Source organism: Micropterus salmoides, unplaced genomic scaffold (assembly GCF_014851395.1).
Source record: "Micropterus salmoides isolate LMB-PRFRI ecotype aquatic unplaced genomic scaffold, ASM1485139v1 Ms_hic_scaffold_20, whole genome shotgun sequence".
NCBI classification, from domain to species: Eukaryota; Metazoa; Chordata; class Actinopteri; order Centrarchiformes; family Centrarchidae; genus Micropterus; species Micropterus salmoides.
This window is the reverse complement of record NW_024041151.1, coordinates 20,643,876-21,135,535: the sequence shown is the minus strand read 5'-3', so window position 1 is coordinate 21,135,535 and position 491,660 is coordinate 20,643,876. Positions and strand designations below refer to the sequence as shown.

The following is a 491,660-nucleotide window of genomic DNA, read 5'->3' as shown; positions in this document are numbered from 1 at the left end:
GCCACCTAGAAAATTGGAAAAAATTAGCCCCTCGTTCACGTTCAACCTACATGTACGAAATTTTCTGGGGACATGTATCATGTCAAGACACAAAAAGCCTCAAGAACCCATAGCCTAAAGTCAACAGGAAGTCGGCCATTTTGAATTTTATGGCCATTTTTGGATGATTTACACACTTCGTACTTTAACGAACTCCTCCTAGGGATTTAGTCGGATCGACGTCAAATTTCTGCTGTGCCTTCTAAAGGCATTGACGATGAAAAGTTGTGCTATTTGCGCGTTTTCGTCAATGGGCGTGTCCGTGGCGTCGATGATTCGCCATGAAACAGGAAGTTGTTGTAACTTCAGTGTACATGCTCACATCTGGACCAAACTGTACATCTAGGATGAGAGTCCCGCCCTGAACACATGTACATGCCGACATTCACCCACAGTCATAGCGCCACCTGCTGGCAAGAAAGTGACCTTTAACGAAGCAGCCCCCGCCGCACGTTTCACCTACGTGCACGAATTTTCTGTGGTACGTGTATCTTGTCCAGACGCACAAAAAAGTCTCTTGGAGCGATGCCCTAAATCCAACAGGAAGTCGGCCATTTTGAATTTTACGTCAAATTTTGGATGATTTACACACTTCGTACTTTAACGAACTCCTCCTAGGGATTTAGTCCGACCGACCTCAAATTTGTGCTGTGCCTTCTAAAGGCATTGAAGATGAAAAGTTGTGCTATTTGCAAGTTTTCGTCAATGGGCGTGTCCGTGGCGTGGCGTCAAAGATCAACTCTTCGCCATGACACGGAAGTTGTCGTAGCTTCAGTGTACATGCTCACATCTGGACCAAACTGTACATGTAGGATGAGAGTCCCGCCCTGAACACATGTACATGCTGATATTCACCCACAGTCATAGCGCCACCTGCTGGCAACAGGAAGTGACTTTAACGAAGCAGCCCCCGCCGCACGTTTCACCTACGTGCACGAATTTTCTGTGGTACGTGTATCTTGTCCAGACGCACAAAAAAGTCTCTTGGAGCCATAGCCTAAACCCAACAGGAAGTCGGCCATTTTGAATTTTACGTCAAATTTTGGATGATTTACACACTTCGTACTTTAACAAACTCCTCCTAGGGATTTAGTCCGACCGACCTCAAATTTCTGCTGTGCCTTCTAAAGGCATTGAAGATGAAAAGTTGTGCTATTTGCAAGTTTTCGTCAATGGGCGTGTCCGTGGCGTGGCGTCAGAGATCAACTCTTCGCCATGACACAGGAAGTTGTCGTAACTTCAGTGTACATGCTCACATCTTAACCAAACTTTACGTGCTTGATAACTCTCCCACCCCGTTTTGGAGGACCGATCCTGACACAGCCAGAAATAAATACAGAAATAAATAAATGCTCAATAAATAATAAGCATCCAATTAAATACACAAAAAAATAAAGTAAATAAATAAATGTAGGTAGTAATTAAATTATACAAGGAGACATAAATGTTTATATTTTAATTAGTGCCTTTACTTATTCACCATTGTTATAATTACCTTATTTTTTTATTCAACTTTATTTATTAATAATTTTTTTAATGTATTTATTTATGTGTGTGTTTAATATTTTTGTCTGTTTTATTCTTCCTTTGTATTTATTTACCTTATTTATTTTCACCCATGGTATTTATTTCTGCCTGTCTTTTTTAAATTTTTGTATGCATTTCTGCCTCATTATGCAAATGAGGAGGGGCTGTGTCTCAAGGGGTCATCTTCTCTGCTATTGGTGGACCAGTCAGACAGGAGAGCTCCTACTCTGCCTGCAGACATCAACGATCTTGCCCCTCACACAGTCAGATGACTTCCTTCAGTGCGCTGAGGTGTTTAACAACTCTGAAGACAATACTACCAGCAATGTCTTCCTTCTCTTTTCACGTAGACGCTCCGACAGACAGTGCTTTCAGTTTGCTGCATGCATGGACACAGAACTGCGGTATAGGGAAAGCACACGGTCAGCTGGCTGCAGCTAAATCTGGAGTGCACTCGTATTCAATTCTGTATGGTAAATTCAGTTTTAACGGAGCAGAGCGAGCTGACAGGCAGAGTTAGAGACTTTTTCTGTCCGTTTCTCTCTTTACAAAGACGCATGTTGCAGTCAGAGTCTTCTCTGAAGAGGGCAATGAAGTCTCAGTAGTACCCAATGCGAGCAGAACCAACAAAACAATTTATCAAATTACACAACGGATATACAGTATGAAAATAAGATTGATTGGATTATACTCACAGGAAGTATAAAACCTGTTACATGCGTAACACAGTAATGTCAGGGAAATTACTTTACTTAGAATTAAGTACTGCAGTTGTACATTTGAAATACCTTCCTAACTTTGTGATAGGAAGCCTTCTTGAGGTGGTATAAAACATTTCTTCTTATATTCTGATTTGAGTTGTGGACAACTATGACCACATGAATTAAAAAATTAAACATTTCACTGCCCAAGTCAGCTATAACACAAGTCTTGTTCATCAGACTACATGCTGTGGACAGATTTTGTCCCAGGATTTATTATGCATTTCTTCTTCTTCGTTGCATGATTTAGAATAATAAGGTGAGAAATGGTCTATTCTGAGTTCATCCTGCACTGCAGCAGCTATTAAAGTCCATTTAATCCCAAAAACGCTTTTCTTTTAGGCAGGCTGGAGCAGAAAACAACTCACCTTTCTCAAGTTGTACAGTAATGTCACATGTGTATGAAGGTGGATCAAAAGAGCTAATCTTAAATGTCAAAGTGGAGAGGAGCCTAGTAGGCCTATTTATTTTCATTCATTACACAATATGAATAAGCTATGCAGACAGTTGTAAAGAAAGAACATCTTTTTCTTCTGTTCTCTACTTGTTATAGTTACACAGTATTAGGGGTGTGGGCTGTATTAAAAGTATCCACTGTTCTCCCATGCTCTAACACACAGTAACGATGAAATGTGTGCTGTTCTCACATTCTTCCTCTGTATGTACACATAAACAACAAGGCAGGGAAATATAAAAGGAATTTATTTTATTGTTTGGGTACATTATTGTTCAGTGTACATGCTCACATCTGAAACAAACTTTACGTGCTTGATAACTCTCCCACCCCGCAGACATCTACACGTCAATACCGATTTATATTCATAGCGGCAAGTGCTATGTAGCTCCACATAGGGGACACAGGAAGTGACATATAACACCTTCATGCGGCGTCATAACCGCGTAGCAAATTCACAGCCGCACCGGCAGAGCTCCAGAATATGCAACTCGGCCGGCTCACACGCGGACGCGCTTATAAGTGCGAGGGCCCGCCCAACGCTGCTTGCAGCTTTAATTAATAATTATTATTTAATTAGCTGACACTTTTATCCAAAACTACTTTCAATTGCTATATATGTCAGAGGTCACACACCTCTGGAGCAACTGGACAGTGGTTAAGTGTCTTGCTCAGCGACACATTGGTGGATGTATCATAGTGTAAATATCTCACACCACAGGCATGTGCCTTAGCCACTGCTCCGTCACCACCCCTCTATTAACATCTCAAACCAATTGGTTCTCATGAACATCCTCCAGATATTGCCATTCAATAGTCTACCTATCTGAGCCATCACTGTCACTTTCAAATCCTACTTTTTCAAATGTAGAAATTACCATAATGCTGCACACAGCACTTGGGGGGTCTCGTATGTCTAGGAGGTCCAACACATCTGATAGTTTCAAAATGTGTGAAAATAAACAGATGATAACTAGGGTCACAGCCAAAACCTGTGTTTGCACTGTGTTATACTACCGGTCTAACAAATTTACACCTCTTACGAGCAAAATCAATATGCAGGAGTATAATTCTCAAAACATATCAGTAGTAGACACTTAAAAGAATATATGTACAAAATATGACTATTCTATCTGTTAATTAAGGTATTGTACTTACTACTTTTTGTAGTAATCTGAGGAAGACATCTTCTTCCAGGTGTGCAAGCAGAAAGTAAACTAATCTGGTCATGTGACCTTTCACACTAGTCGTGATATTGATCAATTTTAATCAAGACAATCTATTTTTTCATTTAAAAGTTTCTTGCCCAAAGCCAACAATACAACTTTCAGAGCTTCAGAAATAACAGAAAAAGACACGGTCACAAATAACCCGGGATTAAACGGGTTAAGTGTAACATGTGCTCCACTATCAACTATAATATTTTGCGCCCGCTGTGCTTTATATTTTTCTGGTCTTTACGTTTGTCTGTACACAAAGTGTACGCTCAATTTACAGGTGCTGGTCATATAATTACAATATCATCAAAAAGTTGATTTATTCCATTCAAAAAGTGAAACTTGGATATTATATTCATTCATTACACACAGACTGATATATTTCAAATGTTTATTTCATTTAATTGTGATGATTAAAACTGACAACTAATAAAAATCCCAAATTCAGTATCTCCGAAAATTAGAATATTACTTAAGACCAATACAAAAAAAGGATTTTTAGAAATGTTGGCCAACTGAAAAGTATGAACATGAAAAGTATGAGCATGTACAGCACTCAATACTTAGTTGGGGCTCCTTTTGCCTGAATTACTGCAACAATGCGGCGTGGCATGGAGACGATCAGTCTGTGGCACTGTTCAGGTGTTATGAGAGCCCAGGTTGCTCTGATAGTGGCCTTCAGCTCTTCTGCATTGTTGGGTCTGGCGTATCGCATCTTCCTCTTCACAATACCCCATAGATTTTCTCTAGAGTTAAGGTCAGACGAGTTTGCTGGCCAATTAAGAACAGGGATACCATGGTCCTTAAACCAGGTACTGCTAGCTTTGGCACTGTGTGCAGATGCCAAGTCCTGTTGGAAAATGAAATCTGCATCTCCATAAAGTTGGTCAGCAGCAGGAAGCATGAAGTGCTCTAAAAACTTCCTGGTAGACGGCTACGTTGACCTTGGATCTCAGAGTGGACCAACACCAGCAGATGACATGGCACCCCAAACCATCACTGACTGTGGAAACTTTACACTGGAATTCAAACAACGTGGACTCTGTGCCTCTCCTCTCTTCCTCCAGACTCTGGGACCTTGATTTCCAAAGGAAATGCAAAATTTACTTTCATCAGAGAACATAACTTTGGACCACTCAGCAGCAGTCCAGTCCTTTTTGTCTTTAGCCCAGGCGAGACGCTTCTGACGCTGTGTCTTGTTCAAGAGTGGCTTGACACAAGGAATGCAACAGCTGAAACCCATGTCTTGCATACGTCTGTACGTGGTGGTTCTTGAAGCACTGACTCCAGCTGCAGTCCACTCTTTGTGAATCTCCCCCACATTTTGAATGGGTTTTGTTTCACAATCCTCTCCAGGGTGCGGTTATCCCTATTGCTTGTACACTTTTTTCTACCACATCTTTTTCTTCCCTTCTCCTCTCTATTAATGTGCTTGGACACAGAGCTCTGTGAACAGCCAGCCTCTTTAGCAATGACCTTTTGTGTCTTTCCCTCCTTGTGCAAGGTGTCAATGGTCGTCTTTTGGACAGCTGTCAAGTCAGCAGTCTTCCCCATGATTGTGTAGACTACAGAACTAGACAGAGACCATTTAAAGGCCTTTGAAGGTGTTTTGTCTTCAATATTGAACCTTTTCACAATATTCTAATTTTCTGAGATACTGATTTTGGGGTTTTCCTTAGTTGTGAGTTATAATCATCAAAATTAAAAGGAATGAACACTTGAAATATACCAGTCTGTGTGGAATGAATGTATACATTATACAAGTTTCACTTTTTGAATGGAATTACTGAAATAAATCAACTTTTTGATGATATTCTAATTATATGACCAGCACCTATATATAACAAGTGAAACAGCGCCCTCTGGACCGTCAATGATGGTATTGCGCAAGTAAAGCCAGGTGAAGTTGATATCCCTTGATTAAAGAGGTACAAACCGAGTTTATTTAGCAAACAGTCAGTTACGGTGTGAAACTGTGAATATACAGGTGTAAAATAAACTATTTAGGTGAAACCTGTCGCACTTTGGCTTCACTCCAGATAACTGTAGACAATTATTAATAATAATATTTGTTAGGACGTCTTCCACTAAGTTAGCGTTAACTTACTAGCTAGGAGTGATGGAGGGAGGAAATTGCATCAACAAGTGTTTGTTACGGTAATTGTCATTGCAGCAGCAAGCGCAATATGAAGTCATAAAATGGATTTTATCCACTTTGCCTTTATGAAGAAGAGAACGGACTTCATCCTCAAACAACGTGAGTCAAATACACCCTTTTTGCTCGCTACTTATGTCACTAGTGCTTAGCTTGGCTGTGTGGTTATGCTATCCTATGCCTCCTTTTCCTGGAACCTAAAGCTATTAATACTATAATACTATATATATACTATATATATTTAATGCTGTTGTCAGATACAGATAATTCATATGGTTAACACAGATACAGATAATGCTGTACTCGCTCATCCCTATTGTCTACATAGACACAGAAGGACAGAGCCCACAGGAACTTTGAACCATTGCTTCACTTTTGTAATCATTGGTTGTTCAGTCAGTGTGATTTGTGTAGGATTGTAACTTGGGTTACTAAGTAACTGGTAACGTTAGACCATGTAGGCTAGATTTGGATATAGATAAGAGGAGGGTATTGGATACATCATTGATAAGGTTGTTTGTTTTTGGCATCTTTATCTCTTTATTCAATCTATTATCTGCATCACTGTGTAATATTGGTGGTAATTATATTTGTATGGAGGAAGATGGATAAGAATTGTGACTACAATGAGTAAACCACAGCATCACATTTGCAAAGTTAGGTTAAAGTTAAAGCCCAGGCTTGCCAATAATAAGTTAATTTAAAATCATTGTAATGTAAATCATTTAATCAGATAGAAATTTTCAATTCCATGTGCACATATGACAAAATAAGAAAGTAAATGAAAACTCCACTGGCAAATAATTTTCAGTGTACTCCAAAGCATTAACACTGCCATAATTATGTTGATATTAAAAATTAAATAGACATTTGATTTTCAACGTGACACTTAAGATTTAAACTACAAACTGCATTTTAGAATTATATTTTGATTTGTTACATTTTGATCACATTTGTAATGACAATTTAGATAGATTTTATTGTCTCCAAACTCTACAGGGTGTGTATTATGTGTGCCTCAAAGATGCATCCAACAACGACACAAATACATTTGTACAGAAAAACAGTGTGTTCTTGTGATTAGCGAGCTGTGGGATTTAGCACTACTATAGCAGATGGGAGGAAAAAACTCGGAAACGTGCTTTTTTCTCCATCTGTGTAGTGAACTGTGTCTGTGCCAGGGTCATGTGCTACATAGACTGTTGTTGTTGGGGGTTGGAGAACTATGATTTTGGAAGCAGTGTGTGCAATATGGGACAACTTGCTGGAGACAGACAGGTTAGAAAACAGGGGGAGCAGTAGAGTATTATGGATTGAATTATGATTTTGTAAAGCAGTAAGCCTCCAGCTCTTGACAAAACACTGATGGGTGTCTTCATGGTTAACACTATTTTCTAGCAAGCGCTGTACTTTGAATATAGTTTTATTTCGTCCACAGGTGTTTAAAAAAGGCCCCATAGAGTGTTAAAAGCAAATAATTCAATTTAGGAAGTAAAATAAACAATAGGTTAAAGAGGTGGTATTATGCTCATTTTCAGGTTCAAAATCTTAATTAGGGGTTGTACCAGAACAGGTTTACATGGTTTAATTTTCAAAAAACACCATATTTTTCTCATACTGCACATTGCTGCAGCTCCTCTTTTCACCCTGTGTGCTGTACGCTCCGCTCTTGAGCTACAGAGTGATGCATCTTACTTGTACAAAATCTTTGTTGGGAATTGCACATGCGCAGTTCCCAGGTAAGGACTACTAGCCAATCAGAAGCAGAGAAGGGCGGGTCGTAAGAAACAAGGTAGTGTGATCCAAATCAAAGCCGCTTCAGACTGCGAGCGTAACCTAGCAGATGGTGGAAGTTATTACCAGTCCACAAAATCATTAGTTCCACATCTTACCATTAGGACTTAAAGTTGAACTGTTGCCGGTGTTCTGACGATCTATGCTGCCTTGCCGAAAAATGCTTCCATAGCGCAAATCGACAGACTCGACTCTACTCGGCCCTGCTCCGTTTTCCATTGCAGACAGTACCCAGAGATAGTATGTAGCTGGTCGTCATAGCGACGCCACACACAACTGCCGCGACGTAATGTTCAATGCGACACACACACACACCGGCTCTTAAAATATATCTACTCTACTAATCTACTATTCCTCTAAATGTAAAGACAGATAAGCGGTATGAAAACCTTCCAGCTGTGTTTTCCTCTGTCATTGTTGCTGCAGCGGTCTGTGTGACGGCGGGAGCAGAGGGCTCTGTGAGCGGGCGGCTGGCCGGCCTCACACGCTCCTCCCGCGGGTTGGCGCAGGCTTCCCCCGCAGCCACTTGCGGAGCTCCTCAACTCCGAAAATATTCAAGCATTTTTGTTCCGCCATCACTTCTCGTAAAACTGTCAATATTCTAAATCTACACAGCTGATTTCACCTCAAAACTTCTCAGAAGTAGATTTAATGATGAAATTCCATACGAAAATTGTAAAACTTAATGTTGCTGGCCTCTGTCTGGTGCACGCAATTATGATGCAGTGAATAGGGGTGGGGGAAAAAATCGATCCAGCATAGTATCATGATATTTGCCATGGCAATACTGTATGATACAAGGACGCCAAGTATCGATATTTTATTATATAAATTGCAGATGGGAGTTTGAACTTTTTGGTACTAGAATAATAAGATCTATTGCTTTTTTTTAGTCCACTAGAAAACTTAACAGGACCATATAGAGGACTGAAAAAGTGATATGAACAAACAGAAATGTATCTTTTTAGATAAACAGATGTTGACAAAGTTTGACTTTAGGGACCTAATTGGAAGTTGGAAAAAGGTAATAAATTGCAATAAAAGTGAATCGCAACATAAATATCGTGATAATATCGTATCGTGGGGCCTCTGGTGATTCCCACCCCTAGCAGTGAATAGTGAATATTTTCTCTGACCAGTCAGCAGTCTGTCGTGTTTTCACGTTACATTTTAGTATCCCTCAGCTCGCTTGGAACCTCGATGGAGGTGAGGTGATACGAAAAAAAGTACCTGGAAGCAGGTACAGGTACAACATTTCTACAATGGAAAACCAAACAAAGGCGAGTCGAGCCAAAGGGCCTCGGCTCAGACTAGCTTGGTTTGAGGGCGTGCCTGACCCCGCTAGCTGCTTGGCAAGCTTTATGACGCGTTTTCATTGTGACGTCACAAGTCAAGAACGTGAAGGGCTGGACTATAAACGAGCTGTTTTCAAGCGGTTCAGAGCAGAGCTTTCTGAGGGAGATGGGAACTCACTTTGCAAACCTTTTACATGCACAAAAAAAGATATATAACTCTAAGGGAAAAAGCCAAAAAGCATAATACCACCTCTTTAATGAAATGATAGGTTGTCTTAGAAAAGTGTTGTAAAAGAGTGATCTAATAATTGTTTAAAATTCATTTTTAAATGCATCAAAAACAGATATACATTTGTGTAGCCTAAATATTATATTGCCATATTTGCATTATTCATTTTGTGGTCATGTTTTCAGTCTGAAAGAACACTTAATGTCACGTGACATGCTTCAGTAAGAAGAAATATTACTGGGACCACTACAGAAAATTGTACATTAACACATTAGCATTTGTGTTGTATTTGATTTAATGTTAAACAGGGTATCTTTAAAAATATATACATGCTTAAACTAGATAATTCTCATTTTCTTCAATTATATAATTATAAGAACTTTTTAAATATGTTGCTTGTAAAAAGTTTTTGCTTGAGTCAGTGGAATGCGCTGTACAAATGCATGTGTGTGCAAGTGATCAGGATGGTACCACCTCCACATCATTTTGAGCAAGGGAAAACCCTGCAAAGAGCTTTGAGTTTGCAGATGGTGGATATTCTTTGCTGGCAGCAGCAGTATGGATGTCAGTGTTAATTGTCCACTGTGATTCAAGGTGTCTGAAGCTGTCAGCCTGCTCGACTGTCTCAGTCACCACGGGTGATTGTACGGTTGTTGTTGCCATATTGGTTTACTGGAATCAGAAGTGACATTTGGACAAGAGGATAGAGCTAGCTAGCTTGGCTGGCAAGGTTCATTCTTAACTCATTAATTGCGATGCTAATTTTGGCTAGTGAAGGGCTTAAATTAAAATGTACTTACTGGACAGCAGTCGTTAATACAACCAAATGTTGAACAAGACACTTTCAAAATAATACAATTAACTTTCATGTACTGGAAACACGACAGGGTCAAAGTTCTTAGATGAAAACAGCCACAGACTCAAAAAAAAAAGTTCATGCTAGTTAAATGCAGAGGATATGATTCACTGCTATCCAGATTGACAGGTCGCAGTGGTAGTGACTTGTCAATCACAAGGTAACCATGCCCTAAAGCCTCTCTGCTTTATAGTTTATTTTAAATGGAACCATAATTTACTAAATGAACATAATGCTGTTTTGGAGAAGACTTGCGATTGAGACCATGAACTCGTTAGGTAAATGGTTACTGAGGTAATAAATCAAGGAGTAGGAGGAGTAGGGTCATTTTGTTTTAGACTCACGCAATCAGACATCTTTTGGCAACCAGTGGAGTCGCCACCCGCTGGCCATTAGAAATAATTCAGGTTTAAGGAACTTCTGCATTGGCTTCACTTTCAGACCCAGAGGTTGCCGCTTGGGAGGAAAAGACAGGACAGTGTTGTGGGTCTCTGGTGTTGGCATGTGCACACAAATGCAAAGTGAAATTTCTTTTTCATATTTGCAGGCCTTGGCTTTCATAAACTACCGATACAATGGTACTACAAATCTAACTTTGTTTTCTGTTTAGTAAACTAAGTCACAGTGTCCTACCTCTCCTGTTTCTGTTCGGCTGAGGTGCCAAAAAATTCACCCTCATGGCCATTCATCTCGTTGAAAACACAGAAAATCAATTGAACAGCATAGGAAACAGGATGAATTTGAGTTTTAAGACTGTTAAGTGCCTCCCTAATCTCGACATGGAAATAAATGTCCTTAGTGAGATGAACCCTCTTGGTCTGCCAGATCTCAGTGTCTAGATTACATTCTGCACTGATACCTGGAGTGCAGTTGAATTGCATTTCATTATACTGTGTTTTCTAATATCTTGCATTGAGACTTTGTAGCAGAATACGCCTAGCTATTAAACTGTAAACTGCTTTGTGACAAAATTGACTTGCCTGCTTCAGTGGAGGTAAATTAACAAAAAAAATGAACAGAAACAAGATTAATTAAAAAATACAGAATTTTTAGTAATCACATGGTGCCAATGAACTGAACAAAGACTGTAACCCAAAATACACTTTAAGTTCTTTTATTAAGGATTTTCTTCTGTACAAGAGTGAGGAGTTTCTCTGTTTCACGTGTTAGCCTGTCAGCAGCTCTGTACAACCGGCTGTACAACAGGAGATCAAACATTACTGATGAGGAAATGTGTTAATTGAAGTAGTGGCTTTCGGTACAACACAGGTCAGAAGGTGAGGCATGGATTGTTTGAATGCACGCAATCATACGCCCCTCCAAACTATTTACAACAAGATGACTGACTGGCCTTTGAGACAGATAAGTAGAGGCAGACCAGCTAAAACACAACTCAAATGTTATCACATAAAAGGTCTTTGAAAGGTCTTTCAAAGGGAAAAAAAAACAAGAAAAATGCACTCAAAATCATCCATCAAAAGGCCCATCTGGAGTTGGTTTATTTACAGTCTGATTTAAACCAAAGCCCACAGCTCTAATAAATCATACGGTGCTGCTGGCCTTAATGAGGTCAACACTATAAACTTCACCTGCTCTCTATGCCTAGAGAGCCAGCAGCAATGCTACCACTTCTGAACCTTTCTCCTACTGCTGACTGATCAGGGACAACACAGGTATAAAAAAATTGAAATCAGGCATCGTTAGGCCTATGTGTTTTAAAAGATAATTTTGGTATTTCAAAACCTGGGCCCTATTTTAGTGTCAGTGACTAGTAGGTACAAAAAGTTGTGGAAATGAGTTGGTGGGAACGATGGAGAGGAGTTTGTTGTGTATGTAAAGGAACTGCTAGTAAGACGTTATTTTTCTAACGTTACTCCAACACATCAAACTCCCCTCTCCAACAACAGACTCACGTTTCCACCATGGTCTTCCTGCAGCAACACGCCTGTAACGAGATTTCAGAGCAAGAATTGTCCTTGGGCGGTTGTTATAAACAAAGGGTGTCACTGGTAGGGGATCCTTTCCATGATACTGTCATGGTAAATCAGTCTGATCCTGTCAGTGGCAAAAAGAAGCACTTTTTGTGGATGTTATTTTGATGGGCACAATTTCGTTCCTATAAGTCATTACGACACAAAATGTGAAAATAGGGCCCAGGTTTAAAAATACAAGCAACTAAAATCACAGTATTATAATTTCAGTCAAGTCTTAAAAGCAAAAGTACATGTGGCCTTCTACTGTTTTAACTGTGTCTAGAACTGTTTCCCCTTTAAAATGTTTTTCCATTAAAATTAAATTTCAAGCTTATTAGTTTTTCTCATTTTTACTTTAGTCATCAGTTGTTGTTTCTTCTACTTTGAATTTTTCAGTTTTAATTCATTTCCTTTTCTTTTTCCCTGCAATGAATCACTTTGTAATTTGCTGAAATGTGCTTCTCTAATCATCGTTATTGGGATAAACTATTGCTATCAAATATGTGGACTGCAAAACTGAGGGGAAATGCTGGTATGAATACTTCACAGCGTGAAAATAGCTTGACTAAAAGGCTTTTGTTTAATAGTCTCTATTCTGAGCTGCCAGTTAACTTTCTCAGGAAACGCACAATTTTAGGCTCAGTTCACACTTAACACGGATTTAATGCTCGTTTGCACTTGTCTCAGTCCATCATCTTCACTTTAAAAGTGCAAATCAGCTGAAATCTGAGTTCAACTGGCAGACATGGTAATAAAAAAAAAAAATCAAATATCGAACAGCTTTGTCAAATTTGAAACATTACGGACATCTAAAAATCTTCTGCTGTAAACCAGCTATCTCTCTTTTGCTGCTCATGGTGAGTTTCCAGGTGACTTCGCAGCAATCTGTTGATTCTCAAACACTTTCAAGGGCATTTCCCATTCCCTTCAACACAGTTTTAAGGAATTTCAAAGATCTTCAGCACTGCTTGAGCTGATGTGATTGACATGAAACAAACTCAACTTGTGTGTGTGGTCCCGTGTGGTGTACAGTGTCATTAATAAAAATATAATCATAAATAAACAATCAACAGAAGAATATGGTCAGTATAGTAAAAAAAAAAAAGCTTAGTTAATAGTGTGAGGAGTCTGCTAATCTTGTCATTATTAGTGTGTCACTATAAATGGTTAATGCAAACACGTGTGATAGCTCATCTTTATGTACACATATCATCATCCTCTTCGTCAACCTCAGTAAACCTCAGCCCGCTGAATGGCTCGCTAAGATACAGTGACTAGGCTCTCATTTCACATTCGCTTATAATTCGTTTGTTTGAGGAGTGTAAACCCAGGAGTACAACAATGACCCTAAAATTATGGAAAAATAAGCACGCAGGGGGAAAAATTAAAATGGAATATGCCTCAAAAGTAAATTAATCATATATGCCTTCCTGATATCCGGTATATTTGTACTCAATACTGCAAGCCAGCAGCTCCTCTGTTGCACCACTTGGGGGCATCAACAGTTGCAGGTAGAGGAAAAAAGGGGAGAAGGCAGCAGGTTATGTAAACAACAACACAGGATGTGTGAGGCATTAAAACACGACAAAAGATGCTCCAGGTGTTAGTGTACATGAGATATACACACACCGGTGTAGCTGCAGTGAGGGTGAATGTTAAATTGCACTTGACAAGATCAGGATTATCACAACATAGGGCTTCACAGAGAATGACATCTCATAAAATCCCCAATCACAGAGTCTGAAAAGTCATCCCATGTCCCTAAATGATTTCTTCTTGTTGGTAACAGTCACTTCTCACACCAAAGGTGGTGATGTAACAACACTTAACAGTAGCAAAAAGCGTTCCGTCCAAAGAAAGCTTGAGTCAGCGTTTTTATCTTTTATCAGTATTATAATTTCCTTTTGGCATGAAAGATCACATTGTCGCTGTATTGAAGTTCAAACTCTCCTGACTGTTTTTGTTGTCGTGTAGTTAGCTGAGTTGCCAAGTGCAGCTTTGAGTAAACTCTAACACAAGTGAAGAGGAAAATTGTAAGTCAAGTTTGGGTGCAGTGTGTGTGTTTGTACATGTGCATATAACATTGTCACAGTCTGGTCTCTTGTGGTCCTCCTGGTTCTGGTAAAAGACTAAGTTTGGACTTGTTTGCTGAAACAAGCACCGACCACCATGTTTGACTGTCAGAGCCAATGTGGAAGTCGTTTAAGATGTAGTTCCTATAATGACCCCTGACATATGATCCAAAACACAGGATTAAATTGAATTGGAAAACCTCCAAAGTCAAGATGCAGAGGATGGTCCCGATGTGGACTGTGGTGGATAGTCTGCGGCAGCAGTCTCCTGTTTGTTTTCTGCTTATTGACTTCTGGGTATTTGTCCGCTGTAATCTGTTTTTACTACTCCCAGTCTCTGCTCATACTTGTTTCTTCATTTCCTCTTTGTCTACAACAAAACATATGTGAGCGAACACAGACAGTATAGTTTACATGAGCCTCGTTTGTAAAACTGTGACAAGTTGTACCAAAATGCACTAGATTTCTGTTCTCTCTCAGCATGACAATCGCTGTTTCTGGAAGTGGCCTTAGGCTGTTGTTTTGTTGCTCTGGATGATGCACAATATCAAAACAACAAATTAAAAACTGGGAGTAGAATACATGAGCAGTGCATAGGTGCAAAATCAGGGATGCATTTTTTTTTTTTTTGCTTTGGACTGTGTCCCGTTCTAATTGCTTTCTTAATAATTTCAGCCAGAGGATTGCACATTTTAAACATTATCTCACTGGTACACTTCCAGAAATGTTGATCAAACCATTTTCTTCTCCCCCTGCAAGATTAGACCTAATTAAAGAATCTGATGCGTTTTTGCTCTCTGCTGCTTTGGGCTGAGCATGTATTGTACCCCCAAAACTAAAAGTCACTGCCGCTTCATCCTCTTCTTCTTCTGTCCAGACACATCTACGTCTTGTTCCCGAGGGTCGTCTGACGACGGTCAACAATTCACCACACCCACCTCAAGTTCAGCTCTGGAGACTTTCATTCTGGGTCTGAGGTTCGAAACACCTTAAAGAGTTCAATTCTCTTAGATATTGCATTCTGGCCTTCTTCAGATCCAGCTGTGATTGTGTTTTAGGACTTCTGCTCGGGGGTGGCAGCAGGCGTGGCCAGACTCTCCGGCTTCACAATCTGGTAGGTGATCAGGTATTCCGGGTAAGCCTGTGAACAAAGACCACATCAAATCAAAGTAAAACTAAATATTAGACTTATTGGTAGAGGTGAACTCATCATATATATATATATGAAAATAAATTAATAATGTTGATGTAAATGTCACCTTGGGCTGCATTTTTCAGTTTTCTGACATTTTTACAGATAAATACACACCCATCCACAATGAACTGGTGCAACTCTACTTATTTCATAGAATTATGTAACAAAGGTGTTTTGCACTCATGAACAGACTGTCAGAAAGGTGTGCGTGTCTACTGACCTGCTCCCCTCTGTAGATGACGTACTCTGCATACGCCAGTCCGTTGACGCTGGGTCTTCCTATAACAGAGTGGTGTCCAGGGGGGGCGTGGGCCATTTTCATCGCACTGAACTGAAGAAACGACTTACCCAGCGTCACTCTGCAGAACAGCATCTGCCTGAAATGCAAACACACAGAAGATGACATATGTTAATAACAGCGTTTATTTCATACATTTTTATTCAGTATGTTTTCATTTTGCTCCTCTGTATTAAGTGATTCTGGTTGGTAAAAGGTTTCCAAATTACTGTTCTCTCTACCTGTGTCCCAATTCCATATTATAGTATAATAGCAGCATATGATGTATTCTCATTTTCATAGTATTGTTTTTGCTATAAGTTAACAAGAAAACAATGTGCTTAATTGTTTCACACTAACCGGAAATGAGACAAGACCTGAAGGATTTCAATGAAACTGTGACTGCAAAGTATGTCCCTTTACAGCCTGGTTAGTAGTTAATACTTTAGTTTGGAATTAGGACACAGATATTGACTAGTAGTTCTTTCCTTCTGCACAGAGTTGTTCAAACATGCCGCCATGGCAAATAAAATAAATTTGATCTAATGTGAATCAATATGGAGGCCTCACCTGTGGCACACGTAGCAGGAGCGGTCTTTGTGGGTGGGACATCCCGTGCCTCCACCTATCCCATAAACGTACTGGTTGCTTTTTGAGGAGTTCTCTGCAAAATAGATCCCGGCGCCAAACATGCCGCCAATATAGGCATGTCGCTCGTCAAAGCCCTTATGAATGATGGCATTGATGAAGGGTGAACCTGGCAAGAGAAATTTTAATTTAAAATGGGAGAAAAGACATGTTCATATTTAGTCCATTACACAAAAATGAAAAGTAAAAATAGTGTCTCTAATGTTAAGTCTATATTCACCATCCGCTGCAGTTAGTACACCTCCCTTTTTCTAAACAGTGCTCTTCTCCAGACAGTGAATCACAAACAAAGTATAAAGAAGGCAGACTAGGTAGAGAGATCCAGATACTGTTTGACTAAGGTATTCTGGGAAAGATGTGATCCAAGACTCTCTGAACATACTATGATCGTTGGTGCCAGACGCACCATTTCAAGCATCACAGAAGCCAAACAACTTCCTGGGATTTTCTACTCGGTGACGTTTAAAGAAACAGAACACGACTGCAGTCCTGAGGGTTGTGTCCTGGCTGAAGCTTGTGGTTGAAAGGGGACATGGAAGATTAATGAGATTCGTTCAAGCTTTTGGTCAGGCTGCGAGACTGAAAACATTGCAGTACAAAGTGGAGTTCATCTCGGAGCACACCAATGTTGAACCTTGATGCTCAAGACCAAGCTGTGTTTTACTTCTGTCAACTAAGAAGAAGTGACTGGAGCTGCAGGGAAAATGTGATCAAAATGGCAATAAGGAGGAAAAGCTGTCACCAAGGAACCAGATTTTTAGGGCTGGCCCGAATGTCATTTGTTTTGAGCTTCGATAGTAATTAAGAGCGAATAATCAAATTTCAATTTATTATAGCAACTAAATGCTCTTCTTTTACAATCGTTTGTAATTTGTTGTGTTCATTATGTTGCTGTTTGTTTGTTTCCAACCAACCTACAGTTTAGCTACTGATTCATTTTAAACTGGACCCAAATATTTGACCGTTGGGTACACATTCGATTTTCAATTGAGATTCGATTATTGAGGGTTTTTTTCACCCACCTGACCTCTGCCGACAGCAGCAAACGTAACACTCCAGTTCACATCAAAGGGAAAACGAAATGAAGCCCTCAGCTGTGTGGGAGCACTTTAAACTGAGTGATGACAGCAGTAGTGTGGAAGTTATGGTGTTAAGTAATTTTACAATTGCTTAATTTCTTTACAGATCAAAACAGTCAAATTTCAAAAATCAGTATCAAACTGTAGGCTGGAAACAAACGGCAACAAAATGAACGCATTTAAATAAGCCTAATTATATAAGGCCAATTGTAGAAGAAGAGCATTTTGTCGCTATAATTAAAAGTGAATTTTGCATAATAATGTGTTAGATTTAGTTCTGCTACCGGAAACACCGCTCATCCCATGCACTCTCTGCCTGGACCCCCGCCCGGGGGGCAAAGCTTCGATTATTCGCTCTTAATTACTATCGAAGCGTTGAAGCTCAAAAAAATGACATTCGGGCCAGCCCTAAAAATTTTTACTGTTTTGATCTGGAATGAAATTAAGCAATTGTAAAATTAATAAATGGCATAACTGCCACACAACTGCTGTCATCACTCAGTTTAAAGAGAGCTGAGGGCTTCATTTCGTTTTCCCTTTGATGTAAACTGGAGCGTTTTCTTCACTGCTGTCAGTGGAGGTCTGGCGCACGAAAAAACCCTCAATCGAATCTCAAAATTGAAAATCAATTGTGTACCCAACGGTCGAATATTTTTACAGTCAGAAGAGTCTTAAGTGACTTTGTGAAGCTAAACTTCTCTGAATTTATACACAGCCTCTCCAACAGGTCAACAATTGCTTATCTGGCATGTCCATAGGGTTGCGTTTCCTTACAACCCCAAGTTACAGAACTGGTGACCATAAAGTGCCGAAGTAAAACTTCCAGGTCTCATTTAAACTCATGCTGACTGTTTGTGATAATGTAAACAACAAAATTATTCAGCCTTGTAACATAACCACAACAGTATACTGTGTGTTTCACTACATATGTCTATATATGGACTGAGGAGAAAAAAAAGATCTAATAATCTTGTTGTAACATCATGAATTCCGCCATCTATACCAGCCTTTGGTTTGCTTCATCCTATTCTACAACACTTTAACAGCTTTTGAAAATATGTAAAAATTCAACTGTTGGTTAAAAAAAACATAAAAATGAAGTCACAGCAAAGCAACAAGAACTGTTGAAATACTTTATAATATATAATATGAAGAGTAAAGCCATGCTGCTGAGTATCTACTACAGTATGTATCGTGTTCATTTACCGTGAAAGAGCATCCGCTCGTTGTGATGGTTGTGGTTCTCGTCTGCAATTTCCTTTTGTCTGTGTGCATATCTCTCCCGTAGTTTCTTATTCACCACTTTCTGAATCTGCAGAGAGGAGGAAAAGGAGGAACGGGGAAGAATTAAGAATTAAAATGTATTTGCAAAAGCAAAGACAATTTACTAACTATAAGTTAACGAAGTTCAAATTCTTATGTAATTCATAAAGGGAGAAAGGTGGTCTGTGTTGAGTACGCACCTTAATGATGTTGTACCGGCTGAAGACTCCACCTGCGTTGCCTCCATCACGGTGTTCTCTGATGGTGCTCTGTAGCTGAGGAGGAAACAGAATTTTTTTTTTCTGGACAATTAATCTCTCAGAGTTGATATCTGATGTTTCAGCCATTACTGACATTTGCCAGTTTATTAGGTACAGCAAACTAAAACGTGCAGTCTAATACAACAATCTGCAATAAATCCTCAGTTTTGAAACTGTTTAACAGACGTGTTGATTCAACTGCATGGTCATTTTTGAGGATGTTGTTTTGTTGTTGAACTGTATCGTATTAGTCAGAGGAGTTTGTAGTATTTAGCCAACCATCATTGATATAAACGGGGTGGACAAACCTTCATGAAGGTATGATTTATTGTAGGACTGTTGTATTAGACTGCATTAGTGTAAGTGTACCTAATAAACTGGCAACTTAGCGCAGAGGGAGCCATTTCTCGGAGATTAAGTAGAGCAGCAACTCATTCAATCATAGGAGATCCCTAAACAATGCCTGTGGGGAAATTTAGATCAGTGCTGCTGTAAAAGTGTGGCATCAGCAGTGAAAAAGACAGAAGTGAGCTCACAAAAGAAACAAGTTAAAGCTGCTGCAGCTGGATTTACAAAATGATGGAGCCATTTGAAGAAAGTATGCTGTGAATACAGTCTTATTTTAACATCCTAATGACTAAAATATTGGTTTGCAGAGACAGTGGCACTTCACCTGCGTTTTCTTGTATTAGAAATCTCTGCCTCTGAGATTTCGGTCATTTTTCAAGTTCAAGTACAGATTACAGTTTAAATTACCTGTTAAATTTCTCTGAACATCTGACGGTCCTCATTAATTTTAAACCCATTCACGCTGATATCTGCTGTCTCTTGGAATTACTGCATTCATTTACAAAAGAAATACAGTCAGTGGAGCAGTTAGACTGATATGGAGACTCTTGTTGCTGTGGTATTAATTGTGGTGTGTGTCTTCTGCCAGATGGCTTAAATTGATTGACATGCACACATTTACAATTTAAAACCCACCTAGAGAAGTTTCTGTGTAAATGAAGGGGTGTGTGTGTGTGTGTAAGTAAAAGTGTTTGCATACTTCCTCCTCTACAGACTGGAACTCCTTGTCGTCTGGTGCCAGGTCGATCAGCACGGTGCCCTGACTGGAGCAGTGGAATGTCAAGTATGGGTTTGCACCTACAAACACACATTTTGAAAATTACTTCTGGACATGATGAATCAAACAATACATGATAGTGGTGGTGGTGATGATGATGGTATTATCTGGCTTACAGGCCATTTATTTCAATTTCTGATCATAGTAAAAACCCCTCTGTGTGTCTACATGATGGCTTTGTTATGTAAGCACTGAAACATTTTAGGTCTAAGGCCGAATGAGCTATTTTTTTTAGCCATAAATTACATCTGTCTGAGGCTTACTATGTAGGACAACTTTACATTATCAGGATGACTTGCTTGTTTATGTTGAAGAAAATATATCCAAATCATGTTGTAACCTTTCCAATGTTATTTATTTTAAGATTAAATATTCAGTTCATTTCAATACATTACATGTTTGCATCATCCTTCCTCCAGGAACAGTCGTGTACCCTTTTTTATTTTACACATACTGTGTGTGCGTGTGTGTTTCCTGACCTTGCTGGCCGCCCAGCAGTCTCTCGATGCCCTTGATGAGTTTATGTCTGTGACCGTAAGCATTGATGCCGATCTCTTTCAGCTCTTCGTGACCCATGTCTGCCAGCACATCCAGCGAAATCTGCCCGGAAACGACAAAGAAGTCACGTCAGTCTTTCTCATGGTTGTTTCTGCTTCCAAAAAGATGTGCATTGCCAGAAAAATAGCATTTCATAATCATAATGCACAAAAACCTTTTCAGCGGTACTTCCAAATATACCTATATTGACTAAAGCAAATGTTGTTCTACTATATTTAACTTTAGACCTCTGCACACAAACATTACAATATAATTGTGGTAGGTAGGTCAACGGTAGGTCATGCTACTGATCATCAAAATTGCCAACAATCAACCCTGAGTTCAATGATCTAAGACATACTGCATAGACAATAGGTCTGACAAATATTCATGAGAGAAAGACAAAGTGGCGTGAAGAAAAGGTCAGTGAATGAATGGCAGTAATCAAGCCATTGATATGCAAATTGATGATGGTGAAATTGGTTAGTTTGTTCAGGAAGAGCAGATATGAGCTTCACACTGGAGGCAGAGATAAGTTTGTTTTTCAAACTGTAACCTTTACCTACTTTCCTGCATTGCTGTGATCACTGCGACAGGTGTAAATCATCAAAGCCGAAATACTCTGCTGGGAGACTACTGAGACGTGCTAACTGGAAATTTGTTTGGAACCAAAAGTTAATACAAGAATCCCTGATCCATTTCAGAAATCACAGCAAACTTGTGAAAACCTAACCTGTGTGATCTCTCAGAGCAGAACAGTTTGTCAGCCATTTTGATGTTAAACTAATAAGTCACACATCAGCCTGGTTGTCACCACTGGCTGGCGCTTCAAGCTGCCATCTTAAAAATTCATCAGTGATGAAAAAGCAGCATCAGAACATAAACTACTCCATCAAAAATTGATCTTAACAAAAGGGTTTTACTAATCCCCTGCTACAACAAACAAGGCTTTACGGAGGAAACAGGAGGAGAATTTACACCGCAGAAGTTTGATACAACTTATTAATCATTACAGCTGAAATAGGATGGGTTCTTTGGTTTTACTTTTAAAACAATATTGTAATCTCAACATAAGTATATATATAAATAAATGAATGGACGGATATCTATTTGTTTGTTTTAACTCTGAGCCTTGTTCGTGTTCCTTGAAAAACATTAAAAATGTAGTTTTCCATTAACAACCAGCTGACTCTCACCTCCATCGATGGCTTGTTTCCCTTTAGGGGGACCAATGAAACAAACGCTCACATCCTCCATATTGCTCTGCCTTCTATGCTTAGCTTTTTGCCCGCTGTCACCTTTCAAGTTCACTTTCTATTTCTGTCTCTCTCCTCATCTTGTTTTCTCTTTCTGTCACCCCACCCATCTCCTTTTCTGTCTTTCTATTTTCTTCATCTTTCTTCTCAAGCCTCTCTCTCTGCTCCTACTTTTTTCTCTCACTCTTCCCATTTGTCTCGGTCTACATCACCACCTCTTTCTGTACATGTCTCCCTTTTTTGTACATTAAAGTTTACAAAAGAACAAGACTAATAGTCTATAGCCACGCTATCAGCTCTGTGAGGCTGTCCTTTGGCATGGTAGTGCTTTGATCTGAATGCTAACATGCTCACAATGATAATGCTAACATGCAGATGCTAAGCAGGTACCATCATCACTATCGTAGTTTAGCGTGTCTTCCTCTATCTATCCCCCTTGCATATGTGTGCCTCTCCAGTTCTTCACCTCTTTTGCTGTTCCTTCTTACTTTTGTCTTCTCCCAGACATAAAAAAACCCAAAAAAAAACTGTGTGTGTACCTGTTCCCTCTGGAAGATGTCCCGGAGGTGTTCCAGCCCTACACTCTTCAAAAACTGGTTGATGGTCATGTCGAGCAGAGCTGCAGAAACACGGGGATGTCAGCTGAGTTATCAGAAGAGTCCCAGCAGTTACACATATTTACACCAACAACACCTACGTACGCATTTGTTTCCATTTTCAAAAGAACCAGTCCCCAAATTAGGATACAACTTGTGTTTGTACGTACTTTCTCCTTCCTTCCTGTCAGACCCAGATGCTCCGTCTGCTGGACCAGTGGCCCCACCCACAGTGATGTCACTGAGGGGCGTAGTCAGGTTGTCTATGCTGCTGGCTGCAGACAGGCAGGACGGGGATGGAGAGGGAGAGATGACCACGCCCCCTGCTGCACCTGCACTCACCACGCTTGAACTCACCACACTTGCACTCACCTGAGTGGGAGAGACATTTGGTCTGAATGGCCAATAACTCCACTTTCTTTGCTAAACTTGACTATACTTCCTATAACTTTTTACAGTGCACACACTAATTATCTCAACCACTTAAATGGCTTCTATTGTTTTCAGTTCAACTGACATTTCAACTTTAATGTGTAACTTTTCAACACTTTAACTGATTATTCAACTGCTTTCACCATCTTCAACTTCAAACTGAATTTTTTAATGCTCTCAGCCATTACACTTCAACTGATATCAGCTGTTTTAAACACTTAAAGTGATACCTCAGCTCCTTTTAAGTTGTACACGGCAACTTCAACTCTCACTTAACACTCACTGTAATGTGCTTCATCTTAAACTGAATTGATCTTCTTCTAGTTTCAACATATGTTGGCTGTTTCTTCTTACATAATAACACATAATATGGCCGCCACAGGATTCTGTTTCAGCCGAAAGCCTGTCTATACTTGTACGGTATGTACGTGTGGACACTCACCACAGTGGCCTGGGGTTTTAAACAGCTTGGCAGGGCATCTGGCGGCATGGCATCAATCAACAATGCTCTGATGTCATCAGCCTGCAACAGAAAGAATGACAAGATGCAGACAGACATGGTTTATGTACAAAAACATGATTGACTCTCCACCTAAAACAAACAGTTTGCTTGTATTTTTTGCACACAAAGCTGGGGGCTGAAATGACTAATGGGTAACTCTGTGAAAGACACCTGACACAATAGGTTCAAACAGTCTTTGGTCTTTTGCTTTTTCCCAAATTTATCCTTGCGACCCCCCGTGCTCTCCAATCCCGAGCCAATTACATCAAAGTAAATCAACTCACATTTCCAGTCACTGGACTGACAAATTAGGACATAAGAAGCTTTTTTAAAAACCAGATTACGTAACTTTAACTGAACTGTGGCCATAAATTACATTTACCGGATAATGCTAAATGCTAGACTACTTTTTTTTTTTTGCATTTAGCTAAAATGCTAAGCTATTGTGACAGTAACACAGTAAGTAGAGAAGAACAACAAAACACATCCACTAAACGAATGGTGGGAGCAGCTCCCTGCTCTGAGAAGTCATCCCACAGACCAACCTGTGACTGTGAATAATACACATCTAACATTTTCAATTTAGAATCAAATGATCCTTTTTCCCCCTCTTTTTTACTGTCTGCTCTGTTCTTTTATGCACTCTGCAGATGCAGTTGGATTATCCAGGTTGTTCTTGGAAGTGCACTACCAGTGTCTAGCTGGATTATTTTTCATAGTCAACAGGTACACAGAGCTATTGTCTGTTTCTTATAATCTGTAGCAGAAATGTGGGCTAATGTTAACAACAACACAAGCTTCACTTCCTGTGTACGTGAGCTGCAGTGACATGTCATTCTCTCAAACTATGGTACCTACAGTCAAACCCTTTTGGGAGGCTTCTTACGTAGCCTCATTAGGGTTCCACCTTCTAAAAGGTCTGCTCCACTGTCTGAATAGTTGACCATAATCGGCCAAACATGTTGACGCTAATGATATTGCCATGTGCTGACTCATAATGTGTGAGGCTCCTACTATTAAGGAATGAGGACCATACTGTAAACATACTGTTGCTAAGTCGAGTGGGGTCTGTCCCTCCTGGTTCTTCATTGTGGGATCGGCTCCATGGGCCAATAGCAGAGCGCAGAGCTGAGTCCGCCCCTTTTGGGCTGCTTCGTGGAGGGGCGTGAATGCCCACTTGTCAGTGGCATTGACGCACGTGTTGTACTTGATCAGCAGAGCGGCTATGTCCACGTGCTAGGAGAGGAGATAGAGGTGAAGAAGAGGAAGGAGGCAGTGAGAGTAGAAGACAGAAAATAAGAGAGGAGAGGAGGTGGTGAGAAAGAGCCAACAGCAATAAACACATTTAACAAGAGCAAATGTGTGAAGTATGGTGAATGAGCACTATAAAAATCGTGATCAGAGAAACTGTAATATGTGGGATTTTCTGGAACAGAAAACATGTGAATTATTAACTCCATCATGATTCTTGTTTTCCCGCCGGTCTGTCCTGTTCTTTTCCCTCATCGTCTGTCTCTAGCACTTCTCTTAGCGTCAAACACAATGTAGCTTGTTTCTGGGTACCAGTGGGGGATGCAAAAGTGTGTGTGTGTGTGTGTGTGTGTGTCTCCAATACGCACAGCTCATCAAGTTTTCATTCAAACATGTGTTTCGTGGCTGGTTCAGTAGCAGAATGCTATTGAGCTATAAGTAAAATTTGACTAAGCGATAAAGGACTGTAGAGGAAGAAAAGCAACATACATGCACTTCAGATAACCTAAGTATAATAAAAATGTTAATTATTATTTAAATGAGGAAATAGGGTGGGAATAAGTAATATTATTACTGTCCCATATAACAAACAGAATAAAAATATCTGCAGACATCAACTGCCCCATCAGCACCAAGTAGACATAAGCTACAAATTGAGATTTTGCTGTATCATTCCCACATTTAATATTAAAGCCTCATAAGAATTTATAAATGTCGCCTAAACTTCATGAAGGGAGAAAGGAAAGGAATTCTTTTCATTCATTTTAAATAAATCAGTCTATAAAATGTCAGCAAATTGTGAAAATAGTCAATAAGTTCCCAGAGACCATGGTGATGTTGTCAAATTGCTTCTTTCATCTAACAGTCCTAAAACCCAAAGGTATTCAAATTAATGACACAATTAAATTAATAATTTACAGAGAAAATCACCAAATCTTCATGTCAGCAGCTGGAACCAGTGAAGGTATGTTTATGCTTTAGAAATATATAAACAATTAATCAATTATCAAAATTAGTAGCCAATAACAGCAGCACCTCTGAACTGAACTCCAGTCAACAGTGCAAGTGAAGCATGTGTGTTTGTGTCTTACCCCGTACGAAGCAGCATTGTGTAAAGGTATCAGCCCTCCTTTGTCCTGAGCATTCACGTCGGCTCCGTGTTCCAACAGATACTCTGCTACCTCCAAGTTGTTATAGCCAGCTATATAGGTTGTATGGAAAAGACAGCAGGATGGAAGGAAAGACGATGGATGAGAGATAACAGAGGAAAAGAGGAGAAACAAAAATGGAGGAGGAAATAAAGAGAGAAAGAAAGAGCGACAAGTCAGCCTACATCAGCAGCAGCGTGACAGTGTATAATCATCTTATCCTTTTACAAGCAAGTACATGAAGGCAGAGGGTACGTGGGTGTGTGTGTGTGTGTCTAAGTGGTCAGATCTATGTAGAAAAAAATAAATTCACAGACCGTCAAAGTGTTTTTCAGCAGTTTCTTAACTTTGAAAAGTGCCAGCAAAACATTTCTTCATTAAGATATACTTTATCGTAGAAAAGACAGTCTGGTCATGCCATTCTCGATAAATACAGAGTCTAAAAACGCTGGCAGGTCCAGAAGAAGAAACTGCAGGAAAAACATGAAGAAGACTGAAAGATAGGCAGAGGCATTTACCTTCAACCCTGATAACCCCTGTTGAAATCCAAATTCACAAGTTTTCCACTGGGGAGTGACTTCTCTTATGGCCAAGACACCATGCTTTATTCTAACTGTAGCAAACTTTGTCATGTGAAAAACAAATTGGTGTTCACCATTTATACAGTTATCAGGAATATTCCTCTCTGGTGCATGAAAATAAGGTTAGGTTAGTTAGGTTAGTTAGCTCTCAGAGCAGTGGATAAGACACATTCCTTTGGTGTGAGAGACCTGGGTTCAATCCCCCACTGTGACACATCCACCATTGTGTCCCTGAGCAAGATACTTCATCCTAGTTGCTCCAGAGGCATGCGACCTCTGACATGTATAGCAATTGTAAGTCGCTTTGGATAAAAGCGTCAGCTAAATGAATAAAAGGAAAAGGAAAGCTGTCGATACCAAACAAACAAAGACTTACCGCTCTGGCTATCCGCCTAAAGGGAGAAGCAGAAGCCAGGAGAATAAATCGATGTTCTCCACCGAACCATCCAAACTGTACTCTCAGTGGCAGGTTAAAAACACAAGATCAGATCCACCCAGGGCTGAGACTGAACAGTACTGGAAGAACATATGGGAGAAAGAGGCATCCCACAACACCAATGCTCAGTGGCTAGTGGATCTAAGAACAGATCACTGCAATCTCCCAGAACAAGATCCAGTAACCATTATAACGGCAGACATCCAAGACAGAGTGGCAGGTATCAAGAGCTGGACAGCACCAGGCCCTGACTTGATCCCCACCTACTGGCTGAAGAAACTAACTAAACTCCATGAACACCTGGCAGCACAAATGAACCAACTGCTGATGGATGGAACCCACCCAGAATGGTTAAGGATCCCCAGAAGGGAACAATCCCATCCACCTACCGGCCAATAACCTGCCTCTATACAACAACTGTCAGGCATTATAGTGGCTAAGATGAGTAGCCTGCACATGGTTCAATACATGGACAGAGCCCAGAAGGGAATGGGTAGTAATACGAGGGAAGCCAAGCACCAGCTACTGGTTGATAGAGCAGTCACTCGAGACTGCAAGACCAGGCAGACCAATCTGTGCACCGCCTGGATTGACTACAAGAAAGCCACGACTCAGTGCCACATACATGGATATTGGAATGCTTGGAAATGTACAAGATCTACAGGACACTAATAACCTTCATCAAGAACTCAATGGGGCTGTGGAAAACAAGTCTGGAAGCCAACTCAAAGCCAATTACACAAGTCACCATCATATAGCATATACCAAGGCGATGCACTATCCCCGCTGCTGTTCTGCATAGGCCTGAACCCCTTCAGCCAGATCATCACAAAGACTGGCTAAGGATACCGGTTCCGAAGTGGAACAACCATCAGTCACCTCCTCTACATGGATGACATCAAGCTGTATGCCAGAAATGAGTGAGACATCGACTCACTGATTCACACTACCAGGATCTACAGCAACAACATTGGAATGTTGTTCGGACTGGACAAGTGTGGTCGCATGGTATCAAAAAGAGGGGATTGAACTACCAGAAGGCCACATTGCAGATGTTCAGGACAGCTACAAATACCTTGGGGTGCTGCAGGCTAACGGAAACCATGAGGAGGCAGCAAGGAAGTCCGCCACAGCCAAATACCTACAGAGAGTAAAGCAGGTCAGCTGAATGGGAAAAACAAGATCCGAGCCATCAACACATACTTCAGATACCCCGCTGGTATAATAAACTGGCCAAAGGAGGAGATAGAGGCTACTGACATCAAGACAAGAAAGCTCCTCACAATGCATGGAGGGTTTCACCCCAAATCCAGCACCCTGAGACTGTACACCAAGCGTAGCGAGGGAGGCTGAGGGCTAGTGAGTGTCAAGACCACTGTCCAGGATGAAACGACAAAGATCCAAGAGTACATCGGGAAGATGGCCCCCAAAGATGGAGGGCTTAGAGCCCGTGTCCACCAAAGCGATTTTTGCCAGCTGAAAACGCCACCTGCTGTTCTGAAAACGCTTAGCTGGGAGCGCTAGGGTGCGTTTTGGAGCAGTTTTTCAAGATGCTGTGGTTGCTATGATACATAATTTCAGTGGAGGCAATGTGTTGCAAGTAGGGTGGCCTACTTAATTTTAATGAATGTAAAAATGTCACCACAAAGTATGTAGGCCTACTTGCTCTGGCCCTTGCTCTGCATGAAGAGAAGGCTGAAACATGAGAGCAGAGACTGTCCATACGTGGGTTCATGAGATTTTGCGGGTGAGGAAACACCTCGGTGAGTAGGCACATCGCTTCTTTCAAGATCGGATGTGCTCGGTGCGGTGTTTGTCACACCCCTTCTGCACTGTGATTGGACAGCTGGGTAGCTGAGCTACTGAGCGCAGCGTTTTTCCCAAAGTTGAACATTTTTCAACTCTCGGCGACCAGCTTGGAAAAACGTGGCGCTCCCATTGCAATGAATTGAAAAAAGAAAACGCTTTGGTGGGCCCTTAGTGAATACCTCAGGCAGCAGAAACCAGAGGGTGAGGACAAGGAAGGTGAAGAACCTTCAGCACCCCAGGTGCAGACTGTGCAAGGATGCCCCTGAGACAGTACAACACATAACAGCAGAGTGTAAGATGCAGGCAGGAAGTGCGTACACGGAACGCCATAACCAGGTAGCTGGCATAGTGTACAGGATCATCTGCCATGAGTATGGACTGGAAGTCCCAGGGTCAAAATAGAAGACACAACAGCAACAGTGGTGCCAGTGGTAATCGGAGCACTGGGGGCTGTGACCCCCAGACTGGGAGAGTGACTACAGCAGATTCCAGGTAAAACATCAGAGGTCTCTGTCCAGAAGAGTGCAGCCCTAGGAACAGCTAAGATACTGCGCAGAACTCTCAAACTCCCAGGCCTCGGGTAGAGGACCTGAGCTTGAGGATGACACATTCCACCCCGCAAGGGGTGAGAGGGGGATTTAAAAAAAAAATATTTATTAGGGCTGAACCCAAATAGTCATATAGTCACATAAAATGAGATGCACATGAATCATGCTAATCTGTAATAAAAAAAAAGAATGGGGGGGGGGGGCAGGACCTGGCCTAGTGAAATGCAAAGGATCTAGGTAGACGTGTGTAAAGTTTTCTTCCTTTCTAAGTATCAAGGATGTTCGTTTACGCTCAGCTGCCAATTCCACACCTGCGCAGTGTGTACCACAGGCGCTCTCGCGCATCAGTGGTACGTAACGTGTTGGGCAGTAATAGGTCTACTGCAAAATTACTTTTCCCAGTAAAGAGTAATGTAACGGATTACCATTTCCAAAACAGTTGTATTATTACAGTTACTAATCCAAGTAAGGCTGCGCTGCTGAACGCACTATCCCGACGTGAATGCGCGACCGCGCTGCAGCTCAGCAGCCCCGGACCTTATGTTGTTAAAGTCAGCTGTTAGCCAAGAAGCTAAAGGACAACTGGAGAACAGGAAGAGAGGTATTTTCGACAGCTGTAAGTAACGTCATTGCCATTACTGTGTCACAGTCTAAGATGCAAAGAACATCGTCTTCCGTTGTAAACTTTGTGCGACCAGCAAAAAGTTTTCAACCGCGAACAGTTCTACAGTTCTACTTAGGCTAATTGAAGCATCAGCTAAACAACACAGCAACGTGAAACTCAGAGAGAAACTCCGGCCGCTGCTGCCAGTGATGCTTGGACTCATTGGGAGAGAGTGGCGTTATATCACCCAGTAATAAATAGGCTAGAGTAGCTAATATTACTTTTTTAAGGAGTAGGTCTATAGCCTATGCTAAGTAACTAGTAGGTAATATTATTTCTGAGTAACTTGCCCAACACTGAGTTGACAATAAGGATCAGATAAATTGGGAATGTTTTGATTATTGCTTGTTAGAGGCTATGTCTAATGTTTACTTTGACTTTGTTGTCTACTGATCACTCATGTAGCCACTTAGTACACTTTGCTGTGTAAATGGTTGCTTTTTAAGTCGTCCTTATGTTAAAGGTTTTGGCACGTTATTAATTAATTTCTTGTGATTGGTTGTGACAAGGTTTAGGCAATATAAGGCCTTTTCACACGGGTTGCTCCGCGCTGCTCATCAACATGCAAACAAGCGCTCCGCGAGGTAACCATGTCAACAGCTTCTGTGTGACTGGCGCGATCCCGTTAAACTGTTGGTCGTCTCACGCACACGCCCGCCCGCTGCCAGAGTTGAAATGTCAAACTTTTTCCTACAGTTTATAAACAGATAGAGGCTGATCAGCTGTTTGAGTTTCTTTAACAGTCAGGCCACCAGGTCTTAAACAGGCAACAACCTTTGCTGCTGTCTCTTATTCATTAAAAATCATCTATTAACTTCAACTGAACTAATTTGAAAGTTAGTAGTTATTTAGTTATAGACATAATTATTTCATGTTTCATGTTGCACATTTAGCTGTTGACGTTTGGCAAAAATGAATACAAAATAATAATTATTATAGAGAGGTTGCGATGGCGCAGTGGATTAGACCCTTGTCTTGATTCCCATTGCAACACATCCATTAAATAACTTATTATCATGGGTCCTGCTTTACCTAGCATGTTAGAGCCACCGCCAGTTTCATCAGGGTGTCGGGTGGTCTCAGTATATTTTCCTGCTTTTTTACCCTTTGCCAATCACATGCCTGATTTGCCTTTCCCCAATAAACTTAATATACAGCCGATTACAATATACATGTCAATGTTTAATGCTGTAAATAAACATGTAAAAAGAAAAAAAACTTTCAATAAATGTTTTTAGAGTGTGTGAATAAATCCAAAATTGTAACCCTAACCCTGTCAGTGCGCATGTTTAGGCGTAGCGTGTGTATAGTGGCAGTGGAGGAACACTTGTTGAAGAGACTGAGCCACAGCTTCACCTCTGTTGTGGCGAGTTGCCCACACCTCGCGGGACTTTTGGATAATTTCTCACCGTTGATGAACCACACAAAGAATATTATATCGTTTTTAAATAGCCGGCTACTTGAAATAGACCCACAAGGAGCTGGCAGCACGACATGCACGCAAAACTCTGCATAAGACCGGTGAAGGGCAGGCAAGAGAGAGTTTAGCTTCGCCTCGCAATCGCCATGCACAAAAACACATGATTCGACTATAGGCATGAAGTACAAGTGTGTTACTTGAAAAAATGTAGATATAACTTTTTGAACCATTGTCCATCCTACAACCACATGGTTCTGTTACAATGTCAACAATTACATCAACTGGTCTTCATTTAGGAGCTCATTCAGATTCTAAATGGTTATCAAAAATCACTGTTGTCTCTTCCCGCCTGTCTATGAACAAGGTGTTTTTGCCCTCAAGACTTTAGCTGTCTGGATGTGTTTATTGGCACTGCACAGAGCCAACATCCCAGGAGGTCAGCTTTTTCTGATATGCTGCAGGCAGAGTGATTGGCGCTAGCAAATGTACCACGTCCAAAGTGGCTTATATCCTGCAAACCTCAGCCAAAACAGAAACTAAAAACCTCTGGCTTCATCCGTCATTTTAATGTGTCTGCAAAGTTAACTTAATCAGGGAGGTGTTTACTTTAAATTATATGTGAACGTGTGTCTTGTGTGTGTAGCTGCTTGTTTGGTGTTTCTACATTCAAATTACCTGCAAGGTGCAGAGGTGTTGAGTTGCGTCCCTGTGTATCCCGACAATTAATATTGTCGGGACTGCATAATTTCTGCACCCTGGCCAGGCAGCCTTTCTTTGCGGCATCCAGCAGCGCGGCGTCTCCTCTCAGCAGGTCCTGGATGTCGGTGTCCCCGTCCTTCACCAGGTCCAGAGGCGTGTTCCCGTCTCGGTTCTTCTTGGTGGGGTCCGCCCCGTGCTGGACAGAGGAGGCAAAAAAAAGCAGATGTTCAGTGTAAAGGCAAGAAAACAGCCAGATAGGTTAAAGAAATGTTTATGCGTCGTGTGTCCATGCACACTACCATCTGTAAGGTAGACAGTGTTTGCAATCAAAATGCAGAGGTTAATCTGTCTTACAAAGACAACATTTAATGACTGAATGTTGGTGCAAAACATTAGCTATCACTGAATTCATATCAGTCCTTAAAGTCCCGTTTAAACCCCAGTGGAAGAGTTTCACTTAGACGAAGACAAGTGACGAGTGAGAAGTGGATGAAGGTAATTCACCAGAGAGAAGAAGCGAGGGAGACGAAAGGAGGTAGAGAGATGAGGACAGGACATCCAGTGAAGTAGAAAACACCACATACTCTGGAGATTGGCGGTGGGAGCAGACATTTTCATTGCTCAACTGTCTCCTAGGTTACGATTTAACTTGTCATTTCATTTTAAGTTTTGAAATCTGCTCGTTAAAAATTTGATTTTGTGGGACCACTCTCCTGGGTGTCCACTGCTGGCCTCAAACTGTCTGTTATCCATGTCTCATGTCTGTATTCCCTTTTTTAAAGGTTTCTTTTTAACCTATCCATGTTATTATTTTTCTGCCCTACTTCATGACTCCATTTCTATTATCTCTTAGCTGCTGATGTAATCACATTCCCACTGTAATTTATTCTCTATCCAGGAAAATTAGAATACAAACCCATTTAAGTAACAGTTGGGGGCATTTGCATATAAATAAATCTTGGTTTTGTTACTCTTCCACTGGATTCAGCCTATATTCAATTCAATTCTCCATTTACAGGAGTGAACAATTTTGAAACCTGTAAGCTCTCTCTTGTGAACAATTATCTGACTCATAGGAGGTAATGCATTTTAAATGTTTGATTTGTTCACAAACAAAACACGGTGTAGGGAGTGTAAGGCCATGCTAATGGCTCTGAGCCACAGTGGTGCTTAGATCTGGGCATGCTAACATGCTCAAAATGACAATTTGCGGCCTTCCATACTTACTGTATTGTACTGCTAATTAGAGTGCATAAGTGCGTTCACAATAACAAGTATGGCAAAATGCTGTGCACTATGAGTACCTGGATGGTGTACGTATAATGGTCAGTGTGGAAGGCTGGAAACTTCTCAACCTCAATGGTCGCCATCTTGGCTACATAACAAAAGGGGGGGACCATCAACTTATTAACTTTCCAAACCTGTGGAAATGGTGGCAGAGGAAGCTGCAGCAGTTGCAATTGCACACACAAGCATGTAAAAGTATGTTAATATTTAATTAAATTTAAATGAAGTGAGCAAACAAACCTGGCAGGTGACAACCGTGGGCAAATGCTGGCGATAATGATCCACCCGGTTACAACTTATATAAGAAGACGACGAACAAGAAGAAACAGTAAGTGCACTGCGGCAATGTTCGATTTGAGACAACACTAACCTGTCAAAATTCACGTACTAGGCAAGTACTGATCCTCAGGAGCAAAGTGGTGGACTGACAAACACAAACAGGATTGGGTATTTACCGTGATCAGTGACGGCCACAATGACAGAACAAACAAAAGAAAGGCTCAAATTTCATCAACAGAAACTCCCAACAAAGAGAGGTCACACTGCTTGACTGATAGTTGTTCTCTTGCAAGGCGATAATATATCCAGCCAAGATCATGTCATGCGAGTTCACGCATTACTTGGTGAGTGCTAACGAGACAGATTCTTCTTTAATTGAGGAGAAAATCATTATGTTCTTTCACTTCTTTCCTAACAAAGAAAATGCTAATGAGCGTTTTGTATATCTCGGAAGATCTCAACAGAATATCACAGCGCTGGGAGAAAATGCAGCAGAGTGTTATTCTGAGCACAAATCCACACAAAAAAGGGACAATAGAAAGTTGACAACAAACAAATGAGACAAAGGAAGACCTACTGCTGAACTCTGGAATAGTTTATTCATAAAGAGAGAACAGTTAAACCCTGAGGCCATGGCAGATTAACACTGAAGTGCAGCAACACTGTGTATACATAACATAAGCTCAAAATCCAACTGAAATTTGCAGGTGTGAGAATTTTTTAACCAGAGTTTCTAACCACCTTGAACAATCGAACTGCGTCTCTAACCTCTCAGCCTAAAGACCTCTTATTGCGTCATCAGATCAGTGAAAGTGAGGCAGAGGGAGCTGCCTTATCTCTGACTGGGATTTATCTACACCCGAGGCTACAAGCGCCGACCTTGAGGAATACCTTTCATCTGCTGCTGCGTATATAAGGATAAAGCTAATGACAAGGGGTGACGGGCACTTACAGCCAGATATGCTCTGAAAGGAATACAAAAAAAGCCCATCACTGAGGTTACACCAGACGAGGATGAACAATCGCCTGTATTGAACTCCCACTTCGTTAAGCGAGCCTTATGTTGGATGAGCACAAACAAAGCTGCTGAGGCAGATGGTGTTCCTGGACATGTGCGACTGACCAACAACAGTAGCCCCAGTCTTTCAAAACATTGTAAATATCTCACTGTTGCGGATCAAAGTTCCCACTTGCCTCAATTTAGCAACTATTAATGGGTCCTCTAAGGAAAGTGTTGGGCCATCACAAGTCTTCAGAACAGTTGTAAAAGTCTCTGGAACTCTACTGTAGGGACTGACATGATTACTCCCAAAGATACTCGCTCAATTTGTGATGTTGATTGCAGAGGGTGCTAAGATGTCGGTCCAAATTATCCTAAAGGTTTTCAATTCAACCATTCAGTGACCCGACCCATTATGCTCTCTGAAAAGGAAGCATCCGCATTTATAATATTTCTCTGCTCATTTAATCAGGTTTTTCTTTGCAACCAATCCATGTTAATCAAGTGCCAAAACTATCAACTCATCCTCATAATCATACTGAAAAAGAAAAAAACTCTTTCCCCCATTTTGGATCACTATCAGTTTGCCTATAGGGCAGTCAGGTCAATGGTTAACAGTGTTTCACTTGCCTTTCACACATACAGGTGCTGGTCATATCATCAAAAAGTTGATTTATTTCAGTAATTCCATTCAAAAAGTGAAACTTGGATATTATATTCATTCATTACACACAGACTGATATATTTCAAATGTTTATTTCATTTAATTGTGATGATTAAAACTGACAACTAATGAAAATCCCAAATTCAGTATCTCTGAAAATTAGAATATTACTTAATTAATACGAGTATGAACATGAAAAGTATGAGCATGTACAGCACTCAATACTTAGTTGGGGCTCCTTTTGCCTGAATTACTGCAGCAATGCGGCGTGGCATGGAGTCAATCAGTCTGTGGCACTGCTCAGGTGTTATGAGAGCCCAGGTTGCTCTGATAGTGGCCTTCAGCTCTTCTGCATTGTTGGGTCTGGCGTATTGCATCTTCCTCTTCACAATACCCCATAGATTTTCTATAGGGTTAAGGTCAGGCGAGTTTGCTGGCCAATTAAGAACAGGGATACCATGGTCCTTAAACCAGGTACTGCTAGCTTTGGCACTGTGTGCAGATGCCAAGTCCTGTTGGAAAATGAAATCTGCATCTCCATAAAGTTGGTCAGCAGCAGGAAGCATGAAGTGCTCTAAAACTTCCTGGTAGACGGCTGCGTTGACCTTGGACCTCAGAAAAGTGGACAGTGGACCAACACCAGCAGATGACATGGCACCCCAAACCATCACTGACTGTGGAAACTTTACACTGGAATTCAAGCAACGTGGATTCTGTGCCTCTCCTCTCTCCCTCCAGACTCTGGGACCTTGATTTCCAAAGGAAATGCAAAATTTATTTTCATCGTCTTGCATATGTCTGTGCGTGGTGGTTCTTGAAGCACTGACTCCAGCTGCAGTCCACTCTTTGTGAATCTCCCCCACATTTTTGAATGGGTTTGTTTCACAATCCTCTCCAGGGTGCGGTTATCCCTATTGTTTGTACATTTTTTTTCTACCACATCTTATCCTTCCCTTCGCCTCTCTATTAATGTGCTTGGACACAGATCTCTGTGAACAGCCAGCCTCTTTAGCAATGACCTTTTGTGTCTTGCCCTCCTTGTGCAAGGTGTCAATGGTCGTTTTGTCGTGGTGTTTTGAGTTAATTAGCTGATTAAAGTGTGGCACCAGGTGTCTTCAAAATTGAACCTTTTCACAATATTCAAATTTTCTGACATACTGATTTTGGGGTTTTCATTAGTTGTCAGTTATAATCATCAAAATGAAAAGGAATGAACACCTGAAATATATCAGTCTGTGTGGAATGAATGTATACATTATACAAGTTTCACTTTTTGAATGGTATTACTGAAATAAATCAACTTTTTGATGATATTGTAATTACATGACCAGCACCTGTACTGTATTAAAAAAAAAGTTAAATAATAGATTTTACCTCAGCATTTTCACACTCTTATTATTAGCTAGGTAACGTCGATAAAACAGGCCTCAAAGCACTCAAAGGGGGTTGTGCCCATACTATTGTCAGTAACACTAGCAACAGAAGAAAAACACCATGCTGGCTGTAATGTGTGTCCACTGAGTTTGTACCAAATTTGATAAATCCAAGTTTCTTCATTACAAATTAAACAACATTACAGTTGACAACTTCTTTTTTCATCTCCATGTGATGCCAGTGCCCTGTTGTTAAGCTGGTCTCTTTGCTTTCCACATGCCACCAACAACAGGCCAAAATCCAAAGATATTTAACTAACAATAGTAAGGGTTCCATCCAAATGTAGCACAAACCTTTTCTGAATTTCCACAAAACTGACAAAAGAAATGAATTAATGTGTGTTTCCATCCACTACAGTTGAATGAATATAAGGAGATAAACAGTTTGTGGCACTAATTCAGGTGTCATCTGTCAATGGTGGCAGTGGTTTAATGGCACCAGTCAGGTGCCATTAAACCACTGCAGCAGAAGAGAGCATAACGAGATGATGTAATTAAAAGAATGCCAGTCAAACCTCAAGCAGTGGGATAGCATTTGGGAAACATGGTGGAAATACGGCATTTATGTTTGTTTCATGTATTCATTTGAGGAACACTACAGTCTCCTCATTGCTCCACACAGATCTGATGTTTTGGTCTGTTGCAGTTTAGTCATAATTTATTCACCAACTCTGTTACCATTGCACTTTGTTGCATCTTGTTTTTATCAATACATCAACTTTTCCACCTCAGCCAAGCGTAAGAACAGCAAATCAAAAATGTGCACAATAACCGGTGGATGGAAACATATGGACATAACATAGAAAAGCAGGGAATTCTCACACATGAGAAGCTGGAGCCAGCAGACATTTGTGATTTGTGAGCAATCACCCCGACACAAGCCTGTGCATGTCTGTTCTCCAGTGCTCTGTACGGACGCACAGAATAAAAAAGAGCTTTTTCCCCAAGAGCTGTCACCTTCCTTCACACTGCCCACTCCCCTCAACCACAGCTGTCACCCCAGCAACTCAACTGCACCATACACCGCATACATTCACACTCGCTGCATCATCACACTTTGTTGCTGCCAGCACTGCTCAAAGGCAGTTAGCCTCAAAGTGATTAGTGCTTTTGTCTAGTTTATCAGCCTGACCATGTCAATCTCACAATAAATTCTCTAGTTGCCCTACTTCTTTATTTCATATGCTGCTCTGTACTCACATAAATGGTTATGCAATACAGTTTATTGCAGTATTTAACCGACTACGAGCATTAAGTGTTGGCTCTCACGCTGTCCTTGTACAATTCTAATTTCAACTTTTATTACTCTGGTTTTGTAAGTATTTAAAATCCTATTGTTTTATTTTCTTCATTGCATCTGATGCAGACTGCTCTGAGCATAATCTCCCTATGCAACAACAGTAGAGGAATTCTGAATTCCAAGAGTCGAAGCGGCACATTTTGCCGGCAGTTGATGTGTGTTTGGTTTGCCGTGTGCGTTCATGTGCGTGAATTCAACAGTGTTGATCTAATAATAATTTATGCAGCCCCGTATGGTAACAACACAGTGGGTGATGTAGCCTAGTCTGGAGGTTGTTGTGAAGGTTGTTAGGAAAAACAATACATATTGAGCTGTGAAACTGCAACATTTCACAGGACACATTTAGGCTCCACCAGATGTGACAAACAGGTATTTTGCAACAGATATTCTGGTCAGAGTTTATCCCAACTGGGCTGAAAACAGCCAGAGAGCATGACAAGTCATACCAACTCCAAAAAAAGGAAACTAATGACAGTCGTTTCAGATCCATACTGTTTTTGTAACACACAGTATTTACAGGGCATACAAGGTGCCAGATGTGATTTATTGCATCAGTAAGATTTTATGTCACCACCTTTTTTATTAAATGGCAGAACAGATTATGGAGTTTCACTGAGACTGTGAAAATGTGTGTTTACAGAGCCTTAAAGCTACACCAAGAAAACTGCAGCGGAATTTAAATGTTTGAATCGTGCAGACTTCAACATACCCAGAAGTCCTGTTTGGTAACTGCAAACAGCATGCTGGCGTTTGCAAACAGGGCTGGTGTGACGTTTTATACCAGGTGAACCAAAGAGACAACAAAGGGCAAACATGTGACACTAGTGAGCCCAGCTCGTCACAGGAGTCTCCCCAACAATCCAAAACCCAATAATATTAAAAGATTTTCAACATCCGAAATACATTTTTGCCAAATAAAGTGTGAGTGGAGGTCATACTCCTCTACATTGAGAACCAAGCGTTTTATCAAAAGTTTCTTTCTACTAAGGTTGCGCATGCTTAAACATTTATGCACATTATTTGTGGTGCTGAAAGTGTTAGGAGAGGAAAATGCAGGACAGACCTTGAGAAGCAGTTTGCAGATCTCGTATTTGCCCTTGGCAGCGGCTTCATGGAGCGGCGTGAACTTCCACAAGTCGGCCACGTTGACCGAGGCTCCGTGTCTGACCAGCAGCTCGGCCACCTCATAGTGACCGTATGAACAGGCGTTATGGAGGGGAACCAGACCACTGTAACGGGACAACAACAGTTACACATACACACACAGTGAATTTGTTTTTTTTAGAAATTCTTATATTACTTTCCATGACTTTTTCGTTATCAAGTTAACCAAAATGGATCAAAATATGTCTGTAAATGTGTACTTTTATTCTTGCCAAAAATTAAACAACAACTGAAGTGCCACACCCTTTGTCCTTTGCGTGCACGTCGGCCCCGTGGTGCAGCAGGTACTCCACCACTGACACTCTGTTGTAGCCAGCAGCAAAGTGAAGGGGCGTGGAGTGTCGTCCCTCTAGATCTCTACAATTCACATTCTGGGCCGTACACAACGACTGGAAAAAGAAAGCGATAATGAGGGAAGATTAAAATTAATATCTGCTTTCAAATTAAAGAGCTGATCTACCAAAGAGCCATGAAGAAATAAATCTCCAATCTATGGCTACATAACCAGTCATTATAAATTCAGATTTATTTAGCTTTTGAGAGACAAAGTTCTTCTGGGGAAAGATAAGATCTCAAGATTAGATTGTTTCAAGAGGTTTTTCATCAAGTACAACGAGAAGGCAGTTTTTTTAATGTTCAAGTGCATTAACACCGTTTTCTTAATGAAGATGGATAATCAGCCGAAATAAATAATCAAGATATCAAGAATGAGAGAAGAAAAAAGCGACTTGTAGGACACTGGACATCAATTTTCTTTAATAACTGGGGGAAATAAAATATAATTTACATACAAATATGAACTGCTTTGAATTGACAAGATTTAGCCTTTCTTTCTAAGCAAAATAATTTTCTTCTAAACTGGCGTTACTGCTCATATATTGTCATGTTAATTACATGAGATTTTAATTAGAAACAATTTATGTTGTGGGTAATTTCATTATGTTTTGTAGCCACAATAGGTCCAGATTCCCTGACATTTCTTCTAGCACCACCATGAGGTTCACATTTGTACATCCAACAATAATGACTTTAGTGCTAATTAGCAAATTAGCATGCTTACACATTAAAATAAGATGGTGAACATGGTAAACATTACACCTGCTAAATATCAGCATGTTAGCATTGTCATTGTGAGCATGCTGACATTAACTTTTAGCTTAAAGTACCTCTATGCCCACATACAGAACTGCTACCATGGCTGTAGATTCTTGTTAAACCTAGGCCAGATCTACAGTAGCCTGAAACTGACAAAATATAAATACATTTTCCCTAAAATAAGCTAGAAAATTAAGACAAAACATCTTAAATAGAAACATCTTGTGAAGAGTTGATCATACTGGTCTATCACCCGGACTAAAAAGTTTACATCATCCTTTTTATTCCCTAAAAAAGCCAGCCAATGATCCGAAACCACCATCAAACAAGACACACAGTACTTCTGAGAGATAACAAGAAAGAGAAACAAACATAGAGAAGAAAGAGAAAAACTGTTCCTCTATCATGATTTATGATGAAAAATATGTCAGTGGAATGAAATACATGAAAACGGTGGTTTTAGAGAGCAACAACAACAATATTGAAGTTATTAACTGAAGTTGGGGGGACAAAATCCACTTCTGCCGAACTGTGGCAGATGCCTGCTGTTCACAGAAAATAACAGCGCTACTTTCCTGTTATTTCAGACTCAATTACACCTTATAGCTCAGAACTGAAATGAGACACGGTGGGAAATGTATTTTAAAGTTTACTTCCGCCACTCTCTGGGATCGTATTTTGCGGGCGGCGAATCCTGCTGGCAAACTGATTCCTCAATCTTAAGCCATTATCTCTCACTCCAATTGCCACTGAGCAGCGTTGCTGTCGTTCATGCATGCAGTTTCCTGTGAAAAACATATTTTTGAACGAAAACGAAAATATTTTTATTTCCTAAAAATCATCAGCTTCCATGTTCCCATGACATTTTATAGACTATAAAATAATAATTGACAGATGACTTGAGAAAATAATTGGCAGATTAATTGAAAATGAGAAGAAACCTTAGTTACAGTGACATCAATGAACCCAAACAATAAAGTTGCAGGTCGAAAAGTTTAAGAGAGCTGATAATTCTCTGTGGGTTCATCACTATAAGTGAACCCTTTCACATAATGTGATTACATAAACATCAATTTTAGACGCTACACATCATACAAAGTACAAAGATAAGATCTGAAAATACAGTAAATATAGTTGTAGCCTCTGTATTGTGGAGCAAGAAATAACAGAGTACATCATTCATAACGGCATTTACTACTTCAAATGAAGTAGAAAATGATTGGCCTTTCTTTGACATGTCATCTAGGGTGATCTCTCTAGCAGTTCAGTCTGAACCTCCTCAAAATTTGAACAGACAGGAATGAAATGACAAGAATCAGCCCAGGAACGGTGCAAAGTTTTATTTTTCTAAAAACGTCAATCAGTTACCGCAGTCCGTGTGTGTGTGTGCGTCAGGTAAAAAGGGACTGACAGAAAGCCAGACCAGGACTCATCATCTGTTCTGCTACAATCCCCTGCCAACCTGCCAAACCATCATACTTCAGACGCTGACAGACCCTCTTCATCTGGATATCCACATCACTGTCTGTCTCTGCGAGTAAAGACACAGATCTTCACTCCAGATACTTCTGTCAAATACTTTAGCAAATCTTACCAGGTCCTGACATTTAGTGGGTGGCTTCATCCGAGGCATATTGCAGTGCATCATGAGCAGCTACATTTTTTAACACGAGTGGGCCCAGTGCAAATCAAACTGCAAACAGTGGCAGAACAATGAGCTCCAGACTGCTGCTTATTGTAGTGAGTGCTATGGTGGGAAATTTGGCCTTTAACAACAAAGGTTTGCAGTTTAACTGGAATCAATGTGGACAACAATACAAAGACATGAACAGAAAGCATTGGATTCGCCGTGAACAATATCCACCTGACATTTAACAAAAATCACTTTGACCAGGACTCGATAAGAGCAATAAGAACAGTCATAAAGGTCAGAACATTTTATTCCATTTTGTTTTAAAAATCAAGAGTCTGTGCCGCCGCCAAGCAAACGTATTTCTTAAACGATGCATTGCAATCAATGAAATAATCTGTAGAAGTTTCGAGTACTAAAATCATCGTATCGTGAATCGCATCATCTTATGAGCCAAGTGTATCATCACGCCCCTATTTATCACTTTCTGCTATGTATCTACTTCACTTTGTCATTACTAATTCAAAATTTACAGATTTAAGGACAATATACAAATATATTCATGTTTTTCTCCTCAAGTACTGAGCTCAGCAGGTGTCTGTATAACCTGAGGAAAATAGGCAGATGGTCAAGTTTCATACACATTTCTTCTGGATATGATCCCACATTATTTCCAAACCATAATGAGGCAATTAAAAAAGACTTCTGCTCCCTCAGAGCAAATTATTTCCCAGGAATGGTCTCATTACACATAGCAAGGCTACTGAGGTCATGTTCTTTTTTTCTATCTATTTCCATTTTTTAAATGAAGGCAATATTGACTGTTTAGAGGGGAATTAATTGTCTCTTTAACCATTTAATACCAGCACCACATTTGGGTGTGGTGTGCCTAAATGAAAAAAAATGGATTATTCAATGCATTTGGACATAAAGCTTTCAAGCATTTATTACATTGTTGAGCTGACAGACTGGTCTGAAGGTAGAGAGATACCATATACAGTATTTAACGTTTCATTTGAATACTCTGCCATGCAATGCATCTAGATTATCTTTACCAAAGTGACCACAAAAGAAGAGTGTAGTCTATTAACATATATTACTTGTTCATATTCATGCCGCTAAAAATTCTCAAGTAGGGGACAATGTCAACTGCCAGACAAAGTACAACCAAACTACCTTGACAGTGTCCAGGTCTCCGGCTTTAGCAGCTTCCAGAAGTCTGTAGTCCACGTCTGAGTTTCTTACCGGGACGTTCTCTACAGAGCATAAAAGTGAACATTGGAGAAACAAGATCAAAGAAGCCCAAATCTGCAAAAGCTGCGACCACGTACGACGCGTTGCATGCATTCACACACACAGAAGAATAAGTTATGAAAGAGGGGGGTAAAATATAAGGAGGCAGGGGTTAATTCACAGCGATGTAAAAGGAACTCTGTTCAATGATGCCGCCCGCAAGTATCTACCATAAACGGTTCATGAGTTATGAAAGGAGCGAAACAAACTGGTGTGTGTGTCTTTCTACAAAGTTTGGCCATGTTAAGTGAATCCTTTTAGAAACTCCAAAACTCCATGGGGCACCTCTAGTCTGGAAAATACTGCAGGACTGTAATGTGGACTTGCCTCTACCACTGAACAGGTGAGTTGGCTCACTCGTCAAACCTGTTTACCTATGTGCACCTTCAGTCTGAAAGTATCAATATTGACCTTTCAAAAACAATTCCATTTAATCCCACTGCTGCTAGCTAGTGGATAGCAACCACAACACGGCACCCACACATCTGCACACCCAGCCACTCACACACACAGGGTGGCATACCGTTGAGTATTTGCTGAACAGCTTCATTTCCCATTTGAGCAGCAGTGAAGCCTTGCAGCGACACCAGCGAGGCGTCTGCCCCGTATCCTAGCAACAGCCTGCAGGTCTGAAGGTGGCCTGCCATCGCCGCGCGGTGCAACGCCGTCTGGCCCAGCGTGTCTAGGGCGTTCACCTGCAAACACAAACACACTTGTATTATGATTACTGAAAGGACCTTCAGTTACTATGTTTTTTCTCCAAACTGCTTCACTTCTTTACAAATGAACTTAAATCTGTTATTTACTGTTAAAAACTGGCGAAGAGTTATTTTGTCTGCTTCAGATGAGAATTTCCTACACATTTCCTAAACATCTCATAAAGCACTTCTGATCATTGTTTTATAATATTGCCTGGCCTAAACAGGCAGAAAAGGGTATGGCAAAATCAGCTGATATAATTGGTATAATGCTAGAAATGATTGTGCTTAGGTATTCTGTATTCTTACCCACATTAGATGCATGTTATGTGCATAATATGTACAGTTACATGCGTCTGTATCAATAGCGATAGATCAGTAAGAGCCAAAGGAAACATTTTTCCAGTACTGAAAAGGAGATGAGTCACCACTTTTACTGAAGACCCAGGGTCATGCTGCTGTATTGCATTCTGATCTACTAAATTCAGTGTGCTACTCCCTATATGACATCATATCAAAATGGCAGCTCTGAAAGGACTGACAAACAATAAGCCCGCTGTTTGATGTGTCAGATTTCTGAAACATTTACTGCAATTATACAGTATGCAATCATCTAATTCATAATTATATCTGACATATATATTACATCTGTTTTCACATTAAAAGATTCCTTTTCTGTTGATGGGATGTACTGTATATACATCCCAAACAACAAAACAAAAACATATGTGATATTAATTTATATGCATTGCATGGATGAGCAGAAGGATGCTCAAACAAAGACATTTATATCTGATTATGAAAAGCGTTTGCGTACATTTAAAAAGGATTAAGGTGGAAGTAAAGAGATAGCTGGATGAAGATGAAAATAAACATATGACAGAATGATAAATGACCAACTGAATATTGAGAATACTGTGGTTTTACCTTGGCACCATGTTTCTGTAGCACCTCCATAATGTCATTATGAGCACGTTCTGCTGCCACATGGAGAGGAGTCATGAAACTACAGAGAGGGAGAGAAAAGAAGGAAATAAAGGTGAGTGTTCAAAATAGTTTTTTTAAATTTAATTAAGACAAATGGATTGGGTGGCTTTTGCGGCCGCTAAACTTGCAGAAATTACACAAAAATAATTCTCAAAGCATCTGGAAAGGCCGAAATGCACCCCTAATTTCGCTGCCAAGCAAACAGCGTCTTGGTGCTCCGGTGCTATTTGCACATACTTAAATGAGGCACTAAGCAAAAACTTGGTCCCTTTCTATGCAAATGAGCATCATTGCAAAAAAAGTCCAGCTCACAAACACCATAGCCTGACGCAGTTAAAGTTAAATTATTAGTGTCTTCAGAGAGTTGGTGGTAACTTTTATAATTTATAACCCAGACTTTCCAGTGATCATGCATTGGTGATTATAACCAACAAGCAAGCAATAGCGCATCACAGTACATTATATGCAATATACAATTAGAATAATAGAACATTTTAAGATATAAGTGGAAAGCAGTTGCACATTTCTTAACTATGTCATGTGATATGCTACTTGTGTACTACTTGTGATGTGCTGTAATATTATTAGCAAAATATCTTTAGTGCTGCCCAATTCATGATGCTCTCAGCAGCTGCAATCCATTCATTGTGAATTCGCCTCAGTTCAAAACACCACCTCCTGGCAGCTTCAGTCCAAAAACACTGATGATAGCCTTCAAGCACCTGTATAGGTTCAATCACTTTGACGACAGTTTGTATACAAATATAATAATGATCTCCCTTTGTGTTCACGAGCAGATGAAAACAGTACTCACTCTTTATTCTTCTCATTTACGTTGGCGCCTTTCCTCAACAGCAGCTCCGTCACCTGTTTCCTCTTAGGGTGTGGTGATGCTACTGCACAGTGCTAACACACGCAGACAGAAACATCATCTTAGCATCACTGCACCTGACTGGGTATCTGTGTGTACAGTAAAGCGCACGCGTGTGTTTATCTTACCAGTGCAGTCTCGTGTGTGTGAGGGTGTTTGAAGTTGATGATCTCCAGTGCCAGGGTCTTCTTAGCCTTGGCCATGTCAGCTTCCCGAGCAGCCTGAAGCAGCGAGTGGCCCTTAAACTCATCTGAACGTACGCACACACACACACACACACACACACACACACACACACACACACACACACACACACACACACACACACGCGCACACACACACACACAAAATGGCAACATGTCAGGAACAGAGAAGCCTCTGTTTCAGTTTGAAGAAATGAAAACATTTTCTTGACAGGTGTCCTACAAACCCAGAATTTTATCTAAACCCAAAGACAAGCATCTGGTGCTTCAACTGAATGAAAAACTTAAACTGACTAAAGTTAAAAAGGTTCTCACCTGACCATTACAATACAGTCTTTCAATACTTTAGATTACTTCAAAAGTTTTTACCAGCGAGCTAATAACTTATGATGCAACAGTCTGTTTGCTGGAGTTGGAGCGGAAACAAGCGATTATCCCCCCTGAGGACTGAAAATTACAAACAATTTTGCTTCAGAGGCATTTCAGGCTGCATGAAAGGAGTCCATTCATGTCCGTGTACCGACTAAGCAACACCATTCATGCATTCAGAATCAGACGTTTAAAACAAATGGAGTCACATCTTCGAGGGAACGTGGCTGAGAGAGAGGGATGAGTCCGAAGACAACAAAAAGAGCTGATGAATGGGAATGAAAAGCAGCCTCTGGAGTTTATTCTTTAAGAGAAACCTGAAGTCATTTTTCATCCTTAGTTAGTCTAGTTCAGTGCCCCCTAACCTTTTGGGTTTGTGACCCCTTAAAATTAACAAATGCCTATGTTTGAGCCTTCATCACAGCCAACTGCCTTAGTGTGGACATGCACTGTTAGCAGTTCCATCCACCGTCATACTTCCTTCTCCGACAGTTTCATCTGAAGGACATAGAGGCCTGAAGAGGAGAAAGTATACAGCATTTCTTAAAAAGTAATAAATTATGAAGTAATTTTGTGTGTGTAAGTTCTACATTACTGCAGGTATTTGTAATTACAAAAGGTGTAAGATTGATTTCCTCCTGACAGTATGAAAGCCAACCTTTTAGTGCCTTGAAACCTGCTTAAGATAGGAAATCCATTACGGTGAACATTTCATCTGATTAATAAGTTGTCGGTATCAGAGCCGTTGAACTGCAACCAATCAAATTTACAAGACGTCCATCGTCCATCAACTCTATGATGTCATGCACAATCCATATGGACCTTTTTAAGGAATAATCCGTTAATGTGCCAGACTGTTTCTCGGACAGCTTTTTTTATGTACTGATTTTCTATTGTCGACAAAAAACAAAGGATCCCACATCTGTACTCAAGACTCAATAGGAGGGTTAATTTCAGGGTATCACAAGGTTCAATAAAACACATCCTAAGTATTTTTCACAGCCTAGGTGAATAACAATTTCTTCCAGGCACAGAATAGCATAGAAACTCCAGCGATCTATTATACCTTCACCAAACACAGACACTGTCACATAAACACACAACCTACGGGCTACTGTCCAATTAGGCAGAAGCCTCCCTTCACCAGCTAGAGGCCCCATCTCCACGCCAGAAGTGTACAGCACATGCCAAAATATGATAAAACATCACATTTGGAGGAATAGTCCGATATTAAAAAGAGAAATCTTCAGCTTTAGGTTTGTGTTCCTGTGACGAGTCTTGTTATTGCAGCAAATGTCCCACTGAGACGCGTTTTCAAAGACACACTCCCATCAATAAAAAACAGCTAACAGGTGCAAATGTCCTGCAGTTGTATACAAACATATGATTCATGCAGCATTTGATTTTTGTTTTGATCTGCCTCATTACAAAAGCTACAGCAACAAGTGCAGCGTCGAGAGAGCCGACTCGCTAATTAACTTTCAAAGAGTTGCAGAGAGCTTTCTGGCAGGGACAAAGACTTAGCTTGTCTGCTTTGACTCTGCAGTAGCTGCAGGCGTAAAGGAAATGCTGCTGCACTGAAGAAATTAATTTAATTTGAGTGCTCTTTTTGTTTAATTAACATATCATACATCTCCAAAATGCTCAATTAAGAAAAGCACACGCACAGGGATGTACAGTTTGTATGGATGCATACATACAAGGCCCATGTTTCAAACACACAAAAAAATTTTTTTTTTAAAGAAACAGTGGAGAAGAGTTAAATATATTGTGAAAGGTCAACTTAAAATCAAAACTGAGCATGATGAATCCTTGTTTAAAGACATTTAGAGTGAAAAGTTTATGAAAGATGCCTTAATCCTCGCATCCTGGAGTGAAGGTGCAGGTCTTAACTATTTAACTGTAACTATTAACTGTTGTCTAGTATATTTGCCTGATAAACAAGCTATACACATGTGGGATTTCTTTTCGCTTCAGTGGAAATATTTCATGTTTCAAAGAGAAAGGGTTTCAAGTATGAGGACTCTGAGTTAGTATCCCAGGAGGATTAGTCTCAAAGTGTTTTCTATCTTCACAAAGTGTTATTAACAGGGTTGTTATACTCAAGCCAGCACAGTATTTTTTGCATTAAATACTTTTCTGTGTACAAAGCCCAATTACATGCTAAGCAGGGCTTCAGCTCAAAGTTCTATTTTGCAGGTTATAGATTTTGGAAGCTAAGGACCAAAAGTCTTGATCCGGTTTCTAAAAATGATGAACTTGTCTGTACTCTTCTTCTGTGGGTTATCCAGCTAAGTACACAAAAAAAGGAGCTGAGTATGAGCACCAGTTGAGACTTGATTTTGGTTCTGCTCAGCTTTCCAAACATGAGGAACTGTTATCAGATGTTAGCATCTGCCTCTCTTCAAACCCATAGTTCATTGTTTTCTGCTCTAGAAAACAAAAGTTCTCTTATCAAAGACAAATTCACATTTCCAACTGTCTAAATGCTCAAATAAATTCAAGTCAACAGCCGCAAACATGACGAACATAAATACATCCTTTCGAAAACGACCTATTCATTAATTCAGCACCATGGCACATGTAGACGTGCTGTACACGCTGCAGCTGCAGTTTATGCAAATGAAGCCCCACACTCACACGTAAGTCTCTCCTTCAGCTCAGGAGTGGGCGCCATGTCCACAGAGCTCTTGCTGTGGCAGTTGAGCAGGGTCGGATCAGCCCCATGGCTCAGCAGCAGAGAGCAGACCTCCACTCTGTTTTTAGAAGCTGCTTCATGGAGGGGGGTGAACTGCCACAGATCCATAGCGTTCACACACGCTCCATGCTGGAAGAAACAAAAGAAATAGGAACGGTGGGTGAATTCATCATTGTTGAGAACATTTTTTTTATCTACTTTGGATTAAAGGGAATTAAGCAGTCAGTTCTTATAAACACAGCTCGAGACTGATGTATAGTTGGTAAATACCTCTCTTGTTTTTAATCAAATAACAAAAACAACAAAACAGCAGATTCTCTTGGGTTTTAATTTCCATTTTTATCACTAGCGAAAATTTTATATAAATTAAGAGTCAGCTCCACAGCTGAAGTAAATACTGAGTTAGCATGTGTGTTTACCTTTAGCAGCAGCTCAGTAACTTCATAGTGTCCATAGGAGCAGGCATTATGCAGAGGCACCAGACCACTGTAGGGCAAAACACAAAACAGCATTCTAATAAACAACTAATAAACATTTTAACTATTCAAAACCAGAACGTAACACTAATATCAATTCAGCCAATAGTTGTTTAGATATTTCTTACTGAACCAAAGTGAACAGTGGACATTGACATCCTGAGAGCCACGCTGCTGGTAATACCTTCACCAAATAAATTCTGTAAGATGAAATTCTGATGGTGTATTTGTGCCTGTTTAAATCTCATGAGCTTCATTTTACTTAAAAATTACATCAATTGGGGGCAAAAACTGAAATCAGTCTTCAATTCTTAAGTCTTAAACTACACTCAACAACTCCTGAAAATAAAATAAAATTTAAAGAGTAACTAAACCTCCAAATCAGCTGAAAATCAATGTATATGGGAATTCTGTGTTGAGGAGAATTAGTGAAGAGTGGATGGAGTATAGTGATCAAGAAGTTAGATTGTACTGTTAGCATAGATTATTTTAGTGTAAATTCTAGTTAGCTGTATGTTTATAGTAGGTTACTTCACGATTTTAGACAGTTGTTACGGTGCTAGTGTTTTAGACAGTTCAACACACAGAAACTCCTGCAAAGGGCCATGCTTCTAGTGACTGTCAAAGGTCCAGCTGTGTTCCCAGTGCAGACACAGAGAGCCTAATAGCAGCTGCTCATGGCTGTTTAGCTCCGACTACCAGCTCCATATGGCTGCCCCTGCTACGCTGATCAGTGTCACATTGTCATGTCTCCGTACCTCCTGTGTCATCCGCTACGTAGCCACAATGCCTATGTTTACCTCAAATTGACTCAGAAATAAATTCTGATGCATGATGCAGGATAATTTTTTTAAAATTAGAAGAGAGCCAATGAAAACCCTGCAAGTCATGTGTTCGTCCAATCAGATGATTTTTGATGATGTCTCAGTGATGAAAAGGAACGTTGATCATATATCAACCAGCTTACTTGCTACCACTACTACTACTGAGAAATTATAGATTTAGTACTTCCAAAGGTCACACACTTCTGGACACATTAAAAATAAATTCCCTCTCCCACTTCCAGTCTTCTTTTAAACTATTTTTCCTTTTACTTTGATTTGCTTGTACATACCCCTTGTCCTTGGCGTGAACATCTGCTCCATGTTGTAGTAACAGCTGAACTATCCTCACCCTGTTGTATCCTGCTGCCAGGTGGAGTGGAGTGGACTGGAGAGACAGGAAGAGACACAGAAAGAGACAAAGAGGGACAATAAGAGCAAGAGGGGGAGGAAATATAAAGTAAACGTTAGCCCACACATTCTACAGCACGACAGCCCTATGGTCATGATTTCATAACATCATCAGTCCTGTATACAAAGGGTGCAAAAAGGAAATAAACATTCTGGTTCTCAATGAGCAGCCACATTTCTTAGGGAACAGATTTCTTCTTTTCAGAGCTAAAGTAGCTTTTCCACCACTGAATCAGACTAAAGTGATAAGGCCTGAATATATTTCCTCCATTAAACTGATGAAAAGCTGCAGTTCTGAATGCTTTAAGATGGGACCGAGATGAGATGGCTTCAGCTGTCAGTGCAGTTCCCTCTATATGCTCTTGGCAAAGGCCATTCTCCCTCAAAGCTGGAGTAACACTAAGGCTGGTGGAGAAATGTTACAGCCACGAGAATGTCCTCATTATTCAGACAAATTGAACTTGTTAAAGGGAAAAAAAAGTAATGGAAAACCTGTCTCTAAGTCATTTTATACCACTGGATATACTAGAGATAATGCTACAACATACAGCAGGCAGAGTTTGGAGATAAACTGAGCTAACTAGAAAATGAGCTGCATTTTTGGGCAAGTGCGTCAGCAAAATGCCTTGCAGTATAAGAGTCCCTTTCACGCACAAAATTTGCCCTGCAAACTGTCCAGAACCTTTCTGTCTGGTTCACGTCAAGAGTCTGTTCATATAAAAAAAAAAGCTGACTAACCAATTATATGAATTCATAACCTGCAAAAAATCCTACATCTAGAGTTTTCTACCTACTAACACCGTGTCAAGTATCTCTTCGTTAGCTAACAGTTCTGCTAAAAACTGTTCAAAGCAATGTCTTTGGATTATCCAGAGTAATTGGGGCTGTAAAATGCATTCCAGTACAACCTCAGTGGAAACACTGGAAATTAGAAAAAAACAACATTGCCACATTTATATTCTTGACTCCGATGGAAAGTCTGTGTATCGATAAAAACAAAGGGCAATGGAAACAGACGTCATCTCATTGTGCCCTTTTCTTCTGCATTGATTTAATGGCACTGGAGACTTGGTGATTTTGATGAACCCTAGTCCCTAAGTCCTAATATTTGCATAACGGTAGTGAACAGAAACACACATTCATTTTGCTGATTTTCCATAAACTTTTGAAATTTGCACTTTATTTGGATAATTACTTTTTTTTTTAGTGATAGCCGACAGTAGAGAGACTACAAGAAACGAGGGGAGTGAGAGATGGGGAATGACATGACAACAAAGGTTCCAGGTACGACAGGAACCAGGAACGTTGCAGTTTATCTCCATAGCTAGATACACCTGTGGTAAATGACAAAAATGTATTTTTTTCTCCCAAGTGAGGACGCACCGATCCAACTGTTGTTTTCTAATTTTAAACTCAGGGTATCTGCTAATACCAAGCACCGATCTGTTATCAGTTCTCTCTTTTCCCCAAATTTTAAATCTGTATACCTTACTGCATGAAACTTATTGTAATAATTTATATATAAGGTAAGATGAAGCTGGAGATTGCTGTGGCATTAAAACTGAGTCAGCAGCTTGATAATGGAAACATAAAATGTTATAATGACATTGACAAAGAAAATGTATTTAATGTGGATTAGTCACTTTGTGGCTAATACTTGATAATTTCAGTGTCTGCACAGATACAAACCCGGAGAGGATATGTGCATTTAGGTTAGGTTCATGTGTGAAAAGGGCTTCAACCTTCCTCTTTAATAATAATAACCTATGCATATGGCCACTATATTTACATTCCATCTTATTTCAGTGAGGTAATGACTAGATCCCACATAGTGATGGCATGGAAAAGCAGTAGACGTTGCCTGATTGACAATTTTTTTCCCTAGTAAGGAGGAGTGCTCCTGCAACCCTAAAAGCTACAACGGACATGTTTCCCCAGATGTGACGGCGTCCACGGCTTTTTAGACTATACTCCACATCCTTGTTGATGTGTACATCATCATAAGCATGTGAGCTGAACCGGCTACAACGATTGTCCAGCCGATTGTCAATGAGGTACCAACGCTCAACTTTTCTCAGTGCCATCGCCCCCTGGGATCTGGTGTAAGTGTATATCATGCGTACAGTCATTGCAATGTGAGTGATTCTGATAGCCACATTGTGCTTTGAAAGACGAACACTGAAAAGTCATGACCAAGGGGCGGCAGCAGGCTGACGATGTTGGTGGGGGAGCAAAGTGTTGGTGGCATGACGGCTGCAAAGTGTCACACTTCACCCAGATCTTACGACACAACATCAGCATGATCTCCATCCAACACACCAACTAAAAGTCCAAAACAGTGCGTCAATCTGAGCTGAGCAAGCCAGCTGTAAGCAAACAACTTACCAGCATTTTTTGGGATGTCAACTGCTATCAATGTCGCCAAAAACATAAATTGAAATATCAACAAAACAAAAAACAAAAACAGCACAGAAATCACACAATGATGGTAGCATTCAGAGATGCTACAGTAGAGTTAACAGGCTACAACCAGAGGTTTGACCCCAGCCACTGGCTGTATTTTAAGGAACATTGGTAATGGCGTTCTTGACATTTTTCTGTTATAAAGCCCATAACAAGGTCACTCACCGGCCGTGAACAGAGAAACATTTCTCTTTAAAAAGTCAGACTACAACATTATTTCATAAGCCATGATGCAAAACCTTGGCAACATCAAAAATATAAAAAGTGTTTACAAAGCACTGGTTTTCAAAGTGTAGCTTATCTAATTTTCCTCTCTCTTTTTGTAACAAACCAAACGCAGAACATGCTCATGCTCTCATTGCTTGCTGTCTATTTTGTAAATAATTTTAATAATAAGCTTTAAAAGGCTGCATAGACATGATACAGGAACTCTTATCCAAGGAGGAACGTGTTTAACTTTGGTCAGAAAAATGGCATTAGAGGTTGCAAACTAAGGTTTTTTTTTGTCAGACAAAAGTGGAACGCAAGCTCCGGGTGCCATTTCTCTTTGAGCCCATCTCCTGCTCAGTGCTGACCAGACGTCAGAGAAGGTCTTGAAAAATAGATCATCAATGGTGATCTCTGCTGCTCATGCGGGAGCTGGTCTGAGAGGCGGCAGCAGCAGTGAGGCAGAGCTGGGTGGACAGATTGTACATTCGTATTTACAGGATGTGACAGCAGCATTTGGAAGGAGCAAGACATGGTACACAGCTAGTCATCATCCTCATTTTAAATGCAGAGTCGTTCTGTTGAGTGTGTGTGTGTGTGTGTGCGTGCGCACTTGTAACTGCAAATTGTTTTGGATATAAATAATCAGAAAAAAACACAACAAAATAGTGTAAAGCATTAATCACGTCCTCAGTACAGTTTAAACCTATAGCAGTGATCAGTTAGGCCTTACACACACACACACACACAAATATGCATGTACCAGCTCCTCTTACCGGGTCGGCAGATTGAGGAGGTGGAGCTTAAACTACCCAGTCTGACCCTGGCAACGACATCATGGTGATGCAACAGGACATGCATGCGTGTGTGTGTGTGTGTGTGTGTGTGTCTGTATGCGTGAGAGAAAGCGAGAGTGAGAAACAGAAAGAGTCCACATCCACACATAAATGCCATCACTGCCTCAGTATGTTTTGTGTTGGATTCTCCACACAGAAGCTTATTTGGATTTAAGCAATAAAAAAGCAGCTCCATCTGAAACTTTTATTAAAATCCTCTGACCTCAACAGCCAGAAGCCAAAAGTGCTAATAATTGAAAGCATCACCCATTTATTATCTATCTGAGGCATCCTACATCCACCACCCTCCAACTATCCTCCACTGCAGCTTGTTCTCTTTGTAGTGCAATGAATTTATGAAGCAAAGTTGTATTTCAGTATTTTTTTTTTACTACTTGCAAGGGCACATGGTGGCCCTTCAGATGGCAGAAAAGAAAGCTCTTTAAAGGCAGTCAACAGTGCAGCAGTGAGTAAACATGAGGGTCTTTAAATATTTCTGTGTTTACATAAGATCAGTATTTCTGCTAGTGGTAATGCTGCAAGTGTAGCAAAAGTCACATTAGACTGTTTACACAATTACCTGAAATGACAAATAAATTATTTATTGACGATAATGTGAGATGTGAGCATTTAGTCAAGAAATATGTTGAGCTCTGGGCTATTTTCACTCTTTATTTACAGGCTAATGGAGTTGTCACTGCATGTTTTAGCTATGCACGTTATATACTTTTCAGGGTAAGTTAGATTACTCACAAATACCATCATTTGTCACACGAGTGACACTACACATGTTCAAGGATGTGTTTAGTGAAAAAGTCTTCAAAGTCTTTGTATCGTCTTTAGCCATGCTCTATGGATGACAGTGTTGTTCTGCTGGTCGGCCGGTGAACAAACACCTGCAAAACCATTGACATACCCATCAGCCTCAGCTGTACTTTGTGTTAGCGTGGAATCACACTAAACTAAAATGGTAACTATTACACTTGCTAAACATTAGCATGTTAGTGTCAGTGAGTCTTGTTTGCCTATATGTCCAAAGGTTTGTAACACACAGCAAATATCTGTTTATAAACACCAAGGAGAGGGTCAGAGTTGCAGGAATATAAGATAACCATGTTGACAGAAAATTCTGTCAAAAAACCATACATGTTGAGATAAAAAAAAACCTGTATTACTTCTAAGAAAATTGTGATAATGAGGCAAGATCTATATTCATAGGGAGCGCCTATTTGTACATTACTTCTAAGCCGATATATGGACACACTGAAGAAACATATATCACTGGAAAGGATATGTTCTGCTTATTCTTGCAATATGTGCTTAACATCAAGTTGGAATCAGCTATGACATTTGATGATTTCTGACAAAAATGCATCAATCAGGTAGGGGATGAAACTCATTTTAGACAACATTACATCTCAATAATGAAATTAAGGGAATAGTTTTGGGACATAGGCTTATTTGCTTTCTTGCTGAGAGTTAGATGAGAAGGCTGATACCACTTTTATATCTGTCTGTTAAATATGAAGCTGGAGCCGGGAGACAGTTAGCCTAGCTTAGCATAAAGACTGGAAGCAGGGAGACACATCTAGCCAGCCTCTGCACAAAGGTTCTATTTAACACATTACATTTTGTTTGATTAATTTGTACAATTTACAAATGAAAGGAGACATGACTTGTTAAATGAGGAGTAATGAGCCAGGCTAGCTTTTTCCTTCTGCTTCCTGTCTTTATGCTTAGGTTAGCTGACCCTCTCACTTTTAGCGTACACACATGCGTGGAAATCAGTCTTCTTATTTAACTCAGGGCAAGCTATCAAACAAGCGTATTTCGTAAGTGTGAACTATTCCTTTAAATTGTAGGACTCAGTATGTGTGTGTGTTTTAAAACCCTTGTTGTGATTGTATTATTGGGGTGTCCATGTCAAATATCTGACCATTGTTGTTTTTTTTGTTTTTTTCCACCTGTTAATAAGGTTTTCTTATGACCTTTTCTTTGCATGCAATGAGTGTCCAAAAGCTACATTATCTGCCATTTGCTTTTTTTTGTGAATGACTGTTAAACTCAGTTATTGGTTAGATATAATTCATTTTTGGTCCCTGTGTCCTTCAACTGTTGGTTTTTCTCTCCACAAAGTCCTCTGAGAATTGATAAAATACATTGACTTGAAGTGAAAAACCTAGTATACAATATTTCAAACAGATGCATCGGCACTCACAGTGGCAGACCGAAAGTGAACAACAGCAATAAAAAAAAAAAAAACACTCTGTTGTGTTTTAATCACTTAAAAGCCTTTCTGTGAGGTGGTGGAGTCAGGCGTGGAGGTGGGGAAGGAGATGAAGGAGGCAAATATGGGAGGAAAATGGAGGAATTGAGGAAAGATGATGAGGACATGTCCAAGCCAAGATGGAAAATACTAATACCGTTACTACTCTTTGAGACTTCCTGAATTCATCTTCTTTTTATGTATCCCTTCCCCCTCCACAGAAATACTGTGCATCTGAATCGTAGTTGCAAAGTGATGCAAACAGTCTCCTTACATTACATTATTTGGTCAGCAAACGCAATCATCTCAAGAGCAGCATGAAAAATACGTCATGCCAATCAGACATTCAGATTCTACACATTTAAAAACATATGGGGTGTGTAATCTGCTGCTGTGTTACTTCCTTCTTTGTTATGCGTTTCAATTTTTCTTTATCCTCTCTCCCTCTCTGTCTTCCTCTCTCTTTACGAGCCTGTCAAGCTGTTCCCATGACAACGGTGACTGCTAGCTGTCAGCAGTTGCCATAGCAATGAGACATGATTTATCCAGGAGGGTGAACGGCCATATTTGGACCGTTTTGTTTGGTGTCGTTTGCATGGGTGTTTGTGTGTGTGTGAATCTCTGATGCTATTCCTTAACTTTGGCCTGCAGGAATCTACCAGTCTCCTATTTATCGCATAAATCAAATGTGTAAATCTGATTACAGCAACACACACACACACACACACACACACACGCGCAGCACTGCAACATTGTCCTAACAAAGACATGGTCAAAACAAGAAAATATTCTGCCAGTAGGGTGAGGTTATTCAACTTAAATCAAATATTAATTTCATGTGGGTGACTGCTCATAATAACACAGACTGCTGCACTTGTTTGCACAAGATTATAGAAAAATCTAATGTTAATTAAGTGGCTTACAATAAAAGGAATTGCAGCAAAGTGAAGAAACCACCGAAAAAAGACAGAGAAAAAAGACAAGATATTCTTTTCCTAAAATGCACTTTGAGGTAATAAACATTTTCTGCTGTGAAGAAGAAAAAAAAACATTACTGGTGTGGAGATTCTTTACAGTTGATCAGCAGGATGACAGAAATACAGAATGCTCCTTGTGCCGTCGACACCCACATTCATCCAATTGTTGTATTTCACTTTCTATTACTGGCAATGGCTTGGATGTGTATAATAACACTGTGCTCAATAATGGCTAAACAGTTAATGAGGTTGCTGTGGTAAGTCAGGTTTTATTTCTCGGTTATTCAGCTTTTCAGTATTCAGAGAAATGGCGCTGTCTTGGTTTCATGCTACATGCTATTGTGCATTAAAATGTCTTTCAAAGGTGTCAAAACCAAATTAAAACAATCCACTAGGTTGTTGCTGAAGGCTGAATTTCAGAATTCATCCAAATGATGTCCTCAGATTGAGTACCTGGAAAATTTTATACAGTCATTCTGTACTCAAAATTCATTCAACGTTTTTTCCAACATTTCTCTCAAGGCCTTGCATGAAAAGATATCTTTGGACAACAACACGGATCAAATGTGCATGTCTTCATAGTGATTCATTAAATTAAAAAGGCTTTTCTCATTATGCAATGACTTAGAAGATGAGATTAAAAAAGAGGCCAATTTGCTGTAATAAAAACAACTGAGAGCCATTGTCGGTTATCACATTTCCAAAAAAAGTTAATCAAAAAACATTTTGAATATAGGAGTTCAAGTAAAAACTTTATGTTGAAATAAATATTGGGGCAGCTCTTCAATTTCTGCTTGACTCTTTCCGCTTTTTAAGTATTCAGGTCAGGGCTGCACATCAGCAGGTGGAAGCACCAACAAGATGAGTAGTGTCAGTTGGCTGGATCAATAAACATATTAGCAAATCTGTGTGCTATGCCTCTGACTGACACACACATACACGCACACACAAACACACACACACACACTATAAGTTGCAGACAGCTCGGCCCAGCCAACAACTTGAAAGATAAATAACCTAGAGCTAAGTCTTCTCATGGTATGCTCTCCATGCACACTCACAGTCAGACACACAGATACACACATGCTGTCAATCTGCTCTGCCTCTCTGATATAAACACAGACTTTTCTGAGGAGCTGAGGGCTCCATGGAAAGTTTAAAGCTCAGCATCTCAGAAAGTTACTCGAGGAAAAACACTCCTCGAAAGCAACAGAAAGTGTCTTTCTTACTTTCGATCTCAGACAGGAATGCCAGTTTTATATTTTTCTAAGGTATCTGCTGTCAGGCGCTGTTCAGTTAAAAGCATTCTCTACATTCTCACAGGTAGACTGAACAGTCCCCCAAACCAATGTGACAAATTGTATAACGCTGTCGATACCATAAATCATTATATTTTATTAGATTGTCTCAGGAAATGGGTTGAGATATCTGGTATAGCACTTCCTATTTATCTAATTGCGACTTCTTTGTATCTGTTCTAACAAGATGTGTGATTGTGTTCCCCTGACTTGTGGAGTTCTTCAAGGGTCAATTCTGGGGCCTGTCTTTCTCCCATAAGGGCAAATGGGTTTTTATCAATTTCAGCTGCAAGTGGTGCAGAGTGTACCATGTTATTATATTCAGAAATCACACTGGTAGTTGTTGTTTTGGTGTTTATTTTAGCCGTTAAGCTACTGTTTATGATATATACATGTTTTTAGGTGGCGTTCAAACTGCCAAAGGCATTTATTTTTTCATTTTATCAGGAAAAGTGGGAATTATCAGCAATAAAACATACATATGAATATAAAGTCGAGGCTTCTGGCCCGAGAAGAATCTTTCACTGATCCTGTATTAGGGCTGAAAGATTAATTGCATTTGCTATATTATCGCGATGTAATAAAACAAGATTTTATAATTGCAAAGGCTGCGATTACGCTCTGGTCACATGACACGCGAGATTAAACCAGTCTGCAAAGGAAGCATCAACTTTGCACGTTACGCTGTACCTTGCCTTCTTGTTGTACAATGGCCTTAAACTTTAGTGTCACACAGGAAATGAAAGTGAATGAAAGGACTCATTAATTGGTGGTTGAACTGTGGGTTTTGTATTGAGCGCTTACTGTATAACACACTGTGGTGAATTAGTTTTTCTTGTGGTCTGTAGGTAGGCCTACCTGATGATATTGTATCATATTATTTAATGCCATGACTTGACTCAAATTATCTATAATATAATAATATAATTCTAATATAATAATAATTCTACTTAATTCACCATAACACAGGCCTGACCCACAAGAAAGAACAGTGTATGTTCTATCTAATATTGTGTTGGTCATACAATACACTGATTTACTATTTGTCCATTTTGAATAATACAGTAGGTAAAGAGCTTAGAAATTAATCGCATATTAAATCGCAATTGCAATATTGGTAAAAAAAAAAAAAAAATAGCAATTGATTTTTTTCCAAAATCATTCAGCCCTACCCTGCATGACATTTCATCTCAGGTGCGGTTTATTTTATTAAACAATCATTAATCACAATTAAACATTCTTTTAAACTACGGTAGGTGTTTCAAGGGAGAATAATTTTAATTAATAGTAAATTTACCACTAAAGTTTATAGTTTGGGAAACAAAAAATTGTGAGGGCCGATTCTCCCTGACAAACTACCCGTGTATCAGCTAGCTGCAGCTGCATACATCTTCATCAGACAACACCACGCCATGGGCTTCCATGAAAGCGAGAGGTTAAATTTGTCACTGACAAAAGTTTATTAAAACTTTCCCTCACCCTATTTGTCATCACCTGAACAGTTAACAAATCCCTATGGATATTTTTATTCTTTGTTTCAATGGAGCAGCAGTCTAATCTCTCTCTCAGACAGGCCAACAGATTACATCTATGCACACACCGACTCCGCTGTGAAAAATCTCCTGTCAAGCAGAATTCACAGTCATTCCTACGATCTTGTCCATGTTCGCCTGAACATGAGCGAACTTCCGACAAGACAAGGGCCATGATGGCCTCGACTCTGATCTGTGGACTCACCGGTGCCCCAGAGGAGACCAACATATCAAAAGATCTTAGTATCGAAGGAGAGATTCCAGACAAGTTGGCAGATCTTTCAATATAGAAATGTCAGCACTGGAATGAAAAGAGCTCCATTCGATTGTACATTAAAATCTCAGGAAACAGCCTGACGGTGCTTGCAACTTTACCTTACAACGGTGCTGTCATAAAAACTCTGGAACCCCCGAAACTGAGTAAGAGTTATCAGACAAGTCAAAATATAGCTAAATACATGAATAAATACTGTTAGTTGGAGTGGAAATGCAGTGTAAAACGAAGCATAAAGCTTTATACCTTCAACCTCTAATCTAATTGTTTATTTAACAGTTGATTAAATTAATAAAAACTTATTATTTACTCTTTTATTTATCTATCATTAGCAAATTTTAGTTTTCAATTTGGCTCGTTTCCCCACGCAACATTTCCTTTTCCTAACCACATTTCCTTTACTCCTTGTGAATTTACAATGAGATGGGCGTGCCCATGGTTTGTGTTAGTGTGTCTGTCATCAGTGGAGCAATCAACTGATTGGACGTTAAAGAAAAAAGTTTAGTGAAGGTTTACATTTCTTTTTAGATTCCATTTTAATTAGTTAAATAAGAAAACAAATGTATTTTTGACTTGTTCTTTATGAAATTTAGTCAGTTTTGGGGCTTGGTAGTAAACATTATGTCTAATCTTAGTGATTGACAAGGTAGACTGAAATTTTACATTTTTTTCACGTTTCTTTGTCTTCAAATGGCATACAACATTGTAAGGCTTCTTGGTTCGTTCTTAAAGTTAAAATATTCTGAAATGTTCACTTTTGGAGATTTTTCACCAGATAGGGATGATAAACACAGTCAGTCAGCGTGGTGCTCTCAGCAGGATAAGCTCCCATAATCAACATTTAAACAAGCCCTCAATGAAAGTCTTTCCTCTTCTCTTCTGTCTCTCTCTTTCTCTCTCTCTGAATCTGAATCTTGGTTTTGCTCTTCAGCTCTGGTTCTTTGATGTTGGTGCCAGCTAGGACGTGAGTGGGTGCAATGATTCTCACTGGTGAGATACAGATCCAAAATTCACAAAACACACATGCACACACAAACAAACGGACCAAAACATGAAATGTATTCCGTCAAAAACAAACAGAAAACAGAATTTCCAGTACGACTACTGACAGTCCGTTTAGCTGAAACATATAAAAAGGGAAAATTGAATATTAAAAAAGAAGGGAAAAAACAAGTGAGTCGGTCATGTGTTCAGTGGATAGTCAGAAAGGACGTTTTTTTCCTGAGGAAGCAATGTCTGCAGGAGCAAGCTTGTGGTTTGTGTGTGGTGTGCGTATGTGGGGGAGTAAGCGGTAGGTTTCAATAGAGGCAGCTTGATAACACGCTCTCCACTCAGCTGTGTTAATAATATCCCACTCTGATGGGCCCTCAATCATCTGAGTGTGAGCGCGCGCGCACACACACACACACACACACATACACACACACAGGCTGTTTTACTGCTACTGCCTATACTATAGAGCAGTGTAATAAGAACATCTCTTGCTAGGATTAGAGTTACTAGAGAAAGTAACGGAACACTACATGGTCAAAAACATCACATCTTGTTCCAAAAACATGAAAATTAAAATTCTTCCGCACAAAACTGGGAAAAGCATTTCTTAATGGAGCTGTCTTTGTGCACTGGGGCATTGTCATGCTGAAGCAGGAAAGGGTCTTCCCCAAACTGTTAGAAGCACACCGTTTTCTAAAAAAGCATTGTCTGCTTTAGCACTGAGAGTTCCTTAACTGGAACTGAGGGGCATAGCCCAAACCTACTAGAGTATGTGGTCTGGGGTGTCCATATACTTTTGGCAATACAGTATATTCCCCCTATGTGTGTATGTTGTGTTCAAGCAGGGCTTTTTAATTCCCCAAGAGGCATCTGCAATCAACATTTATGCTCCAGATCTGTGTGTTTGTGAGTGTATGGTTGAAGAGGAGAGACGGAGAGCCTGCGCCACTTTTAATTAAAATGATACAGAGAAGAAGTAGGAGGAGGCGAGGAAGGGGTTGGGGGGTGGAAGAGGAGGCGAGGAAGGGGTTGGGGGGTGGAAGAGGAGGCGAGGAAGGGGTTGGGGGTTGGGTGGGAAGCAAAGGAAGTGTCTCTTGTCTAACTTTGTGGGAAGCATCATTATTGTCAATCATTAGATTCTGCCACGCTCTGTCTTGACAATGATTATCATTAGTGCACTCATAATGATGTTATGTTTAAGTGTGTGTGTGTGTGTGTGTGTGTGTGTGTGTGTGTGGTCTGACTGATGCTCAATGTGCCGGCCAACAGTGTTCTTTTGCAAGGTTGCCTGAATTTAATCTGGAAAATGCTGTGGCATAGTCTGTCTCTAAATCACTTCACATTAAGTTATATAATACTTACTGAATCTACTGTAATTGTCTGTATTGTATACACATATCCACAGACGTTAGAAACTGTCTAGATTGCTTCTTCCTCTGTGTTGAATTGTTTTCTTCCATTTACATTCATCGTACTATAAAGTTACATCATATTTTAACCACATAAACTAATCATATAATAAAACATCACTTCTATTTGAACCCAACCTCCACGAAAAAGTAAGCCTGAGCTGAATCTGACTAATAGTTTATTTTCCAATAATGTTTTCATATTCGTTTACATCCTTAGTATTTATATAACAAGCATTTATCTATTTTCTGCATGGTGGCTTCTTTTCCATTAGAGGATTTAGTCAAAGGACAATAATGATAAGTGTGAACGTTTTTGTTGTCCCTCAGTTTCTCCTAACGTCTATATAGATGGTGTGCAGAATTCACTATAATTTCTGTTAGCAGTGGGAATGTAAATCCCCATCACCTCATTACATTACCCCAAGACCATAACGAGGATAAAACTGCACTGGCGTGAAAATATATTCCATCTACTGTGCATGAATGCTTTCAGTCTGGACAATTAAAGAGCATTACAAATGCAGATTGTGCAGGAAGGGTTATTTCAGAAAAGGTCTGAGCACCATTTTTATATTCTGGACATGGTTGCATTCATCTTCTCATAAACCATTAAATTTCAGCCCTTCTCAATGATCTCTTGTGTATGTCCCCTGCATCTCCAAAGAATTTCAAATTACACGGTTTTCCCTTGGGCTATCACATCTCCCAACAGGCCACCTGCACAGATAATAGCCAGAGGATGTTCTCTCACAATTATGGGTATGACAGAGATACGATGGATACAAGCTGCAGCTGAGCATCATCAACAACACTCAAGTACCCATAATTATAGGAAAGAGCCTCCTTAAGGCTCTTATAGCATTTACATGACACTTTGCAAGAGTACAGAGTAAAAAGCTCCCTTTGGCTCACAGGTTATCCCAGCAGTTGTCATAGCAACCGATGAAATCCAGTGGGCTCTGTTTTAGCCACCAATAAATTAGAGCAATCTCGGTTTTCTGATAAACACCTCTGACCAATCAGATCTCTTAGATGAAACTATCTCTCCATGACAGCTTGCTTGTACAAACCCACGGCTTTAGTCCAGTGTCCTCTTCAATCAGATCGGTGGAGCGAGTCTTCTTGTAATACGTCAGACTTTGCGTTTCTCGATGTTGTTGTTTCAAAGCTTTTCTACTCTGACAAGAGTAATAGCTTCGAGTAAAAGCCCCAAGAGACACCGCAAGAACTCAAGAAGGACCCCAACCCGTTTGACCAATTGCCACTGCAGAGTGGAGCTTCAATCCCGCTCGGCTCTCAAGGAACAACAGGGTCAGCAGCAGCCTTTATTCTGTCAGGCTGGAAAACAGTGATAGGGCGGACTATAGGGAGCACTTCAACTAAAGCTAGACAATACAAAACTAGAAAGTAGTCTTGTTTTTTCCTCCAGTTATTCATCCGAGGGACTAATCAGTCACAAGCCGGACGTACTGCTGTGACGCTGCAGAGCTGGACCTGAGGCTCAGGAGTCCCTGAGGACACATAAGTGGATGCTGTGGTCACAAAATCATTTCTATTAAGCGAACAGGATATAATACAGCATTCTTCTCTGTTGCCCAATGTACTTTTGGTGTTACCTGGCATTTCATTTAGCATGTCCAGCATTTTTCATGCCCTAAAGTCTCACTCCCGAGTGCGACATTAGCTGACTGTTAAAATCTAAATTGAAACATACAGCTAATAAAAAATAGGCTACACACACATTATTACACAGATGTGACCAGCACAAGAAACTGTAAACTGTGCTCTTTTTAGTTCACTATAAACCTCTTTCAATGTGTTCTGCTTTGTGCATCAAGGTACTGGAAATTTATTAATCGGGCATTCCTTGGCTCAACCATGGATGCATTAGGAGAACTGGAGAACAAGGTGGCACCGCATTTGTTCCAGTGAGAGCTACCTGTCCTGTCCAGTACTCAACACACAACCACTCCAACTCTGCCTCTCCAGAGCTCTGGATTCTGAATATTGCAACACTACAACATAAATTGTATTCACCCTTTTTTGTGGTGTACACACACACACACAAACACACACCTAGACTCTTCTTCTGCACATACAGTATTTGCATAGCTTCCTACACACTGCTCAGGTCATGTATATAGTAGCTTTTGAACGTTGTTTACTTATTTTGCTGTCTGCTATCTGTTTTCTACCCCTTCGACTGCTTCTTGCGCTGCTGTAAACTGAATTCCCCATATGGGGATCAATTAAGTCTTATATTTGAGGCAGAGTTATTGGATCCAATGCCTCAAATAATAATACTGCAAAGAGCAACGTCAGAATGCTTGTGATGCTTACAAAAATGTATTAAAAAATGTTTCTTTTGGCGCTTTTGTTTATGAGCAACAGGACTTTGGGTGCCAGACTCAATTCTCTGTGCTGAAAAGCAGCTGCAGGAATACTGTTGTCTGCTCAACTATCTCTTCGAAACTAATTTATCTGAAGAAACTATTCACAATGTGAACCACAATATGCCAACTCGTTAATTCAAATGTACTAAATAAGAACATCCTCAACTTTTGTCTATTCCTCAGTTAACTGAAAAAACACTTGAAATTTATTATTTGCTGTCATGTAATTTTTTGGTATACGGGGCAGTAAAAGAGCTGTCCCTGAGTCTGACAGTGTTGCAATGCACTGTCATTGTTCAGCATGAGTGCTAATTTATTCACTGAAGCGCTTGTGTCTCCATCTATTCATTTTAATGACTGACAGCAAAGAAAGGTTGCTAATGCAGGCTGGAGAGGGCACCGAATATTTCATACCACCCAACAGCCGCCAGTAACAGCATTTGTTTCACTTTCCTGGTTGATAAAAAAACACAATCTTTAAGCACCAGTTTGATGGTTTTTGTAACCCTAATGACTTTCCTGAGGTGCAGTCCCACAGTAAATGCCAGTGATGAGCTTGTTAGTGCATTACAGCTTGTGTGTTTTTGCGTGCGCAGGCTTTGCGCTTACCTTGCGGCCGTCGCTCGCGTGGCAGTTTACGTTGAGCGGAGTAAGCAAGGCCATCAGCTTCTCCTCGTTTCCACTCCTGCAAAATGTACGTACACACACACACACACACACACATACACACGTTAAGATAGAAAACATCCAACACTATAGAGGATTAGTACTGTTCCCCAGCAGGAGAGTGTGGGGGAGAAAATGAGGGCGAATGAGATAGGAAGCTTGAGACTGAAGGGGGAAAAAAGACTGAGAAATTTCATCTGCAGAAACAGACTCGGGAAGGTGTGTGTGTGTGTGTGTGTGTGTGTGTGAGTGTGTTTGTTTTCTTGTAAACCTGACTGCAACAGGCTAAAAAAAAATGTGTTTGGTAAAACCATTTAGCCTAGCTACAGAGGTGTTTTTGTTTACGTCGTTGATCTGTGTTTCCTGGTTCTTAGTCTCACTGCCCTGGCATTGGGTGACCACCAGGAAAGCGTTGCCAAGGCAGCGGCCAATCCAACAATCATCCCCCATGACAGCCGTAAAGGAAGAAGCTGTCAGATGGAAAGAAAGGGATTATTCTTCTATTCTTCTATGTTCCCCTCTTCTCCCTCTCTCCTTTAAATTTATTTTTTTTTGGTTGGGCCTCTCCTTCCTTCTCTTTGTTCCTCTCCACCTCTCCTCTCGCTCTTCCTGTTTTTTCCTTCAACTCCCCAACTACCATTCTATGCCATCTCTTGCACTCCTACCCTTTTCCCCCTCTCATCCAAGCCGTCCATTTTCCCCCTCTGTCTCTACACCCTTAGTTTCATCTTCTCCACCTTTACCTCCACTGCTCCAGCATCTTCCTTTTAGTTCTCTCACTCTTTTGCTCAACTAGCCAGTACACAAGAGAGCCTTTATTTGGATGCAACCAACATCTTGAGGATATAACAGGGATGAAGGGCATGGGGTTGTGTGTGTCCTTGTCTGTTTAATAGATGTATGGACAGCACAAACCTTAACAGCTAGTCAATAAACAACAATGTAAATCAAGTTAAAAGACAGAAACAAAACATTTACAGAATAGCTCAGCATTTTGGGAAATTTTCTTCATTGATGAGAATTATTTTGACCACTCTGTCAAATAAATAGGAAGCCACACCCAGCAGCAAATTGCTACCTTCGTACAGAGGCAGGCACGCTGTTTCCATGTGTCTCGTCTCCCAGCTTCATATAGACAGATGTGACAGTGTTCTCAATCATCTCATCTAACTCTCGGAAAGAAAGCAAATTTCCCACAATAACAAACTGTTCCTCCTGGATGGTCGCAAATCCAGAGTTTAGAGTCATATGTCATATCTTGATTCTGTCTAACTCTGCCTCACTGAGGCATTTCAAAGGTTCGATCACTAACAGACAACCATCTTTCTGTTGTCAATGTTCTAAAGGCAGGTCTGATTTCACAAAAATGATCTACGGTGTCCACAAAGGACCATGTCTGAATATTTATCAATTTACACCTGGGGAGAACTGAAATGCATTTCAGAGAATCTCCGTAAGTGACTGGATAGTCACCGCTTCTTACATCTAAACTTCCATCTTATCTCAAAGCCTTCCAAATCACTTATGCTGCATGCCAACAGAATTAAGTTACCAAAGATAAACAATAGCCTTCTGGGTAACATTTACATTTGGATTGGTTAAAGCTGCTCTAATCAATACTTTCACATTATCTGTGGATCAAATAACTGGGTGTAATATTAAAAGGTGTCACTTGCAGTATAAAACCACAGAAATAAACCTGATTTTGCCATTCCTCTCAGCTGTGGGGATAATTTTAACATAGCTTAGCTCATTGTTATGCCTTTTTGGCTTTTATGGTTTTTAAAGTGACGTAAACGTGTATGCATAAATATTTGTAATATAAATTATTCTGCAATCGGCCATTCTGCCTGAGTACTTTTCCTTTCATTATTATAATGATATATAAGTATATTTTGATGCCAATACTTTGAATTAAGTCAATTTTTTTATTATTACACTGTGATAATATTACTTTCACTTTAAGCAAAAGATTAGAGTTTCTTTCAGCACTGGTGATATCTACCCAGGACCTAACAGTTGACAAACAAAGTTAGCCACCAGCTGGTGAACATAGTAGGCATTTAGCAGCTGATAAGTTGGTGGACAGCAATTCAGAGCTAAAAGTAGTAGTAGTCCATTATTCACTATATTGGACTTACACAACCTAAACACGATTTTAAAGGAATGCTAGTGTTGCTGTATGTCCACTGGATGTTTAAATAAGCTACTGTTTGCTATCATGATCGTCATATCAGCTTGATATGCCAGTTGTTTCTAGAAAGCTGCGCTGCCCCCAAGTGGCCAAAAAAATCTAATAATGCGGGTTTAAACACTAAATAACTATGTCTCATTACTATTTTAATATACGTCAGCCTCACTTCTGTGCTGTTCAGCTATAGGAACTCTATTTAATGGAACATTTAAAATATATTTTAATGTTTGGGAAGCTTTAAGCAGTTGAAACACATTTCCAATATTTACAGCTAATAAATCATAAGAGAACCCGCTGATTAGGGATCCAGCGATTACTGGATTTCACTATTAACCGCGCTTTAAAACGTCACGGTTAATTAATCGTAAAGACTCCGCTACACCGAGTGTTTCTGTTGCGCGGAACGAAACTGTGGTAACATCCACGATACGAAAAAAAAGTTACAGAAGCGGTGCACCAACTTAAGTGTAGTGTCGTGCTTATCAGAGGCTACTGTACACTGGCTAAACTATGGCGGAGGGACCAAACTGTGAAGCTTTATTTCCACCACTAGACTTTCAGGACTATAGGCTACCAATTAACTGCATTTCAGTTAACACTAAACTCAATTTCTTTCTATCATTTTCACTAAAACATGGGTATGGATGAGAGTTGATGACAGTAACAGTTCAGTGTATTCCCCTCCTTTATAACAATTTCCCCTGGGGGATAAAAGTTAATGTTCCTCTTATATTAATAATACTTTTATATTATAGAAATATAACTGTTAATGTAATTAAGTATTAAAAATCAACTTAAGTCGTTACTAGTGTTGTGAAGTTAATTAATGCATAATACTTAATAATCGTGAAACTGTGATTATTTCTCTGACAATAATCATACCAACAAAATCTATAATCGTTGCATCCCTACCCCTGATCAGCAAACACCTTGAATTAACCAGACTTGACTTGCTTGCTTGTTGTCAGCCGACTGGCAGCATTGAAGGGACAGCTTTGGTTAACTGGTTTACCATTTTATCAGCTATACTTATTATTCTTCTATTCTATTCTTCACTGTGTAAGGATGCTATCTGGGCCAAGAATAAAAAGGTAAAAAAAATAAGGCAGCAAAAACAACAATATCCCAAAAGCCATGTGTGGGAGTTATTTGACCAAACACAACACTAAAAAAGTAAAAAAAACAAAACAGAAATTTTGAAAAATGACATTGGTGATGAGCCAGTCAGTGGCTCAGCTGTGATAGAGGCACACTGGGTTCACAGTTCACATTTAAACAGCCTGCTGACCCCATAATACACAGGGGTACTGCTATGCTAAGCCAGATGCTTCCTTGTGTGTGTGTGTGTCTGAGTCTGTGTGTGTGTGTGTATGCCTGGGAGAGAGAGAGAGAGGGAAAGAGCGAGACAGAGGGGAAGAGAGAGCGGGAGGAAGGCTGTTGAGGCATTGAGCGATCAGCCACCCACACACAATCCCAAACGAAAGCTATGCCATTTCCACATGCAAGAGACGAAAACACACACGCACACACAAACAAACACATTGCCCACATGCACTGCCTGCAACCATAACATGAACTCCAAAATGTGATGAAAGTGTCCCTAGCTCCATGTACTGTACTCTCTGGATCTCAAACTCCTGGCTAGTGTGTATGTGTGTATGTATGTGTATGTGGTAGTGGTGATGGAGGGGAAGAAAGAACAAATGCTGACACACAAGGAGAGAGCAGCAAAATGACTGAATGCAAAGGAGGGAAGAAAATTTGAAGGCGGCAGCAAACGGTGGAATTCTAACAAAAGCAGAAGATTAACAAAAAAGCCAAAGAGAGGAAGAAACAGGGGGAGGAGAGAGACAAGGAAACAAGGAAACAACGGAAGGAAGGAGAAGAGGAGAGGAGAAGAAGGGAGGGGGGGCAAGAAGTGAGAGAAGAGGAGGAATCAAGAAAAGGAAACGAGGGGAAAAAGATGAGAGATGAATAGCAAGGAAATGAAGAACAAGAAATAAGGACCGGAAACAGAAAACATAAGTGGAGAGGAAGGAGAGGAAGGAGAGGTAGTAAAGAAAAGAGAAGTGGGAAAGGGAGGAAATGATAAAAATAATAAGAGGAAATGAGAAGAAACACTGAAACAGTAGGAGAGTAGAGGAGACGAGGACATAAGTAAAGAGAGGAAACAAGAGAGGAGGGGAAAGGGAATGAAACAGAAACAGGAGTGGAGCAGAGAAGAAAAGTAAGCATGGAAACATGAGATCAGAGGGAGCCACAGAACCGAACAGGTGAACAAGGAGGAGGGAAAATGTACAGAGGAGAAAAAACATGAAAGGATTTCACGAAGTGGGGGGGGGAGCACAACACGGTGAGAAAACAGAAGGGGGAAAAAAGCAAAATGAAAACAAAGAGCATGCAGGTTCTGGTACTCACCTCGCCGCCTCCAGAAGCTCATCCTTCTTGTATTCACCTAGATGGTTACAGAAGATCATGGTGTCAGACAACTGGCTGCTAACGCACACCGACCACACACAGACACACATGATCAAGCAGAAAGAACCACACACACATACACTTAAAGACACAAACACACACACAGAAGAATCTATCAATTGGGGGAAGACACCATCTCTGTTTCTCCCTCTCCTCCTTCTCTCTTTCTCTCTCTCCCCCCTCCTCTCTTTCTCTGCCATTCTCACTCAGTGCGCACCCCTCTGGCTCCGGTTGCCGTGACGATGCGTTGCCGGCAGCGACCACAGCACGTTCATTGTTTGGGCGACGAGCGGCAGACTGACACGCGCTCTGCCTCTATCCGTTCGCCAATCCGTCCATCCCTCCCTCCTTTGCCGCGCTTGCTTCCCGTCTCTCGGCCGCCACTCATAATGCTAACCATCTTCCCTCGTTCTCCATCATCTCCTTCCCTCTCCCGTCTCTCTGCTTTTTTACCCCTCCCTGTGGGCTCAGCAGACGCAGTTACCATCAAAAAAAAAAAAAAAATACAACAGAAATAAACAAACCCCTCCCCCACCTCCCTCACCTCCTCTCCCTGTCTCTCTCTCCCTCTCTTAGCCCTGCCCCCCTGCTACTACAGTCACAACACACACACCTTCCCATATGTGCCTTTTCTGCCTGGGAAACAGACATGGGTGGGGGAGAGGCACACAGGGAATATGTCTGTTTAAGCAATGCCTTTTTGCCATTCAAACATAGGTCTTCCTTTAGGGGTGGCCCCATCTGATGTGGATTTGTGGACTGTCAAATAAAAAGATCACCAAAAGCAGATTTGTTTAATAAAATGTTTTATGAATTGTCTAAAAATCCTGATCAGTCTGCTGTGATAATCCAACAGTCATTTATTACATTACATTTGAGACATTATTAAAAACAGCCTGGGATTTGGAAGATTCTTACAGGAATAGTTTTGGGTTCTTCACTCACATGAAGTTGTCAGACTCACATGAGGCAGATAAAAAAAAAAGATAGTAGTAATAGTCAAAATTGAAGCAACAGAGGCAGAACTGACACCTGACTATTTACCCCTGGCATGGGTCAAGCTCCAAAAACACTGGATCCTACACTTCCCATAATGCAACTCAATACTGTCTTCCAGACCCTCCCCTGCCTCTTAAATGCCTAAAATCTTTCAAACTCACATTTTCAGTTTGTAAGACATAATTCTTATTAGAAGAAAACCTGAGTTTTATAAGTCTCAAGCCCAGGCTAATATAACCCTGATCATCAGGGTTGGTTTCTTTTTAAACGAGTCACAGACAAGACATTAACAGTTTTCACAAGCTGAGTAGTAGACGAGTAAACTGAACTTTATATGTAAAATTGCTGGAATTTCCCTTTAAGTATTAAGCTAGGAGTTACGTTAGTTTAGGAGCTGCAGGCTCTTACTGCCGTCTGTGCGAACCCGTTGCCCTTTAACACATCATCAAGGTAAACAACGCCTTTTACAGAAAACCACACGACAAGATCTGACCTAAGACTGCCTTTGCAACCTTAACAAAAAGTGACTTAAGGGTTTATTCACACAAACCAATATGCAAAATTGTCACCACATTTATGCAACAAAGTTTATCCCTGAAGGGGGCGAGAGAGAATGAGAGGGGTATAAAACTGAAATAGGAAATAAATAAATAAAAATTCAAAGGAAGATGGAGAGGTAAGTGTGATACAGATAAATGGAAAGAGGATGAGGAGGATGGGCTGTTTGTACATGCCGCATACGGAGGGGTGGGGTAGGGCGAGAAGAAAGGTTAGAGAGAAGGGAAAAGGGGGAGGAGGGATGAACAAAGGATTTGTAGATGAAAGAGAGAAGGGATGATTAGGGATCTGGAAACTGACATGCATGGATTTGACACAGTATAATTGGTGTTAGGGAGGCTAAGGCGGAACAGTCAGAGGAAGAAGAAAGGGGGAGTCAGAGAGGGGCAGAGAGATAGAAAAATATGAATACAAAGAGAGAAATTTACAGAGAGAGATCAAGGCTCTAAATTAGATGCTGTAGTATTGAACCAATTTATCAGCTCAGACAAAATCATTTTCTATCACACACCTGCCAGTCACAGTCCTTACAGCTGTCTGGTTTATATTAGCATTATTGTTATCATAAATCCATTATCATCATCAATATTAATGTGCATAACATGCATGACTATTTTTCATATCTAATATTTTTCTTAAGCCAATTTTCATTGGACTACATCTTGTCTACATCGTCGTGCTATCTCTTTTGGGGGTGAACATTTGTATGGATTTTACTAAACTCTTCATTTTACAACACTTCCTCATAGAGAGTGTGTTGGGAGGAGTGCTCAAACACTTCCCATTTGAAGTCTTCCATCATTGAAGTCATCAGTGATATTATCCACTCTGTGCAGCAGTAGTTTTCTAAACAACAATAAGTGATCTCACTCCCACAGTTTTCACCCTTCATACGAGCATTTTACATCAAAATGTTCTGCTCTGCCTCCGACCGCTTGAAGTCTAAAAATCTAAGGGAAAGATTTACATCCTGAGCTGTGACTAATGACAGGAAGGCAGTGAATGAGTCTACCAATTTAATTAGGGTGGAACACACACCTGAGCGAAAACATTTTCTATATCATTATTTTCAGCCAAGTCTGCCATCATACATGGTGTGCAGATGAAGGCGTACAAATGAATTGTGGGCAATACGAGATATACTTTTTGCTTCCAATAATGTTAATGCTAAAGTGATTGTGACTCAGCAGTTTAAATTTGTCTCTCTCTCTCACACACACACACACAAAGCACTGATAAAGACAAGTTAGATTAGTATGGCTGTTAATCTGCTACCACTTTGCTGGACAAGACCTCCCGCACTTTGGGCACCACATCAAAACATAATTATTAGAGATTTTTCCTTTCTAAGGATTATATTTTGTTTCTTCACTTACAGCTAATGTGCAACCATGAAATAAATAAATAAATAAATAAATAAATAAATACATAAATAAATAAAAGATAGATATATATCTGAAACTAAACTGAAATACATTGAAATGTGGCTTGTCTGATATATAGGACAGTTTTTTATGGCTACTACCATCAGGAGTCATCACAAATTCTGAAAAATGCAATCTAGGACTAAGGTTATTTAATGGCTGGAAAACAATTAAGATGGTGAAAAGGCCATTTATCATTGCCTTGTGACTGTACTTTAAGTACATATGACACCATTAGACATCCGCTAACCTGGCTGTGGTTAGCTTGTTAAAGTGGCTAAGTGTTGGTGATGACAGCAGACAGAGATGAAAAGAACAGCACAAATGATGCGAAGGGGAGGAACTGGCTTTATCCCAACGGCTTCTTTTAAGTGAGACAGAGTCAGAACACGACTGCTCACTCGTCGTAAGTGATATTGAGTCACAAAGTCAGCAAAAACACTTCAAATGTCACATATCAATGGGAAAATCATTTCAATACATATACCTGCATCTGCATCTACACATTCAAAGTGGCATACATAGGAGGATGTATGTATATAAGTATGTATGAACACATCTGGGTCTGACAGTGTGCACGAGCGTGTGTGTGTGTGTGTGTGTGTGTGTGTGTGTGTGTGTGTGTGTGTGTGTGTGTGTGTGTGTGTGTGTGTGTCAACAATCCTGCTGACTCCAAACAGAAGAGACAAGGACAGATTAAAGCCCGGGACAGTCTAGATGCCTCCTGAATGATGATATTATGTGTGTTTGTGTGTGTGTGTGATGCTGTGTCACTCCCTTGGCAGTAGACGTGCAGTGCAGTAGACGCCGGCAATCACTGTTTGAATTCCAATTGCTGTATGCCAGAAAGTATGCCACATGAGCGTGTGCGGGTGTGTGTGTACAATGCGCGAGGGTGATTTCAGGGTCGTGCACAGGTGAGTACAAGTGAGTGTTAAACAGTCACAGTCACAATGCTATGTATATCTTGACCATGCAGCAAGGGACCTAGTGTACTCTGTGTGTGTGTGTGTGTGTGTGTGTGTGTGTGTGTGTGTGTGTGTGTGTGTGTGTGTGCGCGCATGTGTCGTGTACCAAGTGGTTGTACATGCACAGATGATGCTGACAGGATCATGAGTCGCCTCAAAGCCCATCTGTCCGATTGTGTGTGTTTAAATCAAATATCATTTATTGTAGAAGCTGTTTATCTGCTGTTACGCAACAACTGGCTTTGAGTCAGGAGTGGAGAGATCCACTTATAACCTCAGCAAGGTCGCTACTGCTGAGGTTGTAAGTGGATCTGTGCGTGCTGAGACCAATCAGAAAAGGGAAAAATAAAATAAATAGGAGGCAAACGGAAATTATAAAAGATGGTGTTTTTCGGCCCTTTTCTGTCTGGCTCAGCTTACTTCACACACACTCACCACTTACGCTGTGTGATTAATTGCTTCACACAGCACACCAAAGCGGACGGCTCTGGATTAACTGTGTTTTTTTGGCCACCCACTCCACCCTTATTCTCTTTGCTGAGTTTTGTAAACGTAAAAAGCTAGATGGTTGTTTTTTCAGTCTATACCTCTCTGAACCAGAGGGTTTGTAATTTATCATGATACAGTATCAGTGGATGTCTGTCTGTGACCTTGAGTGGGCACGGCCGAATCGCTTTATTTAAACTCTGTTTTTCACTGCGGTCATTCTGGGACAATTACAATTTGCTGCGGGTGTAGCCGGAGGTGAGCCAGGGTGCGTTTAATTGGGTTTAAATCATTCTTCTCAAGAAACATTTGTTCTCTACAGCGAGCAACGTTTTCAATATGTTTGTTCCTGTTTGGTAACCATGTCGAGACGCCAAAATCCGTGTGTGGTATTACATTGTGATATTGTTAACGAAAGCAAGAGTTGCTGAACAAAATAGTGTGTTTGTACTGTAATTATTCCAGTTTATCTGAAAGAACAAAAAATAAAAGCCCTGTTGTTGTCAAAACTGTCATTCACCACATTATAATCTGACCAACATAACTAGGTTTAAAGACGAGCTTTAATTGATTGCATACACATAGATCATTTTGTTATGTGGTTTATACACAGTACATGCTCATGTTGTAATCCTGACTGTAAAGCATTTTTTCTGAGAAACACTGCAAGAAAACATTTTTTTAAGGAGGTCTTATTATGCTCATTTTCAGGTTCATAATTTTATTTAGGAGTTGTACCAGAGCAGGTTTACATGGTTTAATTTTCAAAAAACACCATATTTTTGTCATACTGCAAGTTGCAGCACCTTTTTTCACCCATCTCATTTGTATTTAATGTTTGTTGGGAATTGCACATGCGCAGTACCTAGGTAAGGACTACTAGCCAATCAGAAGCAGAGTAGGGCGGGTCCTGACAACCTAGACTGAAGTAAGACTTTTCACAGTGATAAGTAGGGTTGGGCAATGTCGACAAAATTTCCATCAGATGATGTCTACATTAAAACATCGACATGCACAACGACATCGGGGGCACGCGCGTGACTTTATAAAATGTACTGCTGATGGAGAAAGTGGAGTACACTGGTGGGGAGGGGGGGGACAGAAAGAAGCAGGGTAAGCTGGTGTGTTTACCTGAGGTGTAGGCGTCTTGTGTATCTGAGTGTGGGGAGAAGAGAATTCCAAGGAAGGTGCAAAGCATATTTAAAATTTTATGTTTGTGGTGATTAAAACCTGCTTTCACATAATGTGAAAACTTTAGATTTTTTTTGCCAAGGTGGCAGGCTTTTACAATCACGATGTCGGTCAGCCTTCGCTGATGGACAATGGCATCGTTTATCAGCCCAACCCTAGTGGTAAGTTATTCATTTGTAACAAGTTTATCTTTCATACGTAACATTTTAACTGTTCACTGTCTCTACATCACGGTAACAACTTTTTGTCTCTAACGTTATTTTATTTTCATATTTAGGTGTACTTGTGGAAACTGCTTGAGAATGCTGTGTTTTACAAAGGGACACAGATACGTTGGCTGGACTACAATCAAGCTTTTTTTCCAGGCAGTTCAGCAGCAGTGTTTTCCCTTTGGAGTGGACTTTGGCCCATTTTACTTTGCAAACCTATTGCATGCACAAATATATATAAAACAATTAAGGAAAGGGAAAAATCCAAAAAGCATAATATGATCTCTTTAAGAAAAGGTAAGCTATGCACCTGCTATGATCTTTACAGAGTAATAACACTGCCATGCACTGTGAGGCCAGCAGAGAGGTAAAAGTAAGGTAAAGGTACTTTGTCACATATGCATACATGTTGCATGTTACATGCTGCATTTAACCTATCCCTCAAGGGAGCAGTGGGCAGCCGCTGTGCAGCACCCAGGGACCAACTCCATATCTTTGTACACTGGACCACCGTGCTGCCTGCAGAGGATTCAGCATCTTGCTTTGCTGAAAAATGGCTTCTTTAAGACAATAAGTGGGACATGTGACACAATCATTCTCCATCTCCAACTTCTTTCTCACTAAATGTCCAAAAAGTTGCATGTTAAGCGTCTCGCTTGGGGGGGACCTCTGTTGGAGACAGCAGCAGAAGAAAGTCCTATGATTTCAAACCAGATTTTTACTTTTCCTTCCCTGAGCTTCACTCTCTCACAGTTACGAGCAACACTGGCCCAGGGGAGCTGTGAGAAGCTTTCCAGGATAACGATAAAAAACAAACAAATGCTTATTCATGATGGTATCAGGAAACTAGTTAGCATGACCGAAAAAGCTACAACACATCGGCATGGTTAAGCAGATACAAAGGACAGAAAAGATGTGGGAGAGCCCACTCCTCCACTCACGAGCGAAACTATAAACAAAAACATCAAAGTTAGCTGAGGACAAATTCATATGGATACAATTAGATCATACTGCAGCTGTCCCGAGTGAGGCACGTAAACAGGAGTCACGCAACAGCCGGGGAGAAACACAATAGACTGCAGTCAGTTCATTCCTCAGCAGTCCGCAAAGCACACAGCCTGGTCCAGCCTGCTTTTCACTGTGACTCATGGCAGATAATGAAAAACGTATTATTGCACTGTTCAACGGATATGTTGTAACTTCAATCAGTAACCTTTTTTTTTTCTTTTCTTTTTTTTTTTTTAAACACAGGGTGCATTTTCTGTATTTAATATTTTAATGATTTCTCTCCATTTTAAATGGATATGTAATTGGTAGTTTCATGAAAATAAAAAGCTTGATTTAGTCATCTTATATTCCACAATGATCAATAAAGAATCACTTGTGAAAGTGAGGCATTTCCCAATTTCACAAAAAGGATGTTTGATTTCAAAGAAGATATTCAGTAAACTCAACATTTTGGACGCACATTTAAAATGCACACATTGTGTTAGCCTCGGCTTTAGGCTTCTATTTAATCCATCTGAACCTTTCATTTTTCCAGATGATTTACACATCCAGGAGATACAGATTAGTATGTACTTATTTCTTTACTTTTTTTTTTTTGTTTATTAACCAAATTCTGTCAGTCTACTCTCGCAGGATGACAGACTGTTGTGGAGCTGTGTGCAGCCGGGTGGAAAACTAGGCAATTTCAGCTCCAGGAATGGCCCAAATGGGGTGAGGGAACCTTGGAAGTGCATCACACACACACACACACACACACACACACAACAAATAAATAAAAAATTAACAGTCACTTTGTTTTGCTTCTCCTGCTAGGTCATTTTGGAAATAGGTCTTGGGCTCATTCATCACAGGGGACCAACTGAACAGCAGTCATCGCAGTAATCAATGACCACGTCACTGATAAGGGGAAGAAAGCTACACACTTGGCCACGCAGCCACATGAATTCTCTCTCTCGCGCACTCTCTCAGGAACTCTAAGGTGCACACAGGTGCAGGATTGCCTTTGCTCCCGCTGCATTAGCAGGAAGAAGCCTTCAGAGCAGCTGCAGCAGTTCTTTGTCTTCATGATTAGGCTGCTAACATACACACCGATCAGAGCTCCCCTCTCTTCCAGTCTCTTTGCATGCACTTGACGTCACATCACTTCATCTCTCTGTTCGTCTGTCACACAAGCCAGTGAGCATAGTCATCTTTCCTACTTCACTATCTCTTTCTTTTCACTCCCTGCATTTCTCGTCTTCGTCTACATATAACCGCTTTATTTTCTCTTGCCCCCTCGCCTCATTCATCAAATTTCTATCCCAACACCCCCTCCCTACACACACACACACAAATCTATCATCATTTTCTGCTAGCCCTAGAGAGAGAGAGCGCTGGCTAATTTTCTGCTATGTTAAAGCTGCCTGCCCACCACGGACCTCTCTTCAAAGCTACAATTTTCTTTTTCTCTTTATTTACAATACAGTAGAAGCACTTGCTGACAGCACGTCTTCAACAGCCAGTATGGGAGGAATTAAGTTTTAATGGAATCACACTGACGGTTTCTGTTAAAGTACACCACGCGTCAAACTTTTTTTTTTTTTTACTTGTCACACAGGAACAGCAGGAGCTGGGACAAATGCTTCCCAAAGCTTCTGTTCAGCACGCACAGTGGACACGAGCCCTAATTGATTTCAAGAGATGAAAACCTGTCTGGATTAGTACCAGCTCTAGTTATGACAAGACGATAGGGATACTGTACAAAAGGCAAGGCAAGGCAAGTGTATTTGTATGGCACACTGATTATTGATTATTGAAAGTGCTTTACGTAATGTATTAAAAAAAAAAATTCCATCTTGTCACTGAGTCCCAAAAAGAAAGGACGAATTAGAAGACTCATTCATGAGCTGGTTATTAGCATGTTGACATAGAAGCTGTGACGTTTCGTATACGAGGCTGCTGTACGTCAGGGAGCATCATCTTAGGCCTGGCCGATGGGTGTCAGACCACAGGTTTTGCTGAGCCATGCATTCAGTGACCAAAGTCTGCTGAACCTTCCAGTTTGTCAATGCCATTTCACAGCTCAATGAAATCCTGCTTCAGCACGTCCGAATTAAATACATTTTGGGGTGTTACAGGTTGGACTGTCTTTTTATATTGGGGGGGGGGGGTTTAACCCCTTACCTGCATTTCTATGCCTTCCCATGCCTTTCTTGACTCACAACATAATTCCCCATATCCATTCTTTGGTTTATACAAGTTTTAATGTTGTGGGTCAGTGTTTATGTCCGGCAGAGGTCTGAAGTTAATGTTGGCTGAGCTCAAACCATAAATGTTGCCGTCCATCAGCTTATCTTTAGGTTTTCCCTTTCACAGCACATGACTTCACTGTTTGAGTGAGTCTGGGAAATGTCACGATGTCATCGAGTTAGCTGTCCATGTCAACTGTGTCCAGTCAAAGTCTGCTGAGCTAACTCACCGGAGGGAGACATTGGTGGAGTTTCACGCCGTTCACAAGTCTTCTCCAGTGCAAATATCCTTGTTTCGAGTACGTCCATCTTCTGTGTGCTTCAACAGTGCGGATGAGCGCAGAGGTATGTTGTTTTGACAACACTGTTAGTAGTCAAGTCAGTTGCTGTCTGGGAACTCAGTTTCAGTCAAAAATTATACTCCCAACGAACGTTCAAACTCCTAAGAAAATCCTCCTAGCGATTTAGTTGTGATAAGGAACCACCTTATAATCCCTGCAGTTAAAAAAATAACAGCTGAATGAAAACAAAGCCGAGAGTAAGATAAAATAGAGTTTTCAATGTAGCAAAGTCGGACGATTGAAAGCCATTTTATTCTCTGGAGACCCCCCGGGCCTGTTCCACTCATATCAGCATATCCTTGCATCCGCAATTGGTGACAGCCTATTACTGTATTATCGCAGTCTGTAACTCATTCCCGAGGATGAAAGTTAACTATGACAAGATGACATGACGGGGGGTGAGGGGGTGGGGGTTCCTGACAAAAAAGAAAACATGTTCAAAGTTGTTTAATTTTGAGTTTGTTCACTCAGCCTCTTGAAGTTCTCAACACTCTGCCTTTGTGACAGACTGGAGACGAAGCAAGATCCAAGTGACAGCTGGACATGGATCTGAAAACTTAACTCATATGGGGAAGACATACTGTATCTGTCAAATCTGAACCAAGCCTGAGTGACACTGTTTTTGACTGAAATAGCAAATACTGTAGGAATGTGACAAGTGTCGAGAGTCAAGTTTTAAAAAGTGCAACACCAACTTTGATTACTCACGTTGTTTAAGTGAGACTAATGCCTTTGTTTATTCAATTCAGGAAATAGATGAGCCTCTAAAGCTGAAAATGTTCAAACGTGCTTTACAGAATTTATAAGATGAGACACAAGTCAATTGATTTTCACGGGGCAACTAGGTCACTGCTTTAGAAGAAGTAATAGGATTCATCAAGGGAAGATAATGTGGAGAAAACATAAATAACTCACATTTTTCATTTGTCTCATAATGGCATAATTTCTTATGTTCTCAGCTGATTCCATTATATGGATTTAACCACACTTTTGATGAGAAAAAAAATTACTGCAACTTTAGTCCACTGATCCAAAGACTGTATCATACATCCAATATATCCTCTGATCTGAATATATCCACTTTCTGACTCATACTGAGCACCACTGAGTGAGTGAGTGAGTGAGTGAGTGTGTAAGGCCGGCCGGCCTTATCGGCCGATATGAGCTAATTGCATTTAATCGGCATCACCCGTTTATAACAACAGATATATGACTATTAAAAAAGAAACCTAGAGTCAGATCCTTCACTCATGTCATGGTTGTTGCATAGTTTGCCCACCAGAGGGCGACCAGCTGCAGCTCCCCTGTTAACAACACTGCCTCACCACAAAAACCACAGAAGAAAACAATCAGCTGACCGGAGTTTACATGCAGCATTTAGAAACATGCAGAGGGCTGTGTGAGCGGTGAGTCTGTCTTTTGTCAAGTTAATTACATGACTTTAATTATAATAAAAACAGACCAAGTCACTTCTCTTCTCCTGAAAACATTCATGACCTGCTAACCCTCCCGTTTTTCACTGCCATCTCCGGGCTTCCTACCAGCTCAAAGCACTTTAATGTTACGGTAGTTGGGTGTTGAAAGCTACGCTGCTGGACAGACATAACTGTACAGTGTGGCAGTTCTAGCAAACGGTCCACATTTGCCCCTAGTTCATCGCTTCTAAATATTCTCTAAAATCACGTAACGTTACAGCAGCTAACGCTGCCCGTTGCTAAATTAGCCACAAAGCTAATGCCGTGTTTATCAGTGGAGGAGCGCTAACATTAATGAGCCGTTAAACTATAGTTTCTGACGTAGTCTAAATATATCTGCGAGCCGCCTGTCTGCAGTTAGTCTGCGTGTCTGAAATGATTAAACCAGAGCGGACCTGAAAATAAACGTGAGCTGAACAAGAATCTAACACGGCTTCCTGTAGCTCCTCTTTGTGACGTTGTAGATGTGAAACGCTGTAGTCAGAGCCGTAACGGCTCTGCTTGTAGTTATAACCTTAGTTAAATGAAATCTCAAAGTTGTAGGTCCTCGTTGTAGACATTCCTGTAGTATTAGATGCATTCAACAGCAGCTCACTGTATCCTAGACGGCATGATTTATACCGATGGTGGTTAAATGGTTTCTCATAGCTTTGGTTAGAAGAGTGCGGGTAAAGAGATGAACTAGGCTGAAAAAGGTGCACCTTCCAGTAGCAAATAGTTATTGATGTGCAATTGTTTACATGTTCACTTTGAGACTGTAATTGATTTTATTAACAATCCATTTAGGAAAAGGTTTTAGTGTAGTTTATACATTAAAGGGGTCTATCCAAATCATTCTTAAAATCAAAATATCGGCTCATAAATCGGCTCTTTTTCACTTTAATATCGGCCCCCAAAAACCCATATCGGTCGGTCTCTAGCTTGTGTGTGTACCTACTTGTTTGCTTCATAAAAAGAGAAAGAACGATCGAAGGCCATCTTCACGGTGTCACTGGAGGTGTCCTTATTCTAGTTCTATTCCAGATCAATTCAAACAGTGAAAAGCTGAAGTAATGTTTTGTCAATACCAATGTAGAACACACATCCTGAGATTAAGTCCTACTGTAAAAGGAACTTGTACTGCTGACAACGTTGGAATTTAACTACATTGATGAGATAACAAACAAGACAGTTGTTATGTTTTTTCCCCCAGCTTGAATGAGCAGCCTTAGCATGAAAGACAACGAGAAACATCAGAAGGAAGGCACCAGTCAACATTTTGTCTCATTTTTTTCCAACATTTTTTGTAATTGCTTTCAAGTGACGATTCAACTCATTCCACCACACTCAATAAAAGACCTACCGTGAAAATATAAAACATGTCTGATAATGCAGGCACATGCAGACAAGGGAGGGCAATTAAAAATGAGATCATCCAATACTTTCACATCAAAGTGGCAACAACACCACATGCAACAAACAAGCAACTTGCGTCTTAAACCTTGACTCGTGGTTGGGACTATACAGGTACTGGTCATATAATTAGAATAGCATCAAAAAGTTGATTTATTTCAGTAATTCCATTCAAAAAGTGAAAGTTGTATAATGTATACATTCATTCCACACAGACTGATATATTTTAAGTGTTCATTCCTTTTAATTTTGATGATTATAACTGACAACTAATGAAAACCCCAAAAGCAGTATCTCAGAAAATTAGAATATTGTGAAAAGGTTCAATATTGAAGACACCTGGTGCCACACTCTAATCAGCTAATTAACTCAAAACACCTGCAAAGGCCTTTAAATGGTCTCTCAGTCTAGTTCTGTAGGCTACACAATCATGGAGAAGACTGCTGACTTGACAGCTGTCCAAAAGACGACCATTGACACCTTGCAGAAGGATGGCAAGACACAAAAGGTCATTGCTAAAGAGGCTGGCTGTTCACAGAGATCTGTGTCCAAGCACATTAATAGAGAAGCGGAGGGAAGGAAAAGATGTGGTAGAAAAAAGTGTACAAGCAATAGGGATAACCGCACCCTGGAGAGGATTGTGAAACAAAACCCATTCAAAAATGTGGGGGAGATTCACAAAGAGTGGACTGCAGCTGGAGTCAGTGCTTCAAGAACCACCACGCACAGACGTATGCAAGACATGGGTTTCAGCTGTCGCATTCCTTGTGTCAAGCCACTCTTGAACAAGACACAGCGTCAGAAGTGTCTCACCTGGGCTAAAGATAAAAAGGACTGGACTGCTGCTGAGTGGTCCAAAGTTATGTTCTCTGATGAAAGTAAATTTTGCATTTCCTTTGGAAATCAAGGTCCCAGACTCTGGAGGAAGAGAGGAGAGGCACAGAGTCCATGTTGCTTGAAGTCCAGTGTAAAGTTTCCACAGTCAGTGATGGTTTGGGGTGCCATGTCATCTGCTGGTGTTGGTCCACTGTGTTCTCTGAGGTCCAAGGTCAACGCAGCCGTCTACCAGGAAGGAGCAGGAAGCACTTCATGCTTCCTGCTGCTGACCAACTTTATGGAGATGCAGAATTCATTTTCCAACAGGACTTGGCATCTGCACACAGTGTCAAAGCTAGCAGTACCTGGTTTAAGGACCATGGTATCCCTGTTCTTAATTGGCCAGCAAACTCATCTGTCCTTAACTCTAGAGAAAATCTATGGGGTATTGTGAAGAGGAAGATGCGATACGCCAGACCCAACAATGCAGAAGAGCTGAAGGCCACAATCAGAGCAACCTGGGCTCTCATAACACCTGAGCAGTGCATCCATGCCACGCCGCATTGTTGCAGTAATTCAGGCAAAAGGAGCCCCAACTAAGTATTGAGTGCTGTACATGCTCATACTTTTAATGTTCATACTTTTCAGTTGGCCAACATTTCTAAAAATCCTAAGTAATATTCTAATTTTTGGAGATACTGAATTTGGGATTATCATTAGTTGTCAGTTTTAATCATCACAATTAAATGAAATAAACATTTGAAATATCAGTCTGTGTGTAATGAATGAATATAATATCCAAGTTTCACTTTTTGAATGGAATTACTGAAATAAATCAACTTTTTGATGATATTCTAATTATATGACCAGCACCTGTATGGTCCAGTGTATAGGATTTAGTCGCATCTAACGGTGAGGTTGCAGATTTCTATCAACAGAAAACCCTCGCCTCACCCTCCTGTTCCAAGAGTGTTGGCGGCTTTGAAACCCAAAAAAAACCAATAACTGCCCTCTCTAGAGCCAACGCTTGGTTTGTCCCTTCTGGGATATTGTAGAAGCATGGCGGTGCAACATGGCAGACTCCGTAGAAGAGGACCCACTCTATCTATATCTGTAGATATAAAGGGCTCATACTAAGGTATGGAAAATACAACAATTCTTATTTTCAGGTGTTTATCATCAATCTCATAAAAATATATCATGTTTAATTTCAGCCAATAGATCCCCTTAAATCTGACACTGTGACACACTGAAATTAAGCTATTTTGTTCGTATAAACAAGAAAACATATCTTCATAATTCTACTCCGCTTACTGTATATGTGTCATTTCTAGCCACTGTGACTTAGTATCAAATATGACACAGCCTATATGATGAAACAAATGTCAGAATTCACATAGTAACATTTTCGTAATGATATTAGTAATAGCTGTAAAGTAAATTAAATCCAAAAGGGAATTTGTGTGCAAAAGTGTGATTAAGAGGGGCCAAAGGAAAAAGCGCGTGCGCGTGTGTGTGTGTGGACTGAGGTCCAGAGTGGAGAATTGATCTCTGAGGCTCAGAAGCAGCTAGTCTGTGAATACCAATCAGAGGTAATTAATAGCAGCTAATGGACTCTGTTTTTCACTCTCTCTGTCTCTGCTAGTCTCTCTTCCGTCTCTGTTAATCCCTTCCAGTGTTTCTCTCTCTCCATCTTATTATGTAGCAATAATGAATATGAGGATGAATCCACTCAAGGTTCTGTAGTGTCTCTGCCAACTTGCCAACAAGATTTAAGTTGATCACTGCATCTCCACCCTCCTGGTGTTGTTTTACTATCAGCTGATGGAGATTCAACAGCATCCCTGATGCCTCATGCACCGCCTGTACTCCATTTAAGCCTATTTCCACACCCTTGCCACTACATAACAAGTTGCATGCAGCAGCCAAATGGAACACCGAGTACCAACTCGGAAGGAAGCTTAAGAAGGCCAAATTCCCACACCAAGTTCTTGTCAGCTTTTACAGAGGAGCAATAGAAAGCATACTGACTGGAAACATCACAAACTGGCATGGAATGTGCACGGCCCAGGACCGGAGGGCTCTGCAGCGGGTGATTGAAACTGCTCAGAAGATCATTGGTAACCATCTCCCGAGCATCAGTGATATCGGATCGGTGAGGTGCCTACGCAGAGCCCAAAGGATACTAAAGGACAGTACCCACCCAGCCACAGCCTGTTCACCCTGCTGCCTTCTGGGAAGAGATATAGAAGTTTCTGCTTCCGCACCACCAGACTGCAGAGCAGCTCCCCCCCCCAAGCTATCAGGCTCTTAAACTCAAATTCATCCTCAGCACTGCTCCATTGATTATAGTTTATTTCTGTTTATCATTTTATAATTGATTCTGTAATAATTTATATTGTCTGCTATGTAGCAGAAGGGAGTTACAAAACTCAATTTCACTCTATACCTTGCTATATTGTGACAATAAACCTACCTACCTACCAACTCAAGGGTCAGTCTCCTTCAAAGACCACATTTAAAGACCAAATGCATCATAACTTTGAGACAATGTTATCTCACTTCAAAGACCCAGACAAAAAGGAGCTCAGAAATGCACCCTTGTTTTGCATATGGTACACCGTTTGTAGCTTGGTATCGTCAGCATCCCAAAACCCATTGTTCTCAAGTCACTTTCTATTGGTGCATTCAGGCAAAAGAGAATTCACAATTTTGAAAAAAAAAATTTTTAAAGAATATTTGAGGATTTGCTGCTTTTCTCTGGTTTATAATATCACCATAAATTGGATTAACTTTGGACTGTTTGTCAAATAAATCATGCAATTTAAAGACATCACGTTAATCTCTGGGGAAAACTTTTTTTTTTACCATTTTCTGACACTATAAAACTGACTGATTAATTATTGATAATCATTAGTTGAAGTCCTGCTAGAGAGCCAAAGTCAGGACGTCAATTCTAGGCTAGCCTTTGTTCCACTAGCTTCTGTAACTCAATGCAATCTCTCATTCAGCATTAGTCTTTCTAAAGAATTGAAGCATGTTCCTGGGATTTACTTTTCATATTTTAAGACAAATCAGCATCGATTACTGCTGTTCCCAGACACTGAAAACCTCATGATTTTAACAAAGTGGTGAGAACATAAAAAACTACAGCGCATCTTACCAATGCTCTCTTCTTGAGTGATATTTGCAATTTTTTTGCTGTGATCTTTGCTGTCCAAAAAACATTTACAGCCTTTGCTCCTCTCTGTCCTGCTGCTTTTAGTTATTAACGATGTCTGAGCTAACTTCAGGCCCTCACCTCACAAAGGTCTAGCAGTTATGGGAAATGGTGTTTTTTAAAGGCATCTAAAAACACAAATGTTAAATATACAACAATAATAGATTGTTTTACCACCCTTCTCTAGACAAATGAAGCAATTCAGTTTCATCACGAGCATGTCAGCCGTTAGCATGGCTGTAAACCTTTAGCCTTTTTACCTAAAATCCAGGACATTCCTGTTGACTGCTTCCATTTATCATGCAATGTTCTTTGTTTCCTATAATCAAAGTTGTGAATACTTTGAACAGTACTTTCTGTTTCAACACAAAAAACAATACGCAACGTTTCACCTTTGTGGAATAAGTGTAGTGTTAGTCACACCCTCCTCCTCCTCCACAGTGGCTCAAAGTTCAACCCATGCACCTGTCACTCACTCTGTCATCTAGCCTGAGGCTGAAGTAACTGCATCTATGAAGCATCTTTTTCTTCTACAGGTGGTTCTTTGAAAAACAAATCTAATTTTTTTTTAATACCGCCAAGTCCTAACACAGTTTGTGCCTATTTGACACAAAAACAAACAAAGCTGTGGGAGCTTAATACCGAAGATGCAGACAAAATCAATAATGAGCGCTTAAATCCAGAAACAATTCAAACAGTCTCACAGAGCTTATGTTTCACCAGTCGGTTTGTTAGTAGGATCTTAAAGAGTTTTGCTGAAATTTAGTGGACAAACAGCCTTACTGCTAAAGATAAGTTGACTATATTTTGACAGCAATGTCAATCCCCAACCTCCACCTTGCAACACTGAATACCCATGATGAATGTCTTTGATGCACCAGCATATCTAAGTGTACTTCTAAGAAGTACACTTAGATAAGCGACTTAAATTGTTATATATGTCAGAGGTTGCACGCCTCTGGAGGAACTACAGGTTAAGTGTCGTGCTCAGGGGCACACTGGTGGATGTGTCACAGTGGGAAATTGAACCTGGGTCTCTCACACCAAGGGCATGTGTTTTATCCAATACAACATCACCACCCCTATTAACACTGGAATCATGTTACTGTCAGAGATTTAAAGGATGAGGGGTGGATGGAGTACACGCTGTGCTTGCAAGCTCATTAAACAACATCGTAATTGATGAGTGAAGAAAGAAAGCAGCGGAGAGATGAGGGGAGAGGAGAAAGAACCGTCAAGGGCAGAAACAACTTGATGAAAGTGTCCTAATCGCTGCCTTCCGGCCAGAGGAAGATCAATTGTCAACGACAGGAAAGACGGATGAAAAGAAAAATCCTCCTGGTGATCCCGTTGTTTCCTAAGTTAGATCTTCTGGAGCTTTTCAAATAATTAATGTGTGTTTATCTCAATCACTCATCTGCAGTCTGATATTTGGGATATTTCTAGCTTTTGCTAAATCTCTCACATTGGTGCAGGAACCTTGGAAAAAATTGATGTTGGCAGTTGGTGTGAACGAACAATTAATTTTTTTTTTTTTATTATTATTATTATTATATATTTATTGTTATTTTCTAGCATAATCCAGCCCCTGAACTCACCACCACCACCACAGAAGCCGCTGTTCAGAAAAATTTGATTGAAGATCACTGTACACTGGCTTTAAAGGAATTCTGTCAAATACTTGGTCCATGAAAACATTGGCTGAGTGTGTGGCGCATAAGTGATTATAAAGGCAAACCAAAATGCACATTCTCTCAAAGAGCAGTGGCTGTACTGAAAATGGCATTGCTTGATCACAAAATGCAAATGTGTCTGGCATTCCTCAACTTGCTCCACACTGACGCAGGACTATAAATCAGGTCTAACCAGACCAGCTTCACTACAACATCTGATAAAAGCTGTGTACCATGGAACGTCCGATTTTTAGCTCTAGGAACCAGTGACCATTTAGCGATAAACTAATCTCATAGCAAATCTGTGCATGCCCTCCTTTGTAACCTGATAAGGAACAATATAGCTAACTTGTAACTCTCTAAGCTTTTACACTACAAAAGCAAAATAGAGTATTGAGGAGAGTTTTACCTCCAGGCTTCTTTCAGAGTTAATTGCTTTTTTATTGTGCTACTGATATTGCAACAGCAGATTCTGACAGGTAATACTATACATACTAATTTGGATGAGCCCGTCCTTACGCTTATTGTACGTACTGTACACTGCAAACATTTTTGAGAGGCAAACTGCCCAGGCCTTTGTCATCCAAATCTCTGCAGGAAGTACAGTTGTGCATGGAGTCTGCCCCTGGTGTGGTGTGAATAAGGGTGTCTAATACGATAAACTAATGTCCAGAATTCCCTGGTTGTGTGTGCAAAAAGGGATATCTAGGGAGCGTCTGAAGGTATGAAAAAATACCTGATAATCAACACCACCGGCAGGCTGCCCTGGTCTGACATATGTTCACCCTGATCAGGAAAACAAACTAATTGTAATATTAAATTGCATTGCGAGGGGTGTTTGAAGCTGCTTTAAAAAAAATTTTTACAAAAACTTCTCCGTCTATCCGTTCCACATCTCCAGCCAAGAGGGAAAAGAGTCTATCATTTGAGAGGAGTTTGTTGGATGTGGCAGGGCAGTGGTGCTAATTTATGGGTCAATATAAACCTCCATCACCACAGACTGAAGCGGAAAGCTGTGCTGGCCTGAGGAGGCAGTGATGAGGAATGGAGCAGAACCTCTAAATCATAGACACAGAACATATAAGACAGGGGGAAAAGGGCTCATGCAGGGTGTCACTGTATGAAGAACTGAAGATTTTACAGAGGCTCCAAATACATACAATTATATACAGGATGTCACAAAAGTGAGTACACCCCTCACATTATTGTAAATATTTGATAATATCTTTTCATGTGACAACACTGAAGAAATGACACTTGCTACAATGTAAAGTAATGAGTGAAAGCCTGTATAACAGCGTAAATTTGCAGTCCCCTCAAAATTACACATCACACAGCCATTAATGTCTAAACCACTGGCAACAAAAATGAGTACACCTCTAAGTGAAAATGTCCAAATTGGGCCAAAAGTGTCAATATTTTGAGTGGCCACCATTATTTTCCAGAACTTTTCCTGCCCACCCCGGGGCAGCCACCCACCGCCCCCCAGAAAGGGGCTCACCTTCCCGGGTACACATTCAGAAAAAAAATGTCCCACCTCCAGGTACATGTTGAACCGCTGTATGGTTTTGGCCACAGGGTCTAGGCAATCTTCTTATAGCCTAGGCCATCTTTTGGCTCCGCCTTTCTAGTCTTTTTTTTTCGACCACTCAAAGCGCTTTTACACTACATCTGCATTCACCATTCACACACATTCATACACTGAGAGGAACAGCCTCCAGGGGAAATTCGGGGTTCAGTACCTTGCCCAAGGACATTTCCACATGCATCCACAGTGAACTGCCAACCTTCCGATTAACAGGCAACCCGCTCTACCTCCTGAGCCACAGCTCCTATGAAGAGCAACAATTCTTTTTTTCATATCCCCAGAGAGTTCTTTGCATAGACAGTATATTACTGGACGAAGCCACCCCGCTGATTTGAATGGAGAGCAGTGAAGCCAGTTTTTGGACCAATAAAATACTACTGGTCCAGCGTCTACTGCGCATGATCGCGCAGCATAACCGTGGTTTACGGCAGAGACACCGTAATTCTGGTAGCTGCATAGCTGCGCCAACAAAAAGTCTCATGGCTCAGTGTGTTTGTCTGACTCGGATCGTCACTGATTAAATCAGCCCACCTACGAGGCTCACCTGTCAAACACCAATGCAGCGTCACTGATCGCTGTATAGTTTTTTTTAGATTGCTTAGAGCTTATAATCTAAGCAATACGGTTACATCTCTCATGTGCAATGGGGTATCACAGGGTTTTGACGTCATTTTTGGGCCTACATGGATCCCTCCGTGCAGGCTTTGGTCGGCTTCACTGTCTGATCTCCGGCTTACCCCCTTGGTTCTTTACCATGAGGTGCCATGTTGAACTTCCACTGACCAGTATGAGGGAGTGTGAGAGCGACACCAAATTTAACACACCTGCTCCCCATTCACACCTGAGACCTTCTAACACTAACGAGTCACATGTCACCGGGGAGGGAAAATGGCTAACTGGGCTCAATTTTCACTTCTGTTGCCAGCGGTTTAGACATCAATGGCTGTGTGATGTGTTATTTTGAGGGGACAGCAAATTTACACGGTTATACAGGCTGTACACTCACTACTTTACATTGTAGCAAAGTGCCAAAACCTGACCATGCCCACAATAATAATAAAAGCTTCTTTAAGATCACTGCGTTACATCCATCACTTCCGACAGTAATTACAAAAGTGGAATCACTCCAAGGTGGCGTTGGGTGAAAAGAAGATGTAACAATACGATAGTTTATTAGTGCGGGAATAATTCATGTTACTAACAAGATGAGTTAAATTTGTCAGATCTGAACCACAGACAGAATACAGAACCACCCCTGCAAGAGGAAGGGCCCGGTGATGGAGGGGAGAGTCAGATGGTGTTATGGATCAACTAGTTTCTCTGTTAACTGCTGATTTTCACCTCAATGCATCGATGGATGCCTCTGGAAACAGCAGATGTTGAAAAAGAGAAGATGACATTAAGCGGTCCTTGTAAATGTCTCGTTGTTGTCTTTTTCAATAAAATTTCAAAATGCACCCATCTGCTTCTTTTGGAGGCTTAGTGAAACAAGCATTAAGTCACATTTGGTGTTTTTTTAACTCTATCTGTATCATTTGGCGACCTTCTAATAGGCCCTTTTCACAGAAGACATTATGGCATGTCACAGCAGGAAAAAGCACTGGTATAATTGATAACCTTAATTAAAGAGCTCCAGTTCCAGGGTCTTAGTCTTGTGCATGCCGGTTCACTGGCATGGCTTAATAATTCATCTAAATGGCCAGAGCCATCATTAACAGTATTAATTACACATCTGTTTTTCCTACTATGACACGTTCAAAAGTCTTGAAGAATGTCTATTACAGCCCCAATTTTCTGAAAATTAAAACCAATTCATTAATTAATACTCAATCACTTTTTGCATTAAAGAGGTTTAAGATTTTTACAGTAGGCAGATGGAGCATCATACATCTGCTTAAAATGTATTTCCATTTTAAAAATAAATCAGAGTTGACTCACTGGTCATGTGCTACCTTTGCCTCACTTTGAGCTGGGAAAAAACCTGTCTCATGAATGAATGTAATTTGTAAAGGCAGCTGCTACAAGCTTAAGGTAGTTTCAGTAGGTTTTCTTAGGTAAAGAGACACAAAAAGTGTTAAATGGGACTTGGATATGCGTCATGTGCCTAGTTGATTGCTTAAAATAGATTACTTCACACATTAGCCCTGTCTGTATGGCTGTGTGTGATTGGTCAAGTGTTTGGCCAGGAGACCAAAACATGGGCTTTTAAAGTCTGACACTGTGGGTCCACCCCATAGTCCACCCTCAGACAAAACGGAGGCAACCATGCTGATTTTTTTTTTGGCCTACATTTATTTACATTTTGGAAATTTGGCAACATTAAAAGTATGCCGAATTAGCCATTAGCAGTTCCTGTTTGCAGTGTGATTATGAAGAAAACTTAAAAACGCGATAATTCTCAGGCAAGATCTGTGGTTATAACAAGCTTCTGTTTTTTTAGTAGCAGTAGACTTAAAGATTTTTATACATGGATACACATTTGGACGTGAAAGATAATGATAGCCCCAGAAAGTGTAAGTCAGACTGAATGTAAAAAATCACATTTCTGGGTTCAGATTTGACTGAGAAAAAGTAGCTTAAATAATTTAATTGCCTCCTTGAGCTGCCGACTGCTGGGAAGCAGGCAGTCAGCAGGTAAAACTACAATAACCCCCAGTTCAACACATGGACCTCTGGACATTCAGACCTCTGGTCTGAATTCTGTTCCTCTTCATAGTGTCATTACATTGGCTACCACACACACACACACACACACACACACACACACACACACACGTAAGTGTCTAAACATTTTCTATCACATATAGACTAAGATCAACTGCTAAATCTTCTAGTTTTACTACTCATAAATTGCATTTCAATGACAACTACATTGTAAAACTTGCATCATCGGCAATACTGAGATGGGGTGAAGGGGCTAACTGTAACATATGTTCAATAATTCTAGCACCAAACCTCATTTCAGTTATAGCTGGAAAGGACAATCAGTTTTCACAAGGGACAGCGGTGAAATTCCTGCACATATTTTGACACCACACAGCTCCTCGCTGTAATATCTTGAGGTTTATCTCATTTACCGCAGAGGCCTAACAAGGGGAATTGATGAAGTGAACACAGAAGTGGTTCTGCATAAAATGATTTAGAGCCTGCGTTAATACCCACAGAGAGAAAGGGATTTTAAATTTCAAATTCCTCCACTACCGCAAACAAAACCGGGACCTATTTAGTTCAACAAGAGCCAGGTCTTCAACCTTTCCCATCTAAAAGGAAAAGGGAGAAAAGGACTCACAACTCATCAACCAACACATACACATGCATAAGTGTGAATATCAGAAGTGTTGATCTGCAAAAGCGGAAAGCTGTAAAACATAAAATCAGGCCGGAAAACCCACAGAAAGTTTTTTCTGTGTCTGTGCTTCCAGCTGCCCAACTAAGGAGAAATTGAGAAAAAAAATTACTAAAAATAATTTATTTAAAAGATATATATTTTTAAACAGTTCCTCATTTAAAAGCTGTAACAGTGTCCCAGTGGTTCCTCTATGACTGAGTAGGTGTAATGAGTCGTGCTGCCTTTAAGAGCTTATAACAATGAAAGAACTAGTAATTAGTTTGAATGTCCCATGTTGGTCACTAAAGCTCTGGGGGGCCGGCTTTCCCTGGCTCCCCATGAGGCCACAGTAGTACAGAATGGATGGGTTGGGAGGTGTGAGGTTCTTACAGTCTCAACTACATTTAAATATATTTGCAATTTGTCTTCGTTTGCAGCACCATGCTGTATTAAAGAAAATACTTCTCAGGAAAGGTCTGCCGTTTTTTGGTTATTCTTCTGTTTTGTAAAGAAAGAGCAAGGAATAAAAGAAAGGCAAGCAAACCAAAAAATCCAACACAGAGGGCGAGTTTATCGAGTAGCTGATCAATAAGTGCAACCTCAGCCAGAAGAGGAGTCAAATAAAGAAAAATTAGGACAGAAAAGAAAGCATAGACACAAATACCTCTGACTGCTGATTATAGCCTTGGATGGTGGAAGGCAAAATACGTTGTAGTGGCCAATGTGTGTATGGCCTTGGACACATAGACTGAATAACAAGCGTAATGAGTAGATGATCGGCACAGCATTACAAAAACACAGGGTGATAGATTGACGGGGGGGAAAAAAAGGAGATACTGCCTGCAGCCTTGGGAAAAAAATGATGAAATGTTGGGAGGTGTGGACAACATGTTAACGTTAAGACAGAACTGGAAATGCAGGAAAATAGAAAAAGCAAACAAATTAAGAACAGGAAAGGTATAACAAACAGAAGCAATGTGCAACAGAATCCCAGCCGTGGAGAGAAAGACAGACCTGTGAGCGTGGCATTTGACAGACAGAATTACAGACAGCACACTGACCTGTGAGCACGGCCTTTGCGGAGGGTTCAGCCAGGTCCAGGGCGGACTTGCCGTCGGTGTTGCGGATGTTGGGGTCGGCTCCATGCTGCAGTAGCACTGTACAACAACAGGGCAGACACAGACAGTAGCTGAGCTCCTGGACTGACATGCAAACTCCCTGACACACACCTCCTCCTAGTCTTCCTCCTCCTCCTCCCCCTGCTGCTGAACCACATCCTGCTCCATAAACTGCTCTTCCTGGACGTCCTCCTTTTTCTCCTACTTGCTCCTCTGCTATCCTTCCTGTTCCTCCTCCTCTGCTTGGGTCCCCTGGCTCCCCTGGTAGCCCTTCAGCACGTTCTGCTTCACATTTCTCTTCTCCTCCTCCTCCAGCTGCTCCTCCTCTGTTGCCATCGTTGCTCCCTCGGCTGCCCCTGGCTGCCCCTGCTCTGCGAGCCATGCTGCCGATGTAAACAGACATGCCACAACAAGAGCAGCAAAAGCTACGCTACACCACACCGCCAGGGAAACAGCGGACCTTACAAAGCGGCTACGTGACCAGCTACAAAACACATCACACTTCCATGGAGGAGGGGTGGAAGCTGAGAAAATAAATTAAAATGAGTGAGGAACGGAGAGACGAGTGGATACAGCTATTCAAAGCAGCAGCAGCGACGAGGCGGGCAGGCAGTGCGAGTGGAGAGACTCTCGCCTCTCCGACTGACTGAGCGATGCAGCGGAGAGCAAGATGAGAGAGCAGAGGAGAGGGGAGAGGGGAGAAGGGGGGGGGAGAAGAGAGAAGGGGGAGGGGGCAGAGAGTCAGAGAGGATGGAAGAGGAGGAGGACAAAAAGAGGGGAGGGGGAGCAAAACAAACCAAGAATGTTGGTTTGGGTGATAGAGAAGGAGAGAGAGCAGGAAGTCGTAAAAACTGAGGAAAAGATAGGAGAGATGAGAGGAGAGAAGAGAAGGAAAAGAAGGAAGAGAGAAGAGGAGAGGAGAAGGAAGTTGAAAAAAGAAACATGAGGAGAGAAGAGGAAATAGGAGAGGAGACGGAAGAGGATAGGAAAGAAAAGGAGATGAGAAGGAAGAAGAGAGGAGAAATGAAACGAGGAGTGGAGAGGAAAGAAGAGTAAGAGCAGAAAGAGAAGGAAGAAGAAAGGAGAGGAGAAAAGAAATGAGGAGTGGAAAAGAGAGAAGAGGAAAGGAAAGAAGAGAGAAGGAATGAGGAGAGGAGAAAGAAGAGAAGGAGAGGAGAAAAGAGGAGAAAAAAAACAAGGTGGAGGAGAAAGAAGAGAGAAGACCAGAGGAGAGGAGAAATGGCGGGAGACAAGAAAGAAAGGAAGAGAGAGGGCAGAATCATGTGACTATCGAACAGGTATGAGCGGAATAACAAACTCCTGTTAACAACCTGTGCTCAGTTTTTTTGTAAATAGGCTCTTTTGAGGGGGCTAATGTCAATACCCTCACCGCCTGCCTCTCCACCTCGATTCCCACTATTGTGATTGCTGAACAGTTCCCTGTGCACATGCCCTTTGACTTGTGTTCACTTCAAAGTACCCTGCTCAAACAGGGCAGAGAGGAGGGTAGAAGTGGAGACGATCATGTAATGTAATGTTGTGTGTATGTACGTGCACGTGTATGCGCATGCATGTGTGCGTGCCTCTGCCACAGCACTGACGCAGACCTTAGTCACCCACTCGCCCCTCAACAAAAATATGATTTAGCTCTGCACCAATCCTCCACACACATGCACGCGAGCGCGCGGGAAAGATCACACACACACGGATCCTGATACCCAACTGTGAGAGAATAAAGATATGCCCATAGTGAGGCAGAGGGAAGCAGTCTGATGCACAACCACACCGCAACACGCTTAGAATGGTTGACAGATCTGCCAATCCGGCATGCGACACTGTGTCTGATTCATGTGCAATTGTCAACTTCTAATTTTTCGTTTTCAGTTTTGTTTCTAATGCACATGGCTCGCCTGTAATACCTGCAAAATCCTTCTCTGAACAACCTAAATCCCTCTTTTGGACAGGATTAGTTTTCAGGACAATGTCAGATTTGAAATGGTTATCTTCTGACTATCTGCAATGTCTACATCCAATCAGTAAGTAACGGCACAAAACTGGGATAAACTTCTCAACCTGTCTCTGAGGTGTGGTGTACAATGTGACTCAAGGGGACAAAGTGCTGCTGAAGGACGAAATCAGCAGACAACGACAGTCAAAGAGCAGACGCGTGTATTGTCATGCAGTCTGTGAACACTTACCGCAGCTGCTTTACAGTTGTTGAGCAGCAAGTATGGCTTTTACTTGGTCTAAATTTAGATTTGGACATTTTTTGCCACTTTTATGTGTCTACACCAAATAGTGCTGAAACGATTAGTTGATCGATATTTAAAAATAATATACTGTATATAATAGACTCATTTGTCCCTGATATATATCCAGGAAAATTTCCTGCATTTGGCCTCACAAAAGTAAGGGTTACACTGCCTTTCTCTGTTTTACATTATTTATTCAATATCTTTGAGTTCTGGGCTGTTATAGTTGTACAAAACAAGCAACATACTGTATGTCTTTGCGAGTTCACTAAAACACCTTAGCAAGGCATCTCACAATTTCACCAAATAAATAAAATATGGACCCATGATAAAAAATGTATTTGAAAAGCAGGGGTTTTAGGGCATAAGGAGACAAATATTAATGTATTAATGCAGCACTCAAAAATGTCAGCAATCAAAAAGTGGTTTACAAAAACCAAACAACATTGTCATCTGCAGAAGAAGCAGAACATACAGTAGCAATGCCCAGACTGATTGTTGTATCACATCGTCCCCCTCCACCTCAGAAATTCAAAAACAAATGTTAGCCGGGAAAGGCTGGAGTCTCGGTTGCCCCTGATCATATCAATAACCAATAAAAGTACACTGAGGAGAAGTGGGGACACAGTTAAACAGAGCACTGAACTGCCATTTATTGTTAAACCCACAGCCCATCGTATGGCAGCCTTAGGATTTCCAAGATCTTCTTATCCCCAAGTTTGTTGATGAGATTTTCATTGCCAGACTTTGAGCTTGGAGGGATAGAGGACTGGTAATGAGAGATTAAATTCTCACTCAAGTTGTCCAGAGGAGACCGGAGAAGAGTTTAGAGCATCCACCATGCTGAGCTGAAGTTACAGTCGAATCAGACTTGATTTGACTCTTATTCTGCTGCCAAATCTCTAACCTGGCAGGCTGACAGGCTACCAAAACTCGGTCCAATGAGCAAGCAACAAGAGACCATGTGTTTTTTTGTTTACATGCCATAGCTTGCTTCTAGCTGTGCAGTTAGGATGGCAAACCAAAAGTCAGCTTTCCTCCTCTGGTTAACACCAGACAAAACAAACCAGTGGACAAAAGACACATTGTGGAGGTCCATCTGAGTGGTTTAACCTCACCAAAAAGTTTATAATGCTGGATTTGTAAGGCTATTGTTACAAAGCTTTATGCTGACTAGCTGAGAACTGTTTTCAGCACTCAAAGCAACATTGCTACGCAGTTCCTTGATGGAATCAAATCTAAATCACCTGTGCTGCATTATTTGATTTGTGAAGGTTCAAAATAGATATTCTAAAAGAAACAGAAAAGGAAACATCATAACCATGTTGAAACCTTAATTATAAACTGTATTTGTTATACAAATAATATAGTTCTTTGCACTGCGATTTAGCTCTTTCCCTACAAGTCTTGTTTAGTCAACATTATTGGACCATTTTCCACATACATATCAGACTTACATTCATTGGTTTCACATCATGTCAGACACAAAAAAAATGATGCACACGACATATTTAGTCATCATAGTCAGTTTTGTTGCGATTGTATGGGAATGCTGAAAAACATTCCCCATGTAGCTGCAGTATCTCATAAATTGTTTGTGTGTTCTGAAAATGTTTGCCTTTTGAACCCATAGCGAATGACAGATTTATCATCCTCTTGCTTCACAAAATGTGCCACGGATGTTTTTTCAGAAGGTGGAAGAGCTCCGACATAACGGTACTAGGGATACACGATCCTGTACTACTTCTACCCTATTACTCTCATTTTTTTGTAGAAACAGATATTAAAAAAGACAAACAACATTTGCAAAAATGTATCATTTTACAAATGTAGACATAGACATTCACCCCTGAAAAATAAGTAAATTATCTCACTTAGGGGAGGATATCTCACATGCCAGTGCAACATTTTATTTTCAAACAAAACCGTAACAACCAAGCGCCATATATTTTTCAAGCTGCAAACTGTAGCAAGCACTGTAACAGGGAGCGCTCTATAGCACAAAATAAAAGCAGGTGTAGTCCTAAAACCTCAGTCATTAGGATGTGCTTTAAAGCATAACAAACAAGGCTGGGGAGGGGATCAGGTCTGGGCTGTGGCTGAGCTAATATCTCTAGTCAGCTGTTCACACTGCTCCAGCAAACTCCTCACCATGTGTTTTAGACGAGAGAAGGCAGGTTGGGATTGCTTAAAATGTCCTACAATCTTCCTCCTCATTGAAACACAGTCAGTTAAACTTTAGGATGGGGATTGAGACCTGGTTCTATAAGGATATAATCAATAAGGTCTGAGCTCATTGATCCTGCTATTGAGTCTAGCGGGACCTATAATGTAACGTAAATGCATAGAGTAAGTTACGTGGAATAAAACGACAATGCTTCATCAATACATCTGTTTAACAAGCAGAAGCGTGTAAAAAGCCTTGTTTCAATCTGCTCTGTCCACAGTCTCTCATCCTCTATGTTTTATATAAGCACAGCTAACGTAAGCTTGGCAATTAGCCACTTGTACAAACCAGCTAACTTAAATTGAAAGCTATCTGTAGTCTAACTGTTAAGCTTAGTGTGCCATGTAGCTTAACATTTAGTACGTTTTTACCTGTAGTGCATCACAGCAGAGAGTGAGGGAAGGACTGATGCTGAAGTTTTTTCTGAAACTGTGCTAAACGTCCGAACCTGACAACATGTTTGTTTGGCTCTAGCTGCCTGCACCCCCATCTGTGTGGCTACATCCAGGCGCAGCAACATAACGCCCAGAGCTCGACAACAGCAGCGGCGCATGTTACAGCATCCCTCTTGCTTTTTTATCAGATTCAGTCTAAAGTCTCTGCGCAAATTGGTCATAAAACTGTTTGTTTCAACCTGATGAATGCCACCTGTCCATGAAGAGGTGCACCGTTTGTGAGGATGATCAACACCCCTAAATTGCTAAGTAAGGCTGCCTGTTCGCTCCACTTGTGGCAGGTTTCATTCATGAAAATGAGGAAGAGGAAGAGTTGAACACTACAGGGTTCAAGTCCCGCTATTGGAAATCAGCTGAGGAAAACCTGACAAATTTAGCAGTGTCAGAAGTTATTTAGTATTAGAGGACCCGAACCAATAAGAAAATATTGATAGTGTTGCAAACGACATGCCATTAGAGAATTGATGGTGAACACATCCTGCTACAGCAAAGGTGTTCATGGCTTAAGGCCCATTTATACTCCTGTGTAGGGTCTACGTGCGTACCTACGCCTTAGGCTACGCACGTAGCCATGCATTTATACTTGTGCGTAGGTCTGTCAGCAGTAGCGCTACAGCGTCCACTGTGTTGACTTTTGCTGGCCAAGCAGGCTAACTTCCGGTTTAGCGCTCCGCTAACGTAAATGGGGGTAAAATTGTATACGTGCGCCTACTGCGCTACTGCCGACTAGCGTTTGGGGGTGTAATTGCAGAATGACAGACAGACCTACGCACAAGTATAAATGCATGGCGTAGGTATGCACGTAGACCCTACGCAGGAGTATAAACGGGCCTTTAGATGGGAGGCCGTCAAGGTGATGAGATGGTCCCGGCGATGGACACAATGATAACGTTACAGAAGGTGACGTTACACACTGTCAGCTGTTATAAAAAGAGGGTGATCGTGGAAGACGCTGATGCAGCTGTGAGAACTGGCCTAGCACCAACTGAACTGTACAAGATGCCCACATGAATCATAAAATCTATTAAAAAATAATTTAGATCAAAGGAATTTTAATTCTAAATAAGCGTTTTTCCCCCTGTAGAGAGAGGCAGACTATCTGTACACGAGGGGACTGAACTAAGTTCTAAGTTTGAGAGAATGCCACAGATTCTCTTTAATCACTTTAATCTTTCTGTAAGAGCCATTGTTTCTTTTTAGGCCCATTGAGAGGTTTCAACAAGCTGGTACAGAACTAAGAGCAAACCAACTGAGAGGCATTCAGGCTGTTAAATCAGGCATCTTGAATTAAACAAAGCTATAAATAGAGCTGGTCATACAGGAACAGGAGGTCATTCTGGCGTCTAAGTTTAAAGTTAAGTTTCTGTAGTGTCTAGATTTTCTGTCTTATTCCCAAAGTGTTCTTTTCAACTGCTTGTGGTGTGAAGCACTGCTCGGACTGAAAATCAAAAGCAAGCATGAATGAATGAAGTCTAAGACAATAGAGAGAAGTTCCTTTACCTCAATTTCAGTGGCATTCGTAATAACAGATAAATCAATAACTGGTCTCAGTCCTGGCCAAAGGGTGAAGCTTGTGCACGGTGATCATCAGAGCTCCACAAAGCCCTCTGCTGCTATGCAGTCTTTCAGGGCCCAGACATTCTGCAGCAGCTATCACAGTGAAATAAAAAAATGACTGGAGCAATGTTTCCTCCTTGTTGCTTCCCAGACTGATGCTGGCAGCAAGGTGACGCCGACTATCATTGCCATTACCACTTACACTGAGCAATACTTTTCCATTAAGATCATAAAGATTATCCTACAACTTAGTGCTCAGGCGGTTTTCATGCAGTGGCATATCTTGTCTACTTCAGATTGTCCTCGGGGATCTGTAATACAGCCTCTGTATTTTTCATTTCACCTTTAAAGACCAACCGCTGCTGCTGATGTCCTCTCTGAACTGAGCCTGTGGTGCTGTTTCACTTTTGAAAATTAAAACTTGGTTGGTGGGGCGCTCATATATTGTAATACAAAGAAATCAACGCCACTGTGTCCCCTGTGTGGGCTTATAATAATCAGCAACACAGTAATTGCAATATACAGGTTATTTGCTCCTTTATGCTTAATGGAAAATAATCGCGTACAGTCTGTGGGTGGTTTATTATAGTCTCTAAAATTATTGTGTGATTATAGAGAAGTGCAGGTTGGGACTTTGGAGGGGCCGGGAAGGAGATTTTATATACCCACAAACATTAGACTTCAAAACCAACAGAGAATTTAATATCTAAAAACGTTGCCACAGCCTCACCACCACAGATGAAACATATTAAGCAGTGTCATTCAGGAATCACTGACTTTGGCACCCACAAGAACAATGCAGCTCTACCACAACAACCTATTGTGGCAACCTGTGACACTGTTTAGTGTTTTCTGCTTCTGTTGTGTTTACACGGTTAATGTTGATTTCGCATACAACACGATGCGAAGTGCGCCACCCATGAGCTGTGATAGCATGGGTGCATGGGTGCGCATACGCGGACGAACTATTATGCTGCAAGCGTATGCGCCTGCAACATTCAGCAGTTCTTATCAAATGAAACAGTCCCTTCACTCATGGTTTCAATGGTAAACCACCACAAGAATGACAATTCCCAACAAAAAACACTATATTCTAAGGAGAAACATTTTAATAAACATAAATCATAAAGTAACATTTCTATTTCAAACAAATGGTGAACTTGTTAACACATTTTAACAAAACTCCCTTCCCCGTCGTGCATCATGGGAATTCTGAGGGACGGACGTAGGCTGCGCAAGGGTTTATTTGCGCCGTCAAAGTCCACTGGAAGCCTCTCAGAAGTTTTTCAGCAGCGGAGCGTGCAGCCTGCCCCACGTTGACTTGTTTTTAGTACGGTGTGTCCTTTTTGTGCTTCTACTATCTTCTTCAAAGCTCTCTGTGGCTCGCTTTCGTTCATCGTCTTGACGGGTGCATCTAGCAACTACCACAGGGAGCATTTCAGAATAAGAGCGTTTTGCCTGCCGGATTTTGCAGACACGTTTAGATTTTGATTAGTGCTTGCTTTTTGAGCTTCTACTATTATTAAGTAGGCTACGTAGTTAAATTGTTTCTTTTTTGTCTGAATGAGCTGTGTTTATTGTTGATAAATGATCGGATATTTTACCAGGTATTTTATTTTGAAAATTGACCTGATTCCCTGACGTTTCTGAGTTCCTGTCCAGTTCATCTGCTCTGTGCTGCTTGACGCTGGGAGCTCAGAGTTAATTGCTTTTATTAAATTATCTTTTTACTTGTAATTTTTGGGATTAAAACGTTGATTTATCCCATCTCTGTGGGACTACTTCTTATTTATACAGACCGGACAAATCAGGAGACTGCTTGGAGAAAAGTAAGCGAGGAAGTTTAACATCTGGGTAAGTTCAGAAAATGTGTGTCTGTCACTTGATCCCAGCTATCGATGTACTTAACTATAAAAGAACTTAGCATAGCATAGCCCTGATCGATCCCAACTCCACTCTAAAGTTGCTTGCTGACATACCTGACAAAGCATAACTTAATATGTTTAACAAATCGGCATCTTTATGTAGTTATTTCATCAGTTTGATCCGTTTATTGCAACTAAATGACAGCAAAATGTTTAGTTTGCTGTAGTAATGGCGTGTTGTGTTTATTCGCGTTATCGAGTTGTGTGTGAACCCTTGCGCGAGTAGTCCTGCGGTCAAACTCATGTGATAAAGGTGTTGCAACATTAAAATTTGCGTTGCATGTGAACAGACGCAAACAAAAAAAGTCCAAATGCCACTACATGATTTTTCATTAACTCTCCGACGTTCACTGTGCAATCAGACGTCCTGCAAATCAGTTAGTACATACGACAGACTCTTTATTCTTTAGTTTTTGTGAGCTTACCAATACAGACGTCTATCTTGCCCTTGATGGCAGCTTCATGGAGTGGCGTGTAGTTCCAGTTGTCTCGAGCATTGGGGTCAGCCCCCTGACACAGCAACAAAGACACCACCTAGAAACAAAAGGCAGAACATCCTCATTTACTCTTTATTTGCCAAAAAAAAAGGTGGTGCTTTTAGCAACATTGGAGTTTTCCCCCTACTTGAGCCGGTAAACCTTAATCAAGCAGTAAAGTTGTGTCGCCTCTGTGTCTGTCAATCCCACACCCCATCTTACCCTCACTCGTGAAAAGATGCCTAGACACGCCTTCACTTAAGGCAGCAACTCGTTCCCAACTTGAAGGGTTTACAGTAATCCTCCATTTTCCAGCTGAGATATTCCACAATCTGAAAACCAGACCCCTACACTAACCTTGCACTGCAACATTTTTAGTTGCAAATCACACTTGAAAAAAACAAAAACAAAAAGAACACAAAAGCAAGGCAAACGACCACTTTTGGAGGCGCTGAGTGACTGGTTTCAGTTTGGCCAGTGTGTGCTCTCATCACAACGCTAATCATCGAGCTACATTAGCACAGCGCTTCACTGGCAAGGCTGCAAAGTGCTCTCAGAGAAGGTTCTAAAAAGCCTCCAACACATTTGAAATTGTAAACATTAGATTGATCGCTGGGGTTAATGGCCACAAGGGACTAAAAGCATTAGCACATCTGTCTCAGATGTTCCAAAACATCATCCTGAATGGGCTGGACCAGAATATCAAAATACTGGGTAAAACCTACACCCCTGCACCCATTCTGGATTTTACCACCACACCTATTCTTGTGCACAAAACTGGACATTGGAAAAGTAGCATACATTTTTCACCTTTCATCATACAAGTACACTCAGAGTTGTGGTGAAGGCATAACACAAGTGAGGTATGCAATGCTTTCTGAAATACCAGTGGAAGAAGATACTAAGGTACTAATACTACACTGTGAAAATATTCCACTACAGAAAACGTCCTTCATCAAAACCTTACATAAATAAAAAGTATGTAAGTATTATCAGCACAATGTGCTTCAAGTATCTAAAGTAAAAGTACTCATTCTGCAGTAAAATGGTCCCTGGTCAATGTTTTTCTATTATGAGGTTTCTAAATGAATATTACTGCTGTATATATTGAAGTTGGTGCTCATTTTCTCCATTTGGTAGTTAATCTACAGCAATGCATCCTTTTCTAAAAGATCATCATATGTTTGGAGTGTCGCAGTCCTATGAGATCCACGTCTGTAAAAAGTCAACTTTTCATGAGCTCAGAAAAACTGCTGTTCTCAGCTTTGTGACGATGCATTTTATAACTAATCTGAGGGTTTCTTTTTCAGTTTACTTAGCTGAAGAAAAAGTTTATCTCAATCCATAAAGGAACACTTGGACCTTTAGCAAGGGTAAAAGTAAGGGTAAAATAAAAGTGTAATCTGTAATTAGCTAGTAAATAAAGCTGTGAAGTGTAAGTTGCATAACATGGAAAAACTCAAGTCAAGTACAAGTATCTCGAATTTGAAGTACAGTACCTGAGTAAATAGATTTAAATTAAAATAAATTAGTCACATTCCACCACTGTGAATTACTATGAACTGAATTACTACATGGCAAAATAAACCCCCTTCTAACACAAATACACCATCAAAATGTTGCCCTGTTAAGTCTCACCTCGGAGTGACCAAATGAGCAGGCGTTGTGAAGCGGGATCAGACCCCCGTCATCCCGTGCGTGCACATTAGCGCCTGTCTGAAGCAGGTGGTCCACCACATCTTTCCGGCCAAAACCTGGGAAAGGAAGGGAGATAGGTTAAAGGTTAAAGTGGAGAGATGGGGGGGGGGGGGGGGGGGGGGGGGGGGGGGTAGTTGGGGAGAGGACAGAGAGAAGTAAGAACAAGGAGATGATGGTTACATCAACTGAACGGAGTGTGCGATATTATGATATTAGATCATGAACGATTCAAATGTCTACACGATCTGCCTTTTCAAAGAGATCTTTAGTACCGTGCTCTTTTTATATACAGTCTATGATCGTGCTATCAGTTTAGTTTAGCGGCTACACACGCAGATGACAGCTGCTCTGTCAGCTGCCACGCTGCCTGCGTCCTCCGCTGTCTACAAAGGCAACACTGGAACTGTTGGGCATCATAAAATTAACATTAAAGTTCCCCATGTCCCCCAGCTGCTCTGCCTCAACTCTCTGTGATTTACAGAGGTTGCTGATGAACAGAAAGTGTTAACGTTACTTGTTGCTAAAGTAACCACTGACTAGCTGCTGTTTTATCTCGGAAGCTGTGTTCGGTCGCGGTCTGTCCACAGTGTTCACTCACTGAGAGCCCAGCTAACCAGTCTGCACAGAGCAGAGTCTGCATGACGGGGAAGGGGCGTAATGTACATTCAGGCTATTGGCTACAGTAAACGGCAGTAAGTAAACACCCTGTCTTTATGTTTTTATTTATGCAGAAGCAAATAGCACATTAATGGTTATGCAAATCAAAAGATGTATTTTAAAATCTTTAAAATGTTATAAGAACAAAATGAATCAGTTCTTTGTTGTTTGAATGAATCATGAGTCAACATTGTCTATGAATAATAAAGTAGTGTTATTTTTCTCTTTTAAACCAACAAACCAATTACTTAGAAACAAAACAGTCTTAAAAACAAACATGAAAATGAATAGTGATAAGATTGTGAATCGTGATCCTGCCTGAAATAAATCGTGATGATATTTTTGCCATATCGTCCACCCCTGTCCCTAAAATTTTTTGTGCATGGTTAAATATAATCCAAAACTCTGACAGATATTCAGAAACTCTGAATTGGTAACTTATGCTGATAAAACTGATTCATTTACTTCTGCTGTTATCTGTTTTCAGTTTGATTCCTATTTCATGTTAATGATTAAAACTTAACTTGAAATCGTCTTTTGTTTTTGTTAAGGCACTTGTAGCGGCTGTTTGGAAAAGTAAAGCTTGTTATGTCTTCACTACAAATGCACCGTGGGACTCAAGAAAATCTCTTCTTATTCAAGCTACTGAGGAAGGCCTGAGATGTTACACAGTTGTGCAAATATTTCTTTTTTCATCTGCACTGATGAAAGAATTTAAAACAGTGAAGTCTGGAACGGAAGTTAAGATGAGCACTTCTCACAACTATGTACTTGTCTGATTTGTGAACCAGTACCGTGAAGATTAAAATGAAAAATTTTAATCTTATCTATTGTTGAGATGATTGAGTCTTCTCTGTGTTTTTTGCTACCTCACCCGAGGCAAAAATGAATACACTCCACTTCTATAGAAGTACAGACTCAGGTTCAACTAGGAGTTGAAACCAGCTTGGTTGTTTTGTTGCAGCCATGTTTGCAACCCTTTTGAAGCTATTTTGGCAAATAAAAAAGTGGCTGGGAACAACTCTTTACAGTAATGTTCACCTGCTGAAACGGCCTTTCAGCAGGTGTCTTTCTGTTGACCTTTTACTATGCAGTAGCAACGTTTGACGCTTACAAAAATACACAAACTGCAACATCAGCCCTTCCTTGATTTAAGATTATTTTTAGGTATGTTTCTGTACATAATTTTAAGTTAATTTCACATTCAACAAATGAAAATCCAAATCATCTTTCCATCTTCTAGTGCTTTCTAAAGAAAATTACAGTTACAACAGCCCCAACTCAAAATGTGGAATTGCTCTATCCATACAAATTGTGTGGTATACTTGCGTGTCCTTGTAAACTTTTTTATATGGGATTTTTGGTGTGACTGAGACCTTTAACATTGGATGACAGCAATAAGTTACCCTATATGTTTTTGAGAAAAAATGAAAAAGGTGTTTTTCTTGGTTGGTGCATTTCAATTCTTTTCTGTTCTCGTCTGCCAGCACCATCCAAAAAACTGTTGGGGTAACACATATAATAGTGCTAACACATGCTTTTTACTCTTTATGGTTAACTTACCTGCAGCAAAATGCAGCGGTGTCGATTTACGTCCTGCCATGTCTTTAGCGTTCACATTCACAGCATCGACGAGTTTCTTCACCCTCGAAACATCCCCGTTTCGACATGCTTCAAACAGCTCCCTGAAAGCCCCGTTTGCGCTGCCACTGCTGCTGCTGCTGCTGCTGCTGCCCGGGTTACCGCTGCCCGAGTCGGGCGTAGAGCCGGGGCTGGTACCGCTACCCTCGGTGGTGGTCGGAGAGCTAGCGCTGCTGCTAGTGTTGGTGGAGCTGCTGCTGCTGCTGCTGCTGCTGCTGCTGCTGCTGGCGAGGGCCGGAGCAGGGGAGGTGGTGGTGGGAGAGGCAGGGGCTACCTCACCGTCAGCCGCGTTCTCCACCGCGCCTCTGCGGGGAAGCGGGTTGGCATCGTCGGTGGGTGCCGGCGGAGAGCCAGGCGGCGTGACGGGTAGAGAGGAGCCGCGGGGCGGGGAGGACAGCAGGGAGTTTGGTTGCTGCTGCTGAGAGGTGCGACGAGGCGTCGCCATTTTCACAACAGACCCCACTAGCAACAAAAACACTGCTGACAATTTCCTGCCCAGGAAAGTCCAACTTCCGCTTGGCCTTACTGGGATTAACGTTTGCTGGACTGGACTCCAAAAATGTGTATGAAAGCTTTACTGGGATATTATGACAGCTTCATTAGTAACACAATCTTTATGCAGGATTACAGACTAAAATGATTTGTAAATATGTGGCTCCCTGCCATTTTATGCATATTTAGCTGTAAATTTAGCCTACGAGAAGCTTTTTTTAGTTTCTGTGATATAGCCTACGGTATTTGGGGGGGATTTAAAAAAAGTTATTTGGTGGGTAGATAACGTTAAGCTAGGAGGTTTGCATATTCTTTCCAATTCAAGGGGGACAAGCCAATGGAAATATTTGGTAGGATAGGCCTTACTTTACAAAAATTAAACATGTTTACTCTTATTTAGGCATAGCCTAGGCTATAGCCTACTTATGTGCTCTTATTTAATGTGTGTGATTAGGGTTGTGTTGCAGGCCACGTTTGTCAGATGGCACTCGTCTGATTTTATTTATTTATTTATTTCCAGCATTCTTTGCACTATGCTCCATCACACTGTGTACATGTGTACATGTATGCATGTATGTGTATGTGTACCTGTATATCATATCCACCATTCTACATGTACATAATGACATAATAGTTTACTCTTGCATCCTTTGCACTCTGACCACTGCCCTATTTGTCAATATGTCTATATTGTTTTGTTCATAGTGTATATATTAGTGTTGTCTATATTGTATTGTTTGTGTCTGATTTTATTTTAATATTATTTTATTATTGTGTTATGGTATTTCTTTATGAGTAAGCACATCATGAGCAATGTACAATCCTGAGTCAAATTCCTCATATATGTACACATAACTGGCAACAAAGCTGATTCTGATTTCTAGTGCCCTCTTTTTGTTACAACATTAGTAATAATACAGTTTAGGACGCATAATCGACCGACACAGTAAATTGAGTTAGTTGATGTTTTATTTCTCAGTCTTTGATCAGCAACTTCACAAAATGCACAAGAAATGTCGAATGTGGACGTATCGAAAGGACAGAAGGAGAATGATAATTACTATATGAGGGGTTCTTTTAGCCCCATAGATACACATGTTTTAGCCTTTTTATATACAGTCTATGGTTTTAGCCCACTGATTTTGTAGAGGAGTGAAGTCAGTTGAGCCGGTGTTGCCACCTAGTGGAGACGATGGGTAATAACTTCAGAACAGCTTCACCCACTCAACAGGTGCTGGTCATATAATTAGAATATCATCAAAAAGTTGATTTATTTCAGTAATTCCATTCAAAAAGTGAAACTTGGATATTATATTCATTCATTACACACAAACTGATATTTCAAATGTTTATGTCATTTAATTGTGATGATTAAAACTGACAATGAAAATCCCAAATTCAGCATCTCTGAAAATTAGAATATTACTTAAGACCAATACAAAAAAAGGATTTTTAGAAATGTTGGCCAACTGAAAAGTATGAACATGAAAAGTATGAGCATGTATAGCACTCAATACTTAGTTGGGGCTCCTTTTGCCTGAATTACTGCGTGGCATGGAGTCAATCAGTCTGTGGCACTGCTCTGATAGTGGCCTTCAGCTCATATCACATCTTCCTCTTCACAATACCCCATAGATTTTCTATAGGGTTAAGGTCAGGCGAGTTTTCTGGCCAATTAAGAACAGGGATACCATGGTCCTTAAACCAGGTACTGGTAGCTTTGGCACTGTGTGCAGATGCCAAGTCCTGTTGGAAAATGAATTCTGCATCTCCATAAAGATGGTCAGCAGCAGGAAGCATGAAGTGCTCTAAAACTTCCTGGTAGACGGCTGCATTGACCTTGGACCTCAGAAAACACAGTGGACCAACACCAGCAGATGACATGGCACCCTAAACCATCACTGACTGTGGAAACTTTACACTGGACTTCAAACAACGTGGATTTTGTGCCTCTCCTCTCTTCCTCCAGACTCTGGGACCTTGATTTCCAAAGGAAATGCAAAATTTACTTTCATCAGAGAACATAACTTTGGACCACTCAGCAGCAGTCCAGTCCTTTTTGTCTTTAGCCCAGGTGAGACACTTCTGACGCTGTGTCTTGTTCAAGAGTGGCTTGACACAAGGAATGCAACACACAGCTCTGTGAACAGCCAGCCTCTTTAGCAATAACCTTTTGTGTCTTGCCCTCCTTGTGCAAGGTGTCAATGGTCGTCTTTTGGACAGCTGTCAAGTCAGCAGTCTTCCCCATGATTTTGTAGCCTACAGAACTAGACTGAGACACCATTTAAAGGCTTTGCAGGTGTTTTGAGTTAATTAGCTGATTAGAGTGTGACACCAGGTGTCTTCAATATTGAACCTTTTCACAATATTCTAATTTTCTAAGATGCTGATTTTGGGGTTTTCATTAGTTGTCAGTTATAATCATCAAAATTAAAAGGAATAAACACTTGAAATATATCAGTCTGTGTGGAATGAATGTATACATTATACAACTTTCACTTTTTGAATGGAATTACTGAAATAAATGAACTTTTGATGATATTCTAATTATATGACCAGCACCTGTGTATATATATATATTTTTTTCTGCAATAAAAGTTCTTCACTTGCATGCTGAACCCTCACTTGCTGCTTCTAAAACACCATGGCTTTACCATTTGTGCAAACTGTCTGAAAGGTGGTACATTTCTGTCTCATTCTGTTAGATATGTGTGCTCTGTAGCCTACTCTGTGCAGCCACAAACAAGGAAGAACAAGATCTGAGCCACACACCAGTCATCAGACACCTCGCTGGTATAATAAATTGGCCAAAGGAGGAGATAGAGGTCACTGATATTGACAGTGCACGGAAGGCTTCAGCCCAAATCCAGCACCTGAGACTGTACATTAAGCAGAATAAGGGAGGTTGAGGGCTAGTGATTGTCAAAACCACTGTCCACAATGAAACAACAAAGATCCACCTAAATCAGGAAGGTGGCCCCCAAAGATGACTGGCTAAGTGAATACCTCAAGCAGCAGAAACCTGACGATGATGACACGGCGGAGGAAGAACCATCTTGGAGAGACAAGCAGCTGCACGGCATGTACCAATAGACAGAAGAAGTGGCTGACATCAAGAAATCCTTGAAAATCCATCAGTGGCTAGAAAAGGGTGGACTAAAGGATGGCAAAGAAGCACTAATCATGGAGGACAGGAGCTACCAAAGATGTGGAGAGTGAAACCAACAGTGGTGCCAGTGGTAATCGGAGCTCTGGGGCTGTGACCCCCAAACTGGGAGAGTGGCTCCATCAGATTCTAGGTACAACATCTGTCTCTGTCCAGAAGAGGAGCAGCTAAAATACTACACAGAACCCTCAAACTCCCAGGCCTCTGATAGAGGACCGGAGCTTAAAGGATGACACCACCACCCCACAATTCTTTAATATGCGTGTGTGTGATAGTTTGACAGGTAACTCAGCCTGCCAAGTCCTGTTGCCACACTGGTTTTGTTTGTCAATTGTTCCACCTCTGCTCCACTACTTGTGCTGCACCCTCTTGTCCAAATTAAACTGCAACCTTAAATTCAGAAACCTAAGGGCTATATGTCAGCATACAATCTGTGGTGGAAACCGTCTTGTTTTTACTCGACATAACACCAGTTTTTACAAAGAGACCAACACATTAAAAGTCACTGGCATATTACTGAATTTGTAGGTTTTTGTAACCTGAGCTGTGTGTTTTTGTAGTGCAGAAAGAAACCTGGGCACCCAAAGGAAAATCCACCAAAACATGATGAAAACTCGAGATGGAGGGCTGTGATCTGAGTCAAGGACTTTCTCAATGTAAAGCAACACTAAAGAATGCAAGGGCGGATATTTATTAGTCACCAGAAGTCCTAACCAGACCCATAAGCTACCACAGACAAATTATATAAGGCTTTGGCATTTTGATAATGTTGGTCATTGTTTCCCCTTAGTAGCAGTGGTGGTGGTAGTATCAGCACCAAAACTTAAACATGAAAATGTAAAGTGTTTCACAACAGATCCAGATGGTTTTTATGTCTGTTTGTATTCACGTGTCTGCAACAAGTACAGTAATGGTGTGACAACTGACAACAAACACGCGACAGCTGAGTGATCCTGTTTGATAAAGCAAGAATTTGTCAGGGGATGACTATGCAAAGGTGAGTCTGGATGGTTGACATACCTCTCATACTTTCTCCAACTGGCCGGAAAAGAAGAACAAACAAAAACATCCCCACAGCTTTAAAAACATTTGACTTTAATAGTTTGAATTTGTACCATCAGCGACAATTGCTGTTAAAGGATTACATTTAAAGGAATAAAATTGCACATACTATACATTTGGTGAAAACTATTGACTCTCATCCCCTCTTAGATCTTCATGTTGTTATTCTTTCAAATAAAAGTGCCTGTTTTCGTGACTACAGGGACAAAATTTGGGTAAAAATCAAATGGGATGTTAATGGGCAAACATCAGTTGTTCTCAGGTTGTTCAGTTCCTTAGAAACTTAATCACTTTCATGTGTGGTTGATAAAGTTGATGGCTGTATGAGGGCAGTTAGAGCAGTGGTTCCCAACCTTTTTTCCTTGGCACCCCCCCTAAAGCTGACAAAACAGGCACACAGAAAATTATTATGTAATTACTTACTAATAGCGAACAAATTGAGTCAAATGACACCTCCATGGCTCTCTGTAAATCAATGCCAGCTCTTGGTTGGCCTTCACCAACAGTCTCCTGGTGTTTTGTTTCTTGGTATTGTTTAATACCAAGAAAGAGTATAAGGTGTAATATTAAGGTGTAGGCTAATATTTACAAAATATAGGCCTACAGCTTGCACTTAAGCGCTTTCAACATATAGCCTACTCTACTTGGGCAGGCCGGACAGGTATAGTTGCACCTGCCAAAGTATATTTAGTAAACCACTTCAGCATTTTGCAGTGAAACGGTGAGGGAGAGGTCACCTGGTACTATTATGTTAACGAACAAGCAGGAAATGTGACATTACGGAGCGACAGTGAACGCACCATTGCAGATGTCACTCACTAACGTTAAGTTTCAGTTTTGATCCACATGCACACATTAAAACTGAATCACAGGTGAATTTATTAAACAGGGCGACTTAATGAAATGTACTGCTGATGGAGAAAGTCAGCTGAGACACACGCAGGGAGAGAGAGACAGTAAGAGGCAGAGCAAACCGGCGTGACCTACAGTAAACTAGGCCTACTGTTAACACAAACAGCCAACAAGATACACCGAGCCCACCAGCCGCCGCCGCAGTTGCACTGTTTTAATGAGAGCTCAACAGTCCAATGAGCGGGTATGTCGCGGTTCTGTCTCTCCAATCCGCAACACGAGATCATGGATTTATGTGTCGCGATTTTGGTCTTTGTTTCAAAACCATTACAGCCCTACTACTAAGTAGTCTGCCTATTATTTTAAGTGAGAATTTTTTTTTTAAAAATGTGCTAATCAAAGTTTTTTTGACAACCTCAAAAGAGATAAAGCTTTGGGCACCCCCTTCATCTCTGGCGCCCCAGGTTGGGAACCACTGAGTTAGAGAGTTACACTCTCATCCTGCTTTCAGGGTCTGTGCACAGTCAAGGGAGTTGTTTTTGTTTGAGGTTTTGGGAATCATTAATATGCACCTATGAACTTAACCTTCTGAAGAGACTTTATTAGCATTTGTAAATACCGTCATGGGATTATCAGACTAACGTGAGAAGAAACCTCAGAAACAGCAGGGGTAAGAAAAAGCAAGATAAACAGATACAGCGAAAGACTGATGTGCAGATAGAACTACATGGGAGAGAAGAAGAGGAGACAAATACAGCGAGGCAGAAAGGTATTTGCATGCCCGTCAGAAGATTCCTGCAGAACTGCATTCATACCAAAAATAGTTCCATGTTCTACTAAACCTGATCATTAAATTATTCTTTTATTGTAATAATTGCACCCCATTCATAACCATCTTGGATTCTTTTCTTTTATTAAGTCGCCAAAGTGCTAAAAAAACAAAAACATATAGCCTATGTTATGGTTAATAGCTAAAGATCTGTGAGAGATCTGCGATAGGTCTAATAATAGGCCCAGTGTAATGTATTATTTGTAGATCCTATGAGCAGACACTTTTATTTCATCGGAGTCATGACTTCTTTTTTTTTTTTTTTACTATTTGAGGACTGCAGTCCCAAACCATTATGGAACAAGTCAATTTGGGCGAGTTAACAAAGGAGTAGGCTTTTGGCTAAATATAGTAGACAAAGCTTACTTATATTAATATAGGCTACTGAAATTTGAGCAAGCTGGTGATAAGGCACGCCCCGCTCCAAATAGTTTAGACTATTCGCTGACAAAAAATCTCGATCTCTTTCTTATTCTTTATCACGTATGATCATATTTGCATAATAAGAGTCATCGAAACTCTGCTCTTTCCGTCTTTGCTGTTGCAGGTCAAGATAAAAAAGCTCCCAGGCCGGTGTGACCCGGCTGCGCACGGCGTGCCACACCTGTCCTTAGGCAGGCAGGTAAGGCCAAAGCCCCGCCCACTTCCAGGTTTCAGTCAGACTTGTTTTTTAAGACCAGGTGTTGCTGTCAAAACTCATACGCTCTTGTCTAAATTACTACACTGACTTCAGGAGTAAGAACAAACACACCAACAGCAGCAATCATGCCGAGGCAATCAAATCAGGAGTGGGTCCGGTTATCCATGCGCACCCCGGGCATCCTGATCTTCGGGATGGTTTTCGCTCCCTGCGGCTTGCTCCTGGACCTGATCGCCACCGTGGCCCCAAACTGGAGGACCCTCAACAACCTACCCAACAACCCGAGCACCCAGTACATCGAGCAAGGCATCTGGGACATCTGCAGTGCCAGCACAGTCAGCACGCAAGTGACGTGCAACCAGCAGGACACTCTATATTTCAACAACCAGATCATCCCGATCGCCAAGGGCTTGATGGTGGCCTCTCTCATCGTGACTGTAATCGGGCTCTGCGTAGCCATCCCTGGGGTCCGCTGCTGGAAAGACAGACCTAACTGGATAGTGGCCGGCCTTGGCGGAATTTTGATATTCCTCTCAGGCGTCATGACCATCATTCCCATCGCCTGGTACACCCATATCCTAACCAACATCTCAACAGTGACCTCGCAAACAAATGTGCAGGTCGGCTACTGTATCGTCCTGGGCTACATCGGCGGGATATTTGAGATCTTGGGCGGGTTCGTCATGTTCATCGGGATCTGCCGTTGCTGCGGAGGTAAGAACCGAGGGGAGACTCGGGTTGAAGAGCTCACGAGCGGCCGGTTCAACCACCAGAAGGCGCCGCCGAGACGAGTAGAAGTGCCAAACATTAACCGGGCCAGGAGCCCCGCCAGGAGCACCGCCAGCAGCAGCGTAGCATACTCCAGGGACTCCATGGATGATGATGTGTCTTTCCCCCGGGCCAAGAGCCCCGCACCCCGGACAGTCAACCCGGGCTACAGCAGAAGACCCTATGATGTCGACCTATGAGAGGAACATGGCCCAAATCTGGAGACTCAAAACCCCACAGGAGAGGAAAACGACTTGGAGATAACAAAAGGGACAGAGTGGAAATTATTATAGGAAGAAGCTGTAAGATTCAAGAGAGTACTGTAGTAACAACAGGAGATCGGAGTCACCTCATTTATAGTTGATGTAGAATTATTTTGAGGCCATAAAGGAATATTTCTGTGGTACCAAGAGATCAAATACATTAAATATTATGAAATTACTGTAAACTCACTATTAAGCAAAGCAGAATCATTTAAACGCTTCTTTGGATATTATTGTGTTTCATCATTGGGTCAGTAATACCTGAAGGCATACATCTAAAATAGTGTGTAATGATGTGTGAGTGACAGAGCCATGGGGGACAGGTGAGATTCATCATGGGCTAAGATGGGTTATGTTTAATGCTAACATCATTATAATACATTTTAGGTGTAGGCCTCAACCAGTTATCGTCATATAGGTAACGGTGAGATTAATATTATAATGTGAGAAAATGAAAGGAAGTGCGGAATTCTGTATTATTGTGAGAAAAATGATATTGAGTTGAAGTTTACTGTGGCTGTCTTTTACATAATGCGAATTACACTGAACTCAGTTTATAAATAGTTCCCATCTTTAAGGAAGGTTGTTTTGCATTTTCTTTCTGTGTACAGTATTTTTTGTTAAATGTAAATTCTGCATTCTAATGCACTTTACAAATAAAGCCAACCTTGTAAGATAACAGGCCACATGAGGTGATCAAATATCTTCTAAATGATCTGTGACACAAGAGCTGTTTATTAAATGTGCACTGTGTTTCCTAATAACAACAGATGACTGAGTCCCTTTCCACAGCCTTACTCTTTTTGTGTAAGTGTAAGTGTAAGCATAGCTGTGGTTATGATGACAATGCAGTGATGTTTTTGATGTAACATTATTGTAAAAAGCAGGAGTCTCTGCTGAGAGGGTCGCATAAGAAATAAAGAAAGGGAAGAAGTCATTATGGACACTAATCAAAGACACATACAGACAGGCTTCATTTTACAGGGATATGTTCCTTTCTTTTCCTCCCTGTCTGCTCAGTAAAAACCATAAGCATACAGACAATGTAGCCTGACCGGTCTGAGTGGTTGTTTTCTTAACGCATGTTGTCTGACAACATTACCTTCTATGTTTAAACTGGGTGAACATCTCAAACAAGGCGGCGCTTCACTGCTGGCGTTCTTAAATTGGCCTTAAACAAATCACAATGCAGTTCTCCCCGCAGGACCCTGTTGAATGCCACAGCCAGAATTAGACGTGGAGTTTGGCACTTTTCAAAGCAAAGGTTAGCAAAGCAAGGTGCTGCCATAATGAGTGGATCAGCTCCTACAGCTGTAAAAACAGGAATGGAAAGTAGAAAATCTTTATATAGAAATACTGTACCGTTATTGTACTTAAAACAAGGCAACAAAACCAACAACCACTCAGAGTAATAGTTTCTCAATGGACAGCTGAAATGGAAAATGCTGCTGACTGACTGGGCCATAATATGAGAATGCTTTTTAATAATTCTTCCATTTTCAAGTTGACTAAGCAGGATAATTGAAAATCATAAAAAAAAATTTTGTAATGTTTTTGGATCAGAAATACACCTTAAAGCTGCCAATTAGGCCCTGCTTCATTGAAGGGCAATCATAAGAATTCATGAGGCTTTGTCTTGCCCTCTTCAGTCCCACTTCCTCTGATTTTACTATGCTATTAGACAATGAAGCTCTTTGACAGCGATAATGCTTTTGTGGTTGGGATGCAGGGCTCCTGACACTTTAATTTCATTATGTTATATTGTTGCTTTTTGTCTTGTAAAATACAAAAAATGTTTAGGCTTCTCCTGATAATAATTCAGTTAGTATAGAGTATATATTAAAATTTATATTCACATTTACCATAAATGCAGGGTAAATAATGTCAATAATAAGACAGGTGCTGTTAATATTAATCAAATTCTTCATTCTCATGGTAACGATAACAGATCCAACAAGTCAAATTTACTGGCATCTGTAATAGAGCTGATTTCTGAAAGAGGGTTTCAAGATGTGTCGTCACACAACTGTCCATAAAATTGCCACACAGAAAGCACTGACTCATAAAACGATAGTCTAAGATAGGTGGGGTAAGGATAGATGTCACGTTTAAAGATGTGATAAAAGACTGTACATTCTGTAACGCAAGCTTTCCTCCGAGTCCAACTGAGATACCCCCTATATTAGAAAGCTCCTCCGCATCCACAGAACACATATCCTAATACAACTCTTTTCATAGGCACGTAGCACTCCCCATGGCTATTAAGCCTACTATTATGTATGTAATCAGTGGCGTTCCCCTTTAATAAACAAACATTTAACATACCACCAACTTTTATAGTACTACAGTTTATTTTGCGATTATTTCAATGTGCTCCTCCTTCTGTGAACATGCAATGTCTGCTCAATAATAGTAAAGCAGGTGTTCACATGGTGTCACCCTCATGGCAGATCCTTCCTGCAGATAGCCTACATATTTTCTCAAATAACAAAAGACTGTGAGCTGGTCAGCCTGCATAGTTATAGATCTCAGTCTCGGTCCCCTTTGAGTTTACAAAGCATTGACGCTGATACCAACCTGTCACTGGATCCCAGAAAGTGCTTAAACAGGCAGCAGTGTATGTTTTGGTGTGCACACAACACACACAGAGGCAGACAGCTGTTTTCAGTGTTAATACACATTGACACCAAGGATCAAAACAACTTAGCAATGATTTTAAAGTGTCAGAGCCATTACTTTGTAGCATTATTATTATGATAACACAAAAGATACTATTAAACAACATTTTCTGTGTAACAAGCTAGTGATTTGACTTGACTGTAAATAGTAAACAGCTAAATAAAGTGCTATAGCTGTTCTTGCCTTGTCTTGTGTAAAAAAAGTGCTTGCTTGCCTGCTAATCTCTGTGGGCAGAGACAGAGGAGGAAGACACTGGGTGCCTTTCATGCAGCCCAGTGCATAAAGTAACTCGTCAATGTCACTCTTTGTGAACAGATGAATCACAGCTTGGATGGGGTGGGACATTTAAAAAAAAAAAGGTTGACAGCCAGGTGTCATTCAGCCTACACTGGGGATGCTGAGGACATGTCAGAATCAGAATTTTAAAAAAATGCTTGCAACAAAATAACTCCAGTAATAAATAAGTAAAATGCTTTGAGAAAGGGTTTGTCTGCACAATGAGAAAACATGCAATGCAATTTAAACATTAAGCTAAAACAAAAAATAAGCTTCTGATTACTACATTATATTTTTATATTTTGAATTTTCACCTGCCATCTCCACCATAAATTGGTGCAGAAAATGTTTCCAGAATGCAGCATGTGAAAGGAAAGTACTGACTGACTTCAGGCACTATGTAAAACATTGACTTGTTGGGCTTTTTGTACATTTTATTTGAAAGTTAGTGAACATTATACATCATATACAGTAGAATTACAAAAGTGAACTAAACTCATTAAACAGTGTGCACTAACTGGACTGATTCAGACAGTGACTTTGTAATTAAAAAGTACACATGCCAATGAAATAGCTCACAACACGACTGACAAATCTGTACATCCCCAGACAGGTTGTTCCACATTTGCAAAGCTAGTCCTGTACAGAGTTGAAATGACAACATAATGCAAAAAACAAAACTTGTTATTTTATCTTAAGTAAAAAGCAGCAGTTGCTAGTAAATATTCAGCACCAACCAGCAGTAGCCATTTTAACACAAGCAACTACATATAAAACCAAAAGCTATTTAGATAGATCAATCAAACCAAAAGACAATAAAATCAGTTTATGTTTTAAACTGCACTTTGCCAACATATACAACAGGAGAGGAATTTAGAAAATGAAGAAAAACAGGATCTGCGAAGGTGTGACATTTAAGTTTCGGGTGGTTGACATAGTTCTTTCTCCAGTGGAAAAAAGAACTTTGTGTTCTTTTTCTATATTTACAGAAAGAACTGGGTCTCATTTATAACAAGAGACATAATATGCATGAAACAAAGTGCACAATGTGGAGAAAAGACTCTGGATATACAACTGCTTTTGCAGACTTAAGTCTGTTATTGCTTTTTTTCCAAAACATGGGGATCCATTCAGTCAGATTTCAAATCTCAATTTGCAGATTACCTTTAATAACAAATTACCCCTTTTGCTTTTATTCAGACAGAAAAAAAGAGAAAGGATATGAAATGCTTTTATGTTATTGCACCAAGTGCAAAAATGTTTTAATCTTTATGACAGCAACTGAATAAAACCCCATCATGCTGGTTAGAGTGCATCCTGTCCTCATCACGAGGTAATGACAAATCAAATCTGGTTAGAATTCCAGGCCTACTCTATTTAAAATGAACTACGGTGCCAACATCTGATGCTCTTCCGCTTTTGGTCTTCAACACTGCATGAACTCTTTCAGTGTTAAGTACAAAGAACACAGCAGAACAACTCACTAGCACTATAGCAGTCACCTGTGCTGTCTCTGTATTTAAAGGGAGCCACTGCTCCGTCAAAGAGAGTAGCTGATAGTAAAACATTTGCATTATTTCACTAAATGTAGCCAGTGTTAGGAGACTTATCTATGGAAACATTTTCCATGCAGGAAATGTGATCAAGGAAGTAGCTTTTGATTGGCAGTATAGACCGGTCCTGACATTTCTCACTGTCAACATCATCTTCAGTGTGTGGATAGCACCAACAACACCAAAATGTATTTACCTACTGTTGGGATTGATGGTTGAATTTTTTGTTTGTTGGTCATTAGCACAGGATAGCCACACTCATCTTAATTCTATAAATAACGCTATGTATATTAAAGCAAACAAACAAATTTGCCCTCGATGAATCATGTGTTCGGGGATGTACTAAAAATGTAATTTTTCCATCATCAAATCACATACGATGCATATCATTACAGTGTTGGTGTGTCCCTGTTAAAGCGCCGTTCATCAGTTCACTGTCACTCAGTTTCTGGGATGCTGCAACATCTCCGCCGTAGATTCTTTGCCACGAGGCAGCCAACCTGCCATGTGATTCCCTTTTTACAAAATTCTCTCTCTCTCTCGCGGATAGAAGCTCAAGTGTGTCACGGGCCAGAATGTCGTGGTTGACCTGGATGGGAATGACAGAGTCATTATTTTTATGTATGTGTGTGTCTCAATTATGGCGACAGAAAGGTTTCTGGCCTCCACATTTATATACGGATTTAAGTCGTCTGAGTTAAAGGCACCCCGTGGAGTTCTTGATCACTAGCAGTGCTATGGAGCAATGTTACTTTTCTTCATAACAGCGTGTACATGCTGGCAGTGCGATTCACATCCTGCCTTTACACAGACAGTTGGTGGCAGTAACGCATCTATAAACGTAGCAATGTGCAAACAATGGCAGTGAAAAAGAAGACTGCTAGCAAGCAAATGTGGATGTAAACAATGTGGGAATTCTAATATAAATGGAAATGAAGCTCAGCATAAGTTTAACCAGGAAGACTGTCCTTATGCATCATTCATTCACAACACTCTTTCATTCACTCACTTTTTCTCCCTGCCCCTACCAGCGTTCTCACCTGGTTTTCCAATCAGGTGTCACCACTATCAGCTCAGCCAATCATGAAGTCACCATCACACTTTAAATCTGTTCTCTCCTCTGCTGACAGCTGTCATTTCAGCACGAATCTCTGCAGCCCTCCTCAACCCCATTCACCTCCTGCTCACCAGATCCAGGCCCAGTTCAGCTTAGCAGAAGCCCTCCCTTCTTCTCATTCAGATCCCCAGCATCTTCTTCACCCCTTCATCTCACCACCATGTATCACATGTCAAATGATTCTCCCCTAAGTCTCTCCTGATTGAAATACACTAGCACGTGTGTAAGATGGAAAGGTTACACACGATGCGCTTTAGTGAGAAACACTGAATGTAAACATAACTTTTGTTGGTGTACAAGAAACCTCCACAGGACCCCTTTAACTATGGAAGTTCCAGGAGTTAGTTTGTTACATGATATTTGTTAGTAATGTATTTTTGGAGGAGAATGTTTTTCTTAATTAAGATACTTTTACACACTTTACATTCTGTATTTCATACAGATACCTATACTCAAATTTGATGCTCCGCTAATAATACTCTTTGCCAAAATGGAAAGCATTTTGGAAATGAATATTTCCAACCAAATGCCTACCTCAGATCTAATCGTAGATTTATCCACATTACACGACAACGTTGTAGCCATGTTTTGCTGCCAGATGTCTCCTGTGGACGACACACAAAAATACACAATTAATTTGTGAAGATTTTCTCATCTTATGTTCATTATGAAACCCTTATTATTAGTAAAGGATGACAAAATCTTTATTTTCTGTGTATTTATATTTTTGGATCCTATGGTGAAGTTTCACTTGCTCTTTTCTGAGTAGCAACCAAAAACTCTAAAGCTCACTAATTAACATGTTACCAATTTGTTTTTTAACCTGTACATAAACAGAAATGTAAAAACAACAATTTGCAATTTTAGAGGAAGTTATGGGCTGGAACTTGACAATCATCTATTCAGGCATACGCTTAGTACTTACAGTATACAGCATTCTCCGGCTATAGCGTGGGTTACCAGATAGGTCAAAACTCACAGCAATAATGGTTAAGTTCGGTGGTCTGCAGCTGGTTGCCTGTGAGGCCTCCGGCTGCCCCCGACTAAGGATTTACATAGTCGAATCAGAATTGTCAAGTCTTGCCTATACTCGACTGATAGTTGAAGCATGTGTGTTTGTGTGCGGCGATTGGGAGGGGGAGGTTACACACGGTAGCTCCGCCTTAATCTTTAGAAGCTGCAGACTTGATTCATTAGTCAGTATAACTTACGCTTCACATTTCCAGCTAAATTGAGGCTTGTTGTTGACACTTTTCTCTCTGCAGAGTAGCCTACTATTATATACTATAATATTCTTTTTGTGGTTCATTAATGGTGAGAAATGATCCGAACGTTCCGCGAGGCAGCACTGGTGAAGCTGTGGCTCCGTCTCTTCAGCAAGTGTTCCTCTACTGCAACTACACACACGCTACACCGACACATGCACACTGACCCCCGTAACTTAAGGGGTTAGAGGTACAAATTTGGATTTTTTCCCCAGACTTTAAAAACATTAAAAGCTTTTTTCTTTTCAAAGGTTTATTTACAGCATTATATGTTGAAATGTATATTGTAATAGGCTGAATATTAACTTATTGGGAGAAGACTGGTAGTAAAAACAGACGTTGAGCACCCCCCATTGCCAAAATGGCATGATCCTCGTTTCGCTGCGAAGCTTCAACTGTGAAATTGACAGTTGAAGCAGGCTCCGCCCATCAAGCATCAATCCTTCGACTATTCGGGGTCAGCCCTAGTGTGGCCATTGGAACTGAAGTGATATTACAGACTATTTTCCTGCCTGACCACACAAATTAATACATTTTTTATTTAAAATATAGGTTGTTGTAGTGTTACTTTCGTCAGACGAAACTATAAATTTGTCAATGACCTTTTTTCCCCCTAATGAAAATGAGACAAAGCCGAGACAGCGATGTCCTTAGTGTGACTGGATTAACATGCAATATTGTTGACGAAAATATGAATTTTATGTAATTCATAAAATAAAAACAAATAAAATCTCTCTTTTTGTTAGTATAATGAGGAGACAATAGCCTATTACAGGCTATATTTTCTCCCTCTAAATTTTCACTTGAACAGTGTTCATTCATTTTCTTTCTGTGCTTTGAATGCTGGCTGACCGGGGTGATGCCTGGTGTGTGAGATAAACATTACTGTGGATGATGAACACAACATGCTAGGGAGAAAGAGGTGTTTAGATATCAGCTCCCCTACAAAGCAGTATTTGTGATATTTTGGCGAGTCTCTGCTTTATTGCCATTAATCTCTATAATTTCTTTGTCATGGATCATGCGGAGCGCCAGACTTCATCCAGCCAGAGGGAACTATCACCCGCCCTCCGATCTCCCTGGTCCGCCCCACTCCCTCTCCGGTACGGATTGTGTCGCTAGTACGACCGACACGCTGTGAACAGTTCGTGATTGTTCCCTCTGGCTCGATGAATATTACGTATGATCCACGTAGGCCTACTGCTGCAGCTGGGGGCAGCAGCGCTGTGTTCTTCCCTCTCACGGAGAAAAGAAAGGTCAGGTTGCAAACTGACTGATATCATTTTTCTCATCTCGCTCTCATAAAGAAAACAAATAAGCATTTTTCCCCCAAAAGGTTGAATTATTCCCTGAAAAACAACAAATGGAGAAGCTCTAAAAATTTCAGCACCTGTGCTTTTTCTTTCGCTTCCGTCTTATCTTGGCTAAGATGAAAGCCAGGCTCACCAGCCCGATGACAACGACCAGCACACTCAAGGTCAGCGGTACGCTTAATGACCCATTGACCGTTTCCTCGCAGGATTCGCCCCGGTAGCCCAGTTTACAGTCGCACACCAAATCGACACCGCCACCAGGGGGAGCCACACACACACCGTGGTCATTACACTTAATCGCTCCACAGGTGGGAAGGCTGCTACTTGGTTGGGGAGAAGGGAAATAGGTGGACATCGTAGAGGAGGGAGGAAACACTGGAAAATTAGGCGGGGAGTGATAAGTGGAAGGAGAACAGGAGAGAGATGAATATAAGGAAGCCACACCCTGAAACACAAAAAAAGGAAACATCACAAAGACATAGGCTTTTCTGTCAGGCTTTTCAATGATTATTTTCGGCAAGGAAAAACACTAGTATTAAGATAAAGTTAAAGTTCAATTCATCACATTTCATGACCATCTTTCTCTCCTCACCTGGTGACAAGTTTTTGTTTAATCATAGGTCATTAGCACAGGATAGCCAGAGTAACTCATCGAAATTCTATGAATAACACTGAATATTAAAGCACACAAACACATTTGCTCTTGATCAATCATGTGTTTGTGGATATAATTTAAAGTTATATCTTATATAATAACAAAAAACATCATTACTGCAGTGAAGTTGTGTCACTGTAAACTCGGTTAAAGCTCTTTTCATCAGTTCATTGTTATTGTGAGTCGTAGCCACAGCCAGCCAACAACTTGGTAAACATATGACAGGGACAGAAATTGTCATGATCCACAGTTGTTGAGATGTGATGTTTTTGATGTGCAAACAATTTTCGCTGCCAACACACAGGATGTCCGCTGGCAGAATGAGCTGCTTGTTGTGTGGCGTCTCGCCCTAAAACTTATTTTACTTTTAAAAGTCATGATAGCCAAACTGCAGGAACGCAATAGCGCAGGAAACAATTTGAAGGACTGCACATCTTGCTTTAAGAGACAAAATGTGACCCCCTTGAAAATGAGATGCTGCATCTTAAGGCGCCATCCTTCAATAAATTCAAAATATCTGCAGCAGCTTTTCTGCTCTCCACATGAGAAACACAAGAAAGTACTCTTCCTAACAACTCCTGTTTCATCATCAACAACCAGCGGGCTTACAGAGACTGACTCAGGATATAGAATAAATGCATGTAAGGACACAGAATGATCTAACTGAATGTAAAACACTGAACACAACAAAGCATCATTTGAACAGTGCAGTACACATTCACTAACGTACTTGATTCATAAAAGAGTCAGACAAAATTATGTTAATGTGCCTGCAGTTTCTACTTTAGGTTCTCAATACATGAATGAAATCAAGAGCACATTCTGAAATCCAGTTGGAGCCACAACAGATAGACCTAAGACATTAAGTTGACTGCTAAACACAGTGTTGCATCACAGCCTCATATGCAATAAATGCAATGGTGTGCGAGATTTTAGAGACAAGACTGACCATTATTCAAAATCCTACAGAGTGGCAGGTTAACTCAAAGAACTGTTGGTGACGTTATTTTACTTGTCATTCAGATTTCCCACCGACACAGCAAGATTGTGTCCAACACTGGCTTCAAGGCATGCATTAAGTGTAGTGAAATAGCACAGCAATATATCAAAATATGGGAAAATGAAAAACATACTCACACAAGCGAAGAATGCAGACCTGGCGTCTTAAAATGCAGATAGTGGACTTAAAATTTTTGTTGCTGAGTCATCAGGTGTATCCGTGTGTGCGCCAAAGGTCCTTGGACTTTGGAAAAGAGTTTGAAGTTCCTTGTCCAGCGAGGGAATCTCCAAAAAAAAGGAAGGAGGGAAGAGGAAAAAAGCAGAGCCCTGAAAATACCTGCCTGTTTTTTTCCCCTCACACATACACACATAACATCTCCTGCTCCTCCTCCCTCCACCTTTTCACTGAATGGGCTGAGTCATATACATACTTGCCAAAATGGAAAGAGAAGGTGCTGTTAGAACAAGACTCAGCTGTAAAGACCTGACAAGACTGACATATCTGTGTGACATAGATTAATCAATTCATACATCTGTTGTGTAATTGTAAGAAAGTCTTATAAATGGATTTTTAGGCCTCTAAGGGAAATAATAATTAGCATATGTTACCATGCTAACATATGTTAAAGTAAGATAGTGAACATGGTAAACATTACACTTGCTTACAAGAGTAACGATTTAGGGTTTCACTCCTGTAACACTGACTTCTGAAAAAAAGGAAAAAAAATAAAATACAGCAGAACAAAAGATATCATTTGTATTTCCCACCTATTGCACTGCATGCTTTAGAAAATTACTTTGATTTATTTCTATGTGGGCCATTTTTTATAGGGATTTATTTATTTACAAGTCAATTCTAGATTTTAACCAACCCCTAAATGCAAGCATTCCTACAGATTCCTACATGCCTCGGGGCTTTAGAGTCTTGAGGGAATTAGGGCGGGCACACCAGCCTCGTTTAGTCCGGTTGAACAGAACCCTGTTAACGAGTGGTTTGCGTTGGTGTGACCGCCAGACTATAACTCTGGTGCGGACCAAACAACCACTCTCTGGTCTTCGAAGGGTGGTGTCTCAGACCGCTGTCAAGTGAACTCTGGAGCGATTCATTTCGGGTGTGAACACCATTCGAACCATTTATTCTCAGTTCCCAGAGAGGGTGCATAACAAGTTGTTGGAGGGACGTTTGTTTTTTTTCCATCCGCCGATTTTATGACCAATAATAAAAAGCAATTTCCACCACTTGGCTTTTGTTTACAATTTCTGGATCGTTTGAGTTTTTGCCTTTGTGAACGCAAACCGGCCCATTAAGAAAACTGAAACAATACATCATTCTCGTATTGTTCCGATTCAGGAACCAACCCATTGACCATCTATCACCTGAGTGTAACTATTACAATAGAGACATTTTTACTGCATGACTTCGGGCAGCACGCGCGCGTACACACTCTCAGCTATGCTCCCTTTCATTCTGACTAAGTTGTAATAGCTCGCTCTTATCACACTTTCGTTCACCGTTTAGTAGTGCAACCAAGGGTGCACACTTGGTAACCTAATTCTGTTTTAATTTGCGCACACATTCTCTCACACACACACACGTTTCGCTTACCATTTACTGAAGTGCATTGCATGTTCGCCCCGCCGTCTCTAAACACGAGCCTAACATTTTCCTCTGTTAAATAGCATGTTCTCGCGTGCTTTCACGGTCACGTGAACTGATATTTCTTGTTTGTTATATTCATTTATGCGGCAAATATCTTGTTCTGGTTGAAGGAAAATGTGTATGTAAATAGCCTATATAGATGCTCATGTTTAGCAATAAGAAGAGGTAAATGCTTTATTAAGTAAGAAAACGTGTGCATTGTATTTTCTTGTAATTATAAAGTTTAGTGGGAGGGGCTACTGGTTTTAATAGAGACTGGGGAAGTGAGTCTTGGCTTTGTTACAGAGAAAGGAACTTCCAGAGAAAGGAACTTCCAGATTGCCTATTGGATTGATTTTTTGTTATAATGTATGACTTCTTAAGGAACTCCCTTTTCTAATATTATGTAATCTTGCAGAGGCTGTATTGTTGCTTTTCATCGTTTTGCACTTTATTTTTAAAGTTTTATTTAATTTGCACCTTTTGGAGGCTGGCATAATAAATCACACTATTGTAATATTTTTCCAACTACCCCTGTGTTTCTCAATTTTTGAGTAGTTTGAACTAGAACCCTGTGACACAATGGCGTGGGGTAAATGTTTGGGGAAGCCAAGTGAGAGGGATGTCCTTTTTGGAACTATCTGTTATCAATACACACGCTGAAAGTTACATTTACCGAGGCGTATATTCACAAGCTCAATCAGAACACAATTAAAGACATTTAATTTAGTAGCAGCGGTGCTTCTATCAAATAGGCCTACATACTTCTTAATGCTTGGCCAAATGTTCATAACAAAACATTAACGTTACTGAAGACTAACAACCGAGTACCCGACCAACAGAGTATAAACAATGATTCAGGTAGCCTAACCTGGCCGGTGCTGTCTGTGGTGCTGATTATCTATGCGTACACAACCACAGTAAAAACAACAAGGTTACTTCAACTGACTATTCATTCGCCGCTAAATCCAGGCAAGCAAAGCAAAACAAACAATATAACGTTAACTACATCAAAAATCGCACAAATAGCTGCCATTCAGTTAAGTTCAGAGAGGTGACATTTCACTCACGCTATTTGAAAAGGAAGGCCATTCTCCGGTCTTTCATGGTGGCGAAGTGGTCAATAACCCGGTTATAGAACTTCCCACTGGCTTTTACGTTTTCCGCAACAAGAGTGTCAGTCGAAATTTGGCGCTACTAGCTAGCGTTATACAGATGATACACGGGGCAACTTCTTGAGCAATGTTGCTGAGCAACATTAGCCACTCTGTACGGATAGTTTTCTTCATTTAAAGTCCGAAACCCCTTTTTCCTCTCCAGGCCAGCTCCAGTTTTGGCGCTGGTCTTCCGTCAGATTTAATCTTAAATTGCAGATGTTGTGGTAGTTTAGTAAAACTATTATAACTAAAAATTCTAAATCTCTATATCTCCACCCTCCATAACTGTACCAGCTAAAGTTGCTAACTTTATTTTTTTGCTAAAGTTGCTAACAGCTCCCGTTATTTCATCTGAATGACGTTGATCGCATGCTGTGATTTCATTGGCGTGCCCTTGGCGTCATCCTGACTAATCACGGTTAGGCAGTGGCATGACCTCATCTGATTGGTTAATCATTAAAAGATTTTTCACAAACTGATAAAAACAGGGGAAATCTGGCTTCCATTGGCTTCTGGGAGAAAACACCACTGCTGTGACACTGTATTCTGGTCTGAAGTCCCAATGTAGGCTATGTAACCTTGAGTTACATGTGCATACATTAAAAGTAAAAAAATTTCTAAAGGCTTTTTGGCCTTTTGGGCAAGGTAAAGACCTCAGAGCAGAACCGCTGTTTTGTACAGAGGTGGTTCGGGATCTGATCGCAATGCCTCTATTTAGCATGTATAATCAGTATACAAACACGTAATACATGATTTATAACACTAATGTTACCCAGTATGCAAACAGGTACACCTCCTAAACAATGGTAACTATTAGACAATTTAAGTGGCAACACTTCAAAACATTACTATAACCTTGGACTTTTACCTTGGACGTATCTGTGCTTATTAATTATGGCTGAAAAACATTTCCTGTGACCATGTGTGACTTTGTCTTGAATATCACCTCATGAGGAAAGGTTTGCTGATGTGGCGGGTCTCCCATTACAATTATTTATGTCTAAAGTTTTTTTTCCCCTTAAATCATTTTTCTTTAAAAACAAATGAAAATACCTAAAGATTTTTAATATCAGTATACCATAAAACATTAGTGATAGACCTGGTCCACACACAAAAAAAACAAACACATAGTCTCACACTCACACACCTCTATTTACATTGCCTTCCACATTATACTCAGATATTTCACCTTCCGTTCTGAGTCGACTACGTTTGCTTTCTCTGGCTCCAGGGTGAGGTGGAGTCAAGAGTACTGTATGCATGATTCCTATTAAAACTATGCACACATGCACCTGTCCACACGCACACATTTTTAGGTACAGAATAGGTGGATATTTATCCCTAAGGTAAGGGCTAAGTGAACTGTACCAGACAACATTAATTCAGTTTTTAAAAAATAGCTGCACGTCCTAAAGATCTCTATCAAGTTTGGTTGATAGACAGTTGGTAAATTTGAAAACCATAGGATCTTTCATGCAAAATGCTTTTCTGCGCAACCAAAACCTCACAAGGAAGCATTTTGTTGCAACTGGTATCAAATTACAAAAGAGCTACACATAATAACATGGAAAGCTGTGACTACATTTCGGCGGAGCAAAAACTGAAAGAGCTCATAGGATGTCAGGATGATCTGTGGTTTAACTGTTGGGATTTTCTATGTACTTTGTTAAAACACTGAGAAAGTGCTAATGCCATGCCAACAAGCACAAAGCATCAAACCAGTTTTGGACGGTACACAGTATTTTCCAGTTTTGGAGAGGAACTGCTCTAACAGTCAGCTGAGCTAAATTAGGTCATGTGTGTTAAAAATACCCATCAACCTTTTTTCTACATGATAAACCATTACAATTGTCAAACCATATCCCCAAAACAACTCTAAATACATAAGTGTGGCACAGTCACATACCAGACACAAGTAGACATACAGGAATTAGCAGAGGAGCACCATTATGACAACACTGAAACAGTGTCACCACAGTAGCATTAGTAATATATACACTATACACAAACGACTGAAGAACTAAGACGCTCCAAACAATGACAGACTGGTAAAGACAGAAAGGCATTAGGAGATTAAACATGGTGATATCTGTCTGCCTTTGAGGTAGGTTGGGGGAACTAATGTGAAAATTCATTTAGGTTTATTCTTGATTTAGCGTATAGCTTTAACATTAAAGTACAAGATTAATGGCATTCAATCCATGTCCAGAGTCCAAATTTCAAGAAACTTCCTGCTGTGCAAGCTAGATATTGGATTTGTGTCTGTAAGCTCCCTAATCGCAATCTGAACGAATTTTAAAAACAAGTTTGACACAAAGACATGAAGTTGGCACCAGCCGCATAATCAAAACTGTTGGTCATGTATAACAAATTCTCACAAGTGGCACTTTATATTCACTAATGGGTGCATGGTTTGAAGGGAATTGTATAGATCTTTAGTCAACCTACTATAAAATCTAACAGGAAACTACAAGACTAATCAGGAAACAAAAAGAGAAAACAGTGGAACTGAGGATGCTAATGAACAAAACTTTGCTTACAAACGACCAATATTAGAATATATACCTGGTTTTGAAACCCTTAGTCATGAAAACTGGGCAAAATGAAAAGACGATAACACGTATTTTAGTAACCAATGAGAACCTTCAGAAGTTGCGGTCCTTGTTAGAGTTCTAAAAACAAGCAGAGTCTGGTTTTTGGATCATCCCATTAAAACGTTTATTACACATTAGCCATCAGCAAGTTTAAATTCATCACCACAGAAATGCATCCTCAAACATTACTCTGTAGCCTTCAGATTCATTGTGAAATCGACCCTGCAAATATAACGTGACCCAGCAGCGCCACCAGTTGTATACTGAACGGATACTGGATGCCATATTTCAGAATATGGAACTTCTATGAGAGGTGTAGTGATGTTAACATTAGCGGTGGGTTCTTCAAGTCTACTGGGGACTCCAGTTCCTAGGAAGAAGAAAAGATCATAAATGTTGTCCCCCTCAATTTATAAAAACATTCTAGCATTCATCTTAATAGTCTGAAAAGTCATAGCATACAAAATATACAGTCTTGCAACTTTTAGAGACCCATCTGATTGCTTAGTTTTCAAACATAGCTGCCAATTTTAGAATTGATCTCTCAGAATTAAGATATTCTGTATATTTAATAGGCCTAAAAGTTACTCTAGTGTGAGTCGCATGTCTATCAGAAACATTTGTGATTTGTCTCCCTAATAGGTCTTAAATTACAAATTCACTTGACAGGAAGCGATGTTGTGCTGCTATTTTTATTAACCTGGCAAGAGCTTTTGATACAGGAGTAGACCATTCCATCCTAGTGAACTGACCTCCAAAACAAAGAGCATGTGGTTTGGTAGGAAGAACACTCGCTCTAACCCTGGAGTAATTACTGTTGAGGGTGTGGAATTAGAGCAAGTAAAAACATACAAATACTTGGGAGTTTGCCTAGACACACAGTCTTACCCTCATCACACAACAAAGCTACAGGCAAGAGTCAAAGCCAGACTGGGATTTCTAATCTCATCATTCACCCAACCCGCTAAACTCACCCAGATTCAGATGACTATATTACCCATGCTAGATTTTAGTGATGTAATTTATGTCTGCAGGTAAGGGTCTTCCTTCAGTGGTGAGATGTTCTTTATCACTCAGCAATCTGATCCCCCCCAAGCTCATCCACAACACATCCCTGCAATCTGTACACCTCCATGAACAGCCATCACTTAATAATGCATTTATGGTTATTTACAAAATTATCTTAGGCCTAACTCAGGTCTCAGGTCAGGTCAGCGTCTACTTCATCCCTCCTGCTCAAATCCCTACAGTGAACACATTGCGTCGCACTACCTTTAAGTTCGCTGCACCCAACAACTGGAACCAACTACAACCAAACTCTCGTCACCACTGCCACTTTTAAAGGCAAAAATCACTGACTCATTTACAGAAAACTGTAACTACTTTATATGATGCTATGCGTTTCCATTTTGTTTGTTTTCATGTTGCCCTGCTGCCTTCTTGATCTTAATTATTTATTGTATCATCTACTGTCTGAATTGTCGTATGTTTTAGCCGGTTATGTTTCTTGTGGTCAGAGTTCTATTATAGTATATAGTATTGTTTTTTAAGGTTTATTGTTGGGAGTGTGTTGTCCTGTGTGTTTGGTATGCCATTTTATTTCATCCCAGTACCCATCCCCTACAGGAGACCTTTGTCTCCTGCCAGGCCATTATTGTAAATCAACTGTTCTTAGTTAACTTGCCTGGTAAAATAAAAGTTTCATAAAAATAAAATCCATATTTGTGACTGATAAATCATATTGTTCACCAATATTTCAGGTGTAAACTCATAGTTAGCAATTAACCAGATGGTTAAGTAAACAAACATTACTGGTTTATATTCAAGGTCATATTTTTTGGCTCTCCCTCTCCTTTATTAAGTTATATACTTTATTGTGCATGTAATAGGTTTGCAAAGTGAAAATGTCCAGAGTCCACCCCAAAGGGAGTTCCCATCTCCCACAGAAAACACTGCTCTGAACTGCCTGAAAACAGCTCATTTGTAGTCCAGCCGCTTCCCTTTGATCCCTGTGACGTCACAGCAAAATGCGCGTCATAATACTCGCCTACGGACTAGTCCGACACGCCCTCAAAAACACTGGTGGAAAAACACACTGAGCTGCAGCACACAGTGACAAGACGTCCACCTGCTGCCTCTCCTCTCCCTTCCAAACACTAGCTACCCTCCAGTCGATGGACATAAAGTTGTTACCGTGATGTAGCGAGAGCTCAGTTATAACTTTATGGATAAAGATACATTTGTTACAGATTAATAACTCCCCACTCTGAAACTCTTGCGCCAGTCCATGTGGCTAAGCTGGTAAGGGGAACATATACAGCTGAACTGAAGCCGTGTTTACCGGCTTCTCACGACCTGCCCTACTCCGCTTCAGATTGGCTAGTAGTCCTAACTAGGAACTGCGCATGTGCAACTCCCAACAAAGATCTTGTAGAGGCAAGATGCATCACTCCATAACTAAAAAGAAGGGCTCACACAGGGTGAAAAGAGGAGCTGCAGTAACGACAAAAAATATGGTGCTTTTAGAAAATGAAACCATGTAAACCTGTTCTGGTACCACCCCTAAATATTAGCACAATATGACCTCTTCAACTAAATTCAGAAATCTGTTCATTCATTCAAATTAATTATTAGTTGAATGAGGTTTTACCTCAGAGTCTGAATCATAGTTTTCACATGGGAGGCCCATGTTGGCCATCAGAGTTTCTTTCTCCATGGATCTGCTTCTGATAGACGCCCAGGCTCTCCTGTTGAAATGAGATTTAAATCTACATAGGTTACATAGCACATGATAGTTCTGAAGTCGTGTAAATGTAAAGCCAGGGTGCAAAAAAAGACACTGTTCCTCATGGTCAGTACCTTTTAGCAAAAATAAGAGCAGCAACCATCAATATAGCAATGAGGAAGAGGACACCCAGGACCACAGCAACGTGGCTTTGTCCAGTCTCTGTCTCTTGACAGAACTCTCCCTTGTAACCAGTCATACACTGGCAGCGAGTGGCTTTGCCTTCTGTGATGCAGTTGCCATAACCGTTGCAGTGTTGGAGATCACATGATGTGGATGAGTCTTTAACTGACAGAACAGAGTTCTTTTGGCTCTTGGGATGAGGCGACGAAGAAGACTGGGGGAAGCTGCCATCACTGGCTTTGTTCCTGAAGGAGGCAGAGTTTGTATCTGGACCTGAAGAGAAAATCATTGTTAGTGAGGCTGGAATTGTTGTAGTTGGGAAAAAAAAAAAAAAAAAAAAAAGTCCTATAATGCCCAGGGAAATAAAATTCTTAAATTTAAAAGTTCTGCATGGTGTTTATCAATACCAGTGAATCGGATGATCAGTGACTGAAATGTCTGTGTGTGGGTCACAAAGATCACTTAAAACCCTCTTTCCACCTCCCTTTGGATGAAAACTTACAGTCATGTTCGTCTGACTGGTCTGGACAGTCCACATGTCCATCACAGAACTTGCTGCTGCTGATACACTTGTAACCGTCAAAGCAGGATTCTTCCCCAGTGGGACAGTTGGGAAGCGGAGAACAAGAAGTGGCACTAACAGCGTAGAAGCCCCGCCCGCATTTACATGTCCGACCTCCAGGATATGTCAGACACAGATGGACACATCCGCCGTTGTTGTTGGAGCAGCTATTAGTTCCTGGAGGAAACAGGTAAAAGAGGATCAACAAATTAAGCAACACAAATCCTTCACTGTCACTGGGAGGAATTTAAAGTAACTGCTTTTCACACCTAAAATAAAGCATGAGAAAATACACTATAAAACATCAAGAAAAAATTTCAAATGGACGGGAATAGTCTCAGCAGCATTTATTTGCTATAGGATCCTCATTATCTTCCAATACGGTTGCTAGTCTTCCTGGAGGTTTAAAGATGAGCAATGTATCTTAACATAGTTAAACACAATAATGTTCTATTGTGGGTAAATAGTTGTCTACATATGGCTGCTTGCATCTTACGGTAATGTGGGAACAACAAGGGCGCACACTTGACCATCCATTAGATCTCCTCCCTTGTGCTATATACACACAAAAATCAGGGCCTTCTGGCTGTGTGTCATGACCTAATACGCATTGGATTATCTCGGCTGAATGTGTGACTTCTGTGATTATTTGGGGGGAAATTATAATTTGTACTTTTAAAATTTGTGAAGTTACTGCTGTGTGCTCCATGAGTCTTCAACTACCAAAGATTCTTTCAAATTATACTTCTTGAATCAGACAATTTGTTCATTTGCACAAAGTTAGTTTTAATATTTTGGTAACCAACTTTTCCAGCTCTATAGCATTTAAAGTGTATTTTTTAATGCAACAAACACTGACTATTCAGTTCCTTAAGTAAATCAGTCAGCTGTATATCTTTGATTCAGATGCAGCTTTACTGCTCATCACCTTATGAAGTTTGTTTTAATAAGATATGATATATTCTACTGTAACTTAATTTGTAATTGTTGCCATTTTATTCATATGCCAGTAGAATTAATTATTGTAGTTATCCATATATACACACACAAACAAGACAATACACTTTACTTTGAAACAGTATTTTTGCATATGTAAGCTTAGACTACAAGTGTGACAGGTTTAGAGAAAAAGCAAGAGGGAGTGTCGTCAGTGTGTGTTTGTGGTCTCACTGCAGCACACACAGTAAAAGCATTTCCCCACAGCCTTCTAAGCCCCATCTCTCTGCAGGTATCACATCACTCTGCCACCTATTCAACTATTCAGCTCAAAGTGAGTCTAAGTGAGTCTTTTGATTCTGCCCCAAGTATCTGATAACACCCTTTCTGCTTCCTGCCTTCAGAAATTGAAGGCAAAGCTGAAGTCAATATATACACAGTATGTGTACAGATAGTGTAATTCCTGATTTGTGACTAAAACTGGTTTTGCGTGCTGACAGTGTGCTGCAAGTCTGTTAACATTTCAAACCTGGCCAGGAATTAATGCATTATGTGATGAGGAGTTCAGTGCAGAGCAACAACTTTCACCGACCAAACAGTTTGCTTTTAATCCAGAGTCTCCACATGAGTCAAGCTCTCATTTGTTTTATTTTGCTTAGCCATTTTAAACTATTGTATAATTTTATTTAGATTTATATGCCTCTTATGGTCTCATTGCTTTATTAATGTCATAGGCCTGGTTAGAAAGTCTGGACCTCCGTCGCAATTGGAGGGCGAGATGATGAATCTCAATTTCTCATGCTTCCGCAATAGAAAGCCGCCTCACCAGCATATGTAGCTACTAACGCCTACATCACTACCACAGCAACCCATGCAGATAGGTTGGTGATGTCTGGACAAGCAAATCTAATCAGATCACTTGCAAATCGTGCGAGAACTCTTTCTTAAAGATCTGATTTGAGAAACAAATCTTATTTGCCTGCAGTCTGAACTTAGCCTCAGTGATTCCTGCTCCGTCTCCCTCTTCAGACTCTTTGTATTCACAGTCTGTTCTGGAATTTTCTACATGCCGTCACACAAAACTGACCTGCCATCTAGTGGGAGTGTCTCATTCGTGTCACTTGCCTGAAAATATAGATCCCCTGCTTGAAAATCTGTTCCCTCATGCCATCAACTTCAGTATACAGTAAATAGAGGACAACTTTCAGTACACATTTTGTATGTTGCTGTAGCTTTCTAGTCGTCCCTCCGTGTTTCCTTTTACCTGTTATTTTCCTGACTAGTTGTTGTTCTGTAGTTTTTTTTTTTTTTTTTTTTTAGCAGACTGCATGTATTTTTGCAGATTGTAGCTTTACTTCTAAACTTACCAAGCCAATTGCTTTTCATTCAACCTGCGGGGTCAAAAGCAAGATAGGTACATACCAGACTGACTGTCACTGCTATAGGCTCTGACTTCCACCACGCTGGTCTTCGTCTCAAACCACAGTTGGTTAGGCTGGAGACCGTCACTGAACCACAGTTTGGTTACATCTTAACAGTTTGGAAACAAACAAATGCAGAAATTCTATTAAGCACTTAAAAACCCTCAACAACTACTGAAGTTTCTACAGTGCAGAAATCAGAAGCTAGCGGGTAGAGTGGATAGTGAGGAAACACTTAATGTGTTTATTTGTCGGACTGAATATCAAGAAGCTATAACTGGTATGGTAGAGAGTAGTGATTATGAATGGATGTCTGACAGAACAGATTGCAGAGAAGAGGTTGACTGAATAATTCATTGTTGCATTAGTCTGCCACCTGCTGCCTGAAGGGGATAAAGACGGATGGAATGCATGTGAAAGCTTTCAGATGTACGAGAAATTTAATTCCACAAGCAAGACTGAACAGGTTATTAGAGTGGAACAAAGAATAAGTCTTATCCCAAAGACATTGAGTGTTTTCAAGTGAGTGAAACTGTGTTTTTCCTAACCCTAAGCAACCACCCCCCAAACCATCAAAACAAACAGTGCTTCCATCCTTACCTTTGTCTAGAGTGACCCAGAGGAGGATGTTCTCGGTATATGTAAAAGAGATGAGCAGACCTGGCCCTGTTTTGTACCGTTTATATCCTGTTCCATCCGTTCCAATAGAGCTGATTACACCTTCACCTGGACCAAAAAAAAAGAAAAAGTAAAAATCAGACAAGTACACACAGGCAGAAGCAAGCCAACAAAAACGTGATCTTATTAAGTCATCAGGTATGTGAGATTTTGTACTCCTCACCTGTGTCAGCCCAGTAGATCATGGTCCCTTGATTGGAAAAGACCAGCGAGGTGGGGATGCTGGACTTCCTCCACAGCACTGCTTTGTTACGGCCGTCCATCCAGGCACAGTCCACCTCTGTCTGGCTTTTCCCACCTGTCTCAGTTATTGCTGTGTAGCAAAGTCGGCCAGAGGGGGGATGCAGTGCAATGGATGTGGTGCCCTGAAGGGACAAACGAGCCCTGGGCTTAATTTTCCAGGAAACGCAAATGACGTTAAAAACAAGGAAAGGAGCTAAAAAGAAATGTCTTAAGGGTAAAATATATATACTGCCTTGTTGTACATCAGAGGCCCTGGAAATTTCTGCTGACTTTTATAAAAATTAATACAACACTACTTTTAACTCTGTCAACTTACCATTTACAGGATAAAGGCTCAAGAGAATATCCAAACATATGTGACAGACATTTTGTTCTTTCTGCCGATAACTGCACTTTGTTATTCATGAGGAATTTCCAAACTCCACAGCAGATACTTGCAGGGCCAGCTCAGAATTACTACTACTGTGCAGTATTTGAGTTTGCCAGAGGCGGTTGGAAAAGAGGTGCTGCATTTGTGATGCCGGGTACATGCAGAAATTGGATTTGTCTGCACTCGCTAATACTGAAAATACAGATTGAAGAGGTACAGCTCAGCAATGTTAATCGGTCTGTGTCCATTTACATTTTGATAAAATTAACCCACCTGTTTAAAACTGATTTTAAATATAGGAGGTCTTTTATCAGGACAATATCAGAGAAGTAAGAAGGGGTAGTCCGAAAAGTCAAGAAGTTGTAGCAGGAGAATGTATGTAGGGAGGCAGGAGCCATGTAAATGTCAGAGGTAAAGATATGTATTAGCAGAAAACGCGTGTGAGCAGTGAAGCTGAGCCTACTTCACCTCCAGTGATCCCTGCAGCAGTGAGGTAGTGTAGCCATCATGGCGGGTGGTCACGTGGAGATCAGGCCTCTTGGTGCTGCTCCAGTAGAGGTTGTTGGTCACCCAGTCAACTGCCAAAGCCGTGACTGAATCCTCCTTGTGGGACAGAGGGGTTTAGTTTCCAGAATCAAAACTTCATCTGGAAGTTACATTTTTTACTGGAGAAATGCTGGCTTGAAACTGAAGCTGAGCAAGAATCAGTAATGTCGTGGAAGAAGGTTTGTTTGCAACAGCATAGTAGTGGATTATTCAAAGGCTCTATCAAAATAGGATACAGATAGATAAAACTCTCAAACCTTCCTTACCCATAATCAAATTAAACTGGCCCATTTTTGGCAAGGGCACAGAGCTAATCAAACTAAGTGGGCAATTATTAGCCAGGAAACACTGAATGTCATGAAACATATTCAACATACGTATGTTATTAAAAAAAAAATTCCACAAAACATGGATCAACAAAAAAGCAAAAAATATTTAAGGCCTTAAATGACATTTTTGCCAGGATTAAAGAAGTTGCCATTTCCCTTTTGTTTATGCCTACCCTCAGCTTTAGGATTTGTCTAGAAGGCGTCAGTTCCTGTCTCGACCTGGAGCCGTTCAGTTGCAGCACATCCACAGATCCTTGTCCTGCGTCAGCCACATACAGAGAAAGCTCCTGGATGGACACGTCTAGCGCTGAGGCCTCAGTTACACCGGGTAGGGATAAAACTCGGCTGGTTGGCATTTTTTTCAGAGCAACACCATCACGCCACATGGATTGCAAGTAAATCTACAAGTAGTTGGAGGGTGAGGTAAAAAGGAAGAGATGAGCAAGAGTGAGCGGGAGAAGAAAACCAAGACAGTATTAATTAAAAAAAGGCCTTCAACCAGAAAGTAGACCACTCACCTGACTGACTGTGGTACGAGACAAAAGCAGGATGAAAGTTGACTCCATAGGCAGGGAGCAGGTAATCTTGTCCTTAGAAAGTAGCAGTCCCTTTGGGCATTGACAAACTGCCGTAGGCCCCCTCACAGTTGGAGCTCCCGGCGACCCCAGGGCTCCTGATCTGCCTCTTGCTGCCGGGGCCAGGAGGCAAAGGTGGGAGCACTGCAGCTGTTCACAGGGGCTGGATATGGCTGGCTGGGAAAGGGCATGCATCAGCTGAGGAGAGAGGAAACGTATATCAAGGCTCACAGCTGTGACTTAACTCATTGATGCCTTAATTTATTTACAATTATATAAGAATGTATTATTTTGTTTTCATTAGCTTTCAAGCTAATGCTAAATTAAGTGGAGATTGTTAATGCACAAACAGGCATTGGGGGAATACATACTCTATCTCGGCTGCAGTCTGAAAAGAAGCGGTGTGATGTGAATTTGTGACAATTGGTGTTAAAATACTGTAGTATTTGGGCAGAAAGACCTTATTTAGCTGCGAGTTGAAACGTTTTAGAAATTCATGGTCATACCAAACAGTGATATACTCATAAGATACAAATGTGTTAAAATAATGAAGTTCTTCAGGAGGTATAACCAGTTCATTAGAAGTTGAAGGACTCACCTTCAGTCCAAATGGCTGCCCTGGTCTCTTCAGAAGAACCTTTTGATGTTTGCCAGTATTCTTATCAGCTGAGCGGATGGTTCTTCTTTTCGTGTCAGACCAGAAGACTCTGTCATTGAAGACCGCCACAGAGAAAGGGCTTGGCGTTTCGGCTAACTGGAGGAACTAGTGAGAGAAGGGCATCACCATCAACAGCTGACAGTCCACTTCATGACGGAATCGGGAGTTTTCCTAAAAGGATGCTAAAACTTTGAGGGTCATTCAAATATCAGCTGATTGCGTTTACCTTGATGCTGTCTCCGTCCAGAGACGCTGAGCCGATGCAGCGCACCTTCTCATCAGCCCAGTACACCCTGTTTTCTAGGAGGTCATAGGCCAGACTGACTGGCCAGCTCAAGCCTCGGCTCACCACCACCTTCCTCTGTGAACCGTCCATCCCAGACCGCTCGATCTGAGGGGTGCTGCCGATCGCAGACCAAAGCATCAACCTGAAAAGTGTTCATTACACAAACATACAATGAAGGATTTTGTGTTGAAATGGGGCGCAAAAAAAATAAATAAAAATAAGCATGCAAGGTTGAGAACCTCACCCTCTGTGTGGCAGAAGGACCAATGAGCTTGGCTGCTCCAGATCTTCACCCAGGACCACGGTGTAGTCCTGAGATCTCACTGTGGCATCGCTGAGCTTCACAGCCAGAATCTGGCCCACCAGTCCATCCACCCAGTAGAGGTTCTTACCAACCCAGTCCACCGCGATGAAATCAGACTTCACTCCTGTAACAAGATATAATTTGAATACTGAAAATGAAGGTTGCAGTTTAAACTTCCCAAATTAAATTGTTATCATTACTTTGTGCGGCTTAAATTAAGCACATTCATTCCATTAGTTTACCATTTTCTTAAAATCTTGTTTAGTGAGCCTCTAAGACAACGCTTTATTAGGTAGAGTTCCTCAGACGTACCTTTGATAAGTGTCCCTTTGTTGTTTGAGACAGTCATGTCAGCCCAGCGGATGCTCTGGTAGTCGGGGCTTAGCCAGTAAACTCTCTGTTGAGCCCAGTGATAATCCAGTGAGAAGACTGGTCGACTGGCAGAGGACAGAAGACGCAAGGTGCCACTATGGACTCCCAGTAGTAACAGCTCTGATTGCACAGATGCCAGAAGCAAAGGCTCATCTGGAGATGAAAACATGACTAGTATGTTATTGTGGGTCTTTCCCTTAAGTAACAGACCAATACAACTGCATAAAAACTGAAGAGCAAAGATCATTTTGGAAACGATTAATAAATAAAATCACCCACTTTCTGGAACAAGATTTTTCTAAATTTTGTATAGTTAATCATAACTGAAGTATATGTTCTCCTACATGTGGTCTGACAAGCATGAACTAATCTATAAAAACAAAAAGAATGATTTTCCAAAGTTGTATTGGTTTGCTGGGACTAAAATCTGTGACATCCACAGCACTGCTGTGTTGAGCAGGAATGAGACTTTTAGGTCATATCAGAAGGCATCATGGAAGTTCATTACCCAAGTCACTCCATTTACAGTAAATTATTATTGATATACTACCATTTAACCTAGCACAGACCCTGCCCCACAATACCTTTTGTCTTGCAGCTTTTGTTGTCAGGCTCCAGGAAGAAGCCAGGGTAGCAATGACAGCTGTAAGACCCACGGGTGTTCAGGCAGGTGTGTTTGCATCCAGCATGTGACATACTGCACTCGTCAATGTCCACACAGGACACAGCGCTGGAGTGCAGTCCAAAACCTGCAGCACAGTAACACCTCTGAGGGGAAAAAATTAGTGTAAAAAATAAAAGGGTATTTTCAAGCCAAGTAGGAGCTTGGTGCACACTCATATGCAAATGGATTCAAAATATTGTGTACATGTTTCTCTAACTGATAGACTGATGAAATGTGACATTCGTAAATGGACAAGAGTGAAAACTCTTGCTTGAATTTGTGCCCAGGGTAGCTTGCTTGCCTTACCATGAAAGCATACTGGGCTTATGTGTGGGACAAAACAGTGCTAACCGCCTTGGACAGAAAAACCTACACCTGGTTCTGTACTGACCGGTCCATTTGGGGTGCTGACACAGTGGTGGTCACACTGAGGAGCTGATGGGCTGGAGCAGTTCCGTTGAGCGCATCCCATGCCTTCATCTGAACGGTCGGCGCAATTGGTGAAGCGGTCACACACCAGACGGGGGTCCACACACTCGCCGCTGCCACACTGGTAAAGGTGAGAGGGGCATTTTCTCTGGCTGCCTGTGAAAGCAGATGCACAGAGTCACTGTGTGTCAGAGGTCCTCTACAGTGGTTAAAAGACTTCACTGTATTGGAAAGCATTTCATAAGCAAACTAAACAAAAAAACAGTTGTATGGACTTTTTAGACAATGAAATGGGATAGGAAAAATTACAGTGATGGAGTGGCCTCCTCCATGTATTGCTATAATGTGTGATGCCCATCCCCGGCAGCTTAGTGTACCTCAAAATTACAGTAAGGATGAATGACCAAAGAAAACCATACACCTTATGATTTTGAAGAGTGATTAGATCATCAGTGTATATCTAATCCAAATAGGTGTGAATGCACCTCATTATGCGAGACAAAAGTGTCTGAAGCAGAGCATAAACCGGTGCCGGTGAGAAGCCGAGCAGCGGTAAATATTCAACAAACATGCTCACATTTGTCCTCGTCCATGCGGTTGTGACAGTCCTCCTTCCCGTCACACTTCCAGGACAGCGGGATGCACTGACTGCTGTCTCCACACTGCCACTGGTATTCCCTGCACTTTGCTGGTGGCGACACGCAATTCTGGATACAGATGAGACCAAGTTACAACCACTGAAGCGTTCACTTCACTCCTCCATTTGTCAAGCAAAGCTCCAAAAAACACTTCATGTTTGAGAAGCAAGGAAAGTCGTATCATCATATTATAGTATTTATCAAGCTTCTCAGAATTACTCATACCACTAAGAATTGACTGAAGAGTAAAAAGCTATGTTTAAAAGTTAGTTATCAGGCATCTCAGTCCTAATTTAAGTGAAATGTAGGACTAAATCTTAAGTGTCAGTCTGAGAGCTGATTCATGACCCTTTATTGTGCCGTAAACCGGACGAGATTTTACATTCAACACACATTTGTAATAATTTGAGAATACATCACTTTCATTTAATATCATGTCATGGGTAGACCTACACCATCTGGGTACCACTTCCAAAATGATGTAGTCTGCATCAAACAACTTAAATGTTCTTAAATAACTGATACTTAGCTTAAAGAAATTTGATAACTTGCTTTTTAAATTGGAAGGAGGAGTAAATTTCCTGATTTCTCAGCACTTAAGACTAAAATGGCACTTTGACAAGCTTGATAAATACGGGCATATATAATTGTTAATACACCTCAATCCAATTGTAGTACCTTACCTTCTCGTCTGACCCATCTTTGCAGTCGTCCTCGCCATCGCAAAGCCACTCTTTCTGCAGGCACTCGTGGCTGTTCGGGCACCGGAGCTGTGTTGGGCAGCGCGGGGGTCTTGTGCAATCCACCTCGTCAGAACGGTCGCTGCAGTCAGCATAACCATCGCATCTCAGAGCCTCAGACACACACTGACCGCTGGCACAGCGATACTGGTTAATTGCACAAGCTACCAAACCTGGGAGAGAATAAAACAGAAGTGTGGATGTCATCTGATGTTTGTAGACATGTTATGTTCCTCTCCATTTTACAAACATTTAATGTAAGATTGTTGCACAGTAAATATCACCTACCACACTTTTCCTCATCTGACCCATCAGCGCAGTCTCTCTCACCATCACAAAGGAAGGTCTTTGGTATACAGCGAGTGTTGTTATCACAGCGCTGATGGCAGCCCCGACTCAGACTTGCACAGTCCATTTCATCTGAGCGGTCTTGACAGTCACTCTGCCCGTCGCACACCTGCTCCGGTGGGATACATCTATTCCCGTGAGCACACAGGAACTCATCTGGGGAAGAGAAAAGGACTCTCGCATGTGGAGCATTCATTTTTGTAAATCACCGACTGATCTAACATTTAAACTATCCAATTCATAAATTATCCATTTACTGTTCTATGTAAACACTCCGGTGGTTTCCTGGGAAGTGATCAAATCTACCTCAGGACTAAGAATAAATCAACAGTAAACCCAAAGAAAAAGCTACTAATGCCATCTACAGTAATTCCACAGAAATGAGAATGCAATAGGAGGTTTATGGTGTTGCTTTAACAATACTTCAGATTCAGAACAGATTGACACACTAAAGTCCATTAACATTATGAATGACTACATAGACATTTTACATGCAATTAAAGTAGCCAAATGTGGCGTTGCTTTTTCCAGCTCAATGCACAAAACAAACCTGCTTTGCACAGAGTAGCACATTCCTCTTCGTCTGATCCGTCCTGGCAGTCTGCCTCGCCGTCACACACATGGCTGTACATAACACACTCCAGGCCATCTTTACATGGCTTGAAACCTGTACGGCACCTCAGAGGGGCTGAGCTGGCACTGAGCATATCAATGGAGGCTTGGCAGAGAGAAGAATGTGCGTTTAAATGGGTTACAGAGACACCAAGATTAGATTTTGAGAGCTGGACATGGAAAAAGTAAAGTCGGGATTGTTTTCTTTGATTAACAAATGATGCAAGCGAAACTTTTGAGCTTATTAGCTGGGCAAAAGTGAGTGGTTATGACGGACTTTTGGCTGAGGTGCAGGTCCTAAATGGTTGGTAGTGTGTTGAGAGGTTGTTGCTATGACGGCTGCTAGGGTGGTGATGGATAGTTTACCCGTGTTTGGGAAGTTTGTTACCTGGTTGCTATGGCATTCTAAGTGTTTGGCAAGGTGTAGCTAGGTGGATGCTATGTTATTGCTGGATCGCATTTCTCTTGTTGGCTTACATGGAGAAGTAGGATCTGCTGATTGACACTGCTTCTCATCTGAGCCGTCGGGACAGTGGGCACGACCGTCACACACTTCCATCCTTGGAACGCACGCCCGCCGGTCGCGGCACAAGAAGTCATCTGATGTGCAAGAAAACAAGGACGAGTTGATACAGTAGTGAAGGTTCTGCAAAAATAGCAACTGAAATATTTTACACATAATTTCAAAGAAGCCTATAGAGCAGAGTATTCAAAGTACAGCACCTCCACTTTATCTTGGAAAATCTCCCACAGCGAGTCCATGCTATCACCGGATACCAAAACAATTGCCTTGCAATGATTACTGGAATTGGACATACCTGGGTTTATACACTGGATCAAACAGTTGTTTTCATCAAATCCATCAGGGCAGTCTCTTTGTCCATCACACAGCTGATTTTGAGAGAGACACTGCGATGAACCTGGACAGAGAACTGAAGGAGTGATGCACGCCGATGCCGAAGCAGGTACAGGAGATGCCGTTGTTGCAGCAGTAACAGGGTCTGGAAAGGAGAAAACGAAGTGCTAAACGCAATATTTGTAGCCCTCACTGGCAGGACTGTGGGCTGAAGGAACATGCCCATGTAAAAGGTGATAACTTGTTTGAACTCAATTTATTCCATTATGTTCATTCATCATTTCCATTGCTGTGTTTATATCCACACATACAGTTTTCAAACTCTTGTTGGTGGTAGGAATATCACCAGTGAATGAATCCCAGAAATCTGGATCTGAAGACTTACGGCAGCCCAGCTCATCTGTGCCATCCACGCAGTCTCGTTCTCCATCGCACAGGAATTTCTTTGGGATGCAGCGTTTGCCGTCGGCACAGAGATGCTCACAGCTCTTGGTTCGTTCCCTGCAGTCCATTTCATCAGACTGGTCCCGACACTGTGACTTCCCATCACACACCTGTGCCTCAGGTATGCACATCTTCCCGTGGGAGCACTGAAACTCACCTGTGGTGGGGCATAAATAAAGGGTATGACTATTTGATTCAAACAGAATTACAGCTAATCTTTAAAGTGCTCATTCACAGTAACTATTGTTAAATAGTTTCAGTCTACTGTTCAAGTTTAATTTCTTCTTGTGTCCTAGTATTTTATTGATTTTCCTCATTGTAAAGGGCACAGCAAAAAAATATAATTGCCTATATAAAGGATTAAAATAAAATTGCTAATGTCCCGGTTGAACAAGTTTTCAGATTTAATCAAACATTGACAGTGATACGACCTTGTTTGCAGGTTTCTGTGCATCCCTGTTCATCAGATCCATCCATACAGTCATTCTCTCCATCACAAACGTGGCTGTATAAAACACACTCTGTGCCGTCATTACATGGCTTGGAGCCCATGCGGCACTTCAAGACGTTTGCCTGAGCTGCAGGGGGAGTTGCGCTCGGACAGCCGACCTCATCCGAGCCATCGAGGCAGTGAGAGCGGCCGTCACAAACCAGACTGCTGGAGACGCAGCTCTGTCGGTCCTTGCAGCGGAAGTCATCTACAGAGAGGGAATGGGAAATGGGAATTGGGAACGCATTTTCAAAAGAACCAAATTAACTTTGTGACTTACTCTTGTTAGGGCATCTTTTTATACAGCTCTCATCAGATCCATCAGGGCAGTCCTTTCTTCCATCACAAAGCTGTTTTGGGTTGATGCATAAAGAAGAATCTGGACACAGAATTGAAGGGCTGGTGCAGGGTGGCTTGGTGGGAGGCTGAATAAATGGCTCGACGGGTGCAGGAGATTCATTTAGGTGGAGATTTTCTGCAAGCATGGTATCGGCAGCATTACAAACATTACACCAAGAATTAGTTGGATAAGTTCCTTTACATCTATTAACACTGTAGAAGAAAACCTGGAATGAATACTCACTACATTCTTCTTCGTCTGATCCATCCCGGCAGTCTCTCTCTCCATCACAAACGTGACTATAGAGAACGCATTCAGTGCCATCTTGACACAATCTGGAGCCCATGCGGCACTTCAAGACGTTTGCCTGAGCTGCGGGGGGAGTTGCGCTCAGACAGCCGACCTCATCTGAGCCATCGAGGCAGTGAGAGCGGCCGTCACAAAGCAGACTGCTGGAGACGCAGCTCCGTCGGTCCTTGCAGAGGAAGTCATCTACAGAGAGTAACAGAATTGTCAGAGACATGAGTGGAATTCATTCTGCCACTGGTCCACATTGACACGTTGGTTGGGAATGCATTTTCAAAAGAATCAAATCTATTAACTTTGTGACTTACTCTTGTTAGGGCATCTTTTTATACAGCTCTCATCAGATCCATCAGGGCAGTCCTTTCTTCCATCACAAAGCTGTTTTGGGTTGATGCATAAAGAAGAATCTGGACACAGAATTGAAGGGCTGGTGCAGGGTGGCTTGGTGGGAGGCTGAATAAATGGCTCGACGGGTGCAGGAGATTCATTTAAGTGGAGATTTTCTGCAAGCATGTATCGGCAGCATTACAAACATTACACCAAGAATTAGTTGGATAAGTTCCTTTACATTTGTTAATTGTAAATGCTCTGTATTTGTATAGCGTCTTTCAGTCTTTGAGACCCCTCAAAGTGCTGTTGCACTGCATCGCATTCACCATTTACACATATTCATCCACTGGTGGAACAGCCACAAGAGGCAATTCGGGGTTCTATATCTTGCCTGAGGACACCTCGACATGCAGATTTGAGGAGCCGGGGATTGCACCACAGATCCTTCGATTTACAGGCAATCCGCACTACCTCCTGAGCCACAGCCACCTTCAACGCTATTTTTAAAAAACCCAAAACAAACAAACAAACAAACAAAAAAAACCCACAACCACTTGGAATGAATACTCACTACATTCTTCTTCGTCTGATCCATCCCGGCAGTCTCTCTCTCCATCACAAACGTGACTATAGAGAACGCATTCAGTGCCATCTTGACACAATCTGGAGCCCATGCGGCACTTCAAGACGTTTCCCTGAGCTGCGGGGGGAGTTGCGCTCAGACAGCCGACCTCATCCGAGCCATCGAGGCAGTGAGAGCGGCCGTCACAAACCAGACTGCTGGAGACGCAGCTCCGTTGGTCCTTGCAGCGGAAGTCACCTAGACAAACATTACGGAAAACAAATGGAGCTTTGAACCAATCTGCTGAGCATGATTCATTTTCAAAATTTTAAGAAGAAAAAAAAAAAAAAAAAAAAGCACAACATTGGGAATTAAGAGAACACAAACTCTGCATTAAAGGCTTACTTTTCAAGGGACAGATCCATTCATCCATTTTCACACAATTCTGCTCATCAAAGCCATCGGGACAGTCATTACGCCCGTTGCAAAACTGGCTCGGAGAAATGCAGAGGTGAGCAGAAGAACGGGGACAGAGCACAGAGGGGCTGCTGCAGGCCGGAACAGTTGGAGCAGGTAGCATTTTGATTGATGCATCAATATTTGGTTTTGTTGGAGTGGTGGTCTGTTCTGTGGCATCTTGTAGATACAGTAATAACATAGTAAAAGTTTAACCAAATAGGATACATTTGTAAAAATATAATATTACATAGTCACAAGCCTACCTGGAAGAGTTTCTTTCATCATTAGAAAGAAATTATATCAGTAATCCCTGCTGTAGCTGCAAGCGACATTATGTTTTAGGAAACTCACCACATCCCTGTTCATCAGATCCATCCCTACAGTCCTTGTCCCCATCACAAACGTGGCTGTATAAAACACACTCTGTGCCGTCATTACATGGCTTGGAGCCCATGCGGCACTTCAAGACGTTTGCCTGAGCTGCAGGGGGAGTTGCGCTCGGACAGCCGACCTCATCCGAGCCATCGAGGCAGTGAGAGCGGCCGTCACAAACCAGACTGCTGGAGACGCAGCTCTGTCGGTCCTTGCAGCGGAAGTCATCTACAGAGAGGGAATGGGAAATGGGAATTGGGAACGCATTTTCAAAAGAACCAAATTAACTTTGTGACTTACTCTTGTTAGGGCATCTTTTTATACAGCTCTCATCAGATCCATCAGGGCAGTCCTTTCTTCCATCACAAAGCTGTTTTGGGTTGATGCATAAAGAAGAATCTGGACACAGAATTGAAGGGCTGGTGCAGGGTGGCTTGGTGGGAGGCTGAATAAATGGCTCGACGGGTGCAGGAGATTCATTTAGGTGGAGATTTTCTGCAAGCATGGTATCGGCAGCATTACAAACATTACACCAAGAATTAGTTGGATAAGTTCCTTTACATCTATTAACACTGTAGAAGAAAACCTGGAATGAATACTCACTACATTCTTCTTCGTCTGATCCATCCCGGCAGTCTCTCTCTCCATCACAAACGTGACTATAGAGAACGCATTCAGTGCCATCTTGACACAATCTGGAGCCCATGCGGCACTTCAAGACGTTTCCCTGAGCTGCGGGGGAGTTGCGCTCAGACAGCCGACCTCATCTGAGCCATCGAGGCAGTGAGAGCGGCCGTCACAAAGCAGACTGCTGGAGACGCAGCTCCGTTGGTCCTTGCAGCGGAAGTCACCTAGACAAACATTACGGAAAACAAATGGAGCTTTGAACCAATCTGCTGAGCATGATTCATTTTCAAAATTTAAAGAAAAAAAAAAAAAAGCACAACATTGGGAATTAAGAGAACACAAACTCTGCATTAAAGGCTTACTTTTCAAGGGACAGATCCATTCATCCATTTTCACACAATTCTGCTCATCAAAGCCATCGGGACAGTCATTACGCCCGTTGCAAAACTGGCTCGGAGAAATGCAGAGGTGAGCAGAAGAACGGGGACAGAGCACAGAGGGGCTGCTGCAGGCCGGAACAGTTGGAGCAGGTAGCATTTTGATTGATGCATCAATATTTGGTTTTGTTGGAGTGGTGGTCTGTTCTGTGGCATCTTGTAGATACAGTAATAACATAGTAAAAGTTTAACCAAATAGGATACATACATTTGTAAAATATGACAGTCACAGTCAATTTTATTTATAAAGCACATTTAAAACAACTTCTGCTGACCAAAGTGCTGTACATATGGAATCAATTAATCAGAATAAAACAACAAGATAATAATACAATAGTAATATAGAACATTAAAATAGTGGAACAGCTAATGTAACCTGCTTATTCTGTGTTGAAAGCTAAAAGATAACAGGTGTGTTTTTAGCCTGCTTTTAAATTGATCTACAGATTGTGCAGATCTAACATGAAGGGGTAGGCTATTCCACAGCCGTGGTCCTGCCACTGAAAAGGCTCTGTCGCCTCGGGTGGTGAGCCTGCTTTTAGGGACACTCAAAAGGAGCTGGTCTGCTGACCTTAGTGCTCTGGCAGGAGCATAATGGTACAGCATGTCAGAAAGGTAAGGTGGGGCAGTATCAGTCAAACATTTAAAAACTATTAATAAAATCTTAAAATGCACTCTAAAAGATACAGGTAGCCAGTGTAATGAGGACAGCACGGGGGTGATGTGCTCCCTTTTTCTTTTTCCTGTCAGAAACCGGGCAGCCACATTTTGTACCCCCTGTAGATGGCGAAGAGAGCGCCGTTCAAGTCCGCAGTACAGCGAATTACAGTAGTCTAGCTGCAATGTCATAAAGGCATGGACTGCTCTCTCCAGGTCTTTCTTAAGGAGATGGGGCTTGATTTTACTCAGTAGTCTTAAATGATAAAAGCTGCTTTTCACGACTGCACTGACCTGCTTGTCAAACTTAAAACCACAGTCAAGAAGCACTCCGATTTTTTGTGCTTGGGTGAGAAAATGAAGCTAATGGGCCAATGGCACTGTCCCAGCCCTTCAGACAGTCTGTTTGCCCAAAGACCACAATTTCAGTTTTGCTTTTATAGTCACAAACCTACCTGAAGAATTTCTTTTATCATTAGAACAAAAATATATTGCATCAGTAATCCCTGCTGTAGCTGCAAGCGACATTATGTTTTAGGAAACTCACCACATCCCTGTTCATCAGATCCATCCCTACAGTCCTTGTCCCCATCGCACAGGTGGCTGTATAAAACACACTCTGTGCCGTCATTACATGGCTTGGAGCCCATGCGGCACTTCAAGACGTTTGCGCGAGCTGCAGGAGAAGCTACGGTCGGACAGTCGGCCTCATCTGAGCCATCACGACAATGAGAACGGCCATCACAAACGAGATTCCTGGACACACAATTCCTACGGTCCTTGCACTTGAAATCCTCTAAGATTGGAAATTAACGCAGAAGAGAAAAGATTACAAAGCTGGGGAAGTCAAGTTTATCAGTCAAGTCAGCGCCCAATAGGTTTAATCCCCCACACGATTTTAGAGCTTCCCATTCCATCAAATGTCCATTTGTGGTACTTTACCTTTAGATGGACACATGGTAACACAAAAATCCTCATCATCTCCATCAGGGCAGTCCTTTTTCCCATCACACAGCTGGGCTTGTGAGAGGCAGATGGATGTGTGTCGGCACAGCAGGGACGGTTCATTGCAGACTAGAGTACTGGGCACTATGGAAAGTTTTAATAATGGCATTGAGAAACTTGAGTGTCAGCGTAAAAATCAGTGGTTTTCACATAAATCCTCTACAACATCTCACTACTGGCTAATAATGATCCACATTTTACTGAATCCAAGAAGCTTTTCCACGTGCTTTTAAAAACTCTTGCATCATATTTATACGTTCGGAATAAAAAGAGGACTAACTGTGCAGCTAACACGAGCCATTATGGCCACCAGGGATTGAGAGCAAGACTAAGCACCACAATCAGAAACATCAACCCAGGTAAGAAACAACAGTAAATAAAAAGCACAATGTTGAAAAAAATAAAAGTAACAGCATGTATCTGTGTTAACAAGTTCATTTCCTCTGTAATAGATTAAAACTGAGTCTGACCTGTACGGATGTCACCGAGTGCTGCGATCACACTGAACACATGATCTTTTACAGCTACATCCTGAATGGAGCTCCCATCACGCCTGTCCCACAGAGTGATGACATCATCAGAAAGGGACAACAGGAAGGGCTCAAAGGCAGCGATGATTGAGCCCGAAATGTTCCATCTTCGACCAGCTTGGTGGCTTCTCCCATGCAGCAAACTCATTGTTGACAAACCTGTTAAATAAAAATCATAAAAGAAGAACAAGAGACACTCATTCAACAGGTCTGTGCTGTGGAAATATGGTCTGCAATTATTAATTTATATTAAAATTTTCATCTCAAAGAGTTTGTATACGTCAGGAAATAAATCTCATACACCATTCATCATCACCTGATTCAAAGTTTTTGATTGTGGGAGCAACGTAACAATGATAAACTGCCCAGCCCCTGGAGTGACCAGAACTGAATTAAAGAGTGTGAACACACAAGCTCTTATTGCTGCTGGATCACTGAAAAAAACTTAATCATTTGACCATTTTTGTGTGGATGAAATTTCAACAGTATAAAAAAACAAAACACATGATCAATCACTGACTGGTGAGACATTCGAGCAAAAGAAACAACATTTTATCACCCTGATCTACAGAAGTGACAGACCTGCCCCTTTTGAGTTCCAGAGAAGGCTATTAGCCCTGAGGTCGAAGGTGATGTTCCCCCCGACTCCTGCTGCAAGGTGCAGCAGCTCTTTGCTTTTGCCTCCCATCATGCCCATGGTGAGGATGCGTTCTCCCTCCAGCCACAGGATGCTACCCCTCAGCCAGTCCAGATACAGGTCTTGAATCTTATTTGTTGTTTGGTACAGCTGCTGTGGGTATTGACTGGAGGCTGTGATGGTGCCGATGCGGTTTTGGTCACATGACACCCAATAAAGGTTCCCTCCACTCTGGTCTACTTTTATCAGACAAGCTACAAAAACAAAAGAAGGACCACAGAAAGTGTTATGTGACCAAGTAGACAGTTGTTTATGGCTTATTCTTCTACTAAACGAACAACTGTAAATTTCATTGACAAGTAATTTATTAATAATTACACATGGTGAGAACGTGGAATGGAGAAAAATGCTCATCAAAAGAACCCACAGTTGTCTTCAAATTACTTGTTTTGTCCAAACAAAAGTCAAAATATTAAATTTACAATAGAATAACAGAAATCCCCAAATTTAAGAAGGACCTAAAAAAAAAAAAAGTGGTATTTTTGTTTTATAAATTAACCGATTCATCTATTTGCATATTGTTATTTCCTTTCACTAAAACTATTGCTTTCTAAAGTTCCCGCAACGGTTACTATATAGGTTACCCCTTTCTATACAAGTCAAGGCAAACTTAAAAGTATTAACCTGGCAAAGGTGTTGGGACCACCTCAGTCAAGGCCTGGGTTAGACTGGTGCGTTGGATATGGCCAGTTTGGTTAGCCCAGTATAGCCAGTCTCTGTACCAGTCTAGATCAAATGACAGGATTCCATCGTCAGTGCTAAACAGCTGGACTTTGGTGGACTCTCTGTCTCTAAACTCCAACAGGTTGATGTTGGTAATGGTAGCATATATAAACCTTGGATCTGTGGGAGAGAAAAAGATTATAATAATCCTTATTTGTAGAGCACTTTTCAAAAACAAGTTACAAAGTGCTTTAACAAGTGTAAAGAATAATACAAAAAAAACAAGATAAGAGCATGAAAAATTTATATAAAATTTGTAAAATACAATAAAATAAAAGGGATAAAATAAAGTCAAATAAGATCGGGAAAGGCTCTCCTATAAAAGTATGTTTTAAGAAGGGACTTAAGAGTTCACTGACTCAGCTTAATGTTAATTAGTTAATGATGCCTTCATGCTTAGAGTTATAAAAGGACTAGAGAAAATTAATGTTTACCACATAATGGCAAGAGACACTGACAACAAAATATTACAGGACATATTTTTTACAAACAAGGTTTTTACACACAAAGATTTTAGAACCAAAAAATTTTTTTCTTATAGTCCATGAAAAGGGAATTTGCCTTAGCAAGATCAGATCTTCTCACTGTATCAATTTGGACCCATATTTAAGGAAACAAAACATTTCAGCAGGACCAGACACTATTTATGCTACTTGCCTTCTATCAAAATAGGAAAATAAGGCATTTGTAACACAGGCAAAAAGTTACGGTAAACCTACATTCACACATCCCATCAGGCAACAGTACTTTGGAGTTTGGACAAGCACAGGTGAATCCCACAGGGTTGCCTTTAGTTAGCAGGCAGAGGTGACATGAAGCTGTTACACACGCAGAAGAACCTGATTGATGACAACAAGAGGAGACATTTAGGTGTGGAAAAAAAAAAAACTATATAGATGTACTTCAAAATATACAAATACATTTATTTTCTGCAGCAAATCTCTTTTTTTTTAATGATTGTAAATACTCCTCAAAAGACAATGTACACTTCATTGTAAAGTGGTATTTCATAAAAAAAACCTCAGAAGAAGAAATATTGTAATTAACAAGTACGTTGCAATCCCAGTAAATCTACTGTTTGAATACGTACCTTGAGGCTGCTGTAGCTCATGGTAAACAGATAATATTGGCAACGCGGCTTTCCAGATAAATTTCTTCTGGTTTGGTTGGTTTTGTGGAAGCTGCCACAGTCCTTTGTCATCCACCCAGTAGAACGAACTTTCAAACACAGCCAGGCCGAGAGCCGGTCTCTTGTTGAACAGTCCTGTGTAGGAGTAACGGCCAGTCCCATCCACCTTCACAGTCTCTATAGTCTGAACAAAATGAGTTTTGAATGAATTTTCACTGTATATAGGATAAACAGGTTAGTTTATGTTATTATCTTCCCTTATCATGCCAGCTAAGTTATTTTTCCACCCTATATTGTAAAATTAAAACGGAGACATGATTTATGAAATACAGAGCCCAAGACTCCCAACGGCCCCCAAAATTTTGATGACAATGTATTTTTCGCGCCGTGCAACGTCTGACATATAGAAATTGTAAGTCACTTTGGATAAGAGAGTCAGCTAAAATGAATAAATGTAAATTTTGTCTCATGTTGAGAAAAATACAATTCCACACAGCCAGAAGGCCAAAAAGTGTAAAGAAATATTTAATCATGTACTTATGTCTCAAAAGAATCAAAATAGAGTTTTATTGAGTGTAAAAAAAAAGAATGTCTACAATGACATGTTTGAAATTTGGTAAATGGCCTAGGTTAAATAACTACTGTAGTAATATACTGCAGCTAGATTGAATCTTCTCAGTAGTGGAAGACCATTTCTTTTAAATTAGTTTAGCATCTAATTAATGTTTCAATTAAATTATTTTTGGTTATTTTTTTGTCTGAGTTTTTACTGAACGTATTTGATTAATTCAACCTCAAATCACAGTTCTGCTACTCACTACGGTTTTCTAAATGCAGTTAATCTGAAGTGTTTTGCTGTCAGTGACATTTCTTTAATACACATTTCTCATTGTCCTTCAAACACGTTCCTACACATTAATTGTGCATTTCATTGACAGATCAAAGAATGAAAAATGTATTCCATTTAGCCACTTTAATTTCTGAGACCTGGCATTGTGAATGCTGGCTCACTTACTCACTGCTGTGCCTTATTGTAACACAGAACCAACAACCAAGCCATTGTTAATGTTACTAGTAACACCTGTGTTTTTCCTACTACAAATCAAAATGTCTGCTGAGAAAAATGGTCCATTATGCACTATAATTCTGTACAAGATCATAATTAACTGCAATGCATGGTCCAATGCGTATGCATGTACTGTCAAGTTCTACCGTGCATTACTTTCCTCAACTCACCTTCTTGAAGTTGCTGATCCAGTACAGCCTCCTGGCAGCCACGTCAGCAGTGAGGCTGTGGGCGGACTGAGCAGTGAGTGCAGTCAGAGTGCTTCTTTCTGACCCATCCATCCATGACTTCTCTATCGTCACCTTCTCACCGTGGCCGGCGTTGATCCAGAACATCAAGCTGGGAAGCAGAGGGCGGAGAATTTTAATGAGCGCTACCCAGCGTATCACCATCTCTTTGGGCACATTAGCGAACACCTCATTGCAATACTACTAAAAATGTGCTACATTTTCTAGGTTCCATACACTTTATACATACTAACTTATCTTTGAAAGACAGCTTTACTATTCACTGAGACCAGGATTGTCATTTAAAAGCATTAAAAATATTTTAAATTGCGTTACCTTAAACCCATTTAAATGTAGCAGACAGAATAAAGTCCAGCATACCTCTCCATAGGTACAAGCACCAACTCCGATGGGTTGATGTTTTTGCTCAGCAGAGTAGTGTAACTTTTCCCATCAGCTGCCTGCATGTAGATTGACTCCGTCTTCTGATTTGTCCAGAACAGGTTTCCATTTAGCCAATCACAAGCCAGACCCTTTATTCCAGTATCCCCTTTAAAAAAGACAAAAAACATTTGTTTACAAATGTTTTCTTCTGCATTAAATTTGAATGTGGGCCAAATGGATTCTGTAATGATTCACAAAGTCTGATGCTTTTAATGTTTGTGAAAAAGATATCCTGTTTAAAAATATGTTTGATGGCACTGGTGTAACATTGGAAAGTGAACTACGTACTGTACATGTCAGATTTAACCATTTTTGTTGCATCTAATTTACAGAATCTCTTATAGCTACACTTTGTTAATTTAACTAACAAACACTTCATTGTTATGACATGAAAATACCAAAACATACTTCCGGTTTTTTTTTTTGGATTTTCCTCTAATCCTTTCTACTGGAAAAACTGGATGTGTTTAGGTGTTTCAGGACTTTCAGATAACTTTTGAAGTTGTTCAAACAAAATAAAATAAATATATGGTTGAACTGGTGACTCAGGTTGGGAAACACTCTCCGTCAACTAACCAGAAAAGATTGTCCAGCTGTGCTGTCCATCACTTTTGTAAATGCTGCCCTGGTTGTCAGCCCAGTAGTACCAGCCATGAGCAACGTCAAAAGTCAAGGCCACTGGGTCAGACACTGGAGTCTGGATCACTTCAAACTGCTGAGACTTCACATTTAACAGCCCGATAGAGTTCCTCTGTACCATTAGTAATTTGGTGGCATTACCTGGACACAGTCAGATTCAGAAAGAAGGGTGACGTTAGTGTGAATCTTTGGACGGGAGTAAGTTTGATTTTCTGTCCATCCCTCTTACCAACATGATGAATTACCTTACATTTCACTCCAAATGTAGAAAGTCACAAGTTAAGACATTTTTCGCTACAACAAAACAAAAATTGACTATTTGACCAGAAAAAATATGGATGCCTATGCAACACTCAACAGCATCTCATTTAATATTTGCCAATTACATCATCCTTTTATTTACATTTCAGGTAACAATTTCTTTCTGGATGTAACCTGCTCTACTGTTTGTATTTCAAGTTCCATCTTTGATCTTTTTAAAAACTTTTCTTGCTTTAGACATTAGCGCTGCCACATTAAAGAAGCCAATTAACATGTCATTTCTCTTTTGTCCAAGTGCCCTTTATGATGTTTGCTGTTGGGTTTGATCTTTTCAGAGGATGAATCTAAATCCAGATTAGGTTCACATCATTCAATGTAGCTGATGACTAGCTCACTAACACTTAACACAATAGGTTGGTACTCACAAGTGTGTCAAAATATCCTGTCTTGTAGTACTCCGTTTTCCTGGCTCAAGATAAGGGCTAAGCTGGTAAAAATCAACTGGGTAGAAGGGCCATGAAATGTGTATGTTCATTATGTGTAACTTAAAAACACGGCCTCATTACCTGCAGCCAGACATGTAGAGCTTCCATTCAGTTTGAAGCCTTTTCTGCAGTGGCAATAGTAGGATCCGACTGTGTTAATGCAGTGATGCATACAGGGAGCAAAGGGTGGAGCACATTCATCCAAGTCTGAGGAGAGAGTAGATTTTAGCTGCATAAACATAAGCTGTGCCTCAATAACAGATTGCCCAATATTTTGAAACAGCTAATTATGCAGCCTTTTTCTGAAAACTCTACATGCTCTTTAATCTTTTCAGTTTGCTAACAGAAGAGGTGGTAAGGGGCCCAGTAGGGTACTGCAAAGGGCAGGGCTATTTCAGACTGCTACACTTTAGTAGGGAGCAGGCATTGTTAGTGTTCTTGCAGCAAAATCAATTACCCCTAAATAAAACTGAATAATGTCATTTTCATGCTCCACACACCTTTGCAGACTGCTCCATTGGAGGAGAGCTTATATCCAACAGGACAGGCACACAGAGCTCCCCAAGCTTCATCAACACACACATGGCTACAGCCACCGTTTTTCACAGAGCAAATACGACCTGCAGGAGGTGCAACATGGCTCAGCGATACACGCACCAGAAACAAGTCAGACATTATCTTGAGGTGGATAAACAGCAGCAGCATCAGGCAGTGTGTTGCAGCATTTTCCTTCATTGCAGTTCATAAACCTACCGCATGTTATGGGCTCATCGCTGCCATCTGAGCAGTGAAACTGCCCATCACACCTCTCTTCAGCAGACAGACACGTACCCTCAGGACAGCGCATGCCGCCTTTACCACACTGACCTGTAAGAGACACGCAGCACTTCAACAGTTTCTCATACCTTTTGTCTTCCATCTTTTGACATCAACTCAGAGACCCTTAACACATGTTTTTCATCAACTCCTGTTCATGTTGGACTGAATATTAAATGGGACAATATTGGAGTAATCACATTAATACCTGTATTTAAAAAAATAAAATGACATGATTTTAAGGAATAAAAGTCAGTGTGAATATTTGTTATATACAGATCATAGTGATAAAGTGTTATTAGTCATTCCAATTGAAAAAAAAACAAAAAAAAACCCTGGACCAGGGGTAAAAACCAACCCATAAAAAAAACAAATAAAAAATTACTACTGCAAAAAAAAGACTTGCACATTATCACGACACCAATTTTATCAAAACAGCCCAGCTCTACTTACTGTTAAAATGACTGTACCAATTGATTAATAAAAAGAATTACTTTACCAAGATAACAAAACACAACATTTTGTGTATGCAGATCTGTGCAAAAACTGTTTTGAGTCTAAAAATTTGAGTCTTTAATTTGTTTTTAGGTATTTTTAAATTGTTGTGTTTTTCTTAAATTAGTTGTAAAAGACAAGGCTGGACCTAAAGAAATCTCAAAGATTGGATACATGAAAACAAAAAGATACCATGCCAATGCAACAGTAGATGACGAGAGATAAAGATGCAAGTTTTTGTAATTTTTATCGAACCCTTTAAGTAAGCTTCACTCTATTAGTGCCATGCAGTTCCACTGACTGACATTCAGTTTCCTGTGGCACAAATTTCTCACCACAGCCCTCTTCGTCAGAGTTATCCAGGCAGTCATTCAGTCCGTTGCAGCGCAGCTCTTTGGGGATGCAGATGTGGTTTCTACAGGTCCAGTCAGACTCCAAACAACCCTTAGTAGCTGTACAGTTCTCCTCATCAAAGCCTGTGGGACACTGGTTTCGCCCGTCACAGCGAGCAGACGCGTCAAAACAGCCGACAGAGTCCACACAGGGAAACTGACCCGGCGGGCATTCAGGAGAGCCTGGGAGTGCTGGAGGGAAGAAAACACGAACTCATATATTGAATCTCAACGCATTAAAAGGGTTTACATTTCCCTTTTTCTTTCATTCTACCTATATTTATGGTCATACGGTCCACAAAACAAATTTTATTTGCAGTAAAGTAGCCTTCCCTTTCCCTGATTGACCTTTAACTCAACACAACCAAACACCACTAGCAACTTCACAATCCTTAGAATCTTATGTTAACATGGGCAGCGGTAAACTTGACTCAAATCAACAGCTGGGGAAAGGCGTCCGCCATCTTGTACGACTTTGGGCCTTTTGGTCATGATTGTGAAGTATTTAAAAAAAACAAAAAAACACAAAACACACAAATAAACAATACACATAAAACTGCTATAATTGCTGCCAATTCTATTAAAATGTCTTGTTAAAGGTTCGGTATGTAAGATTTAGTGGCATCTAACTGCCCAGTCTACCATTGTCCCTTACCCTTTCAAAGAGCGCAGGACAGCTACAGTGTCTGAAACAGCACAAAAGATGTCTCTTCTGAGGCAGCAGAGTAAGGTAACAGTAAGGTCTTTATACACCACTGAAGACATAGTTATGGATCTTACATTACATTTCTGTCAGCAGATCCTCAGAAATATTACACGCTGAACCTTTAAATGTGGTTCAGCGTGTAATATTTCATTTCAGACCCACAAGAACACAAACTATGGTGAATGGAAAAAAGTGATCTTAAGTCTTCCTGACAACGTATTAGTGCACTTATTTTGCATAGGGACAGGGAGTATGCAGACCATTGCAATCCATTTCATCAGATCCATCCAGACAGTCTCCATCTCCATCACATCTCCAGACAACAGGAATACATTTTCCATCATCACACTGCCACTGGCCCTGATGGCATCCCAACATCTGACCTACAAACATACAGAGAGAGACAAAGTCACAGACTGGATGAATTGTAGAATTTGTCCCCTTATAGATCAAAAGAAGTTGATTTCTGCAGATTAGTTTAACTGGCATTGAAACTGTACCTGCTGTAAGGTTTAAGGAGCTGTGTGGCACCTTTCTAAAGTGCTGAGGCACAGAAAAGCAACAGAACAGAAAAGGGTTTCAAACACTACAAATTCTCAGCCAGATTTGCTTTCATGGTGAGCTGTAGCTACAAAGTAACTTAGAGCCAAGCAATATTCTATAACTACAGATGCAAGTTGTCGAGCGGCCACAACCTGACGTTTCATTTGGACAATAGCAGCTAACCATGACAAATCCTGCTGACCAAGCTCTTGAGCAAGGGTCAGGTGTGTGACAGTGTAGGTTTAAAAAACAAACACAAAAGTGTAGATGGTTCTGAATTTTCAAAACCACAACAAATTCATCTAAATTCAAACTGAATTGTTAAATGGGCAGCCATTTATTTCACCAGCAATTACTTCTTGACCAAAAAAAAAATTAAAGTCATAAAGTACTAATTAGTCAACCAAATTAGCAGAAAAGAAAAACCATCATGGATAAGAAAGACCAGAGAGGTCACACTAGGCCTCAAAAGGGCAAACTGACTGGTGTGACATTTGCACATGTCAAAGGAATAGGAAGAAAAGTTAAGAGGTAGGCCTACTTATTTGCCTTTGACCCCATGTAAAATAATGCCGTTTAATTAGTGTACCGTCATATACAAATGTTTTGTTTTAATTACTGAAACAGCAGTTAAAACAGACAAAGTTCAATAACGCGTGTAACCCTGAACTCGTGGAGTCCGTGAAAGAACGCCATCTTGCCTCGTTCATGTTTAGATTTAAAGAAAGTGTCAAAACGTTCCTGCGTGTTATTTGATGAATACTCACTCAAATTAAGTCATACACATGCCTTAAAAAAACATATATACGCAATTTTACCTCGGGAAATTCTCAGACATGCCACAATAATCGAACAAATGACCTGGCGCAAATCCATATTGGCCCGCGCACCTCATCGGGACAAAAACCGTTTCTGGGAGGAAGTGCTTTTATCAGCTTCCACCGCTGCAGGTGCGCGTGCGATCACAGACTGGCCATTTAGCTGCCGGTACCAAACATAATATAAAATCTGTTGTGTATTTCATCAGGTCACTGGGTGTGGTTTTACAATGGGCAAATATACGTATTTGTTTGTTTATTTAGTTATCTTCCCAGCTTTCCTAGCCATGCATATTAAAATATTTGGCTAATGAAACAAGATAAATTAATTTTCTTATAGGTCACGTTTGAGGAACGCTCCCCACACACCTCTCATTTCTCTGAAGCAGTAACGCTTTTGAGAGTTGATGATTCATGGGCTCTCGTGTTTATTATTTGACAGCATCACCTCTTACATTGATTAGGCCGCGCCTGCGCACTGCTTTGTTTTATTCATTCACAATAGTCATTGAGTGATATGATAATTTCCTTTTTTAAATTAAAGGGAAGGTCGGTATTTTTCAATCTGGACCTTATTTTCCCATTTTTTGTGTTGGTGTGACTAATTGGAACAACATAGTATACTATATAGGCCTACTATTTAACAGGACTACAATGTAATCCTTGTGGGCAATTGCGCCCTGTCAAAGTATGTACACTAAAGTGCTTGGAAAGGATCCCTTCAGAGATAGACTTTTTTTTAAAGAGTAAGATCATAACCAGAAATAGTCACTAGCATATTTAGATCTCCTCAAAGCCACCAAACAGTAGGCTAATTATTTACCTAGGGCTATTAATTAGGCTATTAATTTACCTTTGGTCAGTTAGTTTGTCTGTGTTATTGTGTGATGTTGGTGTTTTAAATGGTTAAAAGTCACACTATAACAAAAAGTAACAAAATGCAGGAATACAAAACTCATAATAAAAAATCTAAGCCTGCTAGTGGCAAAAACAAATATTTTAGTGGACACCGGACCCAACTGCCCCGCAAAGATTAAGCCAGGCGCAGCCCTGCCTCGCTGCTGCCCACTGCAGCGCGCACAATGGACCAATCTCAAGAATTGTTGTCAATTAGTCACACAGACACAAAAACATAGGGAAATAGGATCTAGTTTGAAAAATACTTAAGTTAGGCTATACCTTAAGGTCCTGTGTACTTTTTCCCCCAATCACCCAAAACCCCCAAACGTGCACCAAATAGTTTAACACAAATGCTTGTTTGATCTTTTGACAATAAAGAACTAATTTCATAATGGCCCATTTTCTTATGATACTTTTCACTCAGATGCTCATCAAAAAGAATCAAAGCTTTCTTCTGTCTTTTGAGGTCAAGTGTGCAGTTTGACTTAGGAATAGGCAACGATCAGCTGGCGGCAATGTCTCTTTAATGCTTGCGTTAATTAGCATGGCAGATTTGAGACTTGGTTGGGCATGAAATCTTTTCATGAAATCTTTTCATGCCCAACCGACTCAACAAACCAGCATATTGATTTGCAGATCTGTAAATAACCGTGTGTAGGAATAAAGTTGTTGCCACTGGCTCAGAAGGACATTACTGAGTTGTCTTTTCCTTTTTAAAGTTACGTAAGTAAGTACGGTATAAAGAAGTTAAAAAGAAATGTTCAGTTCTTTAAGAAATGACCTGACATTTTGCATATTTCCTTTTTTCAGCATAATAAAGTGTTGCATTATTGTAGTATTGATCATTTATTTATGTTATTTAGCCTATTAAAACTATAAAACTGTTTAAATGTTTTCCAGCTCATGTTTCAAAAAGGATTTTAATATTACTGGTCTATATATTCTTTGAGTCAAACTTCGACACAGATTTTGTGTTGACATTGCTGAATATCTATGATAATTCTATGTATTCATATTTAGTTTGCCTTACAAAACATTAAAGAGAACTCACGTGCGCAATAGACCTATCATGCCAGAGTTTGGCTTTTCAAAAGTGACAAATTAATCAATTGACTTATTTTTCCTGCATTAAAGATGTGTCAATTATTGACCTTAACTTGGCAACAGGCTCCAACAGGTCACAACCTGTGCTACAGAAAGAGATTTCTGATTAACTATTGTTGCTTCCCCATTAATCACAGTTGTGCAGCTCGTAATCTCCTTAACTAATATTATTGTCACGGCGTCTTATCAAAGGGATCTGTAATAAAGCCTTCAATTCAATAACAATCAGTGGGCTTTTACAGTTTTCACACCTCTGTCACAGCAAAGGCAAATTGGTTTCGATACACGACCATGTCACATTAAAAAGTCCTTGAGTGCTCCCGTGGATCACACACGCCCTTCAACCATCTGCGGCTTGACAGATCTCTTCAAAGGACGCCAGGAGAGAGGTGTGTCATAAATCCCAGTCTCAGCATCTTACCTGGAGCATTCGGAATCTACCTCTGGAAGAGACAACACCACACCTGGCAATTATGAAGCAACTAGCAGTGGATTTCTCTTTTGCGCTTCTTCTTCTGGTGGATTTGGCTCTGGCTCTCGCAGCGCAGCCCTTCCCTGGGATGCACCCAGACGCACTGCTCCGTGGGATGAGCAGCAGCCCCAGACGCACCGTGCATCGGCATCGGGCCACCGGGTTGCCCCTCTACATGATGCAGCTCTACCGGACCATGCTGACCGATGAGCGGGCCATGACCCCACCTGCCAACGTGAGCCACCACGCCGAGATGGACGACAACCCTGCTCTACACGAATCCGACTCTGTGATCAGCCTTGTCGCTAAGAGTGAGTATTCAACATCAGGGGAAAAAAATCTATTGTTTTTTTAATGGAGTTTGGTGTCATGGCATGGCTGTGCAGTTTTTTTCCCTATTATGCAGTGCATATGCGGGCTATATGTTTTTGTATTTAAAACATGGGGGAGCACTCTATTACAAATGGCATCATGTAAACATTATTAAAAATATATACACCTTACCACAGCACATCCCTTTTGCAAAATGTTAAACACGTTCTTTAGGTTTCCGTTGACACTACAAGATGTGGAGGTTGATTTGTTTCACCCACCTTAATTTAATCATTTTTCTCATCAAACTTTGATTAATGTATTTTAATCAAAGGGTTGGGGTGGGGTGGGGTTGGGTGTGGCGGGGCGAGGGGGGGGGCTGTGACATTTGTAAGAGCTGTCATTTCACTGTTGCTTCTGTAAATATCATGAGAAAATAAGTTTTGCTGGAAAATATTTTTTGCTAACCTCCTCTACAACTCATACATATTGCTGACCAATTTTCTTTCCTCTCATCTCTTTCAGGCTGCCAGCAGATTGGCAAGAGGTGGTCCATCACCTTTGACTTGTCCTCCATGTCTGCAAGCGACAACGTCCAACTGGCTGAACTCCGCATCCGCCTACCTTCCTTCACAGAGTCTTCCCGAGCCTTAGTGGACATCTACCACTCCCACAGGGGTCGTTGCTCCGGCATGCACTGCCCAGAGAACAGACACTTCCTGGGCCGCCTGAGAGCTCATCCCAGTGCGATGGTCTCAACTTCCTCCTGGAAGGTGTTCAACATGACGGAGATGCTCAGTCGCTGGCTGCAGCAGGAACACTCCACACAGAGGGCAGAGGAGCAGGAGGTGAAGGAGGAGGAAGAGCAGGAGCAGGAGGGAGTCCAACACCCGATAGCTGACCGAGTCATGATGGTGGTCTTCTCGAGGCAGTCCCTGGACAGCCAGCGATCGCCAACACTCATTCGCACAGCAGAGCACTCAAAGTACGTCAGCCTGGACAGGGAGCGGGCGACGGCTGGCTCCGGTTCCGAGACGAGGAGCCGCAGGGCCAAGAGGCACCACCAGACCCAGCAGCAGAGAGAGAAAGTGGCTGGAGCTGCTCCTGCCAGCACGGCCACACAGGAGGAGAAGGGTCCTCTCTGCAAGAAGGTGGATATGTGGGTGGACTTTGAGAAGCTTGGCTGGAGCGAGTGGATTGTCTATCCCAAACGGTACAACGCCTATCGCTGTGAAGGGAGCTGTCCTACACCAGTAGATGAGACCTTTACCCCAACCAACCATGCATACATGCAGGTAAGACTGAATTTTGTCACAAACTTCTTTACTTTTATAGTATTTACAGGATATAGCTAATAATACACTAGTTTCCTATTTAAAGAGATGTGTTCTAATCATTCTTTTTTTCTCCCCTCTTTCTCTCTCCAGAGCCTGCTGAAACTTCACCACCCAGACAAGGTGCCCTGTGTGTCCTGTGTGCCAACACGCCTGGCACCGCTCTCCATGTTGTACTATGAGAACGGGAAGATGCTCATGAGGCATCATGAGGACATGGTGGTGGAGGAGTGCGGGTGCCACTGAGAATAAGACCTGAATACCTTTAGATAGACTGGAGCCACTGAGCCGTAGGCCCAGAAGGGTCTACAGCCACAGAACTGGGCTGCTCAGAGGCACAATGTGGATAGATGTCCACAGGCACTTTTCAGATGGGACGAAGTCTGCTGCGATGCGGGAATGAAAGAAGGGAACTACTGTGTATCTGGACACAGCTCTCTAAATAGAGAATTATCTAGAAATACATTGGTGGTACTATTTGTAGGAGATTAGGTGACCTAAATTGTGCCTTAGATTGCAAGTGGGTGATGTATAATTCAGGTTTATATGGATTGATTTAGGTAAGGGACTGATCCAGTCCAGAGACCAGACAAAAGCACAATATGGTCACAGACTGAAGCACTATGCAAGACTCACAAAAACAGTTGTGCACAAGGCTTCTACAAACTGTTTAATGCTTGAATATGGAATTTTTTAAATGCCATTTAAATGATGAACGTAAAATGTCAGAATGGTGTAAGCTCTTTAACTTTACTGAGATGTATGGGACACATTGTCCCATTTGTGTGTTTGCTATGCGATCCAATAAATTATTTCTCTATCTTCAACAAAAGCGTTTGGTATTTTTTTATAGCAGTGTTTATACAAGAGTTTTAAATTAAGCTGCTCATTTCACTTCACTTTTTGAGGTCAAAAAATGTTCAAAACATCAATGATAATGCCATAATAGACCATTTTCACAGTTAAGACTTGTTTTAGCAGGAAAAACATATGTAATTTCTAAAAAAACAATAACGACTGCATTCATTTAGGTGTGCAAAGTGGTGTTATGCACGCTGACTACGTGGCAAAACTTACTGAGATACCTAAATGGAAAGGAGCCAACATGCCTGCTAAAATACAGGCATCTGACTGTTGTTTTTAGACAGAAAATGTCTAATGTCTAAAGAAAAGATCCCTATCTTTTAAGTATTCTTAAAAACTGACTGGTTGGTTTGGCAAATGTTTGTGTGGTTAAGTTCCCCTTGACTCTGCAAGGTGTATTAGCATATTTCAGCTCAGTTTTGGTTTTATAACCCCTAACTTTACTGTTCTAGTTTATACACTTTGGTCTCCAGCTACACAACCTATCCACCACCAAACAGCAGACCAACAAAGTTAGCTGGCCAGAAGTATGCTTCAAAATGAATGCTTAAGTTGCTCTGTATCTGCTAGTTGTGTATGTAAGCAACTGTTTGCTATCGGATTAACAGTGTCAATTTAAAAGGTGTTTAGTTTGTTTCTACTGCCACTAGGGGGCAGAAGAAACACATCAATTATAGCAAAAATAAGAGTTCTGTGACACAATACACCTCAGTAATTTGAATAAGTACAACATTGAATATTCAGTCATCAAATGAGTCAAATCACATAAAATATGAATGGTTTAATTTTAACAAGACTTACTTGTCAAATGTGAATTGTATCCATCAGTTAGTGTTGTTTTATACAAGTACAACACTTTAACACATATTAAGCATTACAAAAAAACAAAACATTTTCTTTTCAGAAATCTGAAAGTGGATTACAGCTTAGTATGACTAGGCTTCTCCTTTCAACTGATATTTTTATCCAAGTAAACAATAAAAGCGATGACAATGTTGGGAATCACTTTGTCCTTGTAGCTGACTCTCTTCAGATGTCCATTTCAAACAGGGAGTCTTCTAGAAAAAGAAAAGACAGTGCAGTTGAGTAGAGGGAAGAAGACAATTACAGAAACAAAAGCAGGATTAGCAGCTCATTTCCCTCGTTCACGTTTGAGAAATCCAGACACATTTACCTGCACTCTCCTCTGTATGCAGGTCATGGTTGGTGTTATTGCTGGGAGTCTGTTCAGGCTGGTTTGTGTTGCTGGAGGAGTCGGGTTTGAGTGGCCGGGTGACTCCTGGGATGTCGGGCAGGTTGGGAGGCGTACGAGTCAGAGGAGACGTCCGACACTGCAGGAGGAACTTCCTGTCGTAGATGATTCTGGTACCTGCAGGAGATGGCAGCAAAGGGAACCAAAGTTACTTATTACCAATATTTTGCAATGCCAAACAAATGACAGTATAGTAGCTGGAAATTTCAAGTGATCAGTATTTGCAGAAGCTGTGTTACTTTAGTGGAAAAGTTACTAATATCAAACGTTTAGTTTTGGCTACTATACCACAGTCAGTTTTACTTAAAAATAAAATAAGTTCAAATAAAATTAATCTGCTAACCTTGATATTTAACACTTGTTACTAGTTGAAATGGAAATAAAAATACAGAATCATCAGCTAACATCCACATTATAAGTAAATACAAAAAGGATAAAATAAAGCAAACCAAACTAAAATATAAAAAATTCTAACAGTTGTAACTACTTGAAAACAAAATAATATAACCAACATTAAACACCGGTTGACAAGGAAAAAAACCTTTCAATTTAAAATCAAACTAAAGGAAAAGGACAGCAACATTTAATATACTGCGTGTGTATGTGTGTATGTATACAGTTGTGCCTTTACTGTATACAGTGTCCACTCATAACCATGACTAACGACCTTTTGTCATCCATATCGGTGACGCTGACACACTTTCACTGACCCAGTTCTGTTTTATCTGTATAAAGCTGTCCCACCTGGTAATGTTACAGAACACAGTATCAGTTCAAATGAACATGTGCACTCTGCGTCACCTTTCTCACAACCACAGAAGGAAAACATTTTCTGCTTTAGTTTTCTCAACACACAGATTTCACAAGGTCTCAAGCTTGCAGATGTTTCAGTAAAATATTGAACAAGTGAGCCAAACTGCTCGGTGTGTAGATGACAGTGGGACTGACTTTTACTCTCTGTAGTTGGTTGTTGTTGGTGCTGAGAACTAGTATTAATATCCATCCAGTTTCCTTGTTGACTGAAGTTGATTAGTTTTTAAAACTTTTTTTTTTTGGTTTCCTGCATTGTCTCCATTATTAATCTATATCAAAAATGATATCCAATAACATTTTATGTAATTTAGTTTATCATAGAAGCTAAAATAGAGATGAGTGTATTAAAATTTTTTTTTAGCAACTTTCATGTATCCACAAACAAATATGTTGCAAATCCATAAGTTAATTATTAGCTCATTATTCCCCTATTTAATATATCCAGACCTTGTGCAGCCCACATAGTAAACATGTTGCTGCAGCTCAACATCAGACTGCTGTAATAACAAGACTATAAATAGGATATGACAGAGCCGGGCCTATATTTGACCATACAGTCATTGATTATGTGAGTAATCTACAGCTACAGGCTGCTGACACTTAATTCAGAAGTCTGCTGTTCATAATTGAGTGTTTCTAAAACCTATGTTAAGTTTATTTACATAAAACTTGCTGGACCAAGTACAGTCTCTGATTGTTAGAGACTTAGCATACATACATAGAAATACTACATGACGCCATGAAGACCAAAATGAATGCATGAAATATTGATTGACAACAGTTTAGCACAATCATTCCATTGGTTTGAAGACAGGGAGAGGTTCTTCAGATTGTCTGCCTGTCCAGAGGTAAAAACAATCATATATATAGTGAAAAGGGCCGTGCAATGTGCTACACTGAAGGGATTTGGAACAGAGGATTACTCTAGTCCTTTAACCCTGGTACCTGGTGGTCTTTAGCCTTCACAAAGCACCAACACTGTCAAACATTAACAGGACAGCACAACAGAACTGTGGACAATACCTATAGCCTGGCTTTCAGAAGAGTTTCCCTTACCATGTACTGTTTTCATGCCACAATAACTAAGAAAACGACCTTTTAACTCACATTAACAATTCACTTAGTCTCTGTAGTGTCACAAAATCTAAATCTAAGGTGCAATCTTTATGTGTAACCCATTCACTGATAGGATAGACAAGCATCAGGGTGTATTCTGGGTCTTAATCACTTATCTCTATGACACTGCCTATCTCCAGCTCAAGGCTTTAAACAACATTTGAAAAAACTCTGTTATTGTCCTTGTGTCTTCTTGTGCACCATCCCCCTTTTCTTAAACATTTTTCTTGTAATTCCTAATCACATTTAAGTTTTGTGGAATCTTTGTTTTCCTATTTAACATTCCTGACCACTGACCAAACACCCAGTGCATCGTTACCTCCCGGTGTAGTGCTGAACAGAGTCCCTCCGGGCGTCGTGGAGTAATCCTGGGGCATGTGCGCAACATCGTGGATGGTGACCCGCCTGACGGCCGGGATATCCCGGCTCCTGGAGGTCTGACCTGCCGCTGACATCTCTCACACCACCGACTGTTTGTGCTACTCAAAACTTCACAGACGGGGGAAGTTGTTTCGAGTGTGCCGCACAGTGTTGAGGGACGTTTTACAGTCAGATCACAGAAAACTTCCCTTGCGCCTCCACGTGCTGCGAGAACATCCAAAACAACCTAGGCACCGCCTTCAAAGCCACACGTGGAGCAGAAAGCTGTGATTGGCTGAAAACAGGGGGCGTCACAAAACGAGACTTCTTCATGTGACCAAAAAAAAAAGTGTCTGTAGTCTTAGCAAAAATACAGTACAGCCAAATCAACCTCTGCATTTATGTAAGTGTATTTAAGTATATTATAAACATATATTGAAAATACAGTAATATATGAGTTACATTTCTATCAAATCCCTCTTATAAACCTAACAAATCTATTAAGATCTTTCCAGGAGACCTTCTAGGAACATATATATATGTTAACATATGTCTTGGCCTCATGAAATAAAGCATTACTTAAAAGAGATTTCATATGAGGTACACATACCCCTTTAAACTTACACTGGATACACAATCTATGAAGGAATATTAAAGCAAAATACATCCAAACAGGCTGCACTCATTTCCCTTATTACAAAAACACAACAAAACATTTATGTCACATCTTTGTTTATTAATTCTTGTAAATGGTTTGAGCTGGTGTACAGGGTAAGATGATCTATACATATCTTCATGTCAAAATGATTCTGACTGAAAGGCTTGTATACATATTCACGTTTGTTTATCCTCTCCTCCAGGACAAATACAAAAGAAAAGAAAACAAGTGGTCATAGCTACAAAGCCTCTACATTCCCCATGATGTGGGCGTTGGCCTAGTCTAGGTAATGCTTAAAGAACATCCATAACAACTCTATGAGGGTGCATAGCATTCTAATTAAATATATTTTGTCATATATTTATACATATATTTTCATAAAAACATATTTTTTTGTGCATGTGCGCAGTTGCATTCCTTAGGATAGAGTAATATGATATTGCGTTTACATTGTCATGTATCCATTCTAAAGGAGTATAGGTGAGCTCTATTCTTCGCAACAGTTAAAATTTTACAATACTTTTTTTTTTTTTTAATACATCGTCATAGGTTACACTTCCTCTCAAGTCACAAAACGGTAAAAACGGTCTCTCTTCTTCCCCCTGGTCCAACAAGCACAATCTCACACACTCACACACACTTTACATACCGGTGTAACACAAACATGGTAGAGTTTGAATTTATCAAAAAAACTAGAGAAATAAATTTGATTCCCCTCCAAAAAATGGATTCAAATGATTTGATTTTGGGGGGTGGGGACCTGCGACTAGTTCACACTGAAAATCCAAATTCATGTTTGCAAAAAATCCACCTCAGATTTCTGTTAAAATAATACTACCTCATAGATAACTTCTCAGGCAAAGTGTACATTTCCTCAAGATTTATCAATATCTGGTCTTTTGCGTGCAAGCTAAACAAGGGGATAACGGCTCGCAAGTTAAAGTTATGATCCTTAAGATTTTAGTCTTGGCTGATTTGGTGACACCTGTGGTTACTGGTGGTAACAAGTGTGATTTTTTTTAACAGCAAACACACTTTGAGAGGCAACCTGTCTGGATTTTAGAAATACTTCTATCTTCCCTGACAAAGCCCTACCCTTTCATATGTTTCTGATTATCCCCCCCAAAAAGATTCTCACATTCAATTATTGGTGCCATTTACAATATTTTCTGTAAATTGAATCTTCTACATTATAATCTAAATACGTTTCAAAGCTTCCTCCACACACATTTTTAGTGGCTACTATAGCCTTGATGGCTTCTTTACCAGAAAGGACAAAGAAGAATAACTTGTGTAAAGCACAACCAAACAAACTGCATGATAAGATTCATCATGAAGACTAAAGAATGCAGCCAACAGGGTCATCTGACACGGTAATACTGATTGAATGCTGTCTTGCACGTTACTTGAGACATGTTTATTTTTGTTGTCTGCATCATAAAACTGCTAGTATATAGTGTAGAGTCAATTTCCCATGCAAATATATTGAATGGCTGTTGTAAAAAGGATCTTAAGGATTATGAATCACACAAGAACACCACAAGATTATGTCGTTGATTTTCTTTAAAATGCCTAAATCCAACCTCTTTCTTGTGCCGATACAGTAGAAGATGATAAATATCGACTATCTAATACATTAACACAAAGAGGGAGTCACCCGCCTCCATCATCCACAAGCTGTAAACTGCATCAATCATGCCAGTTTACAGTTTTGACACATTGTAAATAAAAATAGAGGTTGTCTTGTTTGGTGGGTCAAAAATGGAAAACACTGTAAGGACTGTGTTTTGGCAGTCCCTGCAGGCAGCTGCAAACAGTGAAGAGAAATTAGCTTTACATTCATAAAATTAAACTGTCTTGTTTTATTTGGTGTACGTCTTTGTCGAGGGAGTAACGCTTCACCGTGGTTCATTTCTGTTCATCACTATTTGAAATGAATTTGGATACACACAACTGACGGAGACGTTTGCCTCTCAAATGCACATTTGCATGCGCAGGGCAAAGAATTCAGTGGTTACTGGCCACATACTCAATACTCTGTGTCCTTTATTTGGTCTTAATTTAATCAAAGAGATTCCCACCACAAACACACACACACACACACTTACACACAAACCATCCTGCTTCATACGTCTACCCCCAAACCCCCCGTGCATCCCCATCCCGCCCGCTCACTTTGTGTCCCGCACTCGCATTTGAGAGGAGGACTCAGAACTTAAAAACGGAAATATTTTGATTCTGACAGAGCAGAACTGAAAACCTGAGTGGAGTAACAGTGGAAAACATGTGATATGTAATAAACATGTGCTATATCGGATGAGGCTCTCGTGTGCACGGACTGGGCATGGAAAATATGTGCATTTGTGTGTGATGCGTAACTAATGTGTTCATTCGCTCATACAGGCTACAGTAGCATTTACAGTACTTAAAAATATTGTCTTTTGATTTCCAGGAAATGTCTGCTACTATGATATGACCCTTTCATTGTGCTGCCGTCAGGTTTCTGCATAAAGTAAGTGTTTCAGAGATGAAGAGAACAAGTGGTGTTTTACAGTGATGCCACCGTTTTTAGTTTTTTTAAATTGTGAAACATTAACAACTACAACTTAATAACTCAGAGAACAAAAATGGAGTTAGGTGGTGTCCACCTTACGGCAGCAGCAAACTCCTTAATAGGTATTAGTTTATTAAGTGAAAATATCCTGGTTCATATTTTGCTACTTTTAGTGCTGAAAAACAAATAATCCCTCCCAGGCCTCCACAGTCTCACACGCTACAGATGAGTCTGATCTTGCATCAGTGTATCCTCTCTGACTCATTCACATGAAGGTCGATCTGTCCAATGCCAAACTCGTTTGCTGTTCATCTGGATGAAGTTTCTGTCTTCACTGAGGAGTTCAGTCATTAACACCGTTCAGTTTCAAATCCTTAAGTTAAGTATTATTGCTGTAGCAGACTCCAGAAACGATCTGACACTCGGCCCAGGCAATAATTGTTTGATGATGTAATGTGTTTCTGATTATGTATGTGTATATGGACAGGTGTGTGTCTGAGTGTGCTTTTGTTCGTATATGAATGTTTTTGTGTCTTCACAGTTCACGAGTCTGGGGTCAGTGTTAATAAGACAATCACAGTGCTACCTGTCTGTCCTCGCTGCACAGTTACCATCACCATCACATGTCGTAGTGGCATCGTGCTGTTTTACACTTCGTTTAACCGGAAACCCTCCAAATCTCTACATCCTCACACGAATCAGATCCTCCAACGATTTCTCCACTTCATTCACTGTGTTTCAAATGAATGAACCGGAAATTTGACAGTGAGGCCCTACAGTCGTTGCAAACAGATAAAGAGGGAGCACACACAAAGTTTATAACATTTTATGGAGTAGCTATAGTTGCCGATAGAGTGGCCTGTGATTTTTACTGCATATTGACTGAGGCTACTGATAAAGATCATGAGTTAAAGTGATGTGCGCAACAGGGAGGAATAACGGAAGCAGGTTGAAAAGGTCAAAAGGGAGGGAAAAGGCTGATCTTTGTGTTGTAGAGCCGCAATAAAGCAATCAACCCCTTTCCGAAGAAAACATTCCCCATGTCTGAAAAACACATTTCCCCTGAAAACACAAGGGGTTAAAAGAGCTTCAGCTCCCTATCCAAGGGCCGAACGACGCTTGACACCAAGGTGGACGGGTTTCAAAGGAACGAATAACGAGAAAGTAGCTTCATCCACAAACGGAAAAAGACGCTAACGCACGCAGACAGGAACACTCACCAGCAGGGGAGCACAGCGGGCTTTTCATTCCAGCACTGAGCACACCATGACATCACAGGGGCGGCGAGCCAATCATGAGGCAGGGCTCTGCGCCAAGCCAGAAGCAAGAAACACATGCGGTAGAGAAGAAGACACGCACACATACGCACACATACACACACTGACACATGTCCACGTAGCATAGAGTGCATATATCACATTGAGAATAATAAGGGAAAGGGTCCAGTGAAAAGAAGCAGTAGGCTCAGCAGAGGCTTAGCTGTATACAGAACCATCCATCCAGGGACTTCTTTTTGGCTGTTGTGTTATTAGACTCAACTTGCTTGCCACTCCAGTTTAGGGGGGTGGGGTGGGGGGTGGGGGTCCTTAGAATGGCCTGTTTGTCCCAAGCGTGGGCCAGCCCCGTACCTTGTACCCCTTCAGTTTATAGATAATGACAGTTCAAAAGGTCAAAGGGCATGCACCAGCAGTCATCATGCGATTACAGTTCACAGGAAGCACTTTTTGTTGCTTTTTTTTCTTGGTTTGTTTTACTGATATTTATGGGTTTTTTTGTAAAAAAAAAGAAAAAAAAAGAAAAAGAAAAAGAAAAAAAGAAAGAATCATCATGCCTTAGTCTAGCTGATATTTTTCTTTACAAATGTTATAAAACTACAAGTTGAACTCCTCTTTTTTACCCCCATCTGTCTCTTTTCTTTTGTGGTGCTCCATGGTCACACGTTGAGGATGATTCTGTGTTTGTCATTTTGTGGTTTACACTTCTTAGTCTTTGTCTTACTCGTCCCTTGCTCATTTTCCTCTGCGGTCTGGTTGTGTTTTTGTGGAGGATGGTTTGGCAGTGGCTTTCCGGTCCTAGAAAACAGAGAGAGGCAACATTAACACACGTTAAAAGACAGGCTAAATGACTTCGGCCTTCCAAAAAATATATATATAATCAAAGTGCACTGAATACCAAATCTAGGGTTTTAATTTTGAACATAAATAAACAGAACAGCATGTGGGAGAGTACTGAGCTCTAATGTGTTGCCATACAGGCTTCTTTCCAAGCACTGGGATGCACAAGTGCTTGTTGTGTTTCCCGTACCTGGAGGACTGGGTAGTATGTGTATTTCAGTGTTTAACTCTCCGCAGACTGGTGCGCTGCACTGACTGAGCGCCCTTTCTCACATCCACCCCCACCTAGAGCAAGGACGGAGGGAGGAGGGAAGGAAACAACACTCGGACGAGTTAACTGCCGAAGCCTCAACATGTAACCAGAGCAGGAAACTAACTTGTCTGTCCACCGGCCAGCCACTGTGGCTCACTGCAGTCCCCAAATTCACCAGCTGTCACTGTTCTACATTCAGCAATTTGTCAGCCAATCAGGTTGGAAGAGATCATTTCCAAAACACTTCACTGCCTCAGGCACATTGTTCGATATATCAAATCAGTTTACAAATGTGCACACATTTTGCCAATGATGAAAGATGGCGATGTCTCACTTTTCAACACTCATTTTGTACAACTAGGTCTTGCAGCTTTTAATATATCAATGTCTTTAATATATGAATATCTAATTTCATTTTTTTTATTTTTTTTAAAGTCCAAATTATCATTAACTCTGACTCATAGTTGTCAAATCTAATGCCAATAGGGACACAATACTTTTAACCAACATTTGGCTGGTGGCTGCCGTTAATTTCCTACCCTTTGTGCCAGGCTATGTGACTGTTTCACAGTGAAATGCTGCCTGCCTGGGTTTACAGAGTTTGTGTGTGAATATGACTCAGCGTAAATGATGAAAACACGACCGACAGACTCACCTTTCGAGCAAGCTGGTTTCCGTGTTCAGAAACAAACTGCGCCTCAGCAGCATAGTCCTCTTTCTCCTCTCTCTGTAAAAAAACAACAAACACAATTTACATATAAATAGCAGGACATAGTGTTCATATTTCTACAACAATATTGTTTGCAAGCAGAAAAGTAAACCATAAAATCGGACATGGCAGACATTTCCCATGTGTTGCAACTCACAATGCATCATTCTGTTGCTGTTCTGATACATCATCAAAATAATCAATTTTGATGATTGCTGAGTGAGGCTAAAATTATTGATGGTCATGAGTAAATCAAACTGAATGACTGTCTTCCCATCTTATAACTCAAAAAAGAAGGAATGGACAAAGATGTTCCCTCTCCAGGCGCAGGAAGCAGCAGGGGGTCGGCGTGGCAACCTGACCTGGCCCCGCCTCTGCTCCTGCTCCCATGCACGTTGGCCCGCCTCCTGGTGAGAGAAGCCCAGCCCCCTGTCAAAGGGCTGCGTGCCCTGCAGGAGGCGCCCACGCAGCACATAAGAGAAACCCGTGTCACACACCGGAGTCAGCAGAGCCTCCTGGGCCACGCGCAAGCTTGGCCCGCTGTCTCCACGTCCCGATGACACCGAGCCCACCCAGCCCTGCAGGGAGTCCCTGTCTGGTAAGTAGGGCTGAAATGCGCCGCCTCCGACCACTCTGGAGAGCAAAATACAAGTAAAGCAAAGCGAGAGAGAAATAAATAAAAAAACAAACAACAAAGTGAGACAGGAGAAACAGTATGTTGCCATTTTGAGTACAAATAATGGAAAACAACACACAATATAATCAGATTTGTGACGTACCGGTTATCTCCATTGTGCTCCGCAGCCCGACTCAGTCCCAACATCTCACACCGCTGGGCATACACCTGCTGGCCTGCAACAACAGAAATTCCTTCCACTGAACCCATCCCAACACCTCCCCCACCATATGCTCCTCCTCCTGCTGCGAGGGACTCCCCTCTCCTCTTATCCGACCTCTGACCTCCCAGCTGGCCATTTAGGTTGACCTTGGGAACGGCGCCACTGGCCCTCACCCTGTCCCTTTCTGCCAGTGTAGTTGCTGGCTCCTGTGGTGCCTCCTCCTCCTCAACCTCCCCTTCCTCATCCTCCTCCTCCTCCAGCTCCATGATGGAGCCGCTGGCCCCGCTGGCACCGCTGCTCGGGCGACCCAAGCTGCAGGGAAGGGAGAGCGTGGCGCCCTCTGAGTCGTCAGCCCGACTGCTGCCCTCTAGCGATGAGTCCTCCACCGTAACCAGCGAGGGGCTGACCCCTGCTGGCCACACCTGAACGTCTGACATCTCCATTAATGTGTCTTCTTCGGTGGTGGCAATAGGGGCACACTCGAGGCTGGAGACTTCCTGCCAGTAGGGCTCTATGCCCAGTGGAGAAGGCAAGCTGTACTGCATGGAGGCCGGGGACAGCAGCTCATCCTGCACCAGCCCATAACCTGGAGGGAAGACAGGGGCGAGACAAGAGAAAGACTAACACCACGCAGGCACAGCCAGGGAGAGGATGGGGAGGTGGTGGATCGACTGTTTCTCCAACCTATGAGGAAACAGTGGGGCTCAGCCCTGTCCCAATACACCAGGAAAGAGACTAGTTTGTCTTTACTAAGCCACAAATTTAGATTAAAGCTGGGGTAGGCAATTTATTTCAGAAGCCTTTTTTGTTATATTAATTAAATTGTCTTTAACTCCAATCAATCAATCAACAGTCAATAAATCAAATGCTCTAGCACAAACATTAAAATTTTTTTGATTATCTGTAGCTGCTGCAATCATTTCATTAGGTCCGAATGTAGGGACAGGTGGATACTTTCAAAATCTAGCTGTCACGTGCTAGTTCTCCAACGTTGCCTACACCAGCTTTAAGATATCCTTTAATCCATTTTTAGGTGTAAAAAGGAAGATATACTGATCCTGAACCAGCCACATGACTCCAATAAATCCAAGCCAGTGTGTTTTATACCACTTTCAGTTTGAAAGGCAGAACACAAGAACAATACTTGTCTTTCATTCTGAAACCAGCTTCCTTATTATCATTGGGACACAGCCATACGAGTGAGGCGAGGGTCAAAGGGGTTTGGTGCATCATCCATTGCCTGTGAGGTGAATGATGGAGGGCTCTGGTTTACTGCCAGGTAAGAAAGTGAATCTGCAGAACACAACACTGCGTTCCTTGATAAGTGAAAAAAAAAGAGGTGAATCTAGAGTTATTTAGTGTATTGATTGTGGGGTTGGCACGATATCAGCTTTAGTAACACAGTATCATCTGAGGAAAGTGCTTCAATTGGATTTTAGAATCCTGATTGTTACTGGAGCTCACAAGCTCATGTCCATAAATACTGTTGGATTTACATACAGCTAGTAAGGAAATTACAATACCGGTATTTAAATGAGGAACTGCACATTTTAAATCTGGCCCTCACAGATACGTGTTCAGACAAAAATCATTTAAAATTTTTTCTTCTTTAGATCTGGTGTTGACCAATAAAGGCAGAGGCTGGGTGCTGTACTTTTTCTACGGTATCCCAGCAGCCTTGATAGAAAAAGCAAAGCTGTAATAAATCGTCTCTATTATCGTTCCAACCCTTGTCACACGCTGCAGATTCTGCAGAGGAAAACGCAAAGGACTGCCTTCTCCTGTAGTTACACATCAGAGTCATGCATTTGTATGTCTGCACCCCAAGCACCCAAATAAAGGTCAGTGTACACACACACACACACACCCATATGTGCGCACATTAATACACACACATTAGACATACCTATTATGTTTAAGGACTTTCTAAAGTTTAACATATAATCAAATCACCTGGTTACAGCATGTTTTATTTTGTTATTCAGTAAACCTCTTAAAATCCAGGAGGACTTCGTTGTTGTAAATGAATAAATGATATTGTCTGGATATCAAACAGTATTTAACACTTTTTTACACCTAAAAGTAATAATCATTGTATAAACAAAATACTTTTTTTATCTGTTCAGTATTTGACAATAAACTGTTGCTCTACTTTGGTTGTATTAGCAAGATGTCATACACTGCAACAACACAAGCAGAATACACAAGGACACACACAAACACACTATCAAGTACACAAACACACATTATATTAATTTCAGGGAAAACAAGTATGTGGTATGTTAATTATGTGATTTATATTCATATCAAAATCTATATCTATAGTCCATGATAATCAAGGAGCATATAATGTTATCTCTGAAACTTAATATTCATTTACTTTCAGTCTTTTGATATACAGTCTGGACCTTGATCACTTTTATTTATTTTATTGTATTTTTTTCAGCTGGTGTTTTTTCCTTTGTTCACTTTTAATTATTTGACTGAGAGGCATTTTGATTAATCTATTATTAAAGGTTAACAAAAAGACATGGTTAAATTAAATTAATATTACAATAAATGAATTAAAACTATTAAAATAAATAAATATTGAAACATATTCAGTATTTAATATAAATGTTTTTGATAACATTTTTGCACCAATGAGTTCAGATGAATGCAATAAAGTGAAATTGAACAATAAAGGAGTACTTCACCCAAAAATTAAAATTACGATGCGTTCACACTATTCACATTCTAACCCTAATCCACCAAGGTGTGATGCCACCTTATGTATCAAGCTGAAAGGTTAAAACCACAAAAATCTGAAAACTATGTAGAGGCTGCGATGAGGCTTTCAAAGCAAAACCCAAGGTGTGAGCACAACCATAAGGTGTTATGAGAATCTTTTCTGTTTAACTTTACAGCCAGTTTTTACAAATTTACTTTGTTAAAATATTGCTTGCATTAAAATGTTGTGATTATAAGCTAGCAAATTAGGTGTAGACAGAGACAAAGGGGATTTGTTTATAGGAATCAATTAATTACAATCAATGAATGAATAGCAATTTGTGTCACTTTGAGGCTATACATCGACAACTGTATTTCACAATTCATTTCAAACTACAACTGTGGAAAGTATTAAGAGGTAAGAGGCACACTGTGCAATCTTAATTAAGCTTAACTTGATTCTCTGAGAGGTTTATTGCACTATAATGTTTTTACATTTTTAGATAAGCTGACATACAGTATTTCACAAAAGTGAGTACACCCCTCACATTTTTGTAAATATTTGATTAAATCTTTTCATGTGACAACACTGAAGAAATTACAAATTGCTACAATGTAATGTAGTGAGTGTACAGCTTGTATAACAGTGTAAATTTGCTGTCCCCTCAAAATAACACACCACATTGCCATTAATGTCTAAACCGCTGGCAACAAAAGTGAGTACACCCTTAAGTGAAAATGTCCAAATTGGACCCAATTAGCCATTCTCCCTGCCCGGAGTCATGTGACTCTTTAGCTTTACAAGGTCTCAGGTGTGAATGGGGAGTAGGTGTGTTAAATTTGGTGTTATCACTCTCACACTCCCTCATACTGGTCACTGGAAGTTCAACATGGCACCTCATGCCACAGAACTCTCTGAGGATCTTAAAAAAAGAATGGCTGCTCTACAAAGACGGCCTAGGCTATAAGAAGATTGCCAAGACCCTGAAACTGAGCTGCAGCATGGTGGCCAAGACCAACAGGACAGGTTCCACTGAGAACTGGCCTCGCCATGGTCGAACAAAGAAGTTGAGTGCACGTGCTCAGCGCCATATCCAGAGGTTGTCTTTGGGAAATAGACGTATGAGTGCTGCCAGTATTGCTGCAGAGGTTGAAGGGGTCGGGGGTCAGCCTGTCAGTACTCAGACCATATGCTGCACACTGCATCAAATTGGTCTGCATGGCTGTCATCCCAGAAGGAAGCCTCCTCTAAAGTTGATGCACAAGAAAGCCCGCAAACAGTTTGCTGAAGACAAGCAGACATGGATTACTGGAACCATGTCCTGTGGTCTGATAAGACCAAGATAAACTTATTTGTTTCAGATGGTGTCAAGCGTGTGTGGCAGCAACCAGGTGAGGAGTACAAAGACAAGTGTGTCTTGCCTACAGTCAAGCATGGTGGTGGGAGTTTTATGGTCTAGGGCTGCATGAGTGCTGCCGGCACTGGGGAGCTACAGTTTTTTTAGGGAACCATGAATGCCAACATACTGAAGCAGAGCATGATCTCCTTCCTTCGGAGACTCGGCTGCAGGGAAGTATTCAAATATGATAACGACCCCAAACACACCTCCAAGATGACCACTGCCTTGCTAAAGAAGCTGAGGGTAAAGGTGATGGACTGGCCAAATATGTCTCCAGACCAAAACCCTATTAAGCATCTGTGGGGCATCCTCAAACGGAAGGTGGAATAGCACAAGGTTTCTAACATCCACCAGCTACGTGATGTTGTCATGGAAGAGTGGAAGAGGACTCCAGTGGCGACCTGTGAAGCTCTGGTGAACTCCATGCCAAAGAGGTTTAAGGCAGTGCTGGAAAATAATGGTGGCCCCACAAAATATTGACACTTTGGGTCCAATTTGGACATTTTCACTTAGGGGTGTACTCACTTTTGTTGCCAGCAGTTTAAACATTAATGACTGTGTGATGTGTTATTTTGAGGGGACAGCAAATTTACGAGTTTTACACTCACTACTTTACATTGTAGCAAAGTGTCATTTCACTTTTGTGAGATATTGTACGTGTTTTACAGAAATAACCCATGTTAAATATATACAGTAAGCCATTTAGGTCTAGCTATGAGCAGAAAACAGATTAATCAGAGCAAATAATCTGAAGCTTACCAGCACCTGAAAATGAAAACTTCTTCTAATGTAATCTATCTACAAAGTATGTTTTACTGGGTGAAATACCTCTTTACTATATAAGTCATATTCTGTCAGAGGTTTTGTGCTAACGGACTAAAATGTGAGTAATCTTGTGTGTGAGTGTTTCTGGGATGGTACAGGGCCAGGGGGATGAGAGGCGGCGTCAGATTGAGATGAATGGGGAGGAATGAGAGTTAGAATGAGTTAAGATGAATCTGGGTTAGCCTTTCCCTTCACTCCTGCTATTTAAACAAAACACACACACACACACACACACACAGGTGTCAAAGGCACAGGATGTAGTGAGGCACAAATAAACTCCACAAAGTTTGCCATGGCAAAAGAAAAAAAAAGGACAACACGCTACTCACTTTATCACTGTACACACATACAATACTGCACTCATATTGAAATACAGATGAGGAAGACACGCACTTTTGGCACACAGTGAGCCGAAAATGTACAGAGATAATCACACACACCCAAAACCAATACAAAAGCACACCTCACAGCAATATCCCTGCTAGCAGATAACGTACAGACAATGTTAACAGTGAGTTTGTCATCAGACTTGGGCAAAACAGTTTATGAAAATCAAACTAAAATATCTGGATTTAGATCATTTTATTAAAATAATTTATTTTACATTGACATGTAGTAACTGCTCACCTTAACTGCACAAAACATTTATTTTCTTTATAAAATGAGGGAATAAGAATAATTTGCAGTTATTTTGCCCATGAGTGAAAGATGACATGTCACAGCAACAATGAATGTTACGTGCTGCGTAGCTGAGTTGTGTTACAGCGGCAAATTATACCATTTATTTTTACAGAAAAGGAAAATGAAAACCCATTTGTTTGTTTATATATCATTAAAAACAAGACTGAAATACACCCATTGGACAGAGAAAACATTTTACACTGTGAAGAAAATATACATTAAAAGCATGCCATGCACATAAAGATGTTAGAGTCAAAAACAGCAAACAGCAAACTTTATTTGGTTTTGGGAAACACCTCATTCACAAGTCCCAGTAACTGTACAGACAAAACACGTCTTACATAGACCTGGCTCAAAATTTATTTTAAGCTATTTTGACGTATCTAAAGCATTAACTGTGCCTAATTTATCTTGCAAGGTATTTCAAACACTTAAAAACAAGACAAAATATGCATACACGTAAATTCCTTGCAAGCTAAACTACATTTTTTTGACTTTCTTTGAATATTAGCAAATTCAGCTACATATTACCTAAAGCCCAGGTCAGAAACATTCACACACACACACACACACACACACACACACACACAGATACTATAACAGCAAAGCATGCAGCATGCACATGCACAAACTGTAGTACACACACAGAGCTGGATTGAGAGAAGGAGGAGAGGGTCCCGCTCGACTAAACGAGAGAGGAGCGCAGGAAAACAAGATGACAAGAGAGGAGGAGGCCCAGAGGTCAACATGAGGTCATATGAGGTCAGAGGTCGGACAGGAAGAGCTGTGAGGAAGAAGAGCAGGAAAGGGGAGGAGGAGGAGGAGGAGCAGGGCGGCTGGGCAGCAGATATGACATGTCATAGGTTCAGAGACAGACTGAAAGAAGGACAGAGAGTGAATATCCTGAGCTAAAGACAAAATTTCAAGACCACTACAGTGCTGCAGATTTGTTACAATATCCGCTGTTAATAAAGCATAGTCAAAAGTGAAATTCTGTCTTGTTCTCAGGGAAAGAAAGAGAAATAAAGACAGACAGAAAGAAAGAGGGAGGGATAGAAACAAGGTATGAAGGCCCAGAACACACTATCATCTGTGTACTTGCGCCACTTTTGACTAGTGTTTCCATCCCAGACACACAAACACACACGCACGCACAAACGCACAAACGCACACACACACACACACACACACACACACACACACACGTCTGTGTACACACAGAAGAACATACACACATATAATCTTAACAATCTCAATCATCTTTAACTGGCAATCAGGAATTACCCATATGTTAAGTGTTGCCTTGTTTGGCCTTAAAAATATCTCCTTTAACCCCCAAAATCCTGTCAGTAATAACAAGTAATAACAGTTATCCTCGTTTCTCATATTAAGTGTGAAGAATCAGAACCATCATGTTCAGGGCTCAAGTATGACATGTGAAAAACTGTAACTGAAAAATAAAAATGACTTGTGCCCCAGTGAGGAATGCACAGAGGCGGTGTTAGTGCATGCTGCAAAAAGGCCGGGTTCATGGTGGGAGAATGACACCATTCCTCAGACCTCAACACTATTTGAGATTCATCATCATCATCATGTCATGAGCAGCAAACCACCATGCAGCCCGAGTTCAACTTCAACTTACCCCTCCTGAAAAACGGGGGTCTAATAACTCGTGGCTTGCGCACTAGGCGCGGTGGCCTTGTGTCCGTGACCTCTTGTGGAGCAACAGAGACAAGGTGAAACGGCTGTTACCCCACACTCAAAGGGAAGCAGGGAGGTTTTCAGAGGTGGAAAGTAAATGAGACACAGTTCACCTTGTTGTGCTGAAATATTCTGTCAGAGTTTTTAAATTAGTAAATACCTCCTGCAGGAATCATTGCGAAATTAGCGCAGAATCATTCTGATGAAGTTTCAGATGTTTGTTCAATGAATATTCTTGTAAATATTCAGAATTTTTAATTTTAATTAAAAAAATCCCTTTGAACCATTAAATGGCTATTCCTCATGATTCATCATATATATATATATATAAACACTGCACTTGGCAGTAACTGACTTCAATTCAAATCTGTTTGAGCAGGAAATTCCTGTAAACTTTCCATTTCTGATCATAACAGATCATCATGGAACAATCAAACAAACCTTAACACCAGTCTTGCCATGAATAGGCTGAGTATACATTCCACATTTTACAGTTATTTCATCTTTCATTCACCCTAAAACTCACTTATGTCACTTAACATAACTTGAATGGAGAAGACTCTTCATCCTTAAAACAACATGGATTCATAACTCGCTGTAGAAGAGAAGTGAAAATGATCTACCCTTGGTGAGAGATTGTTTTACTAGCTTTAAGGTGACAAGGTGTTAATTTAAACAATAAATGCAAGATGAAATCATATCTTGTTGAAGAGCATTAGCACATTGTTTTGCTGTCTAAATGTAGTGGGGTAATTCGCTGTCCATTGGTAAGGATACTGATTTGAATATTACATGTCTTGTGTGATGTTTGATGTGTTTGTGTGTCTTACCATTGAGGACACTGGGGGACAGCAGGGTGGAGTCGCGGTCGATGAGACGACAAGCACCCTCTTCTGAAGAACCGGGTGCTGGCTGTGGAGCTTGACCCTCCACAGAGGTTACGATGTCTGCACGGTCGATGTTCTTCAGAGCGGTGTAAAGGCTCTCCACTGAGAGGGGATCACATTGACAGGAGTGGGGCAGACAGAAATATATGTAAAAAAAGAGAGGAACATAGAATTATGTGTGTGAGGACAGGGAAGTGAAGAAACATGGGAAGTCAGAGAAAAACATCAGGATACCTTGTAGACAGCCAGAGTCAAAAATATAGTTAATCCGACAATTAAACAGTCAAAAAAGAGATCAATAATTTGATTATGTGATGCCAGATTCATGTTTGTGCTTTGTGCTGCAATTGATATAAATGTGTACTACTGTATTTACGTAGCTAGCAGGTAATTTCTATGAGACAAACAATAATGTCAGACTTACTTTTGGCCCTTTTGCCTTCTCTGCTGGCCCACAGGTTGAGCAGGGCAGAACTTTGGTCCAGCAGGGAGTTGGGATTCTCCACACGGATCCTATTGATGTCGTCCACACCAAACTGAAGTTCACGGGCCAACTCTGACAAAGGGACAAGTCAAGTGGACAGATATATAGATACAAACAAACAAACAAACACAGACAGATCCAGCACTGGGTAGATAAGATCTATTAAAGGACGCACCTGCCCAGCTCAAACCAAGCTGTTCAGATATGATGTTGATCTTGATCTCAGTCCTCTCCATGGCATTCACTGTGGCTAAAAAGAAAAAAGAAAAAAGGCCAGTGTCACAAAGACAAATAAGTGTACATTTACTGAACTAAGGGGATTTTGACTCTGACTTTAATGTAAAAACTATATATGTAGAGTATATCAAAGTCACAATGTATTTGGAGAGTCCAGCTGTTTTTTAAGTGATTATGATTTGCTGGTAAAATGTCGTGTCAAAGCAGTCTACAGGTATTCAGTATCTAGGGTTAATGTTTGGACAGATAATACTTTGGACTGTCAGAATGTGTGTTAATTGATAAATACTCAAATGCTACAGATAGTTGCTATTAGAATTTTTCATTTTCCCTTTTGGTTTCAATGAACCTTGTGTGTCCTAAAAGACTTGGTATTAACTTGAGTTGCTGTTCAAATTGCTAACGGCAGTACTTACCTTGACAAAAGCATTGTTCTGTTGAAGGAAATAAGCAATACCCACAACATCCTTTTTGTTCAAATAATCTTCAGGGTTAGGACACCATAAGGTCAGAATTTGGGGTTCATTCATAGTCCCACCAAGTAGCATTCAGTAACCATTATAGGGGGACTGAGGTGCAATGTAGCAGCGCTGTGTATTTGATAGACAGAAAAGGCCTTTCCCCTTAAAACCCCCCGCCATCAGCAATGTTTAAACCAAGCATCCATTTACTACAGGCCAATCAATGTAAGGACTCCTCTGTCTAGCTCCACTGCGAGGTCCTGCCCATTCCCAGTGCTAAGCTACAGTACTAACGCTAACAGCATCTGCTGCCATGCCATTGGAAATCGCAGTGGAGACACCAGCGCCATGCAAACTACTCACAGGAGTCATTCATCTGTAGTCATAGCTACCAGGACACTCAGGAGGGGAAAAGGCTAATTTGCCATGTGTCATGGAGCCATTTTGGGTCATGTTGGGGACTGCTGCTTATCTTTTAGTCGCACATTCAATAGGATTTTCTTCACCAACTGCACTGCAAAGAACTCTGGGGCATACTATAGAGCAGGCTCAGTTATTGTGCCATGCGTGCACGCGAGACAGATAGGGGGAAAATAGAGAGGGCAGAGTGGGAAGCGAAGGGTTGTGGGTAAAGGGGCAGTGCAACATTCAGTGCCTGTCTCCACTGTGTGTAAATCAGGAGAGGGCTGAAGGTCAGGCAGTAAAGGACTCACCCACACCAGGCTCATTCAGTGCACTGTAGCGTTCCCTCAGGGCGAGGGGGGTTAAGGTTCGCCTGCGCTCCTCACTTCCTATAACCTAAAGAATAAATAAAATAAAATCACATTGTGAACAAGTGAAACAAGTCTCCCTAACTTTAAAGCAGTCGGTCAGTCAAACATTGTAAGAAATCATTTGGGAACTAAATGTTCAAATTCATCCAAAGGGTGTAACGATCAAAAATAGTAGATTTGTTTTCGTTTAAGTCTCAAACGTTTTCTATTACCCCCCCACACATACCTCACGTAAACAGATTTAATCATTATCAATATTAACAATATTCGGGGAGCAACAAATAAAAAAGGAGCCAAGTTGAATTTGATTGAAATAAAATAAATTATTCAGGTCAGCATGATAGGATCAGCAAACTCTTATTTTTAATTATTTCCCTATATAAATCATATAGGGTAAAGTCTAGCCAGGCGCGCGGGAAGACATTTTCGCTTAGGGGTGCTGCACAGTAGAAATGTGCGCATGATACAACTGTGTAGGCATGTACTTACGCACTTTCTTTCAACACAGAGTGGTTACAAGCATGGTCATATGAGGTCACAGAGGTCTGGACCTCCTTAATTATATGTATGTATAAATAAAATCATTCGAATAAAAGCCATTACAAGATCAACTTAAATGAAGGCCTCGAGGGCGCAGCTGATTACACTGTCACTACCCTCATTTCAACTTGAAAAACTGTTCCACGCTCAGTATCCACTCCTGGGGAAACACATGAAAACCTTGTGTGTGCAATAACTGAGAGCACCGCTGTTTGCGGGCAGAGTTTTGGACGATACATTTTGTGAATTTCCAGGTGGGTGAAATAGGGTGAAGCGTCTCCCCATTTAGAGAGACGCTGTGCGCATTTACGCATGAGGCACAGCAGCAAAACTTGCCAACAGGATCAGTCTCACATACAGTGAAACTGTTTGGAGTAAAGCAGCTGTCCTCCTGATCAATCATAATTTAGACGTGCTGATGGAGCTGAGCTCTAAATTATTTCAGAAGCTAAATGTTGAATTCTGTTTCCTCTGAAGAGTTTCCTCTGCCCTGTCCTGTCAAGTTTACTTGACACGACAGTAACTACAATTTTTATTTTTGCTGCATAAATGTCTCACGGTATTTGCTAATTTCTGCGCCCATGGAAACGTTTAAAATGACAGACAGCAGTCTCTCCAATCATGAAAGAAAACCATTAAAGAAAACACTCATACAACAACACAATAAAGAAAACACCTGGAAAGTTAAAAGGACTGGTAGAGGTGGGATAAATTTGAGAAAATAATTAGTTGGGTGTTAGGATTTGGTTTTGTGCTGTTGTTTTTCCTGTGTTTATTTGCTTTGTCATGGTTTCGGAGTTTTGTAGTCTAGTTTATTATTTTGTTCATTCGCTTTTAGTTTTGTGAGTAACTGTCTTGTCTCTCATCTTAGTTCTTAGTCCTGTGCTTTAGTTCATGTTTAGTGTTTATCTGATCTGTGTACTTCTGTGTTTTATCATTATGGTCTGTCTTAGTCCTTTGTCTTATATCACCATGTTTTAGTGTAGTCTTATCTCCTGTTTGGTCCCGTCTCTGTCCATGTCCTGATTTTGCTCTTTCCATGTTTTGTGTTTTACTTCGGTAGATCTGTCCTTGTGTGTTCCTGTGAACTTTACTTCCTGTTTTATTTTGGTAATCTTCTGTACCTGGTGTCCTTGTCTAGCTTTGTTTGATTACCTGATGTATCTCAGCTGTGCTTCCCTCCCTGCTCGTTTACCAGTGTATATATTGTCCACAGTTGTCTTCAGTCTTTGTCATGTCCTTGTATTGTCTGTGTGTCTAATGTTGAGTGTTCCTTGGTATTGCCTGTTCTGGATTATTCCCTGTGTTTTTGGATCGCCTTGTGTTTCCTGGATTACCTTGTTTGGACTTTTGCCCTGAACTCCATGTATGCCTGTTTTAGTTTAGTTTTTGAGTTAATAAATCCTTTGTTTGAACTGCATCCTCATCTTGCCTCGCCTGAATCTGCATTTGGGTCCACACCTCAGCCCTCAGCCTTCACTCAGCCGACTCTTGACATTGGAGGTCGGTGGGTTATTTGTGCGTACATGATTTTTCAGATATTGTAAGAGCTGATCCACCATCACACCAATGTAGCTCCTCGAATTGTGACAAAACAGTGCAAACAGCAGTTTACGTCAGATTATTAGGCTGTAATATCAACCAGAGCATTCAGCTCTAACCTGCTTGTATTTTATGTTGTCATATAGTAACAATAGTGCCCATGTAGTCTGCACATGTAACTTGCACACTATGTTCCTCCCTGTCAATAGGAGGTGCTCCAGCACCCGCCGCAACCCCCTTCCCGTGCACTTGCTGAGGTGTGAGAAATAACGGATGTCTAAATTCCCTTCTCACACATCACAACTACAACATGATATTGGCTATTGTGTTTTACCTTGTAGAAAAACACAAGAAAAACTGGCTTCTTTTATGTCACATAACAACTGTCTCATCAAGCACACAGACGTACAGGGAAGTTCAAACATTTGTGTGTGCTTGCGCGGAGGTGTTTGCAAGAAAGTCCTTACCTTGACACATGGCGGCATGGTTATGTTAAGGTTACACAGTACATGCTGTGTGTCTTCGTATTTGGTGCACTTCCGCAGAAAGGACAAAAACCCAGTGGCGTCCTTGTTACTATCTCTGACCTAACACAGAGAAATGACAGACAGAGAGCAGAAGAGAAAAAAAGAGAGAAGAATATGGAGAGAAAAAATGGAGGAAAAAGAAGAAACCAGATAGAGGAATGGAAGAGAGGAGGGTGAACAAAAGGATGGAGCAAAGAAGAAAAGTAAAAGAAAGAGACAGGGTAAGAGAGAGAACAAATGAGAAAGGAAGAGAATAAAACAGGAAGAGAGAGGAGGAGGAAGAAAAAACAGATCAAAACAGGTATTAGATGCCGCCACAATGTCTCTCGAGCATGTGGCGCAGTAACATGGGACGAGAAGCAGGGGGAAACAGGGATGGAAGCAGTCCACAGGCAGGCGAGAGGGAGAGATTTACCTGCACATTTTACCTGGACGTCTGTCAGACCAGACAGTTACAGAGTGACCGTGAGAGAGAGAAAGAGAGACAGTGAGACAGACACATACAGACAGGCAAGGCCGCAAGATTGGAAAGCAGGCAAAGAAAGTGAGGGAGTCACAGGACATGCAAACGGTTACCCAAGAGAGTCAACAGGTAGATAGGTAAGCTGTTTGTTGCTCAGCTACACCATAATGGAAAGATATTTATCAAAGTATTCATTTAGCTGATACTTAACAGTAGTGTGTGCCACACTGACAGACACATAGACAGAAAGACACCAACAGACAAATTGTGGATTCAGATTACCAAATAAAATGGACAAACCAATGAAGGCACAATAGAAAGTGACATGAATATGATAAGACAAACATGGAAAAGAGGGGGTTTAAAAAACATCAGAAATGACCGACAATTATGATCAGAAAGAAGCACTAACTTAACAGTGATGCATCTGTAACCAAAATGACAAACTGTGTAGCATTACACATAAAGGAGGGGTTTATTATTAACCCCATAATCAACATAAAGTAGAAATGAAACCCCTCAAATAATCGAGGACACTGTTTAACTTCAATTTTCGTCAATTTTTTAGACAGAAAGATTTGAAAACCACACAGATGAATGGACTGACTGACAGACATATTGTTCAAATATATTGTGAAATTTGTATATTTTTGTATGCCTCTATTCTACATTCACTGGTGTAGATTTAACTTTCTTGGTGTGCAGTTACTATGTTACTGTTACTCTGAAAGAGTGCTGCGAGAACACAGCGCTGCACTCTTATCTAAACTTTTACATGGTTTTTAATGGTGAGACAAACTGAAAGACTGCCTGATAGATATGACAGCAAAAAGCAAACACACAGAAACCACCATGTGAACAGATTGTTTGGTGGATCAGCAGGTTTGGTGCTCAGGAGGGAAAACTGACTAACTGGTGAGAGGATCCTCGACACACACTGAACCCAAACAACTGCACAAACAAAACCACAATACTGTATGAATATGTATTGAGTGACAGAAAAGCAGGCATGCGAGCAGTCAGTTAGAGGCAGACCTTGACAGAGACGGGCAGCCTGTTATCTCTGAAGGCCTGGAAGCTGAAGCTGCGAGGCTGCTGCGTGGCCTTCCTGATGGGCACCAGGTTCCCAGAACACTCCAGATGCAGTGGCATGCCCTCCATCAGCTGTGGAAAGTATTCACAAAATGTTAAGGGTGACAAGATGAATCATAACAGCAAGAGAATCTGAGAGGGATTTGACCCTGTAACATAGCCAGAGCGTGGATCTATCACAATGCACAAACTGAGATTCTTCTATACTGCAGAAAACTCTCTACTTGCAGGATCCTTCCTCCTAAGATGGGGAGATTCTGGAAGTAATGCCAGCAATCCCGGCAGTGGTGTTAGGCCTCTTTCTTTTTTTCATGAACAGAAGAAAATTGGAATTGCTTCTTTTTCATGCATGAAAGTATGACTTTTGAGCAGCTCAATTAAATTCCCATTAATTGCACAATTGCTTAAAAGTGTGTAGATAAAAAAAACATTTGTCACATGTTATAGTTATGAGAATGATTTGCATAGTCAAGGAACTATGTTTGAGGTTGCCGTAACCCCTACTGTTTTCTCTAACACCTTTCCCTTTTTGTGACCTTGGCAAAATTTTCCCCGTGCTGACCTCAATGTCTCTACTGCGCGCCACTTCGGTGAAGTTTTCGTGCAGCTCCAGTGTTTTGTCCATCTTATCATCTGTCATGCAGTAACAACGCAAGCGTCCCTCGCGCGCTTCATTCATCTTGGCAAAAATAACAAACTTGGCCATGTATGGAACAGACATCAGCTCTCGGTACAGCAAATTGGCAAAGGTCACTGCTTCTGCCGTGCGTGGACAGTCTGCCAGCCAGAATCTGGATAATGTGGAAGAAGAGAAGGTGGAAAGTGGTGCAAGTCCTGCAAGTGAGCAGCGAAGGAAAGATGGATGGTACAACATTTGCCTTGATTACAGCTGAAGTGCTCACCTTGCAGAAACATTGGTGGTAAAGTTGGCGCAGTTGTTGGCATACATCAGCTTGGTGGTTCCAGTGATGTCCTCCCACTGAGCTGGGGCTGTGCCACCTGAGACACAACAACCACACTGTGTCATTCATGCCCTTTATATGTTATGTACTGTACATCCAAACAATTAAAACAATATAAAAAGTCATTATATACAGAGAAAGTTGGAAAACTTTTTGTCTTTTTGATTAACTTCAGAATGGACCCTACCAATGACACTGCACAGGAGTCGCAAGCTGGTGGTATCACCCTCTCCAGCATCCCGAACACTCTCTCTCCAGGATGGTGGCAAAGGGATGCGCAACCCGATCGGACGGTGGAATTTGCGTCTGCGTGGCTCGATGGTAACCACTGGGCTGAAGGTTGCCTGGTTACCAAGGTGCCGAGTCAGCAGTTCATCAGGTATTGGCTGCGCCTGAGGTGGTAACGGTGGGAGAAAAGGTTATTAAACATCAGAAAAGACAGTTTAAAAGGATATGGAGGTGAAGAAGGCTGGGTACATAAAATATGTGAAAGACAAACTCATGCATAAACACAGTATAAAATCTGAAGTAACTACAGGTGATCCAAAAGGATAGTCAATAGGCAGGAAATCGAAATAAGGGGAGGACACAAAGAGAAAACAGTCCAACACATGTGCAATAGATTGAAACATCAAACTCACAGCCATACTCACACATGCAACCAATTCATATTTCACACCTGACCCAGCTCAGATCAGTGCATCAGCTCGGTCAGTGTGGCTCACAACTTAAATCAGGAAACTGAGGAGTGATGCATGGCTGGATAAAAGGAAAACATAAACAGAGCAGCATAAGGCAAAGCAAAACCCATGCAGTTTCCTTAAATAGCATCAGTGCTTTGACAGACAATGTAAACAACGTACAAACCGAAGTGACCAAAAAAAGAAAAAAAGAAGCAAAACTGAAATGTAGAACCCATAATCCGTCGTAATCTTTCTGCCATGAAAAATAAAACCAAGCGGAGGTGTGAAGAGAGACAGTCAGCGTGAGTGTTTGCCAAGTTCCCATATGTGTGTCTGTTGAGGTCTGGATGAGTGACAGTCAGCCACACATTTGCCAAAAGCTCCTCTTTGGCAGGACATACACCACATGTTGCAAGGGATCATTTAGAAAGGATGCAGTATGGTTTGACAGGCTGAGACACGCCTCAGGTCAATATTTTGAAGGCCCTGAAGAACATTTTTTCTCAATCAAACAGTCTTAGCGAGTGCTTTCTCTCTCAGTAATGGGCTCCTATATGACCTCACAACCACCAAGGTTAAATTTGGTTATTTCACATGAGAGTTTTCTGCATTTCTGTTTTTGCCATTGCTTTTCTCTCTGTGTTGAGGTAGGTGGGGCTCAGTTAAAAAAAGCACCAATCAGCACAGCATTGTTGCTGAATATTTAATATTAAAGAAACATTATTAAGCTTTTGAACCCAGTTTTAGGAGCTTTAAATCTAATAAATAACCTGTATCTAATTGGTATTAGTTAATGTTTCACATTGTAAAGGACCATACCACTGTTTTTAAACACTTCAGCCATGTATTACGACTGTGCATAAGTCTACTGTATTTTACATTATTTATTTTTGACAAACATATCATAGTGCTTTAGATTCTTTGATTTTCTTTTTTGTTTTATCTTTGAGGCAGCTGCTGATTTTGGTTCATTTTCAGTAAAAGCAGATTTGATGTAAATAAACACAAACTAATGATTACAAAAAATGTAAGGCCAGAAAATAGCATTAAAAAAAATCAGTACATTTGCAATAAATGGGAAAAAACATGCAAAAATATGGACATACGCTGGGTCAAAAAATACTCAATAAAAATGGATTCGCTGCCTGCCATTGATGCAAAAATCTCATACGACAATGTATGATCTTCCTTCAAACACCAAGATTGACATTAATAAGAGAATAAAGCATCTGTTTGCAGTACAGCGTTGGCATTCACTCTCACTGACTGATAGAACAGCTCTTACATATTCAGCTCATTTGTCAAACAGACAGCATCAAGTTCCAGATGTGAAATCTGTCAAATCTTAAATGAAAGACACTGAATGCAGCACAAACAGGTAAACACGCTGGCACAGACCATTGAGTCACAGATTGAGAGTCAGCTGTTTTATAATTAAAACATCTGTCCTCAGTAATTTCTGAAATCACCAGATTGTCTCTGTTGTGTCTGTGTACAAGCAAAAATAGCAAACAACCAAGCAATTATATATCTAATGTTTTTCAAATTTGCAGTTCCCTCTCCTCTTCATTCATCATAAGCCCTCCACTCCACTTTATTCTTGTACTGTATTTGCTCACATTTCGACTCCTTTGCTTACCTGCAGTCCCAGTCTCACTCTCTTGGTGACAGCCGTATCAGGGAAAATAGCCTCGACGTGGGGCACCAGTTTACTGGTCAGCCGGCCGCCCTCCGGACCAATTAGATCGCTCTCCTGCTGAATGCGGGAGACCACAGCAAAGTAGAGGGGGAAATCAGTGGAGATGATCCGACGGATTCTCTTCTTTTCCAGCTCCTCATAACTCTCCAAGTCTACAGACAGGAAGCAGTGAAGAGGTAGAAAGAAAGGACAGGTATAGAAAAAAGACAGAGGGGGAAAAAGATGTGAGGTGTTAGAATACAAGTAAAGCTAAGACTTCCAGTCTTAACTACACATGAGAAAAAGTGCACTTGTTTGTTGCTGAGACAAGCTTCCAGTAAAAAAGCACGTCCTCTCTGCGCCCTTGTTCTTTAACTTCAGGGTCACACATTAAGATAAAGAATGACTTATCTGCAACCATGCAAGGTCCCACAGACAGTGACATCCATTACCGTCACACTGACCTTCATCCATGCCATTCAGAATAGTTTCCAGTACTTCGTCGCCATAGCGATTACGGTGTTCCTTCCAGATCGAGCCATTTTCACTGCGGAGAACCACAAGTTCCCGGTCCCCTCGGCCCAGTGAGGCAAAGTGTGGGATTTCTACTATTACTGGCCTGTGTGAGAAACAGTGTACTTTCATTTAACACACAATGCATTGTGCCTAAGTTTGAAATAAAATTGTGACTGTGATATAAAAAACTGATTTTATAGCCTTGTTTGAAAAAACAAAACAATAATATCTGTTGTAGTATTATTGTTTCCGGGATTACACCACAATCTACAGCATATTTAGGATGTGCAGACATATCAATGTCCACTAGATGGCACAACAATCATTATCTTGTAATTCAAGTTAAGTCAACTTCATTGTCATTCTTCTGCCTGTGTTTTGTAAGGTGCATAAACAATGTAAGAATAGACAACAAGACAGAGACACACAATACAGTAACAATACACAGTAGATACTGCACAGTAACCAATATCTTGCACAAATGTAGTTCAAGTCATTCTTATTTCTAATTTCTGTTTGAAATTGACAGCTGGAAAGTTTTCATGTATGAAAAATGTAGGAAAATTTTAATTAATTCTGATATGGGTTATAATGCATATATGTAATAATAGTTATTAAATCTTAAAATTGAATAAAAATGCAAATATCTTAAAATATCGCTAAATATCGTAAAACAGAAAAAAAGTATTTTATGGCTCATTTCATATTGGCACCATATATTTAGACACTTTTATTACTCACCCAAACATAAATATGTTTAGCACGGACTGCCACAAATACATGCATACGTAATGAGCGTACACAAACAAACACACTTGCACACAATGTGACTTTTCCACTGTGATGGTTGCACACACATGCTTTAGGGCTCTCCAAATACAGTAAATAAACCAAGCAGACAGTTGACTCACCCAAGGAACTGCATACTGGACGGTCCTAGGGAGATGATACGGCTAGCAAGCCCCTCCCCCTCCACCAGCGGAGGAGGTGTGGTCAGTTTCTGAGGCTTGACCAGGCGGCAGGTAATGCGCGTTGGCGCAGCGCAGGTTCGAGGAGGAATGATTACTCGCAGGCCGTGGTGTCTGCTGCCTCGCATGGAGCCTCCTCGAGCGTCCACCATGAAACTCACCAGGAAGCTGAGAGTCAATCAGTCATACGGTGATGAAATCAAAAGTTTCAGATGATCACTTTAATTGTCTTTAAACTTCCCAATCAAGATGCATTTAATTTGCATTTAACAATACAGGACAGGAACACAGCCAACACTGGGCTTTCTAAATGGAAATACTTCCCACTGAATGAGACAAAGAAGTATTTGTGGTTTATTTGGCAGTGATTTGAATTGATCTGGTCTCTGTCTGTTTATGCTGTATGCAGAGTGATTTATGAAGGAGACACAAATTCACTATGTGGGTGCCCTTTTCATTTGATCGTCTCAATATGGCAGGAGAGGACGGGCCATCTGGAGTGGCAACTAAGTGCAGCAAGAATGGCATAAAAAGATGGAGAAAAAAAGAGCCCCATGCTGTTTGATCCTGCACTAGACAGGCAGCTTCATACAGATGTGTGTGTCTGTGTGGGGCAGGGTGACTATTCTCCTCTCATGAGTTCATCTTTCCCTCCTAACACCCTCACTTTATATTCTGCTTTTCAAATGCTGACTCATTGTGCTGTGCATAAATTACGACTAGGCAGACTTAATAGATGGCCATTATGCCGCATTAATATTATTAAGCTATACGGAAATACCTTTATTACATGCCTTTTAGCAGTGAACAATTTAAGCAAAGTGTAAATATGAGGACAGTTAAACTCATTTTTGGTCCTCAGGTCCAACATGACCAACATGTATCATTTATGTTATCTATTTACAGTATAGATCCTGGGTTAAATGTAATAGAAAACAGACCTATTTCTGCAATTAATTTTTGACATTTGCCAGTACAGGGTTTCCCCTATATTCATTCAGGAGCGGCGATGCGCCATGAATACGAGCGGAGGAAAATATTCTGCCAGTAAATGTATGCGTCAATAACAGCGTATCAGCTTCTCAAGACCATTAAAGTCTGTTTGTTGTTTCCCTAACTGCTGGAAAAGTGAAGCCGGTTAGCGCTAGCAAACATCTCCCCCTCCTCTCAGACTGCTCAGCTGAGCAGGAAAGCTTATACAGTAGCCTATGTATTTTGGCTCTATGTAACTTAACAATAGCTCAATTTATAGGAAGTTCTAGCTGCTGCATTTCATTACTGCCTAATTTGTCGATTACTGACAACATTACAAGCTTTGACTAAATTGGTCCAGCCTACATCTCTGCCCTATAAACATCCTGTACACCCTAATAGTTAGCCTAGTTAACTATTTTTCTGTTTTCAGACTGGTTGTTAAGAAAAGAAAGGATGGTAGTGACAGTGGAAATGCTGAGGTTAGTAAAGCAAGTTAGGGATGAAAACTAGTTCCTTTTAAGTTAATGAGGAGACGTTTCTTTTGGATTTTACTGTGTAAATGAAATGCTTGGTAATTAAGGGAGGTGGTTGTCATGTTGCCAATTTTTCTTATTAATTTTTACAGATAAATGTCAAAAGCTGATGATTATTATGAGGTCATATTACAGGGTTTCCCTGCTGTTATAAGGCTTAGGAGGTGAGGCCCAAAAGGCTTGGGTGCTATGCCATGAAGTTAAAATCACTGCGCAGAGGAGATGGAAACTAAAACTAAATTACTTTTCAAAAATCGAATGGTTATATGTTATACGATAGTCTCTCCCCAGAAGTGTAGTCCTTATGCTTTCTGGTTGTTATTTATTATCTGCTCTAGCTTTTCCAACTATTTGTTCACAGATAAAATAATGGTCCTAAATAATCAATCACCACCAAATATGTGCAACTAAGACTTTGGGAAAACACTGACATTTTAAGCTATTCTGATGTGAATCACTTGCTCATGGGTGGATCAGTGATCATAAAATGCCTTCCCCCACTTAGAAATCTGTGTTCTTTCTGATGAATTGCTAAGACAGAAATTATTATTCATCAAAACAAGACTTTTCAAGTTTGCCTAATGCCCAAATAAGACCCCCTGCCTCTAGTATTAATAGTATTCTAGAGATTTTTTCATCGGATTTTCACATAATTTCAATTTCCATTGTCCTTGTAAGCATTCTGTACTTTTAAAATACATTTGCAATGGTGGTAATCTCATTGATTCTGCTGAAATCCCTTCCTTATGATAAGGCCGACAAGAAGCATCAATCATTAATATAATTTAATATAAATAAAATCAAAAATGAGGATTAACATGCTGCAAAATGTTTCATTGGCTGACCCGGTGTGAATGGGGCTGGCCACAGGGCTGACGTTGTCGGAAGTCTCTGTAGCTGGACTGCTCGGGATAAGAGAGTCTTCATCGTACTCCTTTGGCAGGGGGATGGGGGTGTGCTGAGGTCAGAGAGGGAGAAAAAGTAGTAAAAGTCAGTAAAATAAGCGTGACTGAAAAAGATTAAGGCAGAGAAAGGCAGAAGGGAATGACAGAGAGGAGATGGTGAAAAAGAAGGAGAGGAGAAGAACAAAAATGCAGCACAAAAAATGATACGACAGAATCAGGCAGAGAGTAAACCAGAAAAAAAGGGGACAAGCTAATTGAAGAGATGGAAAAAATCATAAGACCAAAGAAAAGATAAAAATAGAGTACATTTAAATACTGTAGGTATTTGACTTTCACACATTACTGTCTGTGTTCAATTGGATAAAGAAACAATACTTACAAAATATAATGCACCCTCGAAACATCATAAGTTAAGCCTACCTGATCCAGTAGTACAGTCTCTGGAGACACACAAGGGATCCTGGGAATTGCAGGAGAATATGGCCTGTAAGAATATAAGGAAGTGAGAATGATGTAAGACGACATCAATTATATTAGGTACTCAGGAAATTAAATAAAAACCAGTACAAAACTCTGTTTCAACCATCACCTGCAGACGACCCATTTGCCAGACGACAGACACAAAAAGGGGAGAACACAATGACTTACGTTGTACCCATGCCACCCTCAAAGTCTCTAAGGGTTTTCTTCGGGGAGAGGAAGTCATCGTCCTGGTCCTTGAAGTCATCAAGTTTCAAATAGCGCGCTCCATCCATCCCGAGCAACTCGTCTCCTGTGGGCAATAATAAAGAGGTAAGAAAGGTGGAAAAGGGGGAAAGAGGAAAAAACGAAAATGGTCAAAGAACAGGTCGCACACAAAAGAATTACGAAAGGAAAGAACAAGACAACAGGGCAAAATAATGCTGATCTCAACTCTCAAGTTCTTCCACTCAGTTGTAAAATGTAAGTTTCTTAAATCAAGTAAAAGAAATCTGCCAATGGAATTCACCTTTTCCTCCAAGGCATTTTGACTTGTTTTTAATGAGTGACAACGTTTTAAACTCCACTTGAATCAAAATAATGTCACTCGAATCAGTTCTCGAAAGATGAAAGTAGTAATCACCATCCTTTCCATCCCTTCACCTTCATGACGCCACTAGAAAATGTCCACAAAGCAGTCTCAAATATTTTAGTCTAAGCAATGGAGTCAAACGGACAACAACTAGAGCCAATGGAAACCAAAGGAGTGAAAGAAGAGGACTGGTAAGACAGTGAAGATTAACACAGTTTAGGACACTGCAAGGACAGCAAACTGCAAGGCACCTGGTGACAGCTTTTTTAGTGAGCATGCCCATTAAAGATGAAATCACATGTGGTGATGGTTGTTTCTGTGTGGGAGAAAATGCCTCAATTATTAAGGAGGAATGATATTGAAATAATATTCATTAGAGCAATAATAAATTATAAACCACATCACATAACAGAGTTGTTTACAGACAATTAAACATTCATTAGAACAAACTGCACAGGTAAACAAATAGAATGCTAAAGAAGAAAAAAGCATTACAAATAAACAAGTACAACAAGAACAAAATAGATTAAAATGAAGCTTGCATGCTTTCAAACTGTACTGTCAAAATTACATTTGATTTAATTCGGCATTTCTTTAAAGCAGAAAGACGACTGCATAAACAACAACTGTGCGTGCTGTTTGCAGGCGAGTGTCACAGCTGGGGCACAGCATGTGTGTAATCTGCTTATTGATCAATTAGGCTGTGAAAGGTTGGAGCACTCATTTTCAAAATGGCTGGATTGGAAGGGGGCTGTTTGTCTTTTAGCTGCAGGAATACTGGAGTTCAGTCAATAATGAGTCCATGGACAGATGTGCATTGAACGCTGGTAAAAGGAAAATGTTGTGACTACATGCTGATGAAAAACAGACACATTTCTTTTAAATAAATCTCTGAGCAGGAGAGAGAGGAGGAGAGAATAAAGATAGAGAAGATAAAGATAGAGAAGAGCAAACGGGGCTGGAGTTGAGAGCAGAGGAACTGATTATAAAGACAATTAGTGAAACACAGAGAAAATGAGAAAGTGCAATTGCAATGGAGGCACAAGGTCACTAGCCACCGGACCGGACAAGCCAGAGATACAGACACAATCCTACCTAACGTTAGCTGGGCAACCCCTACAAAACAAATGGAAAAGGGTGTTATATGCAGTCATATACATATTTAAATTAATGGTGGCACTTTGATGTGTCAGTGAACCTCCCATACAGTCTTCTTCTACCAAAATAGCGAATCAGAGCTGAAAATTAATTATCAAAACTGTACAGTTCATGTGTTTCACATAATCAAATTGGCTAGCCTACCTTCATCCTCTGAAACATCCAAAATCTCGTCAACTGTCTCCGGAAAACTCATCCGATGCTTTTCTGTAGTGATCTGTGAAGAGCAGAGGGAGGTTGTGAGAGAGAGATATGACAGGAGCAAAATAGAAAGGAAAGAGAGGACAACAAATGGAAAATGCTGAGTAATTTTGCAAGCAGGAGAGCAAGCTGGGCCTGATCAAGATGAAATAATTTGATTGAACATATGAGTCATGCTGTGTCAGGGCTACTATAACCATGTAAAGCAAGCATGATGTGTTGCCCACCGCAGAGACAGACTCCTCGGTAACCAGTTTCAGAACATCAATGACAGAGATGTAACCCAGCCGCTTAGCAATACCCAGAGGAGATGTCCCATTCTATACAGAGAAAGATGAGAAACATCATGCAAATTATTTCTATAGATTTTAAACTGTTAATAATAAAAGGCATTTCATTCTTTTCATAGGACGTAAAAGTACACATCTGTTATTTTGTAAGATAATGTCGTAAAGTGTTAAAACAGGTGTAATAGGCCAAAACGTAGGCATCATCTCAGAGGGATGCCTTCAAACTGTCCTTTCCTTATTTGTTTTCACATTATATATAGGACACGTGTGTAGGTACAGAGGGAATGCCTAGTGTTGAGAGGAAGATTTTAACAGGATATGGTATCCATAAAGGTGTCTCACCGTAGTAATCTCATTGGGCTGGGCTCCGTGTTTCAACAACAGGGTGACAATATCGGTATGGCCCTGCTGAGCTGCCTGGTGCAGAGGGGTATAGCCCAACTGGGGGGAAAAAAAGAGGACAGATGATCAGACAAAAGAAGAAACACAGAGAAAGCTGAATTTCCATCTATTATTTTAGCACCTAATGCTAATCCCAGCACTGTCCCAACCAATCTGCTCATACTGGTTAACTAATTGCTGGCAGTTAAGCTAGTCATTAGGCCCACATGCAGTAGTCAGAAAAAGGTAGTTTACCCTTGTCTTGCTATTCACATGAGCCTGCTGCTGCAGAAGGAACTTCACCATCTTGATGTTGCCATAGTGACAGGCCACATGAAGGGGTGTGTAGCCCATCTGAGACAAGAAGAGAGAGAGACAATTGGCTGTTGTTCAGCAGCTTCACTAATGCCTCCTTGAAGACAGCTTGGATCTTGTATAAACACGTGTAAACATTAAACAAGCTGAGAAATGATTCTGCATTCCTTTAAAAGAGCTACTTAAAGAGCTAGTGTGATGAGTAAATTAAATATTTATGGACAATCATTAATTTGTTTAAAAGAGAAATTAAATTATATCAAATTGCTATCCACTTCTTCGTTATCAAATGGATTGATGGTTTCAAGAGTAGTTTTACCCGTGAAGCAGCATAAACAGAGGCCCCTTGTTTGACCAGTGTGTCAGCTATTCCCACATGCCCTTCCTGAGCCACAAGATGCAGAGGGGTCAATCCATTCTTAAAGACAAAAAGAATGGACAGGAGTATATGTGAACATTTCTTGAAAACAGTATTTTCAGGGTATAGTTAATTTGTTTGGTATTATATATTCTGATAACCATAAAACTTTTCCCAAAGGTATAGCAATCATTTTTTAAAGGTGAAAAGCTACATAAGTCAAGATTCCCTCTCTGGGATTGATACGTTTGGATCCAATATACCTTGTTTCCAAGATTTACGTTGGCCTGTTTGGAGATGAGCAGGGCCACCATGTCCGGCCTACCCTCCTGTGAAGCCAGGTGTAGGGGCGTGATGCCTTGAAGGGACTCGACATTGGGGGTTGCCCCATTCTGCAGCAGACAACTGGCCACCTCGATTTGGTTCTGCTTGGCTGCTATGTGCAGGGAAGTGTAGCCATTCTGTAGCGAGAAACAAGGACAGACACACGCAAGAATTACTTTTTTGAACGCTGTTCATATCTAATTTTAGATTAAAACTTGAACGCTGACATGAGAGAGTGTTTCTGAGTACAAAGACTGTCATGTAAGTTAACTGTATGTTTAAGTCTCACACACTCATTTGACCTGTTTTGGTATGTGTGTCAGTGATGGGATGGCATGCTGTGTTGGCCTGCCTTTGTGAGTATGTGCACACACATATGTGAGCATCTTACTCGGGCAGTGCTGTGTGCAGATCCTCCCTTGCTGACCAGGAGTTTAACAACATCCAGGTTGTTGTGATGGACGGCCACATGAAGGGGTGTCAGACCGTTCTGTTAAACACACACATACACATGTACACACGTATAAACTCATCCACATACACAAAAACACACAGAAACACGTATATATGAAACACATACCATGATAATCTATCAATCAACTGATATCCCAACGTCATCTCTATGCAGGCTCTTCACAGCCTTGTAAAATGTGCTTTATTTGTTTTTGTGTTGTTCAGGGAGCTGGACTACGCACGCATTGTCTCACCTTCCCAGCTGCATTAGGGTTGGCTCCTCTCTCCAAAAGGAGCTCAGCCACGTCAACCTTCCCATATTTAGAGGCCACATGGAGGGGAGTGAAGCCTTTCTGCTCAGAAGAAAAAAATAAAATCACAGACATATCCCATGCTTGTCATTATTGTAGCTTATACAGGTTCGCTTTCTCAATAAAACTCAGTCTGTGTGATAAAATGAAAAAAAGGATGTGGAGGAAGATGACAGAAATTAGAGATAACTAGATTTATTATAATAAAGCATAAAATAAACCAGGAAGTGCTCTTTAGGTGGGAAAACTACAATTGCATTTGCACTGGACAGGTCCTAAATACAAATGTCTAAGAAATTACAGTAAGTAATGCCTCCAAGCATAATGTAACCCATGTTTGCCTTTACTACAGCAGTGCCTAATGCAGTCATTGATTAATTCAGATGTGACTATTCCCCCCTCTCATGGCCACCACCTTTGTCATTTTGGTCTGCTGTGCCCCAGTATCCAACAAGATTCGAATAGTGTGGACATGTCCTTCACGTGCAGCGATGTGTAAAGGCGTGTGGCCTGCAGTTGTAGCCGAGTCCGGGTTGGCCTTGTGCTCAAGGAGCAGCTTGACAAGCTCCTTGTGGCCCATACGGGCCGCACAGTGTAGGGGTGTCTGGTCATCCTGGACACAAGGAAAAAAAGAGATAAATTTATTTTTTAAATAGGGAAAAGGGTATCATTAAGCACTGGGTAATGAAGTCATGCTAAAAGTCAGCCACTCAAACAAATCTGCCACTGATATTGCATTCTGTATCTGAGGTGGGCTTAATGTTTCCTGCAGATTAAAAGGCAGCATTGACCTCCTCATGAAAAACTGAAAGGCAGCTACAGATACAAACATGCATTAAAAACTAAAGTAAGACTACACAGCTCGTACCTTAGCCCTGGCGTCCACTTGGGCTGCGTTCTGCAGCAGGAACTGAGCAACTTCGCAGTGTCCTGCTCTAGAGGCCATGTGGAGGGGAGTCTCCACTTTCTGGTGTAGATAAAAATACAGGAATACAGGTCACTCACAAGCTACATTATATTGTTTTTTACTACATATTGCTGGACAATGACAGGTTCAATTTCTAAACCAAGTACTTCTTGCATATTCTAGCCCATTGACAAAAAACACGATTTATAATTTTAATATTTAATGTATCATAATTTTTTAGAACTTTTATTTAATTTGAATCTTTAACCTTGTTTAAATATACCTTGTTCATATCGGCGCTCATAGTCCAGACCAGTCTATTAATTTCAGTAATTTAGAAACAATTCATGTTCATTCATCATGAACAGCTTTCTGTGCTGGCAAAGAAAGAAAGACTTAATCCGTCTACAGCTAATTGTTGAATTTGTGACCTATGAAATGAATCTTCTCAAGTAATTAATTATTTAATTCAGTGAGGAATTAATTCTCTCTTAAAAATGTGAACACAGAGTTGTAACATTTTCTGTTATATCTGAACTTGGATTACAAAAACAAGTACAGGAAACCAATTCACTCAATGTTGAAAGAGGTCTAAAAGAAATTAAGATGGACTTTTGGGGTAGAAGAGCAGTTCTCACCACATTGGAAGCATTAGGTGAGGCCCCTCTCTGGAGCAGGTTCTTCACTATGTTCAGATGGCCCATGAATGCTGCTACATGAAGAGGAGTGAGACCAGACTGCACACACAAACACAGACAAAGACGGTCATCAAGGCTCAATATCAGCGCTTTACAGAGATGTCGACTTTCTAGATCATTAGCCACAGACTGGTATAAGTGGACTGGTGTCAGTGCTTGCTCCAGCAGTTTGGACAGCGGAGGACAACATTATGGATATTTCCTATTAATAATCAGACAATTTGTAAATTTGAAACTTTAAGACAGATGACACTGGTATTACACAGGGGTTATATCAATGTGAAAATGTAGCAGATTCTTTGTCATTTCAAAGCCTTATAAGCTACACATGTTTTACCATTGCTTTACTTTAAATGTGAAGAGACAAAGTAAATAGAAAACTAATGCAAACATATGCTTGTTACAAAAGACAACAAATGTTTTATGAATGCCACTTGGGTGAAAGCTTTTCTTTACGCCAGAGCAGTGGATATTTGTTCATTTTCAGACTCTGTCCCTGGAGGTCACATTGTCTCACCTCTGTGACAGCTTCTAGGGAAGCAGAATGCTTCAGCAGCAGGTCCATGGACCGCATGTGGTTCTTCTTGCAAGCAATATGGAGAGGTGTGAAGCCATTCTGGAAACACGGAGAAAATAGTTCACAACTACCCCACAAATGAGGACAGTCCTGAAGTCACAATCGCTTTAAGCCTATTCATTGTACTACAGGTTAAAAATGTTTCAAAATGATGTTTTGCTTGTTTGATGTGGTGCACTATATAAATACAGACTATAGCACTAAAGTAAAGATTAATTTTCCTTTAAAGCCTTTGCACGTCTTCAGTTAAATAAAACTAAATCTGCACGCCCTTTATAAACATGAACATGAAGATCCTGATAGACATAAGACATATACATTAAATCTAAAATAAACACACAACAACAAACCTACCAGAGCACGTGCATTGGCTTTGGCCCCCTTGTCCAGTAAGACTTTGGCCATCCGATGGTGACCACAGTGGGCTGCTACATGAAGAGGGGTTAAATGGTCCAGTGTGATATCATCAATCTCAGCGCTGTACTGCAGTAGCTGCCTGACGCAGTCCATGTGATCACCCTGAGCTGCCATGTGGATGGGGGACAAACCGTTCTGTAAGAGAGAAAGAATGGGACACAGACAGAGGCAGGAAAGTAGCCAATAAGATTCAGTTGCTTGCCTTCAGGAAAGCAGAGTATGGGTCTTGAGAGGGGATATAATCAACACATTGTGCTAAAATTACTTGCAGATAATACAACTGGCAATGTCTTGTGGCAATAATATCTGCGCACAGCATGCACATCCATGGCCAATGAGGCTCAGATCTAGGATGCTCAGTAAACGGACCAACATCTCAGGCATCTTAATTTTAGCTAATTAGCTGAAGTTGGAGGGAAGTGTATACGCATTTAGCAAGATGGTTTTTATGTTGATTTTCTAATGAAATCTCACTCAGAAGTTAGATTGTTTCGTAAGCTTTGGTGGGTGGTGATGGAGCAGTGGATAAGACACATGCCTTTGGCGTGAGAAACCCGGGTTCGAATACACTGTGAGACACCATTGTGTCCCTGAGCTCCAGAGGCGTGCGACGTCTGAGATATATAGCAATTGTAAGTTGCTTCGGATAAAAGCATCAGCTAAATGAATGTAAGATTTACAAAGTCAAAATCAGTACTTAACAGTAAACCCCAATGATCACTGCTTATTACAGAGCTCCCAAGGACAATAATAGCTAAAAGACAGCCACAGAAAGTGCAGCATTTTATTTAATTCATCTACCTTGGTTTTAGCTTGGATGGGAGCACCGTGTTCCAGCAGGATCTCAAGGATGCGAACGTGGCCATTCCTGGCTGCACAGTGAAGAGGAGTCAGCTCGTCCTACACAGAGATGAGTAAAGAAAGAGAGAGAGAGACAGTTAGAGTGGAAACGTTTTAAACCACAGAAGAGGCAGAAATGAGCAGATCAGCAGGGAGGACGACAGATGGGGGAGGGGGTAGATATTGGGAAGACATTAAGCATGCATGAGTGACAAAATGCCAAAGCGGAGAGGAACAATACTCTACCTTAGTTATGGCATCAATCTGTGCTCCTCTGTCTAGGAGTAGTCTGACCATCATCACATTGCCCCTCCTGGAGGCTATATGAAGGGGCGTGATGCCATTCTAGAAAAGTAGGGAAAGAAATATGTCAGCGCCTTTTGTAATCATTGCATCAAGTCTCCAGATTACTTCAAAATATGACAAGACAAATGTATAATGGAAGCTGTTGCACTGAAAAAAAATACATTTATTGGGGAAATGTATCTGTTAAGATTCCTGTATCCTTTTTTTCCCTCTTAACACACAATGTTTGGACCCCATTCTTTATTCGTCTCAAATGTAATTTTTGATCCTACAGCTGAGATAAACTGACCTTGGGGGTGAAGTTTACATTGGCTCCTCTGTTCAGCAGCAGCTGGGCAACACTCATATTCTCATAGTGGGCTGCAATATGGAGTGGTGTGAAACCAGTCTACAGAGAAAGAGACACAATGGGTAAATAAGGATAGTTAAAAACTATTTATTTCACTATTGAAAAACAAGACTACAACAATGTGCATGTCACAAATGAAATAGTTCAGGGACATGAAGTCAGAAAGAACAGCCCACAATATTTTTTTATAGTGTGTTTTGAAAATTATGTTTTATTATAGACAGCATTTTCTTTTGATAAGTATTTGCTTGGAGCGTTTTATTTTAAGTAATCTAAATGGCATTGCAATTGAATTAGTTTATTTGTTTTTTGTTCATTTTTTTCTTTTTGACTGCATTGTACTGTCATAGTACTCTAAGTAAAATATTGTATTGTCATAGTACGCTAAGTAAACCATGACACCAGTACACCCACTGTCAGTGAGTGTATACCTTGCTGAGAACATCAGCATTGGGGTCGTTCTGCAGGAGCACTGCGGCGGTGCGTGTGTCGTCGTTTCGCGCAGCGATGTGCAGCGCAGGGAGGCGGACCTTGCCCTTGGTGCCATAGTTGATGAGGAGTGCCACAACATTTTCATGGCCCTGCTGGAGGGCTACTGCCAGGGGGGTGAAGCCATCCTGAGACAGTGGGACAAAAAGTGAACGAGGTGGAGAGATGACAAGAAAAGGAGAGGATTTAGGGAGGTCAGCAAGTGGCATAAAGGAGAAAAAAATGGAGAACAGGGTTCAGTTATTAAAGATTATTAGGTAAAAGGTCAGCAGAGGGATACGGAAACCTAGAAAAGGACCTCGTGTCCGTCAGAAAATGATTATATAATGTTCATTATTATGGCTGGCACAAATTACAGCTTTGTCATTTGCAGGTAATTTGCCTGTTTCAAGAAAATATGAGGTAAGGATGTCAATAATGGACAAAATGACTTGATAAGAGAATTTTCTTTTACAATGGAACACAATCTCAACCCTCTGATGGAGTCTATTTGAGCCCTCTGTAAAAAGAAAATAACATTTACTAGCAGTGTTTCACTTTACTAAACTACTTTATTTAGCTAAGGTACACCACCTAGGGTCTCACAGTACCTTTCAAGCAACGAGCGATAGCACGCAGACACCCTTGATGTTTAAGGAGATAATTAATAATAATCGGTATGACTAATGTGGACAAACAGAGAAACTTAGAGACACGTACCTCGGTTGGGAGACTCTGATTGGCACCGTTCTCTAGCAGGAATTTGACTACCTCTAGGTGATTCTCCTGTGCTGCCATGTAGAGAGGACTGAACCCTTTCTGTTAGGGCACAAATACATAATGTAAAGTTACATAAACACAAACACAATAATATGGGCCTCGATCCATATTACAAGATTACAAAAAAAACACCACACATCTGCATACATACATGGATTTGAGACTGAGCTGACTTGAGAAATAAAAAATGAACAGGTATTTGTCTTCACAAGCACAAACTAGTCCTTCCAGATGCTCTATGTACATATATGGACAACTCTTTAGCAGGTGTGTCACATATACAAGGAAGACACAAATGCACACATACACACAGACTAAGCTCACGCGCTCTCCTCTTGCTCACAGTTTGAAGTGACTCACATGTGACTGGGCATTGACGTTGGCACCATAGTTGACAAGCTCAGCCACCACTTTCTCCTGCCCTGCCAGCGCAGCGATATGGAGAGCGGTGTTCCCTTTCTGGAGGTCAGACACACATAGACACGCGCACACACACACACACACACACACACACACACACACACACACACACACAAAACCACACCGAAAGAGAGAGTGGAAAAGGTGAATGAAAGAGAGGAAAACGACTGCAACCTAATGGCCTAGATCTCTACACTGAGAACTCAACAGTGAGATCCAGCTAGTGTAGTGTATTCATTCATCATAGAAGATAAAACTTGAATTACCCTCGGGATAAATAAAGTATCTATCTATCTATCTATCTATCTATCTATCTATAAAACTATGACGATGAAAGTGTCACAACTTTTTTAGGTTTAGTACATACTTTTTTTCAAGGGCGTAGAATTTAGTCAGGATGGGACATACCAATATCAAGCTACTATTGAATTGTCCCTAGCAATAATTTTGATCCACAAACTTAAATATACCCACTGTTGTCCATCAGTGTCTAGTCACTGTATTTGGTAAACAAACAGTTAACAGCTCTCGTTCTCTACTAGAAGTCCAATGCATTTATACACTTTGAAAGATTATGTCCAACCAGAGTATGACAATCAGTGGGAAAGTGGGAAATATACAAAAGTCTATTATAGGCCTACCATAGGTTAATTTATTTCCCAACATGCTGCTCAGAGTAATCTTAGTCAGCAGCTATCCCTCTCCTCTCGTACCGTGCATATGCAGGCAGTTGTGAGACTGAGTTACTGTGGGTATGGGGACATAATCCGAAACCTCACTTAACTTTGTTTCTTGGTCAGTGCAATTAACCTGTAGTTAAAGCACATTTATTGTTTTAAAAAATTTCTTACTGCTATAGAAAGGTTTCTCAGTGAATATATGTAGCTGGTATGGTGGTTACAGGTATGCTAGTTTTGCTAAAGTTGCAGTCCAGTTGTGACAGTTAAAAGCTATTTATTTACTTCAGTTCAGTATAAAGTGTTATTTTAGATTAGTAAGCATACATAGATAACAAAGTACCTTGGTGGTGGCTTCCAGCTCAATGCCAGCATGTAGGAGCTCCAGGACCATTTTGACATGACCTTCTTTAGAGGCCAGGTGTAACCCGTTGAGACCATTCTTAGGGAGAAAACAGAGATGTAGTCACATTAGAGTTAAAAGAAACATACACCGATGCGATACAATGTTCCCTGAAAAGTTATTGCCAACTCATGTTAAAGTATTAATTATTTATTGTAATCAAGTATTAAACCTTTGATTAAACATATGACTGTCTTTATCGTAAAGCTTCAGCAATAGTATAGTAATCCTGTTAATAATCCATGGTTACCTTTGGCCTTGTCCTCTCCTTGGCCTTGATCATTGGCCACAACCATTGACATAAAGTATCTCAGGACCTTTCAAAATTGCCAAAATGTGCTAGTAGTGTAGTAGTAAGAAACCAGAGTGTAATGTGTTTCACCTCTGCTGCTGAACATACATATTCCATCTGTTTAAATTAAGCCACTTTAACTGATGAAAATTTTGGAAAGATAAGGAAAAGCAACACTGCATCCTTCAGTCTCATGCCCCTGTAAGCACTGCAGCATATGCCCATTTTCTCCAGCTGTGCAGAACATCACTCGTCTAGTTACTGTATCTCTAAAAATAACCGATAAACCCAAATGGCAGCAGGAGGACTCAGTTCTGACAAAATGAACAACCTGATAAGGCTGATGAGGAAGAAGGATATCAGGGGAGTGGGGCTGGCAGACAACTGTTTTATCTCAACATTGTCTGTCTGTCTCTCTGGCTGGCTACATGTGTTATTAGCAGTTTGAGATGCAACCTGCCTGCTGTAACCACTCTGGCCACCAGGAGTCTCTATTATCCACACTGTTTCTCAGGCAGCACATCACACTGCGGTGCCATCCATTTACATATCAGAGGTCGCACGTCTCTGGAGCAACTAGGGGTTAAGTGTCTTGCTCAGGGACACATTGGTGGATGTCTCACAGTGGGAATTGAACCCAGGTCTCCCACACCAAAGGCAAGCATCTTATGTGCACCATCACCACTCCATCCATTCCATCCACCGTCAACCGCTTATCCTGCGTACAGGGTCACGGGACTGCGGTGCCACTCAATTCAAATGGGTTACAGAGCCTCTCTGCGAGCATGCGCAGTGTGATGGGAAACTAATTGTGTATCAGAGGCAATTACACACACTGTTAAATGTATTTTGTGAACGTCTGCTGTGCAGACATGGGACTAACACAAATACAAAGTAAGATTCAGATTTGTTTCTAACACAAAAATAACACCTCCAGTGCCCATTTCCACCCCCTTGACAAACACCTATATTTGTGAATTATATGCATTTATGCATACACAGTTAAAGACAATAGTACAATGTTAATAGAATAATGTTAAGTAGTTAGATGCCATCAATAAACCAGGTAAAGAGAGGGAGAGCGTAAACCAACAAGAGCCTGCAGGCTTGTAGCTTTAGCAAGGACAGGTTATTGCTGCAGAATTACATAAATCACATATAAAAAGACCATCTCTGCCCTTGCCTCAGTCCTCAGTAAAAAGCCATCAATATAATGGTAAACAGTCCCAAACCCTTAGAAAGGAAGAAAGAACTGCATAAGGAAATTAAATGAAATTATTGTAGATCATGTCAAGACATGTTTTTCTAGTTGATTAGCATCTTAATACACAGATGTTAACAACGCTTGAACATTGTGCAAAGTGTACATTTCCTCCAATTTCAAAAGTCATCTATCGTACATATCTAATCTTCTGTCTCTCTCTCTGTCTGGCGCATGTGTGTGTTGATGGCATCAATGGTATGACACAGACTGACGGAGTTGGGTGTTCATTCTTAATGCCCACACACATCCATCTCACTGGCAGTGTTTTGTCTGTGTATAAAAGCACTTGTCCATTCATTCACCAAACATCACTCAGCCTCCACAACCATCCGTAACACAACAACATTCCAGCATGCTAGTGTGTGTGTCCAAACCACACACATTTATGTCTCGTGACATTCAATCGCCTGAATTTGTTGTGTTATGGTCATGATGCAACAAGGTATAAGAGAGCACACAGTAGGGCTGAAGATTGAGGGAACTATAATATAATGTACTTAATTATTTATGCACACCACTTTACACAAAGATAGAGAATCAGGGGGTCTAGGAGTAATGAATATTTTATTTTTTTGGTCTTTTATTTTACACCCTTCGCTGATACTGCAGAAGGACATTCCACTGAGAATACAGTGACAATATGTGGTGCGTTCAAGTCCAAATGACGTTCCATTCTCCATTCAGTCAATTTCATAATCATGATGTTCTTGCTGAGGGATAAGCCTTTTACTTTCCCACAGTGGGGACAATTTGGAGTATAGATATTTTAGTAAAGTAGAATCTGAGAACTATTTGAAGACAGTTTGGGTATGTTCTTTAGTTTTGAAATTTGGCATCAGGATTATATCCAGCATCTTCGCTAAGAATATCAGACTTTTTGATTATCAAGATCTGAGCAAAAAGTGTGTATTACTGGTCTAACAGCACTGAGCAAAGGGACCAGTGAAACCAGACAAAACTCTTTACTTTTTATAATATGCTGCCTTTGGCCATGAATTAATTAATTTGAGGGTGGTTTTAAAGAAAAGAGCTTATAAAGGGTAACGAATTTAAAAATGTCATCCAGCACCATTAGAAATTTCTCCTAAGGAACATTAACAGCTAACATAATAACGTTCTCATGTTCGACCTGCTAATATTGTGTGTATGGAATTAGCAGCACTACTGACTATTTAATTTAACTAACTTCTTCCTAGACGTGAGTTAATTTACTTGTGTAGCTAACAGATTGTTATTCATTCAGAGTAATGTTTCTCTGTTAATATTCAAGATTACTGTATTCACATTTAATTTATCTGTCATCTAGAAAGTTCTCTCTAAATGTCTATTTTCCAGAATGGATTGCTCCAGACAACTTGCAAAGACTTGTGGCATCCAGCCACTGGCCTACCACGTAAACTAAAACACAAAACCTACAAATAGCGATGTACCCACAGAGATCCAAAATTAAAAAAATAAAAAAAATAAAGGGAAGACATGATTGCCACTGAGCGCTTTTAAAAATTAGTTTAAATGTTTTACATTAAAGAAAAAAAGTACAACAAACAAAAAAGTAACTGGATTTAGTGTGACACTTGACACTGATGTGAACCACAATTTAATTAAGGTTAAAAGGTTAAAAGGGCAACTGGACGTGAAGATAATTAAAAACGTTTTGTCCCTCATCCGAGAAACTACTTCAGTTCTGAAGAACAGAAGTCCAAGAGACTTTTTCAGAATCTCGGATGAGGAACAAAACGTCTTCAAGTATCTTCAACCAAATGCAGGTGTCCTTGATTTAAACATTCCTTGGATAACTTTGACCTGGATGACTGAGAACCTTCACAGACACGATAGCTGTTTCGATATCTTACTTGATTAGCAATGTTGATGGCGAGTCCATTCTTGATGTGATCCAGAGCCTTGTCCAGGTTCCCTGAACGAGCGGCTCGCAGAAAGCTGGTGGATGCATCAGCCTGCAAAGAACAAAGAGGAGGACGCAAATATAAATACAGTTCAACACTGATGTTCTGAGTACATAAAAGCTCAACACCCAATACAGAGATACAGTTCAGAGACAAAACACATTCATTTCACCACCAAAAGTTACAAGCTAAAGACAACAGAACAGAAATAGCAACACGAACAAGTCGGAAATATACACAAATTCTATAACTATATGCAAACACTTGCTCAAAATCCGCTGTTCCTCCAATATTATCCACGTCCTGCAATATCAAAATGTAGTTGCACTAGAAGCACCAGTCAGGATATTTAAATCCGTTAAAATAATGTAACAATCACAATCAGGCAAGAGACAAGACTATACGCAGAAAACATGATACTACATTCATCGGCCCTCTGCCCTCTGTTGGAGGCTAAAAATGTTAAGACTCCTTCCAGTCAAGCTGCGCCCACACTGTGAGTTTGGCAGGCATTCATAGCCAAGCACACTCCGCCACGAGCTCCGCTGTCTGCCTGTCTGATCTCAGAGAAAAGCTCCTGTGGTTTGTGTCTCAGTGTGTATCAGTGATTGCACGCCCACCTCTGAATTCATTCATCAGCCAATAGTGTAATACGGCTGACCTGCACAATGAAATGTTTCCAATGCCCTGAAGAGTAAACACTGCATAATGTACTGTACACCCGACCTCCCTCCACCTCCTGTCACCGGCAAAATGATGCATCTGTCTGAGCTGTGATTCTCAAATGGTTTAATTATACTGAATTTCTGAAAGATATGCCTGCAATTTTCTAATGACTGAGGAATGTTTTTGTTCCTTCTCCCCTCACGTCTTATCTATGCCGACGCATTAACAGCCCAGTGTTTTTCGTTTCTGTGAACACGAATATTCGTCCACACACCAGTCCTATTTCCTTCAGCATTTTGTTTCTCCTTCCAATTTATTCCCATTATTTTCTGTTCATTTGCTTTGCCCAAACATCTGAGGACCTTCCTCCTCTCAATGTTAGGATTATAAAGAAATAATTTCCCGCACTTTTCATTTGACTGCCCAGACTCACGTTCTGTCTCTATTGTGAATTATCTTGCTTTAGAAAAACAATATAGTGGGTGGGCGTTGTGGAGGGTGTTTCATAAACTGATATTTGTTGAAAATGTCTTCTTGCAGCCCATCACTAAGTTTCTGGGAAGCGTTGGACATGAGAGCTGGCCATTACTTAGCCTGAGAGCACAAAGAGACTGGACTTCAGCAGTTGGTATTGTGTATTTAAGGTGTCTCATTATTCAGAACGCTTTATGAATATTTCATATTTTAATTAACAGCTTATGAAAATTAAAGTTATTCTGTACAAAGTCTCAAGGTTTGCTTCTCTATATACCTTTACAGATGTGGTCACTTGTTTTTCTGATAGTGGCAACTCTCGATTCCCTCACATTGCAGCTTTAAAGTCGGTGTGCCGTTTCATCTGCCGCGTGCTCAGCGGCATAAATTTATTATTGAATGTTATGACTCTCATTCTACAGCCTAAAGCCATTTCAAATTTCACAGTGAACTCCTTTTTATGTTTCTCTTCTTCTGCGCTATGATGTGTTCATATGTCCTGTATTACTGATTATAGTCTCCACCTGCAACCCTCCTCGTCTTGACTCCGCCACAGCTGCTTCATGAGCCAGTTCTCCATGTGCATGTATCATCTGCAGTATGTGTTTGTTAATGAGTGCTGGTCATTGTGCGTGTGTGTGTGTGTATTGACCTTCCAGAAACTCATCCTCTACCAGCTTGTGTTCATGTTGCTGTCAGGCTGGAATCCATTTCCCTCCTTCCACTGCTGTCTCTACGGTTCCTTCTAGCTCTTTTATTTTAACCTCTCCCTCCCTCCATCCTTCCTTTCATCTATCACAGAGATAAGAGCTGGCAGTTCACGTCTACTTTATTAGTAAGCACCGTGTCAGTTACACCAAATAATCAGATCACTGAAACCCCTCACTAATACTGTAGAATTTTGGCCACTTCCCTTCTGTCTCTGGCTCACATATTCTACTTTATTTCCCCACATATAATATTTGTTTGTTTCAATGGGTCAATATACGAATATGTTCACCTGTGCCCCTTCTATTTTCACAATCCGTGTATTTTCTTCTATATTTCTTAACTTGTTTCCTGTAGAATCACAAATTCCTGTGAGTAGAACGTTTGGAACTGTTCAGCTATGCGTAATATTAAATCAGTAGCATAACAAAAATAAGTGCTTTACAGTGTATTCGGGTTCCTTAGGTGTTAAAATATCATGTGAGTGAACAGGTGAAAATGTGGACATGAAGAGTATTTCACACGATACCCCATAGTTTACTTCCTTAGGTGACTGCTGTAGTCAAGAATTGTAGATTGGAAAACAGGAGATGCACTGAGCCGATTCACAGCCACTGAGCCAATATCATGTGCTGCTGTGCGGGGTTTTCAGATTTTCGATTTCACACTCTCTTAATGTTTACCTCAGAAAATCTTGAAGTACATTTTAATCTCACCTTCACACTTTATATTTTTTTATTTAGGATGACTAAACTGGTTTTTTGAGTTTGAGAATGTTCTTTAGTTATTAGATTTCAATTTTAAAATTCGGCTGTCAAGCTCATCTAGGCACAGTTCTTGAAGATAAGGGTTTGCCAGTCGGAAGCAGCAGTTTGTGTGCAAGGTCAGTTTCATGGGCAGCATTTCTAGTGATTCTACAAGACGAATAAAGTCAAGCATAATTTCCACTATTTGCCGGGAAGAAGACAAGATCTTACAGATTTTGACTAGCTCACAAGTAAAATGGAAAAACATACATACCATTACTGTGAACACACACACGCTAATCTAGACAATAAAAATGAAATGTCAATAGTCTGAATTAAAAATACAGTAACATATATTAACACAGCTCTATTTAAGAGAACAGCACATTCTAAACACAGGTCTACAACTAGAATACAGAGGAAGGAGAAAGGTCAGAGCAGACACAACCACTCAGAAAAGCACAAATGAACGTGACAAGAAACTTGCCAGCAAGGCCACGATGACGAGCAGCTTTCCCGAACACAATGACCACGTAGACATGAAAAAAAGCAACAGCAACACACAACCACCACAGTGCAAAAAAAAGGCCATCTAACAAGTGATTTTATTAAATTTTTTATTTATCAAAACGAAAATCTGCCAGTGGGGTCAGCTACTTTATTTTATCCAATTTCAACTGAAATATTCAAAAATTCTACTGATTCACTAATGTTGTCTGGAGGGAGATGTCCACACCTTCCAATATCAGTAAAAACATAACTACAAGACTTAGGAAGATGACATTTTTTGCAAAGCCTTACGAAACCCCACTGCAGCTGACGAGGAAACACAAACAATGTGTTGAGGAAATAAGCAAACTGTACACAAGGATGTATACAAGCATCATATTTACTGTTATTAAAGAGCCATATTCCTTAGGCTTCAGCCAACCTCTCAGAGCCCACAATACTGACCTGACGGACAAGTCAGCGCTGACCCACATGAGCCTAGAAGACAACACACACCAGCCAAGACAACACCAAGACAAGACCAGACAGTTAATGGTATACATAGAAACAGAAAAAAGCAACATGTAAACTGGTTGAAATGAGGCAACAGGTTTCTCTGATTCATTACTTATTTGACTTGCAGGTTAGAAACTTATAAGCATGAAAACAGGCTTGACTTTGATAACTTAAAACACATAGCCTTTACGACAAATGGTTAATGACTGATTAATGCAGAACACATATCGCATATATTCATACACAATGATCTACACATGTTCATATTATGCAAACAGAACATCACAAGCTATTGCACAAGAACTCCCTTTTACAAATTAATAATTATTAAGGATCCAAATATACCTCTGAAGCAGCAAATTTTCGTTGATACCTCTTTATCAAAACTGACCAAATTGGAGATGAATGCAAAAAAGATTGCTATTCCTATCCTCTGTTCCATCGCCACCACTACACCCCTCCCACCCCACCACTAATAATACTATATTGTGTACTACCGTGATAATTGCTCATTACCGTTACACTAAAGATAGAAGATATATCCTTTTGAAGAAGAATAGTGTACAATCCTAACTTTTATGCATTTAGTTTCTTCTGTGTGTTTTTGTATTTTGATTGAATCAGCGATCCCTTGTCATCCCTGCAGTGTGTGGAACAGCATCCAGGCTTCTTCACCGTCATCCCACCAGGATACAGATAGACAAGGATACAGATCTCAAGGCTTAAAGCCTACAGACATGCTCTACCCGGGTTGTAAACTGAAAGACAATAGACTGAACTTTGTCAAACTAAGAACATTGACCGTGGTTCATTCACTCCCAGAGCGACCTGAAAAATAAAAGAGATCTCGAAGCAGCACTTTAAATCACACATGTTACATTAACATATATTGAAAGGCAGGCCTGATTAAAAAATTAAAATATAACTTTATACAGTTGATGTATTCACATCTTTATACCCCATACAGAATGTGTCGAATGTAGAATAATGCTGACATGCATACAGTATTATTTTCTTTGTGTTTCTTGAACTTTATGATCCTCTTGTTCTTAAGCCTGGTGTGTCAGCATGTGCTGTGTGATTAAATATCCTCACACTGAAACACAGACTCATATACTTTATGCTGAGCCAAAAATAACCATGTAGACATGACAAAAGCCAGAATAGGTAGAGACTTCAGATATTAATACCAAGGCAGAGAATATTAAAGGAAAACTGCAATAACTGCAGACACACGGGTAAATTAAAAGCTCCCAAAAAATTAAAGCAGTTGATTTCAGGTTTGCTATTTAATCAGTTTTATCTGTACCTGTCCATGATCGTCACCTAAATTTTACACACACACGAAAAATACCCATATGTGCATATACACAAATCCAGTACAAGTGACAGACAGCCATTTAAAAGACATATGGCATTGAGTTACACAGAAAAGAGGGTGATTAGATCAAAATATTAGCTATTAGAGATTTAAGGTGTTGTTGGTGTAAGTGGAAGATTTGACAATCTGAGAAAGTGGTAAAAGTGTTCATAAGCATTTATATTAGTATTTTTCAGGACTGACTTTGTTGTCCTCAGAGCAGGCTACTTGCCTCTGGCTTCCTCCCACACACACTATTGTTTTCAATGATAGGCAGGACTTTGGGAAAGGGGAATATACAGACATTCAATCTCTGAACATCACAAACGCTCTGTCCTGGAAGCATTTGATGGTTTTCTGTGCTGTGGGTCTGCTCTGACAGAAGTCATTGGCAGAACACTGGATACGTGTACTTATTGTAGTGACAGCTCCTGTCACTTCTGATTTTGAAATGAGTCCTTGTGTCACTTCAAGTTGAGACTGCTTCTCACAGTTCAACATGCATCTCATCTCCTTCGCAATGTAACTTCATAGGTGTTCGTAGAGATATCTACTACTACTATTACTAATCTAGAGATATCTACTGCTACTATTACTAATCTACTCCACTATACTACTATTACTACTACTTTTGGCTTGGACAGAGGATATGTTTAAGCGTATGTTTATTAAGTGAAATCTTTAATTATTAATTTAATGTATCATGATATCAGCAGAAAGGGAAGATGACCAGCATAAAGATATGCTTAAAAATAAAGACACACAGTACATCATAGTATTTTAAAGGTCCCGTGGTTAAATCAAACAGTTTCGCTCTTTAACATCATTAATTGGACAGTTGGAGAGAGGGGAAGGCAGAAAAGAGGATCAAGAAAGAGATGCAGCCAGGAGGGAAGAGAATAAAACAAAGAAAAGAGAGAGAGAGAAGTAAAAATGTCTTTATATCCTGACAAATATCTTTCAGTCAGACACCAATCCACCTCTACAGAAAGACCTAGCTAGCAGAGTAGGACAGTCACAGTCACAGACAGAAGTGTAGACAGAAAAAGGGTGTCATTGGGAGCGTAAACACGAAACTCATTCACATAATGCTAAACAAAATGCACAAGACGAATTACCAACAAACACACACAAACCAAAACTAAAAATAGCTGTGTTGACGCCACAGCATTTTAGTGTTGGCACCAACGGGGAGGGAGATGGATCACAGTAATGAACCCTCATGGGTTTAAACAGAGACCTACTTCTACCACATAAGACAGATAGATTCTAAAGCAAACTCACACACATATAAGACATAGGCCGACACAAAGTCTAACAGTCCCACAGTAGAAGGCAAATTTACACACAAAGCTACCTTACACATGATTTGTAGGCTCTGACAGCAGAAAGCAGAGGAGTGGAAGCCTTGTAGGCCCCTGCTGCCAAGTCTATCACACAGTCATGAGTATGAGTAAAAAAAGCAAAAGAAGATGCGTGTGTATGAAGACACACTCATGAGTTAATTTATGTGTGTCAATAAACATACAAATGTAACACTGTGTAAAAAGGCCACATTTTGCATGCCATTTTATCAAAGGTTGTTCTAGTGGGACATCAAGCCCAAACTCTGGAAGTGTTAATGGGGCTGCTCCACCACAGACATACAGGGAAAGGAACCTTTAAAACTAGCAGCATCACTGCTGAAACCTGAGCTGTTCACATTAAAACATGTCACCTAATTTATCACTTCTAACATTACTGGCAAGGATTCTTATTTCCCACTTGGTTCCACCGTTCTTGAAGCCATTCCTCAACTCCGTCTAATTAGGCCTTTAAATGTAGAATATTACCCTGGCAGGAAGACCCAGAGTTAATGAAAAACGCCGATCAGTATCACAATAAAACACCTGATCTCGGTTCACCTGTTTCCACATGTTTCATTATTCAAAGCTCTTTCTGCAAAACCACACAAAAGTGGCCAAATAAATAATTAATTGCACTATATATTCATTCAGCAAACACATGCTCTCAATATAATTAGCTCAAGTCACCACAACCTACGCTGAAAGAGCACACTTTACTCTTTACAGGTGCACACTTAGCCTCAAAATTGTTAATGCACCAATCAGAATTACAGGATCAATACTGTAAATAGGGCCAAGAGACACGTCCATGTGCTTTGGGAAATGGATCCTAACAATGCTGAAGTTGCAAGACAACAGAGAGGAAAAGGAAGAGGACAGGGACAACAAAAACAACACTAATTCATCATGTGCTCATACGTGATAGGACTATGAGAAAAGTATGAAAGTAGTCTGTGTATCTGACAGCTTATGAGTGTTGTCTTAGGGTGATGTTTGAATTGGACTGTGAATTAGATGTTTGTACCGTTGGGTGTGAGGTTTAAAAATTGTGTGTGAAGATTTGAGGAAATGCTGAGTGGTTCCAGGAATTGTGTCTTAGCAATTGAGAAAAAACTGTGATATATTACAAGTGACACACAGAGTGTTGTATGAACAAAAGGAAGAAGATCAAATCAGCATTTGACAATTTAATTTAGTTAATAAATTATATTGTTTTTTCTTATCGTTGTAACAATTTTGTCAATTATTGATGACTGCTTTGTTGGGTTCTTCTATGTGGTAGACAACTGTGACATTGTGATCGTGTTACGTATAACAATCTGAAGGCTTTTCGAACATTTCAGTATCAAAACCACTTGTGTAACATGCAAATGATAGTAGCCTCGATTTATAAATGAGGTGTCATAATTTTACTTTTCTGCCCAGGAAAGTGAAGATCTATTCAAGAGCATATCAAGCCTGGCAAGATGAAGTCATTGCCCTGAGAATGAAAAATCAATAGTCCCAGAGTCCAGCAGGCTCTACAAAGTGGGAGTTGATCCAATATTGATGGATGGATGGTAGGAGTGTGTGAGTGTGAGATGGCACTCTGCAAACACATAGATTTAGGGCTGTGCGTACCTATTTTACTCATTCAACAGACACACAATTCAAGTGATGCATGCTGCATTTAAACACAGGTAGAAGCACACATGCAGGAAATGTGAAAAAAAGAGACAACTTTTAAATTCAAAGACTGCGTTTGATAGTTATGACCCTTCTAATTAAAGGAGACCTATTATGCTGTTCCATATTTTATGACTTATCTACAATGTTACAATGTTGGATGTTCATGTTAAACATGACAAGCTTCAAATAATGAGGTAAAAGTATTTAAAAGCAATCCCTGTGAGCCAAAATCTCAGATTTCCTCCTGTTCTGAACGCTCTGTTTTGAACAGCTTTTTCTGCCAACGGCTCCGTTCTACTACATATGGAGGCAGACGTAGCCGGTATTCCATATATGTTCATTTGCTCCGCACAGCAACGTTCAGTCTGTCTACCGCTCAGCGGTAACAACAGCCTGGTACACGTGCCTACAGCTTGTTTCAGACAGAGGCTGAAATGAAGGCCTACATGAAGAGCCAGTATAAGATAGAAAATTATTTTTTTGAACTTTGTAAGTATAATACGTCTCCTTTAAAAAATACAATGTAAGATTGGATTTAAAAGAAAATGGGTTGTTAAGATAGACACTTTTTGCAGAGTGGCTTTTTGAAGCTCTCCAGATTGGGCAAACAAAGGCTGTTTGCTTATGACTTAGGTCTAACAAAAAGTGAGACGTCAGATGAGTTTACAAGCACTTTAATCAACTGCACGGAGCTTTCTAATGAGAGAGGTTCATAAAGATGTTTGATGTCACCTAGCGTGGTTTGCTCCAAACCCTCACTAAACCCGCAGAGCAGTATGCGGACATTTTACAATCACACACTGATGGCCCTTCGGAAGATTAGCGGCTCTTTTATCTTAAAAATAAAAACAAGAGTTGAAGACTGAATAAGAGATTAAATGATTTGTTGAGACGAATATATTTTGCTGCACACCAAAATTCCTCTTTCCTCGTGAAACAATGAGACACATCAAACTGAGGATCTTCCTGTAGTCTTCTCTATCCCGATGTTAAAACAGAGTATCTGAAATATTTATAGCCTCTGTCAGGCCACTGCTTCTGCAACCCAACAATCAGAGCATGCTTTTCCTTATTTATTTATATATGAATACATACATATCTATTGATGTCTAACTGCATGCACATCTTACACTCACACACACACACACACACACACACACACACACACACACACACACATAATGTTGATATGTAGGTTTAAATTCTGTCAAGTCTAAAACACAATATGCTAGCAACATACATACAAATACATGCAGTAACACACAAGAACACACACAAAGAGGGTGAGTACAGAGGCACTTAACACAACTACTGCACACTCATATACATGCACTTTGTGCACATGTACATGATATTACTCCATACCATACTAATCTTTGGAAGCAATGGTGACAGAGCTGGTGTAACACCAAAATCTGTGATCTATCAGATTCTGTGACTACACCCAAACGACGATGTTTTCCTAACCATAACCAAGTACTTTTGGTGCCTAAACCCAACCACACTGCAACCGCTTCACATCGTCAACAAAACCTCTGCCGCTCAACTTGCCACTTGGGTCACAGAATCTGATAGGTCGCACATTTTGGTGTTACATCGGCCCAGCCACTAAGCGACCATTGCGGTGGCATAGGGCCCCGTGGCCAGCAGAGCGCCCCCTACAGTCACTGCTTGCTAGTGGTGGAAAAAAATCACTGAAAAAAGAAACGTAAAATAATAAAAATAAAATGAAAGACAGCTCTTTATATGACGCACCATAATAAGCATAGTGGTTATTTAAATTAGTTATATAGGTTACTTTGGAAAATCAGCTGTGACCTGTGACATCACCTACATCACTCGTTATGCTGGGTCTGTCAGGCTTGATGTCTGACAAGAGAAGATCATATTTGTCTGGACATGTAAAAAGACAACAGAAGAGAGGAGGCAAGAAGATAAAGGTACGTAAGGCCACAGGCTCCGTTTTCCTATGCCTGTATTTTTAGATAATCTGTACTAAAGGTCTTACATTAGCCTTAGTTAGCTGCGCTGGTATTAATAATGCTAACGCTATAGCTTGCTAACATGCTAACCGCGATTAGCATCACAATTTCTACAAACTGCATAAACGTAGTATAGTATTAATATTATACCATAGTATAGGATTAACTCGTATTATTAAAGTCAGTTGATTACATTAATAGTGTTATTAGGACATGGGTCTTCTGCAATTTAAGGCATTAGCTTTAGGCATCTTTTTTCTATACTATCTCTGGAGCTGAGCTGTTCATTACAAAACCAGATAGGTCAGGTTCTCTACCTCCATCATTGGTTTCATCCAAGAAGCTGACAGTGCTGGTTAGTTCAGGCCTACATCAACGATAACTAAACAATTATTCACCTCAAGGAACACCCAGTGTATGAACATGCCAACTTACTAAAATTACTTATTTTCCGTGTTAATCTCCCTCATAGGTCTACCTGGGCCTACTGAAGTGGAGAGCAGTACCATCGTGCTTACTACCATGCCTGGCTCTCCAGTTTCTACTCCTCCAGAGGATCCAGCTGACTGGCCATCAGTCCTTAATGACCAGTTACACGCTGATGTGGTGAGCAGTAAAACCAGCACAGATTGACAGAGACATCTGGACTTTTCCAAAAAGACACTCAGACAGTAGAAGTATTTTCTATCATTACATGTTTAGATAACTCACAAAGTGATGCTATCAACTGTTTTGTAGTTTTTGTCTCTTAATGTCTTGTCTGGCTGTTAATAAAGATTTAAGCTTTGGTCAAAATGACTTTATCAGTCATTTTATTCAGAACTACTTGCACTGCCATTAAGCTCAGTAGCACTGGTGGTATCATATGTTTCCTGTTTGACATGAGACATTGTAGAAATAATAATATAGAGTGTAGTCTAGTTATTGTTTTTCATCAGAATCAACTTGATTGTCAATTATGCTAAACAAACATGGCAGGTTTAAGTATATAAGAAAGATTCGTCGGGTCTTATTTAAAAACAAGAGACGTTGTTTCTGTGTCATATATAGTGACCCCGCAGATTTGGTTTGGCGCATTTTCTGCCCACAGCACAGATCTGAACTCCTCGATTCACAAGCACTTGTTCGTTTGTTCAGCTACACGTCATATCCACTCATTTCGCACTCCTGCAACCTCTCTGTCTCCCTCATCTTCTTGGTTGTCTTGCATCTCTCTCCCCCAATTTGCCTCCCCTCTCTCTCTCTCTCTCTTTTCATAACCTTTCAATATTTATGAGCACTGCAGACATACTACCGGCAAAGCAAGCTGGGTAAAGCTGTCCTTCAGAGTCTGCTCCTGACGTCATCACTCTGTGCTGACATTCTGGGCTCCCTGCCCCGTCTCTGTGGTCTGAACAGAATTCAAGTTCCCTGCCAGCAGGACTGATATCTGAAATTGCCTTTTAATAAAGTGTCATTTTGGAATTGAGCCATTAACTACAGATGCACGATACCAACCAAGGATGAGCGAGTGCAAGACTATGTAGTATCTGTATCTGTTTAACAAATTAAATTATCTGTATCCGTATCGGTACTTGGAAATGGGCGGGGCTTAACCCAGATTTTGGCAGAACTAACCAGAAGTTGTTATGTAAGCCTGAAATTGGTATGGGTTGACCAGAAGCTGCTATATTTATAAGAAATCTATGTATAGAACAACCTCAGAATTGAGCTTCGGAGCAATGTTTTTGATTACAATAGTAAGAGAACTATTTTTAAAAAAAAAGGTTCCTATATTTATATTTTATTAGAAACCAGATATTAATACATTTTACTCTAATGATACTCGTATTCATAAAAAGTACAGTATCTGTACCTGTATCTGTATTATATGTAAGTTTTAGTTACAGTTTGTCAAGGTCTAGTGTGTCTAGTGTCTAGAGAGAGTAGTTTACATAATTCAGACAATTGACACATGTTATTGCAGAATAAACACAGGTATTACTAATAAATTTGATGATGACTCAGTTCAACAAGGGAAGGGCAACACCTAAATGGAATATAGTGGTTATGAATGTTATTAATTACACCTTTGCCTTTTCTGCTATGGCACTGAAAAATATCGGCTATGAAAAAGTCTACACCCCCAATGCAGGATCACTACATAATTAAAAAATACATGACTAAACAAGTGGAAAACCTTTATGGTTGGAGACATGACCTGAACACACCCCAAACTGGGAGGAAGCAGGGGGGAGACAACACTAAATCATTGGAGTTAATGATCTATGAGTTAATGATTCAAATAACAAAGGAAGAATGGTATCAAACGTGTAAGACACAATGTACATCCACAAACTCATTAGTATGGAGGGAATTCTGCTGGAACAATCAAACTCCCTTTTTTATAACACCCAAAATAAACAGTAGGCGGCGTGGGAACATGGAGGCTGACCACTCACATATTTTCTGGAATTATACAAAGATATTGATATATTGACAAAATGTTAATGCAGTTGTTAATAATATTTTGGGGATATGAAATCCCTAATACCTGCACTGTGACATACCCTGGGAACAATGAAGATGCTGTGATGAAAGAAGATGTCTACTTGATTAAAGTTTTACTTGCAACAAGTCAGAAAGCCATTAGCAGAAATTGGTTTAATGTAAACACACTGTAAAATCTTTCCCATTACAAAAATGTCATACATCTTGAGAGTATACATAAAAAAGAACTGGCAAAAATGTAACATTTATATGAGACATGACACAGATATATTATTACATATATTATTATATATTATTATATTATTATTACATATATTTATTGAAATATTTCCAGACAATTATCCGTTGTTATTTTTTATTTGTTTGCATATCTATATGTATCTTTTTTGGGTTGATGCTGATGTGCTGTTCTGTTTATATCTTCATGAAAACTCAATTAACCCCACCAAAAAGCTCTGCACTACTATTATAACACCCTTCACAGTGGTTAACAGCTCTGCCGCATACATTTTCATTGAGGAAGCACATTTATATGAACTACAGATTATAATCTGGACACATTTTTACAGGAATTATTTTTACCAGGTGCTTGTGGAGTCCTTCTTATAATATTTCTCTGAAGCAACGTGCTAAGAGGCTTGGGGCTGACAAAGCCACACTGACTTTACTGCGAGCAAAGCAGTCAGTGACTGCGCAATCAACTTCAAGCAGGTATGGTCTATATAACATACCCCACACGATTCAGAAGTCGATTCCAGCTTCATCTGATCACCCGGGACTTGATGTGACTAGAGCTGCAATGATTTTTTTCAACTATTGTGATAATTGATTAATCAGTTTAAGAAAACATTCTCTGAATCCAGTGTCTTAAATGTGAATATTTCCATTTTTTAACATTTTATAGACAACAAATTAATCAAGAAAATAATCGCCATATTAATCAATAATGAAAATAAGTGTTAGTTGAAGCCCTAGATGTGACTGACCTTAAATGTGTGCTAGCAAGGAAAATGTGTGCCTCTCATTTTTAATAGCTTTAAAAATTTAAAATCTTCATTTGAAACACCCATTCAGAAGGATGGCTGTGTGAGGCTAACTGCTGTGGTCATAGGCGGAATTAGGTTTGCTGGTACAACCTTTACATTGCCACACTTAACACTTAAATCTTTTTATTTAAAGTAACATTTACACATGTTGGGAAATATGCTTATCTGCTTTCTGGCAGAGAGTTAAGAAGATAGGAAGTTCAATACCGCTCTATATGTCCATTAGCTATGAAGCTACAGCCAACTATCATTTTCAGGGGAAATAGCTACTGGCTCTGTCCAAACGATTAAACAAACTTCCCTCTGCTTCCAGTTAGTCCAGTGCTCAGCTAAGCTAACCAGCTGCACACTGTAACCTTATAATTAATCAATCTCTGTCAATTTTAATTCTGGAGCTGCACCTCCAAAAAAACTAAAATATTAGTGAAGCTGCATTTTTAATGGATTAAAATCCTTTATGAAAATAGAGGAGAGGGGCAAACCCATCAACTCATACATGGTGAAGAACTAATCCTGCAAAGTAAGTAAAAAGGAAGAAGATAACAGGGGGAGACACACAGAAGCTAGGGAGCCACTATGTCTGAAAGTCATGTGTGCATAACAAATGCAAAGCACTGAGCTGCACATTGTCAATGACTGCAGAGGGAGGAGCAAGCAAGAGTGATGGATAGGAAGGTGGAGGAAGACGGGAAGGACATACAGAAGTGGGGGGGGGGGGTCAAGAATGAGGAAAGAGGAAGGCCAGGGAAGGCAGATAACAAGAACGTTGGAGCTTTGGAGAAAAATGTCTACCAATCCATATTTAAGCTGAGACATTTGAAAATGCTGTTTACACACCGAAAAGGTTTTCTGTCCACACTGGCATTTTTCAAACAAAAATGTGCAAGTGGCTCAGACATGGCTGTTTAAAGTGTTTTTTATTTTGTTTTGTTTACAGGGCAATCCTGAATAGCATGACACCTGAGATCACACTAGATTAATGTTATACGGTAGATAATAGCCTCAGACTGTTTTCCAGCTTCTCAACTTCAAGAGTGTCCCAAAAGATCTGTTTTTGGTGGTTGAAAATGCTGGCTTTATTATGGTTGAAAGGCCAAAGCAGAAACAAAAGCATTAGTGTGGACATGACATTTTACGGTGATATAGAGAGGTAGAGGTCAGGTGCAAGTGAGGAAGATGGAGAGAGGAGGGGTGAAAAGCCAGCTGTAAGAAGAAGTCATGTGTTAAAGCAACCTATCTGTGTGTTATGGGAGATATGGGTGTCTTAGATAAAATAGAAATATTCTTTTTACTTGTTCTCCCTCCACAGGAAGAGGTCATGGCCAGATACAGAGCAGCACCTCTGGAGCTGCACCTGATAACATCTGTCAACGCAATGAATCAAGCCTTCAATTATAGCCTGTCTGTCTATTTATCTATGTATCTATCCCATTGTATACTGTATATAAATCTTTATATTAAGGGAAAAAAAGTATAATTGCGATTGTACTGTGGTTAATAAACGAGGTGAAAAACGAGGGATTGATGCGGTGGAGGGTGAAGGACAAGCAAGTAATACTGACGTTTATCAGCCAGCGGCAGCTAATGTTCCGAGGGGGAGCAAGAGACAGCAAGGAGGCAAAAAATCATTCATCTGCTTCGTGGGGTGACATGAAAAGTGACCGCACGTCTCTGTTCATCTTTTCGCTCCATGACCCTATAAATACATAATCTGTCAGTTGAATCTGTATAGTAAATGTTATTGTGATCCAGTTGTTTTAGGAAATGAATTGCTATTAAATAGGCTATATTAGCATCTTTCCTGGTGCACTGTGCTGATTACGATACAGCGCCAAAACATCAGCGTAATAACACAATTGCAGTTAGTAAAAAAAGTGCAACGCTTGAAAGAAACTAGTGTTTACCATGAAGAAAAACCCTGTCTCGTTATCATTAAAAATGTTTAATTAAAATTACAGATAATAATAGATTATGGCGGACTGTTTACGACCCTGTCTGTCAACGTACAATGAGAAAGTCTAACATAACTTCACACACACACTCTTAAATTCTCTCACACACATACGTACTTGAATTCACACTCTGGAAACGAAAGCTTCTCTGAGCTGATGTCTCAGTAGATGACACACTGTTGTAACACTTCTTGTTTCAGCGCTGTCAGTTTATCACTCCATCATCCCCCATCCATCTGTCCATTCTGAGGTGATCTCAGGCCAAGACTGAGGTAGTTTCCATTACTGTTGTGATTTGGTACATCCAGTCTGAGAATATTTTACTATAAGTTGGCAAAATACCTTGTATACATTTGCTCAGTCATCCTTCTACTGCTTATCTTATTCATTATCTTTTTCTATTTAGTATTATATTCCTATGATTGCTTGTTACATTTTAGTGATTGGCTATTGCATTAGATTTTAGTAGATTCAATACTGAAAATCTAAGGAGCACAATAACAGATATACAGTATGTAAATGTGCATTCTAGCATCAAGTTTATAAAGCTCAATGAAAAACGAGTTCAGTGTTTAATGTTTGATACAGCATTCATTATTTATGTGCCTGGAATTCTGTATGAACTGGGTCAACTTATGTAGTGCATACAATACAATAGAAATCATGGCTGTTGAGAAGCGTTACTATGTGAAACTCTTGAGACCTCAACAAGTACTATGATGCGCTGTCTCATTGCCACATCGCTATAACACACTTGACCGGAATGATTCATAAATATCTGGATACCTGCATTAGTATATAAAGAATGTCTGAAGAACCACACATTATTTCTACATAAATGCTGTTTCTATAAAAACATCACACAGGTGTGTTCCCCTACAGGTGCCACCCTCTCCTCCCAACTCCATTATGCCTTCCATCAATATGGTGAAATAGATGTGGACATATACATATTACTGAGTGATGTGTGAACACCAAAAGCACAAAAAATACATTAAATAAACAAGATCATGCAATGCTTTTTAAAAAAAAAAATCATAATGAAAGGTTATAAGAGAAAGTGCTTGGTATTTTGGTAGTGTAGAACAAAGAAGCTACTCAAAAGTTTGTTGAAAAAAAAACGTTTTTTTAGTATAATAAAATAGAACATTTGCTAAAGAAAACAAAAATCAGAGAGAAAAGAATATGAACTAAAGTATATGCACAGCAAAGCACCAATATGACAAACAAAACCACAACTGGATTAGATACCAGCAAGTAAGTTAACCACAAAACTCAACAGGGAAGTCACTACAAGGCCACTGCGGTATGACTCAGTAGTTGGAAGTTACATGTCAGAGTATCTGTGATAGTGGCCTGGGAGAAAAAGATAGATGGGCTGGGAGGTGTAGGGGGCTTGGTGTGGGGGGCAGGAGCTACTGCCCTATCGTGACGTTGACTGACTGACTGCCAAATCACCCGTGTCATGAATCAGGTCTGCAGAGGGCTCTGGAGCTGACACACACTAACTCACAAAAGTGCACTGACAGGCACAAGACAAATACACAAGTTTGTATGTGGATGCACATGCACGCTAACAAAATTCCATATGTACAGATTTACACTCACATTTTAATACACAAACATGTACCCTGCGCGTTCAGTTCATGTGCAGACATGTCAGCATCGACACACACTGTAACATGCCACATCTTCTGAATGTTGGCAGTCATGGAAGTTGACATATGCTCGTCACTGCAGGATGTAAAGACTCCCAACACACAGAAGAACACACGTGTCAGCTCACTGCTTGCAGTATGCAGTGCATACAACAGACGCAAATCAAGTCACAGGGCCTCCACATGAACAGTGGTGAAAAGGTTTCCAGTTCATAAGCATGACATCCTTCCTACCCGCAGTTTTTTTTCTTCCAAAATGTTCCACCCACGTACATAAATGTTTTTCTTCCAGCACAAATGCAAACTGACAATATCTCTCATGGAAACCGCACCCAGCCCCAAAAAGCTAATCTCCTAGCAGCCTTTGCAGCACTGCTGAGGTTGGAAATCCCTTCAATATAGTTCACTTCCTTTCTCAGCAACAATCTGAGGGATAGATACACAACTGGGGGAGCAGGATGGACCTCAAACCTAAGCTGCTTTCTCTCTCTCTTTGTGTCAAAGACAAGTGTGTATCAAACATGCTGTAATATATCGGTGAATAAAAACCATTTGAACACACAGAAGTGTATTGTGTTATCTGTGTTACCCATTTGCATCTTTCTTCACATCGCACACATACAGTTACACACATTCAGAAATCCAAACACAAATATCAACTGATACAAGCGTGCACTATAATTACATGCAAATAGTGTGTGGACCTAAAATGGAAACGGAGAGAAGAAAGGTCTGAAAATCTTCAAAGTCATTTATCCTCAGCAGACTTGGGGAACAAACAGTAAACATTGTATGTAAGAGACGACTGAAAGAGGATGAGAGAGAGGTGTAATCTGTACGCTCTGTTTTGTTCTCCACTCATTAGGATGATTAAGTTCTTGGAGCACAGATAATAACAACAAACATTACCATCAGGAATATGAAACATGTGTTTATACCCATTTGTTTGCATATCTGTGCATGTCTAAACAAACAGCATGTGGCAGCTATATGTTTTGACATGAGCACAGTAGGGCCGGCACACAGTGCATGTCTGTGTTAGTGACAGCAGGTCATCACTAATCACCCAGTGGGTGTAGAGTCATATCAGTAAGGCACATGCTGAGAGAGGCATGGGGGGCACAGAGGGGCTGATGGAGAGTGAAGCAGGAAAAGTCATAGAGGACGGATGCAAGATGAACTAGAAGACAAGATCGCAAGAGGGCATGCTACATCTAGCTATTATTGCGAGTTCAAAACTATCACAAGGACTGCTGCTTCTAAAAATAATGATACAGCAATAGTATTCATGATAGCAGTGCCAAGCTCTGTCTTACTGCACTGAGAGCCTTGATTGTGCCCCTTCTTAAAATGCTGTTTTAAAACGTTCTTAAATGTGGTACACCGGAACTTTAAAGGTTATATTCAGAATGAAATGTAGTGCAGAAGACACAATTAAAATAAATATGATATTAAGAAAGATAATCAACACTTATAAAACCAGAACCACAAAAACGGCAAACCATCTCAACATGCCACCACAAGAGAATAATGGAATTATCCTCAGCCACAAATTGCCATTGCTGGTCTGATGGATTTCCAGGGATCGTGACCACTCCCCGAGGCTGGTCCATAGAGCCAACACCTCATGATTCAGCGTTCTGCGCAGGTTCAACAAGGGGTGTTTTAGCCCACGAGGAGCCATTCATCAATGGGACAAACTCCCGATGCCAGGGTCAAGCCTGAAGCACAAGCTCCAATAGGGGTTAACACATTGCCTGTCGATTTGAAGCCACAGCAAGTCTTTTATTCCCAGAGGACAGCCATGCATAATTTTCAAAAAAGTCTAGATTAGAGCAGTGCGTCACAGAGAGAGAGAAAATGAGACAAACTAGAATAGTAAATGAATCCTGATCTAAACTTATTTAAAAATTAAAGAAAAGGGCCATAGGTCAAAGCATAAAATAAAGACACTCACAGTCACATAAACACAATCACACAAAATGTGAGGCTGTACATTTAACCAAAATGCCTGGATTCATCCAAGTCAGCAAGACAGTAAAATGGCACAGACACTACAAACATAAACCATAGCTGTTTGTCGAGTGAAAAACTTTGTACCTCTAAAACATCAGCTTTTCCTTTATACTTGTGCATGAATCCTTATATACCCAGAAGAGAACATACTGCAGTGTGCAGGCAGTTTAAGGCAAAAAAAAAAAAAATACATCACTAAAATTCATTATCAAGCTTTACCCAAAATGCAAAACGCAAGCTGGTGAACAAGGCACAAAATGGGTAGCAGCCTGACTATGACACATGTCACGTGATGTCGCAATGACAAACCACTCAGCTCTTTCCAAAGCTCATGCTATAATAAACTTTATGCACCAGGGAGAGCTAAAAATATAGACTAGACAAGCTGACACAATGCATTTGCAGAAAGCTTCGTTCACAGCACTATCAGTGATCCTCATCATTCACTAGTTTCTATTACTTGTTGTCTGTGCTGTGTATCAAAGACGTACACTGGCATGCTAAAGACGTCGACATAACCATAAATGGCAGGCTTGCACAGGAAACAGAACATTTTAAAATTCTAATTCAGTTTTGGGATAAAATTCTTGCATGTTACGATTATTGTTATTTTGAAAGCTCTATTCATAAATTTGATGTTTTTTTCTCTCAGCTGCAAGCATACCTTTAAAAGATACTTCTTCCACATTGGAACAAACACTTTTGGTATTACACAAGTACCTGGCTTGGAAGACAATCTATGTAGTAAGTTAATTAAGCATTAATTTTCTGATTAATATTTCATGTCAGAGTGACCATGTTATTACCAGGAGATGTGCAACACCAGGGAAAATAGTGCTGCAGTGGTATGTAAACTGCATCAGATATTTCCTCAAATCTGGAAGGTAGTTTGGAAAGACTTCCAAACATTTCCTACTGGGTCATTACAAGGCCTGTTCTTGACCTCAACTTATTATTATTATTATTATTATTATTATTATTTCAAAAGTTAAACTGGCAAGGGAGCGATTTTAGCGCATTTATGACAGAAGGTGTGCACTTACAGTAGTGACAGATTCAACCAGAGTAACCAGAGAGAGATTTGTAAACTGAGATAAAGATTAGGTGCTGTATTTACAATGGCAAGAGTTGTTTTCTCTCCTCTTCCCCTGGGGGGAAGCAAATTATAGTGTAATCAATCCCTCTTTTTGCATGGTTCAGTGAGCTTGGTGCCTTGAATTCTAATGAAGCAGAATAAGCCTCAACTTGTTAAGCTGTAGGATTAAGGGTGGCATTTTTAATCTGTATGCTATGTGAATATTTAAGAGGCAGTGTGTCTGGGTGTTTTGTCCTCTCACCTTGGCCTTCCCCATGGGACCACTGGTGCAGAGCCAGCAGCACACACCTTTTCACCCTGTCGGTCATACCGCCTTAAAACAGCTGAGTCTGACTATGCTTCATTACAATCAGGCCATGATCCACAAATATTTTAGCTTGTGTGTGTTTGTGCGTCAGTCATAGACATGAGACAGAGAACAACAGTGTGTGTTTGAGAGAGAGTAAGAATTGAAGTGTGTATTGTAAGAGTGTGTAAAGAAGACACGCATGCAATCAATGAAGTCAGACATTGCAGTGATGCTCAGCAATGTACTCAGCCACTAACCCTGCCTTCTAGCCAGCGTATGCATCATCATGATACTGTCCCATACCTGGTTTGAATTATTTTTGCTAACCAGAGGTGCTGCTGTGAATGAATCATACAGTAACAGCAGTAAATGTGCTGATGCGAAAACTCTCACTGTCTGTAGTGTAGTGATTGGCTCTGCTCCATGCTCTTGTGACTTTAGTACCAGACGCTAGCAGGAAGCAAACAAAACAGATGAGAGGATGCCAAGCGATTCTCCAGGGTAGGCACAAAACTTAGTATTATCCCTTTTACTATTTTGTCATAGCTAGGCAAATATTTTACAAAACAGGACGAGTAAGGGGTTGAACACATGATAACATTCTCCACTCTGTGCCTCCAGAGCAGTATTACATTTCCATCTGTTCCCATGTTCCTGTTAACTCGATATCATCTAAATGCTAGAAAATCTCACAAGCTGTTTGGGCAAAACACTGTGTTAACATTTATTTATTGTACTCAGGCTCTAACTCTGTGTTTAATCTGCTAATGGATGGTTGTTGTATGGATGATTGGTGCTACCTGATTGTTTGCTGGAGTTCCTTAATACACAAGACACTTCTTAATGCTTGTGCATGGCTGACCGTCGATAGGTCGTGTCACTGTTGTGTAAATCATTGAATGCCTTTAACTGATTCCACGTTCTTAGTTTGTCAAATAACAGGTATCCATGTTGGATCAATGGCCTGCGGTCAATATCATCATGGCATTAGGGAAGAGTTTTAGGGTTGGGTGGGGAGATGGGTGGATGGAGGTGAAAAGAGAGAAGACAGGGTCAAGGGCAAATAGCGTGCATCGGGGTTTTCCGGTGAGAAAAATCTCCATGTCAGTTAATGAGACTAAATCTGCACACCTAGCTGTAAATTAACATTTAGTATGGTGTGGTGCACAAAGCAGCACATCCTTACCAGTTAATAACACAGCACAGTGGTAAAGCACTCTGCAACACACACACACACACACATGCACACACACACACACACACACACACAGGTGAAAGGAGGCTGGTCATGTTCTAATGCTACCAATATTTGAAAATAAATCTTGATATTTCAGACTTACACGTTTCTAAACTTTTGTAGCGTGGTGAATTGCTTGACCACTTCATTATGCGCAATATTAATACTGTGGTTTCTTTATTTTGTGTTTTATTGCTCTATGAGTGTTTTCTTTAAAGAGGTCATTTTATGCTTTCTGGCTTTTTCCCTCTCCTTTATTGAATTATATATCTTTTTTGTGCATGTAATAAGTTTGCAAAGTGAAAAAGCCCAAAGTCCAGCCGAAAGGGATTTACAACCTACCACAGAAAACACTGCTCTGAACTGCCTAAAAACAGCTTGTTTGTAGTCCAGCCGTTTGCCTTTCATCCCTGTGACGACACATGGATGAAAGCAAAATGCACGTCATAATGCTCGCCAAGCGGCTAGTCCTACACACCCTCAAAAACACCGGTAGAAAAACACTGAGCTGCAGCACACACCTCTCCTCTCCCTTCCAAACACTAGCTACCCTCCAGGCAGTCAATGGATATAAAGTTGTTACTGTGATGTAGATACAGAGCTCAGTTACAACTTTATGGATGAAAGATACATTTGTTGCATATTAATAACTCACCACTCTGAAACTCTTGCTCCGGTTCATGTTGCTAAGCTGGTAAGAGGAACATGGACAGCTGAACCGAAGCTGTGTTTACTGGCTTCTGACTGACCCGCCCTTCTCTGCTTCTGATTGGCTAATAGTCCTTAACTAGGAACTGCGCATAACTTGCAACAAAGATCTTGCAGAGGCAAGATGTATCACTCCATAGCTAAAACCAAGCCTTCAACACACAGGGTGAAAAGAGGAGCTGCAGTAACGTGCAGTATGACAAAAATATGGTGTTTTTTGAAAATTAAACCATGTAAACTTGTTCTGGTACAACCCCTAAATAAGATTTTGAACCTGAAAATGAGCATAATATGACCACTTTAATGATATACTTTCATGATTAGAGAGGCTGTTGTCAGTAATTTAAACGTTGTCCACAGTAAATGCACAGCAAATATCGTGGTATAAGTATCAATTAAGGCAGCAAAACAAAATAACTGTAGTTATAAACGTGACATGACAGGAGGAAATTCTCCAGAGGAAACAGAATTCAACTTTTTAAACAGTTTCACTGTGTGACCCTGGACTGTGTGTGAGACCTTTTGGATATGTAGAAGATCACAGAACATGAGTTAACATTAGATCCTGACTGATCCTGTTGCCGTCTCAGGATATTTTTAATAATCAATGAAGTTACGCTGCTGTGCCGTATGTGTAAATGCGCACAGCGTCTCTCTTAACCATCAACCTAGCATCGGAGTAATGCGCCCCTAAATTAACAAAAAACAGAGTTCTGTGTTTGTTTTTGGTCGCTTTCTGCTGCTTCAAGATAGCAATGCGCCAACAATTTGCCTGACCATACCTCATTTTAAGACCAACACTCCCATGGGTACACAGATGGGAGCAAGTGCATTTGCAAATTAAACAATGTGGGCGTTTGGCGTGAAAATGACAACTGCGTCGGTTGGAAACTAGCAGTGACACTGGCCGCTTGCGTGCTGCTTTTCACCGGGTGCAAGATAGGGCTCCCAGTGTATAATGGATTATCTGAGCTTCTCCTTTGTAGACATTATTTCTGAAGAATGATTTTGATGATATGAATGATATTTTGACATTCAAGGGTCACGATTTACTTTGGAGATGGTAAACAATTTTTCCACAAGGTCCTCACCTCTCATGGCCTTTATCAGCATACTAACTTTGATTAATACTAAGCAAACTGAGAAAACTAGTAGCTAAAGGGATGGACTCATTCCTTCAATGTAATCCAAACTTTAATGGCTGTAAATAGGATTTCATGATGAACAATAGACTATAAAGCACAATGCTGACACACAGTGGGATTACTTGCGCTAATGGCATGGCAGACTGTGGGGGTATTAAGAGCATACAGTATAATTCATCAAATGTATACAATTGTGATTGGAAATTAAACTGCTGCAAAAGTAAGTGCTATATTTATGTACCACATGCTAATGTAGGTTTAGGCAACAAAAGCATCATAACCAAGTGCTGTGATTGCCTAAATATAACCAAAGAAACATTTCATCATTCTTTAGCGGCTACAAGCTGGCACCATATTATAAGAGCAGATGTGGTGGGAAAACTGACACATTCAACATCAACATTTTGCGGCTTGCCAGAAATGTAAATTAACTATGTTTCCTTGTTGTGTTTTTAAAAATGTGATCCGGACAACATTACGCTTTATTCAAAAAGTATAGTATTTGCTTTTGCAAATAGAAGGATATAAATATAATTTTGAGGAGAAAAGGTGGGATTTTCTGTATGAAAATGTCAAAGGTGTATTAACAATCACAAGAAATAAGTGCGGTAGAATGAAGAAAAATAGGGAAAAGAGAGAGGTAGGGGAGAAGGAAAAAGAGAGGAGAGAAAGATGGCAGGATGCAGTAAAGTAGATACTGCAAAGAGAAGGGATATGCAAAGAGACAGAAAGATAGCTGACGGAGAAAAGTGCTGAGGGCATGGTGAAAGAACAAACAGTTGCTTTACTTTCCCTGCTTCCATCGAGAGTTTAAAATTGAATTAGCAATGAAGTATTTATACAAGTGCAGTGTGGGTTTTCCAACTCAGTGCTTCTGTACAGTAGACAGCCAAAGAGGATAGTGCAGAGAAACATCCAGAAATGATTGTTTCCTGTTCTTCTTTTTATAGAGATGCACTGCATTTTGTTCGCTGATTCCGATTTCTTAAAAGTCTGACCTGCCGATTCCAATTGGCTTTCTTTCTAAGAACTATAATTGACAACATACACAAATATTTTTGTCTCACATCTTTGCTTTAATGCAAAATCCTTTCTTTCTTTCTTTCTTTCTTTCTTGGTATCCACATTAGCACCAGCATTACTGGCATAATTAAACACTGACTATTAAATACATTTTATATTTTGTCCAAACCAGAACATGGCCTACTCTCACACAAACTGATCTCAAAATAAAAAAAGTGCTTCAGGTTAGCTTACTGGACAGGGCTTTTAAAATAAATTGCAGTTCAATGTTTCCCACAGAATGACAGTGTAACTGTGTAAATTTTATTAGAAAATATTTGAGAATATGTTACCCTGTTTCTAGTTAGTTTTTTTGTTATCTCATCATTCTCTACTTACTTGTTTGTAAACTGCTTTAATCTGCTCACCCGGCTTTTTCCTTCAGCCACACACACACCAACACCTGTCTCGCTCTGTCTGCATATGTCTGCTCTGTTGACAGTTTCTTCGTCAGCAGTATGTTTTATAAAGTCACCTAAAAAACGCAACTCGCATTTTGGAGCCTATCAAAACAATGACGACCAACGTAGCAACGAATGACACCAACAAGTGTGTTCACTGTTGGTTTACCTGGTCCATGCTTGTAAAATATCCACTGTGTCCAGGTCTTCTAACGTAATACCAAATAACGTCTCTCTCTGGGTTTCTCTGCAACTTGATAATATGTGTCGCCATATAATTTAGTCTACTTTGCTATTAATATACCTGGGTGGTCCACCCAAATAAAGTTTGTGTGTGGGGAAACATGGCTTAGGGTGCTTTCACACCTGCCTCATTTAGTTCGGTTGAATCGCACTAGAGTTCGTTTTCCCCCTTGGTGCAGTTCATTTGGGCAGGTGTGAATGCAGCAATCACGCTTGGGTGTGCACCAAAAGCGGACCAAACAAGCGCTTTCAAACGAACTCTGGTGCGATTTGCTTGTGGTGTGAAAGCAAACGAACCAAACACAGGACTTTATGATAGCAGAGATGTGATCTGAGCATTATTTCCAAAGCTAAACCACTAATAAATCCATCTGCTCACGAAATGCGTTTTGGCCTTAAAAGTATTACAAATTGCGAGTGTTGTGTGTGTGTGTGTGTGTGTGAGACAATAGTTGGTTACTGTCTGTGCCACTGTGTGCATGACATGAACCTTGCTGCGTCTAAATTTGATCGGCCCCAGTCACCGGTCATGGCCAATCAAGCTGAAAACCGTCCCATTCGGGTCACCAGCAGATGGACTAGTATGCCTCTATTTTTTTCTACATACATGTCATGGGCATGATGACAAATTTCATCAAGATCATACCCACAGAGGGAGAGGAAAGATAGAATTGTAGTGAGAGAGGCAAAAAAGTAGAAGAGGGATGATGTGGATTTAGAGTCATCTGAGGAGAAACACTCAGTTTGAGTTTGCATCTAGCTGTCTCCCCTTGCTGACGTGTTCCCAGCGCGGCTGCTGTCAATGAGTGCTGATGCAAGCTCTCTCAGGTCAGGGAGTGTGAAGTGATATCAATGAATGAATGGCAGCTTGACTTGGCAGGGGTGTTTGAAAACTGCTGATGTTACATTTGGTCCTTTTCAGTAGTTTCATAACTTGAAAACCAATACTGTTAATAGTAAAAATTCCTCTTTAACCCAATCACTTTGTAACTGGATGTGTGTGATGTCCACTAGCAAAGATTGGTTGTTGAGTGATGAGCCTGAAGAGAGAGAAGCATTCCATCTGCCATCAGGCAGCAATCCCAGTGACACATGACACCCTTTCTCATCATGTAGACACACACACACACACACACACACACACACACACACACACACACACACACACATACTCAATTAAACCAGCTCCACATGCGCATGCCTCAGTAGGTGAATTAAGGTGACACTACTTGTCATAGGACACTTACTTCCAGTGCATCAAGAAAGGTTTCAATCACACCTCTCTTTTTAATCCTACAAAAAGTGGCATTGACTGTTACATGGTTGACATCGTATCCAAAAATGGGTATGACTTGTTTTGAGCATCGTGTATTGGTGTGTCCATCCACATCTTCAGCCTGGTTCAAGGCCTAAGATCAATCTCAAAGTCAGTTTGGATCATGTGACAAATAAATATTTGCGCAAAAATGAATATATACAATCATAACTATAGCTGGATGAACATGCAACAAATCATGAAAATATCTCACGGCACTACCACTATATGAAATCCTTGATTACACACTGTGAACACATTAGCCTGCAAACGTATTGTAAAATGTGTTTGGCCAGCCGAGGAAAGTGATGGAGTCAGGGTGTGCCTGAGAGCGGCTGCTTCAGTGCATTAGTGGGCTCCTGCAGGCCACATGATCCATGTAGACCTTGAGGAGCACTAATTCCATTACATAACGCCCAGCTCCAGCTATAAGTGTGTGTGTGGCTGGGTGTGCTCTTTGTAGGCATATCAGTGTGTGTGGCATCGTGCCAATCTGTATCACTTTCACTCTTCCTCTAATGATTCTAAGGAATTAACAGCCCTCACGTACTGATATTGCTAATGACCAGTGATCACTGCATCATTAGTACTAGGTTCATACTGCATGTAGGTCAATTCTGTAAATTAGATGTGTTTTGTAACTGTTGTATGTTTTTTCTCTTTTGAAGTGAAGTGTGAGCTGCTTGGGATGCAAGACAAATCTCAGAAGAATCTGAAATACAATTGCTGCCTGACTCATGTTTCCTTATTGATTTAGTCTCATCAGAGGCACTGCAAGCTGAAATGAGACTCAGCATCCACATAAATCTGGGACCGTGCAGAGCAGTTTTAGAGTGTCATTAAAGCAACAAGCTTTTTTTTCCCTACAGCATTTCATGTGTTCCTGGTAATCTGAGGGGCAAGTTGGTCTCATTACCAACCAAGGCATGCCCTCATCCATCTCCTCATCCCTTCATCAATCCCACCACGTGCAGTGTCGCACCATAATCACCACAGTAACATCAGTCACTTCATTCCGCCTGTTGAGTGACCCCAGGTTCACAATAAACTTTGCCAAAAGATTTACAGCTGTTACTCCTCCCTCTGCATGCCAGGATTCACATTGGTTGGCCTTGCTAACAACGATGATGGATGCTCTGATTAACAGGCACCGGCTGGCAGATGAGCTGTGACTCTTGAGGAACTCAATGACTGCACGCTGATCTAATAGGCCATCGGCACAGTGACGCTCAGACCACCGACTGTTGCTAGTGTTGCACAACAAAGGCAAAATGACTGAAAAATGTTTAGATTTAATGCAAAAGTGGGAAATACAGTATGTTAAGACACAAACACAAAATTATGATTTTAGCCTCACATCTGACCCATGGTTTGAGATCAAAAGGTGGCAGCTTGAGTACCATACTTAGGACTGTCTAAAAGCCACTGGTGTTGACACAATTCTAAAATTATGACTTTAACACAATACCTGCCTAAATATCTCGATACCCCCTATGTCCCTTATACTTGATGTTATGATTTCTTCGATAGTTATCTTTGCACCCGAATATCACTTACAAACAGCATCATGACTCAATACATCTTGGCGGAGGTCTGCGCTTTACTGAGCGCATCTATTAATAAAAATAATTGACACAAATCAGGGCTCAACGTTAAACTTTTTTGTAACTGGTCCCACCGGGCCAGTGGGTTTCCAACTTACTGGCCTGAAGATAATTTTTATTGTCCCTCCTTCCAAAAGTGTTTAATCGTTTATTAAATACATCCTGGATATAAAAAAACTGAACAAAAATGTAATCACAGTTAAAATTATAAAAAATAAAAAGGTTAACAAAACAATTTACTTTTAAAACAAAACATACTAACAGACTCAAACATGACGTGCTCTCCTGCTGACAGCCATCTATGAAAAATGTACACAGAGCAGTGGACACGAGTCGCCTCTATCCTGGTGAACGGGTTGCCATGGTAGTGACCTGTCAATCACAAGGTAGTCCCGTCCAAAAGCATACGCTGCATTATTGTCTATTTTTCCCTAAATAGGACCATAATATACTAAATGAACATCATGCTGTGTTGAAGAAGACTTGAAACTAGCGACTGAGACTATAAACTCATTTAAAAGCGTTTACTGAGGTAATAAATCAGCTGAGAAGTAGCAACATTTTACCCGCCCCCTGCTGGCCGTTAGAGAGAATGCAGCTTTAGGTTCCGTCTGCATGGTTTCACTTTCGACCCAGAGGTTGCCGCATGATTGAGATTAGAGAAATAACATTTGAAAACCTCTCATCACGTAACTACAACTCTGCATTGAACATCGGTGCGCGCCAAGAGCTGCAAAACAACTGCAGGATGTTGAGTTTCATTTTTTTTAAAATTAAAAATACTAATGTTTTTGAGATGCTAGTTCAACTGTTCCAACGTTACGTTTTACTGGCCTTGGGCCATCGGGCCACCATTATTGTCGAGCCCTATAAATGGATATGTCATGATCACCATTAGGGTTGGATAGACGATGCCATCGTCCACCGGCTGGTCAATGGTTGAGAAGGCATTGTGATTGTAAAACCCCACTCCCCAGCAAAAAAAGTTTTTCACATATTACTGCCATGTGAAAGCAGGTTTTAATCATCAACGTTGTTATTATACATTTTAAATATGCTTCGCACCTTCCCCGGAATTCTCTTCTCCCACAGAGGCACAGACACAAGAAGCCTACACCTCAGGTAAACACACCGGCTTGCCCCGCATCTCTCCCCACTCGCCCGTCTACTCCACTTTCTTCATCAGTAGTAGGCTACGTTTTACGTTTAAAGTTGCCTAAAAGACACAGAACTCGTCTTTTTTCACATATTTTTCCACCTGCGATCCGTTATCACGGCAGCAGGTAAGCCACCTGTGGGCTTGTTAATGACATAGCTTATCAAACAACCAAAACCAAAACCCTGTGTTCACTGCTGCTTTACCTGGTCCCTGCTTGTAAAATTTCCACCACGACTTTTAACGTCATAGGCTACAAAGTTTTTAACCGAGTAAAGTCTCTGCAAGGTAACACTAATCACCATTACAAGTACTGATTTGAGTATAAATGTATCACTTATAACGGCTGTTGTTGATCAGCATTCTGCCTTATTTTTAGCAGCTTGCAAGTTATGGTAAAGTTAACGTTACCAGTCTGAACGTTGCGTTTACATACAGAGATGTTTGCCACATTGGTAAGTTAGCTAAAAGCTAAAGCCAAATTAAACAGTTAACATTGCCCTCGTCAAACTCCGACGCTAATAAAGCTTGCTTGTCACACAATATGTCACACTTGTTTGACTTTTTATCTATCACAGTCGCTAACCTGTCGCTCTTTGAATTCTTTAAACAAATAGGCACGTTTGTCTGTAAATTGCCTTGCCTAGTTGGACGTGTTGCCTCCCTTGGTCTGCGTGGGTTTTTTTCTTTTACAGACAGGCTTTGTGGTGTCCATGGGCTTGCCCTCACTGTTGGCCACATAAGAGAAATAATGTCATAGTTGTGCGTCTGCTTTGTTAACAACGCGTGGAATAGCTTGTGCTTGTATGGCCGTGTTTCTCCCTCCGTGCTCTCCCAGAGCTGCGGGGTAAGCCACGCCCACTTTTCCTGCAGGGAGGGGGAGCAGAGCGACACTGTATGTGCAGCTCTGAGAGCGCTGTCTGCCGCTGCACACAGACTGCTCTCCTCGTAGCAGACCTTATTAAAACATTTCATTCTTAAAGTATCGGTCCCAATAAAAGGCAGTATTGTATCTTTTTTAATGGCACGATATTGTGATACCTTTCTAGAATCGGTACATTGTTGTTACAGCTGTATGTATTTCCCTGTGCTGTGTCCATGTTTTCTGTCCTTCAGTTCTGCTCTGGGAGTGCTCCAGCTAATTACTGAATAAGGTCCACCTGGCCTTGGAAGGCGGGCTTTAAAAGCTGCTGTGCAAGTGTCAGGAGGGGGCCCTTCTTGATTTGGGACTGCTAGCCTTGCTGCCTCCCAGCTGGGGCATTTTTGTGTTATGTTCTTGTGTTTTTGGTGTTCTTAATTTATTGTCTAGTTATGTTAATAAATTCCCTTGTTTTAAAGGTGTTTATTTGTGTTGAGTTTGGGTCAGTGTTGAGGTGTTGTTCGTCCCATGTTGCCACCAAAGGGTGGGACGTAACAATCGTGCAACACTAAAAGCTACAATGCAGATTACACCCCAAATTCTTTAAAAAGTCAATATATTATTTTTATACTATTATTATTATAATATTTACGAATCCAAATATTAAAACTTTAATTATTGTTAGCCAGTTATTTATCCAAAAATCATATTTAGGCAAAAAGTGGGGCTGAATAACTTCTTGCACAGATTTATTCATTTTAAGGGAGACAATTGAGCCTGGTTAGGATTACAAATCAGATTAGCATATTGTAACTTTTTTACTGTATAAGGATTTCAGGACTAACATTGAGATTAAATGACTTGTCATATAGACATTACTTTGAAAACACTTAAACATAATACCTCACACCTGCATATGAAGATACGTCTACAATATGAAAAGGGTTAATGAACGTCTTTATTATATACATGTGCTTTTCTTTTAGTTAAAATTTTTTGTTAACATTTATGTAGCCAAATCATAACAGAAGTTATCTCAGTGCACTTTACCAAAATTTTCCTTAACGGAGCAAAAAGATTTTCCTGATATTTTTATCAAAGGTGTCTGACAAGGTCCGCTTATCTAAAATCACTTTAATCTGCAGATCAAAATAAGTGACAGAGCCGAGTCCTAGATAAGCCCTCAAAGATGTCTGATAAATATCGGCCATCTTGCTTCTATTCTGGTAACTTCCTGTGTTGTTTGAGTAGGTACGTATCCGGGGCAACATCAAATACAGTATCAGAGCAGGTGCTCAGTTAGCACACAGTAGTGGTGTGTAGATAGATGGAGAGCCCTGCTCTCAGATGCAGAGTAATCCTATGCTGGCAGGTAAATATAGCCTGTGGCTGTTTCAAGCTGGGCTTGAGTGCTGCTTTGCTCTGCTCGACCTTGGCTCATCCTGCCCTCCCTTTCCTCACAGGGGATGAAAAGGCAGAAGCCCACACCATTACGCTACCTATTACTGTTGCCTTACAAAAACCATGCGCAGCATATCTCTAAAAATCCCATGTAAAAGGTTTCAGCATACCCTGCACTAGCTGAAATTGTATTGGGAATAACGTGTACATGACATGTAACAATTAATATTACGTAAAAACCCTAAGTTATACATTTCCTATCTTAAAGCAGAACTATAGACAGCATTTTTTGTATTATAATTCTACTTTTATCTATAATATTGAATCAAATAACTGTATACTGCTACAGATGCTTCAGGAGTTTCAACTTCAAGGCTCTGCAGAACTTGTTGAGCTCTTTTGCTTCTTCGATCTTTTAGGTAAGTTTAGCTGTACGGTTAAGTCTTACTGCTCTTATCAACCCTGTGTGCAGAAAAAGTTAGCGCCTACCTGAACTAATTAATTTCTTCATTATAAACATATGCTTTTCTTTTAGTCCATATGCTAAATACATAAATGTACCTGAATTGCAGGTACACTGTCACGGGTTTGGGTTGGTTAGGTGTGTTTTGTGTTTGTTTCTGTTCATTCCCTGCCCTTGTGTTTGCTCTTCGCTGTAGTATATGTTACTTTGGTCATTTGTTTATTAGTCAGGTTTTGAGTTCATTAGTGTTTTCAAGTCTTTTTTCACTGTTTCTCTGACTGGTTGCTGACGTACTGCGGTAAGCGTGTCGACTCATGTTGTTCTGCTCTCGCTAACAGTTACATTTGTTAGATTACAGCAGCCAACTGTCCGCTAAACACTTATTCTTACAGTAATTTTGCCTAAGCACTCACCGTTCTTTCCATCTTTTAGTGACTGCTGTTCAATCTCATAGTTGTTCGAAAGCTTTGGTAGCTGACGCTACAGTACTTTAGCTTAGCCGTTAGCGACTTTAGCTTAGCAGCTGGCTTCTCCTTCTACCTCTCTCTCTCCTACCTGTTCAGGTTTCTAACAGATTTTCCCCACTCAGCGACACACCCGCTGAGAAACCACCTCTGATCATTGGCAGCTCCATTTTGAGAAACGTGAAGTTAGCGAAGCCAGCGGCCATAGTTAAGTGCATCCGTGGGGCCAGAGCGGGTGACATTGAATCTTATTTGAAACTGCTGGCTAAGGATGAACGTAAATACAGTAAGATTGTTATTCACGTCGGCTGTAATGACTCCCGGTTACGCCAATCGGAGGTCACTAAGATTAATGTTGAGTCAGTGTGTACATATGCAAAAACAATGTCGGACACCGTAGTTTTCTCTGGACCCCTGCCAAATCTGACCAGTGATGACATGTATAGCCGCATGTCGTCATTCCGCCGCTGGTTGTCGAGGTGGTGTCCAGCAAACAATGTGGGCTTTGTAGGTCATTGGCAGACTTTCTGGGGAAGACCTGGTCTGATTCGGAGAGACGGCATCCATCCCACTTGGGAAGGAGCAGCTCTCATTTCTAGAAATCTGGCCAAGTTTATTAGTGGACCAAATCCATGACAACCCAGAGTTGAGACCAGGAGGCAGAGTCGCAGTCTAACACACTTCTCTGCTCTTCCATTTCAGGAGTTACGTAGTGAAAATCCTATAGTGACGGTGTCTGCCCCCCGACCATCGAAATTATTTAAATCAAAGGTAAACAGAAGAGGAGCTGTGCATAAAAACCTCAAAAAAATTAAAACCACAAGAGCAATAGTGCAAACAAATAGGAGAGTTAAATGTGGACTCTTAAACATCAGAACTCTCTCTTCTAAAGGTGTACTAGTAAATGAACATACCAGATTATGATATTGATTTATTTTGTCTTACTGAAACCTGGCTGGGTGATGGAGAATATGTTAGCCTAAATGAATCCACCCCTCCCAGTCATTAATACTCACATTCCTCGAGGCACAGGCCGAGGAGGTGGAGTTAAAGCTATCTTCGACTCTAGCCTACTAATCAGCTCTAAACCTAAACTAAACTATAACTCATTTGAAAGCCTTATTCTTGGTCTTTCGCACCCAAGCTGGAAATCACTGCAACCAATTCTCTTTGTTATAGTGTACCGAGCACCTGGCCCGTACTCTTTCTTATCTGAATTTGCAGAGATTTTGTCAACTTCGGTCCTTAAAACGGACAAAGTTATTATTGTAGGGGATTTTAATATTCACGTGGACGTTGAGAATGACAGCTTTAGTACTGTGTTTATCTCTCTGTTAGATTCCAGTGGCTTCTCTCAGAGTGTTCATGAACCGACCACACCCTTAACCTTGTTTTGGTGTATGGTATTGAAATTGAACATTTAGTGGTGTTCCCACAGAATCCCTCTTTGTCCGACCACAGTTTGATAACTTTTGAGTTTGTATTGCTGAACTACACAAAAATTTCTATACAAGATGTCTGTCTGATAGTGCTGTAGCTAAATTTAAGGATGTGATTCCATTAGCTCTAAATTCATTATCAAGTCACAAAGTAACAGAGGACTCCTATGCTAATTTCAGTCCCTCCCAAATCAGTCATCTTGTTGATAGTGCTGCAGGCTCGCTGCGAATGAGACTCGACTCTGTAGCCCCTCTAAAAAAGAAAATAATAAAACAAAGACGGTTAGCTCCATGGTATAATACTGAAACTCGCAAATTAAAGCAAATATCGCGGAAACTTGAGAGGAATTGGCGTTCCACCAAACTGGAAAATTCTCGTTTAATTTGGCAAGATAGTCTTAAAACTTATAGGAAGGCCCTCCGTAATGCCAGAGCAGTGTACTACTCATCATTAATAGAGGAAAATAGGAACAACCCCAGGTTTCTTTTCAGCACTGTAGCCAGGCTGACAGAGAGTCACAGCTCTACTGAGCCAAGTATTCCCATAGCTCTCAGTAGTTACGACTTCATGAGCTTCTTTAATGATAAAATTCTAGCTATTAGAGACAAAATTCACCAAGACCTGCCCTCAACTGGCACCAACTTATCTCTAAACTCAGGAACCTTAGAAACAACTGTAGAACCAGATATATGTTTAGACTGTTTTGCTTCCCTCAATCTTTACCAACTAACTTCAATAATTTCTTCATCTAAACCATCAACCTGCCTCTTAGACCTCATCCCGACTAGGTTGCTTAAAGATGTTTTACCCTTAGTCAGCACTTCTATGCTAGATATAATCAATCTATCTTTATCAACAGGGTATGTACCACAGTACTTTAAAGTAGCTGTAATTAAACCTCTTCTGAAAAAGCCCAAACTTGATCCGGATGTTTTAGCCAACTATAGACCTATATCTAACCCTCCATTTCTCTCTAAGTTCCTGGAGAAAGCAGTTGCTAAACAGCTGTGTGACTTTCAATAGAGCAATAGTTTATTTGAGGATTTTCAGTCAGGATTTAGAGCTCAGCACAGAGACAGCACTGGTGAAAATTACTAATGACCTCCTTATTGCATCAGACAAAGGACTTGTCTCTGTACTGGTTTTATTAGATCTTAGTGCTGCATTTGATACCATTGACCATCAGATCCTATTGCAGAGACTGGAACATTTCATTGGCATTAAAAGAACCGCTCTAAGCTGGTTTAAGTCCTATTTATCAGATCGATTTCATGTTTGTACATGTTAACGATGAGTCCTCCATGCATGCCAAAGTTAGTCATGGAGTTCCTCAAGGATCTGTCCTCGGACCAATCCTCTTCACTTTATATATGCTTCCTTTAGGCAATATTATCAGGAAATATTCCATAAGCTTTCATTGTTATGCAGATGATACTCAGTTATATCTATCGATCAAACCAGATGAAACTCATCAGTTAGCTAAACTTCAAATGTGCCTTCAGGATGTTAAAACCTGGATGACCAGTAATTTTCTAACTCAGATAAAACTGAAGTTATTGTTCTGGGGCCTAAGCACCTCCGTGACGCATTATCTAAAGATATAGTTTCCCTTGATGGCATCGCCCTGGCCTCCAGCACCACTGTGACGAATCTTGGAGTTATCTTTGATCAGGACATGTCGTTTAAGTCTCACATTAAGCAAATTTCAAGGACCGCCTTTTTTCACCTACGTAATATTGCGAATATTGCTATCAAGCGCCTCTCCTGTGGAACCAGGTTCCAGTTTGGATTCAGGAGGCAGACACCATCTCCACATTTAAGAGTAGGCTTAAGACTTTCCTCTTTGATAAAGCTTATAGTTAGGGCTGGCTCAGGTGACTCCTGAACCATCCCTTAGTTATGCTGCTATAGGCCTAGACTGCTGGGGGATTTCCTATGATGCACTGAGCTCCTCTCTCCTCTACTTTCTCTCCCTCTGTATGCAACCTCATCCCATTATTGCATGCTACTAACACAACTTCTCCCCTTTCCGGTAGTCTTGTGCTTTCTCGTCCCTCTCCTCTCTCCTCCTATCACTTACTGCAGGTTTTCTGGCTCTGGAGCTGTGGAGTCTGGATCTGTGGCTGCGGGTCACCTGCTGCCCCCGTGTTCCTGCTCGGCACCCTCTACTGCAACGACTATTGTTGCTAGTCCTATTGTTATTATTGTTATTATAATAATTAACATTACGATTGTTATCATTAACACTACTATAAATATCTGTACCATTTTTCATTTAGTCTATAGCAACATCACCTTTACTGTCTGTACCTCTGTGTGTGTATATTGTGTAGTCTGCCTCCCTCCCCTCTCTCTCTCCTTCCATCCCTCTCTTTTTCTCTCTGTTCCTCTCCTGCCCTCTCTCTCTCTCTCTCTCCCGCTCTATCTCTCTCACCCTCTCTCTCCTTCACCCCAACCGGTCGAGGCAGATGGCCGCCCACCCTGAGCCATGGTTCTGCTCGAGGTTTCTGCCTCTTAAAAGAAAGTTTTTCCTTGCCTCTGTCGCCTAGTGCTTGCTCTTGGTGGGAACTGTTGGGCTTCTGTAAATAGCATCATAGAGTATGGTCTAGACCTGCTCTTTTATGAAAAGCGCTGTGAGATAACTGTTGTTGTGATTTGGCGCTATATAAATAAAATTGAACTGAATTGTTTCTATGTTCTTTACTTCTGTAGGTATTTTTCAACAAGTCACTTATGTTGTCTGTGTTATGTTTCATTTTGTGATAGTTCCTCGTGTGTTTCAGTTAGCTGTACTTCCTGTTTTAGTTTGGAGTTAGTCTGCCCTAGCGTCTCTTGTCTTGTTTTACTTCCTGTGCCTGCCCTTGATTGTCTTAGTGGTTTAACCTGTGTGTATTTAGTTTCTCACTCACCTGTGTATTTTAGTGGTTGTCTGTCTTTCACTTATGGCCAGTTCATTTTAGATGTTCCTGTGGATCTTGTGTTTGTCTCTAGTTTCTCCGGTGTTTCTCGTGCTTTTCATGCCCTTGTGGATTTATACTTTTGTTGGACCTTTGGATTTTTAGTGCTTTTGGACTGCTCACACCTAACCACCTGTAAGTTTCTATGTTTTTTGTAATAAACCTCACCAACTCTCCAGTTTCCGTCTCAGTGTCTGCATTTGGGTCCTAACAAGCCTGCCACCTGAACGTAACATACATGGCCACATTGGGTACCAAAGTTTTGGAGTTAAATTATTTTCCTAACATTTATTATTTATTAAAGGTGTCTGACAAGGCATGCTTATCAAATCACTGATCTCCAGATCGAAATTTGTGACAGAGCCGAGTCCTTGATAAGCCCTCAGAGATGTCGGCCATCTAGAAAGCTAAAGACTAAGACACTTTTCTCACGAGTTGGTGGTGACCAAATCAGAGCTCAAAGAGCAGTGAAAATAGGTATTACGTTTGTCATAAACATGGCTCTAAATTAACATTAATGTTGCTTTGTGTCTGCTGCATGTGTATACAGGAAACTATTTGCTAACATGTTAGTTGTAACACCTAACCAGTATGTGTCTGTCACTTTGTTTTCATGTTTCTTTGCCCCCTAGTGGCAAACAATTTCTGAATACAGCTTTATAACAAAAGAGAAACAAGTAACAACTGCAAAAACAACAACTTGCAAAAACAAGAGACATAAAATCACCTTATAATTGTGAAAACCTTTACATACAGAAAGGCTTGTGCAGAGCTAGCTACTCAAATACATAGGTTCACCCAAAGAAAATGCACAGAAGGACAAATCACATACATGAGTCCCTTGGATTCTAGGACACGTCCTGAAGAGACCCACTCTCATGGGCACATATGAACATACTCTATTACCTCCACCTCCCCACACAAATACACAGTGAATCAAAGTATTATTTTCATACCACCTCTTTCATCGAATCTGGGACAGTGTAAAATACTGTATTTAAACACAGCAGAATTGCATCTCTGTGTGCAACAAGATCTGTAATGGTTTGATACCTTGTTTAGAGAGAAAAGGAGGTGAAACTGTCAATGGCAGCCGCTGAGTGTAATCATCATCAGTTTCCTTTTACGGTGGACTGACTGTAACATTACAGAGTTGTTGTTAGCTTGAAATAATCCCGTACTTTGGACACTTCTTCGTCCCTCGCAATTTTCTCTCTCTTCCTCCACTTTGCATAAGAGCGATGATTCAATGAAGCCTCGAAGCCAAGAATTTGCGTTGATGCATTTTAGTAAGTAAATTAATTAATAGATGAATCATTTCAGCCCTATGTAATAATAATACAAAAGTCCAAAAAAAGATAAATTTTCCCCTTGTCTAAAAAAATTTATAAATTATTTAGTTATGCAGATAATACAACTTTTTATTAATGCAGATAATACAACTTTTATTACAAAAGATGGGCATTGATGAAACAGTATTTCTGATGTCACTGCCATGTGTGTTGATTTGTTTGAGGACAAAAGTGGGCAGAGAGGCAAAGAAAGAGGGAGAGAGACAGAAGAGGGTTTTGGCTTATTAGGGTTGGGTATCCATAAGGTTACATAAAAGTGGAATGAGATACCCCGAAGCCCTGCTGTTTCACTCACACAAACTGCATGTGCATGCATGCACACATAACAGCTCCTTTGAAAACATGAGCAAGCGCACACACACACACACACACACACACACACACAGACCACACACTATCCATTAGCAGATCTGTGGATCCATTGTAATAAGTGCAGGCCTAGAGGAAACAGGAAATTGTACAGCCCCAAGGAACCTTGTGCTGAGGTATTACAATAAAAGGTTTCACATCCTAGATGAGTCTATCCCATTCGCTACAGAGAACTGACTGAAGATGATTTTCACATGTCCTTTCTTCTTCCATGTCCTTAAATAATTGATAGTATGCACTACACCCCAGCTGACAGTGGTGAAGTTAAATGTTTTAACTTACTTAGTCAGGTACTAAGTTGGAATTCAAAATTTCATTCTTGTTGCTGCAATTCATCAGACCAAATCTGCACAGATGCTAATTATAGTTAGCAAAGAGCAGTATAAAAACAGTCATGTAGCTGCATCTCGTTTTTTAACCAAAATGAAACTCTGCAAGCCGATGTCTGTGTTCAAAGCTCCACTCTGTTACACCGCTGTGCAACCAAGAGTGTCCCAACAACTCAAACAGAGTGATATATCTTCTCTATAACGTCACGTAAAGTGTCACGTCAATATCAGCAGTTTGCAGTTAAACTTTCATTCCTATAATTTCAATAATTTAAATCATATCAACTTAATTGTTTTGATCCAGAATTTTCAGTATTTGGATAAAAGGTGTAGGTTAGAGGTCTACAGCTGTCATTTTTACGTGTCTATATATATATATATATATATATATATTAATCAACATTGAATATGTGAATATAAGTATCGGATCGGACTTGCTATCAGTAGATACTTGTTATAATGTTAAAGGACTTGGATTAGGGCCAGAAAAACTTAATCATAGCAGAATAAATCAATGACATTGGACTGTAGCCACAGTATAGTCAGATAGTGATCCATAGTGCATACAAGAATGCATACTGTCAATGCGGTCAAGCATTGAACTCCAGTTTATTTCACTCATGACACAAAGCATTGCATTTAGCTGCATTTCAAACCACCTGCTGTCTTTATTCCTCTATAATGTGCAAGAAATACAGCAAGTTTTTTGGACTGAGAAGACAAATATTAATGTTGACACAATGAATAATTGAATCTTTTTATTTCCAATCAGGTGCTTCTCTTACACAGTATGCCACCACTCACCCCTATGCAAACAACTAGCAATTAGCACTTTGCATTTGTATGTTATTATATTTCATTTAGCCTCAGTGGCATTTCTGCTGTTGCTCTTTGTTAGTTTTTTTTCTTCTATTTTGTTAGAACTGAGTGAGACAGTAGAAAGACAGTAAAGATTATGAGAAACAGAAATGGATGACAAAGGTTCAGTTAAATGGCTTGTACCTTAGCCACCAAAGCAAGCAGAGCAGTGCCCCTGCACTTTCTTTGCGGATTCCCTGACTACATTACTGCCCAGTCCATCCAGAGCTATGATAGGATCTCTGATGGCACTGTAGTGGATGATCTTTTTGCAAAGGGGAGTAGGGAAAAGAGATGTAATGCTGCCGAGTTTGATTTACATTGAACGGTGCTAATTAACATCCCCAGAACATTAAGACCTCCCTGTGCCTCCTCTTTCCCTCTCTGTCTCTTTGACTTGCTTCCTCACTCCTTCTGGGTGCATAGCAACAATCTATTGGAGGACGAAAGGCAGATTCAGAGAGCGATGCACAGTAAACAGAGAGACATAGTGGCATGGTTGATGATTGAGGTGAGAGTGAGGGAGAAAGGTCACTCAGACAGAAGCAGTGAAGCAGAGATGGGATTTTTGGTTCAAAAAACTCCCTTATTGCTGCATGAAATGTGCCTTAAGCCGGGAAATCCTGTAGATGACAATACACTGACACTGATGTTCTTCATTGCTTTTCATCCCTTTCTTATTTAGAATAAATAAGGAAAGATGAGAGTACTGGCGGATTTATATAACAGTTTCCCCCCCAATAAAATAAAACTATACACTGTATATCAGGAGCAAACCTGTTAAATCCTTAAAAACTATTTCTTTGGTGACCTAAGTAATTGTGCTTGGGTTTGCATATCCTTTATGCTACAGTAAAGCCCAAAGGGATTCTAAGGCTTTACAAAGGAGCCAGTTGAGATGGAGAGTGGTTATGAATCAGATGACCATTAATGAAGTCTTAAACATAACAGCTTGATTGATTTTTAAATAGTAAAATAAACAGAGGCAGGCAATATTCATGGCATAAAGATCAGTGGATGGCTAGCTAAGTGAAGTAACATTAAGTAAGCACTCAAACTGCCTTTCATATGTACTTTAAAACAGTATTCTTATCCTTTGTTTTCCTTTGGCTTGCAGTGACTGTGGGCTCAGTGACCTAATTTTCATTTTGATCAGTAATAATGACTAAAATGTCCACACAGCCACACCATGTAAAGAGTTTATGTTTAGTTAATAATTAGGGCTGGGCATGCGTTATTATCGCGTTAACGTATTAATTAACACCAACAATTATTTTATCACGTTAACGCTGTTTTTATTATTATTAAGTCTGTTGCTCACTGGCTCTGAATACACATACAGTTAAACGATGGGTCACAGGAGGGGTGGGATGTTGATCAGCCTGCAAATCACCCACCCAAACAAGCAGCGGCGGTGGGAGGCTACGCTGGATGCAGCGTGTGGGAGAAGTAGATAAACAAAAGCAAGACAAGCAATCAAATGCCATAGCGAAGTGGATAGCTACACGCTGCATGCTGTGTTTTTTGTGTAAGTCACAAGATCGCTGACGTAATTGCTGACGTAATCTGCACTCTGCGCATGCGTTGGCGTCTGTAGCTACCTGTCGGAAGCTCCGTCTTAAACCGGACTCTTATCCAGTTTTAATCCACACTTTTTCGTTACATTTTTTATATCCTTTTTATTTAACTTAAGTTTTTAATATAAGTTTTACGTGGGTTAAGGATTTTAGTCGTCCGACATGGATTTTAAGCTAGATGACGTAAAAACGCTATCAACGCTACTGACCACAACAAAGCTCCGGCGGCTATGCTAGCTGAGATAACTCTGCCCCAAGAGGACTGCACACCTCTTAAGAAAGCGAACAAAAAGATTGCTGACCTTATGGAAGACATCCAACGACTTTCAGAGGAACTCAAAGAGAAAGATTCCCTGCTGACTGGCTTTATGGATGTGGCTTCAGTAGAAGCCAAACAGATTGTTTCTCTTAGCGCAACCGCCAACATCCAGGACATCGTGCTATGGGACCCGTCTAGCCTTCCCAGGCTTTCCTCCTGCTCAACTCCGAAGCATCAGTCAACCTGGGCTGAAGTGGTGGTCCGTGGCTGCAAGAGAGGCTCGGATGGGTCTACCTCTCCTCCGTACATCGGCCTCTCCAACCGCTATGCAGCCCTGTCTAACGACACTCCGGTCCATCCAGCGGCTGCACCTGTGGCTTCGAGTCTCCCTGATACGGATCTCTTTCGGCGGACAGTACCTGCCGACACTGTTGCATCTCCCGCGCTGGGCCGCCGGTCTGCCGAAACAACCGGCCGACTTCACCCAAACATACAGGGCTCAGAAATCTTAGCTGCTCACATACAGCATGTGGTGCGGTCCACACATGACTTACGTGAATGACTAATCATTCATGTAGAACACCTGGACACACCACCGGTTACTGAACAGATCTCTGCCTCACTGCCACAAACAACTGTCTCCACCTGCTGGCATGTAAAGCCGTCTGCTCCCAGCGCTGTTCCAAAGACTTCTATTCCTGTCATCATCACGCATAGACCAGACCAGTAAACCGAAATGTGCACATCCCACACAGAAATAATAGTAATCTCTTAAGGATTAGGACAACTGCACCAACTCCAGCACCTAGAACAAACTCATTTAAAATGGCTCTCTTCAATGTGAGATCACTGTCAAGTAAGACTTTTATTTTAAATGATTTTATCTTGTCTGCAAATCTAGATTTTATGTTTTTAACTGAACCATGGTTGCAAATGAATGACTATAGCCAGCTAGCTGAACTGTGTCCGCCTCAATATGATTGTTTTAGTCAACAGTCAACCGAGGGTCAGTGGTCGTGGTGGTGGGCTAGTGAGCGTGTATAGGAAAAATTTAAAATGTCATCAAGTATGCTGTGATGAATTTAACTCCTTTGAAGTTCTCACTCTTAAACTTGGAGGGCTGCAACCTATCATATTTGTTATAATTTATCGCCCCCCAAAACCGCCTGGAGGATTTTTATCAGAACTTCCTGAATTTTTATCTACTCTGGTTTTAAATTATGACAGAATTGTTCTTTGTGGCGATTTTAATATTCATGTTGATGACCCTACCAACTGACTTTTTAAATATGGCCACTTCTTTTAACTTCAAACAACATGTCAAAGGGCAAACACATAACCGTGGTCATACACTGGATTGGTTTTTACCCTGGGTGTCAGCATTTCCTCTGTGGAATTAGTGGACATGACCATATCTGACCACAGATGTCTTGTTTTTAGCTGCGATTCGCCTGTTACTCATGCCGCCTCACCAAGCTCCGTGTGTTCTCGCATCTTTAATGAACAAAGTGTTTCAAAGTTTTGCGCATTCATTGTCATCACTAAATATTACTGCTCCTCTAAAGGTTAGGCCTATGTCTAAAGCTAGTAAGCAACCCTGGATAAATGACTGCATTCACAGCCTAAAAAGGGAATGCAGGAAAGCAAAGCGCAGATGGAAAAAATCCAGTCTCCAAGTCCATTACATCAGTCTGAAGGATTTATTAATTAACTACAATAACATGGTTAAGGATGCGAGAACACACTATTTTTCTGAACTCATTACTACACATAAACACAATCCCAGGTTTCTGTTTAAGACTGTGGATCAGCTGGTAAACCTAACCCCTCCTTGTGCCTCAGCTGGAAGTAATGATGACTGTGAATTGTTTTTATCTTATTTTACCAATAAGGTGGTGTCAATCGGAGCCTCTATTACCCCCGCGGCCTCTTACTCAGAGGTTCCTCACCAGCAACAAGAGAGTTTTAACCAGTTTTATCCCAACGACTTGTCTGAGCTTTCAAAAACAGTATCACAAATGAGTGTCCTCCAGCCCACTTGATGTAATACCTACAAAGTTTTTCTGAAAGTAATAGATTCTGTTGGGCCCCATTTGATCTCTGTTTTTAACAGCTCCCTATCTACTGGTTGTGTCCCGGATTATTTTAAAACGGCTTGCGTGAACCCACTTTTAAAGAAACCTGGTTTAGATCCCTCCCTCCCACAAAATTTTAGACCAATTTCAAAACTGCCTTTTATTGCAAATATTCTAGAAAGAATTGTGTCCAAACAGCTGCTCACTGTACTGGAAAATAACAAATTATTTGAAAAGTTTCAGTCTGGTTTCAGGAAGTACCACAGCACTGAGACTGCCCTGCTTAAAGTCACCATTGACCTTTTAATGTCTGCTGATGAAGGCATGTGCTCAGTCCTGGTACTCCTGGACCTTAGCGCTGCTTTTGACAACATTGATCACAACATCATGTTAGACAGACTGAGGCACTGGGTGGGGATCTCTGGTACTGCCCTAGAATGGTTTTCATCCTACCTGTCAAATAGGAAGTTTTGCGTGTCTGTAAACAACTATGTCTCTTCGTTCTGTCCAGTTAAATATGGTGTGCCTCAGGGGTCGGTCTTAGGACCCATTTTGTTTTCCTTGTATCTGCTTCCCCTTGGACATATTATCCATAAACATGGCATTTCTTTTCATATTTATGCTGATGACACACAAATATACTTGCCCGTCAGATCCACAGACCCTGGAATGCTGCTGTATTCACTTAACAACTGCCTTTGCGAAGTTAAAAAATGGATGTCAAATAATTTCCTCCAGCTGAACTCAGACAAAACAGAAATCCTGGTCATTGGGTCCCAGCAGATACTGCCATCTGCTGGTTCCCTAGTAAATCACATTAAGCCTGTGGCAAAGAACCTTGGTGTTTGGTTTGATAGTAATTTAAATTTTGAGCAGCACACCACAAAGCTTGTTCAATCATGTTTTTATCAACTTAGAAATATAGCAAAAATTCGATCTACGTTAACTTTTAAGGACACCGAGACCATTTTACACGCCTTCGTCTCATCACGCCTGGATTATTGCAACAGCCTTTTCACCTGTTTAACCCAAAAATCTATTGATCGACTCCAGACTGTCCAGAACTCAGCTGCCAGGCTTTTAACCAGAACAAAGAAATATGACCACATTACTCCTATTTTAGCTTCATTACACTGGCTCCCAGTATGTTTTAGAATTGACTGTAAAATTCTATTGATCACTTTTAAAGCTCTTCATGGCCTCTCGCCTTGTTATATTTCTGAACTTTTAGTCCCATACACACCAGCACATACCTTGAAATCCTCGGGCAGAGGTCTGTTGTCTGTTCCAGAGTCTCGACTGAAAACTAAAGGGGACAGAGCGTTTGCTGTCAGGGCCCCGAGGCTCTGGAACAGCCTGCCCGAGGAAATCGGGGTCAGCTGAGTCAGTGAACTCTTTTTTATTTTTTAAAATTTTTTTTTTAGTCAGTGAACTCTTAAGTCCCTTCTTAAAACATACTTTTATAGGAGAGCCTTTCCCGATCTTATTTGACTTTTATTTTATTTTATCCCTTTTATTCTATTTTACTAATTTTATATTTATCTTAAACGTGTATTTTAGTCTTTTCTTTTCTTTATCTTGTATTGTTTTTTGGGTATTATTGTCTTTACACTTGTTAAAGCACTTTGTAACTTCTTTTTGAAAAGTGCTCTACAAATAAAGATTATTATTTTTATTATTATTTGGGAAGATGTCAGTCTTAGAAACTTTCTTAAAATCACAATGTAGTCACCACATCACCTCACTCTACAGCAGTGGTTCTTAACCTGGGGGTCGGACACCCCTGGGGGTCGCGAGAATGCTGCTATAGACACAAAAATAGAAAACAAATAAGTAGACGGATTATAGCTGTGAATGGAATCACTTTGGGTGGACACTGTAAATATTTTGCACTGTTTAATCCAGCAGGTGGTGGTAATGCCAACCGCTATAAAACGACAAAGAAGATTCAGGCCCCGATCAGACACAAAGCGCTTTGTAGGTTCGAAAACGCGAGGCGCACAGCAATGGCTTTTTTGGTTGAATTTAGAAAAAAGCAAAGCGCTGCCAAACGGAGGGCGCCTGCTCTGGCATTGTTTTGAGTGTGTGAAGTGTACAAACACGCAGAAGACAGGGAAACTGAGATCCGTGTGTGCACATGAGACCCTCAGAAAGGGGAGACACTGCTGGTAGTAGCCATAGACTGTATATAAAAATGGACGTAGCATCCGTGACGTCACCCATTGGTTTCTGAAGAGCCGTTTTGAAGCTCAAAATTGGCGGAGCTGGCCGGCGCCATCTTGGCAACATGTCACCGCGCGTCACTCCCGGATAACCAAAAATGGGCAAAGAGGCGGGTCGTAGGTGGAGCTGAGGTGACATGTTGCTGAAACCACTCCTGCCTAGCTCAACATGACCGAGTTAGCCCATGCTAAGGAGCAAATGCTACATGCTACTCTGCGGTGCTGTACAGTGGAGGATGGAACCTGTGGCTGGTTGTTACCAGTTTACCAACATTACCAGCAACAGTCAAGGTAAGACACTGGAAACTATTAAAATAACTCACATATCTGTTATTGACATTATACTTCACAAGGTTTTAAATGTGGTAACGTTAACGTCATTTTGCAACACTAAAGTTAGATTTTGTTGAGACCAACGTCAACAGTTAACTTAACGATGACGTTAACTATGAATCAGTTATTAATTACCTTAAGTTTACTTAACGTTACAGCTCAAACAAACAATTTCAAGCAAATCAATTTACATACCGTTGGTTACGAGCGGTTACGAGTCGTTTATTTGGATGTCACCTCAGTATGTTACTTGTAATAAATGTAATAAGCTAGCAGTAGAGTCCTCAGTTACATGATGGAAGCTGTATATCTTGTAAAACGTTAGCCATGGCTGCTATCACGTTAATTAATTCCCCACACAGCTATATTGAGTAACACTGCTGCTGTCGGCAGGGCTGTGTGGGATTATTGTCTGGAATAGGACACTTGAGAGAGAAAGGTACTTTTTATATTTGTCACAAGATTCTTGTTGAGGTTCTGATGCCTCCACATCTGCTACTCAAAGCTTAAACTTTGAGTCTAAAATAACGTTGCTAGTCTTGGCTACTGGACATTTGACAGCTGATATAAAATTTAAAAGGACAACACAAAAACATTTAAAGAGTCTCCCTTGTTCCATTTTCTCCCACTTAAGTGACATAATAGTGCTGTCAACATTAAAACACTGAGGCATCTCTGAGGACCATCTCAAAAAATTTGAATACTGGGGAAAAGTTCATTGTGAGCACCAGAACCAGACTGAGAGTTAATTAGCGGATTAGAGCGCACTTCTCCAGTTATTTCTGTATAATTTATAATACAGAAATGTATTTTTATTCTAAAATGTTTATACATTTTGAGATAGTGGAGTTTTTATTTCCATGAGCTGTAAACCCTAATCATCAAGATGAAAGCAAAAAGGGTTTGAAATGCTTCGCTTTGTGTAATGAATCTAGAATATATCAAAGATTCACTTTTTGAATTAAATTACATTACAAAATTAACTTCACCACAATATTCTATTTATTAAAGAATCATCTGTATTTACTTTATATTTTTTATCACCTGAAGAATTTATTACACATTTTCCTCCCAGAGTCACACTGTGGATCAGATGTCCCACCTGGTGCCAGAGAGCTGCAGAGACCTGGAGTCCTCATTGTGCTGATGGGGTGGACTGACGTGGAAAGGCGTTCTCTCCTTCTGTTTACTTTGAGTTTTAAATATTGTCCATATTTGTATCATAGATCCATTTAAAAATATATATGGTTTATGGTTCACTTGTAATAAATTCTATATATATTAGCACTCCCTGTCTTTACTACTTACTGAAAGGCAAATCGTATACCACAGATAAAACATGAAACATTAAAGCTGAATTCTTGCTTAAGAACATCAGTCTAGTATAAGTTAAAAAGTGAAAATACTCCCAACATGTTTCACATGAAATGTTGAAAAGTAATTATATAGTGTATTTCTGTGTGTGCAAGAGTATTTTTACTTTATACTTTAAGATAAATAAGGAGCCATACACCCAGTACCCATATACTGTATAACAGAGCCTGAAGTTTGTGAAGAGTGCCTTGTTTGCTGCTCTGATATAAGTCTAGTTTAAACACATACACAAAGAATGATCTGCACAAAGTAATTATGAATCCCACTAGGTGGTTTTTATTGTGACCTTGCAAACTGAGGTCTCAGAGCTGACCGAATGCACATGTAGTAAATAGGTGAGTCTATACAATGTAAACCACACAAGAGCTTCTCAGAGGTCGCAATAAATGACACCTCCTACAGGGCTTCAAAACTATTCAATGTGCAGATAATTCTTTGTTTTTCACTACAGAGTAACTTCTCAGTCAATCTCACATTTGTCTCTTAAAGAAATGTCAAAATAAAACAGTATACAACATTAACCTTTAATTTTTTACTTTCTACTAACATATATGCAAAATGTTAGCCTATAAATAACATCTTAATATTTTCATTTACAGCTGTTAACTATAATAAGTTTAGATCAGACTATTTAAAATTAAAATATGAAACTGATGATGAATGAAGAATGATTTTATTATGTATAATTAGTCTGATACACTTTATAACAAAGTAGTTTAATAAATTAAACTCTTGTCTTGCATTCACGAAAACATCAATATTAAAAGGCTACAAATGTAAAAGTAGTTTTGTATGACTTGAAATGTGTTGAGTTATTATAATGATAGAATCTGTTGATAAGAACCCAGTGTCATAATTTCATGTCAGTAGTGTTCAGGTGTTGTGAGTAAAAAGAAAAGCAGGAGCTGAAGAGCTGGAAGCTGGAACTGTTCTCTCCTGTAGAGCTGGACACGGCTAATCACATCTGGAGGGTTCTGCAATCAGCTCCTCTGGCACCTGTAAAGACAACAATGGGTAGACAGTTGAGCAGCTTCTTCCAAAGAGCCATAAAGCTGCTGAACTCTGAGATCGCCTCAGCATGAAAACCTCTCTGGCATGTGATGTCTGGCAATGTGAAATACACTGTTTCCTAATATGTGCAATATACGGTTTTCTGCTGGACACTGTGCAACAATAACTACTCAAGTCAGATCTTATTGAACGTTTATTATAAGGATCTTATCTTTCCTATTGAACTGTACTACCTTTTTTGGCAAATTCTAACCCACCAAACAAACTCAGAGGCGGCTCACACACACCTAATTTCTTGCCTTAACTAAACCATCGCCCTAGTTACAGCCCAGCTACCTGTCTGCAGGCATAATGCACATTATATGCTGACAAAAAAGGTGGATGCACATCTCTGCAGGTAGCCTACAACAGCTGTTCTGCCGAATTATGCATCCACCTCTTAAGCTCCTTATCAGAAACGTCGCTGATCAAACACCGTTATCACCTCAGATTGTTTGCTGAATCTCAAGGAATGCTACATCTACTAAGTCTAATAACTTACTGATGACTAAACTTCCTTTAATATGTACTTCGAATCAATCATCCCCACTGACGAACCCCACAAAGAATAGTATAACGTTATCGTTTTTAAACAGTAACGTTCAGGCAGAACTCCGCAGCTGCTCCCCCCTTGGCTCTCTGCCTTTAAACCCTTCGTGTCCATCGGGATCAGGTACAGCCACTTATAATAGTATTTGACTAGTATCTAACTGAACAGTGATTCCGTTACAGGACGTAGCTAAATCTCACATCGCCCGTCAGTAAAAGTTACCGTAAACATAACGGCAGCTAACTGAGAGCTGAGCCTTTACTTACAACTTCACACAGAAGCCTTTTCTTCAAAGCATTATCACCCTAATGTCTAACACTAAAGTTAATCTAATGCATTTTGGCTTCTCCCTTCTTGCTGACTTGTCTTTGACTGATTAAAAGCTGCGGTTAGAACACACTAACTTACTTAACGTTGCTTACACTAATGGCTAATTAGCGTAACGAGCTAACGTTAAGCTAACAAGCTATATGCCGACAGCGATACCTGTTAAATGTTAACACATAAATAAAACACAGGAATTTCACTCACCAAGTAGAACACGGATTTCCTGGAGGTTCTCTCTCCAATGAACTGCACAGCCTGCCATTATTCATCCGGTGTCTGCATGTAGAAATGTCCTAAAGGCTCCGACAGGCTGAGCCTCAGAGCTCCGTGTAGCTGAGTGAGGCTAACAGACGGCGGACCGAGTGCCAACAGTGGCAGCGGCTAATGGCGCCTGTCAATCAAAGCGGCCACGCCCCTAATAATGCAGAACTTTAAGGCTTAATATAACTTAAACAGGTGAGTTGTAAAAAAATTCACCCCCCTCACAGCTGTCACGAAGGGCAAACTTAGTGATATGCACTAAAACCATTTTTTCAACCAGGCTGTAAACATGTTTTATTCTGCTGTAAAGTTGGGCTTTTTAACATGGGGGTCAATGGAGATTGACTCCCTTCTGCAGCCAGCCTCAAGTGGCCACTCGATGAATTGCAGTTTCAGATACTTCCGCATTGGTATCGGAAGTGAGAGCCGGAGGTTACCGCTTGGTAGTAGCCTACCACCAGCTGGTCCAGGGGCTTCGTCTTAATCAGGCATGTGATTGGCAAAGGGCAAAAAAGCAGGAAAATATACTGAGACCACCCGACACCCTGATTAAACTGGCGGCGGCTCTAACATGCTAGGTAAAGCAGGACCCATGACAATAAGTTATTTAATGGATGTGTTGCAGTGGGAATCAAAGACAAGGGTCTAATCCACTGCGCCATCGCAACCTCTCTATAATAATTATTATTTTGTATTCATTTTTACCAAAGGTCAACAGCTAAATGTGCAACATGAAATAATTGAGTCTATAACTAAATAATGTAACTACTAACTTTCAAATTAGTTCAGTTAATAGATGATTTTTAATGAATAAGAGACAGCAGCAAAGGTTGTTGCCTGTTTAAGACCTGGTGGCCTGACTGTTAAAGAAACACTTCAAACAGCTGATCAGCCTCTATCTGTTGGAAACTGTAGGAAAAAGTTTGACACTTTGAAACTCTAGCAGCGGGCGTGTGTGCGTGAGACGACTGCGACAGTTTCACGGGATCGCGCCAGTCACACAGAAGTCGTTGCCATGGTTACCTCGCGGAGCGCTTGTTTGCCTGTTGATGAGCAGCGCGGAGCGACCCGTGTGAAAAGGCCTTATATTGCCTAAACCTTGTCACAACCAATCACAAGAAATTAATTAATAACGTGCCAAAAACCTTAATATAAGGACGTCTTAAAAAGCAACCATTCACACAGCAAAGCGTACTAAGTGGCTACATGAGTGATCAGTAGACAACAAAGTCAAAGTAAACATTAGACATTCCCAATTTATCTGATCCTTATTGTCAACTCAGTGTTGGGCAAGTTACTCAGAAATAATATTACCTACTAGTTACTTGGCATAGGATAGACCTACTCCTTAAAAAAGTAATATTAGCTACACTACTACTGGGTGATTAGTTTCACAAGTTCACGAGTTTCACGTTGCTGTGTTGCTTTAGCTGATGCTTCAATTAGCCTAAGTAGAACTGTAGAACTGTTCGCGGTTGAAAACTTTTTGCTGGTCGCACAAAGTTTACAACGGAAGACAATGTTCTTTGCATCTTAGACTGTGACACAGTAATGGCAATGACGTTACTTACAGCTGTCGAAAATACCTCTCTTCCTGTTCTCCAGTTGTCCTTTAGCTTCTTGGCTAACAGCTGACTTTAACAACATAAGGTCCGGGGCTGCTGAGCTGCAGCGCGGTCGCGCATTCACGTCGGGATAGTGCGTTCAGCAGCGCAGCCTTACTTGGATTAGTAACTGTAATAATACAACTGTTTTGGAAATGGTAATCCGTTACATTACTCTTTACTGGGAAAAGTAATTTTGCAGTAGACCTATTACTGCCCAACACGTTACGTACCACTGATGCGCGAGAGCGCCTGTGGTACACACGCAGGTGTGGAATTGGCAGCTGAGCGTTAACGAACTTAGAAAGGAAGAAAACTTTACACACGTCAACCTAGATCCTTTCCATTTCACTAGGCCAGTTCCTGTACCTCCCCCCACCTTCTTTTTTTTTTATTACAGATCTGCATGATTCATGTGCATCTCATTTTCAGGTCGGAAAATCTGGAATTCCAGATTATTCCGGAAAAATCACATCCCTGCTTAATGATGGTTTAAGGCGTATTTTAGGATGAGTCAGGGCCAGTTTGTTGCAGTCTCCAGATAATCTAAGCAACTGTAAACTTCCGTCAGCACAACTGCGGGCTCGTCTCTTCATTCATTAGATTGGACAATGGGAAAATAACACGAATGACATCGGACACGAATTGAATTTTTTTTTTTTGCGAAATATTTTCAACTTCAAAAAGGGGTTGGACTGCCAGAAAGGTTAAGAACCCCTGCTCCACAGGGACACTTGCTAGTGTATTATGCTGCTCCCTGATAAAAGAAAAATGTTTCTGCTGATACCTGTTCAGAAAAAAAAACAAGAAAACAGACACACACAACATTTATAACCTGTTGTTCAGAAGGTGCCTGTTATGATGGTGGCTCTGGACTCTGGACAAGCTAGGTAAAAGGTACTCCCTTTTCATATTTGATTACTTCGGCTTTAACTAAATAACTAACTTGTGTAGCTAACAATAGCAATATAAACATATATAAGTTGTCAACTGAGAAACTGTTATAGACAAAATAACCAAATGTGTCTGTTTCTGTCTACTATATACTGTCTAATATTTGGCTAACATTATTGCAAAAATCTTGTGAATCCAAACCTGCCAAACAGAGATTTACAAAGGGTTTAATGTGAAGATGTCTATAGCTATAATCCATCATTTACATATTAGATTGGGTTTGGTTATTTGTGAAGACCATATCTCAAAATTATATGGTAAATCTTTACTATGCCCATACTTCGTTATAAGGTAATGTCAACGTTCACAATATTCACTTTAGTGTAATTTAGTGTTAACTAAGTAATTTATGTTATCATTAGGTATGAGTGGAGATTTTCTGAACTGCCTTAACTTCAATCTTGTATGGTTACCTGTAGGGGTGGGAATCACCATGGGCCTCACAATATGATACTCATGTTACAATATGATATTATTGCGATTTTAAAAATTATGCGATATGCTGAGTATTGTGATAACATATTTGAGATTTATTACCTTGTTAACAACTATAAATCATGTTCCCAAAGTACAATAACTTTCTTATTTTAGTACCAAAAACAAAATTTTTGTGGTTGCAATATTATTAATTGTTTTGAAGAAGATACGAGATTGATACGTATAGTCCATGTATTGATATAATATTGTCATGCAAAACATTGCAATACTATGGTACCCTGGTGTGACCCACCACCACCATGCCTGAGTGTCTTGGTTGAGACAGGTATTGATTTCTGCTTTTTTTTATATCTGTCAGTTCTCACCTCAGTGTGTTCAGTGTTCACACCACACCTGTAGTAACAATTTCCACAACCTTAACAACGTTGATTTTACTGCCTCAAACCTTTAAATTACCAACATCAAGCTCTTAGTTATAGGGATACACCAAATGTTCGGTCACCGAAATTAATCGGCCGAAAATAGCAAAAGAAAAAGCACTTTCGGTGTTCGGCCTAATACGTCAAAAGACTGAACAAATTTTACCGAACAATTACGTTGACATGTTGCCAGTGTGGAAGCATTTTAAGGTGTCTGAGAAAGACGTAAAAATTGCCGTTTGCAGACACTGTTCTGCTGAATTGTCTCCTAGCACATCCACTCAATCTGTGGCTGACTTCTTAGAAAAGGCAACAAATGGTCTGACCCGCTTTGAGTGTTTGTGTCACTCATTTCTGAGAAGGCGATTAAGCTAGCCGCACCTAAATTTCGAATGCACACGTATTCAAGCCATTATGGTAAATCAGAGACATTTTAGAGGAGACATGCCACTCCATCACATCCTCAATACAACTCTATGGGTAAAGCCCATAACGGCAAACATGGTGGTTATCCCACCCCTCCCGCTAGAAAGCCAATCGTGAGCCAAAAAAACAGCCAAAGCGGGAATCATATTTCAGCCAATCGTGTGGTTCCACTGACGTAAGGGTCTGTTTTACTTCTACTGCGCATGCGCGGAAGAGGTGACGCATGCTTAGTAGAAGTACAACTGGTCGGGAAAAAGGTTTTTTAAACCTTATTTTGGGGCAAATTCATCAAACTTTTTCAGCGATTTTTATCTGATTTTACTGCTGATTCTAGTCATGTAGTTTTTATGTCCCGTGACCAGTGAAAGTGCAGTTCTGGCTCTCTCCCCATTCATTCAGATAGGACCCTGGTCTTGTTAGTCCGAAACAGCTGCCTGGAGGCATTGCCAAGATGGCGGCTGAGTGGCATGACTTGTCTATAACGACTTTGGGTAAAGCCACTGAAATAGTCCAGTGCGAGCTGACAGGCAGGTTAGGTCATTTTCTCTCTTTACAAAGACAAGTGTTACAGTGGGAGACCTACCTGAAGACAGTCTGTGAAGTCTTCATGTTACGTGATACAAGAACCACATACAACATCAAATTGGATCGGACTTCATGAATTTAGCGCAAGGAGGATACACATGTGACAACGTCAGGTTTTTAAAATAAGGTGTCTGTAATGTAAGGAAAAAAGATTAATTGGATTATTTTCACAGAAAGTGTAAAACATATTACATGTGTACATTAAAAGTAAATTGACACATGTAATTTACTTGACTGGACCCTCTTAAATCGTATCATTTCACCCAGAATATTAAAAATTCAAGAATATTTAAGGACGGTACATCAAGGTTATTACAGGGGGCCTATTTGGCTACAAATATACAGCCAACACAAGCAGTACCATGTTACTTTGGGGAAAAAAAACTCACTACAGCGGCACATTTTCAGCACTATGGTTTTCCAGGTCCTTAGACAAAAATTAGTTGAACAAGTTGAACATACTGCTTAAAGCTATACCTATATGGCCTCGGCAACCCTTCGCAAACCCTAATGCTTTGTGGTCACGACAAACAATCTGTTTTATATTTTAAGATATTAAATAACTAAGAAAGAAAAGGTTGGACTCCATGAGCACCCCAGCTCACTCTGCAGATTCCATTTATTCTATTCTATTTTCCTTTGTGTTTCTGTATTTCTGAAAAACCCTAATTTTGTTTCTCTCTCTCTCACACACACACACACACACACACACACCCCTCACCGAGTGAATATAAAAAGACCTGTCCATCCTTTGTTGCCACCAACTCCACATCAATGTGTGCACACAGAAATATTGCAGGAGGAACAAAGAAACAACCGAGAGCTGCCAATGCGTTGAACACTGAGCCCCCTGTTCAGGGCATAATGCTACAAATTACACTCAAGGATAAAATTTGTAAAAGTTTTGTTAATCCATCCAAGTACATTTCACAGTAGAATATGTATCTTCATAAATCATTTCAGGGCTGGCAAGTGTGAGTGCAAGGCAGCACAACCCCAATAAAATCTGCACCTACAGGCACAGCCAGAGTGAGAGAGTACAGGGGAGAAGCGTGATGGAAGGGTGAGTGAGAGCTCTCATGCCTACAAGCTGATATCATGTGGGCCTAGTTAGTGACAACACATTTACATATTAATTTCCTACACATACTACTAGCAGAAAATAATCTAATATATAATTAGTGGTATAGATTTCTCTATTGACCAATATGTAGCACAAACATGCCCCCAAAAAGATATTCAGATGGGTTCAAATTAAATCTATTATTAGAGTGTACCTCCATCTTCCCCCTCCATTTTACATCTCCCCCAATGGAAAACATACGTAATATGGGGGAAGACCACAAATCTAAGAACAACACAGCTTCGTGGGAAAGAAGAGAACATGCAGAGCATGTTAATGGTGATGGGATTGTACGCATAATAAGATATGTATGGGCAGTACACTCAACTTGCACTGCATTAATATGAATGAGCTGCACCCATGTAAGACTTAAATCCCACAAAAAGCTTCTCATGTGAAAGAAACAAATGCCACTGCCTGTTATTCAACCAACAGCCTAGATTGGTTACACCTCTACAGGCATAAAAATCATCATCAGCCTCCTTTTTCTTACCCATAAATATCTGACCGAGCAAAGACAACCTGTACCAGAGCATATGTGCGTGACAGGTTGATACACACGCACACGCACACACGCACGCATGCACGCACGCAAGCACCAGCTGAGGCCGCAAGACCAACTGTGTAATTATACGTGTGTAATTGCATCCTCACTAATCTTACACAATACATGCAGTGAAAGAGAGACTGCTAGAGAGAGAGAGAGAGAGAACGGCAGGTAGAGGAGGGAAAGATGGATGTAAGAAACACCGTCACCTCCCCTGTCTCATGAGACAGCAAGCCATACCTTGCGCCTGCGGTCCCTGGATCGATTCCTCTTTTTTATCTTTTCCTCCTCCTTCTCCCTCTGCTCTTGGGCGGCAGCCTCCGCAAGGTCCTTGGTCTTGCGGAGCTGCTTGGCGGCTTGTGCCATGGTGCCGCTGCTACTGCTGCTGCTGCTCCTACAGTCAACGTTGCTCCAGCCCTCCTCTCGTTTGTGCTACCACCAGTTGTCCCTGTTTCCTCTTCCTGTGTCCCTCTGTCCCCCGAGCCCTGGCACTTACTACCTCTTTTCTGGTGGCCACCACGACATGTGTGTGTATAAGGCAAGCAGTGGGACAAATATCTGTGTCCAGATATTTGCGCGTATGTGGATGATATTGATGCTACAGCAGCCACAAGACAGGCTCCAGCAGCCACAAAGAAAGATGCTACAGCTAGTGGTGCTGATGCTGCTGCCTGTGCCGCGGCTGCTACTCATCCAGTCTGCTTGTACTGCGCTGAATTGCCTCCCATCCCCCTTCTTTCTCTCCTACCTTCTTCCCTTCTCTCCTCTCTCCTCCCTCTGCTTGCACAGACCAGTCACGCAGTCCTGTATTCAGCACGGTGGGGATCCTGCTGCAGAGCTCCCTCTTTTTATCTGTCAAATGTCCCCCTTCTTCCCGCTGCTCTGTCTCTTTCTCCAGGTTTCTCCTCTGCAAGACGCCTTTTTTTCACAGCAGCTGTTGTTGCGTCTTGCATAAGTGAGGTACAAAAGATGATGTTGCCAAAGCCGTGGAATGCCTCAAATTATTTTCTTCTCACGTCTCTCTTCTCTCTGTCCATGGCTTTTCCATGGCACCTCCCTCCTAGGAACAAATGGAGAGAAAACAGTAGAGAGAGAGATGGAAGCTTGTAAAATAGGAATGGACATCACCTTTTACCTAATACACAGTATTGGAGTGTTTGTTCTAATGTGGCAAGATTCAGCTTGGTGACTTTTTGACAACCAAAGGTTGACGTTATGGCGGCAGGAAACATGGTGCCAAACATTAAAATCTACACCAGCCAGCTTCCCTCACATTTTAGTGTCAGAAGCAGACAGGCAGAAAAACATCAACAACATGAATGCTTCATAAAAACTGCATGTACTCCTTCTCCCCTCCCCTTTCATTCCACCACTGTCCCTCTTTCCATCATATCAGGTGGGCATGTATGACTGTTTGATGCTGCAATTCAGTAGCAAGATGGTGTTCGGTCTATCTTTTGATGTCCATGACACCAATCTCTGTAACACCTACAACTTTTAATAATAATTTCAATTAGTCTCTTACATCATTTGTCAAACACAAGACACCATTGTGAATGTAAATTTCCATGTCCGTTACTTACTTTAATGAAGACTACATGTTGTCCTGATAGTTTCAGTTTAAATGTTATAACTTAAAATGGTTTTATTTTTCACTGACAGCTGAAATGTCAATATCCTCACATACTGAAACATTAATTATACCAATCAGGCAATTAGTATACAAATAGTGTACCTTAGATGTCATTGTACACATACTGCCACATGATGTATTTTGCTCTCTGTAGCCCACTTTTTAGCTTCGGAGAGAAGCTGCATCGACATCAAACTCACTCTCTCCCGCTACCTCATTTATTCCCCCCTCCCACCCCTGCAACATCATCTTTCTGCAGAATGATGTTGCAATGTAACATGCAGCACATCCTTCAACAAAGAGACCATGTGACAAGACTAGGAATACATACATTTTATATTCATAGACATCATCTGATTAACTTACTGACTAACAGCAGACCAATTCCATTATTGCAAGGCAAACCAAAAGGCATAACATGAAAATCAATACAGTGGCTATATCATATGTGGATATTCAAAATTGGATATTCTCTCGACAGTGACAGTATTTCTGAGGACATTTTTACTTTGCCAATTACTGTTATCCTTAATTTTAGTTTATGGGTTAAATGTTTCACTATGCTTTCATTTGAGTGCCAGCTTTGTGTTTTCTCGTACCTGATGCAAATGGCTCTATTAAGGTAGAGGGAATAAACAAATTAATCCCATAGCCTCTACTGCACTATAGATTTACCTGAGGACCAGAATGGTCTTGTAAAATAGCTGTCACTATAACCAGACCATTAATTCCAAATTCCACATAGAAATTAATATTACAGCGATGCATGTCAAGATTTCGTGCACATCATAGAGACTAAATAGGCAGAGTTTCTGTTCCCAAGATTGATGGTCTGATGGAGCTTTATTCAGTAATGTGTCAAATGATCTTTTGCAGGCACAATTTATCTATCAGAATTAATAAACCAAAATGAAAGGATCAGTCCAGTGTATGGATGACTTTGTGCTGCCACAATAACTCACCTTTTGCAAGGAGAGGATAGTGTATCAACACACTGTCTAATTATGAAAATATGACAAGTACCCAGGGTTGAGAATAATTTTCAGAAAAATTGGTATGCTCCTTATTTTCCAGTAGTAAAAAAAAATAATTATTGGATGCTCTTATTAATAGGCATGTTATTGTTAAAGATAGTGTCTATAACCCACAATTTCGGTCACTCTGTACTTTAAGGTTGCATGCAAATCACCTGTTAAGTTATTGTTCTAGCATGTTCAAATCATCAAAATCAATTTTTAGTTTATGTTTTCTTCACAGTGTTTAGCTACCACTATCTTTGGACTACATTATGTTATGGCTGTACATGAGTGGGACATTATCAGGGGCTTAAAAGGGCTACATATTGGCTATAATGCAGCTCAGAAATGCTAGATTGCTGGCAGTTAGCATGTGCACCTAACGTTAGCTAACCTTAGCTTGCGCTGCAATGCAGACTCCTAATGTCCTGTATGTGCAACTAAGGAACTAACAAACGAAGTTACCATTCAGCTTGCAAGGGTAAAGCTAGCTTGCCAGTTAGCAACCTAAGCTAACTGCTAGCTACCTAGCTAGCATTGACGTTTATCATCTCCATTGTTTTAAAGCTAACGTGAGAGGCACAAACATGGGCTAGCTAAGTTATAAGTAGACATACGCTTATGTTTTTAGGCTAAGGTTAGCTAACAGTGTGAAAGTCAGTACTTAATTGATTTGGTATGTAACCTTAGTAATAAAGTGTACATTAGTGATACTTTTTGCTATTTTCTAGGTAGCTTGTTGACTAAAACGTTTTAAGCTCACATTTTATGACATCACCATAAAATAATGGATGGGCAATGCAAATATGTTATTTCACAACTTTCTTACCATAATCTTTGAGCATACACATAGACCTGTTATTATGCTTTATTTTAGGTTAATTTCATGCCAAAATTGTCTGGTATTCAATAGATACCCACTGGCGCCAAACCTGTGAAGATGTGGTTTCAGGCTGTACTCTAAAGGCTCAACCATGACAATATCAGCCCACTACAGTCACACATACTGGATGTGCTGCACAAAATTATGTGGCACAAAGATAATTTATATCAATACATCTAAAATAAATAAATATCTTGGAAATTAAGGTTTTAATTTGCATGTGTTCAATTTCCTCATTAATAACAGCAGGGCCCTATAAATCTGCTGACAGCAGTGAAGAATATTTCAGTGGCTACCTCACATACAATTAAAAAAACAGACAATAAATGAGAAGTTGGAGCAGATGGCGCTGGGATCTATCTGTTGCTGAAAACAGTGACGATACTGGTGCTGTATCAGATCTGATTCCACCAAACTGTGGCGTGCTAAATATGGAAAATGGTGAAGCAGCAAAAATGTTCATTGTCTGCGATGCGAAGGGGTTGTGTAGTGATATGAACTCAATGACTTCATAATGACACAAAGTGTAGGCAGAGAAAATTGAACAAAGCCACATAAACTAGTTAAACCTGTTTTTAGAAGGTTTGATGAAGTTCTGGTACAGAAGCTAAGCCATGTGAATGAACTTAGAATTTCAGATTAAAATGTAACTACTTTAAGAGACTTAATTGCTGAAACAAATATAATTCTCCTTACTTTTAAGCCATGAATAAATAGATTTACAGTATTTTTATTCCTCCTTAAGAAATGCCATCATGAGTTTTGTATTTAGAAATAGCTGTAGGCCTTTGGGATTTATTATTGTTTAGCTTAGTGTTGAACAGGACTTCAGACTCATCTTGGAATTCATCTAGATGTAATTAGGTTCATCTTAACAATATAACCACATCAGTACTGTACTCCATAACAACCACTAAACAATAATGAAATTGTTCTGACTGCTGGGAACAGGAAGATTTTGTCAAAAGCATTATCTTTGTACTTTTAAAAAATCTCAGCTGTGTCAACCACTCTAATGTCTTTGGGCAGGGCGTTACATATTTTATAAGCAAAAAAGATAACAGCACTGCCAATTTTGAGTACTTTGGGAAAATGGAGCTTGCTGGAGAGGATTCCCAATGATGTTGCATGACTATGACTAAACAATTTAACACCTAACAGAAAGGACTGTAAAAATGAACTCTAAAATAAACCGAGCAGTAGTGCAGTGTGAATGACGTGTAATCTCTCTATTTTTAGTTGGTACAGTGAAGTCATAGTTCATCATTCGACATATGGTGTAGCATCGAAATGCAAAATGTATTGCCAGCATGTCACGCTCTACATTCCTGATTAAACTGTTTCCCCCTGGATGGTGATTCATGATTCTACAGTGCTGAGATTTACAAGTACATCCCTGCTATTTAAACACCCAAACTGCAGTGTAACATCTTTGACCTTCTCATTTCCACTGTGTTATAGCCCCATCAGGTGGTAGCTAGTTGTTGTTGCTACTAATGTGCATTTTTCTGTATCCCCTTTGATAGAAGCATTACTTTTTGAACATTTTGTGGTTTGTGGTTTCATTAATGTAATTGTTGGGAGGACATTCCCTCCCTGTTTTGCTTGATTAATATCAGTCTTTAAAAATGTGTCAGAGTAAGAGACGGCTGCATGTTGGTACGCATGCAAGTACATTTGATGTCACAATGCAACGATTATGTATCAGCTCACATGCAGCTCAGGCCTGTGTGCAGGCATATATGAAAGTGTTTGTGGCAGATTTCTTGTTTTAGGGCTACTCTAATTATGATTGTGATATTTGTAATTACTTCTAAATTTAAATTCTCTGGATTAACAAAAGTTTTCTGATTGATTGTATCTAAACAGAAAATGTCAAATATGTGTCTAGATAAAGTGGGGATTTCACTTTATTCAGTGTCTTTTTTCTTAATTGGAATCTAGTTTATATTTATGTGGTTAGATTATGTTCGTTGTATATACGATTTATTATTGCTGTTGTTGCACACGTATTAATGTGTGTTATTGGTATGTTTGTTTTATATTCCTGAAATGTCCTACTGTTTTCCTAGTGTCTTTCTAGTCGTGTCACATGACATCTGGCCTAGCTCCAAAGCAGACTCTGTCTTTGCCCTTGACGATGACTTGCACTTCCCTCAGCAAAAAAGGATCCTGGGACTCTGCCAGTGCTGTTGTGTCCAATCTAAAGTCCACCTATGAAATAAGAACAGGGATTGTGAGTGCTGCAACAAAGGACATGTCTTTCTCTTCACCTTGACGTGATGTTGTACATGCTGTTCTTGGAATAGACCATCATCTACATCTTCCAGCACATCAGATCATTTAAATGTGTTCTTTTGTAAGTGATAAACTCAAAAGCCAAAGGCCTTTTGACGTAAGAGTGGTAGTGGAAAGCTCTTTTACCACAGTTCATCTAGTTCTGTGTGTATGTAAATGTGTGTTATATTAAGATGACAGATTATCCCTTACATGCTGTAGATGAAAGTGCAATATATGGAGATTCATAGAACAAATATCAACATAAAGTTTTTGCTGGTAATGTTTCATATAAGGATGTTTCTCTACTTTTTTTTTGCTGCTTCTGCTACTACCATAACTACTAATGCCGTGACTACAGCAACGATCACTGCTGTAGTACCAGTACTGACATACAGCTCCACAAACACTTACACACTTTAAACTGTAGGTGTCAGCAAAGTTTCAACATAGTCATCTGCCTCACAGGATGTTGGGGAGAAAGCATTTAGTAGATAAAGGAGCACACACTCTGAAATATCTGCTACAAAATGCTGTCAGTACCAACATGTAAGCAAACTATGAGATGATAAGAAGAAATAACTGTTTCTGTCTTGCCTTTTCTGTCTCTTGTTCTTTTTTTCTGGGCTGTGTGGGTGTTTATGTTGTGTTAGTTAGTTAAGTTGTGACCTTTGTGTAATATAACATCCAATTAGGCAGCCTCAGCCTCAGCACAGTATAACACTCAGCAGGGTATGGATTAACATATGGCTATGTGAGGACACCAATGCAGATAAACAAACAACCCATTGGGTTTGCTCAGCAGTTTAGGGACTGCACCATAGGACACCGGGAAAATGTGTTTTTCATTTTGATATCTATTAACTACCACTGTTAATCGTGGCTAAATGAAAGAATAGACAAATTAAAAAAAAAAGAATACACATTTTTTTAGATTTTGTGATATGATGTTCAAATTATGTTGAAATGGAGGGGTGATGTAAACCCATTGTGTTAACATGCAGTGCTGTCAGCAGTCTTCTTGAAACATCTGATACTACTGCATTTTCAAGTGCTTATATAGAAGCACTGAAAGATTTAACACAAATGAAAAGTGTTTTTTTTTGTTTGTTTTAAGAATGGTTGCCCATTTTGAGCAAAAAGCTTTTTTTTCTTTCTTGCATAGTTATATAAGTAGATCAATACCACTCTTATGTCTGTTCATTAAATATGAGGCTATAGCCAGGAGACGTTTAGCAAAGCTTAGCCTGGATGCCTGGAGACTTGAAGTGGGAAAAAATGACAATTTGTGTATTTGTCCTCTTTTTTTCTAGGCACAGTGACTTGCTAGTTTAGTCCTCACCAGACTCCTGGAAGTCACTGTGGCTGGCCAAGATGTAAGATGTGTCTCAATTTGTGCTCTTCCATACTTACACTCACTATTTTGAGTGCGTATGTGCGTTCACACTGAGAAGTAAGGCAAAATGCAGTACACTATGAGTACTCGGGATGGTGCACTCATAACAGTCAGAAAATACAGTGTGGAATGCTAGACACTTCTCACCCCCAACGGTTGCCATCTTAGCTACATAGCCAAAGGGGAGGAACAAGCAACGTAGAAGTATGTTAAATTTGATCCATTTAAAATAAAATTTAAGCGGTCAAGTCTTGCAATAGTCATTTCCAGTACAACAGCAGTGTTTGAGACACTGTAATAGTCTGCCATATAACCCTCTGTAAAACCACAAACCACTGTGGTTTTGTACAGATTAAACAAGTGAGTTAAACCATAGACTGTATAAAAGACATGGACATACAGTGAGGAAAATAAGTATTTGAACACCCTGTTATTTTGCAAGTTCTCCCACTTAGAAATCATGGAGGGGTCTGAAATTGTCATCGTAGGTGCATGTCCACTGTGAGAGACATAATCTAAAAAAGAAAATCCAGAAATCACAATGTATGATTTTTTAACCATTTATTTGTATGATACAGCTGCAAATAAATATTTGAACACCTGTCTATCAGCTAGAATTCTGACTCTCAAAGACCTGTTAGTCTGCCTTCAAAATGTCCACCTCCACTGCATTTATTATGCTAAATTAGATGCACCTGTTTGAGGTCATTAGCTGCATAAAGACACCTGTCCACCCCATACAATCAGTAAGAATCCAACTACTAACATGGCCAAGACCAAAGAGCTGTCCAAAGACACTAGAGACAAAATTGTACACCTCCACAAGGCTGGAAAGGGCTACGGGGAAATTGCCAAGCAGCTTGGTGAAAAAAGGTCCACTGTTGGAGCAATCATTAGAAAATGGAAGAAGCTAAACATGACTGTCAATCTCCCTCGGACTGGGGCTCCGTGCAAGATCTCACCTCGTGGGGTCTCAATGATCCTAAGAAAGGTGAGAAATCAGCCCAGAACTACACGGGAGGAGCTGGTCAATGACCTGAAAAGAGCTGGGACCACCGTTTCCAAGGTTACTGTTGGTAATACACTAAGACGTCATGGTTTGAAATCACACATGACACGGAAGGTTCCCCTGCTTAAACCAGCACATGTCAAGGCCCGTCTTCAGTTTGCCAATGACCATTTGGATGATCCAGAGGAGTCATGGGAGAAAGTCATGTGGTCAGATGAGACCAAAATAGAACTTTTTGGTCATAATTCCACTAACCGTGTTTGGAGGAAGAAGAATGATGAGCACCATCCCTACTGTGAAGCATGGGGTGGTAGCATCATGCTTTGGGGGTGTTTTTCTGCACATGGGACAGGGCGACTGCACTGTATTAAGGAGAGGATGACCGGAGACATGTATTGCGAGATTTTGGGGAACAACCTTCCCTCAGTTAGAGCATTGAAGATGGGTCGAGGCCGGGTCTTCCAACATGACAATGACCCGAAGCACACAGCCAGGATAACCAAGGAGCGGCTCTGTAAGAAGCATATCAAGGTTCTGGCGTGGCCTAGCCAGTCTCCAGACCTAAACCCAATAGAGAATCTTTGGAGGGAGCTCAAACTCCGTGTTTCTCAGCGACAGCCCAGAAACCTGACTGATCTAGAGAAGATCTGTGTGGAGGAGTGGGCCAAAATCCCTCCTGCAGTGTGTGCAAACCTGGAGAAAAACTACAGGAAACGTTTGACCTCTGTAATTGCAAACAAAGGCTACTGTACCAAATATTAACATTGATTTTCTCAGGTGTTCAAATACTTATTTGCAGCTGTATCATACAAATAAATAGTTTAAAAATCATACATTGTGATTTCTGGATTTTTTTTTTAGATTGTCTCTCACAGTGGACATGCACCTACGATGACAATTTCAGACCCCTCCATGATTTCTAAGTGGGAGAACTTGCAAAATAGCAGGGTGTTCAAATACTTATTTTCCTCACTGTAGTCACCGTGGTGTCACCCATTGGTTTGTGTACTGCGGTTTTGAAGCCTCACGTTTGGCATTTTGGTCGTCGCCATCTTGGTTTTTTGACACCAGACAAGCGATTGAGATCATAAACTCATTGGGAAAGTGTTGAGGTAAGAAATCAAGTGAGAAGTAGGGTCATAGTACCATTATTCATAATGCATTCTGACTTCTTTTTGCAAAGAGTGGAGTCGCCCTCTGCTGGCTATTGAAAAAGAAAAGGGTTTAAGGCACTTCCGCATCAGCTTACTTTTCACACCTGGAGGTTGTCGCTTGGTTATAACATGTTAATTATTAAGCTTTGGGAGAGCTTGGAGGCAGATTTTTTTTTATGTTTGGATGGAAGGTTTCCCCCATTTTCTCATATTTGTGCTATGCTAAGCTAAATGTCTCCTGGCTATAACTTCATATTTAGCACACAGAATTGAGAGTGACATTTCAACTTTTTAAAGAGTTTGAAAACCTTTGCAACATATTCTTGGGGTGACTCCTGCACATTTGAATGAATCATAAAATGTGACTGGCACAATTGATTGATGCTGCCACAAAGAAAATGGGTTCAGAAAAAAGCGAATCACGAATCTCTGTGTCCTTTTTAAATCTTATGCTGGGCATGACCGCTCCTCCATTAGGAACCATTGATCATTAGAGCTGGGCACACTAGACCCACTCTGAGAGAATCAAAGTGCCTGGGGGTGAAAAGAACTTGGCAGACACCCAAAAACTATCTCAGAGTCACCCCTGTGGAAGCCAAGATGCCACAATACTGCAGACCAGCTTCCTGTCAAGGAGAAGAATAATGCAAACTTTCTCTCTTTCCATCTGAATTGCTGATGAGGAGACTAGCACACCGGGCAATTCTGCATTGCATCTACATGGCTCCTTTTTCATTGTCAAAGCCCTTTCAGTGAGCAGCTGATGATATTTCAGCTTGCATATTTATCTGCTTTTAAACACAGTTATTGGATTTCTCCATGTGTACACTTTCCAGAAGCATCCAAGTTTCTGTTGTTAGTTTGTGAGAAAAGATTTGAGGCACATTAAAAGGTGTTGATTAACTCTTAAAAATCACCACTTAATCCAGCACCAGATTATTTTGTCTCTTTTCACTGTGGAGCTGCAGCCCCTTGCTGCCCCCCCACCCTGCCGGGAAACTCAATGACCTCTGAGGCTTGCATTACCTGGCAGACACTGAGAGAGCAGCTCAAAAGCACTTGTGGACAAGACTCGCGTTGCTCCCCGATCAATGCTCATCGACTATGCCTTTTTTTTTTTTTTTTTAACAAGAGTTACATTACAGTAAATGTGTTTGCTTTGCAGTGGTTTTGCAAACTGCAACGGCAAATACCTTGTTCCATAGATTAGGAGGTAAAGCTGAGATGTAGATGTCTGACGCTCTTCGGCCCAAAGTATGACAAAGCAAGTGCCTTTCTTTATTGCAGCTGTAATCATCAGTTTATGTCACGCTGCAGCATGATGCGACTTGACATGACATAATGGGACATGACATAATGTGATGGGAAGGGTCAGGGCATGATGGAATGTGATGGGATATACAGTGAGGGGACGTGATAGATATGATAAGATAGGACAGGGTTACTATACACACTAAGCTATGGGGCCCCTATTGCTTTTGCAGCAATGTATATTCATTGCAGTTTATGTGATAAGCTTAGTAAAAGCACGACGCTCACATCATAACACATGACATGAAACTACTTTATGTGACATGACTACTGACTTTGTATTTATGCCATGACCATTTTGAACATGTTTATGTGTACAAGTTTAAATTTGCATTAATAGATTTGTTTTATTTGGCCAGCACACCAAGCTGTAAAGACAAAACTGACATATTCTCATTCTATAAAGTTTGGGGAACACAAAGCAGCATTCATTTAGATTTGTGTTTCAGGCGAATGCAAGTCCAATTTCACTCTGCTTTTAGTTCCGTTCTTGTCTCCACCAACACCTGAGGGAAATATGTGGCTCTTTATTGGCTAAAATTCTCCATTTTGTTCACCAGCTCGTCGCTAACATTGTCAGCCTGTGGTTTGGAGCTGAGCAGGTTAGTCTACAGTTGGTTTATCAAAACTTTTTTTGTTGACAACTACAAACTGTTGCATGGTGTGAGTCAACACACACAGTAATTTGACCAAATTCCTAATATAAATGTATTGATTAGAGCAGCAGGTAAAGTTATGGTGGATAAAGTTAAGATTTTGGTCATGGACAGAGCTGGGTTCTGATTTAAATGTCTTATTGAGTCCTTTTTTTATTTCTTTTCATTTGAAAAGATTTGACTTAATTCCAATTACTTAAGAATGTTTTGAGTTTTGGATGTCCCCATTTAACCACACATCTGTAATAAAACCATTTAAATGTTAAACAAAAATTGGTCTACTGGTGTTCCTACATTTCTTGGTGCATTACTGCCACCACCTGTTGATCAGATGAACAGATTTAAACCCTTGGCACATTGGTGTACTGCGTCACCCTCACCCATGTGCTTTTGTAATATACATGACAACACAGGGATCATCAACACATTGCTTGATAGTATGTTTTTTTGAAGAAATCTCTCTTCCTTTTCAATAATTAATGACATCTCCCAAACTATTCCTCGCTCTTTGTGATGGCCTCATCCTTCTCAGAAGATGCAATCTAAGCCTATGCGTTTTTTCACTTTTCAATTACTCCCAAAGGCCCTGCACGGACTTACATAACCCTGTTTTAGCAACTTTTTAACACTTCTTCTGGGATAACAGCGCTTGATAAATGCAAAGCACTTGTGTCATAAAAGATATTAAAGTCTCAGAAAAAGATCCCAAACCACTCTGTACTTTCAACAAATTAAACACATTTAGATGATCTGAGCCTGTTTGTGGGTCATTAAGTTTGCGAACAGGGAGGCAGAAGTAATATAAAGTTCGATTTTTTTTTTGCTGCAGTGTTTCTTTTAAAGGTAGCTAAAATGGCTAGTTGTTTTTTCACGTTGTGTTTACAGTAGAGAGTGAGCCAGGACATTCCTCAAACCAAGTTTTTGAAATTACAACGTATTTATTGATAATCTTTTTCTGTTTATAGGCTAGTGCAGTTTTAAGCTGGTGAGTGGCACAAAAAAAGACTCCCTTCACTTGCCCCCTCCCTGCCTCACTGCAGAGAGACAGGGGCAAAGTGGTAGAGAGACAGAGAGAGGCAAGGGTGTTCAGATCAGGAGAGGGAGGGGTTTTTTCAAAAGGGAGCTGCACTGCAGCAACTGGGCGTTGGCTCAGCCCACATATGGAGGCAGAGAAAGGCAGTGGAGAGAGAAACAGGATGAGAGGCACAGGAGAAGTCTATAAAATGTGTTTTGAGGAGAATTAGGTACAAGTAATCACAAAATGTCACTAGAAGAAACATGTAGCTATCTTTTCTGTAGACAAAATTTCTTTCAAAGTGTTGACATTTTTCTTGAATGACTTCTGTAAATTCTGGGTTAGGGCAGATACTGGTACATTTAGGGTAATTTGTTCAATTGTGGAAAGTAATTAAGTGCATTTAAACACTGGATTTAAGTCCGGATTTGAGGTACTTTTATTTGATGCTACTTATTTTGATGTACTTGTACTTTTTTACTCCACTTGATTTGACAGCTAAAGTTCGCAGTCACTCTACAGATTTAGATTTTTCATGGAAAACATATAATCAGTTTATAAAAAACTATGCGTTATTATCGATAAAACTACCCAAGAGATTATATTTATCAGTAATAATATACATAACACTTTGAGAGCAATTTAGTATAAGTACTTTTAGTTTGAAGTGTCAAAATGAACATGTATATAGTTTTACTTTATACTTTACTTTTTATTTGTATAATGTTTGTACAAATAAATCTGCATTGAAGAAACCACTGATCCATCTCTCCTGTTTTGTTATAACAGCTGTTGCTGCTTTCCTTCCTTCCTCTCTTTACTTTGTGTGGTCATTCTGTTCACATGTGGTGTCTCTGCGCGCTGTCAGTTTCATCTGTGGAATATTTAGTTTTGTTTCTACTTCAATTTCATTATAGTGCTGATGCAAGCTTCTAAAACATACTTTTATACTTTGGTATAAACTGCTGTGTCATTGTTTTCCACGTCCACCTGTTGCAAGACTCACCTACATTTGCTGTATTGCAGTATTCAATAAATTACCAATCACAGGACTTAATTCTTCCTATGCCCAAATTTTTGACGATGCCCTATTTCATTTGCTGCATGTGTGAGTGTTAGGTCAAATAAGGACACATCCCAAGCACACACACACAGCAGGAAATAAGTCCAGCTGTCATATTATAATATATAAAGCCATAATGTGCAAGTGGCTCCCTTATCACCCAATCCACCTGAAGAAAGGCAGTATAATGTTCAATGCCCTAAGCATTTTTGTTTTACCTGCTCACTATGTTTTTTCCCTGCCTCTGTCTTTCTCGCCTTTCCTCTGCTGCCCTGCTCCTTCCGTCTCTATTTTTGATTCTCCCTTTCAGTCTCTCTACCTTTCTCTCAATCTTTCTTCATCCGTTTCTCCTCTTTTCTTTCTTCCTCCCTCCCTCTTTCTTTCTCTCTCTAGGCCAGGGAAATGTGCTGTGTCTGCAGGGAGGTTATTTGGTGCAGGAGACTGGGAGTAATTGATAATGGTGCTGCTTTTGCCATCAGGAGAGCTGTGTTTGCGTAAAGGAAACGAGGCAGAAACAGGGGGCTTGCAAGTTAGACGGGGATAAAAAGGCAAGAGTGTAAAAAAGAGACAGTGTCAAAGGAAGACATGAAGACAGAAAGGCGAAAGTAAATAGAAAAAAGTTTTGAACAAAACATGACACAGATAGTATTTTTTAACTTGCATGAACTTGTTTTGTTTCGGCATGTTTTGTGTTTAAGAGTCAGATATTTCTTATTATTACCTGTTTTGTTAACCACTTAACCATCTGTTTATATGAACGCATTCACCTTTGTACTCTGGTCTCTTGTCTGTATCCCATGATTGAACGGTCGATCGGTTTGATTAACTTTGAATGTTTATGTATTCTTCAGCTGGCTGCAATTATTTCTGTAACTTTAACTATATATTTTTTAAATAATTTTCTCTCAGCTAATTAATTGCACTAAATAGTGTTTAGCCACTGAGCACTTAGTTTAGATTTGAAAACTGGTACAGACATTAATACATTTTTAATGAATATGTTTAAGCACCAATGTGGGAAGGGCTTGAGTCCCCCACAACTAATGTTAAGCAGTTTAGTGAAATGCATACAATAAATTGACACTAAAAATATATACGACTCTCTCACTGTGTGCATTGCAGTAGGTTTTGTGGTTCTTGATGATGAAACAGCAACAAATCATTGTTGTCATATCTGCAGTGTTTTTAGTACCTTCAGAGTAATACAGGACTGAAACAATATAGACATTACACAGCAGTGATACCAAACAACGGAAATCTGATATATGACATTGGATACAGCGAAAAGAAAACTGCTTCAGTTATATTTTGAAAATAACTCTCACTTTGGTTAAGGGCAGTTATATTTGTCAGACAACTTAACTGCTGACTATTGATTGAGTCGTTCACATTTTAGGGTTTCCAGCACTGGTATGTCTGACTGCGTCAGACCCGCTTCTCCACCGAATGTGCTTCTGAAATATTGATGCGTTCTTCCAGGCTCACCGTGGCCTCAGGTTAGAATCGTCATTATCAACTTGTATACTGTACTTTAGATGCTTTAGATGCACATGCATCTACAGTAGGCTATAAGCAGGTATGAACATGTACATACACATACACAAATGCATACATTGTACTGACTTGCATTCATTCCGTGAAGGCTCAAGTCAGTCATGACTCATAGATACAGTTGTATTTTTTTAATTATTTTTTTATATATATATATGCATTGAGTTCACCTCAAGACCTCAAATAAATTTTTATTCTTCACTAACTTTGAAAAATTAATTCTGAAAAAAAACATTTGGGAGGGACAAAAATAACAAAGCTGCAGAGAAGAAGAAAGAGTTTTGGGACTCTGTAGAGAAGAAATGCCATGCATGGGGGAACACTTGCCACACCCAAAATGCAAAACACCCCACCACACACACTCCGTCATCCGCCTCTCCCTCTTCAGGGGAAATGAGATATGCTGATGAAGCTGGCATGTCTCTCATGGCTGAAGAAGAAGCAGTTTGGCACTTCTGAGACATCAGAGTGAGTCAGGCAACCGGGGGGGGGGGGGGGGTTTGCTGTGATATTTCATCAGTCTTTGCTGTTTTAACTGCGCTTCTCTCTTCCTTATAGAGTATATGATGTGTCTCTGTTAAGGTTGTCTAAATCTTTTGTGTCTCTGGAACTGCATCCCACTTTTTTCCTCTAAGAGTATAGAGGGCCAACAGTGAGTTCTTCTTGTGTGTATGTGAGATGTTGTACATTCTTAGGATTTAGGATTCTTAGGAGTTTTTGCTTGAATTAGTAGAACTGTAATCAGCCAATCCCCGACCCACTCTTTGCAAACAATCTGCTATCCATTTTAACTTTAAAGCACTGCTGTAAGTGACAAATCAAAAAGATAGGTGGATGGTGGGAAGTAAATAAATAAAATGCATATTTCATATGCATAATGCACATTTCATAGCATATTGCAGAATAATTTTTTTTTTTGGATTCTATTCAAACTTTTTTTGCCACAGGATGGCATGTAAAAGTGTATTTTGCACACATTTTGCCGGTGTGCAGCAGTTTTCTACAGCCTGTTTCAACCTCATGAAATATTAAGCTCAGTCATTTCCATTCACCAGTCAGGGTTGCGTGACTTTTTGTCATGACCCAAACCAAAGAGACGGCTTACTCATCCGTGATACTACTCTTACTCTGTTCAGCTTGACAGCACAATTTGTAGTATGAAAAGGTAACTTACCTTTTTATACTGGATTTTAAATTGGATTATAGAGAAAAAACAACATTGTCATACTTTCTCATGTTACGTTCATATGTATATATATGTGACAGTGTGTGAGTGCAGACATTTCTGCATGGGTTCTCTTTTAAGGAATCATCCTTAATGTTGACAGTACATGCCAAACGATACTCATTGATCTATTGTACATTACTACAAATTATTTGGTCAGGGTTTTAATATACTTAGAATCTCTTGGTGTTGTTATGTTTAGTTGTGGACCAACCCAAGAGCGGACACACTCATTGTAAGTGCAATAAAAAGGACTTTATTACAAACTGGTATTTTGGTTAGTGGGTTGAAAGGGATCTGGAGTTGGCATGCAAAGGATTGAATAGTGTGGCAGAGTGGTGGTGATGGCAGCGTGGCTGAGGAAGCGGGGAAACACACGACGCAGGAGTCCTTAGGCAAAAGGAGAAACACGTGAGATTAGTATTGATCTTCGAGAAAACACTGGTGCTTAAAGTTGAGGTCGGTCGATAAACTGTTATCTGTTAGAACCCCCCCCTCAAAAAATAATAACACAGACTTACCCAGAAGCATGGCCATACCGTGACAGATCTGAGGAAAAGTCCAAATACTTAACCGTTCAGTGTGTTTTAGTGGCATCTAGTGGTGAGGGTTAGCAAATTGCAACCAATGGCTAAGTCACCCCTGGCTTTCCAAACGCGCAGGAGAAGCTATGGTGGTTGACACACTCTGTTGGTCCCCCATTTGTCCAAATTTCCCCTCTCTTCTTAATATCTAGTAAACCGACGGATAGAACTACAACAACTTCATCTTCTTCCCTCTTCTTCGTACATATTCATCGAAGTGACTAAACATGCTCTGAGCAGGTTCTCTGTTTGGGCTACTGTAGAAACATGGCGGTGGAACATAGTGACGTCCATGTTAGGGGACCTACGTTGTATGTAGATAGAAATGACTTATCCTAAGGTAACAACAGTTCATTATGTAAGGTCTTTATACACCACTGAAAACATTTCTGTCAATAGGTCCTCCTAAATATTACACACTGGACCTTTAATAGCCGCACTGTATATTGAAACTTTCATTAACAAGACATGAAAGTAAAGAATCTAAAAGTCTTTGTGAAAAAACAAGTGACAACAATCTGCCTGTGAGGTAAGATTAGCGCAAACAAACTTCTTCCCATTATTTTTCCCAAATCAAGCGATACTGATCAGCCCTGTTTAACAAATTACAATCATAGTTAAGAAGCTTGGCTTATAAAGGACTACAGTGTTTCTAACCATATTTAGACTTTGTTGTTGCTGAACGGAAATTTTGCTACCAACAAGCAACACAGAGCAGTATACATTATGATAATCAGAATTTAAATATACAAATCGCACCATGGAATCACACAATAGAAGGAGAGGGGAAAGATGTGTGTGGGGGGGGGGACTGCAGGAGTTGTTTTGAAAAAAAAAGGAAGCACTAACGCACTAACTCCAAGCTAAAGCTGAGGCACAAAGCTGATGTAAGGCTCCAACAACCATGAGTCATCCCCATTAGGGAAGCACCCTCCCTCCATCTATCCACCATCCCTTCTTTCCCTTAATGCGTGTCCACTCTGAATATCATGATAGTCTTTCTTAGACTGAGGGTGAGCACACTGAGTAGCTGTAGGAAATCCTGCATTAACAAGCAAAAATAATTTCATGTATAATGTAGTGTCACATACGTATAGCTTCAAGAGCAGACCTCAGGAAGTTACTCAGCAGAGCTATGGGGTTTTTTTCTTTGCAAAACACTGTATGTATAATGCCCCAAAAAGTCAATTTCTAATATTCTGAGCCACTATTAGTAGTATACACACTGGGTTGAGACTTAATCGATTTGCAATATGAGAGCATTAAAAGAAAATACAGAAAGAATGAGAGTAATGGAGACAAAGAAAGAGAAACTTTGACTTCATCTCTGGCGTCCGTTTTGAGCACAGTCAGCATGATAATCTGTTATATAAAACACTCAATATGAAATAAACACACGTACATCTGTACTTGTGAGGACGCCCAGCATCATAATTCATTCCAAATCCCCTACCTTAACCATTAACCCTAACCCCAAAGCCAAGTCTTACACCTCAAACAGCCTTTTGAAGAGGTAAGAAGTGGCTAAAATGTCCTCAAACTCAAAGCATTCAGACACAGACGCACGCAGTCACACATAATTATTTGTACTTATCAAATATTCAGAAACAGAGATAAGTGTGACGTTATTGCACTGGTTGTATTATGGTAAATAAGCTATGGTGTCTGTTCACTGATGTATGGGAAATACTGGTGAAATACTTTTTCCACATGGACTTGCAGTGTGTGTTACGGCAGAGCTGACACACAAGCACACACACATCTTTCTGAAGGCACTGACTTGAGGGATTACATACTGTCTCCGAATACTAAGTGGTACTTAGCAGGATTGGCTACAGGCGTCCCACACTGGTGCTGTGTTACTGAACCTATTACTGTCTGTAAATAAATGAGCCCTCATTTGGATCCAGCCATTCCCAGAATCACAGTTTACACAAATTTAATCCCAAAGTCTGAAAAATGTCGTTGAAATTCTCTTGATGGCACTGACAGCTTAGAGCAGCGTTTCCCAAACCTATCCTGGAGTACCCCTTCACTTGCACGTTTTAGATCTCCCCCTGCTCTAACTGAGCTGATTCAAATGATCAACTTCTTACTTCTTATGGAATCCTGGAGCTGCCTGATAATAAGATGATCATTTAAATTGGCTCCAGGAGAACTCCGGAAGAAGGTTTGGGAAATGCTGATTTAGAGGGTCTGTCAAACCTTTACAAGGACCCTAATACACAAAGCAAACAGTCAATGTAAGACTACAATATGAAAAATAGAATCCGACTACATGTCAGTCTACATGAAACAAGTACACACACACACACCATATGTGGTTCTTAGTTCTTGTGTGTACAGAACAGAAATTCCTGGGATCTCCAGGATTTGCATAAAACTTTAACCAAACTCTGGCAGATTAAAAGTGTAGTGAACGGTGTGGATTTGTGCATTTTATGTTGAATAAATCTGGAGCTACTCTAAATTCCTTTCTCCTCCCCAGAGAAGAAGGGGAGGGGTCAAAGTTGCTTTCTCTAAGTGCTATCCCGACCATAAAACTGGCACCATTTTGATTCCGATGCTGATAATGCTGACAAAGGGACACGAACCAGCCATTGGCATCTCCCTGAACAGCCTATCAAAACTGGCCCCCCACACATGTTTCCGTGGCAACTGACCTTATTCTTTGTTTTATTACCACATCAAAGGGATACTCCTTGTCTCACCAAGGTGTGACACAATCCAGGACAGCCGAACTTTGAATGGCTAAGGACTGCAGTCTCCAAAGACTCAAAGCATTTAATTAAGTTTAATTAAATCTTTAGTTACCTGATTACGTTTGCCTCTATTTGAGTAGTTATGTTAACTGTTGTTGCTATCTGTTATTAGTGCTGAAAAGAAAGTTACTTGTGCAGTGTTTTTATTTTCAGCAAGACACTCCTTCATCTAATGTAATCCAAGCTTTCCTCATGTAACCTGAGCTCCCCCAAGTGGACAAAATAAGTATTACATGCCCTCGTCGGAAATGCCGTTAAATGTATAAATATCCTGACCAATAATGTGACAATTGTTTCCTGTTACCAAATGCTTAGAACAGTACAACCGTTCAACCATTGAGGTTCGATTGTGGAAAATATTTGATTATAAGACGTGCAAATAGATTTCTTTTTAGACATTAAGTTTAGAAAGGCAGTCCCTTGGGAAACCTGAGACACCCCCTGGGGAACCACGCTCCAGGCAACAAAAGAGCGACACGCGACCTCGCTTCGCTCTTCTCTTCGCTGTTGGCTCTTCCTCTCTGCTCGGCTCTCTGGACGCTTTGGCACGCGTCGGCGTGCCGCGCCAGGCAACGCCCTCAGTCGGCCAGCGAAACAGCCCCTTTTGTTTCGCTTGAAGCTACACACGTGAAGTGCCGAGACATCGATCTGCCCCTCAGTTTGTTTTATTTTCTTTATTTCTTTTGTTTGTTAAAGTTATGAGTCCGTTAAGTTACACTGGACTAATTCAGGAACGACCAAGTTCCATTTTAAGCCTTTTTCGTCGAGCCAACTTCACCGAGGTCAGACCAAGCCACGTGGTCTCGCCAGCTACAACGAAGGAAACCTGAAAACAGCCGAATTGCCAGACGGAGGAGACGGAGGGATGGTATGGAGAATCCCTAGCAAAAAGCCAGGATCGGCAGCTAGCGTGGGACCCGTGCAACAGGCCAAAAGCAGGCTGTCGACAAGCAGTAAGACTTAACACACGTTCTGTGATCAGATGTCCATTTTAACTCCTAAATTATAGCATTAGTTTACTTTCATTAGCTCTTCTATGCCGTATGAGTCAAATGCTTCCCACAATCGAACCTCCAGGCTCATTGTTCAGCAAATGTTTATGTTCCCTGTATCCAACCATCTTTTTATCACCTTAGTTAGAGAATAAATTCACTGTAATATAATCAAGAGCTGTGTGTGTTGCCTATTTCTAGTTCCTGCCAAGAGAATTGACCCTTTAGATATGAGACTGACTGATTTAAGATAATTGAGCGAACTGATCACTAGTAATAATTGTATAATTATTAAACTACCTAGAGGTCCGGAGACTCTAGGATTATAACAACTCCGGTGGTGCCCTGAAACGAGGAATAAATTTTGATTTTATGAATATTAAAATTCATAATTGGGTATCAATTCTCATAAATTTATTAAATTGCATAACTAAAATTTAGGTCTGCTACAAAAGTCTCTCATGGATTTACGATTATTTTTATTACTCAAAAGTGGGCTAAAATACAAATCCATTTACATTACTTAATTTATTTTTATTCTTTTTTTTTTATTTTTTAGAAAATTCTGTTTTGGTGCATAAAATCTACATTTTACTCTAAATTTTAGTTTATAAAACATAAACATGTTACTCCAGGGACGGACTGGGAGTAAAATATGGCCCTTGACTTTGATCCAGACCAGCCCACCAGAAAGGTCCACCATATACTCCACCACGGCCTCCCTGCTAGTGCATGCACGTACAAACAGATCTAACCTTTCATACAACCACCTTGCAGCATCACAGCCATTCATCACAAAGGCAGTACTACTTTAAAAAGGCTGCGGAACACACAATGAAATTGTCATGATAGAACTCTCTCATACCAAATGAATCCTCAAGATAAAAAGACTAAAATATCCACAATCCTCTCTGAGACAGCAAACTGTCTAACCGCTGCTCAGGGTCAGCTGGTTGGCTTTTAAGTCACGGGAGTACACATAATAAAAAACTGGTTGAACACCTCTCTAAACATAGAATGTAACCTTAGAGAGCAGCACTGATCATCAGCCTGGATATAAATAAAATATATAAATTAACTAATAAAGGCAAAAGTTTTGAAAAACTACAAAAACACAGCAACAGTGCCACTATTTCATATCAAGGGAATGAACAATAATCACAATACATTAAAACAGACATTAAATAAAATTTGCTAATTAACATTTGTAAATGTCTGAAACATTTATACATATAGAATGACAAGAAATAAACAATCAGAATGACATGAAAATGCTTATTTTAGCAAAATAAAATTACACAACAGTAAATCACTGATACTGAAGTGATTTATTTCCCACAAAATCCCCACATTACAGCAAAAAGTTTTTCTGCATGGGTTATTTTTTAACCCATGATTTTAGTTTTTCCACTAGCCTGTTTGAACACAAACTACTTACTGTACTTACTGTAGCCTACTCTTTACCTCAGTTCTTTCTTGGTACATTTACAAAACAGTAGCTGACCAACAGCATTTGCATTTCACTGATAGATTCTGATAACACATTGTATTAACACATTTAGACGCATACCGTTGCCATACCAGCTGCACTATCTCTGGCTTTGCTGTCCTCTCTGTCTAATCTTTCACCCGTGAAGAGGACTGTGGCATCTTACTTTTCCCAGCCTTGGCATCCTGGCCCAGGTACTACTACTATGGAACGAGTCGGTTTATTTTTTACTTTGTCTTGGAACTTTTCAGCCCAACCCTTAACGTTTTCAAACTGTGCTTTTCCATTTGCGGTTGTAGCTCATTTTCCAGCTGTCAGTGTCACTGTGGTGTGTGAGTGAGACCGAAGAGGCGGGGCTAAGAGCTGCACAGACTTCATATGGAATAGACCAATAGGTCTGAGGAGAAGGGGGGTTGGCCCGTGTTGCTCAACTATTTTGTAATTAGTAAAAAAGTAAAGCCTAAGGAAGGCGGCCCACCGGGAATTGTTCCAGTATTCGAGATGTCCAGACCGCCACTGTGTTAATAATACTTTACTGTACATACTACTATTTTATATTTATTTTTTACCTCGATTGACCTCCTTGAAGAAAAGTTTTTCACAGATATGTCAGATGCATTAAGCACATGGACATCACAACCGGCCATGAATTGATAGGTTCATCAAGCAATGAATATTTGGAATACAAGAGAGTAACCACTGTTACAATGTTGCTATCAATCAACCAACACTGTCCTCAAATAGTTTGCAAAACATAACCATGATATATTAACCCAAAATAGAGTTTAAATAACTGTCCACAAATGCGGACATCATGCATGAAAGGATTAAAAACTTATTAAATGACATGGTGTAATATGAAAGGTGTCACTTCTAGCACAAAGCACTATGCAATTCTACATTTTCCATCGGCTGTATGGAGCATTTTACCCTCTTTGTGCTTATTGTTTTGGTTTTACAGTCCATAACTTTACTGTTTTGGTTCACTCCTACAGCTCTCATCAGCATCACTTTCAGACAGACACAGCGGGCAACTGTTTTCAACATAAAGCTCTAAAAACCCACTGCTCTCTACATGCCCAGCCCCAAATGGCAGACAGACAAAAGAAATTAACGACAGAAGGTGAACATTTAGCAACTAAAGAGCCAGATATTATTGGTAGGTGGAGACCAAAAAAGAGCCAAAAGGAGAGAGGGCATTGGACTTCATCAGGTCCACAAATAATGACTCCAAATGAATGTTAATGTTGCTCTGTATCCAACCCTTTCTCACTCTTAGGTTGTCATAAATGGATGCACATTCAAGACCTCTTGGAGTCAGTTTTTATAACACTGGGAAGCCTCTTGGCATCATAGTTCAACGCACTGCAGGAACCCCTGTAGAGTCACATATGAACGCTAAAAGCAGGTGTGGGATATAAAGAACAGAAAAGTCCAAATAAGGAAGTGGTTGGGGTGGATGGTAGGCCTGAAACCTCATTTTTTACCCAGGAGACTTGTTTGTTTCACGTGTGAAACAAAAAGTCAACATTTATTGTTGTTAGTTAAGTGACATAGGTTACATAAGCTACGCAAATTATGTAAGCTATGTAAGTAACGTTACTTAATTTACATAAGTTACAAAAACAACGTCCAAACAATGCTAAAGTGGTACCCAGGGCTTTAAAAAGCGATGCCAAGGGGTTTTGACCAAGTGTCTTTATGTGAGGAGTCGGGAGTGAGAAAGTGAGAAAGTGTTGCTGTATCTGCTTAGTGTGTAAGTAAGTCACTGTTTGCTAACATTCTAATGTTATTGTTCGCCATATTAACTTCACGAGGTGATTATATATCAGCAAGAAAAAGGATGCAGGTATAAAGAACCTGCTGTAATATATTCATACAGTATTAATAGTATATTACTATATAGTTTAGTAGTATAGTATATAGTAATATATGCTGTTGAAACATTTACAGCTTACCTAGAAATGTTGAAAAAGCCTCACAAGACCATTTTTGTTACCCCCTATCCCTCCACCCGCATTCAATGGTTGCTGATTTACTTTGCCATAGTTTTAGTTGCCTACAATTAACCAGAAGTTAACCATGGTGGTAGCAGTTCAGAAAATGGACACATCCCCTTTACTGCAACAATGTTCTGCTCATGCTGCAGCAACAGATACGGTTACGTAATGGGTTTCAAATGGATAGTCAGCATCCCCACAACGCACACACACACACACACACACACACCTTTCTAAACCTCAATTCCTCTGGTCTCACTCACTCTTTCCTTCCCTCTCTCTCTTTCTGTCTCTCTTTTCCTTTCTTTCCCCTCCCCTCCCTCAATCAGCTGTATCATGATTCTGCAGCTCAACCTCTGCAGCATGACTCCACTTTCCTCTCTGTACTTCAGTCTGCCTCTCCTGCAGCCCGTTGACAAGTCTAAGAGAAATACTGGAATGGCTTAAAATAACTGCAGGCAGACCTATAGTACGCATACACACACACTCCCTTGTTCTCTCTTTCTCACACACACACACACACACACACACACACGCACACACACACGAGTACTCATATGGCATGGTGTATTTTACCTCGCACTCTTCTCGAGGTACATATGTATAAACAACCCAGCACACTTTCACATAAACCATGTTACAGTGAGTACCACAGACTAAAAGACAAATGCTTTCTTGATGCTGTCATTCCAGCTTTTAAATATGCCCTTGCATGTAAATCAAGTGTAAACCAAACGAACATACAAGAGTTCCATTTTTGGTGAAAAGACACATAAATGTCCTAAAGCAGCACATAAACTGCATTTTTATGCAGTCTTTCTTTGTCTTGATGCTAATTATGGAGCTACCCTTGTCACAACTCAAAGGAAACAGTTTTCTACTATTTCATGAGGATGCAGGCACAAAAGAGTTCATGAAAACAAAAACGAAAGGCAAGAACTTTTATTAAGAAGATGAATTCTGATGAATGAAATGAAGGCTCCCAGAGCCAGGCTAATTCACACATCAAGATCAATGCCTCTGGATGCATTTGGATGGACCTACAACCAATCAGAGTAATGAAATGTGTGACGTAGGGCTGAGCGAGTCATGCAAGTTGGGGTGGTGCTTGTTCTGTTTACAAGCACCACAAAAAAAATGGCGACCTAATCACAAACTTTCACAATCACCGCAAACAGTACACTAAAATGGAAATACAGAATCTTGATTCATATTTGATCAGCACTGCCTAGTTTGACAGTTTGATCTGAGTGTCATGAGCCCGGTGTGTTCAAAACAGAAGCGGTGACGCTCTTCAATCAGTCATCGTTTCAAACTCGGCCCATATTAGATGATAAATGGTGTTGATTGGCCCGACCGGATCCAGGACGAGTGGAAATCTGTCTGAATGGAGGGACGACCTGACGTATGTGCCAGAGCAAATGAAACAAGAGCTAAATGATGATGTTTAGCAGGTATAATGTTTCCCATGCTTGACAATATACAGTAGGTTTCTCTTCAATGCTGATGACATACAGCTGTTTTGGTCCATAAAATCTGTTGGAGTTGACCTCCTTGAGACTTATTCAGCCCAGCAACAGCATCTTCTGTCATTCATAAAAATCCTCAGTGTTCTAGGAAATAATATCAAAAGGAGTGATTTATGATGTGGAGTTTAATTTTGAATAAACATGTCCAAGGGTTCCATTTTACATTTTCACCGAATAACAAACATTCCGAAAAGCTCAGAAATGATTGCTGTCATTTTTTTCATATTGCTTTGAAACCTTAGACCTGCATTTGAAAACCTCTCTAGTCATGTTTCCATCACTTCAGTGGATATTACATTGACTTGTAGTCATCACTTGCATATTTTCTTGCGTTTTTGTGAATAATTGACTAACAGGGACAGTTAAAAAAAAAAAGTGAGAGATTGAGGGAAAAAACAGAATTACAGACAAAAAAGGAGAAAAAACCAAGACACTCAGCTGCCACCACACCAAAACTCCCAAAGCCACCAGACTCCATTGACAAATATTGTCATTTTACCTATCAGATCATTGTACTTCATTCAAACTTGACAGCAACAAATTAAAACTCACGAAAACCATCTTGGTTTGTCTTTTCACTATTTAAACAATCACCATGCCTGTTTTGGTCGATATAAAGTCCAAATTCACAGAGTTATATGTAAATATATATCTGGCTTTTGCTCCTATCCCCAGCTTTCTGTATCTCAGGTTGGAAAATACATAATTTTCGCTTTAAACCAAGTTCTCATCCTAAAATTTTATGATTTATGTGATGGGGACATGCAAGTCCCCACAATGTGACTTTGTAAACAGATATATTTCCCCACAAACACTCACACACACACCCCCACGCATGCACACAGGCTATGTAGAAACACACACTGATATTGTAGAACAATGGATGACTCATCAGTTGAATTCAGGTGAGTCATCCAAGTAAGATAACCTGAATAGTTTCATCTCCTCCACATATCTACCCAATAAATTCAGTTTACACTCAAAGGTTTTATTAAACTTGTGCTGACAGTATTCTACAAAACAATACAATTCATTTACTACAGTAAGCGTACGCATGGCATAAACCAAGTGCTTACAAAGATACGGTTCAGCATCTGATAAGTGTTGGCTGCAGTGGATTTTTTATGATATGTACATCATTAAAGACTGGGATTTCCTGAGAGAATTGGCTTGTGTGTATTGTCTTCCAAGTCATGTGATCATTTGGATATGTGGCTGCACAACTGTCAGTCAGACATATTGTTGCAAATGTCAGTGAAGTCATTCTAATTCTTAAGTCTGGTTTCTTCACACTTTGTCTGGTGTACCAGAAAATACGCAGTGAGGCATTTTCCTGACGCACGAGTCCTGAATAGACGATCCACAGAGGGCATAGCATTAAAATGTCTGAAAACATGATGGAGGAGGATGGGGACATAAAAGAAAGACACTGAATCTGCTTCTGTGTAGTCGGAGACAGCAGAGGAGGGAGGAGGGTTGCAGAGGAGGAGGGTGATGACAGACTCTGCAGATTAAAAAACGTGATGTCAGACAACTGACGATGGTCCAGGTTATTGGAAATAGATAGATAGAACTCTGGAAATGAACCAAAGGGCTTTTCCTATTTTACTGATAACTGCACAAGTGTATGGATGGACAGATAATTATTGTAATAAATTGAAAGAGAAAAGCATCATATAAACAAAACCACAGAGCTACAGAGATTCAGCATCCTCACACACAGAAGTGTAAACTATTGTCTCATCAGGTGAGATGGCATGTACTGTATGTAGCCTCTTCCAGGATCATATGGCAGTTGGCACCTATAGGGCACCAACCTAATTGACCCTTAAGCCCCACCCCCCTTAGTTACTGTTGCTTGTCCGACAAACTTGGACACGGTCTATTACTGCCCTCCCCAGAGAAATATTGTCACATTTGTTGGAAAAAGCGATCTCACAAAGAAACAGACACTTTTGCAGTTGCATTATAAATTTGAAGGTTGTATTCAGGCTGTCAAACTGACTCAATTTGACTCAAACGGACGTGAAAAAAATGAAAGAAAGAAGCTAAAGCCTACCAATCACACAGTACAAGTGAACCACTGCATGCCCTGACGATTGCGACAAAAGACAACGTTATTAAGGATCAACACTGTTCCTGTAAAGCTGGGTAGGACTCTATTTATTATTACAATCATTAAAAAGCAGATGAGTAGGGCTTTATTACGTTACATTCAGTAGGAAGTCAGCTAGCATTAGCTATAACTAACATTAAATTAGGAACAACCCACAGCTGAAATTTTTCGGGATTTATTTTAGGTTTTGGAAAGAGAATAAATCGTACTTCTCCTATCAACCTCTGGGTAGCGACTGTAATTATTACAAGTGGCCCAGGAACTGCGTTTGACCAGATCGTGGAAAAATACAGTGAAAAAAAGCTAGAAAACAACCCCTTTTGCATTACAGTGACTGGAGCACAGCCAGTTAGAGCGAGTCCTATACTGCGCTGTGATTAGTCAGCTTTGTATTCGGGGTGTGGCTTAGTGAAGGGTCAGTTGCAAATGGTTTGTTCTCTCTGATGAAAATGCTAAACGGTAAGGTGGCGGGGTTTGTGTTGTCAAAAATAACACAAATAATGTTACCTGTACATGTAAGAGGGTCTGATTTTGTGTACATGAAAAAACACTGATATATTAAATATTTCAACTGGGTTTTCTCACTGGTCACCCTCAGTGGGGTAATTCAGTTAAGTCTTCTTGGCTTCCACTGATTGTTCCCTTGCTCCTTCACATGAGAAAAGCTGCTGACGATCCTTCATTTCGTTCTGAATGACCCTGAAGAACAGCACCCACCGCAGCAGAACAATGCTGGATCTTCCCCCACAGACATCAGGTCACTTTATTTGCAAAGTACAATAGCCTATGTGTAAACGATTTGGTCTCGATGACATTGGTGCAGGGACATGTAGTATTGACAACTTACACAGCCACAATACATGCAGACACCATGGTTATAGGATTGCTGCACTGCTATTCTTCTTCCAACCCCATAGGTCAGCTGATTTTTTAAAATAAATGAATGTGATAACTACACAGGGTAATAGATAACCTAATATGACCATAGTAGGGATACTTGCCCTAACCTTAAATACAATGAAATCCTAATACAATGAGAAAGAAGAACAAAGGTTGTTACTTAGGCTGCCATACGCCTCAAGCAATTAAGTTTTTAAACAGGTAAGGCACATATATAGCCAAATCGGCAGGATGCTCAGCTGGTCTGGTCTGCCTAATTTAATTAGTAGCAAGGTGCGGGTATGGGAATTATGTGTATTAGTGTGTGTATTAGTATGTTTATCAGTATGTCTATTGGGTATCTCTGTGCCGTATGCAATGCCTACTTGATTGTGCTGCAAACTAATTTCCCTACGGGGACAAATAAAGATTGATTGATAGAGAGACAGTTATGGTACTCACAGATGAAGGTCAAGGCCATGTTAACTGTACTGTTAGCTGCTGTGTGATAGTGCAAAGCTCTCAGGGTAACGGATGGTGATGTGACTGGAGGTCATAGCAAATATTAGCGTAATAAATGGCATGAATAAGCAGTCTGATTACCAGGCTGGACTCTACATCATGCGTCTATAGCACTTAACGCTGCATAAAGTGCAAACAACAATATAATTCACAGGTTAATCAACACAAAATGAATATTTCCTTTCATTGCTGGAACACAAGGAAACACGTCCACTGGACTATAAAGTGTGTGTGTGTTTTAAATTGATTTTGCATTTACTCAGGGAGCCAAAAGATTTATATCACGCTCCCAACTTTGTTTGCCATATATTTTGTTACATAACTTCAAGGTGACAGATTGAGATTTTATTGAAAGTTTGTCTCCCCGGCTGAGGAACTACCGACTGAAACTTTACAGAGTGAGCAAATGCTGTGTGTTTTTGTGCATCCTTACTCTAAGTTTTGTTTTTCCAACTATTCCCATTATTCTTTTGTGCACATTAACTAAACTTGAGTGTAAATATTACTAACTTTGAAAGACAAAAGATCTACCGTTTTACTTTCAAACCTGCCAGGCTTCATACGAGTCCAATAGGTTCTTTAATTTAGTGTGTGTGTCATAATGGATGTGTGTTTGACATTTTCTTGGGGTTTTGACAGCCATTTTCCCTGTGCGAGGAGAATGTGGAACAGTTTTATTTCTGTGGCTACTTAGCCGTCCGCTGAGGATCACCTACAAGAAAAGATGCTTCCACTACCCGATCTACACACACTGAGAGAAAGAGAGGGGGAGAGAGAGAAAGAGAGAGAGAGAGAGAGAGAGCTACTGATGCATTGCAGATAAACTGCAGATCCTAGTGTAACCCATCCCTTTCTCTCTCTTTCTTTATAGACCCCCCCGCGCCCCACTCGAGTTGCTCTTTTTTGCCCCGCACATGACATCATCACTGCCTCCAGACCTCCCACTAACATCACCCCATACAGCTATCTACAGCCTGTCACACCCTGCTTACCTCACCATCTGATCCTCTTCACCTCTAACCCATCCATCTCAAGGGCCAACACAGCTTTGACCTTTGCAGAATACTGCGGTGTGAAGTCTTGAGCTCCATTACAAATGTAGGATTGTCACGAGCATGTTGATTCTGACAAATGCTCTGCTGTTTTAAAAAAACTGTGATTTTTTTTTGCACTTTCCGGCAAAGAAATCCCTAAGACAAGGCACACTAGTAGTGCAATTAAATCATTAATTGATATGAACCTAATTGTATATGAGAATTAGCAAAAATGTGGAGCTCATATGTATATTCATTTACTTAATCTTCCGAGTAACTGATAACAATAGCTGTCTGATAAATGCAGTGGAGTAAATGCTGCATATACACATGCAGCATTTACACATATACGATAAAATCATAGGGACTTTCTGCAGGTTCAGTGTCATGTGTTTTACTAAACATTTTTCTTTCAACCCAGGAGACCACCCGCATATAGATTTTCTTGGCTGATATGTGCACCATCAGAGCTGTGAAAACCTCCAGGAGAAATGTTAATCAATATACAACTAAACTCAAATGGGAGCTGAACATGCAATAATTTGGATCTTCCACTGTCAAGCCTATGAAGGATGGTAAGTTTCACTAACTTTCTTTTTAACCAGAGACTTAAATTACATACTAAAGCCTTTAACAGTAACACATTTGATATCAACATTATGTCATCATTCTGTAAAACATTATAATAAACAGCACACAATGGCTCGGGTGTAATGGTAGATCAGGACATAACTACAACCTTAGCACCCAACATGTTTATGCGCTGCATCCTGTAAAGGACATCTCCATTGCAATGTCTCGTGGTTAACTGAAAGTAAGTGATGCCAGATGTAACAGATGGATGCTAGTGTTGTAGAGGGCGGAAAAGCAATAATGTTATCATGGCGAACAAGAGAAGACAACCGTTGTAGTGATTGGGAGGGTGCGAGCCAGACAGTGACGGAGGGAGGGACAGAGAGGAGGCGGGAGGGAGAAAGAGGGAGGGTGGAAGGAAGTCAGAGGGAGGCTGGGAAAAGATGGAAAGAATAGGACTCAATGGCAAAACAGATAAGGACGTAGCAGAACAAAACTAAATAAAATGTCAACTTGCGTGAAAAGTAGAAAAGCAATCAAGGCTTAAAACAGAGAATGCAAAAAAAGAAAAGAAGAGCAGCAGTGATAAAGAGACAACCCAACAGACAACAGTGGTAGAGATGAATAGACACTGTTCCAGCAGGTGTCCTGAACGGCTCAGTATTTATGGCTGTGCATGTGTCAAGTCATTCTGTCTGGCCACCTGCATTCACCCAAAACTGTCCTCTATGTCTTCCTCAAGCTACACTGCCTGCAGCTACACGCACACACACACGCACCCACCCACACACACACACACACACACACACACACACACACAGTTACTATTATACATCGAAACGGGATAATACTTTTGAAAGACCCCTTCAGTATATTTGTGCTTATTTTAACTACACTGAAGAGATACAGTTAAATTCATGAAATACACTATGTGGTCCCCCATGTTTGGGCACTTCTGTCTGCATACTTTTGTGTTTTTCAGGTAGTTAGATACATTAATATACTGCTACTCAACTCAACGTTCAACTGCTTATGTGTACAGCGCTTGTATGTACACAGAAGTTGTACGTCTGTGAGCTCTTGCTGCAGCGGTGGGCTGAGCTGCCGAGCATCATCAACGTAAATCTTAATTAAGCTTCCCTCTCTATCTCAGTGACATTCCTCCACTCTACTGACTCATGATGTTCTCTGTTTCTCCTCATGAATTTATTAGGGCCAGAAGCGCAACTGGCAGCCATGTTTATTGTATGACACTGCGGCTGTGGAAGAAGCATTCAGATTTTTTCCTTAAGTTGCAAGTAAAAGTTCAGACAGCAAACCTTTATCAAATATCATCAAACCTTTACCAAATGCATTGTTTGCAAATGCATTACACAAGTAACATGAGTAAACGTAAACGTTTTGCTGCTATGACCTCTCTTTGTCTGTTATCACCACTAGTTTATGTAGGCTAATGTTAGCTAACATTGTTGTTATCACTTTACGTCACTAAGTCAGTTTATTAACTTTATGAGTCTTATCTACTTGTGCTTCACTAGAAATCTTCTTACTAGAAAGGTTATGGGTATGCGAAGGTGGTGAAATCAAATACTGTGGCCAGTACCATGATAAAGAGCAAACAACAACACAGCAAGTAATGTATCTAACATTAGCTCAGTTGTGGATTAACAAACTGTCGCTACAGTTGCTCCCGCAAAGTTAACATGCAGGACGAGTCGGTCCCAGAGCCAGCACACCAGCTCCTGACAGCAAAACTCACAACTCTGCTGCTAGTAGCTAACATCACAACAACAGCGTGTCTTTGTAAACTAGAAAGTAAGCCGAATGTGGGAAAGTAATTTTACAGCCACTTTGTTTGCTTCCCATTTACAAAGCCATGGCTGTGTACAAACAACAGAGTTTGTATTTCAGTGCACACAGAACAAACAGCTAGCGGACCATGAGGACATATTCGCCACAAAAATCAGCCCATACATATACCCCCACATAAATAGGAGGTAATACTATTTAGGGACATGGTTACGATGGCGAACACTGAGGTTTAGTCCTCAGTATTTTCTTCTGGGAATTTGGAGCTTTTAGAAACCTGGGGGAAGTTACATTCTACAAATGAAAAATTACACATGATGGGATTTATTTGGATTTACTTATTTGTCAGAATTTTAATGAAAAATCGCACCAAATTCTTGTTTTACACTTTTTTTTTTACAGGGACTTGATACATGACCTCGGCATCTGTGAGATCCTGGCTACAGCTCTGATACTGCTGACTTTTATTATCAAAGGATGCTTTTGGAATATGTTCTCCATTTGTCATGTTAATGCTTTACTATTAGCAAACATTGCAATGCTGCTACTTATATGTGCGACTCAACAGTATATCTGAATAAAAGGTCATGCTGTCCTTGCATTCTCTGCATCAGCATATATAACAACATATCCCTGCACTATATCACCTAAACATGCCCGTTCTTTGACCTCATTCAAAGATGAATGGTCTCTATACGTTCTGGACTGGACTCTGTGTTAGGGAGGCTGGGACAGGCTGGGATGGGCCCGTCTGCTTGCAAGAGCCTGTTTCTACTGCAGTGCCATTTGAAAACACTCCAACCCTTCTGCAGTGCGCTGGAGCCCAGAATTGATGCTGAATGACTCCCCTGTTTTTGCCCAGCCCACACACCCTCACTCTGCCGTGTACATCACACCACTGCCGCCCTCGTAGGGCATTCAAAAACACCTCAAGGTTCTGTGTGAACAGCCCAGCAATGAAATATATGCATCTCAAATCCTGCAGCCAGCAGGAGGGCCCGCACAGAGATACTCACGGAGCAGTGGTCAAGGACACTGTAACGTCAGCAAGCGAAGAGATTGTGGGTGCGGCTGCTGGTGTACATAATCATTTACAGTATGTATTAGTGCTTAAAATAGGCACACACACACACACAGGAGGAGAAAGTCATTGTGGTCGTCTCTCTCTCCCTCACTCTGTCTAGCTTTCTCTCTCTATTTCTCTCCCTGTCTCTGCCTCTCTGTCTCTGGAGCAATCTAAAATTGTCCTTGCTTGATGCATTAGCTCTGCTTGACTAAAGCCTGCAGTGGAAAGCCAATGAGGGGGACGACAAAATGTAGACAGGTGATTAATAGCAAACGTCTAATTCAGTGTTGAAAAGCAGAAAAAGCTCTCGCCTCACACGCTAGACCCATAACAAGCAGACGTTTAAACGTGATACCTTGACATCAGTTCTGACATGTTCATTACCTAAATTTATATTTGTGAGAACGTTTGTGCAGAGTTCAAGAATTGCCACTTAACTGGAATGAATAATCACCAGAAATAGGATATTTGTACAAGTTTATGTCTTGCAGGACTTACAGTATGGCTGCACCTGTAGAGCAGTGAGATGATCATTTTAGATTAAATACATAAAGTACAGGAGCCTGAAAATCACTAATGCAGCTGTTGGTTGTTTGGTGCATTACCTCCGACAATTGGTAATCATTTCGATTGATGATCGGTGTGACCTGAGATTAGAGTGAAGCATCAAGATTGAGAGGAGATCAATAGCCTGTCATAGAGGCCAAGCCACCAGAATGGCAGGTCACACAGACGCTTCAATGTTCGGGGGGGAAATGTCTCGTGAATGTACAGATAGGCCACAAATCCCACAAGGCTTTGTACCTACTATAGTGAGGATCCTACAGATAGCCGTGGAGATAGTCCTCCGAGAAGGACAAAGCACATGCATGTGCGTCTGTGTGGTGTACAAATGTGAACATTATACAGTAAAGCTATGCAGGAATATCCATACAAGACAATATATTACAAAAGGTCTCAGTATTACAATACTCTGTGAACTCTCTTAATTGTTCTGATTTTGAGATGTATATGCTATAGACATTTGAAAAGATTACCTGTTAATTCTTGCTCTTTTTTGCAGCATTTTGACAGGCTGTTGGACCTTTTATTTTTTAGTGATGCTATTGAAAATAAATAAGGACTAAAATAAATCAGTTTCTAGACCTGAATGGAACAAATCTATTATCTTTCTATTAAACGGCAATAGGATCTGTAAACTACCAGTCATTATTATTATTATTGTTATTAGTTCTTGAAGGTTTGTTCAGTATTACCCTGCTTCAGTGGCCCCATAAGAAAAACTGTGAAATCTATAAATGCAGAATCACTATAAAACAAACTCTGAACAATAGCTGATACTAAAGGATACTACAAATGACATACTTCTTGGCATTTCTCTTCCAAATGGTAAATAAGGAATATATATTGACACATACTCATATGACATTATGCCAAGTCCTGCCACCACAATCACCACACACACTCATGTAGGCCTAGTGGAAAGGTCTCAGGACACACACAGCACCCAAGTGACAAGACAGCCCATGGCAAAATCTTCATATCCCTTACACTTTGTGGCAGCAACGATCACCGTGGTCGCTCAGGTTCTTGCATTAACAGATCACTTGTAAAATAAACTTCTGTCATTTCATGACATGACTGATGTGTTTGCAGGTCGCTGTCCGTGGAGGTGAAATGACAGGACCAACTTGGCAGTGATTGTTTCACAAGATCAGTCACATCAAATGAATATGATGAATTTAGGCTCTGCTTTGAAGAGGTTTCAGACTGTTTTAAACTTTAAGGTTAAGTTGTTTTTCCAACATACATTGTCTATCTATCTAGCTATCTAGCTATCTATCTATCTATCTAAATTGGACACCCACGCAGCGCCTCCAGCCCACGTGGTCCAGACTGAAAGGGATCTGGGACCATTAGCAGACGGCCTGGCGGGGATGCGCCCTCCCCTCCCTTCCCATCAATGGACGAAACAGAAGTGCTTGGACTTGCCTTGTTAGCGGTAAAGCCTCAGATATATAAGGAGCAGACAGATGAGGTCTCAGTCGCTGTGAGAGCCATACACCCCTCACCTGCACACACACACACACATAACACACACACACATACACATCCGCCACACGCCTCCACCTCCTGCACCGTTCCCCTTCATTCCTGCGCACATCCCCTACGGTGGTCTGACCGGATGAGTTACTCGGTGGACACGATAGGGAGCCCTTTCAGGAGAAGCATGGATACTAGGACGACTAGCTACGGCTACAGCCGCTCCAGCGGCACCCCCTCTAGCGGCTTTCGCTCCCAGTCTTGGTCCCGGGCAAGCCCCGGCTCCACCATGACCACGTCTTACAAGAGGAGCGTGAATGTGCCGGCATCCCGGGCTTACAGCTCAACGGTGCTCAGCTCCGCCGACAGCGTTGATTATAGTCAAACCTCCATCCTGAACGGAGACTACAAGCGATCTAATGAGAAAGAGCAACTTCAAGGGCTCAACGACCGGTTTGTCGTTTACATTGACAAGGTGCACTACCTGGAGCAGCAGAACAAGCAGATCGAGGATGAGATCCAGGCACTGCGGCAGAAGCAGGTGTCGCGCTCCCAGCTGGGCGACCTCTACGACCAGGAGCTGCAGGAGCTGCGCTCGATGCTGGAGCAAATCCACCACGACAAGGCGCAAATTCAGCTCGACACTGACCATATCGAGGAGGACATCCAGCGCCTCAGGGACCGCTTTGACGAAGAGGCTCGCATCCGGGAGGAGACAGAGGCCATCATCCGCGTCCTGAGGAAGGACACGGGCGACTCGGAGTTGGTGAAGTCTGAGTTGGAGAAGAAAGTTCAGTCGCTCCAGGATGAGATCGCCTTCATCCGCAACAACCACGAGGAAGAGGTGAGCGACCTCATCGCCCAGATCCAGGCGTCTCAGGTGACCGTGGAGAGGAAGGATCATCAGAAGGCAGACATCACCGAGGCGCTGCGGGAGATCCGCTGCGAGCTGGAGGGCCACTCCAACCAGAACCTGCAGCAGGTGGAAAACTGGTTCATGTGCCGCTACGCCAAGCTCACCGAAGCTGCGGAGCAGAACAAAGACGCCATAAAGTCCGCCCGTGATGAGATCTCCGACTATCGCCGCCAGCTGCAGTCCAAGACGGTGGAGTTGGAGTCCGTCCGCGGGACAAGAGACTCACTGGAGAGGCAGCTGAATGACATCGAGGACCGCCACAACAGCGACCTGGCCAGCCTGCAGGTAGGGAATCAGCCCGAGGCAGCAACAGAGCCGTGCGTAAAGAGCTGTAAAGAAAGGCTGTTTTGAATAGACTTTTAAAAATTAGATAGGGGACTTATTTGATGTTTTGAGATTTAACAAATCTTTTTGTTATGCGTTTAAAACTTAATAATCCGGATTTGAGTTGCTCTCATGATGAAGAATAGATTAAATTAAATTGATCATATTCTTTATATTTAAGCAACGTATATTTTATTTGAGGTTCTTAAACACAGCAAACTTCCTTAATGACAGTAAAACATATCCTATTTTCTTTTCTCTATCACAGTTGAGGGCCCGTGCTTAAACATTTTCTCCTGCGTAATGATTGCTGTGAGGAATCATTGCACTCAGCGCTGACTTTCTTTCCAAGCTTAAGAGATTTCCAAGTGTCAGGAAATGGTTAAAAGGGGAACACTGCAGCAGACTCTCTCTATCTCTCTCTGTCTTGCTGAGTCAGAGGCATGGGTCCATGCCTTCATTGGCTATGTCCTTGCATCACACCAGATTTTGTGGTGGGGGCGGGGGTGTATTGACAACTGTGGAGGCTGCCCTTGACAAAGGAGCACCCAACATCTCTAGAATACTGTATTGCGTCAGAATATATTAAAGCAACACTTAGGTGCACTACAGAGGTCTACAGAGTTGCTAAAATGTGCAGGGGGGGGGGGGGATACAAGAGGGCTAAATTAACATTTAGTTTAATTACATTAAGATCAATTAGAAAAAGGCTTTGTAAAAACGTTGCCATGATTCCAATCCAAGGATTCAGTAATGAAAACTGCATAAATGAATCTGCAAAAGAGAATGAAGCTTTTGTAAGCACATCAACCTTGTGTTGTGTCTTTTCTGTTTTCCCTTAGGAGACAATTCACCAGCTGGATAATGAGCTCAAGAGCACCAAATGGGAGATGGCTCGTCACCTGCGCGAGTACCAGGACCTGCTCAATGTCAAGATGGCCTTGGACATTGAGATTGCTGCATACAGGTATATACTGATATGCATTTGACATGTGAAAAAAACATTGTTTAGAAATAGCATTTACAGTCAGTTTCCCCAAATCCTACTCTTCACTGCACAAAAGTGACTATTAAAAGTATGATTTATCCATCTGTTGTCCCCAGGAAACTCCTAGAGGGCGAGGAGACCCACTTTAGCACTTTCCCTTATCGCCACACTGTCACCTCCACCAAGATCTCTAAGTCTAAATCAGAAACTCCCAAACTTAAGGTGCAGCACAAGTTTGTGGAGGAGATCATCGAGGAGACCAGGGTGGAGGATGACAAGGCCGACATTGACGAGGCCCTGGCTGAGATAGCACAGGAGCTGTCTGCCACACTCGGAGGGGGAGCTGAGGAGGGAGAGGAGGAGGGGGAAGAGGGAGGAGCGGGAGAGGAAGCACAGGATGATGGGGAAGAGGGAGAGGCAGAGGGCGTGGAGGAGGAAGTTGTAGCCGCCACGGAAGCCAAAGTTAGCGCTAGCGCACTCACTAAGGAGGAAGAGGAAGAGGAGGATGGAAAGGGTGGTGATGAGGAAGAAGAGGGGGAGGGAGAAGGCGGTGAAGAAGGAGAGAAGGAAGAAGAAGGTGAGGGAGAGGATGAGGGAGAAAAGGGGGATGATGCAGAGGGAGGAGATGAAGGAGAAGGAGAAGAAGGAGGAGAGGAGGAGGAGGAGGAAGTTGAGGAGACAGTATTGTGCTCCAAAGCTCCAGAGTCTAAAGCCTCTCCTGACAAAGAGAAGGCCGGAGACAAAGATGGCAGCGGTGGAGAGGAGGAAGCTGCCGCTGAAGAGGAGGGTGGCGATCAGGATGAAGATGCCAGCATTGACAAAGCATCCAAAAGCGGAGATGAGAAAGAGGAAAAAGAGGACGCAGACAAAAGCAAAAAGGAAGATAGTGAAAAAGACGAGAAGAAGGTGAAAGACGACAAAGCGGACGACAAATCAGAAGAAGCTGTAGCCAAGACAGAAGCTCCGAAAGCAGAAGCTGCAAAGCCTGAGGCCAAGAAGGAAGAGGCTGCCAAAACAGATTCTCCAAAGTCGGAATCCCCAAAGCCTGGATCCCCCAAGTCTGAATCACCTAAACCTGAGTCTCCTAAATCTGAATCTCCCAAGCCTGCATCTCCAAAGTCTGAGTCCCCCAAAGAGGGCTCACCGAAGGCTGGATCCCCAAAACCAAGCTCCCCAAAAGCTGAGTCACCTAAGTCAGAGTCCCCAAAACCTGAATCTCCAAAAGCTGAGTCCCCAAAGACAGAGACTGCCAAACCTGAGGCTCCTAAGGCTGCTGAAGAGAAATCAGAGAAGACGAGTGACTCAACCGAAGACAAGAAGGTCGAAAAGAAGGATGCGGCCATGAATGGTGATTTAGACAAGAGCAGCCCAGAAGAGAAACAGAAGAAGGATGAGGGGAAAGAAGCCGACGTCATCGCAAACGGAGTGGATGAGAGCCCTGTCAAGGAAGATGGCAGCCAGAAAGTGGTGATCACCAAAACCGTGGAGACCATCACCACCGGAGAGGACGGGTCCAAGCATGTCACCAAATCTGTCACTGTGACCGAGACAATGAAGGAGGTGGAGGAGATGGAGGAGGTGGTGCAGGAGAAGCTGGTCTCCACCAAGAAGACGGAGAAGCACTCCACCCAGTCCATCAAGCAGGTGACAGAGGGTGACTGAGCAGACTCCAGATGGCCGATCCAGCGGAGGAAAGGGTGAGGGGGGGTGGGCGGGCAGAGGCGAGGACACGAAGACAAGCAATCAACCCAGAACTAACATAACAAAGAAAATCATACAGCTAGAGCGACGTAATAAAGATAACCACTCTCAAACATACGAAACAAATCATAGAGAGAAGGCAAAACTTAAATGCTACAGATTTCAAAAATGCATGTTGAGTGACAGCTTTAATCGGGCTTCGCTGCAGACGCAGTCAGGAGCAAGCGACTGAGACATTTTATCCTTTTTTTCTTTCTTTCTGCAGTTCACGGGTGAGCTCACGGGAGGGAGGGGAGGCGGGGTGGGTCTCTGCATGCTAGCTCAGGAGAGGGGAGTATGTTCCTCTCTTATCTGTATGTATGGTAGAAATACACTGTAAAAAGAGTAAATATGTAAAAGGAATAAATATAATGTGTGTGGGAGAGTGAGAGTACAATTATTAAAGTCGAGAGTTTTTTTGAGTTTAAGTAAAATGGAGGGGGACAGGCAGGTGGGAGGGTCCTCCACACTGACACGTGCTCTACTGAAGAAGCCTTAAATGACATGTGAAGAGACCAACTGAGCCAAAAAAAAAAACTAACAACAAATACACAACTTACAATGGAGAAAGAGATGGGCAGTGATATGATAAACACATGACCATTTACATCCAGTTACTGAAGCAGTTGAAGCTTAACGAACCTGAAGAAACTCCTAGCCTTAAACATGCTTTTTATCAGTGTCTGTTATGTTTACCTGAGTGCAAATGAAAAAGAAAACACTGTAAATGCGCAGATACATGCATTCTTGTATGCATAGGATGGACTTTAAATACAGAAATAAATGAGGTGCTACTGTTTGCAATCCCATGACTTTAGTCATCATGAACTATTTCCCAGCAGCATTTGCTCAATAAATGTCATAATGAAGTAAAAAAAAAAAAGTGTGTGTTGTCATTTTTAAGTAATGTATTATTGCTTTGCAATTGCAGGTATCAAATATTACATTCGACTGGTTACATTTAGTAGTTTGTATGTAGCTGAAAGTATTACAATGTAGCTATAGAGCTTTACAATAAATGTTTTGAAATGAATGGTTTAGAGTTTAAAAAAATGATTACATCTTATATCACCATGTGATTTAATGTGGTCAACTAATTGAACTAACATTAATATTATCTTAACCACAAAAAAATATAATACCAATCTGTGAAGACGGCTATTAATGAATATTTAAAGCTAATATGTGAATCATCAAATACATAATACATGTAACAGTTGTCTCTTGTACTTCCCCCAGATGACATATCTCATTTTGGATTTCACACTGAAGTGGCCACAGCCAGACTGATCATTAATATTCAGACAAAAAATATTTCATCATTAAAAGCAGCTGTTAAATTTTGGCAAATTTGCCAATAATGTTTTTAGTAAAGATAAAGTTACAAAGGATGTAACTTATCTAATGTAATTTAAAAAGTTCTTGGACTTTAATCGAACGCCATTAATCAGCTTCATGACATTTTTACTGGATAATTAATGTTGGAGAAACCAGTGTGATCAGGTTTGACGGCCCATTCAGAAAGGATGGGTAAGATTTATTTCTCGGCTTCTCGGCTTTCTTCAGATTTAGAAGTAGTTTGCCAAGAGGTTTTAAGTGGCTTTGTTTTATTTTTTGTCAACAGCAGCGTAAACCCACAGAGTGATGACAGATGTTATCGCTGAGAGGCTGGGTGCAAAGAACCAGCACTGCAGTGTCTAAAGATTTCTGTAATCACATTTTTAAACCCACCAGTCTACTCAAGGGAGTAAAATAAGAGAGCAGCTGCTAGGTGATGCTAGATGATAATGTGCGTTGGTGTGTTTATCACAGCAGGGAAGATTATAGATGTTGTACTTGTGAAACAGAGTATAAACTGTTACTAGTCTCTGCAAAAGTAGAGGTAATTGCAAAGACAAGGTTATGGGTCATCTTCTATTAAAAGATAAAATTAGTTTCATTGGGTGCCAGTTTGTTTTAATTTAACATGTAAATGGAATAATAACAAAGGAGACACCTTCACATTGGACTAATCATTGTCATTTATCTTAGTTTGTAGTGGCTAATGCTAACTAATATTAGCAAACTTTAGATAAAGTTTGTAGTGTAACTGATGTTACTGAGTCACTTTATTAACATCATGACATTTCCCTAAACTGTTAAACAATGTTTTTACTGTAAAATTTACTGTTATCCTGTAATTGCCTTACATAATATGCTTACTTTAATATCAGGTAACTAATTAAAGGTGGGGTATGCAATTCTAATCTAATACACGTCTTTTTGTCAGATTCATCTTCTTACTAGCTGTCATTTATGTGTGTGCTGGAAAAAAAATCAGTGTTTGTACACAGCCAAACAAAGTGGCTCAGACTGAGCCACACAACACTATTCTAGTCATGAACTGTACGTCAGGTAATGTGAAATTACTTGCCCACAGCTTTCTGGTTTGCTATTGTTGTGATGTTAGCTACAGGGGCAGGAGAGGCATGTGTAGTGCTGTCTGGAGCTGGTGGTGATACCTTTGGTGGGACACATCCACCATGTGTCTCTGAGCAAGACACTAAACCCCTAGTTGCTCCAGAGGCGTGCAACCTCTGACATATATAGCAAATAAGTCGCTTTGGATAAAAGCGTCAGCTAAATGAAGAAATGTAATGTGCTGCCGTCTTGTCTTCTCTGCATGTTAGCTTCGCAGCAGCAATTGTAGCAACAGTTTGCTAACCAACAACTTAGTTCTCTCTATATCATGGTTTTTGTCATAGTTTTGGGTTCCTCCAAAGTTGCTTACCTCACCTTTAAGTTTAAAGCCAGACTATGTAATGTTTACTGAACAGCACTCACTGTAGCCATTAGTTTACAGTTTGGTTTCCATCACATCACTTCCCTACATTCATGATTCTCGTGATTCAGTTTCTTTAAAGGCATAACCATAAGCAGACCTTACTGATACAAGTGGGATAGGTCACAAGTGGCTAACATTAGCACTAGAAGATTTGTAAAGGCATTAGCTAACATGAGCCATCATAAGCTACAAAGCTACAGTAAAGTTGTGGCAGCTAAACCTCTTGGTGTATCAAACTGAGTGATGGTGGATTTTATTGCTTATGAATCAACCTTTCATTTGTAAGCATTTGTTTTTTTAATATTTTTTTTCAAAAACTTACTTAGAGTCTTACTATACACACTACGAACCAAATCTGGAAATACGGTAGATTTTTTTTGATATCTTAAACTCAAGTAGTGTGCTTAGCTGGGTGAATGAAACACAGCGATTTTCTCGGAGCCCATACAATTCTGATAGGCCAATGCCAAACTACTTCAGCACATACAGTCCACAGTACTTAACTGAACCGGGAAAAATCAGGTGGATACGTTCCACTTTCACGGAGTTAGACAAAAGAAGCTGTTCTCAATCACGGAAAGTAAATTCATTCAAACGATCATTTTTTTTGAATGACGAGTTGTGTTTATTTTTCCATGTGCCATGGTCATGATCACATGACAGATTAGTTAGCACTTTAACACATCCTGAAGTTTTAAATGTCAAAGTTTTACAGTTTAGAAGTTAGTGAAGTTTAAACATCAGGAGTCACTGTTGGGACGATTGACGAACAGGTGTTTCAAGGTGTTTCAATTGTCCCGACACGTAGCCATGCAACCTCATTTAGATACGGTGGGAGGGGGGCAGAGTCCACTATAGGCTGCAGGCTGGACCACCAGGATACTCACAGCCAAATAACAGGGTCTTCACAGTAAACCAGGAAAACAGGCTGCAGATGTACATAAAAAGGGCAGGCAATATCTAATACAAATGTGCATTAGCTGTTAGATATTCTAGTTAGCTAGGTACGTTATTTTTATACTATTTTTATTAAGAAAAAGTACATAATGAGTTTGCAATTACGTATAAAGAAGGGCAGTGTAAAGCTTTCTAAATAAAAACAAGAATAACAAACTATTTAAATGTATATCTTTGGGCTGACCCCCAATAGTCGAAGATGATGCTTCGATGGGCGGAGCCTGATTCGACTGTCAATCTCACAGTCGAAGCATTGCAGTAAAACAAGGATCATGCCATTTTGGCGATATGGGGGTTTACATAGAATTACCAGTTTTCTCCCAATAAGTTAAAATACAGTATATTACAATACACATTTCAACGTTTAATGTAAATAAACATGCAAAGAATTAAACTTTCAATAAATGTTTTTAAAAGTGCATAAATAAATCCAAAATTGTAACCCTAACCCTGGATCGTCAGTGCGCATGCGTAGCGTAGCGAGTGTATGTGTTTGAACCGCGAGGAACCGCGACGTGCATATAGTTGCATGCATGCAAAACTCACACAAGACCAGTGAATGACTAGCGAGAGGGAGAGAGAGAGAGAAAAGGGTCTTCAAAAATCCTCAGTTTAGCTGGAAATTTACAGCTTAAGTTGAATGAATAGAGACTGCAGATCTGCAGTTTAAGTTACTGTGTGTAAACCCTGTCCCGCACAGTAGGGACAAATGAAACAATGCGCACCTTTCCTTCAAAGTGAAATTATACTGAAGTTGTTCCACATTTTAACAAGATAACACCTGGTATGACTTCTGTCTGTAACGTTATATTTTAAAATGAGGTATATCCGCCGAAAATTTATTGCAGATATTTTAACAGGTAAAAAGGGCTGGATTGGTTGGTACACAGCAGGTAAAATGCATAATATGTCATAAGGATAATTGCAAAAGAGATCATGTCTTTATTTTATATATAGTCTAACTTAGCAGTAAGTCATGTTATTATAGGCTACAGTCCGTTTTCCAATTGCAAATACGTATTCCATCGGCAACAACAGGCTTTTATATTTTCCTATAATCAAGTAAATGTCATGCCTGATCACGCTATAACAGCAAACACTTATTTGGCCACAATTGTTATTATTATGTTAAAAGAAACGGTAAAGTATCACACAGACATACCTTTGCTATTACCACGGACATAAACTGATGGTTAGAGACTGGGCCATACAGCTTTAACACGCTGCGCGCGCTCCCGTGGACGGCAATCAATTTTCAGCGGACCATCACTTTTCGGCACACCTGTCCTCCCCTACTTGTCCTTGAATTGAGTATTTTCATTAAAAGCAACATTTGTCTCACAGCTTTAGTTATAGTTACTTTTTATATTATAATTTTTAACAAGCTTAGGCTGTCCAGGAAAAACTACAAGATCCAAATTAGGTGGTTTTGAATTTTTCTGATAAACTGAAGGATCGTGTTTCTTTATGGGCGGAGACAATTCTTCTACTTCTTAAGGAGGAGACAATTTCCAAAACTGAAAACAGGGTTGATTTTGTCAGTGCATGAAAAGACTAGCTAATAGAGATAGGCCTAAGTAGTACTGACAAGACAGCAAAGCTCCAAACATGAGTTCAGCGCCGACGATACATGGTAAAACGTTTATTTCAACGTAAACGTTGGTACATTGAACACCCCCTTTGTGTAAGCAAGAGCACTGATTTTTACTGCCTTTTTTACACTGCAATGTTTACACACCTGATTGGGTAACACCTCCGACACGCCCACTAAGCGGGAGAAAACATACCTGCACAACGTTTCAAGTAAACATGTCGTTCAATCGAACTCGCCCATGGTGGATTTGAGGCATTGTTTAGATCACTAGTTCTCGAACTGGGGGCTATAGAGCCATTTCAGTGGGGTTATGAATGTGGACTTCAGCTGCATGAATATAATTCATGTGGTGACATAAACAAACAAAAGTGCTCTGATGCTAGCAAGGCTATTTTACCAACCTGAATCTTGTTTATTTCATTCGCCTGTATTAACACATTTTTACTCGTAGTGGATTATTTTGCCAGGGTGGTATTTAGTAGCCTACTTTTTTTTGGAGGGGAGTGCGGAGGGAGAGACGTGCGTGAAGTGACAGGAACCGATGTAACCCATGTGCTAAACACAATGGGAAGGTATAGTAAGGCCGCTTTACCAGCAAGGTCAGCAGGAGCAGCAGCAGCAGCAACTGTGACACACAGCTTATGGAGGAAACTCTGAACATGCAAACATGATACCTCCCATGTCGTACTCTATTTACTTTGCAAACAGAAACAGCTAATTCACATTTTTTAATGTTACCAAATTACTAAAATGTAAACAAATATTTTGTCTAAAGAAACAGGGCTCAAGCATGAATAATCCCCAAACAGAGTAAGACAAAGAATAATAGCAGGAGTGACAAAAAATAATATAAACTTTTTTCATGTTCCATCAAAATGGTTGGGGAGGGTTGGTTTTGGGGGGGGGGGGGGGGGGGGGGGGGGGGCACTGTGTCAGGCATGGTTGTGATAGGGTCACTGTTTATAATCGCACTAATTGACAGAGAAACTTTGGAATTACTGAATTTACACATCCTCACATTTCTCAACAACCACAGACGAGGTGATAGAACAACAGTGTTTACAGGGACTTATGCTGTAAATCTGTCCTTCGTCAGGTGTTACGTTACATCAGGACTTGTTTAAGTTTTACCAAGCTCAAAACCAATGACACACATGGCTTTAAGAGGTGTTTATTTAACCACCAAAATCTCACACACTCACTTTGGCATTCAGCAATTACACATATTACACTCATAAGGATGTGTGCAGCAGGACTGTCATGGACTACTCTGGATATTGGCAAGCAGTTAACCTTGATTTGTTGCTGTAAATGGCTATTGGACGGTTTTATTGAGCACCATGTTAACAAGCAGATTTGAGAGGATAGCGTAGATGCCTCTACTGGTTATCGAGCTGAAGTCTTGACTGAAGTTTGCTGAGGCTTCTGGCTTACTTTTTAGCCTTTGTGCTCTTTTCTTCGGCAGCTTCAGGTTTGTCTGCTTTTCCCTCCTCTTTCTCCTTTTTGGCTTCAGCTTTGTCGTCTGCCTTCGGCGCAGCTTTGTCCTCTTTGTCGTCAGCTTTTACCTCTTTGTCGTCAGCTTTTACCTCTTTGTCGTCAGCTTTGTCGTCTGTCTTTGGAGCAGCTTTGTCCTCTTTGTCGTCGGCTTTGTCCTCTTTGTCCTCTTTGTCCTCTTTGTCGTCGGCTTTGTCGTCTGTCTTTGGAGCAGCTTTGTCATCGGCCTTATCGTCTTTCTTGGCATCAGCTTTGTCTTCTTTCTCTTCGCTTTCTTTTGCTTCTTCCTTTTCCTCTTCTTCTGCTTCTTTTGCATCCTCATCTTTTTCATCACCTTCTGTTTTTACTTCCTCGTGTGCTTCTTCTTTACTCTCGGTCTCCTCTCCTTCTCCTTTGTCCTCTTTCTCCCCCTCATCTTCAGTGGCCTCTGTCACCTCTTCCTTTTGCTCCTGCTCATCACCACCTGTATGAATAGATGAGAATCTTTGTATTATTTCTCATCATGACCTTAAAACCAGATGTATAATTGAGCCAAAACAGAATATAAAAAAAACAACAATGCACTAACCCTCTTCTCCCTCCTTAGCCTCTCCATCTTCCTCTTTAGCCACCTCTTCATCTTCTTTCTCTTTATCTCCCTCCTCCTCTCCTCCCTCTTCTTCCTCCTCCTTCTCCTCTGCCTCCTTTGTCTCCTCTGTCTCCTCTCCTCCCTGTTCTTCCTTCTCCTCCTCCTCTTCCTCCTTTACCTCCTCCTCCGCCTCCTCCTCTTCACCAGGTGGGCTGGCCTCTGCTTGTGGGGCGTGGCTGGCAGAGACGATCCCCTCGGTGGTGCTGACGCTGGAGCTGAACAGGCGTGATGTCATCGGGTAGGAGGTGCCAGAGCTGAAGCTGGAGAGGACGGGCCGGGCGAAGCAGGACGCTGACAAACTGTGGCTGTACATAGAGGACACTCCCCCAGCCACTCCTACACTGAAGCGAGACTCCTCCCCTTCCAGCAGCTTCCTGTACAGGTTGATGAAAAGACAGGTGATGTACTCAAGTGTCAAGTGGCCATTTGTTAACACTCAACACTACGGTGTCTAATATGTAGTGATGAAGATGAAACATGTTTATTTACCCAGAATGTGTTTACCAAAATAAAAGTGGCCTGCCCTTTTTGACCTTTCTCGCCAAGACATCAGCATAAATTAATCATGCATTTAGTTTTGCCATCAGTTTTGCAGACCTTTCCACATAAAAAGAACATGAGAAATACGATAGCTTAACTTAAATGTTAAGAAATATTTTCACCTTACATGACATTGTGACAGGATGCATCAGCACTAACAATAAAATTTATCTCTTTGATGTCGCGGATTATTTTCATTCATTATTATTTCATTATTATTGTTTCTCACCTGTACGCAGCAATCTCGATGTCCAGAGCCATCTTGACATTCAGAAGGTCCTGGTAGTCTTTCAGGTAGCGTGCCATTTCATGCTTGGTGCCCCTCAGCTCACCCTCCAACTCTGCAATGGTGTCCTACATAAAACAGAATAGAATAAGACAAAGTCAAGTCTTTTATAAGTCACAAGGACACAAGGACATATAAACATGAAATGAAAACCTTCATTAATAATAGATTAATATCCAAAAATCAAAAGATCTAAATAACTGATAACACAACATAATAGAATACAGCTGCAGACCTGCATGGCAGCTATCTCAGCACTCTGCTTCTCCTCCATCTCATGTAGCTGCTTCTCTAGGGACTCATTGAGGCCTCTGCATGCATCGATCTCCAGTAGGCGGGCCTGGAGCTGGCGTCGGTACTCTCCTGCTTCGTCCTTGGAGCTTCTCACGGCGTCACTGTGCTGGGCCACAGTTTCAGTCATGGAGCCCACCTTCCCTCTGAACCAATCCTCTGCTGCCTGCATGTTTCTTGCTGCCAGCCTTTCATACTGGGACCGGATGTCCCTGAGAGCCCCAGAGAGGTCTGGAGTTGCGGCCTCAGACTCTACCGCCACCTGGACGCCGAGCTGGACCTGGGCCTGAAGCTCGGCCACCTCACCTTCATGAATCCTCTTGAGGAAGGCAAGCTCCTCCAGGAGAGTTTCGATGCTCTTCTCCAGCTCAGCCTTAGCTAAGTTGGCCTGGTCTGACTCACGACGGGCCTCCATCAGCCTGCCCTCAGCCTCTTCACGAGCCAGCACTTCCTCCTCATATCGACCCTGCAGGGCGCTCAGGGTTTGTTCAAGCCGCTCTCTTTGTCCAAGGACAGCCTGCTGTTCTGCCCTGGCTTGATCCACAGCTGCTCTGAGAGACCGGGCCTCTTGCTCGTACAGCGCCCTCAGGCGGGACGGCTCATGGTACCTCTGCCTCAGCAGCAGCAGCTCTGCCTCCAAAGCGCGGTTCTGTTGCTCCAGCTCACGCACTCTCTCAATGAAGCCAGCAAAGCGGTCGTTGAGGTCCTGCAGCTGGCTGCGCTCTTGGGTGCGTATGGTGCGGAAGTCAGAGCTTATCTGGGCTGCCTGGCTGAGCTCCAGCTCCAGGGAAGAGGCTTGCGAGGAGGAGGAGAGCAGCACCCGGCCGGGAGAGGAGTACTGCAGACGGGAGGAGGACAGCGGGGAAGCATGGGAGGAGTAGACGGAGTGGGTCCTCCCTCTGGTCACAACACGAGGGGGTGCCTCGACATACCAGCGTTTGTATGACGTGGAGTAGTAGGGGTCATATCCAATGCTACTCATGGCTGAGTGGTGGGAGGACCGGCTGCTCTCCCTCTCCTCTTTGTGTATGTGCCTGTGTGGAGGTGTGTGCAGGGCTGAGGATTAAGCCTCGACTGCTTGCTGCTGCAGCAGGCTGAGCTTTTATAGCAGGACAGTGAGCTCTGACGCAAGCGCTTTCCCCAAACTCTGACAATGCAGACTCGATAGGCTTACACTGCAACAGCAAGAAATGAGACGGGCAGGAACTATGGGAATGAGCGTAGGAGGGAAATGACTGAGGGTGAAAGATAGAGAATACACAAATGCAAACAAAACAAGAAACAGAACACAACGCCACATTTAACATAGAACCTAAACCTGGACTTTGATCACAGCAATACTGCAAATAACTGTGATGCACTTTGTTAGGAGTTCCATATTTTATATAGAGCAAAAACATGCCTTAAACGTACTTGCCATACTGTCCTCACTGCAGGAGGGTGGGTGGGGGGTCTGATTTAACAATCTTGTGACACAGCATCTCTCCTTCTGGTGGAGAGCAGAACCACAGCCATGACCTCAAAAGACCTAAAGACCTACAACGAAAATATATGAATAAAGATTAAATAGTAACAATTAAAAAAAACAAAAAATGTATGTATTTATGTATGTATATATAATCCCTTTATGTTAATTGTATTCAGTATAAAGTCTTAGCTTTTGTTCTGTATTTTTTTCTCACTCAAAAGGACCTTATGGAAAATGAACAGCGTGGATTATCTGAGTTCACCAACACAGGCAGAAACAAAAGTTGCTGGCCTGTACATGTCTTGAATATGGCAGTAATTTAGTGTGATACGTTGTTTTGTGCTTAAATTAAAACTGTAAACACAATGGGAACAGCATATTGTCTGTGCCAGTACCACAATACATTTACAGTGTTTAATAAATAAGACATAATGTTGTCCTGATGATTTGACATGGGAGAAAGCAACCGTCATTATTCATACTGTACCTATTGTTACAAAAAAAAAAAAAAAAAATTTAATTTTGAAAGAAAGGTTTTTGTCAGTGCAAGGAAAGTCCCTTTTGCCCTCTGTCAGGTTGTTCTTTCAATTATATAAAGACAAACAGTCCCTCATCTGCAGCACAGATACCCTGACAGGTCAATTACACCTAGCTGCTGACATGCATTTTCTTTTTTGTGTGACTGCTGTGTGTGTCTGTGCAGTGGCTCCCTGAAAGCTTATGTTAGGAAATTCACCTTCTTTTTGAGCTCCATGCATAAATGAAGTGTATTGCAGTGCTTTGCAGCAATATCTGTGTGTGTTTGTGTGCAAGTTGTGCATGCGTGTCTTTGTGTGTGTGTGTGTGTATGTGCATGATCCACAATGTGCACAATCCAGTAATTTGCCTATGCAGCAAAGCCCCCCCCAGTACCTACAGACAGCGCTGTGCCCATACAGAAGTAAGGCAGGCAGTGAGAGGTGGACTTCAGAGGGAGCTGCATGCACTCTGCTGCAGGCTGAGTCATCATTACAGATGTGATCACGCAAACTCCCCTGTGTACACTCTTTCCCACCTTAACAGCAATCCGACAACCTGCACCAGGGCCATTTCTGGTAGACAAGATGCTTACAGGACATGGGAAAATGAAAGAGAGAAAGTAGACCATTAACTTCTCTTCCCAAGCTAATTAACTCACTTACAGAGCTAATTAACTATGTTGGTGCTTGTTTATTAATTAATTCATGCTCTTAGCATCAAAGTCCATGCTACCCACAGAACAACACAACACTAAATGCCATTTTACATTGAAGTGGTGGCAGGTACAATGTTTATCTAAAATTTGTGATGTAGAGGACCACTGATTCACCGGGATTGGTACATGCTTAGTGGCCATAGTGGTGAACACTTTAAAGGCACTTAAATAGGGCCACTAGGGGGCAGACAATCATAAAAACAAGCTGATGGATGCAGAGCGACCATCATAAATAACATTGGCTGCTTTATCTTTTATCAGACATGGAATAAAATTTGCTTTACAATTATAATAACATTCAGCCAGACAACAAAACAAACAATACAAATGTATTCTGTTGCTAATCTTACAAAGGTATGCAGGTCCAAAGGTATAACTAAAGCATACAATTGAAAATGTTTGCCTACAGGGGTTGATGAGAGTGGTGAGACTGAACAAATCAAGTGTGCCATAAACTAGTTTTCATACAAATGGTCACTTCACCATAGATCCAGAGTCACCCAGCCACAAAAAGGGACATCCAGTGTTTGTTCCATTCAGCATCATTCTTGGTAGTTCATGCTTTGTACAATGCAGTAATCTAACCTCTTTTCATGATCACATGATGCTGGTTGGCGTTGCGCCTGGAATTCCATTAAGATTATATTTTGGGACTATTGTATATCTCTTATTTTGGATCATGATTTGATTGGGAGCGCCGGGAGACAATGACTTTGCCTGACAGCTTTGGCTCTGCGGCTTAGTTTCATCAGCACTTTTATCTTTATCCTGTAAATCTGAGTGCATCTCTGCTTCCCAACATTACATTTCATGAAGGATACTGCAGCATATTTGTCTTCGATAATTTGTCTCAATGGCATATTATGTTTCCTATAGGGTGGAACACTAGGCATTTCTCAACCCAAGGTTCAGAATAACTTGAAGTAATTAAGTATAATAACAGTATGTTGTGGTGATCCTGAGACAGAGCAATTTCCTATGGCAGGGCAGCCGATTGATCTTTTGCTGTACAGTCATGCTTGTACAACAAATACAATTACTAAGACCAAAATCATGGTATTTATATGTACATCTAACAGATTCTTACTAAAATAAAATGCCAGGCTTCATCAGCCTTACTTGATGCAGTGTGAAATGTTGCATGGTGCATGCAAAAAAAAGCATTTGTGTAACTGATCCTAGAGCAACTCCTAGAGGTGATGTATAAAAATAACACTTCATAAAGTCCTGCCTGTTTAAGATTTAACATAGAGACTTTATGATGCCCAGCCTTTATGAGTCAGGATGTAGTTCAAGATCTTTGGGGAGGATTTATTTAAAAAAATTATAAAATATTTAATAAAAACACCCTGTACTTTTGTATACCCCTTTTATGTATTTAGCTTATTCTTTTTACCTTAATTATCAATAATTATTATACATAGTAGTGAGAGTAGTAGCAGAAGTATCTGCAGCTGTGGTAGTCAGTTAGTTGCATCATTTGTGTTGCTGTCATTGACAGCTACATGTACAGTAGGAGAAAGCATGAGTGCATACTGTATGCAGCTGTTAACTCAGATGTGTTTTGGCAACATGTTGCCCATGGCTTGTCCCCTACCACAGTGTTGAAACTGAGTGGATCTGTATGAGCCTCATTGTCATTGTTAAACTTGCAACAAATGCCCAAATATTTACGTAACATTAGAACTCAATACTGTGTAATGACATGCCATTTCTCTCTCAGTGTTCATCTCAGATTGAGGTGCCTCTCTGCAGCCAACTCTGATCTTTCACTTTTGTTCCACAGACCTCAGTGTAAAAGTCATGTTGCTATTTTGGCTCAATATCTGACCTATGGCCTTCCCAGTCACTGCATGTCCTACCAGCCCAGCAGATGTCTGGTTCTATTGGCTAGCCTTGTATGTCCATCAGAGTATGAATGCCTCTCACAGGTGGAAAGCAAAGGAGGCCTGTCTGCTATGCACTGTCACTGTTTAGGCTGCTATAAAAAGACTGTGGTATGCTGACTTGGGCTCACTGTTGGTCAACCAGTGTGTGTGCTTAGAACTTAGAAGGGCTGAGGGCACCGTGTTTTGGTTTAAGGTAATATCATCAGACACACTGTAAGCATGGCTGCCGTCCATCGTTTGGTTATTGTCCGCCACGGTGAGAGCTCCTGGAACCAAGAGAACCGCTTCTGCGGCTGGTTCGATGCTGACCTCAGTGAGAAGGGTTTGGAGGAGGCCAAGCGTGGAGCCCAGGCTATCAAGGATGCGGGCCTCAAGTTTGATGTGTGCTACACCTCCGTGCTGAAACGTGCTGTCAAGACTCTGTGGACCATCATGGAAGGCACAGACCAGATGTGGCTGCCTGTGATTCGTACCTGGCGTCTGAATGAGCGCCACTACGGAGGCCTCACCGGTCTCAACAAGGCCGAGACGGCTGAAAAGCACGGTGAGGAGCAGGTGAAGATCTGGCGTCGTTCCTTTGACATCCCACCTCCACCCATGGACAAGGACCACCCTTACAACAAAATCATCAGTGAGGTGAGATAATGGAAACTAAGGGAGAAGAGTTGTTGACTAATTTAGAAAAACCAATACATTTATATGATTTTTCTCACTAATTAAAGTGTCCTTAAAGATCTGCTTCAACCAATATCATAAAACGGGCATATAATGTTTGCTCAACATTCTTATCAGTCAGTAACTGTTTATTGTTGTGGGAGTAAACTACATTCTACTGTTCTTACTACCTCCAGTCACGGCGCTACAAGAATCTGAAGCCCGGTGAACTGCCCACATGTGAGTCACTGAAAGACACCATCGCCCGTGCCCTGCCCTTCTGGAACGACGTCATCGCCCCAGAAATCAAGGCGGGAAAGAATGTTATCATTGCTGCCCACGGCAACAGCCTCCGTGGCATCGTCAAGCACTTGGAGGGTGAGCATTACAGCTTGTAGGTGGACAAAGCTTAAAAAAACCAGCAGATGAAGAAGGAAGTTCTGCAGTGAAAAGGAGAAGTGAATGTGGACATTATGAAATCACGACACCACAAAATGGCAGATAGCAAATTAACCACAGATTTTGGTTTGAAAATAGATTTCATTCAAGGCCAAGACCTAAATGATCACAGGCAGACATAGTTGTTCATTACAGTGCATAAAAATAGCATGCAGGGACTCCAGAGCTCAGAGACAGGGGAGAGGGTCATGAGCTTGGTTCCCATTACAGTCACGACCTTTATGTAGAAAGGTTGTACTTTGTCAAGAAGTAGCCAGACATGGATAAGGGAGTTATATAGCCAGAAAGCCTCAATGGCTTTAGTAAATGTCAGATAGGAATTGTAGGTGTCAGGGTGAGGTATGAGGGAAAGAAGTAGATAAAGTTTCTTCTTTATAAGTTACACATTGCTGTAGTGAAAATAACTTAAAATACAAACTAAATATAATGAAAACCTGCCTACTTTTATTATGTAAGACCTCTTTCCTTCCTGTCCTCATAGCTGGGCCCCAGACAGCCTTTTGGTGTCTTTCATTTACTCTATTTTGTCTGCTGATCTGCCTGTCTTTCCAGATATGTCTGATGCAGCCATCATGGAGCTGAACCTGCCCACAGGAATCCCAATTGTGTATGAGCTGGACGCAAACCTGAAGCCTGTTAAGCCCATGTCTTTCCTTGGTGATGAGGAAACCGTAAAGAAGGCGATGGAGGCTGTGGCTGCCCAGGGCAAAGCCAAGAAGTAAGCCTGCTCTGGTAGTTCCGTGAGGAGGCAGAAAAAGAGACTGGTTACCCCCATTGTCCTTCAACATCTCCTGTTATCCATTTGTCCATTCCAAATGGGGAAATGATTCTTTTGGAGGCGAGCCACCATTTTCAGCACATTTTCAGCTTTTTCTTTAAATGACAGACAGAGGTCTGACCTGTCAGTTCAAGCAGACAGACATTTTTGGCAGCCACACGTCACTCAGCCCTTAAAAATGTTGAGGGTCTCACCACCCTGGCCCAACCAATAAAGAAACCATGTTTTTATGTAGGCCTGTGTCTGTTTAATTTTTCTCCTCATCTTCTCATGTCTCTTTCCCCCTTTTACTTTCTTCAAATTACATTGTCATCCCTATCTATAACACCTATTCTTCTTCAGTTTCACACTTGGAAATCAGTGGTTTCAGCAAAGTGTCGAAGGTGCTGTGAAATCCTATCCAGGATGTAGAGAGGAGGAGGAGGGGGGAAAAGAGAGAGAAACACAGTCTGAGACAAGTCAGTGAGTTCACCTTGGCAGCATTCCCATAATGCAGGAAAGAGCTTTTGCCTGTCCTCCCCTACAGTCAGATCAAACTAAGAAGTGCAAAGACAATAGTTTTGTGCAATTACCTTTCAAATACAAGGGTTTTGGTCACAGCCAAGTCATGTCCTGTTGGACCAACTGACAGGTGACAAATCAAAGGAAAACCCTGAATAAGCGAGTGAAGGATCATTACTAATAGCCTACACATGCTTTTAGGAGTGGTCTGTTTCAGGAGCATATAATGCCACCATGTACAGGACACAAAGCTAACTCACAATGACAATGCTAGGATGTTGATGTTCACAATGTTCACCCTTTTACTTTAGCATGTTAGCATGCCAACATTAACTCTTAACCAGTTTTTAGAATTCATCCGAGGAGAGCGTGAATGTACAACATTTCAGTTTCAATTCATGTATCAGTTGTTGAAGACATTTCAGTCTGGACCAAAGTGGTGGACTGACACTGTTATACACCCTTATGAGTTTACTTGTGACGAGCACAACATTTTTATGGCACAGCTAGGGGGCTTTTAAATATCTGACTATATTTCTATACACATAATTGATTTGTGTATGTGCACTCAGATAAATTATTTCCCCTCTTTCAATCACGTTACAATGAAGCACAAGTAACACATTATGTCCAGTAGCATTCACCAAATCAGTTTATTTTAGGATTGGCATGGCCTTAGTTTATCCTTAAACATTACTTTCTGAGGTTTAGACAACATGACACCACATTATATTTCATTAGTAAAAGACAGTATCAGACAAAAACACCAGAAGTTCAGCTGGACAGCAGAGAGGAAGGAAGGTAAAAGATCCTGGTTCAGAGTTGCACCTAACGCTGTCATGCCATCTATTGGCCACTAAGGGAATATCAGCTGAGTGAGTGAACTAATAAACAAATCAAACCAGAATGTGTTCTGCATATAAAGATGTGGCTGTGGTTGATGTTTTACAACAACTGTTTTTACCAATGTATTTATCGTAATGGAAATGGAGCAATTATGCCATGTCTGAAACCATGTCTGGGGTTGCAGCAATTTACCTTTTGACAGTCCTTTTAGGCTTGACCACAACATCATGTCACTTTCATCTGACGGGTCAATATCAAAGCAGTTTAAATTCCTTATTCAAGCCAAAAATAAAAGCTTCCTCATTATCCTTTAGCTGGGAAAAAGCATTTGAGGGGGCAGACAGGCACTGTACCATAAAATCAAGAAAAGTGTGTTCCATCGAGCTCAGGCTTTGATGTTGATCGGGATGTTTGGTGCAGTCTGTGTTCAAACGAGTTCAGGAGCTCAGTCATATTTTAAGTCTGAGGGGTTTGATCTGTAGCACTTTCAGCAGCGGTATTCCTCTTGAAGAAGTTGGGGAGAGACGCTATCTTGTATGGATTTTTCTTGTATGCGACTGCTTTATTGGTTTCTGCTTTCGACGTGTCTACATACTCGGCAGCACTCATCACATTCTTTTCTATGTTGTTGATCAACTCCCCCTGATAGATAAAAAACATAATTAACACCAGTTAGGTTTTGGGTTGACTGACATCAGTATATCCCTTTATATCTATAACATTTCCAAACGAGGAGGCCATCTTACCTGACTCTCCAACAGCATGGCAGTGTCAGCAAATATCTCGTGCATCTCTCTGATGCTGGACTCGAGGCAGATGATATCCTGATGACGAGATTCAATCTCACTCAGAGCCTGGCTTGAAATCCGAGCGTCAGGGTTGACCTTTGAAAGGAAAAGATTGCTAGTTGTTTTTATAATGATCATTTAAATGGCTTCACGCCTTAAAGAGCTTATTTGAGAAAAATCTTATTTATCTGCAGTCTGAACTAAGCCTCGGTGATCAACAACAAAAACAAAACTACAGTAGGTTTAACTAAAATAACTGAAGGAAATCCCACTAACATCAGATATGAAGATTGATAGATTGTCACGGTGCAGCATCTCCTCCAACTCTTCATCTGTAGTCACTTTATCCACTGAAACAGAGACAAAACAGACATTTTCAGGCAATTCGCAGGACGTACAGGTAGGTCTGTCATATCAGAAACATACCAAATGGATGTCCACAGGCATTTGTGACAGATTACCCATCGCAAAATAGACAATTTAATAAGAAAACAAAAACAAAGAATTACCACGCCACGCTGTTGTATGCCTCCATCAAACAGTCAAATGCAGTTTACAGCTTTAATCTTAAGAAACTGCAGAGCTGCAGTCTGTATTCATTAGTCACTGTAACTTACACTGTACATTTACAGCTAAACTGAGGCTTATTGTTGAGCCTTTTCTCTCTGCTTGGCTGCCATTCACCGGCCTTGTGCAGAGTTGTGCATGCCCGCCGACTCGCCAAGAACTGCATGCACTCTGTGGTTCCTCACAGGTCTATTCTGTACTGTGATAGAATTTTCTTTGTGTGATTCATCAATGGTGATAGATTATTCAAATGTCCCACAAGCATAACTCAGCATAACACTGGCGCAGCTGGTACGGTCTTTCGTCCTCTTCTGCCATACATGCTACGCCACACATGAGCACTCACGCCATCCACCTTAAGGGTTAGGGTTACAATTTTGGATTTATTCACACACTTTAAAAAGATTTATTAAAAGCTTTTTTCTTTTCACATTTTTATTTACAGCATAATATGTTACTATTTATTTCATAATAGGCTGTATATTAACATGTATGTAAAATCAGATGTTGAGCACCCTCATACAGCCAAAATGGCATGATCCTTGCATCATAATGCTGTTGCGAAGATTCGACTGTGAGACTGGCAGTCCAATCAGGCTCCTTCTATTGAAGCATTGGATCTTCGACTATTCAGGGTCACCCCTGTTATAGAGCAAGAATTAACATGTATTTTTGGATGTTCACCGCAAGATAGAGTAATTACACCTCTACAACTCCCTACTGCTATGCCACTTTCTCCTAACCAAGATACTTTTGGGCATCTATTCATAGGATGAAGTCCATTAACGCAACACTGAGCAGAGTGATGGAAGGAACAAGAGTTAATGTGTTTTGGTTCCATTTGTTTTTGGCAACTCACCAATCTCCAGCTGTCTCTGAATGTGTGCTTTGCATTTCTCTCGGACAGTGATTTGCGCCTTGTGGTAGCCCCTCATGACTTCAGCAAACCACCGAGTTAGGTGAGAGTGCTGGTGAAAGGTATTCAACAGAATTTAAAATTAGATTATTGAACCAGAAATTAAAAAGGAAATCATTTAAACATCAATTTTGTACCCAGACCACGGTCAGTAGTGATTTTGTCAGGTGCGTAAAGATTGAGGCCTCTTTGAAATAACTTGTTTGTTTTTTTCCCCTCGAGGATGTAAAAACTCAGAGCTGACTATCTTTATGCACCTGGTTCATTCCAGATATAAATATACTACCAGACCTGGTTCTTCTGAATACGCTGGATTACTGATGCACTTTTACGGTTCTCATCCACAGGCAGGTCCTTTTGCATTGCTGAAACAACACACACAAGACTGATATCAACTTCAATTAAAACTCAACACACTATTCACACCTCTGTGCATGCAGTCATAGAAAACAGATGTTGGTTAAATTATTGTTTTCAGTGACTTCTGTATCTTCCTACAATCTGGGTTTTGTTATTCTGAGACAGTGAGTTTACTGAAGAACACCACAGTGGAGTGCAGTAGCCTTCCTTTTCTAACCATTTGCAAGTCAAATCCTGTGTTATGCACTATGCAGTCCCACAGTTTGAGGAAGTGCTGCACAGTTCCTCCTCCTCATCTCAAACAGAAATGGTACACAGCCATATAATGATATTAAACTTGTTTAATGGGTGGTGATGGCGCATAGATAAGATGCTTGCCTTTGGTGTGGGAAACCTGGGTTCAACTCCCACTGTGAGCAAGACACTTAAGTTGCTCCAGAGGCCTCTAAGATGTGTAGCAATTGTAAGTCGCTTTGGATAAAAGCGTCAGCTAAATGAATAAAAAATGTAAATGTAAAAAAATAATAACTTTGCACAATGAAAAACTGTTGTATCTGCACTAGTGGGTAACACCAGAGTGGGTAACACCAGAGTGGATTTTCACTCCTCTCCCATCCCACTCCCACAAAAATACACCTGTCCTGTCCCATTCAGTTGCCGGAACTTAAAAGAAAAAAATATTTAAAACCATAAAAATAGCGTTAATTCGTATTAGAAGTGCCTTTATTATTATATTAAAACTGATCTGATTCCTGTCCTACCCACTCCATTTATGAAGAGTGAAATTGACTCCCATCCTACGGGAATCCCATGACCCACAGGATTCCCAAAAAATGTTAGCCTCTAATCTGAGCTAGTTGTTTTACATCCCAACTATAGTATGAGACCAATCAACATCTATCGTGCAAAAGCACATTGTCAAGGATAAAAAAATAAAGTAAGGGGTGCACCCCATGTACAAGGCTGAGTCCTTAATGCAGCAGTCCAGGTTTGAATCCAGCCTGCCGCCCTTTGCTGCGTGTCGCCCCCTTATTTCTCTCTCCCCATTTCCTCTCTCTATCCAATTTCCTATCAAATAAAGGCAAAAAATGCCCCAAATATGTATTTATATTTAAAAATCCACTTACATTTTAACTTGGCCTGGACCAAGGTGGCGATCTTCTTGGTCTCCTTGTCCAGCAACTCCAGCTCACCTTTGTTTCCCGAAAACATCATAGCAAGTTCAATCCATAGAAAGAATCATTTCATTACACGGCGGGGTGCTTTTCATGCAGCAAGTTTTGGTGATCCCTTGCATCTAAAGAATGGTTGGGTTTTTATATGCAGTGTGTATTTGTCTTACTTCTAGATTAAACAAGTTTAATATTCTGATAATGGCAGCTTTGTCAATATTCCCTGTATCATTTCACCTCACAAGATCCCAGACAAGTGTTGTGCCGAATTCTGCATGCCTGCCGGGAATTGCATGCACCTCGCGGGTGATAACGGTCATTTATGCTGAGAAAAGAGGTTAATGCAAATCTCGGCAGGTAGCCTACAAAATTTGTTCTGCCGAATTATGCATCAACCTTTTTAGGTCCTTTTCAGACACTTTGCTGTGCTCATTGATCAAACGTGGTTATCAACACCACATATATTTACTGAATGTCAAGGAATGGTACTTCTATTAAGTTTATTAAACATTCATAAAATATATACTTCGAATCATTTATCACCATTGATGAACCCCACAAAGAATATTATAGCATTTAAAAGCAGAAGGCCTATTTGGAGGTGCATGCAATTCTCAGGCAGGCCAAACTCGGCATAACACCGGCTCATTTAGGCGGAATTTAGCTTATCAGCCAATCAACATTTCTCAATAAAGTTTTATTTTCAGCTCCAGTGGGGCTTTATCCTTGTGTAGGAGCACAAGTTCAAACATCCTCTCCTTGCATTGAATCCCTGCAAAACCCAAGTTGTCATTATTAATAAGTGCATTATAAAAGTATATATTAAATTGCCTAAAATTATGTGGCTCTGATTAACGTCTATAGCTTGTTTTTATTCCATGAAATCACCCTACAGAATACCTGTCCCCCCCTCCTCCTCACACCACACAAACACACACTCAGGTGTTTGTCAAAGGCAGTGTTGTCTTCTTGTTTATGTTTCTGTGTTTCTCTTCTCAATGCTGTGTGCCCTGAAGGAGGGTTGGGGGGGGGGGATCTCTGAGAGCATCAGCACAGAACAGTGAGGGTATCAGGTTTCTACTTTTCTATCATTGGAAAACTTGTTAGTCATCTCCAAACAGATAGCCCACGTTTAACTACGATGACGGCGCTCTGTGCTTACTCTTGTCTTGGTTTGGAGTGGAAAGGATGGCGCGATGTCTTCTCTCCACCTCCTTCGCTTGACGAGAGATTTTTTCAATGAGGCTCCTCACCTCCTCCACCTACATACACACACACACACACGCTTGCATTGGGCTACTGGACATAGGCTACATGACAAGACAAAACCAGCCACAACCTGTGGGAAGTTTACCGTTTTGAAAATATCCTCCATGTTGACTGTGCTCTCTGCTGTCATTATCCCGATGCTGCTGTAAAATAAACAACAGGGAATTCATTAGGCTACTTGAAATGTCCACCTGTAGCGCCAGGTAAAGCGTCCTTTGAACGTTAACGCCTGCTACATTTATGAGGAGTAGGCTATTGAACGATGAAACAAAAATCCGCTTTGCAGCCATACGTACCGTAGCTGAATGTTTTCAGGCGACCAAGTCTTTTAGTGTCCCCCGAACTGTTGCTAATAAATACTTAGCCTACAGATGTCATGCGCTCCGCATTATCACAGCAACAAAGAAAAGTAAGACGTCGCCGGTGTTTCTGCTACTTTCGGTATTGACGATCATGTTCGACCTCTACCTGCAGTGTGTCCTCTTGTGTGCTGAGCGCACCTGTTTAAAAGAAAGCGCGAGCACGCAGGCGCGTTATCGTCCAAACTAGCAAACAAAGAAACTAACCGCCACCTGGGAAAGGTACACAGAGCAGGTGCAACAACAGAAACATCTATTCATTGTGTTTGAAATTGCGCGTTTGAGGTGTTTTTTAAGTGTAGTAAACACCTGCTATAGCCTACCTTCACATTACACCAGTAACTCCTGATCATGTATTTTTCTTCATTTTTAATTTTTTCTCTAGTGGACATTATCCCTGAAAAATAAATAGGCTATACTAAATCAACCTATATCAAACCTGAAGGGATTGTGTGCTGTTTTTCGTAAAGATCCATTGTCTTTGAATACTTTTTGACAACTGTATTCCTCCCCCCAGTCTTTTAACTCTTAATTATCGCTTCTCCCTTACTTCCTAGCACGAACCGATGCCAAACCAAGCTGCAAGATCCCTGTCAGCCCTTATTTTGACTGTTTATATATATGGTAAACATCAAAGTCAACTGTATATTTACTCTGCTGTTGCCTGAACTGTAACTGCAAATGTCAGGCAAGTGCTTTTTGCGCAGGTGCAGCTTAATGGATGTCTGTATCTTCTGACAAATTATGGGAGAGTGCTTGTTAGGGATACATTTATATTTTTATGAGGCACATAGACTGACACACTTTAAATAAACAAGATGCATGCTGTAGTGCTGTACTGTACTGTAGTTGGCTTGCATACACAATATGTTGTTCCATGTCTTATTAATGGTGAGCTCTGGTTAAAAAGAAGGCCCTCAGATATAATTATAAATAGTTACAGTTTCAAATGGATCCCAACTGCAGTTAAGAAATAAACTGTTCAGTTAGACATTTTTGAGGCCAAAAGTCTTTACATCATTAGATCACAGACATTAAAAAAAAAAAATAAATAATACACTTTAACTGTTCTGTGTCTCCACAGACCCTTTATCACAGCAGGGTGGACACAGCCACAGTCAAAAAAGTGAATTTGATTGATTGACATTGATTTTATTGATAATAATATTAACTATTGTTAATACTGGTCTAACTAAGTCAAACCTTTTAACCTTAAATAATTTGGAATATTTCAGTAACAAATTAGAGAAGATATTCCTGAAGAAGTTGCGGTGTGAATGCTGTCTGCTGAAGGGCTTGCGCTAAACGGAAGTGCTGTCTTGAACAAATCTGAATAGTACAAATGTATGAAAGATGTGGAAGGTTTTGTTGTAAAGCTGATGGTAAACTGAATTGCTGTGGGCAGACTAATCCCCACAAGCGATGAGCCCAGTGAGGGTGGTGTCATCTGCACACTTCAGGAGCTTGGTGGTCTGGTTACTGGAGGTGCAGCTGTTTTTGTTCAGGGAGGAGATCAGAGGGAAAGAACACAGCCTTGAGGGTAACCAGTGCTAACGGTCCTGGAGTCAGAAGCACGTTTTCCAAGCTTCATGTGTCGCTTCCTGTTGGACAGTAAGTCTGTGATAAACCCGCAGGCATGCTTAGCTGGGAGAACGTGTCCTGCAGCAGAGCTGGAATAATGTTGCTGAAGGCAAAGTAGTAAGAAGGAGTTGATGTTTCCTTTCTTTGTTGAAGTAAGGATTAAACATCAGCTGACGTCTAAGAATTCACAGAAGTTGAACTATGTCCACTGCAATGTGTACTTAATGAAGTTCAGACCAGGAAGATTATCTTTAAGCTATATCTATTCACATCTCTCTCTCTCTTCCCACTTCTCTAATCAACTATGTATATTTGGTCTTTTGAAAACCAATCACATAGTCACTTTTTTTTCTCTTTTGCTGCAATCAGCTGTCATGCGAAATCGCTGCAGCCCTCCTCCGCCCCATTCACCTCAGTTCATCATATCCAGGCCCAGTTTAAGCTCATCACATCCAGATCTTCGCCATTTTGTTTATCCCATCATTACCACCAGTGACTAGAATCCATTGATGGTGTGCTTTCTTTACCACTGTGTGTGTTTATGACCATGTGTCTGTCTGTTACTGTTGTCACTAACACCTATGTTGTTCTGCCTTTTAGCTGCTGTGAGAAACTTTGTGGCAATAGTTAGCAGTCTTATCAGTATCACTACAAGTTCACATGCATCAAATATATTCAATATCAACTGCTCCAACAGAACTACTATAAATAATACTTTAAGGGCTTAGATTAAAGGTGTGATGAAACACTTACCCCATGTAACATAACATTGCACAAGACTGGGGCCAAGACAAAAAGGCAAGAATATATTTTAGAAAAAAAAAATTTATTGATGAAATATTCGATAAGGAGGTCTGGGGGTCCTCTCCCAGGAGATTTTGAGCATTCTAGAGACATTTACTGCACCAAGGAAGCACATAGTTCAGGTGGCAGGTGACAACATAAAAATATAATAGAATGCAGTAATCATTAGCTTATTACCTTAAGCTATCTGTTTGGAGATGATTAACAAGTTTTCCAATGATAGAAAAGTAGAAACCTGATGCCCTCACTGTTGTGCTGATGCTCTCAGAGATACACCCCCTACCACACAACACTGAGAAGAGAAACACAGCAACATAAACAAGAAGATGACACTGCCTTTGACAAACACACCTGTGTGTGTGTATGTGTGGTGGCGGGGAGGGGGCATTCTGTAGGGTGATGCATGGAAAAAAACAAGCTGTAGAAGTTAATCAGAACCACAGTGAACACATTTTTAGGCAATTTAATATATACTTTTATAATCCACTAATAATAACAACAACAACTTGGGTTTTGCAGGGATTCAGTGCAAGGAGAGGATGTTTGAACTTGTGCTCCTACACAAGGATAATGACCAACAATGATTAACAAGCCCCACTGGAGCTGAAAATAAAACCATCTTAAACATGTGGTTGCTCACCACATGCCATGTTATTGAGAAATGTTGATTGGCTGATGATAAGCTAAATTCCAGCTAAGAGTTTGGCCTGTCTGCCGAGAATTGCATGCACCTCCAAATAGGCCTGCTGCTTTTAAACGATATAACATTCTTTGTGGGGTTAAATTAATGGTGATAAATGATTCAAAGTATATATTTTATGAATGTTTAATAAACTTAATAGAAGTACCATTCCTTGACATTCAGTAAATATATGTGGTGGTGATAACCGCGTTTGATCAATGAGCACAGCAAAGTGTCTGAAAAGGACCTAAAAAGGTTGATGCATAATTCGGCAGAACAAATTTTGTAGGCTACCTGCCGAGATTTGCATCTTTTCTCAGCATAAATGACCGTTATCACCTGCGAGGTGCATGCAATTCCCGGCAGGCATGCAGAATTCGGCACAACATTTTATACATATTTTTTACATATTGACAAAGCTGCCATTATCAGAATATTAAACTTGTTTAATCTAGAAGTAAGACAAATACACACTGCATATAAAAACCCAACCATTCTTTAGATGCAAGGGATCACCAAAACTTGCTGCATGAAAAGCACCCCGCCGTGTAATGAAATGATTCTTTCTATGGATTGAACTTGTTATGATGTTTTCGGGAAACAAAGGTGAGCTGGAGTTGCTGGACAAGGAGACCAAGAGGATCGCCACCTTGGTCCAGGCCAAGTTAAAATGTAAGTGGATTTTTAAATATAAATACATATTTGGGGCATTTTTTGCCTTTATTTGATAGGAAATTGGATAGAGAGAGGAAATGGGGAGAGAGAAATAAGGGGGCGACACGCAGCAAAGGGCGGCAGGCTGGATTCAAACCTGGACTGCTGCATTAAGGACTCAGCCTTGTACATGGGGTGCACACTCTACCAACTGAGCCAGCTGCACCCCTTACTTTATTTTTTTATCCTTGACAATGTGCTTTTGCACGATAGATGTTGATTGGTCTCATACTATAGTTGGGATGTAAAACAACTAGCTCAGATTAGAGGCTAACATTTTTTGAGAATCCTGTGGGTCATGGGATTCCCGTAGGATGGGAGTCAATTTCACTCTTCATAAATGGAGTGGGTAGGACAGGAATCAGATCAGTTTTAATATAATAATAAAGGCACTTCTAATATGAATTAATGCTATTTTATGGTTTCAAATTGTAATTTATTTTTTTTAATTCCGGCAACTGAATGGGACACGAATGGGACATGACAGGTGTATTTTTGTGGGAGTGGGATGGGAGAGGAGTAAAAATCCACTCTGGTGTTACCCTCATGTAACAAAATAGTTTGTTGCATTATGACTACGTATGCTACTATGTTGCCAAATATGGCAACATAATGGCCATTTAGTCCACACTACTAAGTAGAAAGTTGGACGACGTTCCAATGTCAGACACTACTGTCCACCAAGGAAGTCAACTATTGCTATACTTGTATTATCTTCGCTTAATATATTGAAGAATTCACGGCATCTGTGCAGCCTTGTTTATTCACTTTGTCCATGGAAATGATGTTGAACGCAGCCATAAAAGATATGGTTTCCTCACTAAAAACATTTACTTTTCCCATCACTGCATAACTCATTAATGTGTGTTATTTGTGATGCTATAATGAGCCTGAAGCACAAGTTATTTGAATCTGAGACTATCTGTACAGCTGAGAATGGACCTGTTTCTGTGCTATGATCAACTTGCTGAATGGTCTGGTTTAAACAGTTACTGTGCACTTGCTTCTCATCACAAAGGTAAAAATGAGTGTGTGCTTTGAGACAGAGAAGGATCACTGCATCTGCATCATTTATCAGACGGAGATTCTACAGAGAAATAAATAACAGATGGTTCAGAGATCTTCAGCATGGCCTTTTCGCATGAGTGACACACACAACGACAAAAAGCTTCCATCTCCAATCAGAAGTGCTGGTCTTCATAAATAATGCAGTGAGTGCTTGTGGGTACTAAAGAGCTTTTTGGTTTCCTGGTGCACAGTATTCATGATACATTTTTCAGACTTTGTTCTGTATCCTGTTACTTTGCAATTACTGTGAAGTTTTATTTTCAAAACAACAACCACAATCTTGTGTTTAACTCAATGAGTGCTGCACATTTGGATGGTCATAAACAATAAACATCCTGAAGGCATGCCTTTTTACAGTTACTAAGGTGTGGCAGGATGCTTGCTCACTAACTGACATTAAGTATTGCCATCAAACACCTGTTCAAACTCAGCCCTGTCTTTCACCCTACCTGTAAAAACATTAGATAGGTCCAAAATTGCACCAAATGTCAAGAGAGTTATGGGATTTGAATAAACAGTTTAGCAGCAGAAATATGTAGGAGCCTGCATTATATTATGATTTTACAGTTTGATTGAGAAGTGTGTTACTGCCCATTTTTACAGTCTATGTAGAGACAAAACATTATATTCTATACCTTCCTAAGGGGAGGTCAGAGCACAATTGATTTGTCTTTTGGACACTTCTGCAGGGTGAAGATCTGCTCTCACAGGGGCTTGAATGCAATAATTCAACCTTGCACCTCAAATGCTGCTTTTAAAACTACTGTTTTATACATATATTATTTATTAAGGAAACATTTGTTATCAGTATTTTCAGGCAGCTCTGGTTTCTCTTGGACTTTTTTTCTACGAGCTTCATTTTGTTATTCGATGCAATTCTTCCTTCCTGCCACTAGAGGTAGCTTAAACATTAGAATCAGACAGACAGAAAGTGCACTTTCTCTTTGGCCTTAAAGTATGATAATCAATACCTGAATCAGCACTTCAGCCTAATTAAATCAAGCTAGACTCGTGTACAATCAGTATTTACTTGACAACAGAAATATTTTGTGCAATTTCAACAGATAAGAGAAAGTACATTACAGTATCCACTGGCTGCATACATCAGGAGGTGGTTTACTCTGATGTTTCTGAGTCAGCAAAAGAGACCACACAACACACATTACAAGGTTCTTTTACCCTTTATGAAAAAGGGTGTACATAAAAGTTTCGCACAAGTGGGTTTTACATGTTTGGCCACTATACAGTTTTTACACATCTACAGTCCCTGGACAGGCAACACCTGCAGTGCCTCCTTCAGGTAATTTTGTTGTTTTCGAGCTGGTATCCTGTCCAGACAATAATGAGCAGCTAATTACTTATTAGCAGTATGTCCAGTCCATACTAAAGCTAAAACAGATGTACCAGCCAATTCTTGTCCTAGCCTCTATACATCCTAGACAATATGCCACTGCGGGATAACAGTGATGGAGCATAACATGCCATTGTAATGCATGGGTTGGAGGGACGCCTTCGCAGAGACAATCTCAAGTGGTGTCACTCTGAATTTGCTCAGTCAGCAGAGTGGTGTCCACTGTCTGGGAAAGCAGAGACAAGAGACTGAGAGTTGCTGAAAAAGGCAGATGAAGTTCTTAAGAAGAGGAATGATGCTAAAATCAAAACCTTATTTACTAGTAGGGAATAATAACGAGGCCTTTGCTTTTCCTCAGTTTGATAACTAAAGTATGATTTTGAACAGAAACACATGAACTTCATAATATAATACTAAGATATCACATCATGTAATAATAATAATTATAATAGATATATTTAATGATGGTTAGCATGCACAAACAATGATTTCCACTTGCTGTCTTTACAAGTTAAAACTTACTTTTTTTAAATTAAAAAAAGCATTTGTGTGTGGTGGTGATGAAGGACTCAAGCCTAGTAGTAGCCTATAACACAATATAAGATTAGATTTAGAGTAGATTTAGGACATTTATAGTGCTTTCCAATGTAATTCTCCATAACTATAACCCCCTTTGTAACTAGCACCTAGAACTGATTTATAAACAGTTAATTAATGCTTGATAAAACATGAGGAATCATTTTTAGTTTTAAGTCCATCTTTGAATGTTAGTTTATTGTATAAACAATTAATAAACGCTTTTTAACATGTTACTGTGTAATTATATATAATTATATATGACTACAGATGTGAGATCAAGCATTTATGAAAGATGACAAATACATCAATTAACACTTTCCAAATGTCCTTATATTTGCTTAAAAGTAAGTAGTGTACTATAAACCATTTGCTTATAAATGGTAAATATTGGGAGTGCTATCAATAAAATAAAAGAAGAAGAAGAGACTTAACATTAACAATAGCCAGCAGTAGCCACAGAGGGAATCTTACCCCTGAACCTGGCAGTTTTGATCCCATGAACTACCAGGGGAGCAGTACAGGTGTATACCTTTTCTTGTTAACAGTTTTCAATGTAAATCAATAATGTATGCTTGCTGGCAGGCTCAGCAGTGCTTGATTTTGCGGACTAGTACACCCAGCAGTAGGCAGGCAGGCAGGCAGCTGGGGAGCAATTTAGCTGCATTGTGATGATGAGCCTCTGGCCAAAGAAGACAATAATTAACAGGGGTAAGGAAAGACTATCACCTGGCATTAAAATATTGTATGTCTAAAACTGGACTGTTTATGGGACAAGAAATGTGGAAGTTATGTTACAGAGGTTTCTGAAATTATTTTCAAGTGTCCTTCTGGTCATCTTAAGGGTTTAAATATTTTCAATAGTTGGTATACACCTTTTTAAAAATAATCTCCCTCGCTCTCTCTTTCACACACACACACACACACACACACACACACACACACACACACACACACACACACACACACACTTGCACTTACACACACAAGCATACATAATTTAATATATCCACACACCTCTGCTGCCACCTGCCATCACCTTTCTCCATTTTTACTATTTTTAAATGAGAAATTTCATTAGCTATTAAAATGCCATCACAAGACATATGTGGTGATTTTGGCCATGGCAGGAATCAACTGTGGAGTGAATGTAAGCCCCTCCACATGAACCACCTAATTAACCAGGCAAGCAGGGGTAGAGGTTTACGCTCGGTGCAATCCAGCTTAATTGCGTTTTCACTTTCATGATTAAAAGCTGGATCTGATATAATCATGTAATGCTCAGTGGGTGGAGTACAGCACTAACACTGCCATGGTGATTTGCAGTGGGCCCATCCAATAGCACAACCTCCGCAAAGGTTTTACTGTAAATTCCATGCTTGTCTTCCAGTGGTAAATATCATAAATCAAGGATGTCCAGAGTATTCCAGAGTTGTTTGTGCAGTACAGTACATGCATACAGTAGTGTTATATACTGTATGTTTATGTTTTATCTACTTTATCTCTTGTCTACTTCTGTCTCAGTTATTGACTTCCTATTTTTCCCCACAATGACCTCCAGCATCTCACAGAGAATTTAGCCAGAAAAGGGAGTGACAATTTCCTGTCGAGATAAAGCATGTTATGTTCCCTAAACACAACCTCTTCCAGCTGTAATGCATTATGGATGGATAATTGGATATATCTGTTTCCTTTATGATGGATTTCTCCTTGCACGCTCCTATCAATAAAGAAAAGTCTTCTTCTTAAAAGGAAAAAACAGTACAGAAAAAAATTTATCTTTTTAGTCAATTTTGCCAGATTATACTCAAGAATAAATGAATAAATCCAGTATTCTTTTAACAGATAATAACAGAATATCACAATATAACTGCTAAATGGCACAGGTAATTAACATGCTATTCATGTTGTTTCCTGTTTTATTCAGTGTTATCAGTCATATATGAGCTCATTAACTGACTTTAAATTAATCTTTAATATATTAATTAATGACTTAAATAGTCATGACCCTGACTGTTTCATCTTAGCTTTGCCTACTAGGAAAATCTGAGAAATGCCTCTTGGGGTGAGTGTGGGAATGAGGGGGGGAGGAGAAGTCTTTCCTTAACATATTTTCGGAGATAATTACTTTAACAGGTTTACACTAGCACATTTTGCACAGTACATTCTCTAATTAGCCTGGTCATGCTAAGTGTTTTGAGGCAGTATCCACTTAATAGAACCAATAACGGCCAACTGTTTTTTCAAAGTCTTAGACTGTGGGCCTTCACTCTGACAAAGCTTGGGAAAAGGCGCCCTTTATAACGGAACAGTCTTCACTGGTAAGACAGCGAACAAACCAACCACCAAACAGTCGAATTAATGAAGCTCTAACTGGTATTCGTAACATTATTTACATTACTGTAAAGTGTTACTAAGTAGGCCTAATGCATTACTGACCAACACAATCAGTTATCTAAGCAAAAGAGGAGCTTTGAAGACAAAGTTAAAATTTATGTTAAACTCCCAATTGTCATTCAATAAATAAATAGCTTAAATACTTCTCCCATAACTGCCCCATGCCTCCATGTCAAGGCATCAAACTGAATAATGCCTGAAAGCATGGTATTATAAGTCTGACAAGTGCATTGATTGAAACTCCATCCTCCACTTTATTCTGTTATATAATGTTGGACATGACAATCACAAGCAAGCTACATTTCACCACACATCCATTAATACCGATGGCATACATTAAACAAAACTATTTGATTGCCGCTAACGCTTAACAGATCTACCCTTGGGAGTCCTTCAGTGGAGCACAACACTGTTCATTAACTTCTCTGTCACTCTTGTAATTGTGTGTTTTGCGGATTACATTGTGTGTACAGTGGGGCACAAAACCACTGACACACAGGAAATTGAGGTTGTATTGACACACAAGCAGACACACACCTGCAAGCGTGAAGTTTTTGCTTTTGGCCCGTACAGAAGCTAAAATAACAGTGACTGTAGTTTAACCTCAAACTGTTCTCTCTTTCCTTCAGGCCACCCCCATCACCTCACATAGATAGACACTGCTAGCAACAACTGTGAGACTCCTCTTCTACCTTTTCTAACCTTTTCAAATGTGAGAATGGCGTTTTCTCGAGATTCCTCTCAGCTAAACTGAAGATTTGAAGATGAAAATAAAGCACTGCTGCTCATTCAGCTGAGATACATTCAGAGGCTGCAAAGCTCACTCAGCAGTCTATCCTACTTATTAAATCTGCTTATTTCACATGAAGTAGGATAACTTCTTGCACTAACCAGCAACTTGAAAAATATGCACAATGAATTAGGTCCAGTCATTACTCACTCATGTCCTGTTAAAGGAGATGTACAGTCTTACAAAAGCAAGGCCACCTGACAAGGTTTCTGTATCTATCAGAATGTGATGGGAATGTCAAATGAGTCTGGCTACAAGTTACAGTATATGCTCAAATCTACCCTGTGATGCTGTGTAAAGAAAAATACATCAGTAAAATGTTATATTGGCCTGAGTCTCCCAGCCAAGCTGGAGGGCAAAGGCAGATATCAACAGCTTTGATGTTTACCTGTTAGACAATCATGAAGGCCGTTTTTGGCTCTCTGCATTTCATTTCAAATGCTATCTCCATTGATTTCAATGGTTGTGATGTCCGGTTTTGTCAGTGAGTTAAAGGGGCAATATGTAGTTTTTTAAGGAAATCACTTATTAATAAAGCAAATTTCCCTTGCCTTATTGTCAACGGGCTGTAGCCTCACTTAGAAATGAAGCACACGCCTGTTTTCTCTGTTGCTTGGAATAGCCACTATTCTCACTATTCTGCTTAAAATGTGAGGACACCGGGTCGGGATGTAGCCCTGTTTGAGTTCCTGAGCCTCTCTCTGACTACTGTGACATCACCGCAGCTAGCGAAATGCAGTCCACTAACACCACAAAACAACCTGCTCCCAGCACAACACAGACTCCCACGTAAGGATACAAAACAACAATAAAGGTTTATGTGCTGAAGCCCGTCAGGCCAAACGAGAATCAGATGATGTTGGTGAAAACGGTGAACATCAGAAAGGCTGGAGAAACACGAAGAGAGTCACGTTAGCTCGCCGGCTAACCCCTTGATTGATAAAATAAAAAATAAAAATTAGGTATGATGCAAATTAGCGACAACATGCATAAACGAGAAACCAGTGCTTGCAAAAGGTTCCCAGGTATGTATTGAATATGCACAAACAGCCATTGGGGAAATACGTACGCTATCTCAGCTGCAGTTTGAAAGGAAGTGGTGTGATGCGAATTTGCGACAATTGGCGTTAAGGGGCTAATGCCGAGCAGTTGCTAATGTTATCCGGTGCAATATGTAACGTTATGTCTTTCCATATTACTTCACCAGTTAACGTGATCCACATTACTATCCTGTGTACCATTGGTATTATTTCAAAGTGTTGATTTAGAAAGGATGTAACTGTACAAAGCAAATGCAGAACAATTTGTTTACTAGCCTATAGTGATGCAAGGCAGGAGCAGTCAGCTATTTTATCATGGATCTACCACTGTTTTCTCCGTAATGTTCAATTTAGATTTATTGATGTTTTACCGATACTCAGGTACCCAGCTTCTCCACCTCTCAGTCTCTGTAACTTGTGTGACCCACATTATATACAATAATGCAACATAACAGCAACACAGTAGAAGAACCATCACTGTTATGAAATGCAGCAACAGTCTCGTTTAAAAGAAATGAACAGAAAAAAATATCAATTGGAAAAACTACTTAAATTAATAATTAGTTGAAATCCTACTAACTTAGTAGGGGTGGTGAGACATATTGCCACTGCAATTTGTATTATCACTAATCAAATAATAATTTGTGAAGTGTTTTTGACTGCTACTGAAGAAGTTGCTTAAACAGAAAGGCATGTTTGCTTGCTTTGGCTTTGTTACTGAAAGTTTCTACATCCAATGATTTCTTTCAGGCAATCTGTCTCCACCAGTTTCATTACCTTTTATAACAAGCTGCCAAGTGCCATTTATGAATATGGATCATGATTTCATCTTTAAACTGCAGAAATGTTTCTGCTTTCATTTTAGTTTCAGAGGGACAATGAAGGGACACTGTACAGTGGCTTTTCTTCCATCTGAGCTGACCACGAATAGATCCCAATTTATCAGAATGGATTGCAGTTAAGGGCTTCAGATGACAAATGGCAGCAGAGCAGAACATGATTATGAAGGAAATGAGGGCGAATGACCCACCCTGAATTATTTTGCATCAGGAGGCTACAGATGTCCGAATGGGCCTCTCTATTGTGCTGTTGCCATGTTGTTAGTTCACACAATACAAAATCACATCAGGATACTCAAATCTTGATAGTAGCTCAAAAACCAACAAGAGGAACATGAGAACAGGAGAAAACAAAGTGTGCAAAAAAAGAGAAAAGAAAAACCATTAAGAGGGAGAGAGAAGAACCTGATGAAGATCAGTGTGATGGAAATTAGTTTTTTGGGTGCTTTATAATGTTGAAAATCTCTCTCTCTCTCTCTATCTCACTTTCTAAATAAATGTATGTGTTTTACATACATTTTTACATACATACGTACATTTAACATACTGAAAAATGCACTACAGACAGTTAAAGGCCCAAAGTCAGTCTGAACATGGATATATTGTGAGGATTACAAAAAAGCTGGCAAAGAACTGCAGTTCTTAAGCTCCTTTTGCAGAACAAGACATTCACAAATCAAGTATGCATCATTGGATCTGAGCTCTAAATCACAGTGTGACTCTGGATACTTCCAGCTGATCAGAATCAGAAGAATGAAACCTGATGAAACCTCAGATCCTGGCCTTAAATCGTATTAATAGAAAGTAAATATTATAAACTCTGATTGATTATAAAACCATTCTGCTCTTTATTGGTTAATTGACAACCCAAACCAGGTGCATGTATACCAAATGGCATCTGTGATTAGTCCTCAAGCATGGTGGAATGAGAAACTGCTGGCTTTAAGCACTGTCACGTGATTACAGTAAGCCATGAACTGTGGCTTAAGGCAAGACACTGACAAGTTAGGTTTACAGCATATGAACCTTACCGATGCCTGGAAGCATCACTGGGCATGGCCATAACAGCACTGAAAAGTAAAGTAAAAATACTGGAAATAGGAAATGGATGGGAATAAAATTCTAAAATATACAAGGTAACCATTTGCATTTTGTGAAAAGTCAATGAACGCATATACAGATTTAAATGAAAGTGAATATGTTTTCATTTGATATTGAACAGTAGTTCACAGGGATAAAAACCAGTCAAAGTCTCAGTGAAAGGAGGATATGAACTCTAGATGGCAGTCTTGTTTGAACAATCTTTACTCCTCTGACGTAAAACAATTCTATTTTCAGCCAGCAAGTCTAGCAAAGCTGGAGTAACCAACACTAATTACTGTAATTGCAATTGTTTACTTTCGTTATGTGATGCTGATTGAAACTGAGTTCACCTCCCTCTGAAACCCCATCAGGCTTTCATTTTCTTCAGGCTCCAAATCATTCGCACAGCTTTCTGTGGAATGTTAAACATGCTGGATGAGTTCAGTCTCAAAGTAGTCTAGTGAAGTGGCTGTGTCTTGGATCACTGTCACAGGTAACCTTAGAACTAAAGAACACACAAAGTGGTACTAAGATGACCTGGGAGGGATGAAGAGCTGATTTTCTCCTGCTTTCACCTCTTGGCCAGGATTACGCTATTTCTTCACAATTCGAACTCTTGCTCACGGACCTTTTTGGCTTGGGATCTCTTTAAAGGGAATAACGTCCATTTATTGTATGACCCCCTGATCACAGGTTGTTATCTGTGTCTGTCGCCGCTAACACATACAGACACTTCCTAGATTGTTTCATTTGAATAATTATCAGAGGCTTATCAATTGTACTGGAAAAAAGGAGTAATCAGAGAAAGTTTGTTAGGCAGAAGTATGTTTTACTCCTTTCCTCCTTTCCTATATTCCGTTAATCATCTTGCATTCCATCTTTAAACCCATTAAGGAGTAGTCACTGCATTAGCACCTACAATATATTGTACAATGTACATTATAGCAGATATAGATTTTGGTTTATTTTGGCAATGACGATATCTATATCGTATATATATATATACATACATACTGATATTTGAGAAATATCAAAAACAAACTACCGCACACTGATTTGACTTACTTTATTTGCACAGGATCTACTTAACACACCTGTAAGTGCTTTTGTAATTTCGCTGTGTGAGCCTGAAGAAGCAATGGGCGAAACACGTTGCTCACAAATAAAGTAGTAAGTCAGATCAGTGTGCGGTAGTTTGTTTTTGATTTTTCATAGATTTATCCTGCTATCTACCAGCACCTCATTGTGTTGCTGTGCTCTGGGAATTTTTTGTTTTTGTTGCCACTGATATTTGAGAGTTTAAAAATAAAGATAACAATATATCGACTTTTCTTTTTACATAATCACACAACATTAAAAAAACATTAACAACGAATCTGTTGTTTTAAAGTACTTTGGGCTTAGCACCAGCGGGATGGGGCTGGAACCTACTATACGCACAGTGGTGCTTTGAGCTAAATGCTAACCTCAGCATGCCAACCTGGTGATGTGAGGCAGGCATCATATTATACTGTTAATATTAACTACAAAATTAGAGTTTCAGCAAATGAATGTGACATGGCAATCCATCAAATAGTTTTTGAGACATTTCAAAACCACAAATGTCAACCTTATGATGGCGCTAGAGCAGTGGTTCTCAAACTGGGGGGTGAACCACTGCAAGGGGGTGTGGCTGACCAGAGTGTAAAATATAAAATAAATATAAATAAAAAAATATATAAGTTAAATGAACATGATTTATGCAGGGAAAGAAAAAAAACAACACAGCTTCTGGCTATCATGCTAACATGAATCATTTCTTTCTTTCAATCAAATTCAACTGGACTCCTTTTTTATTTGTTGCTCCCCCAATATTATTAATGATTGATAAAAATTCAATCCGTTTACTTGTAGTTAGGGGAGGGGGTGCGTGGGGGTTTTTGAAGGGGGCTGTGAAGGAATAATTTATGGGTCCTGTGACGCAGGTTTCCCCAGGTCAGACTAAGGTCAATTGCTGAACTCTCTCTGCTTGTTTGTCGACTGACTGATGCAGCTGAGTTGATAAGGATGCACTGTTATACATTTGTTAGGTAACCCAAGGACAGACCGTCTGACTATCTCCACATAGAAAGGGCTGCATGTGGCTGTAATGACACACAGCGTGTCTTGATTTGAACCAATAACCAACAGACTCTTCAGAGAAGGGAGGGACTGTAAACTTATTTGGATATGGTTTTGTAAGTCTTCATCAGTCTCCGAAACTCCTTCATCACACCTGAAATTGGTTTTAACAGCCGCCATGACAGAAAAAGTTTGAGAACCACTGCAATAGAGGAAAAGTCAGGGGATTACCAAAGAATTTTAAAATGTATTGTCTGAGAACCATAAATGTCTGCTCAAATTTTGTACCAATTCATCAGTTAGACGTTCAGATATTTCAGTCTGGAGAAAAGTAGTGGACTGATTAAAAGACAGCTCGATTCCACCCATAGATCTGCTCAGCTAGCATGACTAATAATCAACTTGACTGTCTGGTGGACTAACTAGTATTGGCTGATATAGCTGTCCGGTCTAACTCCAGTTAATGAATACAAAAAAATGTAGTTTCCGTTTCTGGGGAAATAAAATACATTTGTATGTGATACAATACTTCTCAGGAGAAATAGAAGACTTGCTCTAGATCCCCAAGTGTTCATGTTGATAATATATATTCTCCTTTCGTATCACCCCTTATTCCTGTGCAATCATCACTTGTCTGCTTAATCATTTCTGCTAGTCTTTTCACCTGTCTCCCATCTTTTATTCATTTTGCCGTCAGCAAAATGACAGAGGCAAAGGCGGAGAGAAACAGAAAATGGACAAAGGGAATTAATTTAGGGGGGAAAGGGATAGAGAGACAGAGGAAGGTGCATTTCACTGAATCCCCTTAAAACAATACAGCTGAAGATGTGAGGGCATGAAGAAGAATATCACGGAAATGTCTCGATGAATTCCCCACCCACTTGTGGCAGCGTGTACACCTCCCAGGTCTTGTGGAGTTTGGGTCCTGCGTTTGTCATTCTTCGCCACACATGTCCTTTTGATAAATGGTAAGGGCAGGCAGGAGGGTAAGTGAAGATAAAGCAGAATAACACTCATTTGTATTCTATTCATCCAAACATGCAGTTCTTACAGAGAACAGAATTTTAAAAAAGCCTCTTACTTTTGGTATGTAAAGGAGGAGCCATTGCATTGGCACTCTAGAGAGAAGTTTGGCAAGTTTGAAGAATAATACCATTTAAGAAATATTAGCCTCTGAGTCCTTTGAAACAGGACAAAAGCCTAAGATGCAACCACAGGAATACAAATGTTAGGCACAGCTGATCTGTTTTATGTATGAGCACTTAAATTTTAATTTTAAACTATTGAAAGACTCAATAACTCAGGACTAACTTCAGAGCAGTCTACCTCACTTAACATAAAGAGCCATACTACTGTCCTTAATGGCCTGGAGCTGTTTACTGGGCTAAAAGCAGAAGAAAGTGTGTACAAGACGCTAATAAAGTAATGTTCCTTACTCTCAATTGAAACACTAAGTAAACACAAATTGACTCCTTGGCCACTGACCACATTCTCATCCATAATAAGATTTATCTCAATAAAGGTACCTTGTTCCATCATCTATTTTGCCCAGAGTCTGTGAGACTGAGTGACGTGAAATAAACCTGCGTATGCAGATTGTCTAGAAAGTGACAGTGAGATTAAAAAACAATTCTGTGTGAACCACAAATTGAAGCACAAAGCATCTGAAAAGCAATTCACTGGTGAAGCATCACAGGTGACTGGAAATGGTGACAGGAACCTCAGAACTTAAAAACAAGTTTCCTTTTCACCAGGAAATATCTTTGTCAGATGTCATTAGATTTCAAACACAGGTTTAGCACCGCAACAACAACAAACTGACGCATATACCGTAGGTTCATGTACACCAAGTCCAAAGGTTGTAGGAGGGAGAAACTGCAAGCTAAAGAAAAATGTTACGTCAATGTATTTGTTTTGTGATCCAGAATGTTCTCACTTGAATTCATTTAGATTTTACCTCTAAACCTGTTGTTTGTAATTCAACATAAAAAGTGATGTTTATTCTAGTGCTCTCATGCAAATGCTTTGATTGTTTTGTAGCATATAGCGGGCAATCGGGAGCAGAAACGCTGGATTTATGATGGAAGAGACAGCGTTGTTTATGGTGGAGACAAACATCAAGCCTGTAATATTCAGGGTGCAAGGGTAGAATTAAACCAGTGATTTTTGAGTGACAGGACTTTGAACATGTTTACAATCTAAATTGCCTGTAGTCTCTCTCTCTCATTCTCTCTCTCTCTCTCTCTCTCTCTCTCTCTCTCTCTCTCTCTCTCAGCAGAATCCAAATAAATAAATTAATGGAAGAAGAGGTTAACTCTGGCTTTGGGTGAATAAGCTGGAAATTAGCCATGTGGCACAAGTGTAACATGTTTAATAATGCTTCCACTTGCCAATTACCAAAAGTCTGTATTTATGTACTTTGGTTCAGTGTTCTGCCACTTTAAAATAGTGGTTGTCCTTAAGGGAATGACGCACATTACGTTCTTACCAGTTTAACATTCTCATTTAGGCTATGATGCTAGCTAAGTTAGCCAACTACCAAGCTGTGTGTGTGGTAACAAGTGTTTTTATATATCTAGTGCCATCATTGTCGAGGATGAATGTTCAAGTCCAGTAACCGCACTGTTGGTCCATTATCAGGTACGTTTTTATGCTGCAATCAATATAGTTAGTTATATACTTTTGCTCAGTTTAACTTACCTTTGGAAGCGTATCATCTTTGCCGAGGATGAATGTTCAAGAACAGTCCAGTAACTGCACTGTTTGTCTATTATCAGAATAAAACGACTCAACTGGGTATACTAGCCTGTAGTACATAACACAGTGCAAAGGAGTCACACAAGGACAGAAAGAAGTAGAAGCTATTATTGGAGCAATGAAGGGAGACTTCAGTCAGTTACACAAACATTTACTGAAGGATTATACAGTATGCCTGAGTAGACACATGCACATGTACAGTCACAGCTGCCCACGCGCGCACACACACACACACACACACACACACACACACACACACACACACACGGTATCACTCAAGAGGATAGATCCTGACAAGCATGTCTTTAGCCTCTTAACTCTCCAGAGATCTACTAATAAGTGGAAATGAAAACTTGATTAGAAAATTACTAACCCAAACTTGTTCAAATTGTATGACACGCTTGAGTTTTCAAAATGGAGAATTAGAAATTTCCTGAAGCTTGGGAATTTTATTCTACATTATGTAACCAGAGAGTTGCAAATACTGCAGCTGCATCCTCTCTGGGCTGCCAGTACCTCTCTATTGAGTCAAGTGTGCCCTGTCCAATCCAGGCTCAGAGGGCATCCTTCTTCATTTTCTTCATCCCCCTTGGGGCGCCACCAGAAGGTGGTGGTTGCTTATCATGGTGCTGCCATACATTACCACCTTCTGGCATCCTCATTTTGCAGCAACAGCAGTGTTTTTTCAACCATCTCTGTTCAGACTGTGAGGCTTTGTCAGGATACAGCAGAATCCTGCTTAGAGGTGACAGTGGAAGTCAAAAATGCCTTTCAGTTTTTGCTGGTTCCAGGTTCTCTAATGTGACAATTTGCTCCTTTTCTCTTTTGCAGGGAATGTTGATGGTCACACCCCAGTCAAACAAGAGTCTGAGAAAGCACAGAACACCAAGCATACGTCGGTAGCTTGTTTGAAGTGGAGCAGTCTCTAGTTGAAGCTGTACTTGTGCTCTCCTTGTCTATTTGAATCCTTTTAAGATCAGTAAAGGCTTCTTAAAACCCTCAACCTGAACACACCAAGAAGGTTCTTTATTTTATTGGCCTGATGCTGAACATTTTGGCCAACAGAGGCATGAGGCCTGAGGTTAGCGAGGTGACACAGAAATCAATAAGACAGCCGTCACACCCCACAAGAGTCCAGCAAATTATAACAAATTAAGAGGGGTCACAGCAGAGACAACTGCACACACATGCATGCACATAGCCATGCTAGAGATCTAGGTGTCATCCTCAATGTCTAAATATTTTTTCTAATTTAGGGATCTGGTTTGATATTTGCGTACTTTTGACTTGAACTTGAAAGCAGCATGAAAGACCATATTTCCCCAACCTCCTTACTAACTAAGGGAAATAACTGATCTCATGTGGAACAGAGAATGAATAGTCTAACTGGACTCAGAGGTCAGAGGATATCATTTAAAATGCTCACTAAAACCAATAAGCATAGCAAACATGATAGGTGGGTTGGGCCATAAGAGGAAAAAAGTTGAAGAACAGATAAAGAAAGACATGTAAAGAAGAGAGACGCAACACATAACAGAAACAAGCAGCCAGTGATAGATGCAAAATAAAAACAGTGTTTGTTGTGTGGACTACGCCCTCTCTTCCCTACAGCTCTGATAATCAGCTGATTAAAGACCAGCTGAGTCTTCATAGCAGCTTCATGGGTTGACTGATCCAGGTCTTGATAAGGAAGCTTTTTAATATGGCTGGGCAATATGGCTGAAATCAATATCCTAATATAATTAGACTGTTTTTCCTCCTAATATTGATATACTGTACTTCACAAAATGGAAAAAGGTACACCACTGCCAAAACTAGTTTAGCTGAGACTGAGAAGTGATAGGTTACATAATTCATAACTTAAATATTTAAAAGCTGAACAGCGAAGCGATGCTGGGCTGAGCGGGGTCTACACTCTGCTCATAGAAGTAAACAGGTGAGGCTAGCTTCCAGGAGCCAAACTCTCGCACGCTAATTTTCAGCTTTCTTTCAAACTCTCAAAAGAAAATCAGTCTTAACAAAACTAGTATCTGGTCTAGATCCTCAATATTCATGCATAAACAAAGGGACCACAACAAATACTATCTCAAATTGAAACACAATCTTGTTTACAGAACTTCAAATGCAATTTGAAACTTGATGCTGTGCTGTAGCCCTGGATTAGCAAGCTTGCTCTATAGCCAACACTGTATGTACTGTAAATCTGTGTAGCTACCGCTAGCCATCATTAGCTATGTAAGTTGTTGTGGTGACAGCGATATAACAACTTAACCTTTTGTGTGACATATTTAAATCATCTAGGATTTTTAAAAAAAATGCTTTAAAAAAGTCAGTTTAACAGTTGGGGGAATTCCATCCAGACCCCCATTGAGGGTTGGGTTGCAAAAGGCATACATAAAAAATATGTAAATGGTTAAATTAAATGAATGCCCAGCCCTACTTGTTACTGTGTGCTTGGACTGGACATAATGTGAATTTTAGAGGTGGTGCGATTGCATACAAAAGTCATCGCAAATGCTCCAGTTGAAAATGTTCAAAATTGAGAAAATAATGTGCATATCTTGGGGATTTATTTATTATAATCCTTTTCATAAACATAAAGAAATGAGAGGACAGTTTTTGGTGAGTTCTGAGATCTGTCAGTCACACTACCATACATAGGGCATCCATTGCTAGCTAGCTTACAGCTAATGTCTGTACAGTTGGTACATAAGCTATGCATTTATGTCAGTGACTATACAACCCTAAGTCAGTATACACACACAATGTCTGTCTCACACACATTTCACTTTCACTTCAGCACACAAACAAATAGCAGATTGGGAATTATGGGACAACTGTGAGTTGTTGAAAACTGGACAGATTCCTGGGTATTTCCAGTTACTGACTGGACTGTTTCAATCATCCCAAATCCAAACATTTAAAAGCCTCCACTACTCCACAAAAAGCTGTGGTGAAAAAGGGGGATGAAACAGACAGACAGATACACGTCCAGGGCAGAAATAAGGTAGAAATAGGACTCTCTCTCTGTGTGACCACATTTAACAGAAGAGACCAAATTACTGATAGGGCTATCCCAATCATATTGTATGCTAACTTAGGTTTTAAAAATTCTAATTCCATACCTGAGCTGCAAGAATCTAACTCTGCTAAGCGAAAAAAAAAATCGCCATCAGCTGATTTTCTATATAATAATAATAATAATTTGTAAGAATGAAGAAACAGTGATATAATAGATATCATATTAGCTATTACTCATTTATCTTGCTTGATGCTGGGCAATTACTCAATGCATAGCTACTATTTTATGGTGTATCTCATATTTTGGCTTGCTGTTGCCAATGCAAGGATAGTATTGGAAAGTCTGTCACATACTCCTTTATGCGGTCTCACACCACTGCACCCTTGTGAACTCACGGAGCCATTCTGAGCACTCCGGTCAACATCAGAATACATAAAACTATAGACAATGAGGACTCAGTCTGCCAGTCCACTGTGTGCATATTTGGATTCAGCTGTTGGGAATTGGTGAAAGTTTTTCCACTGAGGAATGTCAGCTTACTGCACTTTGGGGGTGTATGAAAGATGGGTAACCATATTGAATACCATGAGATAATGGGGCTAAACTCCATTCTTGACCATCTTACATTGCCATTCGTAATTACCATCCAAAGATCACTATTAGCTATTTAGAAGACAATATTTTTACTTTAAGTTTATGTGTAAATTGACACGCTGTGACCACTTGGTAACGGGCGCCCCGATACCGGGGACGTAATCGATGTTCGCTGTTTTCCATTCACAAACAGCGGTCCTTTACGTGTCAACAGAGACCGTCTGGCGGGCCGCCATCTTGGTGAGGTCAGTTTAGCTGGTAAATTACATTTCTGTCTTGACTGAAGATCAATTGAAGATTGAAGTAGAGAAGAAGAGTTTCTTTTCTCTGCTGGCGACTCGAAGGAGCTACACAGATTTAATGAAACATACACTGAAAATGGAGCAGAAACAACATCTATCATTGAACTTCAAGTCAGATGACTTAGAGGTATTTGTGACCTCCGTCGAGAAATTCAAATGCACGCTTATCTCGGGAGATTAAAGATAGAGAGTGGGCTAAAATAGTAGACTCTGCCACATGTCCGGCATCCAGCGGAGCGCTGATGCTGTCAAAAAGAAGTAGAAGAAGAAGAAGAAGTCCTTTGACAGTGATATGACGACACAGGCAACTGTTGTGTCCAAAGAGCGGATGAAACCACTGGTGGCTCCTCCTGTGCTCTCTCACTGACCCCGGCAGAAGGCTACTTTTCTCGGGAAATTCAATAGTGTTGGTAAAATAAAATAGGCTAATAATAATAATAAAGGCTGCGGGAAAACATCATCATGTTTTTCATGTATTTCTTGAATTTAACGATCTCCTCCTATCAAAGCCTTGCATTAGGATCCTTTTGTTACATCAAGCCTTTACATTATGTTACATAATGAGAGCCTATCTAGCGTTACATCGCCTACAGCCTTTCTGAGTGTTTTGTCATCAAACACATCGGTAGAATCAATTAAGTTCAGCCTGTTGACATTTTGTTGATTTTGTAAAAGCAATTAAACAGCAACCATGTGGATTAAACGAGTTAGCAAACACTACCTGGTAGAAAAGCAAAGTTAGGACAGATTAACAAAGGAGAGTTTATTTACTATTTTACGAAGTTAGGATGCTTCTGTAATACACTTTTCTTATCTAAAGTTAGGAAAGGAATATTGACTTACGAACTGATAATCTGTAACAGCCTTTGTCCTAAATCAGTTCCTAACCCCTATTACCATGGTTACCAAGCAGTTAGGATAGGATCTGCTGGTTAGGAAGTTTCTGTAATATGTCCCCTGTATTAGAAGATATCCAGATGCATTATAATCTACATTATGATGGTTTTGATGGTTTATTGCATTAAAATATAGCTTTTTTTACCAGGAGAAGATGAAAATATCATATTTGTTCTGTATTGCATCTCCATGTAGTCAGTAATGGTAAAATAAATATGTTAATGTACAATGGATTTATATTCCTTAGCTTCTGACCTTTCAAAGGAAACCAGAATTATGCATCTAAGCCTAATGGTTGAGGAGATATTACTGATGTATTTTGGGTATATTATTTCCTCAAAATACGTGCCAGGGACCATGTGGTTAAATAGTCTTCCATGCTAATGTGAAAATTACAACATGTTCTCATACCTAAACGACAAAATAAGTTATTTGTCAGTGCCTCCCAAAATGACACATAAGAACATTTCCCGTACCAGTCCAGCCAACCCGTCCTCACATATGGATGCATGGTCAAGCCATTTAGCGTCATAGTTCAACACACTGGGAGAAGCCTTATAGCGTCACTTTCTTTTTTAACACTAAAACTAGGTGTAGTATATTAATAACAAAAAAGAATGGAGTATGGAGGTGGTTGGGGTGGAACCAGTCTTTCATCCAGAAGATGGGTGTTTATGAAACAAAAAGTCAAAATTCATTGTTTTTAGCTATGTTATGTGATGTTACTTAGCTTACGTAACTTAAGTCATGTAAGAAAGGTAGTTATTTTAACCCAAACCATGATGTAATCGTAACCAAGTAGTTTTGTTGCATAAGCCTGACAAAATTGTGATGTTTCACAACATTAATAACATGCTGTTTCACAACTAGTTTTATTTTGAGAGGACATTAAAAGGGGTCTTTACCAAGCGTCCATATGTGACGAGAATGTGTTGGTCCAGCGACAGGCATACCAGACATGGGACGTAAGTCACCTGAAAATAAACATGTGGTTAACGTTGTGAAACGGTCACAGTCTGGTTAGGCTTTGCACAACAAAACTAGTTAGGTTATGAAAAGATTGTGGTTTGAGTTAAAGTAAGTATGTTACGTAAATAAATTGACTTCACTCACGTGACATAAGTCGGTTATGCTATTTTACTTAAAACTTTAAAATAACTAAACATTTACTTGGTTTCCCATAGGACTTGAATATCAGTCTGCTGTGTGAAAGTCTTGGGTTTGACCCATCCATCTATCCATCCACCCTGCCACCTCCTTATGCGGACCTTCTCTTTTTATAGTACGTCACCCAACTTCCTCCTTTGCCACCATCTTATGGCAACTAGAGGTCACAGCCAAATAAATGTAAATATGGGTGGTAATACAGTTTCTTTCAATTGCTAAGATGCAATGGTCAAAACTGAAGCCACTTTTTCAAAATTCTTCACACAGTCTGCATTAGGAACATGCATCTTGGCCAAACAGTTAATCTCACCTCCAAAAGTCACTCAAACCACCAAAACGAAATGTGACTGATTTTGTCATATAAATCAGTGTTTCATATTAGAATACAGTTGTTCTCAGTCACTTTGGTACATTTCTCAGATTAGAATTGAAATTCTACTTGTTCAACCTCCACATCATCTAGTCACTTGTGCAAATTGCAAATGCTTTGTCACATTTATGCAAATGATAACGTATGTACAATTATCTGCTGTTTCCTACATCATAAGTTGCTTACTGTATGTCATGTTAATCACAAGTATTCAGGGATGTGATTTTTCCGGATTAATCCTGAAAATTGGACCCACTTGAATCATGCAGATCCTTTCCAAGTATCAACAAGGATGTTCGTTTGCGTTCAGCTGCCCATTCCACACCTGTGCAGTATAAACCACAGTTGCTCTCGTGCATCAGTGGCACATAACGTGTTGGGCAGTAATACTGTAATATTACTTTTCCCAGTAAAGAATAGTGTGACAGATTACTATCTCCAAAACAGTAACGTTATTACAGTTACTAATCATATTAAGGCTGCCCTACTGAACGCGCCATCCGTGAATGCGCGACCACGCTGCAGCTCAGCGGCACCGGACCTTATCAGCTATTAGCCAAAAAGGAAGACAGGAGAACAGGGAGGAGAGGTAATGTTGTTGCCATTATTGTGTCACAGTCTAAGATGCAAAGAACATTGTTGTCCTTGTTAACTTTGTGCGACCAGCAAAAAGCTTTTAACCGCGAGCAATTCTACATTGACTTACGCTAACTGAAGCATCAGCTAAAGCAACACAGCAACGTGAAACTCAGAAAGAAACTCCAGTCGCTACTGCCAGTGATGCTTGGACTCATCGGGACAGTGTGGTGTTATATCACCCAGTACCCAGTAATAAGTAGGCTAGAGTAGCTAATATTACTTTTTTTTAGCTTATATGCTAAGTAACTAGGTAATAGATATTATTTCTGAGTAACTTGCCCAACACTGAGTTGACAATAAGGATCGGATAAATTGGGCATGATTTGATTATTGCTTGTTAGAGGCTATGTCTAATGTTAACTTTGACTTTGTTGTCGATTGATCAATCATATAGCCTATATACACTTTGCTGTATGAATGGTTGCTTTTTATGTCTTTATGTCCTTAAGTTAAAGGTTTTGGCAAGTTATAAATTAATTTCTTGTGAATGGTTGTGACAAGGTTTATAAGGCCTTTTCAGATGGCTTTGATCCGCGGGGTCGCTCTGCGCTCCTCATCAACAGACAGGCAAACAAGCGCTCCACCAGGTAACCATGGCAACGGTTTCTGTGTAACTGGCGCGATCCTATTGTGGTCGTTCTCGTAGTTATAGAATCAATTATTTCATGTTGCACATTTAGCTGTTGAAGCTTGGTAAAAAATTTATACAAAAAAGAATTATTATTATAGAGAGGTAGCAAAGGCGCAGTTGATTAGACACTTTTGATTCCCACTGCAACACATCCACCAAATAAGTTATTGTCATGGGTCCTGCTTTACCATATATACCATATGCTATAATAGAGCCGCCGCCAGTTTTATCGGGGTGTGGGGCAGTCTCCTATTTTTATATTTTATATTTTTCTGCTTTTTTGCCCTTTGCCAATCACATGCCTGGGTATTATACTGGTTCTCTGTTGAATTGTCTCACCCCCCAAAACATCTAGTGATAAGTACATTGCGTAAGTCACATGTAAAATGATTAAACACGTCATAATCTGTAAAGAATGTTTTCTACATGTCTATTAGACTTTTTTTCTAAAGGTGTCCTACAGTATATTGTTGAAAATATCTGAATGATGTGAATAAGAATCTGTGGCCCAATAGACAGGAACGTCAACCTGAGAGGGTGTTTCCATGTTTCCATTTCTTATTTTGTAATCGTTTCTGTTATGCTACACAGTACTGTAAAATACTAAAAAAAAAAATCTGCATCGCAATGGCATGCTCTGTCAACAAATTATAGTACATATAGTAAGTAGTCCTGACCAATCCCTTACAATGTATAACTCTGTACTGTTGAAACTGAACTATGCCATTCAGAAAAAGTACAGCCATGTGCATTTTCAATCATTGTCATCCAAACCTTAGCCATAGTTTACAATGACAAATAGTTTTGCAAATGTTACTGTAAGGATGATTCTAGAAATGTACCTAAGCGACTGAGAAAAACTGTAAGAATAACATATTTTCACTTTGATGACTGTACTATAGTATATGTAACAAGAATGAATCAGAAATTCAGAAATTTGCTTCAATATCCCTTTTTCCTCACTGCATTCAGTAATTTACTTGTGAAAACGGAAGTTACGGAAATTTCAGTGCTGCAATACAGTTTTTCTCAGTTGTTTACACAGTAAAACTTCCTCAGACACAATTAACACAACCTGTAATTGATGTACCAACCACCAACCAATTCTGCTAAAATATAAGCACATTTCCTGTTCTACACTCAGCTTGCAGTTTTTTCACTGAATGTGTGAATAGTTTGGACATTGTGACTTCACATTTGACCAACGCAGGTTAGCAATTGAAAAAAAACTGTAAGCTGCATGAACAAACAACTTATATTGGCTTTTGGTGAGGTAAGGCTGGGAAATTGACCAGAACCTTTTCCCTATAAGGGCAGAAGGAGGGTTTGTGCTGACCTGCTTTCTATATTTCTACTAGTAGCTACCTTTGAATTTCCTTTACACTAAATGCAGGTCTCAGTGGGGCCAGAGCTGGTAGTCAGCTCACAGCCCATGATTTTTGAGGCTGAGTGCACAATTCTATCCAGTTGCCTCTTCTGTTGAGCCATGGAGTTGCCAAACTACACTGTAATTGAAATTTTAAGCTGCTCTATAGAAAGGCAGCATCCTAGAAAACCACATGCTTTGAGCTCGTGCAGAAAATAAGTTTGTAGCTGAATCTTACTGGCCTCCCCCATCTCCAGAATCTGATGACCAGCTCTTCAGTTTTGAAAATGTTCACAAGAGCTAAATTGTTAAAGCAGTCGAACATAGATGAAACTTCAATTCCTGACTCAGTGTTTCAAAAAAGTACTCTTGTCTAACCAGCAAACTTACTTTTACAGAATCTTTATTTCAGATGCAGTCATTTGTGAAAGGATCATAGCTGTGGAAATGCTACAGATTACAGTTCAACCATTGCAGCAGATGCTACCTCTCTACCGCCACCTCTCTTGTCTCCTGCCACTCTGTTTTAGGGACAGTGTGGTCTTAGCCCCTTCTGAGCTACAGTCCCACCATTTTAGCAAAGCAAAAAAAATCCAAGGGCCAACACCTCTCAGTCTGGCAGCGGAACGGAGAAACTTAGATGACAGTGATATCTTTTAAGCTGTGGCTGTGATATCCAAAGTGCACTGGCCCCAGACGGGGCTTTTGGAGCGGATTTGCATCTGTTTGACGAGTGATGCAAACCACCATCAACCCTCAGACGTGGCCTGTGTTAGCCCTTTTTACAGGAGCTGTTCAAGGCTAGTTCAACTTTCCATTTAATTTTTTCACTTTCATGAACTGGAGTCACAGCTCAGGATAAGTGCGCATTTATTGCTCAAGCTGAAACGTTTTTAATTTGCAGAGCCACGTCTCAGTTCCTACTGCCTGGAGTGAATCTGCGTCTTTTTGTGTACATTAGTGTCTTCTTGTCCATACAAATGCCCATTGCGAATTGGAAATGAGATAACTGCATAATATGGTATAACTGTAGGCTTGTGTTGGTGGAAAGATTTGGGTTAATTATGCAATAATTTCCCACAAATAAAGGTGTATCTCATGGTTGAGTTGTAAACAGAACACTGTGGCACTGATCTTTACTTACAGTTAGGAGGGTGAAGGCCTTTGGATAAAGCAGAGATTAGACAAAAGACTTTTCAGGTAAAGGTACAATTGTATCAATTAATTGCAAAAGTTCAGTTGATATGATGTCTCACTTGGGTAACTTTATGTCTGTCTCTTTGTTCATGTGGAAGTGCATGTTTGGGTGTCTGACAATGTGTGTTTGTGTGAGAGTGTTTTTGTGTGATTAATGGATTAGAGATGGTGCTGCCATGTTAGATTATATCGAGTGACAAGCTTCACTGCTTCATCTCATAGATCATATCAGGAGAAACCCAATCGCATTCCTGCCAATTTTCTGCTTCAGTGCCTTTGCATCTCAATGGTGAAGGATTGTGTGTGTTTGTGTGTGTGTGTGTGTGTGCGTGTCTGTCTGGTATCATATGAGCATGGTTCACAAGCAACCATAACTATGGTGGTCTTGAGGTGTTCAGATAACAAACTATCATTGCCATGCCATTTTTAGGACACCAGAGATGCAAGTCTTGTTAAAGATGCATCAACTGCCATGTTTTGTGTATAATACATTTATAACAAGCACAGTACTTTTATCGCCTTTTATGTTTGTTGCGAATAACATGTTTGCATACAAGGTAAATTAGGCCCAAGTAAAATTTCTGCTTAGGGCCCCAAGAAGGTCAGAAGGGGCCTCGAAAATTACTTCTTTTTTTAAGTGAAATTGTGTGGAAGAGAGTGGACCAGAACAGCTGGACACCTAAAAAATACAAGAAGACAAATTAAATCTGAAGTGGAAACACCAAAGGACGGTATTGCGGAAAGGTCTACCATGATTGTGAGGATACAATATTTTATGTTTAGCGAATTATGTAAGGCTTAACACCTGACATTTTGTAGATTCCATAATTGTAATGGATGATGCGGGGACTAAAGAAGGTCTACAAAAACAAACTCGATGGGTATTATCCCGCTAATAACATCTCCACTTGCCAATAAAATGCCAAATGCCACCAAAATCAAAACATAAGCTGTTTATTTACACATACATGTAATCATAAATTAGTTTATAAGCTTCAGAATATCTATTGTTTGAATTGCTAGGCAACATCTAACATCTAGCTAAACACGATGGGGTTCATATGGCTTAAAAACTGGGAGTTAAAGAGAAATTTGAATTTGTTGGCAGCAGAGTTGTATCTATATATAATAGTATAGTGAGAAGGAGTAGTATATATGAGAAGGATGTCAGCTGGCAAAAACTGTTAACATTTCCAAAGTGGTTGTGGTCAAATGTATTCACTTCAGCCATATACCCCTCCTGATCTAACAACACGAATGATGGAGGTATGTGTGGGGACAACAGTTCCTGACTTGCAGCTCCTGAGCTCCATATCTCTCAACAGCTCTTTATGGCGCTTCTTGCACCCATGCCCACTCTTGAGTGATCCAATAAGATGCGTAGTGTTGTGGTGGCAGCCCGGCTGATGGTGAGTGTCCAGTGTTTTTTCTCCTTTTTATCAGTTATTCTGCTTTTTCCTTAGTTTTCTGTTCCCTGCCTGCCTCCCTGTGTTTTCTCCCCTGTGTGCTCTCTCTCCCTCTGCTCCTGAGCCCAGCCAACGACCCGCACCTGCAGCTCGTCAGCCTGCCACACCTGCCAGTAATCACCTCATCCATGCCTGTATTTCAACCCCGGTTCTCCACACCACTCTTGCTTGATCGTCGTTGCTCCATACCCGGTGCCACCTCCACGTTCAGGCTCTCGTGTTTTTTGTTTTCTCACATTTTCCCTGTGATCTCTAACCCTGTCTCTCTGTCTGTTTCCCTCCCAGGTTCACTCACCCTCGTCCTCCGTTTTGTCGGCTGGGCTCATCCACCGGTCCTCTCCTCCTTGGACTTCCCCCACGGCGTCCTCCCTGTTCTCCCTCGCCTCCTCGCTTCCTCGGCCCCAGTGTTCTCCTGGTCCCCAGTCCCCTTGGTTCCCCGTGCCTGTGTTTCCCCGGCATCCCTCCCTCCACTCAAGTCCCTCTACCCCTTTTTCCCCCTCAATAAACCTCCTTCCCTCTGAGTGCTGCGTTTGGGTCCTCTCTGTCCCCACACCACCCTCGTAACACGTAGGACCTCATTTGCAGCCACATGTTCCATTTCACTCAGGTATACGACACATTACAGAAGCTAAAGAGGCTCTAACCTCCGTTTCAGCGTGACTTTGTAACTCGCCTCCTCATATTCTTTGGAACTTGCTCCTCATTTATAAATGGTGGAAAACAATCTTTGTTTGATACATTCTTTACACGGTCTTTGAAATTCAAAGGCATGATTCACAGTTTGACTGAATAACCTTCCAAAAGTGAATATACTGACTTCATATGTTTTCTACGTGCTAGATCTCTCTCAGCAGCCACAAGTGGGCTTACCTAATTCATACCTAATTGTAAATTTCAATGTCAAAATCATGTATGGCAAAGTGATGAAATGTAAGTATAACTCACTGTATGATGCAGTTTTGTAATTGCAAATAAAGGTTGTCAATTTTATTCTTTCTCTGCAGCTGCTGGTGGCTTCTGATGATGTGAAGGTATTGTGCCACACACAGCAACATAATGCTTGTCAATCATTATCTTCAAAATTGATTATTTTATGTGTAGACCTTTGGAATTCTGTATTTTGTAAAATTACGTCGATACAGGACTTATTCAGCCTGTCCCTCCTAGAAAAATGACCAAATAGTTTTTGTTCAGATCGTTATTACGACCCATATTAACTTTAATTGTGGCAGCCACCTCTTCATTGGTTAATACAATATGGTCTCATTGATTTATTTGCTGCTTGGCATGGTTTAAAGCAAACAAAAGGCTCTTTGCTGGGATCAATAGACTGACTCTTACAAACAGAGTTGTTTTTTCAGTCAATAAGGAACACTTTAATACCACACAAGATTAAGACAAATCAGTGTTAAACACCCTCCCCTAAAGGGTGTTTAATTTCAAGATACTGAATGAAGTTTAACAATTACACCACCCACTAATAGATAGTTAAAATGAATTCAACAATATGATATCCATCCATCCATCCATGCACGACCATTGGGGTTAAACAGTGTCATTTTCACAGTCCAGCAGTCGGGGTGACAATATATGATAATACCTTTGGAAAGCCTCCTTATCCCATTGTTATCTGCAGTAGTGGAGAGAGAGTGTGTTTATGTACACAACAAACTTGGACCTGACAAGAAATAATTTCCCCAGTTCCCTGTGTGGTGAGCAGGGGAGGATATATTTGCAAATAGAAATTGATAGAAAAAAGTACAATAAATAGACAGAGAGACAGAGACAAAGAAAAGGGGGTCTCCTGGAGACAAAATTCCTTGTTGGTCTTGAAGTTATAGTGATGGGAATTATGGCTCTTTGAAGAGAGCAGAGTCTCATGGCTCGGCTCCTTTCCGAGCGCCTCGTATTTGTTGCAAGAAATAAATATGCAATGATTCTCCTTCTGCAATATGCTGAAATATACTGTCATATTGATGGTTAAAAAGTGGGATATGTCAACTATCCTAGTTGAATAACAAAAATTACACCCTACTAATGAAAGTATGGAATACAATCAGCCAATTAAATCCAGTTCTACGTATGTTGATATGAATTTCCACATGGAGCACTGTGGGTGCAGAAGATGGTTGACAGCAACAATGATAGGCGATGCTAAGCACTCACCACACACACCAAGCCAAGGCTGACAACCATTCCATTACTGCTGAAAGTGACAGAGAAAAAAAGAAAGATAGAGAGTGAATGCTAAGACAGAGAGAAAGAGAAAGAGAGTGAGGGTTGTAAACACTGGGTAAACACTTGCCTTGCGTGAAATGGAAAGCATAGAGCAGCTGCAACAGTTGCATTAGTGACCCCAGGAGAGTGACACAAGCTATTATTTTTGAATGATGACTCTTAGAGGAACGGGTTAACTCGTTTCGCAAGCGGAAGGGAATCCAAAATCCGGCTTCTGTACGGTGCATGCACAGTTGTGCATTAGAGCCAGGTTAACTCAATCATTGTGTACACAACCCCTGAGCCAAAGAACGAGGGAGATCCACTGCTCAGCTACACTCTTGTTCAGCAAGCCACTCAGGACGAAGTGTGCACCCCTGAGTATTAAAAAATACAGAACCAAAAGAGTCATTCATGAGTCAGTTCGCAACTGGCGGGTGAATGAAAAACCAGGTTAATTAAAATAAACGGTCTTTTTATCACTGGATTGCACTTTGAGCAAACAAACACTCCAACTGTTAGGTCACCTACCCACTCACAGTATTGAGCTTTTTTTTTTTTCCAGGAAAGACTCTGTGTTGCTCACTAAATCTCAATCAATATGGTTTCTCTGTAGAAATGTCATTCACAGCTGATGTTTTTTTGTCATGTGGCTAGGGTGGTATTTTCCAGAACTACACCATTTACTGTTTATGCCGTGTGTGTGCATGTCCGTATGTGTCTTACATTTATATTGGGCATGGAGGCGGCATGGCAATTAACACATCCCAAAAGCTGAGTAGACAGGAAGAAGACAGTGACACAGTGTCCAGGCCTGGCACAGCATGTCTCATTATCTACTCATTTTGTCAGGAGGGCTGCTAGTGGGGGTGTTGGTGAGGGCGAGGAGATGCTGAGAGGGAGAGACAGGCGGGAAGAGCAAGAGTGAAAGACTTGCAGAGAATACAGAAAGAAAGAACCATTACAATAATTTAGGAGGAAAGAGGAATACATGAAGAATTATAACCCAGTGTTATAGAGGGATGTGCAGAGGGAAAGAAGAAGGGGATAAACAACAAAACACAGAAACATCAAGTTAAGCAGAGGAGGGAGCAGCAGGAATGAGGAAAAAGACACACAAACAAATTGCTTTGATGCCTAGGGAAAAAACAGTCAACAACAAAGTCCAAATATCAATAATTCTCCTCTCTCTTTGTCTCTATCTTGTACTGTATGCAATGGGTTTCAAAAGTCCACCAGTGTGAAAGATTTGTTTGCACAGCCCTGTCTCTTAAAAAGAACAAGTACATACCCTGCTTTGCTACCTAAGGAGGAGGTATTGTGATGTCCACCTATAGTGATATAGTTTTTGAAGTGTTTACTGATGACAAAGGTTTGCACCCTGCCTCAAACTAGTTAATTTGTCGGTTTGTTAACTACGACAACAAAAAACAATGTTTGCAGGGAACCTTTTGTTGGGACACCCAGAATTAATATTCTGTGTAATATGCCAGAAACACCTGAATTATCCAATGCAGAAAAAGTTTGGTTGGCATGATGTGTTTTGCCAAATTTATTTTTGCAATTTTTAATGCAAAACACTTGCATAAGCATTACATTGGCATTAAATGCAACCCAGGGCTGCAGAATCTTGCTAAATACATTTGTTCAGTTCTGGGGGGAAAATGAGCTGTTAAAACAATTATTTAAAGGGGTTCACCAGTGAGTTAGTGTTGCTATTCCATAAAACTGGGGGACTCACAAGAGACAGACCAAAAAAGAGGCTAAAAATAGCCCCCTTCAGGTTTATAGTGTTGTTTGGACACCACTTGCTTTGCAGGTTGTTGCTACACCATACATTACACATAGCTTTGAACTTCAACTCAAACTACACCACATGTTGATGTTGGATGTCAAGAGCTGTTGATTATGGTTCTCTGCACATTATTGTTACAACTGCTTTTGTTGATGGTGATTCTCCCAGATTGATAGCAGGCTTCTCTTTGATCCATGTGATGCTCCTGGCTGGCTCTCTGCTGGTTGCTGACTACCCACCTCCATCAGTTCAGCACAAACCTGCAAGCTATAAGCAGGGACCACAGTGATCTAAAGCACGCTGTTCACACTCTAGTGGAGAGTAATGAGTGTGAACCATGTTCCATGGATTCACCCTCTCAGCATCTGACTCTGCCTCCCTCCCTTTCTTTTGTGTCTTTTCTCTTTCTATCAGTAACTGTCTAATTCTGTTGTTTTTCCATGCAGATCAGGATGAAGAAAAACTGAAGCACAGAATGCCAAAAAGGCTGGATGTGGGGAAAAGTGTTGTGCAAAGACTATAAAACAACAGCAACCCTTTCTTACAGAGAAATACACGGACCAGCCTGGTGACTTATCTGGTTACATCTACTAAATGTTATGCATTAAAGGTTCAGTGTGTAAGTTTTAGTGGCATCTAGTGGTAAGGATAGTGAATTGCAACCAACTGCTGAGTTGCTGCTCACCCCTCCCTTTCCAAATGCGTAGGAAAATCTACGGTGGCCGACATGCTCTGTCGGGTCTTGTGCTAAATAGTACGTGTGCTCCTCTATTTGTCCAAATTTCACACCTTTTCTAATTCCAATAAACCAGACGACTGCTACTACTACTAACCTTCTTGTTGTTCTTCTTTGTCTTCATACAAAGAAGAACGTAGAGCAGTTTGTCTGTTTGGGCTACTGTAGAAACATCATGGTGACATCCATGTAAGGGGGGACCCGCGGTGTATGTAATGTAGATAGAAATGGCTCATTCTAAGGTAATTAAAACATAATGGTTCAGCATTGATAACATAGTTTTGTATATTACATTGCTTTCTTTGTAAATAGATCCTCCAAAATAATACACACTGAACCTTTAAATAGACTTTTGTGATAGATTCTATAACACATATACTTGTTCACATTGTTACTCCTTTCATTCTGAACTATGTTATCAAGCAGAAATCATAAATCAGAATCCATAATCATAATTTTTAAATGGCATGCATTCAGCCGTAAAATCAAAAGGCAAATGAAATTACTTGGATTAGCCAATTGACTTGCCCCTGCTGTAACAACCCTAGCTAATTTTACCTAGCTATGACAAGCAGATGACAGCAATGATACGTTGCTGTGAAACAAATTTTTTTTAAGTGTTTATCATCATGCTATCACAAACCTTTGAATTAAAAATACTAGGAAAAATATCAGGAGGAAAAAGAATTCATTAACACATCAAAGCACTATGGATATTATTTCATCTTTTTTCTTTGTTATTCAAAGTATGTACAATCAACATTTTTGTGTTAAGTTTGAAATGCCAGCAAGGCGGTGTTGATGCTTTCAAGTATTAGATTAAGAAAACATGAAACAAGGTAAATCGAAAGATCATGTCCAGTCTGAATCTTTAATGAATGTTGAAACACAGACATTCCTGCACACACAGACACATCCCTCATCATTATTGAGAGTACAAATAACTGAGCCGAGGAGTAACTAGCAGGTAGATAGACTGGGCAGACTGCATCTCTTCGCACACAGTCTAAATTCAATACACTGAAGGAAGAAAAGGCTGCCATTTTTGATTTGTTTGTCATCATTACATGAATTGACACGGCCCTGGCACCATTTTGTTTCTCTGCTCTCTCCTTAACCTGGACAGATTTGCTGAATGCTGGCAGACAGGTTTTGTTACTGTCACTTCAGTCTGTTTGGTTTGTACTGTGGAGTTGCAATGAAAATTCATGAGTTGCTGTACTCCCTTGAAGAGTTCTGTAGGACTCCTTATTGCATCTCTTGAAAACTGCGCTAAAAGTAATTTCAGGTTAAATATAAAAAAATGTGTTTCTTTCTGTCTTTATCAATGTTTACTTGTAGAGAATGGGAAAAAAGTTGACTGGCAACATCCCCATTCTGTTCATTCATGTCTACTATTAAGAGTGTTTATGTAATTGGATGTGATGAATCCAACATGCAGTATACGCTACACTATGCAGCTATCCATCCATCCATCCATCATCAACCGCTTATCCTGCGTACAGGGTCGCGGGGGGCTGGAGCCAATCCCAGCTGACATCGGGCAAAAGGCGGGGTACACCCTGGACAGGTCGCCAGTCCATCGCAGACTACGCAGCTAAAACAACATAATTACTCTATGAGAGATTGCTGAACGTACAACACCCACCCCCAATATATAGGGCATACTTAGAGACTAAACATTATTTCAGCCTTCACCTGCCTTGATAAGTTTACTGCATAAATACAGCGAAGTAAACAGGAGCACACGTTGCTGAAGAAATATGTGGTTATAGGAGAGATATGTTCTCTTCTTGTCAAAGTGATGATGATCTCTCTCTCTCCTGCTCTCTGTTCTGAAAGATCACAACTCAACAAAAAGTTTATAGTTTCTCATCGTTTTACAGTATAAACTTAATATGGCTGTGCTATGCTATTACCTCCTACTAGTTTTGAACCTTTGCTGGAAATAGAGTATTTAACAGGCAACTGTCAGTGTTCATGGGTGGGAAGGCAGTGAGGGATCATCATTGATTTGCAACCCTTTAATATTGGACAATATCACCAAAGTTATCTTATACGTTTTAACAATTCTCGCTTTCTAAAATATCTGTGCATGGCAGCTATGGTATGGTTAAAGTTAGGAAAAGACTGTGGCTATGACAGAAGTGTGATTATGTTATGGTTAAGTAATCCTAGAGATTTCAGTCCTGGTTGTAAATGGAGACACCTTTGGTTGTTGTGGTAACAGTAAGTATAGTTTATTACTAACACAAACATTTCACGAGCAGCTTCTTTGTCAGAAATACAACAGAAGAGCAGGGGTGGTTATCTCTTTACAACGTAACCAAACAATCTCTGATTTTTCAGTAAAAGAAGTCAGTCAAAAATAATCACAACAGAGACCAGATTTCATGCTGCACACGGCTTGAAGAGTTTTCCACACAACAGCAGATCGTAGCTGACGTTGTGTGCAGTCTGTTTGCCGGCTCCTCTTTATCTAACAGCTCCCCATGGCTGCTCCTTCTTGTTCCATTACTTTCATGCAACAATAATAAAATTATGCCAAAAATGACCATTGTCTTGTTCTGAAAACATATTTAGATGAACGATGAAGAGTGCTAACCGCTGTGACAAACACATTGTGTCTGCTGTGGCTTCACAAATAAAAGCCACCCTGTGTTTTGCTAGTTAAAACTTTTAATGTGAAGTAGTGGCAGTAGGATGTTCTGTTTGCATTAGCAGTGACTGACACTGCGTATAAAGAGTGAACATTAAACAGTGAGGCTGCTATCAATGACATAATAATGTCTGCGTAGGTAGGCATATTGAATCCAGTGTGAGAATGTGTCTCCAAATATATAGTTTTACATCCATTCCTTTTGTTCTCTTCTCCTATTCTGGTCGCCCTCATCAGCTGCTCTTCTTTTTCTTCATTCCTCAGCCATTTCACTGTTGAGTCAGTTCTCTTGCCCTGCTCCAGAGGTCATCGCTGATGTCAGTCTCAGTAAATAATGAGCAAGTTCGAGAGGCTGGTTAGTACAGGAGTCAACCACAAAGCATAACATAAGCCATCTGTGACTTTCCTTTCCAGATGGATTATTTAAAGACCCAATGCACTTAATTCATCTCAATTAACATCAGTTAGTCCTGGAGTATTCTGAGCAGTGCTAATTTCGATGCTCTTTCTTTCTCACACACGCCCATGTCGGGATCTCCTGCTCATGATCTGGAAGAAAGGTGACGTGATATAACAAGCTTTGTCACAGTTACGCAAAACAGTTAGTCTTCCACTAACACTATGAGTTTCTCCACGGCAAAATGTCAGATGAGTGACTGATTATAGCAACCTCATTCATCATTGTTGTAGCATTTATTTACTGCTGCGCCCAAAAATTGAGTCTTACACATTCACACCTGATATAGTTTCTTGGTGATTAGACATATACCATGTTTGTAAAAAACATTAGCTAAGGAGTTAGTTGTCTAAATGACAGATGCACCAGGAGAAGAAACTGGACAGCCCTATATTAGTACTTGATTTATGGAACTGAAATTGTGCCTTTGACAATGAAGTAAGGTTCTTATTCTTATAAAAGTCACAGGTGCAAATCATTTTTCACAGATACCTGTATATTCCTGTTTCTAGTATGTGAAGTTCTGGGAAATGGATTATAAATAGAACAAAAAATATGTAAACCCCTTCAAACTGTCATTACAACAGTTCTGGTTCTGTAATAAACTAACTTTTACTTACTGTTGACACTGTGCTGCTGCTTTAACTCTACTGTAATTTTTTAGGTCAGTGTTTGTGGTGTTGTTCATATTGTAAGGTGTTTCTAATATTTGCCTCTCCATTCTTTATATATACATAAAGTGTACAAAATATTACCAATACATTTATTCAGTATAATTCAGGCCAAGACAAGTCCTGCCTCAAAGTACTATAGAACTGAGTCAACAAAACAACTAAAATTAAATCCAGAGAAAATCAATTGTATATCTATACAACAAGAAAACGTGAGGAGTGTCTGGTGATTACTTCATTGTGACTTGGCAGGGGTGGACACGAAATATCCCTATAATGGAGTCTAGACACTGGTGGTGGTGAATGAGTGAAGAGCAATGGCTGAAGATCTGGATGGATGTGATGTGGAACGTGACTTTTGAAGAGCTCAGTGGAAGGACCCATAGACGGTGAAGGTGTTGGAGGATAGATGTGTCGGCCTTACACTGAAATGACGCCAGCAGCAGAGAAAGGTTTCAGTGTTTACCAGCAATGAGATGACTAGCTCACAGAGGTCGAGGATGATTGGTTTTACTAAAAGAATGCCAGTCAGCATGTCAGTCAGCTGATTAAGTTAAAAGTTGAAAAGGAGAGAGAGAGAGAATGTTAATAAATATTTAAGAAAAAGTATGAAAATAGTTTTAGATTGAACTAACACTAAGCTTCTTTAGTTGACAGAACAAAAAAATTTGAAGGCTACTGCAGGCCCTTTGTTTTGCTTAGCACTACATTTTTCAGGTGTTTTTACTTTTCTGGTTACTTGTGTTATTGCACCTCAGTCAAATGTCTTTCTTTGAAGTATTAGATGAATGGACCAAGACAATAAAATGCAAAATAAATCCAAATGTCCAACACCAGGTGTCCATTAGTGCACACTGGTTCTGGCCAGCGCCACTCCCTCCCATTCCCTTTTCCTAGCCTTTGTTTGAAGCTTTAAAGAAACAGCCCTTTCTTTCTTAAGTTTTTTTGTGAGGGTTATATTAAAAGACAGTTATTTGCTAAACAATCAACAGCTGCTGCATAACCTCAGCAAACAGATCCTTAATTATATTTTGCTTTGAAATATGTTAGCAAAGCTGAGGAAAATCTCAACAAAATTAAGATAGAAAGATATTCAAGCCTGTTGGATAGATAAGCAGCTAGAGACTCTAAAATCAACTTTGGATAAACGATTCATTGCATACACTACTAAGTTGCATACAAAGTCCTTAACTCTCAAGCCTCAAAGTTTTTATATGAAATCAAATTACACATTAATTGTTTTTCTTTAAATAAACAAAACAAACTAACTTCAAATTCAGAGGTGCATGTGGTGCTTATTGTGTTTGCACATTTGTCAGAAAAGCAGTAGGCAGACAGGATAAGGAGCGTATGCTAACAGCCAGGTAATAAATGCTGACTCCAAAACTGGGCTGCTCGGAGGGGTTGCCATTAGGAATCTCACTTGTAGTGCAGCTGGCACTTACGGGCGCTGTGGGACAGGCTCTTGGTCAGGCAGGAGAATGCTGCTCAAAGGCACTGAAATGGTTTTAGCTGTAATGGACAACACGGACCACCAGTACAAATATCCACAAAATTGGTGTAGAAATCATTTTCCTTCCATCCTCTACCCATTTATTCTCTACCATGTTAAGGTCCACATGGAGCTAGAGCCGATCCCAGCAGTGCTGTATGAAAGGCAATTATCAGCTAATTTCTAACCAATCAACCATTAGATTTATTCCTCCAAACTATAGATGTACTTAATGATGACTGGAAGATGTAGAAATATTAGGAAAATGGAAAGTAAAATGTCTTCCCTTAATTTTCTACACACTGTATTGTAACACCACAATGAGGATAATGGCTTAAGAGGACACATAGTAAAAAAAACAACAACACATAAATACATAGAAGGCAAAACAACCCACCCCCCTTCAAAAAAAAAAAGATAGGTCCTGATCCATCGTTTTTTTTAATTCTAGCAGTGAAACCGTGGGAAAAGTATTCCTCATCAAAGTCTGTGTTGTTACAGAGTGGTGTCCAGATGGGAGCCAGCAAGCCAGATCTGTGTGTGCATTGGTCTCTTTGACCACTTCGATTTCATTTCCCAGTATGGCATCATTTTGGTTTTGTTTGTGTTTGTACCAGATAGAGTTGTTCTGGCACTTCTCTGCTCAAAAACAATTTTCTTTTTAGATAGGTAGAAGTCAGACGTGAAATAGCATGTGCCTTTTGGAGGGCTGTTAAAGTCACATTACACAGAGCAGTCACACAGAAGATGCTCACTTCAGGCACTGGAGGGCTAGCATTCTTGTTTTTTCTTCTGTGTGCTGTAACTTTATTTCCCATTGCACACACATACTCACACCCTTCTCTCAAACAATCTAATCAAAATCTACACTATCATCCCTCTTTAATTCACCTGAGGGTACATTTGCAGTAAACAGAAACAGCTTTTACCTTAGCCATTTAATCCTTAGTGACCATCATGATTTTAGAAATAGTTCTCAAAGTGTAGAGAAATGTGGTAATTCAGTAACATGCTGTTTCAAAGTTTCTTTAATTTATATACTTAGGGTCCCTCAACCCAGTCTTCTGGATACTGTAACAGTCCTATAGGCTTATGTTATGGCCACAGAAGTCAGGCAGAGGCAAGTGTCAGAGTTGTGGTTTATTTAAAACAGAACTTAATGTGATTAACTGAACAAAAAACTAGACAATAAAGGCCTGGCGGACTATGATTATGATAGCATTTGTCTTTACTAGGTTTTAATTTTGTTTTCAAACTGCATATATTTTAAAGCATTTTCAAATTCACTACCAGTATGAGTACACGTTGTGAATGTATGCCTCTGGTGTAAGAACATGGTGACCCTGGTGGGAAATAAGCCAAGAATTACCTTTGTGTGCTAGGCCTAGTGTTAAGGATTTCTTTCTCCCTGTGTAAAGGTGAATTGATCACATCACTCACGTCATCTCTCTGGAACCTTTTTGTCCAGCTCCAATTCCTAGCATTCTCTGTGTGTCTGTCTCTGTCTCTCTCTCTCTCTCTCTCTCTCTGTTTTGTATTCCCTGCATTGGTGGTGAAGATCCCAGAGGCAAACTGCTGGAGATGTGGAGTTCTTGTGCAGTAATAGTCTATTACAAGTCATTTCTCACACACAGTGTCAGTGGCACCCAGCTAGTCCTGTCACTCAGTCACTCTGTGAATGAATCCACATAATCAACAGAAAATGAGCAATTCTACAGTGAGACACTGAGTTGTACACAGTATCAAGATACAGTGAACATGGAGCTCATTCAGGCTTGATGTTTGCTTGAGGTCATCCATTACAATATACATTTAAATTGTAGTACTCTGAAGGACTGAATAGTTTTGCATTATTACTATAATGCACACATTTTGTGGTACTTGTAAGGATCTGTATTATCACCAAGTGCCGGCCGTGATGATTGTTTGGGTGTTTGTTTTTGGTCTGTGGTTTGCGTGCTGGGTGCTTGTTGTGTTTTTGTCTTGTCTCATGGTGTATTGTATCACTTTCCTGGCAGTGCACAGGGGGCGTGCCTGTCTCTGGCTACTCACACACCTGGCTGAGGTCGTCACCACACCTGCTCATCATCAATCCAGCAGTACTTAAAGAGCAGCCACACATCCAGTCTCTGCTGGATTGTTGCTTCTGGGTTCCCCCTGACAACAAGTCAGTTTGTCTTGGAAAAAATGTAAATGTTCATGTCAACTTCTGGCATTTTAATTACAACAAATGACTAACTGTATTTACTGTATTGAAGTGAGCAGCAGCCAACATCTCTAAACCTCAGCAAATCACATCAAAAACAGTCTGTCGGTCAGTCCACCACTTTGATCCAGACTTAAATATCTCAACAACTTTTTGATAGATTGCCATGAAATTTGGTACATATTATATCCATGGTGCCCAGATGATAAATCCTAATGACTCTGGTGATTCCTCTGGCACCACCATGAGGTTGACTTTTGGAGTTTTGAGTGAAATGTCTCAACTGATGAATGGAACGCCATGAAATTCGGCTCACACATTCATGTCCCTCACAGGATGACTTGTAATAACTTTTTAACTTTGTCCAATACTTTGCCTTATAATCAAATACCTGCAAAACTAGTGACATTCTCAGCTGTACTTTGTGTTCTTTGATAATTAGCAAGTGTTAGCATACTAATACTCAACGGAGAAGGTGAACATAGTAAACATTATACCTGGTGAACATCAGCATAGCATTGTCATTGTGAGAAAATGAGCTTAAAGAAAAATATATATATGCTTGCTGAAAGAAAGCCTACCACCTATGTCTCATTTTGTACATAGGCAAATATTTCCACTCACTGGGGTTTATTTTTTAATGAATGTAGTAATGATGGCATACAATTTAAACTTAATTTAGGATATTATAAGCTGAGGAAATATAAATTAACTGCTCCCATCTCATTAATCTTTTTCTTTATCAATTATTCAGTTGTTCCCCTGAGCAGATAACGCAATGCTTCTCTCTGTCTTAATTTGTCTGTTCATCTCTTCTCCCGCCTCAGCCACAATCTAAGATTCCTCGGTTGTTCTCCTAGTTTATGTTTTTCATTTGCACTACCTCTTCCCCACCACCAATGCAGTTCAAATGTAATTTAATTCTCACAAGCAGACAGATTTATTTTCAGATATTTATTGTAGCTGACACCACTTCTCTGGTTTAAATCACATCTCCACTCACTACTTTATGGGTGATAAAAGGATTTTTGCATTTTAAAACAAAACTTTTTATGAATACATTTATTATGAATATATTTAGGATTCGGGTCGTTGCAGCTACAGTTATTTCCACTGTAAATGTGGATTGTATACAGGGTTTGAGATGTCAAAGAGTGATACCAACGCAAGAACAAACCAACAACATTTCACACTCTCAAAACACAAACACCAGGGAACAAAATTAGGCACTCGGTTGGCTTCGGCATCATTTAAAAGGAGCAGTACAACACACCATCTGGATTACATTTGTTTAATCAAGATACTACTAACTAACAAACTGTAAACAAAATGTGTATTCATTAATACATGGAAAATAAACTTGGTAATTTTTTTAATTAAATGCAATTTTTTAAAAAGGATTCTTATATTTAACCTCCCTTAAAGCATTTAGACATTCAAAATGTACAAGACAAATTGTGATTTGTGAAATTGGACTATAGATAAAACTGATGTGACTTGAACAACTCCTCAATACAAAGTTTGAATCTTTATGTTATAAAAATGATGTGTTCACACACACAGGGAAGATCCATGTGAGCAAAGCAGCACGACACCAAAATAATGAAAGCAGCAGTTGTGACAGCAGGAAAATGCCAACATCAGGCATACAGTAAGCATGTTATTATTAGCCCCTGTATCTGCTGGATTCAGAATCAAGAGGACCTGTCTTCGTCATTGTAATATTTTCACAAGTCTTAACACTCACAAACAGCCTGTACCATCCATCATCTCATGTCTGCCCTTCCACAAGATGAAATTGCAGTGCTATTTCTGGAAAAAATTCTGACTGAGCATATAGTCTTGGAGCAGCACAGCATGGAAGAATCGAGTTAAGATTTAATAGGTATAGATATACCCCTTCTCCTCTCTCTTATCTTTTGATGCCTGTCATTAAATTCACACTAGTCTGTCTATTCCATTTAATTGAAGGTAATGTTTGAGCTCCGGTGTACTGCCGATGTGCCAACTCTTAGTGCAGGGACATTTTCAAAACAGAAAGAAACAGAAACACAATTACTATTAAATTAGCCACAATTCTTTATGGCTGAGTCTGGTTGCCTTGAAGGTCACTTTCAAGCCAATGATGTCACAAAGTGCTGGCCAGTTCCTAATATTTATACCATTCACAGACCTTGCTGCCCATTTTTAACCTGCCAGTTCTAACCCTCTCCAGATCCTCTCCTATCCAGCAGTTGTCCCAGCTCATTCCTCAGTGACCTGATGAGTACCTGTCTGCACTCCTGCTCCTCATTCCCTCAGCCTGCTACTACTTACAAATACCTGCCTCTTCCAGCTTCAAGTATTTGAGAACTTTGTGGCTGATTTTTGAGCCTTTCTTGCAGCAGTCAGCAACAACAACATTGTGTATTGTGCGTCAACAACACACAATACACCGTGCTGTGACAATAAAACAGCGATGACAGTGGAATTCTGCATTGTTAAAAAAAGCGGCATAAACAAAATGTTGAAGGAGTTGGCAAGAAGAAATTATTCTTTTAAGTATAAATTGTCTTAGGAAGAGTTAGGGATGGGACATGATGGAGATCCCTAAATGTGTTTAAGAAACCATGTTATTTTGGCATATAACAGGGAATGAACAAATTTTTTTTTAATGTGAAATATTGTATTTTGAAAGTGCATATTTGCATTACATTTAGCTGACGCTTCTATCCAAAGCGACTTACAATTGCTAAGTACGTCAGATGTTGCACACCTCTGGAGTAACTAGGAATTAAGTGTCTTGCTCAGGGACACATTGGTGGATGTGTCACTGTGGGGGGAATTGAACCCAGGTCTCTCACACCAAAGGCATGTGTCTTATCTACTGCCCCATCATCACCCCTATTTATTGTTGCTAACTTGACCGGGTAGGTATTAGGGCATTAAAAAGTGACATGAAGGTGTCCTGATCAACAGTCCGCATGTGACGAGTTGGGAGTAAGAATGTGTTAGCTGAGCAGGTCTCTTACTTCCAATCCAACAGTGACATCATACTGTTGAAGCATTGGCTGCATCGATGCACAATGGTGAGGTGGCAACGCAACATCCAAAAGTAACACCATCACCAACAGGTCTCTGCAATGACTCCCTCAAAGCCTTGTTTGTATGAGAACAGCTTGTTGGACATTTAACCCACAATTTGAGGACAATTCAGTTTAAAACCAGCAACTGGCAAAGACATAAAGAGAAAGTGGACCACTAAGTATGTTAATAAATGTGCCATTGCGTGCCACTACTGTATATTAATAATGTTTATCAAAGAAAAACCATTAGTGATGTGCCTCAGGGATTCCAGAGAGGAGGATGGAGGGCTGTGGAATTTGAAAACTAACAAATTCTACTAAGAAATTATGACTGTCCCACTTAATTTTCTCACTAGTGTGTCATCAGGAGGGCAGGCATGTTAACAACATGTAGAAATTTAGATGTAAGTGATGGTTTCCAAGCACTGCGATCAAACACTCAAGTGCCTTACTGAAAACTGTCATGGAGTAACTAGGAGCTTTGGAGACTAATGTTATTTATAGCTAAAGATGATCTTCTTATCTTTTTCTATGTAATACTTTAGGAACTGTGTTCTCAGTTGTTTCACAACACTTCCAACTTACAGACTCATAGCATGATTAAGATGCTGAGAACATTATCCTAAAGCACATAGAGAGAGACAGAGGGAGTGCAACAGAGAATGAGAGAGCAAGAGATGCAAAAGATGTGAAGTAAAAACAGCCAGAATTAAACTCTATTCAGACCAACAGTGACATGGGTTAAGCCTGCGTCATTGGTCGATGAGATTGGGGTTGAATACAGGTCAAACGCTATTTGGCTATTGTGAACAAGGGATGGGAATTTAATATAACGTTATTGACGTCTAAACAGCATTTAACCGTGTGATCTATATAAAAAAAGAGAGCATGACAGAGAGAGAGCAAGAGGGATAAACAGTACACACAAATAGGCGAGCGAAACAGAGAGATATTTACTGTACCGACGTGACAGTGGTATCAATCTTCTCATCTAACTCTCCACTAGAAAGCTAATAAGTATACTTCCCAACTGTTCCTTTAACCAGGGACGTGCACAGGGGGGTTGCTCTGGTTGCCCGGGCAACTGCCCGTTTGCCTTTCCTGACTCAAGTTGCCCTTCCGACTCGCCCTTCCGAGAAAAAAAAATAAAATAAAAAAATAATCGCGATCGCAAAGCCTCATTCACTTCCATTCGGGCACCGAAAGTGAAAGTCAGCAGGGGAAGAGCAAACTCTGTTTAAGTGGCTGCACTGCTGCAGCGCTGCCTGCACGTCAGTCGATTCTGTTCCCTACCGGAATTCCTGTTTCCTTCCTTTATGCAATCATACTACAACAAATCATGCGTAGTTTTGCCCAGTTACCATACGTGATACGTACCAACAGAAGTGAATACGAGCTAGAAGCGCAACTGAATGTACGGGAAGCCAAAAGGTTAAAAAAGGATTGTATTTTTTTTCCGAAATCTAAGCGTTTTTTTTATTTAATATTTTATTAGAAGCGAGTTTTCCCCATCTGTCAATTCAATCTAGATTATTTATTTTCAAATAAAAAAAATAAAGGAAAAAAAATAAAAATAATAATGACTAAAAAAACAATAAACAATAATATAAGGAACTCTTTTTCTCTTATGTATTTTGGTGACATTTATATTGTTAATACATTTTGGATACTGTGTTTAGTGCCTTTTTTCAGGTCAGAGCAACTGCCCTTCAAAATTCCTGTGCACGTCCCTGCCTTTAACCACAGTGCCTTTGTTGCCTAAACCACACGTGTCGAGAGATAAAGTGGAACCGGATTTTCACAGCATGAATGCATCACTGAGATTTCTGTAGGGAACTGTGTGATGCTATCAGACCAACATCAACCAAGATTCCCGTGGAGGATTTCGGGCACATTTTTTTGAATCCGTGCTTCAAATCAGATCTCGATGAATGAAATAGTACAATCTTTACTATAGATTGTAAAATCTGTTGAGAATAAAATGATGTAACAATGGAGAGTGGAAACCAAAATCACCAACCGATTGAGGGCTGAATTTAAAATCACACTGAAAATCAAAGTAACAAAACTTGTGTGACTTTCATCACAGCAACTCATAATGTGACTGAGACTCATGTATGGTCCCCAGGAGTATATCCACCAGGACATAATCTGCCGTCTCATCAGGAGCATGCCTGTATGTACTCCCGACACCATATTTGCATGCTCCTGATGAGATGGCAGACTATGTCCTGGTGGATATACTCCTAGACCTGGATCATTAGTGAGCTTCTGGACTGTTTGTGGCGCTACTTGGTGCGGGTGCACCTATACATAATGTCCCAGAGGTTCTCAGTTGGACTCAGTTCTGGGGGACGTGAGGACCAGTCAGTGGCATCAATGCATTCATCATCTAGAACTGCCTACATACTCTGGCCACATGAGGCTAGGCATTGTCCTGCACCAGGAGAAAACCAAGGCCCACTGCTCCAGCGAAAGGTCTGATAGCGGCTCTGAGGATTTCATCCCGGTACAGCAGTCAGGGTACCGTTGGCTAGCACATTGAGGTCTGTGCGACCCAAGGTTATGCCTCCTCAGACCACTCACCCACGGCCAAACAGGTCACGCTGGTTAATGTTGCAGGCAGCTTAACGTTCACCGCAGCATCTGTAGACTCTTTCACATCTGTCACATGTGCTCAGTGTGAACCTGATCTCATCTGTGAAGAGAATGGGGCGCCAATGGCAGACCTGTCAATTCTGGTGAAGTCATTTTTGTAGGGCTATCGCAGTGCTTCTCCTGTTCCTCCTTGCACAAAGAAGCAGATAACGGTCCTGCTGGATTGATGCCCTTCTCTCCTTGTGTAATGGCCTGTCTCCTGGTATCTCCTTCATGCTTTTGAGACTGTGCTGGGAAACACAGCAAACCTACTATGAAAGTGCCATCGGAGAGGAGCTGGACTACCTGTGCAACCTGAATGGGCTGCTGGTACAGCCACAAGCTACCAGTAGTGACAAGGACACTAAAAAAATGCAAAACTAGAGAACAATCAGTCAGGAAGGATAAGGAGAGAGCAACAATAACCCTTGCCTGCATGTCTTTTACCCTTTTTCCACCCTTTTCTAACCCCGATTGTCGCTCATTCGCATCACACCGCTTCCATTCAGTCTGCAGCCGAGATAGCATATGTATTCCCTCAACGCCTGTTTGTGCATATTCAATATGTACCTTGGAACCTTTTGCAAGCGCTGGTTTATCGTTAATGCCACTTAATTTAGCATCAGCTCAAAAGCAAATGAAAACAAAAATTATACATTTTCATTTATAATCGTAAATAAATTCAGGTGTCTAGGGGTTAAATCTCTAAATAAAAGTAAAATCAAATACAAGCTAAACTATGGTTTTCCTTTTCTGAAGTACATGTGTTGTGACAGTGGAATGGCTTTCAAGACAAACAGAGGAATGATTATAGTGAACTACATAGTGAAAAGAAAAAACAATTGGCACACAGAAAAATAACATTGAAAGAGCATTTTTTTTGTCAGCTGTAAAAATGTTGTTTTTTTTAAAAATCCTTCTGTTTGTTAAAAAAAACATCAAGAAGCATCTTTCTCCATACTCATATGGAACAGTTTTATGTATTTTTCAAGTCTATCTGTTTCATGTCTCAGCTGCAGCATTTGTGCTTTGAAATGATCCTTGATCCATGATGTCAGATGTGAGGAACATTAAATACTGGCTGGTGGCTTAGGCTCAGTTCTACGAGGTGCAAACACATGTATTACCCTCAGTATTGTACTTTGCACCATCAGATGAAATTTGAAAAATAAATAATATAACAACAAAAACACTCACAGTCACCTTAAATCCAACCACCTAGACACCCTCCATACCCAAGAGCTGATCCCAGAAAAGAGTCCCCTTGGTGTTGCCCCCTCTCAGACCCACTGTGACCAAACACCAATCAAAGTAAAGCAAATTGTAACACAATGCAAAGAAACATATTTGGAACGATGGAAAGATGAAACTAAAAGCTAAAGTAGATTAAAATGTTATCAGGTCATTTAAAGAGGTTATGAATTGGCAGAATATCTCTCTGTCAGAGATAGAGAGCAGAGACAGAACCTAACCAAGTACAGACTCAGCAACCACTAAAGGAAGAAACAAAAAATCATGGCATAGTTTTTATTTCACACTTGCTTTGGCACTGTAAATGCCTGATTCTAGTGCCAATGAAGGCCAATTAAATTGACTATAATGTCATAAAAAAATGATATGCAGTCCCTGTACATCGTGCCAGGCGTCATGCATTCTGACACACGAACAAACTGTTGCTGAAGATAAACAACATGCCGCATTCACTTACTGCTGTTTAGTTGCTTCAGTTAAGGCTTGTGAAGCTAAGGTTTTAATGTTATCCTAACCTAACTTTAGCCAAGAAAAAGCAAAGGCTGAGTTCTTAGTTAATTTGATTTCAATAGCCATGAACCATTAGTAAATGAGGAGCTCCTAATCAAATATTATGGAGTAAATAATGATTAGTTAATGATTAATTAAGAAACAAGTGTGTAGCACATCAGGAACAACTTGATGACTGATAATTACTTTCATAATTCCTAATGGACGACTGCACATGATTTAGATTATATATTATGGAGCCATAACATTATGACCACTAACAGGTGAAGTGAATAACACTGATTATCATGTCACCTGTCAGTGGATGGGATATATTAGGCAGCAAGAGAACATTTTGTCATCAAAGTTGATGGGTAAGCGTATGGATTTGATCAACTTTGACAGGGGCCAAATTGTGATGCCTCTGTGTATGTCCAGTGTTTTTCGTGGAATTCTTGCTTTCTGTTTGGACATTTAAATTATCCTCTTGGTGGTGAAGAGCTTCAATAAATTAAATATAGAATTGTTCGCAGTTGAAAGCTTTTTGCTGGTCTCACAAAGTTTACAACGGACAACAATGTTCTTAGACTGTGACACAATGCCTCTTTCCCTCGTTCTCTGTTCTTGCTTAGCTTCTTGGCTAACAGCTGACTTGAACAACATTTGATCAGTGCCGTTGACCTGCCACACAGGCGCGCATTCACGTCAAGAATGGTGCGTTCAGCTTTAATTGGATTAGTAACTGTAAAAACATTACTGTTTTGGAAAAGTAATTAGTTACACTACTAGTTACTGAGAAAAGTAATATTATTACACTGCCCAACACTGGTGGTCAGAACCTGTCAAAAGTAGTCCAAGGAAGAAAAATCACTGAACTGCCGATAGGGTCAAGGCTCACTGATGCACATGGGGAACGAAGGCTGGCCTGTGTGGTCTGATCCAAAAGACAAGCCACTGTTGGTCAAATTGCTGAAAAAGTTAATGCTGGTTCTAATAGAAAGGTGTCAGAACACACAGTGAATCTCTGTTGCATATGGGGCTGCGTAACTGCAGACCAGTCAGGGTGACCATGCTGAACCCTGTCCACTGCTGAAAGTGCCTACAATGGATCGTGAGCATCAAAACTAGACCACGAAAAATTAAGAGAAGGTGGCCTTGTGTGATGAATCAAGTTGTCTTTTACATCACATCAAAGCCCTAGCCCGACCCTGGGCCGTGGTGTTCAAGCCCAGCCTGGCCCCGGCCCGACAACGTAAGCAATTTTTCAGTCCGAGTCCAAACTGAAACCAACATCAATATCACAGTCTCTCTGACGTGCGCTCTCTTCAATATACGCGCACACGCTCCACCTTCTCCCTGCTCTGCATGGTCAACTGTCACATGTACTGTACAAAATAATGCATCACTTCTTTACCCTGTTTGATTAAGTTGAAGAGGTTGTCCTGCTTTCATCATGACAGCCATTCACACTTCTTGTGTTACAGACTTTTTACGTTCCTTAATCTATTCTTCAGCAATAGAACAATTTAAACATTTCTGAATTATGGGGATCAGTAGAAAGAGCAATCCAATTCTTTAAAATAAATTGGTTTAAAGAGTACCTCACTGAATTTTCCCCTTCGGCTGCCTAAAAACTCAAAGTTGCTCTGTTTAACTCGGTCATTAGACATCTAACCTGGGTCCAGGAAGTGAGAAAACTAAACAAAATGCACCCTAATTACACCTGTGCTGTTCCTGCTCTAACATGTTGTAATGTCTGCCATCAAAAATATCCTTTACCAAACTACACTGTTCATCCTCACAGTCCTGAGAGGAGGTCATATCAGGCAAATAAGTGAAATTTCTGTGTGGGTGAACCATGGGGGTGTGTGGGGCCTGAAGTCCTATTACAGTGACGACAGAGATAATGTAATCCACAAGTGAAAAACATGTAAATTCAGATTCAGATTACTAACATTCTCATAGAGAGCTTTTACTTGTATGGAACAATTGGTGCACAAAAACACACACATGTACACACACAAACAAATGCAGTCATACTGAGTAGACAGCAGGTCATGTCAGAGTAAGGGGACAAATCGGCAGAGAACAGCTGCTGGTGTTATGGGGTTTTTTGTCCCGTTCAGAAATAACATGTGGGATTAGTACAATGGCTGAGCAAAGTGCACAGGTCTGTGTGGGTGTAAATGTGTGTTTGTGTGTATGAGACGAATAGGATAGACTAATTGTGTGGATTTGTAATAAAGTTTTATTATAGATGCTGCTGTCATTTGGCTGATGCTAGTATCAGTGTGTAATGGTTTGCAGTATTTCTGCTTCTATTGTAACATTTAGGAGTTTTAAAGATTTAATTACACTGCAATCAAAGGCAATTAAATGTCTGCTCCCCAGCTCCGATAGTAAGTGTGTCTTTCGAATATGCATCAGTGACAACAGAATTAAGTCATAAATCAGCTTTTGACAGGGGCAGCTGCCATGTAGCCAGAGGGCAGATAAGAATTATACAACTGTACCAAAAGGACTAGACAGCGGATGAGAAAGAGGGGGCAGTATGTGAAGCACATGTTTTAATATGTGTTGTCACGGTTTAACACTTCAGCAAGAATAACAGAGATCACGGCTTCCACTGCCTTCTGGCATCATTCTCCCGTTACACTAGCAACTGTGTTGGTTGCCCATTCTGCCCTCTCTCTGGACCATCAATCAGATCTCAGACTTATTAGGTGTCAAATACCATGTGCTTAATCATCACTGCTAGTCTTGTTTTCTTTGTGTCGTTTGGAAAAATGAAAAAACTGAAAATGCAGACCTTTATTCCAGGTGATTAATTCGGCTATTGCTGCTTATGCTAGGCTCAGGATTTTCTGACTGATTGATTCCCTGTAGGCAGAAGTGATTACAGTATTTCCCCTGTTTGCTCACTCTATCATATGGTCATGCTCTAAACAGTTTATTGTAGAAAGACCAACACAAATGTGTACATGAATGGTACCTAGATGTGGACAAAAAAGAATAAGGTGTTGTTCTCAGTGGTTGAAGAATGTCCAAAACAGCAATTAGGTTGATTAGCTTACTTGAACAATTTTGCACAGTTTTATTTAAAGTAATATGCCATGCTATTTTTAAACCTGGGTCCTATTTTCACATATTTTGGGGTCAAAATGAGTAGTAGGTACAAAAGGTTTTAAAATCTGTGCAGTAGATGGCTTCAGCTGGTAGTCGTGAACTGGCTGCAGCGGCTGCAAGTTATTCCTTTGGGGCAAATGTGTCCATCAAAATTAAGTGCAAAAAACTGCTTCTTTGCCACAGACAGGCTCAGACTTTTATACCAGGTCTCTGATGACATGATGGCATGATAACAGCTGAAACCATCTTCTGCATGTATTCTAAAAGTTTTTGTACCAACTAGTCATTTCGACTTCCCAAACTACTGTATGTGAAAATAGGGCCCAGGTTAAAAAATACTGAAATGACCCTTTAATGAACGTTTAACTAACACACTGAAGCTTAAACTGATGGACAACAGCTACATGTCTCATTTATAAAACTGTAACTTTAGTAGAAAAGACTACTAAAGGTTGCGTACAGACAACATAGGAAATATGCACTCACAAAAATGTTCTGATTTATAAAACAGTGCCCGCACACGTCCTACACCGATTTCCCTTTATAAATCACAATCAACTTGAAATGTGGGCCAGCTCTTTGTCCGACCCTTTAAACGGCCATAGTTGCCTATAATTGGTTATTAATATTAATACGTAAAATGTGCACATACACGCAATGCTTGCACACCGCAGGAAGGTGCATTCCTCCTGAGTAGTGACGGTGGTGGAGGGGGACACATATATGCAAGATGCACTAAGTGACCCAGGTACATAATTTGGATTACCCCGTTTGAAAAAAGAGGAAACTAAGTGCATTCCACTTGCGTTAAAACGTTTATTTAGGCTACACAAACAGTCCACTCAATTAACAAAGCTGCCAATGAGTTCAAATAAAACAAGTAACGCATCACAGCCACACGCTGGTGATAGCAATATATGAATCTATGCACTGGTATTTGCTCGACTGAGGCATCAAAAACAACATCAATTTAAATGTAATTTGTCCTACTGTTCACCTTATGTATAAGAATAAATTGTACTGCATGCAAGTATTTATTAATATGATTCCTGTATAACATATTAATCATGTTTTTTAAATCATTTTAATTTTCTTCTTTTTGCGTGCACTGCAAATTGTCTTTGATTAAGTTTTTTATTGAGCATTTCAGGGAAAATCAATCAAACGGGTTTATTCAGAAAGGCTTTTATCTGTTTTACAAATGAACACATACATTACATACATAATAGGCCTATAATACTCAGAGGTAATATTTAAATGTATTTTACACAACAGTATCCTTTTCAAACCGTTTCATCCTTCTGCCATGTGAGTCCCTGTTTCTCATTTCTCCAGTTTATGTGCATACACATAGTCCAGAGTTTGCGCGAAGGACTGCACATTCTCCCATCAACTTTGTGTTTTATACATCACAACCTTTGCGTGGGAAGAGGCGTACGCATTTTTTCAGGCCTGTCTTGTGAGTACACATATTTTATAAATGAGACCCCTGTACTGTATAGATGTGCAGGCCTTGCACATTTTTATAATTCCAAACCAAACCCAGATGATTCTTGGATGCATTGGTGGCTAAACAGACAGTTAACAAGAGTCATTATATAAGCAACACTGTTTTGGTGCTATTGTAAGACGTATTTTTCCTCTTTGGTGAAGACCATTTCCTTGTTTCAGCTTTTCTAAGTGGCTATAAATGTGTTCTGGATCAATCTTATTACAGATGAAATTGATATTGAACTTCTCATCCAACATCTGGTAAGACAGCATCTCACTCTTTTAAACGCTCTGACATGCCATTTAAATTACACATAACTCAGCTACTGTCAGGTTGCTCCATCTGCTGCTCTGTATTGTCACTCTATTGTCACATTGTAACTCCTCACCTTCACCTTTTAGATCTGCTTTCATATGTTATTTTAGAGTATGCCCTTCTAAATAAAAGATTTGTGAGTATAATCAGTTGCCAAATCATAGAAATGTAGAAATACTATGAAGCCAAAAGTATGTGGGCAGCCCTGTCAACATCAGGAGCAGGTTTTCCTGTTTCTACATGACAGTAAAGCGTGGTCATAGAAATGGTTTTCACAGTTTGGTGTGGAAGAACTTGACAAGCCAGCACAGAGCTCTGACCTCCACTCCATCAAACACCTTTAGGGTGAACTAGAACCGATTGCAAGCCAGGCCTTAGTGTCTGACCTCACTAATGCTCTTGTGGCTGAAATTGGAACTAAGGCTCCAAAATCTTGCAGAAAGCCTTCCCTCCTAATTGAACACTGATATAGCTGTCACAATCGGAAACAGGAAAACAAGAGATTTGGTCCCAAATGCAGACACCAACAGGAGCAGTTTCAAGGTTTTAATAATAAAACAAAAGGTGAACAAGCTTACAGCAATTTCAAGTAAGCCAGCGTAGAAACCAGGTAGGCAGTCCAGATACACAAAAGGCAAGCAAATCCAAAACTGCACAGGCAATAATCTAAAAAAGTACATTAACACAGGCAGAAAATCCAAAGAACACCGGAGAACACTAGGAACTGGCTTGATGTAAAGACAAAATTGCAACAGACAAGTGAGGGGAGGATAACAAGACACAAGGGAAACTGATTAGGGCAGGGTAGACAATCAAACAGGCGGGAAAACACAAAAAGGCAGGAAGTAAAGTACACAAGACACACGAGGAAGGACTTTTTCCTAATATTAAACAGGAAATGACCAAAACTCAAACCCATAACCACAATAATAGCAGTATATTAATATCCACTGTTGTAGTGATGTTAAACAATAACTTGTTTGTTGTGTTATTTTCATGGATGTTGTGGTTAAGATTTTCTCTTCCCCAATTTCTGCCTTCTTTCTCCCTTTCCTCGTCCCTCCATATGTATTACAGTCACTGCTGTGGAGAAACATGATTGCAGAAAAACAGGATGAGTTAATGGTTTTAATCAATAGTGTTCTTCAATGTCCTCATCATTACATCCTGCCTCTCTTTTCTCTCCTGTAGCCCGCAGCAGATGTTACTTCTGGTTCCTCTGGGTCCAGACAGAGCCTGGGGACTGTGGCTCCACACAAACACCATTAAATCCTCCTTCAGTTTTCCTCTCATCTTCTTCACATCTTCCTATCCCTGTCCCCTTCCTTTCGGATCTTCATTTTCTCAGCTCCTCCTCCCCATCCTTTCCAGTCCAGGTGGCGGAGTGTGGAATCATTGCCTCATTATTGGCCTGTCTATATGACGCCTTGCAGCATCCTGCGCCAATCCACACAAGTGATCATTTCTCATGAACTGCTGCGGAAGGTAAAGGAGGAAGAGAAAGACGTGGGTCTGGAAGCTTAATGCTCTCAATGTATTTCACGCCTGTCAAGAGTTTCTCTGAAACAGAAGGATAATATGCATGTCACTTTCACAAAGCTGGGCAACAAACAAATTGCAGAAACAATTTAGTTTTATGACAAAGCATGTTATCTGAACAGACTGAGAGACCTAAAATGAGATTCAAAGACGCACATAGACGCATAATACGTTAATAATCTTGAAATATCAAGCTCCACTTTGTTTTGCAGGTGAAAGTTTAAAACAAGAATAGGGACAGGGAAAGCAATATGTGTCCACATTTAGATCAACCATCCATCCATCCATCCATCCATCGTCAACCACTTATCCTGCGTACAGGGTCACGGTGGGCTGGAGCCAATCCCAGCTGGCATCGGGCGAAAGGCGGGGTACACCCTGGACAGGTCGTTAGATCAACCAGTTCAAGAAAATATACATGACCTCCTGTCATTATTCTACCCTCAGGGTCCTCAAAGTTGATTTGGGATTCAGGACTTAAGCTTGTCATGTTTATCAGTTCATTAAAGAAAAGACAGGTTGCCTGCTTACTTTGGGCTAAACAGAGCAATTGTCTCCCAGTCAATACTCTGAACAGGTACCTCAATGCAGCTCATAAATAATCAATTACAGCTGAACTTCACCTCCATTGCTTTTACACTCCGATACAAAACAAGCTTTCACGCTTGTCACAGGGAGTTGGACCAGAGTGGTAAATGAATTCTCCAGCTGAATATTCCCAACAGCAGCAGCCGTGCGGAGACACCACATGCTGGCTGCTTTGTACAAACAATGTAATAGAGTGTGAATGCAAGACAATAAATCATTTTTCATGAGGTTAAAGTGATACTCTAAACAAAATCTATCTTTTGAGATAAACACTCACCTCCTGTAGGCTTGAAAGGTGGCTGCAAAGATGGTTGTTTATAATGTTCTCAGTAAGAGGTGACAGCAGATGTGTTCGGCTTGAATTCAGTCAGTTACGTTGTGTGACACGTTTTCAGGTTGGAGAAAATGTGTCCCAAAAATATGTGTGTATAACTCATCTGTGCAAGCAGCTTAGTACGACCCATATTTATGTTTATTGTTTGGCGGCAAACTCTAGTGGTCATAATAATGAGGACAGGAGCAAAGGAGGATATTTATTTATTCATTATAAAAATTAGTTACTGTTGTTAAGTCCGACCAACTGTCGGACCTGTAGGATTTTGCTCAGAAAGAAGCAGACAAAAAGGTTTGAATTGTGCATTTGAAGTTTATATTCAGGCTGCAAAACCGACATGAAAAAAGATAGAAGCTAAAGCCTACCGATCACAGAGTAAAAGTGAACCACTGCAACACCTGATGATTGAGACAAAGGATGGGTAGGTCTCTGTTCACTATTACAATTATTAAAAGCAAAAGCAGTCGGGCTTTATAATGTTACATTTAGTAGTAAGTTAGGTAGCATTAGCTAACTAACATTAGGAACAATCCACAGCCTTCACTTTTCTGTAAATTGTACTTCTCCTTTCAACCTCTCTGCATAGCGAATATAATACTTACAAGTGCCCCAGGAACAGTGTTTGACCATATCTTGGAAAAATAAAGCGAAAAAATCCAGAAAACGACTCCTTGTGCATACGAGTCAATGGAGCGCAGCCATGATGCCAAGTGTCAGACCTCAGTTAGAGCCAGTCCTACAATGCGCTGTGATTGGCCAGCTGTATATTCTGGGTGTGGCTTAGCAAAAGGTCAATTGGCCCATAAAGCAGTGACAGGCAGAAGCTGAACGTTATTCCTTCAGTTAGCGCATAGACCACATTTCAAAAGTGGCAAAAAAAATAAAATACTACCTACTACTACTACCATGATCGCAGCATAAGCTAGTTAGCATTGTTTTTGTAGCTAGCAAAGTTCCCGAATGCAGTCACAATTTTGCCTAACTATACCAATGGCCGCATAGTTGAGTTAGTTTGTCAGCATCGCATAGGCTAAGCTCACGCTGCTGTGAGTGAATTTAGGTACATACAGTGTGTATAGGTACTGGTCATATAATTAGAATATCATCAAAAAGTTGATTTATTTCAGTAATTCCATTCAAAAAGTGAAACTTGTATAATGTATACATTCATTCCACACAGACTGATATATTTCAAGTATTCATTCCTTTTAATTTTGATGATTATAACTGACAACTAATGAAAACCCCAAAATCAGTATCTCAGAAAATTAGAATATTGTGAAAAGCTTCAATATTGAAGACACCTGGTGCCACATTCTAATCAGGTAATTAACTCAAAACACCTGCAAAGGCCTTTAAATGGTCTCTCAGTCTAGTTCTGTAGGCCACAAGACTACTGACTTGACAGCTGTATAAAAGATGACCATTGACACCTTGCACAAGGAGGGCAAGACACAAAAGGTCATTGCTAAAGAGGCTGGTTGTTCACAGAGCTCTGTGTCCAAGCACATTAATAAAGAGGCGAAGGGAAGGAAAAGATGTGGTAGAAAAACGTGTACAAGCAATAGGGATAACCGCACCCTGGAGAGGATTGTGAAACAAAACCCATTCAAAAATGTCGGGGAGATTCACAAAGAGTGGACTGCAGCTGGAGTCAGTGCTTCAAGAACCACCATGCACAGACGTATGGAAGACATGGGTTTCAGCTGTCGCATTCCTTGAGTCAAGCCACTCTTGAACAAGACACAGCGGCAGAAGCATCTCGCCTGGGCTAAAGACAAAAAGGACTGGACTGCTGCTGAGTGGTCCAAAGTTATGTTCTCTGATGAATGTAAATTTTGCATTTCCTTTGGAAATCAAGGTCCCAGAGTCTGGAGGAAGAGAGGAGAGGCACAGAGTCCATGTTGCTTGAAGTCCAGTGTAAAGTTTCCACAGTCAGTGATTTTCTGAGGTCCAAGGTCAATGCAGCCGTCTACCAGGAAGTTTTAGAGCACTTCATGCCTCCTGCCGCTGACCAACTTTATGGCGATGCAGATTTCATTTTCCAACAGGACTTGGCACCTGCACACAGTGCCAAAGCTACCAGTACCTGGTTTAAGGACCATGGTATCCCTGTTCTTAATTGGCCAGCAAACTCGCCTGACCTTAACCCTATAGAAAATCTATGGGGTATTGTGAAGAGGAAGATGCGATACGCCAGACCCAACAATGCAGAAGAGCTGAAAGCCACTATCAGAGCAACCTGGGCTCTCATAACACCTGAGCAGTGCCACAGACTGATCGCCTCCATGCCACGCCGCATTGCTGCAGTAATTCAGGCAAAAGGAGCCCCAACTAAGTATTGAGTGCTGTACATGCTCATACTTTTCATGTCCATACTTTTCAGTTGGCCAACATTTCTAAAAATCCTATTTTTGTATTGGTCTTAAGTAATATTCTAATTTTCAGAGATACTGAATTTGGGATTTTCATTAGTTGTCAGTTTTAATCATCACAATTAAATAAAATAAACATTTGAAATATATCAGTCTGTGTGTAATGAATGAATATAATATCCAAGTTTCACTTTTTGAATGGAATTACTGAAATAAATCAACTTTTTGATGATATTCTAATTATATGACCAGCACCTGTATAGATCATAAGATCGCTGACGTAATCTGTACTCGCATGCGTTGGCATCTGTTGGAAGCTCCGTCTTAAACCGGACTCTTATCCAGTTGTAATTCACACTTTTACGTTACATTTTTTTATATCCTTTTTATTTAATTTTAGCTTTTATCTTAAGTTTTACGTGGGTTAAGGATTTTAGTCATCTGGATTTTAAGCTAGATGACCGTAAAAACGCCATCAACGCTACTGATCACAACAAAGCTCCGGCGACTAACGTTATGCTAGCTGAGATAACTCCGCCCCATGAGGACTGCACACTCCTTAAGAAAGCGAACAAAAAGATTGCTGACCTTATGGAAGACATCCGACGACTTTCAGAGGAACTCAAAGAGAAAGATTCCCTGCTGACTGGCTTTATGGATGTGGCTTCAGTACAAGCCAAACAGATTGTTTCTCTTAGCGCAACCGCTAACATCCAGGACCTCATGCTATGGAACCCCTCTACCCTTCCAAAGCTTTCCTCCTGCTCGACTCCGAAGCATCAGTCAACCTGGGCTGAAGTGGTGGTCTGTGGCTGCAAGAGAGCCTCTCCAACCGCTATGCAGCCCTGTCTGACAACACTCCGGTCCATCCAGCTGCTGCACCTGCGGCTTCGAGTCTCCCTGATACGGATCTCTTTCGGCGGAAAGTTCTGGCCGACACTGTTGCATCTCCTCCACTGGCTACATCTCCTGCACTGGCGGCAAACGGTGATCGGCTGGACCACCGGTCTGCCGCTGGGCCTGATCGGCGGCCGTCATCCCGGTCAAAAAACCTCCACTTCCTGACGTAGGATCCTGAAGGAGGCTGTGCTCAGACGCTCCGGAGGCCGTCATTACCCTGCACCGTCGGGTGGCCCTTCTCTCAGGTCTGTTACTGCTACTCCAACACAACACTTGGTAGCTCACACACTCCATCCTCAGTCCGCACGCAGTGTTGAAGCAGATTCTGCTCAGTCCTGCTCTGGAACCCCACAACCGGCATCTCCTCATCCCCTTTTCTCCCCAACCACACTAATAATTGGTGACTCCATAACCAGAAACATCCGTTTCTTTAACGCTACCACTCACTGCTTCCCCACCACAGCTGACATTTTAAAAAAACTCCAGGACCTAATGCCGTCGCTCCCGTCCTCCATCACCAGAGTGAGAGTCCATGTGGGAACAAATGACACAGCTTTTTAGCAGTCTGAGCTGAAAAAATCAGTTTTTAACCGTCTTTTTAACTTTTTAAAGCATTGTGGAAAGTCCGTTTTTATCTCTGGTCCCATTCCCACAGTTGGTCACGGTGCTTCAGTAGACTATTGGCCTCCACGACTGGCTCCAGTCCGCCTGCAGGGCTCACGGTGTGTGTTATGTCGATAACTTTAATATTTTCTGGCAAAGAATGTCTCTTTTTAAGACAGACGGACTTCACCCAAACTAACGGGGCTCAGAAATGTTAGCTGCTCACATACAGCATGTGGTGCAGTCCACACATGACTTACGTGAATGACTAATCATTCATGCAGCACACCTGGACACACCACCGGTCACTGAACAGATCTCTGCCTCACTGCCACAAACAACTGTCTCCACCTGCTGGCATGTAAAGCCGTCTGCTCCCAGCGCTGTTCCAAAGACTTCTATTCCTGTCATCATCACGCATAGACCAGTAAACCGAAATGTGCACATCCCACACAGAAATAATAGTAATCTCTTAAGGATTAGGACAACTGCACCAACTCCAGAACCCAGAACAAACTCATTTAAAATGGCTCTCTTCAATGAGAGATCACTGTCAAGTAAGACTTTTATCTTAAATGATTTTATCTTGTCTGCAAATCTAGATTTTATGTTTTTAACTGAATCATGGTTGCAAATGAATGACTATAGTCAATATGATTGTTTGTCAACCGAGGGTCAGTGGTCGTGGTGGTGGTGGTGGGCTAGTGAGCATGTATAGGAAAAATTTTAAATGTCATCAAGTACGATGTGATGAATTTAACTCCTTTGAAGTTCTCACTCTTAAAGTTGGAGGGCTGCAACCTATCATATTTGTTATAATTTATCGCCCACCAAAACTGCCTGGAAGATTTTTATCAGAACTTCCTGAATTTTTATCTACTCTGGTTTTAAATTATGACAGAATTGTTCTTTGTGGCGATTTTAATATTCATGTTGATGACCCCACCAATGTTAATGCAACTGACTTTTTAAATATGGCCACTTCTTTTAACTCCGAACAACAGGACAAAGCGTAAACACATAACCGTGGTCATACACTGGTCTTGGTTTTTACCCTGGGTGTCAGCATTTCCTCTGTGGAATTAGTGGACATGACCATATCTGACCACAGATGTATTGTTTTTAGCTGCGATTCGCCTGTTATTCATGCCGCCTCACCAAGCTCCGTGTGTTCTCGCATCTTTAATGAACAAAGTGTTTCAAAGTTTTGCACATTCTTTCAGAGCCAAAGCCAACACCTGGCTGATTCCAACACCAACAATCTGGTCGATCACTTCAATCATATCTGCTTGTTGTCACTAAATACTACTGCTCCTCTAAAGGTTAGGCCTACGTCTAAAGCTAGTACGCAACCCTGGATAAATGACAGCATTCGCAGCCTAAAAAGAGAATGCAGGAAAGCAAAGCGCAGATGGAAAAAATCCAGTCTCTAAGTCCATTACCTCAGTCTGAAGGATTTATTAATTAACTACAATAGTTAAGGATGCGAGAACATATGAACTCATTACTACACATAAACACAATCCCAGGTTTCTGTTTAAGACTGTGGATCAGCTGGTAAACCCAACCCCTCCTTGTGCCTCAGCTGGAAGTAATGATGACTGTGAATTGTTTTATCTTATTTTATCAATAAGGTGGTGTCAATCAGAACCTCTATTACCCCCACTGCCTCTTACTCAGAGGTTCCTCACCAGCAACAAGAGAGTTTTAACCAGTTTTAACCCATCGACTTGTCTGAGCTTTTAACGACAGTATCACAAATGAGAGTGTCCTCCAGCCCACTTGATGTAATACCTACAAAGTTTTTTCTGAAAGTAATGGATTCTGTTGGGCCCCATTTGATGTCCCTGATTATTTTAAAACAGTTTACTTTTGAAGAAACCTGGTTTAGATCCCTCCCTTCATCAAAATTTTAGACCAATTTCAAAACTGCCTTTTACTGCAAAGATTCTAGAAAGAATTGTGTCCAAACAGCTGCTCACTGTACTGGAAAATAACAAATTATTTGAAAAGTTCAGTCTGGTTTCAGGAAGTACCACAGCACAGAGACTGCCCTGCTTAAAGTCACCAATGACCTTTTAATGTCTGCTGATGAAGGCATGTGCTCAGTCCTGGTACTCCTGGACCTTAGTGCTGCTTTTGACAACATTGATCACAACATCATGTTAGACAGACTGAGGCACTGGGTGGGGATCTCTGGTACTGCCCTACCTGTCAAATACGAAGTTTTGCGTGTCTGTAAACAAGAGCAGCCCCGCGAGGCCACGCGACTATGTTGCGATTTTAACGACGTTTCTAAGATCGACATCTTCCCCAATACTAATCAGCATGCAGTGTGTAGCTATACACTATGGTGTTTGTTCACTTGTCTTGCTTTTGTATATCTGCTTCTCCCACATGCTGTCCACAGCTGTATGTGTAGCCTATTCAGAGCCAGTGAGAAACGGACTTTCAAAATAAAAACAATAATAATAATAATAAAAACGTGCAATAAAATAATTGTCAGCTTTAATTTATTAATGTGTTAACGTGATAATAACACGTTAACGTTCCTAGCCCTTGTTTAAACGGTTGTCTCTTACAGGGTAGGCTACCTTGTGTGTCTGTATGAGATGCAAAGGGGATTTGACAAAGTAACAACCACTCCTCAAATCAGTCGGTATGCTTATTGCACTCATTACAGATCACTGCTTCAACAGTCTCCTCGATGATGAGCACCGCTGAAACGGTTTTATGTCGTTGAGACAACTCTCTTCTCTCTTTTTGGTGTCATTCTGTTTCACTCTCTCTGTGCTGTGTGACTATCAGAGCAGGACCATTTCTCAAGCAATATTGCATTTTCACATCCCTACTTATTGGATATGGCCTGTGAAATATGATAACTGTAAATCTATGAATAATCAAATAAATGGTCGCTGTATGTCCTCTGGTGACTAATAGTCCTGAACTTTTATCACCTCTCTTTTAAAAACTTTTACAGTAGTACCAGTTACTTTTTTAACAATTATTTTACTCTAAATGATGTCTGCCACTGGTCTAACTGTGACTACCAGTTGTTCTTGATGGAGTTCAATTATTAATTTCTTAAACTTTAAATAAAATGTGCTATTATTGTTATTCATGATGATATCTCTGAGCTTGCTATGCTGGTGTAAATTATGCAGTTAAACAAATGGATATTCTAAACAATCTATTTTATATTCTCTAATGTGTTACTCTGTCTGATTGCATTGTTTTATATTTTAAAACCATCTGCTCCAGTAACAGCTCTTGAGTGAATCACTGACGTACAGCTATTGAACAAGTCTAGTTCTGTCACCACTCATAAAGGTTCATGAGAATAAAACTGAATGACTGCCACAGTGCTGCCATCCACCACCATTTCTGTCTGAGTCTGTTAAGCTGCTACTCTATTAAACTCCAGCCAGTTTTAGATAGAGAATGAGATATTTGCTGCACGCTAGCCATTGTTCAGTTGCCAATACCAAACTGTCTATTATTGGTATGGTGATATGCAACCAGAGCCTGTCTTCTAAAAACAACAATATGTTTCCCTATATATCAGTCTGCTATCTGTCTCTATTCATCTGCTGGTCTATTTATCTGTTGTCTCTTTGTATTGTTTGTTTCACTCTGTTTGCCTTTCTGTCTCTGTTTATTTCCCTTTGCCTGTTCTCTATTTCTATCTCCAAATTATTCTACTGGAACACTATGCATTCATGCAAATGGAAATCAATAACGTAGCATAGCTGTACTGTAATTTCAGAGCATCTATCATGACATTGTTGCTTGGCATTTCATAAAATATATAAAAATAATTTTGTTTAATTTATAAATCTGAGTTAAAAGTGCTTTAGTCATCTTTGTGGTCACAAATATTTGCTCTGATGAAATATCTCGGACCTGCAGCACATGGAGTAAAATGCCAAGTCTGGACTTCATGGTAGCACCTATACATCCTGAGGCAGTGGTCAGGATAAAATGGGCTTTACTCAGCATCAATTTAATCCTGCTAAGAGCTGCTGTCTCACAGCATTTCAATTCTTCATGGGAAAAGGCCACAGGAAAAGGTCGATATAGTCAGGGGAATGTTCTGCTGATTATCAAAATAGTTACTTTTAAATGGTTGTGATGATGGTGGCAAAATAAAAGTTTAGATTTCTTCTTTTCTGCCTCTCTTTTAGCTAGAGGCAAGTATTTTTGTGAATTAAGCTGTTGTACCCTGCTGAGTGTGATTGTAATGGCGGGCTTTGGCGGGAAATATGTGAAAAATAGATCCTTTCAAGGTTAAAGTTAACATTTTGAATTTAGTATTTTTTTTTCTTCACCAATTAGCCATTATCTGGAAAAGCGGCTCCTCAAGGGAAAGCCTTTGCTGTAACAAAAGACTGGTTGGTGGTAGACTCAGCCTCAGCCTCGCATCAGTCACCCTCTCGTGGATGATTTTCTCCACGTGTGCATGTAATTATGCCTCATTTGGAGAAAGAACCTAAAGCCTTGATTGCAGTGATAAGAGGCTGATAAAAAAACTAGAATTTATCTTTGGTGAGATTTAATCAGTGCATTGATCAGTTGCACATAGTGAACACCTGAGATAAATAGGTGTAAAAAGGTGCCAGCTCAAAGCAGCTAATCCACACCAACCCTGCAAACAAAATCCAGGTGGATTAGTGGGGTTTCATTAGGAAGGCTATTAATATTTATAAAATAATTTCACACATTGTTTAACCTGAGTTGTCTCTTTGTGAAATAACAGCCCAGGAGGTTCATTAAGCCTCCAACTAATCCCAGCAAATCCACCCGCCTCCGCAGAACTAAAACTTAAAATATCTTAGTGCACCAAGACATTTGTCCTTGTTGCCTCCTGTTTAGCCCAACCTGCCACTCACAGAAGAGCTTTTGGTTGCAATATAGGTATACGAGCTAATACAGCTGAACCAAGCTCTTTCCTGGGGGCAAGCACTGTGTCTTGTTTTTTTATTTCTTTTTTTCTGATCCAAATCTAAAGTCTATTCAAATGTAAGGAGAAGGAATGTGCCAATGCCACCATAACCACACTGCATTATCACAAATCTCCTTTACCCCTTGTCAAATAATATGCCTTTTCCAGATATAGCCTGAACATCACTGCAGTGTGTAATCAAAGATTAACATCCCTCCTAGTTTTATGTGACAGTTTACACTAAACATGTGACAATGCACATATTTGATTAAGACCCTTTATTATTTCAGTATTTGCTTGAAATGCACTTAATTAAATGTCTAACAAGACTGTTAAAAATGTTATTAGCCCTTGACCTCCCTTATTCCGCTTAGTCTCAGAGTGCTGGATTTGGGTTGAAACCCTCTATGCATTGTGAGAAGCCTTCTTGTCTTGATATCAGAGGCCTCTTCCTTTGGCCAGTTAATTGTACTAGCGAGGTATCTGATGACTGGTAGGGTGTACGTGTACCATTCAGCTGACTTTTCAGTACCTGCCTTACTCTGTGTAGGTATTTGACTGGCTGACCTCCTTGCTGCCTCCTCATGGTTTCCGATTGCCTGGGGGAACATTTCCTGAACATCTGCAATGGTGTCTTCTGGTAGTTGAACCCCCTTAGTTCTGATAATTTTACCTGTTTTTGATACCAAGTGACCGCACTTGTCCAGTCCGAATGACATTCCATTGTTGCTGTAGATCCTGGCAGTGTGGATCAGTGAATTGATGTTTCGCTCAGTCCTGGCAAACTTGATGTCATCCATGTAGAGGAAGTGACTGATGATTTCTCCACTTTGGAACCAGCCTTCGTAACCACTCTTTGTGATGATCTGGCTAAGGGTGTTCAGGTCTACGCAGAACAAAATTAGGAATAGTGCACACCTTGGCATGCTGCACCTGATGGTGACTTGTGCAATTGACTTTGAGTTGGCTTCTAGAGCTCCATTCTTGATGAATGTTTAGTGTTGATCTTGTACATTTCCAAGCACTCCAGTATATATATGTATGTGGCACTGAGTTGGAGGCTTTCTTCATGCAATCCAGGCGGTGCATAGGTTGGTCTGTCTGGTCTTGCAGTTTTATTTTATTTGGCTCAGTGTAGGCCTCTGCTTGAATGCATATTCTACAGGCTACCTATATCCTAAATGTTACCTTTATGTGCAATGTAAAGGAATCACGTGACTGCTATACATGGTTTACATGGAAATTGGTTGATTCAGGATACAACACATGATCCCCCCGGTCACAATTGTGACCAACAATAAAACACACCTTTTCACCTACTTTCCCATCTAAATTTGAAAAAGAATGATTGATTATTTCAAAAGGGTTACTAATGACACATGATTTCGATATTTTCAAATCTGGGAAAAATTCCGGATTTAAAAGGCTAATGAAATCGCCATACTCAGTTGTCAGAGAGTTATCAGTGGAACAACTCTATTGTGGTTGAATATGTTTGTACAATATATACATGTTTGCGCAAACATAAAATATGAATGCAACATAGTATTGGCAGGATAATGGATCCTTTTCTCTCTTGTCACTAGTGAATTCTGACATGTTGTATAATGCATGACAAGCAATAGTAAACCTAATGCGGAGGGTTTGCATTTTTCAGTTATGCTACCATGTGTGGCAGGATGCAAAAGGTTACAGATTTCACTGCTGAGACTTGGAGGATTTATATTTATCCCCTCAGAGGCAAATCTATCTAATATGACAGTTTAATCCTCTTAGAGACGTATTAACTGTGATCAAAGAAAGGACTTCAGCATTCAAAGTTTCCCTGTGTTTTTGCCACTGTCTAGTGCCTTACTGTAACTCTCAACTGAGTACCACCAGCTGATTGTTGTATCCCTCCCAACTTGAATGTAACCTGGAAAATCTTTTTTAAATGTAGATTTCTAAATAGCCATTTGTATTTAATAGAAAATGTTATGTGATATAATGACATTTTACAGGTTGATATTTTTCTAATCTGTAAAATTAATGAATGCATTATCTCTTGCACACAAATTAAATACTCTTATTCATCACTGTGCTAAAACTGTATTAAAATGTAATATTTCCATTGAGCATTTACAGGACCCATTTAAAAGGCTCTTGATTGTAACAGTCAGTTGGGACATGCAGCACAGCCTGCAGCATTGCAAGCTGATTGTAGAGAGGAAAGCATGGGCTGGATATTTAGGGTTTTTAAATTGGGGCTGCAGAACACAGCAGGGGGGTAGAGCCATTAATAATTCAGTCTGATATATAGCGCAGATGCCCAATCTTAAAAAAAAAATAAAAATCTCTCAGATGTTTGGAGGTTCATTGCACTTTCTAGAAATTGAGTTTGCCAAACCAGCTTTTTCACAATGGACCCAAATAGTGTCTTAATCCTAACCTGTTATCTCTGATTTGAAACAGTGTGGTAATAATATGCAAGCAAATGCAGACGTGTGTAAATCTGTATGTTACATGCAGTGTGTTCATGGACCAACCTGTAAAAATTTGTAATAGAAACACACATGTGGAAAACAAAACCCCACACTGGCCACCTAAAGCTGGGTCTCAAGAATCAACGTGTGTGTTGAAGACTGAAAATGAAAGTGACTTTTTTCTTTCAAACACTTTCAAACACTTCACAGTCCATTGCTGCGATTAGATAAGTAATTTAATTCATCACATTCATTACCTGCACCTCTATCCTTCTGTTTTTTTTCTGAAATTAGTATGAAAGCAAATAAAGAGGACAGTGTGTGCCAGGACGCTCACAAGCTCTTAATTCAATATCAGAATATAAATAATAGTACATTTAGCATTCTGCCATTTTACTTGAACTGACCACCAGGGAGGAGAAGTGGAAATGTACAAAGCAGTTTGTTCCTGCAGGCTAGACTCACCTTTTTGTCTTACAGACGAATTTGTTTAATCTGACCACTGACTTACTTTGGCTCACTTATTTTATCCCCTTGACTGACTGCACCCTCAAGCAAGACTCGGCACAAGGGCAGGTACAGGTGTTAAGTGCATACAAAAGAATAAGAATGATGTTAAAGGTCTTTGGTGTGGCTGCTTTGATTTATAAGGATTTCTCATCCTACATTCATCCTTGTGGGTGGTGGAAATGTCGTCTCTGTTTCTATAGGAAAAAGTATTCAAATAATTAATATTTTTTTAAATAATTATAATTCATATGCACTATCAAAGCACTGACTATATGCGGGCGATGCTTTATTTATAATGAGAAGTCTACACTTTAGAATTCTTATTTGGCTGTATCTGGTGATGAATGATATAATGTACCTGTGTGGGTGGGTGCAGGTGTTTGTAGTAATTATATGACAAAAGCCTAATAATTATCACTTTTTACACTTTGTATTAAATCAGCCAATGATTTGACCTGTTGCTAAAGTCTTATGTAACTGCCTCTGGTGAGTAATGCCAATTAGATAAATATACATATTAACTATGTATTTTATTTTAAACTAATTTTCAAAAGAACACTCATAAGGTAATGGAAAGTAAAAGAAGGAAAGCTGAAAGAACAAAAGGAAGAGCAATAGGAAAGACAGCATCAACCAAATGAAAGTGAATGGAAGAGAGCAACAAAGAAAAACAAAGTGAGAGAACACCCCCCCCCGATAATTACAATTTTGATAATTTCTGAAATATTTCTCAAGAGATGTAACCCTGTACACTAGAGTTTCTATATTAATACGTTATACACACAATACATACACACTACTGCAGCAAGCATATGTACATAGTCCACTCATCTTTATCTGTCTAAATTTCATGGATGCAAACAGTAAAGGCTTGTACCTCATTTGCACACATACCACCATACATAATTAATAAGAATCTTTGGTGGTTATTTGTTAGACTCCAAGGACTGCAGCAGGATGCTGTATATAATATTAAAAAGAGAACGGTCTCCATTAGATAACTTCTGTTATGAATGGGTGATATATAATACTGAATTGAACTCAACTGTTGCAGAGGATTTTCACCCAAATTGTATTGTGTTGATGCACTTGATGGAAAGCTCATCAACATTCAGACAACTATGTTTATCTTGGGAGAACATTTGTGAATTACAGGGGCTGAATTTCCATTATCTCCGCAGCTAACGTTGGTTCCTGCATGCCACTGTGGGCACCCAGGGGAGGACATCAAATGCTGGCCCCTCTGCTTGTTCCAACTTGTAGAAAGCAGAGGGCTTGAACCTCCTTTAACCCCGGCATCCAATCAGACATTTTTGAGAGTCTAGGCAAGTCTACAATAATACTGGAATTTCAGGTTCTTAATGTTCCATGGACCATTTTGTGTAAATCAGCAGGTTTTTCTTCACATTGATCCCATCCTCCTTTCATTTCATTGTGCAATCACTAGAAGAAGACTCTGTCTCTGCATCAGAGCTTCTGTGATGATTGATGTTGTATCTTGACAACAAGATCATTTTGAAACTCATATTTATGTTTTTGTTTACATGTCAGTAGTTTAATTTACAGTGAAAAACCAGACTATCAAAGTGTTTGAGAACTTTCTTTAATCTCACTTTTGAGGGCATTGAATCGCCAACAAAATGCCAAGGGTCCAGCAGGGAGATGGAGCTAGTGAATTTTTCATGTATTCCCTAATGTCAGACACTCTGACATTAGGGAACATCAAATGCGACGAGAAACTTGATGAAAATGCTGTTAATACTGTAGCACTGCAGACTTCCCACTGTAGCATTAAGCTACTGTCTGAAGCCATGCAGCTGTAAAATCAAAAGCTTTTCAGATTGTAAAGCAGCATAAATGGCAGAATGGACTGTGACAATTTGCTATTGTCCACTCACAATTCAGGTAAATTTTCTCCTCACACACGTACATCCACACACACACACTTATGATAATGTAGACATATTGTTTGCTTTTACTGCCAATATAGGTCTGAAGCATATTTTTGTCTTTGCGGATGAGTAGGAAGAGGTGAACAGAACAGGTGAGAAGGTTAAGTATAATTGCTTTAAACTTACCAGTCGATATCTCCAAGAAAACCATTCTTGTTGTAGAAGTTGGCTGCTATATCTCGGAATGAATGAGCTACATTTGTTACTATGTTTTTTTTTTAAGTCTGGGTAAAATATTAAAAAACAAAATAAGAATTTGGAAAATGTGTTATTCCCTAATGAGTTTATATACAATATTATATTCAAATTGCACATTTAATAGGAATGAGTCTTTTGTCAACCGTGAATAAATGCCCAGTAAAATGTAAGGCTTACGAAAACTGAACTTGATTGTGATCATGTTTGAGACTTACACCAACATGGACAAATGATCGGAAATAGTTTTGATGCATGCTCACAAAAAAAGGACAGGACAGCAGCATTCATGGCATTACACTGACAATGACTAAATGTCCAATTCCACTTTTCTATATCCAGTAATTTATGATTCTAATGATCAAACTTTAGTTCTGTGTGTCAGAGTCAAAGAGAAAAAAACACTTTACTGAGTGAATACCTGGATGTCTGGACTGCTGCCAAAATGCTAGCTCATCACTAACCCATGTGGGGCCAACATGGATATGTTGGCTGGGTCCTTGAGTATATTAAAAATTCATAAGAGCAGAGCATATTCTCCATTGAGTTTTAATGGGTAATCATTATTAGATTAATAATGATTAGATTATTTATTTAAAGGCTATTTTTATGTCAAGATGTGTGCGTTTTCAGCCGAAACCACAGAAATAATCCTTTATATTTGGACACCTGTAGTTCAGAGCAAGTGTATAGAAAAGGTCATTATCTATTATTCATGCTTGAAGTCTGAAAGAGTAATATATGCTCTTTTGGAGATTACCTCTCTTCTCTGTTCTCACCAGGTAATGACAATGATTCATCACTGAAAGCACAAGGGAGAGGAATACTGAATTATTGAACTTTTTTTTGCACCAATGTCCAGCCCTTGTGTATTTCTGAGTCAGTATCATCACAGTAAACACAGGAATGCTGTAAGTAGAGAGCTCCAGAAGCAAAAGTAATTTATTGTCTACTGTGAAGTGGCAATTAGTTTTAAGATCAATGTGCTGTATGTTGATAGCATGGTAGGACTGTTTTATATTTCTAAACAAGGTTCTTTACATTACTTGACCTTGTAATCTGTGTTTCTATCGTTTGAAGGTATGTCAGCTCTAATATTGCTTTTTTTTTTCACCAAGGAAATTTCAAAAGCAGGTTCCCTTTTCTGCACTCTGTTGTCAAACATCATTCCAGATTAATTCTATTTTGGGACTTATTTTTCTTTTTCTTGTTGGCATTAAAGACCATGTTCTGCAGTATGTTTACGTCTATCCAGCCCAACTTGTTGAGTTTTATCAGGGGTAAATAGCACCCTTGGACTTTCAGCTGAAATCATTTTTTCATTTGATAAATGGGCCTATCTGCTCTCTCTGTCCCTCAACACCTCTCTGACATGGACGCAACAAAATTCACAATGGATCCCAAAGAAAAGAAGTGCTTTCATTATAGTCTTTTTCTCCTGCGGGTGGCCACCACGTTCCATGCCACCGTAGAGGTCAGTCAACCTTTATATGTCAGCTGGGGCCTCCGTTTGGAATGATGCTGAAAAATAGCAAGGTTGACATCTCCCCAGTTTGACTTTCTTCAGCTCAACCTTTACCTGAACCCCCGCGATACATAAATGAAGGTCACTGCAGACCTGCGTTTTTGAAAATTAGCAAACAAGGATAGTCAAAGGGTGACACATCTATAGCTTAAACATTGAACACATGGAAGTTTGGCTGTAACCTTGGAGTTCAGGAACACAATACTTCTACAGCTGTTAAGCTCTTTTTCATGCATTCTGCAGTTTGTTTGATGTGCCTGTGTTAGTTATCTGCACAATCCCATTCAGATGATAAATGGATAGCAGCTACTTCTATCCCAGTCCATTTGCCCCCCCCCCACACACACACACACAAAAAAAAGGGCTCTCATCTGGAGGAGCTGATGAAATTAGCAATTTAGTCGGATATAGGCAATTTTCACTGGACCTTTGACTCACACGGCTATTACTTTCAATAAGCCTGCTCATCTGCTAAGCTCAGACTGAAAATCCTCTCCTTCTATCCTCTTCACTTTAGACTTATTCATAAGGGGTTGGACAGCATTGTTATGAAATGGGACCATTTCATATTACTACGTTCCATTACTATGTCTACATTCTATTACGACTCCCACCTGTCCTGCCGGGAAAGTCATTTATATTTGACAGAGCAGGGTGGATGAAAGTCTGCAGTCTTATTGAAATAAAATGAGCTCTTTTTAGTACCAGACTGTGGATCTCCCATTCATAGGGAACGCTCCTCTTCAAATCCAACTGTTCTTACAGACATCACATTACATCTTATGTGGAGAACACCTTGCTAATTTTGACAATGGATCTCCTTTTCAAATTTTTATGGGATCTGGGTCCGTGCGTGAAGTATAATTCATCTGCAGTTGCTCACATTGTGTCCTCTGTTGGGTCCTCAAGAAAACTAAACTTAAAGTGGTCATATTATACTCATTTTCAGGTTCATAACTTTATTTAGAGGTTATTACCAGAGTACGTTTATTTATACATGTATTTAATGAGAGTTGGGAGCACATGCGAAGTACATAGTGGAGGACTACTAGCCAATCAGAAGCAGAGTAGGGCGGGTCCTGACAAGCCATTGCTGTGGTTCAGCTGTACATGTTTCTAAACCAGCCTCGCCACTTAGACTGGAGCAAGAGTTTCAGAATGGTAAGTTATTAATTTGTAACAAATTGATATTTCATACGTAACTATTTAACTGTGCACTGTCTCTATATCACAGTAACAACTTAACATTTAGTAGGGAGGGTTGGGTTGAGGGAAGGCAGCCGGCGGACGTCTTGTCACTGTGTGTGCTGCGAGCGTTATGCCGTGTGTTACAAGTGACACAACTTCTTTATGGAAGTAAAGGCTGGACTACAACTGAGCTGTTTTCCGGCAGTTAAGGAGCAGTGTTTTCTGTGGGAGATGGTAACGCCCTTTGGGTGTGTTTTGTGCTTTTTCACTTTGCAAAACTATTACATGCACAAAAAAAGATATACACAGTAAAGGAAAGGGAAAAGCCAAAAAGCATAATATGACCTTAACATCAATACACAGTACAGTTAGGCTACTGACATTTCAGAACCATGGTCGGGGACATAGATTCTAACTTGTACAAACCTCAGTCAGATAAAGGATCAATGAGTCAGGCAGACTAACATATTCAACTAAACATCCCCTCTGCAGGGCATGGACAGAGGGACAGCAGGTTAACAACGGGAATTCATTTTGTTCATGTTGCTGACAAGGGGGGTGGCATCTCCCATAAAATTGATTACTAATCTGGCCTTTTTAATATTCTTGCCTTAAAATCTGCTGTCTTACAATCACTATTTCCTTTAGCATGTATTCTATATTCAGTTGAAATGATTGAATTACATTTCAATTAGAATATTCCCCCTGTGTTAATTGCTCTGATAAGTAATGGATGAGATAAGCTCTTTAATAAACTGGTATGTTATTAGGCTTTTATAATGTTAATTAAAAGGGCCAAGCTTCTGTTTTATTCTATTTTAACTGCATATCTAATAATCAAAGTAGTAACAGCTTTTTGATGAGTCCAGTTAAAAAATGAAAGGAGAGTTTAAAAAATAGCTACAATATTTCAAATATTATCATTTAATATGCATAATTTAATAATTCTAGAATACTGTAAGCAGTAAGGCTCAGACAATGTTCTCTTTGTTTATGTAACTCAACTAACAGTTAATAGCATCCTTGGACTTTCAGCCCAAATCCTTTTTCATTTGCATCTTCAGGAAGTAGTTTAATTAAAAAGAATATACACTTTAATATATATATATATATATATATATATATATATATATATATATATATATATATATATATATATATATATTATAATCATTTACAGTGTATGTAACCTTGAATTCTGAAAAAAAACTCATCAAAATGTGGCCCAGTTTTATACAATAAAACTGCAATTCACCAAAAACATAGTTACTGGAATATGACAATAGATTGGCCCTGTTCCAAGATAAATAGAAGAAAGTCTGACTTTCCTAGATTCTCTGTTAGAAGATAAATTCCACAGTGGTTGTGGGTGTTGGTGTCTGATTTCAACTTGTTTTGTCTCTAGCTGTCTGTGATGGAGCTCCAGAGGGACACATCTCCCTGGGTAGTGTGGTTGTCAGCGGGAGAAGAATTGATGGGTCTCACAGGAGCTGGAAACATTCCCCCCAGCCTCCCCACCAAGAAAACCTTCACTGTGGGGGGAGGGGGGGAATGGAGGAAACCTCAGGAAGAGCAACAGAGGAGAGATTCGTCTCTCAGGTCGGGCAGTCATGCAATAGATGTAGTTTGTACAGAATAGACCCAACATTGTAAAATGATAGTTTGGATAATCATGAGCCACTTGAAAAAGATGACAGACTACACAGACTCACAAGAGACAAAACTAAAGCAGACCATTCACACAGGTAGGAGAAAGGAACAGATACACACAGAGGGAGACAGACAACATGCACACAAGGGAGAGAGAGACAGCCAGACAAAAGGAGAGGCTGAATCTCCTGGAGGACAAATATCCATATCAAAAACATCTGGAATGAGGCACCGACAGCGAGGGGAGAGAGAGGTCCCAGGACGGCTGATGGACTAATCGATGAATTGATACTGAGACCAACCCACTGGAAGGATAATGGTAACAGGTGCAAGCCTGAAGTAATCAGCTAATAAGCAACTAGCTGAAAGTTAAGGTGAAAGGTTTAGTTTGCATTTAAAGGCCCAAACAGGGTCAGACTGTCTGATATCAGCTGGGAGGTTATTCCAGAGGAATGGACACAATTGGAAAAGACACCGCAACTGTGATGGCCCCAAGAGCTCGTGGTGTTGGACTTGTGTACTGTGTGGTGTCTGTGTTTCTCTCTGCAGGCAATTAAGGAGACTGGGAGCACCTGGCCAGTGAGCCCAACCTATTTAGGCCTGCCCGCCCAGACGCCAGTGTCTGTGCTAGCACCTTCCACACCGCTCTACCCCGTTGTCCTTTTGTTTTGTTGTTTTAAATAAATTTATGTTAACCTTTGTTAAACCTGAGTTGCATCCACCTTCTATATTGCGGCCTGAGAGCCAGGGTAGTAACAGCATCCTGCTCACTTCTTTTTAACTCTGGGGACAGAAAGGAGGCCTGTATTCTGAGAGCAGAGAGTACGAGATGGTATAAGGTTTAAGGAGATCAGACAGGTATGAAGGAGCGTCATTAGAGACACCTTAAAGTCTGATGTGACATGAATATGGAGCCAATGAAGCGACAGTTGGGGTGAAATGTTCCAGGTTTCTATTAGTAGTCAAGATTCTAGCTTCAGCATTCTGAACCATGTGACAACTTCTAGTAATAATAATAATAAAAAAATTTATTTATAATGCACTTTACATTTCAGGGAAATCTCAAAGTGCTACAGCAACAAGGGGTTAAAAACAGTTCCAGAAAATAACAATCGCAATAAAACACCGTAACAAAAGATTTAAAACCATGACTGTTAAAAGGCCTTTTGAAATAGAAAAGTCTTTAGGCCCTTCTTAAAAACCTCCAGAGTTTGTGGGGCCCTTAGGGGCTCTGGGAGGGCATTCCAGAGCCGTGGGGCGACTGCCTGGAAGGCCCTGTCTCCCATGGTGGAGAGTTTAGTCCTTGGTTGGTGGAGGCAGTGAGTAGAGGTGGAAGAGCGGAGGTTTCTTAAGGTGGTGAGTGGGGTGAGGAGTTCACTGAGGTAGGCAGGGGCAGTTCCATGTATGCACTGGTGGGTAAGGAGACAGATTTTATATTGAATTCTGTATTGAATGGGCAGCCAGTGGAGGGATTTCAGGACTGGAGTGATATGGTCATATTTGCGCCTCCTCGTCAGGACCCGGGCAGCGCAGTTCTGAATATGCTGGAGCTTTTGCAGTCTCCTGCCAGGGATCCCGACGAGGAGGGCATTACAGTAGTCCAACCTGGAGGAGATAAAGGCATGGATCAACTTCTCAGCATCTAGTTGTGAGAGGGAGGGGCGGAGTTTGGCGATGTTTTTGAGGTGGAGGAAGGAGACCTTACAGAGGTGACAGATGTGAGTGTCGAATGTGAGATTTGAGTCAAGTCTGACTCCAAGGTTTGTAACAGAGGTAGACAGGGGAATGTGATGACCAAAAATGGATATACTGCTGAGGGAGGAGGACTGGGTTTGATGTGGGGTACCGATCAGGATGGCTTCGGTTTTGCTGCTATTTAGTTGAAGAAAGTTGTCAGCCATCCATGCCCTTATCTCCTCCTGGCAAACCTGAAGTGCAGATGGCAGAGCTGAGGGGAGTGTGGAGTCCATTTTTATGTATAGTTGTGTATCATCTGCGTAACAATGGAATGAAACTTTGTGTTTATGGATGATGTGACCGAGGGGTAGTAAGTAGATGGTAAAAAGGGTTGGACCAAGGACGGACCCTTGTGGCACTCCACAGCTGACTGTGTGGGGTGATGATTGGGACTGTCCTAGAGCCACATACTCCGTCCTGGCTGTGAGAAGAGACTGGAACCAGCCTAGTGTGGTCCCAGAAAGTCCTACCATAGACTGGAGACGGTGAAGCAGGATGTTGTGATCCACAGTGTCAAAGGCGGCCGACAGGTCCAGTAGGAGGAGGAGAGATGGTAAGCCCTGGTCTGCAGTCATAAGTAGGTCATTTGTGACGCGGACCAGGGCTGTCTCCGTGCTGTGTGCTGCTCGAAAACCGGACTGAAATTTTTCATATATGTTATGGATGTGAAGGTGATTGTGGAGTTGGGCTGCAACAACGTTTTCCAGGACTTTGGACAAAAACGGCAGGTTTGAAATGGGTCTGTAATGAGCCAGGATGTCGGGGTCAAGTGACGGCTTTTTTAGATGGGGGCGGATAACTGCAGTTTTGAGAGCTGGAGGAACCTGACCGGATTTGAGTGACTGGTTGAGGATTGCTGTGATCAATGGACTGATGGCTGTAATGTTGGATTTTAATAATGATGTGGGGAGAGGGTCCAGTGAGCATGTGGAGGATTTCATGCACCTTATGATCCTCTCCACCTCTGTCTGAGAAATGCCTGAGAAAAGAGAAAATGTCTTTAATGGGTTTGTGGGACTAATTTTGGAGGAGGGTGAAACTGTGGCAGAAAGGTTGGATCGGATTGAAGCTACCTTGTTGGTGAAAAAGTCCATGAACCTATTGCACTGGTCTGTACTGGTGTCAAAATGTGCATATGTGGGAGGTTTGAGAAGAGAATTTATTGATGCAAACAGCTGTTTTGAATTTCCAGAGCACTTTGAGATTTTTTGAGAGAAGTATTGAGACCTGGCTGTGGTGAGTGCTTTGCAGTATGATTTTTGGTGTTCACGGTAGGCCTGTTGATGTACATGTAGGCCACTGGAGGTGAATTTCCATTCCAGGGCACGGCCAGCCGTTTTCATCCTCCGGAGCTCTGTTGTGTACCAAGGGGCTGACCTGGAAAAAGTAACTGTTTTCGTTTTGATTGGTGCATGTAAATCAAGAATATTGTAGAGGCTGGAATTATAGTGGTCAACAGAGCCATTAACTGATGCGAACTGTGTGACTAGTGAAATTTGCTGTATGTCTTGGTTGAAGAGGGTGGTGTCTATTGCTTTTAAATTTCTGAACCGGATTTGACGTACTAGAACAGGACAGACCTGACAACAACAACAGCAAGTCTGGATGAAATTAAGGTGTGAATTATGATCTCTGCATCAACCAAGGACAGAAAAGACCTATTGTCTTGGTATGTTGATTAAGTTTTGAGGGAAATGTAATTGAGTGGAATATGCTCACTGACAATGTTATCTCCAGGGAATGAAGTGCTACGTCCTTGCATTGTTAAGCTTGCTTTTGTAAGTCAGCTAACTGCTGCTAACTATCTGCCTTTATCTGATTAGCTCAGTTAGCCTGCAACTAGCCCTGCGTTGGACTGGCATCCTGTCCAGGGTGTACCCCAAATAACTACGTATGTCAGTTAACACGTAAGTTAACTAACATCCCTTACGTCAATTTACGTAACTTGCCTAAATAAAAATATTTAATGTTGACTTTTTGTTTCACACAGGATACGAACACCGCTCTCCTGGTTCAAAGTTGGGGTTCTGGCCCTCCATCCACTCCAACCACCTGCTTACTACATTTCTATTAAATATCATATACCTGCTTTTACCATCAAAACCTGACACTACAGAGCTTCCCCCACTGCGTTGAACTATGATGCTAAAGGGATACCCAGTGCGTTACAACCTGACGCCAAAGGGTCTTGATCATGCTTCCATATTTGACGAGTCAGGGAGTGAGAACTAGTTGCTCTGGAGAAAATTATTTAGACTTAGGTAAAATATCCTGTTATTCTTGCAGTAGATGACACAAATGTAAAAGATACAATTAACTCAAAATGCTGCCTGACTCGTGATTTTGATTCAGATGCACCTACACAAAGTTACTTAGAACTCAAACAATGTGTGCTAATGCTGAATGCAGCCTGCTGAAACAATCACTTAAATAAAGTTATGGCCATTAGCGCTTGCTGATCCATGAGTGTTTACATTCTCATTACTGGTGTCTATTCATCCCTGTGACAGCTGTGGAAGATGAGTACTGACCTGTGATTTGTTACAGAGAGGAAACAATTGCCACCAATAAATTAGTCCTGGACTCCATGGCTGCTGAATGTGGCTGATAGACAGTGATGCATGTTCATAAAGCGAGCTCCTAATTATTTTGTTTTACCTACAATCAGAAATAACTCTTTTTGCATTCTGGTTTTGTTGCATTTTGGCCTTGATTATCAGAAAATATATATTTAAATGTCTTCGAGTGGAGGAAGAGAAGAGCAAGGAGAATATTTTTTTCAAACTGCAGTATAAAGAAGCACCTTTCTCTTTAGCTGTCATAATGCTGAAGGATCTGTGAGTACAACAGACACAATTCTCAGTGAAGTACGCATATCTTTTTTGACTGTATCACAGCTGACGTTTTTGAACATAAGGACGCAGAGGTTGATAGATTCAGGTTTTAAAGCTTTCCCAGCTTGATCCTATTCAAACGAAACTCACTTCAACTAAGGTATTACATTTATCTAAGAAACAAAAACATCACTCACACAATGTGTCGTCATTTTCATCTGTGCTCTTGTTTTTTCCCCCTCCTTGTAGCCTATCCCTATCTGTCTTCATGCCACCTATATGCACAATGGAAAGGGTTTTAGCATGTGCCAATGAGTCCAAATCTCTGCAGCAGCACCCTGAGGAGTATAACTAAGTGAAAAAGTGTGAAAATATGACTCTCGCTTGCTTGCTTTTCATTTCCCTACAAAAGTGTCATTACAGTCAACCAAAACAATGACTTATTTTTTAATAAAACAGCTCCCTTTTTGATAACACTAACAATTAAAGCTTTCACTTGACTTTCCAGTGTGCCATTTTTAAAAATTTTAATTTTTAAAACTGATAAACTTTGGCTTAACTCGTTTCAGAAAAAGTTTACTATATAAAACATTCCAACTGGATGTCCCACTTTCCTGAGCATCCCCCAACAATATGGGGGACACAAACTCAAACCCACAAAAATTTCGCTGGGTCGTCACAGGGATCAAAGGGAAAAGGCTGGACTATGAATGAGCTGTTTTCAGGCATTTCACAGCACTGTATTTTGTGGGATATGGGAACTCTGGGCCTTTTCACTTTGCAAACCTATTACATGTACAAAAAAAGATATAACTCAATAAAGGAGAGGGAAAAGCCAAAAAGCATAATATGAACGTTTTAAAGCACACAGCAAGGACAAAATCTTTACTTGAAGTAGATGGAGATGCTGTTGAGAAATTACACGAACATGAGTAATTTTCTATAATTAATCACTCACAATAAATGCGGAACAGTTTTCTGCTCTCATACATCTCACTCATTAGCATCGCTATAGATTCATCCATATATACCATGCTGAAATGTTGATGCTTTTCCTCACATGACATCCACCTTAACATGGCTGTTAGAAAGACTAAGCCTAACAACCTAACAAGGGAGACACAAACTCTAAAAACACATCTGCATAAATACATCTCTAGCCCCAAATGTGCATCAGGCTTGTACATAATGATTTCCTCCTAATTTGTCCTTGCAAATGCTGCAGCAGCATTGCTACCTAAAAGAACTTTGTGCTCGACTCTGTCTCCCCAAGCAATAAGTAACCAACCCCTCTGACAACAATTACCCTGTGAGTCTGGTCCCTGGACAGCAACATACTGTACCTCCTTCAACCATTATGCTGGCAGCAAAATGTACAGCCATCTGCGCCACTCTTGCCATTAGACCTGTAAGGTTTAGGCTAAGCCAATATTTTAGTTGAATGGATTCCTAATCGTCCATTTTATTGGGTCTTATGTTATGTGGTTTTGGCCAAATAATGACATTGCAGTCACTGAAAATGCAAAAAAGCCCCACCTTATTGCGCAGAAAAACTGAACAATGAAGTTGGTCTGTAAACTGTGATGAATGTTTACAATGGACAGTTTGGGTAATTATTTAACCAGTTGCCTTTGTTTCCCAAAAGACCCTAGTGACACTAAATTTTTCTTTAATGCCTAAAGGGAGAGTAAGTGATTCTGTAGAAGGATTTTTGATATTTGAACTTAACTGCCAAAGAAAGTCAGCCCTCCCTTCAGTGCTCCCTCAGAAGCTCCACCCTCCAAATTTTTAATCTCCACTGTTGAAACGCCTTCGCTGGTCACATAACTTTCTTCTTTGTTAATACGCTTGTGACCTTTTTCTCTTTGACTGTTTCTCAGCTATCTGTTCTTCACAGTGCCTGGAGTCCAGCACGTTCAGATGTGCCTGTGTATAGAGCTCTCTCTCCCACTGCCCCCCTGCCTACCCCACTCCTCTGCATGGGCGCTGATGCTGCGTTCCATTTATCTCGGAAGTCAGAGGTTGGAGCTGGGAATAATGTCACACCCGAGTTGACGGCATTCCAGTTACAAGTCGGAAAACCTTGCGTGGCCAGCCATTGTTTACAACTAGCCAGGTTAGCCATTGTTAGCAAAGCCGGTTGATAAAAAATGCATTGTGCGGTATTTAAGCATACTAAACACTGTAGCTACATGTCCACAGACAGAAGTTGGACATACAAAAATGTCTATGAGACACAAGTACACCAAAGTGCTAATAAACAGTATACTACAGCTTTCACTAACTGTTAATACTCAGAGCAGCCATCTTGGATCACGAAGTCGGGAGTAGTGTGGTTCTCCCAACTTTCCGAGTCGGAAAAATTACTTATGGGGGCTTTCCCTTTGAAATTTACAACTTTGAACTCGGAAATCCCGACAACAATTTCCACAACAGAGGTGTCAGCCATTGTTCCCCCACCGCCTGACAGCCAATCATAGACAGGTTGTTAGATTACATTGCCAGCAATAGTATAAAGCTTAAAGAGCACATAACCCACAGTGAGTAGTCTGATTAGAAATACATTTGTTTGAAGAAACATTCCTTGGTTCACTTCAGGGTTGACTTTCTGCAGTTGGGGAAGCAATACAATACCTATTACAAGTTTCATTTCATGCTCCTCTGTCTCTTTCTCTCTCTCTTTCTGTATGTCTATTCATCTGTGAAAAAGAGAGATAACTGATCCTTACCCATAGCAACAAGTCCTCATACATAAATGACAAAAAGGCAGTGTGTCAATGCCTTCCAAAATGATCCATTATAAAAACCATTCATATGTTTTCTGATCTGCCAGTGTGACTGTTAATGTTAGGTTACCTTTAGGCAATTAAACTACTTGGTTAATGGCTTAGGAATAATCATGATCATGGTTAAAAAACCCCACCATTGACTGGTTGGAGAAGGGATGCAAACTACTGTCTCCACTGTCAAGTTCAGATACGTACTGTAGATGTCATTAACACTTGGTCACTTCATGTGTCTTGGGCAGATATCTGATGTAAATGCATCCAAGAAGCATTTCAGACAGATTTAAATCTCAAGGGGTGGTTTGAGAGGCATTCTAGTCAGACAGGTATCACACATCCAAGACATGTACGTGATCTGTAGTTAGTGTGACAGAGTCAGTTAGCTGTTTGAAGAAATAACCACTCATAGGGTATGTCCTGTCTGTCACCTATAATAATGGCAGCACAAGATACACTCAAATTACACTGACATTAGTGGTGGTTCTTCCTGTCACTTGAAACAGACAGAAAAGTGGCTCCAGCTATTTCAAGTTATATGATCATGCAGAGGGTGCACAATGCTGTTGTAGTGTTAATCTAATCCCTTATCTGATCAAGCTCTGAAGGATCTGTGTGTGAGTTTTAAATGCTATCTCAATAATAATCCATAAATTTGATTCATCCTTGTGTTGGTTTTTGGATATTTCTTAGCTAGCTGTTATTGCTAATTTATAATTGTTATAGTTAACACATTTAATCCTGAATTTTTCCCAGATTCGAAATTATCCAAATCATGTGTCACAAGTAACCCTTCGAAATAAACAATCATTCTTTTTTCAAATTTACATAGAAAAGTGGGTGAAAAAGTGTGTCGTCACAATTGTGACCGGTGAGATCATGTGTTCCAGACCAGTTATTAAGACATTTAAAACTGTCAGTGGCAGTTCCCAACATTTACACTAAAATGCTCTATCATAACTGGTAACTAGGTATTTAGGATAGAGGTAGTCTGTAGAATATTCAGTATTCATTCAATAGAGGCCTACATTAAGCAAAATAAAAAAACTGCAAGACCAAGCAGACCAACCTGTCACTCCAAATCCAGCACCCTGAGACTGTAAACTAAGAGGAGCAAGGAAGGCTGAGGGCTAGTGAGTTTCAAGACCACTGTCCGGGATGAAACAACAAAGGTCTAGGAGTACTTCAGGAACATGGCCTTCAAAGATCAAGGGCTGACTCAGGCAGCAGAAAACAGAGGAGGAGGACAAGGAGGAGGAAGAACCATCATGGAGAGACAAACCGCTGCACAGCATGTACCACTGACAGACAGAAGAAGGACTGTGACCTCCAAACTGGGAGAGTGGCTAGCAGATTCCAGGTACAACATCTGAAGTCTCTGACCAGAAGAGTGCAGCCCTAGGAACATCTAAGATACTGCGCAGAACCCTCAAACTCCCAGAACTCAGATAGAGGACCCAAATTTAAGGATGACACATACCACCCCACAAGGGGGGAAAAGTGTTTTTTTATTTTTTATCAGGGTGCCTGCCTTGTCTGGGTGGTCACCTAGATCCAACATACCCAGAACTTGATTCAAAGTCAAACTAAAAATGAAAAACAAAGCAGATAGTTGGGTACAACAAGAATTGTGAATGTGAATACCTAGATGCACTGTGTTATCCCACCGGTCACTATTGTTGCCGTCACAATATTTACTCATTCTATGACCACACTGAAGAAAGTTGAGTAAATGCATATATAAATACTAGACACCTTTAAGATAATGTGTACCCCAACTATCTGTCCTATCTTTATGTTAACATACATCACTAACCTTTTGTTTGGGAGGTTTGATGCAGTCATCCAATTCTCATGGTGCAGCCAGGAAATAAAAAGCTCTGGTCATGTGACGGTTTACACTGAACATGTGATACCGCACATATTTCATTGAGACCCTTTATTATTTCAGTATTTGTTTAAAATGCATTGATACATCATTCAGTAACATTTTTAGAGCCTTATAAATGAAAAAGTTTTTCCACAGTCACTATTGTGACCGATGGGATTAAATGGGTTTTAACCACTTGTCACAGTCTGCTTCAGCCAAAGTCCCCAGGAGAAGGTGTGGTCTCCTTGGCTCCCAAAGCTGATGGGTCTCTCAGCTGCCCAGCACCACTGAACCCAAGTTGGCTGCCCTTGCCAACATCCTGCCTGTGCCCACCAACGCCCTGCCTTATCCCCAGGCAGCTCTCTTGCCAAAGTATTTGCAAATTAGAAACTATATCAGAAGTAAATTTTTTAATACATTTTGCCAAAACCTAATCATATGGACCTTTCAGAAGCATCTTTAGTTTGGCAAAATGGTAAAAATATTTTTGGGTTAGAGACTTGTTCAAAAGGCATTTGATTTTACTGATGTAAATCCTGAAAGGACCTTTAGAGGCAGCCTTTAAAGAAAAATCTTTGATCACTAAATGAACACAAGAGCTGATCCACAACAAAGTTGTACAGACTGGTATACTGGACGTAACTTTGGCTGAGAATTTGTCCAGTCAGTGTATCTGCTCTTTCTGTCAAATGTGTTGAGATTCCTGGCACATCATTTGAAGTTTTACAAAGTAGTTTTGGTTGTGCCTGACTCCGTGCTATTCTGACAGTTTTGATCTCCCTGTTCCCAGTTCAAGGCCTTTATGACATAACCAGATCGCTGGGAAACCAGGATTTTGATAAATAGTAAATAGTAATAGTAAAACCTGTCAGTGACCTGTCGACACTGGGACCATGAGAAGATCTGATTCTCTAATATGGATTCAAACGAATTGTGATGGGATGCATATGGCATATTCCTGTGTCACTGGGATAATGTGGGAATCCAGAGGAAAGTGGACATTTGCACACTGGTTTTAAAATTTAAAACTCTCACACTGCAGTTTTTGCTTTACCTCGTAATAGTAGACACTAGCAGTCCACTGGCATAAACAGTGATGTTTTATTAAAATGGATATAGCCTGAAATGAGGAAAACATTAAGAGACCTAGACACCTTTGGCCATGGTTTAAATCTATTTCTTTGTTCTTGCTACTAATTTGTAATTATGAAAAAGCGTGTGTTTGTTTATGCGGATAGGGTGTGTGTGTTGAAAGTCTGTTTTGAAAATGTATAAGTGGTCACCTGGTTAAAATCAATTTATTGACTTACTTGCTGCCAGACATCAATTTAGCCACAGAAATATTTAATTGGAAACTTCATCTTGGTTAATACTGCACAGAGAAAGTTTTATGAGGATAAACAGGGACTCTGACTAATTGGAAATGAATCATTAGAACATTGTTAGAATGAGATAGGTGCCCGTGTCTCTGTCTGTCTGACTTAGTTTGTCTCTGTGCTCTAATCCCTAATTTAGCTATTATAAATTGAAAAATTGGGCTGTACATCAGTCAGATTAATTAATCATTGGAGTGTTTTTGGCAGAGCTGAAATTTAATTAAGTTTAAGAAAATCCTTACAAACATGTATGACTTGCAATAGGAGTAAAAATAGTACTGAAATGAATGAAAAAAGGTTATAACCATAAATCAGACTTATTATACTTTTAATAACATATAATCATATTGGACAAAACAGCATGAATACAACCAAAACAAATAATTGTAAATACCCTCCTAGTGGGTCTTCGAGCTTACCCCTACAAATGGTTCAGAACGCAGCAGCGAGTCAGGTTTTTGTTCAGCCCAAAAGGACTTGTGTCACTCTATTACTTAGGGACTTCCACTGGCTCCCCGTGGCCTCCCGAATCAAATTCCAGTCACTAATGCTTGCATACAGAGTGACTACTGGGTCCACACCTATCTATCTAAACTCCATAATACAAGAAGTTCCTTCTTGGCCACTGAGCTCCTCCAACGAACGCAGCCTTGCTCTGCCATCCCTACACACAAAGCAATCCCAGCTGTTCTTATCTTAGACACCACGATGGTGGAACGAGCATGCCATCAGAGCAGGGGCGTCCCTCTCTAACTTCAAGAAGCTCTTGAAAACTCATCTCTTCTGAGAACACTTTCTCTTATAACACCTCTAAACGCTAACCTCTAGCATACACTTCTTGTGTTCTTTCTCCTTACAATTCTCTTATATTGATTGTACTATTTTGTTAACTCTTACTTCTTTCCCTAGGTATTTACCCCATTGATGCCATACATGCCACTTGCTCTTACTAGTATTTAATGCTGCTCTTGCTAGTATCTATTGTCACTTCTAGATCTCTTACTGTATTGATGCTATATTGATGCTTGTATGTTGTTCCTCAAATGTAAGTCACTTTGTAATTAAAGCATCTGCCAAACGAGTAAATGTAATTGTAAATGTTAATTAGCCTAACTCTTCACTGGCACTGGCTATGTATTGCTGTTCAGAAATGGTCACCAGGTAGTTTGGCTAAAGCTGGCTTGAAGGTCACAAAGGTCAAAAAACAAGACAATTCAAATTGTCTGTAGCAGTTCAGAAAGTGTTTGTCGGTCTTCATGCTTTATCGCTTTGATCTGAAATGTAATTACTCTTATGAGGACATAATGTATCCTAAACAAGCAGGCAGTTCAGCTCCCCTTTGTTTTGGCACAGCAGGGTGGGAGTTGATGGAGAGACTGTACTGAAAGAAAGCCTTTGTGTCAGACTTTGAGCTCAACTTCGTGCTGCGGTAGAGCTTCTGGGGTTGTCTCAAAGGGATATGCAAACAAACAATATTCCTAATTAGGAGCATAATATGCCAGTCGATTTAAGTGTTGTAAATCCTGTCTGGGCAGACCTACTACCCAGCAGCAATTACACACCTGCAGTTAAATGGCAGTGTAGTATGCTTCACAACCCCATCCAATTCCAAAACAGATCCTTTTATCTCACAAAGTTTAAGCTTTTGTGGGCAGGCCATAGTTTCACTCTTGTCAAAGTGAAGGGTTATAATGGTCAACTCACCACAGGTATCTGATCGGTTGTTCCAGAACATTTTGAATCTTGGCTGAGAGGACAGTGGATTTATTCTGTTGTTCAAGGGAGACAAAAGGTTCATACATTACACAATGGGAATGCCACTTTATCATCCTATTCAACACGTAAGTGGCCATTTCTTTAATGAGAACATTATAAACAAATGCAAATTAACTTAAAGATATGATATGTAACTGTTCTATATTAAATGTCTAAAAATCACTAGACCTATGTATTATAGTTTGTTGAGTTGTGTACTTACATTATCTCAAATGTTTCCAACAATTTTTAAACCCAGAGACGGTAACATTGCATTTCATTGCCTGTTAAAGGCGTCCTCTCCCCTTTGCACATGTGTCAGCGTTGTGGTAGTTTGCCAGAAGCTGTCATAAACTGACTGTTTATTCAGTTTTAAGCCACATTTTACGATACTGATTTTTAAAGAAAAACAGCTTTTTTGATTGCTTTACAAGTTTTATTCTCTCGGCCTGTTTGTTTTAAAGAGGAGGAGACCTCTGCGCATAATTCAGATCCTGGCAAAAACCTCTGGAATTTCTGAACTTTAAGTTATCAGAGAAACAAGCTTGGATTGCTGTTCCTCTTGCACATCCTTTGTCCACTGAACAGTGTCACAGAAACACAGATTTTCAATGTGAAACAGCTTTATTCAGTGTTTTCACCCATTTTATTCACCTGGTCCATTTGTTTTGGCGAAGAGTAGTCTTTTGTGGATAATTCGGCTCCTGGTAAAAAACCTCCTGACAATGAACACTGAAAAAATCCTAACAGGGAGAAGCTGATTGCAATGAAGGCAATGGTGGTGAAAACAACAGCTCTCGTCATCCCACACTACTTCATGACATCATCGAACTACATCTTTTGTTATTGTTGTGATGTGACAGACTCCTAGCGGCAGAAAATTACCTACCTATTACTCTTAAGGGTGCAGTATTAGGTAGGGACGGTCCCTACCAATATCTAGAAACTACTGAATTGTCCCAGACAATTATTTTGATCAAATTGGTCACAAACGGTAAACATGCAGCTGCAAATTGGCGTGAGAGTATTAAGGCTAGAAAAAAAGGAGAGATTTTAAGAAATAAGTCAAAATAATATGAGAAAAATATACAATAATACACAGGAATAAAGTCATAATGGATATAACAGTAGTTCTGTCGCTGCTGTCTCTACCTCCACCTCGCTATCAGCATTACGGCTGCGCCACGGTTTTGTTCTTGTCCGGTGTCAACGTCCACTGGAAGCAGCTCAGAAGTGTTTCAGCAGTGACGCTTGTAGCCTGCCCCACATTATTGACATGTCATTAATTTGTCCTTTTTGTGCTTCAACTACCTTCTTCACAGCTCTCTGTGACGCCGTCTTGTTCCATCGTCTGCAGGCTGCATTTCCCACAAAGAGCATTTCTGAATCAGAGCATTTTGCCTGCCTGATTTTGCTGATCAGTGTTTGCTTTTTGAGCTTCTACTACGATTAAGTAGGCTATGTAGTTAAATGATTTTGTGTCCATTTTAATAACGTTTACTGTTGTTTTATGATCAAGAGTCTGCACAGGGTATTACATTTTGAAAATCGACAGGATTCTCTATGCCTTTCTGTGTCTGACATACTGTCCAGTTCGATCTGCTCTGTGCTGCTTGACGCGTCATCCCTCAAAAATAGACCCCGCTACCTATTCTCTGTGAAGTGGAGGGGAGAACCGTTTCTGGGACAGGGATACTACCAGCTATGGGCAGAGCAATATTGTAGGTGACTTTATTCCAAATAGATTTTAAATGTGCAGTAAGTTTTGAACATGAGCAGAAAACTTACTGAAACACAGGAGCTATTAAAGTGCAGGGTTTTATAAATTAAGTAAAAATACATTAATTTATCACTGACATGAATAGGTGCCACATGCACATTTAAAGACATTACTTCCAAAAACAAAAGACACAAAAGAGGAGGAAAAACTAAATTATGCCTTATGTGTGTTGACTCAGCAGGGATGACAGTAAATGAGTTGATCTACAGGAGAACATATTTTTGAAAGCAATACAAGATGCATGGGAGTAGATGTTGAATTGTCACCTGCGACTTGAATTTTGTATTTCCTTTTACACAAATTACGACATTTCCACCATAAACTGATACAGAAAAGACAAGTTTGTGCAGAAAAATTCCCCAGAATGCAGGAAATGAAGTGTTTAATGCTTGCCGTTCATTTAAGTCTGTCCCTTTATTGTTCACCTGGGTCTGGCTGCAAAGTTGAATAGCTTGTCCTTGACTGACACATACAACATGGTTTAGCATCCTGTGGCATGGCATACTGTGAAGACTTGTGGTTTCTTTAGAAAGTCACAGCAAGGAATTGCTCTGCTATGTGTTAAAAGTCGATAGTCCCACCCTAAGCCAAGCTGTATTAACGTCATGGTGCATGTATGGGTCGTATCTCAGTGTTTGTTTTCTTTGTTCCACTCCTACAATTCTATTACTACTTTTACGTAACAGATGTGATCCGCACTGTTTTTGGATTTACTATTCTTTATCAGAATATTGGAGCTTTAACTCTCATGATGCAAAAGACTCATTTAACGCTTATACTAATTTGTTTGTCTTTGTATGGGTTTCCTGCTGGGGCTCTAATTTCCTCCCACAGCCCAAAGACATTAAGGTTATTTGAGTTGGTAACTCAGTCAGCTTTACAAGAAGAACATATGGTCCCTCGATGTTAAGTGAAATATTTAAAAAAAACTGTTTGGGAGTTTGATTATTGTCAAAAGAAGTTAGCTGCCTGTTAAATATTTTTTTGTTAAATATAGAGTCGTATTTGGAAATAAAAGCTGCAGAGGTAAGTTAGTCACAGGCAGCAACAGGCAGATTTGGTATTTACTCAGGTCTCCATGCAGAACACTGTGAAGGCCTAGTTTTACCCATGAATAATCAAATCACCAGGGAGAGGAGCATGATGACTGGATACTCTTAGTCGTGAAACATAATTTATTCATGTCATTCTCTTAATTGTAGCAATATTTATGAATAGTAATTATTTCCTTGCAAAGCTAGTTTAAACCAAAATGACTGTAGTTTTTGGAGCGTTAAAGCCTACAGTTCAGTTCACTGCAAACTTGGTATAAGGCTTACGTTTAAGTTTTTGCACTTAAGCTTATCTAACTGTAAATCTTACAGATTCACATTTAAGAACGTTTCATTTGGATGGGATGACCAAAACACTGTTAACAAGGTGGTGCTCGAACCATTCCAAAGTATTTATTTAGAGTGAGATAATGAGCCAACCATCCAAGCACAAAACCTCAGGTGGTCAGGTGCAATATTCAAAAAATCAACGCAACAAATATCCACACTCTGGAATTAAAGCTCTGCTGTGAAACAAGTCTTTACTGACACAATTTTAACCAAGCAGACCTACAGGGAATTTTATATAGGAAAATGTATAGAAGACATTCCCACATTATAAGTAAAGCTATTGGCCTCCAGGCTAGCAATTTGCACAGATGCAAAATCTTACATAATCTTGATTAAAACTGATCTCCTTTTTTAAATGTGAATAGAGCAACACCAAGATGATCTCTCTCATGAACAAGGATCTTGCTTTTCTTTAATTTTGCAGCAGCATTTCTGTTGCTGTGTTTGTTTTAAATGTGCGATGTGTTGCACATGCAATTTTTTTATTTATCTTATAGTATAAGTGAAGCTTTGCCTTGACTTTTTGTAGGTTTCTCTCATTGATTTACAGCCAAGTAATGTAAAGAAAATAATGGCTGTTTTGTGTTATATTTTTTGCGTACAGTCTCTTTGATTCTCAGAAATGATGGTCTTCCAAGGTGAGTACATTGACAAGACCTACCACCTTTAGTCCTATAAAAACACACAGGAGCACAACATTTTTTGACAATATCTTCCAGGGTATTTTGCTGTTTTATGTCACACCATAATTGTGACAATTCTGGTATGTCATGTGTGGACTCAAAAACAGAACACAATGTAAGTGGGGGTTTTTTCAGAATAGCAACAGGCAGGCAAACTGCCAAAAAGGGAGTAGGCTTGCATGCAGGACTACTACTGGATTGCACACTACAGCTAATGTGGCACAATATTAATGATTTGGCAGATGACTAGTGTTTGTGGGCAGATATATATACTGAGTGGCTGATTAAGGGGGATGACGGACAGGTGTGCTGGCAGGCAATGATCAAGTAAGCTTAGGATTTATGACTGCTGTGCAAAGAGTGACTAGCAGGGTCTACAATTAGAGGACATGTTTGAATTGACAGGCAGGAATAGTGGACAAAAAAAGGAAAGATGGAGCTGCCACCATGGGAATAATGTTGCATGACACTTATAATGATGTTGTAATGTTATAGTATCAAACGTTGAGAGGATAATTTAACATAATTAAACAATTTGCACACTCACACTCAAAAGCTTTGTGTTTTGATGTGACATGTTTACAAATGTGTCTGGATGCTCGGATTCGTTCTTGTCACCCAGTGAACTCTTTCTGCATGTGTCATCTCTTGTTGTTGTTCTCCTGCCAGCACTTGGGCTGTCACTGCTCACTCTCAGATTGTTTGAAGTAATTAACTAAATGTTCATTTATTTGCTTAAATCCAGAAGACTGCCCTGTCTGCCTTATTGAATCAATGCAAAACTGTCACTTATTATACACTATTCTTAATAGCATTTGAATAAAATACTCAGTGCTCAAGTGCTTGGAGTTTTTGATTTTGCTGTGAAACGTTGCCTTCTTACACTTTTCTTTCAAAACATCAAATATGATGATGTTTCACATGCTAATTTAGCATTGGCTAATGGTTAGTTAATTATCTAAAGCCTCACAGACAAACGGCTTTTGTGCAAACTTTACATTCAGAGTAGCACCTTAACCTTCGCCAATTATGCAAGTCTCTTTTAGGGTGGCCTGTCGTGCTGTGTTCAGGCTTTCTTTGAAGCTGTTATAATAGTGTAGGGCTTCTTCACACACACTCAAACAAACAGCAGTTGGTCTCACCAGTGCACACTACAGAGCTGATTCATCTCCTTGCTAGGCCGGCCACCACTAATCTTTCTGTAGCGGGGGAGTTCCCCCCACAGTGAGCCTTGAACATAGACTTCATCTTACAAGGGGCGGAAAAAATAATGTACACAGCTCAAGGAAAATCCGTGAACTCTGAAACACCTAAATCAAAATTGCAAACACGGCTACATAGGTGAGTTATGTTAGGTTGAAGGCTAAAGAGCAGATTTATAAGAACTCTGCAAGTGCTCAAATTTCTCATGTCCAGCACATACATACGCATTGTTTATATATTTATATACAATTATTATTGTTAAAAAATATTGTTGAATCAACCATGATATTATTCATATTCAAATCAGTTAACTTATTGTAAGTAATGTTCATTCTCATTTAGAGCCAGACCGATTTATTGTTTTGCAGATATAATCGGCCGATATAAGCTATTTGCAAATATATCTGCATCAGCGTTTATAACTCTTATTCATCAAAACCTTGATATATTTTGTTGTACTTTTGTTTAAAGTACTATTTATAACAATAAAACAGTTTCTTTTTATACTGCATTATGTATTTTGGTATGGTCTCAACATAACAACATTTTAGGAATAATCTTTGTTTATGTTGGAAAAAATATCTGCCTATATATCGGCTATCGGATTTTAAAAATCTCAAATATCGAAATCGGTATCAGACTTAAAAATCCCATATTGGTCGGGCTCTATTCTCATTACAACTATGACCATATTATTTCATTCTTATCACTTATAACATGTAAAGGGTGTTGTTTTTTTGTACATCTGAATTGCAAAACAATTACCTTTTAATGTTTTGTTTGAACACTGTCTTTAATTCTGTGGCTCTGCCTGTATGATGTTTTTTCCATTCTCAGTCCCTCAACAGTGTATGTTTGGGTTGGGAGCCAAGAGCACTTAGTCTATAGGTATTTCTAAAACGAGTTATCTGTTTTTTGCAGACATGTTTTCATTGGCAAGCAATCCACTGATATGGGCTATGTGAAGGTACTCCATTGATGTGTTGTGATAGCGGCTTTGCTTACCTTCTGCTGGCTCTGCAGTTTGCCAGCTAAGTGACCACGCAAAGAATCTGCAGTGCTCTGTCTGTTAAAAGTATAATCAAACTGCTGTAGAAATGAGGTGAATTTCATGGACGATTCTCCATGCAAGTTGTAAGTGAACACATAAGCAGTCGGTGTGCAGTGTATTCTGCAGGGTGTGTATTAATTGCACTGAGATGACAATTTGTGATTCCATAAAAAATCATCTCTGTACTTGTGAAAACAAAGCATTTATTTGTTACACATCTATTACTTATATATTATCTCTTATCCATCTCAAAGTGTGCAAGATCTTTATGATATACATGCAGATACACATTAGAGAAAACATAATCCAGGCTATAATATTCCCCGCCAAAGTGCATTTAGATAATTTGAAGAACAAAATTATAGTACTTGTGTTTAGGTTGCCATCATTGTTGAATAAAAATGAGTTACCATTCTGCAATGGTGCAAAAAAAACTAAAAAAATACCAGATGAAGCATCAACTCCTTGTTCTGTACTACTCCGCTATCATCGAGTCCATTATTACATCATCGATTACAGTATGGTAAGGTAGCACGGACAAAACTATAGTTTTGTCAACAAAGCATCCAAGATCATAGGCAAATCACTGCCCTCAGTTGATTCTCTCTATACACATCGGACTGTACAGTGAGCAAAGAAAATCATCTCTGACCCCTCACATCCTGCTCACCACCTCTTTCAGCTCCTTCCCTCAGGGAGGTGCTACAGGTCACTCTCCACCAAGACCAAACACTTCACAAACAGCTTTTTCCCCATAGCTATCAAGAAATCATCTCTTTAGTTTAGATGCCTTCTCATACACTATGCATGGTCAATTACCCACTGTATTTTGTATTGTTACATGTTGTGAAGTGTTTGTGTCTATTTGTTGTTTGTGTTGTATGCATGTGATACAGAGCTGATAAAACATACTGTACTGAAAACAAATTCCACCATCATTGTCGTGTGGCTAATAAACCAATCTATGTGTTTCCATTCATTCATTTTCTGCAGCTTTTCCAGGCCTGGGTTGCAGTAGGCTAATTCAATTCAATTCAATTCAATTTTATTTATATAAATCACAACAACAGTTATCTCACAGCGCTTTTCATAAAAGAGCAGGTCTAGACCGTACTCTGTGATGTTATTTACAGAAGCCCAACAGTTCCCACCAAGAGCAAGCACTAGGCGACAGAGGCAAGGAAAAACTTCCTTTTAAGAGGCAGAAACCTCGAGCAGAACCATGGCTCAGGGTGGGCGGCCATCTGCCTCGACCGGTTGGGGTGAGAGAGAGAGAGAGAGAGAGAGATGTAAGGAGAGAGAGATGTAAGGAGAGAGAGAGGGGAGGGAGGCAGCCTACACAATATACACACAGAGGTACACACAGTGAAGGTAATGTTGCTATAGACTAAATGAAAAATGGTACAGATATTTATAATAGTGTTAATGGTAACCATCGTAATGTTAATGATTATAATAACAATAATAACAATAAGACTAGCAACAATAGTCGTTGCAGCAGAGGGTGTCGAGCAGGAACACGGGGGCAGCAGGTGACTCGCAGCCACAGCTCCAGACTCCACAGCTCCAGAGCCAGAAAACCTGCAGGAAGTGATAGGAGAGAGGAGAGAGACGAGAAAGCACAAGACTACCAGAAAGGGGAGAAGTTGTGTTAGTAACATGCAATAATGGGATGAGGTTGCATACAGAGGGAGAGAAAGTAGAGGAGAGAGGAGCTCAGTGCATCATGGGAAATCCCCCGGCAGTCTAGGCCTATAGCAGCATAACTAAGGGATGGTTCAGGACTACCTGAGCCAGCCCTAACTATAAGCTTTATCAAAGAGGAAAGTCTTAAGCCTACTCTTAAATGTGGAGATGGTGTCTGCCTCCTGAACCCAAACTGGAACCTGGTTCCACAGGAGAGGAGCTTGATAGCTGAACGCTAAGTGGCCCAGATGCTCCCTTGTTTCGACTTCCTCCACCTCCTGATAGATCCTATGGCACCCTCAGGTCAGAGTTGATATGTTATCCCTCTAGCATATTCAAAGCCATCCCCAGGGTATCCTTCTATAAGATGTGCCTGGAATACCTGCAGAGGGAGGCATGCAGATCAGGTTCCCGAACCTTCACCCATCTCCTGTCAGTTCAAAAAAACAGCAGTTCTACTCCGAGGTCCTTGCAGATGTCTGAGCAGATTCTGCATCGGATTGTGTTTCCAAGACTACTTCTGTGTCATACCAGAGATACTTTTTCACAGAATGACAGTGAAACAATCAAAGAGCAAAAGAACACTGTGTTTCTGCCACAACAGCAAAAAATCATCTGCTACATTTAGGACAGCTTCGCTATTAGAACAAGAATTTCTATTATAAACATACTGTACAGTTTTCTAGAGCCTGGAGTCTTCTGCAGAAAATTTTACATAAGAGAAAGACAAAACTTTAAGTAACAACACATCAAACGCTGAATCAAGGGCAACTGGACTTGGTTGAAAACACTCTCTTATCCAAGAGGCTTCATCTAACTGACTGGCAGGGAGTCCCAGCTATTTAACCTCTGTGGGGTTGTTATCAAGGTGATGGTAGTTATGGTTGTTATTGTCACCTGAGGCCAAGTCTGAATGACCATCATTGGCAATGTCACATGAGGCCAAATGTGAGTGTTTGTTCACGCTCATGGAAGGGATGGAATAATAATCACAAAAACCAAGAGAACACAAGAAACTAGACTGGGCTAGACTACCACTGAGCTGAGGCAGTGAGCTGGTGTGTGTAGGCTGAGTGTTAACAAGCAGATTGCAGAAAGGTGTGCAGGAGGGGAGAAGACATCTACAATGTTACAATGATGGGTGTTCTTGTTAAACATGGCCAAAGCTTCAAATAATGCGGTAAAAGTATTTAAAAGCAATCCCTGTAAGCAAAAACCTCAGATTTTCTCCTGTTCTGAACACTCTGTTTTCAACAGCTTTTTCCACCAACGGATCTGTTTCCCGATACACAGAGCTGGTGTTTCATATGTGGTCATTTGCTCCACACAGCAATGGCACAGCAACGTTCAGTCTGTCTGTACCGCTCAGTGACAACAACAGCCTGGTAATATGGTTCAGGTCTTGGCCAATCAGAAGACAGTGGGCTTTGACAGGGGGACCTTAAAGAGACAGGAGCATCTACAGCTTGTTTCAGATAGAGGCTGTTGTAGGAGCAACAGAGGTTAGCTCCAGTTAGCGCCAATTTTCACGGGAGACTCCTGTATTTCCTTGTCCTCTCACGGGTCACATTTCTCCCGAATTATAATAATAATAATAATGAATTACATTTATATAGCGCTTTATCAGAGATACTCAAAGTGCTTACCTTTGTTCGGAAACCCCTTACTCTTTGCACAAGTACCATGGGATCTTTAAAGACCACAAGTCAGGACCTTGGTTTAAAGTCTCATCCGAAGGACAGCAGCTCCTACAGCACAGTGTCCTCATCACTGCACTGGGATCTTGTTATTAGGAACAGAGGGAAGACCACCCCCTACTGGCCCACCAAGACCACTCCCAGCAGCAACTTAGGTTTCCCAGGAGGTCTCCCATCTAGGTACTGGCCAAGTCCAAACCTGCTTAGCTTCGGTCAATCAGCAGTAGAAGGGTTTACATTGGTATGACTGCTGGCTTATGACAGGTGTTCACAATTTTCTGTCCTTTTCATTACGGTTTCTTGTAATGTACAAAGCAACTGCCCCAAAACTCACTCCCACCCCACCCCCCTCTCTCTCGTTCTACTGCGTCCGCTCGGACAAGTAGCATGTATGTAACTCAGAAGGGAATTTGTAGGCAGATGATAGCAAGGTAGAGAAGAAGGAGAGCCATATGTTTAATTATGGCTTTTGTGGAGCTTTTTAATTCACTGTCCACAGCAGAACTTTGACAACAGCTGCTCTAGAGTGACGTCAAAGTTGCATCAATTCCGACCTGAGTGTCCAGACTAAAAAGATCCGATCTGTATCGGATTTGGACCACATATCAAAGTGGCCCAAATCCGAACTGGAAAAGATCAAATTCCATGTGACTTGGCCTGTTCACACTGGTATAAAAATCGGATTTGGGTCACTTTGGCCTGCAGTCTGAACGTAGCCTTATTTCCTCCCATCGGTAATGCATGGAGGGATGCAAGGTAACCATGCGAGGAGAAAAGAAACAAGGAAATATGGTTTTTACATTAATGAGATGTCATTTATTCTATAAGTGTCAAATGAAGCAACGTCCATTTCTGATGAAGGCTGCAGCTGATCGTCAGTTGGCTCTAACAGCTGTAGAGACTTTTGATGGAGTTTGCACACGAGCACTAATAAAGGCACACAATTATCACTGTTAGTGCAGCAGTGTTTTCTCTCTGTAGCTGTTACCTGTTGCACATGAATAACAACCTCCATTCTGTATTACTATGTACTGTTTCCTGTTCAGAGGCAGGAATCATTTCTACTGGCAGAATGCATTCATACTATTTATCCATTGTTTCTCTTTGTTGATATTCTGATTGTGACTTTATTATTGAATAACCCACTATATGATAATGGTGTATTTTAAACATCGGAAAAGATTCATCAGGCTCATTGTTTCAGAGAAAATGCAGAAAGTCTTTTGCAGATTTTTAACTAAATGGCGACTCAGAAGACAAATAAAATATAAAACTGTCACTTCAGTTTGAAACTCCAGCGATATTGTGATGTATCAGATCAGTCCAATCAGCTGCAGCGTTCAATCAATAACTAATATCCAATAAGAGGGCATGTCGGCCAATAAAAGACTTCCAATGAAGGTTGCTCTCGTGAATCCTTGCTCATAGCTCCTCAGAGATGGCACCTTGGAGCACAAACAAAAGCTTTGGGATGGCCTGCAAGGTCGCGGACCACAACGACTTCAGGTTCAAACATGGGCGTCAATTTCAACAGTTGGGGGGGGACAACAAACATAAAATCTGTCAAGAGCAATTTTTGGAGGGGACACAAATAATACAGAAAAAAAATTACTTGTATAAATGTATTTTACTTTAAAATGTTTGAAAGAATATATTAGGCCTATCTTAATCTCACCATTTTAATTCTATTTAATTCTCCACCTTATTTTCATGTGTAATCACAAACTACAGTTGCTTTTTCCGTCAAACACACATGCACACACCTAGGCCTAGATACACCTCTCTCTCTCTCTCCCTTCCTGTATCTGTCTGCTGTGATTTTATTTGTCAGCAGTTTTATAAACACAATTTGTGCTTTGTGTTTTTTCAGTTTTGTTTTCACAGCAGCAGATGAGCCGCGTGTGGAGGAGACTCGTTGGTCATAACTGGTTGGACTGTATATAGGTCATTACCAATCAAGACCACCGTGGTATGAATGACATGACCACCAACAGCTGTGTTCACTGTTACTTTACCTGGTCCGTGCTTTACAATATCCATCGTTATCTTCTAACGTAATACAAGAACTTTGTGTGTTTCTCAGTAGATGTAAATAGTGAGCGTTACGTCTTCTTCACTCTAGTGAATAACTTCCACACACCTAAGACATTTTTTAACATGTGTGTGGCTGTGACATGATCTATTTGTGCTGCTGTGCACACACGTGAAACACGGCCCAGCGCAGCGTGTTTGTAACGTTCAATGTGATTGGCAGAAAATTGTATATTTCACAGCTCGGCCACGGTCACCGGTCAGGCCTGATTAAACAAACCAGCCTATTTCAGTCCCCAGCTGTGTCAGGACTGGGGACCAGAACTCAAACGCAGACAAGAATAGCAGTTCAAACAAAGGTGAATTTATTCAAAAAGGTGCAAACAGAGATGTGGGCTGGGTGGTCGATGGCCTGGGAGTTTGGGATCCAGGTTCCTGTGCTCTGGGGCTCGTGGTTCAGGTGTGTTGAACTGAGTCCAGGCTGGTACTCCGCGGTCGAGACAGGGAAAAAGATGAGTTAACAATCGATATATCTCAAAAGTCAGACAATATTCAGATTTCAAGACTAAGTTTGGCTTGCATGTGCTCGTACTGAGTGGTACAACGATCTGGTGGGGACTGGAAGGTTGGTCTGGCTTTTATGGGTGAGTTGATTGCAGGATATGGAACAGGTGTGCTTGATTGAAGTGATGAGCCCCGGTGAGCAGGCTGGAGCACCAGCAACCACGCCCACCAGCGGTATCCAGAGCATGAGAGGGAAGCAGAACACTGGGACAGACGTCAAACAAAAACACACCAAGCACACAGCAGACATACCAAAAGGGCAAAAGAACGCAAAAAACTACATTCTCACACATACCATTAAGGAGGCCAGGGTCACGCCCGGGGGGTCATGACAAGCTGATCAATCGGCGTTATTAAACAAGCTACCAATCAAGCTAGGTAATGTTAATAACATAGTGAGCTCATGGAAAAATAATTGGTTATCATAATTTTTTGTCATGATTCATTTAGTAATGACTCAGCATCATCTGTATTAAAGATGAAAGAATCAGTTCATCCAATGTTTCAAGTGAATAAAATCGCCTTGCTAGCCTACTTAACCTTACTGGAGTTCCACAAGTACTGAAGGACTGAAACGTGTTTTCTCCACTGGACTACTGTGGGGTAAAGCAGGCAGTGGACCAAACCATTGTGAGGCTAGGGAGGGAGGACTCAAAATGTTTCAAAACTTAAAATGTACTTTTATTGCCCTGTTTCCGTTTGTATTGTTTTACTACTTGCAATGATTGTAAGTATACAGGTGCTGGTCAGGCGAGTTTGCTGGCCAAATAAGAACAGGGATACCACGTTCCTTAAACCAGGTACTGGTAGTCCTGTTGGAAAATGAAATCTGCATCTCCATAAAGTTGGTAAGCAGCAGGAAGCATGAAGTGCTCTAAAACTTCCTGGTAGATGGCTGTGTTGACCTTGGACCTCAGAAAACACAGTGGACCAACACCAGCAGATGACACAGCACCCCAAACAATCACTGACTGTGGAAACTTTACACCGGACTTCAAGCAACGTGGATTCTTTACCTCTCCTCTCTTCCTCCAGTATCTGGGACCTTGATTTCCAAAGGAAATGCAAAATTTACTTTCATCAGAGAACATAACTTTGGACCACTCAGCAGCAGTCCAGTCCTTTTTGTCTTTAGCCCAGGCGAGACGCTTCTGACGCTGTGTCTTGTTCAAGAGTGGCTTGACACAAGGAATGCAACAGCTGAAACTCATGTCTTGCATACGTCTGTACGTAGTGGTTCTTCAAGCACTGACTCCAGCTGCAGTCCACTCTTTGTGAATCTCCCCCACATTTTGAATGGGTTTTGTTTCACAATCCTCTCCAGGGTGCGGTTATCCCTATTGCTTGTACACTTTTTTCTACCACATCTTTTCCTTCCCTTCGCCTCTCTATTAATGTGCTTGGACACTCTGTGAACAGCCAGCCTCTTTAGCAATGACCTTTTGTGTCTTGCCCTCCTTGTGCAAGGTGTCAATGGTCGTCTTTTGGACAGCTCTCAAGTCAGCAGTCTTCCCCATGATTGTGTAGCCTACAGAACTAGACTGAGATACCATTTAAAGGCCTTTGCAGGTGTTTTGAGTTAATTAGCTGATTAGAGTGTGGCACCAGGTGTCTTCAATATTGAACCTTTTCACAATATTCAAATCTTCTGAGATACTGATTTTGGGGTTTTCATTAGTTGTCAGTTATAAGGAATGAACACTTGAAATATATCAGTCTGTGTGGAATGAATGTATACATTATACAAGTTTCACTTTTTGAATGGAATTACTGAAATACATCAACTTTTTGATGATATTCTAATTATATGGCCAGCACCTGTATATCATTATATTATTTAATGGTTTTGGCTGCAATTGTGAGAATTGAGGAGGGAGGAAATGGCCCAATCCCAATGTCCCCCTAAGCCCTGAACCCTCACAGACTTTACTGACATCACTTGGAAAGTGATTGAGTGCAAGAGGCTGCAAGGGCCCAAAAGTGGGATAGCACTTTACCACATTATCACGTTACCCTGACGACGCTGAAACATGTTACACGCTTTTTATTGTAGGGTCTTGCCCTACAGAGTGGAGGAGAGGTAAATGTCAATCTACATTTGTTAATAATCAATGCACTATTGTTGGTCAAAACAGCATCATTAAGCAAAAACTAAAATAATTACTTGAATAAACTAAGTGTGTAATGGTGATTGCATTCCTCTGACTTCATGTGTTCTATGTACCATCTTAAATCTATGTTCGGAAAAATTTTAACAATTTTAGCATCAGCGTTGGTTTCCATGCTTGTTTGTTTACCATTTCTCCTTCTTCTCTTATAGGGCAGATTTTCCGTGATATTTCTCTCACTTCTGGGTGTCCCCTGGTAACCCCTGTGTTTCACGTCATACCACTATGAACTGTGGGCAATTCTCTCAGGCAAAGTTTGAAAAAGTTTAAAGAGGGCTCAAAATGTCGACTTGACGATTTGACAGTGGTACAGCCCTAAGCCCTCATGCACTTCCCGGGAACGCACCTCAAAGTCTGTTAGTCTGTGTGTGTGTGGACAATGGGATTGGGCCAATATCAACACTGGAGGCACAGCCCTGGCACTAATAGGCCTACACACCTCTTTGTGTCAATGTTCGTGAGTGTCATGAGCAACAGTTACACATCCTTAGGAAATAATTATGGCTTTTTACTGGATTCATTTTACTCTCTGTTCATCTACAAACTAGATTACTTTTAACAGAATAAATCTGCAAATGCCCCCTTTGCTTTTCTGGGAGGAGAAATGACACTGAAGTATTGATTGTGAACTCTTCATAAAGTATCAGTTTTGATAGTTTCCCTCCACATTGTTTTGTACAGAAATAAGGATTCCGCTTTCATTTACAGCTTAATTGCAATTGTCTGGAACTAATAAAGTGGCCTATCAGCTTTGGCAGTGCTGCTTTTTTATTTACTATTATTCTGATCATTTGCAGACCAAAACATCAGTCCCTCCCTACATTTTAGAGAGTGCAGAAAGTGCAGCTGAACTGGAGCCGGCACTGTACAGGGGGTTGTGACGGGATCGGCCCCGCCATGTTACGAGTCTGACACTAAAGACTTTTTTCTACAGACACAAAAGTGGACATTTTCAAAGATTTTGCTCAATGCATGCTCGTCAGATGCAATTCAAATAGGTGAGTTACTTTACAAGTGCTTTTACAGTGGATTTGGTGTGCCGCTGTTTACAAGGCTGTTATCATTTCATCAAGTCGCCACTTTCAATTGTGTGGATGTGCTTGTGGGTGTTAAACTGTGTGTGACATTGACAGCACTGGCCATGCTGCTTATAACTTTCTCTTTGACTTCTGTACTTTGTAAATACAATAGACTAGGTGACAAAGTCTGACTCTAAAATCCATCACATGATGGTACTTTAGACTGCTGCGTCCATGTGCACATAGCACAGCCGCAGCAGCAGCGAGTGTGTGTGTGTTGGAGACGCACACAAAGGAAACGGTTGAATTTAATTTTTATATGGAAAGAAATTTATTTAAATATCTTTAAATTAAGAATGTTAGTTGTTTACTGCATCTAATCTTATCAGTTGTTAAACTGTGCACACGAGGAAACAAGGCACACAAATTTGACAATATAGGGTTCCCTTCTTGACACAAATGCAATGTATGTGCGTTCGCTTTGTTGGAAGGGGAGGGGTCCAAATTTCATTTTTATATACGAAAATTTGCACAGCGACAAAATATTTTTGATGACTACATTGATCATTTGAATTCACATTTAAATGAACAGCCTATGATTTCTCTGATGCTAGGGTCGCGATAACCACAAAATTGAGATACCACGCTATTGGTCAAGCCTACCACGGAGGATGGCAAGCACTGCAACCACCGTAAGGTTCATACTTTACAGTTCAGACTCGGAAGCTGTAAATGTTTAGTGTTGTTTTACTGTTTATTTTAAAGGTTAGCTAACTCGGTGTTAGCATAGTGCACGGCTAATGTGGCTTGCAGGCTCGGCGATGTTGGACTAATGTTGTAATCCTGAGGGACAGTCGAGAGAAACTGTGTGTCGTAGCGTAGTGTGTCGGATGCCTGCAGCTGTTCTTCATGTTACTTTCTTTAGAAATTTTGTTATAACGTAGCGCAGTGGTTAGTTGCGGACAGCCCGTTCTGCTCCGCACCTATGGAGTTATTTATGTTTCAATATTATTTGTGTGAACAGATGAGTGATCTGTGTGTAAATTAAGATTTGTAAATTCACAAAAATATTTAACCCTTGTGTTATCTTCGGGTCAAATTTGACCTGTTTTGAAATTCTTTTGTATGAAAAATATGGTTTTATTTCATAAAATTACACCAAAATAACATGGATGCTTCCACACTATGCTCTAAACAAACAAACAAAATGATCACTACTTTCACTGAATTGTGGGTATTTTATTCAAATGTGTTCCATATTTGGTCTTCCCGGGTCAGATTTGACCCGGTGTTGCAAAAGGGTCAATAAGTCACGGTGTTTTTGTTTTCAGCAGATGAAATCCCCCACCCACACACACACACATACACCCCCCCACCCACACACACCCACCCCACACACACACACACACACATACACCCCCCCCCACACACCCACACACCCCACACACCCACCCACCCCACACACCCACCACCCACACCCACCACCCGCACCCACCACCCGCACCCACCCCACACACCCACCACCCACACCCACCCCACACACCCACACACAAAACTTCAAAGATACAAAACTTCAAAGCTACAGTACATGTAAACTTGTTCTTTTCACACCTTTGAAATGCCTTTCAAAACAAAAACAGCTTATAAAGTCTGAGCTTTTGCAGCCTTTTACCCATTTTAGTCTGAGATGCAGACGGGGGAAGCACAATGAAGAGACGATATAATTTGACAGAGGCTCTTGAATTACTTTGGAACCCTGATGAGGAGTTGAGAGACCAGGAGGAATCTGAAGAAGAAGAAGAGGATGTATCAGAGGAAGAGGACAGTTGCGAAGAAGATGAGAATAATGCTTCAACAGATGAGGAAGAATCAAGTGATGAGGAAGAGGAACCTCAGATGGTTGAGTGTTTCCAGTCAAAAGATGGAAGTTTGCTGTGGTCTTCCATCCCTCCTAGTGACAGACGTCACATGTTGGTAGCAGAGAGAGAGAGGAGCCCCAGGGGTCCAACAAGGTACGCAGTGGCTCGCGTTGACAGTATAATGTCTGCTTTTCAACTGTTTCTGCCAAACCAAGTTGAAAACATTGTGCTGAACATGACCAACAAGGAGGGGCGTCGTGTTTATGGCAATAAGTGGAGAGAGATGGATGGGATAGCTCTCCAGGCATACTTAGGTCTGTTGATTCTCGCTGGAGTATATCGATCCAATAAAGAATCCACTGGAATCCTCTGGTCGAGCAATTTTTGGGGCCACAATGTCCCTCAAAATGTTCCACATTATCTCAAGGGTCATTCGGTTCGACGATCGAGATAGAAGAACAGCGCACCGTGCACGTGACAAACTCGCTGCCATTCGTGATGTATGGGACAAGTGGGTGTGTCTCCTGCAGCAGATGTACAACCCGGGAGCTGATGTGACTGTGGAAGAGTGTGAAGATCTGGACAGCGTGCAATGCCAGGACCAGCTATGCATTCAACATGCAAGTGTACACTGGCAAACCTGCTGATGGACAGCCAGAAAAAAAACAGGGCAAGTGTGTGGTTCTTGAGATGGCAGAAGGTATCCGTGGACAAACAATCACTTGTGATAATTTTTTTTACATGTAAATGCTCCGTACTTGTATAGCGCCTTTCTAGTCTTTTCGACCACTCAAAGCGCTTTTACACTACATCTGCATTCACCAGTCACACACATTCATTCACTGAGCCTAAGTGCTGAAACGGAAACTAACATTCACACACATTCATACACTGGCGGAACAGCCACCAGGGGAAATTCGGGGTTCAGTATCTTGCCCAAGGACACTTCGACACGCCAGGGGGAGTGTGTGGTTCTTGAGATGGCAGAAGGTCTCCGTGGGGGAGCCGGGGATTGTACCACCGACCTTCCGATTAACGGCCAACCCGCTCTAAACCTGCATCAGGTGCCAAAATTGCATGGCAAACATTTGCAAAAAACATGCCATTACCACCACACACTGCCTATCATGCAAATGATAGCACATTCACACAGAGACACACACCTGCACTTACACATGTAAGTAATAAACATGTATATTATACAAGTTTTGAAATGTTGAAGTTTTAAGTTTTAGAAATAAATGTTGACTGTTCTATGTAAATGAATTTATTTAGCTCTTTGTGAATAAAATTCCATCAAATGTTGACCTAGGAATATATATCAGTCTGTGATTATCCAAAATATATATAATAATAATTTCTGCTGGTTTCCTAAAAAAATTAAAAATTTAATGTAAATGAGGTTTATTGAAGTGTATAATGAATTGGTGATGAGCTGGAATAAAGTTTGCTGACATTGTGTAACACAGAATTGGGTGATCATTTTTTACATTATGCTTTAGAAACAGGCAAACCAGACCGGGTCAGTTTTGACCCATAAGGACAACAGGTGTGTATATGTGCTACCATTAAAAATAATGCAATGCTTCTAAAACAGTATCCTGACTCAACTTTGACATATACCAGTCTGTGATAGTCCATCAACTTATAGTCCTCTGATTTATACTATTAGTCAAGATAACTTAGAGTTTCTGCATTTTTTAACTAAAAAATAAGATAAATGAGATTGATTGACCCTGAATTCCAAGAAGAAGTGTAGAACTAGTGGTAATGAGTTAGAATGGAGTTGGCTAAGAAGGTGTAACACAGAATTGGGTGATAAGTTAAACTGGATGCTTTAAAACCAGGCAAACCAGACCGGGTCAACTTTGACCCGGGAGGACAACAAGTGGGATTATTTGCAGCCATTAAAAATAATGAAATGGTTTAAAAACACTATCCAGACCAAACTTTGACATATACTAGTCTGTGATAATCCATCAACATATAGTCCTCTGATCTTAACTATTATTCAAAAGAATTCATAATTTCTGCTTTTTTTAGCTTATAAATTTCGTATAGTTTCATAAAAATGAGACATATTGACCATAAATTCCATCAAGAATTGTAAAAATAGTGGTAATGAGTTAGAATGGAGTTGGCTAAGAAGGTGTAACACAGAATTGGGTGATAAGTTAAAATGGATGCTTTAAAACCAGGCAAACCGGACCGGGTCAACTTTGACCCGGGAGGAAAAAAAGTGCATGGTTGACGGGAAGAAAACACAAGGGCTAGAAAACAGATCTGCAAATACAAAATAAATATATTTATAGTTTACAAATAAATGACATTTACAACTTTCAAATAGGCATTTGTGAGTCCAGTTTTAATTTATAAATTGTTGAAAAGTATTTGTGAATATCTTCCTAACATTTGACACTTTCAAACAGGCATTTGTGAGTCCTGCTTGTATTTGTTGATTTCAGTTCTTCACACACAGAGTTTTGAAACAAACTTTTTGCCAGTGGAAAGAAAATCGACTTGTGTCGTTCGGCTGTTTTTGGAGACCCAACATATTACTGCGGGGGAAATTAATTCACAGCGACAGCACTAATGGAGGCTTTTTTGGGTCAATTGCTGTTCATAGACTTTAAACATGGTCACAGTTCTGAGGTGCTTTATGTTTTCTGTATTCCTTGTTTACTTCCTGTTTCTGTGTCACTGATTGAGTGGTTTCACCTGTTTGACAACATGTTCACCCTTCCTGGTGTATTTAGTTGGGATTCTTCTTTCACTTTGCATTTTCATGGCTATACCTACCAGTATTTCGTCATTTGTCCCATGTCCCAATTACTCCTTGTGTCCCTTGTGTCATTTCTGGCTTTTTGAATTTTCAGTTAAATAAACACGATTATTTATACCTCTTCTTGGTGAGTGCTTCTGGCCCAAAAACCTCTGTTCCCAGTGTCTGCACCAAGGCAGAACATAATAAAATGAACACACCACAAATGGACCAAGCAAACGACAACACTCTTGCTGTCAAGTTTGCCATTTTCCGGGCTGGACTTTGGAGTAGCACAAGGTATTCTATTCAGAGCTGGATTTCCTTCTCTTCCTGGTTCTGTTCTGGAAACAGGACCAAGAGTTCGCCAGGGGGACGACACTGATGGGGGATGATGACTTTGTTACCTGGATCCTCAGAGACTAAGCTAGCTGTTAATCAGTTCTCCAGAGACTTTGTCACCCAGGTTCAGTGAGATTCTGCTGGCTAGATCTCCAGAGACTGTGTTACTCAGTTCTCCAGAGACCTTGTGATCCAGCTCACCAGAGACTCTGCTGGTTTGTATCCTAGAGACTCAACTGATCAAAGCTCCAGAGACGTTGTTATTCAGCTAACCAGATATTTAGCTGATTAGCACTCCAGAGACTGTGATGGCTAGCACCTCAGAGACAATGTTGTTCAGTATCAAGGAGATACCACCTGTCCTGCCTGGTTTCCAGCCGACGTTCTGGCTTACTCTGGTTTCCTGTGTCCAGTCAGTTACTTGGCCGATTCCTGCTCCTCGAGTCAGCAGCTCTACAGGACTGTTTTGAGTGTGCAGACTGGCATGTGTTCAGAGAAGCCGCCACCCAGGAGAACCACATCAATCTTGAGGAATATACATCATTAGTGACATACATAAGCAAATGTCTTGATGATGTGGTGATCACTGAAACAAAAAAATCATTCACTAACCAGACAGCCTGGATAAATGGACAGGTAAGGGCTCATTACAGAGCCAAAAAAGCTGCTTTTCAGTCAGGTGACAAAGAAGTATATAATACCACCTGAGCGAGACTGAAAACTGGGATTAAGGAGGTGCATTGGAGGCATCAGCAGACACTGGAAAGAGACCAACATCCAACAACACCAAAAATATGTGGCAGGCGATCAAAAACATACTGGCTACAAAAGCAGGAGCTTGGATCATGTGTGAGATCACATTACCAGATCAACTTAACACCTTTTCAATTCAATTCAGTTCAATTAAATTTATATAGCGCCAAATCACAACAACAGTTATCTCAGAGCGCCTTTCATAAAAGGGCAGGTCTAGACCATACTCTGTGATGTTATTTACAGAAGCCCAACAATTCCCACCAAGAGCAAGCACTAGGCGACAAAGGCAAGGAAAAACTTCCTATTAAGAAGCAGAAACCTTGAGCAGAACCATGGCTCAGGGTGGGTGGCCATCTGCCTCGACTGGTTGGGGGTGAGAGAGAGAGAGAGAGTGTAAGAGAGAGATAGAGAGAGAGGGAGGGACACACAGAGGTACAGACAGTAAAGGTAATGTTGCTATAGATTGAATTAATAATGGTACAGATATTTATAGTAGTATTAATGATAATAACCATAATGTTAAAGATAATAATAATAACAATAGGACTAGTAACAATAATAGTAGCTTAATTTGTCGAGCAGTAACATGGGGGCAGCAGGTGACTCGCAACCAGTGCCAGAAACACCTGCAGAAAGTGATAGAAGGAGAGAGGAGAAGGAGTCCAGTTAGTGACATGCATTAATGGGATGAGGTTGCATACAGAAGGAGAGAAAGAAGAGAAAGGACCTCAGTGCATCATGGGAAGTCCCCTGGCAGTCTAGGCCTATAACAGCATAACTAAGGGATGGTTCAGGACTCACCTGAGCCAGCCCTGGATGTTCCTGATTTTCTCACATATTCCCCATATTTCACACCACTGACAGAGGAAACACGTCACGGCTCTCTGTGATTATTGCCAGCTTCTAGCTAAAGCTATCAAACAACAGTTTTCATTTGCATCGCTAAAGTCTGACGAACAAAGTTAATTACCTGTCCAGCAGAAAACTTCAGCACCACTTTGAAAACATCTGTCCCACATTAATGTTATAGCCTTCCATCTGGGAAATCCACAAAATCCGTGATTTCTGCCGTCAGATGTCTGTCCCGACTCTGTCTGGCTGTCGGCTCTCTGCTAAATAATGCGTGTGCTCCTTCATTTGTCCAAATGTCACTTCTCTTCTTCTAATAAACCAGAAGACTACTCGCAGACTGTATATTACTATTATTATTAGTCCCTCTTCTTCTTTGTACATATTCAATGTAGTGACGGGCGTCTACACTACCGGAATTACTCAAGCAGAAGAAGAACGCCGTGATGTCGAAACGCGCTCTATAGCGCTGTTTGTTCGTTGACGGCTACGGTAGAAACATGACGACAAAATACAGTGACCTCCATAGAAGGGGGTGCCCATGGTTATGTAGATATAAATGTCTCATTCTAAGGTAATAAAAACATAATGGTTCATTATGTAAGGCCTTTATACACCACTGAAAACATAGTTATGGATCTTATATTGCATTTCTGTCAATAGAGCCTCAAAAATATTACACACTGGACCTTTAAGGACAAAGTTATTATTGTAGAAGTTGACAAAAACTCTGCAAATTCAGATAAGAATTCAGAGTACGGACCAGGTGCTCGGTACACTATAACAAATAGAATTGGTTGCAGTGATTTCTAACTTCTGTGTGAAAGACTAAGAACAAGGCTTTCAAATGAGTTATAATTTAATTCAATTCAATTTTATTTATAAAGTGCCAAATCACAAGCAAGCACTAGGCGACAGAGGCAAGGAAAAACTTCCTTTTAAGAGGCAGAAATCTCGAGCAGAACCATGGCTCAGGGTGGGCGGCCATCTGCCTCGACCGGTTGGGGGTGAAGGAGAGAGAGAGAGATGGAAGGAGACAGCCTACATAATATACACACAGAGGTACAGACAGTAAAGGTGATGTTGCTATAGACTAAATGAAATATGGTACAGATATTTATAGTAGTGTTAATGATAATCGCATGTTAATAATTATAACAACATTAATAACAATAGGACTAGTAACAATAGTTGTTGTAGCAGAGGGTGTCGAGCAGGAACACGGGGCAGCAGTTGACCCACAGCCACAGATCCAGACTCCACAGCTCTAGAGCCAGAAACACCTGCAGGAAGTGATAGGAGGAGAGAGGAGAGGGACGAGAAAGCACAAGACTACCGGAAAGGGGAGAAGTTGTGTTAGTAACATGCAATAATGGGATGAGGTTGCATACAGAGGGAGAGAAAGTAGAGGAGAGAGGAGCTCAGTGCATCATAGGAAATCCCCCGGCAGTCTAGGCATATAGTAGCATAACTAAGGGATGGTTCAGGACTAACCTGAGCCAGCCCTAACTATAAGCTTTATCAAAGAGGAAAGTCTTAAGCCTACTCTTAAATGTGGAGATGGTGTCTGCCTCCTGAACCCAAAGTGGAACCTGGTTCCACAGGAGAGGAGCTTGATAGCTGAATGCTCTGGCTCCTAGTCTACTTTTGGAGACTCTAGGAACCACAAGTAACCCTGCATTCTGGGAGCACAGTGCTCTGGTGGGGTAGTAAGGTACTATGAGCTCTTTAAGATAAGATGGTGCCTGACCATTAAGAGCTTTGTAGGTAAGAAGAATGATTTTAAATTCTATTCTGGATTTTACTGGATGCCAATGCAAAGAAGCTAAGACAGGAGAAATATGATCTCTTTTCCTGGTTCCTGTCAGAACACGTGCTGCAGCATTCTGGATCAGCTGAAGAGTCTTAATGGACTTTTTCGAACAGCCTGACATTAAAGAATTGCAGTAATCCAGCCTAGAAGTAACAAATGCATGGACTAGTTTTTCTGCATCATTTTATATTATATATTCCTGATTTTCGCAATATTACGTAGGTGAAAAAAGGCGGTCCTTGAAATTTGCTTAATGTGAGACTTAAACAACATGTTCTGATCAAAGATAACTCCAAGATTCCTCACAGTGGTGCTGGAGGCCAGGGCGATGCCATCAAGGGAAACTATATCTTTAGATAATTCGTGACAGAGGTGCTTAGGCCCCAGAACAATAACTTCAGTTTTATCTGAGTTTAACATTAGAAAATTGCAGGTCATCCAGGTTTTAACATCCTGAAGGCACATTTGAAGTTTGGCTAACTGGCTTGATCGATAGATATAAATGAGTATCATCTGCATAACAATGAAAGTTTATGGAATATTTCCTGATAATATTGCCTAAGGGAAGCATATATAAAGTGAAGAGGATTGGTCCGAGGACAGATCCTTGAGGAACTCCATGTCTAACTTTGGCGTGCATGGAGGACTCATCGTTAACATGTACAAACTGAAATCGATCTCATAAATAGGACTTAAACCAGCTTAGAGCCTTTAATGCAAATGAAATGTTCCAGTCTCTGCAATAGGATCTGATGGTCAATGGTATCAAATGCAGCACTAAGATCTAATAAAACCAGTACAGAGACAATAAGGAGGTCGTTAGTAATTTTCACCAGTGCTGTCTCTGTGCTATGATGAGCTCTAAATCCTGACTGAAAATCCTCAAATAAACTATTGCTCTGTAGAAAGTCACACAGCTGTTTAGCAACTGCTTTCTCCGGGATCTTAGAGAGAAATGGAAGGGTAGATATAGGTAGTTGGCTAAAACATCCGGATCAAGTTTGGGCTTTTTCAGAAGAGGTTTAATTACAGCTACTGTGTAGTACATAGCCTGTTGATAAAGATAGATTGATCATATCTAGTATAGAAGTGCTAACGAAGGGTAAAACTTCTTTAAGCAACCTAGTTGGGATGGGGTGTAAGAGGCAGGTTGATGGTTTAGTTGAAGAAATTATTGAAGTTAGTCAGTAAAGATTGAGGGAAGCAAAGCAGTCTAAACATATATCTGGTTCTACAGCTGTTTCTAAGGTTCCTGAGTTTAGAGATAAGTCGGTGCCAGTTGAGGGCAGGTCTTGGTGAATTTTGTCTCTAATAGCTAGAATTTTATCATTAAAGAAGCTCATGAAGTCGTAACTACTGAGAGCTATGGGAATACCTGGCTCAATAGAGCTGTGACTCTCTGTCAGCCTGCCTACAGTGCTGAAAAGAAACCTGGGATTGTTCCTATTTTCCTCTATTAATGATGAGTAGTACGCTGCTCTGGCATTACGGAGGACCTTCCTATAAGTTTTAAGACTATCTTGCCAAATTAAACAAAAATTTTCCAGTTTGGTGGAATGCCAATTCCTCTCAAGTTTCCGCGATATTTGCTTTCATTTGCAAGTTTCAGTATTATACCATGGAGCTAACCGTCTTTGTTTTATTATTTTCTTTTTGGAGGGGCTACAGAGTCGAGTGTCATTCGCAGCGAGTCTGCAGCACTATCAACAAGATGATCGATTTGGGAGGGACTGAAATTAGCATAGGAGTCCTCCGTTACTTTGTGATCTGATAATGAATTTAGAGCTGATGGAATCGCATCCTTAAATTTAGCTACAGCACTATCAGACAGACATCTTGTATAGAAATTTTTGCCCAATGGCGTGTAGTTCAGCAATACAAACTCAAACTCAAACAGTTATCAAACAGTGGTCAGATAAAGAGGGATTCTGTGGGAACACTATTAAATGTTCAATTTCAATACCGTATACCAAAAGTTTGAGGGTGTGGTTAAAACAGTGAGTCTGTTCATGAACACTCAAGAAGCCAATGGAATATTAGTTCATTTACTAGTACACCTTTAAAAGAGAGAGATCTGATGTTTAAGAGTCCACATTTAACTCTCCTATTTGTTTGCACTATTGCTCTTGTGGTTTTAATTTTTATGAGGTTTTTATGTACAGCTCCTCTTCTGTTTACCTTTGATTTAAATAATTTCGATGGTCGGGGGGAAGACACCGTCACTATGGGGTTTTCAACAAGTAACTCCTGAAATGGAGGAGCAGAGAAGTGTGTTAGACTGCGACTCTGCCTCCTGGTCTCAACTCTGGGTTGTCATGGATTTGGTCCACTAATAAACTTGGCCAGATTTCTAGAAATGAGAGCTGCTCCTTCCCAAGTGGGATGGACGCCGTCTCTCCGAATCAGACCAGGTCTTCCCCAGAAAGTCTGCCAATGATCTACAAAGCCCACATCGTTTGCTGGACACCACCTCGACAATCAGCGGTGGAATGACGACATGCGGCTATACATGTCATCACTGGTCAGATTTGGCAGGGGTCCAGAGAAAACTACGGTGTCTGACATTGTTTTTGCATATGTACACACCGACTCAACATTAATCTTAGTGACCTCCGATTGGCGTAACCAAAGGTTTCGATGAAATGCACTGAATCGACAGTACATGCCGTTGAAAGCCACGTGTTCAAAGCCATCAATCTGCTGTATCTCTCAGCTCCTCTTCGGATTGGCGGTATAGGGCCTCTGATAAACACCTCAGCATTCAAAGAGCTGACTGTGATCAACAGATTATTAAAGTCCTCTTTCAACACTTCAGACTGTTGCTTCACAACATCATTGGTCCCGATGTGCAGTATGATGTTTTTCACAGTAGGAAAGCAGCAGGACAGCAGGATTCTTTCTGCCAAGTCAGACACTGTATCCTTCGGAAAACAGAGTATTTTGGTCTTCTCACTGCACATGCTTCTTACATCGTTTACAGCAGCGTCACCCACAATCAGAGTTTGAGGCTTAGTCGTTAGCTTTTTCCTGCATCAGACGGAGATCCAGGGTCCTGCAATAGTGGTGAAACTTTGTTCTGCTCGGTTGTTGGGGAGGTTTGTTGCTAACTCTCCCTTTCACAGCTGTCCACGGCTGTGTCCTACAAGAACAGGGGTTGAAGAGGCGCTCTGCCTGGATGATAATGCAGGCCAGCCAGTCACATCACAAATCTCAGGGCACTGGGTATCATTAGAAGGTATCATTGGTGGGGGAGATACCGACAACATTCATGGTAAGTAAAAACTTAAATTTGATAGACCAATAAAAAACGCAGACATAAGTCCATAGTTAACTCATTTTATTTAACTTAAATTTTGCTCTATCTATCTATCCTCTCCCCCTCAGCACATCTAGGAGCCTGAATCTATCCTTGCGCCCCACCCAGAACCTGAGCAGGTGCAAGCGGGGGAAGCCGAGGCCGTCCACCAGCCTTGTGCCACGGCCAAGGGTCCTGACGGATGAGGTCCTGGAAAGACAGACAGAAATTTGGACTACTGGTTGAAATTAACCAGTCATTGGTGTCAATAAATACTACATTAAAGCAAATAAATGAAAACTTAAAAAAAGAATAAATAAACAAAGAATGAAAACGAAGTCTGTGTTATTTTAACTTACCTTTAAAACTGCCGAACAAGGTCCCATCTGAGGTGAACAGCTCCTAAAGCCGGTGGTGCTGCCCGCTGCTCCACTGGCACTTCTGGGTCTGGGGCCAGCGCGTCAAATGGCACACGGTTCATCTCAGCCATGTTGTGCAAGACGGCACTTGCCAAAATGATGTTGCACACCTTCTCTGGCGAATAGAGCAATGTGCCCCCCACGTGTGCCAGGCAGAGCCATCTACCTTTTAGGAGCCCCACGCAGCGCTCCACAGTGGCTCGTCACAGGGCGTTGTCGTATGGGAATTGGATGTAGTGTGGGATGAGAGTCCTGATGGCAGCCAGCACGGATGGCAGCATGCGGCTCATGGTAGGTTGGGATATGCCAGACCTGTCAGCAATCTCCCGTTGAAAGGTTCGAGTGGCCAAGAACCCCAGTGTGGAGAGAACCTGGACTGGAACAGGTAATGCCCTTGATCGCCGGGCCTCATGTTGGAGATAGGGCTCCAGGTTATTGCACAGCTCCAGGAGAAGATGGCTTGGAAGACGGAATCTGCTCATCAGCCATTCATCTGATTCATTCAGAAGATCTCGCCTATAGTGAAATACTCTTTCCCTTCTCAAGGGCGCATATGCGTCTTCTAAAAGCGCTAGGTCAGCCATCATTGAGTGAAAACCCAGTTTAAATAGCTGTTTGGATGAGCAAATAACTTATCACAATGCATTATTTTACAGCAGGTGTTTTGAAACAATTAGCATTTAATTTAGTATCACATCATACGTATTGGGGTGTACACTAGTGATGATGATGTGATGTGGAGTACCATTCATTCACATTAATAATTGCATGACAATTTGTAATATTATTATCATTTTTATTCTTATTTAGAAGAAGTTGTTGTTATTATTATTATTATTATTATTATTATTATTATTATTATTATTATTTAAAAGAAGAAGAATGTCATTTTTATTATTTTGTCAGTCTGAATTATTTTTTGTTCATTGAAAGCCTTTCATTACTGAACCCAGTCCGTGCGCACCTGCCGGGCCTAACCCTGAAACATCAGACAAAGCGCATAGGCTCCACTGGGTGTAGCTGAGGCTTTCTCCTAACTATCATCCATCATTCTGTTTAAGTGCAGTTATAGTTTTTGCGTTGAAGCGGCTACAGTTCCTACTATTGTGACATCAAGGGATGATGCTTACATTTTGTTTAATGCAAGATAATAGTCAAACGCTGAGCAAGAAAAACATAGACAAACCACTCTCGTGTTGCTTTAGAAACATTTTATTATTCTCTTCAAAATGTCAAGAAAAGCAAAACACGCGCATTTGGGTGCTGACTTGTGGCTGGTTCCGTGAATCTGCAGCGTGCATTTTTCTGTTTTTAGGCAATAATATAGTCAGTTTAACTTTTATTTGTGTCACAGCCTATTTTTGTTTGGATATACACTGAAATAAAAGCAACCCTAATAAACTACAAATGAAGGAATACATATGCCTACAAATCAAATGCTTTGGTCACACAAATTAAACATTGAAGTCCATGTTGCACTTAAGTTTATAATTACTATTTTGTTGTTTTTTACAGTGAGTCATAATATATCATATCTTTTAGTTTGTCAGTGCGTTTTGTGGTGTTAGGAATTGTTTTTCTTCGCATTTCCGCACTAACTCAAAACTTGCGTACATGTACACCACCTCCTGAGCTGGCGTAGGATTTGAGTGTGCTGTACGCCAACGTCCATATTGAAAAATCTCAAAGTCACCGTGGTTTTGGGTGTACGCCAGGTGTACGATTGAAATTTGGTGTACGCACTTTTCATAAATGAGGGCCAATGTCACTATATAACAGATTCTTTGTGTAAATGCTGACATATATTTTGTCTCCTGAGTTAAAACATGTAACCATCAATTTTATACTGGAAATTTGTAGTTAAGTTGTGTTACACCTACTATTAAGTATTATAACAATTAAGAAACAATTAACCCTATGGTGTTTGATCTTGTTTTGCTTGCCTTTATATAAATGTTTAGAATTAAGTAGTTTTCAAATGTTGATATTGTGAGGAAGAGATTAATTGAAAAACATGTACAAATATACTTCTTCCAACTAAAATTTTAAACTTCAAGACACAAAAGGCAATGCCCAGTAAAATCCCACTCCAAAATGATGCCACAACGTCCTAAAAAGAGACTTTTGTTTAAACTCAGCAATGTTAACTAGCCTATATTCCCTGGGCCTCGAGAACCTACGGTGAATGTATGTCTTATTTGATTTTGTTGTTTTAAGTTATCTGACCGTTTTACGCAACTTTTGACCCAGAAAGTTATTTCAATCCTCATCTCGGGTTGAACTAAGCCGCTGCTCCAACGACAGAGTTGGAATGCGTTCCACTGAGCTGTAGCGACACCAACCGAACTCAGAGCGCCAAGCCAGGGCGGACCGCCTGTTACTGCGAGCGTCTTTCCCACAACCTCCAGTCAGTCAGGGACTCCGGACAATCCATCGGTTAAAACTTGCACGAGGACCCGGGTAGCATACCAAGCAACCGGAGTTCTGACCATAGAACAAGCCAGCCGACTGCGAGCCTTGGCCAGAGGGGGAAAACGACAAAAGTAAGGCTTAAACAAACTACATTCTGTGACTGGTTGGTGTCCTGTAGTTGGTCCTAATCCTTAGTTAAGAAACCCCTAGTTTATTTAAACTCAATTTGCAACATAACCTAAATTCATTCGTTCCCTTATTCCCTTAACATTATTCTCCCTCCACAATACCAAACTGAAATTCCATTGAGCCTATTATCCTGATTTTGGTCTTACTGCATATTCTGTTCATTACATTCTGGTTTGTTTTCATGTTTGACTGTTATTCCTGTAATATTCCCATATTTTCTCACACTGTTGTATTCCCTTTAGTTAGTCAATAAATTTGATTATAGTGATTTGTGTGTGTGTGTACTGTTTAGCGTCCTCCGTCCCTGTACAGAGGATTCGCCCTCAGATTTGAGACTGACTGATTGATTAACTCACCGATTTTGAATATTTGAATCATTAATTAACGAATTACCAGAGATTTGTGCAATTATTAAACTATACTCAAGGTTCCTAAAGCTTTGGGCGGACAGCAAATCTTTAAATGGTGCCACGAAAACAAGAGTCTATGAATTAATATTTCCAAATATTAATATTCATAATTTTATTAACAGTAGCCCACATAAGTACACTACATAGTTTATTTCGGTTTGTGCATATATTGTCTGTTTTGTACCAGAAGGAAACTACAAACTGAATAATACACTGTTGTAATATGATGATTCAATTTACCTCGTACGTTGTCTGCTGTATTGTTCAGTGCAGTACATGAGTATTATCCTCTACCATAGTTGTGTTATTTAAAACAACCAGACTTCTTGTTTGCCCCAGTTTCTCCCTCTTACCATCTAGTCACTGTAGTCCGGTAATACCTTTAAATGATTTATGTATGTACTTGTTTGAAGTGCTGGACTGATACACTGGTGTTTGGATTATTGGACAACTCATGATGAGTTTAGTGTGTGTAGTCTGCTGCCAAAGCTCAGGAGTAGCCAAAAAATTTTGATTAGCATTTCGCTCCTCTTTTATGTTTGTTATCTATTGTCTAAAGGTGACCTCCAGTTTTTTATATAGGTGGGACTGATGGTGATGCTCGTCCTGTGGTTCCAGGTGAAAAGCCACTGTATGGTTCATTTGTTTGCCATGAGGCGACAGGCTTAGATTGCTACATTTGCAAACATAAATACTATTGAATTACTCATTTTGTTTAAACACATTTCATCTGAGCTGTGCAGAGCACACAAATACATCACTGACCAGCATTAAGAGAAAAGAGAGGAAAAAGAGAAAAAAGAACATTGTTCAGGACAAAAGGAAAGAAAGAAAATGAGCCATAGAATTTCTATTTAGGATAATGATTGTCATAAGAAGGTTCCCCTGGGGTTCTGACATAAAAAAGCAATTGACTAGATTGACTTAAATGAGCAGTGTTCAGGAGAGTGCAGGGACAGAGAAATTAAGCCTTCAGAATCATAAAATCCATCATTGCAGGGACTTTCAGATCACAGTTTTGCGTTAGAGTAGATGGAATAAATATAATAATGTACAATAATCTAAGCCGCTGTGCATAATTGCAGGACAGTGTGACACTGTGGTGCGCCGGTCAGCAAAGTCAGCAATGTACAGTACATGAAATGAGTATTCTTAAAGGAAAGGTAGGTTTTAGTTTCTAGCAATTTATTTCAGAAGCATATTATCTTTGCATCCCAACAGCAATCACTAGATCGTAGGACTGTAATAAGCATGGCCAATCATTTCATGGAATAAAGCTGTATAAAATATTGCTTCATTGACTGTTTCATACACTTCAAAATACTTCTAGACTCATACTATATTATCATAGTTTCCTAAAACTTTATTCATCCATGTTGCATGTCAACTAGGTTAGTCATTGTCATGATAACAGTATCGCTGTGGCTACACTGAAGACCTTACGCAGAGCGGCTGCTGCAACACTATGCTTCCACAAAAATCAATCAAACTGTCTGCACTGGGCGTGAGAGCAGTGCATTAAGTGGAGAGTATGAGTTAAGATTTGAAAGATATATAACATATATTACATATGTGACATATTTAATATACATAACGTTGAAAGCATAAGTCTTCAAATATTTGTTCTTGTTTTTTTTTCATTTTCTCTAAAGCTTGTTTTTTGTCTTGATTGAGGTAAGGTTTATCTCATAGAATACAAGCATAGATTGAGAACCATTAAAGCAACCCCCTGCCTGCCAGCTGGACTTCCCAGCCTTCCCAACCTAACCCTTTTTTGATAAGCTTTCCTGTTGTTCTCTGCCTGCCTGGTTTTCACTTTTGCCTGTCCCTGACAAAAAACTTGAACTTTTACTTTTATCTTGCTGCCGTACTTCTGGGTTCACACCTATTTCCACTGAGCTTTGCATTATGTCATCAGATCGGAAAATATCTACGTGTCATTGTAAACGGCAGCTTTTGAAACTTTGCGCAATTGTTATCTTGTCAAAATACTCCATAAAGGATGTGCTGGTCATATAGCTAGCTTGCAGTTCGGAAACAGTTGGACCATTATTTACTAAAGGTCTTTGGAGATTGCATATGGTTGCAGAGAGCAAAAACTAATTTGTCTTTCCCTTGTGTGCTTTTTGCTCAAACTCTGTTTGTGTCAATGACCTAGGAAGCAGATGTCCTCTTGTCATTTAACATGTATTCCCTCCATTCCCTCCCTATATGACCTAGGTTTACTGTATCATCATTCCCTCTGACTTCAAAGTTATATCAAAAACTTTTTGGCTTCAGTCTCTGTATTACCTCTTTCATCTCAATCACCTGCCCAGTCTCCTCCATTTTTCCAATGGGAATAGCAACACTAATTTTCCCACACCCATGCACACATACAGAACACCTCCATAAAGAATTGCACAATCAAAGGCAAAGCCTCAGTACTACTCTAAGATTAGAAATGGGCTGGGAATGCTGTTGCAGTGCAGATACTTGCAGATTAAAGTGAAAAAGCAGCTATATCAGACCCTGTTGTTTATTTTCCCCCTACCATGCTTACAACCCTGCAAACATCTCTAGACAAGAGGGAGAATTCAAAACCATCATGTGAAAGAAATCTACAATCTACCCAAAGATTTTCCATGAAATCAAGAATAGCAATATGGAAATATGTTTGATAAACCACAAGTTTCTCATCTCGATGCTTTATTGTCCACCATATTAAGAATAATTTTTTTATGACTGTGTCACAGGCAAATTACCCTGCCAGAGAGCAGAAAAAACAGGCAAATGCACATGCCTGTTTTACATTAGGGTTTTATGACTTTCTTTTTACTCTCTCGATCATTCTTTCTTTTGTGTTGGCTATTTGGGGGTAATAAAATGGAACAAAACTCATAAAGGACATGAGGAATCGATAAGCCTGCGAGAAACGAGGTTATGGGAGGCTGTTTGGTGCACTAATTTCTGGCCACAGCCTCTGCGGCCCTTTAATTAGTTTATTCGTTTCTAAATGCAGACAGAAGATTTAAGAGTGCTCTCTTTACTTGCTTCCCTGACCTAAATGGAATAAATTGGACTGGGATTAGTTCTCGGCACAACACTCAGCATGTGATTGGTGAAAAATGATTCCTCCCACAGGACATTGTAGAAGCCAAGATTTAAAAAGCCCAAGGGAAATGAACCATTCTAGTATTGCAACTTGAACACTGTTCTGAATAACACCACATTACTATCAATGTTAGGACTAATAATGGTCACGCCATGGTTTACCATTACATTCTTGTAAGTATAATTTTTTTTATACATAAATACAGTATATGTCACAACGTCAACCTGATACTGACGTCCACCTAATGTGGAATTCTAGTTCCACATTTTCTATAAGCTCTCCTCCTTTGCCATGTTCTAACTCTCCTGTTATTTCATGTCTTGCCACTCTCTCCTGCCTTGCAGTAACATCTGTGTTCCCATCTCCTTACCTCCCTTGCCCACTTTTCCATTAGCATTGCAGTATGGCATTATGTGCTTCCGACTTAGTGGTCCAACCATCATCTCTGCCTGCCTGATTCCTGCCTACAGGAATCTCTGCCTGATTTTTGGAAGTCATCCTCTTTGCCTGATCCCTAACTGCCTTACCTTGCTGCTTACCTAAAACGGTTCAAATGTTTTGAAGCTTCTCCATTTCCAGTCACTCACAAAATATATAGGGATGTAATTAAAATGCAAATGCAGATACATGTATGTTGCCTGTGAAACACTGGATGTGATAAGATATTTAATAAGCAACATGTTTCAATTTCTGCATGTATGTACCCCTCAATCCATAAAAAGACCACATTGGTATAAGCTTTTCAGCATTATTACATTCTGTTTGTTCTGTGTTTTAAAAAAATGTGACCAGCATCTAAGAACCATGCCTCAGATATATATGTAATTGTAAAATTTTTAACATAAATAACACAAAATAGATATGTGTATTTTCCAAAACACTTCATTGACCTTGATGGAATGCACGATGATGTCAAGGAAAGATGAGAAGGAGATTTCATAAGGACTTAGTATATTATTGACCATCACATTCTCACTCCCAACTCCTCACAAGTGGATGCTTGGTCAAGACCCCTTGGCGTCACTTTTGAATGTACCCCTTTACTGTCGCTTTTTGATGGTTAGGGCAAGTTAGTAAAAGCACTGTTCTATCTCACAGAGGCACCGCCCTCTAATGGACTCTATGGGTACTTCCTCCTCCAATCACACACACGCACTTGCCCACTGAACTTTTATCGTGCACATAACCAACCAATAGGACGTCGCTACCGATACATGCGTTACATATAAACAGCAGTGTCCCTACTGCCTCAGCATCCTTTTTTGTTCAGCAAACGGCTCACTGCTCACTGAATTCACCACCTCCACGGATGGAGTCACCGCTTCTAGAAAATTATCTTTGCACCCGGGCGAGGTGACCCATGTCCTGCCCGGACGAGTCCAGGTCCCCTCCGCCCGCCAACCTGCGGTTGTAAAGTGACCGTTATGGAGGGAGAGAGGCCTGCTGACGCTGCCACAATCCCCCGTCTGGTGTTCAAGACGCCATTGTTTTACATATGCTGCTTGTGTAAAACTATGGTAAGGCTTTTGAGAATGTGGAAACCGTCTTTTGAGTAAAACATGTTAATTACCTTCCTCAAAGAGCTAAGTTAACTTCTCTCATCAAAGAGCTAACGTTAACTCCTGGGGTAAGGCTAAGAGTTCGCCCTGCGGCCTTGTGTTCACGAAGCCACTGTTCTAACGTGCTGCTTGTGTGTACACTGTGGTGATGCCTGTGAATGTTAAACCGTTTATTAGATACACATTACATTCTTAAAAGTGCTAATCCCCCACCACCAACCCCATCTCATTGAGCTAGCCGTATTGAATGCGGCGCTGCGCTCACCGACGCTAAGTTAACGGTTCGCCCCACGGCCCATGCTGCTCTTGCTAAATACCAGTTACATTTGTTAGATTACAGCGGCCAACTGTCTTCTTACGGTAATTTTGCCTAAGCACTCACAGTTCTTTCCATCTTTTAGTGACTGCTGTTCAATCTCATAGTTGTTCAAAAGTTTTGGTAGCTGATGCTACAGTACTTTAGCTTAGCCGTTAGCGACTTTAGCTTAGCAGCTAGCGATGGCTTCTCCCTCTCTCTCCTACTTTCTCCTGCTCGGTGTGTCAGATGTTCAGTTACTCCTCTGCCTCCTTTAGCGGTAATGGTACGTGTAATAAGTGTAGTTTATTTTTAGACATGGAGGCGAGGCTCAGTGATTTAGAAGTCCGGCTCCGCACCTTGGTAGATCAGTCTTTAGCTACTGTAGCTAGCCAGTCCCCGGTAGTCGGTGCGGAACCGCCTGAGTTAGCCTCTGGTAGCCGTCCCCCGGGATCTCCTGTGCAGCCAGGAAGGGGTGGCTGGGTGACTGTCCGACGGAGGAATAGTCGTAAGCATTCAAAGCCCACGGGGCACCATCCTGTTCACGTTTCTAACAGACTTTCCCCACTCAGCGACACACCCGCTGAGAAACCAACTCTGATCATTGGCAGCTCCATTTTGAGAAACGTGAAGTTAGCGAAGCCAGCGGCCATAGTTAAGTGCATCCCTGGGGCCAGAGCGGGCAACATTGAGTCTTATTTGAAACTGCTGGCTAAGGATAAACGTAAATACAGTAAGATTGTTATTCACGTTGGCAGTAATGACTCCCGGTTACGCCAACCGGAGGTCACTAAAATTAATGTTGAGTCGGTGTGTACATATGCAGAAACAATGTCGGACACCGTAGTTTTCTCTGGACCCCTGACTCACTGACCAGTGATGACATGTATAGCCGCATGTTGTCATTCTGCCGCTGGTTGTCGAGGTGGTGTCCAGCAAACGATGTGGGCTTTGTAGATCATTGGCAGACTTTCTGGGGAAGACCTGGTCTGATTCGGAGAGAGGGCATCCATCCCACTTGGGAAGGAGCAGCTCTCATTTCTAGAAATCTGGCCAAGTTTATTAGTGGACCAAATCCATGACAACCCAGAGTTGAGACCAGGAGGCAGAGTCGCAGTCTAACACACTTCTCTGCTCCTCCATTTCAGGAGTTGTTGAAAACCCCATAGTGACGGTGTCTTCCCCCCGACCATCGAAATTATTTCAATCAAAGGTAAACAGAAGAGGAGCTGTGCATAAAAACCTCAAAAATTAAATCCACAAGAGCAATAGTGCAAAACAATAGGAAAATTAAATGTGGACTCTTAAACATCAGATCTCTCTCTCTTCTAAAGGTGTACTAGTAAATGAACTAATATCAGATTATGATATTGATTTATTTTGTCTTACTGAAACCTGGCTGGGTGATGGAGAATATGTTAGCCTAAATGAATCCACCCCTCCCAGTCATATTCATACTCACATTCCTCGAGGCACAGGCCGAGGAGGTGGAGTTGCAGCTATCTTTGACTCTAGCCTACTAATCAGCTCTAAACCTAAACTAAACTATAACTCATTTGAAAGCTTTGTTCTTAGTCTTTCACACCCAAGTTGGAAATCACTGCAACCAATTGTTTTCGTTATAGTGTACCGAGCACCTGGTCCGTACTCTGAATTCTTATCTGAATTTGCTCTTTTATTATTTGAGCTTTTGTCAACTTTAGTCCTTAAAACAGACAAAGTTATTATTGTAGGGGATTTTAATATTCATGCGGACGTTGAGAATGATAGCCTCAGTACTGCATTTATCTCTGTGTTAGATTCCATTGGCTTCTCTCAGAGTGTTCATGAACCGACTCACTGTTTTAACCACACCCTCGACCTTGTTCTGGTATATGGTATTGAAATTGAACATTTAATAGTGTTCCCACAGAATCCCTCTTTCTCCGACACTGTTTGATAACTTTTGAGTTTGTATTGCTGAACTACAAGCCATTGGGCAAAAATTTCTATACAAGATGTCTGTCTGATAGTGCTGTAGCTAAATTTAAGGATGCAATTCCATCAGCTCTAAATTCATTATCAGATCACAAAGTAACGGAGGACTCCTATGCTAATGTCAGTCCCTCCCAAATCGATCATCTTGTTGATAGTGCTGCAGGCTCGCTGCAAATGACACTCGACTCTGTAGCCCCTCTAAAAAAGAAAATAATAAAACAAAGTGTTCCGGTGGGTGGTGTGGAGGCGTGGAGGCAGGTTGGAGGACCCAAATGCAGGACGCAAGGCAGAGGTGGTGCAGTGAAACGAGAAGATTTATTGTAGCAAAAAACAAACAAAAGGCGAGCACACTTACTGACAGAGTGGCTGGTTAACAAAACAAGTCCAAAAACAAGGCGATCCTAACAGAAATCCAAAACCAGAGGTACAGGGTGACAAGACGAGCAAGGCTGGTTACAGGAAGGCAAAGCGTAGACGCACGACAGACTGGGGGGTAACATGAACAATGACCAGACAAGGGCTGAAAAGAAAGACCACACATATATACCAGGGATAACGAGCAGGGCGGGAGCAACACAGGTGACAGACATGAGGCTAACGAGGCAGGCAGAGAGAGAGAGAGCAGAGGGGAGAACAGAGAGAAAGTCAGGCAGAGGGATACTGGAGGGAATAGACATGACACAGGTTACTGAACACATAACAGATCAGAGGAATAAATATAAATGAATCAAGACACAAGCAGACGCATCCCCACTGAACTAAAACCAACAAGGAACACAGACCGAAGCGAAGTAAAACACTGAACTGGAAACTAAGGCATCAAGAAGACAGACATGAGTGACAGACAGAGACGGACATGAGTGAACCCCAAAACACAACAGACTATATAACTGATACTGGACACAGGACAGAACCCAAAACACTAAGACATAAACCGAGACACAGAACGAGGAGCTAAGACACAGAATACAGAGCAGACTAAACTAAAATAATGCAGACGAGGAACAAGAAGTAAATACTAACATAACCGAGGTACAGGACTGGGAACAAAGACAAAGAACTAAAACACAGGACCAAGAGCTAAGATAAAAGACGAGACATAAACTACTAAGGGCAAGGAATGAGAGAAACAGGCAAATAGACATATGAAACAATGGCAAAAACTCAAACTCACAGGTAAAAAACTACAACTCATGACACAAAGACGGTTAGCTCCATGGTATAATACTGAAACTCCCAAATTAAAGCAAATATCGCGGAAACTTGAGAGGAATTGGCGTTCCACCAAACTGGAAAATTTCATTTAATTTGGCAAGATAGTCTTAAAACTTATAGGAAGGTCCTCTGTAATGCCAGAGCAGCGTACTACTCTTCATTAATAGAGGAAAATAGGAACAACCCCAGGTTTCTTTTCAGCACTGTAGCCAGGCTGACAGAGAGTCACAGCTCTATTGAGCCAAGTATTCCCATAGCTCTCAATAGTTACGACTTCCTGAGCTTCTTTAATGATAAAATTAGAAACAAAATTCACAAAGACCTGCCCTTAACTGGCACCAACTTATCTCTAAACTCAGGAACCTTAGAAACAGCTGTAGAACCAGATATATGTTTAGACTGTTTTGCTTCCCTCAGTCTTTACCAACTAACTTCAATAATTTCTTCATCTAAACCATCAACCTGCCTCTTACACCCCATCCCGACTAGGTTGCTTAAAGATGTTTTACCCTTAGTCAGCACTTCTATACTAGATATGATCAATCTATCTCTATCAACAGGCTATGTACCACAGTACTTTAAAGTAGCTGTAATTAAACCTCTTCTGAAAAAGCCCAACCTTGATCCGGATGTTTTAGCCAACTATTCACCCATATCTAACCTTCCATTTCTCTCTAAGGTCCTGGAGAAAGCAGTTGCTGAACAGCTGTGTGACTTTCCACAGGGCAATAGTTTATTTGAGGACTTTCAGTCAGGATTTAGACCTCATCATAGCACAGAGACAGCACTGGTGAAAATTACTAACGACCTCCTTATTGCATCAGACTAAGGACTTGCCTCTGTACTGGTTTAGATCTTAGTGCTGCATTTGATACCATTGACCATCAGATCCTATTGCAGAGACTGGAACATTTCATTGGCATTAAAGGCTCTAAGCTGGTTTAAGTCCTATTTATCAGATCGATTTCAGTTTGTACATGTTAATGATGAGTCCTCCATGCACGCCAAAGTTAGTCATGGAGTTCCTCAAGGATCTGTCCTTGGACCAATCCTCTTCACTTTATATATGCTTCCTTTAGGCAATATTATCAGGAAATATTCCATAAGCTTTCATTGTTATGCAGATGATACTTAATTATATTTATCGATCAAGCCAGATGAAACTCATCAGTTAGCTAAACTTCAAATGTGCCTTCAGGATGTTAAAACCTGGATGACCTGTCATTTTCTAATGTTAAACTCAGATAAAACTGAATTTATTGTTCTGGGCATGGCCCTGGCCTCCAGCGCCACTGTGAGGAATCTTGGAGTTATCTTTGATCAGGACATGTCGATTAAGTCTCACATTAAGCAAATTTCAAGGACCGCCTTTTTTCACCTAAGTAATATTGTGAAAATCAGGAATATCCAGTCTAAAAATGATGCAGAAAAACTACTTCTAGGCTGGATTACTGCAATTCCTTATTATCAGGCTGGTCGAAAAAGTCCATTAAGACTCTTCAGCTGATCCAGAATGCTGCAGCACGTGTTCTGACAGGAACCAGGAAAAGAAATCAATTTTCTCCTGTCTTAGCTTCTCTGCATTGGTATCCAGTAAAATCCAGAATAGAATTTAAAATCATTCTTCTTACCTACAAAGCTCTTAATGGTCAGGCACCATCTTATCTTAAAGAGCTCATAGTACCTTACTACCCCACCAGAGCACTGTGCTCCCAGAATGCAGGGTTACTTGTGGTTCCTAGAGTCTCCAAATTTAGACTAGGAGCCAGAGCGTTCAACTATCAAGCTCCTCTCCTGTGGAACCAGGTTCCAGTTTGGGTTCAGGAGGCAGACACCATCTCCACATTTAAGAGTAGGCTTAAGACTTTCCTCTTTGATAAAGCTTATAGTTAGGGCTGGCTCAGGTGAGTCCTGAACCATTCCTTAGTTGTGCTGCTATAGGTTTAGACTGCCGGGGGATTTCCTATGATGCACTGAGCTCCTCTCTCCTCTACTTTATCTCCCTCTGTATGCAACCTCATCCCATTATTGCATGTTACTAACACAACTTCTCCCCTTTCCGGTAGTCTTGTGCTTTCTTGTCCCTCTCCTCTCTCCTTCTATCACTTCCTGCAGGTGTTTCTGGCTCTGGAGTCTGTGGAGTCTGGATCTGTGGCTGCGGGTCACCTGCTGCCCCCGTGTTCCTGCTCGACACCCTCTGCTACAACAACTATTGTTACTAGTCCTATTGTTATTATTGTTATTATAATCATTAACATTACGATTGTTATCATTAACACTACTATAAATATCTGTACCATTTTTCATTTAGTCTATAGCAACATCACCTTTACTGTCTGTACCTCTGTGTGTATATTGTGTAGGCTGCCTCCCTCCACTCTCTCTTCTTCCATCCCTTTCTTTTTCTCTCTGTTCCTCTCTTGCCCTCTCTCTCTCTCTCTCTCTCTCTCTCTCTCTCTCTCTCTCTCCTTCACCCCCAACCGGTCGAGGTAGATGGCCGCCCACCCTGAGCCATGGTTCTGCTCGAGGTTTCTACCTCTTTTTTTTCTACCCTTTTCCCTTCCTCTGTCACCTAGTGCTTGCTCTTGGTGGAAATTGGTGGGCTTCTGTAAATAACATCATAGAGTATGGTCTAGACCTGCTCTTTTATGAAAAGCGCTGTGAGATAACTGTTGTTGTGATTTGGCGCTATATAAATAAAATTGAATTGAATTGAAAATTGAATTGAATTGAATTGGGTTTGATGACAGAACAGACCCACCCTTAGCGGTGCGTGCACATTCCACTCGGAAGTGTGGAAGTGTCTATGACCCTTTTTCAGCGGGGGGTGTGTCGAGGAGGTCTGCACAATGGCATCTTGGCCCTTACTGTGCGCGTTTGTGCGTTTCTATCTCTTGGATATGTCGGGCTCCTTCTCAGGATCCAGCTCGCAAGTGCGACCTAGGATCTGAAAAGTGAGCATCTGGTGACTACTGGGTGTAGAGGGGGAACATACATTGGCAGTGCCTGACGCTCCAGTGAGAAGTCAGGGCAGTCCAGGTGCTAATGGTCAGGCCAAGCCCCTATTGGTCCAGCGACCTTCTCAGCGGTGTCCCACCATTCTGTCACTAGGTGATGTGGTGGTCAGGGCTTCGGCCGGCCTATGGCCGACCGGGTTGGTGTGGTGGACTTTGGCTTGTCGCGGCTAGGGTGGAAAGTCATCGGGCTACACCCACTGTACCCATAGAGTCCAGTAGAGGGCGGAGCCTGTGTGAGATAGAATGAAGGTTATGATATGGTAACCTTCGTTTTGGCCCCACTGTTTTTCCCACTGTGAACTTTAGGTTTTTGGCATTCTATCTGGTCAAACTGGGGACGAGATGGCTGTGTGTGAATCCTGCAACCTTACCGACTCAAAGTTAAGAGAAGCATCGCTGGTCTGAACTCCGAGCTGAGAAAAAGAGAAGCTCGTCTTGGGGTTTACCACAATCGCGATGGCCCAAGCCAAACATCTTACAGTCCTGAGCTCCTACAACTGCGGCAGGGGAGCTTCAACCTGTCATGTAAACCGAAGTATATCAGAGATGAAGACTGTGATCCCACCATTCCTTGGTTCAGCTCCATCGGGGCAGGAGCTCTAGGGCCTGACATGGTCTCGGACCAGCCTGAAGACGTGTGGCACCTCACAGGTGCAAAGCCCAGCGAGACTGCCACTCGTCGACGAGGGTGAACCAGGATGAGTTCGACTTTGTGTCAGCCAGAGCACTGGACATTGACTAGTAGATCTAGGCACGGGGTGAGGCGTGCTGCCTCTCCTCCTCCTCCAGCTCTGGACCTCCCGCTGGCCAACAGATTTGACATCTTGGGTTGACAGGATTTTCCTACATTGGAAGGAGGGTCCTATCACCATGAGGGAGGTGAGCCACTGGTGGCTAGCGGTTTTCAGGCCATCAGCCCAAGGTAAGACCCCCGCGTCCCAATGAAAGATCCCGTGGGGGTTGTGCGCTGACGATCCATAGTCCGTCCTTGTCACTGGCAGTAAATCCTTCACTCAGGTTGGCATTGGCAGTAAATTCTTTGCTCAGGTCTGTTGTCGCTCCATCAACTTATCGGTCCAGTGATCTGTCCAGCCATCCCATCCTCAGTCGGCACATGGTGTGGAAGCAGACCTCCCACAATCCCAATCCACAAACCAGTGTACCCTATGCTAAAGGAGAAAGGAAAGGAAGCATTAAAGCACCTTTCCTTAGCATTTAGAAAATTCAAACAGCTCGGCTGCCACTTTTATTGCAGTTATATAGCGCTTTTCTAGTCTTCTGACTACTCAAAGTGCTTTACAATACATGTCACATTTACCCCATTTACACACATTCATACACCATGCAATGTGGCAATTGCACATCAGAAAGGAACTAATCATTCACACACATTCATACACTAATGGCACAGCCTTCAGTTTATAATGTGTGTATAGGTGAGTTAAGGGGCCATGGTCAGCTCACACATGTTTATAATCAGCAGGACAGAGAGGAGTGAATGCTGAAAGGTTTTTAGATAGCAGAGATTACAGATAGAAAATCATTTTAGAAGGGGGTAAGTACCCTCACTGCTTGGAAGTTTTCATGGGAGCTGTAGTTTTTTGTACACTCACCCCAGGAACATGCTTCAGTTCAGTGACTCCAGCTCTCTATTGTATACCCTTGGGCTACCTTAGAGTGCACTTCTGGAGGAAGAAATCCTTAGACTTAGACCTTTGATCTTTGTCGGTCTGAGTAAATTGTGGTTTTAATTACTTTGCCTTTTTTAGTTTTAATGGCATTTAATGGCATGCTATTGTGGAATGCAATCTAAGCAGCATACATCAGTCCAATGATACTCTTCTTGTCTCACTGAGAAACAACAAAATGTCCTTATAAAGCCAGTGAAGATAAATGCTGGTCGGTCAGCTATGCCAAACACTTCAGCAGAAACTGATTTTCCTGCAGGATCAGTGTTTCTGAAAGAAGCAGATGGATATGGATAAAGTGCAGCCTCTGAGTTCCCTGAGCTTTGTGAATATCGTCCCACCCTCCAGCTGCAGCGCAGTTATTTTTGAAGGTCACTACATGGATGTGTATGAAGAAGATTAGGAAGAAAAGGACAACTGTAGGGGTTGTCAAACAAATCATCTCAGTCAGAAGCAGTATCCTAGTCTATAGTCTGTTTGTACAAGTGTAATTATAATAATCAGCATGAGTTTGTGTGTGTGCCTCTCTAAGTGTGTGTACCTACTGCTGAGATCAGTGTGTCCTGTTCCTACTATACACGGGCTGTGTGATGCCTTGTTTCCTAGTACTTCCTGTGGTGGAGCTGTGATGTGAGCAGTGTTGCTGTTTAACTGACTGGGCTCTGTGTCTGCCATGCTGTGTTACACAGAGCGAGTCCCAGTCCTTTGGGAGGACAGTCATCTCTACGCAGGCAGCTTTACACCAAGGGCTCAAGCCTTTGGCAACCTGCTTTAACATCTTGACACAACTCAGCCAGCTAATGAGAATTCTCTAGAAGCTGTTTCTGTTTCAAGTTCTTTCCTTTCCTCTTTTTTTGTCTCGAACTTGTCCCTATGTTACAAGATTGTATAAGTTCAATAAAGCATAAAAGAACTGTTGCTGCGTTGATTGTCTGATAGATAAGTAAATGCTACGCAAGGTGAGTTGTTCTACGGGATTCATCAAGAAGACAAAGACAGAATCAGATGCCTTTTCATCTCCACTAAAAATCTCAGTGATTTAAGTTCTGTATCCCCGTTCTACGTGTTCATCTCTCCCCATCTCCTCCCATTCATTTCGTCATATCCCCAGTAGGATTCCACCAAGGTCAGTTTGGCTATTAGTCAACTATATACAAGCATGATCAAGTTTTATCACTTGCTCAGGAGGGCAGGGCCATGAATCTCTCTCATCTAGTGAACACAATCAGCCTGTTATGTGGAGCTGAGGAGAGGAAAAGTCCTAAATTACAGATTTGTTTGCAACACTGTATGGTTTAGTATGTACACAGGGAGATAAACATTCATTCAATCACAGGCCAAAACACTCACCTTGTCTCCAGCTCTGACAGGTCTGTTCTAAGGGCTAAATGGCTAATCAGCATCACCCTGTGTCCCTGACATAAATTGAACAACATTTTCAGTTCTACAAATGTGCATTCAGTGTGTTGTTATATAATTGCTTGGCAGACTGCAAAACAGGTATTTACACAGACAGACATAATATTTTATCTATCAAAATGCATCACAGAACATCATTCAGGAAACCTGTGCACAAGGGTCCATCTTTATCTAATCCTCTCTAATCTTGTAGGTTTGGTCAGGGTGCGAATTATACAATGACGGAGTCGGGGGGGGGGTCCAGACCAGCGCAGGTGCATGCTTCAGTGAACTAAAGTCTTACACTGCTCACAATTTCCTTGCTAATGTTCATTGGTGTCATACACCACACAAGAACATTGGTAGTCAGGAGTCACCAAGTATTCTAAAGCAAAACTGCCAGGAAGTTAGACGGGCACACACACACACACACACACACACACACACACACACACACAGAGCATCTTTTATGCTCAAACACAGACCCACACAATGCTAAACCAGAACCAAAGACACTATTATAAAACATAGCCTGCATTATCATCTCTATTTCCTAACTCTTATCATTTCAAGTTTAAAGTTTCAACTTAGTGTTGTTGTTTTTTGAGCAAAGATCTCCTTTCCTCTTGCTTATGCTGACTTGAAATGAAATGTTATCTGCATTTGATAAAGTAGTAGTCATACATTTGAAATAACACACCTGGATATTAACATATGAATTCCAGGCATTAAACAAATGCCATGCTTATTGTAAAAAGATTAATAAAAGACTTAAAGTGAAATAATGAACTCTATATTGATGATCCTCAATTTCACTGCTCATGCCTAAGCACCAGTGTTAGCTAATTTTTATTATTAGATAAAATTTGACATTTTATAGTGGTAATGAAATACCAAGCCAACACTGGAAATGATAGGGGTGGGCTATAAGCTAGTTAAAGTTAGATAGCTCATTTTAAGTAAAAGAACTGCTAGGAAGGTAGGAATAGAAGTGTAAACAAACTACATAGCTAACTACTGCCAATAACCTACAGTGTCTCCATTTGTGTCTGATGCACTGGACTGGAGCAGTTGCGAGTGATGCAGGCAGACAAGACGTTCAACTAACATCAAGGTTAGGAAATGGTACGGTCCATTTTTGAACCACTGATACAATACAATACATACTATGATGTTGTTTACGCCAAATTCTGACCCTACCATCTGAATTTCACAGCTGAAATTGAGACTCATCAGACCAGAAAATAATCAGACCAGGCAACATTTTTCCAATCTTCTATTGTCCAATTTTGGTGAGCCTGTATGAACTGTAGCCTCAGTTTCCTGTTCTTAGCTGACATGAGTGGCACCCGGTGGGGTCTTCTGCTGCTGTAGCCCATCTGCTTCAAGGTTTGACGTGTTGTGAGTTCAGAGATGATAGTCTGCATAACTTGGTTGTAACGAGTGGTTATTTGAGTTACTGTTGCCTTTCTCCTCTGACCTCTGACATCAACAAGGCATTTTCGTCCACACAACTGCCGCTCACTGGATATTTTCTCTTTCTCGGACTATTCTCTTTAAACCTTATAGATGGTTTTGCGTGAAAATCCCAGTAGATCATCCCAGTAGAAATACTCAGATTAGCCTGTCTGGCACCAACAACCATGCCACGTTCAAAGTCACTTAAATCCCCTTTCTTCCCCATTCTGATGCTCGGTTTGAACTCCAGCAAGCTGTCTTGACCACATCTACATGCCTAAATGCATTGAGTTGCTGCCATGTGATTGGCTCATTAACTATTTGTGTTAACAAGCAATTGAACAGGTGTAGCTGATAAAGTGGCCGGTGAGTGTTTAGTGCAATAACATAACCCAAAAAAATGGTTTGATTTAATTAAACAGCAGTGTTTGTGACACTCATCTCTGTGTGTACTGCAGTCTGCTCATTATCCACACTGCACGGCAACAGCAGGCTCCCGCATGTGTCCATAAAAACAGATACGTACAAACCAGAAAATGGATTTATGTGTTCGAGTAACGTTTAAGACTATGGAACATCCAAAGTGACAGAACTGAATGAAAGAATAAATAAATAAATGCGGAAATATATCAAAGAAAGAATGAATGAAAAAAAGAATAAATAAATAAATGCAGAAATATATCAAAGAAATAATGAATGAATAAAAGAATAAATACATACATTTACTTTTCCCCAAGGAGACCTATTGTCATTGCTTTTCCCTTAGAGACCTATGTGTATTGCTTTTTCCTTCCTCTTCCTTAACTGTCAATCAACGTGTTGTGGCCCGCCCACTAAGTCCAACTAATCACTCACAGAAGTATTTCTCTCCATGATCAGAGATGTATAAAGGTTTGATACACACTCCATACCAGTTGCCGGTGGTAACGCACCAATTCGTTGTTTGCCAACTGACAATAAAAGCACAAGGAAGAAGAAGAAGAAGAAGAAGAAGAAGAAAGAAGCTAATGTTAGACAGAACCAGCACATGTCAATGTGATCTAAATGCAGAAGTCCATTTAAAGAGTGGAAGCCCTCCAAAGGAACCCGAGGGCTGTTACCGAGGTTTGTATTTATAAGGTTGTTGTAACGTTATTTTATTCTGACCTGTTTACACTTTATGACAAACCCCAGCACACAGTGATAACGTTATTTACATAGTAGCTCTGTGCACATGTACCCCTGGTACTGTAAGGTTAGATAGTAGTAACATGTCATTTACTGGGCAACAATGATTATATGAAGCCATATTATACAAGCTGAGCAAACACTGGCCAGCCTGCAAACTCTAATATGCAGTACCATGTTGCCAACATAAAGTCATGCAACACATAAAGCCTTATTTTATCAGAATCACAAATTCTTTATTGATACCCAAGGGGAAATTCTTGGTCACAATTGCTAAGCTTGCATGTCAATTAAATATAACAATTATAAAATCTAAATCTAAATAAAGGTAATGTGGACATGTAAAGTAATTTACAGCATCAACAGAAGTGTAATGATAAATAGTAGTAGTGCATTAAATATTAATAGTAATAATGAGTACCGGTATATTTCATTTGGAATGGATAAAATCTTAAAAACAACATCGAGACCGAGTAACCAGAGTATTGAAGCAGAGAATATTGCATATTGAGTATTTTTCCCTGTGTCCTCTTTCTTCAGACTTCTTCAAGAGATGACCCTTGAAGAACACAGGGCTCTCCACCCTTCTGCTGGAGAGGCAGCCAGGCCTGGTCTTTGATGCATTGATGATGCATCAGCGCAGACATGGTGCCCCACCTTCTGCCGGAGTGCCAGGAGTACCTTGGTGTACTTGTGGTAACTGTAGGGAAATGCTGTGGCCAGGAGCAAGCGAACTGTGTGAGCCTACTGCCACACTTCTCCCAGTACTGCCTTTAAGAAGGCTTTATTCACATCGTACCGGGAGGACATTATGGCATTAAGCAACATCAGGGAGCCTGGGGATGAGAACAGGGAGTACCGCTATGGTGCCTATAGACACTTCATCTATTGGCAACATGGAGCTTTAGGCCAGGGAAACCAACTTGTCGTCCCTAGTTGTTGTGTTTTGAGGATTAGAGACAAGTTCCCTGATCCTCAAGGACACTACACGGGTTTTATTCCTGGACTGTGAATTTCCTTCCAGGCCCTCTGGCATGGTCATACAGTTTCACACAAATACTCACAACCTGCCTCAGCATCATCAAGGCATCAAACAAATGTACATAGTTAACATTTGATTTATTATTACATTTCTATATATATTTATTCATATTTCTCCCCTCTTTGTTTAAATTTGATGTATGTTGTATGCGTGTTTGCAACTTCCCATAGTCCAGGTGTGAATGTTGCAGACATGGTGAAGGATGCCAACCCATAATGCCTGCAAAACATAAAAATGCACTATAAATATGTCATTAATATAGCAATTAATGAAATTACTCAAAGATATAATAAAATTGTGTGCTTACAAGAAACTTCCCACGTGTGTCGGCAGTCTTGCAACACCACCGAAAATGGTTGAAAACGCTAAATGATTACACCAAATGTCTAGAATGAGTAACACATCTTCTGGCAGAGGAAAGTAAACAATATCTGTTGTCTTTGAGTGCAATGAAACCTTCCATACTGTCATCCATCAACTGCACATAGTTCAATAACCCTGATGTACAGAATAGTAACTTTATGGTTAATAATTGTTTCACAACATTAGCCAGTTATTACACTTACTGCAGCTATTTTTTTGGCAAGGTTCTTTGCACCATGCCACATGTCCAGACTGTGATGAATTCCAAGGGCCTTGTATTTGCCTTTGTCTGGGTCTATGAAGCGGTAAATAATGTCATGTTACTATAATATTTATATTACTGTTATACACATGCATCCATACAATATATCACATGAATACTTACTCATAAGGGCACCAATCTGGGCATGAGCATCTGTGCAGATCTCCACTAGCTTTATTTCTGATGTAAGCTTGTCCAGTCTGGATGAAACCCTTTTTCTCCATGACGACAGAGTTCCATGATGTTTGCCACTTGTCTATGGTGGCAACATGAATGATCTCCTTGGTGTCATTCTCCATGGTGGTGTAGCTGCAGTATTGTGCACAGTGACCAGGAGAGTCATTTCTGCCATCCGTTGAAATTTTTTTAAATATAATTCAACAGAAAAACAGTTATTAGTTGTTTCCATACTGTCATTGCTTAGTGTATTCAATAGCTATGTTACATAATACAATATCAACTACACACTTAGGACAACAACATCTTTCCCTTGAAGGCCACAAAGAACCTCTGTCCTTCTCTCTTCCCAGAAGTCCTTTATTGTATTGATGCAGTATGTGTCCTTATGGAGAAGAAAGTGTTCCTGTTCACCATCCCCATGTTCATGAATTTGAACAAGACGGCAACCTTTGCGTAGTTGTTGCCAGACAACAAAATGTTGGTGGACAAGAGAAAATCTCCAGCTTGCATCCCAAAGTTTCTATTCTACCTCCACAAGCTGTGTCCATTATATCTAAAAGTCCCACAGAAGAAACATTTGCTTTTGTCATGTACAGCACTGGCTTTGGGTATAACCTTTCATTTTATACTCATTTAAAGTTGTGATATTCTGTGATTGTCTGGACTTACCCATTCGATAGTAACTGCTGTACCCTTGGTGGTGATGTTGATCTCAAAGGGTGCAACAGAGTTGCACTGCACACCAGTCCTCAGAAGGCCAGTGCATTTATCCACAGGCGGGATCTTAAGCAGTTCTCGTACACTATGGAGGCTCTGACACCTATGATGTCATCTTCACAAAGGACATTCTGTGGTCAGGAACGTCTTCATGTGCAGGCAAGGAAGCCCATCGATAGAGTGTGCTTTCTTCAGTGCTCCACCCATTCTATTGACAAATAACACACCGTTTAGAAATCGGTGGAAGATCCTCTTGATCAGAGCTGAAACCATTCTGTCCATCATCTCTTTCAAGGGAGTAAGATGAAGCTTTATCTGCCCAATCAATTCTTTACATAATGACAACTTTCAGATAAAAACAAGTTCTCAAATAATATCACTGAAAAATAATACATGTAATTAGGAAGTACTACTTACACACTATTCATTGGGTCATTGAAAACATTTTCCTCCAAGTCTTCCTCAACAATGCTCATGTCATGTAAGCTGCAAAAAACATATTACAAATATATATTATGAACATTTGGAGAAAAGCAATATAGGGCTAAAAGTTATGATGTGTACATGTTACCTTTTTTCAAGGCCCTGAATTTCTGTGGGCTCTGGAATGACATCAAGATGCTCATCTCTGTAAAGAATAACCAGAGCAAGTTGTGTAAATTCCACATATGCTCATTCAACAGTAGATATAGACCAAAAATAAAATAACACACTAATCATTAAGTTCATGTTTCTAATCAAAGCTATTAGGACAAAATTAATATATTGTTATGCATGACTTACCGGTCTGTTCCACTAGAAGCACCAATGCTAGACAATGCTGGAGCTGGGACTTGCAAAGGTTTTCTCTTCAAGGGAGTCGATGTTGCAGGACCTGTCTCATAGCTGGAGAAACAGCAGCAGCCTCAATAACTGAAGTCCTGCATGACTGTAATACATTACTGTACTGTAATCCACAATGTGTTACATCTTTGTAGGGTTTGCTCATCAGCCTTTTAAAAGTTCTATCACATCTAGTGCAAGTATGATCACCAACAGACAACATGGAAAACGTAAGCCAAGAGTGTGTAAAAATGTCCCTGTTTCTGTACCACAGTCCATTATAAACCACATCATGGGTAATGTAACAAAGCCATAGTCCGGTGAGGAGTGCCATAATTTGAGTTTGTGGTAACCTTTGTATGCACTGTAGAAGCAATACATACAAATACGTTGTTTCTAATGTAACTTCTGACAATAAGCATAATTAGTCACTTGATAAGCACACAGTGTTGTTATCATAATGCTGTTAGCAGTAAAAATAAATGTTTTCCCCCAGGCCAGTAAACATTTAGCTTGCTAATCTGAGCCACCTGCTCCATGCAATGTTACGGTTTTTTAGCTAATTGTAATCATCAGCTGATTGTCTCACAAACAAAAAAGACACATTTCTGTTCACTAAACAAAGCCGAAGCGCTGGAGAACAACCTTCGAAATAACAATCCAACTAATGTTACATATTTCTTCTAACAGGTTAGTAAAAGTTTAGCTGGCTAATATGAGCTGTTATGCTGTAGGCTAACTTGCTGTTTTGCGGTCAATAATACTAATCAGCTGATTGTCTCACGAACGTAACCAGCACATTTATCCCCACATAGCGAAGCCATAACACAGCGAGGGAGAAGAACCACATGAAACTATCCAACTACATATTTTACACCACTGACAAGGGAAAAGTCACTTCTCACGGTGGCTATGGCTAGCTTCTGGCTAATGCTAACATTATCAAACAAGTTTTCATTTGCAATGCTAAAGTTGGAATACCTTACCTGTCCATCAGAAACCTCTTGTGCTAAATAATAGCTGTGGTCTTCCATTTGTACAATATTCCACTACTAATAAAGGAGAGCTTCTTCTGCTGCTACTTCTTCTGTTGCTTCTCTTTCAAGATAGTGACGAAAGCGCTGTTTGTTCGCTGTAGGCTACGGTAGAAACATGATGACACAATATGTCGACCTCCACAGCAGGGGTTGCCTCTGTATGTAGATAGAAATAGCTCATTCTAAGGTAATAAAAACATAAGGGTTCATTATGCAAGGTCTTTATACACCACTGAAAACATAGTTATGGATATTATATTGCATTTCTGTCAATAGATCCTCAGATATATTATACATTGAACCTTTAACTAGTAACTATTGGCTATTTATGTTATATTAAGATGTTGCAGTTAAACTGCCATCCTTTTAATTAACACCTAAAACACTGCTGAGGGTGCAACTGTGTGTACACGTTGTCACAGTTAGCCATGGTTCACTTTCGGTGTCATGCACCACTATGCACCTGGAACGCTTAGATGTGGGAAGTCGGAAGTTTCAACTGGTAAAATATCCCAGTTCCGACTGGTCTTGAACGCAGCATAACTCCTTCTAAACTTTCTATCAATCATAACACTCTTCCAGGGAGCATATCCACACTGAAGATAGTATCAGTCATCGGCTGCTCAACCTGACTTAGTGGGCGGGCCACAACACGTTGATTGACAGTTAAGGAAGAGGAAGGAAAAAGCAATACACATAGGTCTCTAAGGGAAAAGCAATGACAATAGGTCTCATTGGGGAAAGGCAAAAGCAAATGTATGTATTTATTCTTTTATTCATTCATTCTTTCTTTGATATATTTCTGCATTTATTCTTTTATTCATTCATTCTTTCTTTGATATATTTCCGTATTTATTTATTTATTCTTTCATTCATTCATTCTTTCTTTGATATATTTCCGCATTTATTTATTTATTCTTTTATTCATTCATTCTTTCTTGCATTTATTTCCCCATTTATTTATTTATTTTTCATTCAGTTCTGTCACTTTGGATGTTCCATAAGCAAGTAAACTCGTAGTGCCATTTGCTGATGATATAGCAATCGTAATATTGTCCAATAATCACAATATGACTTTTTCGCCAAATTGTTGATAATTAGTTAGCTTTAGATGTGCAAGAAACCACTTCAAGATAGAGATTTCTTTGAAATAAAGTCACTGAGAGTCTGAAAAAGGTAGGCAGTGGACCAAACCACTGTGAGACATATGAGGGGGGAGAACATCATCTTTCAAAACTTAAAAAACACATTGGATAGTATAGAACAAGAGCTGTTAACCTTTTGTGTACCAAATACATTGACTAGACACTGACATGAACAACAATAGTTATATTCAGTTTTTTTGATCAAAATTGTTGCAGGGACAATTCAGTAGTTGCTGAATATTAGGGAGTAGGGATATGTCCCTTCTAAATTCTACACCCTCATCTCTACCAAAATTAAAAAAAAAACATTTATTCAAAGGCAATGGTCTGATACCAGACATTAGTGCATTCTGAATTCAAACATTAAAGATTGGATAGAAATGTTTTCCCATATACCTAAAAATTTTCAAAGAAGCCCTAGTGCCGGTTTTGTTTCAAAATTTTTGTGATTGGCATTAATGGAGTGCCATTACAATTCCGAAAGCCTGGATCCACATTAATGTCACACACACAGAATGCTGCAAACCATGTGGTGAATAAATAATTATTGCTTCAGCTCATTCTCTTGATAATAAAACATAAACGTTCAGAGTTGGCTGCCATTGTGCCTTCTTGATTAATTAGAGGGTCAGTGGATAATCCTTAGATGTAAGTCATTTAGCTGCTACATATTAGGAGAGCCTGTCAAACCCAGCCAATTAAGGACCATTAAAATGAAGATGACAGTGCTTGGCAGGGCATTGCCGATTTTGGTCTCTGTGGATTTTTCTGCTATTGGCAGGAATTAGGTGTGTGCCTAAGACAGAAAGACAACATACTTAATATCTTAATAAAGACAGATTCTGTTTGTTTATATTTATGGTATGACTATACTGTTATGTATGATACCTGAATATGCATATTTAGGTTTGTTTTCCACATAGTATTGCTTTTTGCATTTACTTATTATTATTATAGTAGTAGCTGAATGTTACAGCTATCATACATACATACATACTACATACTTGCAGGTCCAACCAAAATTTAATTTACATTTGATTTGTTTTTTCCTGCTATAGCATACATATGTGTAAATCACATACCCACTGTTCTCCTTCTCCTTTCAGAAAATCTGAACTAAAAAGGGAGAGTTTTATATTTAATATTTTTGTCTTTATGTTTGTGCTGTTCTCTTGTCTTGGGCAGACAGTCACAGCCTGACAGCAGCCAAAAGTATTCTTTCCCGCTAATGTCTCCTTCTTATCTAACTTAAAAACATGAACATGTCTTGTTCTCCACCTTGGACAGTTTACTGACTTCAGTTCACAGGCTAGATGGCAACTAGCTAGTAACTAGCGGGTCAGCTGCTTAAAAACGTGAACCACTACTTATACGCTGTTAGTCGTCTCATCATTACTCTTCAATACTACTTTTGACAAAATGCTGTCTGCCAATGGCTTTGTACGCCTATCTTTAAATTTTAAATATTAATAAAATTGATGAGCAATAAATAAAATTTAAACAAATCGACTGCAAAAAGGTGATTTCAGATGACTTTAAGTGGACTTGATTTATGATTCTGTGAAGATACACAACAAAGAAGGGTGTTATGTGTAACTGTAAGTCACAGAGGCTATCCGTGGGGGTAACCAGGCACACATCTCCTAAATCTTCATAACTTGTAATGTGAACCTGAGTGTCAAGCTAGTTTATTGGTTGATAGTATAAAACATCTCCAAATGATCTTCATGCACACCTATGTGCATTCCAGAGAAGCATGTTTCAGCCTCAATAGGTATGACAGTAACAGGGTTTTGCATTGAGGGGACTTAGCATTGAGGTCCCTGCTTTTAGAATATTATAAACATAGCTTTGAAAAGAAATCATTTGCCATCGATAAGAAGTCTTGAGATTAAACTTGGATTTTGAGACTTGATTTAAACTTTTCTCGAGTGAAACCACTACAGCTTGGATAGTGGTTACATCTTAAACTTGAACTGCTAGAAAATATTCTTTTATGTGGTTAAAATAATATTTGTCTACTTATAGGGGCATTATGTAGTTTTCAGGGGCCACTAGTGGTGGAGTTTTTAGTTTGCAACCAGGTATTTTGTGTATGCTTGAACTTAAGAGCAAGCAATATTACACAAAATGCTGGAAACTCAGGTAAACTCCCACTACAACTTTAGAGTAATATTTTTATCCGCTTGAATTAATCCATGCTTGTTACATGATACCGTTACATTGACTGCATTTAGCCGACGTGATATTTCAGCATTTGCTAGCCTACAGCTTTTAAATAACTGTTTGTGGTTCTTACACAGCAATGTGGGCACAGATAAATGTACTGTGTAAGTGGATTGTTTTTATGTGATGTTACAACCCCTTCACAAGGGCACTAAAAAGTGTTTTTTGTCTTTTTTGACCAAAGACTGTGCTATGTGTGGAGAAGAATTAGGAGTTCCAGGGAACAGCAGCCAGAAGTTACTAAGGGACAAAGCGATGGACATGCTGAATAAGGTGACCTGAAGCAGATTATTTGCAGACAAAGAGCTGTGGATTTTGGCAGCTTTGTCTCTTTTTTCACCCTTTCTATCTTTCATGACCAACTCTTTGCTGCCATGTGTCCTCATCCCACACTACCCTTCATATCCTGACACCTTCACTGGCTGATGAGCCTCTTGTCTTGTATTCTTTTCTGAACTCCTCTCCAAACCTAATGATTTTGCTCTTGTTGTATAGATTTTGTCTCTTGTCCTCTCTTTCCACCATCTCTCTCCTCTCTTCTCCAAGACTTCTAAACTTCTCTCTCTTGACAGAACAAGTTTCAGACACAAGATTCCTCTCTCTTCTCTCTGGTTTTGGGACAAATGTCATTTCTAATTTCAACCCTGACTCTCCCTCCCTATTGTTTCATTATCTCTCCCTCAGCCCAAACACCAGATAGTACACAAATGGAAAGGAAGCACCATCCCCTTATCTGTTCTGCTGTCCTGCATTTTTCCTGGACACAATCTTGTGCTGTGTGACTTTGTTTTTATTTCTCTACTCTTTTTCTTTCCTTGTCTTCTATACCTCTTCTGCTTCTTTCCTCTTCAATTTGTTACTTTTTCCTCGTATGTCTTTGTTTATCATCCATACCCCGCCTCCCTACACTCTCTTTCCTCTTATTGCTCTGTCCTAGCTTAATCCTAAATCATTGCCGAAACAGATGACGATGATGATGAGAATAGAGAATGGCGAGCGAGGAGAGTATTATAGAGAATACCTCCCCTTCTTTCTCTAAGATGAATCGGGAATAGTCTACAAAAATGTTTTTTTTTTGCCCCATGCGAGGACATTGCGTTTTTTCTTCTGGAGGTTTAACCTACCCTTAACTATCACAGCTACTGTGGCCATATATGGGCTCCGTGTTGCTTTGAGCTAAATGCCAACATCATGCTAAACATGCTGACAATGATAACATGCTGGGTCTTACCATGCTCACAGTTTAGTGTGTTAGCGTGCAAGCATTTGCTAATTAACACTAAGCACAGTAATGCTGGGGCTGATGGGAATGCCGGTATTTTGTCATAAACCAAAAATTTGACCAACTGGCATTGTCAACCCTACATCCATGCTGCTACATGCGTTGCTAAAAAGACAACATTAAATGTTGAACTGTGATGGGGTGCAAACTCTGGTCTTCTTCTTAAAGCCCACCTACCACCCCAACAAACACACAAGTACACTGCTGTAAATCCTGCACTGCTTCTATACTGAGCTGTACCAGAACAGACTGATTTTTGTTGTCATTACAAAAGAATGACTCTTTTGATTCATTTGTTTTACTTGAATTATCTAAGGATCTACCAAACACATTGGATCCAAGGGATCACGCGTTAAAATAAGATCACATATTTCCAACATGAAAAACCAAGACAGACAATATCACATGAAAAGTACCCCACCTAAAAGTCAATATCTATATTAAAATGGTAAATACAACAATAAAAAACATGTAATTAATGAATCAAGGAACACTCCTATTTTATGACTCATGTAACCTTTGATTAGTAACCTGTCATGTTGCACCATAAGGTAGCTAAGTTGACTGAAATTACACATAACATTTATTTTTTAAATAGCACTTCTGGCTTCATCATTTACTCAAGGCCCAGGGAAGGACCAAGTCTGTGAGCATCACTATTCAGGAACATGATAATGCTGTCCATATGATGCAACTTCTGTTGTTATATCATGACACCCTGAATCCACCTCTACCTACATGAGTTCAAAGAGAGTCTTCTTTTCTATGTTCCTCTTTACCGCTGCCTGTGTCTCACAGTAGATTCATTCGCAGCAGTGCAACAGCAGTTGGGTTGTTGATTTCCAGAATCAGGGAAGGATGTGTCATGCCTCAATCCTCGCTTGACTGATCAGCAGCAGTAGGCTGTGTGTAGTGTTGTTACTGACCTCATCTCAAACTCTGTTGAGAGAGGGCAAGATAAGAGATACTGGGCTGCACACACATTCACATTAAAGCTTGCCTGTGTGATTTACAACCTGACAGAAAGTCAAAAGTTCTGCTGACCTGCTTTTCACTGATTCTCTTGGTTACACTAGCAAATGATTTGAATTTATTAAGTGGAAGCATACCAATTGAACACTGTCTCAATTTCCCCTCTAATTGTTCCATATTCAATGGTCCTCTGCTAGAACCTTCATAAGAATTTTTTTAGGAAATTATTACAGAACCATGGGACACTTAAAATAAAGTTGTAACCATATGTTGATGTTTCAATTTTGATTTGAAAATGAAGGTTTCATATTACTGATAGTGCTTGACCTTTGTTATATAATGCCAAGATGCAAATAATACATGTCAGCAATCAAAATTCTATCTCTGTATCTACTATATGTGGTGGTTTGAATTCCTTAAAATAGGCCCAGTGCTTTGTTCTGATCAGACTCAGTCATAGCCTCAGTCACACGTGGATGGCTATGCAAGGTTAGTTCTTCATTCTTATGCATCAGGAAGTGTACTAATCTGATGTGAGCAGACAGTGGTACACTTTGGTAATTAAAGCCACTTATGAGTGGACAGTTAAAAGCCTGAAGCCTGCATCGTGTTGGATAACCAATTAACCATTTCTTTAAATTTTTTCATTAGCAAAACGTGAAAGGAGGGTAATATATTGAATATGAAGTTTAATGAAACCACTTTTATTGCTGCAGCTACAACAATGTAATATCTTACTGAATTTAAAATATGCAAGATAAAATCAAATCAATAGAAGATTTAAAGTAAATAAACATGAATGGCGCACTGTCAGTTCTTAGAGGAAAATTAAATGCCCCTGAAGCAATGTTAAATATCTCTCAGCCAATGTTTTGTTAACCTTTTATTTATTCAGGGGACTGAGAGGAAGCCTCTCTTTTGCAGTAAGGCCCTGATCACATTCACAATGTTACACACACCTGGAAGCTGCCCAGTACAACCACAGCCTAGTCTGCTGGCCACTAAGCAGCTCCACTGGAGCTGTTGGGTTTATGGGCCTTGCTCAAGGGCTCCTCAGTGGTGGTAAATGAGGGAGAGCAAGCACTGCTTGGTTTACTTTCCACACCCAGATTTTATCCTGCCACCACTGCACTTCCTTAAATTGATAAGGTGACATTTACTTTCCTTTCTAAATAATAATAGTGATAATATACAATAAATCTGATATTGAATTGACCCTTCTCTAAGCCACGCCCCCTTAGTTACTGTTACTAAGTCCGACAAACTCTTGGCGCTGCCACTTTCTATTACTGCACGCCCCGGAGAAATATTGTCAATCTCAAACGGACGTGAAAAAATTAAAGATAGAAGCTAAAGCCTACCAATCACACAGTCCAAGTGAACCACCGCATCCCCCGACGATTGAGACAAAAGACAACGATATTAAGGATCAACACTGCTCCTGTAAAGCTGGGTAGTGTTGTGGGATTGCGTGGTGTGGGGACAGAGAGGACCCAAATGCAAAGTTCGGAGGGAAGGAGGTTTATTGAGGGAGAAAGGGGTAAAGGGACTGGAGTGGAGGAAGAGGTGGATGTCGGGAAAGCACAGGCACGGGGAACCAAGGAGACAGGGGGCCAGGGAGCCGGGGAACACAGGGGCCGAGGAAGTGAGGAGAGGCGGGGGAACAGGGAGGACGCCGTGAGGGAAGTCCGAGGAGGAGTGGGCCAGTGGATGAGCTCAGCCAACTGAACGGAGGACGAGGGTGAGTGTACCTGGGAGGGAAACAGAGAGACAGGGTTAGGGATGACAGCAACAAGGCACAGAGTAAATGTGAAAAAACAAGAAACATGAAAGCCTGAACGTGGGGGTGACACCGGGTGTGGAGCAACGACGATCAAGCGAGGATGGTGTGGAAAACCGGGGTTGAAATACAGGCATGGATGAGGTAATTACTGGCAGGTGTGGCAGGCTGACGAGGTGCAGGTGCGGGTCGTTGGCTGGGCTCAGGAGCAGAGGGAGAGAGAGCACACAGGGGAGAAAACACAGGGAGGCAGGCAGGCAGGGAACAGAAAACCAAGGAAAAAGCAGCCGGGCTGCCACCACAACAGGGTAGGCCCCTATTCATTATTACAATCATTAAAAAGCAGAACAGAAGGGGTTTATTACATTACATACAGTGGAAAGTTAGCTAGCATTAGCTAACTAATATTACATTAGGAACAATACACAACACAGCCGACATTTTTATGGATTAATTTCAGTTTTAGGAAAGAGAATAAATCGTACTTCTCCTTTCAACCTCTCTGGGTAGTGACTGTAACTATTATAAGTGCCCCAGGAACAGCGTTTGACCAGATCTTAGAAAAATACAGCCAAAAAAAGCTAGAAAACAACTCCTTTTGCATTAAAGCCATGAAAGTGTCAGACCTCAGTTAGAGCAGGTCCTCCCAGAGGAAAGATCTTTTGCTCAGCATAGTCTTTTCTTTAACTCCTGAGAAAATAGTATAGTCAATAGTATATCTTTTTGAGATCACTCCAATCTGAATTGTTGCTCCTAAAACCCCTTAGGAGAAAAGGATGAGATGAAGTGAAATTGAGGTTTTAAGACTTGGGTAAGACAAATAGATAGTGAATTGAGATTACAATAGGATAAATGAAAGTAACAGATGAGATCTCATCATTGTATCTTTTTGAGTTCATTAATGTCTTGCTTATTGCTCCTAAAAAGCAGTTGGGGGCTCTGGGGAGATGTCTGTAAGCTTGATTGTATGACATTACTGTCTGTGCTTGGAGAAGCATGCTGGAGGCCCTGAGCTGGATTTGAACCCCACTCCTGTTCAAAGAGCAACAACACTGCCGCTGCACCATAGAGCTGAAATTAACAGAGAAGGACTGATAGTCTTTAAATAGAGTACAATTTTCCTTTACTTAAAAGAGGAGAAATATCATATCCACATTTAAAGTCCTCAAAATTCTACTCAAGTAAAAGGTATAAAAGTATTCCATAGTGAATGTACTTAAGTGTCAAAAGTAAAAGTGCTTATTCTGTATGACAGATACATGTTGTATCTCAGTTCTTGCGTGCATTTGGTCCTTAATGAATTAATCTCTAAACATTATGTCAAAGTATTGGGTGTTCCAGTTATGCTGGCTGTGACTACTTTAACAAATTGGAAAACATGACATTTGAAAGTGCATTATTATGTGAAAATTTATTTTATTTTTCTCAGTAACTTGTAACAGATAATTAACAATAAATACAATAAGGATTTGAAATTAAGGGGAGTAAAGGTACAAACCCCCATAAAATACTCAACCTCAACATTTGACATAAGTAAAGTACTTAAAGTACCCCTAAGTGGGGTCACTCAGACAAAACTGAGAAATATCTTGGAGTTTTTTTCTGATACACATTCTGGACTGAAATTACACTTATTTAAGATACTGTAGAGATCTCATCTTTTGATCAGAGTAAGACAGAGATGAGTTTTTGCTCCTGAGGCCAAAATGAGAAAACTGAGACATATTTCAGAAGAATCATGAGATCCCAGGAGTCACAGCTGAGTTTTCTTTGAGCTCTTTATCTGATCTCATGGTCCAATGTTCAGGAGACTTAAATTAGACTTATTTAAGATCAGTTAGAGATTTCTTGTTTTGATCAGAGTCAGACATAAATGAGATTTTATATGGTGGCTTCTCCTGAAATGAATTTGAGAAGCAGGAGAAAAGGCCTTTGGTCTCACCTTGGTATTTAAAGCAGCTCAAAAAGGAAACCACTATGAGATCTCATCTTGGATTTTGCTTTCCTATGGGCTATACTGCGCTGTGATTGGCCAGCTGTGTATTCGGGGTGCAGTTTAGCGAAGGGTCAATTCTGTAAACATTTTCTGATATTTGAATAATGTATGCAGTGGAGTGGGAACATTAACCTCTCTTTTGGAGCACAAATAAAATAGACAGCTTGGCAGACACAATGCTTGGTAATCTCCCACTGTTGACCGTCTTTAGTGCTAAAAATATTTGAGTTACTACACATTTCTTGCACAACATACAGCCTTATTGACAGGTGGGATGGATTAAAATGTTGAAAAAAAATCCCAATCTCTGTTGATCACTTGTAATCTCTTTTGACATCTCTAAGAATGTTGAGTTTCCACAAAAGGAAGACAGATGAGGCTTAAATCTTTCCTCACTATCTAATTTTTTACAGGACTGTTTTTGTTTTAAAAATTACTTACTGCTGCTCAAGTAATGGTGTAGCATACACATTTGTTACTAAAGGTTAGTGTCAAATTGAATTCAATGGTTCGACAAAGCAGGATATTAATTTTGACAAAGCAGGGATCTAGTAAATGTTTCTTGAGTTTAAATGTGGTCTGTGTTGGGACAGTCTGGCATGTACACATTTTTGTTCTGGTGTTTCTGGTGTAATTTAAATATTTGCATATGGAGAACCCAGATTATATATCTAGTTTATGTATATTTTTGGAGTATAATTGGTTTATAATTTAGTAATGAGAAGATTGATGAAATGTCTGGAGATATTTAAGAATGAGGTATCTGGGTTTGTCTTTTTGGAACATAGCCAGCAGAGAGTGAGCTCTTAATGGCCAGTAAGTCAGAACCAAGTGGCTAAATATTTTTTTATGTGCTTTACTAATGGGCTGAATGGGGGTCTCATCTGTGACATTACAGCATGTCTTCAAGGTCTTACACTGAGATGGAGCACAGTTCATGACATTGGGAGTAACATATATTAAGTATCTTCAGTTTTCTCAAAAGATGCTGAGATTCTCTCACAGTCACAAGGATAGGATGGCAGCAGGAACATAGGACAATGAGTAGGACCCCTGGTTTGTGACTCTTGGTAACATATACTGTTCTTTTAGCAGAACATTTATCCTCAGGGATCTTTTGTCAGACTTAATTGTCTCGGTTTTACAGAGAGCAGTAATATCAAACGAGGAGAAGCAGACATGATTAAAATCACTAAGTAGTCCAGGAAAACTGCCTTACAGATATTACTTAATTTACACCAGTTTGAGTTAGCCATTTCAAGTGGGAATTTTCACCCCACCACACCAAAACAGGGCAGAATGTCCTACCAAGCAACATTGTGTGTGCTTTGTGGTCTTTTAAACTATTATTTTTGGGGGGGCTTTTGTGCGTTTATTAGAAAGTGCTAATACAGAGATGACAGGAAATGAGGCAGATAGGAATGCAACAAATTATAAGTACTTGCATAAAAGATTATAAGAGAAAGAAAAAACAATTTTCTGCCATCACAGTTGGTGTCTTAATCCCTAAATCATGACAAATGTTTGGTGGTCAATGCAGCAGAAACTGGCAATTGTAATCAGGTGGATCAGTAAATATCATTCTGCAATAGCACAACAATGGACACAGTTGTGGCCAGCACAAAGAGGAAATGTCATTCTAAATAGACTAACTTTGGAAAATACAAACTTGAATTGGCTTACTCAGAATGGTAATGAGCTTTATAGTATATACAATTTATTTTTTTCACTGACTGGGATTTTTCTTACATAATCTGTATGGCACATTTTAGAGTTGGGGAGCTTCTATTCATCGTTTTATATATGGCAGTGGGTAGCTGGTAATTATTTATCTTTTTAAAATTGAGTTTTATCTGGTATAACACTCAACAAGTGATTGATGCAGTGTCTGTGGTGTCACCTTTTTTTGTACCAGGATGTAAACATGTTAATTTCTGCTGTAAAGTTGGGCATTTTAACATGGCGGTCTATGAATATTGACTCACTTTTGGAGGCAGCCTCAAGTGGCCGTTCGATGAAATGCAGTTTTTCACTTCCAGCATTGGCAGCAATTTTTCAGCCCCCGACATTGCAACATCTCAAGTCATGTCACTTCAGACAGTGTTAGTTGGGGCTGAAGTTTGAAAATTAATTAATATCAAGTTGAAGTTTACATCCCTGTCCAGTCTCAGATATGTAGTGAATACTGAATTTGATAAAGGTATAAACTTAATTTTTTGGCTAAATGGAAGTTATCACTATATTGATGATAACTATATGATTCTAGTGAATATACATTGTTGAACTGATAAATGAAAGGAGGAAAGCCTGTACAGTACTGGTTATTTTTATCTCACTGTGTCGTACGAGTCAACATGTGTGTGAAATCTGGAATCACTCAATTGATTCTTAAATTATAGCTAATAACCTAAGTTCACAATGATAGTTGACCTTTGATTTAAAAGCGTCACCTTTTTCAGGGTCTAACCAACTGTGAAATATTTTCACAATCTCCCCTTCTGTGCCTGAGTTATGGTGTTGAATAAATTTCAAAAACATGTTTAAGGACATTATGATGTCACAGTGAAGTTGACCTTTGACCTTTTGGGCATAAATGTCATTACTACATTGTTGTATCCCATTGAACATCTGTGTGGAATGTGGTCATGAGTACCACTTCAATAATTGACTTATGGCCAAAAACATGTTTTATGAGGTCAAAGTGACCTTTGACAATCAAATTTTAATCAGTTTAAGTGGACAGAAATTCCTTTCAGGCGATCCTGAGATATCATGTTTACGAGAATGGGATGGATGGACAACCTGAAAACATAATGCCTCCGGCCAGTAGACACTGTCTCTGCTTCCACTGTCATCGATTTTGATCCTTTTATTGGTTTATAATGTCCATTGTGAGTCCAACAATCTTATGAGTATAAGTATTCTTTCAAAAAAAGTAGTTTTAGCTTTAATAACTTTCAAATGTAGAATGTATAAGTTTGAGTGAGAGAAACGCCAATTGTGTAAGATTTGAGCCAACAAAACTGTTGGGATTCATATGTTTTGTGAATTTCTAATAAGAGCCTAAACAGGGAATATGCACAAATTGAAGCACTTTAACAGCTTAATTTTAATTCTGTCATCTGTGGGTTATCTCACATTCTCTCTCACATTTATTTCCTCTCGGAAATTCAAGCCAATTTGTCATTATCATTTGGCTGTAATTATGCCTACTTTATAGTGCCATTCTGATGATCCTTTTGAGTCAATGCTACAGATGGAATCGTTTAAGCACCGGGTTTTAAAACGGTTACAGTATGTGAAGTAGTCCAAAATTATGAAGACTGTCTTTTCTTGCTGTCTTCTGCTTGCTCCTTCTCCAGATATCCTGTGACTGTCCTTAATGAAGTCAATTCTGTCTTTGCTCAGTGAATCTCTGTCACTTTCGCTCTCTGTCCTTGCCGTTTCTATCTTTCCTCCACCTTTCTCTGTTCATTGATCATCCTCTCAGTCTTGGGGCCTGTCGTTTCATCTCCCTCGTTATTAGTAAAGGTTAAATGAGCATGGCTCTTTTTTTCCCACTCTGCTGGGAAAATGAAAAGATTTTAGATCAGATTGTCCTATCAGCTCTTGCTCAGTGACTCTCCTCTGTCACTCTGTTGCAGTATCACAACAAGTGCTCTTACGTAAATGATGGATTTGTTTATTACCAAAGTCTGGAAATGCGTTTGAGAGATTTGTTGGACATAATAGGCTACTGTTTTGCTTTGAAGTTTATGCAAAATGTACCAGTAATAAATGTTGTGTTGTGTACGGTTCCCATTAAAAGGCACGTGTATATTCTTATAAGTGTTTTCCTCTTTGTTCCTTACCAGGCCCTTTCTTTCCGTACCTGCCCACCAGATGTCTTCCCACATGGCAGAGTCTTCTTGCTCATTCCAGCAGCTGTTTCTAATTAGTTATTAGCTCCTGTATGTCCCTCTGTGAGTTCTTTAGCTGCTACAACTTTTAGAAAGTCTGTACTTTTCTGGTAGCAACCTTTCATCACATCACTCAAACTTTTCACTGTTTGTTCTGCTCTGTCTCTTCCTCTAGACAAAAGACATGTTCAGTTACTAGCAAGACTCACTCAATGCACAAGCGCATTCAGTGTCTTCATTTATCTTAATGAGGATTGTGGCACAATGTCGGTGGGGCATCATCCACACACTTTAGAGAGCGAGAGGTGTCAAGGCGGAGACAAGAGTCTTGCTGCTAATAGAACGGGCTTGAGGTGCATGCCTACAGCCTTGCAACCTCACAAAAGCAGAGACCACAGAGTAACACCCTTTACATCACAACTAATAGTCAGCAGGCTCATTTACTCCATTCCAACAAATTATCCAGGTACTTGGGGTAGCATGTACATAATGCAGTCAGGATTTCAATTTCATATTGTTTTTGATTGAGAAATGACAGGAAGAGAGGCAGACAAGGCACCAAAAAAAACATGAAAAGAACTGAAAAAAGTACCTGACATGAAAAATATTCAGACAACCTGATTAGAATCTGTGAAACCACCACACCACTAAGCTCTCCAGGTCAAAACTATTGGTTTTCTAAGTATGGTCCACTCTACTGAGAGACATGCTAGATCAATTTGTCGTTGCATCAACACGTTACTCCATTTACCTTGCTGCTCATAAGATATACCACAGGGCATTAAGGGACGATATGATTTATGAGTTTACCTGGTAAACTCATCTAACACATACACATTTTCCTTAATTTGTGGGTGGTTGTATATGACATGAATGATATCTTGAGCTGAATACCTTTATACCTAACACACAATTTGATCAATTATTTAAACGCTGCAATATGTTTTCCCACTGGTCTGTGGTGAGAGATACTCCTTGCTTTCTTTCCAACTGTGATGTTATATTTATGCTGTGATGCTATATTTTATCTTATAAAAAGTGTATGACGAGAGTTTGTAAAGTTTGGAAACTTTTGCCACTCACAGCCTCTTGACGGCATGACACCCCTTATATTCCATTTATTTTCAAGTCATTAAATTCATTTATATTCCCATCAGAAAGCAACTGACAAAATTTTGTAAAATTGTTCTGCTGCAAAACCCCTTTCCAACTGTAAAAGTAAAGGGTTCTTCCAAATTGGACGTGAAAGGCAAGGATAAGCCAGCAATAGAAAGACGTCTAAGAAGTTCTTTAGCTATGTCATATGAATGGACAATCAGAAATACTTTATTGATCCCAGAGGGGAAATTGTTGTGTTACAGTTGCTCACATTGATAATCAAGACATAAAGAAATGGTAAAAAAGAAAACATAAAAATATACATCTAAAAATATAAATGTGGTGTGGAAATATGGACAATATGTATGTATGTAAATATGAATCTCTTGTACATTATTCTACAGTATGTGACAGAAATGTAATAAATAAATAGTAGGCTGGTAATAATAAGTACTGACAACACTGAGAGATGGAATGAATTTATATCCTTAAAAACTGCAGTATTGGGACAGAGTATTTCACATCGAACAGAGTTTATTACTGATATTTCTGTTACATTTAAGGGTCGCATAAATCTAAAATATAGTTATTATTTTCTTCGCTGATCTTTTTCTCCAACGAGCTACCTGTTCATATTGATCTTATTATGCCCATGACAGTGGAAATTTACAAATTTAAATAATATAAAAATCCAGAATAACCAAATCAAATCCTGTTTTTTTTTTTTTTTTCATAAAAACACTGTAAACCATTTATTAATTTCTTGAAACTACCATTTTTGAAATTTTAGAGGAATGGTAGAAATTAGTTATCTGGGGAGTAAATTGATTTTAATCGCTGCTCTCCCCCATAATGATTTATCTCTTGAGGTCTACCTGTATTGTTTTCAGGCACTAACTTGTACATTTTGTCAAATGGAGTTTTGATTATAATACCTAAAGATGTCATCCCTTGTGTTTTCCACAAATACCGAAGGCATTGATGAGCTTCAAATGGTGTGGAATTGAGTCACCTGGGTTAGTGTCAGCAAAATGTCAATCAACATTGGCTTTAAAATCATAGCCATTAAGATTAACGCTGCTTATGTTTAGTTTATCCAAAGCGACTTACAATTGCTAAGTATGTCAGCCTCTGGAGCAACTAGGGGTTAAGTGTCTTGCTCAGGGACACACTGGTACGTGTCACAGTGGGAACTGTACACGGATCTCTCACACCAAATGCATGCGTCTGATCCACTGCTACACTGCTCCACCGCTCCACCACCACCTCCCCATATGCCCCAAGCTCATTCAAGTGGATTTCTTGAAACAATGTAACATCAAATGCCAAGGACTTTAGATGTGAGATACGTTTGCATTTCTTTTACGTTATTTGAGACCCTATTCATGATATATTTTAATAGTGAACTCATTTCAAATGCTGAACATTCTGTCTCAGGTTAATACTATGCATCTTGGTGGGGGGGGGGCATTTACAAAAAACAAAACACATAAGACACACAGTACAATCCTCCAATACTCATTATCCAATAGGAGACAGGTCTTCAGATCTTTGGATGCCTCATTAGGAGTTTATAGATTTTTTTTGTTCCATACACCATATCAATGAGCCCTGAAGGGTAGAGAACGCTGTAGTGGATACCTGCTGCAGACGAAGCAGAAGGCTGGATGAGGCATCCACTGAGTGCAGGAACAAACTTCAATTCCTTCCAATTTGAAAACACTCTGCAATGTCTGTAGAGGGCAGTTTTCCAGTCGTGGTCTTTCAGTTGAATGATTGGATGGGAGTTAGGGGATCATTCTACATAAGAGGAAAAAAAAAACATTTTAGCATTCATAACAAAATGGATGTGGTAAGGGGGGGCACAGTAATCCAAAATAACATTCCTAGGTCATAAAGATGGTACAATTTTAAGGGTGCCTTGCTTATTTGTGACTGACACATTTCTACATTTGCAAATGTATGGAATAAACAACAAACAATTTCACATTCAAGTTTTACATTGGGATAGACATTCAAATTAGTAGAATAGTATCAAATCACAACACTTTGCACCCATAACTGATAGCTAACAGTCTGATGATGTCTGACATTGACTGCAAGGCGGTATCAATGATGTAGATAATTGAGCGAAAATGTGAAAATGGTGCCTAATTTGAAGACAAAGCTTATACAAGCCATCACTTATTAACATGAAATCCAAGATGTGGAAGAATGTAGATGCAATTAAATTAAAAAAGGTAACATCTCCAAAAGCAAATTAACTACGATGTACACAAGCTTGTATAAATGATAGTGCACAACCAGTTATACCATATTAAAAGAAAGACTCATTCTCTTTAGAGTACATAGTTGATGCAATGAAAGTGGACTTTTATTTGATTAGATTTTGTGATGGCACCGAAACACGGTATTAAACACACACACACACACAGTGGCCAGCAGTGGGAGAGGCCACAGCGTTGCGGGGGAGACGGTGAAGTTAAATAGTAGATCAGATCAGTAGATCAGTAATAAACTACTCAAGTTAACGACAGCTATGCTCATTACTGCAAGTATGTGCAATAAAACCTTTGTAGGGTAAAAATGTCAAAAGGGTTCATTTAATCTGCTCTGTCCTCAGTCTCTCATCCTGTACAAGCACAGTGACGCATCGTCAACCGCTTATCCTGTGTACAGGGTCGCGGGGGGCTGGAGCCAATCCCAGCTGTCATCAGGCGAAAAGGCGGGTTACACCCTGGACAGGTCGCCAGTCCATCGCAGGGCCCAATTGTTACAAACAAGCTAAATAGAAAGCTGTCTGTCTGGAGCATAGACTGTTCTGTAGTCTTAAAATTTGGCACATTGTTGTAAACTCAGCTGCTGGCTGAGACAACCAGCCGCTCCTACTTCTCCCAGGTAACGTTACCCGTAGGCAGGTGATAACAGCAGAGAGGAGGAACTGATACAGACAGAGTTTTTCATTCTTTCTAAACGTCACTCAGTATTGGGGTGTCACATATTGTTTATGTAGTGACTTGATGTTGTAAACAACAAAATTAATGTTGCTGCTCTAGAAACAGTTGTATTTAAAATATTAAATTCTAATCCTATAATTAATTTAAGAACAACCAGGCATCTTCAATATTTGTTTTATTTATCGCAAGTCATATGTCATCTCAATATATAACAATGTTATCACACATCGAATATTTTTCTCTTAGCGTGCAGGGCCTACCTCTGTCCGTTGGGTCTGGTCTGACCAAATAACAGTCAATAAATAATAGGAACTATCGATAGTGGTATGGAGATTGTTAAGCAGTCTCAATAATGGCATCTATATCAATAAAAATTAACGATCCCCATCCTCATTTGTAATGTATGTGTTAAAATCAGTACCTGTAATAATATCCTCAGCCAAGGAATCCTCTTTTCTCCATGTGGGTTTTTTTTTCAGTGACAAATCCAAAATGAAGCGGTGGCAATTGTTGACTGCAATGGGTTGCATAGCATCGACCTCATCGCACAACTGAGATATAAAACAGAAAAATAGGGGAAAGAAATAAATTTTATTTGCAGTACTTAAACAACCTATAATACAAGTGAAGACCAGTGAGTACTTCAGGATTGCAGGTCAGAAGTTAATATTGCTTTTGACAAGCTTTCAGTCGTCCATTCTTTACTGGTTGTTACCACTGAGAATAAACAAATTATTTTCTCAAAGCCTGTACATATTTGTTATATTTGAACAGTAACACTTACATTGTACACTGACAGCATTTCATACAGACTCCCCATTATGTTGTTGCGGTACTGTTGTTCCTTTTGGACCGGTTCTGCAAGGCAGTCTGTGGCAAGTAGGTTCCCACCTGCAAAATAGCAGAAGAATCACTTTATCTTAGCTAATTTGCCATCACATTGATGCAGATTAGGACAGCTCTATGCAACAAAGAAAAGGTGAAAGAGTGGTGCATTTATTACATTCTTACCTCTGGTTTACATGGTAAACATGTTTGTTGTTCTGGCTTGACTGCTTCCAAATTAAGGGTGACCTCCTTGTAGCGGAGTGTGTAGTCTGAACTTTAACAGCTTTTGGTCAGACTTGTCAGAGATACCCGATCATACTCTCTGTGCGTATGCAATCCACTCTCTCGCCATCTACGTCATTGTCTGAAATGTAAATAAAAAAGCTATTAAATACACAGAAGCACCGACACTTTGGACATACAAAGCATGATTACTACAGAGAATGACTGACACAATTAATGGATTGGGTTAAGAACAGAACAAAAAACAATCTTGAAAACTTTAATTGAAAACCCCTTGACAGAGAAGCTGCTGTATCACTTAAAATGGTAATGTTATTTCAAAGTTCAGATATTTACCGCATTATATTGGTTAACAGCATAATTCAAACTGGAAAACTTATGAACTGAAGAAAGCAGCCATGCACATTAAGACTCTGCTTTATTTGTACCAATCACAGTTAGCCATGTCAATTTCTGCCCAGAAACTGCTGAGTCACCACCAGTCACAGCATCAAAGTGCTCTGATATCAACATCACCTGTGAAATTTGATCTGGTAAACTGCCCTGCTGTTAAAATAGACTGAGAACCCTGTTAAACTTACCATGAAACAAGACTCAAATAAAAATCAGAAACTGTAACGTTAGTCATTAGGACTAAATGATTCCACCGTCAGCAGCACAAGGCATTTCTGAACCTGTTGATATATATTTTGTGTGGAGTAAGTTTTAAAAACTGGTACTTTCTGGTTTGATCCAGAAAGTTCGACGCTGATTTAATGTTACAAAGCCCGCGAATAGAGGAGCTACTTGTCACACTTATCATTTCAAAAGCCCGCCAAGCCAAACGTAACGTTATAAGACCGACGGATTCAATAAGCACATGTGCAGAACCAGATATAGCACTGTATTGCTACCGGAACGTGAATTAGTGACTAACGTTATAATATCAGAACAAACTTAGCAAGCTATCTAAGGACATGCAATGCTGAACATTGGCTGTAGATACCCAGGCTAACATAACTCTTCAGATATTAGCTAGCTAAATTCGGATCGTTGGTTACCAGTATGGTAAATTACAATTAATGTGAAATTCACATTCCACTTACCTCTACATTTCTGAGCCGCCTCCTCCGGAATTTCAATGCCTCCTTCCACCACCAGCTTTTGTAGTAGCGCCTTAGTCTACAGACCGAGTGACATTGCTAGTAGCTGTAAATAAGCTAGACATCTTCGGCCCTGCTCGGAGTTTGAGCGCCAGACTGACCGTTAACTCTGTCGGGGCGGGGGAGTGAATACGGCAGAGGCATGTCCCGCCCTACTCTGCCTACTCTGCCGGCTTAGCCTGTTGATGATGATTCTCAGAGCATTTACATACATGTAAAGCATGTCGGTCATAACGTTAGACTGTGGTCATATCAGATTTTTTCTTTGATCTACAACCAAAATACACTATAATTTTACTTTAATACTACTATATTTACTTTACTATAGTATTACTATAATACTACCAAAATACATTTTAATATAATATTACTATAATACTACTATATTACTATAATATTTTAATTAGATTGTTAGATTTAGACTACCACGTGTGGTAGTTGTGTTTTTCTCGTGTGTAGGTGCCAGCTTTGGAAGTAGCAAATGAGCAACACACGTTTTTCATGGCTGCATTGCATATGTCCTTTGACAGACAGAAAGGGTACAGATTTCTTATTTTTGTTTTAAATCACTGTGTACCCTTTCTGTAGTCAAAAGGTGCACTTCTGGTCTCTTTAAGATCAATATTGTACCTTTGAGGGAACATTCTTGAAAAGTGTACCTGTAAGTACAGAAATGTTCTTGTCTCGTACCTCCGTTTTTGAGTGTAGGAACCACAAGTAACCCTGCATTCTGGGAGCGCAGTGCTCTGGTGGGATAGTAAGGTACTATGAGCTCTTTAAGATAAGATGGTGCCTGACCATTAAGAGCTTTCATTTCATTTATTTATTTAAGGACAGTGCACATTAATAAACATTTCTGTAAATGTGCCAGTGTTAGCCAGCAGGCTAATTTTCAACGGTAGTCCATTTGTAGGTAAGAAGAATGATTTTAAATTCTATTCTGGATTTTACTGGAAGCCAATGCAGAGAAGCTAAGACAGGAGAAAATTGATTTCTTTTCTTGGTTCCTGTCAGAACACGTGCTGCAGCATTCTGGATCAGCTGAAGAGTCTTAATGGACTTTTTCGAGCAGCCTGATAATAAGGAATTGCAGTAATCCAGCCTAGAAGTAACAAATGCATGGACTAGTTTTTCTGCATCATTTTTAGACAGGATGTTCCTGATTTTCGCAATATTACGTAGGTGAAAAAAGGCGGTCCTTGAAATTTGCTTACTCTGAGACTTAAACGGCATGTCCTGATCAAAGATAACTCCAAGATTCCTCACAGTGGTGCTGGAGACCAGATGCCATCAAGGGAAACTATATCTTTAGATAATGCGTCACGGAGGTGCTTAGGCCCCAGAACAATAACTTCAGTTTTATCTGAGTTTAACATTAGAAAATTACAGGTCATCCAGGTTTTAACATCCTGAAGGCACATTTGAAGTTTAGCTAACTGATGAGTTTCATCTGGCTTGATCGATAGATATAACTGAGTATCATCTGCATAACAATGAAAGCTTGTGGAATATTTCCTGATAATATTGCCTAAAGGAAGCATATATAAAGTGAAGAGGATTGGTCCGAGGACAGATCCTTGAGGAACTCCATGACTAACTTTGGCATGCATGGAGGACTCATCGTTAACATGTACAAACTGAAATCGATCTGATAGGACTTAAACCAGCTTAGAGCGGTTCCTTTAATGCCAATGAAATGTTCCAGTCTCTGCAATAGGATCTGATGGTCAATGGTATCAAATGCAGCACTAAGATCTAATAAAACCAGTACAGAGACAAGTCCTTTGTCTGATGCAATAAGGAGGTCATTAGTCATTTTCACCAGTGCTGTCTCTGTGCTATGATGAGCTCTAAATCCTGACTGAAAATCCTCAAATAAACTATTGCTCTGTAGAAAGTCACACAGCTGTTTCGCAACTGCTTTCTCCAGAACCTTAGAAAGAAATGGAAGGTTAGATATAGGTCTATAGTTGGCTAAAACATCTGGGTCAAGTTTGGTCTTTTTCAGAAGAGGTTTAATTACAGCTACTTTAAAGTACTGTGG

The 491,660-nt window shown here is 40.4% G+C and overlaps 11 protein-coding genes and 4 long non-coding RNA genes across 28 annotated transcripts; 6 read left to right on the top strand and 9 right to left on the bottom strand.

The window, feature by feature from the left end:
* The first annotated feature begins 5,951 nt into the window (after nucleotides 1-5,951).
* Nucleotides 5,952-15,498, top strand: LOC119914206. The gene is made up of 3 exons (XR_005446743.1): nucleotides 5,952-6,255; nucleotides 15,250-15,349; nucleotides 15,431-15,498. It is a non-coding gene; the product is annotated as an uncharacterized LOC119914206 (long non-coding RNA).
* Nucleotides 11,426-108,148, bottom strand: LOC119914205 (poly [ADP-ribose] polymerase tankyrase-1-like). 2 transcript variants are annotated; one of them, XM_038733318.1, is made up of 29 exons: nucleotides 107,600-108,148; nucleotides 105,320-105,435; nucleotides 103,631-103,739; nucleotides 94,733-94,828; nucleotides 70,708-70,744; nucleotides 66,039-66,114; nucleotides 50,661-50,755; nucleotides 49,490-49,556; nucleotides 49,013-49,199; nucleotides 45,929-46,050; nucleotides 45,744-45,835; nucleotides 44,870-44,948; nucleotides 43,768-43,939; nucleotides 43,128-43,207; nucleotides 39,470-39,615; nucleotides 39,126-39,291; nucleotides 32,076-32,295; nucleotides 25,886-25,995; nucleotides 24,591-24,779; nucleotides 23,484-23,564; nucleotides 22,780-22,981; nucleotides 22,553-22,632; nucleotides 20,700-20,820; nucleotides 20,143-20,240; nucleotides 19,035-19,109; nucleotides 18,778-18,883; nucleotides 16,415-16,601; nucleotides 15,788-15,944; nucleotides 11,426-15,513 (listed from the first exon to the last, which is right to left on the bottom strand). In XM_038733318.1, the coding sequence occupies exons 1-29, from the start codon at nucleotides 108,120-108,122 to the stop codon at nucleotides 15,427-15,429; spliced, it is 3,876 nt and encodes a 1,291-aa protein (XP_038589246.1). In that variant the 5' UTR covers nucleotides 108,123-108,148; the 3' UTR covers nucleotides 11,426-15,426. The 2 variants fall into 2 exon arrangements, with proteins under 2 accessions (XP_038589246.1, XP_038589248.1); XM_038733320.1 differs by lacking the exon at nucleotides 94,733-94,828 and having other exon boundaries at nucleotides 15,373-15,513.
* A 6,598-nt stretch (nucleotides 108,149-114,746) lies between these two features.
* On the top strand, nucleotides 114,747-116,516 carry cldn23.1 (claudin 23.1). Its single transcript, XM_038734672.1, has one exon. It carries the CDS (start codon nucleotides 114,844-114,846, stop codon nucleotides 115,684-115,686), a length of 843 nt encoding a protein of 280 aa, XP_038590600.1. The 5' UTR covers nucleotides 114,747-114,843; the 3' UTR covers nucleotides 115,687-116,516.
* A 2,601-nt stretch (nucleotides 116,517-119,117) lies between these two features.
* On the bottom strand, nucleotides 119,118-128,706 carry LOC119914223. Of its 2 annotated transcripts, none has more exons than XR_005446746.1 (5): nucleotides 128,316-128,706; nucleotides 125,745-125,891; nucleotides 124,030-124,397; nucleotides 121,909-121,979; nucleotides 119,118-120,846 (listed from the first exon to the last, which is right to left on the bottom strand). It is a non-coding gene; the product is annotated as an uncharacterized LOC119914223 (long non-coding RNA). The 2 variants fall into 2 exon arrangements; XR_005446745.1 differs by lacking the exon at nucleotides 128,316-128,706 and adding an exon at nucleotides 127,213-127,530.
* A 2,389-nt stretch (nucleotides 128,707-131,095) lies between these two features.
* si:dkey-88l16.3 (low-density lipoprotein receptor-related protein 2) lies at nucleotides 131,096-149,500 on the bottom strand. Of its 4 annotated transcripts, none has more exons than XM_038733357.1 (32): nucleotides 149,378-149,500; nucleotides 149,075-149,269; nucleotides 148,754-149,002; nucleotides 148,349-148,579; nucleotides 147,953-148,201; nucleotides 147,360-147,554; nucleotides 146,989-147,237; nucleotides 146,686-146,880; nucleotides 146,347-146,613; nucleotides 145,857-146,072; nucleotides 145,434-145,616; nucleotides 145,093-145,215; nucleotides 144,554-144,721; nucleotides 143,944-144,159; nucleotides 143,599-143,828; nucleotides 142,855-142,984; nucleotides 142,240-142,433; nucleotides 141,769-141,952; nucleotides 141,125-141,337; nucleotides 140,753-140,936; nucleotides 140,449-140,650; nucleotides 140,163-140,327; nucleotides 139,508-139,762; nucleotides 139,163-139,390; nucleotides 138,583-138,717; nucleotides 137,665-137,866; nucleotides 137,424-137,549; nucleotides 136,825-136,932; nucleotides 134,407-134,643; nucleotides 133,856-134,177; nucleotides 133,647-133,764; nucleotides 131,096-131,366 (listed from the first exon to the last, which is right to left on the bottom strand). In XM_038733357.1, exons 1-32 carry the CDS (start codon nucleotides 149,478-149,480, stop codon nucleotides 131,301-131,303), a joined length of 6,138 nt encoding a protein of 2,045 aa, XP_038589285.1. In that variant the 5' UTR covers nucleotides 149,481-149,500; the 3' UTR covers nucleotides 131,096-131,300. The 4 variants fall into 4 exon arrangements, with proteins under 4 accessions (XP_038589285.1, XP_038589286.1, XP_038589287.1 ...); XM_038733358.1 differs by having other exon boundaries at nucleotides 133,647-133,743; XM_038733359.1 differs by lacking the exons at nucleotides 146,686-146,880; nucleotides 146,989-147,237.
* On the bottom strand, nucleotides 149,470-161,555 carry LOC119914222 (very low-density lipoprotein receptor-like). The gene is made up of 18 exons (XM_038733361.1): nucleotides 161,472-161,555; nucleotides 160,371-160,493; nucleotides 159,348-159,596; nucleotides 158,455-158,568; nucleotides 158,202-158,321; nucleotides 157,783-157,908; nucleotides 156,893-157,096; nucleotides 156,254-156,422; nucleotides 155,816-155,984; nucleotides 154,541-154,763; nucleotides 154,170-154,289; nucleotides 153,352-153,570; nucleotides 152,613-152,921; nucleotides 151,971-152,189; nucleotides 151,438-151,584; nucleotides 151,043-151,291; nucleotides 149,764-149,994; nucleotides 149,470-149,625 (listed from the first exon to the last, which is right to left on the bottom strand). The coding sequence occupies exons 1-18, from the start codon at nucleotides 161,527-161,529 to the stop codon at nucleotides 149,489-149,491; spliced, it is 3,186 nt and encodes a 1,061-aa protein (XP_038589289.1). The 5' UTR covers nucleotides 161,530-161,555; the 3' UTR covers nucleotides 149,470-149,488.
* A 2,230-nt stretch (nucleotides 161,556-163,785) lies between these two features.
* LOC119914826 (nodal homolog 2-A-like) lies at nucleotides 163,786-166,420 on the top strand. Its single transcript, XM_038734358.1, has 3 exons — nucleotides 163,786-164,258; nucleotides 164,785-165,554; nucleotides 165,687-166,420. Exons 1-3 carry the CDS (start codon nucleotides 163,949-163,951, stop codon nucleotides 165,837-165,839), a joined length of 1,233 nt encoding a protein of 410 aa, XP_038590286.1. The 5' UTR covers nucleotides 163,786-163,948; the 3' UTR covers nucleotides 165,840-166,420.
* A 798-nt stretch (nucleotides 166,421-167,218) lies between these two features.
* On the bottom strand, nucleotides 167,219-170,243 carry LOC119914828 (eukaryotic translation initiation factor 4E-binding protein 1-like). 2 transcript variants are annotated; one of them, XM_038734360.1, is made up of 3 exons: nucleotides 169,958-170,243; nucleotides 167,632-167,826; nucleotides 167,219-167,512 (listed from the first exon to the last, which is right to left on the bottom strand). In XM_038734360.1, the coding sequence occupies exons 1-3, from the start codon at nucleotides 170,091-170,093 to the stop codon at nucleotides 167,487-167,489; spliced, it is 357 nt and encodes a 118-aa protein (XP_038590288.1). In that variant the 5' UTR covers nucleotides 170,094-170,243; the 3' UTR covers nucleotides 167,219-167,486. The 2 variants fall into 2 exon arrangements, with proteins under 2 accessions (XP_038590288.1, XP_038590287.1); XM_038734359.1 differs by having other exon boundaries at nucleotides 167,219-167,515; nucleotides 169,958-170,241.
* Nucleotides 170,244-170,560: 317 nt separating this feature from the next.
* Nucleotides 170,561-270,838, bottom strand: LOC119914774 (ankyrin-1-like). Of its 5 annotated transcripts, XM_038734273.1 has the most exons (44): nucleotides 270,041-270,838; nucleotides 213,761-213,862; nucleotides 210,292-210,390; nucleotides 209,212-209,310; nucleotides 208,792-208,890; nucleotides 208,035-208,220; nucleotides 207,544-207,642; nucleotides 207,195-207,293; nucleotides 206,910-207,008; nucleotides 206,046-206,243; nucleotides 205,632-205,730; nucleotides 205,055-205,153; nucleotides 204,378-204,476; nucleotides 203,925-204,122; nucleotides 203,453-203,551; nucleotides 203,137-203,235; nucleotides 202,685-202,882; nucleotides 202,383-202,481; nucleotides 202,004-202,102; nucleotides 201,710-201,808; nucleotides 201,305-201,397; nucleotides 201,021-201,093; nucleotides 200,814-200,834; nucleotides 199,316-199,439; nucleotides 199,088-199,151; nucleotides 198,608-198,720; nucleotides 196,198-196,422; nucleotides 195,235-195,389; nucleotides 194,732-194,943; nucleotides 192,597-192,801; nucleotides 192,350-192,446; nucleotides 192,010-192,238; nucleotides 191,391-191,519; nucleotides 189,833-189,952; nucleotides 187,224-187,308; nucleotides 185,988-186,062; nucleotides 185,753-185,884; nucleotides 185,272-185,430; nucleotides 184,383-184,454; nucleotides 177,066-177,711; nucleotides 176,784-176,919; nucleotides 176,233-176,304; nucleotides 175,515-175,609; nucleotides 170,561-175,282 (listed from the first exon to the last, which is right to left on the bottom strand). In XM_038734273.1, the coding sequence occupies exons 1-43, from the start codon at nucleotides 270,164-270,166 to the stop codon at nucleotides 175,541-175,543; spliced, it is 5,700 nt and encodes a 1,899-aa protein (XP_038590201.1). In that variant the 5' UTR covers nucleotides 270,167-270,838; the 3' UTR covers nucleotides 170,561-175,282; nucleotides 175,515-175,540. The 5 variants fall into 5 exon arrangements, with proteins under 5 accessions (XP_038590201.1, XP_038590203.1, XP_038590202.1 ...); XM_038734275.1 differs by lacking the exon at nucleotides 200,814-200,834; XM_038734274.1 differs by lacking the exon at nucleotides 175,515-175,609 and having other exon boundaries at nucleotides 170,562-175,282; nucleotides 270,041-270,837.
* Nucleotides 270,839-305,337: 34,499 nt separating this feature from the next.
* nefma (neurofilament, medium polypeptide a) lies at nucleotides 305,338-309,316 on the top strand. Its single transcript, XM_038733933.1, has 3 exons — nucleotides 305,338-306,588; nucleotides 307,470-307,594; nucleotides 307,732-309,316. The coding sequence occupies exons 1-3, from the start codon at nucleotides 305,530-305,532 to the stop codon at nucleotides 309,275-309,277; spliced, it is 2,730 nt and encodes a 909-aa protein (XP_038589861.1). The 5' UTR covers nucleotides 305,338-305,529; the 3' UTR covers nucleotides 309,278-309,316.
* A 6,569-nt stretch (nucleotides 309,317-315,885) lies between these two features.
* Nucleotides 315,886-319,711, bottom strand: nefla (neurofilament, light polypeptide a). The gene is made up of 4 exons (XM_038733934.1): nucleotides 317,914-319,711; nucleotides 317,622-317,746; nucleotides 316,793-317,226; nucleotides 315,886-316,687 (listed from the first exon to the last, which is right to left on the bottom strand). Exons 1-4 carry the CDS (start codon nucleotides 318,949-318,951, stop codon nucleotides 316,161-316,163), a joined length of 2,124 nt encoding a protein of 707 aa, XP_038589862.1. The 5' UTR covers nucleotides 318,952-319,711; the 3' UTR covers nucleotides 315,886-316,160.
* Nucleotides 319,712-322,679: 2,968 nt separating this feature from the next.
* On the top strand, nucleotides 322,680-324,685 carry pgam2 (phosphoglycerate mutase 2 (muscle)). The gene is made up of 3 exons (XM_038733932.1): nucleotides 322,680-323,196; nucleotides 323,412-323,592; nucleotides 324,226-324,685. The coding sequence occupies exons 1-3, from the start codon at nucleotides 322,780-322,782 to the stop codon at nucleotides 324,393-324,395; spliced, it is 768 nt and encodes a 255-aa protein (XP_038589860.1). The 5' UTR covers nucleotides 322,680-322,779; the 3' UTR covers nucleotides 324,396-324,685.
* Nucleotides 324,686-325,581: 896 nt separating this feature from the next.
* Nucleotides 325,582-331,355, bottom strand: LOC119914562 (syntaxin-2-like). 3 transcript variants are annotated; one of them, XM_038733930.1, is made up of 9 exons: nucleotides 331,167-331,354; nucleotides 330,956-331,013; nucleotides 330,764-330,863; nucleotides 329,557-329,622; nucleotides 328,361-328,434; nucleotides 328,013-328,121; nucleotides 326,863-326,936; nucleotides 326,545-326,682; nucleotides 325,582-326,440 (listed from the first exon to the last, which is right to left on the bottom strand). In XM_038733930.1, the coding sequence occupies exons 2-9, from the start codon at nucleotides 330,998-331,000 to the stop codon at nucleotides 326,255-326,257; spliced, it is 792 nt and encodes a 263-aa protein (XP_038589858.1). In that variant the 5' UTR covers nucleotides 331,001-331,013; nucleotides 331,167-331,354; the 3' UTR covers nucleotides 325,582-326,254. The 3 variants fall into 3 exon arrangements, with proteins under 3 accessions (XP_038589858.1, XP_038589857.1, XP_038589859.1); XM_038733929.1 differs by having other exon boundaries at nucleotides 330,956-331,010; XM_038733931.1 differs by lacking the exon at nucleotides 329,557-329,622 and having other exon boundaries at nucleotides 330,956-331,010; nucleotides 331,167-331,355.
* Nucleotides 331,356-336,058: 4,703 nt separating this feature from the next.
* LOC119914743 lies at nucleotides 336,059-349,566 on the bottom strand. 2 transcript variants are annotated; one of them, XR_005446832.1, is made up of 2 exons: nucleotides 348,955-349,566; nucleotides 336,059-347,209 (listed from the first exon to the last, which is right to left on the bottom strand). It is a non-coding gene; the product is annotated as an uncharacterized LOC119914743 (long non-coding RNA). The 2 variants fall into 2 exon arrangements; XR_005446833.1 differs by having other exon boundaries at nucleotides 336,059-337,655.
* Nucleotides 349,567-477,729: 128,163 nt separating this feature from the next.
* LOC119914010 lies at nucleotides 477,730-484,906 on the top strand. The gene is made up of 2 exons (XR_005446700.1): nucleotides 477,730-477,761; nucleotides 483,304-484,906. It is a non-coding gene; the product is annotated as an uncharacterized LOC119914010 (long non-coding RNA).
* Nucleotides 484,907-491,660: the final 6,754 nt, after the last annotated feature.

What these genes read in the sequence shown, in the direction of transcription:
- LOC119914205 (XM_038733318.1), bottom strand. Translation starts at nt 108,122, where the DNA reads ATGGCGACGCCTCGTCGCACCTCTCAGCAGCAGCAACCAAACTCCCTG. An exon ending in TACAGAAACATGGTGCCAAG is followed by an intron (nt 43,940 to 44,869) that starts GTAAAACCACAG and finishes TTGTGTTTGCAG; the next exon opens with GTGAACGCCCTAGACACGCT. An exon ending in GCCGGTACAACATCATTAAG is followed by an intron (nt 18,884 to 19,034) that starts GTGCGTACTCAA and finishes TCCTCTCTGCAG; the next exon opens with ATTCAGAAAGTGGTGAATAA.
- cldn23.1 (XM_038734672.1), top strand. Translation starts at nt 114,844, where the DNA reads ATGCCGAGGCAATCAAATCAGGAGTGGGTCCGGTTATCCATGCGCACC.
- si:dkey-88l16.3 (XM_038733357.1), bottom strand. Translation starts at nt 149,480, where the DNA reads ATGGGCTCCAGATTGTGTCAAGATGGCACTGAATGCGTTCTCTATAGT. An exon ending in GATCCAGTGTATAAACCCAG is followed by an intron (nt 145,216 to 145,433) that starts GTATGTCCAATT and finishes CTTGCACATCAG; the next exon opens with ATGACTTCTTGTGCCGCGAC. An exon ending in GGCAGCCATTTGGACTGAAG is followed by an intron (nt 139,763 to 140,162) that starts GTGAGTCCTTCA and finishes CTCTCTCCTCAG; the next exon opens with CTGATGCATGCCCTTTCCCA.
- LOC119914222 (XM_038733361.1), bottom strand. Translation starts at nt 161,529, where the DNA reads ATGGATTTGCGCCAGGTCATTTGTTCGATTATTGTGGCATGTCTGAGA. An exon ending in CTGGAACTCAAAAGGGGCAG is followed by an intron (nt 152,190 to 152,612) that starts GTCTGTCACTTC and finishes TTTATTTAACAG; the next exon opens with GTTTGTCAACAATGAGTTTG. An exon ending in ATCTGATGAACAGGGATGTG is followed by an intron (nt 149,995 to 151,042) that starts GTGAGTTTCCTA and finishes TGTATCTACAAG; the next exon opens with ATGCCACAGAACAGACCACC.
- LOC119914826 (XM_038734358.1), top strand. Translation starts at nt 163,949, where the DNA reads ATGAAGCAACTAGCAGTGGATTTCTCTTTTGCGCTTCTTCTTCTGGTG. An exon ending in GATCAGCCTTGTCGCTAAGA is followed by an intron (nt 164,259 to 164,784) that starts GTGAGTATTCAA and finishes CATCTCTTTCAG; the next exon opens with GCTGCCAGCAGATTGGCAAG. An exon ending in CCAACCATGCATACATGCAG is followed by an intron (nt 165,555 to 165,686) that starts GTAAGACTGAAT and finishes TTCTCTCTCCAG; the next exon opens with AGCCTGCTGAAACTTCACCA.
- LOC119914828 (XM_038734359.1), bottom strand. Translation starts at nt 170,093, where the DNA reads ATGTCAGCGGCAGGTCAGACCTCCAGGAGCCGGGATATCCCGGCCGTC. An exon ending in GTTCAGCACTACACCGGGAG is followed by an intron (nt 167,827 to 169,957) that starts GTAACGATGCAC and finishes CATCTCCTGCAG; the next exon opens with GTACCAGAATCATCTACGAC. An exon ending in GCATACAGAGGAGAGTGCAG is followed by an intron (nt 167,516 to 167,631) that starts GTAAATGTGTCT and finishes TTCTTTTTCTAG; the next exon opens with AAGACTCCCTGTTTGAAATG.
- LOC119914774 (XM_038734273.1), bottom strand. Translation starts at nt 270,166, where the DNA reads ATGGCACAAGCCGCCAAGCAGCTCCGCAAGACCAAGGACCTTGCGGAG. An exon ending in CCATCCAAGCTAAAACCAAG is followed by an intron (nt 206,244 to 206,909) that starts GTAGATGAATTA and finishes TCTCTCTTACAG; the next exon opens with AACGGTTTGTCCCCCATCCA. An exon ending in ATGTGAATAGCAAGACAAGG is followed by an intron (nt 201,809 to 202,003) that starts GTAAACTACCTT and finishes TTTTCCCCCCAG; the next exon opens with TTGGGCTATACCCCTCTGCA.
- nefma (XM_038733933.1), top strand. Translation starts at nt 305,530, where the DNA reads ATGAGTTACTCGGTGGACACGATAGGGAGCCCTTTCAGGAGAAGCATG. An exon ending in GCGACCTGGCCAGCCTGCAG is followed by an intron (nt 306,589 to 307,469) that starts GTAGGGAATCAG and finishes GTTTTCCCTTAG; the next exon opens with GAGACAATTCACCAGCTGGA. An exon ending in ATTGAGATTGCTGCATACAG is followed by an intron (nt 307,595 to 307,731) that starts GTATATACTGAT and finishes TGTTGTCCCCAG; the next exon opens with GAAACTCCTAGAGGGCGAGG.
- nefla (XM_038733934.1), bottom strand. Translation starts at nt 318,951, where the DNA reads ATGAGTAGCATTGGATATGACCCCTACTACTCCACGTCATACAAACGC. An exon ending in CTGAGATAGCTGCCATGCAG is followed by an intron (nt 317,747 to 317,913) that starts GTCTGCAGCTGT and finishes TGTTTTATGTAG; the next exon opens with GACACCATTGCAGAGTTGGA. An exon ending in ATCGAGATTGCTGCGTACAG is followed by an intron (nt 317,227 to 317,621) that starts GTGAGAAACAAT and finishes CAACCTGTACAG; the next exon opens with GAAGCTGCTGGAAGGGGAGG.
- pgam2 (XM_038733932.1), top strand. Translation starts at nt 322,780, where the DNA reads ATGGCTGCCGTCCATCGTTTGGTTATTGTCCGCCACGGTGAGAGCTCC. An exon ending in ACAACAAAATCATCAGTGAG is followed by an intron (nt 323,197 to 323,411) that starts GTGAGATAATGG and finishes TACTACCTCCAG; the next exon opens with TCACGGCGCTACAAGAATCT. An exon ending in CATCGTCAAGCACTTGGAGG is followed by an intron (nt 323,593 to 324,225) that starts GTGAGCATTACA and finishes CTGTCTTTCCAG; the next exon opens with ATATGTCTGATGCAGCCATC.
- LOC119914562 (XM_038733930.1), bottom strand. Translation starts at nt 331,000, where the DNA reads ATGACAGCAGAGAGCACAGTCAACATGGAGGATATTTTCAAAACG. An exon ending in TCAGAGACAGCTGGAGATTG is followed by an intron (nt 326,937 to 328,012) that starts GTGAGTTGCCAA and finishes TCTCTGTTTCAG; the next exon opens with TGGATAAAGTGACTACAGAT. An exon ending in CCATGCTGTTGGAGAGTCAG is followed by an intron (nt 326,441 to 326,544) that starts GTAAGATGGCCT and finishes TTTATCTATCAG; the next exon opens with GGGGAGTTGATCAACAACAT.